Genomic DNA, 576,716 nt, shown 5'->3' with positions numbered 1-576,716 from the left:
GCAACCAAAGGCATCTAAGCACCAGACACAGGTCTTGTTCTCACTGCTAGGAGTCTCAGAAAGAGACCAAGCTACACAACTGTCACCCGTATACAGAGGTCCTAAGTTGGTCCTATGCGGGCTTCCACACATTTTTAATAATAAAAAAATTTAAATATATTAAAACCTTCATGGGTAAATTTTAAGTATAATTGCATATGTGCATATTACTTATATTCATGATTATAAATGCAAACATTCAGTAAGTAATCAAATATTTTAATATTCTTATTATAATTGTAGGAGATTATATGTTAGTGTGGTGAATTGTCTGCTATTACTTGTTTGAAAGAAATAGCACTCTCAGCATACAAATATATAATATACAAATATAATTTGATGATTTCTTTTGGTAGCATCATATGTGAAAACATAAGAAAATAAAACATTTCCCATGTTTGTAACCATATCCAAATAATTTCACACAAAATCACTGCTAAATTTTGCAAAATAAGTCATTTCTTATAATTTGTTTTTTTAATTTATTTATATTTAAAAAATATTTTCTCATGTTACATACCTTTCCCAGTTCTCATTCCCTCCCCTCCTCTCAACCCCTCCTTCCACATCCATTCCTCAGAGAGGGTAAGGCTTCCTATGTGGCCCATTCTCTTAGGAGGGATACCTTACTTGATCACTTGATTTTTAAAATTTAATTTTTTGAGATTATAATATAATTATACTGTTTCTCCCTTCCTTTTTCTTCCTCCAAACTGTCCAATATAGCCTTCCTTGATGTCTTCAAATTCTTAGTCTCTTTGTCCTTACCTACATATATAATCATATATATATATATATATATGATTACGTATATATATAGATACACACATGTATATTCTTTGTACATGTATTTATATGAATTCCTAAATATAATTACAGCCTGCTCTGTCTACACCTAGTTATGTCAAAAGCTACCCTCACCAAGTGTCAGCATCATTACTGCCTAATCATCAAATGATTTTTGAAGTGGCAGAGTGACCTAGCAAATCACATATAATGACAAAAGAGTAAAAGTAATTAAAATTCATCCTAGGGCAAAAGCTAATAACTGACAAATGAAGAGAAAGCATTAAAGTTATGTTAAACGGTGAAGTAATAATCTAGAATGCAATAATAACACTCTAATGACTGAATTTATCTGACGGTGCTGCAAATTCTGAAGTCAATCATTTTTAAATCAAGTGTCCAACAATCTCAGGACTGATTAGGAAATGCTAACTTCCATTTAGTCACGGTCATTTCAAATCCTTCCATTTGTAGACATTCCACGTTCATTATTTTTCTCATGTTGATTGCAGATTCAGATCTACTTGCCTTTTATTTCACATTTTCACATTTCCTGGCTCTGCTTCCTTATTTAGCAAGACTGTAGAGTATAAAGCTGTTATGCTCAGGAGACTTCTGAATTTAGCAGCATTTTATGCGATACAGGATCGGAACTACGGGTGCATTTTTGTCTTATACTTCGTAGATGAACATTGACCTCCTAAACGTCTGCTTTCTCCACCACACACAGACTTTATGTTGTCCCATCTCTGGATTAAATATTAGAAATCCATGTGTCAAAATAAATGATAGTTCAGTTGCGAACCTTAAGGTACTCTTTTTTTTTATTTTTTTTTAATTTATTTTTTTTTATATTTAAAAATTTCCATCTCCTTTCCTCCTCCTCCCCCCTCCCTCCCCTCCTTCTCCCCCTTCTCTCCCCTCCTTCTCCCCCTTCCCTCCCCTCCCCTCCACCCATACCTCCCCTCCCTCCCTCTCAAGGCCAAGGAGCCATCAGGGTTCCCCACTCTATGCTAAGACCAAGGTCCTCCCACCTCCCCCCAGGTCCAGGAAGGTGATCGACCAAGCTGAGAAGGCTCCCACAGAGCCCGTCCATGAAGAACAATCAGAGCCCAGAGCCATTGTCCTTTGCTTCTCAGTCAGCCCCCGCTGTTGGCCACACTCAGAGAGACGGGTTTGGTCGCATGATCCATCAGTCCCATTCCAACTGGAGTTGGTGATCTCCCATTAGTTCTGTCCCACCGTTTCCATGAGTGAACGCACCCCTCTCGTTCCTGACTTTCTCCCTCATGTTCTCGCTCCTTCTGCTCCTCATCGGGACCTTGGGAGCTCAGTCCAGTGCTCCAATGTGGGGCTCAGTCATCTTCCCCATCTGTCGCCAGCTGGAGGTTCCCTCACGGTCCTGACTTTCTTTCTCATGTTCTCTCTCCTTCTGCTCCTCATCAGGACCTTGGGAGCTCAGTCCGGTGCTCCAAGGTGGGGCTCTGTCATTTTCTTCATCTATCGTCAGGTGGAGATTCTATGGTGATATGCAAGAAATTTATCAGTATGGCTATAGGAACTGGCCTTTTCAGGCTCCCTCTCCTCAGCTGCCCAAGGAACTAACTGGGGGCGTCTCCCTGGAAACCTGGGAACCCCTCTAGGGTCAAGTCTCTTGACAACCCTCAGGTAGCTCCTTAAATTAAGATATATGCTTCCCTGCTCTCATATCCACCCTTCCTATATCCCAAGCTACTCAGCGGTAAAAAACAATGACATCTTGAATTTTGCAGGCAAATGGATGGAAATAGAAAACACTATTCTGAGTGAGGTAACCCAGACCCATAAAGATGAACATGGGATGTACTCACTCATATTCGGTTTCTAGCCATGATTAAAGGACATCGAGCCTATAAGTTTGGGATCCTTGAGAAGATAATAAGAAGGTGAACTCCCAAAAAAGATATAGTAATCCTCCTGGATATTGGAAGTAGACACGATCGCCAGGCAAAATTGGGAACTTGAGGGTTGGGCAAGACTGGGCCAAGGGAAGATGGGGAGAGAAAAGTGTGAAGGGGAGAGCGGGGGGAGCTCGGAGGAATGGGGTGCTTAAGGTACTCTTTTAATGATAATCGACAAGGGGATGTGATATGAAGCCTGTAGACTGGAATGTGAGAAATGTAAGATGACTTAGTAAGTAAAGTTTACATTTTTCTTTCCATGGAAGCACATGTATGGGAAGGTGCATAAAACAATGAGGCTTAAGGATCTGGTGGGGGGGGGGGGCGATTTCTTACACTATGTCAATTTTTTTTAAGAAAGAGAATTCTCTGCATATGCTAACATCGATATGAGGAAAGGGGATCGTTTATCCGTGGGGTACAAACTGTTGCCGTTACTATGAAAATTTGAGCACTGGACTGAGCTCCCAAGGTCCTGATGAGGAGCAGAAGGAGCGAGAACTTGAGGGAGAAAGTCAGGAACGTGAGGGGTGCGTTCACTCATGGAGACGGTGGGACAGAACTAAAGGGAGATCACCAACTCCAGTTGGAATGGGTCTGATGGATCATGCGACCAAACCCGTCTCTCTGAATGTGACCAACAGAGGGGGCTGACTGAGAAGCAAAGGACAATGGCGCTGGGCTCTGATTCTTCTGCATGGACGGGCTCTGTGGGAGCCTTCTCAGCTTGGTCGATCACCTTCCTGGACCTGGCGGGAGTTGGGAGGACCTTGGACTTAGCATAGAGTGGGGAACCCTGATGGCTCCTTGGCCTTGAGAGGGAGGGAGGGGAGGTATGGGTGGAGGGAAGGGGAGGGAAGGGGGAGAAGGAGGGGAGGGAAGAGGGAGGAGGAGCGGAGGGAGGGGGGAGGAGGAGGGAAGGAGATGGAAATTTTTAAATATAAAAAAAAATAAACCATGAGAAAAAAAAAAGAAAATTTGTTTGAAGGTTCCTCAAAAAGTACAAAAGACATCTATCACTGGATGCAGCTCCACCACTTTTGGTCTTATGGCCCAAAGACTCCATCTCTTACTATAGAAAGATCTGCTCATCAATATTTGCCGCTGCTCTGCTCACACGATCCTGGAAGTGGAAACAGCCTCGATGACCATCAATGGATGCATAAGATAATGAACATGCAGTACTTTGTGTGTGTAGGGATCATCTGCTAAGGTATTAGTCTACTATTAAGAAAACATGAGCACACCAAAAGTAGTTTGTAGTTATGACAATGTGATACTAGTTAATAATTACAAAATAAATATTAGAGATGGATGGATATTTTCTACTTACATGTTTATAGAATACTTAAATAGAAAATAGATTTTTTTTTCTAAATTTGTTTGCTATTATTATTCTCAGGAATACTATGTGTTTAATATATTTAAATAATAATGATTATGTCTGTTTCTGAGGGTTTTTGTTGTTGTTGTTTGTTTTGTTTTTAAGACAGGGTTTCTCTGTATAACAACCCTAGCTGTACTAGAAGTAGCTCTTGTAGGCCAGGCTGTCAAGGGTTTCTTTTTTTTTTTTTTTAAATACATACCTGGTCAAGGTGTGGAGAATAAGATATTGATGGATCATCAGACATCTACATCACACAACCTTCTTCCAAAAGCTCAGCGTTCATTGCACAGGAGGGGGCAGAAAGATTGCGTGAGCCCGAGGTAGTGAATGAAAGCAAGAAATTTTTGTTGACATGACAACGGTGCTTTCTAGACAGGGTAGGGCAGGTGCACCTGTGAACTCACAGTAGTCATAAGTGCATGCTCCAGATCTCTACAAGCTAAAGGCAGTCCAATTGTGTAGACAGGAGGCTGGCACCAAAGAGACTAGATGAGAAGCTAGCAATAGCAATGAGAGCTGCTGGAAGATGGAGTCTGCTTTTTAGGGATGTGAGCACTGGTTTGTCAACTATATTTCAGAGCGTGGCTCAAGAGTGTATGAACATAACAAATTATGACTTTTTAAAAAGAGGATGGAAAATTTGTTTGATAAAGACATGGACATTTGATATCTTTAATTTTTATCAAACAGACTGCCAACAATAAAGCAATTTAAAATGGAAACAGTAAATAAGTGTTAGTTATGTTGACAGGGTAACCTATATATATTGTTAATGGGAATACAAATTTAATTACTCACTCTAGAAGAAAATATACTAGTTTCTCAAAAAATAATCATACGTCAAGAGTGTTTCTTGTCATGGAGGTGAGAGGATTTGAACCTGTGTCCTCTTAAAGAACTACAGTGCCCTCAACACTTGAGCCATCCCATGAACACCTGTTCTCCTTTTTCTTAAGGACTCCCATACTGACTGGTGTATAAAAGAATGTCCACATAATTTCAACTTACATTTCTTGGTTGGCGAATTGAGTTGAAATATTTTCATATGTTTCATTGGTCATTAGCATATTTTCAGAATTGTACACTACCTAATCACATTTACTGTTTAGATTGTTTGATTTGTTGTTTGTTTTTAAATAAATAAATTTATTTATTTATTCTACATTCCTGGCACAGTTTTTCCTCCTTTATCTCCTCGCAGTCTAGCTCCATTTGTCCCCACCTCACAAGGCACTCAATAAACTCCGTTTCTGCTCAGAAAAGGACAGGCCTCCCATGAGTATCAACAAAATGGTATATTAAGTTGAATTAAGACTAAGCACCTTCCTGTTTATTAAGACTGGGCAAAATGACCCAGCATGAGGAATAGCGTACCAAAAGACAGTTCAAGTGTCAGAGATAGGCCCAGTTTATACTGTTAGGCATCTCACAAGAGGACCAAGCTACACAACTGTAATATATATATATATGCAGAGTGACTAGGTTAGTACCGTGCAAGCTCCTTGGATGTAGATTCAGCCTCTGTGAGCCCTTGTGAGCCCAGGTTGGTTGACTTGTGAGCTTTCTTGTGCTGTCCTTGACCCCACTGACTTCTAAAATGCCCCCTGCCCCTTTTGTGGAGGATTCCCTGAATTCTGTCCATTGTTTCACTGTGGGTCTGCATCTGTTTCCATCAGTGCTGGATGAAACCTCTCTGAAGACAATTGGGCTTGGCACCAATCGGGTCAAAGAAGATTGCCAGTTCAGAATTGTTGATTTTCTTGTGTATTCTAGATATTACCCTCGGGTAGATGGATAACTTGTGAGATGGATAAGGATTTTCGTTTTCCAGTAGATTTATTATCACTCGACTCAGTTAACTATTTTCTTGCTGAATATTTTTGAAATTTCACAAGATCCATTTTGTCAAAAATGGAACTTAATCCCTAAGTGACTAGATACATAGTGGGAAAGTCTGATTAATTATAGATCTTGAAACATTTCACTACATTTTCCTCTGGGGATATCAAAGTGTCAGGTCTTAAACTGACATCTTTAAACTGTTTTGAGTTGATTTTCAGGCAATGAGATATAAATAGGAGAACAGTTCCATACACACACACACACACACACACACACACACACACACTATAATATCAGTACGTACACATGCATATATAGATATTTGGTTTTTACCAGCATTATTATCTAAAAATTTTACTTTTACTCTAAAGAGTATAGTTGGTATATTTTACTAAATTGAAATACAAGCCAACACTAACCTTAACCTAATTGCTTGAAGCTCTGTATGCTTAGTTAATCTATGCTTTTTGAAATTAATTCAATACCTATAAAAATACCATAAAACAAGTAAACAAACACTGTAGCATTATTTAAGGAACAACAGACAAGAATAAACACGACTAAAATGACTTGACTTTTACTACACTTCGATTAAGAACATTCTCACATCCATGGTTACCTGGGACCCCCTCTAGAGTGAAGTCTCTTGCTAACCCTAAAATGGCTCCCTTAATTAAGATATCTTCTTCCCTGCACCCCTATCCACCCTTCCTCCATCCCAACCATCCCATTCCCCCAGGGTCTCCACATCCTCCCCTCCTCACTTTTCTATACACATCTCCCCATCACCCCTTACCGCCACCCCACCCCCACCCCCAAGATCCCAATTTTGCCTGGCAATCTAGTCTAATTCCAATATCCAGGAGGATAACTATATGTTTTCCTTTGGGTTCACCTTCTTATTTAGCTTCTCTAGGATCTGGAAATATAGGCTCACTGACCTTTTTTTATGTCTAGAATCCACAGATGAGAGAGCTAGTTCCTTGGGCAGCTGAGGAGAGGGAGCCTGAAATGGCCCTTTCCTATAACCATACTGATGAATATCTTGCATATCACTATAGAAGCTTTATCTGGCGATGGAGGGAGATAGAGACAGAGACCCACACTGGAGTGCAGACTGAGCTCCCAAGACCCAAATGAGGAGCTGAAGGAGGGAGAACATGAGCAAGGAAGTCAGGACCACGAGGAGTGCGCCCACCCACTGAGACTGCGGGGCTGGTCTAATGGGAGCTCACCAAGGCCAGCACAACCTGGACTGAAAAAAACATGGGATCAAACCGGATTCTCTGAACGTGGTGGACAATGAAGGCTGACTGAGAAGCCAAGAACAGTGGCACTGGGTTTTGATCCTACCGCATGTACTGGCTTTTGGGGAGCCTAGTCTGATTAGATGCGCACCTTCCTGGACCCAGATGGAGTGGGTTGGACCTTGGACTTCCAGCAGGGCAGGGAACCCTGACTGCTCCTTGGGCTGGCAAGGGAGGGGGAGGGGATTTAAGGGAGGAGAAGGGAAATGGGAGATTGGGAGGAGGTGGAAATTTTTAATAATGAAAATAAATACAAAAATTTAAAAAAGAACATTCTCATGAATAAGGCTTTAAAACTAAAGGCTTTGAAAGTTCTTAGGGATACCTTGCTCAGCCTACATATAGGGAGGAGGGCTTGGGTCCTGCATCAGGTGATGGGACAGTTTTTGTTGACTCCCCATGGGAGGCCTCACCCTCTCTGAGGATTAGATGGGAGCTGGGATGGGGAGGAAAGAGGGAAAGTGGGAGGAATGGAGGGAGAGGCCACTGGGATTGGAGTGTAAAATTAAAAAAAAAAATGATTGTCATAAAAATAAGTTTAAAAAAGAAAAAATTTGGTTGCATGAAATACACATGATAATGTCCCAGTAATCATTCACAGATGACTGTGAAATACCCTCAATCCAGGACTACAGTTAGATTCTGAGGTGCTTTTGTATGGAGCACAGTAATATCAAAGGGGAGAATTTGTATTTAAAAGACCTTCCATTTTCCACACGTAAAATGGAAACAGTCATTTCCACTCATACATATTTTACAGTCTCAGCAATAGGAATTTATTTATACTAGATAATAAGAGGAAAATGTATGCACAATGCTCACTATTATACACAAGAGCACATCTATATGAGCAATTGCCATAGACAAAACCAATAATTTAAACAGATTTCAGATTCAAATAAGAGAAAAATCAATTTTTTAAATGTAGTGCTGGTTATATAATGAGAAATTTAAAAGAATATATACATTCAGGTGTTAGTGGCTCAAGCCCTTAATCCCAACACTTTGGAGAAAGAGGCAGAAAGATCCCTATAAGTCTGGTGACAGCCTAGCCTTCAGAGTAAATTCCACAACAGCCAGAACTACACAGATAAACCTAGTCTAAAAAAATATATAAATAAAAAGAAAAAAAAATCAAACACAAAACAGGAAAGGTGTTTATACCTACAAGTTTTTCAATACAATTTCTCTCTCTCTCTCTCTCTCTCTCTCTCTCTCTCTCTCTCTCTCTCTCTCTCTCTCTCTCTCTCTCTCTCTCTCTCTCTCTGTGTGTGTGTGTGTGTGTCTGTGTGTGTGTGTGTGTCTGTGTGTCTGTGTGTCTGTGTGTTATGGAAATGGAAATAATACTGTCTAAGGAGAAAGGGAGACAAATAAGGTGAAGTGTGAGAAAAGGGAGGTAATATATACTCAGCGTATACTACAAAAGTATATGAAAATTGAGATGAAAATTGAATTAAAAATGGTAACTTCAATTTCATGTGTAATTTAGTATCTACTACAGAAAGATAAGTTTTATCTAAGCTATGTCTGAAGTTCATTTCTTAGAAAAGAATAAGTGGAATACCATAAAGTATTTCCATGTTAGTTTAACTATGCTAAGAATGGGAAATACCTAAAGACTTTATTACTAAGTATTATGATTTTGAACATAACTTGATGAAAGATATTATATGGATCTTTGCTTATTCAAATTAGCCTAATGCATAAACTAACACATTTTAACTTTCCATTCTATTTGAAGTGAAGTGTTACATTTTATATTTAATGGTAATGCACACGAACACACATATTACACATATTACACATATTACACATATTACACATTCTGAAACACAAAGGCTGCCAGACCCCATTGCCATGAGCTTCAAAGATTTTTTTTAGTTTTTTATTTGCAAATACATATTAATAATAGTAGACAAAAAAGGGCCTAATAAAATATATATATATAATTCACATGCAATTATACACAAATTAGAAGCTCTTAGCAATTTAATTTACATTAAACTAAATTTAATATTATATGATGTGTTTAAAAGTTACAGAATAAAATGTTTTGTTTACTTCTCTTTTTATCACAAAAAATGTGAGAAGTTAAATGTAGGGGTGTTTCTTCCATGATCAATACCTATGGCTCATGGTTCTTTTTATTATATATTTTCTCATTTGACTTTTATTGAGTTGCTCAGAGTCCCTGTGACCAGCTTTCAATGGTGGCTGTCTTTCTGGAACAATGTCATCGCCTAATCCTTCATTGGCATTTATGTCACCTCCGAAATAGTTTAATTTATACTTGGACACAGAAAACATTGTAGACATGTATTCAAAACACATATTTGATAAAGCCATACACCTGCAACTATAAAGTCTCTAGAATGTGATCAACCCAGGAAACTTAGTGTTAATTATATTTTAAATGTGTCTAAAATTAAAAATCATGCAATATATGTCAGATTTCTTCAAAAACTTAGCTTCACAAGAGCAAAACTGATACAATGTGAGCCAATTTTATTTTATTTTTTCTGTTTTTCCTTTTTACAACAAAAAGCCTGCTTTTTTTTTTTTTATTGTTAGGACTGGTGTTTCAAAAAAAGTATGCTTTTACATTAAGTGCATGAATGTCCATGTTTTCTTAAGAAAAATAAAACAAGATGCCTTCTCAGCTTGGTCGATCACCTTCCTGGACCTGGGGGGAGTTGGGAGGACCTTGGTCTTAGCATAGAGTGGGGAACCCTGATGGCTCCTTGGCCTTGAGAGGGAGGGAGGGGAGGTATGGGTGGAGGGGAGGGGAGGGAAGGGGGAGAAGGAGGGGAGAGAAGGGGGAGAAGGAGGGGAGGGAGGGGGGAGGAGGAGGGAAGGAGATGGAAATTTTTAAATATAAAAAAAAAATAAAAAAAATAAATAAAAAAAAAATATCTCTTTTATATTACCAGAATTAGAAAAGGCTTATGAGAGCAAGAACATAAAATTTGATTTTAAGTTACCTTCCTAGCATTCTAAATCCCGCCTTGAAAACAAAGCTGGAAGAAAGAACACATCTGCCACCAGGACTGGAATCCAAGTGGCATTGCCCTCATTCTCCCAAGAGGCTGCCAGTTCCTAGACAGGTTAAGCCACTGACTCAAGGTCACCTCCCTAGTATGTTTCGGGCAAGAGCAGACTTCAGACTTGCTTTTACATTAAAGCCCTGTGCTCCACAGTTAGCGTCATGTTGACTCATACACCTAACGAGAAAATGAAACAAAAGTGTGTTGAGAATGAGTGAGTTCTATAGTGTAATGAAGAAAGATCAGGGTTTGTTTTGTCAAAATGCTTTTCCACATCTGCAGCATGCTTCTCAAGTTGCATTTGTATTTTTCAACTATGTCAAACTCTATTTCTGTTTATTTCTATAATCTTCAGTTTTCAAACTTCTTACTTTCTGTGCTATTGTTTTATGTTTTAATTCATCCTGCATTCCTCTGTGTTCATATTGCATGAATATCATTTTTCAATTAAATTTATTTAACAAAGATTCAGTTATCTGAATATTAAAGTAAGGTATAATGAACATACTCATGCCTTTACATTAATATAAAAGTGTATTGTACTGCAAACAAACAGTGAATTTGAACACTACAATAACGTTTCTATATTTTACATTCAATGCTTGTTTTTTTATGTTCCACCACCAAGATAATCAAAGTCATCAAATGACAGGTGCATAGGAACAGTATTTTCTTTCCATTTGAATATGAATTCACTGTAAGGAAATTGTTTTGCTCTAAACCTTTACTGAGTCACTGAAGAAACATGATTTTCATGCACTAAGTTTACAAGACAACCATTTTGTGGTTTTGGAATTTTTTAAAAATTACATGGTGAAATAAAATAATTCTTTACACCTCACATCAAATGAATCTAATAGAATTTTTGTGGTACAGTGTTGCTACACTGTATATTTAATTACATGTGCTTATGTACATGTATCAAATAATGTACGTGTATATATCTGTATAGAGAAAGGGAGGACAAAAATCTAAGCCATACTAAGTTTTCACAATACAATAAACAGTGCAAGAGTGCCACCTCATGGATGTAACACACTTAGCAATTTTTCCCCATAATGTCCTTGTCTTTCAAATATATTTAGATTAAGGCTGTTTTGATAGTTATTTTTCAATATTTTTCTACCGATCATCGCATAGTGTTTTAAAATGTACTTTGAAAGTCCACTTTGTATATAGGAGGATTTTCTAGCAATGTAGGCTTCACAGCTTGCTTGAGTTAGCAACTTGTCTATCAGTGAAACTAACAAAATGAAGCCAAGAAAGCCCAGCACAATGAAATGCACTGTTGTTAACAGGGAGCAGTTTAATTCTAACCTTAGTCATTGATAATTTAGAGACACACATGAGTTTCTAGTATCTTGTGCAAAATCATAATACCAGACATATTTATGCTGCTTGATATCAGTATGGATTTAAATATACCCACATTTCCTATTAAAAGGGGAAAATAATAAAACTTCAGATTAAAAGTGTAACAGTAAACAATTATATCTCTACTAATGGGAATATTGCTCATCAAGTGAATGGGAAAAGCTTTCTTCATCTTTTGGGACCAAATCTTTCAATAGGGAGAAAAACAAATATGACCTTCCTTACATAGCATCTCCAACAGCTCAGACAAATTTTGTTCAGATTCTGAAAACTAAGTATTTCAATTGTTTTTATCTGAATGATTAATACAGGATCATTACCTGTGATTATTCATTTGAGTTATGTGTCACACAATAGTAATTGTTGACCTGTGTTCAATGAAAAAGTGATAAAGAAGCGAGAACCAATTAATAGCCTTAGGGTTAAGGCAACCTTCTCCCCATCTCCTTTTTCTGTTCTGTCCCATCATCTCCCTCCCTCTCAGCCTTGCTCTTCCTCCCACTCCCCCATTTTGTTCTGCCTCCCCTTTGCCCTCTTCTTGTCTCTCCTTTTTCTCTCTTTTTTCATTCTGGAAATCGTTTATTCTTTCCCTGTATCTCCGGGAATTAGGATATATATCCTAATTCTGCTAAATAATTTCCTAAGTCTACAAAGATTTTTCATTATTTTAATATTTCTGTACCCCATGAGTAAGACTAATCGCATATAAACAGATCAAGTATGCATTAGATTCTTAAATATTTCCAGAGTAATATGATTTGCACAGTGGGTAATATTTTATATCATAATGTGAATGCTCCCAGTCACTCTAACATTAATGGAAATTTAATATGACCAATATTAAAAGTCTTTTAAGGAAATTCTAATTCTCTTCCTTTGAGGAGGATTGGGAGTCCAAGAATCATAATATGTCCCCATTATCTGTGCAAAATTGAGATAAGAAGTTATTTTAAACGTAGAGTTATATCCTTGTCCAGATTTTTGCCCTTCAAACACTATTCACTCTTAAATCCCCTAAAGATAACTTCTTAAGAATATTGAGCTGATGGAAATTTCAAGAGTACCAAAACAAAATGAAAATGGGAACAATGAAACAATCCATTTTAAGAGAGGATTTTAAATGCTTATGACATGGTGGTCTTGATGCTATTCAAATAATCAGAGTTCTGAGTACGACAATGTTCCTGTCTTATGAATAAAGCAGCAGGGACATATTTTGAGGGTTCTGCACTAGATTTTTCTATTACCTCCAATGATGTCAGCTATGAACCAAATTTAAAACGACTGCTATTTGTGCATCAGGGATTTGCACCTTGTAAAGCTTTGTGCCTTGCTTTCTATATATAAGAGCTTAATAGTTCCTGGCTCTAATCACAAACAACTTCAGAACTGTGTAGTAAGCTTTCTCTAGATGCCCACCTAACAACCATGAAAGTCACTGGGAAGGAAACACACTATTCAAAGAATAGCAAATTTCTTCAAATCTCGTTTTAGGTTATTTACTGGGAGTATCAGTAAAATTAATTTCAATAGAAATTTCTTTGGCAACTTTACATATTACAGAAATAAACACATATTGTCTAAATAATTAGTAAATTTGTCTAAGTAAATAAGATCTCGTATTTTACTAAAACAAAATAATACAGAGGGATTCTGTTTCCACATTTCATCCATTCAATAGTACTTAAAGATAATCAAGGGTTCCAATGACAAAACTGGCTTTTTATTACATGCATATATACATAGATTTGCCCCCCAATTTCATTTGTGAATATATTGTGGACTAATATGCTATATAGACTTTAAGAGGTATCTTAAAGTAATCCCGTGTCAGGGAACTAATAAGTGGGTCATATAAATTTACTGCAATGATCAAAGTCTGAGTTGTACTTTATAATTGAAGGCCAACACAGGCTATACACTAACATATTTAGACAATTCAGCATCCTTCCAAGATACCAAGACATTACTCTAGAACTGCTTCTAATTAAGTTAAAGAGCATCGTCAAAGAAATTTCTAAAGCTACTGAAAGACTGAGCCTGGGTAGTTTCATATGACCTTCCAAAATGATTGAATAAATTCATTGGCCCGGTTAAATATGATGGTTTTTAATGTTGGAATATTTTGCTGCCTATTTCATTATGTAATATACAGAAATGTCTGCAGTAACCAGGATCCAGCCATCCCATGAAATAATGCCTATAACATGTAAAAGGAGGAGAAAAATACTGTCTTATACTCCAAGTGACTGACCACCAGGAAATGTGGGAGATCTTTAGATAATTTAAATTGATTTCACTGCGCTATTTGTGGTAGTATTCACTAAAGAAATGTGGCTTTGTTGCCTTTCTTAAATACCTCGTAGGGGGGAAGAATAAAGCCATGAAACAGTATATGAAGTGAAAAGTCATTCTTTGAAAGAAAACAGCATTCTCTAAAATAGTTCAATCTTGTGAAGTAGGAATATTATTAGAGACCAAGATAACTGGTTAATGATCTCTCTGATCTATGCTTATTGTCTCGAAAGAAAAGATGAAAATTGTTCTAGTGAGACAAACGTAAGAGTTACAAACTCAACCAATACACACTCGTTGGATGTTTACAATTTTAGATATCATAAGTGAGCGAGGTCAAACTTCCAATTTGAAATTCTAATGAAATGCAGCAGCTAACTGCATTTATCACTTGATCAGTAGATGAACAGCATTTGAAAATTTTAGTAAAAACAAATATAAAAACAAAAATATTCTTCAAAATATTTAAATGGTTTTGCCATGAGAAATGCCCAAAATTAATAAAATCAATAATGTTTCATTGCAGATAATTAATGATTTCAGAACAGAAAGACAAGGGAAATAAGTGAAATATTTTGAGAGTTTTGATGATTTATATACTAACTAGCCTAAATATTATAAAGATTCTAAAGATGTACTTAACTGGGCAGGAGTACCTCAAAGATAGTTTTAGTATACAATGTGTTTTGAATTCTCTGGTCTTCAATTTCCCTTTCAAGGTTATGTTTAAATTCATTTGCCAGTCAAAAGAGACTATGAACATCTATTATTATAAGGGGCATATACAGCTGAAGACATCAGAAATAGCAATAAGAATTGCTCAGAGGAAATATATGGTATTCACCTTTTTAAGGCAAATCACCACCCCGTATCTTAGAACCTTTATTACAACTGCAACTTTCCAGGCTAAAAGAACTGGGAGCAAATCTCTTTATCCAGAATCTTCTAACAAATTTCAATGGGAAGATCAAAATGAATGTAATTACATGAATTTTATGTATTTACTGTTGCTATATAGAATTCTGGGACAGATTTATTGAAACTTTATTGTTTGTTTATGTGTGTGTGTATGTATGTGTGTGTGTGTGTGTGTGTGTGTGTGTGTGTGTGTTTAGTGTGTGTTTCTGCAAACTGGAAGCCTTAGAGTGGGCACTGATAGCTGGAGAGAAACAGTTGTACATAACACCATGGGAGAAGAGCAAAAGAGGAGAGAGTTTCTATCAGTGAGGCAGCACCAGTCTTGAACTCAGTCTGTAAGAGTCATTTGTTTAGATAACTAATCCAGGTCTGTGAGGGCTATAACTCACTGGATATACAGAACTAACCACTATGGTACATGCCTTTTAAAACTCATACAATCCTCAACATGAACTGCTGTGAAGAAAGATCACAGCAAATATGACAGAGAACCAATTATATATTGGAGGCTATGGACCTATATGATTCTTGTTTTTTAAGGCAATAATGCATATTAGATTTATTTATAATATGACATTGTATTTAATTACAGCAACACATGATAAATAGAAATATTGACCAATATTTTTTTTTCAAAAATGTTGCTAAGAAATGGGCTTGTTCCCAAAACCATGACATTGGGATTCATGATTAAAAAAAAAAACTAAAAGAACTTTTAATTAAAATTATTGCTATGCGTTGAGTAAACCAGAATAATTCCTAATCATATTCTAAATATTTGTCCTTATTCTACAGATAAAGGTAGCTCTCATGCCTCATCAAAGAAAGTTGTATTTGCATTAAACAGAGACAATTACAGAAAACCATAAATGATCACAATGCACAGAACCAGTGTTCCTGTTCTAACCAGATGGAATAGCTCCATCTGTAACACAGTGCCTACTCTTCAGGCTCGGGGAGCATCTCTCAGAAAAGCTGAAAGTGTTAGAGAAAGAGGAATTATGCTGTGACTGCATTTCCTACAAAAGTCAGGAAAGCTATACTCATGAAGTCTCATCAATATGGCTTCGTAAGCTGACTAAGGAGGATATCAACAAACATGTTACCATGAAAAAGTGGGCCTCAATGTAGAGTTGTGCACAACTAAGGAATGCCCCAAGTAGGATAGTGAGCATTCCCCAAGAAAGTGGTCCCAAACTGAATATCCATCAAGAGAGCAATCTTGAAATCATATAGAGAAAACCAATATAACATGTACTGACCAGGTTCTATTTATATATTTAGTACTGTTTATATATTTAGTATATAAATATATATTTATATATTTAGTATTTATACATATGTGTGTATACATGTGTTTATAAATATAATTATTTAAAAAGTGGTCATGAACTTGAGAGAAAGAGTGATCAGTTACATGGAAGAGTTTGAAAAGAGGGAAGTAAATGAAGAAAATTAAGTAATTATATTATTTTGGTTTCAGTAAATTTAAAATTAAACTAAGCTAAAAAATGTGATATTCATCCAGATTATTTAGTGACTATTAGTTGAAAAAAATGGTTTTTCCAAAACAAAATCACTATGTACAAGTTGTTTGTGAGCAGAGAAAGTTCCAAGCATACACTACAGGAAAGTATATCATCTGTTTGGTTTTTGGTTACCAAAGATGAGTCTTAGAATCATTGATGGCCAAGAAATTCATCATGGGAATGGTGTTTAGGTCCAGTCTATTCTTTCACTAGACTTAGAGAAAGGAAAAACGTTGTCCTAACACCTACAGAACTTTATGGTTCACTATTATATGACTAATATGAGGAGAAAGAAACAAACGAATTATTCTGGGACCACTTGTGGCTTTATCCCTGCTCTTGCTAGGACTTGCATTGATCAGGCTGGGACTGGAAAGTTTATCAGTACATCATATTGATCTCAGCTTCTCTAAGAGTCCCTTTAACATTTTCTCAAAGAAATCAGTGGCTTAGGATATGAAGATACTCATCTTAAAGCTAACATTTTAAATGTTTTTTACATATCATTTTTCACATTAGATCATATCTGGATATATTGTCTAGAGAAGATAATCAGAAGTGCTTTCAAATCAGATTGAAACCTCTCATTAACCCCAAATGGGAAATAAAACTAATCTTATCTGATGTAGTGGATTTTAGTGTAGTAATTGCACTTATTCCTTATCTCTAAAATCAAATTGATAAACATAAATTATATGTTTCAGATAAAAGGTAAATATCCATCAGTAATAATTATCTAACCTAAAAATACTTCTTGAATAATACTCAGGAGTGTATTTATTCTTCAGTTTTCTGCTTTTTAAGTACGGAGATGGAAGAAAAGAATGCTTTGAAGTCCTTATGCATGTAGAACCCTTGTGTATAATATATTCTTACTACATTCCTGAATTTTTTTAAGCTCTTTTTATTATAACTAATTTGACAGAGATTGTTTTTTAATCATTTTCCTTCAGGGAGTATCTCCAGCATGCCTTGTTTGGGAATAAAGTAAAGATAAATCTATTTCCCTGGTACTAATGCATCATCCTTTTGCATTTTATTTAATAGAATGACATAAATAAAGTATATATTGAAGCTCTCATAAACAGTCAGTGGAGCCTTACTGCCTTTTCTTTGTAAGCATATAAGTATTTTAAAAGCCCAATTATCATACTTATTGAAAAGAATATAAAATATGTGATAATATGTCACATCTGTCCTGTAAAATAAATTATGAAAGAGTTCACTATAATATCTTGTCAGCGATTAGTTTATTCCTAAAAAAATAAATTTCAAAATGCATTCCTAGATAAAACTGCTATTACTAAAGGTGGTTTAAAGACTTCTAAATAGGATTTCATATCTTTCATCAAATATTTATTAGTATTATTTTCCACACAGTTATTTTTTATTTAGTCATATGTGTAGCATATTTTTGTCTAAGAAAGATTTGCATTTTCTTTTGATAGACATTCTCTGCAGTAATTAGATTGCTATCTTAATCATTATGACTTATGCTATATTCAGTAAATGAATCACGATTTGAAAAAGTAATCAATATTTAGAAAATGAATCAAATATTTGGAAACAAATGCAAGTATTTCCATTATAATGTCACAAATTTCTTTATAAAATGTTGTTTCCTATATATAATTAAAATACCAAAATACAATTCTCTTGGAGTACCATGGTGGTCAGAAAGAACTAGTACCTTAAGAAAGGTGGTAAAAATTGAGCCAACAAGGAAGTGTTTGAACACTTTTCTAAGAAAAATTGGCATACTGAAAAAAACTGCACCAACGTTGATTATCAGAAAAATTTGGAGAATATTAGTCACAGCCTTCGGAACCAAAATTGCATGGTTTCAAGGATCATGTGTTTTAAGTGAACTTGCTGATCTACAGAATGACAAAGATTCATTTAAAAACTCAAGCTACTTCAGAAGGATGCTCGGGAGGCAAGCATTCTGAATAACATTCCTGGCAAGGGCTTACCCAGGACAAATTGTGCTCCATGGTCAAGAAGTGGCAGACCATGATTGAAGCTCATGTTGATGTCAAGGCAACTGAAAGTTATTTGTTCCTTCTCTTCTGTATTTCTGGAACAGCAGACAGCAAAGAGATATGCAAAACATCCTATGTGCAGCACAAATATGTCTGTAAAATCCAGATCAAGGTTTAAGAAATCATGACCCAAGATGTGAAGACAAGCAACTCAGAGGAATTGGGCCGGACATAAAAAAGGCCTGGTAATCCATGTATCCTCTTCACAATTTCCTCTTTAGAAAATGAAAATGTGCCAGGCAGTGGTAGATCACACCTTTTATCTCAGCCCTTGGGTGGAAGAGGCAGGCAGGTCTCTGTGAGTTCAAGGCCAGCCTGGTCTACGTGAGTTCCAGGACAGCTACTTCTGTTACACTGAAAAACTCTGTCAAAAAACAACTAAATCAACAAAGAAAAAAATACAAAAAAATCCCCCCAAAAAAACAAAAAAGAAAGGAAGGAAGGAAGGAAGGAAGGAAGGAAGGAAGGAAGGAAGGAGGAAGGAAGGAAGGAAGGAAGGAAGGAAGGAAGGAAGGAAGGAAAGAAGGAAAGGAAAGGAAAAATGCTGGATAAATCCAAGTTTGGATTGGAAAAAACTCTTGAAGCTCCATGGTGAAGGTAGTAGTTTTGGAAAAACTAACAGTGATGACAGATGCTAAAGTTCAATAAACTGGTGTATATGACCCACCATCCAAGACTCAGTGTGAATCCCATAGTTTCAATACTGACAATAAAAGTTATATTCAAGGGAAAAAAAAAACAAAAACAAAATGCCAATGGACAACAATTTTTGACAGAGTCTTACTTTACATATTCTTGGCTGACCTGGTGTTCCTTGTATAGATCAGGCTGGCCTTGAACTCACAGAGATCCACCTGCCTCTGCCTCCCCATTAGGTACATACAATCTGGAAATTATCAAGTAACCTCACCATTACTTAGGGAACTTCCTTGAATTCTAAAATAAAACCTGTGAGATTTATCAAAAAGGTCCTGAGAGTTATGAATCCAGAAGATACCTGAATAAAAAAAAAATGGCTAGTATACTAACCCAAGGGTTTTAACATTGAATTATAAATGCATACGAATAATGATTTTTGCATTCTTTCACATATGTATTTATCGATCCATGTGTTATTCATACAAATGTTTACTAAAATATCACTCCATCTGGTCTTCTTCCTGAGTTAGTTCTATAGTAAATTTATTAATTTAATGGTTGAAGTAGTAATATGATAGTATAGAGGATATTTAAGAGACAATCCTACATTTAATATTTTAGAATTTAGTAAGCCCTGACAAAAAGTTAAGGAGTGAAGACTTAAGACTGCAACAATGATTTATACAAGTATACTTATTCAGTCACTTGAATGTATATTGGCTTCTGATAGTAAGGTTTTCAATTCAAACTTTAAACTTACTTGAAGAGTAGATAATTCTTTTTCCACAATGAGTTAAGATCATGTGGAAAAGATACAGGAGAGGTTAGATGAGAGAGAAAACTTTTCTGAAAAGAGTGTAGTTAATTTGTAAAGAAGTTATCACAAAATTGTAAACAATGTGGACTGATTACTTGGGAAAGCAAATATTATTATCCTTACCAATATGTAAATATTTGGAAATCTGAACTTAAATATTTCAGTAATAGATTCATCAAAACTTGCAAACACAGAGATCTAATGACTTGTGTTCTTTAGGAAGAAATTAACTTAGTCAAAGCATCATATTTTATGCTGAAATCAAAGATCAACAAAAGGTTCACAGAACAATATTAAAAAAATTTAGAAGATGTATAATATTTCACTGAAAATGGCATTCTTATGTTATTAACATATCATATGTTTACATTTAATAAATTACAAATAAACATCCAAATTTAAAAAGCAATATATCTCTTGCAGCAAAGGCTAGCATTTATCCATTTATCCAGCTGGATACAAACTTAAAAGTTTGACTTGGAAATTGATACTTCTTTCACTGCTAAAATGAATTATCCTTATTGTAAAACATGTAAAAATAGTCAAACATTATGCTTTATCCATTGTATATGAATCCCTCTTGCTTTGCTAGAAATAAATTCATTATTGATTCTGTCAGGGTCCACATGGAATAAAATTCTTCTCCCTTCACCTTTTCAAAAGTAGTCTGTGATTTCCTTTCCAAAATCAACTAATGTTCTAGCAGAAGAAAGTTTCCCAAAGTGGCAAAATCATATAACCCAAGAGTAGAACTTTTCTTCTTAAGACACAAATGGCATATTTGTGTCTTTTTAAAGATACTTTTAAACTTGATTGGTTTAAAGTTAGCATGCGAATTAATGAATTTTCTCATGGCACTTTCACACACTTATGCAGCCAGGCTTCGTTACTTTTCATCTCTCTTCACTGACTCCCATGATCATATCTTACATATCCTCTTCCTCCTCCAAAATTGATGATTATCTGCATTGATATCACATATGGTCTATTATTTTCTCTTATATACAAAACCTGCCTTTCTTAAGATATCTTCTTTACCCCTCAAAGTCTCTTATCTTCTCTAATGGCCTACAGTCACACACAGACACATACACACAGACATGCACAGGCCCATGCACACATGCATCTACAAATACACACACATATAAATTAAAATCTAGAGTCCACATATAATAAAAACACAAGTTATTTGGTGGGACCAATTGGAGTCCTGGCCTTCAGCTGCTCTTCCCTGCTAGAGCCTTCTGATTGGAGTTACTAAAAGCTGTGACATGGAAATCAGAGAATGGCGTTTTCACCTGTTGCCCACTTGACTGCTGGGTATTTAAGTCTCCATGGTGCTATTAAAGAAGGGCTTCTTACCAGTGATGAGACGTCCGTGTGTCTGTCTGCTCTCTGTGTGTTTTCTCAACATGCAGCCCCTTACCCGAAGCTCGCGAACTGTATTGTAGTGAATAGAGTGCAGACGGGGGCACAGTGCGCTGCAGTTACTTGTTTTTCAGGTTCTCGATTAATGCACTAAGATCAGGTCAGTGTACTAAATAGATAATTTAAAATATTTCACTTCAAAATAAAGACATATATAGACACACACACAAATACAGAGAGAGAGAGAGAGAGAGAGAGAGAGAGAGAAGAGAAAGAAAAGGAATGAAAAGATGACAGAGAATAAATAAGTTGTTATACCCCTAGATGTTAGAAAATATGGTGTGTCTTAAGAAATGAGGTATCAGATAATAAAGATATAAAGAAGTTTAAATAGATTTTACAAAGTGCATTAACCCATCAAAGGCATTATTCAGTATAATTTCAACAAGATGACATTATGCACAAGGCAAAACCATGGAGGCAGTAAAAAAGAAAATCATTAATTGAAAGGGAGGAAGAGGCAGAGATCAGAGGGGTTTTGAAAAGGAAATTTTTTTTCTCTACAGTAATGGTAAATATTTATTACATTTTTTTCAAAATCCATAGGCTATTAAATACTTGGAGTGAATCTTCATGTGATCTATGACTTTGAGTTCATAATTAACTGTCAATGTAGGTTCATCAGTTCTAATAAATGTGCTGCCCTGGTGAAGAATGTTGACAGAATTGAGTCTGTGCTAAGTAGGAACAAGGGATGTGTGAGGAAAAATTCTTCTGTCTTTGCAATTTTACTGTGAAACAAACTGTTCTAAATATAAAGTGTATTTAAACAATTACCTACTAGACATACAAGGGATGCATCCAATTACAAAGGAAGTTGAAGAAGTCAGTGACCCCATTCTGTATTGGAGAGACCTTGTCAAGGCATACTTTTATGAGTGTCTAGCAACAATCAACAACATCAGAGACATATTTTACCCAGCAGCAAAACAAGGATGAAGAGACAGAATGAAGAATTTGCCAGAGTAGAAAAGGAGGTAACAGCTTTCCTTGAATAAAAGACAATGGGTTTATTGCAAAAAAAAAAAAAGAGTTAAATACAACAGTACAGAATGTGGAATTGCACCTCTGTAAGAGTTAACAGAACAAAGGATATTGAGTTAAAGGAGATAAGTTACTTTCTACTTTGAATAATTTTAGAATAGTATAGTTTTTGCAATTGATGTGACATGATTTGATAGAAGAAAGTCACTGTTCCACTGATATTAGCATGAGACATGAATGACAGGGCACAATCATGCTGAGGATCAAAGAGATGAAAAGCAAAAGAACCATCAGCAGTACAGGGTAAAATGTTTCATTTAGTGACACCCAGCTCTGCATTTTATCCATCCTCTTATGTAGAGTGATTTATCCATCTCTGCTCTCTATATTCACACTGCTCCTTTATCTTGTCGTAACTTTCTTACTGCCACATAGACAGCGGCATACAATTCAATAAAATTTCGTGTTTCAGTGCAGACAGAGAGATCCTTTAAAGTTGTGATTTCCTCTATGTCCTTTACCCAAACAGACATGTGCAGCGTTCTGCGTGCACTTAAAATAAAGTACACACATCTTACCTTGACCACAAATTTAATCGTGAAATAGCTTCAATCAGTTATGGAATCGTGGCTCACTCACTCACTGATTATTCTCCATCTATAAAGTCCAGCAATTCATTTTTTTCTGGTCCTTGAAATGACAAGTCCATCTCTGTCTTGCTTCCTTCATTCATATTTGCAGCCATGGCTATCTTGTGCACCTTTCTTTCACATCGTCACAAGGTTGGTGGCATGAATCATTTACTTGTGTCACTTAGATGACCTTTGCTCATTTTAGTAGAAATATTTTGACTTTACATAAATATTTCTACACTTTAGGTAGTACAAGTAGTCAGAAGAAAATAAAACCAAATAAGAAATTGAATTAAGACACAAATAAGTATTCTAGAAAAGCCCGCTGAATCACAGTGGGAACTAAAGAGTGGAAGAAGTGATAAGATTTGCATGAGAGAGAAAAATGAAGACTACATCTAAGTAAACACGTGCTAAAGAACAAGGAAAGGCAGTGCGAATGAGAACTTCAGTGTTCATGCTTCTGTCAAAGTGCTGACAATAAAAACCCAGACATATGTGACTGCATGTTGTACTAGTTACATTTATTACTATTATGTTATTATTATTATTTTCATTTTGACCCAGATTGAGTCATCTGTGAAATCTAGGAGGAGGATATACCTCAAATGAAAAAAAAAAGACTCCATTAGATTGGTCTGTCAGGAAATAATGTGGGAAATTTTCTTGATTAATGTTTGATGTAGAAGATTTTGCCCACTTTGATCACTGACTACCCTGGGAAAGCTGTTTGGGGATGTATAAAAAAGCAGGTTGCGTGAGACACGAAGATAAAGCCATGAGTTAGCGTTCCTCCATTTCCTATGCTCCAGTCCCTGCCACCAGATGCCCGCAGTGCTAGAGCAGCACCTTAGCTTTGTTTAGTGGACGACTGTGATCAGAACTTGGAACCAAAGAAACTCCTTCCTCCCCTTGTTGCTTAGAATATGGTCTTTATTACAGAAGCAGAAAGCAAACCAGGAAATATACTTAAGCCAGAAAAGCCTCAGATTCAAAACCAGAAGAGCAGTACAGCACTTCTCTTTCAGTCTTGATACATATATATACATGAGCTAATATATTTTCTGAGCTAATCATTGACACTAGAAAAAAGTGTTAATTTTTTCACTCTCAAAAGCCACTTTTGTCTTTCTATAGGTCACTTCCTTTGTATGTACTTAAGAGGTGATGCCCATCAATGAAGACATTTACAGTTTTCCCTCTTCTTTTACTTGTGCTGTGACTGTTTCTAAATGCTTTCAAAATAGTGAACATGACAAAGTCAAACAATACAAAATTGTATGACCTAATTTCAGTGTTGTGCTTTGAACTGACTGTCATTTGTCTTAGAAACACTGTAATGTTTGACATCCAACTTCTTATCATCTTAGTCAGGGGGACATCACTCCCTATATTTGAACGGCTTGGCCACAAACATACAGATATCACAAAGAATGTTGACAAAAAGAGCCTAAAAGGTACAATCACACTAACGTAAAAGATATATCAACTTAGAAAGGAAAACATATTCTTAATTTGGGAAATTCAAAGGAGCAACAGTATTGCAACATTTTTTAATGGTTGTTTGAAGTCTGATTTCTTTCTCTTTTTCATCTCTTGCTTTCAATAATTCTTTTATTTTTAATTTTGCAATCTAATTATATCATTCTCAATTCCCTTTACTTATTCCAATCCCTCCCATAGGCCCTTACTCCTCTCTAATTTATAGCCTCTTTATCTGTTGATCATTACATGAAAAATATATAAATGTATATTTATATTCATATATATATATATATATATATATATATATATATATATTTCTAAATAGACTTTTCTCAGTATGACCAATGCTACATATGTTTTCTTCAGGGAAGATGAGCAAGGACAACAAGTAGACATACTAATGTGGACAGGAAGAAAGTCCATAAGGCCTCCGTACTATACAAAGAACTACATTCAATTAATGACCATTGAAAATGGGAGGAATTATCTTTCTTTGGTGAGAGCATATCAGTTTGTTATTCAATAACAAATTGTCTGTACTCTTTCTGTACTTTATAAAAAGTTTGTGGAAATATTTTAGCTATGTAAAAAGAAAATAAATGAACATCTAGTCCGACTTTAATCTTTTGACCTATAGGAAAGAGTTAAAAATGTATAATGCAATAATTATGCTAACAGTAATAATATTTGAAAAGAAGAAATAAATAGTAAAGGTATAAAAAGATAAACACACACCGAACTGATTTAGCAAGGATAATTAGGGCTTTAAAGAATATACTTTATACTTAAGGCAATATAGACTATTACAAAAATGTCTGACTACTTTTAGAGTAATCAAAGAAAGTAGGAATAATGTATAATGACTCTTTTTGTCTGTGGGGAATGGGAGGCACACTGATGTGGGATTTCCCTCTGTATGATGTGATTACCATCAATGAATAAAGAGACTTCTTTGGACCTATAGCAGGGCAGAACAGAGCTAGGCAGGGAAAACTAAACTGAAGGCTGGGAAAAAGGAGGACAGAGTCAGAGAGATAACATGTAGCCCTGCGGGAGACAGACACAGAAACTTTAACCCGTAAGCCACAGTCACATGGTCATACACAGATTAATAGAAATGGGTTAAATTAAATGTAAGAGTTAGCCAATAAGAAACTAGAGCCAGCTGGGCGGTGGTGGCGCACGCCTTTAATCCCAGCACTTGGGAGGCAGAGGCAGACGGATCTCTGACTTCGAGGCCAGCCTGGTCTACAAGAGCTAGTTCCAGGACAAGCTCTAGAAACTACAGGGAAACCCTGTCTCGAAAAACCAAAAAAGAAAAAGAAAAAAAAAAAAAAAGAAACTAGAGCCAATGGGCAAAGCAGTGATTTAATTAATACAGTTTCAGTATGGTTATTTTGGGACTAAGCGGCTGGGTACTTACTAGTAGCCTCTTTACAAGAGCACACTAGTTCAATTTATATCTGTTCTTAAGTACAATTAGAAATATTTCAAGTGAAGCTTTAAAGGATGGCAGGTAAACAGAAGAAATATGTACAGTTGATAAATTAATAAATTATAAAATTGCCTCATGAGAAACAGCATAGATTAAAGAGAAGGACATGTTTGTGTGTATGTGCATGCATGTACACATGTGTGTGTGGCTGTGTGAATGTGCATGTGTGTATTTGTGAGAGAGAGTATTAAACTTAATCTCTTAGATGGTCACTTATTTCCCTTTTATAAGGGAAGATAAAAGTTGTTTATCTTAAATTGAAACTGGTTTCTTGCCTTTTTATTTAAAAACATGATCTTTAATAAGTGCAAACATTTGTGTGCTTATATACACACAAAGGCTGCAGGTCAAACCACTAGGTTTCATTTAAAAATCAAAATAAAACAAAGATGAGAGATCAGGATTGCCTGACCCAACATGAACATGAGGCAAATTGAAATTGCTCTCCACAGAATCAGGCAATTTCTTTACTACTGTGAGGGCAAATGACCTTTCCACTGGGAGGAAGGTCACACCTCCCAAAAAAGGGGTGGGGCTTATAGGAGACAAGAGAGGGGACAGTAAAAAGGATATTTGCGCTTTTTCTCAGTATGGTTGTTTGGATGGATGCCTGGGGCTGTTCTGGAATGGAAAGTTTAGCTTCGGTTGGAGTTATTTATATGAAGGTAAGATTTTTTTTTTTGAAGGTAGGGATATTTCTTAGTTTATGTGGTTTACCCTTCAAAGGAAACTGAAATAGCAAAAAGGCCTAATCCAAATATTTTCCTCTATTAGTACTAAATACCATAAGTTCGGATGGCTGTACAAATATGTATACATCTTTAACAAATATAATAGGGCTGTGTCTGAAGGAAAATAAACATGAAATGCTGTTCTTCACTGGGGCTTCATTAACATGGAAATGACAGTGAGAAGCCTTGGCCCTTGGCCTCTATTACCGTTTCTCACTGCAAGTTTTCTTGACTGTGAATGAGGAACTAACTCCTGAAGTTCAGCTAAAATGTCTTCTCTTCCTGGTTTAAATTGCCACATAATCCTGTTTTCTTCTCATTTTCCCCCAGTTAAAAATACTGCACTGAGAAAATGATCACAATACTATTGAAAGGTAGAGCTACCTCCCAGATAGCATGGAGGCTGAAGGGAAGCGATTGAATGGCAGGCAGGCTTGCTGCACTGTCATAGTTACTGTGTTATCCTTTCTAGCTAGGCCGGGGAGGAAAGTGTAGGCACCTCAGCGTGGTGTTAGCAGAAAATCTAACTCATAACTTTGCAGTGATCCAACAGTGTTCCAATATTTGCTTTTCAATCTGGCAGAGGCTTTGGTTTCTCCGGAGCAAGGATATTTGGGATTGGTGACATTTCTTCTGTTTCTTTTTTTTTTCTGTTTCATTTTTTACCATTACTGAGAGCTATAAATTTCTCTAGGTAGAATTAGAATCTCCTCATATGATTCCTTTCTGGAATACAACACTTCACTATGCAGACTTAAAATTTTTAGAAAGGGCAGGAGGCAGGAAGACGTGACAGCTCTGCTGTTCCACGTGGTATTGCTCTTAAATTATGTGCATAAAAGTACAAGATAAATCAAAATCCAAGAAATTTCAAATATTTATAATTAAAGTATACATTCGTAATCCCATAGATATAAACCTACAAAAACTAATTATTATGGGATGCACCTGAATGTAGAATTAAAAACATTTTATTTTCTTTTTCCTTTTTTTTTCCAAAAAAAAGGTGAACTAGTAATTTGAACACATGAACCATACTGGAGAAAGTTCATTTTCCACTAGAATCTGTAAGGATTTAGTGGCCACCTAATGCTACCCATGATTAGTACCAGGTCTTTCTTATATAGATAATAAGCTACTGCCTGTTTGTGAAAATATGCTTGTTTACTGTGAGGCACTGACCGCTTTGTGCTCTAAGCTACTTAGTTGGTTCTTCTAAGAACCATATAACTGAGGCTATCTCTGGTACCAATGACTTCATGGTTACAATAACATTTGAGGCACTGACATCTAAATTACAGGAATTAGAATGAATTCCCAAGTCAATCATCTAAGTATTTTCAGCCTCCTCCTAGGATGCCCAAGTAAAAAGGCTTCACTCTTTTAGCCAAAGGTCCTGCTCTGCTGCTTTTTGTTGCATATTTTACCATCAGATAAAAAATGTAAATGATAGAGTTCAGTAAAAGAAAACTCGCATTTAACAATCCAAGAGGAATACACATGGATGCTACACCAAGCCTCGGGACTTAAGATACACTGATTTTTCAGGTGTGTGTGTGTGTGTGTGTGTGTGTGTGTGTGTGTGTTATTAACTTTCTGTCTGTCTGTCTATATGTGTATGTGCAGCTTTTCAGAAATCTAGGAGCTAGTGTTAACATTTGTGAGCCATAAACTGTGGGTGCTCAGAGACAAACTAGCACTCATGATAAACAGGAGGCGCTCTTATCTACTGAGCATTCTCTGCAGATCTTGTTACAGTGACTTTTAAGATATGTTTTCTAAATAACACTCATGACTCATAAGCTGCCATTATAATTTCCTTTTAGCTAAACATTCATTTTTTAAAAGATTATTAAATGCAAGATAGTGACATTCTATGCATATACCATATATTAGATAATATCTAGAAAAGTAGATGATAGGTAGAGGGATAGAGAGATGATAGATGAATAGATGCCAAGCACTGCGTTCCTGTGTCTGCGCTCTGTGCGCTATTACCCAGTTACCGAGCTTCCGGCAAGGGGGCTGGAGGTTAAAATACAGAGACACACACAGACAGAGAGACAGCGACACGGGTCATCCTTGAACTCCCCAAGAATGTCCCCTTTATTGTGTTCTGGGGAAGAGTATATAGAGATAGCCACGCCCCAGCCAAACCCACCAGAAACCACTCTGCCATCGGGAACTCCTGAAGGTCTCATGCTCAGAGCAGCTGTAGGCACTCAGCTCAGGGGATTACAAGAAATTCAGGATCTGGGGTCTCACTGCTCCCAACATCTCCCCCCTAAATTTTTTATAAAACAGTGTCTGATCTTAAGTATTCGGGGGGATGAGGGGTCAGTATTTCCAGGTAACATGTACTTTGGGCACTGCTGTGGCATCCGCCAGGCTAGGCACTGACTGAGCTGAGGCAATGTGCCTTCCACCACAGCCACCTAGCAAAGCTCTGCTCTAGCTGCCTTCTAGCCCCAGCTGCATTCATTCTGGGTCCAAACTGGTGCATGGAGTGGAGCCAAACTCAGGGAAGCAGGCTTGCTGCTCTGCAACCACTGAAGGGGCCCCAATTAGGGAATTTGGGCGTTGTCAATCTGTCTGGCTACTTCCTGCTGAGAGGGGATGCTGCATTCTTAGGGGTATTTACAGCAATTTACTGCCATTTTCCAGTAGCGCTCAGATGCGGGTCGCAGTAGCGCTGCACTTCTGCGCCCTGAGGCCCGCCTGGAGTGGGCATAGTGTTCTTGCCTTCTTGGTTCTCGAGGCAGGTCCTGGGGTTTGCAGGAGTCACAACCCCTCAGTGCCCATCGCCTGGAGACGCTTGGCCTTGGAGCCGCTGTAGCTCACACTCCACTGCAACATTTCAGGAGGTCACAGGGATTCAAACCACACGAATATCGAATAAATCCTTAGGTTCTCATCGTCTGTGGAGACAAAAACAGAACCTCCTTTCCAAAACATCAAATTCTTAAGCCCATGTTTTAAAGTCAAGACACCTTTCTTAGCAGTTCCTAGAATCAAATGTCTTTCTCCAGTCCAGAACACAAAAAACAACACAATCAGCATATCATACATTTGTACACATTTATCTTTTTTTTTAAAGCTATATACTTTCTTTCTATCTTTTCCCAATACATAAGTCCCCTCCAGCCGGGGACAACCCTGTTCGTTTACCCCTCTTTCTAGGTTGGACTTCCTGGAACCAAAACTGAGCGAAGGACGTCAGGATTAACACATATACCCCAATCCACCCTCATCTTCTGAGGGCGACCTCTCAGCGTTCCCTAGTTCCCGATATCTTGGCTGGCACCTCCAATTGCCGATATCTCAGTGGAGACCTCCAATTGCTGCACACCACGCCCCCGTGTCTATGTTCTGTGTGCTATTACCCTGTTACAGAGCTTCGGGCAAGGGGGCTGGAGGTTAAAATACAGACACACACAGACAGACAGAGAGAGAGACAACGACACGGGTCATCCTTGAATTCCCCAAGAATGCCCCCTTTATTATGTTCAGGGGCAGATTATATAGAGACAGCCATGCCCCAGCCAAACCCACCAGAACCCACTCTCTTGCCATCAGGAACTCCTGAAGGTCTCGTGCTCAGAGCAGCTGTAGGCACTCAGCTCAGGGGATTACAAGAAATTCAGGATCTGGGGGCTCACTGCTCCCAACAAATAGATAGATTGATCGACCTATAGATAGATAATAGATAGACAGACAGACAGACAGACAGACAGACAGACAGACAGTAGATAGATACACTAATAGTAAGAATTGGCACCCAGCACTGCCTTACCCTCTGCTTTCTATAGGAGGTTTTGCTGAGGTGTGGTGCTCTCATGACAACTGCAAATGAGCAGCTACATCCATGGGCTTTTGCTGGCAGCCTAGAGAAAACATTGTGTTGCCTGCTGACTTTTTGCAGGTAACAGGCTTCCCAAGGAGCTGCTATGATTCATGGAACCTTTTGTGCTTCCTGCTTTTGTTCTCAGAGCTTCAGCTTCTGCTTGATTTTTGTTTTTTATGTGACAGATACTGTGCATTTTTGATTCCACATCGATTTTTCTTATCCTGGAAACAACTTCCCCACTTAACTTTTTTTTATTATTTTTTTAAGTTTCACCAAATTTTTACCCATATGGTCAATAACAATGATTAATATTTTTAATGTTATACTTTGATATATATAGAGAGATCAATTATTAATTCTGAAAAAGATGTACATTATTTTTACAAAAATAGACCAAATATTTCCAATTAATGGTTTGCCAAAATACTTATTTACAATCATTACTTAAGAAGGTATTGCTTATTTCAAAATTTCAATGGTTAGTCATGAATTACTGATCCATAAGGTGAGTATAATACCCACAAGTTGACCAAAGTGACTCTTATATTGGAACATATTCTACTAAGTAATTTTCTCACAGCTCATTGACAACTATATTTATTTGTATATACATATACATATAAAAAGAGTCAGTGAATTTGGAATGGCTGTCCTGTCATTTTAGTCTTAAGAAACTCATTGGAAAGACCCTGAGTATAATTTGTAAGCAGTGCAGTCTGTCTGAATCCTTCAAAGAAACTATATTCTCAGCAAAAGGATGAAGACAATGAGAAAACAAAAGAAAAAGTAAGCTGAGAAAGAATGAAAAGTCATGGAGCATCGTAAGCCTCACATTCAACTTAAGTTAAAATTTAATTAAAGATTGCTTTACATTCATAGGGCACTGACACAGGACAATTGTGGAAAACATACCATCATATAGTATGATCACAGAAAGTTATGAAGCATTTATCTATCTCTAATATACATGAATTCATTTAATGCAAAATTAACAAATGAACTTTTAAAAGTATCTTGCAATAAAATTTAATAAAATAAAGGAATACTTCCAGTCTATCCTGGAAGAATGAAAGGGATATAGTTAACAGTCACTGAATCCTGGGGCAATGAGTTAATGGAGAGACACTCCAGGCTGGAAGACTTTATCTGCAAAGAAACTCATAAAGATTTACATAGGGGAAGAATGAGGTAAATGTGGTGGTATTCACAAAGAGCTAGTCACAGAAAAGTTAGGGACAAGTCATCAAGCCAGGATGAGAGTTAATATGTTAAAGAGATAACAGAATACAAGACCCAAAGTATGACATGGAGGAAACTTCAGTAGAGGATGACAAAAAAAATCACCTAATATTATATGATTAGATAGGCAACTATTTCCTGCACACAGAAAAATCAGAGAGGAAGAAGCACCAGGAAATAATTTTTATTCCCTATAAATCTATATATGTGACAAAACAGTCCTTTTTGGATTTAACACTTAAAAATAAAAGTTATTTGATTACTAATTAAACAAAATTTTTTGAGAGACTTTATTTTAGCTTAAAAATATCAGTGATTAGCCGGGCGGTGGTGGCGCACACCTTTAATCCCAGCACTCGGAAGGCAGAGGCAGGCGGATCTCTGAGTTCGAGGCGAGCCTGGTCTACAAGAGCTAGTTCCAGGACAGGCTCTAAAAACTACAGGGAAACCCTGTCTCGAAAAACCAAAAAAAAAAAAAAAAATATCAGTGATTTCACATAGTGAATTAGCTTTTCCATAATCACTGGATATAAACACTTGAGTATCTATTCTTGTTGTACTTTTAAATTTTCTTCAAAGAAAACACACATTAAACTTTTATCAGCTGGCAGAAATAATTGCATGCAGTTGACTTTGCATTCTTCATAATACCCTTGGAACTAGACTCTATTATAACATTCCTTGTAAATAATGAAGGAATTGAATCGGAGAGATACTTGTCATCATGAACAGGATTGCAGAAGCTTAGAACTTCATGTTCTCAACTGGAAACAGGAGGAAACAAATAGTTTTGCTATATTAGAGTACAAAATATTCAGTCTTGCTCAATAATACTCTTTTTGCATTGTGTCTGGCTATCTAATTATTCGTACAGAAGATCTCTTTATAAGTGAAATTTGGGTGAAAACTAACAGTTTCTTCTGACATTCAATAAAACGTATAATTATTTATCCCTAAGATAAGCTAAAGAAACAGACCACAACCCATTACAGTAGATGTACTGAATTTTATCTCAAGAAATGTTGAGGCTTATTCTTACCTATGCATAATGCTTTCTTCTAAAATTATCTTAATAAGTATTACAATTCGCATCTTTTTCTACTGTTACATGTCTGAAAATGTGTCTTTTTCAAAATTGCTAGATACATGAGAATTTTAAATTGCCTTACTCAGCAGAAACTTGCTCTTTAGAGAAACAAATATTTGCCATAAAACAATCCACCCATAAGAAAGTTGAAGAGCTGGGCAGTGGTGGCACAAGCCTTTAATCCCAGCACTCAGGAGGCAGAGGCAGGCAGATCTCTGAGTTCGAGGCCAGCCTGGTCTACAAGAGCTAGTTCCAGGACGGGCTCTAGAAACTACAGGAAAACCCTGTCTCGAAAAACCAAAAAAAAAAAAAAAAAAAAAAAAAAAAAAAAAAAAAAAAGTTGAAGAACTGTTATTTCATCAAAGATTTCCATCATGTCATTTTTATTATCCATATAGTAAAATAGAAATTTGTATGATATGTTCATGAAAGAACAGAAGCAATTTCTAAGAAATTATATATAATCAATAACAAAAAGGGGGAGAGAGGATAACAATAGATATGCTGATATGGAAGGGAGAAATCTCACAGGACCCATCCCAAACAAAGTACTATAAGCAATTAAAAACCACAGAGAGAAGCAGCATGGGCTTTTATAGGGAATGAGCCCCAGATCTGATATCTAATACCAAGAGGTAAACCTGATGTCACATATGTACAAAAAACACTAAAGGGACTCAGCAGATTATATCATCCTTGTATATATTTACACATGTATACATTATGTGTGTGTATATATATATATATATGAAAATACATAATAGTGCTAAATTTGTGTCTGATTTTGAGATTATTAAATAATATATTTATTCCTTCCTTTTCATCTCTCCAAAATGTCCCATATACCCTTTCCCTGCCATTTTTCAATATCATATGTTCTTCTTTTGCTATGATTGAATGAATTATTATATAATCATATACACAGACACAAATACATACATACATACATATATATATATATATATATATATATTCCTAATACTAATCTGTTCAGTCCATATAATGTTACTGGTATATACATTTAAGGACTTAAAGCTTGGCACTGGACAGTCAATTGTTGTGCTGAATTTCAGTTAACGTAAATGCAGTCTTCGTTAATTCCCTTTTTCTGTCATTTAAAATTTAGTAATTGCTTAGATGAAAATAAGGTCAGAACATCAATATTTAAAGCAAGACTATTAACAGGAACAATATTGTCAAATATACAGCATTTCCACTACCTGGTGCGGGAGACTCTTCTTCAGATCCTTAGGACAGCAATGTCACTTGTTTTACTTCGCACTTGAATGTCTGCCTGATATTTTTCATGATTTGACTTTCTGTATAAGAGTCGAAAACATAGACTTCATTGTCCTTATTTACAAACTGAGAAGGTTTGTTGAAAATGTTTGTTCCACAAAACACACTATAAGAATAAATGAATCAATCCTATTTTTTTTAATTCAGGAAAATGAAGCAGTAGATAATTTTCAATCTATATTTGTTGGCTGTATTATAATATTTGATACTATAGGATATTTTTTATGATATGCACTTCTCTTGAATATATAATATAGAAAATTTTCTTTACATGATTCAGTGGCAAAGAGCTTTGAAAGGAATGTAGATAGAATTCTCCCAGATATCTATGGATTTTTTTCTCAAATAACTACTGCAGGATTTAAATCAACTTACAGATATTCAAATTAGACTTATTTTCCAAAAGAAAACATGCATATAAAAATGAAGAACACAGTTACTATCTATTTTAGGATAAATACTGAGTTTAGGAACAAATGATGAGAGATGCTCAACAAGGATTACTTCACTGATGCATTCTAGAATTTGAACGGTGCTCTTGCTTGGATTTGACTCCCATGGGATTTGGAATCACACAATGACTATAAAACACTAATTTTAACATCAGGTGGGGGGGAGTGATTTAAGTGGAAATTTTACCTGTTAAACATGGCATGGTTTGTGGTTAACAATATGCTAAGGATGTGGTGATTTTTCTTCCATCTTTTATTTATTTCTGTTATAAACTTTTAATAAGGAAGTGTCTATGTGTCTGTGAAGGAACACATGAATTTTCTCAACTTTAATCTACCATAGCCTGAATAAATGCCTAATGATTTACTGTAGTAAGTAAAAACAACCATAAATAATCATCTTGTCACAACTTAATCACTGGAAGCTAGTTAAGCTGATAAACTCTCAGGCTTCTGCTTTAACAAGACCGCCCTTTCTGAGGAGTCACACACATGTTTACTAATTCAGCCAATAGAACTCAAATACAGTCATTCTTACTCTACCTCTCAAAAACATTCAGAAAAAAGTCATTGTTTGGCACTGGCAACCTAAGGAAGAGATTGGCAAAACCAGCATTTAAATCTCCATTTGTCTAACTCAAAGGTGGATCAGGAAGTATCCTACTGATTCTATTTTCTGTTGTTGCCACAGATACTTCCATTGTGAATATAAATAATAATTTCATTACAACTAAATATTATATATATATATATATCTTGCCTTGAAGTATTTTCTTTCTTTTCCTTTTTCTCTTTTTAATATAGTTTTATGAAACTATAATGTTTCATTATAGTTTATAAAGCAATAAAAACACCTAGAAACTGCAATCTACCAAGTTTATAAACTTTGAGTTCTGATAATTCATTTAGAGAATCTTGGTGACATTCAGCTTAGAAATACACTTTTTCCTTCTATTCCTGAGATTTTTTTAGTGGTATATTTTTTAGCAAACATTCAGTACGTCTCTCAAGTGAGATCATCTGAATCTGCCTTTTGTAAATTTTTAAATTGAAAATTTGTATAAGCATAATCAAATAATTGTTTCATACTGTATGGATTGGGGTTATTTGAGCTTTTCAAGGAAATGATCTATTTATCTGAGCTATAAAATTATGTCTTTAGTTGTTGAAATTATTGCAAATTTATGTCTACAGACTTCACAATTATACAATAGTTGTTGCTTTGTTTTTCAGCTTCAATTAACTAATTAATTAATTTTTTAATTTTTCCTTCAATTAACCTTTCTATACTTAGCATGGTTTTCTTTTAGTTATGCCCCCTTTTTTTCTTTAATTGAAAATACATTTTCTTCTCTCAAAATATGCCCTGCTTTCATTTTAACCTCCATCTTTATCTGTTGGCGGAGGCTGCTCGTTTGTTCTCAGCTGTCCAGACATGAAATAATCACACAAGCTGTATTAATTAAAACACTGCCTGGCCACAGCTTAAGCATATTTCTAGTTAGCTCTTACATATTAAATTAACCCATTATTATTATTTTCTGTGTCACCAGGAGGCTCGTGGATAACTGGCAAGGTTTCTGAGCATCTGTCTCCTGTGGTGGCTGCGTGGTGTCTCTGACTCTGCCTACTCTCTTTGTACTTCTCTAGTTGGATTTCCACCTGGCTTTACTCTATTTGGACATTGGCCGAAAGCATCTTCTTTATTAACCAATGGTGTTCACAGCATACAGAGGGGACTCCCACATCACCTCACCTTTTCTGCTTAAATAAAAAGGTTTTACTTACGTAGCAAGATCACATCCAACAAAAGAGTTATCAAGCAATAATTATATATTTATATATACTTTATATTTTATCATAACTAAGGAACACTATATCTATTCTTTAACTCTATCAAAGACTCCAGAATGATATAATATTATCTAAGTTAAAAGGAAGTGCATTGAAAGCAACTTCCAAAACTCTAGCATTAACCTCTAGAGTCTAGGCTCTGTGGGACTGAACTAGGCCCTCCACATGTGGGAGAGAGTGGTGAATCTTGAACTATATGTAACGCACCTGGCAGGTCTACCCCTGGTGTATGAGCTAGCTTGTTGTAGTATATTCCCTAGTTGGGATGCCAGGTTAAGCCTTACTTCAGCGGAAAGGGGCTTGTTCCTGCTCCAACTTAACATGCCAGACTTTGTGGACTCCTCATCAGTGCCCTTACCTGTTTGAAGGAGTGTATGGGAGTTGGGGTGGGAGGGAGGTAAGAGAGGGAGCAGGAGAAGGGGTGGAAGGGAGAACTGTGGTTGAAATGAAAAATGAAATTTTAAAAATAAATTAATGAATTAAATAAAAGAAAAATAGACCGTTGAAAGCACGTAAATTGACTGTGGAAGAGATTTTCTGATCAAGATCATTCAGAGAGCTTTTCACATGGCAAGCTGGCCTAAGACGTTGACTCATACTCATCGAAGGTATAAATCAACCAAGGGGATATTGCAATTGTTAACATCTATGCAGAAAATTCAAGGGCACAAAAGTTTCTAAAAGAAAAAAAAAACTACTGAAATTTAATCAGATTGACCTTCACATGCTGTTAGTCAGAGGCTTCAATACTCTGATCATATCAATAGGTCATTTGGACAAAATCTATACAGTAATGCTGGAGCTAACTGATGTTATAAACAAAATTGACCTAGCATTTATTTACAGAACACTTCACCAAAACATAAAACAATATAACTTCTTATCAGTATCTGATGAATCTTGATCATATATGTAGACACAAAATGAGTATCAACAGATAAAAGGAAATTAAAATAGCACTCTTTGTCTTATCTGACTTCCACAGGAAGCATCAGAAAGAATCTGAAAACAGAACAAAAACAGAAGAAAATAACATACCCAAGAAGAGTGGATGGCAAGCATGAATAAGGCACATGCTGAAATCGATAAAGACAGAAACAAGGAAATCAATATGGAGAAGCAATGAAACCAAGACTTGGTCCTTTGTTAACATCAATAAGATTGACCAACACTTATCTAAATGAACTAAAAGATGTAGAAAGACTATCCAAATGGACAAAACTATAAATGAAAAGGGGAACATAAAAACATGTGGTTCTCCCTATTCCTGGTGGGTCATTGGCCACTGGCCCACAAGGCCAAAGAGAACAGAAGAAGCAAGCAGACTTCATTATAGAAGAACCTCAGGGATGAAAGCTTCAAAGAGAGACATCCATTTCTTGAAGCAATTTCTTGGGGATAGCTTAAATAGTTTAAGTCAGTGCAGGGAAGGGCAGGCAGGGTTTCTGTCTTAAGGAATCCAATTTCATTTGGAAAGACAGGACTCTTATGGGGAAAAAAGAAGACACATAAATAGGTAACACAAAATATTAATAGTTCTGAAATCTATTTCTAAATTATATTTGAAAATAAAGTATTTTTATTTCTTTTTCACTTTTTATTTATTTATTCATTGAATACTGAAAATTGAGATTTTTCTCAAATACAAGGAATCACTTTAATTGGAAAAAAACCAAGAACTGATAGTGAGGCACATGATTAGGGAAGAGTAGATACTATTGAATGGTATCAAAGGAGGATGAACTAAATATGAGTGTATGGTAGACTAAAATTCTGCAAGATGAAGAAAAACAATATAAAATAATAAAAAAATAGTATCTAACATTTATAAAGTTATATTTGATTAAATTTTCTGGACACCCAGACTAAATAATACCTAGGGAAGCCCATGACAATTGCACATGCTAATGAAATCTATGTTGGATACAAAGAAAAATATGTAACTTTCATTAAATTACTTTGTGTGATTATAACTCATTATCAGTTCCTATACCTATTCCTTTGTTAAATTTTACACTTCTTCCTTTGTTTGTAAAGTACTCTCCTCATAATGATTTAAGTCTTTTCAGGAACTCAAAGCCACATCTTTAATCTAGATGCCCTTGTCAAGGCAACATAGCATTGCCAAGCTCCAACTGTGACACACATACTGCTTTCCTTGAACGACTGCTCATTGCATTAGAAAGGCAAAACTTAGGCTAGCTTATTTGCAAAATATTTAATGTGCCAAACCTTTTTTTTTTATAGGAATACAATGTAGTATACAGTTGATCCCTATAACATGAGCAACATAGGCAAAATACTGCTTTATTTGGAAGGACTTTAGTGTTGAAATTATCTGCTCCTCAAACTGAAAGACCTTACTGCTGACAAAACTAAACTTTTGGAAGTAGGCGAGACAAAAACTATTCTATTAATAAAGACACACTTATCATATGCTAAAAGAGGTTTAGAAATACTACACACACACATTTCTTTGATTCTCACCCACTTTTAAAATAAAACAGAAATTAAACAATTAGAAAACAGTAATCTGTTACAGGAATTTATTAAAAGAATCATCGCAGCAACATGTAGAATAAAGAGATAAGAAAATTAAATGAGTAATGATTTGGGCAAAAATATAGCAAGGTCCTGATGAGGAGCAGAAGGAGAGAGAACATGAGAAAGAAAGTCAGGACCGTGAGGGAACCTCCAGCTGGAGACAGATGGGGAAGGTGACTGAGCCCCACATTGGAGCACTGGACTGAGCTCCCAAGGTCCTGATGAGGAGCAGAAGGAGCGAGAACTTGAGGGAGAAAGTCAGGAACGTGAGGGGTGCGTTCACTCATGGAGACGGTGGGACAGAACTAAAGGGAGATCACCAACTCCAGTTGGAATGGGTCTGATGGATCATGCGACCAAACCCGTCTCTCTGAATGTGGCCAACAGCGGGGGCTGACTGAGAAGCAAAGGACAATGGCGCTGGGCTCTGATTCTTCTGCATGGACGGGCTCTGAGGGAGCCTTCTCAGCTTGGTCGATCACCTTCCTGGACCTGGGGGGAGTTGGGAGGACCTTGGACTTAGCATAGAGTGGGGAACCCTGATGGCTCCTTGGCCTTGAGAGGGAGGGAGGGGAGGTATGGGTGGAGGGAAGGGGAGAGAAGGGGGAGAAGGAGGGGAGGGAAGGGGGAGGAGGAGCGGAGGGAGGGGGAGGAGGAGGGAAGGAGATGGAAATTTTTAAATATAAAAAAAAATAAACCATGAGAGAAAAAAAATATAGCAACTATGAATATTAAATCCCTAATTATTCTTTCTACCAGATAAAACTCGATTTTAATTGATAAACATAAATGGCAGTTATGTCTTTTTGCCTTTTGGAGCATAGTTATCATACCAATAAATTTATACTGCAAAAACTATCATGAAAGGAAAAGTAATAACTAATAAAAAAAAAGTACGCTAGATAAAAAAAACTATACTTAATAGTAGATGATATTCAGTTTCAAGGAGCTGAAATGATAGCCCAGGTATTAAGAACATTTGCTGATTTTGTAGAGGACCCTTGTTCCGTTCCTATCATTTATATTGTGAGTTACAACCTATTACAATTGCATAGTGTTCTATGCACATCTTCAACCTGTGTTTATAGAAATTTCTAAACTTAGTTCTGTCTTAGTAGAGAGAGTTTATTAGAGTCTTGATAAAATACAACCCATTTACTGACTATTCACTGAATGATTATTTTTCATACCAAAATTTATTGTAAATTGAAGATGGCAGACTGAGATTGAAGAAATGGAAAACGAGTGAGAGTAAGAACAAGATTGAAAGATAGTCTGCGCAAGTCTGCGCTAGATAGCGTCCTTGAGTTGAAAAGAGAATGGACACATGCCCCCATTTCTAACCCTGAGCCTATTTCCAGTGTTTAGCTATTTGCAACTAAAACAAAATAATATTCTCCATGTGAGTCTCAATGGAGACACCAACTACTCCTAACGCTAGACTGCATATCCTGCACTAGATGGCCAACAGAAAACCAATGAAATGGCAGCATTGTATGATTTGGGTCTCATAATGTCTTTTCAGTGTTCCCTTTCTTCTTTCTCTCTCTCCCTCCCTCCTTCCTTCCTTCTTTTCTTTTTAAATTTTATATTATTTTTATCTTTGCAGCATAGGTCCTATATGTATACATTGTGACTTTCAGCTTAGTAATTTTTGTGTTCATAAGTGTATGAACAAATGGATCTCTGAATCTATTATCTTTTTCATATGGGAATTTTTCCTTTTGTTTGTTTTGTCCTGTTCGGTATGTTAAGCTTTTGTTTTGTTTTTATATGAATTAAATACCATAGTATATTTATTATATTATATTATATTTATTATATTATATTGTTATATTATACTATACTTTTATCCCTTGAAAGCCTATTTGTTTTCTTATGAGAGATTTTAAAAAAGGATGGAGAGAACGCAGGGAGTAACTGGGGGTAGTATAGGGAGGGAAAATTATAACCCGTGTATATTACATGACAAAAACATTTTCATTATTTAGAAAAAATCTTTTTACAGTTTTATTTATTTATATTCATTTTACATACTTACCATGCTTTGCCCTCTCTCCCCTCCTTTTACTCCCCCCACCACTTCCTCTCAACACATTCCCCTCAATCCATTCCTTCAAAAGTGTAAGACATCCCATGGGGAGTCAACAAAATCTGGCACATTGATACAGAACCAAGCCCCTGCCCATTGCATCAAGGCTGAGTGTGGTATCCCACCATAAGGTATGGACTCTACAAAGCTAGTTCATGAGCCAGGCATTGATCCTGATTCCACTATCAGGGACCCAACAAACAGACCAAACTACACAGTTGTTGCTCAAATGCAGAAGGCTTGGTTGGTCCATGCAGGCTCCCCAGATGCCAGAATGAGTTTGTGAGTTTCCACAAGCTTGGTTCAGCTGTCTCTGGATTTCCAGGTCATGATCTTGATGACCCCATCTTGCTCACATAATCCCCCTTCTATCTCTTTGACTGGACACCCAGAGCTCGGGCCAGGTACTTGTCTGTGGATCTCTGCATCTAAGGTTTATTGATAACAATCTGGGTAGTCACAAGCTTGATTGTTCTAAGAAATCCAAATGAGGGAATGAGCTAAAAGAGTTGGGAGAGGGACATTGTGAGAGAGCAATAAAAGAGATATGTTGATAGAGGGAGCCATTATGGGGTTAGGGAGAAACCTAATGCTAGGGAAATTCCCAGTAATCCACAAAGATGACCCCAGCTAAGACTCCTAGAAATAGTGGAAAGGGTGAAAAAAATCTCTATCTATCTATCTATCTATCTATCTATCTATCTATCTATCTATCTCTATCTGTGTATCTATCAATCTACATACATACACACACAAATATATATATACATATATATATATGTATATATATGTACATATATATATATATATATGGAGAGAGAGAGAGAGAGAGAGAGAGAGAGAGAGAAAGGAGGAAGCAAAAAACAAGTGAAGAGAGTGGGGAAGTGAACATCAATCAAGAGGTAGAAGAACCAGAACAAAGAACCAGAAGAAAGAGTGATCTTCCATCAATTCAGACAGTAGAAATTTTGCATAAGGCCACAATGTAAATTCAGCCATGTTCATTCAGGATAGGACGTCACGGATCATCTTTTTGATAAATTCCCAGTAGTCTTTTTTATTCAATGTAGCACAATGAATAAAAACCTAGAGACAGATGTTGGGGTTAAACTGAAGATCAGAAAAGCAAACCAGTCAAACCACTCGAAAAGTTTTACCTCTAACAAGGCTGAGTGACTACGACAGAGAGCTGATCTCTATCTTCTCCCGCTTCTATTCCCCTTTAGTGCTTGGATAAAAGCCACAACTCCCTAGTACTGGGATTAAAGGTGTGAACTACCACAACCTGGATCAGTTTCTGCATTGCTACTCTGTAGCCCAGGTAGCCTTCAAATCTGAGAGGTTGATCTGCCTCTGTCTCCCCAGTTCTGGGACTAAAGGTTATGACACCACTGCCTTGCCTTTAGTGGCTTAGTTTTACATTCTAATCTTTAGGCAAGCTTTATTTATTAAAACATAAATAAAATACACTATAATTCAATATCTAAATTAAGATGAGATTAAGGCGTGTGTCCGTATTTCTTTCCTTAACACTCAGAAGAGCTATGCTCTAAATACAGAGTTCCTGAAAATCATACTATGACGGCACATTCTAAACATGGGTTGCAATACAACATTAAATATAGAGATTGTCATGTATATATAGTCTGACTACTCAACTGTTTCCCTAAGATCAATGGAGATATGAAATCACATTCAAAATGTTAAGAGATATATAGAAAACAATCAATCATATTTTAAAAATATATATGATTTGGGCTAAACGTACTGCTCAGAAGTAAAGAACACTCAATGCTCTTGCAAAGGACACAGGGTTGGTTTCTAGCACCCAATAGTAGCTCCTGACTCTCATTTCAGAGGATCCTACATCTTACTATGGCTTTGAAGAAACCAACCATATTAGAAATGCATATGAGTTTGCATAAGTGCTTAGCAGAAGACCTCTGCATCTGCTTTCAACAGATTAGGTTCTAAGAAGACAATTAAGGTAGTCATCAATCTGATTACAGGGGAAGGGCATTTGACTTTCCCTCTCAAGAGACTCTGGGACCCTCTGCTGGGAAGCCTGAATAAGACTGAACTAGGCTCTCTGAATGTGGGTGGCAGTTGTGTGGTTTGAGCAGTTTGTGGGATCCCTGGCTCTGGAACCAGTATTTATCCCTAGTGCATGAATTGTCTCTTTGGAGCTCATTTCCTATGGAGGAATACCTTGCTTAGCCTAGATACAGGGGTGGGGAGGCAGGGAGGGCCTTGATCCTGCCTCAAGTGATGTGACAGACTTTGTTGACTCCCCATGGGAGGCCTTACCCCCTATGAGAAGTGGATGGCATATGTATCAGGGCAAAGGTGGGAGGAACAGGAGGATGGGAGGGAGAGGGAACTGGCATAGGTATATAAAATAAGATTATTTTTTAAAAAATGGAAATGCATACGACTGCTAGCAAGTAAAAAAACTCATATAAATGAGTTTTAAAATTCTTCTAAAAAGTAAAATAATGATCATTCAACAAATGGAGACAAGCAAATATTTCTATAATTTCTATTCTGTGTTTATTATTATTATTAAGAGACTTCTCTTATAGTAAATATTAAATTCATCTATTGCTAGTGTAACAAACTCAACATTCAGGATAGATTATGTCAACATATATCACGCACAATTTGACATTAGATTATTCGGAGTGCATTTGCTTTTTTTTAGTTTCTCCTGATTGTGAATATATTTTATACACATTTTGCCCCAAAATTGTGATTTTGAAGAATTATTGTGTGAATATTTTGTGAGGATACATTTCTATCTGTGATTTTTCTGATGCTAAAGCTGCCACAGCTTTACATAAAACTGTACTTTTTATGTCCTGCTGTCTATTCTCTAAAGCAATATAAAATGATGTAAGAAACACACCATAATGTGGCTTTTATGATATTTCTGCCCATTATGTGGAGAATGTTTAGCATTTCTCCAAAGAAAGTGCTTACAGTTAGAATCCTAATGAGTTAAATATCCTTCATTATCACAAACACTTCCCTGTCTTCTTTTATGTAAAAGTTCAAGGTAAGCAAACTACTGAAATGATATTTATGAAGAAAAATATAAAGAAGAAAAAATGCAAACATCTTGTGTATAAAGGTGATGAATACTAAGTTTCAAACAGCTGCCGTTTCTCAATTTTTGAAGTTATTTCATGCCAAGGTCACTGCATATGAAATTATTGGCATCTTTACTGAAACCCAGCACTTCTTGCACAGAAAAGCAGTAAATCCATCTAAGAGAGTGATTGGGATGCTAGAGCAGAGATGCAACATCTGTCAAGCAATTTATGCATCTGGACTACAGAAGTGGCTCCTTGATTTAAAAAAAAAAGGCAAATTTTACCAGATTGTATGTGGGAATAAAGATAAGCCTGTGCCTTGAGTATGGTCTAATATATGTACTTGATTAAATATGCCTTTCAGATAGTCTCAGAGTTACAAGACAGATTGAAAATTGGGGAGCAATATAAAAGAGATCTGAATTCTTATAGATCATTAAAAAAAAGGCACAGTACTCGAGTAGATAATACCATGCTATTATAAGGAATTGTAAAGCGATTATACTAAACACAATATTCAGTTTTAAAACTACACCTAATCAGGTCTGAGGAGATGTGTCAGTGGTTAAAGTTCTTGCTTTGAAAGCATCAAGACTTATTTTTGGGTCTCCAGTACATACCTAAAACACTAGATAGACTAAGTCTACAACCACAGTGTCAGGAGATGTACACAGATATGTCCCAGAGCTCCCTACTCATATATTCTAGCTAAATGGTCGCTTCAGGGTTCTTTAAAAGACCTCTAACAAAAATAAAATGAAGACCTACATAGAAATACATGTAAAATCAAATAGTTACTGCCTCCACATATACATACATAGATAAGTTCACTCACAAGCTTATGCATGCTGTATACACATTATTCATCCATACAATATAAATTAAAGGTATTTGCAAGCAAGTTAAAATTTAATGTGGCCAAGTATTTTACAATTAGTTAACTGTTTGGTGCCCATTTCACACTAGCAGTTGTATTAAAAATAAAAGGGAAAATCTGTTCTTTTTTCAGTTGTGATAATGTATTCAGTAGCTATTACTATTTCTTAAGCGAATCAGGTGCCGCTGCTGGATATCAAGCTAAGTGTGAAAATATCTAAAACTATGAAATACAGAAAATCACTGGTTCACATGGCTATTTTACACAGGATAGAGATAGCATGATGATGCATTGTTTCAATCTTCCATATGTGACAGGCTTTAAATCATGCATTCCTAGAGATGACAGAAACCTTCATCCATTTTTCTTATTTGAGAGGTACATATCTAGTCTTTGGCTATGGGTGGTAATTTGCTAGAAGCAGGTGGAAGAATTACAAGAAGAAATGTTTTGGAACAAGTGGGGAGAAATAAAAGAAGTGTGATCATTCATGGTGTTTAATGAAGCTGAGAATTTAAGAAGCTTTTTAGAAAGTTTAAAATTCTTTGAAAAAGAAAACAGGAAAATCTAAGTTACACCAATTGATGTCATATATAGTTCTAAGCAAAGTTAATGAATGTTGAAATTGTCTATTTTTATGCAGATATTAATTAAAAGTTTGCTTAGAATGGTTTAGAAATACTAGAAAAAACAAACCTCCTCCTCATATGATACATAATTTCAAGCCATTGTTCATCATGAATAACGGGGAGCAAGGAAAGCTTATTGAGACAAACCTCTAATACTATGACTCAGAAAGCTGAGGCAGGTGATCACCAGTTTGTCAGTAGTCCAAGATTTTATATATATATGGTAAGTATGTCTCATAAATTCCAATTGAGCAAACAAACCTAATATCTGTGAACACTTTTCATATTTAATGATATATTGGATTTTGACCACTTGTGAGTATCAGCTATATAAAGTGTCTCTGATTTAGGCCAATACATTGACTAGTCTGTGAATACGTTTATAAATTTTTAGTTGACAGTTTAAATTAAGCATATTTAGCAAAGAAGTAGGAGTAAGTTCTTTTCTGATACCTATGACATGCTTGACCTGAGGTTCTTGACCACCAGGTATTAGTTTCAACTTCTAGAACAGGCCATAGGTTCAATGAGTAAGTGCTTGCTTATGACAATGGCATCTGTGTCATCGTTATACATCTGAGTATGTCTTGCCAGGTTTGTCATCTTGAAATTTGAAAGCTTCACAGCTGAATAAGTTGAATTATTTCTGCTACGGGGGTATGAGTAACACTTTCTATCCCTATGAAAGCTAGTCAGTGGGGATGAAATTTCACGATGGTACCAGCTTGATTACCCCATGTTCCATGACTGAAGTATGTGGTATGTTCAGCAGATTTTTCCATTAAGTTATGGAAAGTAACCAAGAAAACGAATTGACCTGTAATGCTCATGGGTCTATGGGAACTCACCAGACAACAACTTCAAAGTGATAAGTCTACCTGGCTTTGAGCATTTTTTTTTTTTGTCTGTGGTGTCTGAGGAAGCTTCTACATTAGCAAGTTCCATGTGACATTTTTTGAAAGTGTTTTAGTGTCCATTAGGTCTCCCTGTTTTTCCTCCTCTACCTCACCACCTGTCCTACACTCCATATAACTCCTTTATTCATCTTTATACTGTTTATACCACTGTATTCTACTGCCACTCCTATGAAATCTCCCCTATCACTCTTTAATAATTTCTGATCGCTTTGAGTAGCATATCAAGTAGAACGTGTGTATCTGAAGTCAAAATTAACAGCCACAAATGGAAAAAGTGCATAAAATTACCAAATATGGAATCAATTTAAATAATACATAAATGCTGATTAATGGCATCCATATATAATGTTTTAAAATAATTATGGTTTTCATAGATTTCTTTCAGTTACTGGCTATTTACACAATTTAAACTGTAAACAATCGTGTCTCTTCTGTATGCCTAAACTGTAATAGCTATAAAACTCATTTTCAGCCCCAATGTTTATGTGGGATATCCTTCTGTAAACGACGAATATGTGTTGTTTTTATTGGTTGATGAATAAATATGTTTTGATCTATTGCAGGAAATCCAAACTGAATACAGGGAGAAAGAAGGTGGGGAGAAGAGAGATTCCAGCAGCTGCTGGGGAAGAAGGATGTGAAGTAAAAAGCCACAAGCCTCATGGTAAAATATAAACTAATAGTAATGGCTTAATTTAGTTATTAGAGCTAGTTAATAATTAGCATGAGCTAATAGGCCAAACAGTTTTTAATTAATATTAAGTCTCATAGTTATTATTTTAAAAGGGCATCTGGACTGGGTGGGACAGAAAAAAAAAACCTCTGTTTATACAATGTCTCTGCACTGTAAAATGTGTCATAATAACTCTGTTTTGTGATCTTTTCAGAGATTAATACTTTTTGCATTCATTTTTATTTTATTTAATGATATTAATTTAGCTGACATTAATTTTATATTGTCTTTTTTATTTTATTTTTTCTTTTTATTAAATTATATAATTTTACAAATTTTCACCTCCTCCCACCTCCCAGTACCCTTCTCCTCCCACCTCTCCCCTCACCCTCCCTCTCCAGTCCAAGGAGCAGTCAGGGTTTCCAGCCCTGTGGGAAGTCCAAGGTCCTCACCCATCCATCCAGATCTAGAAAGGTGAGTATATAAATAGACTAAGTTCCCACAAATCCAGTACATTCAGTAGAATCAAACCCAGTGCCATTGTTCTTGGCTTCTCAGTCAGCCCTCCTTGTCAGCCACGTTCAGAGAGTTCGGTTTGATCATATGCTCCATCAGACCCAGTCCAGTTGGCCTTGGTGAGCTCCCATTAGATCAGTCCCATTGTCTTGGTGAAAGGTCACACACAGTCCTGACTTCCTTGCTCATGTTCTCTCTCCTTCTGCTCCTCATTTGGACCTTGGGAGCTCAGTCCAGTGCTCCAAAGTGGGTCTCTGTCTCTATCTCCATCCAACACCAGATGAAGGTTCTATGGCGATATGCAAGATAATCATCAGTGTGGCTATAGTATAGGGCCAGGTCAGGTACCCTCTCTTCAGCTGCTCAAGGAACAAGCTGGGAACATCTCCTTGGACACCTGAGAACCCCTCTAGAGTCCAATCTCTTGCCTATCTTCAAATGGCTCCCTTAATTAAGATATATACTTCCCTGATTCCATATCCACTCTTTCTTCATCCCAACTTTCCCATTTCCCCAAGCTCTCCCCATCCTCCCCTTCTCACTCTCTCTCCCCCTCTCCCCATAACCCCATCCTGCCCCCACCCCCAAGCTCTCATTTTTTGCCTGGCAATCTTGTCTACTTCCAATATCCAGGAGGATAACTACATGTTTTTCTTTGGGTTCACCTTCCTATCTAGCTTCTCTAGGATCATGAAATATAGGCTCAATTCTATGGCTAGAATCCACTCTTGAGTGAGTACATGCCATATTCATCTTTTTGAATCTGGGTTACCTCACTCAGGATGCTTTTTTCTATTTCCTTCCATTTGCATGCAAAATTCAAGATGTCATTGATTTTACCACTGAGTAGTACTCTAATGCTTATATATTCCACACTTTCCTTATTCATTCTTCCACTGAGGGGCATCTAGGTTGTTTCCAGGATCTGGCTATTTCAAATAATGCTGCTATGAACATAGTTGAACAAATGCTTTTGTAGTATGATAGGGCATCTTTTGGGTATATTCCCAAGAGTGGAATTGCTGGATCCTGGGGTAGGTTGATCCTGAATTTCCTGAGAAACCGCCACACTGATTCCCAAAGTGGTTGCACAAGTTTGCATTCCTACCAGCAATGGATGAGTGTGCCTCTTAATCCACATCCTCTCCAGCAAAGGCTGTCATTGGTGTTTTTGATTTTAGCCCTTCTGACAGGTGTAAGATGGTATCTCAAAGTTGTTTTGATTTGCATTTCCCTGATCACTAAGGAGGATGAGCATGACCTTAAGTGTCTTTTGGCCATTTGAAAATTCTCTGTTCAGATCAGTACCCCATTTTATAATTGCGTTAATTAGCATTTTAACGTCTAGTTTCTTGAGTTCATTATATATTTTGGAGATCAGACCTTTGTCTGTTGCGAGGTTGGTGAAGTCGACCAATGGAATCCAATAGAAGACCTGGATATTAACCCACAAACCTATGAACTTCTGATTTTTGACAAAGGAGCTAAAAGTATATAATGGAAAAAAGAAAGCATCTTCAGAGACTAATTTTTATATTATAAAAAATTAACTTCAAATTTTACTCACTTTGAAGCAGTTTCATTGTCCTCTTAAGCTAAATTGGTTTAAATCGATCAAAGAGTATTAGAATATTAAATGATATTACATGCTCATATATATGGTTACTTCCATATAGACATAATGCATATCTCTGCTATAAACCATGTCTATACTATGTTATTATTTTATTCTTAAAAGAAACATATTTCCTATTAGTTCTCTAAAAGTAATAAATCTATTTGCGATTGAAATATGTCATCCATAACATATACATCAAAAATGTGGGATAGCAACAATAATGAACTTTCATTTGTCACTCATCCCTCTTTTTTGTTTGTTTCTTTGGTTTTTTTGAAACACAGTTTCTCTGTAGCTTTGGAGCTTGTCCTGTAACTAGCTCTTGTAGACAGGGTTGGCTTCTCATTCACCACTCTTTAATAGAAACCAAAGCTGTAGTAACTTAATAGTATGTTGTGATAACAATAAGTCAGTTAGAAACAACTGTAGTTGCAAGGAGGGTCTTATCCCTATTTTTTATCTTGGTAATCCTGCGAAAAGAACTGGATAAATGAGTGAACGTTGATACAAGGACACAATAATAGCAGAGTGAGTTAAGAGTAGGATTGATTCCATATTTCTAAATGATGCTTAGCAGAAATCGTGTACACTTTAGATCTCCAGGCCCTTACATGGGTGTTTATGCATAGTTAATAGTTAGCTGCCAAACCAAAGATGCAACAGGGCCACGTAGCTACACAAATTCACCAAATCAACTGGAATGGATCTGTTTCCATGGTGTTTTCATAACAACAAGCATCTTATATTGCAGATAGGGATAGAAGAAGTTGATGGCACAGAAATTAAGTACATTGATAGTCAAGAACAGGCGGAGCAAAATATCTTTCAGAAGCATATGCACTTAATGAGACTTAAAGCACTTAATGTATCATACTCATCATGGCGGTGACCGTGAACAAATTATTTAGTATTGTAGGCAGATAGTCAATGGACCAGTCTAAGAAAGCTTAAGAAATAAAACACAATCTAGGGCTTACAGCTGGGCCATGAATACATACACGAAAAAGAAAGAATGTGTAGCTTACATTGACCACAAGGGAGGAAGCTTATAACTTCTAATCATCGTGTATTTTTAACAAAAGCACGCAATTAAGTTTACAGGAGTATAAATTTCTTTTTTTTTCTTGACCATAATCTTAAAATAAGTTTAAATTTCTAAACCTGTAATATAACTGTCCAAGAGGAAGGGCATGGGAAACTGATAAACTTCATAATTTGATAACATATCACCATGGGCACTGAAGAATCAGAAATTAGTAACCATGAAAATTATGGCTTCTAAAATTATAAGCAAAGCAAGTATTCATGGTGAACTAAGTATGATACCAATGTATTTAGCAAGCAATGACTGTGAATATGCTACATTCAACATGCTTGAGAGGGAAAATGATAAAACTGAATTTTATTTGAATCTGAAGTCTTAATAAGAAATGAAGAATCTTTACAAGAGGTATTAACAATAGGATCAGAAAAGGTAAACTGAAGAATTTAATCTTTGAAAGGAAAATTACTGAATGGATTTAAGACAAAATGGTACATAGCAAAATGAATTGTTAATAAATGGGCAGACTGATCATTAGCTTCAGAAGAAAGGAGAGATGCAAATATGGAGAATATTAATAGAAATTCAGTGGGACATGGGACAAAATCACACTACTTAACACACTATAAAAGGTGGAATAAGATAAAAATAATAAAGGAAATGTCAGCAATATTACATTTCAAGGTTTTGGAAGTACTTCAGTTTATAGATTCAGGAAATTCATCAAACAATAAGAAAACCACAGAAAGTAATGTGTGGATGTTAAATTTTATTTGGTGAATTGTCTATGAAAACTAATTTCCTTATATGTAATAAGGAGAAAAACATACATAAATTTTTCAAAAGATACGAAAATCAGTCTCTAGACAGAATATTCATTTGTGAGGAATCTGAGCAAAAATATAGGAAATTTTCTTACCAAAGGAAAAAGTAGTTTAAAAAATTCATTCACTATCATACTGGCATTCAAAAACTAACTTTACATTTCAGAATGAAATACTAAAAGTCTTTCTGTACATCTATGTAACTGTTGGAATGAACTTCATTTATAATTCCTGCTCCCTCACAATTTACATGTGAATCTTTTAGAGTCTGAAAACACTATGCTTTCCCATGAACATTTTATCAATACTGTTACATGTATATCCTGGCCAACATAAGTGGTAAAACTTCTAAGAAACATTGTTGTAATATGTGTAAATTAACAGACTAATAGACATCATTTTCAGTCATTACAAGCTTACACTGGTGGCTACAATGTTTAGCATTTTCCACATATTTATTGTGATTAATAAGAGTCTCAATACAATAACTTCTCTGAAGACTAGTATATAGATAATAAAGCCACCTAGAGCTACTATGGTTTATTCCTCCCAACATAATAGATCTATCTGTTATCTACAGTAAGCAAAGTCATCTTTATATTCCTCAATTTTACCATGACTAATGTGTGATTAAATTTAAATATTGTGATCTTTCATCAATTATTTCCCATTGACATTTACAGCAACACTGAGGCACAACATGGATGACACAGGAGATAAAGCAGGTTTGTTTTGAGCTTAAAACTATAATCTGATTCTAAACATATATGCAAGAATCATGCGATTTTCTTTATAGGGCCAGATAATCAAATGTAAACCCATAAATTTCTGAAGAGCAAATATTGACAACTCCAGTTGCAGGCTAGCAAAACGTAACCCTCAAAATCTAATTTGAAGTTGCTGCCCTAACCACAGAAGTGTAAAAATGCTCATGAGTAGTTTGTGTGTCTTTCAGCATCATAAGAAGCTAAGAGCAAAAACATCCTGGAAGCATAATGAATTGAATGAGAGATCCCTGGATCAATCAGCACTAAGAGTTGAAAGCTGGTGGAAGTTAAGAATTACGAAGAATGGTAGCAAAAATCTTACTTTGCCTATAGATGCTGAGTGCTTGTGAGCAAACTTTCCTATGAGGCTATCACAGAGACGTGAAGAAAAGGGGAACCACAGAGGTTGGTCCATTTCTTGACTGCGTCTCGTTTAGTTGATTATAGTTTAAGAGACAGAAGAACAGTTAGTCATACCAGGGATGGATACTGTTTAATTAAAAGTAAAAAAAAAATGTAGTGCAAATCTAATTTAATAGCCTATTTAGTATTTTTAATTAAAAATGTTTCAAACTGTTGAAATTAAAGATAATTCCCAAGATATTTCCTTTAGAATATCTTATAGATCCCTTATAAATCTACCACATGTACTGGCAATTGCACTTACTGTCCATTTTTTTAAACTCTTCAATATTATATATAGCACAAATTCAGTGTGTTCAAGTCATCGAGCTGAATATAAGGAAAGAAAACCTCATGTCTGTAGTGATTTCTTTGCTGTGACTCTCCAGCGGCATCCACTTCTTGTTCAGTAGAGCTGCTGAATATCACTTTGTCCTTCTCTTTTCTGCAGCCTCGGAGGCATTTTAGCAGCAGAAATTCCTCAAGAGTTGTGTTCTGTACTTTGATTTATTCAGTGCCAAAGTGATTTAGTTCAGATTTCATTCATCTCATTTGCTGATTTCAGGTTTTTTTTTTTTTGGACAAAAAAAATGAAAACAGTCCACTGAAATTTCCTTTGATAATTATAAATATGCAGCAAGGGACTTTTTTTCCTGGCAGCTTCTGTACTGAATAAAAGCTTATTTCTTTCCAAAACTACTCCTATTACTGGCCTTCACTAGATGCACTTTGGTGTTCTTTTATAAGTAATCTTTTCATATGTTTTGTTTGAGACTTTTATGCATCCACACACTGTGTTTTAATAATTCTCTCCATATTCCTTATACTCTAATTCCTTCCCTATCCTCTATACCATGTCTCCCTCTCAACTACATTTGTTCTTTTTACATTTGAGATATGTGTTGTCTGTGCATGCATGCGTACAGGATCATCTAGATTCCAGACCTTTTACAAGATTCATCCATTAAAAATAAATAATTTCTCCTACAACATGTATCACTGGCCCCTTTGCTTGCAGTGAGAATTCAAGATCACTTCCTGCATCCATGCTGAGATTATTGCTGACTTTTATTTTACACATTGTTCATGCTGCCACAGGAGCCTTGAGTTCACATGTTCAACTCTACTGCCCTGTCTATCAAATATGAATTGACAGCCGACTACCATTATGTCTAGAACTTAGGATATTTTTACCTACTTTTTCCTGATGATCCCAAGGCCCTGGGGGGGGGGATGTGGATATGACATTTACCCCATTTACCATGGAACACTGTGCACTTTCTCATTCTCTGAATGCTGACATTTTTTCTGTATTAAACACCATACACTTTAATGATTATTTGATAATAGTAGAGATAAATTTTGTGGATAAAGATAAGCACTTAGTGCACAGTGTGCTATTATATAAATTTAACAGAAGACTAGTTTTAGCATCTCCCCCAAAGACCTATGACTTCGTCAGCCATGGGTTTTTGGACCAGTCAACAGTACCAGGAATAAGTTCTATTATGTGGAGTGGGTTTGAATTCATCCACGATCTTATTGCTACTTCCATGATAGTCATGCCACTATTTCACAGTGAACCTCTACTACCAGGCTTGTCATGACTGCTGCTTTCAGAACTCTCAACTGGGAAACAGTGATGATCATTTCCTTCCTCTAGTAGAATGCATAAAGCCTTCCGGTACTGGCGCATCACTGGAGAAGAAGCTTCCTGGTCAGTCACTCTTGTTTTATTCCGTATCCTGTGACTTGAATGTGAGGTGTCTTACTATCAAGTTCTGGAGGGTATCAAAAAGCAATTATAAAGATTTGTAGTGTTTGGGAATCTATGGACCCTTTCTGACCAACAATGAAAAGATTTACCCAATACCTGGCAAAGGGCTTTTGTTAAGTAACCTATAGTATACATGGGGGGACTATGTCCCCATTATAAGATAGCTCCAATTAAAATACTTTTATAGTTGTGTATGTCTGTAATTTAGGAAGCTTCTACAATTACTAGGTTTGTATATAGCATTTTTAACACTCTTCGAGTATGACTTAATCTTCCAGGTACTCTCCTCTACAATATTCTTGCATTTCTCATTGACTTTAACAATTTCTATTTTATCAATCCACTTTCCCTTTTCATAACATCTGATTTCTGAACCTTGCTTTGAAATATGGCACCATGTTTCCTTACTATCTTCTACCTTCTATGGGTACTCAAGGACCTTGGTCTTAGCATAGAGTGGGGAACCCTGATGGCTCCTTGGCCTTGAGAGGGAGGGAGGGGAGGTATGGGTGGAGGGGAGGGGAGGGAAGGGGGAGAAGGAGGGGAGGGAAGGGGGAGGAGGAGGGAAGGAGATGGAAATTTTTAAATATAAAAAAAATAAACCATGAGGAAAAAAAATTAAAAACAAAACAAAACAAAACACAAGTTAGCATACATATATGAGAAAATATGTGACTTTTTTTCCTGTGTCTTGTTTACCTCAAAACGAATGACTATTTTTAGAATGAACTATTTGCCTACAATGTCTATTATGCCATTCTTTTAAGAACTACTTCTTTTTTGAGGTAATATTACATTATTTACCCGTCTCTTTCCTCTCTCCAAACCCTCCCACATATATTTACTTGTTCTGTTTCAAATTTATGGTCTCTTTTTAAATTAGTTTTTGTTATTTAGACACACACTAAGCATAAATATCTGATTAGTGTATATATTACTACTTGCGTGTGTGTATGTGTGTGTGTGTGTGTGTGTGTGTGTGTGTGGCTGATCATTTGATATTAGATAAAAAGTTGTTATGCTCTTCCCTTTCTAACACTGTTTTGCCTTCTCTCACCAGCCCTTAGCTGCCTGAATTGCTTTTGTATGGATGAGGGCTTTTCCTGTCTGCATTATCATGTCGACACTTATGATTATTGTCCTTGTTTAGACATTTATATTCTTGAGACTTTATGGATGTAGCTTCTGCCATTCTCAGGAAACAGTCTCACAGAAAACGCATGGATCTTCTGTCTGTAACCTTCTTTCCAGCCCACTTCCAAAAGGATTCATTAGCCTTAGGTGCAAGTGTTGTGCGGTTAATGTATCAGTTGGAACTAGGTTCCACGACTCTGCATTTTCATTGGTTAAGTTTCTGTAGTGGTCTCTGTCTGTTGCAAAGAAATATTTCCTCCATGAGGGGTGAGGATGACTCTGATCTGTGGGTATGAAAAAAAAAGGTGTTGGGTTATTCACTTAGTGTTTATTCTGGCTCCATCTATTTACCTGAAAATTTCTCTAAAGCCACACTAGCATTTGTCACTGTCTGTTGTTGCTAATATTATATTATATTATTGTATCAATATGAATAGTAATGATTCTATTTAAGAAGGGATCTCAAACTACTTTTAGTTCTCACATTCCTGATACTAAAGATGTTAAACCTTTTGTATACATTGCTAAGCCATTAGTATTTTTTTCTCATGAAAATTATTTAATTCTATGCTCAAATTTGCAATTACATTGTTTATTTGCTGATGTTAAGCATTCCATATATAATACATATATCTGAATGCACATATACACACACACATATATATATGTATATATGTACACATCATATGTATATATTCATCCTTTTGTTAGATGTAAATCTGCTACTGTTTTTGCCCATTTTGTAGCGTGCTGCTTCATATAAATTGTGGTGTCCTTAGGTGTATAGAAACTTCTTAATTTTTGTCATTCTATTTTTCAATTGTTGGTCTTTAATGCCTGTGCTGTTTGGAAAGCTATTTCTTGTGCCTGTAAGCTAAAGCTTGTTTATTACTTTTTCATTCTAAGATTCAGGAGATCAGGTCATATGTTGAGGTTTTTTGATTTATGGAATTTAGTTTTCTTCAAAATGAGAATAAGCAGTTTAATTCTTCCACATACAGCAATCCAGCCTGACCAACATCAGTTGTTGTAGAACCTGACTTCTTTTCAGTATGAACTTCTGGCTTTCATTCAAAATCCATGTAGTTATAGATGCATAACCTGTTTTGTGGTTCTCAATTATATATGATGTCTCAACACACACTCATTATTTTTGTTTAATACCTTAATTTGAGAATATAAATGAAAACTTTTTGAGACAATGCCCAAATATTCGGTACTATGAAAGAAACTTATACCAAAAATGTAGAAAAATATAACAATAACTTTTAAAAATGCTAATAAGAAAAGTATAACAGATTATAAAATGAAAAATGAACTACAACAACACAACAACCATGTTAAAACATTTAAAAATTATACATGTCAAGGGATGTATGACTTTTGATCAATATATTCTCATAGATTAGGATGATCATGATTGAGTATGAAATATTTAAAAAAAATTTAACTCCTGTATTTCATTTCTCCGCTTACTGGCAAAATGAGTTGAAGCTCAATAAAATGATTTGTGACTTAGTTCAGAAATAGTTTCTTAAACTTTTGAAAACTACAAGACTACTTTTGGTTCATTGTCAAATGACACATTAGATGACCTATAATTTGTATATATTATTCTATGCTTCCATCATTATCGTGAATTTGTCAAGTTTGCTGGCACTGGTTTCTTTAGTTTATGAGATATCTAAAGATTTTCAACTATTTTCATTTACATGAATTTAGTAAAATTTTTTTTTAAAAAATTGCATTTTCCTTTGTATTATTAGATTCTAATAATAGAAGGCGGTAACATTCAAGTTGGTAGATGTTGGATAGATATAATTACCAATAGATGTCTTCAATATTGAAGGTGTTTTAAATACTACCAAATTATTTAGGCAAGTGACATTGTTGAGGAAAAACCAAACATGCTTGAAATATTAAAATTTGTCGAAAGCTGAAGGGATGTCAAATGGAAGACATCCCCAGTGTTAAGGAAGTGCTGGCTAACATTTTTCAGGTGAGACTACATAACATGAACCCCAGTTGTAAACTATTGATGCAGCAACAAATAAGATGGTGGTTAGGATTGCTCCGCGAGCCGGGAATAAGCTGGAGGACTCTAATTCAATGTAAACAGCCCCAGCACGGAGAGGAGGGATAGAAATCACAACAGAGCAGGTTAAAGAAATCGATTCCGCTCTACCAATCCAAACGTGTGGGCTTATTGTGAAATCCTGACTGTTACAGAACCCATATTAGTCTCAAAATCTTACGGCTAGGAAATAGCATTTGTTTCAGAGAGAAAAATGAAAAAAGGAGAACATGCAGTCAGTTTCACCAAGAAAATTTCTATCTTTTAGTGCAAACACAATTAAATTCTATTTCAGAGGTGGTTTAGAGGTCAGTGTCGGAGCTATTACTTTGTGTGAATCTTTGAGCATCATTTTAAACACAACAACAAACTTTAAATAATTCATACAAGTTCTTTATGTTTTGTTACAAAAGGAAAAGAGGGAAAAAACTATTAAGGTGAACTATTAAGCTATCTAGGTTCCAAAAATATATGCTAATAAAACCACATAACCATTTTCCTATATTCAAAGGTTTCTTTATTTAAACCATTGTTTAATAGATTATACTTTCTATTTTGTCATTTATTTTTTTCTCATCTTTTTTATTAGAGATTTCCATCTCTTCCCCTCCTCCTCCCCCTTCCCTCCCCTCCCTTCCACCCATACCCCCACTCCACCCCTCTCCAAGACAAAGAGCCATCAGGGTTCCCTTAACTATGTTAAGTCCAAGGTCCTCCCAGCTCCCCCTAAGTCCAGGAAGGTGAGCAACCAAACTGACAAGGCTCACAGTGAGCCCGTCCATGCTGTAGAGTTCATGTTCATTGCCGTTGTCCTTGGTTTCTCAGTCCTCCTCCACCGTCAGCCACATTCAGAGAGTCCGGTTTGGTCCCCTGTTCCATCAGTCCCTTTCCAACTGGACTTGGTGGTCTCCCGTTAGATCTGTCCCACCGTCTCAATGGGTAAATGCACTCCTCACGGTCCTGACTTCCTTGCTCATGATCTCCCTCCTTTTGCTCCTCATCAAGACCTTGGGAGCAGAGTCTGGTGCTCCTATGTGGGGCTCTGTCATTTTCTCCATCCAATGCCAGGTGAAGGTTCTATGGTGATATGCAAGATATTCATGAGTATGACAATAGGATCTGGACCTTTCTGGCATCCTCTCCTCAGCTGCCCAAGGACCTAGCTTGGGGCATCTCCCTGGACACCTGGGAACCCCTCTAGAGTCAAGTCTCTGCCAACCCTAGAATGGCTCCCTTAACTAAGATATATAATTCCTTGTTCCCATATCCACCCTTCCTATATCCCAACCATCCTATTCCCCCAAGCTCTTCCCATCCTCCACTTCACACTTTTCTCTCCCCATTCCCCCATCCCCCATCCCACCCCACCCCCATGTTCCCATTTTTTGTCCGGCAATCTTGTCTACTTCCAGTATCCAGGAGGATAACTATATGTTTTTCTTTGGGTTCACCTTCTTATATAGCTTCTCTAGGATTTTTTACGAATTATAGGCTCGATGTCCTTTATTTATGGCTAGAAACCAATTATGAGTGAGTACATCCCATGTTCATCTTTTTGGGCCTGGGTTACCTCACTCAGGATGGTGTTTTCTATTTCCCTCCATTTGCATGCAAAATTCAAGATGTCATTATTTTTTACCGCTGAGTAGTACTCTAATATGTATATATTCCACACTTTCTTCATCCATTCTTCCACTGAAGGGCATCTAGGTTGTTTCCAGGTTCTGGCTATTACAAATAATGCTGCTATAAACATAGTTGAACAAATGCTTTTGTAATATGATTGGGCATCTCTTGGGTAAATTCCCAAGAGTGGAATTGCTGGGTCCTGGGGTAGGTTGACCCCAAATTTCCTGAGAAACCTCCACATTGCTTTCCAAAGCGGTTGCACAAGTTTGCATTCCCACCAGCAATGGATGAGTGTACCCCTTACTCCACATCCTCTCCAGCAAAGGCTATCATTGGTGTTTTTGATTTTAGCCATTCTGACAGGTGCAATGGAAGAAAGAAAGCACCTTCAACAAATGCTGCTGGCATAACTGGATGTTAACCTGTAGAAGAATGAAAGTAGACCCGTGTCTATCACCATGCACAAAACTCAAGTCCAAATTGATTAAAGACCTCAATATCAATCTGAACACACTGAACCTGTTAGAGGAGAAAGTGGGAAGTACTCTACAACATTTGGGCACAGGAGACTGCTTCCTATGTATAGCCCCAGCAGCACAGACATTAAGGGCAACATTGAATAAATGAGACCTCCTGAAGCTGAGCAGCTTCTGTAAAGCAAAGGACACTGTCACTAAGACAAAAAGGCAGCCTACTGACTGGGAAAAGATCTTCACCAACCCCGCAACAGACAAAGGTCTGATCTCCAAAATATATAAGGAACTCAAAAGACTAGACTTTAAAATGCTAATTAACCCAATTAAAAAATGGGGCACTGAACTGAACAGAGAATTCTCAACAGAAGAAGTTCGAATGGCCAAAAGACACTTAAGGTCATGCTCAACCTCCTTAGCAATCAGGGAAATGCAAATCAAAACAACGTTGAGATACTATTTTGTCATTTATTAAACAATAAAAGTAGTTGTTTAAATAATTAGTCTATAAGTGGTCTTTTTAAAAAAGTTATTAGATTTTTAAAAAATATCAATCCAAGTTTTGCTCTTTCCCCTCCTCCAATTCTCTCCACACACCCTCACAGCCCACCCCATCCAATTCTCAGAGAGGATAAGGCACATTGCTTTTTGGAAGTCCAAGGCCCTCCCTACTATATCTAGGCTGAGCAAGGTATGCATCCAAAGAAAATAGGATCCCCAAAAGGCAGTACATGCAGTAGGGGTAAATCCTGGTGCCACTGCCAGTGGTCCCTCAGTCTGCCCCAGCAATTCCACTGTCAACCACATTCAGAGGAACTAGTTTGGACCTATGCTTGTTCCTTCCCAGTCCAGCTGAGTTGGTGACCTCCTATTAGCTCAGGTAAACTGTTTCAGTGTGTGAACCCATCTTTGCTCATATTCTCATTCCTTCCACTCTTCAACTGCACTTTGGGAGTTCAGTCCATTGCTCCAATGTGGGTCTCTGCCTTTGGTTCCATCAGTTGCTGAATGAAGGTTCTATAGTGATATTTAAGATATTCATCATTCTGACTACAGGGCAAGTCAAGTTTGCATTCCCACCAGCAATGAAGTGTTCCCTTTACTCCACATTCTCTCTAGCATAAGTTATCATTGGTGTTTTTTTTTTTTTTATCTTAGCCATTCTAATAGGTGTAACATGGTATCTCAGAGTTGTTTTGATTTGCATTTCCCCGATGGTTAAAGATGTTGAACATTTCCTTAAGTATCTTTTGGCCATTTGACATTCTTCTGTTGAAAGTTCTCTTTTTAGTTCAGTACCCCATTTTAATTGAGTTATTTAGACTGTTAATGTCTAATTTCATGAGTTCTTTATATATGTTGAAGATCAGTCCTTTGTCTAATGTGGGGTTGATGAAGATCCTTTCCCATTCAGTAGGCTGCCTTTTTTTCTTCTTGACTGTATCCTTTGCTTCACAAAAGTTTCTCAGTTTCAGAAGGTCCCATTTATTTATCGTTGCTCTCAGTGTCTCTTCTACCGAAGTTATAAGTAGGAAGTGGTTTCCCGTGCCCGTGCATTGAAGACACTTTCTTTTCTATCAGGTACAGTGTGGTCGGATTTATATTGAGGTCTTTAGTCCATTTGAAATTAAGTTTTATAAATGGCAATAGATATGGATCTATTTTCATTCTTCTACATGTTGACATCCAGTTATACCAGCACCATTTGTTGAAGATACTCTCATTTTCCATTGTATAATTTTAGCTTCTTTGTCAAAAATCAGGTGTTTATAGGTGTGTGGATTAATAACCGGGTCTTCAATATGATTCCATTGGTCAACCTCTCAGTTTGTATGTCAGTACCAAGCTGTTTTCATTACCATAGCTCTGTAATAGAGCTTGGTGTTAGGGATGCCTCAGGAATTTCCTTAATAAACAATCCTGTACAATAAGAGATCATTTTTTTAAGAAACCCAATGACTTTCAGAATAAATCTGTTTGACCTCATGTTGATGTAAGTAAGGTGCAGAACAAAAATACAAACAAGAAATTGTCTTGCTTTGTCTGAATCTTTTTAGTTGCATTATGGCCTTGATGAAGGAAGTAAGCCTTGTACCATTTTCCGTCTGCTTGCTCTGCATCAAACTTATGGTTGAGGGTGTGAGTTTCCTACTCTGATGAAAATCTCTGCCCCTTTCTGCTTCCTGCAATGATGGAATCTTCTTCCACTGAAACCATCAGCTTTTGGTGATGTTCTTTATCACAGCAACAGAAAGGTAACTAATATATGGACTTCTGCTAATGACTTTAATTTTAGTAAATTGTCTTTGGAGTGAATAAATTTTTTTTTATCAAAATAAATATTTATTAACATTTACTGTTTATGTACACCTATAATAGCAAATGTGCAAATATGGGCTTAAAACCATAACACCAAAACAAACATAAGCAAATATTATCAGTAGTGCCACCATCAGGCAATCATGTTAAATGTCTTTTAGATATTGTATTCTTTTTCAAAAATCTATTCAGAGGCAAAATACCCAGGAAACTTTTGCCTCTTAACTTAAAAGTAGCGGTATATGAATATATTTCCATCTTTTTGTCCAGCTAGCAAGTGAGGGATACAGGATGCTCTGCTTGGCACCACTACTGTGAACAACATTGTGATCTGGAACTTAAAAACTGGCCAACTCCTGAAAAAGGTGCACATTGACGACTCTTACCAAGCTTCAGTCTGTCACAGAGCCTATTCTGAGATGGGGCTCCTATTTGTTGTTCTGAGTCATCCTTGTGCCAAAGAGAGCCAGGCCTTTGGAAGCCCCGTGTTTCAGCTTCTGGTGATTAACCCTAAGACAGCTCAGAGTGTGGGTGTTCTGCTGTGCTGCCTTCCTCAAGGGCAAGCTGGAAGGCTCCTGGAAGGGGATGTGAAGGATCATGTCGCAGCAGCAGTCCTGACTTCTGGGACGATTGCCGTTTGGGACTTGACGCTGGGGCACTGCACTGCTCTCCTCCCACCTGTCTCTAATCAGAATTGGTCTTTGGTTAAGTGGTCAGTTACAGATTCTCACTTGCTAGGAGTGAATAAATTTTTTGCATTTCATTTTTTATTTTTATTAAAAATTTCCGCCTCCTCCCCGCCTCCCATTTACACCCCTCCCCCTCCACTCACCCTCCCTCTCCTGACCAGAAAGCAGTAAGGGTTCCCTGCCCCGTGGGAAGTCCAAGTTCCTCCCGCCTCCATCCAGGTCCAGGAAGGTGAGCATCCAAACAGGCCAGCCCCCCCCCCCCCTCCAAAAAAAGCCTGTATGTGTAGTAGGATCCAAATCCACTGTCATTGTCCTTGGCTTCTCAGCAGCCCTCATTGTCTGCCATGTTCAGGGAGTCCGGTTTTATCTCATGCTTTTTTAGTCCCAGTCCAGCTGGGCTTGGTAAGCTCCACATAGATCAGCCCCACCATCTCAGTGGATGGGAGCACTCCTCGCAGTCCAGACTTCCTTGCTCATGTTTTCCCTCCTTCTGCTCCTCATTTGGACCTTGGGAACTCAGTCCGGTGCACCAATGTGTGGCTCTGTCACTATATCCATCCATCGCCAGATGAAGGTTCCCTCATGGTCCTGACTTTCTTTCTCATGTTCTCCTTCCTCTGCTCCTCGTCAGGACCTTGGGAGCTCATTCCGGCGCTCCAATGTGGGGCTCTGTCTCTATCTCCATCCATCGCCAGGTGAAGGTTCTATGGTAATATGCAAGAAATTCATCAGTATGGCTATAGGACCTGGCCTTTTCTGGCTCCCTCTCCTCAGCTGCCCAAGGAACTAGCTGGGGGCATCTCCCTGGATACCTGGGAACCACTCTAGAGTCAAATCTCTTAATAATCCTAGGATGGCTCCCTTAATTAGGATATATGCTTCCCTGCTCCCATATCCACCCTTCCTATATCCCAAGCATCCCATTCTCCCAAGCTCTCCCCATCCTCCCCTTCACGCTTTTCTCTCCCCATCTCCCCTTGCCCCTACCCCACCCCACCCCCAAGTTCCTAATTTTAGCCCGGCAAACTTTTCTACTTCCAATATCCAGGAGGATAACTATATGTTTTTCTTTGGTTTCACCTTCTCATTGTCTTCTCAAGGATCACGAATTATAGGCTCGATGTCCTTTAATTATGGCTAGAAACCGATTATGAGTGAGTACATCCTTAATTGAGGAATGGTTTCTAAGACCTGGAAGATGCCAAGAATGCTCCTCATGTAATTACATACATTTATATCAATGAAAACGTGAAATAACTTTGCATTTCTAAGCAAATTGGGCTAAGAGCAATTTCTAAACCCGGACAAAATAACTTGGATTATCCATAATTTTGCTTCTCTTTTTCCTGGTAACATGTTACAAAAGCATAAAAAAGTGGTTTAAATTGCCACCAAAAAACTCACAGGGTGAGCAAAACTCATACAGAGACATTAACAGAAACATGGCTTAAGGTAGGCTGAAGGGATGCTATAATAGCCTAAATCATTATGTACTATCTGTGTTCCAAAAACTGCTGCCAAAGGACCTGTCCGGAGACTGTTCTGCTTATGACTTCTCCAGCTCTCACGTCCCACCTGCATGTTGGTGCCACTGCTACTTTGGCCTCCCACACAAGTTCACTTTTCCTCGACCTACCCCTTGCTATATGCAACTCTGGTTACTGAATCAAAGTCTAGGGTGAATTCATCTAACTGATACACAGTAAACTAAGTGTAAAATCTAGTTGGGATTGAAAAAGAATGAAAAAGAAATCTTGAAAATCAGCTTGTAATGAATTGTAAAATACATTCCCGCACTAAGTCAGAATGGCAGACAGCTGCAACCAGAGAAGAATGCATTATTCCACAGAGGTCACACAGCAGTTCCGAAAACCTTTAACTCGTACCCCTTTGCCCAATTATTGCCTGTCAAAAAATTTGTAATGACCTCAGATTGGCTTTACTATTCCCAGAAAATCCTGATGGCTCATGCTCAGCCAAATCCTTAAGTTTCCATAGGTTCTTCTGTAAAGAAACTAACACAACACTTGTCCCTATTCTATGAGACTATCTTAGTATTTTTTAACCAAAGCCCAGACTCTACAAAAGTTGTTCATTTCTTCCTAGTTTTTGAGTTGGATTACACAATAATCTTTATTATCCTTTTCTTGCTGTGAATCAGTAAATCACTCTATGGGACCACAGTGTATCCTGCCTTTTTTGGTCTGACTAGGTTTAAGCCAGAATCAGGCAATGTTTTAACAGAAGTGTGTCAAAGTGGTGTTTTTGTTATTTCCTTTGATTTTTATTATTTTATATTAGGGGTAGGGATTATATTTTTCAGAGGTGCCCATAAAGCACAGAGGATTATAAAGATAATATTCCCCCAGAGTAAAATTTCCCAGAAGAATAAAAGGGACATTTGCTTATTAGTATCCATTTCTAATTTTTTAACTCTAGTATATTTTCTTACATTTTATATTCTTCAAATTAAAAATGTAATTTCCAATTTCAGTCATTTATTATTTTATTCATGATGATGAGCTAACTTCTCAGTTTGTTTGATGTATGCTGCATCTCATTCATTTCTTACTGGCTCAAAAAAAGAGACATTCAAAAAAAGTGATAAAAATGATCTACCGGATGTATCTGGCATATTTTATTGTATATATCTAGTATTTTCATTACATTGATTAAATATTTATAAGGATGCCACATTGCTATAGAAGTGCTTGACACAGCATATTGGAACACATTCTCTTTGGAGAGATACCTTGCTCTGCCTAGATAAAGGGGGGCAGTACTTGATCCTGGCTCAAAGTGACATGTCAGACTTTGTTAACTCCCCACGGGATGTCTTACCCTTTCTGAGGAGTGAATGGGTGGTAGAGAAAGGGAAAGGTGGTGGAACAGGAGGAGGGGAGGGAGTAGGAACATGATAGCTATGTAAAGCTGAAAAAAGATTGAATTAGAAAACTTAAAAAATATTATGGACAATGTTACAATAAAAATATTCTTCTGCATGGACGGGCTCTGTGGGAGCCTTCTCAGCTTGGTCGATCACCTTCCTGGACCTGGGGGGAGTTGGGAGGACCTTGGTCTTAGCATAGAGTAGGGAACCCTGATGGCTCCTTGGCCTTGAGAGGGAGGGAGGGGAGGTATGGGTGGAGGGAAGGGGAGGGAAGGGGGAGAAGGAGGGAAGGGAAGGGGGAGGAGGAGGGGAGGGAGGGGGGAGGAGGAGGGAAGGAGATGGAAATTTTTAAATATAAAAAAATAAACCATGAGAAAAAAAATATATTTTTATAAATGAAGACTTTTATAATATTATGTGTATATTTAACATCTTTCTGAATAAAGACTCAAATGAACTTAATTCTACGATTACACAAATTCTTATGATTCTCTGTTATAACATGGAAACTTTCTTAAAGATGAACTAGTTAATCTAAAACAATGCTCTTAAACATTGGTATTAAATATATAGCAAATCAATAAGGTTAATTAATTGCTAAATTTATTTGGTTTTGTAGTAGAAATGAACTATGACTTTACTCCGTAATAATAATTTGAATTTGTGGAACACACTATTCATCTTTCAACTCTCACGACAAACAACTCAAAGTTTAGCATGATTGTTTCACTTTTCCTGCAAAGCAAATCTGTAGCACAACTCAATTAATCAATTACAAACACATGCATCTCACTTACTTAAAAATGCTGTGACATTAATTGAATAACAGATAAATGTTTTATTTCTAAAAATATGTTTCAGATATTTAGCTGATTGGGAAGACTATAGTGATCTATACTTGAAATGTAGAATTTGAATTTAGATTTTTGGGTTCCATAATATTACTTTATAGTACATTGCAATGGGATATAATATAAAGAGATGAGGGTTTAGTGTGTAGAGGGAGGTGATAAGGTCAGGTGGTACTTATTAGTACATGAGCTAAAGATAATGTGTTTGTTGTTAAATTTATTTTGGGTTTGGAGCTGATAAAGTGCCATGCACAGCGCCCCAGTGTCTGCGCTCTGTGCACTAGAACCCAGTTACCGAGCTTCGGGCAAGGGGGCTGGATGTTAAAATACACAGTCACACACAGACCGAGAGACAGCGACATGGGTCAACCTTGAATTCCCCAAGAATGCCCCCTTTATTGTGTTCAGGGGCAGATTATATAGAGACAGCCACACCCCAGCCAAACCCACCAGAAATCACTCTCCTGCCATCAGGAGCTCCTGAAGGTCTCGTGCTCAGAGCAGCTGTAGGCACTCAGCTCAGAGGATTACAAGAAATTCAGGCTCTGGGGTCTCACTGCTCCCAACATAAAAGTACAAAAGTCATACAGAAGCCCAGGCAGCAAAAATGAAATAGAAGAAGAAAACCTTGTTTCGATTTTTGATGTGGGCAAAAGGCTATAAACAGAAAGTCCTTTGAGGTGACTTCAGATTGTCCTTAGCTGCCATATTCATGGGATGGGGAATCCAGTAGGAGACACAAAAGCTGGTAGTGTGATGGTATTTACTGGAAGGATTACATAAAGGGAAGATTCTTCCTGAGAGTGGTTTGCTCCCTGCAGCAACAGCTAAAGTTCATCCTAGGTTAAATCTGCTGTTCCTGCATTTCTGTTCTTGGCTTCTCCTACCAAGGTATCTGGACTAGAGTTGCTGCTCAGTTTCTTTGATGTACTAAAATGGACTGAAGACCACAGGCTTATTACTATCCCAAATAACAGATTGGAATTGTTGAGATATCCAGTTTCATATTCTAAACAGCTGCCAGGTTTTTAGCTTCTGTCATGCAGACAAACCCCATTGGCCTACAATTTATACTGTGTAAAAGAGTGTAAAAGAATCTAACATATATGCTTTTCATGTATATGTAGTCATTTTGTTCTTTTCCATTAGTCCTGGCTACAGTAACCCAGAGAGACAATTACTGTCTAATAACACGATGGTAAGACAAGGTACTTCCAAATTTTCTCAAAACTTTGATGAATTTCAGACATGTCTGTTTCTGTCTCTAGGCTCTTGCCTTTCCCTTCTTAAGTTTATTTAAACAAACAACTATAGATTCCTTATCTGTCACTCTGATATGTAAGAATGTTCTTCCAAAAAACAAAACAAAAACCAAAAACTTTCTTGTCTGTTTAAAAACCAAGCAAATATCATCCCTGAAGGTAGAAATCATCTTTGAAGTTTAGATATTTCATAATACATTTGTGGGAGGGGCAATGGACAGAAACCAAGAAGCACATATACTTTATTAACTAAAAGACACATTTAAAAGTCAAATAATTTCAAGCTATCCTATTCAGCAACCTTATCACAGTCTCTTCTTTGTTCATTACCTTAACTCAATACTTAGGAACTTCTCCACTTTCATTTTTTCAGCAGAACTGTGTACGTATTTATTTCTGGCCTCTTGATCTCATTTTAATCACCTTACCAAAAATAAGTCTTCTTTGCTTGCTTAATGTTGAGCAGAAGAATTCTGACATGGCATAAGAAAGCTTGGAAAAGAAATGATGCTCTTTGTGGGAAAGGACCAGAGATGGAAAAAAAAGGAAATACTGCTTTTTACAGACTACCAGTGCACTGGACAGAGCATTTGCCTGTGTTAGTATGAACATCCAACTTTATTCTTGAATACTGAGGTTAGAAATGAAAACCCAGAAAAGAATATTTTATTAGAAACTTTATCAAGTCCATGGTTGCTCTTTACCACCTCACAGACCTTCTCCTCCTCTTGGTTTAGGAACATTATGATTGTGGGGAGGGCTACATTTTTACCAAAGTGTTCCCTATATTATAAAGAAATAGCTTATATTTCTTTTCTCCGGATTTCCTCAGTGGTCAAAATGATAGCCAAAAGAAGATTATTTAAATAAATAAATGCTGTAAGATAGCTGCGATACAAAATTAAATCTCCATGTCAACCTTCTCACCAGACATATATGTGTATATTTTGTGAATACATAAAATATTTTACATATTTTTCAGACTTGTTATTGTTAAATGGCATTAGTTTTGAGTCTTGAAAAATGCTTCCCTTCCAAACTTGATTTTCTGTTTCTCTAAAGAAAATAGTAATTTATCCACCTGTTTAAATGCTGATGCAAAAGCCAGGATCACTCACTGTAATAATTGCCTTCAAGTCTATGACAACCCATAACTTCCTCCTCCTCTAGAAATCATGCTTATTTCCCTTCAGGTTTAAACATAGTTCATTCAAATCTGATTACATGAGACTAAAAATATGGTCTAAAAACTCATTATTAGTAGAATAGACTTGAAGAGCCAGATAAAAGTCCACACAGCTACAGGAGCATTCATTTTGACAAAAATGCTGTAAATGCACTGTGTAAAAACAAAAAAAAAAAGACACATTCTTAACCAATTGGTGCTGACGCCTGAAAATCTGAATGTCAACAGGTGAATATGGATTTCTGTCTTTCATCCTGTATATAAATCAATTGCAAATGGATCAAAGATCTAAATATTAGATGTGGCACTTTCTAAATTCTTGAAGATGAAATCGAGAGTATTATTCTTGATACAGCTTAAAAAATGACCGTCCTTGGTAACCCACGAAATAGTACCAACAACAAACACATAGAACTCCATGAAACAAAATCGTGAATTTTTCTCTTTCTTAACAGTCTCCACGGTAAAACAAATACATTGTTTTACAGAAATGTTTCACTCTAGTAAGATTACAATGGTTTTCTTTATATTTTACTTTTCTGTAGTATTCTAAAATTGTGTGGTACATGTTATTAATTTGAAAAATTCTTAACATTTAATGATACTTTATATTTAATGATAATTTTAAAAACTTAACATGATCATACATGTTTATCATTCCCACGAATTGATTTCATAGCATGTGCTAGCTTTAATATATGTGTAGGCAGTAGAGAGCTACACCATTATAGTCAGTAAACATGTGACAGTAATTCCTGATATTAATTTTCATTTTTTGTATTAAAGAAAACATTAAAGCAGATGTCTTAAATGACTATGCATATATATCACAGAATATGAAATCCATGCTAAATAACAATTTCAATTAAGCAAATTCTTCTGTAAATATAAGCATATGAATCATATAAATATAACCAGAAAAATGTTTGAATTTTTAACCAACATAAAATGCTATATTAAATTTATTATTCAACATTACATGATGTATTGAAGAAATGTGATCTTTCTTTGCAAAAAAATATTCATAAATTATCTTAATTTTTGATCCACCAATAGAAGCCACCTGTGTTGAGTGCATTTAATTCAGCAATTCTTGGTTTCATACTGTACTATGAAATATCAGGTACCATTATATTCATCTAACTATGCACACTGGAAGGAATTCAAAATTCAATAGTATGAAGAAAATTAGGGAAGAAAATCACATCTGTGAAGTGAGGGAATGAATATCATTTTAGAGAAAAACATAAAAGAGAATCACTTTAACTATATCGAGCTTTTGTTGCCAATTTCATCTGCAAATCATACTTGATAATCTTACATATGTTCTGCCTTTATGTAGCACAATGCAGTTAGATTGTATATTCATTTCCAAGTTGAATTACTGTATCTTTTTGAATTTACTGAAATGCATAATTAAATGACAATTGTCATTTTTTGTTTCTAATCATGAATTAGCTACTGTGACAAATAGATTATAAATATAGGATGATACAGATGAGACAGATGGATAGATAGACATATATATTAAACAGTGATCAATATATAGAGAAGCAATTATTTTCTAGTACATTTTAGCTATGCTCCTGTAGTAACATTGAATGTCATTAGCTACTCTAATTCTATAGTATGTTAATAAGCACTTTCAATGATGAATAATAATTAGTAATATATAAATAAAATTTTAAATCTTAAAAGATCAATTTTTGAAAAGTTATTAATTTTTATATTAGTGGCAATGAGATTTACTTTCAGCAGTGTTCACACACACACACACATATATATTATGTATATACATTTTATTTTCCTTTTTTTGGTTTTTCTAGAAATGATTTCTCTGTGTTACAGATTTGGCTATCCTGGAATTCCATTTATGAACCAGGCTGGCTATGAACTCACATGGGGCTAAGCTGTGTACCACTTCCATAACCTTGCTTTTGTCTCCATCATAGTGCTCAGAACCACTTGGTGGGCCACAAACATGGTTCCACTTTATGTCTGAGAAAAAGACCCCAGACAGGAAACCGGGATCATTGTTGATAAAAGAGTGTTTGGAAAAAACCAATAAAAGACAAGTGGAAAATAATATCAGTGAAAGAACAAGGAGAACAAAAAACCAGCTTCCTTTATTACAAAGAAGAGTTGTCTTGGATTTTTGTTAATTTTGGTGTGCCTGGAAAGAGGAGGAAAGCCCAAAGGGCTCTGAGTAGACTTTGACAATAGAATAGAGAGATGCAAAATGGAAGAGGTCTCTAGCAGATACAAAGCCTCTAAGGGAACAAGTTACTTATCCAGCTTGTAAGCAGGTCAGAGAAATCAAGGAAGAAACTGATTATTTTCTACTAGGGCATGTGGGTCAAATTAAACTCTGGTACTAAATAAAGTGATGTTGACTTTTGGAATGTTATCTGAATTTAAATTTTGTGATGATGAATTTTTCTTGAATTGTTATTGTATGCTGACTGGAAAAGATATCAAGACAGAGATCTTCCAAAGAAAGAACATGATTTAGCTTTGAAAAATTTATATTTTAATTGACAAAAAAATAATTGTACATATTTTTGGAGTAGAGCAGAATATATGAATGCATAGGTAAATGGATAAAATTTGGGGTCAGTGGCATACCTACAACTGACATTAATTTGGTTGGGGATGCTCACAGTCATCTCTAATATCTAATTTGAGGCAGTCAATTAATTGTCTACTATAGACATCACCTCTTTGCAGGATCACTGTCTTGATTGGGTAAAGTTTCTCAACTTCTCTCATGAAGAAGTTTCTCACTAAAAAAAAGCCATTCCTTATTTTTTTTTACTAGAAACTGTTTTCTTATTCTAACATTCACATTTCTATAAAAACATATTATATTTTATATATTTTTCTAACAAAGTAATTTGAACATAACAATAAAATTGATATCATCTTATAAAAATAGGTTATTTTAAAAGTAATGAAAGATACCATACATTTATTTATTTAAGGTACCATAAGGAAAAAAATTACCACAGTTTTAATCATGACTGGAAAAGTTTTGCACCAGAGTTCACAAGTACCTCTCAGATGAGAACAAAGAGTATTACAGTAAATCCTGCTCCCATTTAAAGGTGTTTATGAGGCAAAGAATCATGTCAGCTCCACGACTTGACTGGCATGGTAATAAGTCTGCAAAGAACTAAGTACTTCCTTCTAGTCATGAGAAATGATGTTTTATATTTCTTTCTTCAAATTTACTTTTTTAAAATTTAAAAACAGTCTTTTTATTTTGCATACCAATCCCAGTTTCCCCTCCTTCCCCTATACCAACTCCCATTCACCCGTGAGAGAGGGTATGGGCAGGAGGATTATAAGTTTGAGGCCAGTCTGTTTATTTCTTTCTATACTGGTATATATTCTCTGGTGTTTCCGGTATCCACTGTGGTTTAATGTCATTTCATCCCCACTCATCCCATCATCCAAAGAGCTCATTTGATTAAATGAATGCTCTTGGCCCTCCAAGTCAGTGACATGGATTGAGCTCCTTCATGCAACCACTGAAAGAGCCCAAGTGACAGATGTACATTGTTTCATTTTCACCTAATTGCCCCCAAGAAAGAAAATAGACATTCAAGTTTCCTTTGCAATCAAAGGTATATTGGCATGAGCAAGGATTGATTATGGGTAGCTGTAGTTGTTTTGCATTGTAATTAAACCTACGTGTGTGTTTGTGTGTATGTGTGTGTGTGTGTGTGTGTGTGTGTGTGTGTGTGTAGTTCAAGAAAGTTTAATTACAATGTGTGTGTGTATATATATATATATATACGTGTGTGTATATATACATATATATCACATATATATGTGTGTATGTATATATTATTTTTCAAGGCATGAATTCTCTGTATCTTTAGAGCCTGTAATGGAACTAATTCTTGTAAAGCAGGCTGGCCTCGAAATCACAGAGATCCTCCTGCCTCTTCTTCCCGATTGCTGGGATTAAAGACCTGTACCACTACCACCCGGCAAGGACCATATATTCTTATCAACACAATATTCTATGTGGAAGCAATTTAGGTAGCTTTTAGTCCTGATAATTAATACCTTAGGAATATTCTGTATTGACTTATATTGTCACTATTTTACTCTAATTCATTTAACATTATGGATTGGTCTTTTTTGATCCTTAAATCTTATCTGATAAACTCTTCATTAATCATTTCTAATGACACAGAGAAAGATCTGTATGATGTCTTCTTTCTCCTAAAGTAGTGTCATTACATACCAAGAGACTAGTACTTTAAGAAAAATAATCATGTAAGATCACTTCAAACCAATGATGACCTAAGCTGGCTCAAGACAACATCCTTCGCTATAAAGCTGGTGAACTTTAAGACCACAGTAGACCTTCATTGCTTAAATTATTTAAGCTCTCACCTGTGACTTTCCTTTTTAAGAAGTCCTGAAGCACCTGTTTGTTTGTTTGCTGGTTTTCAAAATGTGAGGGGTGCGTTCACTCATGGAGACGGTGGGACAGAACTAATGGGAGATCACCAACTCCAGTTGGAATGGGACTGATGGATCATGCGACCAAACCCGTCTCTCTGAATGTGGCCAACAGCGGGGGCTGACTGAGAAGCAAAGGACAATGGCTCTGGGCTCTGATTCTTCTGCATGGACGGGCTCTGTGGGAGCCTTCTCAGCTTAGTCGATCACTTTCCTGGACCTGGGGGGAGTTGGGAGGACCTTGGTCTTAGCATAGAGTGGGGAACCCTGATGGCTCCTTGGCCTTGAGAGGGAGGGAGGGGAGGTATGGGTGGAGGGGAGGGGAGGGAAGGGGGAGAAGGAGGGGAGGGGAGGGAAGGGGGAGGAGGAGGGGAGGGAGGGGGGAGGAGGAGGGAAGGAGATGGAAATTTTTAAATATAAAAAAAATAAACCATGAGAAAAAAAAATGTTAGAAACCCCCTTCTCTATTCTAGGTCCTCAGACAACTTCATGTAGGCATGCATAAATCTTGACTACTTTTCCTACTTACTAACTCAGTGGAAATTTGGGGATGAAACTAATACCTGTCATGTGTATTTCATCACAAGCGTCTGTGAGGCCTGATTGCCTTTTCTACTTTAAATTTATCACAAGTAACAAGGAATATGCCTAAAAAAGTGTTCATATTCCTGATATTTTAGAGCAAGTTAATCAGGTACAGCAAGGTCACAGATAAGTAATTTTAACAAATTATGCTTCAGAACTGAATAAAATGCATATGCACTTGAGTTTGTTTAATTGTATCATTAATAAGGGTTTTCATATAGAATCCATGCATGTGTATGCATATAATAACTTGTATTAATAGGGCTTGGACATGAGCTGAAGATGGAAAATAATTGTCATTTTTCTTATTGGTTGCAATATTTGAGAATTATTTACCGTGAAGAAAATAGGTGTTTATTCATAAAAATAGCTTCACTGCTTATAGGGTAATTGCATGAGATATTAATTCCAAGAGAAAATTATCATAGTCTTTCAGGTTTCATAATACAAAGGGAAAATACTCATTAACTTCTTTTATAAGGCAACAACTATGTAGGTGGTTTACCAAGATTTGCATTGATATGATAAATATTAGTTCAGGTGACAAAAGTACGTTTAAATATTATGCCACTGAGAGAAGAAAGAAGAATACATATTCTCTTTATAGTGAGAATTACTTGAAACATGTCTCAATATAATATCATTTCTTTGGTACATGACAGAAATAAATGAAACAATAAAAAAACTGACCTAGAGTAAGGTATTATTTTGCATTTTTTTAGAAACTCAAACAAATCAAAACAATGAAGTTGATTGAAGACTGAAGTTTGAATACACATAGTGATGAATTTGCAATCACAAAATAGTCCACAATTTTTTATGATTTACAGCTGTGTTTAAATAAATCTATCTAATTATACTGCAGCCTGCCATGTAATCACAGGCTAATCCCATTCACATGCTTGGAAAATGATAACAATGAGCTCCTCTGGGCATTGAAGACTTAGATAAACAAATTGCGAAGTTTCTAGAGTAATCCTAGGTATTTCTTTTTCTGATTTGTATTTGGCTCCCTGCTTCTAACCGATCATGGTTTTGACCTTAAACCAGAAGTAAGAAAGACAGATAAGTCAGTGCTTGACACTTTCCCGCAAAGACTAGACCATCTGGACACTTTATATTTGTAACAGGTGCTTCTGGGATTTAGAGCCTAATTCTGGCCCAGATTCTGTTCTGTATGGGTGACTCTGTTGCTATGTGCAATTGTGCATTGCATTAATTGGAGAGAATAGAAAAGGCCAAGTACTGCAATTAGTCAGTTGGTCATGCAGAAAAGAGTGTAGTGGCTTCGAGCCATGAAGTGCTGGGTGCACAGATGCACAGGGCCATCAGTTTTAGTCTGTGGTGTACCCCTAGCCTGTGACAGGTAAATGCTGCTATGACTTGATGCAAGCTTTCTGTCCCCTTTTAAAAAAAAAGCATCCAACCGATCAAACAAACAAACAAACACGAAGCCCTGCAATTGCATACTCTTACCATTGAGAGAAAATGCTTCTGTTTAATCACCTACAAAACAGCTATTTTGCATAATACAGCTTGGATATTTAAGAATGATATAAAATAAATAGAGTTGGTAGATAACTACATATATATATTTATAATGATTGAATTTGTTCTTTAATTATGAAATGCTTCAATGTGATGTTTACTATTTAAAGTTACTAATGAACTCCTTTCCTATAATTAATAAATTAGGAGAATTGCCAAAAACCTAATAAGAAGAACAACAAGACTGAAAAATAATTAAGTAGTCTATGTGATAGTGATTAAATAAAAATAGAAATAGAATAGTCTCAACTGAACAAGTCTTTAAGCTTTTATTTAAAGAAACTAAATTTAAAAAATTTAAGTCATTTGACATACTTTTCATGTTGTCATTACATGTTAGTGTTTTCAATATTCAGTGTTATATTACGTACAAAAAATTTCTGCAGCTAATTTAATAAACTTAAAAAACACTTAGAACTAGTCTATACTGTGAATTGTAAAATGATCAAAACAGAAAAACCCTTGTTTTCATGGAACTTGGAAGTATGAGCAATACACAGTGTATATTTAATGCTTACTTTTGTATGTTTTCCAATTATAGTAATAAAATTGCATTATAGGTAAAATAATGAGGTCAAAGCAAGCAAGAAATATACAGATGCTACTACGAACTGTTAGGACAGGGAAGAACTCTGTGGTGGTATTACATAGAAACATATGGTGAAATGAAAACATATGTCATCATTTTAGATAAGCTATCACCTGCAAGCTCATGGATTTGCAAACACGGATAGTCAACTGGTAACTCTGTTTGGGGCAATTTTGGAATTTGGAGAAGATGGGGTGTCTACTTGTGTTTGTGCCTTGAGGTATAAATTAAGAGGAACCTTCATTTCCTGTCTTCTCAACTTTGCATTTTTCAAGATATGGGGAGTCCAAATTAAACCATCTACTTTTATGAAAATCACAAGCATTCCATATATAATGATGAAGAGTACGCTCAATCCATGAGCTCAAATAACTCCTACCAAAGTCACTTCTTGTCAGGTGTTCTATCCCAGAAACATGACAAGTAAGAATTCCAACACTAATAATTGGTGCTGAACAGGATACTGCAAGCCAAGGGATAAACAGAGGGAACAGTCGTTTACCCATACCAAGTTGTTTATATGAATATAAGAACAACCTCAGTCTTTCCTCAAAATGTTCTTTTTATCTTTAGGTATTGTATATTTTTTCTCCTATGAGCTTATGATTTACTTAGTTTGGAGTCTGCTTTTGTTTCTCTGGTGCATATGATACACCTCTATGGTCCTGTTCCCTCAGGAACTGCTTCACCCACTTTATTTCCTCATATGCTAAGTTGCTGACTTATTAAATATCAAAATCCGGCATCTGAGTAAAGATACTCAATAGAAGACTGAGAAGCCTGCTAGATTTACTACTTTAAATGACAGGGTATAATTAAAGGAAAGGTGAGGGACTGTAAAATATGCCTTAATAAAGAAACCTTCCAAAGAAGAACATACTAGTATGTAGAATTATATTTTCTTATAAATTTTAAACATTTGTAGCTGATATTTGGTTATATTTCATTCACGATATAAACATGAAATAATTATCATACACACACACACACACACACACACACACACACATATATATATATATATATATATTTTTTTTTTTCCTTGAATTGTGTGGAAGATACCAAACTCAGACTTCAAAGTCTTGGACTCACTTATCTTTTCTACCATATATTGAAGAAATAAAAGAATGAATTATATTTAGAAAATGTATAATTTTTCCTTTTGAAGTATTTAGAAAATAACACTATAAAATAATAATAATAATAATAATAATAATAATAATAATAAATAATAAATAATAATAGTGGTAGCATAATGATGAGTCTATGTATCAGAGGAGATGTCAGGAAGTGTGTACTGCTTTGGAAAGGTATTTATGACCTGCTTGTGGTATTGAAGAAATGTCAAAGAACAGCATCCCCTTATCTTAAAAAAAAATCTGATCTTAGGAATCAGTCTCAGTAGCACTGATTTTCCACATTGTGGCTTTTAGTTGTGACTCCTAATGATGTTCCATGGAGTCCATAAGTTTATATCTCTCCATGGTAGCTAATATGGACCCCCTCAAAATGCTTTACCTTTAAACTTTCAGAAATGTCCACTAAAACTAATCCCATTGGTTAAAGCTGCCACAAAGGATAATGGGAAATTTTTGCTATAACGTTTAGGCTTTTTCTATCCTGCTACATCCTAAAATTATCAAAACACCATAAGAAGCCTGGAGGAATCTGCTGGAATGAAAGTTTATTGTTTCATAGTCTGGAAAGTCTTTTTAAGATGTATATCCAAGTAAGATAGAAAGAAGGTATTTAATCTTTATATCAAGGAGGACAATTTATTCTTGTCCTTTCCTTTCTCTAAAGTTTTTAGACCTTCTGTGTTCTGTTTCCTCACTGGCTTAATTAAGGTGTGGAAAGTATTTCAACATTCAACTATTATCAAAGATCACTTAGGAAAGTCAAGATCTCGAAAACTGATACCCCCATCATAGCTGTTCTTGATAGAAATCAAAGAGAGAAACTGGGTGACATAGACACTTATTACGATTCAAAGGAAAGGGAAACGAATGGGGAAGGAGGACAGACAGAAAGAGAGCAATCACCTCATTCATATTGCTGTTCAAGAATGCTTTAGAGTTACAATATTATATTTCCTAACATTTATATCAAATGTTTATGAACACTTTTCTTCTACTGTTAAGACCGTCTCTCTTTGCTCAAGTTTCTTACGTTTTCACTCATTTTGATTCACATTTACAAATTCTTTACACTTTTTTCATGGAAAATATTAACAAGTAGCCAACATTTTTTCAATTTTCAAATTTGTACTTTGGTTGTTCATAATCATCTCTTCTGTGTAATCTCCCTTTAAGCCTGTGTCTTTCTTGTTCTGTGGTCCTATTGGATAGGTTTTTTTTTTTTATTTACTGTGCTAATCAGCTACGTTCATTTAATCCTTCTCATAGTTCTAAGTGTAGTCTTCCTCTTTTCTGCCCTACTTGCTCTACCTTATCAACATTCTATTTATAATGTGTATATCTTTGCTTATAATCCTACAGCTTTATTCAGATTTGATGTTGGGAATCACTATGGCTATAAGAAGCATTCTTTCTAGATAACTTGTGAGCAGCCAAACACTATACTAAAGCCATGTGACGTTCTTAAATCTCCTATGAAGCCTTTGTGATAACCACCTGTCACAATTCCTGTGTCTGATAAATCCTTACTCTATCTGTTAGACTTTCACATGTGAAACTGCAAAGCTTCCTTTCAATTTGTTTCCTAAAATATCCTCCAGATAACAGTAATGCAGTAAGCCATCAAAAACATGCCCACTAGAATTAGCAAATTACTCTTCTTAAATTAAAATGGTCAGTTTTGTTCTATGCAGTATTAAAAATTATTACCAACCATTAAAATCATGTGGGCATATTTGCCAATTTGGCAGAAAGTTATGTCATTTTCTTCCCTGCCTTTCCCTCATCTCTTTGAAAACTCATTATCATTATACACTGTTTAATATAAGTGTTCACTCGTGGCAATCTTTACATGGATATATTTATGCTTTTAAATCTTCATGCTAGTAGATCTAAATTGTTTCTAGAGTTATTCTAAGCATGATATTTTGATAGAGTTGTTCATTAGGCACAACCACTGAGCCTTGATATACCTTGGGCCATGAGAGTTCAGAATTAAAATTTAATTAAAATTAAAACCTCTGGTACAAAAATAGTCCAACACAGCTAGGGGAAATTTCACGAGGCTCCATTTTAAATAAAGTGCAAGAAACAATCAATGACTGAAGTTTTCTCCATGCTCTGTGGAATAATGCTTTTGTACACTGTAAAGATTTGTCATGCATATTGGCTTAATGAGGTATAGGCAGGGGGACCAGACTATGAGAATCCTTGGAAGAGGAAAAGCAGAGAAGCAGTCACCAGTTCTAAGAGCTAATTAATAATAAGCCTGAGCTAATAGGCCAAACAGTTTATAATTAATATAAGCCTTTGGATGTTTCTTGGACACTCAAAAGCTGCAGGACCAGCCATATATATATATATATATATATATATATATATATATATATATATATAGTATGTGTGTGTTTGTGTGTGTGTGTGCACACATGCACGTGAGCATGCTTAGCAATAAAATCATAAAAATTGAGAGGGATTACTTGCTATAAATCTCATTCATTTTCCTATAATTTATAATGTCATTCTACATATTTAAAAGCATATGTATGGTTACCTTATTATATGTATATATATATATATACATATATACAATATATACATATACATATATACATATATGAGGATACTTCTCTGTTTTTTAGCTATTTAATTTTAGTATGATTCTATATAATGTATTTCTTATGTAATCATATAAGAGGAAAGCAGGCTTAAACAATCATTTCAGTAAAGAGCTTTTCAATGTCAAATAACTCTCTGGACTCTAGTCTCGGAACACAATTCAGTGCTACTAAGTATTACAATTGATTTATCTGAGTAATGAAAAAAATCAAGCTCTTTTTCATAATTTTTTTATCAAACCACAAGGTCACATATACTTTTGTATTTGAACCTTTTTACATAATATTGCTAATTTAGATCAGTTTCCAAGAATTTAATTTCCATATATTGAGATTAAAAACATAAGTATTGTAAATAAAGCTACATTCTCTTAATTTACATAGTTCTCCTGTACAAGCTCAGAAACAGAACAATAACTGGCACAAATAGCAAGATCCTTGTTCTTAGGTTAAGGCATTTGTGGATTTTTTTCTATTTTTCCTAAGTGTTCAACTTAATGCAATCACTCTTTGGGAGGAAGATGTTGGTTTTCTTTGGTTATAATAACAGACTTACAGGTGACTTTCTTCAACACAAGCACAGAAATTTGTGTATCCTTGTTGTCTCTAAAGACACACTAACAGAAATATAGGAAGCATGTATGGTAAGTATATAAGAAATAGGAGAAGCAGAAAATATGAGAATGACTGTTTTTAATAAGACAGGATTACATTGTTAAAATAGCACAACAGTATATTAATTTATGTAAAAGCTAAAAACAGTAGCTAAAATCTACTGTCCTTTCTAGGTAAGGGTGACATACTGTACATAAGTCTTCTAGTCCGGGAGCCAGAACACGTTTCTTTAGAGGTTTTTTTGCCGCCTTTAATTTTCCTCACTGTTTCCTGCATTTATTAATTTTTGTCAAGTTGTATTAATTAAATAAACTTTTTTCTTCAATTCCTACCAGAACTGCTGCTCTTTCCTTGCACGAGCCTACAAGCATTCCGACAGTGCTAGTGTATTCCAGGTGAGTCCCTGCACCTGCTTGCTCAGCTATCCTTACGTGCCATCTGCTCGTTGTCTTCAGAGTCCTTAGTTAATAGTATGCCCTGGGTGTTTTCTGTTTGATACTGAAGTCTCTCAATTAGTTGTTCTAACTGTAAGAACAGAACTCTCTCCTCAAAGGGGCTAACAGCTAAATTATTTGGGAGACAAATATGAGTGACCATGGCCTGAGCACAAAGCTTTAAGTGACTCCAAATTCACATCCCAGTGTGATAACATTTTCAGAAAATTTTCCAGTAACAGAACAAAGAACATCATAATCAAGAAGACAGTCTTCTAGTATGTTGATAGAGATAGCAGGTTGCAGGTAACTCTCTGCTATAGGCTTCAGATGCATCGACAGCCTTGTTAACTGTTTACTTGGTTGACACTAACATTCTGTTAATATATTCCCGAAGGTTTTGCCTGATAGTATCAAGAATGTTAAGACAGAAACAGAGCTGTGCAAAGAATGTTGCTAATAATGTACAGTAGACCAAAAGAAGTGGTAATTTGTCTGGAGAGGCAGCAGTCTAAAACCTCCACAATTACGGCTATTTACATGTGTAGTGTGTGTATGTGGATAAGGGCACGAATGTTTCTGGAACTTCTGTTCACATTCCTACCATAAACCAGACATCACATTTGATTCATGTAGAATGTTCTATGTGCTTTTGTATTTTTCAAATGGCCCCATTTTCCTCACCACCAATCTCTCTACCTGACTGTCTCACAGAGGTTCATTTGTTCCAGATTGTTGCCTTTGTTACTTCTCCACTTTTCTTAAAGAAATGTTTAATGTGTAAGACACTGGAATATCACGAGAATCTCAGAACCATAAACAAGCACTTTGTATCATAAAAATGTAGCTGGATTTCTAAGCTAGAGGGAAGGTCTGATAAATTGTTGAAGGCAAGGACTGAAAGAATTTTGTTTTTCTTATTTAGGTAAAAACAAGGAAAGAAACAATACAAATTGAAAGGTCTTAGCAGAATTTTAGCCATGTGAAAGAAATAAAATATTTTTTATCAACCGAAATAAAGTTTTCCAGGACATTCCAAGAAGTAATCTGTTCTCTCTGTGGGAAAACTGAGATTTTTGAAGGTTCTGTGGCTGCCCACTTATATGACCTAAAGTCATATAAGATGCTCAATGAATGTTCACCAGGTCCCTCCCATGAAGGGAGAATGTTAGATTCTCTTATTTTTAAAATCATCTGGATTTGCCAATGCTATACTGAAGGCACTTTTATTTTTACTATACATTATAAGTTTTTCATTCATTTGTTAATATGTCTCTCCATTTTTCCAACCCTTTTTATGTAAGTTACAAATATACTAGACACAAGTGTTTCTTTCTCTACCACCTATGTTCTAGTGTATTATAAATACTCTAAATCTACCAGTTTTGTTCCTGATATGGTATTGCATGTCAGTAAACTCAGCACTCAGTGTTTAGAGATAGAAAAATTAAAATAACTATTTCCAATCTGGCCTTCTTATTGAGTAAGAGGCAAACCAAGGCTACATGGAAGATTTATCTAAACAAAGAAATGAATTTCACTAAAGAAAATTTGTTAGTTTTATTGTACTCTTTTTTCCCAGTGAATTTTAATTATATTTTAATGAAAATTCATGCAATATATTCTGATAATAGTTAACCATTCCTCTGTCACTTCCCAGATCTTCCTCACCAGCACATCCATCCAACCCTCACATCCATCCATCCATCCATCCATCCATCCATCCATCCATCCATCCAATCATCCATCCATCCATCCATTCATCCATCCATCCATTCATTCAGCCAGCCAGCTAGCCATCCATCCATCCAATCCTCTTTAGAAAACAAAGAGACAAAGAAAAAAGAAAATGAAATGTTGTGGGAGGTCCTTCTGTCTGTTTTTCTTTTATTGGTTAATGAATAAAGAAACTGTCTTGGCCTGTGATAGGGTGAAAGAACATAGATAGGCAAGGAAAATTAAAGTGAATGCTAGGAGAAAGGAGACAGAGTCAGAGAGAAGCTATGTAGCTCTGCTGGAGCTGGACAGAACTTACCTGGTAAACCACAGCCACGTGGAGATAAACAGATTACTAGAAATGGGTTAAATTCAGATGTAAGAGTTAGCCAATAAGAAGCTAGAGCTAATGGACCAAGGAGTGACTTGATTAATACAGTTTCTATGTCGTTATTTTGGGGCTAAGCGGCCAGGAGCCATCAAGCAGCCTCCTCCTTACTCCAATGAAATGGTGAAAAAGCACAAGAGCACACACAGACAGACATGAGAAGGGACAAAAGCACAAGAGCACACACAGACAGACATGAGAAGGGACAAAAGCACAAGAGCACACACAGACATGAGAAGGGACAAAAGCACAAGAGCACACACAGACAGACATGAGAAGGGACAAAAGCACAAGAGCACACACAGACAGACGTGAGAAGGGACAAAAGCACAAGAGCACACACAGACAGACATGAGAAGGGACAAAAGCATAAATTTCAAAAGAAAGGTGCCCATTGTTCTTCCTTTTCCATAAAAGCTCACTAAGGGTGAAAGGCTGAGAATAGTTAGATTTTAATACAATTGATCTTTATTATTTAAATTTCCTTAACCAAGTGATTTAGATTAGCACTCACCACTGGTCTGCACATTCATTAAGACTTAAATAGTAAAATTTGAGTCTTTAATTTTGTAATGAAAGAAGAGAGCTGAATAGTGCTGTGAAGGATTCTTTCTGGCTTGGAATCTATAGCATGGAAATAATTTCAAAAGAATATTTAGAAATGCTCAAACATTTTGTTCACAGTCATTGTTTGATTGAAACTTTTAAAAACTTTGAGAAAGAAATCCATTCAATCATCTTAGAATTTATAGTTCTGTGGGCCAGAAATTCATTGGTCATTGGCCAGTAAAATAATTAAATATATATTAAATATATTAATATTGATAGTTTTACTTAACAGTAATGTTTTAGGATCTCAGTTATTTTTCAAAAGAAAGAGAAATAATGTAAAATTTAATTTATAAAAAGAAAATGAATATGATACTCATTGGTATATCCAATGAAAAAGAAAATGCATTTTCATTCACAGTTATACTGTAAAAATGACCGATGACTGGAATAGGCCCTGAATGATACAGGTAGCAAAACCCATTCACTTAAACAACATGGTGTCAAACCATTGTTCTAATGGAAAATTAAAATAATGCCAAATTGTTGCTTTTTAAAATTTAGTAGTTATGGATGATTTTGTTACTTTTCTGCTCATAATTAGTAGTGTCTTTTCCTCTTTAATATCTTGAAGATTCATGTTTTTAATGAAGCATCAGTGGGAATGTAACTTAGTGGCCACGTGGAAATGGAAGTAGTCCACGTGTTATGTACCTTGAACTAATGCTTCCAGAACATAAAGCCCCCAATGTAACCAATTGGAGGACTCACAGACTATGATAGAGTAATGCTATCATCAAAATTCTAGGCATCTATCTGATCATACTTTAGTAGCCAACTGACAAATAGTTACAAAAACAGTTCTGCTAGTCTACAGATAGAATTTTGATGTAAATTTATAAAGGTAATTTTAACATTAGGCTCACACGGCTTATGAAAACTTTTTTCACAGTACAAAGATGTCATAAGCCTTTAAAATATGTTTCTTTTTGTTAGTCTTCTTATTTTAAGATGAGAGCTGAAAAGACCCTGTCTTAGTTTCCTTTCCTGTTGGTTTAATGAAGCTCTGATCATAGTCAACTTGAGGAAGGAAAGGTCTTTATTTGGCTTACAGGATACAGTACGTTTTTCAAAAAATTAATTCACTTTTTAAATTTTATTTTACATTCCATGCACAGTCCTGTCTGCCTCTCCCCTACTCCCCTCCCCAGCCTACCCCTCACCCGTCCTTCCAATGGGAAAGGCCTCCCATGGAAAGTTTCGAAAGTCTGATACATTAAGTTGCAGCAGGACCAAGCCCCTTCCCCACTGCATTTAAGCTGAGCATGGCTTCTAGCTCATGCATCAGCTACACTCCTTTATCAAAGTGAAGCCCAGGAATTCAAGGCAAATTATTGGTGGAACAGTCCTAACAGGTTAGCTCCAGAGTTACTCGGGGACCTTTTTCCTGCAACGTAGGTCTGCTTTAAGGTGAACTGGGTGCTGCTAAATGGAGGAGGACTTAAGGAAGTGACTCACAGAAAGGGCCCTAGACCAATCTGATCTCAGTGATTGCTCAAAGAATGTTTCCTCTTTCCAAGTTACCATGTGTTCTGTTAGGTTGACAGAGAAAGCTGTGACAGGGTCCTGCATGATACTTGTAACTATTTTCATAATTTTAAAAATATTTCATATATATTGACTCATTGACACCTTCAAATAAATATTTGTGGATACAAACATTTCTTATTGTTTATATTCTGAGATTTTAGATGCTTTTAATTTTCAAGGCAGAGAGTTAAAAAAAAACAGCTCAAGTTCAGGGATAAATGGAAAGACACATATCACCGCTTTTCGTCTTTAGGGAAATGAATTATTGAGGATAATCCTAGACCCACAAAACCCTTGTCAAAGAAATTTGTGTAGTTTTTCACATTCTGCTCCCCAAGTTACAGTATCATGACTTAAAGGGCCTGTGAGTACTGGACCGCAGATTAAGCAGGGACCACATTTGAACACCAACGTTCAAGACAAAGACATCTTTTATTAAGCAAGATGGGGGAGTGACTGAATTTGAATATGACAGAAACAGCAGCAGGTAACACTATAGAAATTGTTTTTTAGGAAAAAAGAGGGGTCCTAGATAGAATGCCGTAGTAAGTCCTGATTAAACTTTACATTTGTTAGTGTAGCCAAAGACAGAATTTGTGGTCAGCCACAAAGATGAGTCAGACATGCGGAAATGGCCAAATAAGGAGGCAAGCAGGGAATCTAATGGTTTACCAAAAGAGGAACAGGGAAGGGCATCCTATTCGCATATTTGGGTCTGTTTGATCCCCTCAACCAATGCAGGCAAAAAAAGGTGGGGCTAAAAATTTACTATCAACATAAACAGACAGTGAGAAGAACACTTGAAAAGGCTAGGTCACCGTAAAATGTCCAAATCACATCATAACCTCACACTGTCACTTCTAAATTATCTTTTCGCAGCAGGGTGGAAATACAGACTCAAGCTGCATAAGCGGGCATCCAGCAGCACCATGGCTATGCTGCAGAGAATGCTTAAGTAACTTAATTCTTCTCACAAAACCTGATGTTGCTGGCAGCTTCTATTCTGGCTGGGTGCCCCGACATGAATTGCAGATTCTCTCTGCTCCTTTGGAGAGGAGGTTGAGGAGGATGAAAGCAGATGCAGGCAGACGCAGATGGAGCCCAGAAGCCAAATAGCACGAGGCTCCACACTACAACAGTGGGTTTGGCAGCTTCATGCTGTTTTAAGGAAGGAAGGTAATTTTCTATAAAATAATTAGATCATCACTTAAGCAAACCATCATTGTGATTGGATTTTGTTTTCATTAACTCTAGGAAATAGTCCTTTGAACATAAGTAAAATTTAAGTGGCTGATTTTAGTAGTTATAGGTTTCTTTTGTGTTACTTGGAAAAACAATCATGGGACCTGGGGGTTGAAAGGGATTATTTCTTTGTAACATGTCTAACATTGTCTTCACAACCTCAGTCAGTGTGAACATTTCCAAACACCCAGCACATGAAAGCCTGCTGTTGATTGGCCTGTGGAAACATTAAAACAATGCCAAATGGTTTTCTTTCTTTCACTAAGGACTTTAGTACTGGCTTAGTGCTCCTAATACTGACTCTTGTAGAACAGGGCACTCTCATTCCTATGTCTGAATTTAATCCCAGTCTTTCCCCTCAAGGACAGAGTTCTAAAGAAAGGGTTCTTATCGATTTTAATTATAATATTCTCTTTTCCTGAGGGAAGTTTAACCATTTTACTTTGGAAAAGTGGAGTGTTGTATCTCAAAAGGTGTATGGTCTACTAGTTTTGTATATTGTAGAATTAATATCCACTAACATTCTGACTACATGTTATGCTGGTACTGTATGTCATTTGGACAACTGCAGTTTTGTCCCATTAAATTCAGAGATGGCTTAAGGTGATGTACTTGCTAGATAATCTCATTCATATGGCAAAAATAATGTGTAGCAACAATTTAGGGAATACCCGAACATAGAAGGTTTGGAACCATGTCTTAGGTTTTAGGTTGTGGTTGTGGTCTATTCCAATGATATTTTTACATGTGAATTTATCTTGAGGCCCAGAAGAGATATTTTACTGTGGGACTGCAGAAAATTAAACAAAGACACTTATGCTGCCAGGAGAAGTTCAGGTCATCCACTTCACACATACCGAGACTTCAGAAATGCTTACAAGGAGCCGTTTGAGACATTGCAGTGCTCCGTGCTCTACAAGACATACTTGTGTGTCTCAGCTGCTGTCAGAACCCAGCTGAGATCTGATAAACAAGAACCAACTGTTCGGGACTTAGCAAGCAAAAGGTGGGAAGACTGCAGACTGCTTTCTGCAAAGGGTAGATTACTTACGACCCAGCAAGCTAACACATGTACCTGAAGCTGGCACAGGTGGCTTTTGCATGCATGCTTTAAGATGCTTACTTTCCAAGCTCAGTGTTTTCCACCTAAATATAGATGAAAAAAGATTTAGCTTTAGGTAAAAAATAAAAAGGGCAAGGACGAACTATGAACAAACAAACATTAGTAAACATTAGTCCCTTATAATCTCTTTAAATACTTTTTGTCTGAACTTTCTGCCAATATGTATTATTGAATAGTATGGATACTTCAAACATAATGTCAGATTCACTTTAAATTGAATCTGCTGTGAGATTGTATATTCTAGAAATGTCAGATTGTCTTGATTATTCACTGATATAGGAGGGTCCAGTACCCTCTGAGTAGCTCCATTCCTTCTAAGATAAACATGAACATAACAAGGCAGTACTGTGGTAAAATGGTCTTGTACCATGTAAACATTTGTCATTTGTATTTAATAAAGCACTGGTTGGCCAGTAGCCTGACAGGAAGTATAGGCAGGATGAGCAGAACAGGAGAATTCTGGGAAGAGGAAAGGTTCAGTCTGCAGTCATCACCCAGATGCAGAAGAAGCAAGAAGAGAATGCCTCAATAATAAATGATAGCAAGCCATGTGGCTAACACAGCCATGAATTATGGATTAATTCAAGATGTAAGAGTTAGCTAGAAATATGCATACTGACCAAACAGTGTTGTAATTAATATAGTTTCTATGTGATTGTTTGCATCTGGGTGGCCAGGAAACAAATAAGAAGCCTCTGCCTACAAGAATGAAACAGCTTTCTTCATGGTTACTTCTTCCTATTCCTGCTTGAGTTCCTGCTCTGATTTGCCTTAGTGATGAGGAGGACATAGAAGCATGAGTCACATGAATCCTTCCCTCATTTATGCTAATTCAGATCAGAGTGTTTTGTAATACAACAGAAAGGAATTTATATAGCCAGACAGACCATCAAGATTGTCAAAAGTTAAAAATTCTGAAATTTATAATTCATATACAGAGGACAGAAATAATAAATTTGTCCAAAATAGAATCAATAATTTTAGAAAAATACTGAAAGCATATTTTATAAAATAAAGTGAAGGAAACGCAATGGCAGAGAAGAGGCCATTGACTTCAGTGACACTGGAGTAAATATGTTCTTGTTTCTAGTAAGCAGCGAAATGAATAAGGTTCCCATGCTCTCACTCTTCCCTTCTTTAACCCCCCGCCCCTTGCTGAATATGAACTTATGAAGAACATACATTAGTAGGTTTTCCACATGCCTTTCAAGCATCTTAGTATTATCTTTCCTCCTCCCACTTACATAGGTATGGCAAGTTAAGGACATAAATCTAAAGTGTCTGCCTTACATCCTCATATGCGCGAGATTATTTGGTATTTCTTTTCTGGGTAACATAACTAAATATAATGTGTTCTTTCAGTGTGTTCTTTTCACCCAATTTATAACTTACTTATACTATAGTTTCATACAAATACGCGTGCGCACGCGCGCGCACACACACACATATAATATAAACAATTTGGAGTTATCCTGTAAAGATCATTATGATTTACTGGTTGACATGATGAATGATGTCAAATAAGCCTATTAAATAATCTTATTACTTAATAACTTAATGATAGAACAGTTGTCTAATTTATTATTTTTGATGATTTATTTTTTCATCTTTAGATTTGATTGTTAATCATCATATTTTGATCTTTAGTGCATTAGTTACTTAGTCTACAGTTTTCATATTCTTGTTAGAGTTGATTTCAGACTATACTTTTGTTACCTGAAGGAAATGATGAATTATGAGGCTGGTTTCTTTACTTTTTAAACTTTATTTCATCATGCCACATTGTGTGTGTGTGTGTGTGTGTGTGTGTGTGTATATGTGTGTGTGTGTGTGTATATGTGTGTGTGTGTGTGTGTGTGTATGTGTGTAAAACCATGAAGAACCTATAAACCGTTGATGTAGTTTGAATTAGTAAATAAAACCAAATTCTGTATTTTGCTTTTTCAATAGATCAAGGACAAGAGTAACTTTATTTTAGTTTTTCTGTTTGTTCTAAAAGTGCAGACATCACAGTATTATAAGCATTTGCTTTGCAGAACTCCTCCTGAACCTGCAGCTTCCAGGAGCACAGAAACAGAACCAATAGCACAAAGAATAAGCTACCACAGATTTCAAGTAAACACATTCTCAATTGAGTTACTGACAATGATACTCTAAAAGGTTCGAACTTTCACCTTCACACGTCTTTGTTTAGTTTTACAGCATATCTTAGTACATATTTTTAAGGTTTTCAGTTGCATTCTGTATTAAATTAGATAGTATGAAAATATCAGAGGTATAAATATTTTTCAATCCTGTTAATCACAAAAAAATTACTATTGATTCTGGTAAAATTAGTTGGCAAACCTTTATTCAAGTGTGGATATAGTGGTTTTGGCTTAATGCATTTTATATAAAGGTTTAAGGTATAAATATAAATACAATGAGAAATTTCTAAAGAATTAAAATATAGTCTCTGTCATATAAAATATTTATACAATGTTTATCACTCTAAGTTTCTGTTCTGAAAATACTACAATTTGTAATAAATACAAATTGAAATATCATTCCATGGTGATACTTGTATTGGATAGGATTCTAGAATTAAAATGTTAACAGGTATACTTATTTAACATATAAATTTACCTCACTCAGATTATTAAGCAATGATCTTAAATTTTAATGTACCCTCAACTATTAAAGTTGTTTATTACTTATGAATAACATAATACAAATACTTGCCAGTAAAAAATAATACTTGTCTAATGATGACAAGTATTAGGTTAAAATAAAATTTAATAACTAATATGCAAGCTAGCACTATATATACATGAATTTAATAACAAATACATTAAATATAAGCTTTTTAGTTTTCCTAAAATACATACCTTAAAAAGCCAAAGTCATATGTAGCCAATGACTTTACTAATGTTAACACTAAGTGACATCACTATAGATGACATAAAATGTTGATTATTTGTTTTCTTTTACTAACAGAAACTGGGCTTACAAGTCACTCAGAGAACACAGCAATGTAAGTAAGGCTGGCTGCCCCAAACTTTAACTTATTTTTTTAAGTTAATTAAATGCTGTAACCATTAGTGCATATTGCCTTAAAGTATCTTCAGTGTCTTCTCCATCCTTTTCTTTTCTTTTTTACTAGAAGTTATTCCAATAGAAACATTCTTTAGGGAATAGTAAGCTCCCATACTAGCAGTCATTGCATTTAAAGACAATTAATTAGTATAGCTAATAGGTAATAATATAAAACACTAATATTGGTTAAAAATCTGCTTAGCTTGAGAACACAGACATTTTAATTCATTACTCTTGTTCAATGTAATGTCTTACATAGAATAAATGATTAATTTCTAATTTATGTGTGTTTAAAATTAACTACAACTTTAGTGAGATCAACCTAATAGTGGGTCTAATTTTACCTCTCCCTTCCTTTTCTCTCCCTCAGCGCACCTGGCTGAGCTTTGAACACATATCTACTCTATTATTCAGTAAGAAGTCAACAGACAGCCAAGACTGCATGAACAGATTTAGGACATTTTCTCTTGGGATTATCAGTAGTGAACAGACAGGCAATGGATGTCTCTGGATCCAACCAAATACATAAAGGGAAAATACTGCGATTGTTTTCTTGTTTCTCTTGTATCCGAGATCAAAGTAAACTCAAGCATAAATCTCATGACGTGGAAAAAAACCTCTGTAGAGAAAATAAGGCATTGAGAGATGAAAACAAGGCTCTCAGAACAGACAACAAATTCCTTTGGGGGGAAAACAAAGCCTTAGGAAGAGAAAATAAAACATTTCGAACGGACAACCAATTCATCAGGGAAAGGAATCGTATCCTAAGGCAACAGAACCAGCTTCTCTGGAAAGTGAAAAGGTTGATTTTAGAGAGCCCAAAACTCTCCGAGGAAGAACTCAGTGCCTTGAACACAGAAAGAAAGTCCTACTGGCAACAGAACCGAGCCATGGAGGCTCAGATCACAGCTCTCAGACAGCAAGAGAAAGCATTCCAGAATGAGGCAAAGGCTCTCCATGAGGAGATCAAATCCCTGCATGAAGAGACCAAGGCTCTCCAGCACCAGGAGAGGGCTCTCAGAATGGAAGAGAAAGTTCTGATGAGGGATGAAATGACTGCTGAGCTGGAGGAGGCTCTGAAAAAGGAGGGAGCTGCGCTGGAGATGGAAGAGCAGGCCTTGTGGAAGGAAGAGCAGGCTCTTAGGGAGGAGAACAAGGCACTGAGAGAAGAACATGGGGCTCTACAGGATGAGGAAGTCGCCCTGCAGGAAGAGGCGAAGATCCTGCAAGAGTGGAATAATATTCTTCAGGGGAAGATCACAAACAACCTCCCAGGGCAAACACACAAAGATGAACCAGAGATGTGGGACCTAAGAATGTAAGAACAATGCCCTGGCCGTCATCGTCATTCCGGAACATGCAACTAGAATTCGAAGGAGATACATCATTGTCAGGAGCCTCAAATATTAAAGTGCTTGATATTTGATCCTGGAAACTAAATAAAGAACTGAGAATTGAACAAAAATATTTGGTTCCTTAGTTTTCGCTGAGTTACAGATAATTTCTGGTAGCATGAATTAAACCTTTAATGTACAGGTCAGATTTGTCCTTTGAGAGAATTTTGACGAAAATCAAAATTCCATTGTAAGAAACTTATAGCAAGTGTTTTCCATAAAACTTGTTTTTTGTTTTGTTTTGTTTTTCGAAACAGGGTTTTTCTGTGTCTTTGGAGCCTGCCCTGGATGAGCCATGCCCATCTGTAATCCCAGCAATTGGGGAAAAAGAAGGATCAGGGTTCATGGTTGTCCTTGCCTACTACATAGTGATTTCAAGGCTGTCCTGGGTTACATCAGACCTTACTCAGAAACAAAGCAGCAATATTTTTCTATGTTAATTTACAAATTAAATGATGGGTAAGTAATAAAAATGTGTATAATTTCCATATTAAAGAATTTTTTTCCATGTTCATACTAAATTCATACATGTTGAGTAAAGAATTTTACTTATCATGCTAAAGTATTTAAGTTTTATATTAGTACAAAAGGTATTAATGTTCAGTTTCCCCACATTTTATTTTTTCTTCTCATTTATTGTACTTTTAATTAGTAAAAGGAATATTTTACTCATAAAAATTCATGAACAATAGGAAAAAAGAGAGAATAACTCTCTCCAAGATACAAGATAAATGTTATGGATTAATATGTGACTATTCACAAGAGTTTATGTTTAATAGAAATTAAATAACCAGACATGGTATAACAAGTCTACAATTCTACCACTATGGACCAGGAGGGAGAAGGCGCTTGGGAGTTTGGGGTCAAACCATCTGCATAGTTAGATCTAACCTATCAGAAGATATAGAGTGAAATCTTGCCTTAAAGAAAAATTAAAGAAATACTTGATGTTTCATATTAGTAATGACAGCTGATCTAACTGTGATTTTTAAAAATCATACTATTTCACAGTTATACAGATTTAGTAATATCTTGTTGCATAACAATAGAAAAGTATAATTAATTTTGAAAACTTAATTCACTGTAACACAGAATACTTTCTATTGAATATATCTGAAGTATCTTGTCTAGTATTGTTTTTTTCAGAAACTGGAAATATAAGAAAATTATAAAAAGGGAACACATTTATGCTTCCATGTCCACAAAAAAATTTCTAAGTAAAAAAAAATACATCTAATTTTTACCTATCTGTATTGTTCACTTTGGAAAAAGTTACTAAGAAAAATAAATTAATACTTCTAATTTAAGATCCCGTAGTCTGTTAATGAACATTTTCTTAAACACATCACTTCATTTCTCATGCAATTTATCTCTCTAAAATCTCACTGGACATTTTTTTCTACTATATTTTGTTTTCAAATACGTGATCTGACTTTGGAGAAAGCCTGATATGAGATGGGATTTAAACGTGTGTTTATTGGAGTTGTAATCAATTTAGAACCAAGAAGAAAAATAATACAATAAAGTTACCATTAGTTTTACCTCAAAAGATGTTGAAAAATACCTGAAAGCCAACTTTAGAAATCTAGACCGAAGTAGATAGGCTTCTCTATCGTTTATGTATTCTGACATGCTGTTCCTCACAGACAAGAGTCATAGTGCTTTAAAACACCTTAGAACTTCTTGATGAAAACAGGAGGCATATTATCTACGTGGAAACTGTTACCAAGGGCTACTCTGTGTCATGAATCTCTCATTGTTGTATCTCAGTTAAAGAGCAATCGTTCACTGGAAGGTGAAGTACTGACAGGGAAGCCCAAACTTTGACCAACTTACACAGGCAAGGATATCTACAAATGGACCAGAATAAAAAAGATTAAGATTATTAGAAGTTTCTGTGATAGGAGTATTTGGGGTGTGTGTGTGTGTGTGTGTGTGTGTGTGTGTAACTCAGTTTGTATTTCTAAAATGTGAACTTTATTTATGACAGCATCTTATCCCATGCCAAATTGTTGCGGATGCTGGTAGAATATATTTCATATTCTCAGTCTCTCATCTTTAGCTGCATGCATCCTTGCACGGCTCCAGGCATGGGCCTGAGTAGAGTGGTAAGGCAATGAAGAAAAGTCAGACAAATGAACAGACAAAGTTAGTATTGAGTGAACTAGTTTCTGATAGAAAGCAATATTACCCTTGAAGCTTAGCATGTTGATTATACACAATTAACCGTGTGCAAAGTGGTTGTACACAACTGAACAAGAAGATGCTGTTATTACACAAAGACAAACAAGGCATCACCATTTCTGGTATTCACCTTGATCATTACATTAGCACTATATTTTTAAGCAACAGTCATAAGGAATGAAACATTCCAAGGATAGAGTTGTGAAGTAGTTTTTTGGACACGCTGTCCGCACTCACAATCAAGCCTTTGAGGAAGAATTTGCACCTCCTTGGAATCGAGGCATTGGTGTTAGTCACTAGGCTGAGACCATGTAAAACAGTACACAACCACTCAGGAACTCATTCAGGGTGTTCTGTTTTCCACACCCTTAGAATTTAAATGTTAAGTTTGAAAATCAAGATTTCTACAACACCTTGATTTTTCTAGTACATTCTCTAAGTTACAAATTATATAATTCACGAATCTTTTAGACAACGTCTGTAAACTTAATTATTTTAATGCCTAATAGTACTATCAGATACTAACCAAAACCTTCAGCTAAAATTTCGTATGTTAGCTATGATCAGTGCAAGCTTGTTCTGTATATTCAGTGGAAACTAAATGATAAATGTTCCTTTTCTTTATCATTTCTAGAAGAATTGGTTACAGATAATCAAGTGTTCCCAGTGGAATTGTTCTGAAACGAGACCAATAAATCATCCTCAGCTTGAAGAGATACTAGTTGCCACCAACATCCTAGAAATGGTAGATTAACTAACTTCTTTAACAACAATGACCATGAGGTGGTGACTCACACCTTTAATCCCAGCACTCAGGAGGCAGAGGCAGGCAGATCTTTCTGAGTTCAAGTTCAGTCTGCTCTACAGAAGGAGTTCCAGGACAGGCTCCAAAGCTACACAGAGGAACCAAAAGACCATAAGGTCTAAACTCAGTTATGAAACTACCTCAACCTATTAGTTATGGTGAAGATTTCCATCCTTCTCCATCTTTTGGTAGTCCATGATGCTTTCCATATAACCATACACTTTCTCTTTCTTTTCTGATTTCCACATCATCTAAGACTTCAACTTTTTAAAATTTCCTTCTGCGAAGTTTCTTCAATCTTTTCACCTTGTGCTATGATTTGCATGCAAAAGTTCCTCCACAGAATCATGGTTTGAATATTTGTTTTCCAACGGCTGTAATTTTTGAAATCAAAGAACCTTTGGGAGTGGGGACATAGCTGGCAGAAGCAGCTCACTTGGTCAGACTTACTCCTGCTTCCTGCTTGCACACTTTGCTTTCCTGCTCTACCGCAGTGAACTTAGCTGTTGCTCCACACTTTCTTAGTCATAACTGACTCAAAACATTTGATTTATTACTAAAATAGATCCTTCCTCCATAAATCTGTCTGGTATTTTCATCCACTGAAAGCAAATGTGATGAGCACAGCTAGCAAATACTTTGATGGTATCACCAGGTGGTTTTCTTCTCTGTTGAAAGCCGAGCAAAGTTGAGCTTGGCTACACCTGTTTCCCTCTCGCAGTATTTCTGATAATTTCGTGTGTTTTCTCTGAGAATGACACAGATTCCGTGAAAGCACATGATATTAGACTTTGCTGTTTTCTATCCTGTATATTAAATCATCTCCAGACGTTCTGTTCAGTCTTTCAGATGATCTAATCTCTGTCATCGGGATGGGAGTGTCTTTCTGCAACTTTTCTCTTTTCTGACTTCTCAGATTTCAGGTCATTTGGGTGATTCCTCCATCAATATGCTATTCACCATCGTTTATTAATTTTATATAAAAGCATTTACTCCCTACCCACTTTAAAATATTTGTGGTTGTCAAGCATATTAATGTAGAAATGTGGATTACTTTGTTCACCCTTCTAATTTATTTCCCTCACTCAGCCAGCTACGGTAAAATCAAGCTTATTTGAACATCAGTCTTGTTGTAATTTCCAACTGGAGGCTATGTGAGAAAGAGGTGCAGTGACAGAGCAGGAGGGTAAATATATATATATATATATATATATATATATATATATATATATATATATATTAGTTAGGGAAAAGGGAATGGGAAAAAGCCAGGAGACAAAGTGAAGTGGGGTGGGAAGGAGACAGGCTTCTGGGTACAGGAGCAGCACAAGAGAAGAGAGAGGCAGAGAGGGGGGTGGAGGGAGGGACGGAAAGAGGCAGGGCTTGAGGGACAGAGGAAAAAAAAGAGGGAGGGAGAGCCATAGAGATAGGTAGAGGAGAGAAAAGAAAAAAAGGCCCACTAGTGAATACTGTATGGTTTAATGGTTGCAGCTGAGGACATATCCTGTCAGGACCCTAATGCAGGCCAATACAGATGCCTGAATACTAACAAGATTCATTTGATAATTATTCTTTCTCCCTTCTCTCATTTCTTATCTGCATTTCTGGTATACTATAATGCCTGAAAATTAAATTTTTATTATATTTTGTTATTTATTTTTGGTTTTTTTCTTCCATGACTCATTCTGTGCCGTATCATTTCAATCCTCATTTCATAACATTAAAATCAATCACACAAAAAATTGGCTTTCCAAAAATAATAAAGTTGGTTTATTTCAAAGAACAGATATTAAATCATAAGGATTTGCTAGCGCATTGTTCTCTTCACTTGTACAATATGCTTCCTCTCAAGAAAATATTGGATTATAATATTATGTAATTTTTTTTGTTTGTTTGTTTGTTTTTCGAGACAGGGTTTCTCTGTAGCTTTGGAGCCTGTCCTGCAACTAGCTCTTGTAGACCAGGCTGGTCTCGAACTCACAGAGATCCGCCTGCCTCTGCCTCCCGAGTGCTGGGATTAAAGGCGTGCGCCACCACCGCCCGGCTTGACTGAAAAGTTTTAAATATATTGTTAGGAATATTTCTTAAAATGAGCCTCTATCAATGTAAATAATTCCAATCAGAACAAATTAGACCGAATAAAAGATGCCCATGTTTAGTGCAATACTTCTGGGTGGCACTGGGAAAGCATGGTGAGGGGAAGAGAGAGAAGGGGAGACCATGCAAAACCCAGAGCTTTTAGGGGGCAGCCTAAATAGCCTGTGGGAGTGGTCCTGACCCACCCTGTGTAGGGTTCACTGCTATGTGGGCTTTCTTGACCCTCTCTGGGAGGTGGAGTTTGGACTGGGGTAACTCGGGGAGGAGGGCTTCCAACGATGGATGATGGGGGCTAGGATGAGACCCCCAACTTAATACATATGTTTTTAAATTTCATCTTTTTTCTTTTATGTTTACTTCATTGTTATTAGTTACCATTTAAAAAAAATTTATTTTATTCAGAAAGTAGATGGGAAGAAAAACCGTACTCAAAAAGACGTTGAAAACAAGTCTTTGATAGCAAATGTATATAAACTATGTTGTCAAAAAAGATTCATCTTCCTCGAAATTCAAATTTACCTATATTAACTTAGAGACCTTAATTAATCTCTGTTGGGGTAGACTTTTTCTACGAGACTATGCATAATATTTTATTTGTGTTTAAATTATATCCAGTTATCAAGTTAAATTACTACTCCTATTTCTTCAAGCATAGAAATGAAACTTTTTAACTGATTTTTTTGAGAAGCAATTAACAATTTTATAGCAAAGAGCATAAAATTAAACTTCAAACAGAGATTTGAGTTAATGAAATACAAACATAACTCTTGACTAATTCATAACAATTTCATATAAATACACATTAATGTATAAAATCCTTGATTTATTTGTTATAATTTATTTTATGTGCAGGGGTGTTTTTTCTACATGTATGTCTATGAGTCACATACAGCACAGTGCCCAACGGAGGTGGGAGAGATTCACAGATCTCCAGGGATCAAGGTTATATATGGCAGTAAGGCACTGGGTGCGTTGCTGAGAACGAAAGCATGGTCCTCAGAAAGAATATCCAACTTCCTTAATCAGTGAGCTCTCTCTCCTGCTACAGTAAAACTGTTCTAAACTTTGTAAGGTTTTGTATTTTCCTGGCTTATTTTCTAACAGTACCTTTGTGTTCAATATATTTAGGTACTATTTTTTATTATATTTCAGTGTATTCATATACATGGCTTGTATATTTTTGGAAAAGTCCAATATACTACACTATACTGTACTATACTATGCTATAGAAAACAAAAACTAACACATTGACATTGGAAGAAACAAAACAAAATAAAATGAAACCATAAAGAAAAGATTTCAAGAGTTTGCTCAAGAAACAGAAATTCACTCACTGCATCAAGAATCTCATAAAAGTACTTAACTGGAAGCCATGATATATATAAAAAGGACCTGCAGGGTAAAAGAGAGAAAAATTATACACACACACACACACACACACACACACACACACTAAATATATAGCAATATACAATTTTATATATTATTTCTAAAAATTATAGTACATTATAACTTACATATTATATTACAAAATAGACAGAAATTTTTTAAAAATGAAAAATGTAAAAGCCCTGACATTGCACTGTGAAACAAGGAAACTGCGAAGATGCTCCTGAGCCACTTTTGATGGCCAGCTAGTGCTAGGCTTGCAGCCTACTTTGAAGAATATCTTCTTCCCCCATGGTACTTCTTTGGAGAAAACTAAAAATTTCATTCCCAAGTGTTTAGTAATTGGATATTGCTGCAGAGTTTGGGTTGAGAACATGTCACCACTTCTCCTCCTGGTGATACAGTCCTGTCTGCTGCAGAACCACGAGGAGCTGTGCATGCTGCCTCGATTCTGTGAGTTTATATGTACATGGACCATGTTGAATGAGAAGGTCATGTTCTTTGTGTCCTCCATCCTCTCTGGTGCTTACACTCTTTCTGTTTAGTCTTCTGAATAATGCCCTAGCCCTGATTGGAAACATTTGATAGAGAACTCCAGTTCAGGGCTGAGGGTTCCAAGGTCTCTCACTCTACCTGAGCACTTTTCAGTGGACTTAATTTATTTCAATTTTGATAACAAATAAGTTGCACTACATTCAACAAACTTAATTTAACTACTTTAAATATCAACTCTTAAATATCCATATATTTCATGACTTTATATTGATCCAGGACTTTGTTTATGATAGGCAAGCACACTACTAACTGTGGTACATCTCAAACCCTCATTTAGCTTTAATTACATTTTAAAATGTTTGTTTTTCATGGACAATAACATTGCAATGCACTGACAATAAGAATTTCCACATGGGAATTTTGTGGAGACACAATTTAGCCAATTACGCTGAAATGATATTAACGAGATGATATGTCAACTGAGATGCATCAATGGAAAAATGTAGAAAATTTATGATCTGTATTTGGAACAACTAATCTATTTATAACTTGAAAAAAAAAAGAAAAAAAGAATACTCTTGAATAAAATTGTTAGTTTTACCAAATAGGGTAAACAAAAGTTCAGGGAGAAAAGATTAATATCCCCCCTCCCACTACTGCCTCCTAAAAGACAATGATCATTTCAGAAATGTCGCAAAGAAGGAGTGTAAGTGGTAAATGATCATATAGAAATGTTTCATTCTACACCAACAATGCTATCTTTGGTATCTCCTGAAAAATGACATGTAGCACAGTTAAGACTTGGTCAAGTTAGATTTTCTCAGAGAATTCATTTGTAGAGAGCATGTATATTGGATATATTTTCCATCTGGTCCAGTGGGATCTTTCTTTAGGTATCTACTACAGGAAAAAATATTTCAAGCCAGCAGTAGGAAATATTATTTCACTTCTGGGAACTGGAAAAACATGTCTGTCAAAATTACTCCTAGTTTCTCAGATGTCTATAGTGTTAGCAACAGTGAATATGCCAAGGTGGCAGCAGGAGATTCAAGCTTCCAGCCTGTTCAAGAATGTCTGCTCATTTCTGGGTTGTAGGTAGTCCTATGAGGAATGATCCTGAGCTCACTAGCAGCTACCACTGTTGCAGTTATTCAGGGAAATTAATTTGTGATTTTGAGATACAGACACAAATACCTGCATAGTCGCACGGTAGAATGATCAAACAGTGCTAATGATGGAAATCCTGCTAGTAGAAAATACTGTGAACTAAGAAGATTGGATATGGGATCCTGGGAAGAATCACAGATATCCTGTCACTTAATGATACTCTGAACTGGGTCTCTCTATCACAACTTTTGGCCCATAAGGTTGCTTTCCAAACTCTTCCATGTCCTAGCTCTACTAGTAGTAAATATGAATATAAGGACCTATGCTAAGACTTTATAATGGTGCTGTGAAAATTTTCACTATACTTAGATATTAACTTTTGTTACAAATATCCAAGATCACATTAAAATTCTTGTATTTTCTTCAAATTTTATATTTTCAAAGCTTATTTTGAACTCTAGATAAGTTTCTTCCTAAGTAATTTATTACTCAATATTGTTTGAAACTTTGGCAAAATTGAACACAGTACAATTACTACATAAATACATGCAAATATTACAAAGCAAGCACATATATCTAATTTTATAGCATATTTTGTATTTATTGTCACAAAAATAAAAATAAAATATGAAGAAACAAGCAAATTTGTTTTAAATGCATTTAAGTATGAAATAAATTGAAGTAAGTATAAAATATATCTTTAGTGTCATTGTAAAGTTGTAGCTGAATCCCTGAGAATACAAGACTCCCAGCGGATTTCCACTAAGAATGGTTTAATTCTGTATCATCAGTCACAGCTCTGACTCAGGCGGAAAAAAAATATTCTTTTCAATACACTTTGCACAAGTTGTTAGTGAACACATTAGTTAATGACCTGAAGGCAAATCTCTGACAATGTGATTTTGTGCTAATTGTGTGGAAAAATATTTCTAGCTTTTAAAAACACAGCAGTCTGGGTGGCTATAGGGAATTTATCTTCCCTGTTTGAGCTCCTCTATTCAACCTTCCTCAAGGGCACTCAATCATACCAAATGAGTCATCCAGCATTCACATCATGTGTGAAATCAAGGAAAACCCTCAAGATTCAATGTCATGGATTAGACGCTGTCAGTCTGTTTGCATTCAGGAGGCATTACAATGACAAATAAGATAAAATTATTTGAAATAAGCACATGCATATTTTTGCATCTCATCTTCACATGTTTTATATTAGAGTCTGTTTCAGGTATAACATTATTTTGTCACTCAAAATCTCCATTTTAAGTTTATCATCCTTAACATATTTTTAATTATTAATGAAATCAATGAATACTCCTTAACATTTATCACTGAAAGACTACTGATTTACAGACTTTATCAAAGCATTTATATAGATATTCTAAGATATGAAACTAAAATACATACAACACACACACATACACACATGGATATTTGCTATTGAAGTTATTATGACTTGAGAAGCTTATTTAAATATTGTTGAATCTTTCAATCCTACTGAGAAATATAATGGACAGGAAATTATACATTAAGCATATGCATCTTAGTTACAATGAACCTAGTTGCTATGGGTAACCTACTTTAAAAAACTAACAAAATGAACAAACAAAAAGAAAACAATAAAAATACTGAGTAATATCCTAATTCCATTATATACTGTATATTATATAATATTAATCAAGATGTGTATATAAATTTGAACACTAAATTGGCATACCTTGGAATTATTTATGTTATTAATGAAATTATAGTTTATCAATTTTAATATTCATTCATATTAAATGTTATTTCCCTCCAACTTAACATACACATATATTATATGGTATATAATCTCATATATATCCTGATGAATTTAAGTAATTCTATACAAGCTTTAGAGAGCTAGCCAATTCAAGTTATCCTGTCATGCAATATATTAATTTATCCCATTTACTGTGTTTTTTAATGAGGTATAAGATCATGTAAAGCTTGCCTTTTTAGTTGAATGCTTATAAGCATAGACTTTCTTCCAAATACATTTAACAATAATTTAAAGATTCTTGACAAATTCAAAAATCAGAGAAAGCATGGGGAGATGGGAATTTACTTGTTTGCCTTGCTTCATCAATAGATAGAAGACACTTTACATTTCATATGTAAAATTCACACTGATTTATGTAGAACAACATAGAGAAAATGAATCCTGTCAATCATAAAACTGTCTATAGTTTTAATCTCCTAGTTTACAAATAAAGCAAACTACAAAATGCTGATATAAGAAAAACAATAAATATCGTATAATTCAAAGAGAAAAAATGTCCTGCATATTGTCTATGAGTTGAGAGTCTCAAATTGTCAGGTTATCCTGACTTGGACATTTTATAAAATCCAAATCAAAGTTCAATGGGCTATTTTATTGACAACCATAAACTATCTCTAAAGAATATCGATGGGAGGAAAAAGACAAAATAAAATACTATATTGAAGCATAAGCAAGAGTTGTAGCATGACATACCTAACTCTAACATGTATGGTATTGGTATTATTATTATTGTTATTATTATTATTATTTTATTATTTTATTATATTGGCTATTTGAGACAGGATTTCTCTGTGTAATAGTCCTAGCTGTCCTGGAATTCACTTTGTAGAACAGACTGGCCTCAAACTTACTGAGATATGCCTGCTTCTGCCTCCTGAGTTCTAGGATTAAAGGCGTGTGCCCCCACTATCCGGCTTGGTATTGGTATTATATTGGTAATATAATTGTATACAATAATTAATAATTATTGTATAATTACTATTGTATAATAAGTAATACATTGGTAAAGAATCCAGGTGGTATAAAATTAGATAGACCCATAAACATAGACAGAAAAACAAGATCAGTACAATGGAGAAAAGATAGTACAGGGACAACTTGGCATCTACATGCAAATAAATGTTTATACAGACAGGACTAACATGCTTTGCAATAATTAAATCAAAATAAATCTGGACCAAAATGTAACATACAAAGTTTTAACTCTCCTATAAAACAGCATGAAAACCAGGAAAATTTGGTACACTGATGACATTTTAGACATTACCAATAAAATAGGATACCTCAAATAAATGACTAATTTCATTAAAAACGAAGTTTTTCTTAACAAAAAAAATGATACAAGGAGAATAAAAACAATAATCTGTAAAATTGGGAAAAAATGCTAGTTATCTGATAAAGTCACTACACAAAATTTACAAAACCACAAATCTCAACATTATGCTAAGGCTAATCTGAATAAAACAAAGAAAATTAAATGATAAAATTGATTTTTTCATGAAAAAAATCCTCATTGGAATAATTGACAATAAATAGGTTTTAAAAGTCTAACATATTTTAAAGTTGGAATAGCATTAGAAAATTTAATTGCAAATTAAAAGCAGGTCTTGTGACCAAAACATACCTCATAGACTGTCCCAAACATAAAGGAATGGCAATATCAAACGATGTTGGTGAAACGGGAAATCTCATTTCTTGGTAGATGGAGGGGTGACAAACAGTGCAGACACCTTAGACACTTTGGTAGATTCCTTCAAAATTAAACAAAGTTTCAATATTTTATCCAACAGCCCCTGTTCTTGGGATTTTTTTTAACCAAAGCTTATTGGATATTATAAAAACACAAAAATAAGAAATATTGCCCAACAGAATTTATGAACAAATCAGTTTTGTTCATAATTCACACAACATGAAAGCAACAAGCTTTCATGAAAGTAAATAAAGAAAGTAAATAAATTATGTAATATCCAGACAATGATATTATTCAGAGATAAAAATAAACATATAAAATAAATGGAAAAAGGGTGAAGATATGAATGGTATCAAAGAAATTCAAATGTATAATACTTTTACAAAGACCCAATATTCAATTCTGCTTTTATATGTTTGCAAATTATGGTCTTTCATAAAAGATAGCATCAGGGAGAAATCAAGTGCTCAGTACAGGGGAGTAAAGATGCGTAGACTGAAAGGATTTATAGATCTGTCCAAACAATCTACATGATTGTGTAATGGGGACTAATATGTGCAATGACGTGAGTTAAACAGAAGCATGGTGTTATAGGAAACAGACCAAGTACTAAAATGCAAACACCCAATAATTAACTGACACGTGAAAATAAAAGCACGGTCTTAAAGACAAAGTATAGTTGGAGACTAGCAAAGTTATCACTTAGCAGAAATGGAGAGCTTTATAAACATGTTAAGGGGAAAAATCATATAAAATAATTGTATAGAATTGTATATTCAGCAATTGTTTATGGCATGGTGACTATAGCTAATAACAATTTACTATATTCTCGAAAACTGTTGAGAGTCAATTTTAATGCCTTATTATAAAAAGGGCAATTTTGTTAGGTATAATGTTAATTAACTTTAGTCATTACAGACTATACATACATACACACACACACACATATATATATACATATATATACATATATATATATAATATATATACATATATATATATAAAATGCCACCATGTAGCATAGGATAAAATACACATTAGCCTTTTTTAACCCATTAACTGAATTAAGAAACTCTTTTAAGTAAGGGAAAAAAGCAGGACATCAGCTTATAGAAGCATTTTCCCCAAATACCTAATTTGCAGTATGATTTTTCTTTCTCTTTTCAAACCTTTTATTTCTGCTAACAATATAGACATGCTTGTTTGATGTGTCACAGAACAAATGGTAATATATTTTATAGTATTTCCTCTTTGAATACATTTTGAACCTGTAAGCAATAAAACCACACATTCATAAAGTTCATCAAAAGAGTATTCTATGTGTGTGTTATTGTGTGTGTGTGTTTTGTGCATATGTGTGTATGTGTGTCTAGAGAAAACAAGATGAGTGCAATTCTTGGTGACCAAAAAGTTCCTTGACATGGCTGTTTGTAAAGCAATGTTGGGCATGTAACCTCATGTAAATCTCTTATGCTGCAAGAGAATAAACTCTCTTCATCTTTCAAGAGGACATTTATGATAACTGGACTGCCCAAATATCCTACTCTACAGAAGCTTCAGCAAAACTAAAGGATGAAAAAAAATCTGATATATAGTAAAATGCTTCCACATTAGATGGTAGATATAGGTACCTCTACAAAGACATTCTATCTCCTGTTTATGAAAGCCAGAGGCTATAAAAATTCTGTGTGCACTTATAAACTTCCAAGGTAAATTATGTAAATGCAGATATGAATAATGGTGAATTGAGAGATGTTTACCTAATAAAAATCACAGGTCCACTTTTTGGAAGAAAGTGTAAGTCGAAATACATGCCAAGTACAGAATAAATATCTTATTATCATACAAATGGGCAAATAAACTCGCTTACAAAGTTGCAGTTGCAGTTTGTGGAATGAAAGAAGTAGTAGCATCATGATGCCAAGAACAAAGTAAAATGAAGGATATAGAAAGGCAGAGCAGTGAGAATGATCTATCTTCTAAAATATTGTAGCTCATCTTCTGACGTCAGGTACTCAGTCACTTTTTCAAGTTGACATAATTGAAAATGTAAGTTGTCTTTTTTTTTAAAAAACACATTTTCCAAAGTGATCAACAGTAAGTTCATACATTAAAAGAGATAGAATGCAGTGCTTTGATTCATGTATTGACTATATACAATTAAATTCACACCTCATTTAACTTCTCCAGCCTCTCACCTACCTTTTGGAATCCTATTTTGTGATACTTTTACTTTTAGACATCAGTGTTAGTAGAGACTTTTCATGACTACATCACAGATTGCTTGTGTTATTGATGTTGTATGTCCTATTAACTCTGTAGGATAGAAAATGGTAGAGGAAAAAGAAAGTGGCTCTCCAGGGAGAGCAGCAGACAGTGAGGAAGATAAAAATAACCCACTTCCAGGGCAATTGTACTCCTTTAGCAGGCATCATTGCCAAACACACTTACCTTCTGTTTCTTTGAGTTTTATCTGCCTGAGGCTTGAAAGTCACTTGTCTGAGGCTCTGCAGCCCCCATTCTAGCAGAATAAAAAGTGGAATTCTATTCTCTCTGGAAGCTGCTTGGCCTCAAAGTGTCATATGCTAAGTCACTTGTCATTCCTGCCAAATCATTCCGAGTACAATGCTGTAACTCAACAAAAATAAGTGCCCTTTTATATTCATCAGGTTAATTTAAGGGTTGTGAATCACCTTGAAATATTTGAAGTCAATGCCAACATTTAAAAATGGAAAATATAATAGAAAACATTACAATAGAATAACAGAAAAAAAACTATCACTTTGTGAGCTTTTTTTTCAATTTCCGCATGTAAATACTTAATAAGAAAAATTTTCAGAGAGCACAAGTTTATTTTGGCACATTATCAGAGATGTACATTCCACTATGTCAGGGAGAGCAACACAGAAGGACTGGCAGAAGCCATAGAACTGTAGTGTGAGACAGTTGACTAACCATGTGACAATGGTAGTCTGAAATCAGAAAGAATGGAGTGGGGTTGGCTATTAACCCCAAGACCTACACTCCTTAACACACCTCTTAAATATTTGAAAACCACCTAAAACAGTATGGTTATCTAACACAACCATGACATCATAGATTGTCATGTTTAAATGTGAATTTCATGTGTTTTGATCATGCTCACCCCTTTATCCACTGCTTTCAGAACCATGAACACTTCTGTATCCAGTCAACTATGTGCTTGTTTTATAGAATAAAGTTGGTTTAGAAAATAATTATTGCCAAACTTTCATTATGTCTTGATTTCATTTCCTTTTTTTTTTTTTTTTTTAGATAAGCTCCGTTTGGCTCAAACTTGTTATGTAGTCAAGAACAACATTAAATTTAAGGCTTGTAGAAGCATACTCAGCTAACATTGCACTTTTACAATATAGGATCTTTTATTATAAACTTTATGAGACCAGAGTATACTTTTAGTATATATGAAAATGTGGTGAACTTTCCTAAATTATAGCATATATAAAGGCAATCTAAATGAAATCTCCAAATAATAGGAGAGACATAGTCCTAATTTGCCACCTCTTGTCACCAAAGCTTCCAGTACTGTATTTGGATTACATCTACTTGAGTTGTTTACCAAAGGGGCCTCTTGGGAATACCCAAGAAACCAAGGTTGTTGCCAAGACTACAGGCTACTCTCCACAAATAGCAAGGCCTCATTGCTGAAGACAGTACCTATACAACTCATTGATTGTACAGGAAGACATTGAGCTGGTGACTCAGATCCTTCATCCTTATAATCTAGTATCTTTGCTATAGGAAGGTACTCTACTTAATGTAAACATTATGTCAGCTACAAGCTCTTTATGTGTAATGACATACTACCTTTGTGGTACTCTGAAGGTATTTGGCCCCATAAACTTATAGTGTCACTTTTAAGAGGTATGACTTTGTTAGAGTATGTATGTATGTATGGCGTTGTTAGAGAAAACGTGTCACAGCGGCAGAGGGCTTTGAGGTTTCATATGCTTGAGATACTGTCCAGAGTGTCAACTTCCTGTTGCCTGCAATATGGAGGACTTTCAGTTCCAGTACCACATCTCCCTGCATGCCTCCATGCTCCCTACCATGAGATAAGGGACTGAACTTGTGAAACTGTAAGGAAGCCATCACAACTGAATGCTTTCTTTTTAAGAGTTGCTGGGGTCCTGGTGTCTTTGCACAGCAATAGAAACCCGAAGACACCCTGAAAGACATGCTAGTGCGAAGTAACCAACCAATGACCCATCTGACTAAAGGCCCAAAGCATGAGATAGAATGCATGCCCAGTATTGCTAGAGTGACCAAAAACCTGAGACTACATAGCACAAGGACCTTAGGTAAAAATCAAACTAATATTCTAAATGAAAGAAAAAATATAAAAACAGGGCTTCTAATGATATTCAGCTATCCTCACAGGTCAGTGCCTTGCTCCTCCAACATCAGAGAAACGTTCTACTACCGAATAGATGGGAACAAATGTAGAGACTCACAGCGAAACATTGCACAGAGACTGAAGGGTAATGAAATACTCAGCACTAATGGGAGTTTCCATCAGCTCTTTCCCTTTTGACCTCAGGGAACACCACAGAAAAGGAGGAAAAAAGAGTATAAGAGCTAGCGGGGATGGAGGACACCAAGAAAAAATGGCCCTGTTTTATTTTATTTTATTTTAAAAAGAAAACAAAGTATTTTTTTTTCATTTTTTTCTTCTTCTTTTTTTTTTTTATTTTTTTTTTTACATCAAGTGTGCTTTATTTCCTCCACAGGTATTCTGTTAAATAAAGCACCATTTATATACTGCCAGGCCACAGCTAAAGAGGATTCTTTACAGAATCAAATTTCTTGTGGTTATACCAATTCCATTTCCCTCCCATCCTCCCATTTCCTCTGCCTACCCCCACTCCCCACCCCCATCCATTCCTCGGAGAGGGTAAGGCACATTGCTTTGACAAAGGTCCAAGGCCCTCGCTACCAATATCTAGGCAGAACAAGCCATGCATCCAAAGAGAATGGGTTCCCCAAAAGCCAGTATAAGCAGTAGGGATAAGCTTTAGTGGCACTGCCAGTGGTCCTGCAGTGTGCCCATGCATACGACTGTCAGAGGATCTAGTTTTGACCTATGCTGGTTTCTTACATGTGTTGCTTGAATGGGTTCCCATTAGCTCAGGAGCTATTCCTATTTCAGGAAGTACTGAAACCCATAATCTCTTTCAATGGGTGTTCCCATCATGGTCTTGACTTCTTTGCTCATATTCTCACTCCTTCCACTTTGTGAGTTCAGCCCAGTGCTCCGCTGCAGGTCTCTGCCTCTGTTTCCATCAGTTACTGGATGAAGGTTCTTTTTTTTTTTTTTTTTTTTAATATTTAAAAATTTCCATCTCCTTCCCTCCTCCTCCCCCCTCCCTCCCCTCCTTCTCCCCCTTCTCTCCCCTCCTTCTCCCCCTTCCCTCCCCTCCCCTCCACCCATACCTCCCCTCCCTCCCTCTCAAGGCCAAGGAGCCATCAGGGTTCCCCACTCTATGCTAAGACCAAGGTCCTCCCAACTCCATTCATCCAAAAGACCTTTAAGTCAGCATGAGCATAGCTCTTATGGGCCCTTATGCACCAGGACCCCTATATATACATTCTGACTTCCAGTTTATTTAAAGTTTTTACAAGCTCCTTTAAGAGTGCAAACAAGAAAGTGGCTCACAGATTCTTGTGCGTTCTCTTTGGCTCTTTTCCTTCTGTTGGTCTTTCTTGTCTAACTCTGGTATGATAGTTTCTATTTTATCTATTATATTTTATTTATTTATTTATTTATTTATTTATTTATTTATTTATTTGGTTTTTCGAGACAAGGTTTCCCTGTAGTTTCTAGAGCCTGTCCTGGAACTAGCTCTTGTAGACCAGGCTGGCCTCGAACTCAGAGATCTGCCTGCCTCTGCCTCCCGGGTGCTGGGATTAAAGGCGTGCGTCACCACCGCCTGGCTATATTTATTTTTTATATTTTAAAATAATAAATGATGAAAGGAGAGTAGGAAGGAAGGAAAGCCTAATGGTTAGGGTATAAATTAACTATTGAACTATCATTTATATCTGCTGGAAGAGGAAAATAAGTTTTCTCCAATGGAGTGTAACTGGGCATATCAGCCACTCCAAGAAGACCTCAGGCTGAGGAGTTGACAAATATCTAGGGGACTCCAAAATTTGTTTGTTTGTACGTGGGAGGTGTGTGTGTGTGTGTGTGTGTGTTCTTTTATTTGGTTATAATTTGGTGTTTTATTGCTGACACTTTCTCTTTGTATGTTTCATTTTGTTTTCTCAGTTTGGAAGGGCTTTGTTGTATAGGTCCTTTTTTTGGAAAAGCTTTTAATTGTATGGATATAGAGGAAGATGATCTGGAAGGATATGGTAGAGGGCAAGAACATTTTAAAAATACCTTTAATTTAAAAAATGTGAAGAACATTATATAATATAATAAAAATATCACAGTATTCAACTTTGTATATTAAATGCTGTTCATCATTTTTCACAAATGTAAAATTTTATCAATGGTAGTTGATGAAATAAAAATTAATCTATGAAACTTCATTCTGCATCAATCTTTTAAATTTAAATTCTCTTTTTAGATATATTTATTCATATGTAAATTAATATTCATTTACATATGTCTGTTTGCCTGAGAGTAAGTATTTGTATCTCATGTGACCAGTGATTGCAGAGGCCAGAGGCATCAGATCCTTTTGAACTACTGTTACAGGTAATTCTGATTCATTTGACATCTGTACAGGGAACTGAACCTGAGTCCTCTAGAAGAGGATGACAAGTTTAAACTGCAGTCCCTAAATTAATTTCTTAAAGCACATCTAGTAAAATATATTATAATCTATAAAAGAACATGTGTATTATCAAAGATTGTTTTACAAATTTCTTTGGAATATTTGAAGATAAGAGAATATTTTGGAATATTTTCAGCTGGGACTATTTAAGAGAATTGATTTTATAATCTATCTTAATGATTTTATCAGAGTAGGTTTATATTGTATAAAAAGTAGATGGGAAAACTAATATAATTATTTTTCTTAAAAATATAAGAGCAGCACATTCGCCATATGTCTTCAGGGTATTCAGGTTTTAATACTGTATGTACAATGTGTACTTGTACAATGTGGCTATTGTTCTCTGCAGTCTTCATGGTGTTGAAGCAAAAACAGCATGCTTTGGAGAAATCAAATATCTACTTGTACATAGGACAAAATTCCTCTATTTTCTTATTTGTGGGTCTATTCTCAACACACAAGAAGGGTGTTCAAAAGAAAAGAGAAAAAATCCATCCCAAATATATACCTGCCTGTGGTGTCAGAAAAAAATAAAATTATGGTATTAAATCAAATTTGATTAGATTAGTATTACTGAAATAATAAAAACTCAGACATCTGAATTCTTGAAAATTTATGTAAGGATTTATACAGTCCTTCATTTTTTTTAACAGTATTCTTCTGGTTTTTATGGTCCTCTATGTATCATATATATACATATATATACATATATATGTGTGTGTATGTATCATATAGATACATATGCAAATATATTTGTAAAATATATAATACACATGGAATAATATTTATATATGTACATATGTATTTGTAAAATCATATAAAGATTTATTTGCCTGTAACTATTTGAAACAATACATAAGCTTTCATATTTTTCTTTGCTCATTCCTGAAATGCAACATAAATATACATATATACACCCACTTCTAGAAAAGCAGCCAAATGATCCAGGCAACAGATGGGAAACTCAGAGCCCATGTGTTCACATTCCAACTATGCCAATAACTTGCTGGGTGATCTTGAGCAAGCTACATATCTTCAGCTAATTGCCTTCCCTCTAAAAGAACAGAGCCATAGAGTTGGATATTAGCTTTCAGAAGCCAAGTAATGAATTTGTCCCACCATCCTTCTTAATATGGAAAACATATTCAAATAATAAAGAGCTGGAATTGATCTTATTATTATTGCATAATCTCATTAGGCCTCTCCTGCTGTTATGAAGGCTATAACCAAATGCTTTATAAAACCCACCTTTTAAATATAGGGCCTTCACTAAACTGAGACAAGGAACAAAAGGAAAACTTAAATACATCTAGTTACCACACAAAAAAATACAAGCAGACAATAAATGCACAGTATAGTCCTCAATATAATTAGTCATTAAAAATGAAAAATAAAATAACACAGTAAGATTTCGTCTCATAACCAGTATAATGACTAAAGCTTGAGAAATTCCACAGAAGACAGAGAGAAAGGGTTGGAGGAGCCTAAGAGTTCAAGGACACCAGGAGAGAGCAGTCCACATAATCAACAAAGCAAGACTCATAGGAACTCCTAGGGACTGAAGCAACAATCACTGAGCCTGCATTGCTCTCTTCTAGGTCCTTTGCATACATGTTATGGTGGTTTACCTTGGGTTTTGTTGGATTCATTACAGTGGGATTGGCAACATCTCTGACACTTTTGCCTACTCATGCAATCTGTTTCCACCTACTGGGGCCTTAACTAGCCTTGATCTGAGGTTTTATGCCTAGTATTATTGCATTTTTTTAAATTTGTGTTCCATTGATACCACTGGGAGACCTGTCCTTTTCTGAAGGAAAAAAGAGAAACAGTGGATGTGTGGGAGACCAGAGGTGCATAGACTGGAACGTGAAGAGAAAGAAGGCAGCCATGGGGATGTATTGCATAAGAGGAGAATAAATTTAACGACAAAAAGACACAAAACAGCAATACTCAAGAATGTGAAAAATTAAACTAGTATTATAATGCTAGTAAGATTATTAAATGCAGGAATTCCTTTGGAAAACATTTGAATTGTTCTTCAACAGTTAAAATTATATTAAGTAGTTTAATATGAGATACAAATGAAGAATATTAAAAACATGTCCCTCTAAAAACTTATAGAGTACTGTTTTAATACATTTGTCAAGAATACCTACACAATAAAAGCATCCAAATTTCCTTTATGTATAGGCAAAGTATTATTATTTATATTACAAAGTATTATTCAGTCAGAAAAGAATGATGATTTAAAAGATATTTCAGCATTAAATAGTGAAACCTGGATTTGAATAACTCCCAAAGTCATATGTGTTGAAGTGTTTTTCATGGAGAGTATATGAGAATGCTATTTTGTTTTGTGTTTTAGGAGGCCGCTTATTTGTTTCTCGCTGCTCCCACTCCCAAAATAACCACTCAAAATGTAGTAATCAAATCACTGCTTGACCTATTAGCTCTAGCTTCTTATTAATTAGCTCTTACATATTAATTCAAGCCAATCTATCAATCTGTGTATTGCCAGGTGGCTGTGGCTTACTAGCCATGCTCTGGATCATCTGTTTTAGGTAGAGGCTACACAGCTTCTCACTGACTCCACCCTCTGTCTTCCAGAATTCCGGTTAGTTTTCCCACTTAACTGCATTCTGTCCTGCTATAGCCCCAAAGCAGTTCTTTTAGTAGTCAATGGTAATCACAACATACAGAGTTGAATCCAAGACCAGTGACGTTTCTGAGAAGTTGCTCAAAATTTAAGATGTGGTACCTGATGAGTATTAAATACGTGGCACTTAGTATGGTGTTTTATATTAGTTTATACATGGATTTATGGAAAATTGGGGGTCCCAATCACTACTCTTGCTTCTGGCAATGATGTGATCATCCATGGTTCATAGTCTGCTTCTACTATTTTCTGCTATTTCTTCACGGATTTAGAGCAAGTGACCCAGTAAAATATGAACTATAATACCCACAGCTGTGAGGCAAATACATTTTTCTGTTTATAAGTCAATAATATGTTATTTGTTATAATGTCAGAAAATATGGCTAAGAACCTTGAGGATATCTGAGTAAGTTCAAAGAAAGCAGTCATAAAATGTCACACCTCATATAATCTTATTTTTCTAATAGGAAATAAGAATAAGAAAGTTTGTAGAGACAAAGAGTAAAAGATATTTTTTTAGAACTGGCTTAGTGTTGCTCAATTTCACCCCAGTCTTCACATTTTAATAAAGACTTTGAAAAGTTGTCTGGTGACCTTAGGCTGCTTCTTAAAGAACATAGAGCCCAAGAAAAGGATTTTCCTCAAATTGCTAATTTGATAAACAACTGAAGGTACTATTATTACTAGACTGCACTATTGGTGAGCTAATGCTTTGGATAAGCATCATCCTCATATATGAGATATATGTATATGTACATATATATTGGATATGAAATATACTCTAAGAGCATGAATGCTGAACAATTGATGCCCAGCTGATAGAACTATTGAAAATATCAAATGATCAATGTTCTCATCTTATCTTGGAGTTTCACTAAAGATTTTCTAGGTGAGTGGGCTACTCCTTTATTTTTTTATTTTTGCTTTTATGGAGTAAGATATATCATCTTCCATACCCTAAAAGGAAATACATGTTTCACAGCTGTCCAGAGACAACCCATTAACACAGAATTATTATTTAGTAATGTAGAATTTAATTAAATTGTTTTTGTCATTTGAAAGACCATTACATAGGACTTTGTGTACTTTATTCTGATAATTTATGAACTCTTTGATAGGTTCAATGATAATTAGTTGCACTGAGATATATGAATTATATTTTAGTGTTTAAAAAGCAATGCTTAGGAAAGGAAGATAGTCAATTATGATCTTTATTCTACATTAGGAACATTGAAAACTGCTAATGATTGCTTTTAGTTGCCATGACTATACCATGACCCAGGATATACTATCTGGATTCATAGGCTTGGACATTTGTTACATATTTTTATACCCAGGCAAAACCTTTATAGAATTATGATGAGCTAAAGATATCTGAACATTTTCAATATTCTTTTATTCTTTTTCTTTCTGAATTCATAGGTCTTAATAGTCAAATATTAGGAGTAAATACATTTAGAGGACTTTTGTCTAGAAATTTCTGCTTTTCTATCATTTCTACTAATTAATATCAGACTTAGATATTGCAGAGCTCTTAGCTAGGGACACTAGACTCATGATTGCAGGACTGATCTGCTCAAGATAAAAGGCACCACAATGTAAAGACACTCATGCCGCTTAGTGTCCCTAGTGCAGTACTTTGCAATTCTGTTAGACCATCTCCAGCTACCTTATCATAGAAATTTGCATGACCAATACTGGATTTGTAGTTGCATTTTATTTGGTGGTGGTGTTAAAAAGTCAAAGATACTGGTCAGGTATTGTAGAGTTTCCAGGGTAAAATCAAGAGGATGACAAGTTTTAAGGCAAACTTGTGTGTATGACAAGATTATCTCAAATACCAAGAAGGACTAGGAAATCAAATCTTCTTTGATTGGAAAGCAACTTATCCCACTGACTGAAGTCCAAATTAATTAAATCCAGAGAAATCATGTAATTGAGATTTGAGATAAAAAAGAGAAGAAAAGGGTAAGAGATGTTTATAAAATCCATAAAGACAATCTTCTGTTTTACTATTCACAGAAACTAACAGCAATTTTATCATTAAAGACAAATACTCTACTTCTCTTACACTTCTGAGATTAAATTGTTTAACAAAGGAAGTATATTTTGGGGTTAGTCTTTGTGAGAAGAGTCTGAGGATTCTGATATGGTGGAAAATAATTGCAAGCAGTATGTCAGTGAGACTCTGAGAAGAGGTCAATACAGACTCAAGTGTGGTATCAATTAGCAGATTCTTTATGTTTTATTTTTGTTACAAATTATTCAAAAGGAGACTTCAAAATATGATCAAAAAACAAAAGATACTACTCCCGTATGACCTTGGAGATACTGAAAATTAAAAGTGTCAATTAAAAAGCACAAAGATTGGCACATTCAAAGCCCTGGGAAGAAATGTGTTTCTTGACTCCATGTTGTTCACAGAGAAGCCCTTATTCATTCTGTAAGTCCATGTTCTCTATGGGCTTTTGACATTCACATGGATCACAATTGTGCTTTTCAGAACCATAGGGTTGTGGTGCAATCAACATCACAGTGGAGTAGATTTCTTCAATGAAGTGATGATAAGAACCAGAGGGCTCACTCCACAAGTTTTTAATCACACTACTAAGGTAAGAAAAAAATATTGTAATTATAAACCCAAGGGCAATGAGATAATTTAAAAACGTTCTTTTCCTCATGATTTGCCAGTTGGACTTCAGAATGCAGAGAGGCACAGTGAACAGTTGAATTAGAAAGTATTTCTCCTTATTTTTTCCGACAAATAGGAAATTGTGCTGAGAATAAAAGAAAAGCAAAATATTGATTTATCTAAAAAAATATTTTTTTTAGAAAATGAAGAATGTCTCGATTAAATCTATAAGATACGGATGACTGTTAAAATATGAAAAAATACTTAAAAAGCCAAAGATGCTGAGGATGAAGGTACTTCCCTTCTTGGTGTTGTTTGAAAGAAATATCCTAAGATGTTACAGTTTTAGTCAAGAAAAATTATAATTTAGAAGTTTTCCATGGAAAAATTTAGGAATAGAGAAAATGTATTTATCATAAAATCCAACAGTATTTTGGATTTTTTTCATTTGTTTAGAAAAGTTTGAAAACGTTCGGGAAAAGTATTAAAAGTATGAGATCTAAGTATATGTAGACCTTCCTGTTTAAAAACAACAGTTTAAGTGGAAAGGCGTGGAACCTTTGTGCTTTCGGAAAAACTTGGACTATTTGTGGGACTTTAGAAAAACTGATGCAAAAGTAAAAAGCATTAAACAGTATATTATATATAACTAGTACAATTTTTATTTGATATTTTATATAAAATTAGACTATTTGCAGAAACAGGGAATATTGGAAAGAACAGAGAGCTCTTAAAATTTTAAATTCAAACACTATACTTTCTCCAAGCAATTACTAAACTAGAATTAAGAATAACACACCATTACAATAAGCATCCATTTGGACCAAAACAAAGTGAAATGGAAGAATAGATAATCTGTCAGCTACAAACATTATTTTTTCCTTAGAGCAACTTTTAAAAAGTTAATTTAGATCTAAAAGCAAATTAACTATAAGAAATTATGTGTCATACTTGAAAGCAGTACAGGACTAATAAAAGGAAAGAATACTCCAAAGCATTTGCTCACGGCTGTATTATCAGCTCCTGGTCACCACAATAATGTCATTAAACTCAGCAGCTTTTAGCAGCAGAAATGTACTGCCTCACAAATCTGCGGGCACAGCTCTGAAACTAAGATGTCAGCAAGGTTGTTTTCTTCTGACATCCACGAGGAGGATGCACTTCATTTCTCTTCTGACTTCTTGTTGGCTTCAGATTTCTTTGAACTGTAGATATTATTTTTCTCGTGTATCCACAAGAGTAAGTCTCAGACCAAAGAATAAGTGTTGTAGGAGGCCACTTGTTCATTCCCGGCTTCCCACCCAAAATAACTGCTCAGAAACAATATAATTTGAATTACTGCCTGGCCAATAGCTTCAGTATATTTTTAGCTAGTTCTTACATCAAATTTAACCTATTTTTTTTTCATCTGTGTTTCACCACGTGATTATGGCTTACTGGCAAGGTTCTGTATGGCGTCTCTCTCTGGCGGGACTACATGTCTGCTCTCTGATTCTGTCCTCTTCCTCTCAGCATTCAGCTTAGTTTTCCCCGCCTAGTACTACTACTATCACAGGCCGAGACAGATTCTTTATTCATTAAACAATAGTATTCACAGCATACAGAGGGGAATTCTGCATCCACTAAGTTCTCAACAGACTAAGGGATTCAGTTTCAAGTTTCCTAGTTTTAGTTAGAAATACTCTTGAGAGTGATTTTCAAATCAACAAACAGGATCAAGACAAATAAATCTTAAGAAGGAATAACAAGCCTGTGGGCTGAAAAAGGTGTCTCTACTTGAAGCATCTGCTGCACAAATGTGAATGCCTCAGATTAAATCCTAGAAACCAAGTAAAGCCTAGCATGTTAGCACCCATCTGTAATAGCTGAACTCTATTATTATTATTATTATTATTATTATTATTATTATTATTACAAATTTTCACCTCCTCCCCTCCACCCATTTCCCTCTCCCTCCCCTCAATCCCCCCTCTCCTTCCTTTCCAGTCCAAAGAGCAGTCAGGGTTCCCTGCCCTGTGGGAAGTCCAAGATCCTCCCACCTCCATCCAGGTCTAGGAAGGTGAGGATCCAAAGAGACTAGGTTCCCACAAAGCCAGTATATGGAGTAGAATCAAAACCCAGTGCCATTGTCTTTGGCTTCTCAGTCAGCCCTCCTTGTCAGCCAGAGAGAGGAGAACCAGCAGCAGAAGTATCCCTTGAGGCATATAAGCCAGATACAATGAAATTCACAGTACAAATATCACAGAACCTCTCTCAAACAAGGTGGAAGACGAGACTGGTCTTTGAGGTTGTCCTAGGACATCCATACATACACTGTGGCCAGTGTACCTGTATCAAAACAATTGAATATATACACATATGCAAGCATGTACATGCACTCCAACAAACACACAAAATAAGAACTGACCTTAACTCATCTTTTAGGATGTTGTCTGTTTAGGTTTGATCACTAAACTCATTGATTTGAAAAATCTAACAAGGAGAATGTCACTGGAGCTTTCTAGAAGAAAAAAAATTGGAAATCTAAGGAGCAGTAACATTTGACATGACTATGTACCTGTGGAGTTTCATGTTTCTAATTGAAGTATAATGAGATTCCGATCCAATGTGTGACCTTGCATAATTGTATTAGCGAAGGTTTCTATTGCTATGAAGAGGCACCATGATGGTGGCAACTCTTCCAATGGAGAACATTTAATTGGGGCTAGCATGCAGTTTCCGAGGTTAAGTTCATTTTTGTCATGGCAGGTGGCATGCAGGCAGACATGATGCTGGAGAAGGAACTGAGAGTTTTACATCTTGATTTGCAGGCAGCAGAACCAATCTTGTCACAAAGAGTGCAAGCTGGAGCAAAGGAGACCTCAGAGCCCATGCTCACAGTGGCACATCTCCTCCAATAAGCCCACACCTACTCCAACAAAGCTACATCCCCCAATCGTGCCACTCCCCATAGGAAGCATTTTTTCAAACCTCCACAATAATCCTCATTTCGGTTTCATCTCTTTTGTCATGGATTGATTTTAGGAATGAATATCTAGTATGGCTATGGCTGATTTGTAAATACATGGTGTCAGGCAAACAGAACAAACACATAAAAAAACAAAAACCTTCAAAGAATGCAGGGAGAGGAGACAGGAAGAGGAATTGTCACTCATACAAAATTACACCGTTTTGCAAAAGTTAGAACCATTTCAATGCCAGGGAAAGGAGAGAAGACTGCTTTCTTGACCAAGATGGGACAGCTGACATCCCTACAAGTGGAGTTTGGACAACTTGTATTAAGCAGCCCTGTAAAAAGTCTCAACCCTCAATAATGCCCCTTCCATACCATGCTTTTCCTCTAACACGTACCTCTTCTCAACGGTGACTCATTACTTTTTCTTAGAAATATTTTTATAGAGGTCACATTGAGGTTACCTACTGAGGTAACTGGACTTCCTGTCTTGAACAGGTGAAGCGTGGAAGAAATAAAAAAATAAAACCTTGAAAATTGACTTGCTTCAACTTTTGAGGTATTTCTAAAAAAGAACTTCTAAAGAGAACACTCAGAATTTTCAAAGAAACCCAAAGGATGCCTTTGTGCTTTGCCAAGAAGTTTCAAATAACGTACTTGCTTTGATTGTTTTACCACAAAATCATAAAGTCTGATGTGTTAGTTTACACTCTGATAGTGCTTCATACCTAAGCATCCAGGGCTGAGTAGCTGATAATCGCCATTGAATTCTGACAATTTGAAAATGTTATTTTCAGTTTCTCCAATTGTTTTATTTCTGTATGTTTCTATATATCACTAATTTGTATTTCACATTGTCTTGCACTGCGGGGTTTGAGTTTTTTACATTATGAAATTCAAGTTCTCTGATTTTCTCCTCAAATAACCCTTGTATTATCCTACATTTTCTTCTCTTTTGTAAAAATTATTTTATTTTATTACTTAAAAAAACAATCCTAATTCCCACTCCCTCCCCTCTCACTCCCTCCTACCCCATTCCCCCTCAATCCTAAAAAAGGGTAATGCATCCCACCCTGTGAAAAGTCCAAGGCCCTCCCTAATACATCTAGGTTGAGCAAGGTATACATCCAAAGAAAATAGGATCCCATGAAGCCGGTATATACAACAGAGACAAAGCCCAGTGTCACTATCATTGGCCCCTTTGTCTTCCCCAACTGTCAACCACACTCAGAGGGACTAGTTTGTTTCAATGCTCTTTCTCCTGTTTCAACTTTTTCTTCCAGTATTTTAGACTCTCTGCCTATAGGAACACTTCCTACTCACCAGACTTTCTGGATGAAATGACGCATTCCTCTTGTCAGTTTTCACCACTGTTCAGTGTTTATCCTCAATTGTCTGTCTTTAGCTTTTTGAGACACAGAACCTGGAAGTCAATGATTCCACCAGGATGACAAGAAAATGAACTTCAGTGATCAGAATAACTCTGTACCTGCATGCCTAGAGATACAGGAGCATGCTGAAACAACATTTTTTAACATGGATTCTGAGGGAACTAGAATAGGAATTCATTTTTTGCATAGCAGATCCTTTACCACTAAGCCATTTCTCTAGCCCCAGTTATTAAAATTTGAACACTGGAGTTAAAGCCTTTCTGTGGAGCTGAAAGCCTTATGTTTGAAAACATGACGTTGCTCAATCTGGTTGTTCCCTTGCGGTGAGAGGAGTGATTCATGGTCACAGGACCAATTCTCTTTAAAAGGGTTAAGCTAGTTGATTATGTCTCCCCGGGGGCATAAAAAAAAAACACTAGCTGTTTGAGAGGTGAGAAATAACAAGCCAAGTAATTTCCTTCCACTAGGCTGAAAATACAGGGGTAGGGTAGGAATAGGTGGAGGAGGATAGCAAAATAAGTTTCCAAAGAGAGTGACCCATGCCTACCCCTGCTTCAGCTTCATTGTTTTCTCTACAGCACCCGTGGCCTTTTATTGAAAACACCTTTTCTTCTCATGAATAAATCTCCGTTATAGTTTCCTTCCTTCTAGACCTTCTGGTTCCACCAGACCTCCCTTCTTATCCAGGTCCGAACCCTTTCTATCTCTCATTAGAAAACAAACAGCACCTCTAAATGAAAAAGGTCACCACGTGCCCCAGTGACTACGTAGAAGTAAAGTGTGAGAAATGAGAAACTGTGTCCCAGAGTTAGGGCTGAAAGACACAGTTTGGAAATGAAGCATCATTTTCTTCTAGCTTTTGAAGTATTAAAATATGATAATTGTGCCTAGATTTCACTGATTAAAAAACATTTCATAAAGTGTTTAATATTTATGACCACATGTCTGTGAAAATTATCAACACTGATTACGATTACAATTATAAGAAACATTAAATATTAACATGTTATTAAATAGTATAATAATTACCCTAGATTGAGGATTCAAGCATTCATACATCAAGAACTTGTTCAAACAGATGAGATGTGATTCTTCCAAATTACTGTAGGTTTTTTAATACCATATTAAGGTAAATATGCCATAACTTGAAAACTAAGTAGAGTAAGCTGTTTGTAACTATAATGAAGAGACCCTTTTAAGAGAAAACTTCAGAAAAGATTTGGAATGTTACTAGTTGCCTATTAAATTCTGGTGAAATCAATTACCATGAAATAATCAGATACCAACAACTTTCCTCAAACACTACTTTTCCTCACGACATTTGGAAAAATGCCAGCCAAATAAACAATAAAAAATTATGTTCAAGTTGATGCTTGAAAGCAAATCTTATGGGAGAAATGTAAACTTTTCCTAATGCTAAACCCTGCAAGACTTTCTTGGATGAGGTTTCATTTAAAAATATTTCAACTTCAAAGGCTACCAAATATTGGAAACTGAGATATTGCTCAGTCAGTAAGATGCCTTCCATAAAAGCAAGAGGACAAAAATTCAAATGTTAAGTGCCTCCATATAAATGCTTCAGGGAATACTGAGAATATCTACAAATTCAACCCTTCAAGGCAGAGACAGGTAGATCCCGGGAGCTATCTGGTCAGGCACATTAGTTATATCTGTGTGTTTCGGGTTCAGTGAGAGACCCTATCTCAATTTCAGTAGATAGGAGACTCAATAAGGTACTTATCTCATACACGCATGCACACACATATACACATGCACTCACATAACCATATTTAAACAAATAACCAAATAAACACATATTCAAAGTTATTATGAAATGCTGAAAAGCAAGTCAAGTTAGTAAAAATAACAATAAAATTCAAGTGTAGTATTAACCCAATCAAAATAATCATATAATGGCTCCTTAGAATTTCATTATATTATTGTTTTGATTGAGCTATCGATCTTTCTCTACTCTCATCCCTTCCTCCCCCCACCCCTTCTATCCTCTCCTAAGATACCTATGCTCCCAATTTACTCAGGAGATCTTGTCTTTTTCTATTTGCCAAGTAGACTAGATTCATTTATATCTCTCTTAGGGTCCTCTTTGTTGTCTATGTTCTCTGGGATTATGAATTGTAGCATGGCTTTTCTATGCTATATGTCTAAAAGCTATAATTGAGCACATAATCTATTTGTCTTTCTGAGTCTGGGTTACTTCACTCTGTATGATGTTTTCTAGATCCATTTGCCTGTAAATTTCAAGATGTCATTATTTTTCCCCACTGTGTAGTGCTCCATTGTGTAAATTTACCAAATTTTCTTTATCAATTCATTGTTAGAGGGGTACTTAGGTTGTTTCCAGGTTCTGGCTATTACAAATAATGCTACTATGAACATAGGTGAGCACATGTCCTTGTGATATGGTTGGGCATCCTTCAGGTATATACTCAAAAGTAGTATGGCTGGATCAATTGCCCATCAATTCCGGAAGGCGTAAGTCACAAACAATCCCACACCAGTTTGGAATTATGATCAATAGAATGGTTATTTATTTTAAGGGGAAAAAATTACAGATCACCGACCCAGACAACAGCTCTCTGCCCTCTGCACAATCAGGAAGGGAGCCTAGTGGCAGGAAGCGGAGCCGCAAGCCAGAGAGTGAGTGGAGAGAAGTGGCCGGTTTTTTTAAAGAGAGAGACCACGCCCCAATGGGCTGGTATCTCAGCGGCTATTGGCTGAAGGAGCGGAAGGAGCTCCTGCAGCAAAATTCTTCACAGACCTTGGAAGAACAATACTCAATTTCATATGGAAAACTAAAAACAAACAAACAAACAAACAAAACAGGATAGCTTTTTAGAGGTATCCCAATTCCTGACTTCAAACTCTACTACAGAGCTACAGCACTGAAAACTGCCTGGTGTTGGCATTAAAAACAGACAGGAGGACCAATGAAATAGAATCAAAGCTCAGCTTATCAATCCACACACCGATGAATACTGATTTTTGGCAAACAAACAAAAAATATAAAATGGAAGAAAAGAAAGTATATTCAACAAATGGTGCTGGCATAACTAGTTATCAACATGTAAAAGAACCAAAAATATATCCATATCTATGGCAATACACAAAACTCAAGTTCAAATGGATCAAAGACCTCAACATAAGACTAACAACACTGAACCTCATAGAAGAGAAAGTAGGAAGTACACTTGAATACATTAGCACAGGAAACCACTTCCTAAAAATATACTATTTAAAATTTCTAATGTTTTAATATATACATATAAAGTATTCTATAAAGCACTATTAATTCACTGAAACAGATGTATAAAATTGAGAAAAATGTACATGAACTTAGAAATTCATGAAGAGTTTGAAATACAGTATAAGATCAAATAAATACCTTAATTGGTTTGCTTCAGTGGCTCTTCTTAAATTTGCACAGAAATCATTTTAAATGAATCTAATTTGTCATCTTAGAATATCTATATTAAGCTAAATATATTATTTACTATTATTCTATTAATATAGTTCACATAATTACCATATTTTACACAAATGTACTTTAAGTTTTCAAAACATTCACTTTTCTAGGGTGGCAAACTGCTGAAATTCCAACAGTAAGAGAAGATTTTATATTGTTTCTTAGTTGAACTATTTTATTTTAGACTAGAATAAGTTAAAGTTCACTTGACTGATTAGAAAACAGAAACATCTTCTTTAAAAACCAAAGACAGGTGATTATAGAAATGGCTCCTTGGGGAAGAGCCCTGGCTACTGGTCCAGAGGACCTTGTTCGGTTTCCAGCACCTACATAGTGGTTCATACAATCTCTAGTCCCAGCAGATCTAGTGCTCTCTTCTGGCTTTTGTCGACATAAGGCATGATGTAGGCAAAGCATTCATACAGACAAAAGTAAATGTAAGAACAAACAAACCAAAACCAAATGTGAAATTTACCATTGTAAAATCTGGCTATGGACTTACATGGCACAACCTCTCTAGTATGTATGTGCCAATTATTACCAGTAGCATGTGAGCTTTGAGAAGATTTGTGCACGTGGGATAACTTAAAAATCAGAATACATTTTATCCTTCTGTTTTGTTGTGCTACCTAGGCTGTGTGTACTCTACCTTTGATAACAGAATGCATTTTCTACATCTGACGTTAGAGTAATGAGGCTTGCCTGTGACACTGAAGAAGAACGCACCTGAGTGGGGAAAAGTGGTTTAATGTTGACAGCTGTTAACTAAAGATGTGTCATAGAATGCCAAGCTTGCTTCACCCTTTATGTCTAGCTCTGTGTTATTCACAAGGATTTTAAATATAAAGTGATAGTATGCACGTGCCTACACTACATTATGTAACACAGAAAGCCAGTTAAATGTAGTTCATACATAGAACCAGTGCCTAAAAAAACAGTTTTAGGGATACACATATTTCAGATGTTAAAGAAACTGTACATTGAAGAGTTAAAGATGGAGCAATTAAAAATAGATAAGAGTTATTGGCTCAGAATCATCACTTTCTTGAGAGCTTATTTGAGAAATGAACTGAAACAATTGGAAATCCTCAAACCATTCAAGGGTAATATCAAGTGTACAAAGTTAACCAGGGATGAATAAATACACAGTGATGGTGGAAACTCTGTCCTCTCAATTTTAACTCTACTGGTTTCTGTTCATCTTTGCTCTACTCATGGTGCTTAATTCTTTATTTAATATTTTCTTTGTTATACTTTTCCCGAAGAAACAAATAGAAACCCTACATATATATCTAGCATCTATCTACTAAACTTTTATTTTATATAGCACATATTTTAATACATCATCATTGAAAAATCTTCAAAATGATATATTTTATTGAATAGGATTTTCAATTAGGACATAATGAAGATAAACATAGTTTGTGCAACTTCAGACTACTGGTTGCACATACCTGCAATGCCTGAAAGTGAAATCTCAGACAGGAAGACGGAGTTTGAGGCCAGCCTGGACTACATAGGAAGACCTTAAACCCACGACAAAGCAAACATACAAAATAATGATGAAACATGAAAGCAAATTGCTCAGATGGATTTGATAAATCGGTCACTTAGTTTATTTATCTGAAAAAAATTCCAGTTTGTAATAATGAAGTTGAAGAACTATTAAAATAATTTAGAGTGTAAACTTTATCATTAGCAAAATTTTATAAATAAACACAAGAGACCATGGCATGTGTGTGAGTTTGTGTGGTGTTTGTTTGTACATGTGTGAGCATGGTTGTACACATGGGATGATGTGTACATGCAGAATGAAAGACAGCTTCCACGATTGTATTCCCCCCCTCCGCCTTGTTGAGAGACAGGGTCTCTCTGATTTGCTCTTTGGCTCCTTGTGCACAATCACATCAAATCTTATACATGGGTTCTGGGGATCCTATCCAGGTCTCAGGCTGACACAGTGCTTTACCTATAGCGCCATCTATTGGATTCCAGGTTTGCTTTTAAAATGGGACCATGCTATATAATCATAGGGAGTCTGGTATTAACTACAGCAATGCTTAATAGCAAGATTTGTCAACTCCTATATTTCAGTATCTAAAATACTTGGATTCTACACATCACCACAGACCTTGAAAAACAGAAGCCAAGGAATTTCAAAAAATTTTATAGGGCATTCATGCACATATGTGCATTTATAAGAAAGGTACCACATCTTACTATATTCTTAAGGACAAGAAAACTGGTACTGTTTTTTGACAATGCCAAACAAGATGTAAAAATCAAAGATTTCATTAATTAGAAGAGCTAATTTTTCAATCAATATTTTAAAATACTTAAGGACATAAAAAAAGAAAAGAGAATTTTTTTATTAAAAATTTCCATCTCCTCCCCTCCTCCTCCCTCTTCCCTCCCCTCCCCTCCACCCATACCCGCACTCCCTCCCTCTCCAGGCCAAAGAGCCATCAGGGTTCCCTACACTATGTTGAGTCCAAGGTCCTCCCAACTCCCTCCAGGTCCAGGAAGGTGAGCAACCAAACTGACAAGGCTCACACAGTGCCCGTCCTTGTCGTAGAGACCAAGCCCATCGCCATTGTCCTTGGCTTCTTGGTCAGCCTCCACCATCAGCCACTTTCAGAGAGTCTGGTTTGGTCAGATGTTCCATCAGTCCCATTCCAACTGGACTTGGTGATCTCCCGTTAGTTCTGTCCCGTCGTCTCAGTGGGTGAATGCATTCCTCCTGATTCTGACTTTCTTTCTCATGTTCTCTCTCCTTCTGCTCCTCATCAGGACCTTGGGAGCTCAGTCCGGTGCTCCAATGTGGGGCTCTGTCTCTATCTCCACCCATCGCCAGGTGAAGGTTCTTTGGTGATATGCAAGATATTCATGAGTATGGTTATAGGATATCTGGCCTTTTCCGGCTCCCTCTCCTCAGCTGCCCAAGGAACTAGCTAGGGGCATCTCCATGGACACCTGGGAACCCCTCTAGAGTCAAGTCTCTTGACAACCCTCAGATGGCTCCCTTAATTAAGATATATGCTTCCCTGCTCTCATGTCCACCCTTCCAAGCATCCCCTTCCCCAAGCTCTCCCCATCCTCCCCTTCACGCTTTTCTCTCCCCATCTCCCCCTGCCCCCATCCCACCCCACCCCCAACTTCCCAATTTATGCCCGGTAAAGATCTTCACCAACCCTGCAACTGACAAAGGTCTGATCTCTAAAATATATAAGGAACTCAAGAGACTAGACTTTAAAATGCTAATTAACCCATTTAAAAAATGGGGCTCTGAACTAAACAGAGAATTCTCAACAGAAGAAGTTCAAATGGCCAAAAGACACTTAAGGTCATGCTCAACCTCCTTAGCTATCAGGGAAATGCAAACCAAAACAACTTTGAGATACCATCTTACACCTGTTAGATTGGCTAAAATCAAAGACACCAATGATAGCCTTTGCTGGAGAGGTTGTGGGGTAAGGAGTATACTCATCCATTGCTGGTGGGAATGCACACTTGTGCAACCACTTTGGAAAGCAGTGTGGCGAATTTCTCAGGAAATTCGGGATCAACCTACCCCAGGACCCAGCAATTCCACTCTTGGGAATTTACCCAAGAGATTCCCATTCATACTACAGAAGCATTTGTTCAACTATGTTTATAGCAGCATTATTTTTAATAGCCAGAACCTGCAAACAACCTACATGCCCTTCAGTGGAAGAATGGATGAAGAAACTGTGGAATATTTACATATTAGAATACTACTCAGTGGTAAAAAACAATGACATCTTGAATTTTGCAGGCAAATGGATGGAAATAGAAAATACTATTCTAAGTGAGGTAACCCAGACTCAAAAAGATGAACATGGGATGTACTCACTCATAATCGGTTTCTAGCCATAATTAAAGGACATCGAGCCTATAATTCGTGATCCATTAGAAGACAATAAGAAGATGAACCCAAATAAAAACATACAGTTATCCTCCTGGATGTTGGAAGTAGATAAGAGAAGAATTTTTTAAGTGCAATACAAACTTCATTCAGCAATGGAATGACAAAATACTCTGGTAATCTTCCAGGCTTTATATTGCTGATTCTTACTTTCAAAAACAAGAGGTGTAAAAGGTGTATAATTCCTCTTCAAAGATTGTTTCCCATGAGATTTCAATGTAGCTATATTTGAGAGGATCTTTAAAATATAAGTGGAAGCTAAAGATGGCTCATAATTTAAGTACACACTGGATGCTCTTGTCACTTTGAGACCCAGGACACACATGGTGGCTTACAGTCTATGGTAATTTCAGTCCACAGGATCTGCTCACTCTTCTGACATCTGGTCTCTGTTGGCACTGTACTTGCCTGCCACAACAGGCGTTTGTTCAAGCAAGAGAACTATACATTTTAAATAAAGTAGAATTTAATTCTGAAGAAATATAATAGAAAATTTCATGGGGATAACAGCAAAAATTAAAGGAAATGTTTAAAAATTATGCACCCCCAATGATATTGAATTACATTTAAGACAAAAACGAGGTAGATAAAGTACTCTAAATGCCTCTATGATCACCTTCCAATTTATATCTCAAATATCAATTGATATTTCTATATTTCAATAAATAGCCAAAAGTAATATTTTATGTTATATCAAGGTCATCTATGACTTTATCTTTTTACTATATTGATATCTCATTCATCTACATCTGCAGATTTTCCCCATAGTAACCTTATACAATTGTTGTCCCTCGGTCTCTATTCCCTAACCGGCCTCTTCTCTCACCAGACAAATGTACAGATTTTGATGAAATACTCCTCAGGTAAGCTTTAAAAAAATCATTTTACTATATTGTTTTTCTTCATTATGATAATTTTCACATAAATAGCTTTTTATTTACTTTAAAATATATGTGTGACATTGAAAATAAAGAACCATTGAATGCATATATTCAATAACGTTTAATAATAGAAAATACATAAATCACATTTATATAAATTGAATTGTTTTAGTTATGTAAAGGTGTTTATTTTAAGTTAAGTCAATGAACAGTGTATTTAACTGCAATAAAGTGAACACATTGTCAACTCCAGGAAGCTGTGTAAGTATTTAGTAATGGACTTCTTTCTGTATTAAGAATTTCTTACACAAGGGAAAGATGATGTGAACTCCAGAGCAGAATGGGTTTTAATCAGCTTTGAATTTACAGATTTTGAAACAATTTTCTTTAGCAAGTACTGAAGGGACTCTCGCACTATCAGCCAAAGACTCCTTCTGCTTTTTCTGTCTTGGATAACTATAAGAACGTATGATCATGGCAATGAGCTTTTCATTCTTTCTGTCTTCATGTATGTTGAATGTGGGTGCACATGTGCCACAGTAGATGTGTGCTAATCAGAAGGCAACATCTGTTTGGTATTATTCCTCGGCTTTCACTTTGTTTGAGACAGGGAATCTTAGTTACTTTTCTGTTGCTGTGAAAAGCTGCTTTAAGAAAACACCTTCAAGGAGAGAGAGAAATTGCTTACGTGTGTTTATAAAGCTCCATGCAGATATATCATATTAGGGAAGACTTAAAGCAGGCAGGGGAAGCACAGTTGCAGGAGGCTCATTGGCAGGTTACATATGCACTTAGGAAGCAGAGATGAAAAGGAAGTTGCATGGTTTATGAAAGCTCAATTCCCATTCCCTGTGACACACTTCCTCTTGGAAGAGCCACAGCTCTTAAAGGTTCCACAGCCTTGCATGAATGCTGCTTCCTGGGGGAACAAGTCTCAGTTTACAAAAGCATAAGGGAGATGATCCCCATTTAAATCCAAATACAGAGCCCTTGCGTTGATTGCTGTTGTGTACTCCAAAACAACTGGCCAATGAGTTCCCAAGGATGGTCTTGTCTCTGCTTCTCTCCCACCCCACCGTAGGTGTTTATGGATTCAACGCACATACTCCCAATTCATTTTGCATGGAGATTTAAACCCAAGGTCTTATATTTCCATGACGAAGTTCTTGATCCACTGAGATATCTTTCTAGCCCCCATGACAGCAAGATTTACTGGACCTCTGAGTATCAATTGAGATTAAAAGGATGTAACCTGCTACTGCTGAAACAGGAAGCTAAAACTGATAGAAGCATTTGATAATTCAGGCAAAGAACTATATGCTTCCCATGCCATGGCCCATGTATGTGGGGCAAAAAGTGATATTATTATTGATAACATCATTATTGGTTATCATCCGATCCTTTTTAAAAGTCAAAAGTACAATTGGAGGAACCTAGAGAAGTATGTAAGAGCTACTGTTGGCATTCAATGTGAAACACATGCCAATTACTTGCTTTTATGGATTGATTAGGAGAAAAATTAATAATAGTCTGTGACAAACTTCTCTTCATATCATGTCACAAATTCATCAAGTGAAACCCTCCAGGTGGTATAATTAGTGTCCCATCTGTGACTCTTTCATGAATTTTATAACTGGAAAGATAGGGCAAAGATGGATGGCTTTATTATACAATATAAATCTATACACATAATACATTTGCATAAACACGCATGCCTTTCTGTGTGTATGTGAAAGAGATTGTATTATATTATTTTGTTTAGTGCAGAATTGATTAACGGGTTTATGACTAATAATGACAGGGCTGTTCTTTCTATGTGTAATTGTGTCACTTTTAGACACCTTTTCAAAGTATCAATTATAGAAATGACTTAAGTTTAGGTCAATTAGTTTAGAAGAATTAATAGTAATTAATTCTTATTTCTTAAATAAGAAAATGTATTTATTAATAATGTTCTCTATTTGACTGTCTGTTTTAATTTTTAGCCATGTTGAAAATTTAATATTACAATTTTAATATGTCAACACACTATCACTTTTTCAATATATATATAATGTGTTTATTTATATTTATATATGTATTTATACATGCACACAACCAGCATGTATATGTGTCTGTGTGTGCATGTGTGCATATGTTTATAAAATGCTATATCTAATTTCCTGAAATGCACTTTACAAAGTAGTCATCTTATTATGGAAAAAGTAACTTCTGAAATGTTAATATTTTCTTTGAGGGAACTTAGCACAAACATAAAAATTCTTGTAAAATTTTGCCTCAAATAGTTTTTACAAGGTTGCCCTCTTCTGGCCACAGAAATTATTTAATTTTTTTTTTGTCTCATAGACTTCAATTGTATTACAAAGTTACTGTAAAGCTCATTTATAATAATTGCATAAGATAGATAAATAGACAGACTCTATTTTTGCAGAAAAAATCAGGAAAGTCTTTTCAATATTTCTAATACACATGGTCTTCTATTAAAGACCACTTATTTATTTTCTTTTAAATTTCTGCTTCACTGATAGCCTGGGAATTCATATGCCAAGCTCGGTAATAAGGTAATAAATGAAGTGAATGCCTGAGGTGCTCCAGATGGACATCAATGCCAATGCTGCCATTCACCAAATGAAAACTCACACAGCTGGAATTAAATCCCAAACGGAAACTTTACTTGTGCACTTCAAACAACACTGAAAGGCTAACTCCAGACAATGCTTTATTTCCAGAACTGAACTTTCTATCTCAAGTTTTCCTAACTAGTTGAAAACAACTATAAGGATGAGAGAACAGTATAACAAAGAGAAATCAATGCTTACATATGAGACTCATGATAATAGTCTGTTTAAAACTTTATTCATTCATATGTGTATTTATGTGAATGAATGCAATATGTATACTGCAGAGGTCTAAAAAGTAGCAGACTTACGATCCCCTGACACTAGTACAGTCATATGCTGCCAGAGGACTTGAGTGTTGGGAACTGACCATTGATTCTCTGGGGAATCAGGAAATTGACTAAAGAACCTTTGTAGCCCGTTAAAAACATGAGTATGTGTATGTGGAACGAGTACATCAATTGATTATTTACTAACAAGGGGTCAGTGTTGAAAACATATATACAAGGAACATTATCCAAACTAAGATTTTATTTAGAAATACACACACATACATGCACACACACACAAATGTGTATGTAACAACAATTAATGAAAGAAAAAAAATGACATGACTTCAAAAGAGAGCAAGCAGGGGTAAGAAAAGGTATACATGAAAGACTGGAGGGAGGAAATGGAGAAAGACATGATCTAATTATATTAGAATCTCAAAAGTAAAGGAAAGAAAAAATAATTTTTCAATTCTTATCACACATATACAATGAAAGTAAGAAAGTTATGGTCAGTTAGGAAAACTAAACAATTATAAATTAAATAACAATTGATGCTTTAAACACTAATGTGAAAAATGATATTAAATGCTCTTCAGTTTACACTGGAAGTTCAAGGAGCATCCTAATGAGGGAGGCTGGTGGTGAGGGCATGGAGTTTTGAAGCTGAAGGAAAGTTGTGTTAGGAACATAAACAGCTTCAAATATCTGTAGAACAGCTGTGCAAGCAATGCTTGTTGATAGAGCTTGACATAGTTATTAAAGACAATTTTATGAGATTATACTAATGGCTACATGTGGTGAATTTAATTTTCTTGCAGTCATTACTTCATTTGTTACAACTAAAAATGCATGTTGGAGATAGCATGCTGTCTATGAATGCATGCTAAAGGACAAGTGTGACTAGGTTTAAATGACAGCGCTAAGAATGCCCTTTGCAGCCGAACTAATGAACTCATTATTCCTAGCCTTTAATAAATATCCAGTGATGTTTGTTTTGTTACTTCTGTTCAGACTTTCACTCCGTGTGCCTTGAGTTCTTACTGTTGTATTTTTATAGATGTGTTACCTAGAGGCATCCGAAATAAATTCTCCACTTCTCTCTATTTTGGTTGATTTTAAAGTCATTAAATTTGTAAGGTGTCTGAGAAATGTGTCATCAGTTTCTTACTGAATCAACTGAACAAATAAATATGTGGAGTTAAGCAATCTCCCAGGTCAAAACTGTTGTTGCTTGTCTTATGAAGCATCTCTTTCTCACTGGGGCACAATACCCAAGCTGAGAGCATTGTGAAAATTTGATACACCTTTCATTTACACTCTTTCTCCTTTAATTAGGATCAAACTCCTGATGTGAGATTCCCCCTGTATGCTATGAATATGTTTTATTACCATTGGTTAATAAAGAAACTGTTTCAGTCTATGACAGGGCATAATAAAGCCACGTGAGAAATCTCAGTAGAGATACATATGGAGAGAGTCTGCAGAGTCAGAGAGACACCATGAAACTGTCAAAAAAGAAGGACATGCTGGAACCTTGGTGGTATGCCACAGCCTTGTGGTGATACACAAAATAATAAAAATGGGTTAATTCAAGTTGTAAGAGCTAGCTAGAAATATGCCTGAGCATAAGTGTATATTATATATTATATGTAAAACAAAGGATAACCAAGCAATAATTATCTTAAAGAAGTCAGGTTGATTTCTTCATTTAAAACATGATTATGAGCAAGGAAGCCAGGACCGCGAGGAGTGCTTTTACCCATTGAGACGGTGGGACAGATCTAACGGGAGACCACCAAGTCCAGTTGGAATGGGACTGATGGAACAGGGGACCAAACCGGACTCTCTGAATGTGGCTGACGGTGAAGGAGGACTGAGAAACCAAGGACAATGGCAATGAACATGAACTCTACAGCATGGATGGGTTCACTGTGAGCCTTGTCAGTTTGGTTGCTCACCTCCTGGACTTAGGGGGAGCTGGGAGGACCTTGGACTAAACATAGTGAAGGGAACCCTGATGGCTCTTTGGCTTTGGAGAGGGGTGGAGTGGGGGTATGGGTGGAAGGGAGGGGAGGGAAGGAGGAGGAGGAGGGGAGGAGATGGAAAAAAGAAAATTAAAAAATGAGAAAAAAAACTTACCAAGAACAACAACAAAAAAAACCATGATTATAATTTAACTTAAAATGTCATCATCCAACTTGTGTTCTAAGCTGTTCAAACATTCATTCTCATGAATGACATGAGAGAAAGAAAGTGTTCGGTCACAGGAAAGTAGTGAGTGAGAAGACATCAACAGAAAACTCCCATAACCATGATTTGTGTGTTAAAATAAGAAAAGTAAATGAAATTTAAAATTTCAAACAAAAGAATTAGAGGTCTAGAGAATTATATAACGGAACATATAGTTTGAAATGAGTTTCACTTTTTTCTATATTTGTGATGTGAGTGGCAGCACTATTACATATTATTTAAAATTTATATCAAAGTCAAATTAAAAATGAAAGATTATGGGAGCTAGTACGAACAAATGCAGTTTATTTTGAGGTATCACCAAGATGTAAATGTAAAAAGTAAAGAAAAGACTTGTAACATTTTTTTAAAAATACATAATATATGGAATAAGTTTGATAGAAACTTCTGGATTCTTATCATAGAACTAATGAACATTGGTATGTATAGACAAAAATCTCATAAACTTCTTTTTATTATGCATGCAGAATTTAATTTCAACTCATAATATGTACACCTAAGTAAGTGGAAAGGTGATCAAAAATGAAGCCTATTTCATTTTGTCGTGTTAATATTATTGTTTAAGCAAAATTTTTATTTTAGAATAACTCAGAGAAGAAAGATCTGAAATTTAACTTCCCAACAGGAAAATACTCCTTTACCTGGATGTTTTAGATGTAGACTACACTGAGTTATACAGCTAATGTAACTTTCTATGTGGAACGCAAAGACATTAGGAACATATATGTTCCATGTATGAAACAGATCACTTTAATGGTTATTTGATTCAGAATTTTCATCTAAATAATCGAATTTCAATCTTTGGACTGTCACCACAGATGGGGTTATGCAACTGAATGTGGTAAATCTGGTGTTGTTAAAGCTTTTAGAACACACAAACAACCAAAGGCTAAATCACCCAAAATCAAATAGAAACTGAATATAAGGCATTTCCAGCAGGATTAACCCATATGTCATCACACAATTCACTACAAACTTCACTCTGAGCTCACAGCACACACACTCTGTGTTGTGTATGCATCATACCACGTGACACCAAAGACAATGCAGCTTTTGTGCTATAGCTAAGAACTTTACAGTGTTTTTACTATGCATACAAAATTTTGGTTTCTGATAAACAGTCGTTTAGAGAGCAAAACCATCTTTAATATCCTTGAGCCATCAATTGTTAGTCCAAGGGTCTTAAACTACTGTATCTTTTGATTATGTTATGTTTTGACATAGGACTTTACAAACTGCTACTTAAGTTGCTGACTTGAGTATCATAAAACATCATTTCATAAATGCATATTTTTTCTTTGAGATTAGAATTTCTAACATTTTTTGAAATGGTCTGAAACATACATCTTCTATCTTATGTTATAAAGTTATAAAAAAGTGTAATTCTGAGCATTGATTGATGATAAAAAATGAAAATCTTGATGAACTTTGAAAAAAGCATAAAATCTTTGTGTGTCCTACAGTTCTAAATATTCAGTCAAGATTTAATTCTTTTAGTAAATATTCATAAGCTCATCTATCAAGCTAGTATGCAAATTTAATTTAATTTATATGTAAATTTCCCTTGTTTTTAATAAATTCTAAAATTATATGTATACCAAAGTGTTTGATCTATAATTTTATTTTAAAATACCAATGTACCCAATGGAAAATATTAATTTTTAGAGAAAAATAATGGTCACATGTGGAAAGAAAATGAGAGGACAAAATACAAAGCTGTGTTCCAAAGTGGAGTAAATAAGGAGAATTAAGGAGTTCATATAGTCTAGAAAATTCTCTATAACTTAATGAATGTAGTAATATACTTAAAAGTCCTATTCATAGGCACATTTAGCTATTATAAATGTTCTGAAAATAAGAAAGTTAAATTTTTTCTGTGAATTATTAGTTTACTAAAAATTACTTTGGAATTGAACCTACCTCATTTTAAAAATTTAAGTAATGACTGATTATTGGATCTATTTTTCTTTAATTGTAAATACTATTTTAAAATGATCTATACTGAAAGTAATATTGATCACTCATATTGTCACAACCAAATCAGCAGGAAATTGTGTTAGGAGAATTTTAGAGTCCGTTAGCTAATTACTGTCTGTGATCTATCAAATTAGTTATATTATATGTAAAATAACTGAAATAGTTTTTTATTATCTGGTTTACATGCAAAATTGATCAGTTTGTTGAAATAGCTGGCCATAAGAAGGGTGACTGAGCAGAGCATAACTGAATTAATTCCCATAATAACCATACAGAATTCTGTTCTAGGGTTAAGTGAGGGAAGACAAAGAAAAGATATATTTCTGAGAGATGTATAATTTCAATGTATTCTAAAATATAGAAATACAGCAAATATGGTAAATTAACAACTGGATTAACTTCCACTTCCCAGTTTCCAATTAAACTCAGAGGTCATATGCAATAATAATAACACATTTCTTAAGCCCTCTATTATATTTTTCAAATTTATTTGGCTTTTAGAAGTTTTTTTACATATTCATTGTCCCTGTTGTCAATTTTTTTATTGATAATTCTAGGTACTTATACTTGAAAGGTAAGCACTTTATCATTGTGTTTTATTCCTATGATTCCAGTCTGGCTTTGTGAGTTATATTACATTGTATGTATTTTCTGCATCCAGTGATATGCATGTGTCTGAGGTATTGGATCCCTGGAGCTGCATTCCTAGTTGATGATGAACCACCTGATAAGGGCATTAGGCCAATATCTGTTCCTCTGTAAAACCAATACAGTCTCTTAATTACTGAGCCTATCTTATTTCTAAGTGCCAAAATTTTATCAATGCTGATGTTATCTATCATATATTTACTTACTCATTGTATGGATAACATAGCTCCCTACTTCAAAGCAAGCTTTCTGCTAACTCAGGCAAGCACATTTCACCTACTGATGTCAGCATTTTCATTCCACCAGAACATCCTTAATAAAAGTGGTACTAGAAAAATGTGAAAGTACTTCAGCTTACTGTACGTCCTCTAAATTCCATAGGTAGGTAGAACCAAATGTCTTTTATGTCAATTGCTATGAGAGTTATGGATTTTTTAGTGGAAACCTATAATATTTTACTAAATTTTTATGAAATTTATAGTCAGGCAAAGTCAAGATAAAGTGTAATTAAATTAAAGCAACTATTCAAAATGTAAATTTTCAACTAGTTCATAAAATAAGCCACTTTGGAATTATTCTTAAGTATGATATATAGTATGTATCTTACCAATTCTAATAAAGTTATAGATTGAAGCTTTTACTCATGAAAGATTTGACTATGGGCCAGGCTTGGTTCACCATACTGATGCTGCAAAGTACCATTCCTTGAGTATTTTAGTTTATTAGAATCAGAAATGAGATACATACAGATGTAGATAAATGTTATCATGACCCTTAATTCATGGTAGTAGATACTGCAGTCAATAGTAAGAAATCAGAGAAGTGTAACCCAAGATGAGTATAAAGCATCATTTATGCTTCATAGTGAATGATATTTATTATTGTTTATTATTGTTTAATGTCTAAACAATAGTTATAGTTTTGCAGTAAAATACTGGATGGCTTTTAGATACGGGCAAGTAAAATTTATAATATGTAAACATACTAAGTAATTTTGTCATTCATAATTGAAATGTACAGGTTGACCACTCTCCTGTAAAATGATTATACTTTGTGTCTGTATGATGAAAGATATTAGAATATCTCCAAAATTTGTGTGGCCCCTAAAGTACTGAGTTTTTGTTTTTAATATTTTTCATTCCAATATACATTATAAAGCATCTATGAACAGAACAAGTAAATAATGGAAAAGGATAATACAGTTATAGAAAATCATGTTTCTTTTTAAAATTATGAGTTGAGAAGCAGATTGAGTGCAAAGTACATAAAGTGAGGGGACTGGCTGATTGCAAACATCAGCCGTAAACATGTAAACATGGAAGATATAGGAAAATTATGATTGATGATTGGAAAGAACACAGAAAAGAATTAAACATCATGGAAGACTGAGTCTTAAAGTTGGGTGAATAGGTTAAGAAAATTACTATTAGAAGTAGAATAATAAAACACAGAAATAGGTCTTGGGAGATGAATATTTGTTCAAGTTTGACATTTTGATGTTCCACTGTATTTCCTGTGTTTGAACAGCTTTTAAGCAGTGTGGTTAATTAATCCTGGAGTGCAGAGAGATTTCTAGGAGGACAAGTAAGTTTGGATGAAAGTACATAACCAGCAGTAGAAACAAGGTAAAGCAAATTCTCTCCACTGCAGTACAAAAGAAAGTAACTGTTAGGATGTGCATCAATAGATACAAAGGAGATGGAGAGTCAGAGGGAGAGGAGGAAAAAGAGAGGGAGGCGGACTATCTCACAAGTGTAAGAAAGTATGGAAGAATTATCTCTGTTAGGAGAGCTGACTGGAAAATTCAAAGGCAAGATTGCTGAAAAACGACATTATTAGCTTCTTGAGGGCAATTACTGTTAAATTTCAACTTCAAGATTTTATCAAAAAAATACAAATGTTAAGTGCTGAATTGATGAAAGGAAAAGAAAGATAATCACCTGAATTAAAAGAAAAAAAATGGGTTCACAGAGACTGATCCAGTAAGCATGTGCCTTGTTGGGTCTCCACCAGATTCTCTGAATATTTTACGCCTTGTTATCTTGGCTGTTTTGTGGGACTCCTAACAGGGTCATCAGGCTTATCTCTTACTCTTTTGCCTGCACTTGGGACCGTTTTCCTCCTATTGGATTGCTCTAAAGTAAGAAAAAATAAAAACAAAACACACATTTAAGAACTTCCATTTAAATCAATAAAATAAAAAAGGTATCCTGCTTAAAAAAGCAGAGATATAAGAGATATATCACCTAAAAACTGATTTCCTAAGATCAGCCATACAACACAGGTGTTTGGAGCCACCCACTTCCATAGATCAAGGGGATCCATCTATTTCTTGTGCTGGCAATAAACCTCAGCACTGTCCATATGGTTTTGATTTTACAGACATGAAATTAAAGAATTCAGTGTCGTGGGATCCTGAACATCTGCTCCAGGGAAAAGCCTGTGAAACACAACGAGACAATGCATGGCAAGTCAGATTGGCTACAAGAGGGTCTGAAGTGGGGTAAAGAGAATGCATAAAGCTTTGAAGTTGTAGATTAAGCTGCTACAGAGATACTTGAGGATGCTGGAGATGGCAGGACAATGGGGCATCTCTACGGTAAGCTGCAAGTACAACCAAATCCAACACAGGTGAGATACTTCATGTGCCCTTCAGTTAGCAGGGCCTAATAGCAATGATGCTAAAGCTATGGGTGGCCAGCCTTTGCTAAATTATGTTGCATGGCTTGGAATTGTGTCTGTAAATTTTATTCTGGGTTTTCTGGGTTTTCATTCTTGACTTGGTCTAGTCCTTCTTTCCCATGCCCCTGCTCTTTGTTAGGAATGGGGCTGTTTATTCTGGTTCATGCTGTACTATAAGTATATCACTTTATTTTTGTACTTTATTGATAGAGCATTTGAAATTAGACATTGGAAAAGAGTTAACATGGTCAAGATATTGACAATGGTTAGAGTCAGACTAATTTTGTGGTTGATGGTCGCATTCTTTTTGGAGTAAAGATTTTTAATTTGAACATAAAGAATTTGAGTTTGAAATGCCATGGCAACATCATCATTTATGTACTTGGTCCTTAGCATGTAGCACTTTGATAACCTGTGGATAATTAATATAGAAATTATGGCAAGGTGGCTAAGTGGGAAACTAGGTAAATGCCTTTGAACATCATACCAGCCTTCTTCCAACTGGGCTTCTTTGCTTCTTGGTCCACTAGAGTGGGAGGGGCTACATTGACTCACTTATTTCCACATGGACAAATTCACACTTTTCTGCTGTTATCACCAAGCTGGACTAAAATCCCTCCAATACTATGAGTGAAAATAAATTTTCCTCCATTAAGTTGTTTGTTTCTGCCAAGTATTTGATCACAATGATGCAGAAGTGAAAACTAATGGCTCCAAAGCTACAGAGAAACCCTGTCTCTAGAAAATCTTTAAATAACAAAACAACAACAAATCCTGATGACTGCATTCAACTATTTATCTCAAGAAAGTGCTGTTCCAGGGGCAAAGGCAAACTAATATGTTAAAGGCCCTAGGTTAGGGCTTTTTTTCTGCTGTGTAGTACTGCATTTTGTAAATGCACCACATTTTCCTTATCCAATCTTTTCTCAAGGGGCATTTTGGTTGTTTCCAGGTTCTGGCTATGACAAACAATCCTGATATGAACATAGCTGAGCAAATGTCCTTGTGGTATCATTGAGCATACTTTGGGTATATACCCAATAGTGGTGTTGCTGGGTCTTGAGGAAGGTTGTTTCCTAATTTTCTGAGAAATTGCCATAGTGATATGCTAAAAGGATGTAGTTTTAAATAAATCCGAATCAGTGCTGAATGACTTAGAGTTCTACAGGTAGATTGGTACATTTCTCAACTGCCATCAGAGAAGTTTGTATTTGCAGTAGAGAGTGATGATGGAGAGATTCAAACTCGCCAGTATGTAGAGAATTGGAGAATAAGAAAGGTTCAGCCCCCAATGAAGTCTCTATATCACACCCCGTTCCTCTCAAGTTCGGGATCTTTGTGAGAAAAGGGTCAGAAAGAACGTAAGAGCTAAGGACAGGAGACAATTGCAAGGAGACCGTGTCTTCTGATCACAGCAGGACAGTTCACGTATCAACTCTCACAGTGGTGTAAAAACACACACAAAGCCTGTACAGACTAAGCCAGATCAAATACCAGTATGGATGGTGAGTTGGGCCTGAAGTCTGAACTTTAGCACAGAAACTATTAATATCAGCTTGGGAAGGAAGATTCACTGTTGTATAGTAAGCTGGCCAAGCTCCAGTAGAGGGCTATACCCAGTAAGTTTTATTTGTTGCAAATTTGACTTGATGATTTGTTTTTAGGGAGAAAGAAATGTGTTTGATAGTAGTTGGAGGGGTATGAACCGGAACAAATGGGATGTGGAAAATTCTCCAGGAACTAGTAAAAATATACAACTAAAAAAACCAAATAAACAAGGTGGGTGAAAATAATCTCTGATACATATAAAATGGTTATAGATATGTGAAAGTGAGCTGAAGATAAATGTAAAACTAAGGAAACATATTGGATGCAGGGTTAAGTGTTAAGCCTAACTCTGCATAATGGTGACTTAGCTGGATGATTTACTTCTTTACTTCTAATTCTTTGCTCATGTGTAAAATAAGTGATCAGTAGTATATAGCATGATCACTTTGATTTTTAAAGCACAGCATTTAAATTATACTAGTTTAAACTAATTTATATTTAAATTATACCAGTGTGCCACATGTCTCAGACCCTTTGCCAAACTTTGAGACGGCTACATAGTATGGCATATTAGAAAAGGAAAATATTTAAAATAAAAACTCTGATATGGGTGAAAAAAGGTAAAACAAAACAAGCAGTGCAAAAGCAAGACAAAAATTACCTTGAATATTCAAAAACAAATTTCAGTGAAAGTACAAAAATATTCCGTGGATATACCTGAACAATAAAAAATGTTGTTTACAACTTTCTTTATTGGGACCAATTGGAGTCCTGGCCTTCAGCTGCTCTTCCCTGTTTAGAGCCTTCTAATTGGAGTTACTAAAAGCTGTGCCTTCCCTAGAAAATCAGAGGATGGGATTTTCACCTGTTGGCCATTGACTGCTGGGTATTTAAGCCTGCGTGGTGCTTTTAAAGAAGGACTTTTGTACCAGTGATTGGAGATCCGTGTGTCTTTCTGTCTCTGTGTGTGTATTTCAACCTCCAGCCCCTTGCCTGAAGCTTGCGAACTGTATTGTAGCACAGAGAGCAGACGGGGACGCGGTGCGCCGCATTTCTTCAATTTAGGTTTTTATAGAAATAAAAAAAAATGTATTTTATACGTTAATGTATTTAAAGAAAAATTCCTCCACTTTTTGGGTGACTTTTCCAGAACCAGTAATATACAGAATGGACACCAGATGGCAGTATAGGAGTGCAAATGGTTTGTCCTGTAACCTAGCAAAGCGTTTATAGCGAGCATGTTAAAGTAACGCAAAGTAAAATAGTTTTGGTGAAATTAATAAATTGTATAAATGAATGATAACTTTTGTGAAATAGTTTTCATATTTTCTCTAAAATATTTATTCGTGGAAAAATAAAAAAAATACCTGTTTGGGGACAGTGAATATGGAATACATGTATTTTTAAATAACAATTTAAATCAAACTAATTAAGAAAGCTAAACATTTTAAATTGAAGCCTGGGTGAAAAAACATTTTAGTTTTTCATTTTATGTTGTTATTTTATAAACAATAAACATTCACTTTAAAACACGTAATGAGTGAACCAGTACGACAACATATTCATGTAAACTATGAAATGTTCCTTTTAAGTGAGATGCTCTGTTGTCGTATACATTTCAATGCAAAATGTAAACATGACGACATAATAAGTGCCTATCTCAGGAGAGTTTAATAAATATCAGAGTAATATATACACTGCATTTCAAAGAATGTGAGCAATATTTATAAATTAGTAATATCTAAATAAAAAGATGACCTTCAGTCCCCACATATATTCAGTCTGAACTGTCCATTTAGACTGGTAAGATAACCAAATGCTAATCTGCAGGGAAAAAAAGCTGGTGGTCATTTGTTACAGTAGCAGTAGGGAAGAGAAGAGGATCTTAACATCGTCTGAAGGGATTCATCTTGCTGCTACTTTCTTCTGTGGCCTGATACTACAGTTGTAAAGGAAGTGCTGGATGTGGACATGCAGCACACTATTTCTTTACAGAGTGCTTAGTTCATTTGCAATAGGCGTTGAACTTACATGACACTAAATTTTTTTTTGGTTTTTGTTTTTTTCTCCCCTGAATTCAACAACATTTTAATTATGAACACCCAAATGACACTTTTCCATCTTGCTAACTGGAAATTGCACCTTAATCAGAAAAAAAAATTATTTTTCTCCATTTTCTGTTAATGATATAATGGGTTTCACACCCTTAAATAAATTAGAAAACAATTTAAAAATTATGACTCCTATCACTTATGTAACTATTCATTACATTACGTAATGATTTATTAAAATTAACTTTTAACTAGGTGTCTGCCAGGACATGCATGGGTCAACTAAGTTGTATGCAAATACAATGCAATGTTTTCTCAGTCAGAAAAGGCAAACCTTGTCCTTGATAGCAATATGGGTAGCAGTGGATAGCATTGTGTTAAGATAATAACACTACTTTATCTAAACAAAAATGGAAGTAAAAATTAACAGAAAAGTGGTTGGGCTTAATATGTAAGTGAAGTCCCATATTTTGAGAAAGAAAAAAAATGTCATTCTGTTCACACATAATCTAGGTAATAATATATGTATACACGTACAAATTCTGTGATGAAAACAGAACAAGAAAATCCAAATATAAAACAATGAAAGAACTGAATGAATTCAGTGGTCACAAGATACAAAAGCAGATATAACGCTTATTGTTTTCATATGCCTTTTTTATTTAGTTGTAGACAAGAGCATTAAATAGATTCGATGCTAGAAGTGTAAATTTTACTGGAAAACTCCATGGCCTCGTTTTCAAATGCCAATTTTAACTATATAATGATCAGGTAGTTTAATCATTTAATTTTGGTGTGGAATATTTTTAATTGAAATATATTTTTCATATACTGTATTCTGAGACCATTCTTTCCGTCCCAAACTTCTCCCTCATCCTTCCTTCCCACCTTCCTCACCACCAAAATATAAGCCCTTTCTATCTTTCATTAAAAACTAAACAGACAAAAAGAAAACAAACCAGAACAAGACAAAACAAATAAACAAAACAAAAAGGTTTCAAAGAAAAAGGGCAAAAAGAAGCAGACATACAATTTCATTCATGCCTTATTGCCACAGAAACACAAAAGTATCCCCAGTGCCGCTTGTGGGTACCCTAAGTCCTTCTGATTGAAGCCCAGAAAAAAAAACAAACACAAAAGTAGAAACGACAGTATATTTGCAAAGAAATCTGTGAGAAAAAAAAAATCAGACAAAGCATTTTGAGACAAAAACACTTACCAAAACAGGGACAAAAAAAAAAAAAAAAAAAAAAAAAAAAAAAAAAAAAAAAAAAAAAAAAAAAAAACTATTGAAACTTCCACTGAGTTCATTTTGTAATGGTTTCTATTGCTAGGTTTGGGGCCTTCCCTTATGTGTCCAGAGATGTCTGTGGGAAAGTGATAAACAATGATCCCTCATGGAAACCAGGAGAGCAAAGAGTCCCATTTATATACAAAGTGAGACTCTTTGGAGAAAATGAATTTTTCTTTATATTTATTAAGGATATTTAGTAGAGCAAAGGGAGAAAAGTGTCTATTATGGTTGCCCAAAAATTATTCGAAGCTGAGAAATTAATGCTAGAGTTTCACAATGTTATAGAACAGCTATAGTCCACAAAAATTTACTATATAATTCAAAACACTAGGGGTGGTGGAGCTAATTCTCATCAATGCTTTTAAATGACAAAAGACTGCCATCAAATGATAGTTACTGTGATTTGGTCATTACATATAGGATTTTTTCAACTGCAATATGTAAATGTATACAGATATTGTGTATACTTTAAAAATAAACTGTTGTCTCTCTCTGTAACAGATTGCCACTGAAACATACCTATAATAGATTCATATTTCCAAGGGAGAATTCAGAGGGCCTCAGTGCCTATGATGAGAAAAGTCAGATTCACCAGAGAAGGCCAGAGATGTCCGTGGGAAAGTGATAAACAATGATCCCTCATGGAAACCAGGAGAGCAAAGAGTCCCATTCAAAAAGTCAGAAGCATCCAATTTAAAGAGAATGGCTGCTAGGATTAGTGGGAAGTTACTGAAAATTGTTAAGCAGAGTAGTGGTGCTAGAAATCTGCATCTTAGAAGAGATTATTGTAATTTCAGTTTGGAAAAAGGTAATAATGAATCGGAGTGATTACTCAATGAATTACTACTGTAAGCCAACATGAACAATCACAAATCTACTCAATCTGCTATCAAATATTGGGTAATTACTTTCAGAACTCTCTCTGTCTCTCTGTGTCTCTGTGTCTCTCTGTCTCTCTGTCTCTGTCTCTGTCTCTGTCTCTCTCTCTTTTTCTCTCTCTCCCTCCTCCCCTTCTCTTCCCCAACCCCGTGTGTGTGTGTGTGTGTGTGTGTGTGTGTGTGTGTGTGTGTGTGTGTTTATCATAATTTCTTTCCTGATTTTGAGGAGCAGGTCATGAAATATTTTTGGAGATTTGGTCTCATTATCACAGGATTTCGTGTGAATTGCTGTATACCTCAGGATGACATTGAAGTCCTTATTTTCTTACCTTAGGACAACAAGTGTTGGAATAACAGGGAAACATAGGTATGCCTAGCATTGGTTAGTTCCTTTAAAGCTAATTTTTCCTATTTTTTTACTTCTTACTGCTAATGTTTTTTAAATTTTCAATCCTCATTTTAAATTATAACTTGTACCCATAGATATTCTGTGTGATGCAAATGGAAACTTCCTCATTTAGCCTCATAAACATTACAAAAACTGCTGCTGAGAAGGCAACACTAAAGAGCCAATTGCACAGGCTACGTAAAAGGGACCCTCGTTTTTATCTCTTCTTATGCTTGTATCATTTTAAAAGCTAGGTTTTATAGTAATATATACAGATTTATTTCCTCACATCTATGCATGAAGCATAAATTTCTTGGTGTTTTGCAGCATAGGTGTAAATACACAATTAAGGCATGAAAAATAAGTTTAATTATTTATTTTGTTCTTCTGAATGTTGTATGTCAACTCATACATCTGTCTGTAGCTGCTAACAACGTCTCATTACAGTTTCAACTTTCACCTCGCTGCTGAGAACAGAGAATGGCAATACGGAGTCATTTCCTATACACAGGAGACAGATGTAATGCACACAATTTAAGTTGCTTTAAAATTAAAACACGGGGGCTCTATTTAAGCATTTTTTAAATTGTGAGATTCATACTTCATCATAAAAGTTCCTCAGTGCATGCTCATACAGTTCTATCTCCTCACTCACTCAAAAAAAAAAAAAAAAACTTTTAGGGGTGGGTGGTTTCCTTTGCTGTTGATAGCTTATATTTTCACTGTGAAGAAATAGTTTTGAAATGATATATTTTTCCTTCTTATATTAAGGACATGTGAATAATCAATTACACTTCCCAGTTTTCATACCTTAAAGCCCTCCTGCCTTCCCAAAAATATAGTATTCAGGATAATTGAAATTTGATCATTTCTCTGATCTTTTCACCGGAAAATAAATTCACCTGAAATTATATTTTTATGATCATCTTCAACTCAACATTTCAAAGAGAAACTAATCTTAATTTCCTCATATATAATATTTCTATGCATTTGTTTTGGAATAATCACATGTAAATATTAATTGCATTTTCATGTATATGTATTTGTGTGTACATATATACATATATATGATGCTTTCTCTTGAAAACACCATAGAGCTCATCCCTTACTCTTTGATATCCTAAATTGTGGAAAAACTAAAATAATAAGACAATATTTCAATCCTGCATTGTCTAGTATATTAAAAGGAATTTACATTGGCACTAATATAGGTAGTGCAAATATATATACAAAATATTGTAAAGACATTTTTGAAATTAGAATAAATTAAATACCATTTTGTCTAGTTCAAAATCACCCATGTTTTATATTTTGTATCAACTGTCAAAAAATGTTCCACAAAATGCACATTGAATATTCAAATGACCCTCCAATTTGGGAATGATTTTGCCATCATTACTACTGGAGAGTGATACGTCTATGAAAGTATGCATATATGTGCATATGCATGCTTACGTGTCTATGAATATTTCCTAATAAGGATAGCAATGTGAGTAGCTGTTCAGAGAAAAAGATGTGAGTTTTTAACTAAATTTCAGCATTTCTACTGACAGCATTGCAAATATCTTTGGTTTTACATCTAAAGAAGAGTGCAACTTTCTGTAAAACTGGCTGGGAAATTTCTCATGTTCAGTGGATCTAACTATTGACATTGATGCTGAAGTATGTACTGCAACTGTATTTAGGTCTCAGGGACAATTTGTATGCTTCAACACTAATACAAAAGAAAAGTGGGAAATGCTTTGTGCCATTTCTGGACTGATTTTCCTAAGTTCCTCCTTGTTCAGAAACTTGAATTTTATCGTATGTGCAAAATTATTACCTCTCACACATGGGGTCTGGGCAATGAAATTGAGCAGTTGGCAAAATGAATGACATATGGTCACCAAATTGCCCATGGAAAGAACTTGCTTCTCGATGCAACTTCCAGAGCAGGTGTAATCTGCAGGTAAATGTTGATGGCAGGTGCACATTTGAGCAAGGCAGGCTGCGTGGACTTAGTGAACAGATTTGCAGATTTTATGTCCAACCCACATGATTACAGGCCATAGTCGGGCCTGAAGATTTGGAAAATGTACACAACAGTCTTTACCTCCAAAGAGTCTTTACTGCCAGACTGCTTTCACCTTAAGTGACAGTTGTAAAAAATAGAAATTCCAGGGCTTGTTGGTGGAAAAGATTTTAAGTATTTAATTTTTTTGTTGAGTCAGAACTGTAGTCTTTGGTTAATATCACAAAGTTGCCATGGCATTTGCTGTAATATTGGTAATAATTTGGTTTAAAATGTTTAGTGCTAAACATCAATAACTACTAATGAACTACATACTTTGAATTCTTTATTTAGATGCTATATATAATGTGGAATAATTTGTTATACATAGACTGTACTAAAAAATAAAAATTATTTCTGAAAATTTATGATATAGTAAAAACTACAAACATGAACCTTTAATTTAATAAGAAGATATTGCCTATTTAAATATACATATATATTGTTTTTTCCTTGAATTTCACATATACTTTTTTTACTTTCAATATTCCACTGTGTGAGTATTTATGTATGCATGTGTGTATATATAATTTATCATCAGGTACAGTAACACTCTTTTAGCTATCAATTTGCTATTTGGTTTTAGAATTTTTTTTTCTCATTTTTTTATTCAAGATTTCCATCTCCTCCCCCTTCCCTCCCCTCCCTTCAGTGGAAGAATGGATGAGGAAAGTGTGGAATATATACATATTAGAGTACTACTCAGCGGTAAAAAACAATGACATCTTGAATTTTGCATGCAAATGGATGGAAATAGAAAACACCATCCTGAGTGAGGTAACCCAGGCCCAAAAAGAGGAACATGGGATGTACTCACTCATAATTGGTTTTAGAATTTTTAAAATTGAATTACAGCTTTGCACATTATTAAATACATTGTGATACTTTAATGTATGTATGAGATATATAATAATCCAAAAAGAGTGCTCAGCTTTTGAAATAATAAAATGTTGCTTATTTACATTTTTTATGATGAGCATATTCCAAGAGTTCTCTTCTTCATATTTCGAAGCATAGAATGAATGACTCTTGAGTATAAAATCTGTGTAATAGTTCATTAGGACTTAATTCCCCTATGGATCTGTGATTCTTTTCTCCACAATTCTTTTTTTTTTTTTTCATGGTTTATTTTTTTATATTTAAAAATTTCCATCTCCTCCCCTCCTCCTCCTCCCCCTTCCCTCCCCTCCTCCTCCCCCTTCCCTTCCCTTCCCTCCACCCATACCTCCCCTCCCTCCCTCTCAAGGCCAAGGAACCATCAGGGTTCCCTACTCTATGCTAAGACCAAGGTCCTCCCAACTCCCCCCAGGTCCAGGAAGGTGATCGACCAAGCTGAGAAGGCTCCCACAGAGCCCGTCTATGCAGAAGAATCAGAGCCCAGCGCCATTGTCCTTTGCTTCTCAGTCAGCCTCCACTGTTGGCCACATTCAGAGAGACGGGTTTGGTCGCATGATCCATCAGTCCCGTTCCAACTGGAGTTGGTGATCTCCCATTAGTTCTGTCCCACCGTCTCAATGGGTAAACGCACTCCTCACGGTCCTGACTTCCTTGCTCATGATCTCCCTCCTTTTGCTCCTCATCGGGACCTTGGGAGCTCAGTCCGGTGCTCCTATGTGGGGCTCTGTCATTTTCTCCATCCAATGCCAGGTGAAGGTTCTATGGTGATATGCAAGATATTCATGAGTATGGCAATAGGATCTGGACATTTCTGGCACCCTCTCCTCAGCTGCCCAAGGACCTAGCTGGGGTTGTCTTCCTGGACACCTGGGAACCCCTCTAGAGTCAAGCCTGTGCCAACCCTAGAATGGCTCCCTTAAGTAAGATATATAATTCCTTGTTCCCATATCCACACTTCCTATATCCCAACCATCCTATTCCCCCAAGCTCTTCCCATCCTCCACTTCACACTTTTCTTGCCCCATTCCCCCTCCCCCCATCCCACCCCAGCCCTATGTTCCCATTTTTTGTCCGGCAATCTTGTCTACTTCCAGTATCCAGGAGGATAACTATATGTTTTTCTTTGGGTTCACCTTCTTATAGAGCTTCTCTAGGATTTTTACGAATTATAGGCTCGATGTCCTTTATTTATGGCTAGAACCCAATTATGAGTGAGTACATCCCATGTTCATCTTTTTGGGCCTGGGTTACCTCACTCAGGATGGTGTTTTCTATTTCCCTCCATTTGCATGCAAAATTCAAGATGTCATTGTTTTTTACCGCTGAGTAGTATTCTAGCATGTATATATTCCACACTTTCTTCAACCATTCTTCCACTGAAGGGCATCTAGGTTGTTTCCAGGTTCTGGCTATTACAAATAATGCTGCTATAAACATAGTTGAACAGATGCTTTTGTAATATGATTGGGCATCTCTTGGGTAAATTCCCTAGAGTGGGATTGCTGTGTCCTGGGGTAGGTGGATCCCAAATTTCCTGAGAAACCTCCACACTGCTTTCCAAAGCGGTTGCACAAGTTTGCATTCCCACCAGCAATGGATGAGTGTACCCCTTACTCCACATCCTCTCCAGCAAAGGCTATCATTGGTGTTTTTGATTTTAGCCATTCTGACAGGTGTAAGACACTTCCATCCCAGCCTCTGGTGATTCCATTCCATTCTCTGGCTTTATGACATCAGCTTTTGTGAGCTGCCTATAAATAAAATTATTTGTAAAATAAATTCATGATATCCCAACAATCCTGTTCACTGTCACCATGTGTTATGTTTACTTCTATAAATATACTCCAAATTACATTGCATTATTCTGTTAGTGTTTATTAATTTTATATTTTTCCTACATGAATAACTTTAGCTATTACAATGGATGGATATTTATTTAACTTCAGTTATTACAGATTCTATATATGTTTTATTGAGCGGACAACATTAGCCTCATTGAGAATGTACAATTAAATCTATATGATAATTGCAAATTATTTTTCAAAGTGTAAAAAATAAGTGAACCAACATATAACATTTTTGTTCAATTTTCTCACTAATTAATACCATCATAGGTCTTAGCATTGTTTGTTCTTATTTGAAATGAACTGAACTCACATGTCGCATTAATTTGCATTTTAATGAAAACTAGAATGGTATCCTATATGTAGCAGCTATTGGTGATTTTAACCAATAATTGTACTTCTGGCTCACCAGCAAAATGAAATACATGAAAAAAAAATGTTCATCCAGGTTTGAGGGTTTTATTTTAAAATATTTATGGCTGGCAGTATTTACATGTGAATGGATTCTTATAATGCTTTTGCTTACTTTATTGACTAAAATGTGTTTAACTTTAGTTATGCATTTCACTGAAGTTTATTAATGAAGTGTGGAACTATTATAATTTGTTTTTGTTTTCTAAATTTTTTCCAAACAAAATGTTTTCATTTCACTGCAGTCGAATTTTCAGACATTCCCAAGTTAAAGTTCTGATTTCCTTCCAGCCCTTTGAGTCCTCTGTTCTCTACTCAGGTTCACGCCTATCCTATGTCTGAGATGAATTACATTTAATGTGAAGTAAATACTCAGAGGTTATTTCTTCTATCAGGACAATCATCCTCTTAATCATTTTATTGATCCAAATTTTCAGTCTGAGATTTGGAACATAACCTGTAAAGTTTTTCTAATTAGGCTTTAATTCAGCTTGCTTCAGATTATTTTATAAGATCTACTAAAATTCACAGTCCTCTATTTTGTACCTTTGTTTTCTTTTTACAAATGCAAATATTCACCAAAGCATGTTCCTTAATGTGATTTAGTCATTTTAAAAGTTCTGAAATTCTTTTGGAACATTACATTTTCTGTGTAGTATTTACTTATCAACTTCCTTGTGAAATTACTTGGAAATTTTGTTTGAAAAAAACAATTAATATGCAGACAATTTTGCTGAGTTAACCAGTGAATACATTTGTATAAAGTATAAATTATACCTAATGTACACTATTTTGGTTACTTCAATTGTACAATTGGGGATAATAGTAGGTAATATTATAAAATGAATAATTGTGTTCTTCAAAATTTCATGTGCGGTAACTCTGTAAGACTTCACTATACTGAAATAATAAAAGTAAGGAAGACATTTTCATTAAATTAAATAGACATAAATGGGGTGGACCTGATTGAGAGGATGAATACCTACACTAGGAAAGAAAGGGCAAAGGTTATACTCCCAGGATCATTTGATATTTCAGGGTAAGTCACGTGATCACATAGCAAAAATGTAACCAACCATCTTCAAGCAAGGAAGTATACTTGTCAGCACCCTCCCAGTTAAGCCTTTCCTTGACTTTTGGAGACTACTAGAAAATTGTAAGTAAACACATTTTTGCTGTTATCAATCAAGCTATTTTACTTTGTTATGGCAACCCTAGAGGACATAGATAAAAATTTCTTCCTTCCTAATACTTATTGAACCATCAATTGCATTTTCTTGTGTCTAAATCAAAACGATAATCTGAAAATCTCTCTGAGAAGCAGGAAGAATTTTGTCATATTTGAGTCAGGATCTGGAATGGATCTCTATGAAACATAAAACAAAAAACATAAGGGAAAGTTGTTACCTGTTTCCCCCATTTTTAAAAATTTTTCTTTCTTTTTCTTTTCTTTTTGTTGTTGTTTTTCAAGACAGAGTTCCTACATACAGCTTAGGTTCCATGTTCCATGTTCCATGTTCCTCCATGACTGTCCTAGAACCCACTGTGTAGACCAGACTGGTCTCAACATCAGAGAGATCCACCTGCCTCTACCTACCTCCCAAGTGTTGGGATTAAAGGCGTGTGGAACCACTGCCTGGCTTGTCTCCCATTTCTATATGGTGCAGGGAACCAAATTTTAATGTCTTGCTGTAAATTATACAGCTACCGCCTACTACAAAGATACAGTAACATAGCTGATTTCTTGGAGAAAAGAACACAGATGGTCACTTAGCTACCAGGATGCATTGAAGTATAAACTATGACAAATGTTGCTATCTAGTCCTTTTATTTCATAATTGGTACAGAACTGCTTAACAAATTAGATAAAATTGATTTGCATCTAACTAACTATAGGACAGTGAGGGATTTCATTTCACAAATCATCCTTGAATGTATATGGTTTACACAGCAATCTGGAATTATGCTTATTCAAAAACGAAATCTATTTATATCACCTTGTGGGGAGGATTGATGGAGTGGGAAATTTTTGTTTTAATTTTATTTCTCCAACAGATTAGTTGTGCTATCACACAGCACTATATTTTATGTACTTACTCATTCAAAACAGAAATATGTTCTATATTTACCCCAGTTTCTTTTATATTATTGGTTTGATGTTGCTTCTTTTCATATATATATTTATCTTTAACTGTATTCCTGCTAGAATCTCTTTGCAACTGGAATTTTAATCTGAACTGAATGTTTTTTATTTCAAGTGGTAAACTTATCAGTTTGCACTTTCCTTTTGTTAGTTATGAGTTTTATTTAGTTCTGTTGTAGCTTATCTTTTTGCATGTTTTATCTCATTTCTTAGATTTTTTTAGATTTTTTTTTGCTATACATTTTGTAATATTTTTGGCCACACTCTTCTACATCTTTGAATTATACATTATTTGTATTTATGTATTTTTTAAAAAATATTTTTAATTAAAATAGAGTTGTATCACTTGCAATTCTCCTTTTTGGACCTCTAACCCCTCCCAGTTACATTCCACCTGACCCCTTCCATGACTCCCAAATCTCAAATCAATGGTTTCTTTTTCTTTTACTATTGATAGTTGCTAACACATATATCCATTCATATATATGAATATATATATATACATACATACATACATACAAATATATAAATAAAACCTGCTAAAACTATTTTGTTGCTTGTGAGGATATTGCTTTACAGATTACCATGCTGTACTGGAAAAGCAATAAGCATCTCATCCTGGAAAGGCTAATTTGTTTTCTTCTTGTAGTCATTAACTACATTTTTTAAAAATGTTTTTTTTTCTAGGTTGTATTTTAGTTTTATTTTTCTATAATATTTACCATTCTTCTTAAACTAAATTTTGTTATTGATAAAAGATGTTTGCTGCAGATGTTTTACTCAGAGCCGAATACTCTATAGATTCATCTTGGCATGTTGCCCGGTTGTGATTTTATATTAACTACCATTTCCTTCTCTGATGGATGTTGAGAGATGCAGTAATTTATGGTCTTAGGGGCAGTTTAATCTTTTCTAACTAGGAGAATAACTGTGATGGCTTCTCCTCTAGACCCACTGGGCTAGGCAGCCAGGGATTTTCAGTCCAGTTACGACCAAGCACAAAACCACAACTGGCAGCTTATTTTGGAGAGGATGTGGAGTAAAGGGAACACTCCTCCATTGCTACTGGGAGTGCAAACTTGTACAGCAACTTTGGAAATTGAGATGGTGGTTTCTCTGAAAACTGGGAATCAATCTACCTTGAGACTCACTATGCCACTCTTGGGTATATACTTGGATGTAACTAGAAAAAAAAAATCAACTGGAGTAAGGTAACCCTGACCCAGAAAGACAAACATGGTATGTACTCACTCATCAGTGGGTTTTCACTCTAAAGTAAAGATAACCTTGCTAGAATTCACAGCCCCAGAGAGGCTGGGTAACAAGTTGGTAACAAAGCAGGACTCCTGTATTTCCTGAAGAAGAGGAAATGGAAGAGATCTCCTGAGTAAACTGGTGGAGGGGTGGGAACAATGAGAGGACAGGTTGGGTGAGTTGGGGCAGGACAGAGAGGGAAAGTAATGAAAAAGGTGTCTTGATGAGAGGAAAATTTTGGGTCGGGGAGAAACCTGGTGTCAGGGAAACTCCCAGGAAATCACAATGATGACCCCAGCTAAAACTACCAGCAATAGTAGAGAGGGTGCCTGAATTGACCATCTCCTGTAATCAGATTAGTACCTACCCTAATTGTTATCAGAGATTCTTCATTCAGTGACTGATGAAAGCAGATACAGAGACCCATAGCCAAGCACAGGTGGAGCTCAGGAAGGGAGTTCTGTGGAAGAGACGTTAGAAGGTCATCATAAGGGTTCCCACAGAAACAACTAACCTGGGCTCATAAGAGCTCATAGACTCTGGACCGACAACCATGGAGTCTGCATGGGACCTACTTACGCCCTCTATATATATGCCTAACAGCTGTGTATCATGGTCTATTTGTGGGACTCCTAGCAATGGGATCAGAGCCTTCCCCAGTGCTTGGGCTGACTTTTGGGAACCTATTCCTCACACTGGGTTGCCTTGCCCAGTCTTAATACAAAGGGAGGAGCTTAGTCCTACAGAACTTGATATGTCATGCTTTGTTGACACCTACCAGAGGCCTGTCCCATTCTGAACAGAAACCAATTATGGGTGGGTGGGAGTGAGGCAGAGGAGGTACTGGGGGAGGGGACAGAGGAGAGGAGGGAGGGAGGTGAAATTGCAGTCGGGTTGTAAAATAAATGAAAAATTTTAATAAAATGAAAAAAGCACTAGAGGTGAATTCTGTATGGGGAGAATACCTTAAATCCAACTGAATGAAGTTGGTTATTCCCTAAATATTCATGCCAGAATTTTACCAATAGGCATTTTGTTGTTGTTGTTGTTTTCTCTGGGCAGACATTATTGCAGCTCACAGGTACCACAGGTGGGCAAAATGTTAAGTATGTTAATTAAAGGCTAGCTAGATGGAACAGTGGTTAAACATACTTGTTGCTCTTTCAGAGAACCAGAGTTCAATTCCTTGCATGTACATTTTAGCTCAGAGCCACAATTAACTCCAGATTATGCAACTCCAGCACTCTCCCCATGTCTGCATATGCTAAGTAGTGCACACACATTGATGCAACCAACTTGTTCATGCACATAAAACTAATTAAACAAGGATAAAATAAAAATAATAATAATGAGGATCTTTTCTCATCCACTAGTGTTTGCATGAGCTTACAGACCTTTTAACGTGCTAGGAAAAATAAATAGGTTGTCTGTTGTTTTGAATTTAAGTACATTTAAGAAGTTGAAGTATTTCAGCATAAAGAGATCTAACAAAAACAAGTTATGTATAGTATCAAATATTTTAGAATCAGTTATGATATCTGATGTAGTGTGTGAATTTAATTTTCTCCCAAGGTATATATTGTTCGAGGATTTTTTTTCAGGGTGACAATAGAGGATCTAATGATCCTTGGGTCATAGAGCTCTGCCCTTGTAAAATGGGCTAATTATTTTTGTTTGTTTGTTTGATTTTTTATTTTATTTTTATTGAAAATAGTTTTTTTCTGTAAAAACATATCCTGCACAACCCTCGCTCATCTCCTCTTATGTCCTCCCCACTGGCTCACCTAGCTATGGACCTCACACATTTTTCCCTTTTTCTTTAGAAAACAGGTTAATAAAAGAAAAGTAGGCAGACAAAAACAAACAAACAAACAAACAAACAGAGAAATAAATAGATTTCTCCAATCTGATTCTCATTCCAATGCAGACTGCCTGCAAGATATCTGTCTTACTCAGCTCCCTAGGGACTCTTAACTCCTTGCAGAGGGCCTAGTTTTTTATTTTCCTGAAGACCTCTCTAGAAAGGTTCCTCTATTCTACCCCTTTCTGTACTGAAAGAACACTCCTTTGTGTAAATTTGTTAATGTTTTGTTTTGCTGTTTTGTATTACAAGAGTCATTAAAAGGGTTGGGCCTACGCACTCCCTTTTGTTTCCCATACAACAGCCTTTCCTTGCACAGATTCCATCAGGGCATTCTGGCATATATAATAAGCTAACATCACCAGTAAGATAACATAAACAACAGGTAACCTGTGCCAGATGTGAGCCAATTCAGTACCAACCTGTTTGAATTGAACCCTCTAAATCTGTGAGTTCAATAAACCTGACATTTTAAAACTAGCAGTTATAAGCACATTCTTTTGATAACAAATTAACGAATAAAGTATTAACCTGAAACTGTGGGATAAAAACTTGCTTCTAGGAAGCTTGGTACAAATGTGCACTTTTTTATTGTAAGGTCAAAGTTAATTTCCCTAACACACGATACAGAATTAAAATGATTTCAGAATATTGTTATAAAAAAACTATGCTGGATCATAAATAAATTTATGTTGAATTTAACCTATAGAATTAAGGCATGAAGTTTTCATATTTGATGATTCATCCCATGATTATGGGCTTCTTAAAAAATATGGTAACAAACCTGAACATACAATCTCCAGTTTCTATATGTGATAGAATTACCACTCATCTTTCCTTCACATCACACTCATTTTCTTGATGTAAAATCACTTTTAATTCAGTTTAAGGTGGGGAGAATTATGTTCTTTATAATGGTGGGTACGTGTGCCCAGGTAAAAGGGATATATTGAATTCTAAAATTGCCTAAAGGAGTTTTTGGATGATATTAACATTTAAGTTGGTGTGATGGCTTTTTAAAAGGTCAGGTGCAAGACCAAATAGGCAGCAATACTTTCCAGCTCTGGGGAATGTTTCTAAGTCAGTAAATAGTGCATCAGTCATGCTGGGGTTCCTGTTACCAGAATATAAGATCCAGAGATTCAGAGACGCAGCAGTATGCTCACTAGCTCTAGCGAAGCATTAGCAAAACGTTTGCCTGCCACCTCCATATCCCTGTGTCTTACTTATGTAGGCAGATTAGTTTGACAAAGAAGAATGCTGATAGCAGCTGCCACAATGATTCATTCCATTTAGCTGGAAGATAATATCTATCAATACCTTTGGACTGTTCATGTCTCTTAAATTAGCAGTCAAAACAGAAGTAACTCCATCAGCTGGTATGATTACTAAAGATTCCCCTAGAGCTACGTACTTCCACATAAGTTATGTAAGGAAGATCATGTCTGTAATACAAACACCCACTAGGAAATTCCTAGAGAGAACACATCATCTTGTCCTTGACTACAATGAATAGAAAAGTACAATAATCTAATCCAGAAAGACCTACTACTTGTCTAAAATCTAGGAATGAGGGCTTAACTCATCCCAACTAGAAAAGAAATGTAAGAAAATAACATCTTTGATATAGACAAGAGGAATTCAAAATATAAATATAAATAAAGTGAAATAAAGTATCTTTAATACCAAATATATCAGGGAGCACTCTAATTTATTTATGCATGTGCATAGAGTATCCTGTTTTATGGCATTTCTTAGTCTTATATATCATTAAATATATTGACTTAATATCAACATCTAAACTCTACTAAATTTGCATTAATTTTATTTGAGTAATAAGATATCAGAGAAAGCAAACCTTATTTATCAGTGTCTTCTGGAGGGATGATAGTGTGTTTCCTGTTATAAACATATTGACATATGATGTTATGTCGAAATAAAAGACATTCCATTATCTTTATTTCCATGTATGCTTGTATAAACTTGAGAAGAAGACTTAAAAAGAATTGTTTCATGTGTTAACTTGACTGGGCCATAGCAACTGGATGTATAACCAAATGTTATTCATAGAGATTGAGTTTTGTTGAAGCTACGTTTAAAATGATTAACATAAAAATAATGAACTTTTAATAAAAAGTGATGAACTTTTAATAAAATAATTGTGTTTGTATATTATTATAGAGTTTTGTTTTATTTATTGAGTAGCATGGTTTCCATATGTAATAGCATGGAAAGTCAGTAACGGAATAACTAAGACAAGCTGATTTTGTAAAGAAAATGGGTTGATTTAGCACCTAACGTTGGAGGCTGAATGTGTGTGATATTATGCTCCTAGTAGTGGGAAATGAAAACTGTACTCCTCAATAATTTGAAACTGGATTATCAACCAAAGTCCCTGTGTCCACATGCTCAGGAGCAGGTGACCAACACAAATTGGACTCCGTGGTTTTGTGTGTGTGTCTGTGTGTGTGTGTGTGTGTGTGTGTGTGTGTGTGTGTCTGTCTGTCTGTCTGTCTGTCTGTCTGTCTGTAAGTGGTATATGTATCCTTCTGTTTTGTTTGTACATAAGAGACAAAGACTAAGGCATTCAGTGGATAGGGAGTCAGGGAATCAGGAATTATTTGGAGGAAGTGAAAAACATATAAAAATTATTGTTTGAAATTCCTAACAAATAACTAAAATGTTTTAAAAGTTATTGTTGTTTTGTTTTGTTTTTGTTAGTTAATTTGCTTGTCTTGATGTTTTGGTTTTTGAGACAGGATTTCTCTGTGCAACCATGGCTCTCCTGGAACTAGCTCTGGAGAACAGACAGGCCTTGAAATCAGAAATCTGCCTGTCTCTAACTTTTTTTTCTTTAAAGAAAGGAAAAGTTCACTGTCTCAGGGTTCTTCACTCATTGTTGAAATCGGTGAGCTTTTGTGTATTTTTGTATTTTTTTTTACCTGTCTTCCCTCATTATAGACATTTACAATGTTCAAAAAAAAAAAAAAGAGAGTAAGTTACAGTAACTTCTTGATGTTTTTCTCTGTTATTGGTACATAAGACCAGAAACTCATCTCTAGTCTACTGCCATGCTTTTCAGCTTCAGCTGGGAGCTGAATTCCCAGGGCCTGTGGATCTTTTCCTGGGTTAATTACAGGCTTCACCTGGAGTCTGGAGATTCAGTTGGTTTCAAATATCTCTACGCCTTATCCTTGTCCTGATCCTGGTCCTGATTCCAATCTTGAGCCCAAAGATTCTCTTAAGGATAGATGAAAGATTATAGCTAAATGAGGGTTGAAAGGTATGGTACTGGACATGAAAAGGCTTAAGCAGTAGAGGACATTGGGTTTGGAGTAATGAAAAGGACGGAGTATGGAAAGTCACATGAAAGCCTATTATTTTGTCCAACCCTATTAAAAATAGGATAGGAAAAATAGTAGAATATAGGTGATATGAAAGAGAAGGAAATGTAGAATGGATTGTAAATGGTTAAGAGAGAATGAGAAGGATAATAAGGGAAGAATAAGGAAGAGTAGGTGGGTTAAATCAAACTAGTAATAAATGAGAGTCTTATGGAAACTCAATAATTATTAAGATTATTTCAAAATATAATTTTAAAATATTCTAATAAAATTACCATGCACTTTTAGATTTTATTAAGTCACCATAATTCCTAGATACATTATAAAATGTAGCCTTTACCTACAGATAAACATAGTTCTCACCCTTCATTAAAGAAGCTTCTCTTTACCGTAAGCAAAGACCATTACAGAAAACTTTAACAGACCAATGGAGAAAAGAATTCATCATGGCAAATCAAGTACCAGTGAATACACCTACAAAGCAAAACCCTCCTGAAAATGTCAAGAAAACGAGGGGTAAGAGAGGTTTGAAATATTGCTTTTTTTGCTTCCCTCTGGCTTAACTTCCTCTTTTCCTTTCATTTTCTTATTAAGAATTTTTAACATATTTTCTCATTTTTTCATAGCTATCCCTGTTCCCACTCCCTTCCCTACTCCAGCTTCCTCCACTTTCCCCTCACCTCTCCTCCCATCCACTCCTCAGAAAGGATAAGGATTCCCATAGGAAGTCAACAAAGTCTGACACTTAATTCTAGGCAAGACCAAGGCCCTCCCCTGCCATATCTAGGCTGAGCAAGCTATCTCCCAAAAGAATGTGCTCCTAGATCCAGTTCAAGCAGTAGGGATAAATTCTGGTCCCACTGCCAGTTACCCCACAGACTCTCCAAGCCTCACAACTGTCCCCTATGCATATACGAAATTTGGAATGATACAGAGAAGAGCATAATCCGTGCACAAGAATGAAGGACTGTTAAAAGCCAGAATACAGAGAGTCAGTTAAAAGACTGTCTCCTAGAAATGGTTGACTTAACAAGACTTGCATAGTGGCAATATCAGTATCTAGACATGCTAAGGGAAAAACACCTGGAGTTCCCTGGAGACAAAAATTACTGGCAGTTAATGACTGTTGAGAGGGATATAATTGAGTGGATTATCATCCTAATTGTTTATCAAATACAAAAATAGGTTATCAAATATAAATACACATAATAAAATGCACCCAGCAAGCAATCCATAATATATATGCATTTATGATATATACATATCTATCATCTATCTTTACCAATAATAATCAAAGTAAAAGAGACCAACAGTTACATAGGGAGACTGGGTAAAAGGAGTTTTTTGAGTAATAGAACATTGAAAGAATTAAATAAAACAAGGTGAAGCCTCAGTTATATAATTTTATTTTAATGAAAAATAGTTTTAAAAATCTAAAGCAAATGAAGAACGTATACTGTTTCCTGATAATAGCTAGAAAGTAGAAGGTTTTTCCATTCTAAGATGTTTTATTTGTTAAACAACTGAATAATGAGTAAAATTCACATTCACTGAATCGACAGTCTTGTTGTGGAAAAGTTTCAAAACAAAGCCCCTTGTGTAAGACCTCTGTTGAACTATGGAAATATCTTTCTGGGGTCACATGACTCAAAACGGTTCTCAATATTTAATATTCTATGAAGGCATCCAATCATCAGATGTATTTTTTAATAGAGAATTTAGATTCTATGGAACTGTTTGTTTCTTTTAGTTCATTTGATCTGTAGGAGTGTACTCAAGATCTTTCCAGTTCTATGTATTTTCAAGTTGCTTAAAGCGCCTGATAACCTTAATCATATATGTAAAATGGAACTTCAAATTACTCTGCTTATGCTCATCAAATCTGGAGTCAGAGAGGGAGAGAGAGAGAGAGAGAGAGAGAGAGAGAGAGAGAGAGAGAGAGAGAGAGAGAGAGAGAGAATAAGAGGTTATATTTTGACTTCTACTTGCTCATTTATTTGTAATTTAACAATTTTCTTACCATATATTTACTATAAAGATATTGTCATTATGTTTACCAGCAATACATGACTTAAAAATTGATGATATTATCTAAAGGTTTGAAGGTAGGCATCCCTCTTTAAGGATTAGGACCCATCCACATCTGATTATCTGGCAACTAACCTGATTAATTGTAAATGTGATTCAGTCTCCTCTTGCCTAACTAGATCAAGTTGCTAGTTTGCCTTTCCTCAGAACAAACAAAAACATTTTAACATATAATTTATTACACACCAGTCTGACAGTAGGAATAGTGAAATGAGAATTCTGAAATAACAAAGATAACGGTGTCCCCCACTGGCAGTTTACATTCTGGAGGGAGAATAAAAACAAAATATTGCTGGTTTCAGTGTGATATAGTGTATTTGAAATGACAGTGGCCCACACAGTGCTGCAGAGTGCAGAAGAGGATCATTTAAATCGCTAGGGTATTCTGAGAGCATACCAAGCACAGTCGTGAGGTAAGACTTGAAGAAAGAACTATAAAGGTTAAAGAAAAATGTGAGGCAGGCACTTTTGTCAAAGGAAACTGTATGAATAAAAGAACAGAACTGTGAAATAATATATTGTATGAAGCACTTTGTAAGAAATGTGTGCTGTAAAATAGCAGGAAATGAATTGGTATCTATAAAGGGGGCTCAATTCACCTGAAGAACTGATGAATCATGCTTATGAATTCAGACTTAATCATTTAGGTAATAAGAAGCAATTGGACACTTGAAGGTGTGGAATAAGTGACCCGGACAAATTCTGACTTCAGAGAAGTCTCCTTAGAAAAGAGACTTGATTCAGTGTGTGGGCTTAGTAAATCATTGGCTGAAAAAAATATTAAGAACTTTGCTACCCACCAACTTTATTTCTTTTAAAGATTTATTTATTTATTATGTATACAACAGTCTGCCTCTATGTATGCCCGCACACTAGAAGAGGGCGCCAGATCTCAGTACAGATGGTTGTGAGCCACCATGTGGTTGCTGGGAATTGAACTCAGGACCTCTGGAAGAAGAGACAGTGCTCTTAACCACTGAGCCATCTCTCCAGCCACCCCCCCCCCCCCGCCACCAACTTTAGATTTCTTTTTTCGAAAGATTCCAAAAAGTAAAATGGCAGGTTTGAAATTTCCAAATGTGCAGATGTGCTCTTGTGAGTAACCTGTCAGACCACCATGCAGATATTTTAGAATTAAATTTCACCATCTGCTTATGAAGTCACTTTGTAGGCAGGCTAAGGGATAGCTTAGAATACTTATGGATGAGTGGGTTAAGTCTACCATGCTTAAGATCAAATGAAGGAACTGAAAATTGGGACAGAAAAAAAAATCCTGGCAAAAGGCTCATGAACAAATATCTTGCTTTTTTTCCTTTCATGTGTATGAGTGTTTTGCCTGCATGTGTGTATGTGTATCATATGTAAGTCTTGTGCCCTTGGAGGTCAGAAAGGTGAATCAGATCCCTTGTAACTGGAATTTAGAATGCTTATTAACCACAGTGTGAGATCTGAAAATAAAAATCAGTTCTCCTACATCAGCAGTGAGTACCCTTAACTGCTGAGACACAATACCAGCATCAGATATTTTCTCCTATCAAGCAAAATTGTATACACTCCATACTGGAATGGGATAAATGAGAAGTTCAAAGGACACAGGGAGATAGGGGTACAGCATCTGGCCTCGTAATAGGGCCACTTTCATTTCTTTGGAAAAATATCAGATATGAAAAGGACTATTCAGGGGCAAAGAAGAAAATAAAATGCCCAACCAAAAAGCCCCACCACCCAATTCAGAAATTCTCTCTTATAGGAAAGAACTCTTCCCATTTCCCTTCTATCAAACTGTTACTTTGACTTTTTTCCACATTTTTGGCTTGTGTCTTTCTTGTCATTTCCTGCCTTACATATTTCTTCGATTTCCAATTATTTTTCTTTTCTCAGGAACCAACTAAGTTGTCACCAACATCCCATAACACGAGGGCTCTAGGAAATTAACAATTAACTCTGAATTTGAAGGTGGTCCTAGGAAGTGCTGAAGATGAGGACAGGACCTGAGAAGAGACTGTCCTCTAGCACTTTTCTCCACATTGAAATGGTACTGAAGTTGAGTACCATTTCTGGGGAAATCAAATCTTGACAGATTCTGGATGTTTCCTCCCAAGAATTATACAAGGAGTAGTTAGCTGCCAGGGAGGAGCCTGAATCAGCCACACAGTCTTGCTTAGATTCTTCAGACCTTTTACCATCCTGCAGGCTGTGCAGACAGCTGTAGGATTACGATTCTGTGTACTCAGAGGTGTTTTGGTGGGCTTTGGGATTTGCAGCTGTTTTCAGTCATTTGTGAGTCTGTAAGTAACTCCCCTCATCCATGCTACTCTTAGTAATCCCAAAGAAAACACATGGCTTTTCAAAGATAGGCTTTAGTGCCATCATTACTTTGGTCTGTCATGAGTTCCCTCTCTTGGGTATGTATACGGGTGTTGTACCTCCCTGGGTAAAGTTGCTCTCACAAATGATAGGAAAAAGAATTTCCTTCCCTTAATCATCTTATGTGCATTTAAAACACTTAATACTGGTTTTACCATGGCACACAAAGCAAATACCATTTTTTTCAGAACTACAATAATATATTGAAGGAACTTGTTAAGATGAGCATTTATGTGAAAAGACTCATTTCTCTTTAGTGCCATATTCCTACCCAAGTCCTCTGAGGTGCAAACCTAAGGAATAATAAGAACAAGAACAAATGGCCTTCCTTTATCCATGCTGGTTATTTATTTGAGTTTCTTTGCACACATTGCTGCACAAATCAACAGTCAGGGAAAGGGCTTTTGTTGTTGTTGTTATTTGTTTTTGAGATTTTCTTTGTAGATGTTAGGGAGAAAGGAGGCAGAGGGAAGATTACAGGCTGAACATGGCTGGCAGATTAAACCTGACCATGAGAGGAGAAAGAGGGAGGGACAATGAGAGAAGACCTGCTAATCAAGGGTAGAGGTAAGGACTGTGTTTGCTTGTTTGTTTGACTTTGATTTTAGTTTTGTGAGACCCTATTCTTCGTGGTGATTATTGCTAAAGTCACGTATATTGGTATAAATTAATTTTCATAAGGACAAATTTAGTATCATTACTCACATAAGAGTAGAATAATGTTATATGACTAAAACACCAAAGAAAGATAACTATGATGCCTTCGGAAAAGTTACACAGTACTTAAACATCACAGGGTGATGCCCACATTTATGAGGAAACCTTTTCATTATTGAGTATTTGTTCTAGTTTTGCTATTATATCCTAAGTCGAAAAGTTTTACTTACTAGAATTGATTATGTCTTGGGAGTAGAATCATATGATGTGTTTTATAATCTGTCAGGATTGTAAATTTAACCAGGATTGTAGCACACTCAACAAATACATGCTAGTTGGTTTTTTTTTTTTGCTTGCTTAATTTCTTAATTTTATTTTTTTCATGGTTTATTTTTTTATTTAAAAATTTCCATCTCCTTCCCTCCTCCTCCCCCTTCCTTCCCCTCCCCTCCACCCATACCCCCTCCTCCCTCTCCAGGCCAAGGAGCCATCAGGGTTCCCTACTCTATGTTATGTCCAAGGTCCTCCCAACTCCCCCCAGGTCCAGGAAGATGATCAACCAAGCTGACAAGGCCCATCGCCATTGTCCTTGGCTTCTCAGTCAGCCTCCACTGTTGGCCACATTCAAAGAGTCCGGTTTGGTCGCATGTTCCATCAGTCCCATTCCAACTGGAGTTGGTGATCTCCCATTAGTTCTGTCCCACTGTCTCCATGGGTGAATGCACCCCTCACAGTCCTGGCTTTCTTTCTCATGTTCTCCCTCCTTCTGCTCCTTATTTTTTTAATTAATTAATTAATTATTAAAAATATCCACCTCCTCTCCTCCTCCCATTTCCCTCCCCCTTCCCCCCCCTTCCCTCTCTAGTCCTAAGAGAAGTCAGGGTGCCCTGTCCTGTGGGAAATCCAAGGCCCTCCCTTCTCCATTCAGGTCTATGAAGCTGGCATCCAAACAGACTAGGCTCCCAAAAAGCCAGTACATGCAGTAGGATCAAAAGCCAGTGTCATCATCATTGGCTTCTCAGTCAGCCGTCCTTGTTGTCAGCCACATTCAGAGAGTCTTGTCTGATCACATGCTACTGTTTTTGTTTGTTTGTTTGTTTGTTTCATTAATGTAAATAGCTTTTATGTTTTTGGAGATGGTAGGATCGGAGACTATCCTGGCACACTTGCTTTTCTTCAATGGATACCAAGCCTGACAATGTCAGTTTAATCTCTGGACCCATATGTTATAAGGAGAGAACCTACTCCACTAGGTTGTGATTTGATCCCCCACACCACTAAATAAATAAGCAACCAAACAAATAAAAAATACAGCAATGTTGAAAATTGTTAGAAAGGCCTTTTGAATCCATGTCTATATCATGCATAATAAATAATAATGTAAGCAAATTTAAATAAGATAGAACTTTTACAGCAACATGCTCACTTTAAACAACATGTAGAATAAGGATTTGAAATATGCTAAATATTGTCCAGAAAGCTATAATTTGACATTTTGAAATTCAGATTTAAAATATAGATTTTACTTATATAATTTCCCATGGAAAATCTGACAAAATATACCTGACTGTGTAATGAGAGTTTTAATCCCCTCTGCAGAAGGTATCATGTTGTCATTGCGAGAGTCACCTCCAAATAAGGTGTGGATGTTTTAGTAAATAAAGAATGTGCCTCTATTTTGTTTATAAAACTTGAAATAAATATTGGTTACTTTCAATGAGTACAACATAAATTGAGGAAAAATGTAAGGCTTTGAATTACTGTATGGGGAAAATAATTCATTGGAAACACTAAATATTCATGGTTAAACAGTTCTTTACATGTTTCACAAAAATAATGTGAACTTTATCCTGATAGCAGAATAAGTCCTGCAAAAATAAATCTGTGTGTGGTGTGCGCGTGTGTAATTTTATATTTAGTGTTCATGTATATGTATATTTATATAATACATATGTTTGTAGGTATACATATCCATATCTATAATATAGGTATGTTTACATGCACACACACATATAATATAAAGATATTTTGGTTCATTATTCTGACCCCATCATTCTTGTCTCTTGTGTCTTGCTCCTGAAAGACATCTCTTATTTAGTGTTGTCCCTAAACTAAGCTGAGAAGGGAATTTGAAAGCAAGCACATTTGGGGTACTGAATCAAAAGCATACCACTTTCTATTATTTTGTGGTTGTCCTCATTTGTATACGGGAAAGGAAGGTGAGAAGGTTATTGTAACTGCTAATGGAAAGTACCCTAACATTCCCTTAACCACAGATTCTGGAGAAGTAATCCTCTTAAAGGCTGTTGCTGTGTTGAACTCTGTTTCACACTCCTGTACTTGGACATGGAGCATCTGTTTCCTAGCAACAGCCCTCGGTGTTATGTCACTTGACTAGTTCTCAATTTAATGACCTCCACTGAGGCTTCTGCTTCAGACAGTTTGAGACAAGGTTTTGGAATGGGAAGGCACAGTTAATCTTCTTTTGTCATTTGTGGATGCACTTACACAATAAAAATCACCATCTCCTGGGTAAGTCCGGTTAGATTCCCGAAAGGCCTAGGGGAATCTTGCTCTTTTTACATCTCACTCCTCTTACCAGTTTTGCTTCCGATTTCTCAGCTTTGCTTACACTAACAAGCATTCTGTTAATAATACAGGTCTGTCATCCATACCTTACTCTTTCTCAGCTATTACATTCTCAGCCATCCTTGAATCTGGGCCAGAGACACAAATTTAACTTATTGCTATGAGAGTCTACTCCTCCTAAATTTATCTTTATTATATCATATAGATGTTTCTATCAAAAGGGAAAAGTGCTGACAACCTACTTCCTAAGCATGATTTTCCAGCTCAGGTGCTGGAATGCACAGTGCTCTTACAGCTGCGATTCATGCTGTACTGATAACAAGTTGCATTTTTTTTTGGTAACAAGGATGGCTGCTTCTTCACTTTATTATTATATTTTTGTCTCTCAAACTACTTATGCTTATGCAGGTCTGTACCTAGAATCTGCCCCTTGGTCATGACACTTTTCAATAATATACCTTATTAGGATATATATCAATGGAAAACAATTAGCCTTAATTATCAAAACAATATTGTTCATTAACACTGGGTTTTATATTTCAACTGCTATAATAAACTATCACAAATGTATTATAGCTTATAAATAACAAATACATATGTCTTGCTTTCTGGGGACCTGGATCTAAAGCATGCTCAGTGCCCAGTGAAAGCTGAGTCCTGGAAAATCAGTCAGTGACTTCCCACTTCGCCTTGTTCTCCTTCTTTATAACTTCAGTAATCTCACTGACAAATCTTACACTCTAATATTTTTCTACACAAAATTTCCCAAGGTAATCATCCAACAAAGCTGTTCTAAAGTTACAACTCATGGGTTATGAAAAGACATAAAGATTGAAACCATAAAAAATTCACCATTCTACATCTTTATTACATATATTTGAGTTTTAATGTGTGTGTGTGTGTGTGTGTGTGTGTGTGTGTGTGTCTTTACAATTACTGCATATTTCAGGATGCTCAGTTTTTCTTTATTTTTATTTTTTCAGGTATATGTTAAGTATTTATAAGATGAAATAAAATATAATAAAGGAATGACAGAGAACATTTCCAAAGGATAACACCAGAAAACACAATCAATACTAATCCAAAACTTGTTCTGTAGCAAGGCCACAGCAAACAAACATAGTGTGTGTTTGCTTACAGATGGACATTATCTATCAAGTCCTTGGTAAGAAGGCTACAATCCATGTAACCAAAGAGGTTAGTAATAAAGTAAGATACAAGGAACACTGGAAGAACCTCCCTAGGAAGGGGAATTAGAATAGAAAGTTAAGGATGCCCAGGGTGGGGGTACTGGAACAGGAGGATCAAACAGTGAAGGGAGTTGAAGTGCGGGAAAGGAAATGGGTGCAGAGAAGGGCAGCTTAAACTACATGCCACCTGAATGGCCATATGGAAACCTAATACAAAAGAAGATTCCTAAAATATAAACTTTTGGGGAATATTATTTTAAGGTGTGTGCCTTTTGTTTATCCTGCATTTGTTTAATTCTGTGAAGCTGAGTTACTGTGTCTGTGCAAAACACCTGATGGTCCTAATAAAGAGCTGAAAAGCCAATAGCAAGGCAGAAGCAAGGATAGGCGTGGCTGGCAGGCAAAGAGTATATATAGGAGATATCAGAAGAGGAGGAGCAACATGAGAACAAGAAAAGGAAGACATCATAGATCAGTCACCCAGCCACACAGTCATCCAAGGAGAAGGAAACAATGAAGGTATACAGAAATAGAGAAAGATAAAACCCCAGAGGCAAAAAGTAGTCTGGATAATTTAGTTTAAGAAAAGCTGACAAGAAACAAGCCAAGCTAAGACTGGGCATTCAAAACAAAGAATAAGCCTCTGTGTGTAAATTATTTGGGAACTGGGTGATGCCCCCTCAAAAAGCCAAAAGAGTAAAACATCATAAAGCAATAAACATATATGAAGGGGATGTAAATGGAATCAATAAACAGCAGTGCAGACAAAACCTCATCTGAAACTCTCGTATCACCAAATGTGGCCTACTGATCCAGGAATTGAATAGCTTGCATACAATTGAGTTGTTGTCCAGCTCTAAAAGTTGACACATGGCCCAGTAGCTACACAACCCATTGAACACATAGAAGTCAAGTTGGTGCCTACATAGAGGCTTCATGCCTATGAACTAGAGTTCGTGGTTCTGAAGGTACTCGACATGTTACCAGAAAAAAAAAAAGGTAAACCCAACCCAGCTAAAAAACTCTTCCATCTATAATGGTTACCTGCCTGTAAGGTGCACTAGTATAAATGTGATATAACGTTCTGAGTAAGCAACAAATATCTGATTGTGTTTAAGGCTTGGTCCATGAGATGGAACCCATTCCTAACACTGCTTAGATAGCCACGATCCTGAGACTTGATGGGTCAAGAACTTAGGAGCAAAAAACAATACCCTGCCCTGTTATAGGAATAAAAAGGACTCAAAATGACATTCAGCTGTTTTTATATATTGGTGTCTTGCTTGGCTATAATCAAAGATGTTTTCTCCTACAGTAGAAGGGAACAAATATAGAAACTCATAACTGGAAAATGAATGAAGAGAGAGAGACTTTGGAATACTCCTAAATAGGATGTCACAATCAAATCCTACCATTGGTGCTCAGGGAATTATGCAGAAGAGGAGTCATAATGATTATATATATATAATGATTATATATATAATTATGCAGAAGAGGAGTCATAAGAACCAGAGAGGTTGGAATAGACTAAAGAAACAGCTCCTTTAAAACCACAGCAAGACTGACACGTGTGAAGTCAGAGAAACTGTGGTAACATGCATAGAGCCAGCACCAGTCTGGACCAGATGGGTTCACAGCACCAAGGGACATGGATGTGACCCTCATCCCTAACCCCAAACCTATCTCCTGTTGAAAACCTCTCTCAAGTCAAAGTCCATTTTCTCCAACAGAGCCTCACTTGAGATACAAACTGCTCTTAGGGTAGGACCCATGCCCAGCAGGATGCTCAGTTTTTCAATTTCAAAATCAATCCTGCCTTCAATACAGTTTTAAGAGAAGCTGTTTTTATTTCTATTGCAAATATGATGTTAACATGCAGCAGTCTTTTCTGCAACTCATCATTTTCCCTCAAAGTAGAAAATATATGGAAAATAAATTGGTAAAATGAGGGAAAGTGGCAGGGACAGGGCAGGGAAAAAGAAAGCACTCAGGCTGTAAGAAATACACGGGACTTGAGCCTGGAACATACCGTCCTGAGAAAGAAAGAAGTCACTGGGGAGGCAGCATGGTGAGGATGATGAGGGAATAGCAGTATGTGAGAAAATATTTTAAGAAATAATTTTGGGCCTGGGAAGATGTCTCAGTTGATAAGTTTACTTGCTGTGAAATCAAGAAAGAGGGAGATGGAGGAGAGAGAGATGCACATTGAGGTTGACCTTGTTCTGTATTTCCCCTTCAATGATAACCAAGAGAAATTCAGAAATTAAATACAGCACAACTTCAAGGATAAGGTGTCATATTCAAGCGTGAAAATAAACATCTCAAATGCAGTCCCTCTATTTTTTTTTAAATTACCAATTATAGGCAAGAGCTTGAAACAATAATAGTCATTCCATACCTAGACCCTACTGAGTTACTTTTATCTACAAATTTGGTGTCCAAATACTGCAGGGACAATACTCTTAGCACCTTTGGTTTTGATTCAGCTGATGTGTTTAAAGACACCTCCCTGAAGCGCTCTATACCATGTCTGAAGGGTGTGAATTACTGAGATATTGTCTACTGTTCCACCTTTCATAAATCAACTGCTGATTCACTCGACAAAGATGATGCTGTATTTGCTAGAAAAAAAAAAATACCTGCTTGTAGGAGTGACATTTTTAAAAATTAAAGTCTATTCAGTTTAGAGAAAATGCATACAAGACACTTTTAAAATAATACCTAAAATAACTCCCCAAAGCAATCTCTCCAAATATTGTGGCTGACATTCATTTAATTAGCTTTCACAGTTGACCGAAACTCCATTTTCCTTTAACTTTAACATTTCCTTTTCACTTGACTTCAACATGAGCATAATATTACTAGTATGGATATATGCAAGGATGAGTGCATAATTCAATTGTATATATTCCTGTGTTTGTTTTAGCACAATTCTTGTTTTTAAAATGCCCCAACTTCTGTGTGTGTCTGTGAGTGAATATGGGAATGTGCCCATCAAAATTCTGTGTGCTGAGCTCCAAGGATGACCTTAGATGTGGGGTCTCAACTTTCACCTTGTTAAAAACAGAACCTTTTTGTGAGTTGCTGTGCTTGTCATATTTTCTGGCCTTCTGGAGCTTTCAAGGATTTTCCTGTCTCTGTCTATCATCCAACAATAGAATAACAGAGGTCACCACTCTGCTTGACTTTACTGATTTCTGGGGATATGAATGCATCTTCACATTTATGCAGCATGCATTTTACCACTAATACCCAAGATATAGCTTGTGCCACTACCAAAAGCTGTAGCAGTTAGCTAAACTGAGTCAATTATTTCAGAAGTTTCTGTCACCTAAAACTGCAGAAGTAACTGTTAAATGTTTACAAGAATAATCATTATCTTATTATTCCAATTTAACTTTTCTTGCATGATTTGTTAACAAAAACCTGGCATGTTATCTGAAAAATGAGAAGCCAAATTAGATGGATATAGCAAATAGTCTTAGAATTCACAGCAATACTAATTGCAAACATATTAAGAAAAATTCTTTTATTACGATAAATTTTCAAATCTTCCTCAATTGATTAGAAATAATTCTATTACAATGAGAGCCACTATTGGGGTGGAAATTTATAACACACCTAGAAAGGGGCACAGACAGTACAGACACATGCAGCCGTCCACTATTCCCCATAAGTCCTACCCTCTCACTCTGGGGGGAGTCCTTCCTTTCTGCTTTTACTTCATCACCCAAGGAAATGACTACTTGCTTACTCTATCTGTGCCTCCATGTGAATTCTTGTCTTTGGGGAGTATGATAAACAATTTTTAAAATACAAAATTATGTAGATCAAACATAAAAGGGAAGTTTACTTTATTACAGCTATGTATGTGTAATAAATACTAGTTGGAAAATTTGTAACAAGAAGTAGTTTAAAACAGAGATAGAGAGAAGAGAGGGAAGAAGGAGGGAGACAGAGACTGGGGAGGAGTAGTGGAGAAGAGAGGGGGAGTGAGGAGCACAAGCATAGAATAGAGTTTGCCAAATACTGTTTGAAATATATTAGACATTAGCATTCTCGTCATGTTTGATGGTTAACTTTGATTGTCAAATTTATAGTGTTTAGTATTGAAACAAAGTTTTGGGTATGTCTGTGAAGACTTTTAAAGATTAAGTAAATTAAAGATAGAAGACCACATCCTTAACACGGGCAGCACCATCCTGTGGGCTGGGAAGGCTAAATTAAAAGAAGAATGTATTCTGAGCATTCATAATTGACTTTTCTGACTGTAAATGCAATGCTAAAAGCTGCCCTGTGTCCCCTCTACCATGTTCTCTGGCCATCACAGGTGTATTCCCTAAAACTGTAAATTAAAGTGAACCATTCCTCTTTATAATATTTTGTCAGTAATAAAAGAAATTACTGCACCATTTTAAATGAAAACATCTCTATGAATTCTACAACACAGATCCATTGGAGATGCAAAAAAGGACAGAATTTATTAAAGTTACTATTTTCCCTGCAAGTTCAAGGTTTGGGGAAATAAATACTACAAAGCTCATACTTACTACATTAAACAAAATTTCTGACTCAAACAGCTAGATGTAGCATTATAAAGTATAATTGTACATTTATTGTCATTCTGGAAAATATTCTCCTGTCCATCTCTTATAACTCAAAATTCAAATGATTATTCTATAATGTTCCTGGACCATATCCTTCTTCCATGCATGAACATTTGATTTATGAACTGTCTGCTTTTTCTTCCTTCTGTCCCCCAAAAAGATTAACACAAAAAACAATGAGATTTGGCAACATCAATAACTGCATTTAAAGCATGCACAGTACATATTTTGAACTTGGTAAGTAAAATCCCAGCCTTTGTCTGACATCATATACTTATGTGACTTATATATGAAGTTAGTAGTCAGTCTGTGTTTCAGATATTAATTCTATCTTTCAAGTAACCATGGAAACTTTCTAACCACATGACCATATACTGTGCTACCTAGTATATATACCTGATAATTAAACTGGTTGCTGAGACTCCGTCTTGTTTTAAAGTGTGAAAATCATGTTCAACATTACGTTTCTGAGAATTCCTTTAAAACTGATTTCAAAGGAAAAATGTTTCAAAAGTGAAGTACATAAAACCAATTTGTAGCAAGGGTTAAGACACCTGCTTCAGTCAGGAAAGGTGCTTATTGATTCAGAGTGGGAGAGCAGGCCCTAGACCTCCCCTGAGCATGAGAGCAGAATTAACCCTGTTGGCAGGGGCATGGGTGAGATGACCCTGAACACATGAAAGCTGGAGAACTGACCCCACTACTTGTCTGGTATACAGCAGCAGAGATGAGGGAGAAATGCACTATCCCCACCCCTTGACCCTCACTAACTGAAGCAGGTGGGAGAGCTGATCCCTGGGTCATGAGAACCTCTGGAGTGCCCTGAAAACCCCTCACCAGATGCAGCACTTAAAGAAGTGGCATTGGTGGTGTAGGTACCTCTAGAGAGTTCCCCCCTGGTGCCAAAAAGCAAAAACTGGGCAGCTGACCAACCCAGCTACCAGCCAGGCCCCAAACCAGCGCTATGAGTTGACCCACCTGAACATTCACTTCAACTATGAACTTCTAGAGCACATGAAGGGGTCCTAACTTGTTCAAAATATCGATCCTTAATCAGCATCAATATTTATAGTAAGCTTTGAAAAGTCTGAGCAGATTCCTCGATCATTTGTAGGATTTCACTTCTACTTAGAGTTACAAATATCTACAATTGTGTGCATGACATTCATAAGGAACAGAATCCCTACCAAAAAGAAAGACACTTTGTGAAATTACTTTCATTTCAGAACTGGTTGGCCTTCTTGTAATATTAATTTATATTGAAAACAGGAATGGGATATGTTTAGACACAGCTGGGAAACATCACTTCTCCTTGTAAAAATTTTATCTGTGAGTAGAAGTCTAAGTAAATATAAATATCATGAAGAGAAGGTAGCTTTTGACATGCATGGCTGTCTAAGACATGGTCCTGGCACTTGAGATAAAGAAGCAGGCAGCTCTGGAGATCAGTGTTATCCTTTACCTCATTGCAAACAGGGATGCAGCAGGGATAAAGGAGATTCTGACTCAAAATCTCATTAAACCATGATGTGGCATTCCCCTCTGTATGCTGTGTATAACATTGGCTAATAAAGAAATTGTGTTGGGCCTACAAAGAACAGAACAGGTGGGAGAAGCTAAACTGAATTCTGGGAGAAAGAAGGTGGAGTCAGGGAGATACCATGTAGCTGCCGCTGGGAACAAGTATGCTAGAACTTTGATGGTAAGCCACAGCCACGTGGCGATACACAGATGAATAGAAATGGGTTAAATTAAAATGTAAGAGTTAGCGATAAGAAGCTAGAGCTAATGGGCTAAGCAAAGCAGTGATTTAATTACTACAGTTTCTTTGTGGGTATTTCGAGTCTGGGCAGCTGGGAATGAACAAGTGGGCTCACACAAAACCAAACCAGATAAAAAGTGTCTTATTTTTAGAATAAACAAAAAAAATGCTAACAAACACTAAATTTATATTATATTAGAGGTAATTTCAGGCATACTGATGATTATAAATTTTAATTCGTTTCAGAAAAATTAGTTTACCACTCAAACCTTAATATATATTTAGATCCTTTTAAGATATCAAGGTTATTTTAATAAAGTATAATATTAAGTCATGACTATATTTATACTTACATTCTTTAAAACATAATTAATATATTTAAAACATACACATGTATGTATCTATATATATTTAATATATAATATGATGAGAAAATGCACCTATTTTTCATCTCTTGAACTTAAAATAATATAAACATATTGGCGACAAAGTTTTTTTTAATTATCTTTTTCACTTACTATATTCAAGATACCTAAGAGAACAATTTAATGGAGAAGATTTTTGTTATTTGTTTCGTTTATTTATTTGTCTTTTAATATTGTACTATAGCTTTAAGCATTAGTCTATAGGCATTGCTTCCATGAACTATGGTGCCTGGTGAAGGGTTTGAAATTTACAGCCATTGAGGAAGTTTACAGCAATATGATGGTTAGTCAACTTGTCTTTGCCATAGCAGCATAAAGATTTTTTAAAATTATTTTCTAATTCTTATTTTTATTTCAAATGAATTAGATTTTTCTTTAAAATTTCTTTCTTTTATATTTCCTTGCATGAAAACATAAGTTTTGAGGTAGTTAGGAAAGAACATTTAAGCTTTTAATATGCTATATTTCTAAGAGTCTAAAATTTAGGTAAATATTAAATATTTACCAAGACTGAACTATATTAGTTACTTTTCACAGTGATAGTACCAATTACCTCATATAAAAGAAGCTAGGAAAAAAGGTTTATTATGTCTCACGATTTGTGGAGATGCAGTCATAATGTTGGCGAAAGCACAGAAATTGGAGCTTGTGCTTCAGAAAGTAAACCTGATTACTGATGCTATCCAAGCTTTCTCCTTCTCCCTCTCTTGTTTATTCTTAGTCCCTGGGAACTGGAGAAAGTTTGGATAGCTTTCTCTCTCTCTTGGATTCTCTCTCTTCTGTTTATTCTCAGTCCATGAGAGGATGTGACACACGTGTAGGCTATGAATTCACTCCTCAATGAAACCTCCCTGGAAACACATTCACACAGACATTCCTAAGTGTCTCTTAGGTCCCAGCTTCTTAATCTGTAGGCTGTAATCCCCACATTACTGAATAGTAGGGACTGTTCAAAGTTTGACAAGAATAAAATGTTACAGAAGATATAATGACCAAAACTTAATTCAAAATCTAGTGTGTAATTATCTAAGGTATTTCTGGGAGCATGCACCCATGTTGGGTCATTAGTTCACGGAACTCTTGCTTGAGAACACAAAATATATGCATTTTGCAGTATACAAGTTGCCATGTCACTACCTGCTTCCTGAGACACCTTGAGTGCTCTTTGGACTGGAGAGGGAGGAGGAGGGGAATGGGGGGAGGGGGAGGGAGAAAAAAAAGAAAAGAAAACATATTATTGAGTTAGGTAAGCCAGACCCAGAAAGGCAAATGCCATATGTACTCACTCATAAATGTCTTTTAGACATAAAGCAAAGAAACCAGCCTATAATTCACAATCCCAGAGAACCTATACAATAAAGAGAACCCTAAGAGAGACATACATGGATCTAATCTTCCTGGTAAATAGAAAAAGACAAGATCTCCTGAGTAAATTGAGAGCGTGGGGACCATAGGGAAGGGTTGAAATGGAGGGGAGAGGAAGGAAAGGGAGCAGAGAATTATATATAGCTCAATAAAAACAATAAAATAAATAAAAATAAAAAATAAATGCCATCTGTTTTAAGGAGGAACAAAGCTATTGACTTTATGATCTACTTGGTACATTTTAATCTATCATGATTTAGATTATTGGCATGAAAAATAATGTAGCATTTTAATTGCATTTAATGTATTTTAGCAACATATTCCTGTTTATGTTTTAAAACCTTGTTCTTACCTATCATTTCATAAGATAATTTTCTCACTTCACAGTCTCCTTCGTTTGTTTGTTTCTTTATAGAACTTAGGATTTTCCTAATATATTTCATTAATTTTTTACTTATGTGTCACAGACTTGGCTTTTGTACTTCTCATTGCCTGGAACTTGTAATAAGGTTCTATTTTGGCCTTCCTGGGCTTTCAATACTGTTTTATAAAAGTTCACTGTAGTCTGTAATTCAGATAGTATTGTAAGATTAATGACAAATAATATTTTAAAAATTAATAAAATTCCCATGACATTTTCTCCTGTCACTTCTACTTTTTAAAATCCAAAAAAAAAAAACCCTCACATTTGTGACTCAAAAAAAGTTTCATGGTTTAAAACCTAGTATCCAATTAGTACACAATATGAAAGGTAGGATGCATTCCAGGAACATGCTCAGTGGAGCTCGGTTCTGATTCCCCAGAGCTTTCAGCTGTATTTACCTGGCATTATTGATTCTCTAGTTGTTGGGGAATGTATTTTTTAGAGTCCTAAAATTCACTGAAGTGTTTCACACTTTCTAGTCTTTGTGTATTTTTTCCAACAATGTCCTGGGCCTGAGATATCCATTCCTATATGTGGAAGAAATATAAAATTGCACACTGAGGTTCTGATGTTTTTCTATCTTCAGGAGACAACAAGTCCTTGTAGGAAGATATACAAAGGTTCTTCTCTAATATTTGCTGTCATAAATACAGATCATTTGCTTCATTACTGAACCATTGAAATCACAACACTAATAGTATTAAGAGGGATGTAGTTATCTAAATTTACCATTAACTGGGCATCATTCTTCTCTCTCTTTAATTTATATCTAATTGAAACACTATATAGTTGGGTTTTTAAATGTCTCTGTGTAGCATGTGAGCAAATTTAGATACAAGAAATTTCATGTCAGTTGTATAGTAACATATATTAGCCATCAAAATTCAGGTTTAAACATGACCTCAGAGTCTATCTTCCTATCATAAATATTTAGAATAAGGAACTATAATTGTTTAATTATAGTCATTATTTCTATTTATTTAGCATTAGACTTTGGTTAAATACAAAGTTAGCATAAATTATTATGACATATCATGCTTTTGTCTTTGTAACTTTTTTAAATGATCTTCCACAATTGGAAAATTAATTTAACTGTACTGTATATCATTGAAGCAATTTAAGTTTTTAAAATATATGAAAAATTCATTTTTGAGCATTAAAATAGATAAAATAATATTATATATAAACTGGAACAGACTACCAGTAGAGTTCCTAAAGACAGAAATTCAGGGGTACACTTTCTACTTAAAATGTTTCCATCCTTTAGAATATTAAATTCAGTGCTAAATGTGGACCACCACCAAACAAAGCACTCAACAGTGTTTTTCAGGTAGGATAAGAGTAAAAATCATTGCAAAAGAGCATATTAAATTTTGGTTCCTCTAACAAACATATGTGTCAGAGGAAACAAATAAGACATGCTAAATTAACTAACCTTATGAATAAAAAATTAGAGTTATGAAAACATTATTCACATAGAAAAACAAGAGCTTGAGTATGCCCAAAACTCCTAGGGTGTCAAAAAGAATGATAGTCCTGGAAAAGGAAAGAAAACGCTTAAAGACTATTTCTTAAAATTTAGCATAAAGAAACCAACATGTTTTCAAGAAGTATAGTATTTATTTTTAATGTGTTAGTCACATTAAAAGTTAGATAAAATGTTAACATTAAAATGTTAGTCACGGCCGGGCAATGGTGGCACATGCCTTTAATCCCAGCACTAGGGAGGCAGAGGCAGGCGGATCTCCGTGAGTTCGAGATCAGCCTGGTCTACAGAACTAGTTCTAGGACAGGCTCCAAAGCCACAGAGAAACCCTGTCTCGAATAACCAAAAAATAAATAAATAATAAATAAATAAATAAAATAAAATGTTAGTCACATCTTGTTAGAAACAAACCATTTTCTCTCTCTCTCCATATATATATATATATATATATATATATATATATATATATATATCCATATATATATATTCATTTTATATGTGAGAAACAACGACAGAATTTATGGGGATCTTGTGTATTCAGTATCCATGGAGGCTGACAGAGGGTATGATACCCTCCCATTGGTTAATAAAGAAGCTGCTTTGGCCTATGCCAGGGCAGAATATAGCAAGGCAGGAAATGTGAATATATATATATATATATATATATATATGTATATATGTATATATATGTATATGGAGAGAGAGAGAGAGAGAGAGAGAGAGAGAGCATATCACCATGGTCTTGTGGTGATACACATATTAAGAGAAATCGGGTAATTTAAGATGTAAGAGTTAGCTAGAAATATGCCTAAGCTACAGGCCAAACAGTATTGTAATTAGTATAGTTTCTGTGTGATTATTTGGGTCTGGGCAGCCGGGAACAAAATCACAGTTTAATTTATCCTCCTTCTTCATCACCCTATACTCCCCCTTTCTTCTTGTTTCTTCCCCCAAGTAGTAACTCCTCTATTTCACATGGTCAAACTTTAAACAAAGCAGCAAAATAAATGTTTATAGCATGAGGTAGTCTTTATTGTCCATCCATTCCTTACTGCTTTCAAAAACTGTGATTCATTCCTCAGTTTAAATTTAACTGAAGAGATATTTGCAATACCTGTTTGTTTATAAGTTGCTAAAATAGTGAAAACATTCAATAACATATTGCCCACCATGTTTGTATATCTAAGGACACAGATGCACAAAATTTCAATGAGAGAGAATTAGAGCAGTTGTTCTCAATCCGTGTTTTGTGATCTCTTTAACAAACATCTTACACTACAATTCATTACAGTACAAAAGCACAGCTAAGCCGTATCAATAAATGTTTTGATGGGTGGAGGCCACCACAATATGAGGAACATATCAAAGGTCATAGCAATGCAAGGTTGAAAACAATTGGCTGAGAGAATGTATATAACAAAGAAGTCAAAAGTAGCAACTGGTATTTGCCATCCTCAGGGAAGGTTGGGAACAGAAAGCTTAGTAAGGAAAGTTTCAGATATGGTCTTATTAGAGGTTTAGCAGAGAACACTAAAGACCATTTAATCATAAATTACACCATCCATTATAAAGCCTAATGAGCATCTTGGGGTTCTTGTGTTGTTACTGAGTAGAAAAGAGGGCAAAAACTGGGAACTATCAGGCATTGAGCAAACTCTGACTGGGCTGATTACTGCACAAATACTCATGTGTCTCTGCAGACTGCCCAATTCAGAATTTGTAATTCATAGTTCATTGTCATTTAGTGAGAATCATACATTTGTAAATTTAGTCCCTGGCCAAACTAAACAGATGTTTAAAAATAAGATTGAATGAAAATGATTATGATAGTAATATCTGTAATTTTATTAAAATTTTTCAAGGAATAGTTGTTCAGCACAAAACAAACTTGTTAACTTTTTGTTCATTTGTTTTGTCCCTTTCTTATTTTCTTTCTTAATTTTTTTCTTTTTGTGTGTATGTGCACTCACATACACGACTGTTTGTGTGTTTTGTTTTGTCTTTCTTTCTTTCTTTCTTTCTTTCTTTCTTTCTTTCTTTCTTATTTCTTTCTTTCTTCCTTTGGAGTTTCTGAATCTAGCTATGTATCCATGGTTGACCTTGAACTTACTGCATAGGCCGTACTAGCTTCAAACTCCTTGTGTACAGCAGTGTTTTGCTTTTTTGGACCTTATGTTTTTGTTTGTGATTTTTTTGACAAACACAAATATAATGTATATATATATATATGTATATACATGTATATATATATATATATTAGAATAATAAAAACATAAAGTTGGAAGAAATGGGAATTGGGGAAAGATTTTGGGGAAGTTAGTGAATGTCAGTGGACAACTTGTAGAGCTGGTTCCCTCCTCCTACTGTAAAATCTGGGAGTTCACAGACATCTAGTCAATGTATACTCCATCTTGATATAATAAATCAGCAGCTTACTGGACAAATGTTAAAAAACTATCATGCATCACTTGACCTCTTTTAACCAGTGGAGAAGTCATGAGACTGGTGTCTTTAATAGCATGCCTGAATCTAGGCTCTGTATGTTTGCTTATACTTTCCAAACAAATGCTACTTCCTCTTTTATATCTACCTTTGTAAGAATGGCAGGAAACTTGTTTTAACACTCAGGTAAAATTGTGCAAATGTATCATATCACTTAATGCATCCCAGTAATAAAAAATACATTTTTAACACCAACCTTGTGTGGTTTTGGTCAGGGCTATGCTGTTTGACTGACGTTTTTGCTGTTGTTTTCTTTGGTGGTCTTGCTTTTTTTTTTTTTGGAAGTTGTTTAAAACCAATTTATTTTTCATCATAAAGGTTACTAATTACAATAATTTCTACCTTGAAAATTTAGCTGTATACTATTAAAAATAAAATATGAAGCAAACCGTAAAAGGAAAGTTCATCAATTACTTTTTTAAGCCAATACTGATTGTCAATTAGTTTTTTACTAATGCTTTCATAAGCTTACACTAATTTAGTGTTAACAATGGTTACACCTAACAGCTCCAGACCCCAGACATCTGAAATGAGTACGCCAGCAAAAATCAGTGGTTCTTTCTTGGGGATGTGAACAGACAACTATTTTGGTACCTAAGTTCCTAGTGTCTTTTCAAAAGAGATGTTTACATGGCTAGGCATCTTAACTTGTAGAAATAGTAGTTGAACTTTGTAGTACTCCCCTGGACTCTCTGTTTATCGTCACGTTACTCTTCTCTTTCAACTTTAACATAAGGTCTCCCCCCGTGATCTTATATTAATTTCCTTAATTTGGCTGCATATGCTAATTCCTTTTATCCAATTAAATACTCATAGGATCTATGATATAAAATATATACAGTTTGGAGAGGAGGCAATGATTTAGTATATAAGATTGTAGGCATTGCTTTGTGACACTTGAAATAAGCTTATGTGATCGTTATTTCCATTGCTATCAGGGTATGACGAAGGAGTAAGCTCTAAGTTGGTCGCACATTCAAACATATTTTGGTTTTCTGATGTCTAGTATGGGCAACAAGAATGCAGAAACGTCGGAGGACACAAAATCCATTCAGTCTTTTCTTAGCACCAACTTGGCATTCATAGATAGAAGCATCTCCTGTACAGAAACTTAGAATTTAAGGGCAGGCCTCAATCAAATGAGATTGGCGGGAGATGTAATTGAACTCAAGGAAAATCAAAAATTATTGAATTATTGTTTTATGAGGAAGAAGTGTCTGAAGAAGGAATTAGAAGTAGGAACTGAATGTCATATAAACAATGACACTTGATAAGGCAAGTTGAGGGAAAATATTTCCTTGAATTGATTTTTGACTAGGGAGTAATTTACATTTTGAAACATGAGAGAGAGAACTTAATTAGCTGTATGTTGTTAATCTCTCAATAGCTGCTGCTTAAAATAGTTTTGACCTATCAATTACCATCGTGGACAGGAAAACTAAAATGGAGTGTATTGTATAATGAGGTGAGGTTTTAATGTTTTATGCCATGTGTAACTCTGGCAGTCAGTTCTTGTGGGGAACGGCAGTAAAACTTGATTTTGCACAGTTAAATTACATTTTAAAAGTAGCCTTCACTTAACAAATTTAATCAAGATTTATTTTTATTGAAGACAAGAAGTTAGGAAGAACAATGATGTTCATTGAGTTTATTGCTCTGCTCTAAAGAAATAAAACATGTTAATTAAACCATTACTTCTTGTGTGTCTAGGCAGGAATACAGGACTTGACTTGGTGCTACAGATATTACTTCAGGGGTAAGTCTTGATTTTTGGTTCAAACAAATGAAGGTAATTTATTTCGCTTATATTTCAATGAAGACAATGTAAGTATTTATTATTTGACAAAATTGATTTTGAATTGAAAATGAAAAATAAATAGCCACTTAACTAGTACAAATTATATCAAAATAACCAAGGTATTTCTAGCACTATATTTTAAGGCATACTATTTTTTTATTATTAAAGTTTTACTAAAATGAGCCAAAGCATAAGAAACACAGAAGTTTTGAATATATCCTCTTAGTACCTGAACTTTTTTCATATAAATAACAATAATATTATTTTTTCAAAGGCAATAAAGCTGTAGATAGTTTGTCTTCTTTTATCAATAGTAATTTTCTTAATAAAATCACATTAAAATTCAGAGACTGTGTCTTAAGAGAGCACAATTTGCTGAAACGACACTCAGTGATATCTTCATCAAGGCAATAAAGGGCATCAGTAGGTCATATTTTCTAAAGGAATTTCTAGTAAAATTATATCTCATGCTAAATCCATATTTGAAAAATACTCCATATATTATGATATGTGTGTGTGTGTGTGTGTGTGTGTCTGTGTGTTGTTAATGTACTTTGTGCATGGTATTAAGTAGAAATCTAAGAATTCCTGAAATAAAATCTACTCAGTATAAAATTTCCAAAATGCCTTCATCCTAGAATCCTTCCCCATAATGTCCTATAACATTTCACAAAATTCTTTGCAAGGATCTTACTTGAGAATTGTGCTGTAACCTTCCCTCCATCTGGCACTTTTTCTGAATTGCCTGACCTTCTGAGAAGTTAATTACATCCCCCAGATGCTGGATTTCAGTGCCAGAGTCTGGATTTGGAGAAGAGTCTAGGCTTCATTCTTTCTTGCTGTGTTTAGCTTGTGTCCTTCATGGCTGCTTTCCTGTGTGTGATCTCATCAACTAAGAATCCTATTCCAGGTGATTAGAGAAAGAATTGGTTACAATGGTCATGCTATTCTCCCTGATTTAGACATAGCATTTTGTTAAGCACTTTATAAGCTGAAGAGTGAAAATGTGTATCTAATAAAAGTCATCTTCCATTATGCTTTCTCTGAAATTTTGATGAAAAATTTTTTGAAATTTTTTAAAAAGCCAGATTGTACATTTAAAGGAAGAGCCACTAATGTCATGTGTGCTGTTTACTATCAGACATAGCTCGTAATCTGAAAGTATATAATTCTAATATAGACAACAGCAGTGTAATAAAATGTAATTGTTATAAAAACTACAGAAGATCAATAATTCTATAAAAGTTCTGGCTTCCATAGACAAGCAGAAAACAAATCCACATGGACTGTAAAAGGTATACACAAAGAAAATTAAGGTTAAAAAATTATCAGACTGCATAGCATTTCAATGTGAATTTCAGCTTTGTGAATGATTGGTTTTTGGACACTTTACACAGCTCAGGAGCCCATATCAAATTAGGTAGTGTTTTTTCCATTTTCAAAAAGCTGTCAATTTCTATTTGATGTCTAACTTAAATTTATGATCTTTTCTCCACTTCTCCTAGCAGTAGTTAGCAGTTTCAGCTGATACGCCCTACTTTTTCTCTTACATGATGATAAAATTATTCTTGAGCAAGATAGACAGAGAGAGAGAGAGAGAGAGAGAGAGAGAGAGAGAGAGAGAGAGAGAGAGAGAGAGAGAGAGAGAGAGAGAGAGAGAAAACCACAACAGAAAACTGCAGAAATGGGGTTCAGGAGGTAGGTTAGTAAATGAGAACACTTGCTGTCAAAGACAAGGGCCAGGACCAGTGTTTTACTTCACAGCTCCCACATAATAAGGTAGACCTGCCCTGCATTCCCTTTACCATAGAGTTGTGAAGGAGCATGCAGGAGATCCCAGGATTTCACTACACTAGTAACCTAGCCTAGCCAAGGCAGTTGTAGGGCCTAATAAGAGACCATGTCATAACAGAATGAGAGAGAAACAAAAAACACTGATATACTCCTGTATCCTCTGCATGCCTTTGCACAGAAAAATGCCACCACAAAGCCACAGGTATGCAACATACACACATACATAAAACACATGGATACACATACACACACCATCCATATACACGCAAAAGAAAAAAACGCATACCACTCATTAAACCAAAGTAAATTAGTATTGACTAAAGATCTTTATTTCATATTTCTGGATGAATAGTTTGGGGAACTCAAATATTTATCTTCATGTGTTCAAATGGTAATGGGAAAGACTTGCTATCTTTGGAAGCTCTTTTGTATTGTATATAATGTACCCTATACCAACTGATTATTACAATGTATAATTTACCTACCTGGGAGAATCAGGTAAATAAAAACATAGTAGTGAACATTAATTCTAAAACTTTAAAATATATTAAAAACATATGTCATAAAATAAGTTCTAAAGGCATTATCTTAGCTTTTCTATAGATCTCCAATTAAGAAATCTCAAAATGGATAAGTAATTTGTAAATTTACAATGTTACAAAAGCATTGCAACTATCTATTTTCTAACTTTCCACAGCACATGCCTTCTTCAAGTGAGAATCAAGTTTAAAATCGACAAGCTATTCCAACTCTACAATACACATGGAACTCACAGATGTACATGCATATGTAGATGCTTATATTTCTAGTTATTCAACACTTTTACAGTTCTTGGTGTCTTCTTGATTATTATGCACCCGATTTCCTGATTTCTACTGAGGAATATTTTGTAATATATTGACCATCACCCCTAATCTACCCCTGCTGAAGCCAGGATGTTGAAGTCTTTATGTTTGAGGAGTCTGAATTTGGTCTTATTTGGACATCAGACATTTGTGCATGTGATGTACATTAGCGGCAGAAGAGATTCTGAGGGAGAAATCATGTGAAGGCAGGGGACAAAGACTGGAGTGCTATGGAAGCAAGACAGTGAACACTAATGAATATATCATATGACCTACAAAAGAGGCTGAAAGTAGATCTGATCTGAGGTCACAGGAAGAACTTTCCTGACTTCTTTTCTTTCCTATTCTTTTAAAACCCGACTCTACACATCCCCATCTTTAAAGGTATCATGTTTGGGGAATTTTGTGTAAGAGTTCCTGAATACTTTGCTCTATGAAAATCAGGGCACAAGCAAAATCCAGAGACTTTGTGTCTTTGAAGCTAAATATTAGGCAAGTCAAAGAATTGGGTTTATTAAGCATTTAGATTTCAGTTAAAATTCTTATCACAATATCAAAACCATTGATTTGTAACTAACAGAAAAATAATAATTTGAAATACTTTCTTCACTTCCTTGTTTATAGGAAAATAAAGAAGGAAACATTCAGAATTAATAGTGGGCATTAATTATACCGATTATTTATAATTTATAATTAATTATACCGATTAATTATAGGACCGATTATACGTTGAAGATACTAAAATACGAATGCAAAAACTATCTTCTTGGGGCTGGAGAGATGGCTCAGAGGTTAAGAGCATTGCCTGCTCTTCCAAAGGTCCTGAGTTCAATTCCCAGCAACCACATGGTGGCTCACAACCATCTGTAATGAGGTCTGGTGCCCTCTTCTGGCTAACTATATACATAATAAATAAATAAATATTTAAAAAAACTATCTTCTTTCTATTCAGTCAAATTAACTATTATTCTATAAATTTTGATTGATGACAGTCTATGTTTATTTGTTATTATATCTCACTAGGACAAGAAATGATACTTAATTTGGACTAGATAGTCTTATACAACAAAAGGCCTTTTCATAGGAGCTAACATTTGAGTATATTGACTTTCATAATTTATTATGTAGCTTCATAAAATATTGCTACTTCTAAAGGAATACTAAGTCTCTAGGAAAAAGTTATTTTTTGTGGTGTTATGCTTTTACATCAGCTTCACGGTCTCAAACTGAAACTAAGGTGAAAAGTCAGTGCAGAAACTCAATTCTACCACTTTTATTTGTAGTGATATTATTAACCTATCCCACAGAAATCATTTGATTTTGAATGCTTTCTGCCTATAACGTTAAAATGATTGGAAGTTTCCAGAATTATAAGTCTGACAAGCACATCTCAGTAAATTGTATTACCTTAGGGTATCAAGGAACCATATTGGGGGGAAACAAAGAAGAATCAAGATTGTTTTTGCTTTGAAAACACTTTGCCCTTGGAATTCAGCAGTGACTCAACAGTGAGCATTTGATTTGCCTGAGGCAAACATGAAATCAGCTTGCTTGTTTGGAATTTGTATTGCCTTTTTCTCTTATTAGATAACTCTTGAAAATAACCATAGACTCTCTTCTCTAAGGGGCCTTCTGCACCAATTGATGTCCTCACCACATTTATGTGATTTCATCAAAGTGATAGAAAGTTCATTTACACAGTTTTCTATTGGTGAAGAATCCAGCAACACCAGTCAATGTATACTATAGAGGAAGAAAAGAGAAAGAAATCCATAGAGAAGGATTTATCGTAGTGCACTGATACCCTCCTCTACTGCTAATCTTGTAGCAGGAACAGTGACATATCTCTACAAGGCTAGTGCTCTCCCAGGGAAGTTTCTTGTTTGTTGAGGGAAAAAATGATTCAATAACAATATTTAACTTTGCAAGTCAGAAAACTGCTCGTGAAGGATGTCCTTGCCTACAGAATCTGAATACTCTTGATCACACCTATGATCAAAACCAGACTTTAAGACTCTCTAGGGTCAAAAGAAAGCAACAAGACAGTGAAAAATACAGATTAATGCTGATTGAAAAGAAGAATCTTATAGGGAGATTCCAACTAAAAGAAGTGATTTATATGCTTCATGACACACTATTCTGCCTTAGAAAATAGTACATTGAAGACAGCATTAACTCATTTCATTCTCTATTTTTAGCTTTTCCTAGATATTTAAGAATTAGGAAAACCATTTACCTGATAAAGTAAAGAATATAATGTGACTTAAGGAATATGTAGGAAATGAAAATAAATCAGATAAATAGACTTTACAACCATAACTTACAAAATTATTCCATCACCTGTTACTTAGGGAAAATTTATAGTCATGAATCAAATCAACTTGGAGGGATTCTGATATACTTAATACACTGAGGACAAATAGGATTATAGATTAACTCTCTGTTTTAAAGACCACAGAGAACAGGTCTTTATCTTAAAGTTAATATTAATAGTTTCTTTCACTCCTATATAATAATATAATTTTATGTCTCCTGCTCTTTCAGATATCACAGTCCTGTATTTATAACTAATGTAATAGGAGGGATATGATATACCAGTAGATTGTCTTGTGGTAAGGACACTTCCATGTTGTATGGAAGCCCCTAGACTCATGGGGAACTTCACATGGCCTGAGACTCTTGTCTAGTCTCTGGAAATTTACCTAGTTAGCCACCAGCATAAGTTCTCAATCTTGATGTTGACAGAGCCTGTTTTGGAAAAGTATAATTTAATCTAGTTTAATTGCTGAGAATTAAGAAAGATATGATAACACTACTGTCAACCTTGCTTAAACTATGGTTTTCTGTGTCAGTCTATTAGAAAAGAAGTTTCCTTTTCTTTCTTCTATTGAAAAAATAATTATTAATCTGTTTTATGGAAATGAGTGCCCTATCTACATGTAGGACTTTGTCAGAAGAAGGCATCAGATCTCACTATAGGTAACTGTGCACTACCATGTGTCTGCTGGGAATTTAGCTCAAAACTTCTGAAAGACCAACCAGTGCTCTTAATTGCTAAGCCATTTCTCCTGCACCAAAATAATTTTCCTTAATGAGAGATAAAGTCTACTATACATATCTATGGATACAAGAATAAATATTGCATAACATTTTTAAGAATTATGCTTGTTTAGTAGGTAAAGAACTATAGTAAGTTAAAAACTATAGATTCTACTGCAATAACCATGATTTCACTTGCCATGAGCTAGGTTTTCATTATGAGGCATGGTTTCCCTCTTGTTGAGTGGATCTAAAGTCCATTTGGAGAGCTGTTGGTTATTGAAAATATATTTGTTCTACTACTACATCATTAGGCATTTCATTCTATGCTGGCTGTGTGGTTCATTAGCATCATTGCTGAGTAGGAATGTTGGTAGCTTCACTCATTTTGAAGTTTGCATGATACTTCTGGTTTAAAGAAAGCTAGTCTTTGGGGATGGGATATTCAGGTCAGGACTAGCTCGTATGTTCCTGGCACTATTTATAAAGGGTACACAGTCATTAGTTTTAGGGATTTGTGCTCCACCACTGGAGGTTATCCAAGGGCATCAGTAATAAGATATATGTTTTGGGAATTTTTTGGATTATACTGACTTTGGCCCTCTTTCAAAAGAGAAGAACTGAACACTGTGGTGTTTGGGTTACCCAAATGGTGATATATTAAAAGAGTTCTCAGAATGATTAAAAATTGTCTAATAAGAAGGTGTGAGAGGTAACAGAAACTTTTCTTTGTAGAAGGAGCATTTCACCACATTTTTTAACTGACTGGAAGACTGATAAAATGACTTATTCCCAGTTGACATAGAAAGACATTAGCATGGCCAATAGGTAATAAAGCATAAACCAAGGGAACCCCTTATTTATCATACTGGTGAGTTCCTGAGCAGATAACATTGCTGAAACATGATTAGAATGAAATGTTTCTAGGCAGACCTCTTTTTATTGGACTTGGTTTGAGATACATGGAAGAAAAAAGAAGACCTAAGAGATTTTTGGAAATTCTTAGAATAACTTCACTTAGGGTGAATCTGGTCAGGGTGGAAGAATAGGGACCATCTCAGCATGTCAAAGACACAACGGTCATGATGGTTTTTTTTTTTTTTGTTACCCATCTTACCTTTCATTGTTATTTTTGTGTGGCATGCTAAACACTCCTTCCTGTTGAATCATGCTTTCTTGTCCAATTACCTTACTAAACATTAAGATCGCATTTGTAAATATAATTCACAGAGAAAATTTAAGATTGCCTAATAGTGCTTTCTCTTCTTAACATTGGATTCTGCAGGTGTGAGATCAGTTGGAATGTGTTCCCAATGACCTTCAAGGTCATTTGAAAATTACTGTGGCCAGTTGGTAAAGGCTTCCAGACAGATGGCCCCTGCTCTCACTACATTTTTTACAGTTCTGTCTGAAAGTAATGATTGTATTGGGGGCCCTAGAGAGATGCTGTGCTCACGGTACACTAAAGTGCAGTCGTTAAGGGCTTCCATGTGTGGTCTCTGGCTCCTAAAGTGAGTATCCCACTTTCAGGTGCATCGTATGTGGGGCTATTAAGGCAAAAGCTTTTTCTCTTTTTATCTCTGGTAAGTGATGGTGCGAAGAGCACCTTGCAATACTGGCACCTGATTCCAAAGCCAGTGGCTGTGGCTTGAAGTTGAGAGTATATGAACAGTTCAGCTTCTGCTGTTGTCTAAAGCATTTCCACAATTGTGTGCAAATTTTCTCGAACATGGCCAACTTTATATGGAGGTAAATGTCCGAACATCCTTTTACTGGTGGGGATTCAGTTGTGGGAGAAGACTGGTCTTCTATAAAAATAAAATAAAAACAAGCCAAAATAACAACTCTAACAAATCTCATTAGGAAAATGAATCTCATTTCTATAAAGTGAGGAAAATAGGAATAACATTTGGTGAAATTGTAGTATTTAGAAAGGAGAATTGGGAATTGGTTGCAGAAGAAGTTTCTGACGCAGGAACGTTCCAGGCAGTTCATTTGTTTTTGATTTATCATGGAAACAGAAAGATAGTCTCCTCCCACTAAATCAATAATGTGTTCCGGAGTCACCAAGAATATTGAGTCCTGGTGTATAGAAAGCCAGTTTTCATAGCGTTTAAAACCTCATTCTGTGGCAAGTGTCTGAAAGCTGCCGTATCAAAAATGAAAAGCACAGTGCACGCAAAGGAGGTGGTGCCCAGAGATAGGATTAGCCTCTGTGCCACCTGCTGTACTAGGTAGTTTCTCTGTAAATGCTTGGGGTCATACAAACTTATCTGGTTTTTCTCAATAGATTTGTGTATCATTGAGCTACATGCAGTCTATACAATAGAAAAAACATATGTGTACATTTAATTAGCACATAACAAAATACATAGCATGGAGAAAATCTGATATTAAGAGCATCCTGCACTTTAGTCTAATCCATAGGATTAGGTGAAATATTTGAGCAATTCTTTGTCTGGGTTGCTCTTCTTTAGTTTGTGTGTCTCCTGTACTTTGGGTTTAGAGTGGCTTGCTGAGCTGTGCATGTCAGGATGATGCTTGCCATCCTGCTCTAGACAGGATTTACTGGCCACTTGCTTGAATCAAAGATACCGTTCACCCAAAGAACATTCTATGCCTTGCAACAGTTTGATGAATAGTTTCTTTAATACAGACTGTTCATTATGTTCTTATGTTAATCAGGTGTTCTTTTCACAACTTTCAGGTCTACAGACCATGTGATACGCTATCATTCTCTGGAGAATATTACCTGGAGGATAAACATGAAAAAAATTAATTCATAAGCACTTACTGAATGACATGAGCATTTTGCAAGCACCTACCACTTAATTTTTTAAAACAAATCTTCAACACAGTGGGACTTTATTTTGGAGAACAGGCAAATGAGACTTCTGCAATGTGAACTAACTTGTTAAGGCCATGGTCAAGTGACCTTGTGTCTCTTACATATGTCAGACTGGCTGCAGCCATGAAGTCACAGCAGTATGGCTACCTATAAATTCCTGAACAATGAAGACACCAGTGGACATGATAACATGGGAGGGGAAACCTCACAGGCCCCCATCCTCTGCACAGCATATGGGCAACTGGAAAATGTTGAGAGTGGAAGAAATTCTCTTCTCCAGGTTAAGAGTCCACAGGTTGGTTACTCAACATCAAGTAGTCAGCCTCAGATCATACACATAAAGGTAATATATGGACTGAGTAGGCTCTATTTAAGTGTGTGTGTGTGTGTGTGTGTGTGTGTGTGTTGGTAACAATGATTAAAGAAAAGAGACCATCAATTTGAGGGGTATTGCATGCATTGGAGGGTTTGGAGAGATAAAAGGAAAATGGAAAAGACTTGAAATGATGTATATTATTATTTCAAAAATAAAAATATAATTACTTTAAAAAAACTGTGCTAAAATGTTCAAATACAATAAAACATTCTTAGTAGAAGTCAGTAAGTCTTGGGCGGACTGTTACAGTCAGCAATGGATAGCCAGAAGACACAAACATATATGTTGGTTTGTTCAGTTCCCGAACTATAATTCTGATCACCTTCTTTCATTTTTAATAAAAAATGAAAAACAAAAGAAAGAAACAAATGAAGAAAAGTACTAAGGAAAATATAGGACAGAGAATACTCATTTATAAACAACTGATACTTATTCTATGGGTATCGGTAAAAGGTGAAAGAAAATGTGAGAAATCACGTTTATAAATTTTGTAGCACTTCCAAAAAATACTAATACATTTCATAATCTACATTCTAGTTGCAAATTTCCTAAGGTGGGAGAATGCCTACTTGTCATATTCTGTAAAAGTTGTGTGACAAGAATAAACCACCTATATTTTTCATATCTAATAATTTTGTTATCATATACAGATATAGAAATTTCTACGAACACCTTTGAATGCCTCTGGAAGCAGAGGCTTCCTAGAGGATCTTAAAACCACAGGGGTTAGAAAGTGACCTAAGGAAAAGAAGAAGGAGACCAGTGCTTCCCCAAATTCCCATAGGTCTCAGAACTGGCAGAAAACAAAACAAAAACAATGGAAACTTCTAACATCTGGTGTAAGGGAGAATAGCTGAAGCCTAGCTAGCTTCTATCCTCTTAGGGGTAGCTATGAATGACAGAGGAAGTCTTCTCAAATCTATTTTGATGTCCCTTTTCAATTTTTAAGATAGCAGTTCAGTAAGATTAACTCTCAAATGAATTCATTGCATCTGCATTATTTACAGGTGATAATCTGGACAACAAGGCAAAGCTATAACCAGTCAGTTTTAACAAGCGTCTTTTCATGAGTATTCCCCCCCTTTGCAGCCCAAAACATCAGAAGACCTAGACTCCAACAACAAAAGAAAGACAATAATACTATCAAAATAAAACAACAAACGACATCGCGCTGATGCCTATTTCCAAGGCCAAGGCATGTAAAATGAAGAAGAAAAAAGCATACACTGTCACACTCCTACTTCAAATTCCCGAGAATAAACCTGCTGCTCAGGTGCTGCTTAAAGAAAGACGAGGACAGGAGATGTGAATTTCACCTAGAATTTGAAAGAGGAAGGTCACTGAAATCAATAACATAAACTATGTATGATGCATTTTAAAAATTACATAATAAATGTTTTTTTTTATTCATTTTGGAATAAATACTAGACATATTGAAATGGTGGTAAATTAAATCTAAGGACAAAATTTAAAGAACAAGTGTGAGAAAAACTCCTCATATTTAGACTAATTCAGTTCATTTTCTGTCCTGTTTGATAACTAAGAGAACATCAAAGGAAAAAGTACCGTGCAACAGCTAATACAGAATGCTGTACTCAATATTTTACAAGAAAAGTACTGAGAAGAAAGAAATTTCTATGTAATTATAATACATGCATTTTGAATTGACTTTTTGTTTGTTTTGATTCTCACAAGATACGAATGCAAATTCAAGAAAATATTTGAGAGACAATCACATGATGTGCCTGAAGAAAAGATGGAGAATTGTCACCTAATGTGGAGGAAACAAATCAAATGAGATTTGTGTGTGTGTGTGTGCGTGTGTGTGTGTGTGTGTGTGTGTGTGTGTGTGGACCATCAGGAGTTAACTCAAATTTGAGAATCTGGGGACCTAGGAGTTGAATTGTCTATGCAATTATTCTCCCTATATCTGTTATCAGCAATCCAGTGGCAGATTCCAGATAAATGTCTGAGTCAATTTACCAGCATTTCTAATTAAAACGAGATATAAACAAAACTAAAATAAACCTCTTGGTTATGACAATAAATTGGGACAACTTGTTTTAGAATATTCAATGTGGGAACTTGAATGGAGTTAATGACTGGTATGGAGTTAATGACCATTTATATCACTAAAATATACTTTCATGCCAATTAATTCTACTCTATCCACTAACATTTTTTCAAGATTGTGGCTTATAAACTGTCATGATCAGCTTCTTTTGTCAACTAGACACAATCTAGAGTCACCTGGGATGAATAAACTTCAGTTAAGGGATTTTTTTACTTCAGAATAGCCTGTGGCATATCTGTGGGGCATTTTTTTCGTTATTGATCAATAGAGGAGGGCCTAGCCCACTGTGGTCAGTGCCAGCACTGTTCCAGTAATCCTGGATTGTATAAAACACATATATAAAAATGATGCTAGACGAAGCAGCATTTCTCTGTGGTTCCAGCTTCAATTTCTGCCTCCAGGTTGCTGCCCGGGTAACCTGTAGGGCAAAATAAATTCATTTCTCTCCAAAATATATTTTTGGTTATAATGTTTATAACATCATCAGGTAGTAAATTAGGACACATACTTTCCTTAAAATCCAACAAACAGATGTGAACTGACAAACAAAATATTCAAATATAGGAAAATGGCAGGGATGTACTCACTTCCCTCTTCTGAACCAATATCAAGCCTCCATGATGCATTTCTCAAATTCTGCTCTAATATTAACACAAGTTTTGGCATTGATATAATGTGCAATTTCTTTACTGTTAAATCATCTTTCTAAAGAACAGGGACATTTTATTCAATCTATATGTCTTGTGTCCAATGGATAACTGTGATCTGGAAACTGGGTGAAGGATTTTCATTTTCTCTTTGATTGTTTATACACATATGACCTCCTACTATTTTAACTCATTAAGTATAAAAGTAGGTTTCTCTCACTGACTGTCTATCAGCATTGCTCTAAGGACATTACATTTTATTAGTTATCCATAGATCACTGAGGTCGAGGAGTATTGTGTTGACATTGTTAATACCAAAATTATGTCTACCTCTTGTTCAGTGGTCATGTTGAGAAATGACTTGTACTTTGGAAACCTATCCAACAGAATAAAAGGACGCAGTCTAAACAACACAACATGTGGCTTTTCAGCAACATGAAGCTTGTCTCACTATTACATTTCTTAGAGGCCTCTTGGAAATCAGAAACTGCATCTGGGTAATTACACTTGACTAATAAATATACTCCAGCTTATTACTCATTCAGTTCTTGTGTCCCAAGGCAATCCTAGCATTCTCATTTAAATTCTTGTTGCAATTTAGATTTTGTCATGGTTTTTGGTTTTATTTCATTTTATATGTTTAAGAAACTCTCAGCATCATCACATGCTTACCACTAGATGACACTGAGAAGATAATCATTGAAAAGTTATAAAATGAAAAATTTTACTTTTATCATAGCCTAATCAGGCCCTGTCCATCCAGAACCATTACAGTCTGTTGTCATTTCCAATATTCTAACAATGGAGGATCTGTAATAGCCTTTTTTCCTTCCATTTAACCCCTTTCCTCACACAGTGGAATCTGTGCTTCCTATGGCCTTAATGCAGAATGATCACACTCATGAACTGTACTAGGAGTTACGGGGGAAGCAGAAAGCTTCATCTGATGTGTTGCCTGCAGCTTTAAAAAAAACTCATTAGACAGGGATGGGTTCTCCAAAACACAGACATAATTTAAGTCATGGCTTTGAGAGATTATACGTTCAACTAACAAGTGTAGCTAAAAGCACACTGTAATTTGTTGAAGAGGGTCTTGACCAAATTTATGTACATCTGGATATAAATCTCTTTGGAAATAAACTCTTCGTAAATGAAATTGAGATGAGATGAAGGCATGTTACCTTGGGTGATAAAGCCATATGCTTTGTGCTATTTAAGTGAAAGGAGGAAAGATTGGTGCAGACACATAATGAAATGGTTACTGTTGAAAACCAGCAGATGACAGAAGCAGAGGTTTAAGCAGCACTGATGTCTAAAACTCTAAGGCAAAGAATGCTAAGAATTGGTAGAATTGGGATCAACCAACAGGCAAGACGTATTCTTCCCTGCTTGCATGTCATTTTTGTATCTGTACATACACAGGAGTGTAAGAGTAGAAATCGATAACTTTCTGCTCCTTTCAGGGAGCGATAGCAACCCTAGGGAAGAACGGCAGGGGCATGAAGAAGCATTGAGATGGAGACAAGTCGGGACAAATGGAACTTGATCAGTTTTAGGAATTTTGTGTCCTAGTAGAGAGAGCATGGAATATTTGGTTATCTTGACACACGGAGGTATTAGAGTATATAATTTTCCAGGGCACCCCTTTAGTTGACTGCTCTCTTTTTCTTCATGAGTTTCTTTTATTCCATTTTCTTCCTTGCTGGTCTTTGAACATGGAGTCTCTCTTAAACAGAGGCAGCTGTCTTGTGAGACAATGATAGTTAGTACTTAGCCCTATAGGGATATACATAGTTAAGAGTCAATAAGAAATATGTGGCTTCTGACAGTTTCTGATGTATATAATCAAATAAGTTCATATTTTTTGTTAGGTAAAATTTTAAGGAGCATTCACATTCAGATCGTCTAACACTGTAAACACTTAGGCCAATTTAGTTTATGCTGGGTGTTTTTGTAGCAGGCTAGATGCCTACTAATGATCTGTTGCCAAGGATATAAAAAATTAGTCCTTCATGGTTCAGAAGAATCTTCCTCACTATGTGTGGTTGTATTTGATACTCAAATTCCCTATAAACATCAGTGGTCTTTCAACAAAGATAATTTTTTATCTTGTGGTTTGCTTTGAGGCAGCTTTCTCCAAACAGATGGTGGCTGTTTAGTGGCTGTTTCCATGATCAATCACATTGCCAATGTGAACATTTTGGCAAGCTGGTTATTAGAGTAGTGTCTCCCAGAGCAAAGAGATATGCCAGAGCCATATTCTCTTTGTTCCTAGAACTGATCTTGATTGTTCATTCAAGGGCTCCCATGTCCCTGATTGTTCTTTACAATGTGTCATGCTGATGTTTCTTTACTGGAGAGAATTTTGTTCACCAGAGATATACTCTTAGCTTTAAGTTTAAAGAAGAAAATTTTCTACTTCAATTTTCCCCATAAGATCTTTTCTTTTTACAAACTTATCAACCCCTTAAAGTGATCCTCTCATATTCCATGCCAAATGGTATTAGAGGAAATTATATTAATGATATAAATTTTATTGTTATATAAACTTCAAATAACTACAAATATATTCACTCATAATAATGTACTAATGAATTCTATTAAAAGAGGAAGCAAGCATGAAGATAATAGTAGATTGATTTCAGATTCAGCAAAGCTATTAAAAAAGTCAGTTTAGCTAATTAATCACATTAGGAAAATGATTTAAATTTTAAAATATTTAGTTTTCTTACCCCTTTTTACATTGTTCTAGGTGGTGGTTGTAAAATAAAATACATTCTCTACTGATACATAGTTTTCAATTCAAAATGAAAAGACTTTAAAAGTTATCAGATAATACAATAAAGGACAAAAAATAGAAAGTTAAAAGAGTTAATAGATTCCAGATTATTTTCTGAGAGACTAGGAACTAAATAAATAAACTAAGATTATTTTTGATAGATAGAATGATCTTAACTGTAAAGAAAGAATATCAGGCAAAAGGACAGTGCTACACAAAACAATATTCTTTGGAAGCTGAAATTTTATGGCAGCTGGAGATCGCAATTAGAACCGAAGTATTGGGCTTAGAGGTGGGGTTGTTGTTCTCTGAAGATCTGTAAGGTAGGAAGTCTTAAAGGTAAGAATTGTTATCCAAATAAAACAGTTGGATAGTGATTTCATTTATGCATTTTTTTAGTGTCTTTCTGCTTTTTGTACAAATCATTGAGTCATACGAGAAAGCAGCAGAGAGGTGAAATCCCATGACTGTTTCTAAGTGAAGACCAAACAAGCATTGTTAATGAATGCAATCTGTAATTACTAGGGTTGTTAATTACTAAGGTTGACAACTGTGCTGCTTTTAAGTTCCACTTGATTCTTCGGTAATTATATTATACACTTGATTGGACTGTAACTGTGTTAGTAAGGGCACTGCAACGATTGTAAACCATACGCTTCTTCATATCATTTAAGGAGGCATGAGTTTCCTCATTCTAAGTTCCAAACCAGAACATAATTCTACCATCACAGAAGTCCCGATACAATGCTTGTTAAAAGTGCAGTTAGAACTACTGGATAAGAGCTGTATACCTATAGACTATATTCTGCTGCAGGAGGGCCGCTTGCTCATCCGGGCCACCTGTCTAATTTAGTCCCGAAAAAACCACACAGAAACTCTTATCAATTAAATTACTGCTTGGCCCATTACCTCTTGTTTCCTATTGGTTAATTCTTACATCTTAATTTAACCCATTTCTATCCATCTGTGTATCCCCACGTGGCAGTGGTTTACCTGGTAAAATTCCCAGCATCTGTCATCTGTCTCTGGTGGATCCATGGCATCTGACTCTGACTCTGCTTTCTTCTTCCCAGACTTCAGTTCTGTCTTCTCCACCTATCTAAGTTTTGTCCTTTCAAGCCAAAGCAGTTTCTTTATTCATTAACCAATACAAGCAACAAACATAGGTAACTCCCACATCAATATTCATTATTAAAAAAACTTGGCACAACATCTGTAAGATGCAAGAGGCATGTTTAGCTCATGACAAATTAATTAATTTTAATTAGGCTCATATTAACATGAATACATGAAAGTAAATGCTGAAAGTTGACAACCCCAGAGTTGCATTTTCAAAGCTATAAGCTTACTCAATGCATAACTATATGTGGACTTTCTTTTAATTCCAAAGAAAATATACAATGAATCTCTCAGCTACTACTTAAGAAAGTTTACAAACAGTTGATTCATTTAATTGTTCTTTCAATCTAGTTTTGGCTTAAGACACCTTATTGATGACTATTTACTTTCCACTATTGAAGCTGCAGAATAATTTTATGTAGCATCATGATAATATCATCTTTTTGCAGTAATTTTCTACAAGTAACAATACAGTACAAATGCAGTTTAATTGATAGTGCCACCATCTATGCACGAAGTAAATAATACAAGCTTACCTGACATTCTTCTTATATTTTGTAAAATAATAAAGTTATGTATTATAAACACAATAGGCCATTATTCTCAGAAAGGAGCTAAGAATAATGGTATAAAAACATATTTCCATATATTTATGTATGGATATGGATCTAGATATATACACATACTTGTGTTGGTGTTTCTAACAGAAGAGATATTTTTATGGAACACATCTTCAGATAACATCAGGTAAAGCTGCTTGTCAAAATCAGGGACTAGAAATACAGAATTGATTTATTGGGGAATGTTTAAGTCAATAGCAGAGCAAGAACAGAACACATGATATAGAAATAAATCAATCTGGCAGTTCTAAAAATATCGTTTGAAAGTGTTAAGGATTCCATGAATGTTTTCTGTAGCAGCCTAAAATAAACTAGCAGATAAAAGCACATACATATTTTAATTATTATTATTATTATTTTGATTTTTTGAGACAGGGTTTCTCTGTAGCTTTGGATCCTGTCCTGGAACTATCTCTTATAGACAAGCTGGCCTTGAACTCACAGATATCTGCTGATCTCTGCTTCCCGAGTGCTGGAATTAAAGGGGTGTGCCACCACCACCCAGCTGCACATAAATATTTTCGTACTAAATGTTTGACATTTTATTATTAATTTTGTTATGTCATTTGTGTCCTTTGTTTCACCAAAACAACTTCTGTAGTTGACTTTGAGGAATAACAGACTCTAAAGTTTGGCTTCACAACTTGGCAGCTTAAGCTCTGTGTACAGTGATACATCATTAAAAAATATGATATTTAATAATAATTTTGCATTACAAATTAGATAGTGAGAAAACACTTTCATCCAGATTGGAAAGAAAGAACTTGAAATTTGAGGACATGTATTCATACCTGAGAAAAACCTGTGTAGAAATGGAAAAGACAAAATAATTTTAACCTTGTGTAAATCTGCAGGATGACCTTTAATTTTGCCTTTCTTGTATGTTTCCCATCTATATACTAATAGATACTTTTACAACTGGAAGTTCAGTAAAACTATAATTCATTTTACTGCATGCAGTATTTATAATAAAGACAGAAAAATACATTGAAATGCACACTATGTACATCAAAGGGCATAATAGATTGGGATAAGGCAAACAGGGTAGAAGTTTTTTTCAAGGTAGAATGCATGCTTTTCCCCGTTACATGCTTTTTTGAAATTATAATGATTTTACTGTATATAAATGTAGTCTCCCTACATATCTGTACAGTTGGAGTTGCTCCAATTTCATAAAAAATTAATAAATTTCCTTCTAGTCTTTATCTATCTTAGACTATAATATCAGACATGTTTGAATAAATGCCATGGTCAGTAAGTATAATAAATTTAAGGATATTAACAAACACTTGCCAAAAATTTCCAAAAACTATTTATTAATTTATCACCCTACTTTTTTTTAAATAAAAACCTGACATAAGCACTGGCTATTAGGCTTTTGTTTTTTAGTTTAGCTAATTTTTTAGGAAGGTTGTATTTTCTTAATGCCATTGACTAGTTTTGCCAGAAGTGATTTTTTTGTTGCACATTGGATAAATAGTCTATACTATGCATTCCATTAATATGGATATTTTAAAACTGTTTATTCTGTTATGGTTATATATGTTATGGAATATATCATTAAGTAGAGTTATAGCTCTATTAATTTGTATCTTCTCTTATTTTATGTGGATATATCCTCTTATCAAAATAAAAATAATGTTTTCATTAGTATCAGTAGATGTCTTATTTATGACATAGATAAATATGCCTTTGTTATTGCTACTGTTATGGTTTCTTACCTTAACTAGTCAAATTTCACTCTATAGGTGAATTACTGAATGAATCTAAATGTAGTGCATCTACAATATATTCTCCACCAACTTTTATTTGTTTGCGACTGTCACACCTACTCCACTAAAGGAAATGAATTTCACCTAAGCCATACTAACAAGTTTGAGAAAATTATCACACACCAGACTCTGCTTTTAGCAATAACACATTGTAATGTCATTCAATTTCATGACTGAGTTTTTGATTATTTTCCCAACTCTCTTGTCATATTTTATACTAAATAGAAACCAAATAAACCAATCTATAATTATTTATGTTTTTAAGTTAAAATGTGCCTGATATGTACCTTTAATAAACCAAAGAATTAAAAACACAAAAATGAGGTGTAGGATGTGGATTCATAGTAGATTGCTTGCTGAGCATATATGAGGCCCTTGTTTTGATGACTCAGAACTGAGAAAAAGGAAAAGAATTTGAAGTAGAATGCAAAGATTAGTACCATAAGTTTTCATGGATAGAAACTTAATGTCATTTTCAGGTCAAACACATAATGAACTTGTTTATAAATAAAGTGAATAATTTTCTGGTAAGTAATGGATATTAATGGAACCATAGGCATTAAGGAAAGAGAAAAAACACAAAAATGCCATCCTCTCTCTTAACCTCATACCTATCATTAAATTTTAAACAATTGCAGATGACTCTTCTATATACTTACATATGTCAGTCAAAAGTATATTTTATTATAAGAAAACTGCTTCTCATAAGAGTTCTTTCCCCAGTAGGCTTGGTTCTCAGGTATATTGCTTGAGAACCTATACTGATAAAACCCTACTATTGGTATTTTAGAAATCTCACATAGCCTGCAGTGACCCTGTAGGTGGTTACAAATAGCAATGATTTTCTTTAAATCTCTAACCTCTCAAAATCCACTCATACAGCCTACAAAGAAAAATAGCTGAAAGTCCCAAATAATACAACTTTAAACAAAGCATAAACAAAATCAGTATTAGCCATCTATTTTCCAGCATTTTATTCTACAACCAGCAGTATTTCTAGTAAGTATTTACTTATTTATGTGAATTCATTGTTACTTTATGGAACATATAAAAGTAGAACAGCTGTAGGATATCCATTATATAAATTATTAATATTATGGTATACATAATGTGAAGGACTCTTCTCTGTTGAGAGAATGTATTAACAGATTAAAGAAAACAAATTAATACCACAGGAAAAAAAACAAAGTAAAGAGAGAAAATAGCCTGAAAAAATACTGATATTAAATAAGAACTAAAGTTTTAACAGAAAATTAGAAATTTTGAAATTATAATTTTAAAATTTCTTAAGCAGACATGATTAGGTGTCTTCAAAAAAAGACATCATTGAATTAGCAGTAAAGTGGATGGAACAAGAAAAATATCATCATCAGTAAGGAATCCCAGGCACACAAAAAATGTATGGTATGTATTTGGTTGTAAGTGAAAAATTAATGATTAAGTCAATGACAATCAAGCTACAATCTGTAGATCCAGAGAGGTTAGGCATAGAGCAAGGCCATACAGATAGGTATCGTAAGAAAGAAATGGAGTGGATAGTAGTGGGTGAAATGAGGGATTCAAATGGGGATGGGATTGGGAAAATAGAATGAGAGCAAGGCCAGAGGGGAATGAGGGAGGGAAACAAGGAGAGACACCTGAAATTAAGGGCCAGTTGAGGAATAATATGAATACCTAATACAGTAAACATTTTCTAAAATAAATCCATATTTGAAGTCAATCTAAGTGAAATAATAGGGGGAGACTGTGACCTAACTGCCCATCCCTCATCACTAAATGAAGTAACCAGTACTGGGATTGTAATGAATTGTTTTATGTAAAGTTATTGGCTGAAAGGGTCCCATGGGAGACTCCAAACAAACCAGGCTGTTATCACGACTGTTTGTTGTCCAGGCTCTGCTGTTGAAGATGACAACTACACAACTCATTGAACATGGACAAGTTAAATTGGGGCCAACATAGAGACTTCACTCCTATGTGTCTCTGATTCAGGTAAGTTCTCTACCTACTGTCAAAAGAAACATGTAAATACCAACCCAGCCTAAAACCCTTTGAACTACAGTGGTATTGTGGCTGCAACAGGTGCTAGGGAAATGGTGGCACAAAGTATGTTAGAGTAACCAAGTAATATCTGAACTAACATAGGGTACACTTTGTGAGATGGAACCCATACCCAGTACAGCTTCAGTGATCAAGAACAGGGACGAGATAGTCTGGGGACCTAGAGTCAAAACAAATGCTAACGTTCTACTCAAAGGTAGCAAGAGAAAAGAGAATGACTCCAAATGATATTTTGCTATACCTCTAGATCAGTGCCTTATTCAGTCATATTCAGAAAAGCTCCCTCTTGCAACCAACGGGGAAAAATACGGACCCTATCATAGATGCTATGTAGATAGTTAAATACTTTGGAACATTTAATCCAAAACAGATTTTATATTTCAAATAACTCCCCCAGTCTCAATGAACCCCAAGGAAGTGGAGGCACTTAAAGTGTGTGAGCACCCTAGGGAATGGAGGACACCCACACAGAAGGTCATCTAAATCAACCTGATCAAATCTCAGATGAACTCATAGTATGCACCGGGCCTGCAATGGTCTGTATCAGGTGCTCAGCATATATATTGTGGCTTCCAATTTAGTGGGTTTTTTGTTTGTTTTTTTGTTGGTTTGTTTGTTTGTTTGTTTGTTTGAGACAGGGTTTCTCTGTAGCTTAGAGCCTGTCCTGGAACTAGCTCTTATAGACCAGGCTGTCCTCAAAATCAAGAGATCCACCTGTCTCTGCCTCCCAATTCTGTGATTAAAGGCCTGTGCCACTGCTGCCCAGCCTGTTTAGTGTTTTTATAGGATTCCTGAGTTTTTGAATGGGTGTATCTCTGATTCTTGTACCTTCTCTTACGTTTTTCCTTCAGTTGGTTTGTCTTGTACAACTCTGTTATTATAGTTTCTTTTATTTCTTATTATATATATGTATTTCTGTTATTCTTATTATAGTTTATTCTGTTGTTTTTTTATTATCCCTTAGAAAACTGTTTCGAAGTAAGGACAGAAAGGAAGTGAGCATGGATGTGAGGAAATGTGGGAAGGAACTGAAAGTGGAGGGAAAATAAACCAAAATATATTGAGAAAAAAACTTATTGTAAATAAGAGGAAAAAGATAAATGTAAAATTAAAATTATTAAACAGCTTCGCATTTGTCAAAAATAGACCACTAGTTAGTAGGGTCTCCTAAATACAGTAACATTACCAGATAGACCCCTAGTTAGTAGGGTCTCCTAAATAGACCACGAGTTAGTAGGGACTCCTAAACACACTAACATTAAGAGATATTGCTAATACTCTTGCTTATATTTTAGAACTTTATGGTTAACTGTATTGCTGAAGAGAAAACACTAGGATTTGGAGAAATCAAGTGGACACTTACATGGAAGCTTAATCCTTGCTGGCTATCTTTCATAGTGCTAGAAGTGGAAGAGAGGGGAGGGAAGGGGGAGGAGGAGGGGAGGAGATGGAAATCTTTAATAAAAAATGAGAAAAAAAATAAAAAAAAGAAAAAAGAGATTAAAAGGAATAAAATCCATCTGCATCTGTCTTCCAAATGCTGGGAAGCATATCAGAAAGGGTTGAGGAGCAAATCATAAAGCCTTTTGCACTGAATTTCTGTGGCGTTAAAAGTAGTAAAACTAGGTACTCTAAAAGAGATACACAGTACTTTCCCTTGGACAATCTCATCCAAGGATAGAACCAGGAGCAACAGATAATAAATCCAAGGAGCTACTCTTAGAAAGATTAAAGTCTACAAAAGCTAGAATCACCTGAAATGTTTAGAGGTATCTCCACAGGTGTGCATAACAGGGCTCAAGGAAGTTTTCTAAGTAGTAGGAATAGCATTCTAAATAAGACAGGACCCAAAGCTAGGTACTTTATCAGTAGTAACAAGCTAATGGAAGAAGAGGGAAGCGCTGTGGGTGGGGTTGCTTGTAAAGTAATTGTTGAGTTTGGGACATTACATATGTATGCTGACAGCCTCAGCTATGCTGGATACACATTACAAAATAAAAAGTAAAATATGAATATGTATTCTTTTCCAATATATACCTGCAAACAATCACCTAACTCACAAATAAAATAGGAATCCACAAACAAACTCTGCACACATACAAACATTCAGGCATCATACAACCTGTGGAACATATACTCTCTCTCTCTCTCTCTCTCTCTCTCTCTCTCTCTCTCTCTCTCTCTCTCTCTCACACACACACACACACACACACACACACACACACATCATTACAGGTGCTTACATACAGAAGTTTTGAAATAGTAGTGTTCTTTTTTAATTTTTTTTATTAACTAAACAATTAATTTTTCCCAGATGGATCACAGTTTCCCCTCTGTCCCTCCACTCCTCCAAGACCCTCTCCACAACTGTAACACCCAATTCTGTGTTACCCCCCTCGGTACAGTTCACGCGCCACTGTACCTTCAGGGCTTGGAGATTGAAAGAACACACAAAGAGACCTGGGTCATTCAGAAGGAGATCAGCCGAATGCCCTTTATTTAGCCTTGGGGAAAATCTTATATACCCTACTCCTGCCCAAGGAATTCCACCCAGGCAGGTGGGAAATTACCATATCTAACTGCTGCACAAGGACTTCCACCTAGGCAGGTGGGAAATTACCATACCAACAATAGAGTCAACAATGCCCTACAACAAATCACCAGGCGGGGCAGAGGGAGCACAGGAACAAACAGAATGCTTAGTCATCTGACCAGAAACTGTCCTCAAGATGAAGCCCAGGAACAAGGGCAGACCCGGGCCCTACACACAACCTCTCCCATTCATTCCATCTCCCTTACCTTTAGAAAAGTAAAAACCTTCCATGTTTAGTAGTTGGCCATGGCATATCAAGTTGTAGCAAGACAAGGTAGCTTGCCTCCTATTAATGCTGGACAAGGCAACCCAGCAGGAGAAAAGGGTCTGAAAAGCAGGCATCAGAGTCAGGGACAGCCCATGATTCGTCTACAGGAGTCCCACAAGAAGACCAAGGCAGAACAGCTAGACCCGAACAGTCTGTGGACGTCCCAAATATCTCGAGATTTGGTGTTGATCAAGATCACTGGCTTGGAACTTTTGTTTTCTGAGTCTTGAGACATGTTGCATCCTCCAAGAGCGGGGAAGGACAATATAAACCCTGCAAAGACTGCTGAGGAGCTTCAGGAGGGTCAGCTTTAAGAGGATGTTTTCTTGGTTTTCCTAATTTATTGTAACTCACTTGTGAGTGAAAAACCAGCAGCCCTCGCACAAACAAGGTAAACCAGGGGTTCGGTTAACCCTCTAAGTGTTTTTCTTCACCTTGTAAAACGACCTGAGGAGGAAACACACACAAGGCAGTCTGTTACACTCTCCAGCATGACGTTCTGAGCGTTAGCTAAATGAATGCCGCCTGTCATCCATCTGACACCTCCCAGATAAATTAATGAAGCTGAAATGTATGCTTGCACATATTACAGTGTTCGTGTACTATGCAGTATGTTGTAGATTTAGCTGGAATAAGCCTCTTGCCTATTGTGGTTGTGACCAGTTTCCACAAACCTTTGTTTTAGACGGCATTACTGGGTTGGGGCAACACTAATCTGTCTTGTGATTTTGTAGGCCACAATCCTGTATGGGTCTCCTAAAGGTAAAATCCAAATCCCGGAGAAGCTGCATTTCTTCCCAGAGAATGGAAGAATTCATGATTGCTTGACTTGATCAGGATGGTGTATTCTTTGGGCCTGACAAAACTGGCTAAAAAAAGCTTGGTTTTTAAGAACTCACCAGAATAATTTCATTTTCAGGTCTGCATCCTTAACCACGTCAGAAAAGGCACTTATGAACTGTGAAAACAAAAACAGACAAACAAACTAGAAACAGGTTTCTGGATTTAGAGACCCAAATTTCGTTTTTGGGAGATCATTATCCTGCATACTGTAGGACCTTTTCTGGATACACTATGTCTGTTCTGCCAAGAGATCTCCACTGCTGCAGACACTAAAAGGTAGTATCACCTGGTCAAAATAAGAAATGTTTGTTGATATAAATATGGAATGCAGCCACTTAAAATTTCCATGCTGCGTAGGTTAATATTTTCATTATACCATGTTGGTTTTGATCCATTGATCCTAACTTTAGACACCTATATAATATACAACCATTAAAAACATAACTTACTATAAATCACAACCTTTGATTCTAACATACATTCTGATATTGCACATCTTTAAAAGAAATTGATTCTTGAGATTGATAAAGTCTATCCGTTTTACTTAAACTCTTCTCACATTCCATTATCTCTGAAATCAAAATGGATTTATCAAGTCACTTGTAGTTACAGGTCAGCTGTGAATCTACATATTAACAGACCTCTGGAAAATCAAGACAATGTACAACTAATGATAACAATGGCTGGCTAGTTAGAGGGTGGGGAAAAACTAACTTCTCTTGTAACAACAACAAAAATATCAAGCTTGATTTATTTAATTTTCTATTTATCAGGCCCTTTGAATGTGGATGACAGACAAGTGGCTTGGTCAATCTTTGTGGCCACTGGCAGTGGGACCAGGATTTTTCCCTAGTGCTTGATTGGTTTTTTGGAGCCCATTATTTTGGAGGGACACCTTGCTCAGCCAAAATATAGGCTTTGTTCCTGACTCAAAGTGATGTATCAGACTTTGACTCCCCATGGGTCTCTTTCCCCTCTCTGAGGAGTGGATGAGGGGTGAGGTGGGGGGAATGTGGGGAAAGCGGGAGAGAGTTCGGAATGGAATAGGTATGTAAAATGAGAAAAGATAGTTTTAACAAATAAATATTTTTTTTAAAAACGGCCAGACCACACAACTGCAAACCATGTGCAGAGGGGCAGGTTAGTCCCATGCAAGTTCTCTGGTTTTCAGTTCATTCTATGTGAGTGTCTATGAGCCCAGGTTAGTTGATTCTGGGTTTTTTTTTTTTTTTTTTTGTGGTGTCCTTTGACTCTGGCTTCCACAGTCCTTACTCCCCATCTTTCACAATATTTCCCGAGATCCACCTATTGTTCCACTGTGGGTCTCTGTATTTGTTTTCATCAGTGGCTGGGTGAAACCTCTCTGGTGACAACTGAACTAGGCAACACTCTTGGATCCTAAAGAATATATTGATATAATTTTATATTTTTCACAGTAATAATGGGAAAGTGAATGATTGGGTTATTTTCTTTCTCTTTCACTATAAAGGAATTTCTAATTTATAGGCAGTTTTTACTAACTCTCTTTTGTATATCAATGTCTAAGACATGGTTGATCACACAAGTGTTTATATAATAGAATGCTTCATGGAAAAATATTTAATGAATACATGCCTTCAATTAGAAAAAAAAGTGAATAAAAGAAGAATCAGTAAAAGCAAAATATGGTGGGACTAGTGTTACATAGAAATGTACAGGTTATAGGCAAAAGTAAATTGGACAAAGATTATTGAGGACATTACTAAACAACACTGAGCATAAAGAAAAATGAAATAGAAGGATTCACACTATATTAACATGGGAATTGTATATGTATAATTATAATTAAATGTATGGAAACATGCATTTATATTGATTATATAATATACATTTAAAATTTTGTGTGCAAATCTATGTTCTAACTTTGTTCAACTGAAAATTGTTGATTCTTATTTTTCTAAAAATACCGTTGAACTTATAAATTAGTTTTCTTTGCAGCAAAGATTTATATATTTCCTCCACTAATTGTCCTTTGTATTTAACCAAATAGAAATATTTCGATAAAATGCCACAATATGGTTTTAAAGAATATAGTTATGTTTTACATTCACTGCCACGTGATATACATTTTAAATAATATATCAAACATTCAAACGTGCATTAAGTTTTATTTTATTCATTTTCATAATAACAAGGGTTTTTACTATTATTACTTGAAAAATGAAATACACACTAACAACAAATAATTATTTATAAATATCTAAGATGAAACATAAGCATAGTTGTTTAATGCTCAATATAAAGTAATACAGCAAAATAGGCCTTGAAGATTCCTGAAATTTGTTTACGTTTTTACATATGTTAAAGCACACACACACACACACACACATATACACATATATTTGGTCATATAAGGATGAGATATTAGTGGACTTAGGAATACAGTTTTGTGGTCTTATTTTTTTATTTGTGAGATAAATTGGGTTTTCTAATGTTCCCTGTATGTATTATAGTTGCCATCTCTTGCATAATATCAGAAAGTTTTAGTCCCATTCCTTCTTCTTTACACAGTTTCCTAAATCAGCACATTTTCTTTATGCAGCAGTGACTTGTAAATCATATAAAGTTTTATGAATATGATACTTGAATATTTTTTATTATATTCAGATTTCACTTAGTAAAATGGATGCTTTATGATCTGAATAGGTTAGTAGTACTTGGTCAATAACTCTTTAGTTATAGAGTTCTATTATTCTACTATTGGGGCATCAAGGAAATAATTAACCACATTGATTTTCATCCCACTGCCTCCATATTTCTATAAGGTAATTTCCAGTGATTCCTTTGTCATTCTTTCTATTCTAAAGTTTTAATTATGTCCATAATTTACTGAGAGTACAAAATCTGTGAAATGTTCTCTCATCTTTATTTTGTTACTTTTCTTCCACTCACCCACACAAACACAAATGCACAGCCTCGCACAGTGTGGTTCTATCACTCAGAAAAAGATAGTAGTGGCTGGTTCAGCTCATAAAAAAGATAAAATCTTAGCCTTCAGGGCTTGGAATAGCTATGTATCCTATTAAGATTCTTCTCATAGTGTTTTTATTGTTCTGCTCTGATGGAAAGAATGAGAATTACTGCTAAAGAGTGAGACTCACTGAGTCTTTATTATCCTCACTGTGTTGCCTGATGTTTTAATATCTATAAAATTGCAAAATCTATCTACAAAGAGCTAAAAGTAAGGGGAGCATTTTGCATAGGTAAAACCAAGTTGTTTGCTTTTAAATAAACAGTATATTAAGAGTTCCATTATGAGACATCTTATATTTAAAGATCTTAGATTTTACTGAGGAGAAAATCATTTTATTATTTTTTCAGCACAAAAACTCTTTTCACTGTGCTTTTGATAATAAAATGAGAACTCAGTCGAGAAAAGATTTAATTTTTTTTTCTTTTTTATTGAAGAAAGATTCTTTACTCATACAATATATCCCAACCAGAGTTTCCCCTTCCTCCACTCATCCTACCTACTCACCCCAAACCCTCCTCTATATGTGCTCCTCCTCTGGTTCCTTTTCAAAAAGCAGCAGCCCCCCCAAAAAGACAACAAAAAGGATAAACAAGATTTAAAAAGACAAGAGAGAAGCTCTCAAATCTAGACTGGACAAGGAAACCCAAAAGGAGAAAAAGTGTCCCTGGAACAGTCAAAATCCTCAGAGTTACACTGCTCCCATTGTGAGGAGTCCCACAAAAACACCAAGCTAACTCCCATAACATATTAACGGAGGGCCTAGTGCAAGCACCACGCCCGCCATTTAAGTCTCTGTGAACCCATGAGAGATCTGCTTAGCCGATTTTGTGGGTCATGCTGTGTCCTGATGTCCTTCATTTCAGTTGACTTATAAAAGATTCCACCTCCCCCACCTTCTATAGGGTTTCCCAATCTCCTATGGGGGTAACAAGATGAAGAACTACAATTTACTCTCTTGGCATAATGCCTTGCTCGGGGACTCTGTACCAACTTCCATCTGCTCCTAGAGGAACCCTCTCTAATGAAGACTGGGCAAGGCTTTGACCTACAAACATATCAGACTATCATTATAAATCATGTCATTGACTTTTTTAAGATCGGTTGTGTTTTGACAAGGGTTCTGTAGTGGTTATTATCTCCGCATTGCACGCTAAAGGTCCTGGATTCAAAACCCAGTGGAACAATGGCTATGAAGATATAATACTTTATCATCATAAAATTTTATTGTGAATTATAAATGAAGAATATTATCGCTATAGTATCTTTTAGTATTTTATTTTATTTTTATTTTACTAATGTTTTAGGCAAATATTTTAGTCTAACCTGAAACTTGTAAATTATGCTGACATAGAAATGAATTTTAAAATGTATTTCATTATTAATAAGTATATAATATCTCTATGCTACAGAAGAAGAAAAAAGTGGCCAGCAAGAAAAAACTATGCTATTTTTAAAATGAGCTATGTGAGTATTACCAAAATATTTGAGATGTTTTACTATATCTATGTGCTTAAATTTATTATATTATTGCAAAAACGATTAGTCTACTCCAGAATGTAAAATATGACAATAGTAAATATTTCATATGTAATTGAAATTTCATACAGAATGACATATAGTACTGATTTGGGGGATGATGATATATGTTAAGAATATAACAAGTCAATAAAAGCCTCCATTATTTTAAAATGATAATAGTTTGTTATCCTCAGCTTTCTTTTCTTTAGCACACAATAAAAATCTAGAAATTAAAAAGAAGTTTTAAACTATCTCACATTCTCTCCCAGAGCAAACCCTGGGGAACATCAAAGCAACAATTATGTTCACTCAGAGTTTCTGCCAGCTGAGTCTTGACAGCATAATCTCCTTGAAGTGATTCTCTCTGCTAACGTTTTATACATTTCACTGTCAAGTAGTTATTAGCATTGGCATCTGGAAGAATTTCAGAGACTATCATGTTGTCTAACACCTGCCAAGGTTTGTGCAGAAGGCTCAGAAGTTCATTAGAAACTGCTCAAATTAATAACTGTTTCATTAGTGGTTCTTAGTTGTCTTATATGCTGATATTCTTTTTCAACAGAAACAGCTTTTTTTATATATATATATTTTGAACTGAACCCAATGAGGCCATCTAAATGCATGTACTCTACCCCTGAGTTATATATCTGGCCCTAAAGGTCACATATCATAAAACTTAATGGATTTTTCTTCAAATAAATTTTTAAAAACATCATATTCAGTCATGTTGAGTGGTCACTTATTTAAAGTAGCCTCATTGGAGCAACTAATTCAACCAGTTTACTGATGCCCCTAAAAACCAATGTAAGAGGCTAAGGACAAGGTTGCATTGGTAAAATATTCGGTGCCAAAACATACAGACCTGAGGTTAAACCTTTAGAACTCACATTTTAAAGATACACAGAGTGGCAACCCTCTATAAGCTCATCACTAGGGAGAGAAAAATGAATTGTTCTCAAGAGCTCATTGGACAGACAGCCTCACAGAATAAGTGAGCTTCAGCTTCAGTGAATGGACTCTCTCCCAAAGATAAAGATGGTGAAAACAGAAGACACTGAACGTGGGATTTTTCTCTCCTCAGTCCCATGTGCAGACGTTGATGAACTCATAAACTCACATAAACCTCTTTGACACACACATGCATGTGTATACAACAACACACAAAAATATATAAAATAAAATAAATAACAATCTGTGGGCTAGAGACTACTCAGTCAAATTATTTGTTTTGTAAGTAAAATGGGACAAACAGGTCCTTGAGCCCAAGAAGATTTTCTTACCTGTGGTGGACAATACTCTGTGAGGATGTAAAAAAATATTGGACACCAAAGACACTCTGGGTCTTTTGTCATGAGAAATTGAAGAATGCATTTTATGTACATTAGAATAATATATTTTTAGAAAGGACTTCACTACAGTTCATATGCAAGAACTTAGTGAACAAGAATTAAACAGAGCTTCTATCAGGCAAGAATGTGTGCATTGTAAAAAGGTTGCAGTTAGGATTCTTATGTAGGGTTCAAAAGGTTGTGTAAGGTATAGGTACGGCAGATGTCTGGTCAGGCCAGTTGTTTCACATGTGAGGTGGTTGCCTTTGCATTACAGGCAACTAGACCAAAATTTCTGCTACTGTCTCACATATTGTTACATGAAAGATGTGTAAATGGAGAAAAAAGCTAACAGGAAATCAGACTAGGAAACAGATGCCAAAAAATTTCCACAGATTTTTTATCTCTAAGACAGAACCATGTCATTTCTGGTTTCTGGTGAAGGACGAGAATAAAGGTTTCTGGAGTTATTTTTTTCTGACCATTTTGCTTTCTCTTGTTTTTTTCAGGAATGCAAGGACTTGAGAATGATTCCACATGGCAGAAGATGGAAATAATGGTCACATAGCATGTCCCAGCGTGCACAACTCAGAAACGTGAATCCCTGAAGCTCATGACCAGCCAGGTTAGCCTATCTGGAAAGACGTTGCCTAAGCATAAAGATAAACAATGCAAGAAGAATGGCACCTGGGGTTAGTTTGTAGCCATTCACACAGATGTGCACAAATGAATCTGCACACAAACAAACAAATAAACACAAATACAAATAATAATCCACAGTGAGACAAAGTAATTAGGAAATAAATCAAATATTACAAAATTTAGTCCATATATGCTGTTATAAATCTTTTTTTTATTTTCAGGTATTTTTTACTATTTTTAAAAATTAAATGTGTAGCAAAATAAAAGTATATACTGTTTGTTATAAATCACTATTGTTTAACATTTTAAGCTATACCCTACCCATTATTTTGGTGTTTATTACTTTTGATTATTCATTAAATTTGGAGCTACCAAGCTATGCCATTTATTCATTCATCAATCAAATTGAACACTTTCAGATAGGTTTCAGACTTATTAAAATATCAACACAATTGATTACTATAAAATATTAGTCACTTTGTGGTTTTATCCAATCTATCATAATCAGTATCCTTATATATTATTTCTACAATGGTGTTTAGTTCCTTACCAATAGTGATTATTTTCACTTAGCTAATCTTAGTTTTTTAGGTTATTTTTTAAATAATATATTTTTGTTTAAAAATTTATACATAAATATAGTGTTTTCGTAAAGTCCATTCTTCAATTCAGCCTATCCAATTCTTCCACTTACAACTGCTACTCTATTATCTTGCAATCACATTCCCTCTCAAACTCATTGTTTCTTTTGTTTATTTTTTGTTTATTTGTTTGTTTTTAAAGGTACTCACTTTGAGATACCTGAACTGGTCTGTAGGTGTAGCAGTAGTCATTAAAAAGAGTTTTCATATTAGGCTCACTGAATGGAATTATTGTACTAAGTTTTCTCCTAAAGATAATGATGCATATGGCCCCAATTTTTGACCAAAAGACACTATGTCAAGTATGGAATCAATTTCATGGAGTATGCCTTAGATTCAATTAAAAAATAAAATTTATTATTCCCATAACATTCAGGGCACTATTACACCAATGCACATATTTGTCTGTTCCTGTGGTCATTGTACATTGGCGATCCACAGTGTGGATAGGGATTATTGTAAGCTAATTTTAAAGAAACCGTATTTTAATTGACAGAACAAGCTAGTTGCATACATGAACTTGTTGATTATAACAACACCTGCAAGGACCTGTGTAAACTCCAGACAGACTTTATTGTAGTATAGAGGACAAGAGTTGGACAAAAATATACATAGATATATAGACAGATATATAGACAATATAGAAAAGAAAATTTGAAGTAGATTGGGTAGAGAGGTGAGGGTGGGTATATATGGTGTTGAGAGAGGGGTAAATAATAACAAAATTCTGTCTATGAATATCTCAAACATTTATAAAAATATTTTAAAAATTAATTTCAAATCTCTAGAGGCAGCCTAGTTATAATGCAATTATAACTTAGCTGACAAATTAGCTTTTATTTTTGAGCAGGGAAAGTCAGTATTGTTAAAAATACATTTCTTTCAGAAGTATTTCTTCTTTTCACTATTAATGCTATCTAAAAATGTGATAGTCACATTTTTCATATTTCTACAAATTTACAAATTTTTGTTTAAATTAATTTAAAAATTTTAGACTTTTGTAAATGAGCATAATGAATTTTGAGTATATATATCTCTAACTGCACTCTGTGACTTCTTCCATTTCAGCCATATGATCTTCTGATATTCATATGCTTTCCTTTATATTTGAACACATACACATGCACACACACACATATGTATTGCATATGGTATTGTTTCAATCAATACATGATTGATGTTGACCACCATGGCATGGGAAACAAACTAGAAAGCAAAACCACTGTGTCTGAACAAAACTGAATCTTCCTTTCTCAGTAGCCATCAACTGCTATAGTTCCATTTTGAGAATGGGGCATTGTAAGCCCGTGACAATCCATCCTATATTATTCAATGCTGAGTTCTTTCACATGCCTGTGAAAACAACTATAGCTGTGTGTAGTCCTTGCCAAGTTCAAAAGATTCTCCTATTTTGTAGAGGAATCTTCTAAAGTTCTCTGTCTCTTGAAAACTTACAATGCTTTACCCTCCTATTCTGTGATATTCTGCAAACCTTGAATTCTGAGAAGCACAAACAAGATCATGTGATGTTGTCTAATTGTTAGAGATTACAACGAATACTTTGAATGCTAGATCAGAAAATATAAGAAGGTAGGCTGTCTACCTAGCTCAGCACTGCTTCCGATTACCAGAAAATGTTGACAGAAAGGAATAAAGTTCTGCTCAATGACACATATGTGAAGGTTATAATTCCAGTTCTTTGATATCTTAAAATAAAACATATATACCAAAAGAATTTTTTTTTCCTCATGGTTTATTTTTTTTATATTTAAAAATTTCCATCTCCTTCCCTCCTCCTCCCCCCTCCCTCCCCTCCTCCTCCCCCTTCCCTCCCCTCCTTCTCCCCCTTCCCTCCCCTCTCCTCCACCCATACCTCCCCTCCCTCCCTCTCAAGGCCAAGGATATATCTTAATTTAAGGAGCTACCTGAGGGTTGTCAAGAGACTTGACCCTAGAGGGGTTCCCAGGTTTCCAAAAGAATTTTTAACTCTAACTCAGCAATTGCATTAGTTTGGTTTTATGTTTTTTTGCTAATATACTGATCAAAGCATACTTGGGTGAAAAATGAGTTTACTTGACTTACATGTCTATCAAAAGAAGCCCAGGCTAGAACTCAAGGCAGAAAGCAAGATCCTTTAGAACTGAAAGAGAGATCACAAAGAATAGCTGCTCACTGCCTTGCTCTCCATGGCCTGTTCAACTTGATTTCTTACATAACCCAGGAACACCTCCCCATGGGTGACCACACCCACAGTGGGGTTTCACTATCACATTAATTAAATTAATTAATATTAATTAATTAAGTTAATATATTAATTAAATATATGCTATAGAAACCTGGCCAATGATAATCTTATTCAGAGAAATCCTCCTATGACATTCCACATTCCCAGGATATTATAATTTGTATCAAGCTGACAAAAAGTAGCCAGCACAAACTCCTTCCATGCAAGAGTTAGGAGATTGTGAGCATGACAGTGTCAGTTCCAGAGGATCTGGGAATTGCTCAGCCATGACAGTGTCAATTCAAGAGGATCTGAAGGATCTCTCAGTCATGACAGTGACATTGAGAACCTAAAGCTCACTGAATGTGGAGTCAGGGATCAGAGATGCCTCATGACAGAAGGAACAGGAGCTATATAAAAGTGGTAGCAGCAGCAGAAAACATCAGTAACCACAACAATAATGATGGCTGCCATGGCAACAAGAAGCAGACAAAATTTCCAGGAGAAAAGCCAGGAGAGAATTCAGAGAATCAACTGCAATTAAAAGATGATGGGGTGAGCTCAGGACAGTTAACAAAGATTGGATGCTGTTTGCTGACAGAAACAACAACCTGCAGCCTCAGGTTATAGAAAAATCCAGGGAGATGTCTGGCCAAAAGTACAAAGGGTCTCAGGGCATCTTAACCTCAGTCGTGGGGTCTGTGATACTACCTGTTGTGAAGAGGGGGGCAATTCCTATTTTTTAGTAATCCATAAGCGTTGCAACACATCTTTGAAGTAATTAATGTCTCCATATTTAAGGCCAGCTATCATGCTCTAAAAGTTGAATGTTTCAGTGTTGCTTGTGGCTGATCAAGGGCTACAGATGCCAACAGAAAATGTTAGAAGACCTTGTCCCTGCTTCCCATGATTTCTACCTGTGTAAAACAAAAGGACAGAAGCAACTGAATAATAGGTAGCAGACTGACTGCAATCTGTACAGGTTGTTCATTTTCCTTGTTTATTTTGTATTTTCTATTTTATGTGAGTGGCCATTTTAAGTGTCATTTCTATTCATATTTAACTAGCTTTAAATATCAGGCTTATGTAGCTTCATCTTGAAAATTAGCTGCTTTGAAACCTAATAAGCTACTGAATAAATTACTGTATGCCAACAGTATTAGTCTCAGTAAGGTGTTGACTTTTTGTTCTGTTCAGAGTAATATATTTTCTTTCTCTTTCCTCATTTTCCCTCAACCTTCAGATATATTTTCGGGTTATGCTCTGGGAAACTCTTTTTGAAAGCCAAGTTTGAATGAACACAAACAGGTAAATTTCCTATAATACTTACTGAAATAAGCACGGCAGAATGAAATCAGTTGAAATAAAACAAAGCTGTGGGAAGTGTTTAAGCGCTTTGGAAAAGCGTAGAGACAGCCAGGACAAGGACATTCTTGTAGCTCAAAGCTCATTCGTAGAATTTATTCAGTATATCGGGCTTTTTATTCTTTCCTTGTTTGGCAATTTTGTTTTCTGTGAGGTATTCTTTTATCTTGATGCCCGCAATGCAAAATCTCTTTGCTTTGCAAATCTAAGGACAATAAACATTTATTTTGGTTATAGAGAGGTATCAAAGGTATTCATAATGGCAGGTTTTTGACTGAAGTGCTCCAAAATGGGCATACAAGGACTTCAATTAGTAATACTTTTCTGTAAATTGTACTTACCATAAGAAGAACATTAAGGTAGTCTTGGTCATTTATCAAAGACAGAAAGCCATTTGATTTTGCCTTTATTTATTCCTGTTCCTTCTTATTATCTGTAAGTACAGTCTCCTCTGTGAGGATGTGCTCTTACTCTGGGATTAAGAGAATGGTAAACTGAATATACATAAGGTTTTATGAGGCCTTTGTATAGAAGAATTTCACATGAGTGCTGAATTCTAGAGGCATTTTTAGCATAAATGTACATCAAGTAATTATACATCACTCTTGGCGAATGTAATCCTAATCATCAATATTTATTCATTGAATTGGAATGGCGAAATGGATTTCAGAATATATCCCCTGACCTTCACCAATACTTCAGAGTTTGTATTTTAAATTCCAACATTTGCTAAATAAATTCCATGCTATTCAATGTTTCACATATCCCTTGTTTTACACCAACTTGACAGAAGCTAAGTCAACTGGGGAAGGGAACTTCATTTATGGTAGTGTCCCCACCATATCAGCCTTTGGACATGCCTTTGGTATAATACTTCGATTAATGATTGATGTGGGAGTTTAGCTCATTTCGGGTGAGTCCATCTGGAAGGTGGCGATGGTGATATTTTGTTTGTGATCTAACAAATAAATCTGGCCTGAAGATGAGAGTGAGGAGTTAAGTCACTAAATAGCTGAAGAAGCCAGGCAGTGGTGGCACACATCTTTAATCCTAGCACTCAGGAGGCAGAGGCAAACCTATCTCTGTGAGTTCAAGGCTACCCTGGGCTACACAAGATTTATCCATTCTCAAAGAGAAACAGAGACAGGCAGTTATGGCTCACAATTTTAATACCAGTACTTGAGTGTCACAGGCCTTTAATCCCACACTAGAAAAATAGAGACAGGAAAGGATATGACTGGGTGGAGACAGGAGCTCAAGGCATTCAGCCTGAGGTTGCATAGAGACTGTATTCAGTCTGATGGCTTATAGAGACAGGATACCCTTTTCTGTCTGAGCATTTAGTAGAGACAGGAAGTAGTTATTGGCTGCTCTGCTTCTCTAATCTCTTAGCTTTCACCGCCAAATATCTGACTCCTAGTTTTTATTAATAAGACTAATTAGGATTGTGTGATAGGTGATCCTGTTGCATCATAAAAAAAAAAAACCAGTCAGAACAAACATTGAGGAGTAAGCCAGTACTTCTCCATGGCTTCTGCATCAGTATCTGCTTCCAGGTTCCTGCCTCAATTTCCCTGGATCATGGATACAAGCTGCAAAATGAAAGAAACCCTTTCCTCCCAGTGTTACTTTCGGTCATGGTATTTTTCACAGCAATATGAGACACCAAGACAACCCTTTCCAGCCTTCTTCCAAGCTGCAGTCATGGTTTGTTAACCTCATATAAAGCAATAAGGTAGTTATCATGCAATTTGCACACAAGTACTCTTTATAAGAATAATTATTTTTGATACTGTTTATCATTCAGAAATTTACAGAGTTTCTTACACATACTCAGCATTTGCAGGTGTGGGACCACACTAGAAAACCTGGGGTTTTGTGAACGTTATGATCTTTTTCTTTACATTACTCTAAACAGGGTAACAAACAAACACAATTTTAAAATGTGTACTGAAGAAAATTTTCTTGATAAACAATTTGATTATTAATTAAATTGTAAATAATAGATACAAAAGAAGAAAGTTATACCTGGAATTTGTCTTCTAAGAAAGCCTTGAAATTACTTAAATATTCTAGCCCTATGGTTCCAAATAGTTTAAACCAATTCAGCACTTTGAGTTTAAAATTAATGACCACTGAAGGTCAGGCCAAGGGAAATTTTCTTATTTTTTTCTTGCAGGTATTTTATCAAGACCTTTATAAACAAGATAAATAATGCCAAATGTGGTTAAGAAATGCAGCCCACCATAAATATTAAACAACAGTGTTATAATGATGATGACTTCTTTGTTGAGCACAGCATTTAAAATTTTGATTTAAGCAAACTATTAGCTTCAGACTTTAATAGAGTATTGATTCCTTATAGGGATTCTAAATAACAATAAAGTGATCTTCACAAATGAAAAACAGCACAAAACAAAGATCCCAATTAACACAGATATTTATTACCATCAGAAATAAGTGCTGTTGCTGTAACTTTTGGGAGCTATACCTGAATAACTAATACTGAATGGGATCATTAGGCATTGACTGATAGAAATGGGCTTGTTAATGTATTTCAAACATGCCATGCCAACTAACACATATCTTACATGTCAAAATTGTCCTGTGTTAAACAATGCACTTTAAAAAAACACATAAATATAACACCAAGTATTGGCATGACAATGCCAATACTTGGAAGACAGAGGCAGGCAAATCAGAAATTCTGGGTCAGCCTCAACTACATAGCAAATTTAAGATAAGCTTGGGTTACATGAGACCCTTGGGAAACCTTCAAATTATTCATTATGCCAGTTCTGAAGAGCCTCAAGACAATGTAGACTTTTACTATGACCCTTAATTTTCTCCTGGAACTTCATGGTAAGATGCTATTGCAAAGTCAATACATGCTAAGGTTAGACTTGGAGGAATTCAGCTTCAGCTGTCCTGGAAGCTTCTGTCCTGAGGTCTAGCTCTCATAGTGTCAGTAGGTACTGGGCAAGAACTAAAGAAGAAATGCAATCAATAGTCCTCCTCAGCGGTAAAGTCGATGAGCCACAATAACTGGCCTAGCAAGTCACCTAATGTGGTTTAACAGTTTCACTTTTCTCTTGGGAGGCAACCAACAACCATCATAGACAGAGGGTATACCCAGTAGGAAAGAATTCAGGTCTGGTAGTTTAATCATACTCAATTCCCCACGACTGAAGAGGTCATAGACACAAGAGGAGATTAACAATGGTTGTTTTTCTAAACCAAGTATAATTTATCATTGTCTTCTAAATGCTTGTCCTAGCACCCACAGCTAAGTTTTAACCCCTCATCATCCTTTCCTTAGCAGATAGTGATTATCATAGATATCACAACTGGTCAAAATGCACAGAACTGACCTTAGCGAAACATCTATAACAACCATGCATTTAGCTCTTGAGGAAGTGTGGGAAATAATGTAAGAGCCATGGGAACACAATTTCTGCTGTGATATTATGGAAATAATAATCCTTCCCAGTGAGAAGTAACTGCACATTTAGATATTAATAAAGGAAAATGTTTTAATAATATAGTGTTTTTCTAGCTCTGACTAATACTCAAATAAGAGCCAACCTCAAATGTAATATTTGGCTAATGTATATACACCATAGGCATATGCATTCCACATATGTGTTTCTTTAAATCTCTTTAGGTGGAGGTCCCAGGTTATACTTCAGACAATTTAAACATAGAGAGGACTCCCAGACTTGTCACTTGTATATATGGGAGATTTACATGGCAAGGGTATTGCTAGAATCTTTTTTTTCTTAAGCACAACAGTACAGTTCTTTTGAAAAAGTTGTTACCCAGGTTCATCTTACCCACGTAGAAGAACTATGCATTTGTAGTAATAGCATTTGAAACTTACTCAATGGTAGACTAGGAATTCGCAGTAGTCATGGCCCTGCACTGCTTCTTGATCTGACCTCTAGAGGTCTGATCTTTGTTTGATAGAGGGATAGGCCTAGTTGGTGGTGGTAAGTCTGGACTTTTCTTTTTTTTTATTATGGGAATGGAGACTAATAAGAAGTAAATATTGATAAATAAATATTAGGAGAACCATCCTCAGCAAACCTACACTTCAATTACAGTAGAATTTTTTTTTTTTCTCACAAGACTGGTTAGTGTGTTTGATGGCTAGTTTTATGCTAACTTGACACAAACTGGAGTTATATGAAAGGAGGGAACCTTAATTGAGAAAATGCCTCAGTAGGATACAATTATAAGGCATTTTCTTTATTAGAGATCCATGGGGAAAAGCCAAGTCTATGTTTGTAGTACCGTCCCTAGGATGGTGGTTCTGGGTTTAACAAGAAATGAGCAAGTCATGGGAAGCAAGCTAGTAAGCAGTACTTCTCCATGGTCTCTACATCAGCTCCTGAACCTATGGTTTCATCCCCGAGTTCCTGTTTGGACTCTCATCAATAACACACTACAATCCAGAAGTAAGAGCTAAATAAACTCTTTCTCCCCATCTTCTACTTTAGACATGGTTTTTCTCATAGCAATAGAAAATCTAGGACAAGTGGGTACCATAAGTGGAGTACTACAAAAGCAGACCTAACAAGATTGTTTGGGGGAAGGGTTAGATAGGACTTTAGAATTTTGGTCTAGAAAAGCCATTGAGTGTTGGGAGCTCAGTCAGCTGTTCTGTAGGAGCTTGGATGATAAGAATGTGTAAAGTAGTACATGAAATGAAGTCTGGGATTGCGATATTTAGAGGGAAGCAAAGACTGTGCCAGGCCTTTTATATGAAAAATCTGTGGTGTTGGGTTGACTGATACTGAAAAATCAACTTTAATTAACAAGAGTCCAGCACCACTGAAAGGAAACCTTTGTTTTCCTGGAACAATTGATGCTGGCTAGTTGGATCTGAGAAATTAGCAGTGATAAAAAAGACACTAGAATCACTGAGCTGAAATATTCTGGAAAGTGTTTAGCAGGAGACACCACACATAAGCTGTGTCTCGGAGGTAACCAAACCAATGTTGTGCCTTGTGCTGGCAATCTAACTTGGGTGTATAAGAATCACCCAGGTGGTATTGGTTTTTGACTACATTAAGGGGTCATAGAGAGCAGCTGAGTCTTAGCACTGTGAGAGGAAATGGGAGATCATTGGTGAAGGTTCAGCCTCAGTGGCAGCTAAAGGTGCAGCATTGAAGGGCTTGTGCCCAGTAGATATGCCTTGGCACCATGAAAAGAGCATAGGAGAAGCTATTGATGAAAGTGTAGTCCAATTGCAGAGAAAATCCAGCATTTTAGAGATGCTAGTACAAAGAGCAGCAGCAGCCTTGGAGTGGAGCCCATCTGAGATTAGACACAAGCTGTGTGTTCTGAGAGTGTAGAGCTGAAGAAGTGATCCTAGCCCTTTGGGAGAGCACAGAAGATTGTGAGCAAATGCCAGCCATTGAATAGTTATACTGTTGGAAATTGGTCTTAGTTCATTCAGATTATGACTATACCCTGGATCTCACCTCTTGAAGTAAGGAAGTATTTAACTTATTTTTGATTTTACAAGATTTTAAAGATTTCACAGCTGAGAGATTGAAAATTTAAAGAGATTTTATGTTATAAAAGATACTGGATTTTTCAAGGAAATTGAGTTTTAGAGTTTTTTAATTCGTAATGCCTGGGAACTTCTAAAATTTGTTATACTTACTTTTAAAACAACCTTACTTTACATACCAATCCCAGTTTCCTCACCCTTCCATCCTCTCTCTCCCCACCAGCTTCTCCCTACCCCAGCCACTCCTCAGAGAGGGTGAGGCCTCCCATGGAGAGTCAACAGTGTTTGTAATTTTTTTAAACATCAATTTTATCTTTAAGTTGTTCCTATATAAAAGAGATAGTATGCAATCTAAATAGCTTCTAAATAGCTGCTACCTTCATCTACAGAGTGGTGGTGAGCTTGAGGTGCCCTCCCTGCTTGTCCTTGCCACTTGCTGCAGGCAAGAGAGCTGAATTTCTTCTTTACTGTCTCCAGCACTGGGCTAAGAGGACCCTGCAACTTGTCTGGGCATCACAGCAGATTCAGGACAGAGAATCCAGTACTGAGAATAAGATCATGGGATATCTGACCCCATTCCTCATCACATATGGTGGCAGTGGCTAGTTGGAAATGTGCCCTACACTTCTCACTGCCTCTGGGAGGTGGGAGAGCTAGCCCTAAACTCATAAGAGCTGAAAAGTTGTCTCAGTCTGTAGAACAAGTCCTTTGAGTCACCTGTGCAGCACAGTAGAGCCAACCCTGTTGGCAGGGTGCAGGTGAGTGCGTCCCAGAAATGTGAACAAGGGAGAGCTGGCCTGCTTGTCTGTCATGCAATAGCATGAATGAGGGAGAAATGCCCCTTCCTTGCCACCTCTGGCAGAAGAGGGATCTGACTCTTGCACTTAACAACAGCAGCACTCAGGAAACAGAGTTAGGTTCTCACCTGGGAGGAACATTAGAGCTGATCCTGTTAGTGGTGTCCAGGATAGCTAGCTCTCAGTGCATGAGAGTGGGCTAGCTGGCCATACTCCCTCAGTTGTCAAGTGGTTTGGAAGGATGCCCTTCCTCCATGGCCCCTGCAACCCACAACAGGCAAGGGAGCAGAACCTCCCCTTCACAAGCTACAACACTGCACCTCATCTGACCAGCACAGTAGAGCTGACCCTGATGTTGCAGATCTGAGTGAGCTGATCTTGAGGGCTTGAAAGCAGGAGGACCAGCCCTGCCTTTTGCTCAATGCTGGTTAGGGTGTTTGTGCTGGGGCAGTGCTGGCGATCTCACCCTGGTGGTGAGGAGAGGTCAGCTGACGAACCCTACAACAACCCAGAACCTACATTATAAGCTGCTCTACCCTAATATAGCCCTAGCTATGATCCATGGAAGCATGTGAAGGGGCACATCCTGCAATCCAAAGCATCAGGGTCTCCATGACAAGGACAAAAACAGGATGTCCAAGTGAAGTCCCAGTGAGAACATAATGGTGGTGTAGCAGAAACTAGACACCACGAACCAGACCAATGACTGCAATGAACACTTACAAGTAAAGATAATTGGACAAAATGATATGCTGTGTTATTCACTGTGTCACACTACAGCTTTTGTGATGCTTTTCTTTTCTTTTAATTTTCTCTTAATTTTAATTCAATTTATTTTTGGGGATTGTTGCAAGGGCAAGGGCAGAAGGAAGACACAAAGGGAAAGGGAGATGAATAGCATAGAGATGTATTATACGAAAGACACAAAGGGTGAATAATAAGAAAGTTTTAAAATTACTTAGAACCCCCAAGAAGCAGTCTATGGTAATGTGCACGAGGAGTCCTATGCTGAGATAGGAGGCAGAAACAACTGGTTGACCAGTTGGCCTGGAGAATGCCATTTGTATAACAAAGAGACTCTGTCTCAGACAAGGTCATATCTGAGGATTGCAATGTAGGTTGTCTTCTGACCTCCACATGTGCAGCATCACACACACACACACACACACACACACACACACACACACACACACACACATTTATACACAGGAACTGGAAACACACCAGTGAAAACAGTGCTTCTGCTGACCTCTCTTACAGAACTGTACAGAAAAAGGTATGTGTGTTGGGGGGGGGGCATCTCAGGATATAGACTGAATGGGAGAAAATTCTTATTCATAATTCAAGTTGACCTTCTAATAATGTACTCTCTGATTTTAGCAGAAGCTGGTGAAAAAAAAAGTGTGGAAAGGGGGGTTCAAACAATGTTCATTTTTAGCCACCTTAAATAAAAACTTTATAATTATGTGAAGAATCAGTCTTCAATACACACTGTTTAGCATGGTGACCATTTTGTGTCTTGAAAATTTTTTTTCCTCCCCTCCTTCTCCCCCTTCCCTCCCCTCCCCTCCACCCCTACCTCCCCTCCCTCCCTCTCAAGGCCAAGGAGCCATCAGGGTTCCCCACTCTATGCTAAGACCAAGGTCCTCCCAACTCCCCCCAGGTCCAGCAGAGAGAAAGTCAGGAACGTGAGGGGTGCGTTCACTCTTGAAAATTTAGAAGTGCCTTCTGTGATATCTTTTTCTTGACAGCAAACAAAAACACTGTTATTCCTTTTGACACAGTTGAAAGACAAGCCTGAGCTGAAAGGAAAAGAAAGCTTCCAAGGAGAACTTAGAGGATTCTGAAACTTGGTTCTGAATAGGTCAACTTTTATTTTCTGATTTCTTTCTTCTTATAAATAATACACCTACAGTAAGTCTAATACAAAAAATAAGAAATAGTCATTGGTTTAAAAGGAAGATGAAAGTACAAGAAGGAAAAAATTGGAGGGAGTTAGAGGAAGGGATGGAAATGATGTCATTGACTCACGTTTGACATTATCAAAAAGATATATATATATATATATATATATATATATATATATATATATATATATATGAAAAAAGGTCAGGCTGGTTTGTGAACATTTGATGTGTGAATTAATTATTCATTTGTCTAAATATCTATCTCTCTATTTACTTATTTATTTATCTATCTATTTGTTATTGTTACCTACTTTGGTTTGACACAAAATCTCATTGTACAGCCCAGGCTGTCCTACCTCTTTCTTCAGCTGATATTATAATATACATCTGACCCATCATGCCAACAATTCAGTTTCAGTGTGCTTATTTCTCTGGCAGTCTAATGTCAATGATAACTTATATTTGTGGTTTTGATTTATTTACTGTTATTGTGCATGTATTGTGGTATATGGGGGTTGACATGAATTCCATGACACATGTGGAGATCAGAGAACAACTTAATTCTCTCCTTTCAACTTTGTGTGTATGTGCTGAAGCTAGAGCTTGCTTGACCAGGCTTGTGTGGCAAGTACCTTTACCCACTGAGGCATTTGTTTTCCTTGATTCTGAGTTGTTTTAAAGTAAAATAATATAAGAACACTGCTCTACCACAAGCTTCAGTGAGCAGAACCTTGGCAAATTTAAATAGCAATTAGATAAAAATCGCAATCATTGATAAACAACCAGAAAGGTATTACTAAAAGTTGTCAGTTAATCAAAGGTGAACATAGCAATTTTAATGATTCTTATTTCAGTTCAAAGTTTGAGCCACGAACAAATATCATTAGAATTTCATATGTCCCCCATATATGTGTTCAGAACTCCTTCTGAAACTGATTTCATGCGTCCTGGACATTTACCCTTTGTAAACCTTGGTGTGTTACCTCTTTTCTACGAATCAGTTCCATCTGAAGGACACCATTGTTTTGTCTAGTGAACACCACTGCAGTCACTAGGTTCTCCTACTATTGTGAACTATATGATGGGACAATTGTTCTTCTTTTGACATATGACATTTTCAGCTATTCTTTTCAATTACTTGTTTGCTGAGGGTCATATAGATGAAAATTGAAGAGAACATCACTCTACTGTTAGATACGCTTTTGTTAGAGGAAAAACTCAATTCCTGTTCCTGGTGCCTTAAAAATGTAGTATTTCTGCTTTTTGGTAATTTTATTTTATCACTGCGATTTTCCATAGAAAGTTGATTTATGTTTTTTGCATAAGCTGTAACACAGCTGACTTCATATGTGATTGTCATGATCATTTTTATTTTATCTTCTATTTTTAATTGTAAACCATAAACTATATTATCTCTTGACCTTTAGCAAATTAAGTTATATGGGAAAATAATTGTTATTTCATATTTGATATTAGGAGTTGGAGTACATTTTAATTTAATATATGTTTAACTTTATGTGTGATTCTTTGCAAATATTTTAGAAATTTTCCTAAACTTTCAAGACATAATATTGAAATCAAAGACTAAATACTAGAATAACAGCGAGGGCTATAGGAACTAAAGAAACCCTTAGTGAGTGCCTTGGGTGACTGTGTATTGTTGACATGGTCACAGGCATATCAAGAATGACTCCAATTCCTAGCACTGTAGTTTCCTTCTTCCATACGATTACACCTATATACTGCTTGCCTACAAAGATACTCTTCCTGGACTAGTTTGCCCCTCCCACTGTGATCTACATAATAAACACTCCAAGGGGCTGGGTTGCAGCGCTTAGAAAACTCCCACTTGATCTCATATTTTGCTGTATATGCGTCTGTATGACTGTCATTTCTTCATTCCCTTTCCACCACTAGACAGGATTCCACAACAAAGTATGCTCTTATTATGGCGAGTGGACTCAGAATTGGATACCTATGATACCAGAAACCCACACTGAAACTTGTGTCTGAGCAGATGGAAGGTCCCAAGAGAAACATACATATATATGTATGTATATATAACAAAGAAATAAGACAAAGATAATGGAAAAAAGAAAGGTGCTTACTTTTATTTATCAGATGTAAAACTTATGACAAGTACATGTAAAAGAGAAATAGTTGTATTTTAATAACTTGGAAGATATTTGGGGGAGATGTAAAATCTCAATGTAGGTACTTTAGTGTTAGAGCTTTGAAAGGGATTTTGAAAAACTACAGAAGTAAGGTTAAAGGAGATTTTGAGAGTTCTGAAAACAAGTTAAAAACGATGGCAGCCAGGAGACATGTCCTTATTCTTGTGGTAGCAAGCAAATGACGGGCAGGCAGTAATGCAGCCTGTCTAGATAGCTGAACTGTATAGGCTGGAGAAGATTTCAGTTGAGTTGCCCTTTTACAGTGATGTACACTGGGGATCCACACCCCAAAAGTTGAATGTGGTAGACAGTCACATTCCATGGCAGCAGCTGTGGCTGACAAGGTAGATGGGAACGCAGGAAGGCTGATTCACGTGGCCTGCCTCTTAAAAGCAGCCCACAAAGAGGAGCTTAGCCAGAGGGAAAATTTTTGAGAGCTTTAGAAGTTACAAGGCTTTGAAAAACCTGTCTTAAATAATCCAGCAGCTTTTCTAGAAAAAAAAAAAAAAGATTTGTTAACTGAAATTTGTAAGGACCTTAAAAGCATTGTACCTGGACTTCCAAACTTTGTTTGGGAGCTCCTATAATATTTTGGGGAATCTTCCAAATGAACCCAGGGCATGAAATGTGATCACCAAACATGGCTTTTAAAAATGCTAACAAGACTGAGGGGAAAAAAACAACAAAACAAACAACCAAATTTGCAAATGCTTAAATTTACAAAATAATCCACCTTCATGGTATGACTCTCAGGTAAGTCATTGGGAAAACTGCCCATTCTGCAGAAAAATATTAACAATTGTACATGTTCAAAAATATTTTAAAAAATAGAAAGCTGCGTTTGCCATTATTATCCCTCACAGTGCCTCAATATTGACAAGCATTGTCCTTATAAAAGTACTCCACCTAAAATCTGTTATGCTCAGTATAAAATCACTCACAACTCAGGCATTCCTTACAGTCTATATTGGCAGGCTAATGTGGAGAGACCCCATAGATGTCTCAAACCACAATTACAAAAATGGGAAGAATCCCCCCCCCCCCCACACACACACAAACAAGACCTATTTGAAAGGAAGGAAGGAAGGAAGGAAGGAAGGAAGGAAGGAAGGAGGGAGGGAGGGAGGGAGGAAGGGAGGGAGGGAGGGAAGGAGGGAAGAAAGGAGGGAGGGAGGGAAGGAAGGAAGGAAGGAAGGAAGGAAGGAAGGAAGGAAGGAAGGGAAAGTAAGTCTGACTGCTGATGGAGGATAAACTTTCTGCTGCAGAACAGAATAACACTCGTCACCAACGGACAAAAGAATGCATCCCAAGGTGCTAATGAACAGATATAATGATCAGAAAATGGCTCAGCCCATCCCCCGTGCTAATGCATCTTCCATAAATCTATAGAACAGCCACTTTGCATCCAGTGGAAAAGCCTGATATAGGTGTGAAGAAGCCAGGGATTGGAAAATAACCCAGTGACTATAGTTCTGGCATGTCTAGCAATCCTATCCATTCAGGTAAACACAGTCAGCAAAGTTATTATTCTAATCATTTGAAATCCCAGTGAGTGCCATTAAACTATCTGAGATAGTCATGACTGCAATTTAGACAGAGCTTTCAGTTTCATGTAGATTACCAACACATGCCTGACAGCTGCTCCTGAAAATGAAAACAAATATAATTAATTGGAAGGTGATTCTACCCAACACCTGCGTGTTGGGAACCACAATGATAGCAAAGATGTGGCCCCGTTCCTTAGACACAAGATATAAGAGGCTTATGCTTCTCTAACATCGCAAACAATTATTCTCATTGAGGTTTGAGGCGTCAGTCCCTTTAACCTGTTAAATAAAACATTCCTTTTTTAAGGGGCTTGGGGAAGCACAGCAACCGTTCGTTTGTTGCTTCCTTTGCCCTTTGCATTATGGGATATTGTAGTGAACTGCCCAAGGACTCAATGTGTGTGAGTCATCTCATCTAAAAAATAAGAAAGCAGAGATAAGAAAGGAGAGGAAGAAGTCCCGAGTGAGTGAAGTTCTACAAAACATGTATTATTACTTTTATCAGACATTCCAAAGAACTCAAGTTCTTGGTCTCACAGGACACTGGAAAAGCCAGTTCCACACATGGGCAAGGCAGAAGATGCGTGGAAAATCTCTCCTCTGGAGTTCCAGCATGAGTGTTTATCACTATTGATATGTATGTGCAAAGACTAGCAACTGCTGCTTCCTTTGTACTGACATTTACAGCCTGACACTGCTTACTGCAGAAACCTCCTGCCCAGCCTGTAGCCCTCCCCCTGTGCCATATGTACTAAACATATGGAGAATATGGTCTTCAGAGGGAAGAAAACTCCAACCTGGTCCAAGCTTTTACAGTAAGCGTGTCTATCTGTTAGTCCTTTCTTTATTCCCTTCCTGCCAGAGTTCCAGGACCCAGGTTGGACAGGTCACAACAGAGCTTGTGACGTGAATAGACTGCACACGACAATTTCTGCAATATCAAACCAACTAACATCTCATATATTGTCAAAGATATATTCTTTCTAACACTTGCATTTATTTACATATTTACTTTTTGATTTTCTCCATTCCTTATTCTCAGATGTCGCCATCATGTGTCTACTTTATGACATAAATATCTCTATGCTAGACAAATGACATTTTAATTTATATCACCTATTTTCACATGGGGCAAAAATTACTATGAGATGCCCAGAAGACAAAAAATGTTATTTTTTCTTTATATATCTATGATTTAGTACTTTCCAGTATAAGGAAATAAATGTGTATTTAATGGAAAATGAAAGGAAATAGGATCAGCAAATGATTATATAATTTAAAATACTGTAAACACATTCATATGATATATGAAGTAAACACTTGTCTATTATATAAGTGAATATCTTATATGAATTTTGCATATGAACACATAAAAATGCTTGTTTTATGAAATCTTTTATATAAGATGCTTAGATTAATTGCTCAGTGCATTATTGCAGACAAATTTCTGTGTTTAAAAATCCCTGCACATTTTAGTGACTTCATAATTTCTCATAATATAAATTTAAGTATTGAGTTGTCAAAAGCATTATTTTCTATTTTTGTCCAGCAGTAACGTTAAAGACATATGAAAGAATGGAGAAAAGAAAGGAGGAAGGAGAAAATGCCAGCAGAAACACTAGTTGCAAATCCACCATGGGACTTCAAATGTCAACAAAAATAAAATATTTCTCTAAAGAAGTTAACTTGATGCATGTTTGTATTAGTACTCAATATAGCCACGCAGAAAGGATTAAACCTTCTCATCTTGGTATTGGTGTACCACTGTAATTCAAATTGTCAAGAGACAGAGGTGGGCAGGAGAATCATTGCTAATTCCAGGAAGGACTGATCTGCCTAATGAGATACAGGCATGCCAGGATGAAGAGAGACACTCTTTAGAATAACAAAAACAACAGAAAAGTAAAAATAAAACAGATAAAGCAAAAACATGGAAATCTTCTTTTCTCAGACTTCCCAGTACAATAGGAAAAATTAATACAACATATGAAAAAATTAATATAACCAATAAAAATAAATTGGAATTGCTCCAATGGCTGTATCTAGTATATCCAAAATATTTAAATAATTGAAATATAGTAAAGTACTAAAATTATTATACTTTGTGTATACAATTGTTTCTGCTTTCTAATTTCCATTATAATATAAATGTATCTAATCACATTGCATTAGCACCCCAAAACCCCAGAATTCTAGAGGGATTAGATGAGTAGTGTCTTATTGACCACTTCCCCATCAAATTTTCCTTATCATGCAAGCTAATCTTAACTGCTTCTTTATGATTTAAACCTTCTTATCAGAAAACTGAAATTTCCAGGCATATTTTAGGCGGTGGAAAACGTTAGCTGAGTGAAGTAGAAGTAGTCCAGACCCGAAAAGGCAAATGTTGCATGTTCCCACTCATATGTGGATCTCAGAGTTGAGTATTTACATCTGTCTGTGTTTAATTTTAGATACCTATTGAAGAATCCAGAAAAAATAGAAAGGTATCATCAATACAGTAAGAAAAGAAAGAACTTAAGGGAGGCAGCATAGTAGAGAACAGGTGATATTGAGGGAAATATGGAATAACAGTGGGGGAGGTTTAATCATGGAGATCACTGGAGTATGGGGCAGAAGTAGAGTAGGGAACAGAACAGCTAATACTAAATAGAATGTTTGGAAAAGACACACAGAGAACATGACGGAATGGAATGTTCAAGAAGAGAGAAGGACAGTGATGGAGTGAAAGGAAGGAGATTATCTTGATTGAGGGAGGCATTAAAGGGCTATCAAGAAACAAAGCACTAGAAAAATCCCAGGATATGGGAACAAGGTATTATATATCTTAGTTAAGGGAGCCATTCTAGGGTTGGCAGAGACTTGACTCTAGAGGGGTTCCCAGGTGTCCAGGAAGACGCCCCCAGCTAGTTCCTTGGGCAGCTGAGGAGAGGGTGCTAGAAATGTCCAGATCCTATTGTCATACTCATGAATATCTTGCATATCACCATAGAACCTTCACCTGGCATTGGATGGAGAAAATGACAGAGCCCCACATAGGAGCACCAGACTGAGCTCTCAAGGTCCTCATGAGGAGCAAAAGGAGGGAGATTATGAGCAAGGAAGCCAGGACCGCGAGGAGTGCGTTTACCCATTGAGACGGTGGGACAGATCTAACGGGAGACCACCAAGTCCAGTTGGAATGGGACTGATGGAACAGGGGACCAAGCCAGACTCTCTGAATGTGGCTGATGGTGGAGGAGGACTGAGAAACCAAGGACAATGGCAATGAACATGAACTCTACAGCATGGACGGGCTCACTGTGAGCCTTGTCAGTTTGGTTGCTCACCTTCCTGGACTTAGGGGGAGCTGGGAGGACCTTGGACTTAACATAGTGAAGGGAACCCTGATGGCTCTTTGTCTTTGGAGAGGGGTGGAGTGGGGGTATGGGTGGAAGGAAGGGGGAGGAGGAGGGGAGGAGATGGAAATCTTGAATAAAAAAAATGAGAAAAAAAATTAAAAAAAAAAGAAAAAAAATCCCAGGAATCCTCAAGGATGACCCCAACTAAGACTCTAAGCAACAGCAGAGAGAACACTTCAACTGACCTTCCCCTGTAACCAGACTTAAGACTACCTTAATTATCATCATAGAACCTTCAATCAGCAACTGATGGAAGCAGATACAGAGATCTACAGTGAAGCACTGGGCCAAGCTAAATGAGACCAAACCAAGAGAAAGAGGAGCTATAATAATAAGTAAAGGGGTCAAGACCATGATGGTGATATCCACAGAAACAGCTGATCTGAAATAGTAAGAGCTCACTGACTCTGAACTGATAGTGGTTTAACCTGCGTAGGACCAAATTAGGCCCACTGAATGTGGGGGATGGTTGTGAGGCTTGGACAGTCTATAAGGCCACTGGCAGTGGCACCAAAATTTATTCGTACTGCTTGTTCTGGCATTTTGGAACCCATTCACTTTGTAGGGATAACTTGTTCAGCCTAGATATAATGGGGAGGGAATTAATGGTTCCTCAAAGCAATGTGCTAGACTTTGTTGACTCCCCATGGGAAGCCTTATCCTCTCTGAGAAGTGGATGAGGGGGGTGAGATGAAGGGAAATGGAGGGAACAGGAGGATAGGAAGAAGTGGGAACTGAGATTGGTATGTAAAATGAGAAAATATAGCTTTTAAAAAATAAATAAATAAAAGAAAAAGAAAAAAATTCTTATCTAGAATTGCTTGACTTTCCTCTTGCCAAAACTTTCTGATTCTTTTTCTACAAATGATTCATTAATGCTCCTCTTACTAGTTTGATTCTTCTTTTTCTTTTGTAAAATAAAACTTTCTGACCAAAATCAAGTTGGGGAAGAGAGTGTTTCTTTGGCTGACATAGTCATGTCACAGTCAATAACTTAGCAAAGCCATGGCAAGAACTCATATGGGAACCAAAGCAGACAGATGGAGAAATGCTGGCTAAAAGCTGGCATCCTGTGACCCTTTTAATTGATGTATTTGGTCTAGCCCAGAATCCTCTTGCCCAAGGGTAGCAGTGCTCACAGTGGATTGGGCGTCATGCACTACAGAAATACCCCTTGCCCAAGATGTGCCTGCAGGTCAGTATGACGGAGTCACTTTTTCAGTGCACATTCCCTCCCCCAGGTGATTTTAGTTTGTGTAAAGTTGAGAACAACTAACCAACACTCTCATTTAACATCTAATTTGCAGAGGTGTCTCCTCCACTCCTTAGTTAACCTTAGAACAACTACAGCAGGTCTTACCAATTGTTCTCTGAAACATTTAAAGATTGTGCTTGGCTCCCGGTTCTCATGCTTGTTTTGGCTCTGATTCCTGAGGACGTCCCTTGATATGTTATGCACAAATTGACATTGATGACTTACTTTGGGCTTATAATGGACTGCAAAAGAGAGGCACAATTCCTAATACAACTGTTTCCACAAATAAAAAGAGGGATTCATTGATCCTGCTGAGAAAACATCAAGCACTCAGAAAATCCAATTCACTTAAAAGAATTAAGTCTGTGCAGTTATTCAGCCAATCCTTTTTATTTTGAGAGAGGACAATATTCTGAAAGTACTTTGAAAACACTTTAATTAAAACATTTACATTGACTAATGATTTTTCTATTTTATTTCTATGCTTGCCTTTCTCTTGATTTCCCAATGAAAAGCCTAGTGAAATGTGCGTACCCTGGAAGCAAGTGATTTTCTTGATCAATTCAAATAAACGTTTCAAAGAAATTTATTAAAATAAAACAATTCCCCTTAATAACTGGTCAATTTATTTTGCCATATGTTAACAGTTAAAAGACTGATTACGTAAGATATTGTTTTGGTTTCTATTCCATGTAGGGATCTAACACAAGATTTTGGGGTTGAACTAAAAATACTATTTTTACATATAGAGAAACAGAGACTTTTAAAATGAGGGCTTCAGCAAATTCCATGATTATAAAGGAAACTTCTTTATATATAGCTGTCTTCAATCTATGTTTTCAAATGGCAGTATATTGAGGCATTTCTCTGTGCTTTAGTCAAAAAGGCATGGATCAATTTTTGAAAGTACCTATGACTCAATCATCAACCCAAACAACAATTCACAATAATACCATCAAAGTCTAGAATTTTTACATATTAACAAGAGAGAAAATATTTAATATAAAATATATTCTTTATATATATATATATGGGCTTTATTATATATAGAAAGGATATAAGACCTGATTCTTGCAGTAAGATTTGATTTATTCACTACTGTCTTTATTAACTTGACCATTTTTTCAGCTTCATTTTTCTTTGCACAAAGCAAAAATGAATGATAAATATGTAAAATATTTACATAACAAATAGATTATGCTAATTTAACATTTGTGGATATTTTTATATCATTAATGCATTTTGACAATATGAATTTATGTCAAATATTTTGTAATAAAATGGGTTGGTAAATCATAAGCTTTTGGATGCAAAATTAATATAATTCACAAACCAGTTTCTTGTCTTTTTAAATAAATGATATCCACTTTCTCTGTTTTTGTTCTTATAAAATGTATTAAAAACAGAAGTACAGAAGTTACTGTTCTATTTTCTATCCTAAAATATAGTTCATACAACCAAAATAATAATTTCACATCATTTTTGACAGCAAGTGTATGATGATACTACCTTAAAATGTACACTCTATGCTGGATTTTGTAATGAAGATCTCCTATGGGTTATCAAACACTTTCACTGGGCATTTTTACAGCCTACTAATACTTTCATGAAACAGAGATATTAGAAGCAAAATGTTGCATTACTGGCCTTTCATGATAGTTTTTCATTAGAATATTGGAGATATTAATATAAAGATAGGTCCACACCTTGGCATTATAAATTCCCTATTTTTATAGTTGTTTATTTGTATTTCAAGGTATTTTCACATTAATGTGACAATACTGATAATGCTAGGTGCAATTATTATGTTATGAATAAAATTATGTATCAACATTCTGCAATATGTTCAAATATTTTGTATAGAAACCCAGCTGTGCCAGGCTGCAGCTATCTGGAGTATTAATGACTCAGAATGTTCCCGAATATCCTTGGTTATTTTGTCCATAAAATTTCCCAACGTATTATAGATAAAAAAAACTCACTGTAGTGGTGGATCATTATTTTGACCTCTTGCTGTTTGCTTAAGGTAATCATTGATATTCTAGTTTGCATAGAAGTTTCTGTAGTATTAAATCCTTTTCAAATTGTTTCCACCTGAACATAATCCTCTGGTTTCCAGGGACCTACTGCTAGTCCTTACCACTGATCTCTTATAGGTCACCAGTAAAGACTATGTACATGCAATTTCAGTTCTGTCTACTAGTTTCTTTGGTATCAGAACACTACAAAGCTATAGTAAGTTTTCAGACATCAGGACAGTTTTATTGTTCTGTCTACTTTTTAAAATATTGATAGATAATGACAACTTGTAAAAATTTTATTTCTTAAAGAGCTTAAATTTTAGACAATCTTGCTACAAATTTACTTTTACTATATTGTTATATTATTCTTTTATCTAAAGGCAGTTATAAAATTGATGTTGCAACTTCTTTAAAAATTGGTAAGTTTTATATATTCTCTCTCTCTCTCTCTCTCTCTCTCTCTCTCTCTCTCTCTCTCTCTCTCTCTCTCTCTCTCTCTCTCTCTCTCTCTCTCTTTCTCTCTCCCCTCTGTTTCAGTAGGAGAGATCCTAGGAGGTGTACATGATCCAAGCTCCATACCATGTGTGTGAACACCACAGGAAAACTTGAATTTGGGGGCTTCGGTTTTCTCTTCCTACTGTGAGTAGACTATGATCTGTGTAGGAAGACTCTACCAATGAGCGAAGATATTTCAGAATTCATTACTCATAAATTCAATCATCAATATTTTTCTTCAAAAATTAGGAAGACTGTAATACATGGCAGATATGCATTCTGAAATGATCAGCACCTACCTTTGGTCATGTGCATAGTATAAACTTCATACCTGCCAATTATAAATAACTTTATTAAACAAAATGTTGATGGTATCACCATGAAAAAAAGAGCCGGAATCTCTTGGGAAATTCCAAGAATTTGGAGACTATCTCTAAAATGCAAGAAGAGATTGGCTTTTATTGTTGCTGTTCCTATAAAGTATAGCAGTATATTTGTTGTAAGTTAATAACTTATATGTACCTTAAAATGTTTTGATACTAAGAAATGAAATTATTTCCAATTTAGAAAATGAGGGAAACGCTATGGCATATTTTTTTTACAAATTATATTATTATGTTTAAAAAACAGTGAAGGGTGTGGAATCAAGGTTTTATAGGCACTATTTAATAAGTAGGTTGTTAAAATAAGATCTTTTTAAAAGATAATATAAGCTCCAATTAATAATAATTATAATAATAATAAGTCCTTTGTCACTGCTTTGGATCAGAAGCAACTTTGATCCTAGCTAAAGCACAAGATGGGATCTGGAAGAGAAGGGAGGCAGGAGGAATTGGGAGGAGGGGAGGAAAGGAAAGCTGTGGTTGTGATGTATTGTAGGAGAGAAGAATCTATTTTAAAAAATATCATATTCTTCTCTGATTCAAAGTTTCAGTATTACCATTTGAGCCATTCAAGCAGAAACAGTGTAACTATAATCAGGTAAAATGGCAAGTTACATAAAATCTAAGGCACTTTACCGATGTCAAGGATATGCTATTTCACCATATCTGCATGTTATACACGTTATATAAAATTGCTCAACACTGATTCCAAAAGTATGAACTTTTCCAATTTTTCTTACCTTAATGAATGACAAACCCACTTGATTTTATGGACGAAACCCCATAAGTCATCCCTTAGCCTTTTCTACATATCCAACCCATCATCAGTCTTATAAAACTGTACTCCAAAGATAAGCCTGCTGTGTTTCTCAGTTTGTGATAGTCTCAAACATGATCTAATAACCCAATCACTAGAAAACTGCATGACTTCTTTGGAAACCCCAAATGAAATTCAAGTTTTAAGAGTATAAGAGAAATGTATACATAAAGCAAAATGTGTCAATTTTGGAAGAAAGAAGTTTCATCAAAAATAATTTTTTGCATATATGAAAATTTATATATCTCTTTTCTTGGTAATTTTAAACTTCATATATTCCCAAACACATATGGATATTACATCCTATATATTGTCTCATTGAGATTGTTATATAGCACTGATAGGAACTATAGTCATTGCAATTTTTTGATATTATTAAGGAAAAATTTCTCTGCCTTGTGTTGAAGAATTAGCCTTTCAGATTAATTCCTTAAAGGGTATATGTTATAAGAATTCAAATTGAAATGGCAAAAGTGATCATGAAATTTGCCATGGCACTTTTTAACTCATCTCAGAAGTCAGATACTTTGGTAAAAGTTAGAAGATATGAGGATATTCTCCCTTTGTCTCTGCACTCAATGACACTGTTAGGGAAATGATCGAACAGTGATTCCAAAGTCACTGAGGCAAGGACTGGAGCTTTATCATCTCAGCTACCTGATAGCCAGTGAACTATAGTGAAATTAAATCTACATCTTATTGCTTGGCGTGCACAAGATATGAGCTGAAGCCGAGTTCTCATAATCAACTCAACTTTGGGCCAAAAAGGTTACTTCTCTAATACTTAAAAAGTTTTGAAGGACAAGTAAATGTTAGGTAGATTTTTAAAATATATCTTCTGACTATTCAATGATGCAAATGTTATGAATGCCAACTTTTGGATCTCTTATTTTAAGTAATAACCTTCATATGATAGTGGTTATAATTCACACGTTTGTGGTTAAGAGTGGCAACGTAACTAATTTTTACTTTTAATACTAAAAACAGACTTGTCATGTGTCAGGCACTTGGAATTCCTTTTCAAGGGCACTGACACAGTGCTGTGGAATCTGTCTTCCTTCTCTCGGAAGCCCTGCTTTATTATGTAAGTGTGATGGGAAGCCCTGAAGTCTCAAAGGGAAAGGCGATCTAGGCTGTGTCACCAAGGAAGCAAAAGTCCTGTAAATGGAAGATTTCCACACAAACCCTGGCATGCAAGCTTTTGTCTTTAATTAATTAATTAATTTAAAATTTCCACCTCCTCCCATTCTCCAATTTTCCTTCCCCTTTCTCCACTCTCCCTCCCCCTCACTCTCCAGTCCTGAGAGAAGTCAGGGTGCCCTACCTTGTGGGAAGTCCAAGGCCCCCCTCCATCCTAGGAAGGTATGCATCCAAACAGACTAGGCTTCCAAAAAGCCAGTAGGTGCAGTAGAATCAAAATCCAGTGTCAAGCCGGGCGGTGGTGGCGCACGCCTTTAATCCCAGCACTCGGGAGGCGGAGGCAGATGGATCTCTGTGAGTTCAAGGCTAGCCTGGTCTACAAGAGCTAGATCCAGGACAGGCTCCAAAGCCACAGAGAAACTCTGTGTCGAAAAACAAAACAAACAAACAAAAAAATCCAGTGTCATTATCATTGGCTTTTCAATCAGCCCTCATTGTCAGCCACATTCAGAGAGTCCAGTTTAATTACATGCTCCATCAGTCCCAGTCCAACTGGCCTTGGTGAGCTCCCATTAGATCAACCCTACCAGCTCAGTAGGTGGACGCACCCCTTGCGGTCCTGACTTCTTTGCTCATGATCTCCTTCCTTCTGCTCTTCATCTGGGCTTTCGGAGCTCAGTCCAGTGCTCCAATGTGGGTCTCTGTTTCTATCTCCATTTCTCGCCAGATGAAGGTTCTCTGGTGATATTCATCAGTGTGTCTATGGGAGAAGGCCAGTTCAGGTACCGTCTCCTCTGCTGCCCACAGATCTAGTTGGGGAAATCCCTTTGGACACCTGGGAACCAAGTCTCTTGTCAACCCTAAAATGACTCCCTAAGTTACGATATCTTCTTCCCTGCTCCCATATCCACCCTTCCTCCATCGCAACCATCATATTACCCCAAGCTCTCCCCAATCCTCCCCTTCTCCCTTCTCTCTCCCCATCTCCCCATCCCCCCAACCCACACCCACCCCCTGCTCCCAACTTTTGCCTGGCAATCTTGTCTACTTCCAATATCCAGGAGGGTAACTATATGTATTTCTTTGGGTTCACCTTCTTATTTAGCTTCTCTAGGATCATGAACTATAGGCTCAATGTCCTTTGTTTATGGCTAGAATCCACTTCTTGAGAAACAGAAGTGTACATTTGTCTCTCTTATTCATGACAGTTTTATTTTGATACTTCTTAGACCTAACTACAAATGAAATAGAACATACTGTGATGAAAATGACATTTAGATGATGCTACTCTGTGTGTGAAATAAGTAACGTTTGTTGAGAAGTGAAATATAGAAATAAAAATATTTTTGATACATTGACTGGGTACATCATTTGTTATATTCTGTAAAAGTACTGATTATCAATGATTTTAATTTTTGAAGAAGGATTACAATTACCAGTAATCTGAGACTGCTTACTTGACATATATTCCCTATTTTGTCCCCTGTCTCCCTCTGATATGCAAATACCTTTAATTATTATTGTGGTTATTATTTTAATATAAACATAAGTATATGATTATTCAATGTAATCTGTAGACCCTTTTTGGTTAGGGCAATTATACTTCTTGCACCAAATATATTCTAAGCTCCAGATACGAAAAAAAGCCACACATTTCTGTGTTAGTGATAATGTTAGAGTAGAGAAGGTGTGAGACACCCTTTTCCTGGAATTATGTTTGAAGATCTTCAGTGTTAATCATAAGAGTATACAAAGACAACCATAACTACTAAATACCTACATTCTAGCTCTTTACTCCATCATTAGAAAGAAAGGACACAGAGAGGAAGGACAGAAAGAAAGGGAGAAGAAGAAATTAACGTCATTGCTTTTTGTAACCAGTACATGTGTGGTGGCGGTGGATGTTGCATAGGAAAGATTTTTAAAACCTAAATGTTCAAGCTATTAAAAGATTATATCATACTTTAGCCAGAAGGGAAAAAATGAAGACAATGATCACCATCTTTTCATTAGCAGAGAAAAATGTAGAGCTCAATAAAAATCAAAAAAGAAAAAATATTTTCCCTAGTAGTTTTCAAAAGCAGAACATAGACACATAGATGCACAAACAGAACTTTATTTCTTCATGAATTGTGCAATTCATCTGAATTTTGTTGTCTTATTTATTGTTCAATTTTGTGTCCTTCCTATTTGCTACTGAAGGTTGCTTTATAAAGTCTATCAAATACACAATGTAATGAGTACTTCAGCTTCTTCTTTATTGCCCACCAGGAACAATGTTCAGGAGAATTCAGGGAAACAGCCTTTTATTACCTACTGTCATTTAAAGATAAACTGGGGTTTTGTTATTAGGCAGAATTGAATGTCTTTTTCAATCAGATATGGAGAAAATATAATTCTTGAGAGTAAATAACATTTAACTAAGAAAAGAATGTAGATACACTTAAATTACAATTCTCAAAGCAAAACAGTGACATCTTATATACACATAGAATAGAGATGTTGAAATTAAAGTCACAGTTAACTGGTATTTTAAAAAATAGTAAAGTAATATTTATTATACACTATACTCTAACTATTCAGGGCTATGTCTAATAAATGAATTATTTATGTTTATTCAGCATTCATTTTGTTTGTGCTGTTAATGGAATTGAGTACATTTCCCAGAGAGGCAATTGAACTTTTTTTTTTGGCTTTGGCGATCAAATTAACTAATTTTAGAGTGTTTTTAAAAGGAGAAATAAAAAATTTAAAAACAACAAAAAGAAACAAACAGAAAAATAATTTAAAGGAGTTTAATGAACAATTTATAAAAGTTACGTTTCTCTAATATTATTTAGATATGGAAGATTATGAGAGATGACATTGAATTCATTCAGATATTATGTTGTTAACAAATAGATTATCAGTAACTTTTTTATACTTTTTCTAACTTTTGTTCATTTTACATATTTACCAAAGCTCTCCCTCCTGTCCCTTTCCCCTTCTTCCCACTTCCAGTCCTCTCCTAAGAGAGGGTAATGCCTCCCATGAGGAGTCAACAAAACCTGGTATATCAATTTGAGGTAGGACCAAGCCTCTCCCACTGTATCACAGCTGAGCATGGCATTCCACCATAGGGAATGGGTTCAAAAAGGTAGTTCTTGCACCAGAGACAAATCCTGGTACCACTTCTAGGGTTCTAATAAAAATACCAAGCCACACAATTGTCACCCAAATCCAGAGGTCCTAGTTTAGTTTCAAGCAGGGCTCTCCAGCTGTCCCTCAGAGTCCTGGAGCTCCCATGAGCTTGGTTCAGCAATCTCTGTGAGTTCATCCATCACGATCTTGACCCCTTTGCTCATATTATTGCTTCTCTCTTTCTTCGACTGGACTACAGCAGCTAGGCCCAGTGCTTAGCTGTGGATTTCTGTATCTGATTTCATCAGTTACTGGATGAAGACAATTAGATTAGTCATCAGTCTGATTACAGGAGAAAGCCGGTTTAGACACCCTCTCCACTATATTGTCGTAACAATAATAAACTGCCAAAATTGGAAGAAAGAGGATGAATTATCAAAGCTATCCTGTTGGGTGGTTGTGGAGCACTCCTTTAATCCCAGCACTCAGGGAGGCAGTGACAAGCAGGTGTCTTGAGTTCAAGGCCAGCATGGTCTACAGAGTAAGTTCCAGGACAGTTAAAGCTACACAGAGAAATTCTGACTTGGAACAAAAAAGCTACCCTATTAAGAAAAATGTGTAAAATATATACACACACATATATACATATATCGTCATAACTGATAATTTGGCACTGGACGACCAAACTGCTCCTGCTTTCTTTAGTTGCCTATAGTTCATTACACATTACATAAGGTTGAGGCCCAATCATCTTTGCCATTTCCATTGGTAATGTTTTGCTCTGCTTTTATTTGGATAGTCATATCGGTGAGATTTTATGACTGTAACTTCTGACATTATAAGACACAATCTCACATAATACCCTTTTTTTCTGGCTCTTGCAGTATGTTTTCTCCCTTTTCTACAGTATTCCCTGAGCCCCAGATGCCGGAGTCTTTTGGAGAGGTATTTGCTGCTACTAGGATCCACAACTCTGCTTTTTGATTGGTTGTTTCGTTTTCCTAGTGTTCTCCATCAGTTGCAATGAGGAGTATCCTTGATACGTGCTACAGACTACAATTATCTGTATGTATACCAACAAATGCTTATAGAGTGTTGTCAGGGATCTTACTGGTTGTGTAAAGAGGTGATTGTTAATTCTCCAATAACCATGACTTCACTAGCCCTAAGTGGTTAGCTAAATTTCAAAGGTTTAGTACCAGGTGGTTTTAAGTCCAATTAGAGAGCTATTGGTTACTTGCAAGTTGTGGGGTGTGGAGGCTGAAAAATGTCAGCCCATTTGTACCTTTCCTGATAGAGAGTTTGGAGATAGGAAAGCATAGTTACATGTCCCAACACAAGGTGTAATTGCTTGGTTCTTTTGAAATTAAAATAGCTCATTTTAATTTAATTCCGTGCCATCCTGCCAGGTGGTCAGGATATACAAATAGACTTTTTTTTTAATTTAACCTTTTTTTTTTCAAATTCCTACTACCTCCCCTCCTCCCACTCCCTTCCCTCTCCCTCCACAGACCCTCCCACCCCACCCCCTCCAATCCTAAGAAAGGGCCATGCACCCCACCCTGTGTAAAGTCCCAGGCCCTTCCTACTACATCTAGGTTGAGCAAGGCTTACATCCATAGGGAATAGGATCCCAAGAAGCCGGTACATACAGTAGAGACAAATCCCAGTGTCACTATCAGTGACCCCACATTCTGCCCTAAATGTCAACCAACCTTCTTCAAAGGGGTTTGGTTGTTCCCATGCTCGTTCACTCCCAGTTCAATTGGAGTTGGTGAGATACCATTAGCTCAAACAAACTGTCTCAGTGGATGAACCCCTCACGGTCTTGAATTCCTTGCTCCTTTTTATAACTATGAGGTCACCTGAGAAAGGGTGGTCGTCAGCATATGTGATCAAGAGCACCTTTGCTACCTAGACAATAGAATGCTAATAATTGGATGTCTCAGAGTAATAAAGTGATTGACTAAGCGAGTTATCATTTCTATCATGTTAATAAAGTCTTTTGTTACCCCCCCCCCCCCCCGTTTATGTTGGGTATAAAAGTTGTAGGAAAATAAACATGAGTCAATTTCATGATTTCGGTCACTGAAATGCTCTCCAAATACTTTCTATGTTTTCTGTCTTATTAGTTTTGTGTATCTTCTCATTCTTTACTTATATTTCTAAAATTCCACTACCCTGGTAAGAAGCACTTTGTCAATGCCAGTCCTCGACAGTGGGACTCTACCATACCAGTATGTGTTTCATGCCATGCTGGTTGCTGATGGGTATTTTGATACTTGAAAATATTTATTTTTTGTGTGTTTGGATGCTTTACTACATGTGTATTATGTATGTCACATACTTGCAGTGGGACAACGGAGCCACATGAACTGGATTTACAGACTGCTATGAGGACTAAACCTAGGAATTCTGTAAAAAACAGCAAGTGTTATCCACAAGTAGATATCTGCGCATGTGTGCCATGAGGCCGAAAACCCTATGAAAATGCATTTTAATCACCTTAATTTCTTTAGAACATAGGGAAGTTTATTAAATCTGATGCCATATCAATTTAGCATTTGCTGAATGTAGGCAATCTCTGTTTAAATGTCTTTCATGTACTTGCTGCTTGTAACTGCTCTTGAATTTTGCACTTAATATGCAGATTTTTCTTTTGTGTGTATTTCTTGCAATTTTATTTTTGACTTTATTAACTATACCATAAAGACCCATGCAAATATTTATAAGCTCAAAACTTCATATTCTATTACTATCAATATTATTTGCATTATGAGACATTTCCCATTTTATAAGAAATCTAGCTGTTTTGACAAAGGCAGCTCATCATAGGGAGTGAGTCTACAGTTTTCACAGCATAGGATCATGAGAAATAGAGATTTATAGATCCTCAAGGAATTGAGATGTAATTTATACCTGTCCTCTAAGAAAAAGTCCTGAGCTCAAGAACAAAACAGACAAAACAGATGAAAAAAACTTTCTTATATTTTTTAAAATATTGTTAGCTATCAACATACTATAGTATTTCTTTATGAAATCCTTTTGCTTCTGTTTCATGGTCTACATCTATATTTTGTTTTAGTGTGTCTGTTTAAGGATTGTTCAAAAGTAATAAACATGTCTCCATGTAACATTCTTGTGAAATCAAAAGGATTTTTACAATAAAAATGTATCTAATAAACTTTATCAGTATGTTTTACTCTTTTTAAAGTTGAAGAAAACAAGTGGAAATGAGAAAGTCAGGATGGTCATATGAATAATGTAATGTTTCAAAATGTGTAAAATAAATACATGACATTCTCAATATTTAGTTACAGCATTAGTGAGGATAACTTTGAAAACACAGGGCAGTCTTGTGTCAAACTGTGGAAGTTAGCAGCCACACATCAAGATCCGATGGCTTGGGGTTTCAGGTGAGACCTCTATTCCTGGTCTCTAGGTGTCCATGTTTCCCTCACCATGCCCTTCCCCTATGCGCATTCACAATGACACTGGAAACAGAAATAAGCACTCTGGTTTCTTAGATAAGGATACTAATCTTGTTGATATTCTTTCTTCCATTATGATTTCATTTGATAGTAAGTCTCTCCTTAAATGCATCATCTCCACAGATAGTTATAATGGCTTTTAGGGGTTTGCTAATAATATTTGAAGGGATGCAGATTATTAGTATATAATCATTTACAGCACTGAACTCCAAAGAAAAAAGATTCTAGTAGCCAACATGTAGATCGTATGATTAAATCAATGACTTACATAGGCATTGAAATTACAGAAATTATTTATTAAAATTTGTTCTTCAATAAGATGAACCCAAAGGACAATTTCTTTGGACCACTTTATGAAGCAATGCTCGTATTATGGTTATCTTGGAATACTTTATTTATTATTTGTTTGTTTATATTTATTTGTGTGCGTGTAAAACAATTTCTATTTTGCTTAAACTCTTAGTTTTAGCCACTATATCTGTCTATATAAATACTTTGTTTAATGTAGTATAATCTTGTGTAGAAAAAGGAAATATTGTAGCAAATAAATTTGTCCTGTACAATATATGCTTCATGCCTTGCTTGGGTTTCTACTGCTGTGATAAAACACCATGACCAAAGGTAACTTGGGGATGACAGGGTTTATTTGGCTTATACTTTAACATTACAGATCGTCATCCAAGTATATCAGGGCAGGAAATCAAGAAGGGCAAGAACCTGCAGGCAGCAGTTGATGATGAAGCTACAGAGGAGTGCTGCTTACTGGCTTGTTTCACACCTGCTTTCTTATAGAAAGGAGTCCTATCAAACCAGGGGTGACACCACCCACAGTAGTCTGGACCCACCCACATCGATCACTAAATAGAAAAATGACCTATAATGCCTTCCTACAGCATGAGAAGATGGAGGCATTTTCTCAGTTTAGACCCTACTCTCAGATGAGCCTAGCGTGTATTGAGTCAGCATAAAACTAACCAGGATATGCTATATAAATTATACAGTGTATTAACTTTAAGATAATAGTTATCAATTTTCTTTGTATATAGAAGAATTTAACAATTATAAAACTATAAATTATAATACAAAAGTGTATTATCTGCACCAAGTAACAATTTAATTCTTTGAAATTTTATGGTGAATGGAGAAGTTTGTGAATTATTCTGATTGGCTAATTTAACAGCAATCATTTGGTAAACATCATGTGTATAAGTGCAGTTCATTACAAACAAAAAATATTTATGCAAAGTTATTGTTTCAGTATATCCCCTTACAAAAATTATCTATGCACACTGAGATGAGTAATTTGTCACTGGAAGATAATCATAACACAAAGAGCTCCCTTACTCCTCATATTAGAATTAACAGAAATGAGTTTTAATACTCTGCATCTAAGGGCTATTTAATAGAAAATTAATGTTCTTTATTTTAAGGCAACCATGAAAAATATTCAATCTGTGTACAAGGCATCCTCCATAGAAGCATTTTCCACAATGAAAAAATATTACAAAATATTCTCAGGGTGACAATAATACCTAGAAATCATTTTGTTTTGTTTTGAAATTAGTTTAGTTCTTTTACAGGAGACTAATCTTATTTGTCATATGCAGTAATGGGAAGTTACCTCTATAATTAACTGCAGGGAGAATAGAGGTTCTCCAAGAAACAAAGGGGCATATTAAAAACAACAGATACAGAGAATGGAGTAATAAAGGTGATATTGTCAATTTTATTGTCTCAATTCTTTGAAATCCCTATAACTTAACCAAAGGTTACAGCATACCAGTTCAAAAAATTACTAATGGCTCTATTAAGAGTATTGATAATTCAAAGTTAAATTTCAGTCTAGATTTTATCTCATCCTAATACTTTCATAATCTGTGAGTGTATATTCCAAGCTATCCTCTATTGTTCTCTTGTAGAAAATCAGATCTGGATGGCTGTTCTGTATGATACAAGCCAATATGACCAATATTGGCAGATGTTTGGAGGCAATGAAAAAGTTAGTTAAAAATGGCATCCCATACAAAGGCACTCATTTATAAATTGGGTGATAATTGTAGATTCAACTCCTTCCCATCTCCACAGAATGCACGTACAGATAGAAGCTCATGTGTTTAACATTCAGTGCTATTATATTTTTCAGGCAGTAAAAATTGCGTGAGGTGAAGACTGTGTAAGGGATGGTGGTTACAGGAAAGTACATTTGCTTTTTCCACTAAATTACTCTCTCTTGCCAGGAATCCAGGATCAAAAAAAAAAAGGGATCATTGACTGAATTCCCTGAAACAATGAGCTATAAAAATATTTTCCTCATTTACGTAGGTCTCTCTGTTATTTTGATCATTGTAATACAAAATTAACCAGTATCCAGTAATATGTGAATTCTAGCAAAGAAAAATCATCAATGTTAATTATAATAAAAAGCAGTTAAATATAGTTTAAAAGCAATAATATTGGACTTAGGAAAACATTTCAGCTATGACCTGTAAAGTTTGGGGATTGCTCTGATGGGTAATTGAGAAGTGGAAGATATGTGCATAGAAAAGCTGGGATTGGCTAGACCCTATGTTATAGAAGAAAAGACAACTTATAAACTCAGCCCTTGTTTTCAGTAGTTGCTGGATGAAGGTTCTATGGTGATATTTAAGATATTCGTCAGTCTGACTACAGGGCAGTCAATATTGGGCCACCACTTCTCTATTGCTTAGGGTCCTAGCTGGGGTCATCCTTGTGGATTCCTGGAAATTTCTCTAGAGCTAGGTTCTTGCTAACCCTATAATGGTTCCCTCAATCAAGATATCTCGTTCCTTCCTCAACTCTGTCCTTCCTCATTCTTGATTATTCCATTCCCTCAAGTCTCCTCACTCCTCTCCTTCTCCCCTTTTCTTCACCTTCTATGCTACCTTCTTGCCCAACCCCCATGCTCCCAGTTTTGTCAGGCATTCTTGTCTGTTTCCAATTTCCAGGTGGATCTATATATGCTTTCTTAGACCACATGAAAGCCTTAGACTGAGCTTAAGAGGGTCCATTTGAAGAGTTGGAGGAATAAGAATGTGAACAAAGAGGTCAAGACCATGACGAGTTTACCCACTGAAACTATTAGGAGCTCACCAACTCCAGCCTGACTGGGACGGACCAAGCATGGGACAAAACTGGTCTCTCTGAGTGTGGTTGACAGTTGCATAGCTGGAGCAGGTTGAGGGGCCACTCACAGTGACACCAGAATTTACCCATACTGCATGTACTGGCTTTTGAGAACCTATTCTCTTTGAATGGATGCCTTGCTTGGCATTGATATAGTGGGGGAGGTCCTTGGACCTTCCGCAAGGCAGTGTGCCTTGTCCTCTCTGAGGATTGGATGGGGTGATGTGGGACATTATATGGAAGGAATGTGGGGAGGAGGAGAGGGAATGGAAATTTGGATTGGTATGTATAGTAAAAAAGGATAATTCGATGTGTGTGTGTGTGTGTGTCCTTTTTTTGAGCGCACTGGATGAGAAGAAGGTGGGGATAATATAGAAGGTTGACTGACCAAATGGATATGTCCTGCCCTGATGAAAGAAGAACTGAGCTAGCTAATATCAATAGAGGAATTTCTAGAGAGGAACAATCTCAGGATGCAGCTAATCTTCAGGAGGAAGCTGTGGTTGGTAAATTCTGAAAACATTCCCAGCATCATTACATAGACAAGAAAAGTGTTTGCCGTTCTCCTGGACTTGACCTAAGTCTTAGGTGTTGGTGTCCTTGACATGGCTCTGCTTATGTCATGATGCTCAGTCATACAGGGTATACTCCATCTCCACACGGTCATAAAAATGGGTCTTAAACAAATTGTAATACATAATAGAACGAGTCACACACTCTGTATGACTATAGATATCTAAAAAAACCAAGAGAACTTTGGGGTGTTTTTAAACACATTCAGTTCATTTAATGTTTCTATAGATTTAAAAAAAACCCTATTTTGATCATAAAATTTTATCTTCAGAACATGAAAGATTAACAAGATCATTCCTTGTTTTTAAATTTTGTTTTTTTAGTATTTTGTTAGCAAAATATACAAAAATAAACTTTTTTGCTACTTGTATAAAATATATTCCATTTTTGTACATTATATATTAATTGCTTTCTAAAAGTCACTCTATGAAACATTAGATAAAATTATAATGGTGTGAAATTTTGGATGTGTCTATGGGTTTGATATCTTGGGGTTAGAGGTATATGTGAGTCATGGCATATAGAGGCCAGAGGACAAACTCAGCTCTCTTTCCTTGTATTATACCATGCTTGAGATAAGTCTCTTCCTGGTCATCAGTGCACAAGGCCAAATTAGTTGGTCTTGGGTCTTCTGGGGCTTCTTCCTTCTCTGTCTCATACTTGTATGTAGGAGTATGTGGATGACAGAGGCAAGATACAAGATCTACTTTTTAATGGGGCATGGGGATTTGACCTAAGACATCATACGAGTGTGGCAAGTACTCAACACACTGTGCCATCTGGCATGTTTCTACTACTAGGAAATAAATAATACATGGTGCCCACTCAAAAGTCATGACCTTGTATCAGATGAAGTAACAGAGAAAACGTAACTCACAAAAGGAGAGAAGATATTAATAAATTTTATGCAGGCAAACACACACATGGACAAACACCCACACCTATAATCCAATAACATTGTCAGTTTGTTTTACCTTTCCTAAAATACAAATGAAGAAAGACACACTGATAAAAGCAAATGCTCTATCTTTTATTAACTATTCTTATAATTTACATGATATATATTAATGATGTTACATAAAAGTTCTACACTTGGTTTTACAAACATTTGGTTTAAAATAATGTGCATATCAGTATAAGATGCTTGAACTGGGTAATGAGGGATCTGTTTTCAGTCATCCTTCTAGCAGTTATCATAATTATCCCAATTTAATGATTTGGAAACTTTTGTCTCAAAACTCTAAGTTTTGTTTTCAAGAACAAAGTTCTAAGAAACTTGAGCATGCAGGGGCTATATTAACATCCAGAAGAACTAGCATCCATGCTTATACTGAACTCTGCACAAGGCAAATGCCCAGAGCGGTATTGACTCTGTGGCTCGGAGTGTTGCCAATGCAAAGCGATGTGGAAAGCTTAGTGCGGTCTTTTGGGGTTGTCAGTTTCAGACTGAAGACACAGTTGCAATATAAGCCAGTCATTATCTTGGATACAATATGCAGCCTAGATTAGCAGGGCAGTTTGTTTTCTGAATGCAAGAGACAAACAGACATCTGTCTCTCTAATTGTTTTCGAAGCTGAGGAAAATAAGAAAGAAGCACATTTGTTCCAACAAAACATTCTGCTTTCTAGTATCATCACATCTGATTAGAAAACCATCAAACCAATCAGATGTTCCTAGATGAAGCATTATGACTTCTACTCTCGGCAGCTGGTTGGATGTCCTCACAGAGTATAAAAACAGGTGAGTGATCTGTCATTAAGGAACTCTCTATATTACAAATATGGGTCTCTTCTGATAAACCAAGCTTTGGTAACTCTAGTTATCATATGCTACAATACAGAACATTACCAGGTACCATTTCTGAACTAACTAACCCTTGGCCCCTTGTTGTGTCTGTGTTTTCTTCTTTTCTATAATTCTGTTTGATCTTCTGCTGCTTTTGGCTCCAGCAGGTAAATCTATAAATATCCTGTTCCTGAGGGGTTTTCATTTCAGGAAGTTCTTTCTCATTCTTACCATATGATATAAAATAGCCACAGTAGCAAAGCAAATTCTTCCAAACATTATACACATTAGTCAAGGTTGCTTGATGACAACCACACAGGCACCTGCTCTGCCGATATTCAAGGAAGCCATCTGTTAATAAAGGTGAAACAAAAGACACAGCTTACTGTCATAGGACTCTACGTAAGTTATGATATATTTTAAAATCATATCTATCTATCTATCTATCTATCTAATCTATCTATAAATCATAAGTAAATGTAGTTAGTTACATTACCCCATTACATCTAAAGAGAGTACAAGACAATGAAAGGACTGAAAATTCTACTGTTAAAGATGTAATTACTTTTATATTAAGTTGATAAAACATGCAATTACTCATACAAATTTTTAGCAAAAATACTAAAGTAAGATTTGAATGAAATAAATTTAAAATAGAAAAGTACATCAAAGATTACATTTGTTATGTTTCATGATAATAGTGGTAGTGCTGCAATCGCTTTAAAGTTATTTCCATAGATAACATATGGAAATAAATATAAATTCATCCTAGGCAGATACCTCATAAAAGTATATTAAATATTTTTCATGAATAGTACATAATTACTTAATTGATAAACCCTTTGCTAAATCTGTTTTGCAATATGATGCTCATTAAAATAAACATGTAGAGTTTTTAAAATAGTCCTGATTATAAAGTCTGTTAGGTATATATTAAAATAAAAGTTTCATAAACTGTCTGATAAAATGTCTCCTTTGGAGTTTTCATTTTATCTTGCATAACAATGGTTTATCTTTCTCCCAATAATTTTATGCTTTAAAAATCCAACAATTAAAATATAATTCTTATTTTTTAAAGCTATTCATGCTTGTTTTGTTTGTTTTATTATTTGAAGTTGTGTATTCTCCTTTTAAGGTCTGTGAAGTATTGTGTTGGAATTTTAATGGGGATTGGGTTGAATCTTTTGATTGCTTTTCATAGAAAGCCATTTTTACTATGTTAATCCTACTGATCCATTAGCATGGGCGATATATGTTCATCTCCCCATCGTGTCTGTAATTCCGATGGTCATCAGAAAGGCATGATCCAGCAACTGATGGGAGATGCAAAGACCCATAGACAAACACAAGCAGGAGCCAGGGAATCCCACAGAAGAGGGAGAGGAAGGAATATAGGAGCCAGAGGGGTCAAGGACAACAGGTCCACAGAATCAAATTAACAGGGTTCACAGGGCCTCACAGAGACTGATGCAACAATCACAGCTAAGGGGTCTGAGCTAAGACTTTTGCATAGATGTTGAGTAGGTTAGTTTTCCTGTGAGACTCCTAATAGTTGGAGGGGTAGGTTGATGGGTGTCTGAGAGTTTTACTTGCTTTTGAAACCCTTTTCCAACTGCTGAGGTTCCCTTGTCTAGCTTTGATAGGATTGTTTGTGCCTAGTTTTATTGTAATTTGTTATTACTTGTTTGTTTGGTGTCCCTGTATTGTTAGAGGACTGCTAGTTAGTTCCTGACCGCTTAGCCACAAAATAATCACACCGAAACTGTATTATTTAAATCACTGTTTGGCCCATTCGCTCTAGCTCTTATCAGCTAACTCTTACATCTTAATTTAACCCATATGCATTAATCCGTGCATCACCACAAGGTCGTAGCCTACCAGCAAAATTTCAGCACATCTGTCTCCAGCTGTTCAATAGCTGCTCCCTAAATCCTCCCTTTTTTCTCTCAGTATTCAGTTTAGTTTTCCCCACTTTGTTCTGTTCTAGCCTATCAGGCCAAGCCAGTTTCTTTATTAATTAACCAATAAAAGCAACACAGACAGAAGAACCTCCCACACCATCCCTGAAGGTATGCTGTTTTTGCTTCTTTTGGCGGGGGAAGACAAGCTTATCATGAGGGATGGGGATCTTGGATGACTGTGGAGGGAGAGAAAACTGTCATCAGGATGTAATGTATGAGAGAACAATAAAAACGAAAGTTAAAAATCCTTCATTATATATTCTCTTAAAGAGAAGGATCTCTTGCAGGCTTTCTGGTCATATATAATGTACTACCTGTTTATCTCCCAAACAATGTTTTTACAATTTATTTTTTGCTCAATGAAACTTGGCATGAGTTATAACTCCAGCTCTTACATATGCTGATTTTTAAAAAAGCTAAATAATTCCTGAATATTTATCTGCTTAACTTATTTTCTCTTTTTAGACCACATTCAACATTACATTTAGAGCCTAAAGTTTTTTATGTAGTCCATGTAGGCTATATCACAGTGATGAGTATTTCCTATGCCAAATATATTATGATTATGCTTTAAACACTTCATATTTTTGAGATCAAGTGATGTGGAATGTTCTTTTGCATGCTGTGATTATGTTTTATTACCACTGGTTAATAAAGAAGCTGATTTGGCTTATGTCAGAGGAGAATAGAGTTAGGTAGGAAATCCAAACAAAGATAGAGATATAAAGAAGGTGGAATCAGAGAGACGCCAGCAGATTCAGGATAAGCAAGATGTTAAGTCACAAGACAAATTATGGTAAAATACAGAATAATATAAATGGGTTAATTTGTAGGAACTAGTAAATAATAAGCCTGAGCTACTAAGCCAAACAGTTTATAATTAATATTTAACCCTCAAAGAGGATATTTGTGAACTGATGGGCAGAAAAGAAACCTCCACTTAAAATCTTTAAAACAGTGAAACAAGATTATATTTTGTTATTTGAACTAACTTAATTCATATATCGTAAAAACTCCTCTTGCTATTTTCTCAATCATTATAAATTTGGTTTTGGTGACCAGAAAAGACTGGTCACAGATTTTATTAGTACAGTCGAGCAAGGGTTTATTTGCCGTACCAGGATTCTTAGTTACTCTTCAACAATTCATCTTTATAAATTAGGTCCATATAAATTTCACTCTAGCGTGAGAGAATAGTGATAATACTCAACTGATGTATGTAACAAACATCTACACATGCCATACGGCATAAACATTCCACACAGTAGTGGCAGTAAGAAGACAATGTGCTTTTACCTAGGTCAGAGATAAATGGTAAATTTACTTTGTTGCTTGAAACACATATTTTCTATCCTAGTGCACAGGTTGAGCTCAATATTAAATGGCCCAGTAAAATTCACTAACCTACATATGTGCCAATATGAGTATACCTTACTCATAAAACAAATGATGACTCGGTTATGACAATTTTATAATTTTAACGTAACACAGTTTTTAAAAATGTATGTATTCTTGGATATTTACAAAGATCATAGATTTTGCTTATTTATTCTAAGGACTTTCCCTTTGTGGGGGGCAAGTCAACAGATTTCACGCACTTTAATGTGTAAATGGAGCAAAAGTGGCCAGCCTCATTGCACAAACGTAGACTGGAATAGTGAAAGTTTCCAGAAGGTGTTTTATTTCATATATGAAAATTTATTTGTATGTGTCTGGAGGTTTCTCCTGATAGGAACTAAAAAGTCTTAAAAGTCTAAGAGATGAAAAGATATAACAGCAAAATGTTTAATTTGGTATTTTTCTTTTGTATTTATGAATTGTACCAGATATAAAAGTAAAATATTTAATTTAATAGTTTTAAAATTTAAATTTACTATAGTAAAACAAAAATGTAATGAAACTAAACTTCTGCTTGTAAACTACTATGTGATCCAAAGATTTAAAAAAATGATGGAGTCTTCAGGAGACTTTTACCTGTTTTTAGCACCGACATTGTTTTGATTTCCATTTTAATAGAATGATGAGCACAATGATACTTTATGATAAATATTTAATGAGATATTACTTTATATTTTTATGCAACTGTATATTCCATGTACCTAATGTTCCTTTTTTATTGGCATTGTGTCTAAACTTCATACCACGCAAGTGGGACTTTTTCCTAACAAATAAAGTGTACTGCATTCACACTATAACTGCTGTGGAAACACTAGGGACTTAGTAAAGTGAAGCATCCAAATATAATATCCTGGAGCATTTTAGTGAAATAATATATAAAAAATTCATTCCTGCTTTCTTTTATAGGCAATGCTGTTTGGGAAAATAATCCTTTTGAAACTGGAGTAAAAAGTGGAATGTCAAAGAATTCAGTTCTAACACTTCTCCCTCCCTCACCCTCCAGCAATATCTTTCCTTTGCTCCTCTAAGTCAGGCAAATATATGGTTTTGTTTCTGGAGAAGGAATTATTCACAATGAAGGTGTCTTACCCAACAATTGAACTTAGATGCTAATCTAACTGAATGAGGCTGCTGAGATGAAAACATTACTAAGGATGGATTATTAATGAAGATATATGCAAATACCATCAGTGTATAATTATTAAAATTTTCAGATAAAGTTTATTTGTAGGAAACAAAGCAGAACTGTCAATTATTAAATCATATAAGATTAAAGCATATAAATTGTGTGTACCATTAGTTTCAACACAATAAAGGTTTTGAATTTCACTGTGCTCATCAATGGCAACTTTATTATTAAGATAATATCTTGCTGTTATATTTTTAACTAAAGAAAGAGGTAGGAAAATAAAAGAAAGTATACAATAACTGAATTTAAAGGAACACATCTGAGGATGTTTCCTTCTGTCTCTTGTAAGCAAGACCACCACAGCTATATAGTTCGGGATGCTTTCTACTTTAAAGAGGTTGCTCTGTAGTTTTCTTGTTTCCTGCTCTATTCCCATAGGTGGAGCTTTTCAAAGAGAACGGGACTTGTTTCATTCTATTCTGATCCTGACTATGTAGCTCCAGTGAATATTCAAAAATAATCATTCACTCAAGAGGAGTCAATCATTTCTCTTCAACTTGCCAGGCAATGGAGATTTCTATCTGATGAACACCAGGAAATTTGGATCCTTTTCTTTTTATTTTGTAAAATTAACTGGAGACATATATTTACTCTGTTTTCTGCTTTTGACATTGAGATTATTGCTTATTAATTCTTACATCTTTACCAAGTGGATAATCTCAACACAGAGCGATAATGCACATAGGAAAACAATACTGTCAGGAAAGACAAATTCTGCAACCTCTGTGTTCTTGCTGCAGACATTTTTAAAATCAAGTATCCTATAATAGCTTCATTTACAAATATATTATTCTTTCAATTTTTAGTTTTGGTCACTAAATCCCTTGTGCTCCTTATATTGATTTATTAAAGAGCACCTTGAAAGAAGAATATATTTTAGGAACCACACATATTATAGTATTACATGAATGAAAAAAATAATATACAGAATTATTCATTTCTTGCATCTTTCACAATGTATGACTAAATTAGTCACTTTGAGGTGAGGTGGTTCTACAAGATAGATTACAATTAGGATAGTCATTCTCCATAAGGTGTAATTTAAATAAATTCTGTTCCACTTCCAGTAACTATGGCCATAATAATGTTACCTGTGTCCACTCATTAGTTTGTGGATCATAGGATTCCATGGTGTTGAGGTATGTTTGCCCATCATAGCCACCAACAGCATATAGTCTGTCTCCAAGGAGACAGACACCAACAGCATCTCTAGGCATGCTCAGGGGAGCCACCATAGTCCATGTGTCTGTTTTTGGATCATACCTAAAATTCAAGGACAGTAAAATAAAAATTGTAATCATACTCAAATTTTATTCTAGGAATGATAACTTTTAAAAGTATAAACTGAAAAATAAAATTGAGAAATTTTGGTCCCAAGGTCAAAATTTTGACGGATTAATGTTCTGAAACTTTTAGTCATAATAATGGTCATTTTAATTTTTTAGGTACTTACAAACCATAACTGCACCTTTAAATTGATTAAAAATTCATTTGGTAAAATAAATAACATTGTTTTCAAGATGAATATTTGTATGCATATATCAATATTTTCCATCGTAATTGAACTTTTGTGCAAAATTTAAATGGGGTAATATTTAATGAAGCCAAAGGAATGGCTTAAGACTGGGGAGACCTCAATTTCATCAATCAGCAGATATACTTATTTGAAATGGGAAATTTACTTCAAGTTTTCTATAAAAGAAATAGGCATTTATGTTCCAAAATTCTATAGGTAATCTTGTTGTGGCACATACATGTTATCCCAGCATTTGAGAAGAGGTAAGAGGATCAGGAGTTAGATGGATAATTTCATCCATGTACAAAGATTGAGAACAGCCTGAAAAAATACATGAAATATGGTTCTAAAAAAGAAAATAAAAACAACTTTAAAAATAGATAATTTAAAAAAATGTAGCTGACTTTATGAAGCTGAATATTATGTTTGACAAAGGGGAAAGTGAGCTGTAGGCCAGAGTGGATGATACATATGCAAACATGTAAAAATAACATTAATATAAATTTATTAAGAACCTAGCTCAATAAGTAGACAGACACAACCCAAAAGATCAGAACAAAGGAATTTGATAGAGCAGTGAGCAATATGTCTAAAAAATCTGTATTTTAAAACTAAGGAAATAGTTCCAAGTGAATGAGAACAAAAGGTACTGAGAAAGGGTGGTGGAAAAGGATCAATGTGCCATGAAAGGAGGGAAAGGCTCCTAGAAGATGAGGACACATTACAGGACAGGAAGAATGGAAGTAGGGAGAGAGAAACAAAAAAAGATTTTAAAATGACTTGTCTCATTTTTAATGTAATAAACTAAAATTTAAAAAATGTTACACACTTAAGAATGGAGGCTTTCTTACTTGGATATCAATTCAGACAGACCAAAAATTATGAGAAATTTGGACCTTTGGTACTTTGTTTGATAATTATTTAGCTCTGCACAGTGATTTTTTTCCTAATACTATCTGCAGCAGAGAGGTTGGTCATAACTTATAAAAACAGAAAAAACAAGGAAATCAAAAAAATAGCTTAATGTCTGCAGCTACATGCACAAATAATTCTATATTTCAAAAATTTCTTAAGAGTAATTTTAACATTTTGTTGTCTTCTCGAAAACCTTTTTTTTTTTTTTTTTTGGTTTGGGGTTGTTTGGAAAAGAAAATATCATTTCAAATATATATTAATACTCTATTTTTTCAATGTCAAAACAAATGTTGTTAATATTTAACTGAATGCACTACAAGAGGTAAAAAGAAAGAGACTGTGGCAAAGCTTTGGTTTTGCATTTGCTCTGTCTACTTCTCCTGAATGTTACCTTGGCTTCCTAGTCAGAGTGCCAGCTCTCTAGCTGAGTCTCTATTAAACTTTACAGCCTTCGGTCAAGTGACGTGCCAGTACATAGTGGATAATATTGGCTGTAAAATGAAAACTCGCTAGAAGCATGTAATAGTCACAGAATATGAGTTCATTTCACTTTGAAAATTTACATTGCGCTTTTGAGGCAGCATTAAATTGTCAAGCTTCATTGCCAGTCCCACAAATAAATGACACAGTTTAGGTTAAAACTATCTATGGAAAATTTGTTTAAAATATCAAACTACTAACAAATATAAATGAGATGATCTATTGACTCAAATTTTAAGGGAAATTCTAGACAGAGAAATTTAAACCTTGAAACATTTGCAGCCTAATATATATATACCAGAAAAAGAAGAAAATGAGAAAGAAAACGGAGAGCAGGAAACAAACCAAAGATCAGCAGAACCACATTCTCTCCCTAGAAACCCACTAGCGACGCCAGCAAGGGAATCAAGTAGAGAGTCTTCATTCCTTTTCCCATCCTTAATTTCAGTTGGTCAGGCTCTTCCATGCCCTTTAGCAGATGACATGAGGGGCCTATCTTCCTTTCCCTTCCTCCATTCCATGGGGATGACAGCCCCAGGTTAATCCCATCTGTGGATTGCTCAGCCCACTACTCTCTAACAGATTCCCATTCCAAAATGTCAGCTCTCAATATCTAGGCACAGATTCTAAGTGGGATTCACAGTATTGTTCATAGAAACCACAACATGGAAAACAACGCCTCAAAAAAAAAAAAGATGAGAAATCAACACCTAGAATTATAATCACCCTGGACCCAGATGCCTACATCTAGATGCCAGTAAAAAAACACAATCAAAAACAAATAAAAGATGCCTCCAGTAGAGCCTAGCAACAATATTGCTTTTGGTTTTGAGAAATGCAACAGAGATAAAGCACAAGAAAGATCTTTAAAATAGTAATTATAAAAATGTTCAAAGGCCTTAAACAGGAAATGAATAAATCCATGAATGAAATCAATGAAACCATAAACAGAGGAGTGGAATGAAAAAAAAAGTTCAATATATTAAAGTGGGAATGAAATCACTGTAACCCTTTGAACTGAAGTATAACTTGAAAAGTAAGAACTGGAACAGGAACGTCAGAGACAAGCCTCACCAACAGAGTACAAGTTATGGAGATGGGATGGGGTAGGGGGACTAAGTCAGGACCGTGAGGGGTGCGTGTACCCATTGAGACGGTGGGACAGATCTAACGGGAGACCACCAAGTCCAGTTGGAATGGGACTGATGGAACAGGGGACCAAACCGGACTCTCTGAATGTGGCTGACGGTGGAGGAGGACTGAGAAACCAAGGACAACGGCAATGAACATGAACTCTACAGCATGGACAGGCTCTGTGTGAGCCTTGTCATTATGGTTGCTCACCTTCCTGGACCTGGGGGAGTGGGGAGGACCTTGGACTTAACACAGTGAAGGGAACCCTGATGGCTCTCTGGCCTGGAGAGGGAGGGAGTGGGAGTATGGGTGGAAGGGAGGGGAGGGAAGGGGGAGGAGGAGGTGAGGAGATGGAACTTTTTAATAAAAAAAGAAAAAAAAAAACCAAAAAACAAAACAAAACAAAAAAACTCACTTAAAATTTAAAAAAAAGAAACGAAATGCATACATCAGCCAGAGAAAATGTTAAATATTAAAAATTCTAGGCAAAACATTCAAGAAAATGGGACACATGGAAAATAGTATCTATGGATAAAATGCATGAAGTAAGGAAAAGAATCTTAAGTCAAAGTCACAGAAATTATTGTCAAAAAAAAGTCATAGAAAAACCCCTAACCTAAAGAATGTATAAGAAACATACAGAACACGAAATAGATAAAATCAGAAAACAAATTTCTAATGACACATAACAATCAAAGCACTAAACTTAAGGAACAAAGAACATATTACTGCATCTAAGAGACACATCTTAACACCAAGGATAGATATTACCTATGGGTAAAAGGATGGAAAAAGATATTCCAAACATTGAAACTAAAACACAAGTTGATGTAGCCATTATACTTTGAATATACTTTGAACTAAGCCTAATCAGAAGAGATAGAGAAGGACACCACATCCTCATCAAGGGAAAAATCCACCAAGAGATCATTGCAATTCACAAACTCTATGTACGTAGCAACCAGGCAACCATGAACATAAAAGAGACAGCATTACAGCTTAAATCATATATTGGCCCTCAAAAATGGATAGTGAGAAACTTCAATATCCTATTCTTACCAATAGACATGTCATCCAGACAAAAACTAAACAGAGAAATGCCCATTCTACTAAAAGCAATCTACAGATTCAGTACAATCCCCTTATAAATTCCAACTCAAAATTTCAGATATTAAAGTAACTATGTTATTCTTTTATACCATAGAAAAAACATGGAAACAGAAAAAATACAAGATAACTAACACAATAATACAATCTTGAATAATTAAAGAACTGTTGGAGGTATCACCATCTCAGACCTCAAATTGTTCTACATATTAGTAAAAACAGTATGGGAATGGTACAAAACCAAACATTTTGATCAGTGGAATCAAATTAAAGACCTATAAGCAAGTCCATATATGTATTTTTTATAAAGAACTCAGAAATATACACTGGGAAAAAGACAACTTTCAACAAATGTTGATGGTATAACTGTGTGGTTGTATTTAGAAGTATCCAAATAGACCCCTACTCATCACCCAACACAAAAGTCTAGTCCAGACGGGTCAAAAACCTCAACATAAACCAGATAGCCTAAGCCTGGTAGAAGAGAATAGAAGAGAAAATGAGAATATTTTTAAACTCATTGAAGATTTAGATATTGTGTGTGTGTGTGTGTGTGTGTGTATAATTTAGACAGAATATTTATCTAAATCATCAAATAATGGGAATAGAAAATTCTAACAAGATATCTCTTAATGTCCAAATGGAATATATGTGTAAAAAAAGAGTTCAAGTTAGAAGTAAATACAATATATTTGAATATTTTTTCATAAATTTAATGACTAAGATAAACAATTAGGCTGTTTTAAAAGAAACAGTTTTAGTTATTTTCTATTATATATGAATGTCTGCTAGATAAGCATATATAAGGATGCTCATGTTAAAGAGAGTGCATGAGTTGAAATATATGAAATATATTGCTAATTGATATTATATAGCCTATATCAATATCTTTTTCCCACCATCAGTGTAATAAAACTGTGATTTACTATACATCCTGTTCATCAGCATGCAATGTATTTTTAGACAAGATGATTTTAGCCCTCCTTGTGATGAGTGGAAGTAGCAGTGATGTTTATGTTATTTTTAAACTTTATCTACTATGTCCCATTATTTTCTAATCTCAGTTCTCTGCTTTACTTAGAAATTTACTTTGAAATTTCTACTCTGAATTTCAGGCTACCTGGGAACTCAAAAACTTGTGTAGATCTCAAGTTGGCTCCATAATGATAGCAAATATTATACTTTATTTTCCCAAGTGTTACTATTTCAAGCATGAATGTCTGTGCATGCCTAATGAATTCATTGATAATATTTTTCTTGCATTTGTAAAAGTCACAAATGCTTGAAAGTCGACGATAAAGAAAATAGGTTTCAACTTCAATTCATAACTTGTATTATTGCTTTTTATATTAAATACTACACGGCTAAATTTGATGACCACATTTGAATAATTTTATCTTGGCATAGGTTCTAGTTTATTGCAGTCTCTCTGAAAGATTCAGAAAAAGCACCAACCAGAGAGAAACCAGCAAATCTAAAAGCTCTTTCACACTTTTCAAAGGAGTTCTGTGGCAGAATTTAAAATCTACTAGAACTATTTTCAGCCAAAGAAACCCAGAGAGTGTCCAGGATATTTTTGAGATTGGTGAACCATATTCTCAAAAGGATGCTCCTAGATTTTTGCTTCAGTGTATCTAGCAAATAATTCCAAGAAATGTCCTTTTCTTTCTAAGCTACTCTTGAAAATCCACTAAGACATAGCTATATAACTTTCACTTAATGTTTGAACAATTATTTAAACTTTGTTACTATCTATCTCAGGAAAAACTTTGTATATTGAATTAATATCTTTATTATATGACCATCATTAATATTAAGGCAAAGGTAATGAAAATAGACAATCACATACAAATATAAAATTTATTAAATAGTATAAATCTATCAATAGATATATCTTAACAATAATAATCTATTCTCATTGTATCCTTCCATTATTTACTTATCAACATAACTAACATTTATATAGATGTATGTTTCTTTATATTATTTATTAATTTATTTATTTTATAGCTATTTATAAATTACACTAAGATACACATCCTTGAAAGGAACATTGGGCTCATTTTCCTTAGAGTTAAATAGATTAAAAAAAAGTTAGCTGAATATTTAGTTTGTGCTTGGAATTGTATCAAGGGTACATATATTAAGATAAAGTTTTAATTTTGGACATTGCCAACAAACATAACCATGTTTAGTGGAATGGCTGATGAAAAAATAATTGCAAATATAGTAACAATGACTCTTATAAAGCAAACTAACCACCATTTTTTTCAGAACAAATCTACTTTATGGAAACATTCTTCTTACTACCATAAGGAAAGCATTTTGAAGCAAAAAGATGAATTTTATATTGGACAGTTTAGGAAGTCTCCATTAATCTTTCTGTCCATTTTGTGTTTCTAGCAGAGATGTTTACTAGAATGTAGAGAGAGAAGAAATATGGTCCTTATCTATGATTAACCAGAGATGCTAATGATGCTTTTGAGACCATTTTCTGTTTCACTTTTGTTTGATGTTAGAGCTTCAGTTACTTAGCTGCCTGTTTCTTACTAATATATGGTAAATTATGAATAACACAGTTGAAAATATAAGCAGTGAGGAGAGGGTAATGATTAATGGAATTCGGGGAGAGACAGCTAATAGTAAAGGCCATTTGAGGGGTAGTGTGAAAACCTAATAGAGTAGAGGCTTTATAAATTGCAAGTATACATAAAGGCTATCTAAATTAAATCACCAAATATTGGGGAGAGACAGTCTCCCACTGGCTATCTCTTGTTAGCAAATGAAGATTGTAGTACCTGGTATGGTTTATGTCTAGTTAAGTTCTTGGCCAAATGGATACTATTGGATTCCACAAGCAAGACAGACTCTTGCAAAGGTACAGGTTGCACTACACAAATTGAAAAAAAAAAACGCTCTATTTCTGAAGCCAACAACTACAACAACTCATAGTACATGAATGAATAGCTTTGATTCCTATCATCTAGTCTCTTTGGTTAAGGAAGGTACTCTGCAGGCCACCTAAAGTTAAATATGAATATCAAGCCAGCCACAAACCCCTTCTCCACAATGGTATACTACCTGCTATATATGCCAGGGAAAAGATATCACAAAGCTTGTGGGAGTAATCAACCAATAACTAATTATTTTTAAGCTCCATCATTCCACCAGAGGGTACCTATACCCAACACTGATGGTGTGAGCAAGAATCTGAGATTAGATAGCTCAGTGACCTAGGACAAAAATCAAATAAAAATGGTCTTTGAAAAAGAGAAAAAAATAGTCAAGTGACTCTTTAGGACATTCTTCTATTACCATTCAACAGTGCCTTGTTCAATCACCATCAAAGAATCTTATTTTTGCAAGAGATGGGAACAAGTGCAGTTATCCACAGCCAGATAGTGTGCAGAGAGTGTAAGACTTTGGAACAATCAAGCCTAAATAGGGTGTCTCCACCAAATCTCTCCTCTCAGAGCTTAGGGAACCCAGAGAAGAAGAGGCAGCAAGAGCATGAGAGCCTGAGAAAATGGAGGACTCTGGGGAAACAAGGTCCTCTAAAGCAACATGAGCAATGCTCACATGAACTCAAAGAGATTGAGGGAGCATGCACAGGGCTCATAGTGGTCTCTGCCAGGTCCTCTGCATAAATATTAGGGCTTGCAGTTTAGTGTTTTTATGTGATGGATGAGTCTTCCATTCAGTGGGTCTCTATTTTTTGTGTCTTTCCTTGGGCCTTTTCTTCCCATTTGTTTTGTCTAATTTGAACGTGCTAGTTTTTGTTTTATCTTATACCTTATTTTATTATTATTGCTTAGAATTTTTTTAATTTTCTAATGAGAGATGGAAAGGGAGAGGGGATAGATGGTAGGTAATTTGGTAAGGAATTTGGAGCAGTAGATGGAGAGGGAAATTGTAATCAGGATTATTTATAAGGAAAAAAAACTGTTGGGGGTAGTGGTTCACAGCAATGCAGAAGCAGGCGGATCACTATGAGCTGGAGGCCAGTCAAGTAAAAAAAAAGGAAAAAAATCTATTTTTAATAAAAGGGAAAAAATAAAAATGTTCAGTGTCCATTTGTTAAGGGTAGTGGATGAGCTCTAACACTCAATGAGCTATAAGACGTAGATAGAATAGATGGATTTAACAGTAGCTGTTTTATTTGATTTTAAAAGCACACAAAAGGATAATACTATTATCTTTAGGTTAACGATATTATGGTGAAGTTCATTTTCAAGTCTTATTAATGTTGTAATCTTGTTACAATTGTATGAATTTTTTTAAAAAATGATTCCATTCTCCATGCTTATTATATTTATTACCATACCACCTATCTGTATATAGTAAAAATACAAACAATCCAAAATTAAACATACACAAAGTACTATTTATATATAAACAAGTATAGGAAAAACTTAATCTTCTTAAAAATAGTATCTTATATTCTTAAACTCTCTGAAAATTTTGTAGTGAATTTTGTCAGTGATGATCACTTATTAGAGTGAAGTTTTCTTATAAAACAAACATTTATGTTTGCCACACTGTACTTAACTCACCTTTTCTCATTCCCTGCCTTTCTGGCTTTTCTGAGGTGCAGGTCTTCTTTATGTTTAATATGAACAATTATAATAAGTTTTAAATAACTTAATACCATCATTGCATAATAATTTTGTGTCTCTGTAAGTTAACATATTGGTAAATATGATATGTGTGTGTGTATGTGTGTATATATATATATATATATATATATATATATATCACAGCATTAGACACCAAAATATTAGAAACATCTAAAAATCTTTGATTATAGTAATATACTAATACACTATTCACATTACATGTAGAAAATAGTTTTCAGAGACATCTTTATATATCTTGATTTAAAATCATCAGTATGAAATTATGCTTTCCAATATGCAAAAGTGCTTTGATTCTGACAGCTGGTGAGAAGTTGTCTAAGAAACATGATAATGTTGTGTGCCTCTCCATTACATAAGCTGTGCATAGCCACTGAATGACTATAACTGAAAAGAGCTTTGAGTATTTTAATCCAATTTTACATGGTAAAATTATTCCAAGACTAAATAATTTATAATTGTGAGAACAAATATCACTTCAATATATTATAGAGTAAATGAGATGGAATTCTTGCAGGAAATATCATTCCTTTAGCATCATTTACCTAAAGACTGCAAGATAAAAGAAGCAGCCTCATCATATGCAATAATTCCTTCATTTCCCAAATATTCACTGGTAGAAGATAATGTCTGTGAGTTCTTTAATAATTTTAAAACAAATTGTAGTCTGAATGTTTACAAAATAATTTCATTTATTGGATTACTGAGCACTTCATTGTAACACAAGTAGATTTTTCATTTCAGTAGATTAGAGAATGCATAATAGAGGATGGGACTTAGTAGTCCTTTTTCTATCATATGTGTGTGTGTGTGTGTGTGTGTGTGTGTGTATGCACTATATGGCTCCCTCCCTCTCTATTTACATATATTAATACATATATATTTTCATACATATCAATATTTCTTCATTTATGTATATATTACAGACAATTATAAAGGTACAGTCTGTTTCACAGAACAACCATAATTTTCAAAATTTACTCTCTATAGTATCTAATAAATCTCATAAATTTGAATTCACTTTGTTATCTACAAACTATCTCTTGCCAGTAAGCTTGGCTTCAGAAAAAAAATCATGTATATTTAGGCAAAATAGCTTAAATGAGAGAACTCCTTTATTTCTCACCTATAGTCCTATTTACAAATATAATATTTAAGGATATTTATATCAAATGGAACTTTGTCATATCTTCATTGTCATGCATAGAGCCTGTGTTGTCCCTAAGATACTGGGTTACTAAGTCACTAAGGCCCTTTAGCCAATATTTTACTAAAATATGATTTGAAGAGGGTAATTTCCCCTACAGTGAGATCTTTAAGATGAGTGAGCAATCTCTTCCATGCTCTTCCCTACTAACATAGAGTAAAATGTTTTAGCTTACTCGTGTGAGTCCCAGTACTAGAGTGCCAGCATTGTGGACATAAACTATGAGTAAGGAATAACAACGTGGTATTATGCCATTGATTTCAGATTTAAAAGAGAATTACTTACCTCAACTTATAAACCAATTGTCTTGAAATTCTCTATGTTCATTTCTATGCTGATTAATGTCCGTGAATGTACAATTAGAAAACTCACTAGCTTTGTTTAGGACTAAGTGGTGTATCTCCATACAGTCCAATAGGTTGAAGTGACCTATAAGTAAGTCAGCATGTGCCAGTCTTATCAGACAAATTCTGAAATCAGGGAACTGTCTCGCTTTGTTGCTGATGTACGTGGTCCAAATTTACCCAGAATTATAAGGACATTTATATTTCCTACATATTTATGGTTATAGGAAATATACAAGCAATAATTCTATGTTGTTTCAAAATGGTGTTTTAAAACAAAGAAGCCCATAACCCATTTTAGTGAGCTTGAGGTAGTATAACACATAGACATTGAATAAAATGATCAAAGAACAATTTCTAAAATGAATGCTAATCTTTGCTGTCTAGTAAAGGGCAAGCCTCTGTCCTAGTCATTATTTTTAAAATGACCTCATTGGAAATAAGCAGCAAACTTAAGTACCATGTAGAAATGTTGAGACTTTAAGCTGATGGAAAGAAAGAATCAAGAAATTATAAAGTTTTCGCATGCCAGAAAAGGAGATGGGGATGGAGAGGAAAGAAGAAAGAATGGGGGAAATAAGGGATGGAGGGAGAAGGATAGAGGGGAGATGAAAAGAAGTAATGAAGTTAGTTCTGGGAGACATATTTGCTCTTCTCTAGTGCCCTTGCGGCTCACCGTTCCACATAGTCCAGGAGCCGGGAACAGTGGTTTGAAGCAGGAGCATCATGACCACCCACTGCATAGAGGAAACCATCGCAGGTAGCCACGCCAACACCGCCTCTCCTCTTACACATCGGTGCACACATGCTCCACTTGTTTGTATGAGGATCATAATACTCCATTGAACTCAAACAAGAACTTCCATCTCGACCCCCAACAGAATACAACCTGAAAACACAAATTAGAAAAAAAGTTAACCTTATAGTTAGGATGGCAATATGTAAAACATATAGTTAAAAACAAATTGCACAGTGTGAAATACATATCTTAATATTGTATTAATTGATGAATTAGTACTGGGGAAAGTCCTATAAATTATATATATATATATATATATATGGAATTCTTGTTACTGTAACATTCAGTATTCTAAGATGAAAAAATAATTTTCTAATCTTATATTCTATAAACTATTCTTACTTTGCATATAATAGAAATGATTTAACAGAAATTATATATTAATTTGAATTAACACTTGATAATATTTATTAGATTTTAAAAATTATAAAAAGTTATAAGAAAGATGACACCAGTTAGAGCACTGTTCCAATCTTATTTACAATCAGTAACCTTGCATGCCACATGCACAGATAACAAATTGCACTGTCACAGTTTAGAATACTAACCATGGAATACATTAATGCATGTTGTTATAACAACTGTCTTTTGTATTGTGTACTATGTAAATCAAACATCACAGGAAACTCTTGATACTTGCTTGAATAGATAATTCTGAAATTTACACTCATTTTGCTATATTTGATAGGAACCTTCACGTAACATGAGGGCCTGCTTTTGGGGCTACTTGTTGGGGTTTCTGTCCTGCCCAGTTTCCACAGCCATTTGTCCCAAGGAAACCACACAGAGAGTCTACATTAGTTATAAACTAATTGGCCCATTAGCTCAGGCTTCATATTAGCTCTTATAACTTATATCAACACATTATTTTTATCTATGTTAGCCACATGGCTTGGTACCTTTTTCTGCGGGGTGGGTCACATCTTCTTTCTTCAGTGTCTGGCAGAACTGCAGAAAGAGCTTCCTTCTTCCCAGAATACCACTGTTCTCATTGCCCCACCTCTACTTCCTGTCTGGCTGTCTTGCCTATACTTCCTGCCTGGCTACTGGCCAATCAGCATTTATTTAAAACATAATTGACAGAATACAGAATTGTCCCACACTAACTTCAAAAATAAGTTACACATCAAGACTGAGATTAAATGATTTAAAAATACAGACTCTAACCCTTAAAAAAACACTTCTATACCTTATGGTAATTCATAGAGATTTCATTCTATGGGAGAACACTTAATCCTTTAATATTAATCCTTTAATATTTTTGCATGAGACACACACTATCATATCTATCATCTATCTATCTATCTATCTATCTATCTACCTATCTATCTATCTATCGCATATATTTGTATATTGATAAATTTCTTTTAAAAATCTTGTAATTCTATTTGCTATTAATAATTAAAGCAGACATATAGATATGTTTATGGAGGTCTCTAAGTACCACAATTCAGAATCTATGTCAAGAAATCTTGGTGGGTATATTGATTATGTTTGCAATTTTACCTAAGCAATTATGGTATATCTCAATGATAAAATAACATTTTCATAAAAAGAAAGATAACAATGATAATTAAATAGAGGCTAGTGATCTCTGGAAGATGGAAGATTTTGAAACTGACTAAATAGTGATCAGAGTTAGTGGAGAGAGTAAAAATTGATGCTGTTGTGACCTCTGGAGTTAATTAGGGTGACCAATAGCTGCAGGCCATGTAGTCATTAATTCTGAAGGAAGTCTCATGGACAATTCCCATAGTAAAGACACCAAGAAAAGAAAGTACAATTTACTTAACTTTTAATAGTATATTATCAAATTGATCCTTAGTCATAACTATTATTCTTAACCTGCCTGTAAATTTGTACACTTAATTATCCATTTTTCAGTTTCAAAAGAGATGCATGCAAAAAATCAGTGTACCACATGGCATATTATAGTTTGGAGACTTCAGGCTTTCTGTTCTAAGCTCTAGTATTCTTTAACAATTCTGCATTTCAAACCATAGTTACATTTTTTACTACGCCATTGCAGCTTCTCATGCTACATGACATAATAAAATATGGTGGGTGGCTTGCGTGTTATCTGTGTTACTGCCACGCGGCCCTGCAGGATCACCCAGAAGCTGTCTGCTCACTCTCTATCTTAATATATGTATAAAGTTAAATATTGATTCTACTCACATACTTTTCAATAATAGTAATAATAATGGATTTTAGGAAAACTGATAGTTGAAAATATACTATACATCACAAAAGAACTTTGAAAATTGGTGGGTTATGATTCATTTAAAGAGATAGCAAAGTATTTGTTTCCAGCTACATGAATAGAGTAGGAAAACTGATGGGTGTATTTCTACAGTGGAAAAAGAAATCTAAATGTGTACTTTATGAGGATAACTAGTCAACTAAACTAGTCACAATCTGCTTATTTCTACACAAACAAAGAACTAAAATGTAAAAGTTTAGTCAACTAAACCTATTCACAGTGTACTTATTTGTACACAAACAAAGAACTAAAATGTAAAAGTAAATAAAAACAATAATATTGTATTTATTACTAAAAGTACAATAACAAAAGATAGAATAACCGACGTGAGCTGCTAGAATAATGTTGCCCTGTGCACGCAGATTTTCATGAACAAATAGTCATGTGTATCCTCTCTTCATCTATTTAATCATGGTTTAGTCTCACAGCTTGTTTTCACCAAGAGGACACATTAGATGCGGGGACTCTGAAGAGCAAAGAAGATTCCAACACTGAGGTAAATGATCTGAAGTGGCAGCTGACAGCATCACAGCAAGGAAAAAAAAAAACATGACATTTCAAGTCAGCACTGAAAGCTGAGTAAAATCTGCAGAATGAAGAAACGCAAGGGCAGCATTACCCGTACGAAAAGCATATGTGGAGACGTGGGTGATGGAAGGCAACAGCAGGTGAAGTATAAAAAGTGACAGGTGCTTGGGAGGATGGGATGGAGTGATGCACCTGGATGAAAAAGATAGACGAAGGAAGAAAGAGGTGTGGGAGCCCGGATGTGAAGCTGTGATTTCATCCTCAGTCTACGAGGAAAAAGAAACTGCCAAAGGAACACCCTTAAGAAATCATCAGGCTTTGTCTTCCGCTTGATATGAATATTGAGCAGCAAATATCTTGCATAATAGTGTTGTCATAGGATACAGACATATACTTGATTTTCATACAGTATCATGCTTTGCTGAGAATAACAAGAATACAACTCTTTCCATTATTTTCTATTTCTTCTATGTTTAATTAGCATAAAGTTCATTTGATATAATGTTTTGAGACAAAATTTCTTTGCCTTCTTATGTAGCTAATATGTGTCCACTAAAAACAGTGCTACTGATTTTATATATACTTTATGAAACATATCTATCTATCTATCTATCTATCCATCTATCTATCATCTATCTACTATCTATCTATCTATCTATCTACATTTCTGGGAATATAAATATATATATTATGTTTATTATATAAACATAATATATGTAGTAATCTGGGAAATAAATCCTGCATTGTCAAGTTATATGTTCAAAGTTTACAGTAGAGATATTATAATGCTGAACACAGGTTACCTTTATTCATTTATTTACTCTGCAGTTTTGAGATGCAGTTTTGGTCTGATAGTATGTGGTTAACTGGTATTTTTTTATTTTTTATTATTTTTTATTAAAAATTTCCATCTCCTCCCCTCCTCCCACTTCTCCCCTCCCTTCCACCCACACTCCCACTCCCTCCCTCTCCAGGCCAAAGAGCAGTCAGGGTTCCCTACACTATGGGAAGTCCAAGGTCCTCCCAACTCCCCCCAGGCACAGGAAGGTGAGCATCCAAACTGACAAAGCTCCCACAGAGCCCATCCATGCAGTAGAATCAAAGCCCAGCACCATTGTTCTTGGCTTCTCAGTCAGCCTCCACCATCAGCCACATTCAGAGAGTACGGTTTGATCACATGCAAACTGGTATTGAACTCACAGCAGTTCCTCTATTTCAGCTCCCTAGTTTCCTGTGTGCTGGTGTTACCATAATGCAACAGAAAGCCCAGTTCTGGTTTCCACTCTCAGCTATACCACCTCTGTGTCAAAAGAGTGAGATTTAGCGTTCCTTTTAATCTGCCACTTTTCAGAAGCTGGCAGAAAACCAATACCCCAGGTTTTTTCAGACAAATAATACAAACCCAGCTACATTGTATGTTTCTTATTAACATCCATTCATTTCCCAATGATGTAGAAAGATTGAGGAGAAAACTCATAATCTTTGAATTTGCTTCACACCATGAGCTAGCTGTCTTTTAAAAAGGGAGCTTCGTGTGACCTGTTTAAACTTGGTATTAAAGGAAAAATATATTCATTTTAGGAACAAATCTGCTTTCTACCCTAAAGAACCTTTCTTACAGGCTTCTTGTTTTTACCAGGAATATATAGGGTACTTATAAAAATAATTTCTTGTTCAAAAACATACCTATTCATTCTTAATGCCAAGAGAGTATTGCCTAGCTATCCTCTGATCCAAAAGGTTCCAAGTTAGAGAGCGGGGTTGAAGAAGCAGAAGAAAGAAGGGAAGATGAGTGGAACACCAACTGTCTTTATAATTCCACTGTGATATCCTGCTCACTACTGCTGTACATTTACCCAAGTAAAGGCACATGAACATTCTTAACTGCTGAGATTTTAGAAGATACTCATTATTTCAGATGTTCATATCCACGGCTAAAAATCTTGCCTTTGTTGTCACATAAAAATGAATAATTGGTTCCCCCATTCATGGTGACACATGATACTTTACAAAAGGAAGCACTGATACAAAAAGTAACACAGGACACAAAAAAGCATAAATTGTTATCAGGAAGTGTTTTGAATTTCATACTACTAATGTAAGCCAATTTTCTATTTCTCTGCATCTAGGAAAGCCATGCTTCTCTGTTTTGTATCCTTTTTACCTCATGGAAATAGCTACTTCTACTATGCCTTAACAATAAAATCAAGTGTTTTTTTTTTAACACCAAGAAGTCTTCCCAAATTGCACATTTTCTTGGGCTTAAAGTGTAACTTCCCTAATAATTTGCATCCTGGGTACAGTTCCTTATCATTTCTCATAGTTAAATAAAAACTGTGTGATTCTAATATAATTTTCAAGATATTTCAAGGTTTGGCCAAATAGATTGAAATTAAAACACAAATGTATTAAGTTATTTAAAAGCATTCAGGTTCCCAGCTTTGTAGGTACCTTTTAGTGATAAGTTGTAGGATAAGGACCCTCTAACAAATCTCTAGATCTAGTTTGGTCCCTTGATTTTTAATACATGCAAAATCCTTTAACCTGATCCAAAGACAATCTGTAGACACCAGGGAAGAATGTTCTTGCTTGATCTTCTCAGTGGCCTCCCTCATGTGAACTGCTTATTTCAGGAATACTCACTAAACTCCCAGACAGGTGGATGGCTGATTTTATTCCTGCTTACTAAGAAATCTTGATGCAGGTTGCAAAGTCAGCCTTAGATTTGCTGTATCTCTCACACAGGACTGAAGAACATGCTGCCTGCTAAAGGCTCACGGAGCTCGTGTAACTTTACTTCTTAGGGTGTGTTCACTTTATAATCTGATTTTTTTTTTTTTTTCCGAGACAGGGTTTCCCTGTAGTTTCTAGAGCCTGTCCTGGAACTAGCTCTTGTAGACCAGGCTGGCCTCGAACTCAGAGATCCACCTACCTCTGCCTCCCGAGTGCTGGGATTAAAGGTGTGTGCCACCACTGCCCGGCCTAATCTGATTATTTTTAATATACAAAACAGCTAAAGTTTATTTATCACAATATGTTATTATAAGATGATGTCATGGATTCAGTATTATATTGCATTAGTCTGAGCACATTAGTTTTAAACACTAAGGAATTTTTTTTTATTTTAGCACAAAAATAGTAGAATAAAAAAATCTAAATTTAAGATGGCTGGTTATTGATATTAATGATTCCTAATTAGGATAAGTGTAACATAAAGGATGTAACAACTAATTTATGATAATACCTAAGTGGTATGTGAAAGCAAGAGAAAACCTCCCATTTGTAGATGGGAGTAAATGTTCCAAAGTTGTCAGAGGTGAGAGAATTCCTTGCTAGGATTCTGATGTGAAAGGTTCTATTGTAATGGTGATATTTCTAAGACATGAAAATCACCTAGACATTAAGAGAGGCATCAAACCACAGAACATTTTAGGCTGTTAAAACACTTTTTAAGTGTAAGACAAGATTCTCAAATCAAAGCTACATTGTTTTGATTTAAAAGAGAAAGATGATTGAAAGTATAATATAAAACCATTGCAAATAGCTTCATATAAAAGTGCAATTGAATGAATATACAGAAAAATGTAAACAATTCCATTTAAAATAAGTTGCTGGAACCTTGCTCCAGAAGGATTTGAGGACCCTAATGGATCTGTGGAATAGGGGCCAAGGGGCTGTGACAACCTGTTGTTCAATCAAGTGTCCCCAGATACCTTGAGTCATCTTTTATTACATAGTCCCAAAGGTGTGCATGAATAAATTTACAGTCAATTTTTATATGCCAAGTTTCGAAAAATTGTCACAATAGTTACTATTTTTTCCCTGGCTCTTTCTTTACCTTTCCATCTCTCAACATTCCCACCAGTAGCCATTAGCTTTCTGTTCTACATCTCATTTATCAGAAGCATACAAAGATTTGCAAGCGACAAAGGAACTTTTCTAACTAGGCACACATACAGGTAGAACAATGTCCCCAGCTGGCAGTACATGCATCTACAGCATGATGTGAAGTAAGAGACAGTTTTGTCTCTTGTGGTTAAGATTTATAGCTGGTAGGGTCTTGGTTTTCACAGTCATCTCACCAGCCAAAGCTGAACCAATACAGTCTACATTTTGTACTACCCTATGCCCTTTGGAGGCATACTAAGTTTTTCCATTTATCCTATAACCAATATAACTTGAAAACTTACATTTAATACTTAGAATTGATTGTCCCCTGTCTTATGTCTATCTACCTCATGCTAAAGTTTAGAAATATTCTCATAACATAAACTTAATATTCCTTGAATATGCAATTAATATTGAGAAAATTTTAAATTATTTTGTATGGTAAATATACATGGTTTTATTTCAAAATAATTCTTAAATACTAACACTCTGTTACTCTTTAGCCTATTAAAAATTACAGAAAAATTTACTCACTTGCCATTCAGTGCTGCTACTCCAACAGTGCTCCGAGCAATTGACATACTGGCTACATAGGTCCACTGCTGACTCTGCGGATCCCATCTCTCCACCGTGTTTAGATAGCTCCAGCCATCATGACCTCCCACCGCATAAATTGGACCTTCAAGCACAGTTACTCCTAAAACATTAGAGAGGAAAATGAACAATGTGTTTGTAGCTTCTAGTATCACATTGTGCAGTGAAAGGTATTGTGAAATAATGGGGTTTTTTGGGGGGAACTTTGTAGTTGTGTTGATCACAGAATGTGAAATTTGATTTTAATTGTGTGTCCTTATCCAGTTTGATATCAGGATAAAGCTGTCTTTATGAATGAGTTGTGTGGCTATTCTACCTTTGATTTGTGAAAGAGTTTTAATTTTGAGGTTTTCATGAAATGTAGTACCTTTGCTATCTTGTTTCTTTTGATTGATGAAATTTTGTACATGAGCAAATGATGAAAATTTCAGTATCTGTGGCATACAGTGTCAAATAGATATTGCTAGCCATATTGTTCCCCCTGTTACAGGATGTCGATCCTTTTTGAGACTCATGAAAATGTCAAATCTCAGTATCAGCCTCTGAGCCTCTATTATTTAAGGGATTCAGCAGAACATAGTTGCCAGATTGGATTCTTGACCTAGTGTATGAATGCATGGAAGAAATAGAAGGAAATGCTTCTTTTCCTTCCTTTTAATGTGACCTAGTGCATGCATGCATGGAAGAAGTAGAAGGAAATGCTTCTTTCCCTTCTCTTCCATTTGAAATAATTCAACTCATACCAGGACTATCATTTCCCTTCTGATCAGCTCAAGAATCTGATTTATTTGTTTTATTCTGCTTTAAGAGCTAAATACTGTAGAAGCCTTACACAGATTCAAGTGCTGTATTGAGGCCACAGTTAAATTATATGACTTGGTTAGCTCTATTATTCAACATATATATTTATCATATTAATATGTGCATGTATATATATATATGTATATCAACCATTAGAATTTTGATCATTGCTTATTGTGTCTCAGATTTTTTTGAATATATCTACTACCAGCATAGGAACATTTTTCATTTTCACTATGCTGTAACTTTCCTCCATTAAGTCTTAATATAATAATGATCTCTTGAAATACTGTTGATGTTCACCCATATGTATGAATATATATATATATATCACTATATGTTATATATCACTCAAAATAGAATCTATATATTATAGCCATTCCATAAAATTAAGCTATTAAAATTATCCTTATACTGAAGTCACAAATATGATACAAAATAATTCATAAGAATTATGGAAATTGATGTTTTCTGCTAATAAATTCACTTTCACCTTTAAAAAAGATTATGGAAATATATATTTGAACTTTCTACAATTTTACAATATAACTGTATACAGGGAGGACAAGTCTGCTCCAAGCTATTGTTGAAGGAAAAGATTTGCTGTAGATATGAAAGACAGTACAGCCTGAGGCATCTGGAAGAGTCCAGAGCAGAAAGGAATAACAGTAGACTCAACATAGTTAGCAGTCTGGATTTGACCTTACGAGTCGAGTTGTGGGAAATGTGATAGAGAACGACAAAGAGAGCACAGGCAAAGGAGACCGGGGGGGGGGGGGGGCAACCAAGGGAAACAAAAGAGAACACATGAGTGAAATGGAAAAGTTACATGTAAATGAGAAAGAAGCTGGGGACGGGAATTCCAAGACCTTAACCCTGCAATTTAGATGTCTCTTCTGTATTCCCTTCCTCAGCACCCTGTTTACTCCCCTCTCCATTTTATTCTCCGTTAAACTTAGTCTCCATCAAATTACTCCAATGAAGGCTCAGGGAACTCTGCAGAAGAGAAAGCAGAAGTTTTGTTCTTTGCGTATATACTCTGACTTCCAGTTTATATTTTATGGCATTTCTGATTGTGTGAATGAGCAGGAGTAGATCTCTGCATTCAGATCTGCTTAGTGTGTGTATGTGTGTGTGTCTTCTCTTGCACCGTTTCCTTCTTTAAAAATTAATTTTATTTGTTTTATCATATCAGAATTTGTTATTTTTGTTTTATCTTATTATATTATATTTTGTATTATCTCTTTGAAGCCTGTTTGTTTCCCAAAGTGACAGAAAGGAGGTGCTTCTGGATGGCAGGGAAAATGGGGAGGACCTAGGAGGAGTAGAGTTAGGGGAATCCATAATCAGGATCTATTATGTGAGAAAAAAATCTATTTTCAATAAATAAAAGTTAATAAAATTCAAAAGTATTAAAGTTTTATTTACAAGCACTCACACATAAATACTAATAGTAATTCAAAATACAGATATCTTGAAATTGAGAGAATATGGGGACACAGGATTAGTTATCATTTAGGAGGATAAATGATATAAATACAGTACTCATTTATGAAACTTCATAAAATAAAAATGCAATCTAAAAATATTAATAAGTTATGTTTTCAGGAGACATAATATAACCAAAACTGAAAAGGAGAATATGGACAATAATAGGAAGATTTTGAAACATTGTATATGTTATTATTGTTATTATCATTTAACAAACTTAGGCACTGGTGGCTGTAATGATGGTGCTTAGAATAGGGAAAAATGAAGCAAATGACTCTAATAAAGAACTCCTTGTATTGCTATTATATGAGCTTCAAACTCAATTAATAACATAGGGATAATACTAGAATTCACAATAGGTGTTAATCCTGGCATTTTAAATCTATATAAATCAAGCACTAGGATGTAGGTTAAATAAAAAATGAATATAACTACATGGCAGAAAATAAAATGCCAAATATTCATAAATCAAATGGTCCATGCAGTACATTCTAAGAATGGACAATATTAAGGATTTCAAAAGCTTTTCAAAGTAAATGTCATATATACCTTCACCCTTAAAACATCTTATTTCAAGTGAATCTACGTATAATTAAACCATTGTACTAGTAATATAGTCCTAATGTTGACATTTCTTTTAATATTGATGTTTGCAATATCAATGTTAAGTAGAAAATATTTGTACTTTATGTATGCCTATTTTAAAAAGTTATATTCTTTTAGCTGATTCTACATCTCAAATCTCAAACTCTGGTTGTCTTATGATGTGTTCTTACACATCATACAACAGTTCTTACAACTGTTCTGATTCCTATGCAAAATGATCTAAGTTAGTTGAGGGAATAAAAGGAATAAAATAATTTCAAAAATCAATAAAATTCATTCAATGTCTTCCTTGTGTTTTTCAGAAACATCTTTATAAATATAACAAGTTAGAAGGTTAAAAGACGTTTTATTGTCAGTATTAGCTTTATATTAAAAATACTAAACATCTAATTGAACTAAAATCCTTATAAAATTATTGGTTTTAGTTTGATCATAATAAAACATGCTGCATGTATTTATTACTAAAGCAATGGTATCATGCCGGTTTTTAAAACATTTTTTGCTGCTTAATCAATCAAAGAACAAAGTGTAATAATTATTATACTGTATTCTATTCTATTCTTCCTTCATTTGAGAATAGCATGTTTATCTGGTTTGTACACTAAAGTCACCCAACTTGTTAGTGTCCGTCTGTATTGTAGAGATTCAATTTGTTTGACCTGGGCAAAGAGGTTGTTTAAAGTGTCCACAGATGATTGTGAAACACAGTGAAGAGGAAGAACAACTACTATAATGGAAAATAATAGTGATAGAAAGTTTCCAAACCATAATCTGTTTGCTTTGCAGTGCTATCCCGCAGAGCTCTACTATCCTTAACTGTGGCATGTACTTGTATGCCATTTATCTATGTGTTCATGTGGGTCTTATATGTTGATTTGTGGGCTGCATATTGTGATAGAATTTCAAATCACAGCAAACATTAGCTTATATTTCTGTACAGCTTCCAGTTCTCAGATTAATTGCCATCCATTCACTTTCCAACGGGATTGCATAACTTTATGTTCATGTTCTCATACAGGATAAGAACACAGGGAGAGAAATGGGATACTGAGGCACACACTTTCTGTCCCAACGATGAAGAAAAGTTTTCTGTCCAAGATAATGAGTTGATACTTGAGTTAAGGTTGAGGAATGATAGAGGTTCATTTGGAGATCAATAAGTTTTGGGGAAAAGGTCATTAATATAAAATAATACACCAGGAATAAACAGAAGTTTTTGATTATTCTGACAAACATTAAAAGGGCCAAATTAAGAGGTTCACTGGAGAATTAGATGACAATCAGAGTGAGGCACAATGATGCCACATAACGTCTAGATGTATTATTTTCAATTTTTACAATTTAAAGGTGACCAGGTAAATACATTTTTGTGTATACAACTATATTTTTATAAGTGAGTAAATTCACAGATACGGTGATATGTAAAATATTTATATTATTCTCCATCTTCCAGTTACCCGTTTACCTATTTAAATTATAAATTTTTTAACAATCAATTGTATATAATTTAGCAACTTAAGTATTTAATGTAGTATTGTTGGTGAGTATGGTCAAAGACTCCTTATTCGAATGCAGTTTTCATCAAACCATTAGATAAATGACAGCAAGAGAAATGTAGTTAGGTAATGTTAGACTCATATTCATATCAACATTAATCTGTTGTTTCAAAATGCTTTCCCCTAGCTTTCCTCATCCCATCTTTCAATATCATCACCACTAAAGTTACACGGTTTATCGTTTGATGTATTACCCTTGCAAATGATCCCCACTAGCTTGTCTGATGAAATTTTACCTTCTACTCATATCTGAATTAGCTGCAGAACTTCTCCCCATTAGTTAAGTAACCATTCTATTTTGTCTTTACCCTTGACATTGTAATACTTTGCTTACTGAAATTTTTGTTAAAATGAATAACAGACATACTAAGAATAGCTATACAATATTCAGATTATTTATGTACTAGTATAATACATGTCTCTTTTATATTCATTATATACTAATAATATATTACTGCTGTGATGGATGTAAACCAATAGATACATATTTCTGTTTAATGTAATTTTAGAACTTTATTGCATTTGTGTTCATTTTAAAAGCAATTTAAATGTAGGGCTGCAGAAGAGGATAATTACATTATGCACTTATTAAAATTAATTCAACAATTTGTCTTGTATGACTAATAAGTAGAGTCTTGATTACGTGTTTATTTTTTAAAAATTACTAAATTAAATAAAATTGAGGAAATTACTATTTGTTTGAACCAAATGTAAATAAAACGAGTTAGTAGAAGAAAGATATTAATTTTGAAGGCTGATCACATACATTTTGTTCACCCATTTACTATCTTAAAGATTTTTTGAAAGTATTTTACTCCTTGTTGTTAGTCTATTAGTGTTTATTTGGAAGATCCTTTCTTTGCATTGTTTTCAAAAATAATATTTATTAGGTTTTTAATTCTAATAAATCTAACAAATATTTCAGAAGTGATCTTGTCTGCTTTAAACTATTTTTTGTTTTTTTTCTTTAAACTATTTAAAAATAATTTTATGTATTCTTTGAGAAATTAATTTATGTGTTCAATAAGTTTTCAAATATGAAGGTGTACTTCTAAATTTTGATGGCAAGGTATAACAAGCTTTGAGGAATGTTATGTAAAATATGAAAAATTAAAAATGATACTATAAACACACTTATATTTGATGCTTATTTTGAAGTTTTTTTTCCGCAAAATCCAATACCATAAAGGTTGAATTTTTTCAAAATGTATCCTAAATGCAATCCCCCTTTTACTTTGTGTCTAAATTCGAATTCTCTGCTTTTGTGAGATAAACAGAGTTAGAAATGTCAAAGACCTGCAATAAAGGTACTTTATACTTTTGGGATTGATGAAGAACTTTGCTGTTGCATTTATTCTGGTGGTCATGAGAAATTTCTGGCAGAAATATTAGAGTCTAGAGTTAAAACAGAATGTTAAAACTTATTGAAAACAAACACACAGGTCACCAAGGGGAACTTTGTATTTACTTCAAGTGACTATATTTATTTGGCTGTTTCCTCAAAATCAGAAAGCAAAACAAAACAAACAAATAAACAGAAACTTGTTTTCACATTTTCTGTCTCCTCAGGTTTAAAATCCAGACGAGAGATATACAAACGGAGGACTTGGCAGTGTACTTCTGCAGAGACCTTAACCATGCGGGACATTTCCACAACAATTTCACAAAGGACACACTGAGCATTGTAATTATTTTCCATCTTTTAGAATTCCAACAATAAGAATAGCCCTTTCAACACAAATGAAGCATAGATTATATACGCACGCAATCACATCCTATTGTTATGGCTTATTTGAGTTCAAACCTCAAAAATTATGATAAATTTCACTGAATAGGAACTCAGTGTACACAATTTAAAAGCTCCTAAATTATTTGAACCTGAAAACGATATTAGGAACTGTTGCTAATGGTATTATACCTGGTAATCTGACAGCAAAACAGGCGAGAGAATCATTTAGGTTAACTGCAAATCTCTTCTGTTTTTCTAAATCAATCCTCCAGTCTCATCCTCCAGTTTTGTTAGAAACTGCTTGCTGGAGGTCCCACGCCCTCTTGGCCTTCAACTCTAGATCAAACAGATTTTCTCTTCCAAATGTCTTTCCTTCCAAGTCATTCTTTTATACCAGCACCCATCTCTGGAAGAAGTTTCCTGGGAGTTCACTATCCAAGAAAAGAAAGTAGTCCAGCAAAGTATCAAGCTTCGAATGCTGACTCTCTCTCTTCTTTCCTCAAAATCCCCCGCCCCCGTTACAACTCCAGCTCTATAGCAGACTATCTGCTTTGCCCTATTCTTACTCCCATCCCCCCCCCCCATCTCCAAGGGATAAACAAAACCTGATAGGGCACCCTTCCTTCCTCTCTCCTGTGGACCTGTGAAGCCTATTCCTATTCTTGACTATTAGTTCTCAATTCTTAAATAGTCGATGTACCCAGAAACTCAAGTGACCAAAATTAGCAGAACCCCAGAAGCATTTCCTACCGACATCCACCCAAAATATTCACCTAAGCACTGGAGAGGATAAAGGAAAATCAAGGAAGGAACACCTACGCAAAAGAAGAAAAGACCAGATATCATCACCTAGGATTAAAATATTCCAAATCCCAGATGCCTAAACACCAGTGTAAAACAAAATCAGTGACAGCCAGTACCATATGTTCCCACTAGAGAACCTAACTACAGTAGGCCCTGAGAATGCTAGAAAACTAGACCAACACCTTAAAGTAACCCATATGAATATGACAGTGGCCCTTAATAAGGAACTTTAAAAAAATCTTTTTTTTTTAATTATAAATGCTCAGCCAATAGCTCAGGCTTCTCTTCAACCAGCTCATACAGCTTACATTAACTCATTTCCATTAATCTATGTCCTTCCCCAAGGTTCATTTACCTTACCTATGTACTTTTTATGTTGCTTCTTTTTTTTCCAGTTTATTTATTTTTTATTAAAAATTGCCATCTCTTCCCCTCCTCTTCCCCCTTCCTTCCCCTCCCCTCCACCCATACCCCCACTCCCTCCCTCTCCAGGCCAAAGAGCCCTCAGGGTTCTCTACACCTCCCAGCTTGCACCTTTAAAAAATCTTTTTAAAAAACTATAAAAATAGAGTGAAAAAAAACAAATAAAATAATTCAAGACATAAAAGTATAAATAAAGTCAGCAAAGAAATACTAAATGGAAGGAAATCTGGGAAGGGAAAATTTAGGAAACTGAACCTGAAACTCTGAGGCAAGTCTCACCGAGAGAATAAAGGTGATGAAGAGAGAATCTTAGATGTTGAAGATATGATAGAAGAAATGGATACACTGGTCAAAGAACATGTCAAATATAAAAAAATCCTGACACAAAATATCCAGAAAAGCTGGGACAATATGATAAGATAAAAATCTAAGAACAGTAGGAATAGAGGAAGGAGAAGAGAAACCCAAGTGAAATGCCCATAAAACATTTTCAATAAGATCATAGAAGAAAATTTTATAACCTGAATGAAATGTCTACAAAGGTCCAAAAATCATAAAGAATACCAAATATATTAGACTAGAAAAGGAAGTATCCTGGAACATAATAAATAGAAGACTAACTTTTTAGAACATGGAAAGAATATTAAAAATTGCCAGAGGAAAAGATCAAATATTTGCCAAAAAGTATGTCTCTGCATCTATATCTCCTTCATGTGTCTTTTCTTAGGCTCTTTTTCTTCTATTTGTTTAATTTTCATTAGTTTGCTTTGTTCTTTATCTTATTATATTTTATTAGTATCCTTTAGATATCTGTTAGTTTTCTAAAGAAAGAACTAAAGAAATTTTCATAGAAGATGTGGGAGATTCTAGGAGAAGGAGAGGGAGGAGAAATTGCAATCAGCATACATTTTATGACAAAAACTACTTAAATTAGAAGGACTGCAAAAATAGTAGAATAATGAATAAACATTCTTACATAAGGAGACTTTTTAGGAAAATGTCAAGTTCATTAAAAGAAAAAGAAGTACAAGTGAGAATCTTTTGGACAAGAAAGAAAAAAATATCTACAGAAAAAAAGGAAAAGTAAATTCACAGACAAAAATGTGAACATTTATATATTTTCAGTTAAATAAGACTTTTATTTAAATTAGTATGCACTTTCTGTTATATATTTCTGAAAATACAATTGCAATAATGTGTGATATATTGTCTAAGTGAAGTCGTGAAAATTGTTGAGAAACTTTTTATCAGGTCACACAGAGATAAATACTAGGTATCAGAAGGAAGCTGGCCTGATGATCTAGGTAATCAATTTATGAAAAATATCTGTAATAATGAAGTAGGAAATACATATGTGCCATAGATATATGCTTTAAAATATACGTATGAACAGTAGAAAATCTATGGAGTTCAAAAGTTCATACTACACCATTATGTTCACCTTCAGTTCTTAGTAGGTTAAGAAAAAAGAAATCAAATAATCAGATAGAAAAGTAAATGAACAAAAAAAAAAAAAAGAAAAGTAAATGAACAATTAGATTCAAACTAGGAAACAATGAAAGAAAATTTTTACAAAGTATGCATGCCTCTGAAATGCATAAACATTTTAATGAAAGTTCAGATATTCAACACAGTGATTATAGATTGTTTTAATTTTTTTTTTTTTTGAGACAGAGTTTCTGTGTGGTTTTGAAGACTGTCCTGGAACTAGCTCTTGTAAACCAGGCTGGCCTCAAACTCACAGAGGACACCTGCCTCTGCCTCCCAGGTGCTGGAATTAAAGGCATGCACAACCTCTGCTCGACCTATAGAATGTTGTTGTTGTTGTTGTTGTTTTTGTTTTTGAGAGTACTGATATGAATAAAATAATACCTAATATAGAACAGAACAAATAAAAATCTTCAGGTTGTTCCCACATTTTTAACTGCATGAACTCTCCAATTAACAAGAATAAAAAGTTAAATAAAAATATTAGGTTCATCTACAAATGAAAGAATGATGGTCCAAATTAAGACAGTTAAAATAATAAAAAAATAAAGCAGTAGTAGAATAAAATATATTAGTCTAACTATGCAATATAAAAATTCTCTTATCACAGTAAAACAGAATTTTCAGATTGGGTCCATAACCAAAAATAGTCACATCACATTTTAAGCAAAAATCTGTAAAATGATGACTCGTACTAAGTGTGGTAAATAATAATGTTAACATAAATTAAAATTAAATGCAAGAATATGGGATTGGAAAGAAAATTCAGTCACATAAATATATGACATGCATAAAGGAATTCTTTCCATTCCAAGAACCTGGACATAGAAAAGCTCCTAATGCGATAGCTGGTGAGGGAGAGACAGAAAAATTTCTAAAGCTTGTTGGTTAACTGGTCTAACATACTTCATGGGGTAAGCTGGTAAGGGAACTTGAGGATGACACTCAAGATTGACCTCACTTCCACATGCACATACAAAAAAAAATACTTGATATTACACAAACAATCATATATAAAAAGTAAGCAATACAAATTAAAAATATATGATTTCTAAAAGTTGTTAGGCAAATATAGAAACTGGCAGTTAATATTTCTAAGTTAATAAACATTTTAAGTAGAATAAACAATGAAGTTACTTCAATAATCTGCTTGTACAAACACATAACATTTTATAGAAAATATTCTATAAATGAATATAAAGAACATGAAATTTAAACATGTTTAATGATTTGCAAAAGATATAGGAATATGGTGATATTTGAATAATTGAAATCAATTAAAATATTTGACTGATTGGTTATATAAAACCTCACACGATTTAAACAAAAAAATGTTCAACTTTGAGATACAGAAACTAACTGCTTAACAAGTAATCAAAGAGAATCAAAATATTTAGATGAATTGGGGAGAGCTCATTAGTTTTTAAGGTTAAAAATTAATGTAACTCAAAATAAGATGATGTGTTTATTATAATTACATTACAATGCTTGATCAGATAACTGAAGTGTCATGATATGTTTGGCAGACTTAGAATGTTAAGATAAAAACTAATCAAAATTAATAGAAAGGAATTTGGCATTATAAACTCAAGAATTCACTAAGAATAGGGGAAAATATATTCATAGAAATACAAAGTAAAAGGCCTGAATTTGTGAATGCATATGTTGAAGACATAATTTCTGCAATATCACTTTAACACCATTGACAGGTAACTAAGGTTACACGAGTTCTGTGCAGAAATCTCGGTGAAGACCTCCAATTGCGGCGCACCGCTCCACCCCCCCTCCACCACCCCATGTCTGTGCTCTGTGCACTTTTACCGAGTTCGCGAGCTTTGGGCAAGGGGCAGGAGGTTAAAATACACAGACACACACAGACAGAGAGACAGAGATATGGCTCATCCTTGAACTCCCCAAGAAGGCCCCCTTTATTGTGTTCAGGGGCAGATTATATAGAGATAGCCACACCCCAGCCAAACCCACCAGAAACCACTCTCCTGCCATCAGGAACTCCCGAAGGTCTCGTGCTCAGAACAGCTGTAGGCACTCAGATCAGGGGATTACAAGAAATTCAGGATCTGGGGTCTCACTGCTCCCAACAGTTCTGAAGTATCAGATTCTCATAGTATCATCATGAGAGGAAATAAAGCAGTTCATTATCAATCCAAAGGGAGTATATTCTAGAAGGTCTCTGACACTAAATCATAAAGAGGGGCATCCTGAAGAGCATAATCATTTGGAATATTTTTCCCAACTTTGTGGTCTGTGAAAATAAGTAGCTGCATTTTAATTCAAAGTAGTTATTGCATCTTATTATAGCAGCCTGAAATGACCACTGCAAAGGAAAATGTTCTTTATAAAAACCGAATGACAACAACTCACTTAAAAAAAAAGATTTCACTACAAAATTGATGTCAATTATAAAATTTCAGGAAATCAAATAGTATAGAATAATTGAGAACAGAGGCAAATATCTAATGTTAGAACGTAATTGTGAGCACAATAGCTCACAGCTTTCTAACAACGTACTTTACAGAACACATGATCTCAATGTCAATTACAAGGCATTTAAGAAAAGCAGGATCATGTGAGTGTGAGGAAATTATACACTGAATCACAGTGATCTGATACTGAATTGACATGGTGTGAAAGAGATTCAATAAATAAAATCATTAAAAAGAAGATACAATATGCTATATTTGGTAATGTGTTTTGTATATTCATATGTGTATAAAGAGATAGTGGTTGTTTTATTTATAAAGATGAAATATTATTCTTCAAAATTATATATATATGTACATACATATATATATATATATATAATTCTATATAGTCATCCATATATGAACACTCAGGTTGGGTTTATTAACAGAGAAAATTTCGTTGTAAAGTTTCTGGAAAATTTACTTTCATGTTAAAGATTCCCTTAAACTGATTAATTAGAACTTCTGGTTGTGGAAAGCAGAAATGCTGTAAACCAATAATGAGGTTGTCTTAGGCTAGCTTGAGTCTATATAAATTTAGACTTCTAGCTTTCACCATCCCAAAAGTTATATCAGATAACATTTATAACTTATTGCAGAGACCTCTTTGCCTTGCTATATAACCTGATGGAAAATTTTCTTACAAACCAAAAATTTTGACAACTTACTATCATTCCATTTCTATTAAACTAAATAGATCTCTTCTTCCTATCAAGAATATTTACTGTCCATAAATTAGTCTAAAATACCAATTTCTTTTCCAGAAATTAAGACTTAATAACAAGAAGTCAGATAACCAGAGACTAGTTTTACGCTTTCAGAAGACTGAGAACAAAATAATTCCCAATCCCGGCCACCCTATATTCGTTAGCAAAACCTATCAAGAGAAAATATTAAAAATAAAATGATAAGAAAAAAGGAGAGTGCAAAAATATGGAAAGATTCTGGCTATTTGCCCTGCTAAACTGGCAACAGCCATTAAGTCATTAAAGGAATGAAAGTGCATTAGAGACAGAGTGCAGTGACTGAATGTGTTTTTCTGCTTGATTGCTGGGTCCCACATTCTAGAAATTCCGTGTGTGTGTGTGTGTGTGTGTGTGTGTGTGTTCCTGGTGAGTCTTTCTAAATACTCACTAAAGTCAGAAATTTCTGAAGTATGAAATCACTGTCCATGGATGAAGTTGGAAGTGTTACTGCCATTCCTACTACGATCCTGTATCTGTGATCCTCACCTGATGTGACTCCTGGACTGGCTCTAGAAATGTGTCTTTGAACATATAAAACTTTGAGTCTAAGTTTTATTCTCTTTCAACAGGTATTCTTCTTGGAAGAGTCATCTCTTATTGTGTTCCAATTGATTATTTTCCTGTCTCTAAGGAAGCCAAGCTACCAAGCAGGCAGGGCTCTATGTTAGCATGCTCTGAAAGTGTGTTTGTTTTCTTTCAATTTCCATTTTGTCCATCATTTCATCCTCTCTTCCCTCTCTTTCTCCCTCTCCTCTCCCTTTCCTTTCTTTCTTTTTTATAGCGGGGGGTGACGGGGATAGTTTTGCTAGCTTTGATTTTTCGAAACTGGTTTCCTCTGTGTAAGGTCCGTAACTGTTTTTGTACACCAGTTTTGTAGACCAGGTTGACCGTGAATGAAATGACAGATTCCCCTCCCCCCCCCCCCCAACACCTCTGTCTTCAGAATGCTGGAATTTAAAGCCTGTACTACCCCGCCCAACCCCCTTTTGTTTTTCAAAATGACCTTAGTGGTTGTTGCTGAAAGGTCACAGGTTTCCCAAGAATCTCAGTGAAAAGCCTGGCTCTTGTTTTCTGCACTTTGTAAGCTCATTACTGGGAGAGGATAGCCCACCCACTTTCCTATGTCACTATTAAAAGTGAGCCTCTGGATGGTCTCCTGTTTACGTTGAAAAGCTCTGACTTTGCTATCGATACGAGAGATTTTCAGCATTCATGACTTCTTAGGATATTGTCACACAACTTTCCCAAGTTTATTCCCTTGAAATTCTTGGAGCTGCTGCCTAGGTTTTATATGACATTTTTTTTTTTCTCCCAGGCATGGGTTTTTAAAAGTTATTTATCCTATTACCCAATACGCATGCAGGACTGCGTTGTCTTAACATAATTAAAGCATAATCACAGTTGAGAAAGTAGAAAGCCACATCCAGCACGCTTCCCCTAACGTGACCTGTCTGTGCTTTCATCGTTTTATAAGAACCTTTGATCAGATGAAATAAAAAGTGACTAAAGTACTAATTATTTGCTACATCAAGAAATAATAGATAAGATCTTAAATCATGTAATTTATTTTAATTCACTCTAGCCAAGGTTTTGCATGTACTATACAAATGAATGAATAAATCTAATAAAAACAAAGGGTAATCTTTCCTGTGATCAATGGGGAGACAGGTCTGGTGCTCTTGTCATGCTGATGGGCTCTGCTTCCTAGTTTACACCCATTGTGTTTCAGAAGTCTTATCTCCCATTCCCTTAAGCTCACCTGGACCCCTAATCTTTTCCCCTCCTCTTCCCCTTCGACCTTCCTTCAGCCCCAATTCTATGTTCCCAGTTTTGTCAGATGAACTTGTCTATTTCAACTTTCCAGGTGGTTCTATATATGTTTTTCTTAGGGTTTACCTTGTTACTTAATTTCTCTAGGATCATGAAATATAGGCCCAATATCTTTTGTTTATAGCTAGTATCCACTTATGAGTGAGTGCATACTATATTCATCTTTTTTTGGTCTGTGTTACTTCATTCAAAGTGGCTATGTCTGGTTCCAAAGGTGTCATTGTTGTTTACAGCTGATGAATATCTTAAATATCACTAGGGAACCTTCATCCTTCATCCAGAAAATGATGGAAACAGAGGCAGAGACCCACATGGGAACATGTACTGAACTCCCAAAGTTCAATTGAAGAGTGGGGGGAATGAGAATATGAGCAAAGAGGTCAAGACCATGATGTTGACACCTACTGAAACAGTCTATGTAGGCTAAGGGGAGATCACCAGCTCTAGCCAGAAAAGCATAGGATAAAACTAGTCCCTCTAAATGTGGTTGACAGTTGCATGACTGGGGAAGACTGAGGGGCCACTGGCAGTGGCACCAGGATTTATCCCTCCTGCTTGTACTGGCTTTTTGGGAACATATTCTCTTTGGATGGATACCTTGCTCAGCCTAGATATAATAGGGAGGGCCTTGGACCTTTTCTAAAGCAATGTGTCTTACTCTGAGAAGTGAATGGTGGGTGAAATGGGGTGGGGGTAAGTGGAGGGAATGAATGAGAGGGGGTGGGGGTAAGTGGAGGGAATGAATGAGAGGGGGGGAAGGAGTGGGAACTTGGACTGCGTATGTATAATGAAAACAGATAGGTTAATTTCTTTTTTAAAAAAAAATTTTAAAAAAAGGAAAAAAAATATCCCAAAATAATAATAAATAAATAAATTTCAAAAACAAGAAGTCTTATCTCCACCTGGGTCTAATGCCTTACTATGCATAGCAGTTTCTTACTCTATGCTGCAGGTGTGAAATGCTGGGCTGTTCTCTCTGCATAAGCCAGCATAGAACACCATCCAACCTTTAGGACTTCTTTATTCAATAGAAACGAAGGAAGACAGAATCCTTGTTGACTGTCCATCTTCGTTTTCTACCGTTAGTAATTTTGTATTGTCTTCAGACTTCACTTCAAGTGATAAGAACCAACTGGCACAATTTATTTTTAATGAGCTACTCCGTTTTATCTCTGCATCTTAAACATTTTAGAAGCGTGCTGACAGGCCATTATTCCGTTTATTAATGCCTAGATGTGAAGGCCGAGATTATACTTCTCAACAGGGGAATCTTGTCTGTCATCCCAAGCTTTGCAATGTCAAGGCATCAACTGATCCTCATTAGCACACCTTCACTTAGGTTGGCACTAGTCAAGACTATCTCAGATAGTTGAGAAAGAAAAGCAGATTTTTTTAAAAAAGAAAAAGCAAACAGTGGAGAGAGATGAGTACTTATAAATTTTCTTAAATGAGTTTGCATGAATTCTTTTTAATGATGACGCTGTTGCAACATGTGACCTTTAGTCCTTTCCAGGATGACAAAATTAGGGTTATTTGTGAATTAAAATATAAAACACAATTACATGACAACAAATAAACTTTCCAAATTTTGTGATCTATAACACTTTAATAGTGAAATATTTACAAATAAATCACTAAATAATAAAGATGCATTACTTTAAGATCATCAGACTTTCACATTTTAAGATATTCAAAATCACTTACTAGGATAATTCACAGTAGACATTAAGTTGCCATAATTTTAAAAAAAAAGGAAGTAAAGAAAAATTTAAAGAATTTGCTACTTTTATTACTACCATACCAGGGCATTTGTGTTTAGATGAAACAAATAATCAACACAGTTTATCTCTTTCTTTTCTATTTTTTTTTATTTGTTTTTCTAAACATGGACTCTCTATGTAGCCCTAGCAGTTATGGAACTCACTCTGTAGACCGGCTGGTCTTGCCTCTCTTGAACTCCCTGGGAACAGGGAATAGTATAGATTTCCTGTGTGAACTTGGAATGTTTGGGAATGGAAACAGGAGGGTTTGGGTGTCGGGAGGATGGACAGGAAGACTACTGGAAAAGATGATTTAAAAAGGGTCACTTTGGAGTGAAGTATAAAGCTAGTTTAATGGGAACTCCCAGGAATTGAAAAGGGTGACCCTTGCTAAGACTCATAGCCATAGGTGATATTATCTAGAGCCAGTCATCCCCTGTAACCAGCTAAATTTCTAGGCAAGAGATTTGGATACCAACCCCGACATATAAACTTCGACCTACAATTTGTCCTGCCACAAGACATACTGGAATTTCTTGCAGAAATTGTGTTAGTTGTCAAGCAATGACTGGTCCAGTCTGAGACCCATGCCTCGAGAGTGAGTCACCCATGGAAATGCTTGGAGCAACATGACCGAATAGCCCTGAGACCTAGAACAAAACTGATTTAAAAAAATCAGTGTAATGATGCCTAATGATATTCTGCTATACTCATAGAATAGTGCCTCGACCAACTGTCATCAGAGAGGTTTCACCTAGCACCAGATTGAAACATACAGAGACCGACAGTCAAAATTAGGCAAAGCATGGGGAAGCCTGCAGAAGAAGGGTGGAGGGGTTATAGGAACCAGAGCGGTCAAGGACCTCCCAGAAGCCACTAAACTTGGCTCAAAGGGACTCACAGAATCTTAATGGGCAGCAAGGGAGTCTGTCTACATTGAACTTCCCTAGGCCCTCTGCATATATTTGAGAGATGTCTTTGACTCTTTATCCTGGTTTTATTCCTCATACTGGGTTGCCTTTTCCAGCCTTAATATAAGAGGAGGTGCCTAGTCTTACTGCAATTTGCTATGCCATATTTGACTGATGTCCCTGAGAGACCTATATCCTTTTCTGAATAGAAACTGAGGATGAAAGGGGACATAGTGGGTAAACGCACTCCTCACGGTCCTGACTTCCTTGCTCATGATCTCCCTCCTTTTGCTCCTCTTTAGGACCTTGGGAGCTCAGTCCGGTGCTCCTATGTGGGGCTCTGTCATTTTCTCCATCCAATGCCAGGTGAAGGTTCTATGGTGATATGCAAGATATTCATGAGTATGGCAATAGGATCTGGACATTTCTGGCACCCTCTATATAAGAAGATGAACCCAAAGAAAAACATATAGTTATCCTCCTGGATACTGGAAGTAGACAAGATTGCGGGACAAAAAATGGGAACATGGGGGTGGGGTGGAATGGAGGGAGGGGGGATGGGGAGAGAAAAGTGTGAAGTGGAGGATGGGAAGAGCTTGGGGGAATAGGATGGTTGGGATATAGGAAGGGTGGATATGGGAACAAGGAATTATTATTATTATTATTATTATTTGGTTTTTCGAGACAGGGTTTCCCTGTAGTTTCTAGAGCCTGTCCTGGAACTAGCTCTTGTAGACCAGGCTGGCCTCGAACTCAGAGATCCGCCTGCCTCTGCCTCCCGAGTGCTGGGATTAAAGGCGTGCGCCACCACCGCCCGGCCCGGGAACAAGGAATTATATATCTTAGTTAAGGGAGCCATTCTAGGGTTGGCAGAGACTTGACTCTAGAGGGGTTCCCAGGTGTCCAGGAAGACGCCCCCAGCAGACCACCAAGTCCAGTTGGAATGGGACTGATGGAACAGGGGACCAAACCGGACTCTCTGAATGTGGCTGACAGTGGAGGAGGACTGAGAAACCAAGGACAACGGCAATGAACATGAACTCTACAGCATGGACGGGCTCACTGTGAGCCTTGTCAGTTTGGTTGCTCACCTTCCTGGACTTAGGGGGAGTTGGGAGGACCTTGGACTTAACATAGTGAAGGGAACCCTGATGGCTCTTTGTCTTGGAGAGGGGTGGAGTGGGGGTATGGGTGGAAGGGAGGGGAGGGAAGGGGGAGGAGGAGGGGAGGAGATGGAAATCTTTAATAAAAAAAAATGAGAAAAAAAAGAAAGGGGACATAGTGGTAGGCTGGGGGGAGCTGAGAGAACGGAAACTGTGGCCAGCACATAAATAATAATATTAACAATAATTAAAAATTATTCAAAAGTAAACATAAATGGCAGCTATGGAAGTATGTCAGGGGCAGAATGATTAGTACAGGAGGTGGCTTGTTAATTATTAGTGATAAAAGTGAAAAAATAAACATAAAAAATTAGAGAAATTGAAGCAAATTCTTTTTCATCTTGGATACGTGCTTTCTTGCAGATTGCCCACAATTTCTCAGTGTGACTGGGTGCAAGTCACTTGAATTAAAAATATCCCTTAAGTTTGTTCTCAATGTCTGAAAGTAAATGACATAAATGGTATTTCTTGAACCAGAACCCGAGAAGTTGTTTCAGCTTTTCAAGAAGATATCACAACCAGAGGAGCAGATAAATTTTGCAAATATTTCTGAGCATCCTTGTAAGCATGGATAAATTCTTCCTTCTCTGAGCTTCAGTTTCTTGTTTTTAAAGCTGTGGTAATAATAATACCTCAATGTGGCTGTTGTGAAGATTAAAAGAGAAATGGTGTTTAATGTGATAGCGCCAGTTGTTGACATTCAATTGTTAGTGTTAATGTAAGTCTTAATGTAATGTGATTTCAGATAATGACACCCAAATAATATCAAGTTCAAAAATGTCCTTGGGCCGGGCGGTGGTGGCGCACGCCTTTAATCCCAGCACTCGGGAGGCAGAGGCAGGCGGATCTCTGTGAGTTCGAGGCCAGCCTGGTCTACAAGAGCTAGTTCCAGGACAGGCTCTAAAAAAGCTGCAGAGAAACCCTGTCTCGAAAAACCAAAAAAAGAAGAAAAAAATGTCCTTGGAAGAACAAATAATGGTTTGCATTTGTATCAGTCCATTTTCTTCTTTCTCTGTTTATCCTACTGTTAAGTTCCCTATTCTTATTCTTCTTAATTTCTGTCTATAATGTTGATGCTGTATATTTATTCTAAAATATGATATATACTTGCTGCTTGAGGTTGCTCAACAATCAACATATTTCCTTTATTGGAATTAGATTTTTTTTCAACCATTAGTTTCTGATTAGAGTTTCTCCTCCGTAATATTCTCCCCCACCATCCTCCATCCCCATTCGCCCCTTTTCTGTCTCTCTTTAGAAAACACATATCTAAAGAATCTAAAGAATAATAATGAAACAAACTAATATAAAAACAAATTAGAACAGAAAAATAAAAACAAGAGGAAAAGAATGAGGCAAATAAAAAAAAAAAAACAAGAAACGTCTATAGACAGAAAAACATATGCTCATACCCACAGGAATTCTTTAAAAGTACAAAACTGAATGGTTTTAGAGGATAAATTGGTCACTTCATGAATCAATAATGTAAATTTTCAAATATAGAAATTAATGACAATTAAAAAGCACAGGACAGAATAAAAACAGAAGTTTGAAGAATGTTCATACTGCTAATTGCCTCTATCAAAAATTCAGTGGTCTAAAATAACAAAAATAAACATCTTTAAGACTCAACAAAAACAAGAATAAGCCAAACCCCAAAGTAGCAGATTAAAAAAAAATAGCAGCAATTAAGATTAGGGAAAAAATTAATGAAGTCAAACATGAAGAACAAAGTAGCACAAAGAATTAATGGATCCAATAATATGTTTTTAAAGAAATAGAAAAAAACTGACAAACTTTTAGAAAAATTAATCAAATGAAAGAAAACATTCAAGCTAATAAAGTTAAAAACAGTAAACAGACATAAATTATATAGCAATGAAGTTCACACAACAGTAAGAATGCACCTTACATACATGTTCCATTATTCTGCATAATCAAAACCACATTGAAGGACTTTGAGATGCATATAACCTACCAAAAACAATCAAAATATCATTCGAGAGACAGAGGCAGGTGAACCTCTGAGTTCAATGCCAACGTGGTCTACAGTCTAAGGTGTTCCAGAAAAGACATGGCTACACAGAAAAATGCTGCCTTAAAAAGAAGCAAAACAGAAAATAAACCACAAACCAACAATTTCAAAATCCCTCAACCAAAATGAAAATAAAACACACAACTCTAATGGACTTGTAGTAAAAAGATTTTGAAAGGGGACTGAAGCAGTAAAAAATTCTTTCTACTCAAACTCCTGGCACCAGACGAGTGCACGGTAGAAACATACCAAATCTACAAAGAATAATGCAAACAACATTATCTTACACAATGTAAAATGGAAGAGAGCTTTCAAAACTCTTGTTTTATGTATCTAGTTTTATCTTGGTATAAATTCCTGAGGAGACACAGGAAGGAATTATAGACTGACTTCCCTGATGAACATAAATGCAGAGATTCTCAAGAAAATACTCGCAGGCTTAATTACAAAAAGCCTCCATTACCACATTAGTTTCCTTCCAGGGATTCACAGGTAATACAAGAAACGTACACCAATAAATTAATTCTTCATAAAAGGATGGATTCAGATTATCACATCAACAAAGGCAGAAATAGTATTTCACACAATATTTCCTCCCTTCCTTATAATAGTTACAATGAGGTGTGAATGGAGAAAGAAGGATTCAACATAACACAAAATTACAGACAGCAGCATACTACAGTAGAGAAGAACTTTGCCGTGCACCGCAGCCCATGTCTGTGCTCTATGCCCTAGAATCCAGCTTGCGAGCCATGGACAAGGGGCTGGAGATTGAGAATACACACGCAGAGACAGACCAACACACAGACCTCCAAACACAGACCTCCAAAGCCCTTCTTTAATAGCACCATGGAGGCTTAAATACCCTGCAGTCAATGGCCAACAGGTGAAAATCCTATCCTTTGATCCTCTAGGTAAAGCACAGCTTTTAGTAACTTTAATTAGAAGGCTCTAGACAAGGAAGAGTAGCTGAAGGCCAGGACTCATTAGTCCCAACAGAACTCAATGTATCACCATATGCATCAAGATAAGGATGTTCTTTGTTTTCCTGCTATCCAATACAATCTTTGACTTTGCTAAAACATTAAGACAATCAAAGGGAATACAGAACTATTGTGGTTCTCCTGCCATTGGTCCATGAGGTGGGGAGGAGGCAGAAGTGAGTGAGCAGGGTCCGATGGCTTATGGGTCATTGGAGACAGCTCTCTGGGGAAACAATTTAAGTGTTAAAGTTCTACTTTATTCCAGAAAGAGTGGGGAATATAAATGAAGGGACAGTGGCTGGAGCATTAATTTTCATTAAACAACACCTTCCTATCATAAAGCTCCTAGTACAAGTTCTGCGTTCCCTTTTATTGTAGCAGAGGAGAAGTCTAGCAGGGTCAAGGGTCACAGTGAAGAAAAATCTGGCATCTAGGCTTAAGGACAGCTTTTAGATAAAGCTACTCCTCCAGGCCTAGAGAACTCCTCTAAAAAGTGAAGATAGAGCGCACAAAGTCTTTCTGGCAACTGAGTCCCACATGTTTTTGCACTTGGAAAGAGCTTCCAGAATATGGTAGACTACAACATCTGAACAGTGAAACTTCTCAACAGACTCTCAGCTGTAATGTCATAGTATCCTTGTTTTTCAGTTCATATGGCCCTGGTCTGAAATACTCTAAGCAGTGGTATTCAGTCTTCCTAATGCTCTGAAATTTAATTCAGTTCTTTATGTTGTAGTGACACTCAACCAAAAAATACTTCATATCTAATTTTGCTACTGTGATGAATCGTAATTTATACATTTGTGTTCTCTGATGCTCTTGATTGACTCCTGTGACAGGACTGTTTAATCCAAACTACCTGAGACACATGGATTGAGAATCCTTCCCTAAAGATTCCACTACAACCTGTTACAACAGATAAACGTTGTTTAATAAAAGAGACAGGACTGAGCTCCCAAGGTCCAAATGAGGAGCAGAAGGACAGAGAACTTGAGCAAGGAAGTCAGGACCACAAGGGGTGCTACCACCCACTGAGACAATAGGACTGATCTAATGGGAGCTCACCAAGACCAGCTGGACTGGGACTGATGGAGCATGTGATCAAACCGGACTCTCTGAATGTGGCTGACAATGAGGGCTGAGTGAGAAGTCAAGGACAATGGCAATGAGTTTTGATGCTTCTGCATGGACTGGCCTTGTGGGAGACTAGTCTGTTTGGATGCTCACCTTCCTAGACCTGGATGGAGCGGGGAGGACCTTGGACTTCCCACAGGGCAGGAAACCCTGACTGCTCTTAGGACTGGAGAGGGAGGGGGAGATGGAGTGGAGAGAGTGGGAAGGAAATGGGAGGAGGGGAGGAGGTGGAAACTTTAAATAAATAAATAAATAAATAAATAAATAAATAAATAAATAAATAAATGTGAAAAAATCAGATGAGTTTAAAAATAAGAAAAGAGACAGGATATTAAAGCAACACAAAAAGGAGTAGCCATTCTATACACCCATGAAAACAATACTGAAACATAAATCAGTGAAATAGTCCTTTTCACAATTGATCTCTTTCTGTCTCTGTCTCTGTCTCTCTCTCTCTGTCTCTCTCTCATACACACACACAACCTTGAAATATACATAATAAATGGAATAGACTTCATTATTAAATACTGAAGATGGAAATTAGGTAAGTCACCAGAAGATGCAAAAATTAATCATATTTATGGATGGATTGGAAGCATGAATTATGTAAAAATGATCAACTCCAAAAGCTATCTACAGGTTCAATCCAATCACTATTAAGACACCTAGAGATTCTTTATCAACATAGACAAAGACAACCTTAATTTTCAAAAGGAATATTAAAAGACAAAGCAATGTCAAAAATGGTGACAAACAACAAAAAAATCTGTTGAAGTATTGGAATGCTTGATATCAAGTTATATTGTAGAGCTTTAACAATACAATTGCATGTAACTGTCACAAAAGGCAGACATTATGGGTCAATGCTATAGAAAAGAGCATCTGGATCTCACCCCACAACACTACTACTACCTGATATATGAGAAAGAAGCAAAAAAAAATGTGGTAGAGAAAAACAGCATCTTCAACAATGGGTGCAAGGAATCCTAGATGATAACAAAAAAGAAAAGGGAAAGCTAATCTCTGTATCCTATTCTATAGAACTGATTGTTTTAAATGGCTCACACATCTTAACACAAGAATTGATACCCTGAATTACTGGACAAAAAATGGGGAATACACTTCATAGTTAGACATAGGCAAGGATGTTGACGCATATACCAGTGCAAAACAAATAAGATTAAAAAATAGATAAATGTGATAGCAATAAGCTAGGCGAGGAAAACTAAATGGAATGCTGGGAGGAAGAAGGCAGATTCCGGGGACACTATGGATCCAAGACCGGAGATAGGTGTGCTGGAACTTTGCTGGCAGGCCATGACCTTGTGGTAATATACAGATTAATAGAATGGGTTAAATTAAAATGTAAGAGTTAGACAAAAAGAAGCTATAGCTAGTGAGCCAAGCAGTGATTTAATTAATACAGTTTCTGTCTACAAGAGCTAGTTCCAGGACAGGCTCCCAAAGCTACAGAGAAACCCTGTCTCAAAAAAAAAAAAAAAAAAAAAAAAAAAAAAAAGACTAGTTTCTTTAGGCTGTTAATAATAAGAAACAATAGACACTCATACTAAGTATTCTGTTCTTAAACACTGGCTCTAAAGTTAGGCCAGCTCACAAGGAAGACAGTCAATCTCAAGAGATTTTTTTTTTTTTTTTTTTTTTTTTTGTAAAAAGGAAGTAAACGAAGATTTGCCTCTGATGTCTGTATTTGAAGATGATACCATGAATGTAAATGTCAAGATCAGAGCTTCCTATACTGGAGTCAGGCTTTCAGTCATGTAAATTACTAAACAAAGGTGCAAAGAAATCCAAGGGATTTGATTGTTATTTATGCATTTGAGTGTCTGACATTCACATCACTCATATGAACATTCTGAAACACAGCCATGTATTTAGTTGGCCACAACTGATAAAAAGAATTGGAAGATTAAGAAGATAAACGACATTGAGGGAAAGAGGAAGAGTGGAAGAACAACAGGGAGAAGAAAGAATAGAAAAATAAGAGGAAGAGTAACAGAAGAGTGAAGAAAGGAACAGAAGATGGAAGGAAGAAAGAATAGAGAGTGCAGGAGAGAAAAGTGATCATTTACCAAAAATGAAAAAAATGAGGAGATACAAATTTTAAAGACAGATAGTGACTTCACACAATTGAGAATATTAGCACATTTAAGAAGAAAGCAACCTAAAGAATTGCAGCAATAGTGTGACTTTATAAAACAAAATTAGTTGAGTTTAAGGTACTAATATATGCAGTAAATATTGTACTGTATGTAAACTGAGAACATTTCAAAAGACTGGATATTAATCATTCAAAAAGAAGTGAGAGAAAAATAAAATAAGACTTAAAACATATGAGTGACTAAATAAGCAATATCAATACTGAAACCACATAACTACACAGAGAACAGTTTTGCGATTCTGGATGCTCACTGCACTTGGGTATAAAATACCCAAGTATTTGCCACATCAGAAAAAAAGAAACTGTATGTGCTTTGTTTCTTCTGACTGGACCTTGGGTAAATGTGAAAATCAAAGGTAATTTCTATATATAGGGCTCTCCTGACTATTGACAAGGAGATTTCAAATAAGACTGTGCTCAGAAATGTGATTTATGTTTTGTGATTTTCTTAATATAGGCAGTTCTGGGGTTTGGGGAGTGTATTTTTTTTAGTGTTTCCTCAAACAAACAGAAACAAAATGATAGGAAGAAGTAGACAATGGGAAGTAGGCAATGGAAAAAGTGATAGTCAAAATCATGAGAGAAAGAGATTACATATCAGTTTGGTAACGGAAGTGATACAAAATACACAAAGCAGAGGACATGAAAATGCTGGACTGTTTGACTTGCTGTTGGTTTTCCAAACCCATGAGAAACATGTTATTTCACGTGCCTCAAATAATTTGCTGCATAGTCTCATAAACCCAAATGGGTCTATTGAAGGGTAGTAACTTTGTCATTCTGTTTAATAATAATGCTCATATTTTAGATTGTTGATAGCAGAATATGTGTGTGTATATGTGTATGTGTGAGAATAGATATATTGGTGCAGAAATATTATTTATGTTCATTTTAAGAATAAGATTGCTTTCCTGTAAATTTCTAAATATATGGATTTAAAATTAAACTATGATGTATCTTTAATATATAAATCCTAAATACATACAACATGTGCAGTCACTTACCTGTGGTATAATTCTTTGAAAGAATCGCAATTTCTCTTACAATCCTTATCACATAAACTATAGATTCAAAAAGTCCCCTTATTCAGTCCCTCATATGAAAATGTATAGAAATGAATAATGAAGAGTATTGTTTCATAATCGATAGCACTGCAAACATAATATCGAGTTAAAATCTTTCTTCTAAAGTGCTCAAATATACAGTGCAAATACAAGATGCCCACTTAGATATTCTGATTCCAAATCTGTTTCCTCATCAAACAAGATGCTCCTTGGCGGAGCAGTGGGAACCTCTCACACTGGCTCCCAGCACCATTCCACAAGCATCTCTCATCTCTTGTTTCCTTGGTGGAGTAAATGAACCCTGAACAGTCAAGTTGGCCTTTCCAACACTGGGGTAGGAGCTATGTTTAGTGTTTGTAGTTCCCAGTAAGCACTGCCTTTGCTAAATTTTAATACTATGTCTGTCTAGTACTTTGGTCATCTTTAGTACTTTATATTTCATCTTTTTCACACCAAATGTATGAGGATGAGTTCTTGAAAATGGTATGGACAGCTTAACTATCCTCTGTTTTCTCAGCCTCTTTTTTCCACATAGGAATGCATATTTACCAACCTAGGAAAAGTTGAAAAGTCTAAAATATTGTCTTTTGATAAACATTTTATATAAAGTAAGAACTAATAGCATTTACATTTTATTGACTTTAGTATATTTGCATTTTCAAAAACAGTTCCAAAACTTATATCAATAATTATAGGCCTTACCTAGACCATGCCTATGTGTTGCCATCGGTGGTAAGACAGTCCAGGTCTTGGTTTTGGGGTTATAACATTCAACAGTGTTAAGTGTCTTTAAACCATCTCGACCTCCAATTACAAAGAGCTTGTCATCAATAACAGCCACACCAAACTGAAGCCTCCTGCCATTCATCATTCCTGCCTGGATCCAGAGATTCGTTCTGAGGTCATACTTCTCTATAGTGGTAGCTCCTGATAGAAAATAAAATCAAATAGTCATCAATTCCAATAAATAAAAAAATGCTTGTACAATGCAGTGCAAATTAGAATATGAAAACACACTAGTTATATACATCTTTTTTAAAAAAAGCACCATAAGAACAGAGAATAATAAATCAATAACTATTTTTTCTCTTATTTATGGACATTAATGATCGAAATAGATACATATATCCAGTGCTGGATATGTTTAATGGGAACAATGTTTTGGATGACATAGTTTTGTCAGACCTTAAATATATCTGTTTTGTTATTTGTCCTTTGGTGTGTTTGAGAATCTCACTTAAAGAAACAGTGAATGAATGTCCCTCTAAGTGACAAAAGTATGTGTGTTATCAGTACTATTTCTGGAAGTAATGATATGTTAACTGAATCAACAAGACTGGGCATAAGTGTGTTATCAGTACCATTTCTGGAAGTAATGATATGTTAACTGAATCAACAAGACTGGGCAAGAAATAGCTCTTCATATCTTTTTATATATGTCTTATGTCTTAGAAAGCATTTAGAATAAATAAAAGCCTATCAAACAAAACTAAAATTATTAGTGCCTGTGAGAGTATCAAGATGCTTGTCATCTAGTCTGATGACCTGGATATCAAGTGATATCCAGAGCTCGTACAGTGGAAGGAAACAAATGAATCCCATAAATTGTCCTTTGACTTTTACATGATAGATATCGACCCACAAACATACACCCACACACAAAACAAATAAATATAGTTTTAAATACCAATTGTAGTATGTTGAATAAGTATTCATCATGATACTTAAACTTGATAAAATTATCCGAGAAATACAATTAGAAAACATTTAGAGATATAAAAGGTTATTATGGGTTTAGTACTTATTATAGCTAAATAAAATGGATTTTTTTGTCTGATATATATATATATATTTATATATATACATATACATATACAAATTTGAGAAATACAGTAACTCTGGTAAAAGAAAATTTGAAAGGTCTAAGTTGATGTGATTCCTGACTGGTAGTAGTTCATTTTGTTGCTTGATTTACATAAAATATAACTGCTCATAACACATTCACAAATGATTTATGTGACAGAAAACAGCTAACAGCTTATAGTGTTGCTTCAGTGTATGGCCCCATTGTTTAGCCTCACATTCACAAATATTTTACCTTCATAGATCTGCCATGAATTTTATGTATTTTCATTTGTATACTCTATTACATTTGCAATTTAATAAAGTGATTTTGCTTAGGGAACATATTTCTCTGGGGGATTCATGAACTTCTTAGATTATAACTAGCAATAAATAAACAAATATGAGCATATTGGCAGAAGAAATTTTGCCAGTTACGTTGTTATGATATAATTTACTCAGAATTTCTTCAGAAGTAAGATAATAATGTGTAAAGTTAAATGATGTATAATCTAACAAAAGTAAAATATAAGTATTATAAAACTATTAATTTTATAAGAAATAAAAACTGTTTATGAAATTACTTGATAGTAATTTACCTCTGTGTGCTTTTAAAAATGAAGATTGTAGATTTAGTTGTATTTTGCTCTATTTCACTCCACTATGAATAAATACATTTTCTGAAGTGAATTTCATCATTGAATAATTTTAAAAATGTCTGACTATTGTCAAGGCTATAGTGCTTGCTTCCTAAAATGGCATTTAGGTTCTATTGCTGAATTCAGCACAACTCATGAAACATAGAGAAATTGATCTGGAATCTACCTAGAGCCTTAACCTACTCATGAGGAGTCTTAGTTGGTTGATATTGCTGTGAAGAAACACTGTGACCATGTCAGCTCTTATAAATGAAAGCATTTAACTGGGGCTTGCTTAGAATTCAGAGGATTAGTCCATTATCATGATGTCAGGGAGCATTGTAGCATACAGGTAGACATAATGCTTGAGAGATAGCGGAGAGTCATACATTTGGATCTACGGGCACCAAGAAGAGACTGAAGCACTATGTCTGACTTGATTTTCTGACACCTCAAAGCCCATTCCCTAGTGAAATACCTCCTCAAACAAAACAATATCTAGTCCAACAAGGCCACACTTCCTACTAGTCCCATTCACTATGGGCCTATGGGTCCAATTTTATCCAAACCATCACACTAATAATCATGGAACTAGGAAATTCCCCTCAAACTACTAGAGGAGAAAGTAAACATTAACCAGACACCAACCCCCATTCCCAAACTAGATGCTATCTCCAACTGATAACTTCTTACATAGGAAAATTTAGTTTAATCCAAAGTATTCTTACAGAGTATACAAACCACACCTAAGGGCGTGGTCTATGCTCAGCAGGAGATGGCCAACAAAATCTTTACAAAACTTTGGAGGTCTTTTACTTCTCATAAAGCTTTTCCTAGAGAAGGTCTTTAGCTTATATGCATTGTTTTCTGAATTTGTGTCTTTATGGGTTTTATGTATTTTGGTGAATTTGTCTGTCTTTATGTCTGTCTCTCTGTATATGTTTCTTATGCCTTTGTCTCTTTTTTCTTTTCAATTGTTTTGTGCTATTCAATTTGTTTGCTTTTATTTTATCTTCTTATTAATATATTTCTCTTTTTCAGTTGCCTGTTTATTTTCTAATCATGGAGAGCAAGAAAGGGTATGGATTTCTTTGGCTATGGAAGTAGGGAGTATTTGGAAGGAGTTGTGGGGAAACTGTAATCATTATCTATCATTTGATAAAAATCTGTTTTTAATTTAAAAATATTGCCTGAGCTCTAGCATTGGTATTATAAGAAAAGATATATTCAAATATTTGTCTTTTGTAATTATCTATTGACAGATTATAGCAGTAAACCATATCTTAATTTGAATAACCCAATCCTGCCAGACTAATACTGTAGGAATAGGTAGGCAAGGAAAGCTTTCAGTGACTATGCTGCATTTATTCCCCCAAAACATTGCTTCAAAGCTTAGCAAGAAAAGATGAAAAAGTTGTTGTGCTCATCAAGGAAATTAGTTGTGCATTGAGGAAGTTAATCTGACCTGAGCAACAAGATTCATTATTATTCATAAGGAAATGTGGGGATGTGATGTACATGTCAAAGCACCCTCAAAACTAGTTATAATAGTCTTATATCTTAACATATGATATGTGTTTTCATCAGTTTTTGCTAGCTTCACTCATCTTAAATTGCTATAATAGAAATAGCAGCTCATATCTGTTTTGTTATTCAAATTCTATCATGTACCAGTATCCTATAACGACTGTAAAAATAAAAAAGAACTATCTGAGACTTAAGGGCTAAATAGCATAGATATAGTCTCTTAATTCTGAAAGTCAAAACTGTTTGACAAACTAAAATCATGTTAACAGAGCTGCATTCCTTCCAAGGGTCCTAAGAGGGAAAAATATTTTCTTGCCTTTTGTTATTTTTTTTTTTGCCTTTTTCTTTGTTCTATAGAATACTCCTGTTCCTTACAGACCTTTATACAAACCTGGATCCAATATCATAGCATCTCTGATATTGTATACTATGATAACATTGGGCTTGCCTCTAGAATTCTGTCTTGCTAAAATAAATTTGTGTAACCTGTATGATTTCCTATTAATAGGTTAGCAATTCAACTCTTGATTTGATATTTATTTTATTTTTGATCCCATATATGTATGTGTGTCTTTGCACATGTTTGACTGCTGATGCCTGTAGATGCTAGAGGATTGTGATATGAAAACCAAAGCTGAGTGAACCATGAGAACAGTACACATTATTATCATTATTATTATTATTATTATTATTATATTTCAAAATAAAATATGTGATTTAGAGCTTGCTCTCAGTTTTAAGGGTTATTCCAATACCATAATGGCAAGAGGCACATTGGCAGAGTATTGAAGCAATAGTTGAGAGCATTACATCCTGATCTGTAAGGGAGGAGACACTTACAGATATTAGGCCTGACTTGTGGTTTGGAAACCTCAAAGCCCACTCCAGTGATGAATCTCCTCTAACAAGACTATACATATTCCAACAAGGCCACCCCTCTCCACCATGCCAAACATCTTCACTATATGAATGGGAAAATATAAAGTGACATTTTAAGTTAACAACAATTAATTTCTAATACCAGATGAGTTGTTTATCACTTTTATTTTAGCCAGGATCAACTGTTAAGGCAAGGAATCAAGTTCATATAAGAGCAAACAGGTCATCCAGACAAAAACTAGGCAGAGAAATAATAGATTTAACAAATGCTATAAACCAAATGGGCCTAAAAATATCTACAGAACACTTCATCAACAGTCAGAAACAATATAAAATATCGAGAGGTAACCATATTCAAGCAAGTGAAAGAAGTTCTTGAAAGCATTTATATGCCAAAAAATTCAAGTTCTTGAAGAAAGAAATTGAAGAAAATCATCAGAAGATGGAAAGATCTACTATGCTCATGGACTGAGGAAAAAAGGATGATCCAAACAAAAGCAATGTTCAGAGGCAAAGCTTCACCATAAGAATTCCAACAATTCTTTTTTATTTTTTTATTAAACTATATAATTTTCACAAATCCTCACCTCCTCACCTACCCACACCTCTCCCTCCCTCGACCCACCTCCCCTCCCCCATAATCCCTAGTCCAAGGAACAGCCAGGGCTCCCCACCCCGTGGGAAGTCCAAGGTCCTCCCCTTCCCATCCAGGCCCAGGAAGGCGAGGATCCAAACAGACCAGGCCCCCACAAAGCCAGCACACACAGCAGAATCAAAACCCAGTGCCATACAGAATTCCACAATTCTTTACAGAATTTGAATGGGCAATACTCATTTTCATTAAGAAAACAGTAAAAATTCCAAATAACAAAAACTGAACAATAAAAGAACTTCCAGAGGTAGCACCATCACTGATTTCAAGTTGGACTAGAGAGTTATAGTATTTTTTTAAAAATATGATATTAGCATGAAAACTGTTATATTTGTCAGTGTAATCAAATTGAGGACTCAAGCATAAGTCTACAAACCTATGGCTGCTTGAATTTTGATAAAGAAGCCAAAAATATACAATGGAGAAAAATGAATTTTCAAGAAATGGTGCTACCGTGTTAATCATTTCTCTAAACAAATATTGAACAAACAGTCACTAAGATTGACAAAAAATAGGAACTAATTAGAATGAATTCTTCTGTAAGGATAATGATACTGTCAACAGGATAAATGGCAGGCTGCCGAATGGGAAAAGATTTTTCACAAACTCCACAGCTGACTGAGGGTTGATGTCCCAAATAAATAAAGAACTTAAGAAAGTGGACATCAACAAACCAAAAACCTAGATAAAAATCTGATACAGATGTAATCAAAAAATTCTCAATAGAATAATCTCAAATGTCGGAGAAAAACTTAAATAAATGTTCAACATCCTTAGTGATCAGGGAAATGTAAATTGTAACTATTTTAAGATTCCATTTTATACCTGTCAGAATGGTTAAGATCTATAACAGAAATGACAGCTCTTGCTGGTAAGGATATGGAGCAAGGGGATCACTTCTCCATTTCTACTTGGACTGCTAACTCTCTATCCACTATGGATATCAAAATGCAATTCCTCAGAATATTGGGAATCAATCTGCCTCAAGAATACCATTCTTAGGCATATACACCAAAGACATTCCGTCCTATGTAAAGGACACTTACACAGTTATATTTTTAGTGGTTTTATTCATAATAGCCAGAAACTAGAAACAACCTACCCATTTCTCAACCAAAAAGTGAATAAAAATATGGGACATTTATACAGTGTAATATTACTCAACTGTAAAAAACAATTATATCTTGAAATTTGCAGACAAATCAAAAGAAACAAACAAAAATCATCCTAAAGGATTCAACTCAGACCTAGAATCACAATCATTAGATGTATTAACTTAAAACTGGGTAAGTCAATGACATGATTCTTAATGATATTCTGCTATACTCACAGATCAGTTCCCTGTCATCAGAGAGGCTTCATCTATTAAGTTATATTAAGTTATGAAATCTTATGCAGAGACCCACAATCAAACATTAGTAGAGCTTGGGGAACCCTTTAAAGAGGTGGATATAGGGACTGTAGGAGCAAGAGGGGACATGGATACAAGGAGAATATGGCACATGAAATCATATAAGCAGAGCTCATAGGGGCTCACAGAGACTGAAGCAGTAATCACAGAGTCTGCATGGGTATGACCTGCATAATTTTGTGGTTATTTTACTTGGATTTTGTTTGTTTGTTTGCTTTGTTTCATTTTTTTGCTTGTTTGATTATTTTGTTTTGTTTCTTGGTTTCTTATGATAGGGTATCTCTTTGTAGCCATGACTGTCTTGGGACACACTCTGTAGATTAGTATTGCCTGAAATTTATAGATTCACCTGCCTCTACCTCCCATATGCTGGGATTAAAGGAATGCATCTTCATCCTTCTTAGGTTGTGTGTTTTGTGGGACTGCTAATGGTTTGAGTAGGAGTATCTCTAGTGTATTTGCCTGTTCTTGGAACCCTTTTCCTCGTACTGGGAAGGAGGGAATTCAACTTCATATTATGGGAGGTGCCTAATTTTATTGCATTCTGTTATTCTGTGTTAAGTTGATATCCTTGGGAGACCTCTTGTTCTTTTCTGAAAGGAAAGGGAAGAGCAGTAGATATGGAGGAAAAGAGAGGTGAGGGGTTCTTGGCAAAGTAGAGGGAGAAGATGCTATGGTTTGGATGTATTGTATGAGGAGGAATAAATAAAAAACTACAAGAAGAATAAATGCCTTGTATTTTTTTTAACAAACATTTTTGGTAAAATTTGAAAGTAGTAATAATGCTTAATAAATATCCCTACCAATCTTATTTTTATTTTTGGTTATATTTTATTATTGTTATTATCGTTATTACTCTTACATTTTTCAATTTGGAAGTACTTGTGTTCTTCCTTTTGTTTGTACAAGTTATGCATTCCCTTTGGTGTGTATTTTCCCAGAGAGAGAACAAATTCAGCTGAGTTAACATCATTTTTTGTTTTCTATAGAAAGACAGTATTTGTCATTACACACATTCATACATCAGTTTGAAAAGGACTACACCGCTATTGCAGTAACTCAACATTATGTAAAAGATTCAAAAGGAAACATTTCTGTGAAGACAGATAATTTGAGTCTATTTTGTTAATAAAAGCATTATATATTTTCTCTAATGTCTATGAAGTTATGTTGCATCTTTGAAGTATGTGTTATGAAACAGGTCCAAGAACATGTTGACAATTTTCTTAATCTGCAGATTGTCTCCTTTATCGAAATGTACCAGATGCTTTTCTGATATTGTCACTAAATCAGAATTTCTAACACACTTACTAGTGATAGAAATACAGATCTATTTAATATCTGAAATCTTCTAAAAATAAATTATGCAACTAATCTGAAATAGAGTTTAGCAACATACAAACATGGTGTAGGAGGTCCTTCTTCTATGTGTTGCTTTTATTGGTTAACGAACAAAGAAACTAGCTTGGCCTGATAGGATAGAACAGAGCTAGGCATGGAAGACTAAACTGAATGCTGGGAGAAAGGAGGGAGAGTGAGAGAAAAGCTATGTAGCCCAGACAAAAAGAGATGGATGCTGAAACTTTAGCTGGTAAGCTACAGTCACATGTTGATACACAGAATAATAGAAATGGGTTCAATTACTACGTAAGAGTTAGCTAACAAGAAGCTGGAGTTAATGGGCCAAGCAGTGATTTAAATAATATGTGTTCTGTGTTATTGTTTCAGTTCAGGGTAGCTGGGATGAAAAAGCAGCCCCCTCTAAAACAAACAAGGAAATAACTAGATCTAATGTAAAAGTTAACATTTGGACGTAGTATATATACATTGTTTTATGTTGTAAGTTCTATATTGTTTTGATATGTTATATCATATTGAAGATTGTGCTATTTCTTTTACTCATTTTTTAAATAAAAATTTCCATCTCCTCCCCTTCTCCCACCTCCCTCCCCTCCCCTCCACCCATACCCCCACTCCCTCCCTCTCCAGGCCAAAGAGCCTTCAGGGTTTCCTACACTGTGGTAAGTCCAAGGTCCTCCCAACTCCCCCCAGGTCCAGGAAGGTGAGCATCCAAACTGATAAGGCTCACACAGAGCCCGTCCATGCAGAAGAATCAAAGCCCATCGCCATTGTCCTTGGCTTCTCAGCCAGCCTCCACCGTCAGCCACAATGAAAGAGTCCGATTTGATCGCATGTTCCATCAGTCCCATTCCAACTGGTCTTGGTGATCTCCCGTTAGTTCTGTCCCACCGTCTCAGTGGGTGAACGCACCCCTCAGGGTCCTGAACTGGCCTTGTGACACCCCTACCCAGTTATTCTTGATTCTTCACAGTTCATAATAGAGAATTTATACCAACCATCCCAGACTTTTATACTAATTAAATATGAGCTAATACATAACAGTAATATAAACATATGTGGCAATTTCTTGGAGGAGCAAAGCACTGTTTTTTTGATTTTAATTTTTATGATATACAGAACATTCAACCTCAAAGTTGAGTAGCATAACTGGAAGGTAGATTATAAAATAGAAATACAAAATTATTTTTCTAATGAGACAGGAATCAGCCTCTTTTCTCAAAACATAATAGTTGAGAAAATGGTCAAGATGTTACTGAAACACAATGTGCATTCTCTGTAGATGTGTTCACTGATACAAGCAAATGTGATGACAGCAATTAGTGCATGTGGAGTCTGCTTTGTCATTACAGTTGGCAGGCTTTGTTTCAATATGTATAATGTAAATGTTTAGTAACCTTATTTATCTTGGTCAGAGCACAAAATTATGACACATATTTTTGAACTGACAAAATAGATGTCACAAAAGACACCTATGCTGAAGACATATTTTTTCTTTTCAGTTTACTAGAGAAGCCCTGAGGTTTTTTCACAATGCCTCTTGACTATTATTTTAATGTAACAGTAATAAACTCAGTTATCGAACTTCTAAGGCTTTTTACAATCCCAATAATTAGAAAGAACTAGGACAGTTTATAGCGAACACTGGGAGAGTCACCAGTGAATGCATGCATTGATTTACCACTGAGCAATCATTTATTGCTATTAAGTGAAAAAAATCAATTTATAAAATACTTAGAAAGACTCTTAGTCCAATACCGAGGATGACCTTGATGCTATCAAATCATTTTGAGATGATTACAACATCACATTTATTCTCCTTAGGAAAGCAGCTAATACTGAAAGTCATTTCAAGAAAAAAAACTAAAAAATAGAAAATTTTTGTAATACACAAACCTTAGGGAGACCAACCTTAGAAGTGATGATGACAATAATGATTCTTTACTTATTTCTTGAATTTTTTATTGAATAATCTGTTCATCAGCAGTCACTCATTCACATATTAATAAAAAAGAGAGCTATAGAAGACATACTTTATATGAATGCACATGACCTCATGGCTGGTAAAAAATTGTTTCAACACAGAAGGAAACAATTATTTTCTAACTATTTTATTATATAATAAAGATCTTATAATTACCACAGCAATCAAAGTAATTTTGCATTTGCAGGTAACCAATCATGAATTTCATATTATTGGTGGCTGACAAAGGCTCTAGGAAACCAAATAAGAAACCTCTCTAAGTTCTCTGGACTGCAAAACCAGCTGCCTAAAACCAAGAGAAGTTTCTTTATAAAAGTAAAAACACACTATGATTGTGAAAAGTAGAGACTATTTAAAATAAAACATCATTAATAACAATTATATAGGAATAAATTCATCAAGGAAAGAGCAGATGCTATATAAAGAAAAATTAGAACTTTGTTGAGAGATGTCAGCTGAGTTGTAAAACTGTAAAGAATTTTGAATGATGATACATTGTGGATTTTAGTGTATTATATAATAATAATTACATCATAGTAATATTTTATCACCACTAATTTAAGAAATTCATTGTAATTTGCTAGAAAATAAAAATTTAAAAGACAGGAAGTCTCTAATTGGGAGCAATATTGAGAAAAAAACATACTAAATATATGTATATTTATTTACCAATAGATATCTCTCATTTAAGGAAGGAAATAATAATATTAATTAAATTTAATTAATAGTAAAAGTTATTATAGTACATTATTTCCCATAGATGACTAATAATATTAATGGCACATTGCCATAAAATAGCACAAAACAATGGACTATTTCTATGTAAAATCTTTCAAACTGAGTGAGAGTAAATCACTCATTCTCTTAAATTGCTTTCAGCAACTTTGTCTCAATGATAATGGGGATTCCTAACACTGAAAATTAATAGCAGACATATGAAGTCACTGCTGTGACTAACTCTGTTAACATGATTCTTGAGATTTTGGGAAAGGATGGCAGAAGGAAGTTTAAAATATTGGGAGAAAAGCAGCCTATGCACGAAGCTTGGTGGGTGACTCTAAGCGCTTCAAAGAAGGAAGCACTGATGGGAGTTGAAAGAGTATAAACTGTTTTATTTTTTTTGAAGCTTCAGATGCAAACTTAGTTGCAAAATGAAAAAAAAAAGGCCATTCACTCTATAGTTTGACAATAAAATTGTATTAATTTTCTCAATTCTCTACGACTATATTGTAGTCTAATTGCAAAAGGGAAAAACTAAGAAGAGTATGTTTCAAGGCTTCATAACGCTTAGATTTTCAGGCTCAGAGCCTTGGGTTTGGTTGCTGTTTTTAGACATAGTTACAGTGAGACCTATGTGCAAAAAGAGAGCAGAAATAAGAGGGGAAGTTGCAAATTAACAAGAAAAGTAGCAAATTTAATGTTGGCAGGTGAGATTGCTAGAGAGATGTTCACCATTAAAAGTGAGGCAAGAACTTTATATGAAGATAATTGGAAAGATGTATTGTGATTATTTTAGACATTGATTTGTTAAGACACGTGATAATAGGAACTCACCTGAAGGTTTTGAAAGAAAGTTCTAGAAAATGATGATACCCTGCTCACACGAGAATAATTAGAAAGTTTTCTCTCTTTTAAGTCATCCAGTTGCACAAAGGCTGATACAGTCATGATCCAAGGATACAGGATATGCTACAACTCCTGTTAACAGCCAATCTTTGTTTATCCATATGGGATAGATTTTGAAAGAATGCATATAGGGTCATGAACTTGTATCCTTAGATTTCTAGTGGAATTCTGTGGCACAATAACTATTGGGATCAGAATTCATACAGGTATCTACTAACAGGTTCATGCATGAAACTATATGCATGAGAAATAAGACACGGTGTCAAATTAGAAAATCACAAATGGCAGATATGAACTGTTTGGTAGGGAAAACTGAGATAATGAATAGAACCTGCATGCAAGAGAGGCCACATGGGATGTAACTAGCAAGGAAATGGGGATGGGTTGCCTAGACCATTATAAGTGTATCATATATTTCAGATGCCAGATTTAGAGCCCCAGGATCTGTATCTTGTAATCTTTGGGAAGGTGTAGCTTTGGTCCTTCCCCACTTTTTTGTATGCCCATTCCTCCCTTATGAAATGAGAATATGACATTTAGATTTTCAAAAACACGTTGAGCTAAAAGTTTGCCTCTTGTCTCATAGGAGACTTTCAATAGAATTTTTGACCAATATTGAACCGGTTGGATTTATTTTGACTTTGGAGGATGGAATAAATTTATTCTACAATATAACTTGGTAACAAATCAATAGATGGTCAAGGCAAATTTTATGACTTGAATATTAAGTGTCCACCATAGGGTTTATATATGGTGAAGCCTTGGGTCATATTTGGTTTAATTGTTTTGGAAAATAGAAACTTTAGTAGGTGACACAGCCTAACTAGAGGATCTAGAACACTGGGGTTCAGTTTGTATTCTATTTTCTGTCTTCACCTTGCTTCCAGAGTTGCAGGATGTGAGGTAGTTTTCTGTCTCACCGTCTTACTCTGAGATTTCAGGTCAACCATGGACTGAAAGGAAGGAAGCTGAGGCTCCGGACTCCTATGCTCTTCTACTCTTTTTCTTTTTGCCTTAGCCATAAAAACTATGAATAAAGCAGCAGCCAGGTTGATTTTTGAGCTCAGGCATTAAAAATGTGAACTAAAAAGCGCTCCCCCCTTTTATTTGTTAATAATGTCATCAAACAGTAGGAAGTTGGTAAGAATAACATACAAACATCAAAAAAATTGACTTAGGTTTCTAATAATTAAATATACTAGTTAGGTTCCCAGCAGACTTAAGATATATTTTATCATTATTATTGTTATTATTTTTCTGACCTGAGAATATTATTCAGATATATAGTGGATTTTAAGGAAATTCACCCCAGTTCCTTTCCACACAACTCAACTCTGATCAACTCCGCCACTTTTCTTTTCCAAGTGCATGTGCTGGTCTTGAAAAAAAAAACTAACAGAAAAACCAATAAACAAAGATTACTTAGTATTGCCTCCATGTACATGAGCATCCACTAAAGCATAGGTAGCCTCTCAGGGACCACAGCTCTAGAGAAAACATTATTTTTTACTCTCCCAAGAGTCATAAATTACCTCCTCAGACTGTGTGGTGGTGGCACATGACTTTAATCCCAGCACTCGAAAGCAGAGACAGATGGATATCAATGAGTTCAAGGGAAGCTCGGTCTACAGTACAAATTCCAGGACAGGCTCCAAAGTTTTAAAGAAACCCTGTCTCAAAAACCAAAACCAAACAGTCATTCTTAATGGTCCTTCTGACATCCATGTTGAGATTTTGGCTAAGCTGATAGTGGTAATTAAAGAGATGGTTGATTTTAAATCAACACATATCATTGCTCTGCATATGTGTGTTTGGGGCTGGATTTTAAAATATGTTGTGTAATGAGGAAAGATGGAATGCTTACATTTTTACAAGTCATTGTGCATAATATTTTAATATAAATATTATATTATCCTATAGTTAAAATTCTAATGTGTCAATCACGAGGTACTGATATCAAAGAAAAGAGAGCTTTAAGATCATAAGAAAAATTTAAATTTATTGCATCTATGAGTGTTAACTAAGTACATTTTCACATCATAGAACTCCTAATCAAAACATCTTTGTGAAAAATGACCAAGTGAGTTAAAGCATTATTCGGAAATACATTTCCAGTTTTCATCCTCTCAATAAATATTCACTAGGTGCAATAAATTCATATGACTTTACATTTTTACTTAAGTAGTGTGAGATATGCAAATTAAGTTCTTTTCTTAAGTTCATTTACTGAGTCAAGTCTTACTCTTTCTGTTATCATTATGATGCTTATGTCTCAAGGATCACCTTCCACATATTATTGATTTTAATTTTTCCAGCCTTTGTTGAAAGCAAAATAGCAAGTAAATAGAAGGAAAAATTGAATGTCCTTACAGTAGGTTACTAGCAAATTTGAAAGTGCAGCAAATATACACATTACATTAGAAGTGCGGGGAGGATCAAAATTCCCATTAATCTCTATCTTCGTATACTAACATTTGAAAAGTACATTTCTTCTTTTCATAAATTTTTATTTGCTCTAACAAATATGATACTTAAGAGTCTTTGTGAACTATTAAAGTTTATTGATTTCACAGTGATTCATATTCTCACATCTGATGGTAGCTTGGTGACTTCTACGTAAATCTATATTATATTTTGTCACTATTTTCTTCATGGTAATTTAGTCCTGGTGAGTCTCTTTCTCTACCAGAGAATAACCACACAGTGGAATCCTAAAGCATTTGTGAAACATACACAAAACTCATCAGAGATAGAGTCCCTGTGTAGTTCTATAAAAGACAAGCTAGTATCTTAGCTTGCAAAGAATATTCATTTACAGTTACTATAATTTGCAGTGAGACTGATCAAAATGGAAATAGAGTGCTTATTGATTTATAATTACAATGGATGTTTTATTATAAGGCAACCATCATTCATTCTTCATTTCTTGGGGAAAAAAGAACTAGAGCTTATATAATAATGTGCTCCAAATTCTCTACCACGAGGCAAATTACATTATCATTAGATGAAATTCCAATTAATTTGATCTGGGATGTCAACTGTCATTGGAACTACCAGGTAGATCTACAGGTTCAATAGCCATGAAGATTTATCACTTTCCAGAGAAGATGAAGCTGTGAGAGGAAGTGGCATGGGCATGTAATTCACTTTCTAGCTGACAGAGCTTCCTTCTGCTCCTCCTTAAATAACATGGCTTGAGGGCTTCAGTCCCTTGACTACAGACTCTCCGGGAAGGACATATACACAAATTTCACTTAACAGATGAGCGTCTTCTTCTGCTGTCACTGGAAACAGAATCCCTGGAAAATACCACTTAACAAGCTGACTGGTAGACAGTGATTCCAGAAGACAGCTCTTGTGTGAAAAGCAAAGCCGGCTTAGGCTGACAAGCTGTTATTCATGGTTTTGAGATGTTTCTATAGCTTTGGGAAAACTGGTGACCTTGAACTAGTAATCTGATAGTGTGCTTCAAGTTCAAAGAAAAGGAGCTCAAGTGGAACTGAAGTGATTGAACGGGGTTATTGAGGCAGCACCTGGTAGGCCAGTACTCAAAAGGGCAAAACTAAAAAAAAGAAAGGGGGGTTTGCTTTTATTATATGTTGTTTGTTCACAAATAAAAAAAAAAATCCAGGTTGCATCTTAGATTTATTGCAATTCCATAATTGCATAGGTTTCGGTTTCTTGACATGGAATTATAAGTGAATCATTTTCTCATAACCAAGTGAGTTTATGTTGAGTTACATGCTTCAAATTATCCAACTGTAAAATTTCAGAAGGAAGAGCTTTGCTTTAAAAGTTTCTGACCATATAGCCTAACTACTTCAAGCCAGGGAAGTAAAATAATCATATAAAACAGCAAATATCAGCTGATATGTCACTTTCTATATTTTGTCTCTCCACAATGCTGATAATAATAGACCAATTCAGGATAAAATGTTATCGTCAAGTCCTGTAATTAGAAAGAAAAAAATACTGTTTACCCCTAAAGTAGATTAATTACTTGTGTAAACATGTGCAACTATGAGGCATAAAATGAATATGAATACACAATGGAGTTTAACTCACTATGAGATGATCAAAGGAGAGTAGAAGAGATTTTTAGTTATTAGATAGTAATTATAGTCCTCCATGCTCTTATAATTTTCAACACCTTCCTTCCTCTTTTTATCTTAGTAATATTAAGAGCATTTCTTTACCATTCACATTAAATCTTTAGGGCTAGCTATAAAAAGGTTTTTTTTTGTTTTTTTTTTTTTTTGTTTTTTTTTGTTTTTTTTGTTTTTTTTGGCTCACCAGCTCCCAAATAATGACACAGAGACTTCTTACAAATTGTGAAAGTTCAGCATATAGTTTAGGCTTGTTCCTCTCTAGATCTTATAGCAAAGTAATCCATAATTTTATTAATGTGGGTTAACACATGTTCTACCACATGATTTTTCCTCTATTCCATTATTTGTTTTTGACTCATTCCATATCCAGCTGGCTTCTCTTCTTACCAGAGTCCTCTTCTGGAAGCGCCTTCAATATCTACTACCCAGCTCTTTATTAAAACACTCAGAAAGCACCTGGGCAAAGACATACTTTCAGAGTATACAGCAATATTATACCACAATATTTCCCCCTTTTATCTAAATTGCTGCGCACTGCGCCCCAGTGTCTGCGCTCTGTGCACTAGAACCCAGTTCGCGAGCTTTGGGCAAGGGGCTGGAGGTTAGAAAACACACACACACACACACACACACACACACACAGAGAGAGAGACAGCGACACGGGTCATCCTAGAATTCCCCAAGAATTCCCCCTTTATTGTGTTCAGGGGCAGATTATATAGAGATAGCCACGGCCCAGCCAAACACACCAGAAACCACTCTCCTGCCATCAGGAACTCCTGAAGGTCTCGTGCTCAGAGCAGCTGTAGGCACTCAGATCAGGGGATTACAAGAAATTCAGGATCTGGGTTCTCACTGCTCCCAACACTAAATATAAAGGAAAGGGTTTAGCTCCAAAAAGCAAGACTATATACAATTACATTGGACAAATCAAAACAACGATACTTTTTCAGAAACTTGAGGGTACCTACAAGCCCTACCATAACATACCAGTATTTAGACTCATGTCTAACATAAACAGCCCTCACTTCGAGGATTCTGAAAGAATGATTTTCAAGGACTGCTATAAAAACACATAATACAAGGCTCTAAGCAGCAAGACTCACAATTGATAAAGCATAACTTTATCACTGTTGATAATTGCTTTAAGTATAAACTTTACTACTTGTTCCCCAGTCCTTTATAAATTTTACAAATCTCTCCTTTATAAATTCTCATCACACTTGATCTCATGGCCTTTCTTCCAATGTCTAAAGGTGATTGTTCTTGAGTCTTTGGTTTCTATTTTGCTCCCTGTGGTAAAGCTACAGGGAATTTAATTCTTTTTTCTCTCCATAGAAAGTGTGCATCTCTCTCTCTCTCTCTTTCGCTCTCTCTCTCTCTCTCTGTGTGTGTGTTTGTGTGTGTGCTTGTGTGTGTGAAAGAGTGAGAGACAGAGAGAGAGAGAGAGAGAGAGAGAGAGAGAGAGAGAGAGAGAGAGAGAGAGAGAGAGAGAGAGTGGAAGAGTAATAAAACTGAAAAGGGGAAACATTAGTAATGGTTTAAAAAGGTAGAAATGGATAGAGAACCAGAAAGGGTTTCTACACCAGTTGTTTAAGAATAACATGCAAGCATTTAACTTGGTTTAATTTAGCTCTTCAGCTTCCTATTTAAGAAATAATAACTGAAGGCTTCATATTCTATCAAAATCTCAAGAATGTTCTTCGAGAGAAAAGCATGTTTCCTAGAAGATGCCTTTAGTCCAACATTATAAAATTGCTTAGAAACTGCATATTTAGTTGCTGGTACATTATTTTGGGGTCACATTAATGTGACACTTGGTATCACAGTTTTCTAAGAACTGCAAAATAAAAGATTACTTTGTCAACATTTGTATACTTAATTAATTTATTATCTTTCTTTTATTTCCCCCTGCTTCTCTCTCTTTTAAAGAACCAAGAAACAAAAACAAATGGCTTTATAGGTCACCTTGTGAGTTTCTGTTTTGCAACCACATGACCAACACAGAGTAAAAGGAGCCCTATAAAAAGTAAACAAATGAACAACACCCAGTAAAATTTTATGGAGTCTGAAATGCACTTTTGAATAACACAAATAAAATTCAATCATGAATTTGTATCATTTGAAATGTTTTTCATGCATTATAATCTATAAAACACTGTCCATAAACCATGCAAAAATGACTAGCTACATTTGGCCTTCAGGCCATAGAGTTTAACAACTTTTACCTTAAAATTACTCATCAAATTAGGGAAAAGGAAGACTGTAGCAAAGCCTGGCTAATGAAATAAAACAGACATGTTATGTGTAGAAAGAGGAAGATTCAGATAGCATATTCAACATCACTGACCAACCTACACACATACAGCAGCCACAGTGCTCATTCACCTGACTTCTCTAATAGCTTTCCTGTCTGTTTCCCTATGAATAATATTTCCATGTGCTATTGTATATTTTGTTTGTGGTTGATAATTTCTGTCTAGTTTAAGCCACAACACAAGAGAATGTTTTTACGGTTGCTGCCAGAATCAGTAAGAGAGATTCTGATTGGTGCTCTGCATCCCGTAGTAAGATTGATTCTGCATGGCGGTGGTGGTCCACGCCTTTAATCCCAGCACTAGGGAGGCAGAGGCAGGCAGATCTCAGCGAGTCTGAGGTCATCTAGTCTATAAGAGCTAGTTCTAGAACAGGCTTCACAGGTACAGAGAAAGCCTGTCTTGAAAAGAAAAAAAAAGTGACGCTGATTGGTCCTCAGCAACTATTTCAGCAAAATTTGTTGCTCAGAACATGTTCTGAGAACTATACAAATGTGGGAAGAATGTGAACAATCAGAAGTGGGATAAATGGCATTGTAAGCAGAGTCAGGCGGATCTCTGTGAGTCCTAACTGATCTAGAGTGAGTTCCAAGACAGCTAGGACTGTTTCACAGAGAAACCCTGTCTCAAAATCCCAAACACCCAACCAAACAAAATTTGGTATTTCCTATTTATTTGTTTATTTATTTGTTTGATTGTTTGCTGTGTGTGTGTATATATATATATGCACACGCCACTGTAAAAGAACAGGTCAGTGGGGAAGCTTGAGGGAATCAGGTTTCTTTCCAACATGTAAGCTTTGATATTGAACAGAAACTGCCAGCCTTGGAAGTAATCACCTTTGCCTGCTAAGCCATCTAGTGGACTCAAGACTGTGTTCCTTAATTTGAAAGAAAAATTTTGGAAACATTATCAGAAATTCATATTTATTATTTGACACAAAACACCTATAATATAATTTTAATCAGAGAGAGAAAATTTAATTGGAAGTATTGAAGTCATGAGTGTGTTAAAATATTTTAATATATTACCATTAGCACAACACTTAATCAGCATTTGTTTTTCCGGTGTCCTTAAGTTGACATTTCCTAAAGTATCTTAAAAAGATCGATGATAATATAATTCAAATTATATTTATGAGAAACACCAGTATCTAGAAAATTATTTTGCTATAATGTTTTCAAGGATGAAATCCCTCTAACGTTTCCGGAATGTGTAAAATGTTAGGCATTCAGAGTATTAGAATTTGCTGATGAGAAGATGGATCTTAAAGTCAGTACATAGCTAGCAGTTAATAAAATGCTAAAATGCTCAATTAGTGAAAAACCTTTATGCTTATAATAAGCATATTTGCATGCACTAGATAAATATCAACATATAAATCTATGTATTTATTTTTCAAGTCCTCCATTTTGATGTTTGTGTTTGTGTATATTGGGAGGGTATGCGTGCACCATGGCATGCTGAGAGTATCAGCAGCTATCCTGTGGGAATCAGTTCTCACCTTCCTCCGGGTACATTTTAGGGACTCAGGTCATCGCCTTGGCCATAAGTGCCCTAATCTGCTAAAGAATCTTGCTAGGCCTGTACCTACATTTAAATAGTTGTGCAGTGTAGTCTGTTTTTATGCATCATTTGTTGATGACGCAAAATAAACTACATCTTAATAGTGCCCATCCTTTAGAGAAGGGAGGTGCTAATGATTAGTCATGAACCGTGAGCTTGTTAGGCAAGGTTCTGTCGCTGATTTGGATCTTCATATTTATGCTCTGATTTAAATAACACATATAAAGCCAAAGGATAGTGTAGTGAAAGGTGCAGTTCAATCTTCACCGCGTAGGTAATCGTGCTTTTTAGAACTTGAACATTTTCAATTCGTGTCTCATATGCTTACAATGGGGAACTTGAGTATGTTCCAACTCTCATCACTTAACCTACTGTGTGTGTGTGTGTGTGTGTGCGCGTGTGTGCATACAGGTACAATTGCTGTTTGGTGTAATTGAGTCAATAAAATATCTATTTGCTTGAATGTTTATGCATGAATTTTTCTCTTCAAATCAACTATATCTATTAATGTGTGTACATCCTTACAAAGAGCATGTCTTTATATTTCTTAAAAATATCAAATGTTGCATGTTCCTAAAAGCATTCTTACAAGTCAAGGGCCAAGATAATTTGAATGAAAAATAGTATGTAAATATTTTTATGATCTTTGACAGCAATTTAAACTTTCTTATAATATTGGTTTATCAAAAATATTTAAGTCTTAAAATTGAAAAGGATGTCCAAATACTTAATCAATATTTGACAATACTAAGAAAATACTTAATAGGTTTAGTTATATTTAGGAGTAATGACAACAGCACTATTTATGATTTAATTGGTCATTTGTATAGTTTTTAAATTGTAGGAAATTTTTTATATGTTTATACTTTAGTAATTTTGTAACCTCTGTCTTATATAGTGGTGTGATATAGGGATATAAGTGCACGTATGTGGAGGGAATGCTTGTGTGTGGCCAGAGATCAAAGACTAGAATCCTAAGCAACTTCCATTCACATAATAATATTCATACATGTTCACATTCATACATTCATAATTATGTATAAATAATACAATGTATAAGATTCAGAATATTTCTCTGAGTCTACGGTTCATCATTACAGCTGGAGGAGCTGGAAAGTCTCCAGATTATCCAATCTCCTCCCAGTCTGATGATGGGGTTGCAGCGATGTACTGCAAAACCCAGGTTTTTATGTGTGCGTCCTTAGAACTTATGCTTTCACAGCAAGAAATTTACCTACTAATCAATTGCCCAGCACAGCTGTGCTAGTCTTTGGATGGATAGAGAGGAACACTGACGGTAGAGTGACCCAAGGAACTTTGAGAGTAATGATCATTGCTTTGGTTTCTTAGCTGTGTGCATATATCAAAATTCACATACATAAATATGATTGGCTCATTTCACCAAAGATAAATATATCCAAACTCTGTACATGGTTATCATAATCTAGGTAATAATACACATGCTGACGTAGTGGTAGGAAAGTGCACTAAGGGTTACAAAACTGAAATGGATGGGTGAGTAAAAATGATAAACTAATATAACATTATAACCAAATAGTTTATTCAAATACATGGGTGCTCAGTGTTAAATTCTGAAATTTCATATGATCACTCTCCATAAAAAAATTTTGAATAGCTTACAGTATCTGAGTCCAGTGTAACTAAATTTGTAAGGCTACTGAAAAACATAGAGACTAGTGGTTTTAATTGAGAATTAGCTGAACAAAGAAAAAGATAAGGTTTATGTAAATGCATATTAATATTGATATAATGGGTATGAATATAAATTTGAGGTAGTGTTGAAATTTGAATAAATGTCAAAAGTCAGTTTTGTGTTGTCCAATTGAAAATAGATGTGGAATAGAATTTATCTGTTCTGATCACAGGGAAAAAGATAAACACGCCAGGTGCTGAGTATGACTGAGTATGCTCCAAGAGGCTTGATTCAGACACTATACCACACATGTGCATTCTAACACATTATGTTACAGGCTAGAAGCTAGACAATTGTATTTGTGAATTTAAAATAAGCTATCACATTACATGATTTTGTACTTTGAAAAGAAAATAATCATAACAATTGAATTAAAAAACATTTTGTTTTAATATTTCTATCTCGATAAGGGCTAGAACACAATATGTTCTGCCATGAACATACAATTAAAAGACATTATTACACAATTTTCTTTAATGTTTAAGAATACTAACTTCATGGTTATTTGTGTTTAGAATTAGAATATAGTTTAAAAACAGGTTAAGCCTTCGTAAAAATCTTTGTTACACTATACCTTTAAGATGTGGTTTTAAAACACAAAGCACTAGAAAGTTGATCAAATATGGGTTTTGAAGGTAAGAGTTAATAGTAAGGAATAAATAAGTATTAGTGAATTTGTACTCATAGTTCTGAATATTTGTTAATAATTACTTGGATTACATACGATGGATTTAAATGTAGGTTCTGCACTATAAATATAATCGCACTTCAAAGAATAAATAAAATTTTATCAAATATAATTATTAACTGAGCACCTCCACTGTCATTACAGGTGTTCTAATTAATACATAATATAATTTTAAAGTGAGATAGAATTAGTGTTATCTTTATTCAGAAATCTAAAACTCTTTTTTGTGCCCTAGAAATTTATTTGCAAAATTGAGGTACAATAATAATTGATTATCACTATTGAAATGGGAAATGAACAAATGGGAAACATAAAAATAGTAATTAATATCCATGTAATAGCACAAAGAAAAATACTAAACAGTTTAATATATAAACTCAGAGAGAATTGGAACACACTGTGTTGTAATAAAACTAGTAAAGAGTAATCCTTGAGCCATATAAATTCAATTCTTTTTTTTCTTAAAAAGCTCTATGGTTTTCTTTTGTAATCTTTGTTACTGACACAGTGTGAAATAATTTGTAAATGAAGTATTCATGTTTGATTTTTCTCTTTTTTTCCAAATTCATAAACTTTATAGATTTTTCTTTTTTTTACATTCTGTATCTTTTTATTAAATTATATAATTTTACAAATTTTCACCTCCTTCCCTCCACCCACTTCCCTTCCCTTCCCCCCCCAACAGTGATTTAAATTATGTAGGAGGAAGTGTGATGACGATAGTCAATACTATGACAATATATTGAAAGCACTGAGGTGTCCTGCAATTTACTTTTGCAGAGGTCATTAACGAATCACTTACAAATACAGAGGAATAGCTACCATTAAATAGTAATAAATATCATGAATGAAATAAGAAAACAAAGTAACATCCTGAAAATTTATCATATATCAAAAAAAAATTAAAGAGTTCCAGGTCGAAAGGAACTGTTGCCACGGAACCCTTTCCTCTAAGTATGCCTCAAACTATAGCGTCAGCTATAGCAAGAGTGACTACAAAGCTTTGGGATAAATAATTGGTTAGGTTAATTGTTTTGTGATTTATTTTCTTTTTGTTTCTTTTCCTGTTTTGTTTTCCGAATGCACACTTCATACTGAAAAGGCCAAGGTTTCTATAAAACGAACCATAGAAAAATAAACCCATGACTGTTTTCTGCTTTCCTTGGAGAAAAGGTCTGTGCACAGAGGCCAAGCAATGAGGCCTCCCAGAACTTTGCCAGAGGCCTCTCAGCTGACTTCTGACCTGGGTGACCCAAGGGCTGTGCAGAGCTTACAGAGAAGTCAGGACCTAAGATTCAGATCCCCCAGGAAAGGCAAGAAGGGTGAGGCTGCTTGTGGACTCTACATATTTCTTATTTCTAAGTAATATGTTGAGACAGAAATCAAGGCAGAATCTGGGTGCAATAATGCTAAATTTAGCTTTAGCTATATTTCTAAGGCAGGGTTCACTCTTAGAAGCAGACAGATCCAGTTCCAGAGAAGAATTTAAAAAGCATTCAAATAATAATTGAATGCAAAATTGAAGGACAGCTCTCATATGTAATAAATGTTTCTCTCAAAGTACCTTATTCTTGTTTAGAAGGTGATATTCAATTTAACAGTCTGCCAAAAGAAAATGAATTCTAGATACAGGAACTTAATGTTTTCCCAAGCCTCAGCATATTTTCTTATACAATATTCATCTTTCTTTCAGAATTTGTCAGGCTTGCTACGAAACGAACTAGATTCTAACAACAAATCTCTAAGGCATTAAAAATTGTTTTTTTTTTCAAATAAAGAAAATTGCAACATTGTCCTATACATTGTTTCTGTTTATTTTGGTATTATATGCTATAACCAGGGAAACAAAATACAGACAAATTAGAAAAGGAGGAACTCATATATTGTGCACACGATTAAATACATTAAATCTTTAAAACAGTCTGGACCTGATGTTGTATCCCTTTCTTTAGGCAGAGGCATGTGCATCACTGAGAGTTTCAGGCCAGTCTGTCTACATAGTGAGACTATACCTCAAAAAGAAATTAAAAACAAACTGTGTCCAATTACATCCTTCAAAGAGAAAATATATGAATAAGGGGCCATGGGGGCTAGAGATACTGGCTCATTGGGTAATAGCATTTATTGCTTCTTAGGAAAACCTAGGTTCAATTCACAGCAATCATATGAAATATCACACTGTCTGTAACTTCAGTGCTAGGAGAGCCATTGCATCTTCTATAGCTACCTCAGGCCGTGTAAGTACAAAGACACATTAAGGAAAACATTCAGACACAAGAAATAAAAATAATTACATAAGAATTAAAAATCCAAGAACTTAGAAGCTTTATTATGCAATTATTTCTTATGTATTAGATCATTTTCAGAACAAAATACTATTTAATTTATTGATATAAGTCTGCATATAGTTTCCAGAAGGAAATTAATGCATATGCTATACAAGCCATGTTTTCCCACACATTGAGTTTCCAAGTAGAATCTCCCAACAGAAAGGAATACAATTTAGGTTAAAAAAAAACCTAGTGATTACATTATTTATAAAAACATGAATACTGGTAAACTGCTTAAATATAAAGTTTAGTACAGAAAATTAAAAGTATTGTATAAAAGTGGCATAAGTAACTTAAATCACACATATATAGATATCTATTTAATAGCAGACTGAAGATTATGAAAATATAAGTGGATCCCTATAAAAATATAGGCACACAGTTCTCACTCAGTGTATGACTACAGGTACACATGTGTAAAGTGTGGAACAGTAAAAATGATGTTTTTAATGCCTTAAAAATCATACTAGATTTTGTCTTTTTTTTTTTTTTTTTTTTTTTGCTGGGTGCCATGGAATCCTTGTTTTTTTTTTTTTTTTTTTTTTTTTTTTTTTTTTTTTTTTTTTTTTTTTTTCTCATGGTTTATTTTTTTTTATATTTAAAAATTTCCATCTCCTTCCCTCCTCCTCCCCCCTCCCTCCCCTCCTTCTCCCCTTTCTCTCCCCTCCTTCTCCCCCTTCCCTCCCTTCCCCTCCACCCATACCTCCCCTCCCTCCCTCTCAAGGCCAAGGAGCCATCAGGGTTCCCCGCTCTATGCTAAGACCAAGGTCCTCCCAACTCCCCCCAGGTCCAGGAAGGTGATCGACCAAGCTGAGAAGGCTCCCACAGAGCCCGTCTATGCAGAAGAATCAGAGCCCAGCGCCATTGTCCTTTGCTTCTCAGTCAGCCTCCACTGTTGGCCACATTCAGAGAGACGGGTTTGGTCGCATGATCCATCAGTCCCGTTCCAACTGGAGTTGGTGATCTCCCATTAGTTCTGTCCCACCGTCTCCATGAGTGAACGCACCCCTCTCGTTCCTGACTTTCTCCCTCATGTTCTCGCTCCTTCTGCTCCTCATCGGGACCTTAAAATATATGCTTGAATAGTTGCTTTTTATGAGTTTTTCATAATTAGAATGAAATTATTGTTATTCTTTAAACATTGATTAAAAACAGTACTATTTCTATTATTTCTATGATGTTAGCAATAATCTAAATATCAGTATGTACATGAAAATACACCTAATAAAGCCTTTTTGAAAAAATATTTCTATCAAATCTTCTTTATCATCTTGTATATTTACACACATATTTAAGACAGTGATGGTGTTATACTTCACTTGAAGCACTTATTATTTTCCCTTTAAGTCAAACATTCAAAACTATTTTCACAATTTCTATATGATTTCTAATTGATGTCTTTCAAGACCATGATTGAGATACCCACTGAACCAGCTACATGAACTAATGGGAGCCCACCAACTCTGGCCTGCCAGTGGGGAACAAGCATAGGACCAAACTAGGCCCTCTGAGTATGGGTGACTAACTGTTTTGAATGATTGGTGCCAACCACGGGACCACTGACAGTGAAACCAGGATTTATCCCCTCTGCTTGTTCTGGCTTTTGTAACCCATTTTCTTTGCAAGGATACCTTGCTGAGCCTAGGTATATTGGAGAGGGCCTTGGTCCTTCCTCAAAATAATGTGCTAGACTTTGGTGACTTCCCATGGAAAACCTTATCCTCTCAGTGGAGTGAATGGGGGTTTGGAGGGGGGGAGGTGGAGGGAGTATAAGGAGGGGAGGGAGTAGGAACTGGTATGTAAAATGAGAAAAGATAATTTTTTAAAAAATAAATTAATCAATGAATTTAAAAAGAAAATATAAGAAGTTAACTTACAATTTACTGATAGATTTTAAAATTGTATTTTTTTTGGTTGATGGTAAGACTATTGAAATTTTTCTGTACAATTATTTCCCTTTTAAAAACTGTTTAATGTTATTGTCATCTTATACTTTTCATAATGGAGATATGTGAATAAATATATTTATATTTAAGTAATTTAAAGCATGATAAAATTATTTGATTCTTAATGATATAACTTTCAAAATTTTCGGTGACAACAATATAGTTACAAATCTTTCTCCTTGCCATCTTTAAAGTTAAATATATGTCAGTTAAACAAATCAAAAATCAAAGATTGTTTTATTATTTCGTCATTTCAGACCAGTCTTGCTTGACTCTGCTACATAAAAAATAAGAATAAAACAAACTTAGTTGTCTCATAGAATCTGGAAGACGGAGTGGAAAAGGTCAGCACACCCAATGCATTCATCAAATGTTTCCCTCAGTAACTTAACCGTCTTACTTTATCTACATTACTAAACATTCTATCTGTTAATGAAAGCATCTTCTGGGAATCCATATTGAAACAAAAGATCTTCTGTGGAAACATCATATTCCAACCATAACACTTTACGGGGATGTATTTCAGGGGTAAGCCTTGCTCAGCATGAATAAATACCTCCATTTAGTCTTTAGCACAAGCAACAAAACACTTGTATGGCACACTATAGATTTTATGCATTATTTTATTACTTTATTTTGGATTTTTATTCTTGAATGATATTTTAATTTGCTTTATAAGCTCTCAGGCATCTTCATGTGCATATGAAAAATCATTTTCATGAACAACTTATTGCATTTAACACTTCCTGTATAAACTTCACTATTACTTCACAGAATCTTTATAAACCAATGAGCTTATAAAGAGTCCAGAGTTACTGGTCAATCTGGCTTAATCATCTAATACTAGAAAGGCCATCGTGGTTACCGTTGAGTTACCTTCCTCACTAGTAAATACACATATGCACATTTTGGAATGCTTTGCATTGTTACTTTAGTGTTTTTACGTAATCCATTTCCTTTCACCATTCTCCATTTACAGAATTAGAATAACCTGTTGAGATATTAGGGCTTCTGTATTTTAAGTGACAACAAGGATTTGAACCGGCATCTCTCTCTGATTTTAAGGATGGTTTCTCTAGAAGTATATCACCTCCTTACAAACACACACACACACACACACACACACACAAACATATATAAAGTTGTACCATTAGAAAAGTATATTAAATGTAGTATATATACATATATATATTCACACACATATACATACATACATATATCAAATATTCTTTTTCTATTCCAAAAAAAGTAAGTCATTACCTGACATCTTTATATTACAGCTGAAAAGAATAACTCAGAATCTAAATATTTACATTTCATTTTTTATAATTGACGAGGCTTGGTTATTAAGTATTACATTCACTATATTTACATTTCTCATGTTGTAATATTAATTTAAACATTTTCTTTAAATATTTTATCATAGATAAAGTTGTAAGCTCTTTGAGGCAGTAATTATAGTCACTATATACACAAGATGAAACCAATTCCTTCCTCAAAGCCTGGCATGCACAAAAAAATGTACACACGATGTGCACCATTTTTAAATGGAGTTGTACAAGATAACTAACCGAGAAAGTAGGAAATTACAACATTTGACTTTTAACAATATCTGTATAACACCTATCAGGGTTGTGACAGAAGTTTTATAAACTCCATTAGCTATAATCTGAGTCCTGTCAGTTAAGGAAGTAAGAAAAAAGCCAGTAAAACAGCCATACTTAGATGGAACAAATTCAATGTAGCATACAAAACAACCTAGGTAAAATCTTTAAATGAGCCATGAAAATCAAATTCTGAGTTTTTATATATTTAAGAACTTGATCTCTTATTTTATTGCTTTATCTGTTTTTCTTTCATTTATTACTTTTGCCAAGTTAACATTAAAGAAAAGGAGACACAAATACAAAAAAATTTCTTTTTTTATTCTCTCATATTTTACATCTGAACAGCAGCATCTCCTAACTTTGCTTTACAACCTCCGCTTTCCTCAGATCCACTTCTTCATTATTTTAAAAAAGCAATAGCAGGCCTACCAGGGATATCAACCAAACATGAAACAACAAGTCGCACTAAGACTAGGTATAAACCCTCATGCTAAGGTGGGATAAAGGTACCCAACAGGAGAAAAAGTGTACCAATAACAGTAAAAGAGTAAGAGTCACCCTGCTACTCCCACAACATCTCCAAACTACACAAGCTGTATAACAGCTGTGCAGGGACCTATTTCAGATCCGTACCAGGACTGTGATTTTCAATTCAGTCTCTATGATCCACTATACACTTCGCTTACTTCATCCTGTAGGTTGTGTTCTTGTGGTGGCCTTGACCCCTCTGTTTCCAACAATTCTTCCTTATCCTTTTTGGAGGGGTTCCACTAACTCTGCCTAGTGTTTGATTCTGGGTATCTACCTCAGCTCCTGTCAGTTGCTGGATGAAGAATTTCTGATGACAATTGCAAAGGTAGTTTAATGGAATCCAACTGAAGGCCCAGATCTAAATCCATAGTTATGCCCACTTTATTTTTATGAAGAAGCCAGAAATACACAATGGGGAAAAAGATCTTTTCAACAAATGAAGCTCACCTAACTAGATGTCATCATGTAGAAGAAAGCAAATAGATCCATGTCTCTCACCTTGCACAAAACCCAAGTCCAAGTGGATCAGAGACCTCAACATAAAACATGACGTACTGAATCTAATAGAAGAGAAATTGGTGAATAGCCTGGAATGCATTGACACAGAATACTTACTAAACAAAACACAGATACTACAAACATTAAAAACAATAAATAAATGGAACCTCATGAAACTGAAAGGCTTATGTAAGGCAAAAGACACTGTCAATAGGACAAAAGAGCATTCCTGGAATAGGTAAAGTTTTTAACTAACTCCACAAACGACAGAGGAATAATATTCAAGATATATAATAAACTCAAGAAACTAGACATCAGTAAACCAAACAATACAATTTAAAAAGGGGCTGCCAGTATAATCAGAGAATTCCCAACAGAGAAGTACCAAATGGCTGAGAAAAACTTTAAAAAATGTTCAACATCCTTAGCCACCAGGAAAATGATTTCAAAACTATTTTGAGATTCCACCTTACCCATGACAGAATGGCTAACATCCAATGAGTGAAAGCTCATGATGTTAAGGATGTGGAGCAAAGGGAACACTCCTCCATTGCCCATAGGAGTGCAAACTCAAATCGCCACTATGGAAATCAATATAGCATTTCCTTAGATAATTGAAAATTGAACTACTTCAAGTACTAGGTATACTACTCTAAGTTATATATTCAAATGACTTGTGGAAAAGTATCTGCTGCAAGGACACTTGCTCAATTATGTTAATAACAGCCTTATTAATAATAGCCAGAACTTGGAAATAACCTAGATATCTTTCAACAGAAATATAATTAGAGAAATGTGGTACATTTATGTAATGGAGTACTAGTCAACTGTTAAAAACAATAACATCATATATTTTAATTTAAGGAGCTACCTGAGGGTTGTCAAGAGACTTGACCCTAGAGGGGTTCCCAGGTTTCCAGGGAGACGCCCCCAGTTAGTTCCTTGGGCAGCTGAGGAGAGGGAGCCTGAAAAGGCCAGTTCCTATAACCATACTGATGAATTTCTTGCATATCACCATAGAACCTCCACCTGACGATAGATGAAGAAAATGACAGAGCCCCACATTGGAGCACCGGACTGAGCTCCCAAGGTCCTGATGAGGAGCAGAAGGAGGGAGAACATGAGAAAGAAAGTCAGGACCGTGAGGGAACCTCCAGCTGGCGACAGATGGGGAAGGTGACTGAGTCCCACATTGGAGCACTGGACTGAGCTCCCAAGGTCCTGATGAGGAGCAGAAGGAGCGAGAACATGAGGGAGAAAGTCAGGAACGTGAGGGGTGCGTTCACTCATGGAGAAGGCGGGACAGAACTAAAGGGAGATCACCAACTCCAGTTGGAATGGGACTGATGGATCATACGACCAAACCCGTCTCTCTGAATGTGGCCAACAGCGGGGGCTGACTGAGAAGCAAAGGACATTGGCGCTGGGCTCTGATTCTTCTGCATGGACGGGCTCTGTGGGAGCCTTCTCAGCTTGGTCGATCACCTTCCTGGACCTGGGGGGAGTTGGGAGGACCTTGGACATAGCATAGAGTGGGGAACCCTGATGGCTCCTTGGCCTTGAGAGGCAGGGAGGGGAGGTATGGGTGGAGGGAAGGGGAGGGAAGGGGGAGAAGGAGGGGCGGGAAGGGGGAGAAGGAGCGGAGGGAGGGGGAGGAGAAGGGAAGGAGATGGAAATTTTTAAATATAAAAAAAAAATAAACCATGAGAAAGAAAAAAAATAAAAAAAAAACAAAAAACAATAACATCATGAAGTTTGCAGACAAATAGATAGAACTAGAAAAATCATCCTGAATGAAGTAACCCAAAACCATAAAGACAAGCATTATATGTACTTACTTATAAGTGGATAGGTGGATAGTATCTGTTAAGTAGAGAATAATTATGTTGCAATCGACTGACCCAAGGAAGCTAAGTAACAAGGAGAGCTCAAGTGGTGTATGCATGGATCTCACAAAGGAAATAGAATACATTCTGCAGGTAAACGGGGAGGCAGGTGGAGATGGGAAGAGAAGAGATCAGGCAGAGAAAGAGGTAGACGGACAGAGTACTGAGAGAGATGGCAGAAATTTGGGGGCATTTGTCAGATAACGTAGAAACCTAGTGCAATGGAAACTCCATGGAAGCTATGAGAGTGGCCCTAGCAAATACCCCTAGTAATAGGAGATACAGAGACTGAACTCCCCACTTCCACTTTCTATTATCAAGAAAGTCATCCAGCTGTGGACAGGGACATTAACTCAACCACAAAACACTTGATCTACTCCTGCCTTCAAGATGTGATTGGGTAATGGTGGCACAACCAATGACTGGTCCATGGAGAGGGAGCCGTGTCTTACACTGCCTGGATGTTCAGGAACCTGAGATGGGATAGCCCAGTGGTCCATGATAGAACCAAACATTCTCTCACTCTCCTCTCTCTCTCTCTCTCTCTCTCTCTCTCTCTCTCTCTCTCTCTCTCTCTCTCTCTCTCTTTGTCTCATGCATGAACGTGTGCATGTGTGCGCACACACTGCACACACACACACACACACACACCAGTCAATGGAATTTTTCGTAATGATATGCTGCATTACTAATAGATCGGTGCAGAAGCAGATTATAAATCATAGAAATTTCTCTAGGAATGTCTTGCTTGGTCTTTAAATTTCTTTAACACGGTTTCCAGGAATTTTCTCTTATATAAAACAGAAATTCTTTGATTTTTTTTTTCTGTATTCACAACCTGTAATTCCTCTATGACTAAAGTATAATAAGAATCCTTAAACATTTTATCAAATAACTTTTCTATATAATGTTTTGCTGATTTAGACAGGATATCTTGTGACACTCCTGTATTTTCACTGTCTGTCTGTCTCTTACACACATATTGCTTTTCAGTGAAAAGAGATTTTTCCTTACAAAATATATCCTCATTGTATTTTCTCCATGCTCTGATCTTCAAGGTTCCTCCCCACATTTCTTTATGTCCAGATCCACTGTGCCAGCCCTATGCATGCTACCCTCAGTATTTGTGAACCCATATGAGCTTTAACCATGTTTTCCAGAGACCTTGTTTTCATGGTATGTATCTCCATCCTCTCTGCCTGTTACATGCTTCTGTCTCCTTTCATAATGGCAGAGCAAGGCAATGATCTATGAGTATAGCAGAAAGTTACGACATATTGTTGAATCATTTTTTGCTACCCTTTGATATTTTTAGAACAGTACATTTGGTACTACCCTAGGTCCTTGGGTCATCTGGTGTCAGGTTCTCAATCACCAAAACTGTGTCAGGTATAGGTTACAACTATAGGGATGATCTTTAAGTCAAATTAGTTATTACTGAGTTGGTCCCACAGCTTTGTGCCACCAATGCTTTAACATGTCATTCAGGAAAGACAACAGTGTCAGTCAAAGGGTTGGTTGTAGTAGGCTTATTGTTTGTTCCTCTTTTGGGAGTCTATAGGGTACCTGTGATAAAGATGCTACCATGGCCAAATAAGAGTAATCATTCTGAATGTTTGTTATTAATTATAAAAGAAGAGAAAATAAAGATCTCCAGGAAATTTTAATATCTAGTGAATTTCTTCAGTTAGAAAGACTGCCTGATGGATAGAAAAATTCATATTCTTACAAACAGTCTAGCTCACCATACTCGTTATTCTTATATATTTTATTCTCTAGCAACTACATTACATCACAGTATCTGACAATTACAGTGCTAATGGCTGCATAGAAATCAGAAAATTAAAATAGAATACTATAACTTATATTAAAGTAAATATTTGCTTGCATTTCATGATTATATCAGTGTTGAACTGAATATCATAAAAATTCCAAGGAGAACATTGTACTGTCTTTAAGTATTCTGCAGAAATTTATCAAATAGTACCATATATAAAACATGTAAATATTCAAACTAGCATCTACTTGTCCTTTTGAAAATATCATGATATTTTGGTAATATTGATTTATTATTTATGTTTAGGACATTTGTTTTAGGAAAAATATTTTAGGAAAAATTTTTAGGAAAAAATGCAGATTTACAGCTGCGACTCATCATACATTGGTATTATACATGTGGAATAAAGCATTTTTAAAGAAGTGGAATTCATTCAGCAGAGCATACATGACACCTTGTATCCGTCTGTAATGTGTGTGTGTCTATGTGTGTGTGTGAATATTTCTGTGTAAGAGCATGAGTGGACACAAGTGTGTGTGTGCATATGTGCTTTGTGTGTAAGCTAAAGCAGTAAAGAGATCAGATAATCATATTTATCCATTTTTTCAAAACCTATAAACAAAATTCTTTACATGCACCTATTGTTTTTTTTTTAAATCAAGAAATATGGAGACGCAGAATTAAATTCATAATTTATGGCTTGCACTGTCAATATACTAATTTGGTATTATATGTCATTTTCTGTCTTCAGTGTGAGACTCTCAGCTCCTCAAAGGCAGAGCTGCTTCATTACTGTACTCCCAGAACATCTATTCTCTCACGCTGTATTTCTTTGTAATAAAATTGAAGTATCATTCCAATATGTTCAGCACATAACTCCTGTTTTCCAAGCAGATGTTTGAAATCCAGCTTTTATGTCATAAATGATAAACCAAAATTAATATAATATATAAAGTCTTATAAGCAGCAACTGCAGACTGCAAAAGAGTTTAATGCTTCCCTTAACTTTTGTATCATTTTTAACAAAGCTGTGTGTGTATATTGTTAGTTTATGCAAATTACATTATTCAAATTCAGTCATGGTACAAAGAGCAGTTGCGGGTAGATCTAGAATCACATACCTTTGTTATTGTCCATTCCCCCCACTGCATATAGAGTTCCAACTGTAGATTTTCTGGGCTTAGTTCTCGGGCTTTGCATTAAAGTTCTTCTTTCTGGCAATAGATGGTATTTCATTGCTTCCAGAATCAGCTTTTGGCATTCCAAGTCATTCTTAAACAGTGCATGGTTTTCAAGGTCAGCAAGTATCTGTAAGTAATGCACAGACACTGTTAATACTGCTTTCTAAAGTGGTGAGTATGTGTTCTATGTATTGACATCGAAGGGTGATTCCTATCATTTCTCTTACCTTTGGATCACAGTAAATTAATGATTTACCAGGTATAAAAATTATAAACAAACAAAAAAACCCACAAATATATATATATTTCCTTTCATGTTTTCATTGGAATTTAGACACTTGATCCAAATAGTTAAATGTGGGCTTGCCTTATGTTAATGATTTGAATCATTATATAAATTCAGCAATCTTCCAGTTTTGATATATGTGGAAAAGGTCATTTATGCTGAAATGGTTGGATCTAATGCTATTGTTATTAAAGTGACTTTTAACTAATTTTGATGGATTCATTTAAGTTTAAATTAATTCTGTGTTCTTATTTTTATTTAAATGAAAAACTCCAGATGAAAATAGAGGAATAATTAATAAAAACTTATTAGTAACTTCATTTTTAGCTTTAAAAATATTATCAAAAAAAACAAAAAAATATTATCCAAGTTGGTCATTGATATTTTTCTAATTTCCTTAGTTTTGCTTCCTTAAAATACATTAAAATGAACAGTGTATATGACATAGCTTAATATTCCCTATTACAGTTTGTTAAGTGTAAATATATATTAATGTATGAATTGGACAAAGTTTTTGATAATATATTTGTTTGATTTTTTGTTTTAGCATTGTTGACAATACTTACAATGATTATTTTTATTGCGTCACATATACAGATACCACTTTAGAATATTAAACAATTTTATATATTATAATAATTTAACAAGGTAAAATAGATTTTTTTGTTTCTTATAATATCACAGTTTTATAAAGTATATGTGATCTAATTAATAATAAAAGTAGAAAAATACAACACAAGAATTTGCATTATACAAAATTACGTGTATTCTTCTTTAAATATCATAAATTGGCATTAATATGAAAATCCAAATATTATAACACACTCCTAAACATAAGAAAATATTTATTTCCAACCTCTTACTAAAAGAGGATTACTATTGTAATGATATATGTCCCCATAGCCCTAGATTATCTAGGATTTTTAACTTGAAGCAGAGTTGTATTTTGTGAGAACTTTTTTTCTGCACTCAATGAGTAGACCATGTTATTTACGTCTTAAAAATTTGTTTATTTTGTGATCTCACATGTATATCTATCTTTGTAGTACCATTTCAGCATCTCTGCAATGAAGCAGACTTGATCTTGGTGAAGATCTTTTTGATATATTCTTTAATTAAACCTGCAAGAGTTTTACTGAGGACTTATTCATTCACATTTCATCACTGACATTAGCCTGCAATTTTCTTTTTCTCATGGGTCTTTTTCTGGTTTTAATATAAGGGTAATATTGGTTTCAAAAATGAAAATATTCATTCCTTTTCATTTTACTAAATAATGAGAAAATTTGTTAATTTCTCTTTAAAGATTTGGTAGAATTCTGTGTCTTACTCAGCTGTGTATTGGCACTTTTTATTTGGGGACATTTTAATTAGAGCTCACATCTTACTAAATGATATGGGTTTATTTAAGCTATGAAATGCACAGAAAAATCGTTGAAGCGGCAAGCAGTCATCTTGAGTGAGAGAACCTAGTTCCAGAGAGACAACCCTTATATCTTGTCTTTCTTTTGGACATTTTATTTCCACAAATTAATGTATGTAATCACTCATCTGAGAAAGATCTATTTGCAATAGATGCTGATTAACACAGAAACAACATTAATACAGGGACAGGTACAGAGAATAAGATTCATTAAGGGACATCTCTATCACACCTTCCTTTCCAAGGCTCAAGGATAATTGACTAATGATAATCTGGAAAGAATATTGGAGACACAGACAGTGGAAGATTACAAGGAAATAGTGTTTTCTGAACACAGCAAGGAAACTGTTCTTATGACCTCAAACGCACCCATATCAAACACTCACAACCACCACCACTACCAACAAAAACAAAATAGGAATCAACATGGATTGGTCATTTGTATCTCTGAACATCAGTGGTCTCAATTCCCCAATAGAATAACAGAATGAGTGCATAACCAGGATCCATCTTCTGCTGCATCCAAGAAACATATGTCAACATAAAATCAGACATCATCTCCCTATAAAACCTTGGGAAGAGATATTCCAAGAAAATGGTCCTAAGAAGTAAGCTGGTTTAGCAATTTTAATATCTAGAAAAATAGTCCTCAAGCCAAAACAAATCAAAAGATACTCATCAAAGAAAAATTCACCAAGTCCTAATATTTATGCTGCAAACAAAACACAAGGTTACCCAAGTTGTCAAAGAACCACTACTACACTTTAACCACATGTTGATACTCCCACACTTGTATTGGGAGACTTTATTACCCCACTCTCACCAACGGACAGATCATAGCCAGATGGCTTGGGCCCAGAATACTACTAAATTTTCAAAGAAGAGTTATTGCAACTATTTGTCAAATTATTCCACAAAATCAAAACAGAAAGAGCATAGAGCGTAATTACTTTCATGACAGCATTATCCTAATTCCTCAAGTATATAAAGTCCCAACAGTGAAGGAGAATTGCAAGCTAATTTCCCTTAATCTCATGGGTGTAAAAACAGTAAAATATTTGAATACCAAATCCAAGAGCAAAACAAAACAATCATAGTCCTGAGTCGTGTAGGCTTCTTCATAAAGGTGCAGTGGTGATTCATTATACATTAACCAATAAACATAACTGACCATATAAACATAATAAAAGACAAAAATCACGTGATCACCTCATTAGATTCTGAGAAGGCCTTTGGAAAAAAATCCAACAAGCCTTCATAATAAAGGTTCTGTAGAGCTTAGGAATACATGGATCATATCTCAAGGTAGTAAAGCCAGTTTACCACAAACCCATAGCCAACATCAATTTAAAATAGAGAAACTCAAGTTAATTCCACTATAATCTGGAACAAGACAAATTGTCCTCTCTTTCTTATCTATTTAATATAGTAATTTAACTCTTAGATAAAACAATAAGACAACTGAAATAATCAAGGGATAAATATTGAAAAGGAAGAGAATAACTTTATTTTAATATGATGTGAAGACATATTTAAGGGATCTGAATAATTCCACCAGGAACCACATACAAACACTTTCAGCAAAGTAGATGGATACCTCAAAGGGGCTGTACCAGCTTGCATTCCCATCAGTAATGTAGAAGTGTTCCCTTTACCCAACAACCTCTCCAGAATAAGTTGTCATCAGTGTTTTTGATCTTGACCATGTTTACAGGTGAAAGATGGAATCACAGGTGTTTTGAATTGCATTTCTCTGATGACTAAAGATGTTGAACATTTCCTTAAGTGTTTTTCAGTCATTTTAGATTCCTCTGTTGAGAGTTCTCTGTTTAGATCTGTACTCCACTTTTCATTGTATTATTTATTCTTCTGATGTCCAATTTCTTGAGTTCTTTGTATATTTTGGAGATCAGACCTCTGTCTGATATGGTGTTAGTGAAGATCCTTTACCATTCTGTAGGCTGTCATTTTGTTTTGTTGAAGGTATCCTTTGCTTTACAGAAGCTTTAGTTTCAGGAGGTCCCATTTATTGATTGTATCTCTCAGTGTCTGTGCTAGTGACGTTATATTTAGGAAGTGTCTTCTGTGTCTATCTTTCCAAGTGTACTTTCCACTTTCTCTTCTCTAAGGTTCAGTGTGGTTGGCTTTATGTTGAGGTCTTTGATCCATTTGGACTTGAGTTTTGTGTATGGTGATAGATATGGATCAATTTTCATTCTTCTATATATTGATATCCAGTTATTTCATAACCATTTGTTTAATATGCTTTCTTTTTTTAATTTGATATTTTTTGCTTCTTTGTAAAAAATCAGGTGTTCAAATGTGATGGAATACAGTTTGTGTGTTGTTATTTCGGGTGTAAACTAGCTGGTGGCCGGGAGCCAGGCAGCAGGAAGTGGCCCGCAGATCCATCTACACAAATGTATGTGGGTTAATATCTAGGTCTTTAATTTGGTTCCATTGGTCCTCCTGTCTGTTTTTATGCCAATACCCAGCTGTTTTCAGTATTGTAGCTCTGGAGAAGAATTTAAAGTCAGAAATTGTGATGCATCCAGAAGTTCTTTTATTGTACAGGATTGTATTGGCTGTCCTGGGTTTTTGCTTTTCTATATTAAGCTGAGTATTGTACTTTTGAGTCTGTGAAGAATTTTGCTCGCATTTTGATGGTCATTGCATCAAATCTATAGATTGCTTTTGGTAGGATTGCCATTTTTACCATGTTAATTCTACCTACCAAGAGCATGGGAAATCTTTCCACTTTCTGTTGTCTTCTTCAATTTCTTACTTCAAAGATTTAAAGTTCTTGTAATATAAGTCTTCCAGTTGTTTGGTTAGAGTTATTCCGAGATATTTTATGCTGTTTGTTGCTATTGTGAAGAGTGATGTTTTTCTGACTTCTTTCTCAGCCTATTTATCATCTGTGTATAGGAGGGCTACTGATAATTTTAGTTAATGTTGTATCCTGCAACATTACTGAAAGTTTTTATGAGCTGTAGAAGACTGAACTATCATTATATTAGCTTCCTTCGGAAGCTGATGGTAACAAATACAAAAGCTGACAACTAGGTATTACCCCCCGCCCCCCCCCCCCACACACGGAGAGAAGGAGAGAGGGAGAGAAGGAGGGATAGAGGGAGACAGAACACAGATAGAAAACAGAGGGAGAAAAAAATCAGAGAAAAATAGAGAGAGAAAACAGAAAAAGAGAGAGGAAGAGAGAGAGAGGCAGACAGACAAAAAGACAGACAGTCCAACAGAGACATATAGAGATCTTAGAACACTCAGTCATAAATGGGATACCCTCAGAGCTCAGGTAACCCCTTGGCAGAGGAGGCAGAAAGAGCATAAGACAGATAGTCAATAAACTTGGCCTTGAGAGGGAGGGAGGGGAGGTATGGGTGGAGGGGAAGGGAGGGAAGGGGAAGAAAGACAGGAGGGAAGGGGGAGGAGGAGGGGAGGGAAGGAGGAGGAGGAGGGAAGGAGATGGAAATTTTTAAATATAAAAAAATAAACTATGAAAAAAATAAAAAAAATAAACTATGTACTATGTCAGCTGAGCAAATTTCATATGAACTCACAGAAACTCAAACTGCAATCACAGGGCCTGCATGGGTCTGCACATGTTGGTGTCTTTCAATTTAGTGTTTCTGTGGTACTCTTGCATATGCAAATGAGTTGGTCTTTGAGTACTTTGTCTACTCTTGGGTCATTTCCTTCTGTTGGTTGGCTTTGTCAAACTTTAATGTGATAGTTTCTGTTTTATCTTATAACACTTTATTTTTTGTTTTGTTTTGTTGTTTAGGATAGGTAAATTGAATCTGAACACTTTAAGTCTTTTCATTTTGACAGTACTTTGTTTAGTAATGCTAGGGATTAAACCTAGAATTTCATGTAGGCAAGGAAAACATGACACTAAATGAGCCAAATTACCTCTTTAATAGATTTTTTTTGTTGTACAAACAATAAAATCTTAATTTTCTGGAATGCAAAAAATAAACAGACAAAATCATTTTTAAGTCTTATTTTGCTAAGTGTTCTCTTCATAAAAATTTCTACTTCTGAATTTAGAATTTATAAAATAAATTTCATTAATATTAGTGTAGCATTCATTTGAGAAGTGGAAATCATATGGAGTTTCTCAGGTTTTCTGTTTGAAAAAAATGCATAGAATGTTTGAGAAAATGTTGTCATAGCCCATAAACTGCAGTGAATGATTTCTGTTTTATTATACTAGAATAGGTAAGATGCAGAGAAAGTATTTTAAAACTTTTATAGTGTGCAGTTTCCCAAACATTCCCTAGAAAATTTGTGATATCATTTATTTTAAATATATCTTGGACCTGTTATTGTAAGATGATGGTTAGAGGATTCAGTCGGTGTTCATAAAACTACTGGCAACACAGTAAGCATCATGTAAGTATGACTGCCCCTTTTCACAAGGGTAAAAAAGCTCTTCCTTGTGTCTAGAATAATTTTCTCTGTCTGTCCACCTTTCAGCTCGATCTATGCTCCCAGACAGACAAAGTGAAAAACAGACAGAAATACTGGAAGCTTCCAGTATTCCTTTGTTTACCAGTGCTACCTTTTTTCATCAGGTACTTTCCCAGGGTCTGCTGGACTGGCACAGTCTAGACTCCTTTAGAAGAAACTAGCTTACCCATAGGAAAACTCTCTATTTGCAGCCTGCTTGATACTCAGTCCCTCTAAGCAAGTAGATTCTCACATTACATTCTGAGTTCTATTAGCCTCCATGGAAAACAATCTAATGAAGCAAACAGTATCTTGTCTAACTAACTTGGGGATCTTCTATATATGTTAAAATAAATGAAAAAAGCAAAAGCAAAAGAGGTTTCATTTTCTCTCAATTCAAACTGACTTGTAAAGTTTATTACAGAGACATCTGAAAGAGTTTACCTCACGTATTTCAAGAAACAAGGAGACACTTTTTATGAAAAAGAAACGGGTTCATTAATTTTATTTCAAATATAGAAATATCTGGCTCCCTTTAGATAATACATAATTGGAAAACTTGCAATCCCAATAAGAATGTAATGACATAATCAAAGCAAGTAGAGTTCAGAAAATTAACCCAAATGAGAATTTTTATTACTCACAATTGAATTGGATTTTATGATGCTATAATTTATGATTAACATTTATTTATTGACGCTGAATTTATTGTTTCACTGTGAGAAAGCTCAGAATTTCTAAAGCTGAAATAAATCAACCTGTGTTCTGTACGAACTTTACTCCACCTTGAACTCATTTATCCCAATAAATTATAGAACACTTAGGCATTCATTCTGTAAATTTTTGTCAGCGGCTGTGTTGTCCTAGTGCCAACAAAGGTCCACAATTTCTGCATATTAATTTTACACCACCATGTTCAAGTGGACCATCCTTTCCCACTTGAATGTCTTTCTTAAACTGATCCATGTTTAGGCTACAATGGAAACATCACTATTTATTGATAGATACTATTCAGTATCTTCAGGTTATCATGCCAATCAATGTCAAATGGTATTTTCCTCTGCTTATTCATCTACAGGTCCCCAATATTTAAATGCACATAAATCTGTGTGTACAATTTACATCTTCTAATCAGTTTCTATTAGAATAAATTGTGGTGTCTTCAGTCAAAGCCTTTGCAACACTCTTGCCTCCACAACTCTTTCCTTTCTTTCTAACATGTACTTGTCCCTCGTAGGCTTTAATAAACATTACAAAATTTTTTTGAAAACAGTTTCCCTGTCTATTGTTTAATTAAATATTGATCTAATGATGCAAAAGATTAAAAAATGTTGACATCAATAATCACAGGATTTATTTGTTTATTACGCACACCATCACTGGACAGTTTCAAGAACATTCTTTCATAAATATAGAGATATTAATTTAAAAAATTAAAGTGTTTTGCTCATCATGTATTAATTCAAAATAAAAGAAAAAGTAAAGTGAACGATAATTTATAAATTATTTACTCATTGGTTTTGGATAATTTTTTCACAAGTGAACTCTGATTGGTTGTAGATACTTTATTCACAACTGAACTCTGAAAATCTACTTTATCCAAAGTATTCAAAAATCACTTTTCAAATTTGATACTAAATTATTATCAAAAATATTCTAGACATAAAGAAAAATGTTTGTGACTGATCAATAAAATGTATAGTTCTAAGTAGTTCATTTAGAGTTATTTAATAGCAGGTTTACTTCTAGTCATTGTAAGCTGCCAAAATTAGTCTTAGATTTGACTCGTCACTAGGAAATCTTTTACAGAATATTTTCCTGGCCTTTCCCCATGCATACTTAAATCTGAACTCAATTTTTCCCACCACTATTTTTTCATTCTGTACTAGACCTACTTTATCTTTATTTGTCATTTAAAATAAATTTTACGTTGACTTCTGTTATAAATTGTACCTTAAAATTTTTGTGAATAAATAAATATGCTCCAAACTATTTCTTCCTGTGAAACCATATTCAATGACAATATAACTTATTGAAGTTCTGTAGCTCTATAGTTAATCTCCCAGCATAAAAGTTAACAAATGGAAATATTTTAGTATTAAAGCTATCATTTCCCACTATCGTATATCCATTCAAAATTTAGGTGCACTGGTCTCTTATTAAACTATCCACTGCTTTGAGAAAGACTAGTTATTTGAATTCTCCACTGTGAAATCATAAGAAACAATGTAAGAATATTACTAAAATCTATCAATAAATGTTTTATTTCAGTTTGCTATATTTGTTAATGTAATTTCAAATACTAATCTTGAAACATTTCTCTGTGTACTCTACATCAGAATCGCCTGCCTCTACCACCTTGGTGCTAGGATTCAAGGCATGCACCACCACACCCAGTAGGTTTGGTGGTTTTAACCTGTTTGATAAACTAGACATACAAATTAGTTAACAGGAGAGTAGGAAGAGAATCTTGAAGGTAGAATACACAGGGAGAAGGATAAAGAGAACTCTAGATAGGTAGAAGGTCTCTGTTGGTCTGGTGAGCACTGATTTTCACTTTCATGAAATGGGATAATAAACCCATGGAAAGCCCAAGGCAGAGCGATCCAGGATCCCACACTGTGCTGAATGTATTCTGTTACCAGTAGGTAGAGAATGACCCTCACTTCTTATGCCTTGGGAATGACATAAAATCAGCTCCAATTAAAGACTGTGCTGCATACTCCCTCTCAGAGCAAAAACAATTTGGGTATTGGTCACAGACTTTTAACACTGTGTGCAAAAAAGTTTCTATATTAACCAACTATTCAATTTATTATTCTGTACATGATAATTTTATTGTATTTTTAATAGGACATTTTCTTATCTTTTGACATCTGTGACTGTCTTTTTATTATATTTGTGTGTGTTAAATAAAACTAAATAAGATTAAAAAAGAATAAACCTCAAAGTTCTTTATATATGCATATATATAAAAAGGACCCAAGCTCAATTCCCAACACAAACATCAAGTTTCTCACAATTGCTTGTGTTCAAATTTTAGGGGATTTAATGTCCTTCGATTTATGTAGGCACCTGCATGTTCATGATATACATAACTCATATGGCACAAAAGCAGATAGATAGATAGATAGATAGATAGATAGATAGATAGATAGATAGATAGATAGACAGACAGACAGAGATAGATAGATAGATAGATAGATAGATAGATAGATAGATAGATGATAGATAGATAGATAAGTAGGTAGGTAGGTAGGCAGGCAGAAAAGCACACTTTAAAAATATTTTATAGTAGATTTGTCTTATTATTAGCTGTGTGTGATGACTTATAATTTTGTATTGTTTACAGTGAATACTAACCTGTAGAAATAAATGTTTGTGTGTGCTTCTTATATTTATATGTATCTTTCTCATTTATCCACTATTTGCATTAAAAGGAAAATTGAAGAGAACTTTTAATATTATCTACTTTATGTATAAACTCTTCTTCAAGCAGATAATTGGAAAAGAACTTATTGCAGGTGTGCAAATTCATCACGATTAACCAATGTGCTTATGCCTCCTTTGCTCTTGAATAAAAAGGTTTCTGATTGAAAACACTGAACTTTTACTTCATTTTTATCACCTCCATATGGAAAAAACCCACAAAATCAGAAAAATTGTACATTTGTGCTCTGTGAATACACTAAGAAAGAGACATTTGTATGCAATAACACAAAACTAATTAAGGATTCTTGTTTTGCATGATGTAGCAAATGTTAGCATGTTAAATGTAGTGAGATATTTAAGTCTCATTATTTCTTCAAAAATAGCCTACCTGATAGCACTATTATAATACCACTGCTAAATATTTTGACACTTACTAAAACTAATCTTTTACAAGCATAAATTAGCAAATCTTTGTATCAGTGTTGATGATTTTTGCTTTCGATAGGACTACTTTCTGTTTTGTGAAGATCTGCACACACTACAATGTATCTACCCACTATTGCTGTGAATCTAACTCTAATCCCAATCCTCATCATCAATTTGATCATCCCCTAATTGAGTACTAACCCTCCTCTGGCATGGAGATGAACAAATCTGTGAATGACCAATGTATTATATTTACAAGTAACTATGAGAGTCCTGTCAAGTGCAAATGTTGCTAGAAAAAAAAAAAGAGCAAAGGATTTCCTTCCCTTCAGTCACATTTTATTTCAAGAAGTTCAACTGAATGATGGAAGGAACCATGATTTGCTGATATTAATATGAAGGGCAGCATTTAAAGATACTGCATTCTTGTTCACATTTGGAACACTTGATTCATTTCATTAACAATGCATTCTTTCTACTAAACATTATTTTTCTTCAGTCTTATTATTTTAAACATACCCTTTTATTTTGCCTCACACTAATTATAAGGTAGCCGTGTATTGTGCTTTTCTCATTTCACTAAGGGGAGATGGGTAAAGAATTTCAATCACTTCGTATTTGCAGATTTCAGCTTTCTCTAGATTTATTCTGATCAAAGCCTTACATTTCTCTTTTGATCATCAACAGCGAAATCAGCTTCTGTGAAAACATTGGTGGATGCATCTTGCAAGTCAATAAGAGATTGAAATTATCCTCCCTCACAATGTTAACTTCACTAGGCATGAACTTTTTTGAAGTTTTAAAAGGTTGGCTATAAAATCAGCTCCTCAAACATTTTCTACTAGAAAGAAAAATTCAAGGGTATATTAGAATACAAGCTTATTCATCTTCATACTAGAGATCCTAATTAATTTGGAGTGTGTTAAATCCTATGTAAAGTGAGAACTTTATAACATAATTGAACGTGTGGTTATTATTTTATAATTCTTACATTTAAGTCAAAGTTTATCAGATTGTTTTACTGAATGTCAGTTTAATTCTTACTCTGATAGCACAGTTTTTGTTTTCTGTTCTCACAATAAAATATAAATCAAACTACAAACACTTCCACTTTTTATGCATTCCCCTCAATTCTTGCACGTACAAGTGACTAAAAGTCTGAATGCAACTATCTCAGTTTAACATGTATGACTTCCATAAAGATGATTGTTTACAGTGGAATTCACCACAGTACTGGAGAGCAGATGTTTTTTCAAAGAAGAAAGGTTTATTTTGATTCTCAGATTTGGAGGCCTCAAGCCACCATCACACATCTTGTTCTGAGCCCGAGGCAAGGCAGAGTGTCAGGGTGAGGAATATGTCCAGCAAAACTGTTCATTATGGCTCACAAGGAAAGGAACAAGGCGATGAGGAAGGGTTCCGGAGCAAGCCATAGGCATGAAGGTTGGCCACCGGGGACATATTTCCTCTAACTGTGCCTGCCTCTGGAAATTTCCAAAATCTTTTATGAATGCCATCAGTTGCGAATCATCAAAGGATTACCTCACAGGTGAAGCCTGCGTGGAGAGCGGATTTGGTAAGCTCTTAACAATGGAAAGAGTTCTCTCCCAGCATCTATTTATTTTCAGTAGTTTCTTGGGCAGTGATGGAACTTTGCATTCCCCTCTTCTACCTGTGTAGGATTTTGTCTGTTTTGAGCTTGGGCAATTTTATTCACGTTTTCATCGCTGTGTAGTCAACTAGCAACTTCGCAGTAGATGTTGTTTAAGACAGAGACTCTCAGCTATGCAGAGAATAAGAGCAGGCTGAATGAAGGGCCTTATGTTGGACAGCTATATCACACTTTCTCTCTCAAGATGTAGGAGTCATTGTGGAGGAAATGGAGGAAAAAAAGAGCGTGCATCCAGAGTGAGTGGATGAATACAAGTAAGTATACAGTAGCTTCTGGACAAAGCAGGGCAGTAGCATGCATGTACTCACAATGGTTATGACAGTTAGGACCTACACATGCACCAATGAGACCAATCAAATTGCAGCATGAAGAGGGGAAATAAGCACATGTCCCACCCATAGAGGAGGAGTTTTGAAAAATTGATAGCTGTTGGGATATGGGAAATTAGCTCTCTTTATGTGTGTAGCCTCTGCCTGTTTGACCATATTTCATAAAAGTAAAGCCCTCTTACAAGGATTAAATATATACTCAAAAGGAAACTGATAGGGGAAGTAAGGAAAACTGAAGGGGGTGGGTGGGTATTGGGGATGTGAGGGATAGGGGAATATGATGAAAATACACTGAATGTAATTCTCAAAAAAAGATTTAAAAAGATGCACATGAAAAGAGACAAACTCTGTACTCACAGAAAAAAAAAGAGATATTGAGATTTTCTTTAAAGAGAAAACACATCTTTGGATTTTTCTTCAGAACGGAAGGTCATGAAATCATTTGGCTCTCCAGAAAACCTTACGGGGCTATGAAATTTCTTTGTCATTTATTCTACACATAGACTATTTGTCTACCAGTATTTACCTATGTATTAGCATATATTTAAAATTTCAAAGAATAATATGAGTGCATATTAACATGAGATAAATCTAAAGGACAGGGTTAGCTTGCATCTTTTATTTTTTTTAATGGAAAGTGTTACAAGCGACTGTTCACTCAAAGCTGACTTGACTGCTCAGATTTGTTATTTTCCAACCCCTTAATTCTCACCTCTCACTCATCTCTCTGACTTCTCAACTGACTTGGGAAAGAGAATGGTACTTATGCTGAATGTAGTAAATTGGAAAGTAGTTTAATGGTTCAGAATCCTCTCACAGATGACTGGATTGCGAATAACACATTCATTATTATTTATGACTCTATTTCCAGGTCTGTATAAGTCAGTTTATTGAATTCACCGAATGAGCTATTTTTTTTTCATGTTAACGAAGCAAAATGGACATGTGAACTTGTGGAGGTAGACTCCTATAAATGAAAGAGAGCCAATGCTTTTAAATAAAAGATTGTATAAAACACATTTCATTTAGGATAATTTGCTCTAATTGAAAATGTGTGTTTTCTATATCTGTAATTTAAAGAATTCTACAACATTAAAACCGTCCTCAGAATAGGTTTATATTTCTCTTGGTGTGTGTGTGTGTGTGTGTGTGTGTGTGTGTGTGTGTGTGTGTGTGTGTGTATTTTGTTTCCTATTTGACCTGTAGTTTGACCACTTAAACTGTGTACCCATCATTTCTACTCTGAATATCAAGATACCTTCAGCACAGGTCAAATGTCTTGATATAAATTCAAGGGATCGATGGTTTTTGAAATTATTTTAAACTTCACTTGTAGACTTTGAGATGTTGTTTAAGAATTAATATCTCCACAGACCCAGAGAGGGTAACAAGGAGGGCTCAAAAGGGTATGAGAATCTACCCAGGACGGAAAAATAGAACAGATTGTGCAGGTAGACTAGGGGATGGTGGGAATTGGAGCAGGAGGGATCATGAAGGGAGTGGAGGAGGGATGTGGGGAGAGAGTACTGGTAGAGATGACTAGAATTTGGGGGCACGGGTGGGGCAATGTCGAAACCTAGTTCAGTTGGAATACCCTGGGATGTGTGATAATTACCCTAGTTAAGTTTCCTAGAAATGAGACATACAGGCCATAAACCTGCCATCATCAATAACCAGGCAAGGCTTCCAATTTTGGGACTGGGACACCAACCAAGCCACAAAAGATTCAACCTACAATCTGTCTGTCCTTCCTACAATGTGTGATGGGGTATTGGAGGCACAGAACTTGTGCGAATGGCCAACCAATAAGGCCCATGCCAAATGGAAGTCTATGATTCCTCTGTCAGGATGACCAGGAACCGGAGTCTGTGTGGCATAGAGACCCACGATATAACCAAATGCAACTGGAAAAAAATCCAATGAAGTGATATCTAATGACATTCTGCTATACTTGTAGAAATATGCTTAACCAAATTTACTTCAGAAAGGCATCTTCCAGAACTGATAGGAGCAGATACAGAGCCACAGTGAGAAACATTAGCGGGAGCCAGTGGAACCCCAGAGAAGAGGGGGAGGAAGGATTGTAGGAACCAGAGGATTCAAACACACCAAAGGAACATGGCCCTCAGAATCAACTAAGCAGGCCTTTTAGGGGCTCAGAGAGACTGAAGTGACAATCATAGAACCTCTATGAGTCTGCTCTATGTCCTCTGCATATATGGTATGGTTGTGTAGCTTGATATTTTTGTGAGGTTCCTAAGCGAGGGAAAGAGGAAATGTTTCTGTGTCAGTTTGAATGCAATTGGTCCCATAATCTCATAGGGAGTGGCACTATTAGGAGATGTGGCTTTGTGAAGTGGGTATGGCCTTACTGGAGAAAGTGTTTTACTGTGGGCATGGGCTTAGGGTTTTCCTATGCTCAGGATACTCTCCAGTGTGTCAGTCAAGTTCCTGTAGCCTGCATGTCAAGATGTCTCCAGCACTACTTCTGCCTGTACATGCAGCATGCACCTCACCATGATGATAATGGACTGAACCTCTGAAACTGTAGTGAGACTCCCCAGTCAAATGCTTTCCTTGTTAGAGTTGTCGGACATGGTGTCTCTTCACAGCAATAAAATCCCAACTAAGTCTGTCACTGACTCATGTGCCTTCTCTTCAGACCCATTTCCTCCTACTGCATTATCTGGTCCAGTTTTGATATGAGCATTTGTGCCTAGTATTATTGTAACCTTTTATGATGTATGCAATTGATACCCCATTGAGGCCTGCTCTTCACTGAAGGGAAATGGAGGAGGAGTGGATCTGGAAAACAGTGGAGATGAAAAGGCAGAGGAAGGATAAAGAAGGAAAAATTGAAATGGGAATGTAATGTATGAGAGAAGAATTTTTAAGGAGAGAGAAAAAGAATCAATATCTCAAAATCTGGTTTAAGTATTTGGGAGTTATTATGTTATTATAAATTTGAGTCCACTTGCACTCTAGAGATGTAAACTGCAATCTGATAATAGCAAATCTTGAGTTATTGCCACTATTTTCAAATTTATTACATGAATATATTCCCCATTATTTTAGAATCATAATAAAAATTGATGTTTATATAGAAAACACTTAATTAGCAGATATTAAAAAATGAAATCACTTATTATTTAGGTGTTTCCTTTCTCTAGATCCCTGTCATGAATGTGGGTTTCTGTTACCTGTTCTTTCCACTCTTTGGCTAGTGGCCCATACATAGCATCAGCTGTTCTGGTTTCCAGATAGTCTCGATACGAACCCTGGGGTTGTGATGAGAGAAACATTTTGCCATGATGGTATAGTGCTACTGTGTTCTTTAGAGTTAACTTGCTATTCCTCAAACCTTCCTCATTTAAATTTGTTACAGATAATTTTCTTTTATTGTAAACATTCCCTGATGAAATTTAACTCTGCATGCATGCTTGTGCTTGAGTTTTATTTCTTACTGAAGATATAATGCTAAATTTGCCCCATGCAGAGACATTTTCTGGTCATTTATTTTTGTTAATTTTGGAGGCTGCAGAAATGCTTCCGTAAGAAAGTGTCTGCAGCACAACTTGAAGACCGCATTTTAATCTTCAAAACCCAATAAAAATGGTATGATCCTGTTCATTTGGAACATTACGGTGTGAGAGGCACAGAAATCAGGTCCCCAGAACTCACTGGTCATAAAGAGGCATGGGAGACCTCCAAATTCATTGAGAGATCCTGTCCCAAAAAAGTAATGTAGAGAGAATTGGAGGTAAATATGCCTGTACATCACACCTTTGCTCTGATAAATTCACATATATTACATCTCACACACACACACACACACACACACATACACACACAAAATTGTTGTAAGAAACCATTCATCTTTTTAGAATCCTTACAGAACATTCTAAAGATTTTAATGGTTTTTCTTTCATAAAAATTCTTCACTATTCCTCTTAGATTTCTAAAATTATATTGCATCCTATTTTAATTTAATCATACCATGCACAATATATACTATTAAATATTAAATTCCCTTTAAAGTTTAATTGAGAAAAGTAATTGGTCTTGCACTATGTGGCCTCTTGGTAAGTGCTATCTATAAGTTTTTAATATACGCAGAAATGCTTATTATACAATTTAACTTTCAAGTTAATTTGCATTTCCTGAAATGAATTTTGTTTTGCTGATTTACTATACTAGAAAAAATGAATTTTTTAAAACAAATCTTTTAAAATTTATTGGTAGTGGTACTAGAGATAAACTCTGGGTTTTTCACAAAATGATGAGTAAATATTTTGTTCCAGATACTTCCTGAGATATTAGAAATACATTTATAAATCTGTATGCTTCGTAAGTCCCATTAGTTAGGATCATATTACCTCAAGAAATTCCTCAAAGTGAGATGCTCTACTGCCACTACTTGCTTTCTTTCAAACTCATGGCATCTATTTCTTCATTAGTTTTCATTATAAGAATATGCAGATATGAGCATAGTCTTTTACATCTTGCCTTTATATTGACAGTTTACACAAGTGATAAAAGCAGATGCAGAGATCCACAAACAAGCACTGGGCTGAGTTCCCAGAGTCCTGTTGACTGGCGGGAGGAAGGATTGTACAATCATGGGGGTGTCAGGATAATTTAAGCTGCTGGGACCCGTGCTTGTCAAACAGGAGCTAGGGGAGGCTCGGGCCACGGTGGGAAAGAGGCTAGACTATATCACAGCGGAAATTAAGCGCTATGAATCGCAGCTTCGGGACCTTGAGTGGCAGTCAGAGCAACAGAGGGAAACCCTTGCTCAGCTGCAGCAGGAGTTCCAGCGAGCCCAGGCAGCAAAGGCTCCTGGGAAGGCCTGACCCCCATGGAAGGGGGAGGGGAAGGAGGTGTGAGGCAGCTCCAGGGTCCCCACTAGAATAGCCAATAAAATGTAAACAAAAGCAAAAAAAAAAAAAAAAAAAAAAAAAAAAAAAAAAAAAAACCAGAAGAGACAATTGACCTGAGCTTACAGACTCTAGACTGACAGCTGGGGATCCCGCATGGGACCAACCTAGAACATTCACATAGCTCGGTCTGTTTGTGAGACCCCTAGAAAAATGACCATCATCATTCCCTGACACATAAGATGGATTTTTGGAACCTATTTTCAATGGTGGAATGCCTTTCTTAGACTTGATGCAGAGTGGGGAGAGGGGTTTGATCCTGCCTCAATTAGATATGCCAATGCTTTGTTGACTCTCATGAGAGGTCTTATCCTTTAATGGATATGGAGGAAGAGTGGATGGAGGGGTATAGAAGGGAGATAGGTTGAGAGAACAGGGGAAGTGGAGGGAGGGAAAACTGTGGTTAATAGGTAAAAATAAATTTAAAAATGTAATAAAAATTAGTTAATATAAGACTAGGCCCAAACCCTCATGTCAAGGCTGTACAAGGCAAACCAGTAGGAGGAAAACAATCCCAAGTGCAGGCAAAAGAGTCAGGGACACCTCATTTCTATTGTTAGGTTTACCACAAAAACAACCAAGCTGCACAACTTTAACATATATCAAGAGGACTAAGCTAAGACCCATACAGGGTTTGTGATTGTTGCTTCAATATTTGTGAATCCCTATGAGCACTGCATAGAATGTTAAGGCACTTGATAAAACTAAGCACTGAAGGCTGAGTAAAATAGCTTTCACTGAGCATGTTTTTTCTACATATTTATTTGAATTCATAGTAAATAGCTATCTAAATACTCTCATATTTTTTACTATTACCTTGATGTTTTCCCTTATACCAGAACTACAAACAATTTATTAGTCTTTCAAATGCCATTCTGCCATTGACCCATACTACTTTTATATATAATAACTATGTCCCAGTAACACCAAATTCTTCCCTATCTTCTCTTTATAAAATAGCCACTTAACCAAAGTACTTAAAAGTAATTCCTATTTAATTAGATAATACATGCTTTTTTATTTAATATTATCTTTGTATTATTTTTATTGTTTTTATTGAGGTATACATTTTATCTGCTCCCTTTCCTTCCTCCCCTCTCTTTTTCTATCCCATTCTGTGACCCGCACACTTTCAATTTACTCAGGAAATATTGTATTTTTACCTTCCTATGTAGCTCTATGTAAACTTCTTTTAGGTTCCTTTTTATTGTCTAGGTTCTCTGGGGTTGTGGAATGCAGCCTACAGATTGGGAAAAAAAAGATCTTCACCAGTCCCACAATGAGTAGAGGACTAATCTTCAAAATATACAAAAACACAAGAAAGTTGACATTAAAAGAACAATAATCCAATAAAAAATGGGGTATGGACATAGACAGAGAACTCTCAACAGACAAATCTCAAATGGTTGAAAGACACAAAGAAAATGTTCAACATCTTTAGCTATCAGATAAATGCAAATCAAAACAATTTTGAGATTCAATTTTTTTGACAAATATAATATGTTTTTATTCATAAGTGACTATTAGATATAAATCAAAGAAAAATCAGCCTACAATTCACAATCTCAGAGAATATAATTTTTGGGTTTTAATAAATTCCAGATGTAGTCAATTTTTTTTCTGTATCAAGTCCTTATTTTATTCTTATTCCACAATTGAACTGTAATATTATTGTTCACTGCTGACATTCTACAAAAGTCCTCTAACAAAACTGAAGGAAAAGACAGTTGTCTTCAGTCTGTAGCATTCTTTTTTTTTTTAATTAAAAATTTCTGCCTCTTCCCCACCTCCCATTTACTCCCTCCCACCTCCAGTCCCCCTCCCTCTCCTATCCAAAGATCAGTAAGGGTTCCCTGCCCTGTGGGAAGACCAAGCTCCCCCCCTCCATCCAGGTACAGGAAGGTGAGCATCCAAACAGGCCAGCCCCAGCCCCCCCCCCCCCCCAAGGCAAGTATGTGTAGTAGGATCCAAATCCAGTGTCATTGTCCTTGGCTTCTCAGCAGCCCTCATTGTCCTCCATGTTCAGGGAGTCCGGCTTTATCCCATGCTTATTCAGAGTTTCAGAGATTCAATCTTATAACCATCAGAATGCCAATATCAAAAACACTGATGATAGCTTTCACTGGAGAGGATGTGGGGTAAGAGCCATGTTCATCCATAGCTAGTGTCACTCACGAGCATTCATTGAAGAAGTGTCAAAGATTTAGGATTAATATGTTCAAAACCTAACCTACAGTTCAATTTTGATGTTATTTTGAGAATATTTTTGAGACTGTTGACAATCAATGTGACATATAAATTAATACATAAGTTATCATGTTTTTATTTCATGGTGTCACTTGACCAGCTCATCACATCCTACCATTTGTAATGTTCTAGTTTAAAACCTTACTAAGTCTGAGCCCATTTGCTTATGATCACTTTTAGGTAGCAAACTTTGAATATAAAATGATGAATGTTTTGTTTAAAATATACATTTTTCTTTCTGTAATAGTTATCCAGAAGTACATGTAAGACTATTACAAAATGTTCTAGTTTAAAACCTTACTTCAACTTATCATTGGTCAATCTTCATTTTTATTTTCATTGCCACTAATGGGGATATAGTCCTTGGGAATTCCTAGTGTCCATACTAAAAGTGGATGGTTTGGAATATGTAGTACAGAGAAATATAATGCACTCATTGCTTACCTACATACAGGTTTCTTTTTTTAAAAAAAATGCTTCGTGCCAATGTAAGCTTATAATTTATTGAGAAGAACCATCCATAAATCAATTGACCCTGATTAATTCTTAATTACTCTCAACAGCCAAATAAAAGACAACTACTAGTTCTTAAAGCTTCAGCTGATTTCCAGTTTTACCATACGAATATTTTTAATTTTCCAATCTCAAAATCTAACATAAATTTCCACTCACTCTTGTGAGTTCATAGTTCCCTATTTTCTCCTTATGCAGTAACTTGTTATGTTGCACAGTTCCTGATACAAAGGTTTGAGTCTAAATCAGTGTGATGAATGAATGTCAAAGCCTCCAGCATCCTTTGATAAAATATTTACACAATACTTTCATATACTTCAATGATCTAGTCTATTTTGAATTTGCTCTTTGGCAAGAACAGAAATTATACACCATATGTTTATTAGGCTGTCTATAGATCAGTCTTACACTGTTACAAAACTGTCAAGATGGTTCACAGGGAGATTAGGTAGAACGGGTGATTTTTTTCCCCCAAAAAACCTAATTCAAAGTTTTGAGATATTGTCTGCTCCATGGCTTGGAGGTTTTAAATTACTGAGTTCCAAAGGTGATGTTCTAGTAAGAGAAAAGGTCAGTGAATATTTCTGTTATTTCTGAGGAATTTTTAGCCCCCAAAATACTGTATTTGAACTTATCTCAAGGTTATATCAACTTATAGAACTTATCATTTTCTATCCTCTGCCCTCAGTCTTTAACAATAGAATGGTGGTTTTATTTTTCTGATCCCTTACCTGTAGTGAATAAAACTTCCACAATTGTAATTGATAAGTAGTTTTATAAGTTTCTACAATTAAAGAACTTATTGACTCCTACCACTAATTTTTAAATATCATTAAATTGTTTTTTTAAAAAAATGCCAAGAATATGTCATATTTCCCTAAAAAATCAGAAAATTGTATAAAACATCAAATTTAAAGAGAGTATAAGAACAAATCCATAAAATGCAGTTAGGGCTTATGCTGGTTTAGTATAGTGGTGGCTGTAGGTTCTCCTCCAAGACCATGACCACACTAGAGTAGGTAGTTAGCTAGGTTTCCAGTATCAATCATGGTCCCTCTTATTCGGGTCATAAGTTTTATAGAGACTACATACAAGTAGATAATAAACAGAAACCAGATAATAGACTCTGTGTGATACGTGTATATTTCCTGTCTCACTGATTTCACAAACCTTGTGTATATACTACATTCATACTTTATATTGTGAAAACTGTATCAAAATAAATGATAAAGGCATGCATAAATCTATATGCAGTGAAGAAGAGATTTAGATCCATGATTCTTCACTCATAATTGTAGGCTCTCTTGTTTAATTTGATTATAGCTCCTCATTGCATTCCTAGAATGCTTAAAAATAATTAAAACTGTGTTGTGGTGTTTGCTTACAGTACAAGAATTTTTAGTATACTGCACATATTGAAATAGCAAGACACAAAATTACCTGTGGTGGAAGCAGTGGTAGTCTTATGAAGGCAAGGAGCATACTTAGGTCGCTGCATCTCCGCTGAGTGTCATACTTGACCCACATCATTAATGCATGGAAGATGGTCTCTTCATCAGGAACATTTACATCATCACTAGCCAGGAGTTTATGAAGCTCTTCAGCTGGAAGGAGCAAAAACTCTTGATTTCTGATTACTTCCATTATGTTTTCCTGTGGGGAAAAAGATCTTGGCATGAATTCCATTTCACTCCTTTGTGGCTGGCAGAGCATCTCAGAGAAAAATGTGAAAAGCAGTAAATAACCTTTGTTCTCATTATACCATAATCCTTGAGACTCATCCTTCAGAAACAAGAAGCTGTTAAGAAGAAAGCATTGTAATTGTAATTGAAGTGTAAATGTATCTGAGACGGCAGAGAACTTGTAATAACTGGAGAATTATAATGCACCTCTTTGTTATGCAGGAAGAATGTATGCAGTGATTAGATAGATGTTCAAGTTTCAAGTGTACTGTTATGTAAGAATTAGCAAATATGAAAAGAATAACATTTCACACCTTCAAAGACTCGAGTACACATTCACAAATCAGAAAATGGCAATAAAATTACAGAGATGAATACAAAATAAGTCAGCTTTGTTGTTTACTTGAAAAAGACAGTTGAGAAACCATCGAAGTTACAAAATCATATGAGCTCTCCCTACCTCATCCTAACACAACTGCCTCCACTCATGACAATTTCTTTGGCTTAATTGATTCTCACAATTGTTTAGCTTTTGTAAATTGTTATTTATAATAAAATTTGTTCTTGATTTTATTCAAGTCAGAAATATATTGAACATCATAGACAGATAACAAGACTTGACCTTGGACTTAATATAGTAAAGGGCAGTCCCTAAACACTGGAACAAAACTGGGAAATGCATAAATGATATTTTGGGGTTCTACTTCCATCTCCTCATTGAGAAGTCTACAATAGGGTCTTGGATGCTTTGTATTAAACAACAACTTGGCAGCTATATTGAAATCTATGAAATTAAAAAAATGCCTTGTACAGACTAAAGAAAACTTTTTAAAGTTAACACTATGAATTATCTGTTGTTGTTAGAGAAATTGTAAATGATCATAATTTTTTATTAGATACACCTCTTTCTGCCCTGCTTTCCAGTAGGCATCAAATCTGACTTAGTTTTTATATAATTTTAATACCTATTTATTTTCATTTAGTTTGTTTGTTCTTCCAATTATCTCCCCATGTCTACTTCAACTTCTGAGTTAAATGTCTTATCATCAAGCCACAATGTTTCTATATGTGTGTGGCATCTTCAAGATTTTTATTTAAAGACACACTAAGCTTTTAGTTTTATGGAGAGATGCCTTCTGTTCATAATTAATTTCTTCCCTTGCATGCATTGCAGTTGATAAATTATCCCCCTTCCTTCTGTCATATTATTTAACAAGTCATCCTTCTAGTATTCAAAATGACATCCATTAGTTTTTTTTTTTCTTTTGTTCCTGTCATGAATCAAGGTTTTGAATTCAAGAAGTCAGGAGTTATTTTGCACATCTGCAATTCTAAAATTTAGTTAGTGAAACCTGAAAGATGCAGTCAGTACCCACCCTAGCTACATACTAAGTGTGAGGCCTGCTTTCATGAGACATTATTACAATGAATAAGTAAGTAAGAAAGTAAAAGAAAGAAAGTACGTAAGTAAATAAATAAATAAGTTGTCAAGCTACCTGATGCATTTAATTCCTCAGGCCAACTATTCAATCAGCTGTATATAGTTAACACCACCTAGAATCTCCCTAAGCAGTTGCCAAACTGCAGTCTGAACTTTGGTTTGCTTGTGCAACAGAAGATTAACACGGGGGATAGAGATCAGGAAACAGAGTCTGAGAACACAGTCAAAACACATTTCTTATTTATACAACCTGTCAAGCTATTATAGAAACCCAAGTTAAGTCTTCAATGTAAAAGCTCAATATTACAAATAACAAAATAACTTACAAATATCCACTAGGAGACTTTGATCAATATCAAAAGCGAAGTGAGATATAAGGAGATCAAGGAAACTGAAACTGTTGTGTCTCAGCCAGTCAGAATGTAGCTTTTTGATTAGCTGTCCTAGAGTTTATAGACAAGTTGTCCCCTCTACATCAAAAGCAAAGGCATTTGGGCATTTGTCCACACATAAGAACGAAGGCAATGCCTTCATTTATCCCCTTGTTAAGTTTTCTATATCAAAGGAAGAATTAACCTAAAAAAAAGAGGTTTGATCCATCATGATCTCTAATGAAGAAAGTGTTATCGAACAAAATAACTGCATAATCCACTCCATCCTAACTAGAATCACTGTACCATCCTGTCCACTTCTCTTTTATAAAGCTCTAAATATTCACTTTGGTTCAATTAATGTTCATTTTGCAAGGAGAGCCCTGGCTGCTGAAGTAATTATATATCAGATGGAAGTGTCTCCAGTCTCAACAATAAGTTTTTAACTGCTTCTTTCAGGCCCCATACAACTCACTTAAAGAATTACACTAAAATACAAATTACCAATAAATTAATATATCTGTAATAGCCATCACACATAGTCAATTCAGTTTTATTCTCTTGTTAAATATTTGAATCCTGCATTTCTTTTTGGAGTATATAGTATTCTATAGATATCTGTAATAATTTATTGAATTAATTAGATATTTTCATTCTATTGCTACCAGACTTCTCTTAAGAGATTAGGGAAGAAAATTACAATTTTTGAGGAATTTGAAAAGACATTTTGTTCAATTTTATTTCTTTTACTCAAACATGCCTGCCATTATTAAACTATAGTCAAAATTGTATAGTTACACTGTAGCTAAAAAGAATGCAATAAAAATCACTCTGTGAAACACTTAGTGATATCTGTCATAAAGATTTTGTTCAAGATATATTTCATTATATTTTATAGTGTTCTCTTTATGATGACCCTTGGGGAAATTTCTTATAGGTTTTAGTAGAAAGAATAATTGCACTTCTTTTGAGTAAATTGGTTTTCCTTTATCATGGATGTTGTAAATTATGAAATTGATCAGATTTCTTTTTTTTATTTAGCCTCCAGAAAACTTAGAGTCAGATTGAAATCCATCTGGCAAGAAGGCTATAGCCTTTTATAGTTTGATTTCTTTTCAGACAGCTCTGGTAATAGTTTCATTTAGTATCACTATAGAAACTGTTTTATCCTTCTTTCCCTCATAGACCTGCTCCTAATTCAGCTGAAATTCTTATAATTTTGTATCTTTTAAAATAATACCAGGTTCTTTGAAAACTCTTGGTACTGATGTTAAAAATGTCATGAATCATGTAGGCCTTTTATTAGTTATTACATAATGTTCCATATACCTATTATCTAAGAATTACATATTGATGGAGTCTAACATTCTTTTTTTTTTCCACTCACATCTCTACCTAGTCTCCTTTAAAGGCAGTTTTTTCCTAAATGTTCCTGTGATAATTGCAATATAGTTTCTGGAATTTTTAAAACATATATACTTGCTTTGTCATGATATTTTATGAAGTTAAAACTAGTTCCCTCATATTGTAAAAGTTAACAGCATATTAATTTTGAAAATCATAAGAGGTTTTTAATATTTGGTCCATTTACAATTTGTAGAAAACATTTTTAAGAGTCTTAAAACTTCTGGATAACTATTACAGAAAGAAACGTATATTTTTAGCAAAACATTCATCATTTTATATTCAAAGTTTGCTACCTAAAAGTGATCATAAGCAAATGGGCTCAGACTTAGTAAGGTTTTAAACTAGAACATTACAAATGGTATGATGTGATGAGCTGGTCAAGTGACACCATGAAATAAAAACATGATAACTTATGTATTAATTTATATGTCACATTGATTGTCAACAGTCTCAAAAATATTCTCAAAATAACATCAAAACTGAACTGTAGGTTAGGTGTTTGAACATATTAATCCTAAATCTTTGACACTTCCTCAGTGTCAGACACTAGCAAACAAACAACACAAAACACAGAAACAGATGCATTTTAAATAAAAGTTTAAAATACTTAACACAGAGAAATATTTTGACATAAAATGTAAGATGTCACAGACAAAGGTGCAAAAATTGGAAATATGAATCAGGGTAGAGCTCTGGCTGAGAATATGTAAGATCCATCCCAGTGATTCAAGCAAAAATGAATAATCACATCTTTTGAAGCATCCAGAAGTCTCCAAACAGAATTTTTTGATTGCAGAGAGACATTTGATTTTCAGGGGCTATTAAGTTAAGACAACATAAAGATAACTTGACTTCAAAATTTGGACCTAAGAATTGCTTTGGAAAAGAGGTTCTGCTTTTGTTTCCACAGAAGATGAGACCCTGTGGATTCCTTCCAGGCTGGTGTGGTTTGATGGAACAAGATACCCCAAAAGTTCTCTATGAACTCCTAAAAATACTTCTCCCAACAACAACAAAGAAACAGGGAGCCGTTTGAAGAAAACTATGGACAAATTTTCAAAATAATTGCTTATAAATATTTATTTTTATTTAAAGGGGGTTGATTATAAGTGATTAATGGTCACAGTCAATTTCTAAAAAAACGTAATAATAAAGAGGGATATGATATGGAGATGAATAGATGGCATTGATATGGTTCTTTGCCTACTGATACAAATTTAATGTTGATTTTGTTATACTATATATATGTACTTCTGCTCTTTAGGTATTGTGTTTATGCAGCTCATTGAAAAATGTAATATTTAGTTAAGAAATATGGATTGAGTCATTTGTAATAGTGAAAATTATAGTCATATTAGTTCAGTTTCCTAGATATATAAATATATATTTTAGTGAGATTAGATAATCTTCAGCACTTAAAATAACTAGAGAATATGGTATTTAAAATGTTTTAAGAACTTAGACATTTCTCAGTTGTAATACATATCTGCTTCTTTCGGTACAATTACTTCAAGTGGATGAAGTACATCGAAGGGACTCCTTATGGACTTTGTTAGCCACTTGGACAAGAAACAGCTCTTTTCTAGACAGCTTGATGGTATGCTGTATGAACTAGACTTGCAGGACCCACAGAAAAAGTAGGTGAGACAGACTTTTAGGGCACATGCTTCATGTATGAGTCTGTCAGACATTCTGTAGCACACAGAAGAAAGCTACTGATGTACTTGTCATTAAAAGTCAGAACAAATCTTCAAATTTCATGCTTCATGGATAATTTTGCCAAATACTATGGGACTGTAGGCTGAAGATGGATGCCCCAACATTACAGAAGAACTTTGGGTGTCTGTCCAGGCAGCGAGATGTCTCTGTCAATTCTAGAGTTTTGGAAGTTCCTTATAATTCACTTCTTGTTTACTTAGGTAATATTATAACTTTCCCTGGACTTTCATGGAGTTGAAGACTGATAGTTATAATTTTTCTTAGCTATGATAAAAATAAATTAGCTATAAATATTATCACTATGATTCTTGCTTGATAAATGTTTTTTTATATATAATTTTACTATGTTAAAATTAACACCTTTCTTTTTATTTAGACAGTAATAGGGAGATGATGTGGGATTCCCCTCCATATGCTGTGAGTAGCATTGGTTAATAAAGAAACTGTTTTGGCCAATAGTTTAGCAGAATGAAACCAGGTAGGATATCCAAACAAAGATATATAAAGAGAGTAGGCAGAGACAAGGGGACATCCTGCAGCTGCCAAAGGAGAAAGACACTAGCCAGAACCTTACCCGGTAAGCCACCACCTCATGGCAATACACAGATTAACAGAAATCAGTTAATACAAGGTGTGAGAGCTAGCTAGAAATAAGCCTAAGTCAGTGTTGTAATTAATATAGTTTCTGTGTGATTATTCAGGTCTGAGCAGCTGGGAAATGAATGAGCAGTCTCTGCCTACACAATAATTTTGTGACCTTATGTTCTATATAGTTTCTGAATAGGGAAGAACAAATTTAACAGCACTTTTTGCTTAAGAAAGTGTTTCAACTAATTATGTACTGGGTTGGATTAATTTGCTACATGCTAATAACCAGAATTTAAACTTTTAGAATAAGCTATATTGTTATATTTGACCTATTTTTTAAGAAATCACAACAGAAATAGCAATACTTATTAACAGATTTTGTTCATACTAAATCATGCAATAATGTTATAAAATAATGTTTATGAACTTTCTGACAACCTTGGAAAGTAAATTTTGGTCATACACTCATACCGTCTCCTCAGTCTACCCTGTTCTTTCACAGCTACCTAACTTTGTTTCAATTTATAAGTCTAATTACTTGAATGAGTGACACTCGACTGCGCTACTGTTTACCTTTCTGTTGGGAGCAGTGAGACCCCCAGATCCTGAATTTCTTGTAATCCCCTGATCTGAGTGCTTATAGCTACTCTGAGAACTAGACCTTCAGTAGTTCCTGATGACAGGAGAGTGGTTTCTGGTGGGTTTGGCTGGGGCGTGGCTATCTCTTTATAATCTGCCCCTGAACACAATAAAGGGGGGCATTCTTGGGGAATTCAAGGATGACTCGTGTTGCTGTCTCTCTGTCTGTGTGTGTCTGTATTTTAACCTCGAGTCCTTTGCCCGAATCTCACGAACTGGGTTCAAGTGCACCTTAAGCAGACACCGGGGCGCAGTGGGCGGCACTTTCCATGACAAAAACCTTAAACAAACCTGAATACCCCTCTCCCAAGTACTATCAGTTGTCAAAAGCTCCTCAGACAGAGCTGATACTCTATGCTCACTTCTTTCCACACCGGGCTTTTTACCTTATATGAGTTTTTATATATCGTGTTCATATAGTTACAAACCCTTGAGTTCCTTTGTGTGACTTTTCTGCTTTATATAAGAAATGTTTCTTTGTACTCACCCAATAGATGGCAATTAACACAGGTACCCACAGCTTGTCATTGTATCGAGAAAAATATAACGTAGAAACGTTCAGATCTAAATGGGAAAGCTGTCTCACCCTGATTCAAGATTCATGGATTATTGTACTTGGAGTGACAAGATTTTAAGAGCCAAAAATCATAAAAAGATTTTAAAATCCATAAAATAGAAACCGAGGGAACATTATGCTTTTAGAAAGAAATAATTGAAATAAGAAAAACAAACTTCATAAAACTTAAATGATTCTATAATGAATATTTCTCAACTTTGTCAAAAACTAATTTGCCACATGTCATTAGTTTAGCCATCAGAAACATGAAGAAAACTATCACTACTGTAATATGTATAAAACATTGAAATAATATACAATATAAAGTTTTTTTAAAAGGAAGTTGATGTGAAAAATGAATCCTCGATATATTTGGCAGATACTGTAGAGAGATATGAGGGCTACTTTGAGAAAATAGAAGCTTACGTCTTATATTTTCATTGCACAGAGTTTCAATACAAAACTGACTGCTCCCCATTTCTCGAACTATTACAAATATCCATTAATTAATTTAATAATTTAATTAAATAGCTTTTATGTTTATACTTAAAGTTAAGGAAAACCTGGGTTTTATTAATTTTATATTTTCTTATAGCGTGGTACTGGAAGATTTGTAGCCAAGGAAAATCATCTTGTATTAGCTGATTGTTTCATGCATCAAAAGTCCAACAAAATCCAAAAAAAAAGTCCAAAAAAAAGTGAGAGAAATTCCCAAATGGAATTCTCCAGAAAAATATCTGTAGTCTTGGCTCAGATAGCCATGTAGAAGAGGAAGCAGAAAGTGTGTGAGACATTTCTCACTGCTCACAGCATCCTTGGGATAGTAGAAACCAGAAGCTGGGACCAGCCAATGACTGTTTGCAGTGAACACTTTCAAGTAAAGATAATGGGCAAAGGGGTTCAAATTGTGACTCACTGTGTCATACTGCAGCTTCCATGATGAGATTTTTAAGTTTATCCCTTTTCTTTTTCCAGTTTCCTTTAAAATTTCTATTTATATGGTGGGAAGGTGTTCAGGGTCATAGTGTAGATGTGAAGGGATGGGGACATGAATGAGATCAAGATATGAGAGGTAAAAAAAAACATAAAATTTAAGAAAAAGAATGTAAGAGGAAGAGGCTATGAAGAACACAAAAGGATAAGACTTTCTAAACACAACATGACTTAGGTACATACAGACTCACAGAATCTGAGTTAGCATGCAAAGAAGATGGCCAACACAAAATAGAAGAGGATCAATGGAACTTTGGAGCCCCTTTTTCTTATAATTCTGTTTCAACGCATTTAAAAATTAAATTAAGCTGGGCGGTGGTGGCGCACGCCTTGAATCCCAGCACTCGGGAGGCAGAGGCAGGTGGATCTCTGTGAGTTTGAGACCAGCCTGGTCTACAAGAGCTAGTTCCAGGACAGGCTCCAAAAACTAGAGAGAAACCCTGTCTCAAAAATATATAAAAAAATTAAATTAAAAATTACCTACAATCCTTTGTGAATATATTATTGATTCTAGTATCATGTTTTTATGCAAGTCATGTTTGTCCAAACATGTGATCCATTGTGACTCGATGTGTTAGATGCATTTCTCGTGCTTTATGTTGCACTCTTTTATTTCGGGTTGTTTAGTCCTATTGTGATCTGTTTATTTTGTTTTATATTCTCTTATCATTGTTTTTTATGTACCTGCTTATTTCCTTAGAAGAGACAGAAAGTGTGTAGATCTGTAGATAAGGAGAGGAGAGGAGAAACAGGGAGAAGTTAGGTAAGGGTAGAACATAATCAGAATACATTTTATGGGAAAATATATTTTCAATAAAAGAAAATATCCTGCTGGATTTTATTTCCGATTTTATTTCCGAGTGGATGTCAACACTGACTCATACTGCCTTGTGGTCATTGCTGAGGTTTGAGATGCTTTTTCCTGTTGCACGATTTGTCTCCGTTTCTCCATGTTTACATAGGGTGATGTCATATTGACAATTTCTCATACATTGATTATCCATTGCATTTCTTCCTGCCCAAGCCATCTTCTCTTCTTCTTTATTTCTGATAGGTTATTCTGGCTTCCTCTTTTGGCTTCAGAGGCTCAGATTCAGTTTTAATAATCCTGCAAAATTGCTCCTTTAAAGTTGGTCAGATAATTGATCCATCACCTTAGCTCCATCTGTGAAGTACTTGAACAGTAATTCCAAGATTGATTCTTTGCTTGAATGTCTTTGGAATAATGGGTGAAAAAATTTTAAAACTGTTTGCTATAATTTGCCTGTCTTTTGAGATCTTTTGTTTTTCATATTTGTTATTCAATAATTTTCTTATATGTAGCTGGGTGAAACAGTTATCACCAAGTTGCTGTCATTCAAATGGGATGTTTCCTTCCTATGCACATGTTAAATTCTGTATTGGAGAACATGAATTAAAGATGACAGGAGAGGACATGGCTCTATACTCAACTGAAAAAATGTATCGCATAAATTGAAGAAAAAAGAAAATTCTATTTTGATTTACAAAATCCTATGTTTTATTTCTGACTATATGGAGAATAGCTCTTTTCAGTGCACAATTATGCCTCAAATTTATACTTCTACCTCGGTCAAAGTACTGAGGTTGCAGGCATGCTACTGTATCACCAGGTGTAGTGTACTAAAACCATCTGCTCATTTAAATCCCTTGAAAGTGTGTTCCCTTGATAACTTATTTAGAGTGAAAAAACATAACATTTTTAACAAAATATTTATAAAGCTTTTTCTCAATTCCTAGGGGTTCTTGAGTAGGATCATAATAGAGAGTCATAATTATACATTATCAAATTTTCAACTGATTCACTGGAATGTCTGAGCAACTAAATCAAATACAAAAAAATGGGTTACTGAAAATGGGAAGAAGAAAGTACATATTGTTCATAGTTCTGTAGCAATGAGAATCAATGTTTTAGGTAATCACAAGCATTAAGTGTGTCAAATAATATTCTAACTTAGGTCAAGCAAGTTCCGGACCACATCAAGTCTCCTACAATGTAATAAAAAACTTAGACTATTGATTAAGTAAAATAAATAAACAAGAACATTGCCCATTGTGATTGCTTGGCTGGTACCCTAAATAGTCCTTAAATCTTGAATAAGTTTGTTTCCAAATAAATGAGGCAATAGTTAATGAGAGTTAGCAGTACTTTGTTTTGCATGGCACTGCATAACCATATTTCTAGAATGTCTTGATCTTTTAAAGAACAGAAATAATGTCTATCATCTTTAGAGATACCCTTATAGAGACTACAAAAATTATGAAAACTGATCTGGATAATGCCTGGGACACCAGTGAAAGAGTAACATCAGTAAATGACTTTATTGAGCATATTTGTATTTCTAGGTTTCATCAACCTATAAAGCATCGGTTACCGAATCCAGTTAAAATTCCTGATTCAGTAAGGCAATCAAATTCTGATGTAAATCTACATGAAAATGCACATTCTGTGGGAAAATGGACTTATTACTGAATCAGCAAAGAATGACAGAGGGCCAATTAAATAATTGTAATAAGAACTCTATCCTAGATGAACAAGCAGGGCAAAGACTTCAGCAAAGTAGTTTGTACACAAACTGTAAGGTCTCCAAAGGAAAGATAAGTGTGATTCTCACCAAACCTCAGTGTCCTGTGTCTTACTAGACTTTGTTTCTCTCCTTGTGTTTGGTATAGATACTAGCTTCTTCTTTCCACCTAGAAAGTCTCAACATCAATTAAACAGACTCGGTGGAATTTATCTAGATTTTAGGGCTGAGTTTCAAAAGCAAACAAAACTAGAGATCAAGTATATTTTAATAAGGATTGATAGAAGCAGAGATCCTAAGTCTGGGTTTGATGTGGATTTAGAAATAGTTGAATTTCTTGGGTCTCAGTGAGACAGGATAGTAATGTGCTTTTGATACATTCAATATCTGGCATCAGTAAATGGAAAAACAGGTGATCTCTCTTCCTTGAGGTGTGGAAGCATCACAAAAAATGATTACTACTTGGGCTCCAGTTATGAGTGAGTCATTTAGGATCCCTGGAGCCCTGAAATTAATGCCTTTCATCACTGAATGCACCATTGTTATCGCCTATGGTATTGATATTGATCTTAGCCTGCTTTGTTTCACTTTTTCACGATGGCCCGAGGTAATATCTGTCAAAAATATTTAAGTGGGATATTTAGAAAACCTTAAGGACATACATCTTTTATTAGATGATTATATTGCTTCTTTCAAACAATAACAGATATTTTCAGAAAGAGGAAGGAAATACTTCATTGTCCAAATTATCTTTAATAAGGTCAGCTTTTATTTAATATACTTATAAAGCTTATGTATATACCTGCCTTTCAGATTCACCATCTGTTATTGAGCCTCAATATGTTGTATGCTGTCCTTGATTCTAGAAGTATTTGATATGTTGCCAGGTAGAGAGATTATTACTAAAGATGATGTAACTTGATGAGTAGAAATTAGCATCTTTTCATACCCCTTCTTGGGTTAAAGCAAGATGTGAGTAAGAGGCTGAAAATAATGGGCCAGGCAGTATTTAAAAGAATACAATTTGTGTGTTGTTATTTCACGTGTAAAGCTAGCCATGTGGATCCGGGCAGGATGAAAAGCAGGCCTGCCCGCAGCTCCTCACTACAGAATGGCGCCCACGTGGATAACCGAATCCGCAGAAAGCTTGAGAAAGCTTGGGAAAGAATAGAGTAAAGCTCTATTTTTCAGGTCTGGCAAGCAAGCACTCTCATCTAAGAGAGGCTTCCTGACTCAGCTTCAGCTGCAAAACATTGCAGCTCTTTTAAGAGGTTCGGCTACAAAACACTTAAATGTTGTTGATGAAAATTAACTGCATGCTTTGCGGTTTTCAGCCGTAGCAGGAAAAAAGCTGTGTCATTTTAAAATGCCAGCTTTCTGGGCCGTCCTGCCAGGGCAAACTCTGACTCTTTCAAGCAGGCGGTCCTGACTATGGAGCTTTTGAGTGTTGTTTAACACTGTTGCAGCTTGCTTGCTGGCAGGGACCTTGAACCGCCACAGAGTTGTGGTGATAAACAAGGCTATAGCCGGTACCTCTGCCATGAGGCTGGAAAGCTAAGGAATGGGCTGGATCTTGCTGTCAAAGCCACGGCTTTAATCCTACCTATATTGCTTGGTAAATTAAAGACTCGTGTGGTCAGAAAAAGAGAGATATACAGTAAAGAGAGATTCAAAGACAAAGAAAACCTCTAAATGGTTTGCAGTGAGTTAAAAATACATGCAGGCTAAAGGTTAAAGTTCTTAAAAGTAAAAAAAAAAAAAAAGAAAAAGAAAAATAAAAAGAAAAAAAAGGAAGTAGTTTGTTGTAGTGGTACACACCTTTAATCCCAACACTTGGGAAGCAGAGGTAGATTGACCTCTGTGACTTCAAGGTGTGGTAGCACACGCCTTTAATCCCAATGTCTGGGAGGCAGAGGCAGGCAGAGATCTCTGTGAGTTCAAGGTGTTGTAGCATACACCTTTAATCCCAGCACTGGGGAGGCTGAGGCAAGTAGACCTCTGAGTTCAAGGACAGCTTGTTTTACAGAGTTATTCCAGGACAAAGATATACAGAGAACCTGTCTCAAAAAGTAAAAGTAAAAATAAAAGAAGTAGAGGTTAAAATAAAGCCGCACAAAGATGGAAAATATACAGAGAATCTTGATATTGTATGCTATTATACTCTCTTTGAATTGTTTGAATGCTGAGGAAGGAGCAACAGCTGCTAAAAGATGTTTGTTTACAAATGCTGCTGAACTAATCCAAGATAGATATTTTAAAAATACCTTGACTTCAGAATTTGTATCTAAGGATATGATACTTTGGAAAAGAGATTCTTCTTTTGTTTTTACAGAAAATGAAACCCTGTGGATTGCTTCTATCCCAATATGGTATGCTAGACCACGCCCTCCTGAAAGGTTGCTGTGAACATCTTCAAAAAATTACTTCGCTCAACTGATAACTGAGATGAACCTGGCACACACAGGTTATATCATGAAAAACCTAAATAACAGCACCCCCATTCAGCAGGAAGCAGTTTGGAGAGAAATAACTGCGCCCATATTCCCAAATATTGCTTATGAATGTTCTTTTACATTTAAAGGGGGATATAATATAGATATGAATAATTTGTATTGGTATAGAATTTAAGGTCAATTTTGTTATATGTATATGTATTTTTGATACTGATTAAGGTATTGTGATTGTGTAGTTCATTTTAAAAATGTAATGTATAATTAAGAAATATAGGTTGTTAATGGATAATCATCAATAGTAAAGCTTATAGTCATGTTAGTTAGATTTTCTAGATATATAGAGATATATTTCAGTTAGATAGACATTCTTCATATCTTTCAAAGACTACAGAATATTCCACTTAAATGTCTTAATAACTTAGGACTTTTCATGACAATGAGACACATCTGCTCCTGGCAGCACAAGCTACTTCAAGAGGAAGAGGGGCATCTAAGAGGCTACTTATGGAGTTTGATAGCCATTGGGCAAGAAACTGCTCTTGCTTGGACTCTTGCATAAACTGGACACAGAGAGGAATGCTGAACTTGCCTAAATGTGAGATGATTCTTTGGGGTTCCTGACTCAGGAAAGAGTCTGCGAGACATTCTGCAGGACACAGCAGATACTGACTGAACTGCCTTTGAAATTTCCTGCTTCATGGAAATGTCTCTGGATACTATGGGCCTGAAGGCTGAAGATGGATGCCCCAACAGTACAAAAGAACTTTGGGTGACTGTCCAGGCAGTGAGATGTCTCTATCATTTCTAGAGTTTGGAAATTGCATATTTCTTATTTACTTAGGTAATATTGTGTCCTTCTGGAGTCTTTGATGGAGCTGAAGAAGAATAGATAGATTAGTTATAGTTGTTTTCCTTTGTTATGATAAAAGATAAAGTAGATATAAATATTGTAACTGTAATTTTTGCATGATAACTGTTTTGTTATATGTAATTTTACTATGTTAAAGTTAAAGCCTGTCTTTTTTGTTTAAACAGAAAAAGGGGAAATGATGGAGGATTCCCATTGGCTAATAAAGAAACTGCCTGGCCCATTTGATTGGCCAGCCCTTAGGTGGGCGGAGTAGACAGAACAGGAAAAAGGAAGTGAGGTAGATGGCTCAGACAATTGCTATGCCTCTCCTAAGTTAGACAGACCGCCGTGCCTCTCCTCGGAGAGAAGCCAGATGCAATGAAGCTCCAGCCTAAGATGGACGTATGCTAGGAACTTCCCGGTAAGGCACCACTTTGTGGTGCTACACAGATTATTAGATATGGGTTAATCAAGATGTGAGCAAGAGGCTGAAAATAATAGGCCAGGCAGTGTTTAAAAGAATACAATTTGTGTGATGTTATTTCGAGGTATAAGCTAGACGGTGGCTGGGAGCTGGGCAGGATGAAAAGCAGGCCTGCCCGCAACTCCACACTACACCTTCTCACGTATGCTATCAAAACCAACTTTGTTTTCTTTGGAAGATGTTGTCAAAAAATGCTTCACCAACATTGTGTGTGTCTGTGTGTGTGTGTGTGTGTGTGTGTGTTTGTGTGTGTGTGTGTAGGCAAGGCATGGCATTGATTTATTTATCTCTGAGAGGGAGGATATCTAGCCTTCTACTATTGACATATAAGGGATATGATATTCTAGCTAACTCATGGTCCTCATGTAATATGCCCTTAAACTTTAACTAACTAATATACTAGTAAATGAATGACATCAGGTCTTCTCATGTTTACTAAGTATCCTAGAACATAAGAAAGATATCATTAATAATAGTAGTAATAATACATATACACATATAGACAGACTAGGTCAGTCCCATGCAGGTTCCCTAATTGCTGGTCCAGCATCCAGGAGATCTCACAAACTCAGGTCAGTTGTCTTTCTAGATTTCCCTATCCTGACCCCTACCTCCTACAAACCCTCCTCCCTTTCTTCCACAGACTCCTGAAGATCAGCACTCTTCTAGTGTTCTTAGACCTTCTCATAATAGATACACAGATCGGATTTCTTCTTACATTCAGTAAAACATGAAAGGTGAACCCTCTGTGGATGTTATCTGTCATGACCTTGCTTGATTCAGTAAGAAATGGTAAGAATTCCATATTAACTAGCAACATGAATGTATGATAGAAGGTGAAGGATAAATCCCATGATACTTTCAACTATAGGTGTTGCTTATGTTTTTTTTTTAACTTTCCAATAGAAATAGTATCCTTGCCCCCCATCTATTCCTTTCTCTGGCCCCTTCTATATTTCCCAATTCTGAAGAGAATAGCCTTTTATTCTTTGAGTATTATTGTTAAATGTATGTTATGTGTGTTTTGTGCATATTTCTGTGTTTCTGTATGTACCAAAATACAGACATGCAATATTTTGAGTTAATTTTTGTTACCTCTGTATCTTCGGGTTATTGATAAGATGGCTATTTGAAAGGAGTATATTATAATCACTTTGCTAGTACAACATAATTCCTTATTGTATTATAAATCTTGTAGTTACACACAGAGATAAGTGTAGAACAACCACACCTTATCAAAGAAGTCTCTCTTTATAGCAGATGAATATTGTCATAGAAAATCAGAACTACTCACAGTGCAAAGAACTACAGATTTTAAGGATCCCACACACAAATTATACATGTACGACACTTTAATTAAAGGCTCCTGCCTTTAATGCTCAGGGAACTTCAAGGATGATAGATTGTAATGGTATAATAGGAGGATGTAATGTTATAATGAGGTTATAATAACAGAAAGTCTACTATTTAAACAAGAGCAGTATTAGTAGACATATTAATGTGATAGGAAAAGAATTTGAAGAGCCTTACCAATAAGATAAAGAACTACATGAAACTAATAACTTCTGCATGAAGGAGAATTTGCATTTTCCAGGTATGAGCCCTCTAAGTGGCTGTCTGATGTGAGGTTGTGTGGTCTGAATCTCTATTTATAAATATTTATGCATATGTATGGGTTTGTATGCATGTCTATGTTACTGTGTGTCTATGTAGATATCTCAATATTCTTATACTTTCAATTTTCGCAAGCTTCTCTAGAGAAAGGGGAGATTAAACAGCAAAAATCAGACACAAGGCAGGAAAAACAAATAATCATAGACTGGTAGGAATTTTATCAATAGCAAGGTTACTCTGTTGTCAACAGATCTTCTGGGGGTCTCCAAAGAAAGCATTATTTTTGAAATATCAGCAAGTTGCATTCATTACAGAGGAACAAGATGTAGGTAAAAAAAAAAAAAACTTCAATAATGGCATCTTTCGCCCTTTCTGCTTTGTAATTTATTGAAAGACTAAAAGAAAACCATTATAACAAGGATGTTCTGAGTGTTTAACTGAAAATACAAATTTAACTTTAACTCTGCTAATATCTAGTATGTTTTGCTGCTTTAGGGTAGACAAACCATACATTTCACTGAGAAGCTTGTAAGTATGTCAGCGTCTGTGTCAGAAATACAGATATCCATCTTTAATTGAATAGAGATGTATACTCTGGAAATTATTTTCACTTTTTTATCCAATAATATTATAAAATGGGCTAGAAACATCCTTTGCAATTAATATGTTACCTAACCAAATATTCCTTAAAACGTCTTCTTAGAGAAAAATAGTACAAAATGAGCTCCTTTGTGTGATCCTTCATCTTACCTTGTATCTTAGCTCTTAAAAAGATCTGGGCCAAGCAGATTGTAATGCACTGGAAGCTTATATAAATTTCCAACATAAAACAAAGGAAAGTTCCTGCTTAGAAGACATCATTCTCATTTTTAAATGAAGTAGTTAACTAGCAATGAAAATATTAATAATTGCTACAAACAGGAATCTCCTGAAATACTGATATCCAAAAGAACTAACCTGTGCAAATAGGTAGAATTGAATGGAAATAAAATTTCCTCATATTCAGAAATACCACTAGCCATTCATGTTGTGATGTTTTCATCATATATGTAATATCTAACTATGAATGCCAAATGTTTTTTATTACAAAAAATATCAGTGTAACTTCAATTTAACTAAATTTAAATCATTGACAAACACTTTTAAAAACATGGATTTGTTTTTAATTTTTTTGTGTGAGTGTTTCTTTGTATGAATGTTTGTGTAATACATGCATTCCTGGTGTCCATTGAAGTCAGAAGAGATTAGACTCCTAAAAGTTGGGGTTATGACTTTGGAAGCTGCCTTGTGGGTTCTGAGAAACAGATGATAAAATACTAAGTATAAGTAGACTTAAAAAAAAAAACACTGAACCACATTGTGTCTCATCAATCACTGCATTATTTCTTTACTATTTCTAGTTAATCGAGTGAAATGTTCAACATACAACATACACAGTTATTCAAAGACACATTGAGGAAATCCATTAATATCATCTTCAAAATATTTTAATAGAGAAAATTTAAACAATATCAATAAAGGAGATTTTACCCTTTCAGACATTTTGATTTTTCTGTGAAACTAGAGAAAGCCTCAGAACAGGTTATGAAATACTTTATATTATTTCATTCAAAAAGTACATGGAATTTGGAGGTTTGAACTTAACTGATATCAGGATATATAGTAGTAGAACAATTCCTGACAGCAAAAAATTCAAATGATCTTAATGTTGAATTTTAATCATAAATAGGTCAAATATTTCCAGGTTCCAAAAGACTGATAATGTGACACTCTTCGTTATCTTTCACATCTTGTTTTATTATCTTTCACCATAAATGGTGTTTGAAACCACAGGTGATTGAGTAGATACTGTCACTAATGATGTATTATTTGTAGATACCAAAATTTAGTTTGGTAATTTACACCTTTCATGTGGGATTTATGTTAAACTGGGAATGACAATAAGGAAAAGAGACAAACATCTATTAGTCCCATCAATTAAAATGTCTTAAATTTCTCCTAACTCAAAATATGTGAGTGGTTACAACTATCATAAACTTGTCATTTCATATCTTTATTATAAATTTTCGTATAGTATTCAATATCATACCTATATGAAGCTATTAATATGGCTATTCTTTTGATAATGAACTTAAATAAAGTCTTACATGTCAAATAACTTTTCCAAATATTTTTTTTTTTTTTGGTTTTTCGAGACAGGGTTTCCCTGTAGTTCCCCAAATATTTTTATAATAAAAAAATCTGTAAAATCTCTTCAAACTGCATGCTCATAATCACATACCACACTGTCTTCTTGAATACCGTAATTTCTGATAAATGGAGAGGAGTAAAACTCCTGAATAAATAAGTAAAAGTTTGATAAATTTCTTCCTAGAGACTCTTTGTACGCTATTACAGAAACCCAGGAGATCATTTAGCATGATGGCTGCACTAATCAATTGATGTTCTACATTAACCCAGTTTGCCAAAATCTCCCAGGGAAATAAAATAACTGGCATAAAAATGTTGATTAACCAAGTGGACTCACACTGAGAATTTTTAAGCAGGTAAATCCACAATGCACTTTTTTAATGGGATGTCTTCTCGATATCCCCTGGGAACTGTGCACTTATTAAGCAATCAGTGAAGTTCTACCAGATTCATTTAATAATGTCAGTTATGGCCGCACATTTTAATTACAGAAGTGAGGCATTTCTGTGACTCTGGAATCTTAGGAGCATATTCATTAGATATAAGTACTCAAAAATGTCAAAGTGTCTATGACTTCACTCATTGAAGAACAAAATTAAAAGTGGAGGGTCATTAAAACACCATCATAAGGACAGTGGTGAGAATAATCTCTTTTTGTAAAACTAGATTTATAACATGTTTAATTAAGATTTGGACGACAGTCAAAGGCAGAAAGAATATAGAACAAAATTAATGGATATTTTAAAGCATTATTTTCACATACTGATTCATTTCCGCTTGACTGATTTCGGATTCACTAGATATTGTAAATGAGTATTTTTAAACTATAAAAACACATTATAATCTTATTAAGTTTATATATGAGAGACTTGTAATTTAAATATTCATTTTATTAGGAATAAAAAGCAGACAAATGATAAAAGTCTATTGTAACTTTCCTTCTTAAAGTATGATGTAATTTTATGTGCAGAAACTACTGTGCATAATTTAACATATATGTCTTATTGAGTATACAACAAAAGTAATTATACAATGGAAGAAAGAAAGCATCTTTAACAAATGGTGCTGGTAGAACTGGACGTGAACCTGTAGAAGAATGTAAATAGAACCATATCTATCACCATGCACAAAACTCAAGTCCAAATGGATTAAAGACCTCAATATAAATCTAACCACACTGAACCTGATAGAAGAGAAAGTGGGAAGTAGACTGCAACACATGGGCACAGGAGTCCACTTCCTATGTATAACCCCAGTAGCACAGACAACAAGAGCAACAGTGAATAAATGGGACCTCCTGAAACTGAGAAGCTTCTGTAAAGCAAAGGACACTGTTATTAAGACAAAAAGGCATTCTATTGAATGGGAGATCTTCACCAACCCCGCATCAGACAAAGGTCTGAGCTCCAAAATATATAAAGAACTCAAGAAACCGGACATGAAAATTCTAATTAACCCAATTAAAGCTGGAGTACTGAACAGAAAAGAGAATTCTCATCAGACGAAGTTCAAATGGCCAAAAGACACTTAATGTCATGCTCATCCTCCTTAGCAATCAGGGAATTGCAAATCCAAACAACTTTGAGATACCATCTTACACCTGTCAGAATGGCTAAAATCAAAAACACCAATGATAGCCTATGCTGGAGAGGATGTGGAGTAACGGGAACACTCATCCATTGCTGGTGGGAATGCAAACTTGTGCAACCACTTTGGAAATCAGTGTGGCGGTTTCTCAGGAAACTGGGAATCAATCTACCTCAGGATCCAGCAATACCACTCTTGGGAATATACCCAAGAGATGCCCAATCATACTACAAAAGCATTTGTTCAACTATGTTCTTAGCAGCATTATTTGTAATAGTCAGAACCTGAAAAAACCTAGATGCCCCTCAATGGAAGAATGGGTAAAGAAAGGGTCGAATATATGTACATTAGAGTTCTACACAGCGGTAAAAATTAATAACATTTTGAATTTTGCATGCAAATGGATGGAAATAGGAAACACTATCCTGAGTGAGATAACCCAGACCCAAAAGAATGAATATGGTATATATTCACTCATTAGTGGACTCTAGCCATAAACAAAAGACTTATAGTTCAAGAAGAATGAGTGTCCAGGGTAGCAGAGCATGGCAAAAGATAGAAGACATAGAGAAGGAGGAAGAAACTGAGAACTTATATACTCTACTGCAAGGATGAAGCAGAGAGAGAGAGAGAGAGAGAGAGAGAGAGAGAGAGAGAGAGAGAGGGTGTCACACCTTCAACACCTCACTAAGCAGTACTAGCGCAGTACTAGCAAATTGGGACCAAGTGTCAAAGCATATGTGTCTGTGGAAGACATTCTCATTCAAACTAGCTCAAACTAGGTGTGTGATCAAGGGATATGGGATATGAGAAGAGGCGTAAATATAATCAAAATGTGCTGTGATTGAGAAAACCACAGGGACAGCTGACGGTAGCTAGTGGGAGCTCATGGTCACTGGACTGACAGCTGAGAAACCTGCACAGGGCTGAACTAGACACTTTTAATGTGGGTGACAGTTCAGCGGCTTGATCTTTTGTGGGGGCTGTTGGCAGTGGGACCAGGACTTATCCTGGTTGCATGAACTGGCTTTTTGGAGCCCATTCCTATAATGGGATATCTTGCTCAACCTTAATAGAGGGGAGAGAGGCTTGGTTCTGCTTCAACTTGATTTGCCAGGCTTTGTTGACTTCCCAAGGAAGGTCTTAAGATCCCTCAAGCATGGATAGGGAGTGGGATGCATGCATGTGGGGGAAGAATGTGAGAAGGGGAGGGAGAGGGCATTGCAGTTGGTATGTAAAATAAAAAAAAAGCAAACAATACAAAACAAAAACAAAATAGGAAGGGTGGATGTGGGAACAGGGAAATATATATCTTAATTAAGGGAGCCATTCTAGGGTTGGCAGAGACTTCACTCTAGAGGGGTTCCCAGGTGTCCAGGAAGTTGCCCCCAGCTAGTTCCTTGGGCAGCTGAGGAGAGGGTGCCAGAAATGGCCAGATCCTATTGCCATACTCATGAATATCTTGCATATCACCATACAACCTTCACCTGGTGATGGATGGAGATAGAGACAGAGCCCCACATTGGAGCACCGGACTGAGCTCCCAAGGTCCTGGTGAGGAGCAAAAGGAGGGAGATTATGAGCAAAGAAGTCAGGACCGTGAGGGGTACGTTCACCCATGGAGACGGTGGGACAGAACTAACGGGAGATCACCAAGTCCAGTTGGAATGGGACTGATGGAACATGTGACCAAACCGGACTCTCTGAATGTGGCTGACAGTGGAAGAGGACTGAGAAACCAAGGACAATGGCGATGGGCTTGGACTCTACGGCATGGACGGGCTCTGTGTGAGCCTTGTCAGTTTGGTTGCTCACCTTCCTGGACCTGGGGGGAGTTGGGAGGACCTTGGACTTAACATAGTGAAGGGAACCCTGATGGCTCTCTGGCCTGGAGAGGGAGGGAGTGGAGGTATGGTTGGAAGGGAGGGAAGGGAAGGGAGAGGAGGCGGGAAGGAGATGGAAATTTTTAATAAAAAATGAGGAAACGAAACAAAAACAAAATTCTCAAAGAACCAATGAAAAATAAAAATGAGAAACAAAACAGAATATCTATTTTATTCCTTTATGCCTTCAATAAATACTGTAGTTTCTATTATACTTGAAGAGTCTTCTTATTTTGTATCTGACCTTGAGCTTGTCCATAGAATTTAAAGAGAAAGCAGATATTACAATGATGTTGCTAATCCATTTGCTTTGTTATTCTTTACTTCTAAAGAGCTTGACTGGGAGGAAAATAAGACAACTAATGGGAAATTACATTCTGGAAACATTAATGCTACTAATTTTCCCTAATAGGTGGGGAAGACACTAATGGCACATCCCACTGTTCCTAATGGCCTAAGACCAAACAAAGGTGTATCCTGAGTTTTAAATTTGTCCCATCTCATGGGAAACAGAAAATTCAGATTCCATTTCACAAAATAATCTTCTGAGACATTAGCTTTCACTTCATTTAGCCTTAACTCACATTCAGTTTTGTTATTAATTTCAAGGCAAAAATACATTTTGATTGACAGTATAGATTTTTCTCCCATCTCTACCGTAATGTTATTTATGCTTATTATTATTTTATTTCACCTTTTGATGAAGTTTTATATATATATATATATATATATATGTACTATATTTACATTATTTCCTTCTAACCCTCTTCCCACTCTAACTCCTCCTGTACTCCTAACTTCTCATCAAATTATGATCTGTTCATCTTTAAATATTCTGTGTAGTATGCTACACAAGCACACACACGTAGAAAAGGAGATACATTCAGACAGAGACAGAAAAAGAGATAGAGAGTGAGAGACAGTGAGAGTGAGAGAAACTTAGAAAGAAAGACAGACAAAGAGACACACAGTAAGAGTGCTTGCTCGGTGGTAATAGCACACATCTTTAATTCCAGCATTTGGGAGGCAGAGACAGATGACAGGTCTACCTCTGTGAATTCGAAGCCAACCTGCACTACAAAGTAAGTTCCAGGCCAGTCAAACCTACACAGAGAAAGCCTGTCTTGTAAAACAAAAACAAACAAACAAACAAGCCAATAAAACAAACAAAAGCAAAACAACATAAAGAGTGATCTAGTGAATGCCATTTAAGGCAGTAGTTCTCAACTAGTGGATGAAACCCCTTTGAGGTCACATATCAGATAATCTGCATATCAGATATTTCCATTACAATTCAAAGCACTAGCAAAATTACAATTATGAAGTTGCAATGAAAAAATTTTATGGTTGGGAGTCATCACAACATGAGAAATCATATTAAAGGGTCAAAGAATGAAGAAGGTTGAAAACCTCTTAGTGTTTCTGAGATGGATATGTGGTTAGAGCTGATTATCCAAGTTCTCCTAGCCTATCTGGGACTCCTGCTGAAGAAGAATGACTGTCCTTTGATAGTAGTCATTATTTACCTGCAATTCCTCATCAAGGGATGGGTTCTCATGAGATTTCTCCTACTTATGGTGACGTTCCGACTGGTTTTGTAATTATTCAGTTCTTGTTAGGTGATGGTATGGTTTATATGACACGGGTGTTGCTGGCCTGTCATATGTATAAGACACAGCACTGGAGATGAAGTTCGGTCCTCTGTTATTGTCATTCTCTCCCTCTCCCTTCTCCAGCAATGTTCTCTGAGCCTGAAGTGTAGACACAGATGTAGTTGTTTCGGTGGCCACTGGCAACACCGTGATCTATCGTTCCCTCATTTGAGCAGTGGCTTCTGTCCGCTGCAAAAAGAAGATGCTTTGGCAAGGAGTGACAATTACTCGTATCTGTGAGTATAATTCTATTCAACTGTCAGCAAAATGTAAATCATAAAATTTTCAAGTAAATGATTAGAACTAGAAAATATGATACTGAGTAAGATAACAAAACACAGAAATATAAACACTGCATATTCTTTATTACTTATGGATTTCAACTCTGAAATTCTAAATATGGGTGCAAACCCTGGATTCATTAAAAAAAAAAGGTAGGGAACTAGAAGGAAAAAAATGTTGGCGAGAAGTTCTAGAGAGTAAAATCGTAGGGCATAGGTGGTAAGGAGGTCCTTCTGTTTATGTGTTGCTTTCATTGGTTAATCGATAAAGAAACTGCTTGACCTGACTGGGAAGAATATAGGAAGATGGAGAAGACAGAACTGAATGCTGGAAAGAAGGGCAGAGTGAGAGACGCTGTGGATCTCCTTTCTGAGACTGACGCTGGTTAGAATCTTGCTGATAAGCCACAGTCACGTAGCAATACACAGATTAATAGAAATGGGTTAAATTAAGATGTAAGAATTAGCCAATACGAAGATAGAGCTAATGGTCAAGCAATGTTTTAATTAATACAGTTTCTGGGTGGTTATTTCAGGTGTAACCTAGCTGGGCGGCCATGACAAACAAGGGGCCCCTGCTCTCCATGCAATGCATAGGTACTGTACAGCAAAACTGAGAAATGCAGGGGCTCCATTAACTGAGGAGGGGAGAGGGAACACAAGTTCAAAGAGTGGAGGAGTCGTTATAAAGAATACTGAAGATGGTTGAAAAGCTATAATAAAATATTTTTAGGTTACTTAACATGCATTTATAAATGTCAATTCTTATATGTGAAAACATTATACAGAAAATAAATAAAACTTCATGAGCTGGAGTGAAACACTACCCTCAAGAGCTATGAACCGTCAAATTAAAGCTCCAATACCTGGTATGGGAAATGTCCTTTCAATTATTTTTTGTCAGGGGGAGTCCAAGAGACTCCCATAATAATATAGGTTATTTGCATTGTTCTTTATTGTTTCTTGGAAACCGAAGGGAAACAACCTTTTGCTGAAGTTGCCTCCCACTGTGGAGAATAGAGCTCAAATTGACCTGGAAGTCTCCTCTATGGCAAAGTACTTGAAGGTGCTGTGACAACTGCCTATGAAGAGAAACCATCAGTAGCGTTACCTAGCTGTAGAGTCTATGAACCATTATCGCCAGCACAACATAGTATACTTAAGACAGCAATAGGGATGTGTTATCTTTGGAGAAACGAAAGGAAGGGAACTCAACTTAAGGCCCAATCAATAGGAAGGAAATCATTCCTGATACCATAAAACCTAAACAATTTCCCATAGCTGGTAAGGACCTGAATCTAAAGATCTACTCCCATCACTTTTCTAATCCAGTGTAACACTTCATTATAATAACTCGTGTGAAGTCACATAGAGTGTATGCCTTCTGATTATGTCTGCCCAGGAGCATTTCCATGTCAGAAGCTGATTCTTTATGTCATCCAGAGTTTCTACTCATGACACAAAATAGGCTTTTGGGGTATTTTAGTATTTTTATCTTCAGAATTTATAGTTTTGAAGTAACAGAATTGTTTAATACAAGCATATATGAAGAAGTCTCTTTTTCTATGATTCAAAGAATTACATGGGGCACATATGAAAACAATTTATTATTCCACAATTATGAAGGTGTGTTTTAATTTTTAAAATATCAGGGCAAATAGCTAAATATGAATGAAAATGGTCTGCTGGTCAGAGAGAAGCCATGCAGCCACCCAAAGAAGACAGTAACACTGAAACCTTGCCAGTAAGCCACAGCCATGTGGAAATAAACAGATTAGTAGAAATGGATTAATTTAAGATATAAGAGTAGTAAGAAATACGCTTAAGCTATTTGCCAAGCAGTATTGCAATTAATACAGATTTCTGTGTGATTATTTCGGGTCAGGGCAGTGGGAAAAGAATTAGTGGCCTCTGCCAACAGTCTGGTTCATTGGAATTTTTTTTTCAAATGTTAAGAAAAAAGAAAAAGGTCAGCAAAAATATTTTCACATATTAAACCTGCCACAAAATATCTCTTAAGCATTAATTCCCCTTGGTGTGCAGTAATAAAGACTGTACATGAAATACACAGGAACATTAAATATACAAATGCATAGGCGGTCATAAATGCTAAACACTGCCTGGTTTTAGCATATCTATAAAGCCTATTTCTGCATAACAATTAACTAAGTCATGCTGTTTCAGCACCAAATGGCCAGATAAAGTGTAGATGCTTCAGTATGTTAAATGTAAATCTTACTGACCAAGTAACAAGGGACATATATTTATTTTTATAAATAAATCTTGCTAATAAAGAAAGAAATACAAAACTAGCTTAAAATTACAATAATATTTCTTTTGAAATAAATTGAAACTATCTTTGTTTAGTAAAAGGAAGCATCTTTTTATACCTTAAGAGAAATCAATAGGAAGAGGTTACACAGCAAAGAAAATCACTCTAGTTGTCTGCACCATGATTTATAATGCAGGCTTTGTGTAGGAAATCTATCAATGCAGACATAATCCTGTCCTCTGTTGGGAATACAATAATTGGGTTCTCCCCAGCTGCCCTGTTGTCCTCTGTAATGATTCAGGTATTTCAAATTTGCATTTACTGCATAAATTGTGTAACATATAGACTGAAAATTGTCTTAACTTCATTAATCTGGGGTTGTCATTGGCTCTCAAATACTTAATAATGTTCGGGCTAAATGCAACGAATCGCTCCTAAACTGCTGTGCACTGTTTGATAAAACATTTCATGCCTAACTCAATATGAAGACAATCCCCAAACTCCCTTGTTCTCTTCCACTGTGAACAATTTTGTTGCTATTTTCAGCATACATGCAATGGTTCCTTCATTTGTTCAGTCCTTGAACAAAGCAGCGTTTTATGGTGATATGCAAGATATTCATGAGTATGGCAATAGGATCTGGACATTTCTAGCACCCTCTCCTCAGCTGCCCAAGGAACTAGCTGGGGGCGTCTTCCTGGACACCTGGGAATCCCTCTAGAGTCAAGTCTCTGCCAACCTTAGAATGGCTCCCTTAACTAAGATATATAATTCCTTGTTCCCACATCCACCCTTCCTATATCCCAACCATCCTATTCCCCCAAGCTCTTCCCATCCTCCACTTCACACTTTTCTCTCCCCATCCCCCCATCCCCCCATCCCACCCCACCCCAATGTTCCCATTTTTGTCCGGCAATCTTGTCTACTTCCAATATCCAGGAGGATAACTATATGTTTTTCTTTGGGTTCACCTTCTTATATAGCTTCTCTAGGATTTTTTACGAATTATAGGCTCGATGTCCTTTATTTATGGCTAGAAAGAACCTTCACCTGGCATTGGATGGAGAAAATGACAGAGCCCCACATAGGAGCACCGGACTGAGCTCTCAAGGTCCTGATGAGGAGCAAAAGGAGGGAGATCATGAGCAAGGAAGCCAGGACCGCGAGGAGTGCTTTTACCCATTGAGACGGTGGGACAGATCTAACGGGAGACCACCAAGTCCAGTTGGAATGGGACTGATGGGACAGGGGACCAAACCGGACTCTCTGAATGTGGCTGACGGTGGAGGAGGACTGAGAAACCAAGGACAATGGCAATGAGCATGAACAGCATGGACGGGCTCACTGTGAACCTTGTCATTATGGTTGCTCACCTTCCTGGACTTAGGGGGAGCTGGGAGGACCTTGAACTTAACATAGTGAAGGGAACCCTGATGGCTCTTTGTCTTTGGAGAGAGGTGGGTGGAAGGGAGGGGAGGGAAGGGGGAGGAGGGGGGGAGGAGATGGAAATCTTGAATAAAAAAATGAGAAAAAAAAAGAGAAAAAAAAGCAGCGTTTTATTATTTTAAATGACACGGATGAGGAGCTTCCACCTTTTACTGAAGTTCTGTAAAAGAGACGTGACTAATAGAAACACACAGGAGAAAACACAAGAACAGAAGCCACCTCAGCAACAGATGTGTGGACAAAACTCATCCGTTTTAAAGAATTCATTATTTAAGATATCATATTTTAGGGATAAGCCTTTAGAGAGATCACAAGCTGAAAAGTTTTAAGAGTAGCACTACTACTATTGTTAAATCAAATTGATAAAATATTATTTCTGAATAATCGAATAACTGTCTACTCAACCCAAATAAGGAACCTACAACAGGTATAAACCAAGCAGTAAGTTTTATTGCTGTTACCAACTGGAGTGTAGCTGAGGAGTATATAGCAGAAATGAATCAAAGTTCATTAGCAAAGAACATGCCAGTATAAAGGATGACAGTGAAAATAAAAAATCTGGATAACTCTGTTCAACTAACAGACAATTCACTGGGTTATAGAGTGTCTTTCTCAGGTAGCTGATGTTTGGAACCTCTTTTAGACAGCTCAGCTGGTTTATTTTCCAGGCAGGCCGATTGGTCGTCGCTTCTTCTAGGTATCTCAGATGGGGTGATATAGTCTTTTTTTTTTTTTTTATTTTCAAGACAGGGTTTCTCTGTAGTTTTTGGTGCCTGTCCTGGAAAAAGCTCTTATAGACCAGGCTGGCCTAGAACTCATGGAGATCTGCCTGCCTCTGCCTCCCTAGTGCTGGGATTAAAAGTGTGTGCCACCACTGCCCAGCCATGTGATATAGTCTTAACAGCACTCCTTAATACATATACAAGCTTGGAGAGAGTTTCAGGAACTTTGTGAGATTTGAGTTGTTTGTTTCCTGAGAATTAAAGATGTTTCCCTTCAAATGGAATTTTCTCCCATGCATAGAACACACTGAATCTTACTGAGCATCCAACAAAGTTGGAATGTTTTTCCCAGAGAAAATTTTTATATAATTATCAAACTCCCCTCAGAGAATTTAAACAAATTCCCATAGATCTGAGGAACTTACAGACATCATTAGAGAAGTATCCTTGTACAGAGAGCAGTAATTAACAGGGAATCTCACATGAAATGGAAGTTCAGAAAATAGGTGTTGGAATACTCAGAAACAAATGCGGACCCCTGCACTATATGTAACATTACCAATGAAATTTTCTGTTCAAAATGAAGTGGTATTTTGTTTGTGTTTTAACAAATGATGATTGCCTGAAGATCAAGAGAGGCAGAAGGATCTCTGTTAGTTCAAGTACATCCTGTGCTATACTACATTGAATCTATCTAAAAGAGAAACAGCTCACAGAAAGCATTTGGGATTACATGCCTTTAATCCCAACATTAGGGAGGTAGAGACAGAAATGATATGACTGGGAAGAGAGAGGAATAGAAGACAGGAGAAGACGGGAGCTCAGTGAAGTCTGAGCAGCAGTCTGAAGTGTACGCTAAAGCAGTCAGTATGAGGATGCAGTCTGAGGAGCAGTGTGAGGATTGTTAGAGACAGGATCGCCCTTTCAGTCTGAGGATTTGGTAGAGGTAAAAGGTCTCTCTAGTGACTGGCTACACTGCTTCTCTGATCTCTCAGTTTTCATCCCCTAATATTCGACTCCAAGTTTCTTATAAGAACAAATAGAATTTGTGTTTCATCACATCAAATGAATTACATACGAGACATGGTTGATGGGAGCTTATGGATCACTGTATAATTGAGAAATAATGAGAAGTCAAACAGTAAATAACAAGTCTTTGCAAACTAAAGTTGCTGCCAAATTCAAGGTCAAAGGAGTGCTCCAATAAAAAATTCCATTAATGTTGAAAACATAGAATAGTGTAAAAGTGCCACTGGATTCTTAAAATGTGTGTTCCCTGGTATATTTTTCCCTGACTTTCTGTGACCTGGCCAGAAATATTTCCATAAGCCAGTGGGTGCTTAATAATATCTACCTTAGAATTGGCTAGAAGTAATGTCTAACTTGGAGTGTGCCATCCAGGATGTTTCATTGTAGGATAACTATATTTTAAAATCTCTTTTAAGGTTTATAAGAAAATAATGAATTCAGAATCTATTTATTTTAAATACTATTTATTATTTATATGTATGTTGTAGAATTCACATGCAATCAGAATAGTTTCTGTTTCAAACATGTAGGGTTTTATTTTCCACAGGAAGAATAATTTTTGTATTTATCAATCTTTTGTAAATTAATATTTAATTTTAATAATAAAACACTCTGATCAGTAGATACAGTATATGTATGTATATATTTAGGTATGTACCTATATATGGTGAATTTTTTTCCATCATCAAATATAAGTGAACTACTGTCATTGTTTAAATTGAATGAGTCTTCGTATATCATGAAGTATGAAATAAGACATTTAAATGCCCATATATTTCTGCATGATTTTATTTTTATGAAAATTTACCTTTAGTAAAATCTTTTACATATAGAGAAAATAAATTATCCATTTCCTTTCATGTTGCCAAGCATGATAATAAAAAGGTTTCTTTCTGAAGTGAAAGAAATTTTTTAAATTTTCAAGCAATGAGAAAATACTAAACATTTGATATTTTATCTTTTAAGTGGTGAATGTAATGGTTTTGGCTTGTGTTTCCCTAATTCCTCATTGCTTTATGTATTTGTAAAAAATGCTAGAAAACAAGGAAAATATTTATAAACATTAGTTGATCAACTATCATGAGATATTCTACTCAGGGCAATATATTTTTATCACTTATTATTAACATAAGAGCCATTAGTTTGATCATGACATGCATTTGTACTTTATGGAATTAACAGAAGATTTTAAAAATTGAAGGAGGAAAAACCATGAGAGTACCCAAGTTTATTATCTGGCCCAGACTCAGTTTGTTCTCCAGGAACGAGTAGACTCTCAAGAGAATTGATTAAAGACTCGTAGCTATAAATAATTAAATGCCTTTTTAGTTTGAAATGCATTGCTGTCTTTGAATTTACTTTTTTTAATGTTGAAAAATGGTGCCCAAATTTCCACACTTGATCTTCTTAGAAAGATATTAAAATTTGTAAAACAAAACAATGCTAAATATATTAAGGTCATTTAACATTATTTCATGCAACTATCTAGGGTTGACTGATGGAAGGAAAGATCTATGTAGCAGATAATCTCTAAGGAAAACTGGTCCCCTTTCTATTAGTAGTCATTAACCAAGATATTTATCTAGGGGTGAAACTGTGTGGTAATTTTTCTACCCACATTGGTGTATTAACTGGTAACACACAAATCAGTCTACTTCCTGACCTCATGTGATATTAAAATCTAGATGTATACTTCGCTGGAATACAGTTAAGTATTAAGTAACATTGACTTCATGCAATGTTAAAATCTAACTGTATGCTTAGCTGGAACACAATTAGCAAAGACTGGATTTTAAGGCAGATCGGATATTAACCGTCTCTGTTTCCTTACTGTTGTGTGATATATACTAAGTTTCTAAAAGGTTTCTTCAAAAAGCAGAGGTGTTGTTTCAACCCTGACCTCTGCTTAAGCAGTGGAATGATTTCCCCTTGGGCAAAAATTGATTTCTCCTGTTTCTTTTGTACTATAATCAATCCTTCTCCTTCTCTCCACATTAAAAATTACTATTAAAGATATTTAGAACAAGTATATTCCCTAACAGAGAAACAGAATTTTAATTAAAAAATAATTGTGAAATGTCCAATTTACCAGAAAATCAAATAATTCCTAAACAGCTTTTTATGAGAAGTTTTACAAAATGAGTTTTTAAATTATATGAATAAAATTGGATTGCTTTTCTCATTCAGAAAGAAAACAAATTATTGTTCCCCGTTTCCTGAAGTACCCTGGTGAAATCAAAGGAGCCTGAAGGCAAAAGATTCTAGCCTTTCTTCTTTCTGACATATGTGATGAGAAAAGGATCCTTTTAGAGTGTTCCAAAGTTAAAAGAATATTATTTAGTTTAGATGTGAATCCTCCCAATGAAATGATTTGATATGATAGAAAGGCTATTATAGAGTTTTACAAAGTGAATTTTAATGTTTGGAGGACATTTCTAAAGTGTTCTTGAAATTCCATTGACTCTGTTCCTGAGTAGCAATCTGAGGCATACAACATCTCTACAAACCTCCAAATCTTTAGATAATAAAGAAAATGATTTTTTAATAGTGAGCTGTATGTATGTTGAATGATGTGTTGTTAAATTTGGTGACAATTGATACTGGGGTGAGGGGGAATCATTTTTCTTTAGAATTTATGCACCAAAAGAGCTCTCTGGCTTACCAGATGACATGTGAACACAAGGGTGGCACATATGGGTTTTAGTATGTTAAGAACATAATTAAATAAATTCCTATTTTAATATAAAATGAGCCATTACAATTTAAGAATAAACTGCCCTTCCTGGAAGCACTAATTTAAATTGAAGTATTCAGCAATATTTGGGAGTGAGCTATAGTGGGAGTGATCATGACTAAAATTTGTTGTGTACGTGTAAGGAATTTGAAAAAAAATTAATATATTTTAAATGGAGTAAGTATTAAATAAAATTAAAATGAAAAACATAAATTTTGAAGAAGACAAGATGATGGGTCATGGAGGGTTTTGGAATGGAGAGTTGAAAGGGTATGGTCAAGATGCAATCGGAGGATAGGAAGTTCCATAGGGTCCCACACCTTGATTAATAGCTGTTATGGAATGATAATCTGTGTTCTTAAGGGATGAGTCCTCTGAAGAGTTGTCCAATCACAAGTGATTGTCACTACACATATAAACGTAACAACACTAAATTCATTCAGCAGACTGTATTCATATTTATGTGTGTAGATGGGTGTGTAGCGGTAATAATACAAGAAAATAAGGTTATGGATTTGAGCTGAAATGGAATATGTGAGATTGTTGGGAGGGAGTAAACACTTAGGGTGAAAATTGTAACTGTTGTTTTGTATTCTTTGGTGACCCATAAACCAGCTCACAAATAAATACACCAAGACATATTCTCACTTATGAATGCTCTGCCTTAGCGTGACTCATTTCTAGCCAGCTTTTCTAACTGAAATTATCCAGTTTCTTGTTAAATATTGCTTCTGGACTTTTTTGTTTTTCTATGCATCTTTCTGTCCTTCTTATTCTATTGCTGGCTGGCTGACCCCTGGCATCCTCTCTCCTTCTCCTTTTCTCTCTCTTTACTCCTTCCCTGGATTTCTCCTCCTAATTATATTTTCTGCATGCCAGCCGCACCTAGCCTTTCTCTTGCTTATTTATTGGCCTTTATTTGACCAACCAAGAGTTTTATGCAGGCAAAGTAACACAGCTATTCACAATTAAATATATGAAACATAAAAAAATGCAACACATCTTTGCATCATTAGAAAATATTCCACAGCATAAACAAAATTAACACATCTCAAGCACATTCTACAATAGAAAATCATATGCTTGTGTACTCATGTAGAAAATTTTCAAATATAATAAAAGCAATATATAGTATGGATGTATGATAGTTTAAAAATGAATAAAATTTTGAAATTTAAATTTGAAAAAGCTAAGTAAAAGTAACAAAACTTTAAATGTGAATATAAAAAGGTAAATAGAAAAGAATTTTAATGAAATTAATATTATTATAATCATCATTATTTTTTCCAGCTACTAAAACATCTGGAGATTTTTTTTATCATGATTCTGTGCTGATCAACTCCAGGACCTTGTTAAACTGAAACTCTATTTCTGAGCAGCCATCTATAGTTCTGGGTTTTTGGCTTTGTTCTTAACACATTTCTAAGGATTGCGCTGAACTCACAGGATATCTTAGCCAGAGATTACAATCATAACACACCTGCCTCATCTTCCATATAGTTAGGATTGTAGCTTTGTATAAAAACTATAAGCAGAGACATATTTTAAATGTCATGTCCTCACTACAACCATGTTAAAAATTTTCAATATGAGATGGTTATGAAATATTATTTAAGATTTCTAACATTTGTGTATAGTCCAGAATATGACTTTAACTGTTTAAATTTGTGTTGCTTTTGTTATTCTGAATTTGTTTAGAAATGTAAGAATTTGTGATTATTATGTAAAGATATTTTGTATCTATCTCACCTTGCCTGTCTAAGGCACCTGTTTGGTCTAATAAAAAGTTGAATGTCCATTAGCTAGGCATAAGAAAGAATAGGCAGGGCTGCCAGGGAGACAGAATAAATAGGAGGAAAAATCTAGAAGATAGAAGAATGAGAGATGAAGGAGAAGAGAAAAATACACACGCCTAGGACAAGGAGACAGCTAGATACCAGACAGACAGACATAGAGAAGCAAGGAAAGTAAGAAAGAAGAAAGGTAAAAAAAAAAAAAAAAAAAAAAAAAGAAAAGCAGGTTAATTTAAGTAAAAGACCTAAATAGAAATGTGCATAAGCTAGGCTGATCATTTGCAACTAATAATAAGTCTCCCCATCATAATTTGCAAGCTGGTTGGTGGCCTAAAAGAAAATATCTGGTACATGAGTCATGTCTGAATAAGAACTTGAGAAAAAAATGGACAATGTCTTATAGTAATTTTGGGAGTAATAGATTTATTTTCACCTTTGCTACAACATATTAACTAGGGCTGTTTTATAGAATTTTAGGAATTTCAGTCAACTAGAAAGTTTGTAATTGTATTAATGAATAATATTTATTTGTAATATTATTTGAATACAGCACAGTAAACAATAAAAGACAGTTTTTAAAATCACTGAAGTGTAGTTCTCCCTTCAGTAAATAGAGTGTTGTGGTTTGAACTGGAAAAAGCCCTATGGGATTTTGTTTTGAATGTCTGGTCTCCTGTACCGAGTCCTCTTTTCAGGAGATGGACCTAGGTTTTAAGAAGTGGGTCACTGAGAATGAGCCTTTGATATTTCATATCTGGTCTTTCCCAGGTGCTGGTCATACTCTCTGCTTTTTGGATTCTGAAAAATTTAGAAGTCTACACCAAAAGTTCCCACTTTACCATTTCTTCCCCATGGCAGGTTAACACCATTTGAAGCCATGCACTATAGCAAACCTTCTCTCAGTCACACAAAAGCAACTAATTAACTTCTGGTCAAAAAGATTCAACAAACTCTGGAGATCTAAGAAATACCATGAATGTTAATGGACATTGCATTATTAAATTGTTATTTCAATTTTAGTTAAAAATGTATGAATATCACCAAGGAAAATCATAGGAGAGAAAGGAAGGCCATTTCTGCACAGGCTGCCCATACTTCATAGATGTCAATAGTAGACTTCAGCAGCAGGAATCCTCCAAATTGCTCACACATTGATCTTGATACTTTGATTGCTGAATAACTTACAAATAGAAAATGATACTCTATTTTGTTTAGGGTTTTTAATTTTAAGGTCTTACTTAAATTTGTACATATATGTATATGAAATAATAAAATTTAATAACACTGAATAATAAAAAAGGGAGAATTTTAAACAATTTGGTACTAAAGTAGCACATTGTATATAGTCCTATTAAAAATATGAGTGAAGCAAATTTTACTTTGGTAAATTGGAAAAGGAACAAATTCAAAGTTCAACTCTGCTACTTCCTCCAAAGTAAAGTCTACTTTATGACATATTCTCAGTGTTATGGTTAAAGGTAAATGTGTGTTTTTATTACAGTACCTGGGGAAAATTCCAGGTATTTGATACCATAAGCAGAAACCACATTTATAAAGTTAGTCTTCAGCCCAGACACACCTTCAATTGTTATTAGGACCAAGTGAGCAATGAGAAGTGTCCTTCCTGTTCCTAGTTTGAAGAGAAGAAATTTTACACTGATTCGAATGGCTTCATGCTCCAGTCACAACCTTTCTGCCTTTCAAAGCCCCAGATGAAGAAAGTAGTCTCTTATTAGACATGTTTCTTGTCTTTCTGCTTCCAGCACAATTCTTGTAAGTTTTGAAGACTAGACTAGTCATGCTGAGTAGAAAATGAGCACAAAATAGAGAAAAGACAGCCTACAGTTTAGAAGAAAACATAGCAAACTTAATTGACAAACAAATTTTGCTTCAGTTAAGTTCTCTTGTACACTGCATATATTTGTCCCTAGTATTGGTCTAGTAATATGCTGATTGGCCAGTGTCCAAGCAGGAAGTATAGGCCAGGCAACCAGACTAGGAAAATTATGGGAAGAAGAAAAGCAGGGAGTCGGTCACAAGCCAGATGCAGAAGAAGCAAGATGAGAATGCCTTAGGGAGAAAAGGTACCAAGACCAGAGACCAAACATAGATAAGAATTATGGATTAATTTAAGTTATAAGAGCTAGTTAATAAGCCTGAGCTAATAGGCCAAACATAGCTACACAACCAGGCAGGCTATAAAAATTCTGTCTAAAAATGGTGCTCAGATGTTTGGCAAGAATTTCCAAATAAACTTTGAAAAAATTTTTTTTTAAAAAAAGGATTCTACACAGACAAAAACAGAGAAAAATGCAGTTTTACTCTGATAGGCTTTGTTTGCTCATGGTGAATAGAGGCATGGCTCCTTTAACAGAGGCTTCCTGACTCAGCATTAGCAGCAAAAAACACATGACAGCTCTTTTAAGAGTCCCTGCCACCAAACACTTAAATAGTGTTCATGAACAGCTATGCTTCTTGGTGGTGTCATGGACTAGAAATTCTGCAGCATTGTGTCAATAAATGTGGCTCACATCAATACTTCTTCCATAAAGTTAGACACTCAGGAAGCCAAGGAATGAGTAGAGCCAGCCACCAAAGCTGCAGTTTTAATCTTAGCCATGTTGCTTAGCAGATTAAAGTCTCGTGTGGTCAGAAAAAGGTAGAGATATACATTAAAGTCACATTCAGATTAATCTGTCAATAAATAAACCACCTCTAAATGGTTTACATACAGCTTAAAATATTTTTAAAATATGTTTTAAAAGTAGTCTTTGGAGAGAAAAGAAAAGGGATTATAGAAAGTCTTTAAAAAAGAAGTAGCATGATAAAAAAGTCACATAAAGATGGAAAATACACAGTCAAGACACTGTATTTTATTTTGTTGTCTTTGAATTGTTTGACAGCTGAAAAAGATTCAATAGCTGCTAAAATACATTTGATTATAAACGATGTTGGCTCAAATCAACATATATATTTTAAACGTGTCTTGACTTCAAAATTTAAGTCATAAGTTACACTACTTTGGGAAAGAGTTTCTACTTTTTTTTCACGGGAAGTGAGAGACTTTGGATTCTTTCCGGGTTAAGGAAAAAAAAAAAAAACAGGTTTGATCAAGGAAGACCTACTGAACAATCTCCAATAGGAGTAGATAGCCCAGGTTATCAAATGCCTCAGAGTGCCTCTGTTTCAGCTTCCTTTCAGTTCTACATCAAGAATCACTTCGAGGTGTCTGACTGAGGTGATCAAGCCTTATAGAAAACACCAAAGATTTGACCATAATCCTAAATTTTCTTGTGATGCCACAAAGAGTATCGAATATTACCATAGAATCTTCGTCTGGCGACAGATGGAGATAGAGACAGAGACCCTCGTCAGAGCAACGGACTGAGCTCCCAAGGTCCAGTTGAAGGGCAGAAGGAGAGAGAAGACGAGCAAGGAAGTCAGGACCGCAAGGGGATGGTCCACCCACTGAGGCAGTGTGCCTGTTCTAATGAGAGCTCATCAAATCCAGCTGGACCGGGTCTGAACGAGCATGTGATCAAACCGGTCTCTCTGATTGTGGCTGACAATGGGGGCTGACTGAGAGGCCATGATAAAGGCACTGGGACTTGTTTTTTTACAGCATGTTCTGGCTTCTTGGGACTCTAGTCTCTATGGATGCATAGCTTCCTAGGCCCGAATGTAGCGGGGAGGGTCTTGGACTTCCCACAGGAAAGGGTTCCCTGCCCTCTCTCAAGCAGGGAGCAGGAGGGAGGAGGGTGAGTGGAGGAGTAGGAAGTAAATGGGAGGAGGGGAGGAAGTGTAAATTTTTGAATGGAAAAATAAATAAATAAATAAATAAATACATACATACATACATACATACATACATACATACATACATACATAAAAGAAAATTGTTCTTATGGAAGGAACATCCACCAAACAAAAAAAGCAAAAAATCATAAAAATGTAATTATATTTATTGCTTCGATAAGAATTAACTGAAAACTGAGGACTAAGTTAGAATTGAATCATATGGTTCTTCCAATATAAATGTCTGTGGAATATATTGCTATGTGGAACAAAAGCAAGTGTTAGATGACTAGATATTATTTCTTTACTTTTGAGGGTACAGCTCTTTCAGAGTTAGATGCAGAATATCATATCTATAAAATATATGAGCTTTGAGTTGACAACTTGAAGAGTATGATACATACATTACTAGAGTAGGAAAGCAAACGACTCACACTGTACAGTTGAAAGAGTTGAAGATGGGTAGATAAGAGGAGTCTTGAATAGGCACTGAGAAGTCTAGAGAAACTCAGTGAAATTTCTAACTAATGATTTCAAACTTAAGTGCAGTTTAAGTTGTTCTTCAAAACACTTGCAAAGACAATGTCTTATGTAAGAACCTTCTTTCAGGTGCAACTGGTAGTTTATAACATTATAATAGTGAGAGACACAGCTTCTAGGATCTCAATTTGGAAGTTATTTAATGTTTCTATTTTTCTACAAATACACGTTCCATTGCCTATGTGATTAAGGACTCTATTTAAAATATATTTTATCTTTCTGTCTTCCTACAAATGCATTTTCAACTAACCTATGCAGCATAGCTGCTCTTGTTTTCCCTTTTTTTCACATATGACTTTTACTGACAAAGGCTAACTGAACCATTTGGAGAAAGGATTCTTACATTCTGACATTCTTAGCATATTCAAAAAGTGGAAACTGATCTTGAAGTCAAGTGCAACATTACATCCATCTTTAGCCTCCGAAACTCAATTCTAAATTTGTGCATATGTAAATATTTAGTGATGTCTTTTGTATTAGTAAGTGTGAATATTTGAGTGTGAATTTGTGTACAAGAGCTTATAGAGGACAGAGAGGGAATAAATCCATCTTCAACCAAAGAAATAGGCAGGTGTGAACCACCACATGTGGGAACTGTGTATCAAATTCTGATTGATAGCTAGAGAAGTAAGTGCTATTAGCTGCTGAACTGACTCGAAAGAACCTAAATTGTATTTCATATATTATTTAATATGAAAGATTAACTTGCTAATAAATTCAAATAAAGAATGAAAAACACAAATCATCTTGCTTTTGGTATAAGTCCTTTGCATCAAGTTTACAAAAAGAGCAACTTTCATTTCCTATTTTTATAAAACAAGAGAAATCATGTTATTTGTTGATATTATATTTTGGCTTTAAAAGTACTTTCAGATCACATTAATATATTTCCATTCCTGTGATCCAAATTATTTTGTTATGTTTCATTTTTCCAATTTAAAATATGGCATTTATAATTACCCAATATTTAATAATGAAAACCAACAGAGTATACAGTGAGACTTTCTTTCAATGATTTTGTTGCTGTCTATGCATTCAAAAGTCAATTATTAATTATTATTGGAGAATCTGTTTCACACTGCTGGCTAGTATTGGGCTGTCAGTCAAAATTTTCTACTGCTTTATACATGAAACAATTGTCCAGCTGTGGCACTTTGCATAGAAAAAAAGCAACATCATTTACACATGATCAGTAACTATCCAGAAATGAATGAGGAAAAGGAGGAAGACAGATGCAAAAGTAAAAGTAAAAAGGTTAATGTCAGGATTACAAAGATCATCTCTAAAAATTTTTGAAATAAATAAAAACTACACTATACAGGTCTTAAGAAAATCAGTAAAAAATGAGAGTGTACATTAATACCATTATAGATATAGCATGAAAACTGGCAGTGTGAGTTAATAAATATATTTATAAAATAGAAAAATAGAAAATTAACAGACTTTCTAACAAAGTATTGACTGTATAGTTTGGACAAGAATATACTCCCGATTAGACAGGGATTAATGGCATTTTTATGAGTATTATAATACCACATACAAACTACTAATTTTCAAGTGTTAGATCCAAAGAAATTAAGACTGAGAAAGAAAAATGGGTGGCAATTTTTTCTTCCCTTAAATATTAACAAAGAAAAATAGTAGAATACTTAGTATCATGTTTCTAATTATTTTGAAATAAACTGTTTCAAAAGATGTGCCACAACACATAATCCATTCACAGTCTAAAAAGATATACTTGCTTAGAATCATCAGAGCATACAGCATCATACCCTAAGTTTTGCAAGCACTTTTGTAAATAATATACATTTGTAAACTATGAAATATTGTTCCTTTTCAAATCCAGGGCAGCTGCAAAGGAAACAATATTTATTGCTGAATTAATAACTTCAAACCAGACCAGAAGGGACCATTACCCCTCTTGTTATGGTAGCATATTGTTCTCTGGCTAAGCTAAGCCAGCACTCTAAATTGTAATCAAATGTACCCAGTTAGCAGCAGTAGGACGTTGGTATTTTGGTTGATAAAGTACTTGTTTACACTGATTTTGAATGGCTTATATCATTACAAATATAAGACTGTGACCTTTCATGGAATATTTCCAAAGAATTAAAAAACAGAAGAGCTATCAGGCTTCTTCTTTTATCTCTGAGTTTTCATCTAATGTTAAAACTGCTTAAATTTTTAAATTATAAATGTTAGACAATGCTGAAATTCTAAGATTAATAACGATATTAATTACAGGTGTTGATTTTCAAGAGTGACATGAAAATTATTTAGTTTTTGATGCTTCAAAGAAGTATCAATAAATCTTGTTCTGCATACTATAGACAATTTCCCTTGAGTTGCTAATGAGATATTCTACATTTTACTTATTTGTATCAGCACATTAAAGTTTCCAAAATAAAATGTATTGCTAACTAATATTGTTATAGAGATTTCTCTTCATAGTATGTATGACATAATAATTATATCTAGTAAGTAAACTACCGTGAGTATTGAGTTTTGTAAGGACTTATACTATCTGAATTAGAAGTAATATGAAAAATAGTTCATCAAAATAAAAGCTTCACATTTAAAGTACACAACTCATGGCTGTAGAGGTGGCCCAGTTGTTATGAGAATCCCTAGTCTTAAAGGTGACCCAGACTCACTTTCCAGCCATCCTGCAGAAGCTCACAGACATCTGCAGTCACCGTTCTTGGCTCTGTAATGCCCTTTGACCTTTGTAAACACTAGGAAAGCAAATGCTACACATACACACATGCAGACCAAGAGTCATATACATAAAATTAATAGCTGGTTAAGAAGTGAAAATTAGATAAAAATAAGATACACAACAAGAAATACTTTTGAATCCTCATAATTCTGACAAAAGGATCATTATACTGTTAGAATTGTGACAAAACCAAAATACATAAACTCGAACTATTTCAAGAATATTTGTTGATTGCTCTGCATGCCACGTAAACTTCTTAGTTATAACAATATTTCAGAAAATTAACTTTATGAAGTGCACACTAAATGTTGTCTACTTAAAAATATTTTGTTTTGAAACAAAAAGTATCAATGACCTAATATTCATGACACAAATAAACATTTTGTATTCCCCATTATATCTACAAAATTATTAGCCACAAATAATAGAGAGCTGCCATATATATATGTAAAAGATTGTATGATAAACTTATTATAAAAAATGAAAAAAATGAGAAAAAATTGTAGTTGAAGAAATGAATAGAAAAAGATTGGGAAGATAGGAATAATTTTTACTTAGTAAATCGACATTTATTGATATAAATATTGACTATAAAGTGTAATAATGTCTTAAAATTAAAATAAGGACAAGATTATTAATTACCTTGCATTTATAAAATATTACATATCATAATGGTTAATATTGAGCATGTACCAATCACAGAAAAAACCTTAATTATTAATTGTGGAAAGCCATCATAATTATATCATTTGATATTTGGTATAATACTCCACTATTTAAATATTAAATCTCCTTACCATGGTGTAGCTGTGGGCCACTTTCATTAATTCAATGCATCCTTGAGCATCTGCAAATGCTCGGATTCCCAGACAGTTTGATGGATGCAGAAGTTTCATGAGGAAGTGACAACATACTTCTACTACTTGAGGAAGCTGAAGAAGGCATGCAGCTGCAAGCAGGTTTTCAATAGTATCTTCTTTTAGTTCCAAGCAACCTTAAGTACAAATGAAGAAAACAATCAAATTCTGTTGTGAACATTTCTTACATGGCTAATGTAGTAATTTATTTTGAAATTTTTATCCTGATAAAGTATAGCTTTTATCTGACAACATAGTAACTGGGAGTTGATATGTGCAACTTGACATAAAGAACCAAGGACAGACTACATTTCACTTAATATATGGAGGGCATTTGAAATTCTTGTTGTTGGAAATCAGCAGAAGAGAAGATACAGTACATTTATCCTGGTCTTTATCCCTGATATCTTTTCAAAGCTGTTACCAGTAAGGTATCAATCCAACTATCTGCAAAATATAAAACACATGACAGACTTGTGTCTTGAATTAAAATCTGGAAAGTGGGGTAAAACTGAAATAACTAACTTAATAAGTGTTATTTAAAAAGGAGTAAATTAAAAAGAAGCATTGATATGCATATATGATGATTCATAAACTATATATCTGTATTTATAAAAATAATTTTAAAATTGAGAAAACAGTAGAGATACCTTGAAATTGATAATTTACTAATAATTAAGTATAAGTCAAATATTTTAGTTATATTCATGTTTTTAAAATACTGTCATGATATAATATATTTTCTAAATTATTTAATAAAGTTATCAAGAAATTGGAAACATTTTCTAAACAAAGATATGAAAATCAAATAAATGGGGATCTTATTTTTATAGCATAACCCAGATTCTCTGATTTGAAGCAGCAGGGAGATGAATAGCTTCAATTTTATGTTCTTTCAGTAGAATTTGCACACAAACTATTAGTATAGTAAGCTTGGCTGCTATCTGTCAGAAGAACCACTTTCCAGGATTCTTCTTGGCTCAGGAGAATTCTTGCCACTGATAGGAACTGCTGAACTTTTCACACTTTGTCTGAATAACCATTTCCTTCTGAGCGGCTCCAATATTCATACATTCTCCTTAGAGGTTGCCTAGGTGATCAGCCTTGAGTATAAACTTCCAGCTACTGGGTCAGTAATGAGCCTTCTTGCCTAGCAAGTGTTTACACATTTCATCACAAATGACTGTATGAAGTGTCATGGACTGACATAAGATGAGGGCCTAAGGGAGAGTTTACCTCATTTTCTCTGAATTCATCTGATGGGTCTTTGTCTCTTCCTCTGTGTGCTTTATATTTCTTTCATAGTAAAGTATAGACATTGGTACAACCAAAAATAATGTCTGGCAAGTTATCTCATGAGCCATTGTACTCAGATATAAGCTTTGGGAATTTCCACTTATAATATTACCCATAAGAGTTGGAGTTTTGAGCCTAAAAAATACTTTAATGTTTCATTCATCCCAAATTTATACAAACATCCATTTCATTATATTCAATATTACACAAACATGTTAATAGAAATGTGAAAAGTGAACCTATTATTATTAGGAATATTCAGTAGACTTAGACAGTCCAACACATTAAGAAAAACTTTTGGACTTAGTAAAAATCTAAAGCAGTTAAACTTGAGTAAGAGTGTTACTAATAAACATAGATACATAACAAAGTGAACAAAATGTCTACGAATAAGAAAAATCAATATATATATATATCCGCATATATATATCCGTATATATGTATGATATACCTACATATATGCAAAAGAAAAAGCAAAGTAAGCTGAAAAGAAGATAATCATTGAACAAGTAAAATAATGGTGAGCAAATCATGTAATGCAATTTAAAAACCTTATAATACATAAAACTTACTCAAGCAAGATTATAAGCATAAAAGTTAAAGCCTGATTACAAATCCTGTATAAAAATAAAAAAAAAATCCTTGTGACCTTAAGGCAATGGACTATTTTAGATAAATATCAAAGTATAGACCTACAATAACAGAAGAAATTGGACTACAAAAAAAAATCATTTCAAGAGACACTATCTGAGGAATAGAGTTGAGCCTTAAACTATAAAGGTGCTTACAAATTATATTCCTGATAAGTGATTGCCCAGCATGTATTTGGAATTTAAAAATCCAAAAACAAGATTAAAAAAAACAAGAAATATGTTAGCAGAATCATTTGTTATTTTTTTCAGGAGAGGTGTATGTGTGATGTGTTATGGCAATCACCGATGTTTCTGGAAATACTCAAGACTTACACAATGAAATATCATGAAGCCTGGTTAGCAACGGAGCTGGGAAATTGTTGTATACTTTCACCTCTTCTAACTAACACTCACCTATTCTACTAAGCTGCTGCTTAGGCTAAATGGAAGAATCTACTATCCGAAAGTTTCCCATGTGTACTGAAAACTCACTGGAACTATCTATTCAAAAAACTATGCCACCATAATAAGGAAGAAGTCATTGCAATATGTGGAAACATGAGTCTACTAACCAAACAATGATGTATGCAAAGAAATATCCTTGAAAACTAGTACAAATTTTAAAATTTACTAAAACTCTTTTTTTTAAAAAAATCTGAAAACATGTACTTGCAATTACATTATATAAACTAAGCAAATTATATTTATACATTCAGAAATATATGTAATATACATAAATTTATTTGGGAATATAAATATATATCCAGTTTATACAATTTCTTTATTAAGAACTATTAAAATCTTCATATAAATGTAGATGCTATAATTCTACAATTTATATGATTCCTAGTAAAATCCTTATAGATAAATACAATGTATGCTATTGCAAATAGGTTAAAATATCTACCTCCTTAAACAATGAATTAAATAATTTTTAACATTTTGAGTGACTGTTTTATTATATTTTTTCTATAGTCCTTTATTGAATACTTTAATGTAAATTATTATGAATTTTATTGATTGAATTAAAGTATTACCATTATTTGTCTCAAAGAGTTAAAATGGTTTTTACTTTTCAACTTAAAATCCAATGCTGGAGAATATTTTTAAAAGCCAGAAGGCACAAATGGAATAATAGCAAGTGTTAAGCTTGAATACACACAAATTGAGCTTGCTAATGCATGGTATATTTCTTTATACATGTATAACTTGACCATTTACTTAACATACTTAGATGCAAAAAAGGCAAAAATTGGCAAAGTATTTGAGTTCAAAGTTGTCTAAAAATAAAGTGAATACTATTAACAGGAAGGAAATTGCTCTTATACTTTTATTTAAAGTATAATTTGAAGGTATACTATATCTGAGTATTTATTGTATGAGGAAAGTCTATGAGTTGGCACTTGGGTTCTGTTATAGATTGAATTGTGAATGTTTCCCACCAAGTCAGGTTTAGATCCTTCTGTCCTAGTTGTGGTATTACTCGGAAAGCCATAAAATCTTGTGGTATTACATGGAAAGCCATAAAATCTTTAGAACGTGAGACTGCCTTGCAGAAGTCAGTCACCCTAGTGATCCATTGATTGTTTCCTCAGCTTCCTGCTATAGCCTAATGAAAGACAGTTAGAAACATGTTTCCAGCAACATGAACTCTGCATTTTTCTCCTATGATGGACTGTAACTCTTAGAACATATTGGGCAAACAAGAACTCATCTCCCTTCAGTTGTCTCAGAAATTTGATCACAATAATAAGAAATGTAAATAAACAAATCGCTGATGTAAATTTTGTTTTAGGTAAAGCTTAGAAACAAAAGAAATATACTTTAGTAACACTTAGAATTACTTTTTAAATAATACTATCAATAGTAATAATAAAGTATTTAGAATTTCTCACAGCACAGTGAGCATCAAAGTTTACTCTCTGAAGAGGTCAAGCACATTAAGAGATCTCCATATTCCCCAAAACTTCAGTTTTCATCAATGTCAACATCATTTTACCTTCCTAGCCTTGGCAGTAAGATATGTATGAAAAGAAGAGTTATATGGACTTTTTTATTTTCGAAGATATATTTTTGGGAGGTGGAGAGATGGTTCAGTTGTGGTTGCTCTTTTGAAGGACAGAGACTTTATTTCAAGAACGTACAAGGCAGCATATCACCATGAGTATATGTTTTATTTATGTGTATTTGCATGCTGTTTGTATGTATGTACACATATCATGCATGTGGATATTCATGAAGAATAGAAAACCCACTACCTTTGAAGTGACAGTCCCTCTTTATCCTCCCTGTTTCCGGGAACTAAAGTCATTCTCTGAAAGTCCAGCAAGTCCTCTGAACCACTGAGCCACCTCCCCAGTTACTGTATATTCCTCTCATATCAGTGAAATAAATCTTTATCAATTTCTTCTCAGAATCTCTTTGACCCTGTCTCCCCACCAAAAATTGTGGTGATGTGTCAGTTGTTAACACCATTGTTAATCAAGAAAGATGACTGCTTTCTTCTTTGTTTATATTTTAGGTAAATCCTTAAGGCCGAGTAAGTATTTTTCAAATTTAAATAATCAGATATATGGATATTAATTGTGATTTTCTGTAAGTAAACATTTTAAAATTACCTTGTATCAGAATGAAAAATATTTAAACTAGTAAGGAAATGAATAAAAACATATGCAACAATATGAATGCATGTTGTATATGTCCATTACTGAAAACGGCTAGTGTACACACACACACACACACACACACACACACAAGTACACAATTAAATATTATCCATCTTTCTGCCATCCTCCATCTCTTCCTACTGCCTCTTCCCTTCATACCCACCCTGATCTCTCCATGTATATCTGAATCTTTCTGCATATGAAGGGAAATAATATCTTTTTTCCTCAAAAAGTTGAAATGCCCTACAAAAATGAAGTTTTCAGTGACATGTATGAATTTTGTCAGTAGATCTTAGGATATAATTAATAAATATTTATAGAAAATAAGAAAAAAACTATCAAATTTCTCTTATACATTCACCTCTTTCATTCATGATGAATTCTCCAATCAGTACTGAATACACATTGTCATAAGGATCAAACAGTGTTATGATTATTTACTAAATCCTTTTTCATTTGACAAATACCCTTGTTTGTCCTGGGATCTTATCCAAGTCCCGAATTGCTCGAGTTCTCAGAATTCATTAGACAACCATTGTCTTTGAGACCATCCCTGATTTTCACTTTTCCTAGCTGATAAAGGAATATGGATTTGGTTTGTTTTGTAGAATGCCCTTAACTATTAAATGTTTTAGATTAGAGAGTTCATGTTTTACTAATAACACTCCCTTTCCTAAGCAGAAAGCATAATGTCCACTTTATGCAATTTATAATATGTGAATTAAAGAAGACCTGTAATTGCATTGTGATTATGTGGAAATAGTCTCATTATGGCTATTACCTTAAATAACTTAAGATAATTTTATGAATGAGACATAGAATATACACATTACCAACAAAGTCCTTTCTCTTAATTCAGTATCGATAAAGACATCAGAGGTCAAAATAGTTTAGTGTCTATGCCATGTGTGTGTAATTATAAGCTGTTTCCTTGCTGGAGAGAAATTAGGATCCTTCATCTGAGTATGATCAGGTGTGTGAGATTAAAGTTTTTTTTTTACTAATAACACTTCATTTCTCAAGAAGAATGCACAACATCCACTTTATGAAATTTATAGATAAAGATCTCACATCTTTCTTTTTATCCCCAATCAACTGCCCCCCCAAATACCTATCTCTCTCCTCTTTTTTGTGTTTAACAGTGATTTCCTAAACAGCTCCTAATAGCCTCCTGCTGCCTCAACTTTCCCTTCCCCATGGTAACATTACCAAGCTCTTCTCAGCATCCCTGGCTCCATAAATCTTCCATATTTTGATAAACATATTTTCTTAACTTTAAAAAACATTTTAGTATTTTCCACATGTTGTCTACAACTTTCATTGGTTCTTAAATTTTTATGAAAGGCATTAAGAAACACTTAAAATTAAAATTACAGATATCTAAAAATATGTATCAACAAAATTAAGCTTAATTTTACTATTTTACTCACTATTTAAAATAATCTCACACAATTAAAGTCTCTATCTCTGAAAGAGGAAAAATCTTAAAATACTATATATCATTATAGGCTAATGAGGATTCATAAATGTAAAATGGGATCAAATGCATTAAAATATATAATTGGAAGCAATGAAATTGAACCATATATATTCAGTAGGAATACACATAAACATATTACATGTTAAATGAAACAATCAGATAGCTACTCTGGACACTTTATAGGCTATCATCAGATTCTGTCTAGGTTGTCTAACATGTGACGGGCAAAAGATAAAACACAAATTTAAAACAATAAAATGATTCGGTCAAAATTCTTTCAGGGAGTAACTCGGCAAGAAGAAATAGGCTATGTTAACCAGTGGAAAATTCAGTATGTCATTATGTGTTGTATTGTGGTAACCTTTAAAGCCTGCAAATATGAAGCATCATATACCATGTAGTCAACCTATTAAATGCAATAAATTGTTCAATAAATTGGAACGCCATAGTGTCTTCAAAATACTATGCGAAATTTGTAAGATTCAGTTTTACTGGGAAGATTACTCACTGACTGAGAGCACTGACTACTTCTAGAGAACCCAGGTTCAATTCCCAGCACCCACATGGCAGCTCTCAACTGTCTGTAACACCAATTATGGCGAATCTGGCACCCTCGTATAGACATACATGCAGGATAAACACCCAGTACACATGCAACAAAACAAAACAAGGAAACCAAAAAAGGTTCAGTTTTACATTTATTGCTGGCCTGGTAAACATACACACACAAATGCCAACATAAGTAAGGCTATTTTCTAACTGATTTTATTGATTATTTTATTTTTATACTAAATATAAAAATTATTCAAACTTTCTAGGACAATTAAATAGTTCAGTGTTTTTAAAAATGAACAATGATATGGCATAAAACCAGTCTTTGAAAACTCAATATCTTATATTGAATATATAGTTTACTGCCTAGTAAAATCTCTAAGTCTAAAATTAATATTCTGTTATTGAGTTTGTATAATTCATGCCATTTGAATTAAACCATTCATTAAAATGAAGCACTGATTTACCTGTAATTTTAATACTGAAGTCGGGACGGACTTTAGTGAGTAAATTCTAGATAGAATGTGTCGATATATACCTTTTAATATTAAAAAGAACATTAAATAGCTCAGTGTCTTTGTATGGATATTTATTTCACTAAAATATTGGCAGTAATCATAAGTTTCCTTAACATTCCCTTTGCATATACAAAGACTTTAGCTTTAGAGGCACCTGAGCATCTTTTACAAACATGTTTACTCTTCAGTATGATTAAAGTTTGCTGTTAGGCAGTTTAATTTCCTACCCTTCTTTTTTTCTAAATACCACTATTAGTTGGACAGCTTCCTGTATTTGAACTTTGTCCTTATCAGTCGTCCCCAGGGCCTGACTCTGTATAAGTAACCTTGCATTTCCACCTCTCATATTTGTTAGAACTCTATTTCCTTAATTGTCAATGAACACAGTTTATTTTCAAGACGACAAGGATTTTGTAAGAGATGAACCAATAGGAAACTTCTAGAAGTGTACATAAAGGCAACCGTTCAGTACAGTGAACTCAAGATCATCCTTTCCTAATATATTATTTTATCTAAAATGTCATCTGGGATTAAAATCTGAAAACTGAAATATAGGTTTGTATATACATGCAAACCCAATATCGTAGCCTCACTCTTCCAAAAGAACTACTTTTATATATCAAAAAATACGTTTATACCCAAAGATGATTATTTTTTGGTGGTAAACTTCAAATTTGATTAAACATAAGTTCCTTGTGCAACTCAGCATATTGCTATTCTGGGCCTAGTAAATGAAGCAAGATAGTAAGCATATAATAAATTAAGGTCATTGTAAGCGTATTTTCCGGAAATGGAGCATCACAGTTTAACCTGCTCAACTATCACTGCTGAGTATAAGCCAATGTAGTTTGTCACTTATAGTCATGGGGATGATGAACAGCATCTAGGACAAGTTACTAAATAGCAATCAGGGTGTCAATTTTAGTGACCCACATTATTTTGAGAGCATAAAGTCATAAATCACTCTAATGGACTCCTGTTATAACTTGGTCTGCAAACGTGCAGTGTGACAGAGAACAAAATATTCATTTTGTGCTCTGCCATTCATATTCCAGTAACAGGTTTATTGGCTTACTATTGATCTCGGCCAGATTGCACATCCCTACCTGGCTGGGCTGCACTCGAAAAACATTAGAGGCATTCCGTATATGCCATAAAAAATGTTGCAACATAATAATTAAGGAGACAATTCAGATATTTCACAAGATGAGCTTGTAAACACACTTTGAAATAACAAATTATTATTCCTAAAATATTTTCACAATTTGAGCTTTACACAATTTTCGGATGGCAAGTATTCATTTGTAAAATGTCTAATGCTCAGATTATGATATCCGAACTTCTCATCACTCATCACCAACTAGGTTAGAAGTGATTTGAAAGTGAAGTCATGCTATCTTTGTAGTCAAATTATTATCCCCCCCCCCGCCTTGACTCCATTTTCTGTAGCTGTTTCATGGAATATTTCCAGAACAGCTTTGCCACTATTATACATAATCCAAGACTTCATTGCACATAAAACAAATTCTATCCAAGTTCATGCAAATGTGTGGATAAAGCTAAAAAATAGATGGTGTTGTGTGGGGGACATGGACGTGAGGTTGTTCCACCGTGACTAAAGGTCAGAGAATTTGAGCTTCTTTGTGCTCATTCAAAGTTGTTGACAACAGGTGGTTACCAACAAGAGATCCCGACTTAGGGTGTCATTAATTAGTATCTGGATATAGAGGTCTATCCACTCCACCTGGAAAAAGGTGAGAAAGTTCAAGCCCATTCTTTATATCATCTTACTCAAGTCTGTTACCTCCTTTCTTCCCTTTCAAAGTAAAGTATATAAGTGTGTAGAAAATAAATGCTGGTGGTTCAGTATTCAGTGCCTTTCCCTTCCAATGTGGTTTGTGTTTCTATCTTTTGTTACTTCAATATCTCTGTTTCTTTTGCTTAATACTTCTAATCCTAATGCCCCTCCACTGGAATGTGTGAAGGATCCCGACAGATGTACCGATATGTGGCTTATGACATTCCTGTACAGTGAAAGGTTTACCAAAGTTTTAATCCATTCGACCCTATGCTACTAAAATGTCAGTAGTTATATAGTAATTCAGATAATTCCTGTCCGATTATTGCCAAAAAGGGGCCAAATGGAAATGAATAAGTGATCCAGAATATTGCCAAAACTGTTAGTGTCTCTTCATAAACTGAGGGCAAGACCCTATTATTGAATACAAATACTACATAATATATTCAATATTGAGAAGGTGAACCAGTGGCTACCTGAAATCATTACACCTCTTGACTAGTCATCATTGTACAGTAAGCCATGTTTTATGCCATCAAAAGAGAAGGTAAACATTAACACAACTACAAAATCTTTGGTAAATTATATATAGTGTCCCGACTGCAAGATAACACCGTTGCATTAGTATCACAAAGGTTGTAGAAGTAACCATCCACTGTTTGATCAGACTTAAGGTCTACTCTGTGAGATGTCTCCCACCCCTTACACAGACTGACTGGTCATAACCTGAGACTAGAAAGGGGGAAAGCAAATAATACTGTTCTCCCAAATAAATGAAACAATAGATCAGTGCTTTGCTGAGCCATCATCGGAGAAGCTCCCTTCTGCAATAGATGAGAACTGATACAGTGGGCAATGTACAGAGTGTAAGACTTTAGAACATTCAGTTCTAAATGAAATGTCGTCATCAAATAATTCCTAATTCCTATCAGAATTCAGGAAGCACTACTGCAGAGTCAGAAAGACTGGGAGAGAAGAATGGATGCATGACACCGAAGAAGCAAGGTCTTTTAGACATAACAGGACTGACACACATATGAATACACAAAGACTGTATCAAACATAAGTCTAAGCCTGCACACGTCTAAGCCAGACAGGGTCTTCATCTGTACTGAATATGTTACTTCTACAAGTAACTGTGAAAACTTAATCTACACAATACTCTTGTCTCTCCATACACTTGACAACTTGAAGCATTAAGAAAATAATCTCAGCTGTGGGGGTTGCAGAGTAAACTGGAGAAAACGATTTTATAGCCCAGCCCTTTCAAAGTATGAGTGGGGAATTAGGGCATATAAGGAGAAGGGTCATGAATAGGTAACAAAGATGGTCAAGTTCCAAAATGGCTGGCTTATTTTTCATAATTTGGAGAAGAGACAAAAGCCTGAAAGCTGAAAACATAATTTTATGGTTTCTTTTTGGTTTGTTTGTTTTCAGTAAGGCCTTTGCTGATAGACTCACCAAGTTCAAGACATGATTAGGACACGTTTATCTAACAGCGGTGAGGCAGGCTTTGTCTTCGGGAGTCCCTTTTCTGTTTTGCGGAGGATCTCGAGCTCTGTCTTGTGCTGAATGTGTTTCCTCTCACTGAATAAAAGTGTTTCTTCGACAGCTGATTCTGTTTGTTCCTGTTAACTGTTTTACCACTGCTACCTGTCATGCCTACATTTTGTCTACTTTTTAATTCTGTAACAGGCAAAGAAATTGAACAAGTTCATGGCCCCTTTGTTAACAGGACTTGGGAGAGGAAAAAGTTGAAGAAAAGATTCTCAGATGAATGATGTCTGCTTTCCTAGTTGCTCATTACTTTGGGGAAATGCATTTAATTTTAGATATTTTCCAAATAGTATTTCAGATCATGGGGATGGCTTGCTAATTAGACAGATTTGGGAATCTCGTATTTTCCTATTTGTAAAGACAAACACTTTACTTCTTCTGTTGTTATACATTTTAGATTGTATGTGACAAAGCCAAGTACGTATTTGAGAAAATTCCTACAACTTCTTTTGTATTACTACATAAACTCATATCTCATTTAGAAAATTGATGTAAACATATAATTGAAATTTGAAGTGTGTCCATCTCATGAAACAAATATGCTCAGGAGCAAAGCCCATAGTACAATGTGTTCCAAACCAGCCACAGTGTTAGTTAGCTGCAAGGTGGCTTTATATCCTGACTTTTTTTTCGAAAAACAGAGACGTATATTGGTCATTACTCTCAGCAGGAAGCTACAATACTTCATTTAACTTTATGGAACAGGAAAGTGAGTGTCCTTTGACCTAGTTTTGCTCTAGGCAAAGATAAGTTTGCCAGGGAATAAAAATTGGATATGAGCATCGTGCTTTTCTGTTCCTGAAAGGGACCCTACATGGCCCCTCCCTCGTTCTAGTAAATAAGAATATGAATTTAAAATATAACATTTATTTTTTTCTTTGTTATAAATTTTCATACATTTATATAATGTATTCTGTTTACCTCACATCCACCTTCTCCTATTTTCTTTCCTTCAATATTAACCCTCCCTCCTCTTTTGAAGTCCCCTTCTCATATCCTTTCCTCTTTGTGACCCAGTGATTGTAATACGGACCATCATTGTGACCAGAGTTCTCTGAAGTATCCGCGAGAGCCTGGTGGGCTCCTCTGTCGTTACAAAAGTGAAGAGAATTCTCCCAGAGTGCACTAGCAGCCAGAAGTTCATGGGGGTTAGGTACGGTCTAGTCAGTCACTCCCTTCTATGCTTATCTGATATAATCAGGATCTATGATGGCCAGTAGAATGGTATAAACCAATTGTTATTAAATTGGGAAGCTCTAAATAGCCCCTCCATTTGGGAAAAAAAACTAGAAAGACTTTATTATGGCCATACACCTTGGTCTCCCTAAGAATATTTACTTCAGAAAATTTAGGAATGCGCATGTTATTCCTCACTTGCTTGGAGCTGGATTTTCAAAGCTTTTATGCCAATGCTGTATTCAACTAGCATTTTTCTCAGTGACTTGACACACAAGCTTCAGGGTAGTTGGAATGTGTTAAGACTACCCTCTTTACACAAAGATATACAAAGCTGACTTTCCTTCCAAAAAAAACCAAGTAGACAGCAAAAGGTATCAAGATGTCAGTGCTCTCTTCTTCATCTTGGGGCTTAAAATGCCTACTTAAATACCAGTCAGTTTAACACAAATTGAATTAAAGTTTTCTCCAGTACCCCAGACCCAGAAAGATAATTATGTGCTCATTCATAAGTGGTTTTTAAACATAAAGCAAAAAAAAAAAAAAAAAACAGCCTACAAATCACAATCCCAGAGAACCTAGACAACAATGAGGACACTAAGAGAGATATACATGGATCTAATCTACATGGGAAGTAGAAAAAGATAAGATCTTCTGAGTTAATTGCGAGCATGGGGACCATAAGAGAGAATAGAAGGGGAGGGTAGAGGCAGGAAGAGGAGCAGAGAAACATGTAGTGCTCAATAAAATCATTAAAAAATATATGTCACATAAGGTATTAGAAAAATATTACATGAAAATGCAGGGTTCAAATTCATGACAATAGACTCAAAAGAAAAAAAAGAGCCTTCAAAATGTCTTAGATTTTTATAGTGAAATTTTTGCTTTGTTTAATCATATTTTAAGATTATTGAGACCACAAATGTCTTATTTCACATTATATCAATGAATCTGATTTCAAATTCTATTTTCAAGGTTCATAGAATTTTTTAGCATTTATTTTTATATATCCTTTGAGATATATCACTTTTTTTCTTTTAACTCATCTGTTTACTTAAATTGTAATTTTCTGGGATGGAAAAAGCTGCCTTATTTATTAAAGTTTTCTCCTTAATTACAGCTGAGAATTACATATTAAACAATATTCACCAAAAATGGAATTTATGACAGTGTCTAATTTGAAATAACATAACGTCCAGCATAATACATATAATAAATTAGGCTATTCTACAAACTATAGATATCGTAATTTTCCCTTTCAGTTAAGCTGCTATGGCAATATGAAAAGTCAATAAAAAATAGCATTTAATTAGCACAAGAAAAATGTGAATTATTTTAACACATATTGCTGGAAAGAAAAAAAAGTCTTTATGATTTTAATGTTGAGACCAACTATGGAGATAAGCAAATTTCTGTTTAATGATTAATTCTCTGATTATTTATTTCTAAACTTCTTTCAAAAATTTTATTTTTGATCATGTATTAATCCTGTGTAAATATGATGTTGAAATATCAAAAAATGAATACTTTTATACATTTGTGATTTCACTACGTAGAAAGACTGATAATCATTTATATTGTCTGTAACTGAAAGTTTAATGATAAAATGCCAGCTGATTGTTAGTTTTGAAAGACTTAAAGTCAATGTGAAAATAAGTATGTTATCCATATGATGTATGGTTGTTTTACTGTACCTGTATATGCAAATTGCACAAGATCCCAGAGTGCATTTGGGTCTATGCCTTCCATCTTGATCTCCTCTTGCTTGGCTTCACAAACATCACTTGTAAACATGGCAGCAAAATAGTCAGAGACAGAACTCAGAACAAGCCTGAAAGAGTCATAGGGTCTATTTTAGGCAATGGACATACAGCACAGAACAATGAATTCACCAGACATAACACGGAGCAAAGAATCAACACATCTGCTTTGTCAATCATGGTTGCATCTCCTAGTTACTGTAGACATATATGCAAGAGTAATTGTTGTACAGTATATTGGCAGAATCCTTTGGCTATATATAAAATAATTTTATATATGACTCATAAATTAGTTTTTTAAATTATGTGATACCTAATTCCTGATTTCTTCAGTATATCCACAAAATTTCATTTCCACTGGCATGGAAGCTCTCCTTACATGTTCTTAATGATTGTTTCTGTGTCTAATTTACAGCTTTGTTGGCACTGCATTTTTTCTTTATTTTTATTATAATTCATTAATAAAAATTAACAGTATCCTTTTTTACCTGAAATACTTAAAAACATACGGTTCTTTTGACTCTGATACTCATTTCTTTAGTTAAATAATCACACAAAGCACAAAATAGAATTTCTTTCAAGTGTTAAGAAAAATGAAATCATAATCCACAGGAAAGTAAATGAAACTACAAAATGTTGTACTAGGCCAGGTAACCTCGGCACAGAAAGGCGAATGCCATATGCTGTACCTTATGTGTGTATTTTAGTTTCCAAGTACTATATCTATTCAAGTTGAAGTGAAATATGTCAGGAAGCAAGAAGATAGTCAAGAGAGGCGAAAGACTTAGAGACAGGGTGGGGGAGAAGCATATGTGGTGAATATAGTGGCAATGCATTGCATATATTAATGAAATTATAGAACAGAATTTCATTTAAAAAAGAACTAAATAGGGGCTAGAGAGATTGCTCAGTGGTTAATACAGCTGCCACTTCTCTTCTAGAGGGCCTAGTTTCAAGTCCGAGCAACCATGACAGCTAACAACTGTCTGTAATTTGATAAATACAAGGAAAGTATCCCTTCTCCTGCCTGCTTTAAACACTAGGCAAACATGTGGTACACACACAAAATGCCAGGAAAACAATCATATGGATAAAATAAAATGAATTACTGAAAAAAGGAAACTAAATAATAAAACTCAAACTTCCAAAATACAGTGTGAACTGTACCTAATGACCCATGCAAAATTAAGCTATGCATTACTTTTAGCCAGCATAAGAGGTTATGATTTGCTTTGTCCCCAGACACATTTGTACTACCTAATGAACATTGTATGAAATTATAACAAAATAACTTTGCTTGCTCCTCTCTGTTTCATTAAGAATTTAAAACTGTGATGTATATTTGATAGTAAAATGTTTTAATTTCATCTTTTTTTCCTAATATATGTCATTTGTTTTTGAAGCAGGCTCAATCCTGTCAGTCGAAGAAAATGTTCTCTTTAGACCTTTTATAGTGTAGCTCTGAGGACAATCCATTATACTAGCTTTCATTAATCAGAATTCTTTTTCTAGTTTCATCTGCAATAACTTATAACATTCTTTTACCTAGTGAAGGAGTCTAGATTTATTTCATTCATTTGGGAAGAAAATGTATAATTTTGTTTTCATCTAGACTATTTGTCTTTTAAAAATTAGGTTTAAAATTTATTGTTTTTCTGATGCAACATGTCATATATTTATATTTATTCTATTTTTCTTAGATTTTAATAGTTTTTTACAGTGATAAACATACATATTTTAACTCAACATACTTTTACTCTAATTTTCTTAACATAGGTAATAGTTGGTTTGACCACTTGCAACCAAATATTAAAATTTGTTTTTATATATTTTTTCGCCTTTCATACAGTTCACTTTTCACTGTGTCTAACAAAATTTGTAATTGTTTTAGAAATTTAAAATATCTCATAATTTAAGTTGTCATTTGTTTGATATTCAGCATTTATTTTTTACTATAATTTACTTTACATGATTTCAAGTTATTGAAAATAAATAATTTGCTATTTTTATATACCAATATAACAAAAATTACTTATTTTCTATTGTTACGTTTATATCATTTTTCATTATTTAAATCCAAATCTTCACTATGTGGTAAGTTCATATTGTATATGACACATCACATCATTCTTCTTCTCAAGTAGAAGCTATGGGGAGAAATGTTATAACATTTTATTATTGTTTTTTGTATAAAGTTTCTATATTTCCCCTTCTTAGTTTAGTTTGTCAATATTTTTTTCTCTTTGAAAGGAAGGGAAGGGAGACTTTTAGTGAGAGGGCTTCTCTATGTTACAGATCTGGCTTTCCTGGAACTTGCTTTGTAGGCCAGATTTGCCTTACTCACACTCACAGAGATCCACTTGACACTTCCTCTCAAGTGTTGGGTTTAAAGGTGTGTAACAACACCCCATGGCTGGTTATATTTATTTTTTAATTTAAAACTTAGGGTATGTTCAGTTTTGTGTAAGTATAGTAAATTTTAATAATATTTTACATTGTTTCTTTAATTATGATATACTTATGCAATTTTATTTATCTCTCCATCCCCTCTATGGGTACAGTTTTTTTTCTCAAATTTATTTTGAATAGTTTGGCATTTGCAATTACAATCACAGTTTTATGAAGACTTTTAGACAAAACTGTAAATATTTTATTCTGATTGTTTGTTGTATATTTATTAACCTTAAGAGCGTTCATTTACTTTAAACATCCCTTTTGAAAGCATAACTTTTAAAAATATATTTAGAAATAAATGTGACAGTATATTCTTAGTTAAAATATGAAAATAATAATGATAAAAGGAAAATAATATGAATAGTAGTTAAAAGGAAGTTTTCACAGCACAGGAGCAGCTCAAAGTTTGTGATAATGTACTAGAAATCTATGCATTCTGAGGGTTAACAAGAAAAGTTTACCCACTGACTCAACATGGAATTACAGTTTTAGCTAGCTAATTTTATTTTTTATTTTTTTATAATGGCTTTTATTGTTCTTATTTAGTTATATATTTTTCTTTGTTCTCCTCCCATTCTCTTCCCTCCCATTCTACACTCTCCTATGATCACCAAGCTTACAATTTACACAGGAGATCTTGTCAATCTTGTCATTTTCTACTTTCCATTTTGATTAGCTCTGTGTATGTCTCTCTTAGGATCTTCTTTTGTGTATAGGTTCTCCGGGGGTTGTGAATCTGTAGGCTGGTTGCTTTTTTTTTTTTTTTTTTTTGCCTTATGTCTAAAAGCCATCAGTGTTTTTGATCTTGGCCATTTTGACAGGTGTAAGATGGAATCCCAAGGTTGTTTTGATTTGCATTTCTCTGATGGCTAAGGATGTTGAGCATTTCCTCAAGTGTCTTTCAGCTTTTTGAGATTTGTGTACTGAGAGTTCTCTATTTAGGGATCTCCATGCCATTGGGTAGGTAAAATTAACATAGCAAAATGGCAATCTTACCAAGAACAAGCTACAAATTCAATGCAATGCCCACCAAATATATAAGCAAAATTCTTCACAGAGCTCGAAAGAACAATAATCAGCTTCATAAGGAAAGGCAAAAAAAAAAAAAAAAAAAAAAAAAAAAAAAAAAAAAAAAAAAAAAAAAAAAAAAAAAAAAAACACCCAGTATAGCCAAAACAATCCTGTGCAATAAAGGAACTTCTGGAGGCATCGCAATCCCAGACTTTAAACTTTACTACAGAGATAAAGTACTGAAAACATACTGGTATTGGCATAAAAACAGACAGGAGGACCATGTAACCAAATTGAAGACCCAGATATTAATCAAGATACCCACAAACACCTGATATTTGAGAAAGAATCAATAAATAAAAAATGAAAAAAAAGCATACTTAACAAATGGTGGTGGAATAAGTGGATATCAACATGTAGAAGATTGAAAATAGGTCCATATCTATCACCATGTTCAAAACTCAAGTCCCAATGGATAACAGACCCAACATAAACCCAAACACACTGAACCTCATAGAGAAAAAGGAGGAAGGACACTTGAATACATTGGCATACAGAACACTTCCTAAATATCACCTCAGCAGCAAAAACACTGAGAGAAATAATTAATAAATATGACATCCAGAAACTGAGAAGATTCTGTAAAGCACAGGACACAGTCAACAAGACAAAATGTCAGCCTACAGAATGGGAAAGGATCTTCACCAACCCCACCTCAGACAGAGGGCTGATCTCCAAAATATGCAAAGACCTCACAAAACTGGTGATCAAAAGAACAAGTAATACAACAGAAAGATGGGGTATCAGGCCTGGCTAGTTACAGCTGGCTAGTTTTATGTCAACTTGACATAGTTGTAGTCATCTGGTAGGAGAGAACCTCAATTGAGAAAACTCCTCCAAGAGATCAGGTGGCAACCAGACAAACCTGTAGGGCTTTTTAATTGAGTAGTTGTCAGTGGGCGAGTGCTCAGCTCATTATAGATGGGAATACACCTGGGCCGGTGGTCCTTGGTTTTATGGGAAAGCAAACTGAGCCGTGAACAGCAAGACAGTAGTCAATACTCCTCCATAGTCTCTGCGTCAGCACCTGCCTCCATGTCCCTGCCTCGTTTGATTTTCTCTCCTGACTTCCTTTGATGATTATGGTGGTGGTGGTGGTAGTTGTGGAGGTGGCAACAAATAGTGTTATGAAAGGGTAAGCTGAGTAAACCTTTTATTCCCCAAGTTGCCTTGGGCATGGTGTTTAATCACAGCAATAGGAACGCTAAGAAAAAAAATAGGAAAAAAGGGACATAAAAAGCCATAACACTAGATAGGAATAAAATGTACTTATACAGGTTCTTAGTTCTTCACATAAAAATGTCTATATGCTTCATGTTTGTGTTTGTGTGTGTTGATTAAGGAACCCTTGTGAAAAGAAAAGAAAAAGAGGAGTAGAACATAACAAATAAAAGATAAGACCTCACGCTTATGAATGAAAGGAAAGAATGAAGGGAAACATAAAACCAATGGGCTTGTCAATGGAATGTATTTTGGTGCTCACATGAATAGGTGAATTTTGGCATTTTTTTTTTACCTCTAAGAAAACTATGAGGAAAATGAATTACTCTAATGAAATTTTTTTTTCTGATACATTTATCATGTAGTGTCACCCGATATGTTTTTTATATTCTATATAATGTGACTCATGGTCTGTTGTTAAACAACATGAACAGAAAGATACATTATGTGTTTAACAAAATAAATATCTTAATTATGTGATTATGTACTTAAGAAGCATCTTCTAGAATTTATAAATTTGGAAGTTTCATTAGTTTCACATTAATGCTTAGGATACTAGCATATTAGAAATAGTTAAATTTATCACATTTTGTGCATTTGGCAGGGCATTAGAAACTGTTGCAAATATTGATATTTTCAAATATTGACAAAATGGTTAGATACAAAAAAACTAAATTCATACCAAGTGGTCATGCCTACTTTCTCACATTTTCAGATTTTAAGGCAGGAGAATCACCAGATTGATCTGGTTATGTAACATTAACAATTAATAAATAGAGATAGGGCAGAGGGTTGGCTCACTCAACAGTTAAGAGCCTGACTACTCTTTCATAGAAAATGGGTTTGATTCCTAGTATCCACATGGCAGCTCACAGTCACCTACAGATCCAATTTTAGGGAATCTGATGTCCTCTTCTAACTTTTGAAGATAGTAGGCACATATGTAATATAAAGACATACACACAGGCAAAACATTCTTCTGTTGTGGAGTATCGCTTAAACTATGTAAAGATGCATTGCATTTGTTTAACTATATTTGTTTAATGATGTAAAGATGTGTTGTTTTGCCGTTCTAAGACACAAGATTGGTCTAATAAAAAAAGAATGGGCAATAGCGAGGCAGTAGAGGAAAAGGTGGCACTGGTGGGCAGAGAGAATAAGTAGGAGAGGTAATCTAGGCTCGAGAGAGAAGAGAGGATGAGGGAGAAGAGAGAGATACTCTGGGAGCCAGCCAGCCAGGCAGTCATGGAAGAAGCAGGAAAAATAGGACATACAGAATCTGGAAAGGTAAATGGCCCAAGGCAAAATGTAGATGAAGAGAAACAGTTTGAATTAAGTAACAAGAGCTAGTGGGACAAATATAAGATGAGGCTGAGCATTCATAACTAATAAAAAATCTCCATGTAATGATTTGAGGCTGGCAGTATGAGGAAACCTGATACATACTTCCATATTAAAATAATGTCAATAATATAATAACAATTATCTTTATTTAAAAAGCATACAAATAAACAAATATTTAAATCTAGCCAATTAAATACATGTGTGATAAGTGATCAGTTTTATCAAAGTGATATTGATATCTCCAAAAACATCTGAATACATCTCTATCAGCATGAGTATTTCAACATAAACCCAATCAACTTGTATTTACACACAGGAAGGTCACCATTTGAAGAGCAAAATATTTTGTGACATACAGTGTGCAAGTTTAAATCATCAAATGAAATCTTCTCTGTCAGCTCAAGAAAAATGTTTCCAGTTCCATATTAGACACATATAAAGATGAATCCTGCACTTAGACTTACTGACACAAAAGATCTGAATTAGAGTCTAGGATTTAATGTTTGGCAACAACCCAACATGTGCTTATTCAGCTGCAGTTATACCAAGAGAATCTGGGGCAAAAATTGCATCAGTGAGAGAATGTAGCCACTGAGGAAAATCTCTTATTGGGTCACTAAATTCTTTACAAACCTATTAAAGATTCCTATGCGCCACTTCAATTTTCTATGGTGTTTGACACTGTCAAGCTCCCTCTTTTTACAACCATCTTTTAGTTAAGAGCAGTGCTGAATTTCTTATCTCAGCTTTAGTCGGTGACTTCTCTTTCTTTTACTCCTGACCCTTTCTTTGTAGAATGCAGTGGACTTCTGTGCTTTTCCTTAATATTAGCTTTTGCTAAACCACTCTTTAGCACTGCTTTAATAATCTGTGCTATGATTCTAAATTTAACTGTTCTGCTGCAGTGCCATTAAAAAAATATGGCCAAATGTCACACAAGCATTTGACTGTCTTTAGAATAAATTCACAGTGTTCTGCCTAGCAATTTTCTTAGATTCATCTCTTCTTATGTCCAATTGTTATGGCATTGGGGATCTTGGGTGGTATGAAGTTTTTAATCATGTTTCCCTGAACTCCTTTCCTTATTTTAAATATCTTCATTCTGTTTGTCTAGGTTTTCTGTATCTTCTTTCTAAGGCAGAAACATTCTGGGTCAGTGTCTGCATTACCCAGTTCCCTACTTTAAATACAACACAAACTCATCTTTCTCTTTGTCTAGGTTTCCTATGTCCTATTTGTAAGGCAGAGACATTCTGGGTTAGTCTCAACTTTACACAAAGGAAGCAAGCAAGACACTTCTTCCAAAAGGCTGCATTGTCCCACCAAGAGTGATCTGAATTTTTTTGCAATTGAAAGCCTCCTGCTCTGAGTGATCTGAATTTTTTTGCAATTGAAAGCCTCCTGCTCTGAGCATTTCATCCTCCAGCCTCCACACACTCCTCATGTCTAGGCAAGGAATGGATCCAATGACAAGTAAAATACACCAGTACCTGAAATTCACTCTGTGAAGCACACTGTGTCTATCTGCATGAAGAAAATCCTCCATCTCTATGGAAGACTGAAGGAGGAACAAGGTACTTGAAGTAGATAAAGGAATTTACTATCATTCACTACTGGGTTAAAACTGAGTATTATTGGTCAAACATATTGTGTTGTAAACATATCCATTATATTATGTGGATATGACAATTCTACTTCTTGTCTTTTTTCTTTTTCTGAGACAGGGATTTTCATTAGTTATGGAGCCAGTTCTGGAACTTGCTCTGTAGATCAGGCAGGACTCGAATTCACAGAGATCCGCCTGCCTCTGCCTCCTGACAGCTGGGATTAAAGGCGTGCGCCAACCGCACCTGGGCATGACAATTATTTTTAATGGAAGAATATTGAATAAACTCTTACCACATGACTGATAAAACCTACTGAATTTGGCTTTATTGTTTTCTCAAGTGTTTAAAATTTTTGCATAATGATAAGATTATGTGAAATATTAATGAGTTATATTTTTCATATAATGAAATTATTAAGTTATGTTCTAATTTAGACTTTAGAATGTAGTATCTAAATACCAATAATACTAATTGTAAGAACTATGGCTCCTGTCAATTTTTTTCTGTTTTATTTTTCTCAACCACTTTTTTTTCTCTTCAACTCCCTCCTGCATTTCTCTCCTTTCTTCTTTACTTCACTTTCTTACCCTCATCTTAGATGTTTGAGAATATGTTCTTTGAAGAAAAAGTATTTTTGTTAATTCATATGCTAATAATTACAATATGTATTCTTTTGGATTGAGATTATCTTGATCTAAATTCTGACAGATTCCGTACTCTGAAAACAGTTCAATTATTTAATATAAGCCAAGTTTTCTTTCATTATAAGATAGAACGAATCATAATTATTTATACTGCTTACTTATGAAAGCATATATAGGTAGTAAATATATTTTTGACATTCAATAATTTGAATATTAGTTTTATCCAAAGATTGAAAACACAGCATGATTCATATAGAAACTCAGAATTTCAAATCAGAGAATTAGATTTTCTTGTCGCAGTCAAATATTAACATCTTATTTATCATTTAAATTTTCATTTCATCAATCTATAACTAGTTATATCAAGCAATGACAGATCAAGTATATAGTTTTTTCCAATAGATACATGACAACCTACCCTTCTTTTTCTTCTTTACAGCCTATTTATTATGAATAAGGTTGGAAACTTATGGTATATAATCAATCATCCATCCTCCTAATAATAATAATCAAACTTATTAACTACTTCTCTTGGTATAACAGATCACCCTAAACTACTGATGACAATATATGATTATCTTAGTATCAAACCATGAATAATGTCAGTATTTTTAAAATAATATTTTTAAATTAAAATAAAATTGCATCATTTCCTCTTTTGCATTTATCCCTCCCAATGCTCCCATATACACATTCCTTGCTATCTTGTAAATTCATAGCCTTTTTTAAATTGTTGTTATGTATATTTGTGTGTTTAAATATGGATATATGTTATAAATGCAGACTTCTCAGTATATTTATTTATCACTAAGGTATTAATAACCCTTTAGCACTTTCCATTTAAAGAAACTTAGACTTGTAATAAATTACATATGTGCAAAAACATGACACTTTAGAAGTCTAGGTAACTGTGGCCATATAGTTAGAAACTACCATAAGCTCTAAAGATCATTATCCTTACTTACTTCACAGATTTTAAAGTTAAGTTTTTGTTGCCATAGACACCACACACTTCAGACACACATCTTAGAACAATACATCACAAACTTCCCTGGAAATCTGCTCTCTCAGATCTGCCTCTCAATTTGTTTTACACATTAACATACTATTTGAGATGTCTTGTGTTTTTAAACCTATATACATAAAATTTTATATAAATTAATTATTAGAATGAAGCAAATTTATTCAGATTAAATAAGGATAGAAATAAACCTGACAAATATAGCTAGAATTTTAAGTATATTCTATATAAGTATAGATTAAGAATAATTTGCATTTTTCATACATATTGCATCTTACATTTCTATCAATAATGGCATTTCTTAATTAGTTTCTAGTAAATGACATTTCAGTTTCATAGTAATATTTAAAAAAATAATTGGACATAGTAAATTAATGTAATTCTCATCATGGGTATAAGTTTGGGCTGCATATTATTTGTGTGTGTGTGTATTTGTGTATGTATGTATATGAATGTGTCTGCATGTGATATGCATACCTGCCCTTCATAAATATCATACACACAATACTGATTAATTTTTAAGTGTATAGGAATACTATTGAAAAGGTTTCAGCGTTTAGAAAATTTATTCTTTTTATTAACTTTATATTATATGAAATTGTCATGAAAACCTAAAATTAAAACTCCTTTTTCTCTTCTGACTTAACTTTCTGGAGAAAAAAAAGAAAAACACCTTTTTCTCTTGCTAGCTACATGGAAATGGATTCAGTTTCCCCATTGATGCATAAATGTAATATTATGAAAATAATTACTAAATTCTAAGAGACTGGAAATTTTGCTGGACCTCACATCGATGGTTCATAATACACAGTGGAGTCATGTTAGGTGTAAGGGAGCTATCCTCCTGTCAGCTCCAGCTGTTTCTTTTATGTGCCTTTAAGAAAGCAAAGGAACATCCAGTATTATTACTTGCCTAGAATTCCCATGTTGTCAGTTTCTACACTATAGTTACAGTCTTAATTATGTACTCTTTCATGCCCTGACCCAATCAATTCATGTGTGTCATTCGTTGACATAAGTAAATACAGAAGATAAAGACAATTTTCTAAAATCTATTAAAAATGATACAACATTTATGAATACTGGTTGATAAAAATGATATTTGTTTTCTGGATCTGTGGGGATCAGTTGGAGACAGTGACTCAATCTCTTACAAAACTCTTTGAAAATATCTATATAGTATCTTCTTCCTTGCCTATGGGATTCTTTCTATGATCTTCAATACAGTTAGGGGACAGCACAAAGTCATACGATGGACACATACAAAGACAGACAGAGACAAGGGAGAGACAGATTCACAAGACAACCTTCTTCAGGCAGACACAAACTCAAACTAGCGCGACAGATAGAGAATAGAAGACATGAGAGCATGAATAGAGAATTTAGATCTAGATTGGCTCTTCATTAAATCACCTTGAGTAAAAGTGCTTTTGTTTATTTTCTTAATGCAACAGCAATGAATTATTAGTAACTCAGTTAATCACTAAGACATATAGTATACACAGGTATTCATATTATTATAGGAATATTTATTATTAAGTCTTTATATTTATTTTGTTTATGAATAGTTAAATAATTAAACTATATTGTTAGTTCCCCTCAACATGAATTAACAGTACAACAACAACCCAACTTCGCTGAAAAAATATGGTTCCTTCTTACTATAATGCTCCAAATTCTGAAGTCTGGACAACAGTCTACCACTCTTATCAATATGCACAATTCCAACCCTGACATGCCCGTACCTATGAGCAGGTATTTTTCGATTCCCAACAATTAGGATGACATCACAGAGCTGTTGTTGCTTTAAATAATTCTCCATCTTTCTAAATGATTGCTCAGCGTGATGAACAGCTTGATAGAATTCTTCAGAGCTACTGGAATCCAAATCACTTTGAGGTGTCAGTGAATGATTGGTCGCTGTCAACCTATAAATCACACACAGAGATAGAAAGATGATGTTTATAAAGTGCCGGTAATGGTCCAGTTTTACAATTTAGGAAACTTTATTTAAAGATATCTTCATGGAAATCACATGAAAAAATTATAGAACCTTTTTAATAAAATTATTTGTTTTAGGAAGCAGTAAATGAATTGAAAACAATGTATTTTCATGGCTTAAAATGTGACTTAAGTAATAAATTTTCTATATATAAATATCAAGTAAGTGAATCTGAAAAGTGTCCAAAAATAGTATATTGATTAAATATTTATTCAAAAATTTATTATTGTTGGACATTAAAATGTGTTTAAAAGTGTTGTGATATACCAACGAGAATACTAAGCAGCAATAAACTCTTTCTATCTTACTGGGCAACATTAGTAAACCGGAAAGACATGTCAATAAGAGAAGTATGCAAGCTCACAAAGACAGCTGTTGTAAATTCTTACTCATATGAAGATTCTAATAAAGAAAAGCCTCATGCAATGTGAAAGTAAAATGATTGTGATTAGAGGCTAGAGACATGAAGGGGTAAAAAGGGGTGGTAAACATTTAACAGTAAATACAAAATTACAGTAGTGGAGAAAGCTGAAGTTGTGTGACTCTGGTACACATGTAAAGGCTAAAGTCGACGAATCAAGCCATCAGGGGAAAATTTTGGATACTCTGAACCAAAATGATGAATGATTGACACAATGAATATCCTTATTAGCTTTGTTCTATCAATTCTTAAGTTATGCCTATTAAAAGTTCATAGTATTCTTCATAAACTTGTATGATAATGCTTCATTTCAATTTTCTTAACATTATTATTTTACTTTAACTTCTATAATCAATGCAAATAAAACTATGTTAAAAACTATGTTTTGTAATAAATTCAATGCAAATTACCAGTAAATTAACTTTTAGAAGTTGCTAAAAATAAACAAAGAACAACAACAACAGAAAGTTTGTGATGCCCGGTTTTAGAACATGACCAAAATTAATAAGGATGTTTCAAGGAATTAATTGTAAACTATCTTCAACCCACTAGCAAAACTCTTGAGCAAAATATTGACAATTGAAATGAAAAGTATTCATTAAGAGGGAGGGGATTGGCCCAACCTCAACTTGGTACACCATACTTTGTTGATTTCCCAAAGGAGGGTTTACCTGCTCTGAGGAGTGAATGGTAAGTTGGATGGAGGTAGACAGAGGGAGGGAGGGGGAACTGGGAGTAGGATGTAAAATTTTACAACTTTTACATATTTACTTATTTAAAAAATAAAAATAAAAATTTCATGTATCAGAACTAATACTGAGTTAATTGATTAACTCATTTTAATTATAGAAAGGCAGCTGGCACATCATAATCAAATTTCCTATCAATTTAAACTTCTTTTCCATTGAGACCGAGAATGAGATTGATAGGTTCCTTGTTCAAACAGCTTTGGAGGTCCTACAGAGCACAACATGAAACAAGGTAAAGCTATTATTGCTAGAGAAAGTGAATAGATGTTATCAACCAGAAAAGATGCTTCTGTGGGTCTAGAAGACTCAAAAGAATTCACAGAATATCTAATACATATGAATTCATTAAAATGGTGGGTTATTTGTTATGGCATAATTCATCTTTTCAATATGATTATTTTCAGAGATTTTTCAAGTCTCCCTTTAAATATTTGAAACTAGAACAAGTTTTGCTATGCCACATGTTTCTTTTTTCAAATATTTACAAACCATAAGTGCCAGAGAAGCAGCATGATTCAGGACATGTTTTAAAAAGCTGGTAAATGTAGGCAGCATTACAGCACACTGCCACACAAAAGCATGTCGTTTGGAGATTCACAAAACTCCTAGAAAGGAGCATTTTAAAACTAACAGTACCATAATTATAAAGCCACAGGAACCAAAGAAAACTAAAACAGGAATACAAGTTGGTAAATGTATGGCACATTTCTCCAAATTAAAAAATATAACACTGAAGAATCACCCCAGTTTTGTTTGAAGCTAAATGGGTAAAATGGTTCCATCCAGATCCCTTTATCATGTGACCTACACGTTTAATAAAATGATTTAGTGTGAAAGATTTATGAGTATTGAAGATATTATAATTTACTAAAAGTTATCAAGGAAGACATAATAAGCTTCATCAAGTCCCCTAAGTTGGGGTGAATGTACTATTAAATAAATTGGATAATACAAGTTTAATTCTTAATGAGATTCTAGAGGTATTTAAAATAAAGGCTAAAATAGGGAGTCAGGGGCTACATATTTTAAACTATCTTGTACAAAATCAAGCTGGCTAATTCTTGACATAGATGGGTTAGATGATATTTAGGTCCCATCCCATATGGATGAGCTATTTGCAGTTGACAGTTGGCGGTGAAAGGAAAATCTTGCTTTTTTTTTCATATGGACAGTGGTGGGTGCTATGATGAATGGCCATACATCAAGACACACAAGGACAGTTGAAAGTGGACTTCGTGGGTTAATTAAATAAAATACAGGAGGATATCAAAGGCTCTGCTGTGTGGTATGGGAAAATTTGGAGGAAAAACATAGGGTATATATGATCATATTTAATTGTATATATGCATGAAATTCATCAAATTAATAAAAAAACTAAACAAAAAGAATGAAAATAAGAACAGATAAAAAAAAATTGGATGTCAGGTTATTTTCCTGAATTCATTTTCTCCTCCACTTTTATGTTTTTAAAAAACTTTCATGGTTTGATTTCATCTATATCATGAGCAGAAATAATTCAGTTTCTTCAAGGTCTTTTGATCTGTCAGATAAATGGTTATGTTGGTTCAACATGATTTTCTCTTGCACAATTCTCATAAATCATTTCTTAATCTCAAACTTTGGTAGGATTAATGCACCTCAACCTTCAATCTTAGATGAGATTTATAAATGAGTTTTCCACACCAGAACACCTGTTATTTATAAGATACATTTGTTCAATTGATAAATACTTCAGGATTTTAGAAAACACATATTATATATTTAGTAGTCTTTCCTCTGAATATTAAATAAAAAATTTGTTTTTACCATTATTTTATATTATACTCTAGTATTTCCTGTTTGAATATTTAAAACTTTTATGTTCAAATAACAAATTAAAGTGTCTTTAATAGAATTATTATATAGTATAATTTTGATATTTTTTAGAAATAAGTAACAAAGTTTGAAAATATAATAAATACAATTTTTTAAAGTTCAATTATATACTCATATCAAAATTAGCACATGATGTAATCATCAGCCTGATGATTTAAGATTTTAATGATTCTTGACCTCATGTACTACTCAAGCCATAAATATAACCTTCTACATTTGTCCTGAAGGAGTTGCTTCATTCATTAACATTAATGTCTGTTTTTGACCCATTCAGCAACCCTAAAACCACTGAAAGTTGAGTTTTCTGAATTTTATACCTGAGTGCTATATTTATATTATTTCTGAATCTCCTTTTCCCTGTTTTAATTCCTCTTGTGGTCACCTAAACTTTGTCTCAAATCTATGCCTTCTTCTCCAGTAATTAATATTGTTACAACATAAATGTACATATTTGTGTATGTTTTATATATGCATATATATATACATATTTTATATATGTATGTTTCATATATGTGTATGTATAGCTCTGGTCACATGTAAAGGTGTTGGGGGCTGACCACATGGGTCAAGATAATCTCTCAGAGGAGACTTATCCCTGAAGAAAAGTGAATGTCAGTAATCAGCAACTGTGGACCATCTTTAGTTCTTAGTGAAAGTGTGTATGGAATCTATGAAATTCCCCTCACCCATTTTGACATGTAAACTGGCGTAATCATTATGTGAGTCTTCCTTAGTTGACATCATTGCAAAGATCCATGTATGCTGTTTCTGAAGAGATACACTCAATTACATATCAACAGATCAAAAATATTCTTTTTGCTACTCATGGCTAATGGAGTTACCTCTTTCTTGGCATGTTGAAGGTATGTTTTAGCAACATCTCTGGTAAAGAGAATGCATGAGGAGTTCAGCAACTCTGTACTGGATGATGAATATATGACAAATATTTTATGACAGCTTAAAATTTTAAAGTATTTCTTTCCTTTTTGAGATTACAATATAATAAAAATCATTTCTCACTTCCATTTACTCCCTCCAAATTCTCACACTTCCCTTTGTTCTCTTTCAAATTCATGGCATTATTTTATTAATCATTGTTCTATACATATATCATAATTTTAAATCATTCCTGCTATATATATATTCATATGTATATACACATATATTCCTGAATACATAAATAAAACCTAATCTGTTGTATGGTGTTCCTTATGTGTAAGTTTACAATACTGACCATTTGGTATTTTAAAGAAAAATTGGTATAATTTTGATAGGTTATTTGCCATGTTTTGCTTGATCGATTACCTTTATTTGTTTTATGAATTTCAGCAAACAACAATTAACTATTGAAAAATGTAATAGTATTATTAAATTTAAATCTTAATATCTAATCCACTGTCTAGTGTATAGAGAGTACCTTATAAATAAATGTATTATGAATTCCTGTTGTTTTGCACCAAATGCAGGTTTTTAATTAATAGAGAATATAATAAGGTAATTGTTACAAAATGTATTTTTTGCATATTTATATTTACATATAACATAGTAATTATATTGTGTATATTTTAAAAATGACAAATTATCTCCCTCTTATATTCCATCATCACAAGAGTATAAATAATCTAAAATGACTAGAAAAATGGACATAGCATATGTGTAGATCATAAAGTCCTGCACTATTAAACAGTAAAAGTAGAATTCTGTTATAATGAATGAAATATAAGGAATTATTTAAAATATATGTTTATTCATTTTAAGCACACTGACATTTCAACTGTCTATCAATTTCATAGAAATGTTCAAATGCTGAAAAAATATAATGGATGAAGTTCATAGGAAGATAGATAGATATGATAGACAGTTAGGTGATATATTGGTAATACTTAGGTAGATGATAGATGACAGAGAGCTAAAAATAGAGAGATTGGAACATCTTCTAAAGAGAACATTAACACACAATATTATAAATATCTAGGGTGCCTTAGATTTGTAAGTTATTTTAGGTGTATTTATATGCACAAGGTTGTGTGCACATCAGTGCAGATGCCCATAAAAACTAGATCTTTTGGATCCGCATAACTTGAATTATGGAAGCTATGTAGCAACTAGCAGCCAAATTTGAGTTGTCTTAAAGCAGAGCAAAGCCACCTAACTGCTCAGTCATTTCTCCAGTTAGGAACATTATATTCCTATTACAAACAAGGGCAGTAACAAAAGTAGAATACATTAATGAGATAATAATGATAACCTTAACATTGATGACTAAGTTTTTTATTAAGATTGCTAAATTGACTTTCAAGGAGTTATTTTATTTTAGTTTCTCTTCAGGTGTCAGGTTCAATACTGAAGAAAAATACATTAAAGAATTGTTTATAATATCAAATAATTGGGAAATGAATATTAAAACAATTCTTGGTCAGAATCTGAATATAGTAAAAAAAATGGAATTATTTGGTGAAAAATTCGATTCCATTAAGCCCAAACAAATTCAGTATATATTTCAGGAATGCATATCTCTACAGATATTTTTATTTATACTGCTGAAATATTTTATAATAAATATGCATACTTTTAATTAAAACCATTCATCTGTAATCACCTAAATATTAAAATTCATGAATAAAAGGCTAACAAAAAATTGATTTTAAGTGACTAAGTAGACAAACTTACCTAGCACTGTGATATTAAGTAGTGAAAACATAATTATTGCATCAGTACTGAAATGTGAGAAAATGTTAAAAATAAATACTTAGCCATGATAAGTACACTGATTTCCAAAGATCTTATTAAATTCCAAGAGAGAAATTAGAATCTCAGAACTATTATAATGAATAAAGTTTAAGCTTCAGGTGTTGATACTTAGATGAGAGTAAATGACTACAGTCATTAACTGTGTTTCTGGGTACAATTTAATTTTATAAGATAATTGTGATGTGAATAAGGCTTTTTATCAGAGGAGCTAAGATATAAACAAATACACAGGTAGGACAGAAATATTTTAAAAGAGATATTTTGTGTTGTTAAAAATATTAATATAATTGGGCTGGTTTAGTAAGTTCTGCAGTCTAATTTGTATGTCTGTAAAATAAACATGCAGTTTTTAATTCTTTCTGTAATCCTCATGGAAACAACTTGAGCACATTTGGAATTAAAACTCAAGCAGCTAGGTAAACCTGTGAGGGATCTTTAAAATGAAATCATTTAATGTGGGAAAGACACACCTTTAATCCTTATGTTTTGTGGTGGGAAGATTCCACCTTTAATCTGGAACCCACCTTCTGGGCACTGACATCTGGTGTCAGAGTATATAAAGGAGGTTCAAGAAGAATGCTTGATCTCCCTTTACCTGGGTGCTCTCATTCTGACGGGCAAGTTTATTCCTTCTCTGAGATTAGAGACTACTTCTTACAAATTCTAACATATACTGAAGACCAGGTGAGACATCCAGACATCATTTGCACTAAATAATCACTGTATCCTTAATCCTTCCCTCAGTAGACAGCGTGGTTAGAGTAGTTGGAGTACACCTTCCAATCCATTATATAAAATTTTATAGGCAGCTAAAGTATATATAGATGACAGATGGATAGCTTGATCACTAGACAGATAGATCCTTGCTAGCACAATGCATTTTGTTCACTACTGAGAAAAGCTGTTGAAAAAGCAGTTTTGTAAACAGGTATCTGTCACCTTGAGGAGTAATCCTAGCACATGAGATTAATAAGAGGTTAAGATTATAAAAGTTAAGTTCTTAAGAAAGAAAGAAAGCTGTTTCTTCATAGCTGCCTAAAGACAATATAGAAAATTTCTAATCAAACTATTTTTCTTTGTACATGAAATTTTTGAAGTGATTTTCTCTGCATACTGTGGCTACTAGTTCAACTCTTATTGGACTGGATTTAAAGGCCAATCCTGAGAAAGAAACATATGATTGGTACTATGAATCTGACCAAGAATACGTGGTTATTTAGCTCCATTCTTTTTATTTTGCTGGCTGGATTTGGCACAGAGATGCCCTGTAAATTCATGTCTACATATTAGATTGGAGCTGTTGTCAGACCTCACTGAGAAGTTGATTTTGTGCAGCAATTTATCTCCATTAAAGGCCATTGTATAAATTTGTATATGTATAAATGTGGATATAATATGTAATATGGTTAAACTTAACAGATATTGATTTTGATGATGATAAGAATAGATAATACATGCTGAATATTCAGGAGAATTAAAATTAAAGGAAAAATGCAAACAAAAACCAAAACATTATCTGGGTAATAAGACAATAGAAAATGTAATAAGATTTTAATTTTTTTAACAAAAAACTTCAGTTGAATAAGGCCTATAAGAGAAAAAGCACTTGATTAGTTTGTAACACCTGGGGTTTTCATTTTGTGTCTTATCTATCAAAATTTTTCTTCTGTTTACCTAATATTCCGAAAACGAAGTGAATCCCTTTTAAGATAAATACTAAAACAAATACTTATTATCACACTAGAAAGCAGTAAAATGTAGTGAGTTTTTTTTTTGCTGTATATGATAACATTACAGCTAAATAACCTCAGTTTACCTGTAAGGAGATGCAGACTGCAGTAAAAATACTAGTACTTACTATCATCCCCAAGAAACATACTTGGATGGAAATGAACCCACAGCCTACGAGTCACTCCATGGAAAATAACCTACCCGGTAAATGGAAGCAGACAATTGCCTGGCATGGCTATGCTAGGATCCTAAAAAGCAACACAGCAAATCAAAGTAAGAAGTGGTTGCTGCATAAAGCCATCGCTATCTTCAGAGAGCCAACTCACCAATACAATTTCACAGTTATAAATACACCTGCAAATACTGGGGTCACATTGCATAATTCTAATTCTCTCCTTTTACATATTTTCCACCTAACTTTAACTTTACTCTTGAATTTTGGGAGCAGTGAGACCCTAGATCCTGAATTTCTTGTAATCTCCTGATCTGAGTGCCTACAGCTGCTCTGAGCACGAGACCTTCAGGAGTTCCTGATGGCAGGAGAGTGGTTTCTGGTGCGTTTGGCCAGGGCATGGCTATCTCTATATAATCTGCCCCTGAAAACAATAAAGGGGGGCATTCTTGGGGAATTCAAGGATGACCCATGTCGTTGTCTTTCTGTCTGTCTATGTGAGTTTGTGTATTTTAACCTCCTGCCTCTTGCCGGAATCTCCTGAACTGGGTGCCAGCGCACCGCAGGCAGACACGGGGGGCGCGGTGGACGCGGTGGGCAGAACATAATGGTTCATTTCTAGTTCTCTCATTCTTGATGCTTTTCTTCTAACCCATTTACATATATAGAATCAAAATCTTTAATGAACTTCACTGTATTCACACAAAGAAATAACGTGTGCATCATATTAGGCACTAAAAGAAGGAAAATTTACGTAAAAGTAAACATTTAATTTTTTATTCAATCAACTGAAAGTTATATAATTTGCATATATTTATTATAAAATACAATCATATGGAATAATAATCAAACTAAAACATCAAGTTTTGACCTATGAATTAATTATACATAAGTGCTGTTCTATATAACCTGAACAAATTAGATGATGCCATAGTTAAATAATAATTATAAAGTTATCTTGTAACTCAGGAAAATTTTTGTTAATCAATAAAGGTAGTAATTAAATTTCAAGCAAACAAAAGACGTGAAGAAAAAAGAATTCTATGTCCACAAGAGATAAGCATTAAGGAATCCAAGAGGCCTAGAAAAGTATAATGATCTTGTGGTGTGTATATATAGTGTGTGTGTGTGTGAGAAAGCATGCTTTGTGTGGTGTGTATATATATAGTGTGTGTGTGTGTGAGAGAAAGCATGCTTTGTGTGGTGTGTATATATATAGTGTGTGTGTGTGTGAGAGAAAGCATGCTTTGTGTGGTGTGTATATATAGTGTGTGTGTGTGAGAAAGCATGCTTTGTGTGGTGTGTATATATAGTGTGTGTGTGTGTGTGAGAAAGCATGCTTTGTGTGGTGTGTATATATAGGTCTGAGAAAAAGCCTAGGTCCTCATCAGCCATTTTATTTTTCCAAGGTCTCTTGCTTATCACCTTTGGGAAGGCCATACAAGATGGCCTGCGCATTACCATTGATTATCTTGCCCTATCTTCCCATCTGGTTTTAGAAGGGCAGTGATTACAAGGCATCTGAAGAACTGACGTCACCCTCTCCTCTAGGGATCTGAACTCCTCCTCACATTGACAACATTTTATTCATGTAACCTGATTCTTCTACCTGAGTCATATATATATTTTTTTTTTTTTTTTGGTTTTTCGAGACAGGGTTTCTCTGTGGCTTTGGAGCCTGTCCTGGAACTAGCTCTTGTAGACCAGGCTGGTCTCGAACTCACAGAGATCCGCCTGCCTCTGCCTCCCGAGTGCTGGGATTAAAGGCGTGCGCCACCACCGCCCGGCTAAGTCATATATTTTTTAACATTTATTCTGTCACTGTATTGTATAATTAAACCATGAGATTTCACTTGTAATGTGGATAATTGTTTTAAACATGTTTCTTAATTTATTATCTGTTACTTTAAAAGAGCATATTTTTTTTTGTAGCTTTGGAGCCTGTCCTGGAACTAGCTCTTGTAGACCAGGCTGGCCTCGAACTCACAGAGATCCGCCTGCTTCTGCCTCCCGAGTGCTGGGATTAAAGGCGTGCGCCACCACCGCCCGGTAAAAGAGCGTAATTTTATTTCATTTTTAGTTTATGTGGGTGTGTGTGGTTAGCATTTGCCTATGAAAATCAGAAGGTGTCAGATATCCTTGATCTGAATTTACAGTTATAAGTCAAGAGCTCCACCTAGTTTAGTGTTTGTAATTTAATTCTGAACTGCTGGAAGAAAAGGAAGTGTTCTTAATGACTGAGGCATCTTTACAGCCCCAATTATGAACTAGCATTTTTGTTGAGAATTTTTTCATTGCTATTAAATAATGTGGCAATATATTCTTTGTTTCTCTTACGTTTTTTGCTACTCTGAGTATCAGGAAAATTCTTCCCTTATAAAATTAATTTGAAACTGTTCCTCTTTTGAAGAATTTGAGAAGTATTAGTTTCAGTTCTGTAGTTTCCCTCAACTAAGTTCACCTTACGTGTTTATGAACACAGCAGCAAGTGGGGTGAGTTTCAGGTTTGAGTTGTTTTGATTTTGTTCATGATTTAAGATATTCCTGTTTTATTTCTTGGTTTATTTTTGAAACAGTGTACCCCTGTATATCTCAGGCTATTGATAACTCCTATCTAAGCTTCATAAATACTAAGATTACTCTTACATGTCAACAGGCTATACCAGTTAAGTTTTAAAGTGTTATAATTTTTTATAATTAAAATATTTTTCTTTTTCCATCCATTTGCATGCAAAATTCAAGATGTCATTGTTTTTTACCGCCGAGTAGTACTCTAATATGTATATATTCCACACTTTCTTCATCCATTCTTCCACTGAAGGGCACTCTACAGCATGGACGGGCTCAGTGTGAGCCTTGTCAGTTTGGTTGCTCACCTTCCTGGACTTAGGGGGAGGTGGGAGGACCTTGGACTTAACATAGTGAAGGGAACCCTGATGGCTCTTTGTCTTGGAGAGGAGTGGAGTGGGGGTATGGGTGGAAAGTAGGGGAGGGAAGGGGGAGGAGGAGGGGAGGAGATGGAAATTTTTAATAAAAAAATGAGAAAAAAAATACTTTTCTTACAATATATATATTTGATCACCATTTCGTTTTGTGTTGGCAATGTATTATTCCATTTGAATATTTCTGTGCTTCATTCAAAACATTTTGTAGTAAATACACCATCATAACATCATAATATTTATCTTTCTTACTTGTCTTTGATCAACTATTTAAAATTTTAAATTGTAAGTCTAATAACTATGCAATATACAACATATAACAGTCACTTAATATTTTTGAACTAATGACTATCATGGCAAAATTAAAGATGAATAACAGTATATATTTATAAAAAATTCTGGTTCATTGGATCATGATGCTTTAAGGATCTGTTTTATGTATTTAATTCCTCATCACATTCAATTAACAAAATAGAATTTTACATTTTGATATCTTGCATGCTTTGTTGTTATTGGTTATTATATCTTGTTTTTAGGCAGAAAATGTGTAGCCCACAATGGCATCTAAGTCACTGACTCCTGCCTCCACCTCCCAAGGACTGGGAATATAGGTGTGATTTGACACAGATAGTTTATAACACTGAATGCTTCCACAAATTTAATGATATTATTTATGTGTCAGTCCAGCTTGGTTGCAGGTGCTAATAAGGGAATTTAAGACAATGTGAGAAAATTAGCAAAGTCATTTAAAACTGATAGGGAAAAAATTAGTATTCTTTAGGAAACACCCCCTCATAGGTTTTCTAATCCCACATCACTCTATGTAGTTAAAGAAGAGAATTTGAGAGGAGGTAGAGGGAACACAAGAGAAATTAAAAAGTAAATTCGGAGGGTATAAATGATGAAAACAGTATGGAATTCTCAGAGAATTAAAAATAGAGCTAAAAAGAAAATGAAAAAAACAAAAATACATAGCTAGTTTATAATTCAGTGCTGCAGTGTTCACTTAGAAACTGTAAAAATGATTTCAGTCTCAATACTGTGAGGAGGTGAGGGGTACAGATGCAAAGAAAGAGTGAGTATTTAATATAAATTACGGTGTTGTTATATTTTCGAAGATCCTGGAATTATATTCCACAAACTAGCAAATTTCACATACACACACACACACACACACACACACACACACACACACACACATACACACAGATAGAGAGAGAGAAAGAGAGAGAGAGAGAGACAGAGACAGAGAGACAGAGAGAGAGAGGGAGAAAAAGAGAGAGAATATTAAGAGCTTTATGAAGGATAAATATTTAATTTTATTGCTTTATTTGTGCTTAAGTTATTTTTGTTCTGAAAGGGACTTGTTTATCATAAAAAAGCTGCCAAGTATAGTGTATTCTTAGGCTTTAATTACATGTTTTCTTTTCTTTTCTAAAAAATATTTATTTATTTATTATGTATACAATATTCTGCTTGTGTGTGGGACTGCAGGCTAGAAGAGGGCACCAGACCACATTACAGATGGTTGTGAGCCACCATGTGGTTGCTGGGAATTGAACTCAGGACCTTTGGAAGAGCAGGCAATGCTCTTAACCTCTGAGCCATCTCTCCAGCCCTACATGTTTTCTTTAAGGGTGATCACAGAATAGAAACTTTAGGATACCATTTATGCTTATTATGAAGTCAGTTTAAACATTTTTTATAGAAAAGGTTCATAAGCCTATGTGATATCTTACATAACTTTGCTTCTTATTAACTGTAGAAATAAAGAAACTAAGATGAAAAATAATCTTTAGTCATTTTTCTGAAGAACTTGTCAATATAAAAACATTTAATATAGTCATGAGATATAAAGTATCAATTAAAACTTAATTGCCTATTTTTACTATATTTTTTAAAATAAATTGATAAAAGTTATCCACATTAACAAGACGTAAGTTCAGAGTTTCTGTAATTTTTATTTTATTTCAGTTATATTACCACTATATTTAATTAAACTTAATGATAGTTAAAGATGTGAGTTATAATCATGAAATGATTAGTCTTAAAAAAGTATGTGCTAAGAAACAAATTTGACTCAAATAACAACATATAACAATCACTTAATATTTTTGAACTAATGAATATCTTGGCAAAATTAAAGTTTAATAACAGTCTATAAATATTAATTTGCTACTATATATCCACCATTTCAGGGAAATTACAGTCAGTATCAGGTGGTTGAAATTGCTCATGTTACATACAAATCAAGAGCGATGTCTTTGTTCAGGCCCACTAGTGCTTAGCCTACTTCCTCTGCCCTTACACAGTTCTGGATCCCTTTCTAGAGAATGATGCCACCCAGAGTGGGTTAGTTTCCCCCCTTGCAATCAATACAGTTCACTACAGAGAGACTCACAGACCAAACTATGCTAAAGAATTTCTCATTGAGAACCTTTCTACATTGGATTCTATACTGTGACAAACTGACAATTACAACTAACCATCCCATTCTGTTTATTAAAAATATATTATCAGAAACTAATTTTTTATATATGATAATATCTACCTCTCATGTTTCCAATCATATTTTCATGTATATTATCTAATAAACTGAAGCCTCCTAGAAAAAGAAAGCTTTTATATTTAACTAGAATTTTGCTTCACTTTACATGATTTTGGATGGTGTAAAAAAAGTGGTAAAGATTAGTAAAACATTAAGCACTTATCTGAACAACAAGCTATGCTTACTATTTACTTATATACTCAAAGTATAAAACTAGCATAATGTGGAATGTTTGTTTCAGTATCTTCCTATACTTTACCGTTAAAGCTTTAAGCTTAAATTATCTAATATTGTTATTTTATTATGGCCTTTAATAAACTATATTGTTTATTATTATTATTATTAATTATCATTATCATTATTATTATTATTATTATTATTATTATTTAGACAGGGCTACTCTGTAGCTTTGGAGCCTGTTCTGAAATTCACTCTCTAGACCGGGCTGGTCTTCAATTTACAGAGATTCGCCTGCCTCTGTCTTCTGAGTGCTGGGATTAAAGTCTTGCACCACCACCGCCTGGCCATATTATATATTATTATCAACTATATTTTATTAGGCAATATTTTCAAGCATGACAGTTTAAACTAGTGAAGGGGTTGTGATCCCTTAGTAAGTCTAGGAGTATCTAGTTTTTGTTTGTCTGTTTTTCTGAGACTGGATTTTTCTGTAGTTTTGGAGCCTGTCCTGGAACTAGCTCTTGTAGACTAGGCTGTCCTCAAGCTCACAGAGATCTGCCTGCCTCTGCCTCCTGAGTGCTGTGATTAAAGGCATATTCCACTGCCTCCCAGCTAGAAGTATCTATTTTTATTTCTATACTTAAGTCCCCAAGCCCTGGTATATTAAACATTTATCTAAGTGATTAACTGTTGGGGCTGGAGAGATTGCTCAGCATTTAAGAGCACTGCCTGTTCTTCCAAACATCCTGAGTTCAAATCCCAGCAATGAATGGTGGCATACAACCATCCGTAAGGAGATATGGTGCCCTCTTGAGGAAGAAACTTGGTCAGTCATCCTCAGTATCTTAGACCATGAAACCCAATATGGACAAGTTCAACAGAATCAGCTTATAAAAGCTGCCTATGCATGCTTCATCATTGCCAGGGCATAAATTTCAATTTTTAAAAAAATCATACTCAAATGTGCATGGAATTAACCAACTAACATATACAAAAAGTATTCATTTACTCTAGTAATTTTCCAACTTATGGCTTTCCCATTTATGACTGTATAACTCTCATTTAAGACTCAGAATTATTCTAGTCTAGTCACACTATTTCATTATTTTCCTTCACTTAGATTTTGATAGTCACAATTGATTATTTATTCTTTATACTGACTTGAAAACAACCTCTTTCAAGTTTGTGAGTTACACTGAAAACATGTAACAAAAGAGAGAGATTTAATTATTCACCAGCACACATCTGCCATTTTGATGTGATCAAAATAATTAATTTTCATTGATTCAGAAAATTGTTTACCTGAAATAGAAGGCAACTCAAAAGTGGATCAAGATTATTCTGATCCTCCTCACAACACAATGCTTTCAATGCATTGTTTCAACTGCATCTTACATCTGTCATCGAAGTTCATGGGTATGTGATATCTCAAAAAGTAATTGACATGACATTCTGTAAATTCACTTTTCTATGAAGTTTTTGAAAGTCTTATTTATTTGTAAAATGTATTAGAATTATTAGTTTTTAAAGTTAAACAAATAGAAAACACTTAAAAGTCACAGCATGTAATATTAGAGAATCTTATGGGAAGACATGCAAAATCCAGAGAGCACAAAGTTGCAGTGCTCTTAATAAAGAATACAAAGGGCATGAGATCTCACTGGTGGAATTTAATTAAATTCAAATGTTGGAGGTGATGAGTGATGATACAAATGAAATTGAGATACATAGCTTGCATTTTAAGAAATCACTGAGAATTTCTTAGGTAAAGGACATAAAAGGCTAGCAAGAAATTATTCATACATACATATAAAGCTTATACTCCTCATGAAAGTCATACGTTATCAAATAAAAAGCTCAGCACATGCATACAATATCTGATATAGGAAGTCCATCTGTATATGTGCTGCTTCTATTGGTTAATGAATAAAGAATCTGCATCGGTCTATGATAGGGTAGATCAAGGCAGGGAAAATTAAACTGAATTCTGGGAGAAATAAAGTGTAGTGAAGAGATGCCATGTAGCCACTGCTGGGAACAGATCAGCCAGAACCTTGTCGGTAAGCCACAGCCACATGGAGATACACAGATTATTGGAGATAGGTTAATTTAAAATATAAGAGTTAGCCAGAAATACACTTAAGCTATTGTTCAAACTATTGCAAATAATATAGTTTCTGTGTGGTTATTTTAGGGCTGAGAAGCCAAGAACAAACAATGGGCCTCCTACAGCACATTTCTCCCCCGGTGTAGTTACAGAGGTCCTAAAAACTCTAAAAGAAAATGGGCTATTGTCACTTCTCTGACGATAAAACCTTATTATGAAGGCACTATGTACATTGTTCACATGACATGGTAAAATCAAGTTGTTACTAATCAGGGAAGTTACTTGCTGTTGACTAGATTTCATAGTTCTTGGAGATGCTCCGTACATTTCTTGAAGATGAGATTTCATTTCACTAATAGTCTGACCTAGAGTGAGTCCTGTGAACTGTAATACTGACGGATATGAAAAGATATGCCCACGGGGGAAACAGTGGAGCAGATATTACAGGGGTATCCAGCCAGATACTTCAGATTGTATTTAAGGCCCATTATATACAACAGAAGCATAAATATGGCAAAGAACCCAAGGAATGACATATTGATATTATTCGAAATTGACATAATTGTGTCTCTATTCCCAGAGAGTACTGCAGCTTTTATATTTTATCACATAAATCTTTGTTCAGTTTGCAGAGGTTAATACACATTTATGACTAATCAAAACATACAACCTAAGTATCATTTTTTCACTTACAAATGGAAAATTTAAACTGTCTTCCAAGAATCAGCAGCCAACAAAAAAGAAAGAGAGGGGAAAGAATTTAAAAGACAGAAAAAGGTAGTTTCAGAGTATAGCAAGTCTTATGAATATGATGGGGACACTGTATACATGAGCTCACAAAATATGTGGTGGCCTACATAAGTCCTGAATTATTTTAAGTCAATCAACCTTGGCAATGTATGGGGAAGGATTTGTGAGCTACTACCTTTAACTGATCAACTACTGATAACAAATAACTTTTCAGGATGGAAACAAGAGTTTTCTTTAACAGTGTGTTCCCTCGCCTGTCAATCAAGCTACAGTAAACTGAAAACTATGGGTTACTGATAAAATGTAGATGACAAAACAGGACGTTAGGAGGTTTGTATGTGAATATGGAAGAAATAAGGGGAACGACTGGAAATGTAAATAACATCAAAAAGCATTGTATGAAATTATCATAGTATTAATAAGAATACATATGAAAGCAATGTGTTTGAATGCCCAAAAATTATGTCAAAGAGTCAATGAAGCCAATATTTTCTGATGTGGGTTTAAAATATGATTTTTGGAAGTGACAGAAAGAAAAGAAATGGACTCTGAACAATGGGATTAGAACTTGAAATATACAATTTTCAATATTTCAGCTGTGGGCTGTGTCAAGTTGGTTAGTCCATACTGAGGTAGAATAAATATAAATATGATATTGTCTACTTACCAAATACTTGAAGGTGGTAAAGGAAAACTAATTATTTTACCTTAAATTTTCTTGTCCGCAGTAAGAAATATGTGTATTTCATTGATACAGAGTAATTTATTCCCTAAATGCATATTTAATTTTGTTTCAAATCAATTGTTTTAATCTGAGAACACAGCCATAGATTCAAGATGTGATTCTCATATAACTTACATCTAGGTATGAAAAGAAAGAGAGAAGAAAATCTAAAGTATAAAAATTGCAAAAAAAAAATATTAAATAAGCACAAATAAAACAAATAAATGGCTACTGTGGGAAAAATAGTTTAGGAGCTACATAATGAAATGAATAAGGAAGAGATGTGTTTATTTGATGAAAGTTCTCTATCAGAAGAAAAATATCTTCAGATGGACTAATACTTGATAGTTTAAAATTATCCAGAAGGCCACTATAGCAGAATCACATAGGTAAGAGAATGTGGGGGAAATAATGACAAGATAATTACAGAATCTTGACTCTATAAGGCCTTGTAATCCTTGATAAAGCTGTGTGTTTTGTTTTGTGTAAAAAGGAAAGCTATTAACAGATTATCATTTAAGAAGATTAATAACAGGTAGTTGTTCAGAAGTGTGCAATGGACAAAACCCATGTAAGCCTTACTATGATAGACCCCTGTTGGTAATGATGATTAATTCACATGATAAGAAGGCCATTCAGGAAAATAAAAACATTTTTATGGAGGTGTTTTCCAATAGTACCATTGAAAACAGCACATGATTGTTTTGGATATGGAATGTAAGAAAATAGAGGAGAAGGAGGTCAGTTTGTTTTTTATTATTTTGTAACTTAGAGATGGGGTTTAGATATGGAAACACTATAAGAAGACTGGATATATAGGATAGTTACAGGATACATACTGTTGGAGATAGATATTGGATATGCATTCTTCAATTTGTGGACAAGTATAGAGGCTGCATATTATATTTTATACTATTTTTTATTTGCAATGTTTTTAAAGTTTAAGTGTGATAGTTAATGCTACGATCTGCTCGGTATGATGTAAAATCATCTAGTAGAAATACCTATGATCACGTCTGAAAAGGAGTTTTAAGTCTAGGTTAAGTAAAGTGGAAAGTCCTACTCTAAATGACTTGGGTATGCCTACACAGGCTGGATTCTCTTACCTTAGTCTCTTGCGTTCATGACTTTTGTTCTATGATGGATGGTACCCATTCACTGTGGCCAAAATGAATCCCTTTGTAGGAATTTAGATTTGTCACCGTAGTGAGGAAAATAGCAACATGGAAAATGGGTAACAGAGACAGAGTCAATTCTGTGATAAAATAAAGTTGATGTTCCTAGACTTTCAAAGCTGATTTTTTTTCTTTCATTTTTTTTCTTTTTTGTTTTGATTTTTCAAGACAGGGTTTCTCTGTATAGTCCTGGCTGTCCTGGAACTTGTTTGGCTGTATACCAGGCTGGTCTCAAACTCAAAGAGATCTATCTGCTTCTGCCTTTCAAATGCTAGGATTATAAACGTGCACCAAAACTGCCTGGGTTCAAAACTGGTTTAAGAAACAAATTTGGGAAGATTTGGGAGAGTGATATAAAAATCCTAGAACGTCGTAAGTAGAGCTGAATGAGCCACTTTGGAAATGAGTTTCAGAGACCGGAATGCCAGGAGAATGATAATGCATAAGGAAACTGGCTCAGAAGATTTCTCAAAGGAACACATATTCCATCAGAAACAGATTTTAAAATCTGAAGAATAATTTGACTTCATTATTTCTATACTCTAAGAATTTCAGAAATATTGAAGAAAAACCTAAGTAACTATCTAGCTTGGCAGTGGACATTTCCAGATAGGACAGCATTCATTTTACTACTGTGAATCTTTCTCTCTTTCAGATCTACACAGAGTGAGACACAGAAAAAGAAGAGAAAAAAATGAAAAACATTTGCATTTTTGTGAAGGAAAAAAAGACTGTACACTTAAAGTCACAGTTTAAGTATGAAAATTATTACTAAGATTAGAGCCACTAGTGAGAATCCTTGCACTCTACACTGAAACATCAGGGAATGGACCTTGAGGGAAAGACTACCTCAAAACCCATCTTATGAAGATGCAAACATGTCTGCAAAAACTGAACCTTAACTTAGAATGCTACTAAAGTGTACTCTGCTGGAAAACAAGAAGCTAGGAAAATATTTTCTTTGGTAAAACTGGAATCATACAAACCATATAAAAGTTTTAGGTGGCCAGAAAGTTCAAGTAGCCAGGCTCCATCATGACTGCCGGTAAAACTAAGCAGCACTGTCCTCACGATAATGGTTTGGGAAGCATGGGATACACAAGATGGATACACCATGAAGTCTTGTTTTTGAAAAGCACTTAGTTGTATTATATCACAAATACCCAATTTAAGTGTTGAGCCTCATAGAGCAGCTTTTAATTATTGGATAAGTTAAAACTAACTGTAATGGTGTGTGATTTATTATTTTATGTTTGCGATCCCAGGAGATAGAGTGCAGTTTTCATAGTGTAAACTCAAACGGATATCTCTTCATAAATGACAATTGCTTTTGAGGTTAATAGGATGATTATAATAAGGCTTTGACATTTTGTTTAGTTTAGTATTTACTGTTTTTTTTTCCCTGAAAGCTCCATTATTTCTTTGTCAAGAGTAAAGAGTTTTATGTTTTTGTCATTTCTCTTTTAATTAATATATACTTTTATTATTTTCAAGTTGTATGACTTCATGATTATTTCAACTAAATCATTTTTATTATGTAATATAATGAACATTTGTATTGAAATTTTAAAGTTTTATTTTCCTTCTGCTTTCCATTAAATTTTTAATTTTTATAAAAAAAATGCCTTCAAAACAATTTCCCTGAGAAATCTTTTTCTTCCAATGAATTACAGAAATAACATTAAAGGGGTTAACTGTTAATATTTTGAAAGGACTAGGAGAGGATTTATATCTCATTACAAATGTTCGGACTTGGTGTAAAACATGCTTGTGCCGTATATTAGTCAAGGCTCCATCAAAATACAGAATAAAGAGAATGTCTATGTATATACCAGTGAGTAAGTTAACAGAATAGCTTACATGGTTAAAAATGAGGAAGTTTCATAGTCTCTTAATATAAGTGGGTGTAGCTGCAATTCAAAAGAAGCTGGGAGCCTCAGAGCAAGACGAATAAATGAGGTTGGTGAAGTCAAGGAAAAAGATGTATGCTCACTACCAATGACTATTGAGTATATAATTAAAGACTAAAGAATCTGCAGTCACCTATCCCTGGATCTGAGCAGAGTCAAAATCATTGCCACATGAGATGAATGTTCTTGAAAAAATGCACCCACTTTTTTCTGCCTTCTTTAGTTTCACATTCCCAGTCCTCTAGACAAGACTTCTCACTTTCAAGGTGTTTTTTACCCACAGATTTAATCTGATGCCCAACGTCAATCATCTCTAGAAACATTCTTAGTGCCACATCCTGCAGGATATCTTATGAATTTTCTAGGCATCTGTGAATATAGTCAACTTGACAACTAAGATTGAAGAAATCAAAACTAGATACTCACAGAACTTTAAAAATAGATGCTATAAAATAAGCTCTGCTAGATCATTTAAATTGACTCATTTTTCTTCTCACTTTTATTTTCAAGAGAGTCATTTCAAATCACTTATATTTATCTTACACGCAAAACTGTAGATTTGAAAACTACATTAAAAAGTACTTAAAAATAAAAGATAAATACAGCAAAATTAGGAAGTACCTTAATTTAAATGGAAATAAACAGTAATTTGAAATATAGAAATTGCATGAAATGAATATGTATCTATACTGTACAAATATAAGTATATATATAAACTAGTATAAATGAAAAGTATACTGCAAATCAAAACACTAAATATAATTCTAGACTTTAAAATTATGCATGAAAAATATTGCTGACAAAAATCAGAGAGAGAAATTGAGCCTTCCAATAAGTGACATTAGTAATCAAATTTCACATTGTCAACTTTGGAATGTAGGAAAAGTTTTTTATCAACTTTTTTAATTAAAGAGCTTCCATCTCTTCACACTGTTTGATCCATTTATAATTTACTGAAAGGGCAATATGGTATATAAGAGCAGCAAAGTATTTCTTTCCTAATATTGTTGGAGTGTAAAATATCTAATAAAGTTGAAGCAATATAGCCTGAGAAATGTTTTGAAAAGTGATCCTTTGGGGGTACCTAATATTATGGTATTGCTTTTCAGTTTGTGAACAAAATGAAACCAGTTATTTGACTTTCTTAAGAAATGTTCAGTATCAAGTCTCTTTTCATATACTTGAAAATAATTGAAATTACTAACAGAAGATTTCTAAGTTGAAATATTTTAGTTAAAATAGTGTATAAATTTGGATTGTGTTTGGATATGATCCAGTCCTAACATGATTAAAGACCAAATTTCATGCCTGTATAAAAGAAATATACTTGGCAGTATGGAGATATAAAAATAAATCCAGCTTTTTATTACTTGATACATTCACTGAAAAAGTGTCTTCAGTTGTTTTTATTGTATATGCCTTAACATTTATGATTGAAAAGATATCTACCCAGAATTCTCTGCAGAATATATTACATTTGTTTGTTGGATAATGTAAGCAGTGTTAAGAAATAAATGTGAAAAAGAGAGAAAAAAATATTCAGTCTTATTCAGTCTCTTAGGATGCATATGGCAAAATGCAATAGAAATAACATTTTCAGTATATGACATACAGTAATAAAATAGACCTTTAGTTCTAGACATTATTTAGATTTATAAACTAAATCAAAACAATGTAAAACTATTATTGAATAAGTGAAATGAAATTAATTGAAATTATATTGTATTCTTGTTGAGAGCATTAGTTGTCTAATTAAATGATAGCATAGAGCCCAATCTCATAAGAAACCAGATTTTAATAAACAGAGGGAAAAGGAACAGATTGAAAGTGCATTGAATGCACAGTTTATCTTAAAGAATTACTCTATGTGCCAATAACATTCATTGTTGTTTGCCTAAACAATATCAGAATAAATTTGATGGATTTTGCAGCAAGAATTCAAGTAATATTTATTAGTCAATCGAAGTCAGAAAGGAAAGAAGATAGAAGTATGATATTTTGAGTGAGACAGCAAAGAAAATCATCACAGAGTCTTTCAAATTGAAAGCTGGAGATGTAGGAAAGTACAAAAAAAGACCCAAAGGTTTCTTGTTCTTCTCCTATCATTTTCTATGTATAAATAATGTGAACGCTGATACTCAAAGGAAAATCCTATAGATCTGAGACTCCTATACACTGTCAATATATTTAACACAGTTTTAATTCTTATATATCTCAGTGTAAAAAACTGATTATGTTAGTTATTTTGAATTTCCAGTTATCTACAGCAAAAATATAGGTGGGTTAAAGAAAGGTAAACAGACTTCCAAATTATAGTAGTTGTGTAAAGCACCTATGGTTGTGCAAATTGTGCTTGCTCACTTAATTCCTTCAATCACAGCAGATTTTTAGAAACATGTATTGGCTTTGTGTAATAATTTTTAGAATACATTTTGAATGTATAGATAAATCATATCACATTACAAGCAGGTATACAAAGTATACTTAAGTAAAAAATAAAATATACTTAAAAATACATGCAACATTATAACACACACTCCATTGCTTATCATAGTACTTGAGTACAATAGCCCAAAGTGAAACAAAAATACAAAAAGCATTAATTTGTATTGTAATGATGAGAACTAGATTACATATATATTCATTATTAATTATTAAATAAAGAATAAGAACATGGTATAAAGTACATTATTAATATATCTAATTATAATTTATCTCATTGCAATTGGTTTCAATAAATGTCATATTTTTATGTCATTTTTGTATGGTAGAAATCTTAAGTTTCAGTCTCTTTTGAAATTACTTAAAAAGATACAGAAATGTTATATGTCTTTAGCAAATTTTAATGACAATGCTGGCTTCAGTACTCAAATAATTTTGGCAAAACCCATGCTGATAACTACACAGAAAAGAACACCGAAGATATAAGTAGTTTCTGCTGATCCATCTAATGTGTTAAAAGTATTATGCTATATAAATTGAGAAAAATCTTAAAGAAATGTTTTCTATCAACCTACCTTTTGTGTTTAAAAAAATACCTTCATTTGCATGCAGACTTTTCTACAATGATTACTATAAAATGCTAATTTTTAAAAAGATAATAAAAATAGTTATGTACAGAAGTATTCAAGCAGTGTTGTGGCTGTGTATAAGAATCTTTGTTAGAGTCCCAATATCAGGCAAGAGAAAGCATCCCAGAAGTAGCTTGTCTTGGTACATGGTTGGTTTTTGCTAATGCTTTTATTTGCCTCACATATGAAGTAAGTATGTTGCACTTTGGGAAAAATACCTGGAGAAATTGAACTTAAATTGCTTGAAATTCTCCTCCTTGAGTACTAGTGTTCAAAACATTAGAAGACATTCTGCAAGTCAATGAAAAAGAAAAATCTATATGAAGTTGAGTTTTGTTATTTTTAGGTATGTGAAGAGTTTTGCTGGGATTTTGATGGGCATAAGCATTGAATCTGTAGGTTGCTTTTGGTAAGACTGCCATTTTTACTATGTTAATTCTACCTACCCAAGAGCATGGGAGATCTTTTCATTTTCTAGTGACATCTTCAATTTCTCTTTTCAAAGGTTTAAAGTTCTTGTCGTACAAGTCTTTTACTTGTTTGGTTAGAGTTACTCCGAAATATTTTATGCTGTTTGTTGCTATTGTGAAGGGTGATGTTTCTCTGATTTATTCCTCAATCCATTGATATGGTGGATTACATTGCCAGATTTTCATATGTTGAACCATGCCTGTATCTCTGGGATGAAACAGAATTGATAGTGGTGAATGACTTTTCTGATGTGTTCATATGATAAAGTAAAAAAACCCAAGATACCCCAAATCATCCTGTACAATAAAGGAGCTCCTGGAAGCATCACAATTCCTGACTTGAAACTCTACTGCAGAGCTACAGTTTAGAAAACAGCCTGATTTGGCATAAAAACACAGTGGAGGAACAAGAAAACTCAGATATCAATCCACACACCTATGAACACCAGATTTTTGGCAAAGAAGCAAAAAGTATAAAATGGAAAAAAGAAATGGTGCTGGTGTAGAAAATGTAGAAAATGAATATAGATCCATATATCATCATTCACAAAACTCAAGTCCAAATGTATTAAAGACCTCAACATAAAGCCAACCACACTGAAACTCATCAAAGAGAAAGTAGGAAGTACACTTGAACTAACTGGCACAGAAGACCACTTCCTAAATATAACCCCAGTAGCACAGACACTGAGAGAAAAAAATAATAAATGGGTCCTCCTTAAGCTGAGAAACTTCTGTTAAGCAAAAACATGGCCAGCAAGACAAGATAGCAGCCTACAGAAGGGGAAAAGATCTTTACCATCCCTACATCACACAAAAGGCTGATCTCCAAAATAGGCAAAGAACTCAAGAAATTGCTCATCAAAAGAACAAACAATCCAATAGAAAAATAAGGTATGGATCTAAACAAAGAACTCTCAACACAGGAATCTAAAATGGCTGAAAGACACTGAAGGAAATGCTCAACATCCTCAGCCATCAAAGAAATGCAAATCAAAACAACTCTGATATTACATCTTACACCTGTAAGAATGGCCAAGATCAAAAACACTGATGACAATTTATACATTTCTCCATTGTTGGTGGGAGTGCAAGCTGGTAGAGCCCCTTTGGATATGAGTATTACAATTTCTCAGAAAATTAGGGAACAACCTGCTGTGTGGCAATGATCTTGTACCCTGCAACAATTTATCAGTCTGTATTTTCATAAAATGCTGATTGGCCAGTATCCAGGCAGGAAGTACAGGTAGGGCGAACAGCAGGAAATAGAGGCAGAGCAATGAGAACAGGAGAATTCTGGGAAGAGGAAAGCTCAGTCTGTAGTTGTCACCCAGAAACAAAGAAAGCAAGATGAGGATGCCTGGATGATAAAGGTACCAAGCCATGTGGCTAGCACAGATGAGAATTATAGTTCAATATGTTAGATAGAAGAGTTAATAAGAAGCCTGAACTAATAGGCCAACCATCTTATAATTAATGTAGAACTCTGTGTGTTTTATTGGGAATGAACTGCTGTGGACAGAACGGGCAGGACAGAAACCTCTGGCAACCACTACCTACCTCAAGACCCAGCAATACTACTTTTGGGTATATATCCAAAGGGTGCTCCTCAATCATACCACAAGGACATGTGCTCAATTATGTTTATAACATCATTATTTGTTATAGCCAGAACCTGGAAATAACCTAAAAGCCACTCGACTGAAGATTGGATAAAGAAAATCTGGTACATTTGCACAATGGAGTACTACACAGCCAAGAAAAATAATGACATCTTGAAATTTGCAGGCAAATGGATAAATCTAGAAAATATTATATTGAGTGAGTTAACCCTGACTCAGAAAGACAAACATCAAATATATGTACTCACTCATAAGTTGCTTTAGACATAAAGCAAAGAAAAACCAGCCTAAATTTACAATCCCAGAGGACCTAGACTATGAGGACCCTAAGAGAGACATACACGGATCTAAACTACATAGGAAGTAGGAAAAAAACAAGATCTCCTGAGTAAATTGGGAGCATGGGGACTATGAGAGAGGGTAGAAGGGGAGGAAAGAGGAGGGAGGAGAGAGGAGAAAATTATATAGCTCAATAAAAACAATTTAAAAACTTGATGAATTATGGTCTACCAGTTGGAAAGAAGATGATTCCCTGATGCTCTAAACCCAGCCAACATACCATACATGGAGAGTCCATTATGTCTAGAGGAGAATCTATACTACAATTTCTATAAAATGATATAACAACTAATTATATTCTTAATATAACGTCCCTGTACACACAGAAAATCTTATCCAAGAAGCCTCTTTGTGCAGCAGATGGAGACTTCAGTGAAATTCGCTACTTGTCAAAATGCAGAAAATCGGTTTCCTTGTGGCGCCATCCAGACAGGACTGAGAATGATTTTATACTTTCATAACACACGGGCATTCTTTGATACTTGTATTATTACCCTCACTTCATAGAGTATGAAGTTGATTAAGAGATAAAATCAATTAGATGTAGTTTGTGCAATCCAATAAGAGAGTATGTATAGAGGGCTTAACCATGGGTATGACAATGTAGGGAGTATAGAAAATTTGAGAAGCATCAGGTGCTAGTTGTCTTGTCTGCTGCCATAAGGATTGAAGTAGATTTCTGGAGACTATTGACAGTCATAGTGAAAGAAATATACAAAACTATACAAAGAACAAGACTTATGCCTTTCCTCCGCTCAGAGGCTTCTCACTCCATGCCTGCTTTTGCCATGATGACATCCATGTTAGTTCCTCACCAGGGTCTGAACTAACAGGCACGATACCCTGCTTTTTTAGAATCCAACACTAGCAACTGAATAAACCTTTTTGTTTTACATAACTACCCAATTCCTGGTATTTTGTTTTAATAATGAATAGTAGAATGATACATTATTCAACTCACATATAACTGTACAAGTGTAGAATCAGCAACTGAGTTCAGGCCCAAGAAATGTGTGCTTTTCTTCTTAACTCTCATGCTTTCTTAAGTCTCAGGGATGATTTAGTAGCTGTTCCAGGGATGTAAACCGTGACTAATAAGGACTCTATCTAGTCAGGTGGATAGATTAAATTTATGTGAATTAGTGCCTGATTTAAGGAGACAGATTTCCATTGACTTTAACAAAGGACGTTGTCATTTTGTGAACCTAGGAGCTAAGGTTAAATGACTATGTTGGAAAAATGTACACTAAGTTTACTTCATAGAGTACAGTTGGAAATACATTGGCATAATCCCATCATATATATGCAAGAACACTTTCCTTGGGCAGCAGAGGAGGTTCACCAGATGGGGGCACTTGTTCCTTGTTACAACCAGGTTCAGTTACCACCACCCACATTATAGCTCTCCATCCTGTTTCTTTGTGCATGTACATATTTGTTTCTAGATTTTCTCCATTGTTATATCCTTCTGCATAGTTTCTCCTTATTCCCACAAGGATTAATGATACTCCTCCAGACATTGCAATGACATGAAAAAGAAATGTTGAGAATGAAACACATAAATATAAAGTGCTATTTTCTTATAAATAAGCACTTCAGTTAAGAAATTAAGACAGCTTTTATTGTTAAAATATTTGTAAATATCCATGTTCTTTAAAACAAAGAAGTAAAATGAATGGGACAATCACCTTATAATTTATCCTAAAGTGGCTATCCACATGATTTTAATCTAGCTATAGATTATAAGCAAACATCCTTACTTTTTATATATCCAAAATAGCAAGATGCTGTTTTAAATCAGATGCATTTAGCAATACACCAAGCTGGTTATTTTATAGGCTGTCTGCTGTTGTTCACAGATGGGAAGCAATTCTCTAAGCGTATGCTAAAGCTTGAGTTCTGTTGTGCCTTAATCTCATACCTGCTTTGATGCATATTTTATCAGTTAAGCAATCTGCCAAATTTACTATACTAAGTGTTCAGAAAGAAGTCAGTCTAAAACTGAAAAAAATTACAACCCACAGCCGCAACCATTTTTCTTCCACATGAATAATGAACCTACAAATTTGTAAAACACTCATATAATTCAAATTTTCCTTCATGGTTTTAGGTTTAATATCTTTGGTTATTATGCCTATAAGGCTTGTTTTGTTAGTTTGATTGCTTGTTTGTTTTTTCCATTTTCATGAGAAGCTATGTATAACATTTTCTCCAGTTTCTCATTTTGTAAATTTTGAAAGCTATCAGCCTTATCAAGCCCATTAAAATTTAAGTAAATTGCTATATTTAGCTATCTTTACCAGATTCACTGTTAAAAATGTTTTTGTTTGTGAGGTATGCGTGCACATGAGGAGGCCGTTGCAAGGGTTCACATGTCTTCCTCTCTAGCCCTTGATCTAATTTCCTCGAAACAAAATCTTTCATGTTAGCTAGTGTGGCTGGCCAGGATACATCCAGGAACCTGATGTCCCTTTGAACTAATTCTAAGGCATGGGGACATGCATAAACACATGCTTTATATACACTACTTTAGATTCACACTGAGGTCTTCATGGGTGCAGTGAAAGCACTCCTACCCACTGAGCCATCTTCTTAGCTTTCACTGTTAACATTTAAATTCTTTATGCCTTCATAATGTTCCATATATTTTGGGCACATGTATGTCCTCTACTTATTAGGTTCTTATTTCCTGGAAAATTATGTACTACATTTAAACCAACATTTAATCCTATTATAAAATATTTAGTATACATTTCTAAGTAAAAACTTCCTTAAGCTACATAAGGTCAATACTGTTTTGTTTTTAGGAAATCTCAGGGTTATATTCATAAATTAACATATATTAGATGGATATAACATTTAATTAGACCTTCATTAATCTTAATTTGGCTTTCCTTTATTTTTTGGTACTCCATTACATATTGCTAAATCAAAATTCTCAACATTTTAGTCCCTTTATTTTGTCTTATAAATCAAGTTGCACAATATGATATATTATCCACTATAAGCAATAGTTGTTTTATTTTGAGTCTTGATTCATACATTCCAGGATGTCCTCTAACTTGCTTTGTAACAAATAATAAACTTGAAATCCTAAAATCCCCATTTTCACTCAAAATTAAAAGAGTTACCGAGATGTATCAATACAGCCTGCTAGTATGGTGTGAGGGATCAATTCTGAGGGCCTCATGAATTCTAAAGAAGCATTTACCAACTGAGACATACTCTCAGAGCATCAACTACTCATACTTCAATAACTTACTTAAGGGATGGTTACCAAATGCTTCCAATATGAATCATAAAAATTTTTTGCACTTAGTTCCCTAATATATGATACATTGATGTGCATTTCAGAAAGCATATTGAAATTTAAATGATAAAAAAATGACCCTCTTCAATTCAAAAATAAAAAGTAGCTAGTAATTTATAAAGGAGACTCTCCAATTAGCCAAGCTGCTAGGAGGTCAAGCAAGATGCACCCTTTGCTAAGATGTGGTTTTCCATGATGATGCTGCCTTTGAGTCACCCAGGCTCTTAAAAAAAACTGCTTCCACCATATTCAATATACAATAAGCTCCTGCCTTCCATAGGTTTGATTTGAGCAAAATTGATTCTTTATTCTATTGTCATTACCCTATATGGTATGAAGAGATTAATTTTACATCTCCTCAGAAAAAGTCACAATATATATGTATATTTCCAGAAAGCTGAAATTTATACTCACATAGATTTCAAGTCTCTCTGAAAAAAAAATCTAGCAAGCTCAATTATCTCTATTTGAAACTATCACATATAAGGCTAAGACATGATACATTGGATTGACTTCCCTGAATAAGAAAGGGAATTTAAGCACTTAAAAATGTTTATCACAGATACTAAGTTATATTGAATACACTGTTTTGAGTACGTATAAGGCCTCCATTTAGCTCTTTAATTATTGAATGTATTTTTTCTGTAGTTACATGCAGATGGCTATTGGACAGAAGTGTTTTAAGTTTTAACTGATAGTTCATTATGTGTTTATACTTAACTGCTCCAGAGTTATTTGTCTGATTGTCTTTAATTTCCTTTTGAATTTTTGTACACATTTTCTACTAAACAGAATATGTGGACAAGGGAATTCATGATTTACTTAAGCACTGAATTGTACTGTGAATTTGTTTCTTGATAAGGGCTTGCCACTCAGGCATTTTGGTACTGAGCTCTTTATTATGTATATGTTCATACAGAGAAGGCAAACTAGAAGATGCTGTTTTACTTCAGAAAAATAATAAATGTAAACACGTTACTTTCACAAACCATTTTATGTAAAATATTATATTATATTATAAACAATCAACACATTTTCTTTTATTCAATTTAAAATCAAATTTGAGTGTATGTAAATCTCTTCTGAAAATGTTATTTTTTCAGCGCTGCTTGATTGCACTTTGGCTGAAAAAACAATGGCAACACGTTGCTCAAACAGGAAAGCAGCAAACCCCACAGAATTGACTTAGGTGAACTGTGTGGATGGCTCAGGAAAAGTTAGAGCTCAGACTGCAGCATTGATTTTTCCCCCGAGGAAAATCCAAATGGCCTGCTCATAGCAGGAGTATCCTAAAGTTCTCTTGACTGCTGTACCTTTTATTCCAGAAGAGATCTTTTGTTGAAACACAAAAAATAATAATATACTAGTAATCTAAACAAACAAATGTTTAGTAATACCAAAGGAGATTCATAAAATATAAAAATTACAAATTTCCATTGTTTTAATGTTATAAAGAGATAATACAAAGCTGAAACTAAATGACTAAAAAATAGAGTCATCATGACATTAAAACAGATTAAAATTGTGTCCATTAAATTTAAATAACTATATTTCAATACTCAAAATTTATTTTCTCTAAATTTGGAAGGGTAACAGGATGCATCAAGACTTTCTAATTCCTTATTTGGTTGTACTGTATTTACTTATTACATATAAAACAACACTATAAAAGAAGGTAAAATATTTTAAATTTTATCCTAAAATTAATACTACCATATATGGCATTTGAAAAACTGCATAACCAATTTGTTCCACTTTTCTCCACAAATATAGTAAATGAATATATGTTGATAGTGCATTCAGCCATTTTCAATATTTATATAGTTACAAGAAAATCTAAGTTGATTAAGAAACTGGGTGGGATGTTTGAAAGAGGTAGTTCAGGAATTAAAAATTCTTGCTGCTCCTTCAGAGGACATGAATTAGGTTTCTGTCACCCATACAGTGGCTCAGAACCATCTATACTTGCAACTCCAATGTGTCCAATGCCCTCCTCTGATATATGGGGTCAACAGGAAGTTAAATAGTGTACATATATACACAAAGGCAAAGCACTCAAAGGAATAAAATAAAAATATGTAACAAAAAAAATCTCAACAAAATAAAAATTAGGGTGCATGCAATTGCATGTATCTATTTGGCTGATGTGTGTAAATTCCTGTGTATGTTCATATTTGTCTGTGATAAACAAAGCAAGATATGGAGCTAAATGAAGAGACTCAAGTTTAATTGGACATTATCAAAAATACTAAAGATGGATCAGTGCAGTCTAAAATAAAGTTAAGAGAAGAGTAATGACACTCATTTAATTAAACCTTGATTAAGATTATCTTGTTTTAACAATATTCTTGAATATGACAAACTTCTTATTTTGTAAATTCTGGAATAGCAAGCACTGATGACCTACTGATATGGAAATGCATATTTCTGGTGCCTTACTATGCAAATAAGAAGGTGGTTGATTTAAATATGTGGAAGATAAATTTCACAAATTACAAAAGCAAAAGCACAAAAGTAGAAAAAAAGGAAAATAATGATATTGCTGTTAGGGTGTATTTTCTTGGATTGAACTAGTGTTGTTTACTCCTTTCAAAAGTATAGCACACTTAAAGTTGGGTAGAATTACATAAATTGTATTCCTGAATACTGATCAAGAAAGGCAGACCCAATGTGTGAAGGGCGGGAGAGAGTGACTGCCTTGGTACAGGGAAAACCTAAGGAGAGCCCTAAGAACCCAAAACCCTTTTATAATCAGTACAAAGAAAACTTTTTCCATGGCTTCCAACAAAGCCCAGCTTTCTTTAAGAATAGAAATGTGTAGTTGCAGAATCAGGACAAGATAAGAATACAAATATAATTTGTGTATTAGTGCAGACTCAAGTGATTGACTTTTATTGCGTCTATGGGTTGGGATATGAGAATTACAAAAAATTTTAATAGTTCTTTATGCTCACTGTTGAGAGACTATCACACAAACATGCATATACACACAAATGCTGACACATTTTATTCACTGAACAAATCTTTGTTGTATTTTCAGATTTGAGCATAGCATCTTCATGCCACTTTTACCTTGTCAGAAATATTTATAGGTTTAATCCCCTGAGATTTGATGCTTCTTGAAGTTTTATCACTGAAATAGCTTACTAAGTATAGTCTAAAATATTTATGATTGACTCTGTAGCTAGGTGCCACATAGAGAGGAAAGTTTAGAGGATGGTTAAAAGAGAAAATATTATATAGGAGTAAAGCATTTTGAAAACTAAATATAAGAAAATCTGAAAAGCAAAGGAGTTATTTGTGTTTTATTAACTGTTTATTAATTGCAGAACTGTTTATTAATTGTTACTAATTGGAGAAACTAGTAAAATATGAATATATAGGTAAAGTGTGAAACAAAAGTGTCCTGTTAAAAGAAGTAAAATGAGATTCCATCTTTTACTTGTAAGAATGGCCAAGCTCAAAAACATTGATGACAACTTATGCTGGAGAGGTTGTGGGGTAAAGGGAACACTTCTGCATTGCTGGTGGGAAGGCAAGCTGGTACAACTCCTTTGGATGTCAGTGTGGCAATTTCTCAGAAAATTAGCAAACAACCTTCCTCAAGACCCAGTAATACCACTTTTGGGTATATATCCAAATGATACTCAATTGTGCCACAAGGACATGTGCTCAACTATGTTCGTATCAGCTTTGTTTGTCATAGCCAGAACCTGGAAACAACCTAAATGCCCCTCAACCCAAAAATGGATAAGAAATATGTGGTACATTTACACAATGGAGCACTACACAGCAGAAAAAAATAACGACAGCTTCAATTTTGAAGGAAAATGGATGGAGCTAGAAAACATTATTTTGAGTGAGGTAACCCAGACACAGAAAGACAATTATCACATGTACTCACTCATAGGTGGCTTTTAAACATAAAGCAAAGAATCATAAAACACAAACAGTACTCCATTGTATATTTGTACCAGGTTTTCTTTATCCACTCTTTGAGGGAGGGACATTTGGGCTGTGGCCAGGTTCTGGCTATTATTATTGGGAGGAGTGAGACCTGAATTTCTTGCAATCCCCTGATTTGAGTGCTTACAGCTGTTCTGAGCACGAGACCTCAGGAGTTCCTGATGGCAGGAGAGTGGTTTCTGGTTGGTTTGACTGGGGCGTGGCTATCTCTATATAATCTGCCCCTGAACACAATAAAGAGGGCATTCTTGGGGAATTCAAGGATGACCTGTGTCGCTGTCTCTCTGTCTGTGTGTGTCTGTGTATTTTAATCCTCAGCCCCTTTGCCCGAAGCTCAGTAACTGGGTAATTGCACACAGAGCTCAGACACGGGGGCGCGGTGCGCAGCGATTGAAGGTCTCCACCGAGATTTTGGCATATTATGAATAATACTGCTATGAATATGGTTGAGGAAGTGTCATTGTAGTATCATTGTGCATCCTTTGGGTATATGCTCAAGAGTTACTTTCTGGGTCTTGATGTATATTGATTCCCAGTTTTCTGAGAGACAGCCACGCTAATTTCCACATTGGCTGCACAGGTTTGCACTCCCACTTCTTACTCTACATCCTCTCCAACAAAAGCTGTCATCAGTATTTTTGATCTTAGTTATTCTGATAGGTGTAAGATGGTATCTCAGAATTAATTACTCAGCAGTTAAAAACATTGACATCTTAAAATTTGAAGGCAAATGGATGGAACTAGAAAAAGCCATCCCAAGAGAGGTAACCCAAACCCAGAAAAACAAATATGGAATGTATTCACATACAAGTCGATATTAGATTAAAAAAAAGACAGGAATAACCAAACTACAATCCACAACCGCTGAAAAGGCAGGAAACAAGGAGGAGGACCCTAAGAGAATCCTGCATGGATGCCCCTGGGAAGAAGAAATGGATAAGATCTCCTGAGTAAATTGGGAGCATGGTGTGAGGAAAGAAGGACTGAGTGGGAGGAGGATGGATAATAAAAGGGAATAGGATGATGGAATTGGGGAAGGGACAGAGAGGGAGAGCAAGGAAAGAGATATTTTGGTAAAGGAAACCATTACGGGTTTAGGGAGTAATCAGGTACTAGGGAAACTGTGGACGTGGATCTGTTCCACCTTGACCAAAGGTCAGAAAATTGAAGCCTATTCTTGCTACTTCAAGATATGACAAGAACTTTGACACAGTTTTTGGATACCTACAGGATGCGTGGCCTAAGGTGTGGTTGCTGCAGTGCCACATGTTCTGTCTAAACAACGGAATTCCTAATTCAGAGTAGAGCTACTTGATATTCGGGTATTGAAGAGGTAACTACTCTGTTCTTTGTATCAGTTAAAGAAGTCTCGCCTTCTAACCCCTTTTTAGATAGGGTTATATAAAGCATATGGAAAATAAACGTTGACAAATTCAGTATTTACCGGGCTGCCCTCCTGATACTATCCTTTGTTTCTGTCTTTTTCTTTTGTATCTCTGTTTCTTCTACCTAACATTTCTAATCCACACATCCCTACCCTGGAATATATGAAACTGTTGAGACTAGACCCTGAAAAGAAACTTCCTGGAATCTGCATGGATGACCCTAAGATCAGATGACTCCTAGTAATAATGGAGAGAATGCTTGAACTGGCCTCCACATATAAACAGATTGATGGACCACCATCATTGACATCATAGAACCTTCATCCAGTAACTTCTGGAAGCAGATTCAAAGATCTACAGAAAAGTACTGGGACTGGGCCGAGCTCCCATTGGCAGTGGGTTCAGCATTTATTTCCAGTACATGACCTGGCCTTTTGGAGCCCATTCCCTATTTAAGGATACCTTGCTCAGCCTCGCTATTGGGGGCGGTCCTTGGTGTTGCCTCAACTTGATATGCTAGACTTTGTGACTCCGTATGGGATGCCTTAACCTTTCTAAGGAGTAGATGGGGATGGGGGGTGGGGGAGCAAGCTGGTGGAGAGGAGGGAGGGGGAACTGTGGTTGGTATGTTATACGGAAAAAAAACCCTTTTAAATAAAAAAATAAAAAAAGACTATTACTGTGAGGCCTTAACAAAATTCACTACTCACTGTAACGAACTTTTGCATTATAAAACTAACATAATTTGGTATTTTCTTAATCATTAATTGCTATGAATACTCAATCTTTCTTCCTCTTTTCAAAATATGTAGAAAGAGAAAAATTTTAAAGTTAAATGTTTTAAAAATTGAAAGTTTTCATTAAAGGATGTGAGATTTGAGAGTTGTTAGTAACTCATTGTTTTCTGCCAAAATAAATCCACATATTATGAAGTAGGCATGTCGAATAAGAGTTCACTTATACTTTATTGGAAAAAGAAAATATTGTCAATACATGGGTACTAAGAAAACTAGATGTCTACATGTAAAAAAATTGAAACTGAAGACTGCCACTCAGCCTACACAAAAATCAATATGGAATGGATGTGGACAAAACCTAAAGGTACAATATTAATGACTGGAAAATTATTAGAAAAATGCTATTAGAAACATACGAACAGGAAACTACAAGATTCAAGTTTAGGCAGAAACTCTGAAAATACTCAGAAAAAGAATGAAAGTACACGAAGTTGAATAATTCTGGACATTTAAGGAAACAATCTAGTTAAGGTACAGTCTACCAAGTGTTAAAGATTCTTTCCAGATAAATACATGACAAAGGATTCACATCCAGAACAAATGAATAAATAAATAGCAAAACTATGTACTTAACCACCCAAGAAAAACAACAAAAAATTGACAGTACAAACAGTCCAATCAATAAATGGATTTATGACATGAACAGAATCAGAACCACCATCATGGGTCCTGCATGGGATCAGTCTAGGCCCTCTATGCAGATATGACAATTATGTAGCTTGGTATATTTTGGTATACTTGTGTAACTCCTAACAGTGGGAGTTGGGACCATCCCTAACACTGTGACTGTATTTTGGGAATGTATTTCTCATACTAGTTTTCTTGCCCAGCCTTAATACAAGGGAAAGTACTCAGTCTTACCACAGCTTGATATGACATGCTTTGTTCATACCCAATTGTGGCCTGCTCCTTTCTGGACAGAAACAGAGGAGGTGTGGGTGAGTGGTGGAAGGAAGGTAGGAGAAAGGAATAAGAGAGAAGAGGAAGGGAAAACTTGCTGTTACAATGGTTTTACCCTGTAAAGATTTGTTTCTTTTACTTGTTTAATAAAATGCTTTTTGGCCAGTAGCCAGGCAAGAAGTATAGGTGGGGAAATCGCAACCAGGCAGGAAGTAGAGGTGTGGCAATGAGAATTATGGGAAGAGGAAAGCTTCAGTCTACTTTTAGGACACAGGCACAGAGGAAGCAAGATAGCAAGATGTGACTGCTTCACCGAAAAAGGTACCAAGCCACGTGGTTATTACAGACAATAATTATGGGCTAATATAAATTATAAGAGTTAATAATAATAAGAAGCCTGAGCTAATAAGCCAGTTTTTAATTAATGTAGACTTCTGTGTCTTTTCTTTGGTACTGAAAACTGCACCCCTCCACCCATACCTCCACTCCCTCCCTATCCAGGCCAAAGAGCCATCGGGGTTCCCTACACTATGTTGAGTTCAAGGTCCTCCCAACACCCTCCAGGTCCAGGAAGATGAGCTCAACTGACAAGGCTCACACAGAGCCCGTCCTTGTCGTAGAGACCAAGCCCATCACCATTGTCCTTGGCTTCTTGGTCAGCCTCCACCATCAGCCACTTTCAGAGTTGGTATTTCTCCATCAAATTTCTCCTCATATCTCATGGAATGCAGAGGAAGAGAAGACAGAAAAAAAAAAAGTGTGAGAGCCAGAGTGAATGGAGAACATGAGGCGGATAACACCCTCTGAATAAACCAGGCAAGCACTTGTGACCACAGAGACTGGCTGAAGCAGCAAGCATGGGTTACCTATGCCTGTATCAGGACCTATGAATAAAGCTTTTAGCTTAGTACTTTTATGGGACTCTTGAGTGGGAAAATGAGTGGGGCTCTTATTATTGTGCCTGCTCTTGGTGCTCTTTTCAGTCTAGTTGTTGTATGACATTGATATAGTTGTTTTTTTCTTTATTTTGCTATATTTCATTTTGTCATGGTTTGTTATCTAAGAAACCTGTTCTTTCCTAATGAGAGACAGAAAGAGAGTACATCTGGAGAGGAGGGGACCCGTGGTAAACTTGGAAGAGTAGGCAGAGGTGAAATTATAATCAGGATATATTGTTTGAGAAAAGAATACATTTTTAATAAAAGTAAAAAAAGAAAAACTCAAAATTGAGACTGAAAATAGAAAAAAAAGCCAAAGTAATTGAAATGTTTTTGAAAGTCAACAGATGTGTAAATCAGCATATAAATCACTGTATAGCAATATTTAGGGTTCTGAGTTCTAATCCCAAATTCATATACAAATAATAATGAGGATGATCTAGACACAGAATTGTTTATTATGCAAGCAATATTCTCTATTTTAAATATGTTTCTTATGTGAAAAGAATCAGAAAAAGAAAGGAGGATTTGAACCCAGTGAGGAGAATGTGACTGCTCATTGACCTAGGTGGCATAGTCATGTTTGATAAGAACAGCAGAAGTCATGAAGATAGCACAGCTGCTTAACAAAGCTCCAGCAAAGCTGAACCACTTGGTGGTCACTGTGCCGCCTTTGGTTTTCATCTCCACCTGTTGCATATTTGGTTAACTTTTATTATTTTCATAATTCAGAGATATCTGAGTGATGGAAAATTTCTAATGACTCATTTATGCCTTCTCCCAGGAGGATGTTTCTAAGCTATCCCCCAAAAAAATCCTGAACATACTACCCCTTCCACTTTCAGTGTGATATCCTTATCTAACTAGAGGGTCTTCTTTAAGCCTTTGAGGTTGAAATGCATATAAAGAAGCCTGAGGTCACTTTATGAGGTTATGAGACATTCTTGTCTCTGTACTTCCATTTGACCTTGTACTTACACAGGAACAAGAAATTTAATACAAAGTCAACTCCAAAAGGCCAACAAGCTTTGGTGGACTAGACAAGCTGACCACGGCTCAGATTGCAAGCCTCTTCCCCACTACATACTCATGCATGTATGAGTTACATGATTAGTTGAAGTTACCCCCATCCTACACAGAGAATTATATTGCTAAGCAAAGCATGGAATAGAAAGATGACAAAAGAATGAAATGTAGGACCTCCATTTCTTAGAACATTAGTACATGCAGAGATACAGTGGTGCATATGACAAGGAACAACAGCATGTCTGGATTTGACATATAGATAAATTCTATAAAAATATAAAATATAGACATTGTCTTATACCAGAATTTAAATAATAACTAAAGAAGCTTTTGCCTGAGGACTTTTTGGACACTGACCATTAAGGGTTAATAATAAACTGCTTGGGACATGGCACTATGACCCAGCTGGCTTGAAGATTTTATTTTGGTCTAGTGTCTTTGTATAGCCAAAAATCTACCAGACTGAGAAAGGGCTGTCATATGACCTAAATTTTTAAAAGTTTTGTTTTATGAGGTTAGTGAATAATAATGATAACTGTTTATCAATACTGTCAGAACTTAAGGGACAATGATTGGAAATGGCAACTCTGTTCTGTCATAGTTTATTGTTGACTAAAGGATGAGCAAGAGGAAGTGAAACACATGTCCCAAACCAAAAAGAATATAATCTTATGATCTATGTTCTCGAACACCTTGAATATATCCCTGCTTACTAAATTCTGTACAAATAAAGAAGCACTCTGACTCTTAATAAATCAGGCTGCAAGATTCTCCCTACCACCATGGCCTGGGTCATTCTGTTTCTCGCCTACTCCTTGTATCCTTTCAGGACCAGTCAAGTGACAGTTCTAGCTCCTGGCTTTCAGACCTGTGAGAGATAGAGGTTGTCAGAACAGGAGAAGTCATGCTGCTATGTGCTTCCTCTCTGCACCTCTATCCTAAAACAAAACTCATAATTGTCCCATGTCTGGTTCCTCTTTTGCCAATCTTGCATCCAATCATCCTTAGACCCTGCCCTAGCACCAAGGGATTCAACAGTTATTGTAACTAAGGACTTGCCTCAAGTTTGTGAAAGAGTTGCCATGGCAACTGCATTTCAGTGCATCCTTGTTTACATCAGATCAGGAACAGTACTGAGAAAAAGGTCTCTCTTCAGAAACAGCAAGTCCAGAAAAGTGAAATATTTCCCATCTTTTTATAAAGAAAATGTTAAAATTGTGTGTGTGTGTGATTATAGCGTGAAACGTGGGAAGGCAGCATTAATGTTTTTCTTGAGACATATATTTGTATTTCACTAAACAGTTATATAAACTTTAGATTGAGAAAAACTACTTTATGTCCTATTTGCATCATTGAAATCAAAGCAAGTTAATGGGTAGACAGTGAACCGAGTGTTTCATTAATATTTCCATGACTGCTTGAAAACAAACATTATAGTTTAATCATAGAGTTATAATTAAGAGACTCCTTTATAAAACATTAAATTATCTATATTCAGAGTTAGAGATGGTCCTCAAGTGGCATAACATCTACATAAATCATAATTGCAAGTAACATAACTGTATGGAAAAATATACAGTACATATCATTGTATCCAATTCAGTGTGAATAAAGTACTCTCAACCCTAATCAGAGTAGCTTCTTACAGTAATTTACAAATGTATATTTATATAAAACCAATTATATAACATATTTTATAAAATATTATATATATATATATATTATTACAAACTAGTTAAGTTGCAGAGAATAAAAAAATGGGTTGCTCAGGCATGATGGGAAATCTACATCACATCTCTTCCTTCCACATCTCAGGGGACAGAAGGCTTGTAAAACCCAGATATGGTAGATGACTTCAATGAAAAAAATGAATTCAGACCAAAACAGGGCAATTGTCCATATGAACCCACAGCATTTGTGATAGCATACAAAACACTTGATCAAGATAAAGTCAGAATAACATTAGATTGGAAAGAAGAGGTGGTCACAAATCACATAAATAAATAGTTTTTGATGATTCTAGAACTCGAATCTGTTTGCTTAAAGGATCCATCATGTTACATCCATGATACAGAGACAGATGTAAACACATACACATAGTGACTCACAAAACACAAAACAAAACACAAACACATAAAGTTAGGAGGAAATAGTGGTGAGGGAGGAATTAGGACTGAAGAAAGGTTTTTTTTTTTTTTGCTAAAAATTCTTTGAATGCATATAAAAATTTCAACCCATAAAAATTTCAAAGTTTCATTTAATCTTCCTAATTTATAAGTACATTGTAAAATTATGATAATACAGAACAAATGTTCTTTTATTCTTATGGAAGAATGTTTCTGCCTCTTGGACCTCAGGGCATTACAGCCAATCTGTCAGTTTTTAAGTACTCAGCTTACCCAGAGTCACAGTGCTGAACTGGACTCTTGGGCTCTATTTTTAACTTTGATTACGGCTCACTGAGTAACCTTGGGAAAGTTATTTAACCTTCTGTGAACAAGTTACCTCCTTATGAAAGGGAAAGAAACATTTGACACTCTTGGGTGTTATGTCCAATAATTCATATTTGAACTCATTCTGAAAGACTTTTAGAAACACTTGCAGCACAATTCCTATTTGAACTATTGCACCAAAAGTCAACACAGCTCAGAATCTATGGATTTGATTCATATTCCATCATATCAAAGGTTCTTTCTGTATAGAGGTTTTTCCAACGAGAACTCTAACTCTTTCTAAAAGTCTGTCAGCCAAATTTAGCAATCAGTAATAAAATATAAAAGGCCCAGAACATGAAACATACAAATGACCTTTTGATGTTCTACCTTTATTTACAAAATTCTAACATCTGTGACATAATCCCTTAAGGACCAGCATCCCCATAATCACTGTACAAATTCGCTAAGTATTTTTTCTCTTGAAGCCACTTCTCTACCATTACATGTATGTAAAAATCAGCATTTATCAGATAGATTACTAGGAAAAGGAAATGTGCATAAGTGTTAATCATACTCTACCAAGCAGCAAATGATGATAAATGTTAAGAAACAATTCTCATAATTTGGATTCTATTAAAATAACTTTTATTATGTCTTTGTGAAACATCTATCAAAATTTCACATATAGAAGACATTATCACTATAGGAAATATTGTGTAAAATATTGTGCAAAAATGTGTTTGCCAGTGTTTTCAATGGAGTAAACTATTGTTGAATTCATAGCTAAATGAAGCTTTAGAAGGCAGGGTTTATTTGTGTTGTGTTTTTTATGTATGTTTATCTTTAGAAGAAATAGGTGTCATTGATAGTTCATTTCTTTCCTCTCCCCCTCCACTTCCTTTAGCACATCCCCATTCTTTCTCTTCTCTCTTCTCCTCTCCTTTTTTCTCCCCTTCCCTCCTTCCCCCTCCCTCCACCATCCCTCCACTCCCCTCTCTTCCCCTCCCCTCTCCTCCCCTCTTTTCTCTTCTCTTCTCTTCTCTTCTCTTCTCTTCTCTTCTCTTCTCTTCTCTTCTCTTCTTTTCTCTTCTCTTCTCTTCTCTTCTCTTCTCTTCTCTTCTCTTCTCTTCCCTTCCCTTCCCTTCCCTTCCCTTCCCTTCCCTTCCCTCCCCTCCCCTACTCTCCCCTCCCCTCCCTTCCCCTCTTCTCCCTTCCCTTCCCTTCTCTTCTCCTCTTCTCAAATCTCCTCTTCCCTCTCTTTCCTCCTTCTCCCTCTCCCCATGTCCTCTCTTACATCTTCCTGTTCCTCTCTTCCTTATCCTCTTACTGTCTTTTTCTCTCTTTGGTGACACAGGATTAATAGTTAAGAGGTGAGAAGTCTGTCTCATGCTGTACCATACTGATCATATTCATTGCAAACCAACCACAATGCAAGCAACCCATCATGGACCAACACTTTTGAAACTGAGTCAAAAGGAACTTGGTTTCATTTTCAAATTTAAAAATATAATGCCACTGGAAAAAGACATTTAGTAAAACATATCTGAATTTGACTTTTTTTAGTTGTATTTTTCCTTACATCTAATTGTAGTTCAATTTCATGGACAATTTAAATAACAGGACTATTTGGCACAAATATACTTCAGCAATAAATATAGCTTTATTTTCTTCCCCAGAGTTACCTGCCTACCCTGCTTTTAAAAAATCACTATCCTAATATGTCTATCACCAGGAAAAAAAATCAATGCAGAAAGTGTGGTTCTTTATAATTGAATTATATTCATCAAAAAAAGAAAAAAATCATATTTGGAAGAAGATGGATAGAATGGAAAACATTGTTAAATATTATAATCCAGACTCAGAAAAATCAAATGAGACGTTTAAATTTGTATATACATGTAAGTGTGTGTATTGTTGTTCAAAGAGTAGATGTATGAAGACTTTCCCTGCCATATTCCTCCTGAGTATATTTTTCATCTCACTGTGTAATATTTTCCAGTTCATGTTTGGCATTTTCCTGGATGAACCCTAAGTCTATAATGTGTGATTGCCATTTATTTGGAAATGTCCATCTTTATGATCATTCTGTTCCCTAATAGGATTCAACATGATATTTTCTTTGTACTTTGGTAAGAGTAGGGTAAAAAAGAAATTAAAAATTATTTTATTTTATTTTTTTAGCTTTCAAAGTAATGGATTTCATGAAGGCATGGTTGTATTCCATATATTCTCTTCATCTATTTATTCTTCACCAACAATATACAAAAATATGTCCGTCCCTTTTGTGGATAAAAATGGTAACATCATTAAAAAAGAAATTCTTCTAATATCCAACCAGTGTTCCAATTATCACATTGTAGTGATTTTCATTTAGCAAAATATAATATAAATAGAATTCTTTATAGTATTACTAATAATATTATAAATTTAGAAAATCATATCGATACAAAATTAAATCCTGACTTACACACATAACCAGTCCTCTGCCATAGATAGTCACAATTCTATAAACTCCTTATACTTCACTCTTTTTTTCAGGTTCCATACTTGGAAACAGTATTGAAAAGTAGAATAGAAAGAAGGCTTTAAATACAGCAGAGAGCTTGATTTCCTATTGCCAACTATGAACCGTGAATAAACTAGCCATGTGTCTGATTGACAGCACCACAAATCCCAGTGGAGGTTTTCAAATGGGTGTTAAGATCTCTTCAAAATTAGAGACAATAACCCATTCTTTTCTTGAAGGAGAAGTTACTTCTTTACCACTGGCATGATTTTACTCTAAATTTAGTGTGCCATGGTACCAACTGTCATATAAAATAAGTGAGAGTAACGTACATATAACAGCTTGCAAGCAGCCATTCTAGGGGTCTATTGAGTTTGATGGGCATGACAAACTGAACATTGAAAACATTCAAAAGAAACTGGCTGACTGTCCATCTCAGAAACATGCTGATGTTATAGAAAAAGCTAGCTACATATACTGTGAGAATAAATCAAAATAAAATTAAATTTCATAACATTTATAGCTTGAATGGTGAAAACCACATATATGTTTTTATTTTAAACATAGAAAGAGATTTATTAGGGATTAGCTAATAGAACAATGGCCATCTTCATTCTAGAGAAGCAGAGACCTGATGCAGCAACAGGACCAGTCCAGCACTGAAGTTCTGGATATTGCCTGGAGAGCTGCTGGCAGAATGGCCAAAGGAACTAGAGTCTGTGTCCATGGAGGATGGAAGCAACCACAGCACGGACTTCCATTCCCAGGAATTGGTAAAGTAGGCAGGAGGCCTGGCTTCCTCCTTGGACACCTTTCCTAAATCTAGGCTGTTAGAAAGATGTCTCCCAACTCAGAGGATGGGTCTTCTTTTTGGTTAACCCTCTCTGGAAATACCTCCACAGAACCCAGAGGTGCATCTCCTAGTTTGATCCTAAATTTCATCAAGCTGACAATTAAATGCTTAAGAGCACTTGGCTGCTCTGGCAGAGGACTGGGTCCCCAACATCAACAAGCTGGCTCACAACCACCTGTAACTCCAGTTTTAGGGGATCTGATGCCCTCTTCTGGCCTCTGCAGGTACTTCATACAAATGGTACACAGGTATACAGGCAGACACACACAAATACACAATAAAACTGAATGAATCTTCAAAAAAAAATCAACTTTAGTAAAATTACATTTTAATCTTATAGAATTTGGTCTAGTATAAGTGCAACTAGTTTTTGCCTAACAGAAAAGAAGAGTCCAAAGGTTATAATTTATTGCTCTATAAAGGAGGTTAACAAGTTTCAAGTCTAACCTAGCAACTGAACACGTACATGATGCACAGACATACACATGCAGAGAAAGCACTAATATTATAAACACAGAAAATAAAAATATTTAACCTAGAAACTACCTCTTAATGTTTCTTTTTGACATTATTTATTAATGATAGCATTTCACTCTTTAAACCAGTCTCAACAGTTTCCTGTTTTAGAGCTAAATTAATCAATGAATGTAATAATATCATGGTTCATGTTCATTCTTTGTTACTGTGAGTCATGATTTTGCCCTATTTTGAAACTGTCCCTTAGCAACCTGAAGTTTTGCCATCAGCATGGTTACTAGAGTGGTCAATAACAACTCAGCTCTAGCGAGACATCTTTAAACTAATACCATTAATTTAAACTGTTTTGAATTTCCAGCTCTATATGCTTAAAGGAACATACCATAAAGACCGATAGGTTTACTCGATTAATTTTATTAGAAATCTAGTTAGGTACATATCAACATGGAACTCTGTATAAACGTCTGTGGTTACTGGATTAAAGTGTCAACTCTATGCTTTTATTTTTTAAACAATGTGTTTGCCAGTCTTTTCAATGGAGTATCCTACTGTACTCCACTGTGTTTGCCACAAGCAGAGTTACATCAACAGTTCTGTGACTTACAAACAAAACTCTTACTCTGTCATTTGTTTTCTTTAACACTCAGCTTAAGGGATGAAGTTAATACTTGTATAAATTGATTTTATTTTTGTTTTCAGCTCTTGTTATATTAACTTAACTTAAAATATTTAGGCAATAATTTATCATACATCGAGATTATATTGTACACAGACTTTTGTCAGGTTACTAATAAAAACATCATTTTTCTATACATCAAGACAAGATACACACACACAAACACACACACACACACACACACACACACACACTTGCTATTTTCTGATATGTTTTCCATGACTTGAAAGGCTATAATTACTGTTACCATAAACTTAAGCATTTATGAGTTTTTATGTGCTAGCATATACCATTATCTGTAAACCTAAAATTTATACAGATAACAATGATTTTTACATATTGTTTTGCATTTTCAGCTACTTATTTTATATATGCTAAAGGGAGTCTCATTGCACTTGAGTTTGTTGTCAGAGTCCAGTTCTTTCCTTTCGCCATATGAATTGTGGGGAATAAATTCATGTAATCAAGTTTGGTGCTAAGCATCTACCTGCTACAGATCCTGGGGAGCCAGGCTGGTGAAAGCTGATACCCTTCTTTCACAGCAGGTCTACACCAGATATTGTTCCATAATGTGCTTTCATGTAAAATATATTGTCTTATTAGTAAATCATAGTAAGAAAATATAAGTAAGCTATGTGTCCTTCTGTTATTAGAAGCAATGCTACAATTTTGACATTTGTATTTACTTAATTTGCCCTTATACAACCACAAAAATATTAATTTACAGACCTCTAGCAGAAAACTAACATTGATATTAATCGGTGTCTCCTCAGATACATCTAGAGAAACAAAACATTAAAGCAGGAGAGAAAATTAAGAATATAAAATGTAGACCTCAACTAGAAAAAAGAATAAAGACAACCGTAAAAAAAGAATATAATGTAACCGACACAATTTATTTGGAGTGAGTATTCATAAATAGTATCAAAATGGTATAATATTAAAACAAGTAAGTTATTGCTTTAATATTTTACTTATAAAATGCTGTTACAATCTAGTCATTATTTTAATTGATGAAACATGTACGTCTCCTCAGCTTGCTGTTCTTATTTTCATGTAGTCAGCCCAAAGTTTGAAAGTCATGTTTTATCCTTTTTATGTTATCCAACGCTTTGATTGAAACTGTCTTGTGTTACCTGAAATATCCCCACATGATTTGATTCCTTCTTCTTTTTAATAAACCAGTTTTTAAGACTCTCCCAGAATCAGCAATGCCTCTGTATTAAACTTTTATCTGAAAAGTTAAAGATTTATAAGTTTTAAGATTATAAAATATTAACATGAAGGTTGAAGTTCTGAATGTTTGTTGGAAAAAGAAAGTTGGGGCTTCCCTTTCTTTTAAATTCCTACTTTGCTTCATAGGGAATATAAGAATTGAAAAACAGTACCAGTCAGAAACCCCTAAAGAAACATATGGTTGACTGAGTCTCTTATATGTATCAGAACTGGCATCCAGGATTTGTTTAAGATAAATGTAATGTGGGAACATAATAGTCCTTTAGAGGACTAAGCTGTGGTTGGGATGTATTGTATGAAAGGAATAAGAAAAAAAATTAATATTTTGCCTTAATTATGATAATTCTAACTTTTGCTTTTCCAGTCCATGCATCATTATATAAATATTTTAATCATGGCTAAATAATAAAAAATAACTTAATTTTCAAATGTGTGCATGAAAAATATAGCCTGTTTGATTAGAGTATTTTCACAATATTTATCATAAAATTGTTAGAATATGGATGGTAAATATCTTTTTAAGTTTTTTTTAAGTGTTCTTGTGTAAATAATGCCTAGGAAACCAAATCTCTAATTTCCACACTCAATCGTATCAAATAAATAACTCTTTCTGCAGCATCAGAATTAAAATAGTTAAAAAGAACACAAATTAGTTATAATTAATATAAAGTAGTCATCTGATTTCATTATCAAGCTTGATTAGAGTAAACAATATGTTTAAGGAAAAAAGTTGGAATTAACTAATTCACAAATTTTTATAAAATTATGTCAGCTGGGTATTAATGTGTACCATAACAACTTTGTTGTTTCCTCATATAAAATATTGCAGATGGTTGTTATTGCTGTATAACAGTATGAGAGAGAAATTTTGTTGTTTGTGTTTAGCTCAACTTTAGGCAGGCTTATCATGAGTGTCGCATCTGACATTACATTACTGACATTACATCACACAATATCTCCGCAGATCCTCTATAATTTACCATTGTTCTGGCTCCTCTTCCCCAATTGTTGCCTAAGCCCTAGGTGTTTGGGTGTTTTGTAGATGCATTTCTCATGACTAGGATCCACAAATTAGTTTAATTTTAATTGTTTGTGATTTTATATACTGGTTTCAGTTGATGCAAAGAGAAGTTGTCTTCAGAAAGGATGAAGATTGTTTTAATCTGTGGTCATAGGACAAATGTTTAGAATATGGCCATGATTTATACCGGTTTAGTAAAGAGTCAGGTATAGGTTTTCCCCAAAGATCCAACACTAGCCCAAGCAAGTGGGATAGATTTCCATTTTCTGGCATGAGATCCCTCTCATTGAGCAGGTCTTAACTCCAATTAGAATATTGTTGGTTATTTTCATATGTGAGGAATGTTTGATCTTGTCATATTCACAAAGCAAAAATCTCTTCCGGGATCACAAGTAAAATTTGTTAAATATTCTTGATTTTATTTTAGGAATTTAGACGTGACTATTTGGTCTTTTCCAAATTTTATGGCATAATTTTACTCCAATAAAATCTTCTCATGTGATGGCTCTCACTTATAAACTATCTCAAGAAGCTCAAGAAACAGGATGATTATCCTTTTATGTTTTAATTATTTTATGATCGCTAGACCTTCCCTCTAATGAATTAAATTATTGAGTTTTTCATATTTAGATGTCATTGCATACATTGGGGAACAAAAAAAACAAAAAATAATAACCCAAAAGAATATTATATGCAATATTCCCTACAATTCTAAGACTACGTGGGAAGGAGTGAGACCCTGTCTCAAAAGGACAATGACTTTTATAAATAAGGGTTTTTTTCCTAAGACAAAAAAGTTCAAAGATTGTTGCAAAGAATTTTGCCACTGATAAATTTTAGCGGAAAAAAAAAACAGTTCAAATTGGGGATATTAATTACATTCTTCTTGAGGGCTATTTAATACTACTTGCTTAGGTTTCATGCACCCTTTCTATGATAAGTCATCCATCCCATTATTGCTGGGTTTTTGTGAGCATGAGAAAGTAATACTCCAGATCATACAGCCACAGATACTAACTTGCTTCTGTCTTTTTTTAAGTATCAGTGGGGAGTTACTACTCTCTCCTTCTGCTCCCTGCTTCTGTCTTGGTATGGTTGCTCTTAGTTTATCTGCTGTGCTATGACATTCATTTATTTGTGGGAAGACTTTGAATATTAAAAATAAATAAAATTTCTTTAATGTCATTGCCCTCTTAGTCTCCTCATTCAGTCACTTTTGCAGATTCAGATAATAAGAAAATTTAGGTGTGTGCTCTAAAATGATGGGTACCAAAGTCAGTCAACAGGTATTGGAGAGGTTCAGGTGGGAGAGTTGGAGAAAATGCTGTTTGTATTAGGTCCCTCACTATGAGGCTGATAGTGCACACATTATAGCACTGACATTCAGTGAAAGCAACATATGAAAGCAATGAGATCAACGTTATCTCAACTGTATATGCTAAAAATATTACAGAACACATAACTTATCACAACAGATAACAGATATAAACTGAATGTTTATAAATTTTGTACAACAGTGATTTGAAAGTTAATTTGTTATAATTGCATTGTAAGTTTTTTTCTGCAAATTTTCCTCTAAAAAGAATATCTGCAATACTAATGAATTACACAAAGATCTCTAGGCAACTGCAGGAAGTTGAATGCATTAGAGATAGTTTTCCCCATCAAAGGGCACAAGATTTGACTGCCCAGTGATAAAAATTTATCCAGGAAAGCATACATGCAAGTAACATTATACAAACTGAGCAGGTTATATTGATAAGCATGCAGTAATAATGTGGTCAAATAAGATGCAATGAATTTTAAGGGGTGGGGATTATTATATGGGAGAGTTTAGAAAGAAGGAAGGGGCTAAATAAAATCTCATATCCAACACTGCCTGACAGCCAGTAATCAAGAGTTTAGGCAGTCCAAAGACCTATGTTAGATCTAAACATGACTGACCAGAGAAAAGAAAAGAAAATGAAATAATCCCTAACTATATGCTGCTATATTTATTCATAGGAAAAAATTTTTTAAAGTTATCATTGATATTACCTGCATTTAAGTGCATACATACATAAATAGTAAATGAATAAATCAAAAATTAAAGGAGGAGAGGATGAGTTTACCTGGCCTCACAGTATAACAGTGTAAAAGCACAGGGGCACATGGCCCACATGGCACTGTCAGCTGTAATCACTCATCTGGGAAACCCTAGCGCGCACACACACACACACACACACACACACACACAGAGAGAGAGAGAGGGGGGGGAGAGAGGGAGGGAGAGAGAGAGAGAGAGAGAGAGAGAGAGAGAGAGAGAGAGAGAGAGAGAGAGAGAGAGAGAAAGAGAGAGAGATGAGCAGAAAAGAAAGCAGTTATGAATTTCAATGCCACCTCCAATGGGTTCAACCACCTCCCCAATGGCGTCATTGGTTGATCCTCACATTCAAAGATTAGAAGTTGAGATTATTCACTTAAATTACTACTATAAATCATTATAATGAATTATATGTAAAGGTAAAGTAAAGGTTTTATAAGCATATTGATCTTTCACAAAACCTATTAAATATTTATGGTGCATAAATAGCTATAGTGGGAAATCAATAAGCATCATCAATACATGATATACAACTTTTTCTAACAGTTTAACATAGATATTAATATTTAATTAGTATAAATACAATAGGTTGAGTATAAAACATTGATAAAATAATTACTATGGTTTCTATCTGTACTTTGTTTATAGAAAATTTATTATTTAGTTTATTAGTATAGCCCTTTGTTGATTATAATTTGCCTCAGTGAGCAAGCATAATAGTTTTAATAGTTTCATAAGTTATATTATGACTTTTGCTCATTTAACCTAATCAAATACTAAACACATTAATGTTCAATATTTGTTAGAGAAAAAGCAGAACTATAAAACACTGAATGCATCAAACATTTCAACTATATATTTTTTTCCTGTTTTAAAAATGTGTTACTTTGCCTCGCTTGTACAAGCCCCTTTTTGTTTGGTTGGTTTTAAGAGTTTTTCCTTTTATTAAGATTGATCATTTACTCTTAATGTTCCTGCCTCAGTTTTCGGGCTTCGGCAGACACAGTAGTGCATTAACATGTTTAATTTATTCTCTACATTTTTTTGATAAAAGTTTCATTCTAAAAATCTTTCGATTTAATTTACTAATCCTATTACAGTTACTTGTATTTACCTGTTGATTTTAGCCATTCAAAGTTCTGAAATTCTCTTCCCTTAATTGTAGCCACTTTAATTCAAGAGCAGTTTTGCACTTTTGTCTACAAACTTAAATTTCAAAATGCATTTCTAATTTTTAGACAGAATATTAAATGCTCTCCAGAGTTCCTCCATTTCTACCACAATCACCTTCTCCAATTGGAGCCTTCCCTTCAGGTAGCCAGTGCCCTGTGTTAATGGCAGTGTGTACTTTTTGTTAGTTGACTGATCATGTTCTTTAAAAATTGCTACTATAGCTCTTAAATATTTTATTATTGAAAACCATAGATGTACCATCAAATACCGCTGATTTGATCCTTATCACTACATATTTATACTGCAGTGATTCCATCGTCACTTTCCTAATCTCATTTTGTCACACCTCTTTATTATTGCAAACCACAGGCTGATGAATGCGAAATAATTCTCAAATTCTACATCCACTAAGAGTGGTGTGGACTCCCGTTAGATCTGTCCCACCGTCTCAATGGGTAAACGCACTCCTCACGGTCCTGACTTCCTTGTTCATGATCTCCCTCCTTTTGCTCCTCATCGGGACCTTGGGAGCTCAGTCCGGTGCTCCTATGAAACGGTGGGACAGATCTAACGGGAGACCACCAAGTCCAGTTGGAATGGGACTGATGGAACAGGGGACCAAACCGGACTCTCTGAATGTGGCTGACGGTGGAGGAGGACTGAGAAACCAAGGACAACGGCAATGAACATGAACTCTACAGCATGGACGGGCTCACTGTGAGCCTTGTCAGTTGGGTTGCTCACCTTCCTGGACTTAGGGGGAGCTGGGAGGACCTTGGACTTAACATAGTGAAGGGAACCCTGATGGCTCTTTGTCTTGGAGAGGGGTGGAGAGGGGGTATGGGTGGAAGGGAGGGGAGGGAAGGGGGAGGAGGAGGGAAGGAGATGGAAATCTTTAATAAAAAAAATGAGGAAAAAAAAGAGTGTTGTGGAAAGTTGAATACATAAAAATGAAATTTTTGGTTGCCCAATCTATGAATATATAAATTATTTCACATTATATTTTACTACAGAGAAGTTCTAAAAAGGGGAAATTCATCAGTGTATACTGAAATCCTTCTAATTTTAAAAGAAAGAATATGTTTAGTCCCTCACTGAGCAATAGTGCATTCTTGAGAGCTACTTCACACTGTGAAGCCTGCTTCACTCTATTTAATGCATGTTACCTTGGAGAATAGCTTGTGAAAATAACAAGCAAATTTCCACTCAAGTGATATTTAATGGAGGGGTTATAATACTAAATGGTGACTTTCCTTCCTGTGGTCTTAGGCATTCTTAAACCCAGCAGGACTTATTCAAAACAATGTTAAACATTAAAACTATGAATGCTGTGTTATTATGAAAATATACTTTAAATATTAGGCTAATATCACATGTTATAAATAGTATTCTGAGACTATGCATTCATCTGTTAGGTAAAAGACTGGTTAGTGAATCTGGAGATAAGATGGAGAAAGCAACATCAATTTATATAAACACAGTAAACAAAGCTGCATGTATGTATTTTAACAAATCCCAACAAACAGTTTACTGTATTTATTAGATAAATTGATGGAAAAATCAGCATTTTTATCCTGCTAGAGACTGAACACATGGATCTCTGCATGCCAGGCATACACCTACTATACCACATAGTGACTTTCTCAGACAATACTCTGTGCTCTGTTCTAAGAATATGAGTAACCAGGGAAGTAAATACAAGTGTGTATTTACAAATCTAGTTGTATATTGGCAACCCACGGGTAATGGAAGAGTAGAATATTTAATAGCTCTAAAGTTTATAGTATGTTACTATTTTCTTCAATAACTAAACAAAAATATATTTTACTATTTAAGGTATCATTTTTTTTTGTTTTGTTATATATGCTTGTGTTTGCCTGGGCCATGTATGTGAGGTCAGAACAAACTGCAAAAAGTTGGTTGTCTCCTTTCTCCACTTGATTTCCCATGAGTAGACCTGAAGATCTCGCCCTTTTTGAAAAGTACCTATATTCACTGAGTTGTCATAAAGGATTTAGATTATAAATTGTTAAAATCAATAGATTTCATTGCTTATTGAAAAGCTTGTTTCAGATGTAGGGTGTTACATAGGGAAAGATTTCCGAAATATTGGATAAGGGAATGTTGCTCTTCATAAAATAATAGCAAGGTTGACTAGGTGGTGGTAGCACACGCCTTTAATCCCAGCGCTCGGGAGGCAGAGACTGGCAGATCTCTGTGAGTTCAAGGCCAGCCTGGGCTAAAAGAACTAGTTGAAGGACAGTCTCCAAAGATATGAAGAAATCTTGTCTCAACAAGCAAAAGCAAACAAAAAGGTTAATAATAATAATAATAATAATACACTATTGTTGAAGCCATAATTTTGTGTCAGCAAACATAAAGAAATAGAGCTGTTGCCCAGCTGGAAGTTTTACCCTGATAGATTAATGTTCAAGGTGTTTTGTGGTATTCCACATGCCACAAGACAAGAAAAGTAAGAATCAATACCACCTAAGTCTAAACTCTGACACTTACAACAGCAACATGCCTGCAAGATAGACCTGGCTCAATAGTGGTAGAAATATTAGAAGAACAAACAGCTACTTTTAAAATTTGATTTAATGTCTTCTCCGTGAGATGGAATTTATACATAGTACTGCTAAAGTAACCAAGAAAAAGAGGTTATGGGCCGAGAGGAAAACCTACTACTATTATTCTGCTAAAGGAACATTAAAATAAATCCCAATTCCATATTGCTATATCTATAGATCAAAGCATGACCAAGCTATCATCAGAGAAGCTCTTACAGTACATGGCAACTGACCCAGGGACCTACGAATGAGCTGTATTCAGACAATGAAAGCTTTTGGAGCACTGAATTTGAAGTGAGATGTGTTTATTAACAGTACGCCTGCATTTAAGTATAGAGGAGATGGATTGCAAGAGCCAAAGAAGGTGGATCACTTCAAGGAAAAAGAGTTTTCCAGATATAACAGGAAAAAAATATACATTTGAAATCACAGAGATTGAAAGTGTTGGGACCAATAAGTCTTGGTCTTCAGCTGCTCTTCCCTGTCTAGATCCTTCTAATTGAAGTTACTAAAAGCTGAGCTTTACCTCGAAAATCAGATAGGATTTTCACCTGTTGGCCATTAACTGCAGGGTATTTAAGCCTCCATTGTGCTATTAAAGAAGGGCTTTTGGTACTAGTGTTGGAAGGTCTGTGTGTTGGTCTGTCTCTGCGTGTGTATTCTCAACCTCCAGCCCCTTGCCCGAAGCTCGCGAACTGGGTTCTAGCACATAAGCACAGACGGGGAGCGCGGTGCACGGGAGAAAGGATTCATGAGTCATGCACAGCTTCAGATCATGGCACACTATCTTATTCTTAATAAAGAAACTGCTTGTATTTAATAACTGCTGAGAAAGGAAAAAACAGACTTCTTTTATTTTTCGAAATTAGATTTTTTTTCGTATGTTATATTTTTTTGTTCCCAAGTTGAGATCCCCAGAGAGACAACCACCAGAATCTGTCAAGTCCAGAATGTAAAAGCAACATTTATTTCTGAGTGCAAAATTCAAACCAGTTAGCTGGGAGCTCAAAGGCTCCACTCACAACACAGTGCAGTAAGGAGAGCTCCCGTTCCTCTTTTGGGGTTGACATATATAGGCAAAAACCACAAGCCAGATTTACTCAGTGTCAAGGGGGTTGGTTTTGATAGATACAGGGGGTGGACTACTTCTACACACACTCTTTTCCCTGTAAGCAGCTACTTTTGGTTTTGTGCATGTCCCCTGCCTTCCCCCAAGCAGTTATGTCTGCTTTTGTCTAGACCACAAAGCTGGGTGTCCACAGGTGGCTAGCTGCTAGGAGAATTTGGTGGTTTATACTTTTGCTGAGGTTCCTGTTTCCGACTAGCTCTTGATGTTGCACAGTTTAACCCAATGCCTTAACCAGCTCCTGATCAAAGTTTCTTAAAATTTGCCATGTCCTTATAATATTCTGATAACAAATTATTCCACCAAATTCTCTCAGATCCTTCCCATCCACTCAAATGTATACTCATTTTTTCTTTCTCATTAAAAATAAACATGCATCTATTTTAAAAAATAGTAAGATAAAATAAAAACAAATAAACCATAATGAAATAAAGCAAGCAAACATCAAAAAGAAATGTACAAAAAAGCTCAAGAAAATCTTAATGAAACACAGTCACAAACATTCATACACTCAGAAACATCTTACAGAAACACAAAATGAGAAACAATGACATATAAAGGAAAGATTTGTAAAGTAAAACAAACAAAGCATTATGAGGAAAAATATTCACCAATAATATTGAGTTTATATTGTAATTATCCATCTACCGCTGCTGGGCATGGGGGCTGCCCTTAAATGTGGCTTGTAGACCGAAACATTGGAGAAAACCACTTTTTCTTTGATAGACAGTTATCAAGTAGCAATGTTTCTGGGCTAAGGGACCTCTTAGACCTCTGCAGGTCTTCTGCATGTTACTACATTCTCTGTGAGTGTATGTCAGCCCTGTTGTGTCTAAAAGAACTTGATTCTTTGGTGTCTACCATTCCCTTTGTCTCTAATACTCTTCCACCTCTTTTTCCAGAATTTCCTGAACCTTGATAGGAAGGAGAGAAATATCCCATTTATGACTGAGTGGGAAAAGGTCTCTCACTCTCAGGATATGGCCCAAATATGGGTCTCTGGATTTTTTACACCTACTACAAGAGGAAGCTTTTCTGATGATGTCTGAGCAAGACAATGATCTATGAATATAGCAGATTGTCATTAGAAGACATTTTCTTGTTATGTTCCTTTATCAGAACAGTAGTATTTGGTTTTCCCCTAAATCCAGGTCCTATTTTGTCTGAGGCTCCATAGGTTCCAACTCATGGCGGAGCCCTTAAATCCAACCAGATTTGGTTGGTTCTTCTTACATTTGTGCCACCTTTGTAGTAGTGCATTTTGTAGGCAGGTTGAAGACCATGTTGCTGCATTGGCATTTGTCTTGCTCTTCTGGTAGAGATCAGAGTACCTTTCATTACTGTGAACACTAATCAGTAGGGAAAAATTCTTCAAGTAGGCAACAGTTTAACTTCCATCTATTTGGTAAGTTATATAGGTCTTGTCTTCAGCAATACAATGTTACCACCGGTTTGTGGAGAGAAACTAATAGCCTAGGCAGTAGACTGGGATGTTTGGGAGTTTCTATGATCCTCTTCAGGAAAATAAGAAATGCTTAATTAGATGTAACCCATGTTCAGCACTGGAGGTTTCATTTGGTGACAAGAATGTCTAGTTGGGTCTTTGTCATTATTTGTAAATTCCAATCTAGAATCCATTCATATATGCATATATTTTAAGAAACTTCCACTGTAGGATATTTCTAGATAACTACTTCAAGACTGTCAGTTTGAGTAGTCACTCCCCATATTCCCTCCCTTGCATGCTTTTTTATCACCCTCCCTGTTTGACCTTACCTTTAAAGCCATCACCCCATCTATCAATACAATTCAATTGTATTTCTTATTTCTTATTTGTTTATTAGCCTTTACACCACCAGAAAGTTTCTCCTTCTTCCCTTCTTCTCAATTCCTTCCCCTCACCTTTCCATCCTACCTACTCCTCCACTGTTTCTCTTCAGATACATGTAGGCATTCCATGGACATCAGCTAACCAAGATTTATTAAGTTGGATTGAGACCAGGCTCATCCTCCCTCTTCTATTAAGGATGGCAGGAGGAATGAGTCCCAAAAAAGGCAACAGAGTCAGAGACTCCGCTCCCACTGCTAAGGGTCTCACAAAAAGTCCACATTACACAACTGTAACATATATGCAGAGGGTCTAGATCAATTCCCTGAAGGCTCCCTGGTTGTTGATCTGAGCCCCTATGAGCTCAAGGTAGTTGGTTCTGTGGGTTTATAAATTGAGAGTCTGTCTCTAGGTATATCTACCAGACTCTAAAACAGGTCCTCTGCCTAAGCATTGTTGACAAACTCACTCCACTGTTTTTTTTTTTTTTATCTTTTTTGGGGTAATTTATGGATGTGCAGGTGTAAGTGCCTATTGAATTTTGTCTTATTGATTTTCTTTTTAAAAATTTTTTCTGATTATTTATTTATTTGTTTGTTTGTTTGTTTATTTATTTATTTATTTATTTAGGAGAGGTCAAAGAGCTTGAAGGGGGAAGGGGGAAGAGGATAGGTTCTGGGCAGAACAGGGAAAGGGAAAGAATATAATTAAAATATAGTTAATAAAAAATGAAATACTAAATAAATAATCAAGAGAAGCTTGTGGAAATTTTGAAGACATCCTAAAAATAAGCAAGGGAAAAGTGTTTATTGTCTAAGAACTCAGCCCTGAGAAACAATGAACTTCACAAACAAACTCATCACTATTTCCTTCTTCCACAATTCCATTTTATTTATAAGAAATATTATTTTATTGATAATTGTACATAATGTTAAAACCTAAATTCAAAGTCAGCAGAGACACCGAAACCTTGGAATACAGACTTGTCCTGTCCTTGTTCGTCTGCAGTCATGAATATTGCGCACAGATGAGCTCAAGGTCAGCTTCTGTTCCATTTTCTTAGTCAGACCTTTCTAGAACATAGCATGTGATCAGGGCCACCCTAATATAGAGCTCTATTAGGGGAAGTGGAAAGAGATGGGGAACATCTGAATAAGAAGTGCTTGCCTATTCTTTTCAACAGCTGCTGGCAAGAAAGCAGCTATTCCTTTATTAAATGTATCTGTCATTGGCAATATGAAGTAATACACCCCAACGAGAATGGTTATTTTTTTAAAGATAACATTTCAATGCCAGTAGAAAATACAGGGAAGAAACTATTGATCTTTGAGGTATACTTTTTAAATTATCTGAATAGGAACAATGTATAAGCAAGCCTGGTAAAAGCAGGTCTTTCACAACGTTACTTTAATATGAAAAGTGGAATCTTTGTTCAATGATACCTGAATATCAGAGGATGCAAGGGCTTAGCAGGTGGATAAACAGATGGTAGACAGAATTCCCAGGCTTAGCACTAACACTGATTGCTTCCTCAAAACAAAGATAAAGCAAAAAATATTTAAAAGAGAAGGCTAAGCATATATCAACTCCTATTATGGAGACTAGTGAGCTAAATCTTTCATTCCAAAGTGATTATCAGGGGGAAATTAAAGCATTAACTAAAGACATTGATAAATATTTCTATCAATTTGCTCAGACAAAAATGTTTTTTTTTAAAGTACAAGCTATAGCATAATTATTCAAAATAAACAGTAATTAACTGAACTAAATCAAGCAGCATGAGAGTTTGCGAATTTACCCTGTGGTTTAACAGCTGCGCTTTTTAACTGTCTGCACTGTGAATTTATACTCATGCTTTGCGTTCTCAAGAGGTGGTGGAAAATTGAAGTGTGTTTGAGTAGCATATTAAATATGGATAAAATCCCTAATTTAGTCACTCTAAATCATCTGGAAAGGAGAGATTTATTTTTCAGAATCATGAAACAAATTTAGCAAACCCTTACTGGGCACCTACTTAGGCTCAGAACTATATGCAGCTTGGGCATGTGGATTTAAATAAGGCATTGAGGAAGGAAACAATAAAATATGGATATATGATAAACTGCTGATGGATTATTGAGATCCTTGCATTTGTCATACAATACTGGGCCATAGAGCAGAATTTGTCTGCAGCGCTCCATTGAGCACAAGTTGGACATGCAAAATCTCTATGTGCAGTGTCTGCTTTGAACATGAACTGTTATCTTTCTCTTGATCCCAAGACAGGTTTGGATCAGGTTCTGACATTTTTGATATTTCCTTTTGCTCAGTTCTTTGTTACCTGGATTTCTAGACTCATCCCCAAAACTGTGTGGCAGAGTCAGTCTCCTCTGATAATAGTGACCAAAATGCCTCCTAACATAATGAAAACAGTGATTTTCTAAAAAGCTCTCAAGGATCAATTAGTTTACTACCAATCGATAGACATATTTTATCATTTTATAATGTTCCAAATCACACCACTGATAATTGAAAAATAGAATTATCTTTACGAAGCACATACTACATAGAAAAAAAAATTCCACTAAAATAATGGAGGCATAAAAGTAACAAAGACCTCCTCACCTCACTTGATATAGTCTAGTATTACTAAGTTTCCAGATATAAGCTCCTTCAGGGAATCCTGGAGTGGGTCTGGTCTAGCCTCCTTAAGAGGTAAGCATCATAGTATTTTTGAGATTTCATCCTACGGTTCCTGGGAGACTTGGTCTGTCATTCACTTCCTGAAAACCTGAGGCACCCCCTCAGGCAGCGAAGCACAAAGGCTAGCTGTGTGACTTTGTTTTTCATAGAATTCAGCAAATCATGTAGAACTAGGCTGAACATTTACCGCTAGACATTAATCTTGGAAACCTTGTCTAATTTGCAAACTGCCATTATATCATGTTATAAAAACTGTATAAAATGTCTAACTTCCTGAAATTAATTTGTCTTAATTTTCCTGAGAATCCTCTAACCTGGCTTGGTTCATTTCCATCAGCCAAATCAGGAGACCTCGATTTGGTAAGTAAGAACTGGTACTTATGTATGTCATGCAGAGGATCACTGAATTATTACTCAGACTTAATACCTATGTTTATAAGTCATCTTCAGGCCAGGAAATATATCTCATGGTAGGAAGCTACCCTAGGATGTTTAAAGCACCAGGTTCTATCCAATCCCAGGAGGAAAAAAAATCCAATAAAAACTCATAGAATCTAGAGAAACATCTCAAATATTTTCACATTGTAGTCTAGAAAGAACAAGGTAATATTAAAAAGTATGCTTCAGTATTATTTCATTAAGCAATATATTGGCTAAACGGAATTATCTCCTTAAATTTTCACAGCACTGAAACATGCACCATTACTCTTCTTTCTTCATTTGTAAAATGGTTTATTATTATGTAACTTATATAGAGAAGCTTAAGGCTTCTTTCCCGTGAGAAAGTGGGAAGCTTGAAATGTCTGATGATACTGTTTACAAAGAGATTTGGCTTTGTCAGTGCAAATGTATGTGGAATGAAGATGCAGCGTAGAGTGTAGATTATCATATGCCCAAAACATGTTCCAATTTCAGTCAGATCATCCAAGTGGCATCCCTTTATAAATAAACCAAAAATGAGCAGAACTAGGGCAAAGGCTAAGTATGGTAGATTGCTTCACACAAAGAAAAAAAAATCAGAATTCTGAGTTTATAGCATTAAGACTTCTTAAGATGTGTCGAACCTATAATTGAGAAGATAGACAAAGAAGGAAATCACTGTTTTCTAAAATTATCTTCAGCATAACTATCATTGTCTTCTAAAAACCTGACCAATACATGCAGCAATTTGATTCAAAACTATTAGGACAGACAGAAGCAGACGGATGCATGAGCTGAAGTAGAAAGAAGTCTCAAAAGAAAGGCAATGCAGGAATCACAGGCAAAAACAGAATAAATCAGTCCAAATAAACTCTTTTGATTGTGTAGACTACCTCATACGCAGAAATTGTCATCATCATGGGGATGTAGAAGATAGTCTTCATCATTCTGGTACTCCAAAGTTCATATTTAATGTAAATAAAAATAATTAGGTTTTGTTTTCTTAAATATCTGGGTATTGCATGTGAAGATACCCCATCAGTATATAAAAGCAAACCTAATTTTAAATCAATATTAAATGAATTGAAATTTTAACTGCTGTCATTTACAATTTCTTGTACTTTGTTATAAGAAAAAGAGTTGTAAGTATTTATTAAATGGTATTATCTTAGTTAATATTAGAATGTTATAAAAGTAGCAAAAAATTTTACGAGTTCTTCTAAAAGCTAATTAAGCCACATATACTCATCTTTTGGTATTCATGAAGTATTGAGTCTGGGATTTCTTACAGAAGTCAAATTCATTGATGTCAAATATCTTCCATGAAAATAGTAATGTGCTTTCACATGAACTGTACAAACTTGTCATGGATATAAAATCATCTCTAGGTTACATATTGTAATAATGAAATATAAGTACTTAATTATGTCATTTGTGTATAATACAAAAAGTTGGTATGCAATACGTATATATTCATTTCCTGGATCATATTAACTATGAATGATTGAGTTTTGACATGGAACAAGCTAGCTATTATTTAGACCCATAAACTCTAACATCCAGGTATTCTATTCTTGGCATGAGCATTTTTTCAGTGATATATTCCTTCCAGAGAGGATTTATTCATCAACACAAGGCATCTCCACTAAAACTCATATTTACAAAAGTCATATAATTTTAATAAACATACACATTATCTGATTACTACCAGGCTCTTTTCATGAATCCTCACTCTTGGTTCAACTGCAGTCTACTGCTTCCTCATTCATACCTGTTTGTGACTACTTTAAATTACTTTCTCGGCCTCCTTTGCTTATTTCATGAGATTCCATTTTTCGTGCTTATTTGCATTAGCATACAAAGTAACAAACTTCTCATGGTATCCTCATATACCCGAGTCATTGAATTTTCTGATTTGCTTTCTCTATGTTTCCTAGATCATTCTTTCATTCCTTTGCTGCTTCACTGTGTGTCCCCGGCACCACTCTTTCCTAGTTCCTGCTACGTTTACTCCACTAGTGTTTCTGTCTGTTTCCCACTTCTTGTAAAGACATTTTAATTATATTTTCTGGTACTATCAGTGTTTTTCTTACCTTTAACATTAAATTATATTATTAAAGAATACATAGTTTAAAGTATCAGAATGTTCAAAATGCTCTAGGGATCTAGATCTGTTGGATGACTACACAATTTTGTTTTATGTCCAAAAGCCACACCAGATCTTTATTTATATATTTGATATATACCCTTTCCCCTGTTTCCAATAGGGAGAAAAATGATTAAAAAAAGAAAAGGAAATATGTAACTATATTATGATGTCTGGAAAGTTCTCTATTACCTTATTAGGGCTTAACTACAATGGGAACTATGAGACTATAGAATCGAACTTATTGGCAAACTATTGAAACCTAGGTAAAAGTAAAAGAAAAAAGAAGCCAATACCAAGTCACAGTTTACTGAAAAGCTGATAATGTTTAATCACTATAGGGCAGTAGAACACTTTCAAAATCTCCTACACATACACCCTGCCAGAGTTTGTTCATAGAAGCTTTATTTATTTTTGCAAAATCAGAAACAAACTGATGCCCTTCAATAGATTATTAGCTAAACACTAGTATATTAATAGAGTAAAGTATTTTTCAATTGTATTATTAGAATAAATTTAAATTCATGGGAATAAATAAAGAAGTTAGTATAATAAAATGCATTGGGTTAAATATTGTACACACACATGTTTCTCATATATATGTATGTATATATACATACATATATATGTAGACATCAATATGTTCAGAAAACCAAGCATAGAACTATAATACGATCTAATTTTACAAATACTAAATATATGCTGATAGCAATCTAATTCAGTTTATCAAGAAGCAACTTGTTTCATGATAAACAATATAAACAATCTTATAAACAATCTTTCAAACAATGAAGATCCTTTTGTAGAGTTTCTCTGTTCATAATAGCCAAGATATGAAACTAACCTATATTCTTTTTAATACGTGTGTGGATAAATGAAAAATGTGCAGCAATGGAACTATGTTCAACTTCAAAGGAGCTAAATCGCATCACTTTGAAGGAAACAGATAACATTTGTGCTCTCCACGTAAAGAACAATAACCAGAATGAGAAATGAAATATCACAAATTGTTCATCAAATGCAAAATATTCATTTACTTGTGTTGTATGTGTGTGTGCATACATGTTTGTGGTTATGAAGTTAAAACAAAAGGGGGAGGTAAGGGGCAATAAAAATGTGGAATTGGAGGAAACTGGAATGAGAAAGGCAAAGTATAATGTTTTAATGACGTAGTACAGATATTTAATGTGTGTATATGTTTGCATGTGTGGGGTGCATGCCTGATTTTATATGGATATATGAAAAAGAAGAAATATGAAGAGAAGAGGAGAACCAAAAAAAGGGATGGCAATACAGTGGGTAAGTTAGAATGTGAATATAAATATGCATGGTGTTTATGTGACAATAAACAAAATACTTGTAGCATACTAACTGAATAATGAAATTACCACATACCCTTATATGTACTAGGCATGCACTATACCACACTATGAGGAAGTAAAACTGGAGAGACTTTATAAATCAGTATGGGGAGATTTTCAAGAAGAATGGTGTTGTAGATCCTAGGATTTGAGAGCAGTGAATACTCTACAGTGTGTGATGAATTTTTGGTAATATTTTTTATTGTTTGTAATCAATTACCACATATATACAAAATATTAGTGAGCTGCAAAATTGAGAATGGGAATATGGGATCTCGATGATTTTTTATTTAAATGTTCCATTAATTGTAAAACTGCTTTAATTGTGCATTAAATTGAATTTCGATAGAAAGCTAAGAATATTAGAGACTGAATTATAAACACAAGGAGTTGAAAACATATTTTAGAGGATAAAATAAAAGTCACATGAAACCTCTGGGTGTGTTCTATGACCTTTCTGTGATATTTACCTTGTTGGATTTTGTATTTTTTCATAAGACTTTCTTCTCATTAAGTAAAAGGTCAAATAGAATTCAATCCATATTTATTATTATTTTTAAAATTCTGTTGTGGAAGAAAATCCTATTAACCTGATTTGTGCAGGTGCCCTTCCAGATGGTCTTTTTCTGTTTTACTGGAAAGAATTTCTATGTTTATTCTGTTATTGAGGTTGAGAAACATGGGGTTTAGAGAGTCAGCAAAGATCAGCTCCCTATATCTGTATAGCATTCTTTAATGAAGAAAATTAAGTCAATCAGGAAAAAGAGGGAGAGGAAATCCCAGTTGACTTATAGACTATTTAAACAAACACCAAAACTCTTTTCATAATATTCACAGTATGGGAGTAGATGCATTCCCTTCTGCTTACATTGAATAGGTCATACTAAGTAGGATCTTCATTTACAAAGCAAAAATATTACACATTAGCATATTAATTATATTCAAGGATCTGCTTAAATACTCCAGTAAGTTTTACTAATAAATTTAAATATAGAAAAATGTACATTTTTATAACTTCCAATTTTGTTCTCTAAATATTAATAAAAGCCCAACAGTGAAAAAAATGCAAACTGTGTTATTCGGAGACCACAGAGCTTAGTGAAGGGTACTGACTTGGCAGCCGACAAACAGTTTCTTAGAATCTGAAAAGGCACTAATGAGATCTGAGGCATTGTAAAGGTCAATTAAGATTTGAGAGTCTTAGCTCTTTTATATACAATAGACAACTGTGGATGCAGATGCTGTCTAAGACCACTGCCAGCTCTGCTGCGGTTTTTAGTGTCGTTGCTCTTGATGGAAAAGATTGGGGGCATTTTAATTTCAAAGATATTTCAACTAGATTTGTTTCACAAAAGTAAGATATGCTGTTATTCAAAATAAGTGAAAATATTCACGATTAAATACTTAATATACCTTGAAATATGAATATATGTTTCTAATCAATATGTATAATCAATCATCTTAAATTATCTATCTCAGTAATGGCCACTGACTATCAAAATAGCATAAAACTAGCAGCTTACTGATTTGACCAGCTAGACAACTTGATGTTTACAAAGTGGTAGAATAAACAATTTTAAGATTTTTATTTATTATTCATTTTGCGTATATGAGTGTTTTGTTTTATGTATGCCTATATGCCATATGTGGGCAGTGTCCATATAGGATAGAAGTAAATAGCTATTGAATTTTCTACTGGAGTTAAAGTCATGTTGTTAGTCACCATGTGCCTGAGAATGAAACCCATTTTCTCTGGAATAAAAGCCCATTCTTTTAACTCCTTAGCCATTATTCCAAATTTAAAGGCTTGAAGAAATTTATGGCATTCAATCTGTCAAAAGAAAACATGATACAATGTATTATTTAATTAAAATGCAAACTACAAAAGTATTTAAAACATGTATATGTGAATAATATTTAGCATAACTTCAAGAAATGTGTGTCAGCAGTATTTAAAACTGGATGAACCTGAAAATCATTAAGGAACTATCATATTAATTCTGTTCTAAGAATCCTCACAAATTAACTTGTTCTGGGAAAAAAAATGAAGTTATTGATCAAAGGTTTCCCAGTCACGATGTGGGTTGCAGTAGATCATATCTCTTCTTCCAGGTGACTCACTTTAACAGGCATAGAATAATGTGATTCTTCTTTATTTTTGATTTTTATAACTTAAAATAAGCCATAATATGAAAATGTTAAATTGAATATGGTTAAGATAAATGATTCCTAATTTTTAAATGTTATAGTACTTGCATCAGAGTGACAAAATCTGTTGTTGCATAATTCCCACTGAGCCTAAGATAACAATATCCCTTTGACCAAAATGCCCATGATTTTTGTTTATTCCTAATAGACAAATAATAGACATTGGAGTTTTCAAATCAGTGGTCTTGAGTAACTCATGTATATAGTAACACACACTTATTTTATTTACTGGGATGTCCAATTGTGTTGATAATAATGGTCTGAGAGTGATGATTGTTTTCCCTGGTGATTCATGCATACTAGGCAAGCAATCTGTGCCTAAAATTTACCTATAACCTCATGCTAGCAATTTGAAAGGCAGACAGTTCTGTAAGTGAAAAGGAAAGATTTCTCAAATTAATAAGAATGGAAATTATATGCTGAAATTGCTAAGATATTTTCTAAGAAGTCTTCATAAATTGGAGAAAGATAAGAGAAAATTGTAGTAGTTTTGCTATTATACCTCAGGTTGTAAAAATTAGAAGCACTGTTAATGACATATAAAATGAAAGGCTATTAAATATTTAACATATGTAACATAGAACAAAAATACATGAAAAGTTTCATACTTCTCATCATTTTAAGAATAAATTGGTAGCCCTACAAAATATTCTCATCTTTTTGCACCTTCCAATGCAAGATTTTTAAAAGGAAAATGATAAGAGGAGTGAAATATAATTTGATGATACTACTATCATGCACATATAATGATAGATTTGTAAATATGTAAATATGAATTAATTTTCATATAATAGCAACATTGAAGTGATTAATGCCCTAATTTGTGCATGAGGTGATAGAGTTTAGGATATTAATGCAGACTGTATTGACATAGGTGTTCTGAGCTCTTTATTTATGTGCTGACTGGTTATTTTAATTTAGTTTACAATTTTTTAATGTTTCCAAATTAGTCACAGTGAAAATTTTAAAGGCAAATTCACATTAGAAATGATGCTCAACTTCATTGCTACTGATTCACACTCTAGCTTTGGGATTTGTGGACAATCCCCCATCCACTGGTTTTTGTTTTTGTTTTTGGCTGTTACTTAAAAGTGTATAGCATGCTGTTCATTAGTCAGCCTGCAGCCTGGTGTAAAAAACTGGCAGAGTGTGAAAGAATAAATGTTGGCACGGGTCTAAGAGTCTAGTGCAAAGTAGGCTGCATGCCATCTGATTGGACAAGGAGGTGAATACATAAAGTCTGTCAATTTGCTTAGATCCTTTTTAGGCAAACTGCCAACATTTGGCAAAGGCTCGGGTAATGATATTGTTTAGAGGCCACAGTAACGTTCGTACTTACCTAAATAAAATCATATTACAGAAAAAAATGGTAGTTTCAGGCTGATCTTTACATTCAAATCATTTGGAACTTTAAACATATTTGTTGTTCTGAATCTATTTGAAAAATCCAGAGGCTAATATTAATATTTTTTTTGTTTACTATGATACATTTTCTCCTCACAAAGTTCACTTTAATTTGGTATTCACAGAGGCAGAATAATATATTACCCATTTAGAACCATGCTGCAGTTTGATCACTCAGTGTTTAAGCATTTAAAAAGATCATTAAGTCTGAATAATATTATTCCATATACTGTAAAATTCTATTCCTTTACCATTCTATTTAGTGATAGTCATTCCAGAGAAAAGCATGTATCATGGGAATGAATCATTATATGAAATTCTATAAAAGTTTTTTTATCTGCTTAGTGTTCTTTAAAGTAAATAAACCAAGAAACAAATAAAAGAATTTTAAAACAGTTTAATCAAGTGTACTAGGACTTTACAATATTTATACCTGGAAGTTCCATGTCTTCACTTCAGTTCCTTGTAAAATTAATAAATTATTAATTATTGGTGTATATGTTGTTGCAAATTTAACAACCTGAGTTCATCAACTTGCATCTGATTCCCTGGTTTTCTTAGGGACAACTTAGTAATATGTATCAACTTCTACTAGCAACAAATACACCTAAGTCAGGATTCTGCCTAGTTATTTTGTCTATTTGCTGGATTAGAGAAGAATTATTAACTTCAAAAATGAACAAAATAAATATTCTTTCTAGGATATGGGAGAAGGTCTTGTTTCTTTTCAGGGTAGTCAGAAAATGGTTGTATTTTGTAAATGTAGTGGTAAGGGGCGTGCTGTGTGTATCTCAAAAGAAGTCACCCCATATTTGGCAAGTTCACTTCTTATACTCTAACAATAACAATCTTCTTCTTTCAAAAAAAAAATTCCTTCAGTTGACAACAGGATATTGGATATTAGTACCTGGTTAACGGTTCTTTTTTTTTTTTTTAACTACTCAGACCTTGAAACTGGAAGTTACCTCATACAGTCCAAAGAATTGTGTAATAAAATGAAAAAATTCCAGTACATGAGAAATGAAAACTAAAATAAACAAAAGTAATATCATTTAACACAAGAATATACCACAGTCAAATGGAGAAATATTGTGTCTGTTACTGAAAAAAGGAGAGATTATTATTTTTCTTAATTTAATACTTTAGATAGATATTGTATGAATCCTAAAATTCTAAGGACAGTTATTAAAAGGTCAATAATTATGTAAATATTTTGTAAATAAAGAGGAAATGGTTAAAAAATTATTAATTACAGAGACTAAGAAGTATTTGAAAATTATAAATACTTTAAAATATGGTATGATTTGACAGATATATATTAATAACCACAATTATTGGTTGGTTACATCACTAACCAATGTATAAACATTAGATGCATATGATAAGTATCTATATAAGCATATGGATTTATATATACATATATTTATATATATATTTATTAAAGAATATTATGTATCTCATTGAAAACTGAACCATACTGTATTAAAAGCACACTAAAGGCAAACAAACAAAATTGTTGTAGGGAGAGATTATGAAACAGCTTAGAGAAATTTTTAATAAAAGAAATTGCTATGGCACAGTGTTAATATAAAAGTTATTACAAATGATTTGAAAACATTATTGTAACAAATCTCTTCATTATCCATTTCAATTTTAATCTAAATTAGTTAGAATGTAATACTAATTTCAGCAAATGTAAGTAAAATGACTGACACACACATATACACAAATACACAACAATGATGATGCTAATAATAATAATAATAATAAAGACTTGATAAACCTTTCCAAAGAAATACCTCTACAAAAATAACTTTAAGACACTGAAGAAAGTGTTTGAGGCATATATTAGAAGATGCAAATACATTCCATTTAATAGAATGGAAGAATTAATATTGTACCAATGACCAATATATTAAAATTTATCTATAGATTAAAATATGATCACACTAAAATCTCCAACATCGTTCTTAACAGACATAGAAAAACTGATCCCAATTAAATTAAAGAATAAACTATGTCAACCCCTTACAATATGAATATGTTACAATTAATTTTAAAATCCAAAGTATTGTATTCATATATGACCACAGGTCTCTTAATCATTAAATATGGTATGCACAAAACCACAACTATGATTTGTGCATGTTTGCACATGTGTACCGTGTAAACATACATACATTTGAAAAAAACTTGAGTATCTCAGCGTCAAAGCAAATAAATTCAGAGTGAAAGAAGAATGAGAAAAGGAGAAAGAAGGGAGAGAACAAACATAACATAAACAAAAGACTCAAGAACAGTGTTAACCCTGGAATTATTAATTATGAACATAATCAGTGTTCATTGAATTTTGAAAAGAAATTTAATCAGCGAAAGAAGAGGTGGGGTCTTTGAGGCTCTAGATGTTCCTAAAATCAGCCTATTAAAACATACACCAGAGATTTAATATGTTATAGAAAAGAAACATATAATGGAAATGAGAAGCACAAAGATTACATAGGCCAGTACTTAGTCTAAACTTAAATTTTTATTAGTCCTTTGATAAGAGAATAGAACAAGTGTTGGTGAGCAACATACTGGACAAAACAACTAACTCACAAGGAGAAAACGTCCAAATAGTTCATAGTCTCCTTCCACATTGCTCCTATGAATGGGACTTGGTCCTGACATGTATTTACGCTGCAGTAGTAGGATGGAGCACAGGTATTTCCTGTGGATGGTCAGTCTCACAAGACCCAATATCTGAGTAGAAAAATGGCTCAGATGCTGATACATCCTTCGCACCTGGGTTCCTGGAGCACTGTAACACTCACACATCAATAAATCTGAGGTCAGGCAGTATCAGCTACCTTTGAACCCAAAACCTCAGCATTTTTATCAAGCCCGTCAGATGGCAAATGGTTCGCTAGGCTCCTTAGGAGGTTTCTGTATGTGAGCAGTTTCAGGCTATAAACAATCCTGAGGAGAAAGCTGCACACAGTGATCAATCCCTCATAAATATGACTATCTGGACTCCCATTGGAAAGCTGTGGCATTTCCCTTGAGCCTAAACCATCTGGACAAAAGCTTTGCCCATTTCCCATGGGTCTAAGGCCTTGAAGTCTTGGCATGGCTGTGCCCATGTCAAAGTATAAATTTACTCAGAACTTAATTCACTCAGAGCTTCTGCTTGCTCCTACAGGTAACAAATCAGTAACATTCTAGCGTGGAGTGGAGTCATACTCAAGAGACTCCACCCCTAACTGAGGATTATTGACTTCTGATGGTTCCTTGGGAAAGGAAAGTCAGTTTTGTTTAAGGATGTGGCCCTTCCTTCATTGACCAACTTCCAATGGATGGGTAATGTTGATTGGATTTTCCGGGTCAATAAAAAAAAAGAGAGGACAAGAAATTTTGTGGAGTTTGGTAGTGGGGTTTATATTTGGAAGCTGTTAGGGAGAGGAGTGTGGGAAGACAGATATGGCCAAAATACAGTGTATGCATACATAAACGTTTGAAATAACTATTAATATATTTCAAAAAGCATACTCTGATTAGAGCGGGAATCTATAGTGTGAAGTGGTTTTTGAATAACTGAGAAAAATTGGAATGATAATCTTTGAGAATAATATGCATATTTGATTATGGAATAATACACTTCACTAGAACATACTTAGGATTATGTTTGATGTCACCAATTATGAGAACCTATTCTAGTTTAAATTGCTGGAAATTCTTTTTTTAAAATGAGATCGTTGGAGTCTAGAAAGAGGAACATTAAGCAGAAATGAATGTTATCATCAGATGTATAGATGTAGTCACAGAGTGTGCACAAAAGTGTCTAAAATGACTTAAAAACAAGTTAAGGGGGCTGGAGAGCTGGCTGAATAGCTGATATGTCTGCTCTTTCAGTGGTCCTGACTTCCATTCCCAGCAAACACATGGTGGTTCTCAGCCATCTATATAGGATCTGATATCCTCTTCTGGCATGCAGAAATACATGCAGATAGTCATGCATGAAATATTAATTAAAAAATCTAATGCACTCTTAAAATCTCTTGTATAAGAATTTTTGGAAACAATTAAAGCTGACGTGTATGAATTTATTTATGGACTTTTGTTCAAACTTGTGGGACATTTATAAAATAATCTTGGCTCTTATATGCAGAAACAGGAAATTACTTTTTCAAGTCAGTAAAATTTTGGAAAAGCTATCAGTAAAATTCTCGAAAAGCTATGATTAGGAGGACAGGTAATTAAGTTACATTATAGTACACTGCAGTTCTCTAAAAAATGTAAGAGGGGCATTTGACTGTGTATATACTTTGATGTATGAGGAGAAATTTACAGAGCTGGAAGTTTTACAAGGCTGTTGGATGCAGACTTCTAAGCTGTTGGAAAGAGGCTGGTAAGCCACTTTTGATTTCCCCACCACACTTCTCTGGCTATTCTGAATCACAAACATCACTGCGAGTCATTTCCTTACACATCTAATTGTTTCTCTTTTCATATCTCTTCAAATTGAAAAAGCACCTCCCCTTTCAACTTTGAAAAAAAACTAACTGGTCAAGGGGACTAGAGACAACAAAGTGGGGAAGAAGCCAAAGGAGTAAACCTTGGTGGCCATCCATCTCTGATACACAGTCCATCCCGTTACTAAAAAGACTTTGTCCTTATGTTTCCATCAGGACATCCCTCCACAGCCACTGCTGAAACTCACTGACTGTGCTAATTAATGCAGCCCTAAGAGTGATTAAAACTTTAATGACTGCACCAAACACAGAATAACACTTCAGACAATGTCCTTCTTGACATAATCAATAATGTCAGCTACAGGTGAAATTTGGCAAAGTGATAGGACCTTGGGACACTTTATGGCACAACTTATCACAGCAACTTAGGAGTAGAAGTTTGACACTGTTTGCAGTGAGTTATTCAGAGGAAAGTTGATGATATGGAAAAATCTATGAGAAAGCAGGAATTGCTTCTCTCAAACTCAGGACTATCAAGAACCCAGAATATAACTGTGTAGTCCAAGGCAAAACATAAGTGTAAGGAATCTTTCCTGAAAATAGTAAGGGTTTGGGGATGTAAAAGATGATGTAAGAAATAAATCAAGTTTAAGCCTTACTCACCTTGGAACAATGCAACTGGGCAAATTGCCGACTATTGGAACTATCACTATTATGAAAATATTAAAATTTGATATCATTTTTATATATAAACTAAGTCATATCTCTTTCAAAATATCAATACTGCCATTAACTCTCTCATTTTTGCTTTCAAAATTAATATCTCTTAAAAAATTGTATTGCAATTTTCTCACATCAGTCTTAAAGGAGACAATATTCACATTAGTTTGTCGTTTCTTTTTAAATATGGAGAAAACTTTCTCAGCAGATTACATTAGTAACATGAAAGGAAGGAATTAAGAAGCTGTGTGATGCTCACTCCACAATTATAACTGACTGTGATATAGTTTTGAAGCGGTGGTAACTCCACTCCTTATGTTGTGCAAACTGAGGTGCCCCATATCTAGCACCCCACATTTTCCTGTGTGAAATGCAATCACTGAGTTTAAATCCTATAGATATTTGTAACAGAAAAGTTTAGATCAAGAGTACCTATCAAATAATAATCTAAATTTTAATTTGTGTATTTGTGGTAGGGATATTTTTGTCTGTGTGAGAGAGGGGCGGACAAGCAGAAAGAAAGACAGACAAAGACAGCTTCTGTGAATTTAGGGGTACAGCTTTCCTGTCATTTCTGAAAGAAACTACTCCTAAGTTGTCCTCGACACCCTTCAGTTCTTACAAACTTATTACTCCTCTTAAAGGATGTTCTCTGAGTCTTTTATTTTTCGCCTCATTGAAAATAGTTTTCTTAATATAATGTGTCCAATTACTGTTCTGACTCTATTTCTTCCAGGCCTTTCCCTCCTCCTCTTCGGTCTGGATCCACTCATTTTTAATCTTTCATTAGAAAACAAGCATTTAGTGGGTAATAATAAAATAAAATATAAGACAACACAAAAACTAACACATCGGGATTGATAAAATAAAGAAATAGATGAAAAAAAGCCCATGTCTTGTGGTAACATTTGAGCATCCTTTGGAGTGGTATTGTGGGGTCTTAGAAAAGGTTGTTTCCTAATTTCCTGAGAAATCACCATATTGATATCCAAAGGAGTGTACCATTTTGCACTCCCAACAATGCAGGAATGTTCCTTTTTACTCCACATCCTCTTTAGCACACGTTCTCATCAGTGGTTTTGATCTTGGCCATTTTTACCGATATAAGATGGAATCTCAGACTTGTTTTGATTAGCTTTTCCTTAAGTGTCTTTTAGCCATTTTATAGTCTTCTATTGAGAGTTCTCTGTTTAGGTCTATACCCAATTTTTTTTTTACTGAAATACTTTTTTTTTGATGACCGAATAATTGTTCATAGAAATAGAGTTTGTCATAGCCAGAACCTGGAAACAGCCTAAATGCCCCTCAGCTGAAGAATGGATAAGGAAAATGTGGTACATTTACACAATGAAGTACTACACAGCAGAAAACAATAATGACATTTTGAAATTTGCAGGCAAACAGACGGACCTAGGAAACATCATATTGAGTGAGGTATCCCAGACACAGAAAGACAATTATCATATGTACTCACTCATAAGTGGCTTTTAGATATAAAGCAAAGAAAACCAGCCTACAATTCACAATCCCAGGAAATCTATACAATGATGAGGACCCTAAGAGAGACATACATAGATCTAATCTACATGGGAAGTCGAAAAAAACAATTATCTCCTGAGTAAATTGGGAGCATGGGGATCATGAGAAAGGGTACAAGGGGAGGGGATAGGAAAGGAGGGGAACAAAGAAAAATGTATAGCTCAATAAAATTAATAAAAAGTTTTAAAAATTAATTAGGGAGACCACAAATATCTACACACAAAAAAAGAAGGAAAAAAGCTCAAGAGAAGGCAAAACAATCAGAGACCTACTCATTCTCAGACTTAAGAATCCTATAAAATTACTAAACTGGACATCTTACTGTTGGGACTAATGAGTCGTGGCTTTCAGCTGCTCTTCCCGCCTAGAACCTTCTAATTAAAGTTACTAGAAGCTGTGCCTAACTTAGAGGATCAGAGGATGGGATTTTCACCTGTTGGCCATTAGTCCAGGGTATTTAAGTCTCCATGGTGCTATTAAAGAGGGGCTTTTGGTACCGGTGTTTGAAGGTCTGTGTGTCGGTCTGTCTCTGCGTGTGTATTCTCAACCTCCAGCCCCTTGCCCGAAGCTCCTGAACTGGGGTCTAGCGCATAGAACTCAGGCTGGGGGCCGCAGTGTGCGGCACCTTAATCTATACTTAGTGGTTCTCGTGCATGACACCTTTATGAGTTAGATAAATATTGATCATGCTGATACAAAGGACTTCATTTTCTTGTTGTCCTCTATCCCCTCTGGCTTTTACACGCTTTCTACATCCTCTTCTACAGGTTCCCTAGACCATGTGGCAGGGATTTGAGAGAGGCATTCCATTTATGACTGAGTGTTCCAAGATCTCATACTCTCTATAAAATGTTTCATTGTTAGTCCCTGTATTTGTTCACATCTATAACAGGAGAAGACTCTGTGATGATGGCTGAGCAAGACCCTAATTTATGATTATAGCAGACAGTCATTAATAGTCATTTTATTGTTGCATAATTTTTAAGAACAGGTTATTTTTTCCCTAGGCACCTTGAAAATTTAGTATCAGTTCTTGGTCATCCAAGCAGTGTTGGGTATGAGTTCCCTCCTGTGAAGTGAGCCTTAAGTCAAATCAGATATTGATTGCTTACTCCTGCAAGCTTTGTGCCACCTTTGCCATTGAATATCTAGAAGCAGGACACCATTGTAGATGGAAGGATTTGTGGCTGGATTGCTGTTTATGTTTTGCCATTTGTAGACTCAAGCATTTTCCTGCAAAGACACTAACACTTGGAGTAAAAGCTCTCTGTAGGCATCAGCTGGACTTCTCCATGTTCAGTGCATTGCATAGGTGCTTTCTTCAGTCATGCAGCCTTGATGTAAGTTGATGGAGGTCAACCTATAGTATTGGCAGCAGCCTAGGTTGTTGTGGGGATTCCCACAGGGTCTCTTTGGCCAGAAACTCAATTAGATGTAAACTAACCCCATTTCTGGACATTTCATTTGGTTTTAAGAGATGACTAGTTTGGGTTCTATCTCTCTGATAATTCAGAGATTTTACTTAAATAACTTTTAGATATGTATGTATTTTAGGAATTTGTTCTCGAGTATGTCTCCATACTACCCTAAAAATGGTGTGTCCTCCCCTATTCCCTCCCTCATCTCCTCTCCCTCATCCTCATCACTTGATCCTCCCATTCCAGATCAACCCCTTCCATCCACAACTATCTATTTTATTTTCCTTTCTGAACAATTCTACACTCCCAACACTTTTTCAGGCATTACTCTTTCCAGAGCCTCTGTGATTCTAAGGACTGTAGTGATGTTAATCATTGACAACAGCTAATATCCATACATAAGTGATTGCATATCACAGTTGCCTTTATGGGTCTGGGATACCTTATTCAGGATGATTATTTCCTAATTCTGTCACTTTTACCTGTGAATTTCATGACTCCATTCTTTTTAATGGCTGAGAAATGCTATACTGTGTAAATATATTGCAGAAGACTATATCCATTGTTTCATTGTGGGACAGCCTCGGTTGCTTTCTACTTCTGGTTATTATGAATAAAAAAATGATGAGCATGACTGTACAAGTGTTTCTGTTGTAGGATGAATCATCCTTCGGTTTCATGTCCAAGATGTTAGAACTTGAGGTAAATCAATTGTCAGCTTCATTAGTAACTGCAACACTAATTTCTACAGTGACTGTACAAGCTTTCATTCCTAACAGGAATGGATGAGTGATCCCCTAACTACATAGCCTTGCCAGAATGAGCAGTCATCAGCTTTATTGATCTTAGCTATTTGATGGGAATTAGATGAAATCGCAAAGCAATTTTGGTATGCATTTCCTTGATGACTAAAAGTATTAATCATTTCTTTATTTTTTCTTAACCATTTGAGTTTCTTTCTTTGAATATCCTCTGTTAAGATCTACACTTGATTATTAGTTGGGCAATTTGTTGTCTTGATATCTAACTTTTTGAGTTCTTTATATATTTGCATATTAGCCAACTCTTGGTTGTGTAGTTGATAAAATATTTTTCCATTCTGTAGCCTGCTACTTTGTCCAAATGAAAGTGTCCTTTGACTAACAGAAGCTTTTACGTTTAATGAGGTCTCATTTATTAATCATTGACTTTAGTATCTATGTTAATGATGTTCTGTTCAGAAAGTCTTCACCTGTGCCAAGGAGTTCAAGGCTACTTCTACTTTCTCTTCTATCAAGTTAGGTGTATATGATACTATTTTGAGGTATTTGGTACATTTGGAGGTTAGTTTTGTGCATGGTGTTAAGTATGGATCTATGTGGATTATTCTACATGTAGTTATTTTATTTGACCAATATCATTTGATGAAAATGTTATCCCTTTTATAGTGTGTATTTCTAACTTCCTTATTAAAAGTCAGGTGCCCATAATGTATGTAGATTTATGTTGGGGTCTTCATTTCAATTCCATTGATCAATATTTCTGTTTTTGTGCCAATACCATGTTATTTAATATTATTATAGCTATATAATACAATTTGAAATTGGGGATAATAATATGTCTTGTAGATTTTTCATTATTAAGGGTTATTTTACCATTCTGTCTTTTTGGGTTTCTTTCTCTGTGTGTTTGTTGTTTTTTGTGGGGTGGAGAGAACTATTCCCATATTCGCAAATATTGTTTATAAATTTTGTTTGCATCTAATGGGGGTTATACTATCGAGATTTGCATTGGTATGGATCTTGGTTTATTGATACAAATTTTAAGTCAATTTTTGTTATATATGTATATATATATATAACAATATATATGGTATTGTGTTTGTGAAGCTCATTTAAAAATAATGGAAATAGGTTAATTCTAGATGTAAGAACTTGCTAGCAATATGCTTAAGTGATTACCCAAGTAGTGATTTAATTACTATGGATTCTTTTTTGATTATTTCGGGAGTCTGGGCAGCTGGGAAATGAACAAGCAGTCTTCAACAATAGAAGTGAACCAGAAGAAGGGCTTCAGGGACCCACCAGTATCATTTTATGAGGCCTAAGTCCAGATGTTAGAATTTTGACAAAAACATCTGCAAGGCAACATGCTTTAGTATATAGATCACCTCCTCATAAGATGAAGAGGATTGTACACAGGCACACAAGGCATTTTAGAGGCTCTTCGAACCATAGATTACATCGTCATGGCTGTGCATTCTCCAGGTCATATACTTTGGCTACAAAGTAGAAGAAGGAAAACAAACATTTCCCAAAATGATATTTCAGCTATACTACAAATTTCACTCTAGTATCAAAGAAAAGGAAGTATAAGAATTCCTGGCCATAGCTGAATACTGATGGCTATACCTTTTATGATTTGTTGAGATAGCCAAGCCTCACTGTGTGTTTGAAGCTTCGGAATAGACAGATACTGAGTAGAGAAATTCCGAAGGCTTAAAAAGACCCTAATGTCTGCCTCAAGCCTGTTCTTCCCATATATTACTATAGCATTCCACTTGTATGTGGATAAAGCCACAGTTATTGCCTTAGCAGCCTCACACAAGCCCAGGAACCCTCAAAAGAACTGATGGCATATCTGTACAAGAGACTTGACTTGGTTGCATCTGGCATAGTCAGGACAAATAAGGCCATGGCTGCCACTACCAGGCTAATAAAGAGAGCTGATAAATTAATTTTAATTCATGAACTGTTGCTGAAATCCTCACACTCTGTTGAAGTTGACACCTGAGACATGGATATCTAATGCCCTTATGATTCAAGACCAGCTCTGCTTATGAATCAATACTGCATCTAGTTCTATAAGACATAAGCTCTCAATCCTGCCAGTCTCCTGTCACATAAAAATCCTTTGAATATCCTGCATGACTCTTATGGGTTTAATGTCCTGTTACAGTCTATTAGGTTTGATCTGACTGACTTCCCACCAGGGACAGAGACAAGAGATTGTTCATATATGGGGGCAATTTCTTCCAAAATGGGATCAGGTATGTAGGGATATCAGAGGGGACCAAAGTTAAAAGCTATCTGAGCACTACCTTTAAGCAGGGGAAGCTTAGCTCCATATGCCGAGCTTTTAGCTTTGACCTAAGCACTGTGCTGGGGACAAAACAAGGCTATTACCTATACATTGATGGTGATAGGCTTTTTACCATGGTCCATATCCCTGAGGTACTATACAAGGAAAAAGAATTACTAACCCCAAGAGGAAAATAAATTTAAAAAATAGAGAAGAAATTTTATCCCTGTTAGATATCTAGTTACCCAATAAGGCTTTCATCATCCATTGCAAAGTCTACAAAAAAAAAAAAAAAAAATAGGATTCACCAGAAGCCAGAGTCAACAAAGTGGTTAATTTGGCTGCTTAAGAAATGCCCAAGAATAAATAGAGCCCCTCAAAGTCTTGGGAGCCTAGCTTACAGGACAGCTCAGAATATGCCCAAGATTCAATATGAATTTATGAGAAGCTAAGTTATAGTTACTCTAAAACACAAAACAAAGGATCTTATTTGTTGGGAAAAGGAGGACATCTTTGAGAGAGGCAGAGGTGTTTTATTCAAACTATCTCATCAATGAAAAAAAAAAACTAAATGTGGGAAAGACTGGCTGAGGATACACAACCACCAGCTAAGAGGAAATAAGTTTATGAGGCCACAGGCCACTGTATCTATAACTTACACAGAAGGACACTAAATATGATAGAGTTCAAGGACAAAGGTCAGGAGTGCTTTCCAGACAGCAGATGGATGGAAATCACTCATGTCTGCATATCTATGGTAGATACTTATCTGAATCAGAATTAATAGAAGAGGCTATACAAAGCTATAGTTTCTGCAAAGGCCGAAGACAGATGAAACTGCAATAATGTGAATATCTCTAACTGTTGCAGGTCCAAAACCTAATTACACTTTATCCAGGGATATGCAGAGCCCTCTAAATAGCCATTCTTTCCTGACTCTCCATCAAACATCTTGTGACCAATAGATGAAAGACTTGGAATTTATTAACTTAACTAACCCCTGGTTTCCAAACTAAAGGCTAAGAGTCATCGGATAATATCTGATGCATATAACAGATTTTTTTTTCCGCTTCGCTGTTGGTATCGATTTAATGTTTTCACCATTGAATTTTAAAAATACCTTGATTCATTACTTTCTCTTTAAGTTACTGTAAAAATTTCAAGACACTGCTTCCAGGTTGAAACATGATTTGTTTTTCCCCAGAACACAATCACTCATATTTGGCTCTACAATAAGCTGTCTCTTTTCCTCTTTGAAGAAAGAATTGAGTTGTTTTCCTTTTTCATAAATACTTTAATCAGAGAGCAATTTATGATGTATGTCATGATCAATAATTCTTTGAATTAGTAATCCTGGTAGAGTAGAATTCTTAGAGATAAAATAATAGATCAAGGAATATTTAAATATTATCATCTTTTAATTTTTCCATTTTCAATGATTTCAATGTTATACATGAGTGGACCATATGATGGATACCAAAGATTGAGAGGGAAGCAACACAGAAAACCATTGATTTGGAAGAAGATATTAAGTGAGAAGATGAAGAACTTTGGAGTTAGAGAAATAATTAACAAAAATTGAAAAAGTTCTTAGGAAAAATGCTGGTGTTTGAGAAATAATTTACATAATAAAAATGCTGATGGGGATAAATATGATCCTTGGTTATTTACTTGCACACACTAATGCATGGAGAACTGTTCTCCAGAGATAGAAAAAAAACTGAATCAGACAGAAGGGAACTTAACTAAATTATTTAAATACTGAATTTAAATTGACTTGCTTCATTCACCAAAATTCAGAAGAAAATTGAATGAGAAGAGACTGGAGGTCATTGAAGATTTAAGCTTAGAGATGGAAATGCAGATTCCTTGTCTATGGATGATCACTGAAAACATAGGGTCAGAAGCCAGCATTCGAAATATCTTGAATCAGTAAGACCAAACCAGAAAAACATGGGTTAGATTTATTCTACTAGGATAAATATAAGCTTTGATATATAAATATTTATGTGAACCATAATTTTTCATACATCATATAAGTGATATAAATTTATATTTGAGAATATATTAGCTTTTATCTTTTTAAAAATGTATGAAATTTTGGAAACATATATAATGCATTTTGTATCGTAACTAAGTTTGGACATTGATATATGTAAATTAGTTAGTAAGAATATAGATTATCAACTTATTGTATGAAAGTATTCTAAGGGATATAATCAAGAAATAGAGAATTGGGGTTTATATATAGTGGTGTAAGGTAGCAGGTACTAAACAGAGGAAGGACTATGGGGTTAGATGGCAGAAGTTTGACAGTAAATTAGTTTATGTCTTTTTGTTCATGGCATTTCTCTGTTTCAAGTTCATGAGAATTTGAGCCTTCCAGTATTTGAAAGTTATGAGTAGCTTTTCTCTAAGTATTAAAAACAGATTTAATCAAATGAGAATTCACACTCGTGTAAAACAATGCTCCTATCTGGTGCCAGACCAAATAAGGAGAAAGGAAAAACAGAATGTCCAAAGAAATAATAGAGAAGAAGCTCTCCTTTGTTTGTGGTTGAGATCAATTTTACCCTAGAGAGTTGATGAAAAGTGTGGCAAATATTAAGTTCATATCAAAGTTTGTATATCTTAGTGATAAAACAATAAAAATCAACATGTGGTGCTTAGTTTGTATAGTCATTCACATTATGAGTTCTATACAGCTTTTCTTGATGTTAAATCTACATTACAGATTAGTTAGAATAAAGTTCTAAGTTACAATAAAGTTTTCCTTAAGTATTATACTTTGAAAGTCCAATATTTCCTGGGCAATGAACCCTCCTCTTATCAGATATTAAAGTATCATGTATTAAGAGTGAGTAATTGCTACAATTATTGTGCTATTCTCAATCAATCATGAACATTGAGCCAATGTCCTGTAAAATCATAGAGATAAAAGCATCCTCTCAGTAGTGACTAAAAATAATGTAATATTTACCTACACTCCTTAATAATTTGGCAAGAAATTTGAATAGTAATTCGAGTTTATTTTCAACAGATTCAACTTGCAAAATTTCATGATACTCGGATTCCAACAGTAAAGGGGACATAGGGTGGTTCTCTCATGTTTTATTTTCAGAGTTCTTACCACTTACAACTTATGGTGATTGTAAAATGTGGAATATGTTTTAAAGTAAGCCTGGCAGATTTTTCTCTCTGGGCTCTTGGTTACTAGTTTTATATTTTAAAATCAGCTATAATCTATTATCTCAGTTCTCCTTTAGTATTTGCCAATCTCAACTTTAATAAGCTCTTCATAAAATGTTGATATCCACCCAACTTCATTCATTAAAATATAATTAGGCAAAGGATTTTTTAAATATAAAAGATTGCTATTCTGAAAATATTAGCTATTTCTAGTTGACTTGAAAATTATATCTGTGTATGTGTATGTATGTATTTTGGGTACTATTTTCTGAGCTATTTGGTTACCAAGTACATTTTAAAAAGAATAATACATGAAGTTGGATTTATGCAGGTGTCTGGGAAGAGTTTTAGTAGAGGGTGTGAGATATGTGTGTGTGTTCTAAATATTTTTATTTATGTGTGAAATTACTAAAGAATAAATAAAAATGAAAAGAAATTTTACAATAAACACTTTCCTTTAAGAGATGACAGATAATATTTATCAAAAGTTTCCATGCCTTAAAGTTTTGAGTTTACTCAAAGATCCTGGAAAATCTGATCATTTATGCATTCTGAGTATGTACTGAATAGATGAACTCTCACAGTTCATGATTTATGACATCTAATTATTGTGATTGCAGTGAACTATTTTACTTTATCGGATAACAGAAAACTTAGATTTAGGCTTCATATGTAGAAAACTTCTGACAAATGTTTGAGCATTGAAGAAACAATTTTCTTTAACAACCAATGATCTTGTATAATATGAATCATTTTAGTATATCATTAGAATATGTTTATCACGACTCTTAAAATTCAAATTCAGGACTATATTACTCAAACCTTTTTTAAAGAGAAGGGTATCTTATAACATCCTGTTTGTCAAGGCAATGAATAATTATAGTTAGCATTTTATTTTGTATATTTTCCCACCTTAATATGTTTCATGAAAAACTGATTCAATTAAATTAGATCTTAAAGCTATTTCTGTTTCTAATTTGTTCTTAAGAGATTATTCAACATTTTTAGCTTATCCATTATCATTTTCTGGAACTTCTACTGTATTTCTTCTTCTGTAATGTATTCTGATATCATCTGAATCTAAATGCAAATCCTTTCATATCCTCATCATATGCTCAAATGAAAATGATCTATTTAGAGTAATAATGACTCAGTACCCTAAAACATGTAAAACTCAAGAGTTGCTCGTGTTCCAAGGGTTTTCTGTATCTGTAGTGCAACAGAACTCCACGCAAAGTGTCATGCTTGAAATAAACAGGGAATAAATGCTACCTGAGTATTGTGAATGCACAGTTCTAATACTGAGCAGAAAGAAATCACCCCCAAATGTCATCTGCCTACAAATGTCATCGGCGAACTTTAATTCTAAGACTTGCATGGAGAAAGGCAAAGGTGAGCAGAAAGTAGTAAGAGAGCAAGGATTGTAGTCAGGATGGGGGTCACTGCAGGGGAGAGGAGGGGCAGAGCTATGTCAGGGATGATCTTCTTTTACCCACTTAGTTATTCCTCAAACACAGAGTCAAGGCACAAGGATTTGAAACTATCATGCTAAATCCGTCATGGGCCGAATACATGAAATGCGTATTGATGGTGTTCAAAGCTGACTTCACCCGGAAGAGATCAGGAAAAGACATACTTTAATGACAAAGGGTGACAGAAGGACACTATAGTCTATGAAATATGAGACCCATTCAACTTGAAGGTTCACCCAAATGTCCAGATATTCACTTGATAGTTGTAACTCTGAAAACTTGTTAAAAGGGCCCATGTGTGTATGAGCCGACAGAAATTAATAAGCAAAGTTTTAATGAGATTGCAACTTGGGTAATGAAAACCAAACAGGCATCTAGCTCAAATTTTCATCCTGTAGCTTTCTAATCTTAGTTAACTAGGAGAGAACGGGGGAGGGGGGGCGGGCGGATGACCCGAAACCTGGAACTATTCTGACACCTGCCCGGTGGGAACTTACTGTACCTGTGTCCACATCCTTCACCTGTTGCCTGGATGGAGCTGGCAGGCTCCGCTTGAAGCTCTTTCAGGGCCAATCCTTTGTCCTGTGGTCCAGCAAAGTCCATGCCCGTCACCACCTCCTCCTCTAGGGACTCCACGTAGAAAAGAGTCCTGGCGGGCTGCTGGGTGCCCTGCCCCGGAGCTCCTTGCTGCAGCCTCGTGGCAACTGGTAGCAAGGTGCCATTCAGCGGATTAAAGGGAGAGGATGAAGAGGACGATGAGGATGATGAGGAAGAGGACGAAGAAGGTTTCTTCCAGAAAGCGCTCAAACTGCCTTTTTCCTGGCTTTTTAGCAGCCGACTCTGGCTAGGTCCCCAGTGCTCAAAGCTGCCTCCACTGTCCGGCGGCAGGCAGCTGCCCCCCGCTGGGTTACCACCGGAGGCTGGCGAGGGATGGCTGAAGAGTTTCCAGCGGAGTCGCAGGATGTGCTTCACATCGAAGTCTTTTCGCCCGGAGCCGGACATGCTTTATGTACCGAGAGCCAAGGGACTGCAGCTCACACAACAGTAGCCTGGCGAGCTTTCTTGGGAGGTCAGTGGCGTTTGGAGAAGAGCAGGAGGAAAAATGCTCCCCGTGTACACGGAGTGCCAAAGGTTGCCAAGCGGGCTGCGCGCCTTGCCAGGCGAACACACCAGCACCGTGAGCGCGCTGCAGAGCCTCGAGGCTCAGTCCAGGTCGCTTTCTCAGGACCTGAGCTTTTGGGAAACCTCCGGTCTAGCACACAGGAAGTCCTGGGACACCAGGGGTAATCCAGAAGCTTGCGGGGACCCCCGTGGTGACCACCCGGAGGGAAGAGAGGTTGATAATGCAAGAGGGAAAGAGGGAGGGAGGGAAGTCTGAGCTCTCCCCAGCTCCAGAGGTGGTGGCAGCTGGATCCACCTCACTGATACACACTCCGTGCAGAGCTGTACCTTGGAAGCTATTCACATCTCCTTTCTTCGCTGCTCAGAGTTCGGTGGTTGATGAGTTCATAGGGAAAAAGAGCCTCAAATGGAGAAGTAGTGCAGCCCCCCCCCCCCAAAAAAAAGAGCCAGTTCTGTGCACCTGCTCCCCTGTCCCTGTCCTCTGGGAGAAAGTCCTGATAGCTTGCCAGGTGTCCAAAGGAAAGTCAAATGCTTTCTGAGATGGAAAAAAAAAAAAGGGATGGTTTTTATATAGTCAGTTTGTAAAACAGAAAAATAAATATCCCAGGAACAACACAGAGCAGCAAAAGAAAAGCCCGCCCGGGGAATCTGTCAAGGTCCTCACAGTATGATTTTCTCTCTGCCTCAGCGCCTCCTCCTCCTCCCCTGTAAGTGACGCAGATGTGCGCTGGGGCCTATACTGAGAGATGGAGGGAGGGAGGGAAGGCTTCAATCTTCTTTATGCAAGTGAGTCTGCTGCTCTTATTGTCCCCTTGCGTCAGTCCTGTCACCTTTTTCACCCTCCTTCCTCTCTACATTACTGTATAGCAATAAAAGTAAAGCAAACAGGCGAAATGCTTTAGCATCAGTAAACACCAAACATGAATCATGGCAGTGTAAACTTAATAGGCCACTGCGGTGTGCAGGTTGCAGGTTAATGGCTTGAATTATTTAATAAGCCACATCCTTTAACCTTTAGCCTCTTTTCCTCTGTAGTGAGACACAGGAAAAAACAGGGATGCTGTCATCAAAGTATGATGATGCTATCCTCCTGGCACTCACGTTGTGATTCTGATTCTGATTCACACAGACAGTGCTTCACCCCCGGGGACAAGAGACTCCGGGTGAAATTTGAAGAACGGCTGAATATTAGCCACAGACAGGCTTGGCAAAATGAGTACATGGTGGGAAACTCAGTAGATAGACTGTTGTACAAGACAATAAAGGAAATGAAATGATAACGGAACATTTAAAAGAATAACTTCTCTTACACAATCATGGTATTAAATGCACAGTAGAGCGTGAACAATAAATAGCACAACCAAAGGCTTCTATCCCTCAAATAGATGCCTGGAGAGGGAAACTGTGATTTTCCTTCAGAATGGTGAGGTCTGGGATTCCTTTCCATAAAAAATATTTTGAAGTGTCTTATCTTTTTTCTTAATGAGCCTTTAAAATAGGACCCAGTATCTTGGATCAAGACTACAGGACAAGAAAAGCCATGTGTTCCTCACTAATTCAACCAAGAATAAAGTAGTGTCCCTTCTTGTAATTCATGGGTTCAGCAACTTTCAACAAAGCATAGGAATCAAACACTAACTACAGTGCAGTGAGATTACTGTTCTGGTATCCCGTGTTGAACAACAAACTTATGAAAATATTGAATTAATACTGGAAATCTTTCTTAGAATGAAATAAGAAAAGGTCATGCTTTCAAAAAAATAAAAACCTCTATTGTGCATTTAAATATTAATTTATGCAGGGACAACTGTACTGAAATCCCTTTGCTTGGATTTTTCTCTCACTATTCTGTGTTTTAAAAAAAATGCAAAGACCTTTGGAAACAAACAATGGTGGCAGATCATTTGTAGCCAAGAAAGGAATCAAGTATTTACCTTAGAGAAAAACAAATAAACAAAAAACAAACAACAACAGAAAAAACAGGCATCCAAGCATATGAAACTACATTTTACAAACAGCAGAGAAACTTAACCATACATCAGAGAAAATGCAAAAATCTGAATTTCCTCCAATAATTAGTATAGCTATAAAGTGCTATTCCATGGATTTTCTTTTGGCTTTTTCGAGACAGGGTTTCCCTGTAGTTTCTAGAGCCTGTCCTGGAACTAGCTCTTGTAGACCAGGCTGGCCTCGAACTCAGAGATCCGCCTGCCTCTGCCTCCCGAGTGCTGGGATTAAAGGCGTACGCCACCACCGCCCGGCTTCCATGGATTTTCTAACTTGATTTTTTTAAATAAGTCACGTAGACAAGACTGTCTTTGCTTCATTAGATAGTACTTCATGCCAAAATAAACTGGAATATAAAATTCAGTTACTATTAATAAGAAACTCTCTTTACTTTGTAATTCTGATACTGCCCTTCATAGTTTAAAATTTATCTTTTTATAAATAAGTATTTTATGTGACTTGTATGATTGCAAGGTTGAATTTTCAATCTATGAAGATGAATTTAGAATGTTAAGCTGTACAAAGCAGATGACTATTATAGGCTGATTTTGGTCCAGTCACACTATTGTGATAGACATTTAGAAATGTTCACTATTTATGAAACACCATCACTATCTTTTGTTTATATAACTACCTTTTCTGTGTATCATTCTAATCTGAATACATTATATATGTTTGAAATAAATACTCTTCCAAGGAATATATATATATATATATATATATATATATATATATATATATCACCATTAATGTAATTAACAAATCCAAACATTAGAAATTATAAAATAAATTTTTCATAGAATCAAGTCAAACTGAAATGATTGACAAATGTTGACATGGCCTACACAGCCATGGACATCACAGGAACATGGGAAAGAAGGTCATAGTAGACAGAAATGTAAGATTATGGCTTACAGAATAAACAGTTTTTATATAGCATTAATCTAACTTACCAAATCAAAAGATTATGGTTTACAAAATGAAGGGCTTTCTTATTTTAATTAAATAATATTAAAATAAAATGATTGGAAAATATGACAGTTTTATTTTTCTTTAAGGAGTTTATGAGAAATAAAAAAGGAAGAAAGGAAGGAAAGAAGGAAGGAAGGAAGGAAGGAAGGAAAGAAAGAAAGAAAGAAAGAAAGAGAAAGAGGAAGGGAGGAAGGAATGGAAAGAGGGAAGAACAGAAGTGAGGAGGGAGGAGAAACATGCCGAAAGGAAAGAAGGAGGAAAACTTAATTTGTTTAGATATCGCGATTAATAAAAAATGTTACAAAAACTATCAAAAATATATTTTTAAATATTTTACCTTTTATTATCCACGATTCAAAATTTAATTGCCACATACCAGATCTATTCATAGTAGTAATAATGATGAAAGAATTGGTCTCCTTGCAGCCTGTTGGGAATGCTCACACTGGAAAATTGTTTAGTTTATTCTAATTTATATTTGACGTATGAGTCAATTGAATTAAGATGTACGATAAGCAATCTTGCAGAGAATGCTAATATAATGCAATCATGTTTCAGATTGCTAATAATAGCACTACAGATTTTTTTAAAGACAAAAGTTATTCATATATTCTAACACTGTTGTTGAACTTCCATTCAGTCAACCAAGGTGTTTTAATGAGTATCCATATGGCTACCATAGGCATCACCCAATTCAAAACAAAAGACAGAGAAAACATCAATATTTACCACAGCTTTCAGACAAACTACTCACACAATTAAATCAAGCTCTGTTGTTAAAGGTAAGAACTGAAAAAACTCTCTTTGTCAAATATTTGTTTATTAAGAAAATTTAGATTTAAATTCAGGAAATTTCTGTCTGAAACTTCTTTCTTTTCCTAATTATTTTCTTAACTAAATCAATAAAATATCACTCACTAAAGAATAGTGACTCTGTTTCTCTTAGAAATTTTGAGAACATCTGTGAAATTGTTCTTAAGTGATACTATACAGGACAACATTGCAACAAATGGTAAAACTAGAAAGCTGTTTTTTTTCATGATGGTACATTTTCTTTTTGAATTAATGTTGTTGATCCATGTGTATTGATAGACACAAATTATTTTAGTTAGTACATACCATGTAAAGTAAGCATTTAAAATTCAAGATTTTTATATTAAACCAAGATAATTTTGTAATGTACCGTCTCAAAAATACTTGAAATAATAGTAGTAGTATTCCTAAATAAGCAGAGTAGCCCTTAATTATTCTATGTGTAATGTCAAGAACTTCTGTCTATTCAGACCAATAAACACAATATCGGAGCATAATCCAAGCCTATTAAACTCAATCATAGTAGCAGTGTCATAGAGTTAAGTAGCAATTTAGTGCCATTTTAAGAAACACTTCTTGGTGTCAATGGCTCTTCGGGGGCCATTTTTATTCACTCTTTCTCTGGTTACTTAACCTTTTGATTTATAGCTAATAATAAATGTGCATAGCTGAAGACTTGTCATGTAAATTAACAAATGAATCGCCTAAATGTATGAAAACAAAATAACATTTAAAGATATTTCCTACAAAAATCCTGTGGTTTGTCTCTGCCTAGTTACCCTGACACTGTGCCGAAGGTTCGAACAATTTATAGAAATTCATTATTTTCAGTTTTTCATTGGCTTTTATCTTGTTGATCACATTCTCAGGGAATGTGATTCATGCAGATATTATATCATATGGATCTTGTTCTACAAGAACAAACACAGACAGGTATATTTAACATAGATATGCAGATATTTAATAAAATGTTCCAATCTTATTTCATTTCTAAGAAAATTTTGCACTGTATAGAAGAGTTTGCTTATACAAACTTTTTATTACACACTACAGTCAAGTAATTTACAAAGCGTCAACTTTTAAAATTTATAAATGTTTCATATTTGTCTAGTATCAGAAAATGATTTCCTCATTTTGTGTGATATACTTAAATTTATCTGTAGCTCTGATGTAAATCAACATCATAATAATCAAATATTATGGGGAATTCACAGCATACAAAAGTGTAATTTAAATGAATTTTAGATTTCTGTGTGTGTGAGAGTGTGTGCAGTAGCAGCCTGTCTCTGGCCTGATATATTTGAGAAACATAAAGTCACATAACAAGAAGTTTTTCTTTTGGGCTAATCTGCCTGGCTCAGAAACCCATAGGACTTGCTTGTCTGTCTCCTCCCCTCATATTTGTAGGTGGTTCTACCTCTGGACTGGTGATCTTAGGTATTATAAGAAAGCAGGCTTACAAATCCATGGGAGACAAGTCAGTAAGCATCACACTTCCATGATCTCTCTATGAGCCCCTGTCTCCAGGTTCCTCCAGGCTCTGAGTTCCTGTCTTGCTCCCATCATTATTAGACCGTGTTTCACAATATGGAAATCCAACTATTTTTTCCTCAAGTTTCTTTTAGTTCTGGTGCTTCATCACAGCAACAGCAACACTTAGACAGTAAAGCCTTCTTCAGTTGGTATGATAATCTAGACAGTGTGTGCAGAAACTGACTTCCGTATATTTTTTCTCCCTAGATGTTTACATCCCAAAACTTTTACCCCTGAGATACTTTTCTTACTGACATTAGTAAAATTTACTTTTTTCATAATAATAACCCTCCATTTTGTCAATCTCTACATAATAACTCTGTATACAATAATCCTGCCTTCCCGCTCAACTTTATATATTGTACAGACTGAGTTTCCTGGGTCCTATGGATTCTCTATCAAAGAGCCTAATTTATCTGATCCCTGCCTTTCTGTGCCCACCTGTCTGTCTTTTCTTCATTCCCTCATGCCCCCTCATCTCAGTTTAGAGGCCTCATCTGTGCAAGATAAAGACAGGTGCTAAAATTCTAGTTTACTTAAGTTTTAATATATATACTAAATTTAATATCTATATCAAAATTGTAAATGAAGATGGTAAAAACAAAAGGATGAAATTCTTGACTGTATTACTTATGTTCTGACTTCACATAAAATAATTTCACATAACAAACATAGATGATTTTCTTCAGCAGTTAGATATAGAAAATTTTATAAATTATCATTTTTCCTGAACACTCAGAAAATTATCATCTTTTGACTTTCTCCTCAGGCTAAATCATTCATTCCTAATTTTAAAAAAATACTTTTGCAAAATATTGTTAGGTAAGCATTATAATGGTTGTTAATCCCCAAGCACACAACTGGTCAAAGTTTCGAGAACAAGTGACTGTGGAGGGAAGCAGTCAGCACAAATGAGAAATCTATGTCATCCCCCCTCCAGCTTTTCAGGGACCGTTGAGAAAGAGGTTTTGGGATGTACTAGGAGGAGACCACTTGTTGGTTTCTGGCCACTTAGCCCCAAAATAATCACACTGAAACTGTTAATTAAATTATTGCTTGGCTCATTAGCTCTAGCTTCTTATTGGCTAACTCTTACATATTAATTTTACCTATTTCTATTATTCAGTGTATTGCCATATGGTTGTGGTATACAGGCAAATTTCAGTCTGGCTTTTGCCTCCAGCAGGGCTACATGGCTTCTCTCTAATTCAGCTTCCTTTCTCCCAGCATTCCATTTAGTTTGCCCTACCTAGAATTGTTCTTCTATAGCTGTGCTATAGCCCCAAAGCAGTTCCTTTATTAACCAATGATATTCACAGCATACAGAGGGGAATCCCACATCAATGGGATTATTGGAAAAACTGAAGATTTGGGATGACCAGAGCAAAAAAATCTGTCTTCTGAGTGTGCCAGGACTTCTGCACTCATGAATGCATAGCAGCTGTGGATACATGCACAATATCTGTGCAAGATCATACCGGTCAACATTCTATCATGGAGAGGAATGGGATTCACCAGCCTCTGCTCCTAACTCAGGACCAATAAACAGTCAGTGGCTGCAGACTGAGGGGTAATCAGTTTTAGATATAGGCATAACTTCAGGAAGATCAGTCAAACTCCTGTTGATGTCATCATATTTAGAAGTATATAAAGTGAAAAAATCACATTCAGTGGGTTATTAAATTAGAAAATAAGGTACAAAAGTGATAGCGTAGGGATGTGTTGGAGAAAGTAGGAAAAGAGACTGAGAAGAGCTTAGGAAAATGTATTCAAGATGAAATTCCCCAAATTAAGAAAAATATTAATCAAAGACTTAAAAATTTAATTCTTACAGTTTTTATTTTAAAAAAAACTCTTTCCAATATTTACCAGATAGTTTTGTTTATCTCCTATTTTCAGTCCTTGTTCACAAGTTTAGAAATAGAAATTCATTGTGAATACAGATTACTAACATCTTGTGAAAGCTTGCTCTGATAAAACAGAAGATAGGTTTCTGGCATTTAGAAAGATAAACTTCCTTTTTTTAAAGTGTTACATATTTTATGTGTGCTACTGTAACAAACTACTACAGAGTGAAGTATATACATGTATCAGAAATGTGGGTTCTAGCAGCTCTGGATACTAGCAAATCCTGAGTAGAGAGTTGGGAAAATTTTTCCTGATGAGGATATCTTCCTAAACTCACCTCCCTCAAAAACACAGACATCTAATGTCTTGCTTATTTCTAAATTCATAGTTGCCTATCAAACCATGATACCATGATATATAAATGCAAATACTTAAGTTTTGAATTTGTTGTAAAAGTCAATGTTAAATAAATAATGTCTTATGGTGTATATCAGAGAGCAAAATGTTCTCAATTCATAAATATATTTAGAAAACTTTGATCTGTGGTTATTTTATGAGGAAAAAATAGAGCTACTATGGCTGGTGGTCTTTGAATATTTCTAAACTGCCATTTATAGTTCTTTAAGAATCAAAATAGTCACAAAAATTTAGCATACATTAAACATTCAGAATTTAAGAAAAAGTGCAACACAATATGCAATGTATTTTGCAAGATGTTTTACTGAAGTTGTTACACATTTATTTTAAAAATCTTTACTCTCAAATTCTTAATCTTTGGTTGCAGGAAAGATTGTCTGCATTCCTGTCCAACATCCTTCATTTATTCAAGTACATTTATGTGCATTAGTTTATCAGAACTAATATCAGAATGTGGTCAGAGTTGGGAAGACAAGATTCTTCTTTCTTCTTTATAGACCAAACTATGTGTCCTTACTAACTGACATTATCATGTGAACTAAAACCTGATAAGCAAAACCCACCAAGTAGGTAGAGAAACCTAACAAGGCTAGTAAACAATAGAAGAAATATAACGTTTTAGAGTAAAGGAAGTTGAACTTAAGGTTGTGTTAGGATGGAATTTTACTAGGAATTATTGTCAGGAGTGTCCAAGCAAACTGAAAACACGTGCTGTTTAGGTGTCAGAGATCATGTCCTTTGCACAGGGACTAGATAGCAAAAACAGTGAGGCATGTAACATAACCTGACATAGTTAAGAGGCCAAATATCCAAACCATGAAAAGATCTAGGTGTTAGGAAAGCAAGAGACATTAGCTCATAACAGGCCTTTCAGTCAGGTGTGGAGACATCAGGCTTTGATTGAAAGTTGTGGAGCACAGGTATGTTGTGCATGTGTTTCTAGTATCCTTTAAATAATCTCATTAACAATCACTACAAAGAAAATGGTGGATGAAAGCAGTCATAATATTATGAAATAATTTAAAAGAATAATGTGAAATTTCACCAAAAGTTCAGTAAAGTCTACATTTGTTAATTATTGATATTTTTCCTCAATAATAATAATCTTAGGATATTTGTCTTAATTATGTCTTAGACATGCTCGTCCTTACTTGCAAAATCAAAGTTAGAGTATTCCTCCTGATTTTCTTTACTCTTCCTCACTTTTTCCCCCGCTTCATTTACTGGAACAGTTGAATACTAGTGTGCAAAATGAATACTATTCGATGATAATTTATTATATGTAGGAGATTTGTAACAGAGAAAGTTTCTTGTGTTCTTAATATGACACACAAATGCAGTTTCCAAAAAGTGTCTGTTATATTATTAGTTCTTTAATTTTTTGACTCTAGCAATATATAAATATTATTCATTTCTATGCCTTAAATGTTTGAAATAAACAATGTATATGTGGCATTTTTCACATTTTTAAGAGAGTCAATTAAAACTGCCCATTTCATTTTATGGACTGTTGAAAATATTAGAGCTAGTGTAAGCTGTCTGATGTGAACTCTGCATGTAGGTTTGAATAAAAAATACTGGTTTTAATTAGTTCTATCATAAATTTATATGTAATTCTGTATTACATTTTGTTTACATTGCCGTGAGTTGCATCTCAGGCATTGTACCTCTTAGAGCACAAGGTCTAGTGTTCAGCTAACACTCAAATCCTATAATCATCTATTTTGAAAAGTTTGCATTAAATTACATATAATTTAAATAGCTATTTTGCCTTTAATACACATTTAATTTAGAAAATAACACGTGACTTTTGTTTGAAGTATGCTACTGAAAAGATCAAATATATTGATACCCAGCTGCTGCTGCTGCTATTGGAGGTTCAGGATAGTTTGGTAGGAAAAATGTTTTAACTGAACTGAATCACAGGGTATGAGTCATTTGGGGAAATATCTTGTACTAGTTAAATAACTATTAACAGGTTGAATAATTTTTTTCTTTTTTTTTTGGTTTTTCGGAAATTATGTCTGCTTTCCTTAGAAAAATTTAATATTTCACATGCTGTCAAGTCTTTTCAGTCTCACACAGTCCAACAAGACTTTTCTTCTAACTTTTATCCTACAGATCCTATTGAGAATAAATATGTTCGTCAACTAAAGTAAATATTATAATAGAACATTTCCTACAGGAGATATTTGTGGGGTGTGCCTAATACACAGTCATCTATGTATATTGAATATTAATAAGATATATGCAAGACTAATTTTCATTTTTTTCCATTCACCTTTAACCCCCCCCCCCCATTAATAACAAGCTAGGAGAGACAGAAACCTCTCCTTCATCAAGTATGTAAGTTCCAAGTATTTTTATTTTTCCCCACTTTTGAAACTGAAGATTCCTGACCGGAAAACTAAGATTAACTCTAATATACATTGAAACAAACAAGTTTTGATTTGTCAGTACAATTCTATATTTGTCAGTATATGATTATTTCAAGCACTATGCTTTCTAAAATTTTTAAAAACTTCCTAATAAATGATAGATATACTGAGCATTGAGTGTCAGCTATGGATTCACCTCTGAGAATTGAATAAATTCTAAAAATATTTTTATAGAAGAAAAATCACACAAGGTAAAGATCTTTAACTTATGGTTAAAGACACAGAAGAAAATATCTTTGAACCACCTCTGTTTCTTATAGTGTACATATGGATTTTGCAAAAGTTTTTACAATTTTTTTAAACCATTTCTTCCTAAACTCATGAAAACAAATATTGTGACCCACATAGTAATCACACATAGAGTTTGATGATTTCATACAAGTCTGCAGACTGTGCTTAAAGTTGATTTTAAAGAATAATGCTGTTTGGAAGAAACTGGTGACAATTTCAGATAGCAGTGATTGAGTAACAGTGAAGCAAGAAAGGATTTATATTATCAAAACATTGGTTCCTCTTTTGAAGTCATCAGCAGGAACCTGGAAAGTGATTTTGGAGAACAGTCACTATCCCACTGATTTTTTATTTTTTTATCCTTCTTATTGATTATTATTTTCTTATATGTATTAATAATTAAAAAATATTGTATGTTTTTTGAAACAGGTCTTCTATGTATGCCATGATGATGGTCCTGGAATTTTCTCTGTTGTCCAGGCTGGCCTTGAACTCAGAGGTGTTCCTGACACTGTTTCCTGAGTGCTGGGATTAAGGATGTGCCCTACCACCAACTGGCAATTCTTATATTCTGATAAATAGCTTTGAATCAGATCACATGACCTGTGTAAAAAAGTTACTCTATAGGGACTGGAGGGATGTCCCAATGTCTACGAGCCCTTAGAACTCATGGAAGATTCAGGTTTGTTTCATTCCTAGAGCTCATATCAAATGGCCTATAAACTCCTGTTATTCCTGTTCTAGGAAATCTGACACTTCTTTTTCATCTCCATGGGCACTCGCACATATGTGGTATACATACAGACACACACAGACACACAAACACACATATACACACATACACACACACAACTTGTTTGTAAAATTTGTATTGAGAAGGCCCTGGAACTTTAGTGGAAAGTTGTGCACAAAAATGAACTTTAGGAAAAATTTGAGTATATGAATAACCAATGACATTCTGGATGTCTGACAACAGGATACAATGATAACCACTTAGGAAATAAAAATTATACCAAATACATTATTTTAAGTTACTAAAAATTAATCATTAACTAATGAGTAATATACATAAAAAGAGAAGCCCAGGGAGAAAGAAATAATTTGCACAAAGAATATCCTAACTCATAATAAATATTTAACTCAGTGCCTGTAGTTGTCACCACAAAACCCACTTCACTGAATTATAGTATTTATTTAAGATCAAAATATTAAAAATGCATAATTTTTGTGTTGTTTGAAATTTGTAATTTAACCCCAGAGATACCATTTTAGAACATATTAAATATCAGGCATGAGGTTTTTACAAATAAGATTTTTTTGATGAAATATAGTCATTATTGAATTGACTTTGTTAATGTAGTTAAACAATGAATTCACATGAGTAATGTTAAATCCAAAGAAAATTATTTGCTACTGAATTGCATTTGTCATATTTCTTCATAGTTGTCACTTAGCATTCAAACAATATACAATATCATTTTTCCTGTAATTTTTTTTCTGTTTGGGGCATTAGTAAATAAATACCACTCTTTACAGGAAGTGTTGATAAGGAGTTTCAGCCCCTGTCTTACACAGGGCAGTGGAAAAAACACAAACAAACAATAATAAGTAAGTAATGTTATATGGATATAATTGCTGTGTAGAAATATGAAGTAGAAAAAGTAAAAGAATTCTGTGGAGGCTTCAACAATATTTTAAACAATATGGTGAGAGAAACGTCTGCCTGCTAAAATAACATTTGAGAAGAAGCCTTAATAAGGTGAAGGCATGTACAGGAAGGTCTTTGGTTTCCAGGGCAATAGTCACCTCAGCAGAAAGGGAGCCAGTAGAAAGGCTCCAAGGCATGTCTTTAGTGTGTGAGGGTTTCCAGGACTGGGAGGAAAAACAATTTGAATGCAGAGCTCATTAAATTGCAGTACCCAATTGGGGAAATCTTATGAGTACTCAGGGTGTCTATTTTTTAGCTTGCTTGTTTGTTTTCCTCCCTATCTTTTGATTTTACCATGAAATCTGTCATAACTCAAGACTTCTTTTTTTTCCCATTGCTTCATTTGCCTCTTTAAGGAGTCCACGCCCTCTGGTCTGACCCACCGACTACCCACTGCTAAGGCTAAAGCATAATGAAGAATACCGGGAGCTGATGGTATGGGCCAGAGACAGAGCCCGCCTAGCATGCAGGCGGCTTTGGGTTCCATCGCCAGCTGAGCCACCCAAGGCTCCATCAGTGCCTGCACAGGCAGGTGAGGCAAGGGGCGTGAGAGTTGCCTGCCGCCCCAACAGTGGGCCTTTAGAAGGGGGAGGCTGGCGAGTGGAGAGGGTTAAGGAGCCAAGCCCGCAGCCCACACGAACACCGTCCATGCTGCATTCCCGGCTGTTTCTATTCTGTGAATTTAAATGCATTCTGTCACACTGAGTTATGTCACCTGGAGGAAATGCCCAACCCGGCAACGTTTTTAAAGATTATTTTTTAGATCACCTATCACTATCCATTTGAGGAACGATTGTTCAATCTGAAAAAATAAATTCAAAACTGTCCCCATCTAAGCAAGATGGAAGAATAACTTTCCCTATTCTTCCCTTCCCTTTCTTTTCTTTCTTTCTTTCTTTTTTTAAGAAAGCTTATTTCTGAAGGACAGATTTGAAAATTTATTTTCACCTTGACATTCTGGCTGGATCTCAGTATCTAAGCTGAATATCGGCCCTTATCATTTGGACAGACAAGTGAATGGAAAGGCAGCTGTGTGACCTCGGGCAATTCATTTAACCTCTCTGAATCTTAATATCAATTGTTAACCTCCGATAACAATACTGACCACGGTCATCAAATGAGATGATGTCCAGGACAGTCCTTGAACATGAGACAGGGGCAAGGTGTCTGTTCCATTCAGCTTTCAATTCCTGAAGGGCAAGGAGCAGTTCTGGTCAGTTTTGTACATGAGGGGGGTGGGCGGCATGCCAGTCTTTGAAAGCTGTTTTTGTTGCTGGTGTTGTTTGTTTTTGTTTTTAGTGCAGCGACGTTGGCTCCTGGATCACCTCCATATCCTGTATTACCAGTGCACATGTGTTTAACTCCACTCTTGTGAGGAAGAAAAACAAAAACAAGTCATCCAGTTGGTTGACTGTTTCTCCGGGGCTCCAATCCCTGTCACTAAGGTTCCAGGCAATTCTTCAAGAGCCACCTTCAGAGTTCTTAGTCAACGCAGAAAATAGCCAGCAGCCACCCAGATACTCCCCGGACCGGAGGGTGAAGAATGCCCTCCAGCTATGCTCCAGCTGTGCCCGACCCGCTCCAGCTGTGTTCCAGCTGTGCTTTTTCCAGCTGTGTTCCAGATGTGTTTCCCAGCTGTACTCCAGATGTGCTTTTTTCCAGCTGTGTTCCAGATGTGCTTTTCCAGCTGTATTCCAGATGTGCCCGTCCAGCTGTATTCCAGATGTGCTTTTTTCCAGCTGTGTTCCAGATGTGCTTTTTTCCAGCTGTATTCCAGATGTGCCCGTCCAGCTGTATTCCAGATGTGCTTTTTTCCAGCTGTGTTCCAGATGTGCTTTTTCCAGCTGTGTTCCAGATGTGTTTTTTCCAGCTGTGTTCCAGATGTGCCCGTCCAGCTGTATTCCAGATGTGCTTTTTCCAGCCGTGTTCCAGATGTGCTTTTCCAGATGTATTCCAGATGTGCCTGTCCAGCTGTATTCCAGATGTGCTTTTTTCCAGATGTGCTTTTCCAGCTGTATTCCAGATGTGTTTCCCAGCTGTACTCCAGATGTGCTTTTTTTCCAGCTGTGTTCCAGATGTGCTTTTCCAGCTGTATTCCAGATGTGCGTCTCCAGATGTGCTTTTTTTTCCAGCTGTGTTCCACAAATTGCTACAAAAATCAAATAGTTTGGTCCTTGAACAAAGAAAACTAGAATTTGAAGTTTGCATTAAAACTACTGTTTGGCTGAAGGTTAAGTGCTGTCCTCTGGCTTCCTAATTAGTGCTCTGGCTTCAAAATATTCAAAATACATCTTTAGATAATTATTAGGATATGTTGAGTATCCAGGAGATTTGATGATAAAACATGTATACGTCTCATTATATGTGTAATTATCAGCATACAGAATATTATGTACGACTTTATGTTATTTTTCTTATCATTGTGCTGAAATAACTAGAAGAGGGACCTTAAAAGTGAAAAGATCTATTGTGGCTTTCAGCTTGAGAAAGGGATGTTATTTTCCTTTCATCAAATAGAATAAATTTGCAGAGAGAGTTGTCAGATCACTAAGAACGTAGCCATAAGCAATACTGTGTAATAATGAAGTGCACTAGATCCTAAGTGGTGGTTTCATTTAAAATTAACCACACAGAGGCCAAATTATCATTTAAGTAGCTATTAGTAGAGCTAGATGGATGAAATCATGGCTGAAATCAAACCTTCTTGGTTTAAGACATGTGGATTTTTATGAAGTTACACTTTTAAAAATGTTTATTTGTTTATTTTACATCCCTACTCCAGTTACCCATCCCTAATTCCTTCCTCATTCCCCCTCTGTTCCTAACCCCCAATCCTCTCAATTTCCAGTTTTACTTATGAAAGGGAAGGCCTCCCATGGATATCAACAAAATGTAGCATATCAAGTTGCAGCAAGACTAAGCACATCCCCTTTTTAAGACTGAGCAAGGCAACTCAGTATGAGGAACAGGTTTTGAAGAGCCAGCAAAGGAGTTAAATACAGCCCCTGCTCCCACTATTAGAAGTCCTTTAAGACAAAGCTACACAACTGTCATATATATGTAGAGGGCTTATGCCAGTCCCATGCAGGCTCTCTGGTTGATGGTTTAGTCTCTGTGAATTCTGAGTCCAGGTTAGGTGATATGATGTTATTTTTTCGATGTCCTTGACCTCTCTGACTCATACAGTCCTTCTGCCCACTCATCAGCAAGATTCCCAGAGCTTGGCACAATATTTGGGTGTGGATTTGTGAATCTGTTTTCATCAATTACTGGATGAAGACTATCTTATGACAAGCATCAATGTATGAGTATAGCACAGCTGATAAACACAGGAGACAACTTTCTTAAATGAACACCAATAGCACAGATACTAAGGTAGACAATTAATAAATGGGACCTCATGAAACTGAAAAGCTTTAAGGCAAAGGATACTGTCATTAGGACAAAAAGTAAGAATACAGAATGGGAAAATACCTTCACCAGTCACACATCTGACAAAGGGCTTATTTCCAAAGTAAATAAAGAACTCAAGAAACTAAACATCAAAACAACAATTAATACATTTTTTTTAAAAAAAGGGTACAAATCTGAACAAAGAATTCCAAAGAGAAGAATCTCAATTGATGAAGTAACACTTAAAGAAATGTTTGCCATATTTAGCCATCATACAAATGGAAGTTCTCTTAAAGGGCCAAGGCAGTTTCTTTATTAATTTACTAATGAAAGTCCTCCATCATTAAATGTTTTCCTTTATAAGAGTTTTCTGTTTTCTTGGTATCACTTCACAGCAAGAAAGCCCTAAGATAGAATGTTTAGGCTTCAGAGGAGCTAGCTACTTCACAAACTGCTACTTAAAACTTGGTTTACCTGACAACTTTCCTTTCTTTAGTTTGATGCACTAATTGTTTTTCAGATAGCTCTAATTGTCCTTAGTGGAAGTGGGAATCAGGGAAAACCCATTTGTAATCCACTTTACCAAGGTAATCTTCAGCAGTTGGGGGATGTGCACGATGTTTACACACACTGTTGTCTCCATAGCTGTCTTTTATTCCACTCCTTATGTTTTTCTTCACTTAACTCCATTGACACATGGAAAGACCTAATCTTTATACATGGGAGGAAAGTGCATGAGGTCAGAAAAGAAAGAGAAATTCATTGCTATAAAAGTAAAAAGTAGGCTGGCTGGTGGTGGCGCATACCTTTCATCCCAGCAGTTGGGAAGTATAGACAGGCAGATCTCTTAATTTGAGGGCACTCTGGACTATAGAGTGCATTCCAGGATATTTATAGGGACTTGAAAAAACAAAACCAAAATAATAATAATAATAATAATAATAATAATAATAATAAGAAGAAGAAGAACAAAAAGTAAAAGGTAGAGACCCTGTCCCCTTACTCAATGTTGAGGTTGAGTTAAAATGAAAGACTCCAAAACCTGAAAAATTTCAATAGTAAATTTAAAAGATCAGAGTTTTTATAGAGATATGAATGATTCAAAAGGATTATAACATGCATACCATAACACATGCATATATATTACAGATAATTTTCATAATATAAAATTAATTCTTGAGTATATTGTTTGTTCAGTAAAACATTGGGTTTAGCTCAACAATGACTTAATATCCATTATGTCACTATATTTCTTTAAAATTTCTATATTATCCAATCATGGGAAATCAATGTAGAATGTTTTACTTACAGGTTTTTAAAACCTGGATAATTTTTCTCAACACAGTGCAATTTTGAAATTATTACTATATTATTTTTCATGTTTATGATAAGTCATGACGTGTGCAGAGGCATTGGGAGGCTAGAATTGGAAACTGGATATCAACAGAGAAAGCCCAGTTGTTCTCTGACTTAGTCCCTTAAGGCAGTCTCTTATAAAATAAAAATTTAAAAAAAAGTTTTTGGTTTTTTTTTTTTTTCATCTACAACTGCTGACCAGCAAGCTTCTGGGATTTGCTTATCTTCTTCAGTCAATGATGATGTTAGGGCAATACACAATCCAAGAAATTTTCTATTATGGCATATTTGCCTTCGAATACTTTAGACTTTTCTTTCTAATACTTTTTTGTCCATATTTATATAATCAAGCAAGGTCCTCCTTGGATTTCAGGCAGAATTTAATTTATTTAACTGAACTGAACCCCTGCCGTGGCCCGTGGCGCGCAGGAAATCCTGACTCCTCCTAACATTTGTTTCAGTGCTTTTGTACATTTTCCTACAAATTGTTTACACTCTTGTTTTTAATTATTGTTTTTGTGCCTGGCTCATAGAGACTATATGTCTTTCTTCTTCATAAAATCCTTCCCACCACTCCTAGTTGGCTCAGTTCATTCTTCTTTAGTATTCGGATCTCAGCACAGAGAGTATCAAGTCTTGAAATCATTTTCTAAGCAATTCGACCCCTTTCATAAATGTTTGCCTTCTTTTGAATATATTCTATGATACCTTTGCATTGCTTAAATGTAAACCTGTATCTTTAACTTTTAATCTCATCTTTCCCTCATGTTCTGTAAACTAAGTTCAAGTTAGAACCTGCATATATAGTCTATATAATTAATCTATCTGAAAGCAAATTTTAAACACTTTAATATCAGGAAATGTTAAGCCATTGTGTCAGTATGTTAATTAATATGTAAATTTAAGTACACTCATATAATTATGCCTGCATAGGAAATATCGATATATGACCTAAGCAGATAATATGAACCATTCTTTATTGTGCTTCAGAAAATATCTGATATAGATTTGTTTTTCTAGACATTTACATAACATTGATAAGAAATTCATGCAAAATATTTTAGCTTTACACTAGTCTGAAAATACTTATGAACCTAATAAATACAGATTGAGTTTTTATCTTTTAGAGTCCTGCTTATTCAGAAAAAATGTGAAATAAGTTGGAAATGGAATAATTATGCTCCTAATCAGGTTAAGATATGCTTATAATAATGAGTTTTAAATCCTAATACAAGAGGAGAAGCTTAGTCTTACCTCAACTTGAAATACTCTGCTTTGTTAATACCCATGAGAGGCCTGACCCTTTCTGAACAGAAGCAGAGGAAGACAGGATAGGAGGGATGTTGGAGGAGTGAGGGACTAGGCAGAGAGGACAGAAAAAAACTTTGGCTAGGCTGTAAAATAAATAAATATTTTCAGGTTATGAGACTGGCATGCTTCCCACTGCATTACAAGAGTTTCAGAATAAATAAATGAACGGATGAATAAATAAAATACCAAAAAAGAGAAAAAGAAAAAAGACTGTTAAAAAACGAATGATTTATAATGAATTAAGAATAGTCCTTATAATAAGAGAGAGAGAGAGCATAATGAGAAGAAACCTGTGTTAAAATATAGCAATACAGAGGAAAAATTGTCATCTGAAGATGGAAATGACACTGGAGATAAACCAGATTTGCAAGCAAGAATGATGGGGCTCCTAGTCGGTGGGCAGGAAAATGCTCCCCAAGTAGTCAAGAAAGAAACATGGCTCTGCCATACATTGGACTTCGGGCACGTGGCCTCTGTCACTGTGAAGTGATGATTGACACTGTTTGAACTCACTCTGTAATGCTTTATCACGGCAGCTTCAGGAAAACTCAGATATTTGTTGTTAAATAGAAGAGAACAAAGTAGTATGTTAATCATATCATCCTACAGGTAAAACAATATGTGTTATGAAGTGAAATCCCATTTTACCACTTTACTGTTCTCAATATTTACACACTAAATAACAGTTTTATCAGTGCTCTGACAAAAAGAAAAAGGAATGAGCTAAAATAAAATTATTGCTCTTTAGGGAATGCAATTTTAACAAAAATTTATATATTTCAGTGAAGTGTTAGGTAAATAATATGTGCCCACAGGCCATCCCTGCCATCAAAATAAATAAAGCAAGTTGCAAGATGCTAGTGGAATACTTAGAGGGATCAAAAAAGAAATTGTAGACTCATAGTCTCCTGCAAAATAAGAATTCTTCTATGGCTGCTTTCTCTATTCTGCAATGTCAAAGAACTTTGCAGCTTACTTAGCATGGTTAGAAACTTTTTCTTTTCTTTTGGTAAATTGTAATCTCCCAGTCTAGAATTTGCTTGCCTTAAATATACTCAAAATTTAATTAAATTTTCAAATTAAGAAAATATTATTTACATGTTTATTTTACATCCCAACTACAGTTTCCCCTAACACCTCTCCTCCCATTTCTTCCCCTCACCTCCCCTCTGTCCCACCCTCACTCCTTCCTGTCCCCCACTTCTTTGTTTCTATTCAGAAGGCGCAGTCCTCCCATGGGTATCAACAAAGCATGGTATAAATTGCAGTAACATAAGTTGCACCTCCCCCTGTATTAAGGCTGAGCAAGGCAATCCACTATGAGGAATAGGTTTCCAAGTCCCTTAATCAATTCTACTATGGTTATGTCTGTGAGGTACTGTCTTTATTGCTGACCAAGGAGGAGGGCCCATCCCACTCTGTTCCACACTCTCCCTGAATAGTTGTAATGACTGTTGTATAAAAATGATGTCTGAGCATGAACTAGGGAAAGCAAGGCAGTAAGTAGTGTTACTCCAGACTCTCGGCTTCATTTCTCACTTCCAGGTTCCTAAGACAAAACTTACGCAATCTAACCCTTCAAATATGAAAGAATCTCCATTACTTTTCTTTTATTTTATTGCTTTTTTCATTTAATGCTTCTGATTTTCTGAAAATCTTTCAACCTGTTTCCTTTCTTTCTCCTTTTCTTCTGCTCTCAAACACCTCCTGCTGGAAACCTTCACTCAGAACAAGCTACCATTTGGCCTTCATATGCTCCTCTCAAATTCAAAATGTAAATAACAAATGGGAGAAGACTTTGATTTATTTAGGAAAAAGGATACTAAAATAACTAAATAACTAAATGTATTCTACTTAGTTTACACTGTAACTTTATTTATCTCAACTTTGTTATTCCTTTATGTATATAAGTAAAATGATGGTTAACATTGTATTTAACTAAGAATGTTAAGCTTTCTGTTTATTGGAAAACAATGCTAAATTTACAACTGTAAATTATCTCTCCTTTCTTATAATTACATTAAGAAACAAAGAATTTGAGTGAGTGTGTTATGTCTCTATTCTTTCCCAGGTCTGCTCTACACAAATGTAGCCAACTGTTTTTCCCTGAATATGTTGCCTCTAATTTTTCTAATATAAATATGCTTGAGACACTGATAATTGCTGTTCAGTAATGATTTGTAGTGTTTGATATTTCTAAAAAAGGATTTCTATATTGGAGGACCTTCAATTCAATTCAGGAGTGCTGAGATACATTGCATAAAATGTGTTTACATGAATAGTACTGCATTAAAAGAGTAAAAAAAATAGTTCCAACATGATTTGTCCTTTTTATATATACCCTTTAAACATATATGAAAGAGGACCAAGAGGGAAGTGATCAGCTAGTCAGCTGGACACTCCATTCTCTAGGCCTTAGGTACCTGAGGCAAAACCCCAGCTTTCTCCCCACCTGCCTCAGCTTCTCTAGCCAACCAGCAGGCAAGCTTCATGCAGGTAGGCAGCTCTAACATCTTCTCATGGATTGGACCTTGTAAGCTACAAGGCCCACACTGCCCCTAACCCACCCATCCCCTGCGATCTGAGAGGAACTGTGAACCACAGGCTCCAACTGCACACGGTGGACCAATAGCCTGCAGCTGCACACAGATGACCTGAGACACAGACAGTAACTGCCCAGAGTAGACTAAAGGCAGCTATGTAAGACACAGAAAGCAACTACAAAGATTGGAACAAGAGGCAAAGACTCTGCTGTCACCAATTGGAGGAAGAGAGTAGGTGCCAATGCAAAAATTCATTAAACAACCTAAAAAGCAACATGCTAACACCAGAACCCAGTGGTCATACAACAGTGATCATCGTAACCCAGTACAAACAGAGGAAAACAATCTTAAATATAATTTTATGAAGATGATAGAGACCTTTAAAGAGGAAATGAAAAATTCCTTTAACGAAATGGAGGTAAAGACAAACAAAAAAAGTTGGAAGAAATCAACAAATCTGAAAAAAAAACCCTCAAGAAAACCAATAAAAAGCAAACAAACAGGTGAAGAAAACAGTTCAAGACTTGAAAACAGAAACAGAGGCAATAAAGAAAACATAAACCAAGGAAATTTTGGAAATGAAAAATCTGGGTAAATGAACAGGAACTACTAATGCAAGCATAACCAACAGAATATATGAGAAGGAAGAGAGAATATCAAATATTTAAGATACTATAAAGGAAATAGATTTATTGGACAAAGAAAATGTTAAAGCCAACAAATTCTTAACACAAAACATCCAGGAAATCTGGGACAAAATAACAAGCTCAAACCTAAGGATAATAGAAACAGAAGAAGAAGAACTCCAGCTCAATGACACAGAAAATATATTCAACAAAATTATATGAGGAAACTTTCCCAAACTAAAGGAGGATATGCCTATCAAGAAGGTAAAGAAGCTTACACAAGACCAAATAGATTGGGCCAAAAAAAAGTCCCCTCACCGTATAATAATCAAAATGCAAAACATAAAGATAGAATAATGAAAGAAATTTAAGAGCTACAAAAAAAGGCCAACTAACACATAAAGGCAGACATATCAAAATTACACCTGACTTCTCAATGGAAACAGTGAAAGCCAGAAGATCTTGGACAGATGTGCTGCAGACACTAAAAGACCATGCCTGCAAGACCATACATGGCTGCAAGACCCTAAATACAAGAGCACACAAAAATGTAAAAAAAAAAAATATTTCTGAAACTTAAATTGCACATTAAACCCCAAACACTAATAGTAGGACACTTCAGCATCCCACTCTCCACAGTTGGCAAATCAATTAGACAGAAAATTAACAGAGAAATAAGAGAACTAACAAATGTCATGGCTCAAGTGGACTTAACAGTCATCTATAGAACACTCCACCCAAACACAAAAGAATATACCTTCTTCTCAGCACCTCATGGAAACGTCTCTAAAATTGACCACATCTTGGTAACAAAGCAAGCCTCAAGAGACACAAAGATTGGAATAACCTTGAGAATGTTATCAAATCACCATGGTGAAAAGTTAGAATTCAACAAAAACACAAATGTTAGAAAACCTACAAACTCAGAGAAATTGAAAGCTGCTAAATTAAATCATCTCTCAGTCAAGGAAGTACTAAAGAAAGAAAATAAAGACTTCCTGAATTCAATGAAAATGAAGGTACAATGTATCCAAACCTATGGGACACTATGAAAGCAGTGCAAAGGGGAAATTTCATAGCACAAAGTGCCTTTGGAACCACTTTGGAAATCAGTGTGGCTGTTTCTCAGAAAATTGAGAGTCAACCTACCTCAGGATCCAGGAATTCTACTCTTGGGAATATATACCCAAGAGATGCCCAATCATACTACAAAAGCATTTGTTCAACTATGTTCATAGCAGCATTATTGGTAATAGTCAGAACCTGGAAACAACCTAGATGCCCCTCAATGGAAGAATAAAGAAAGTGTGGCACATCTATACATTAGAGTACTACTCAGTAGTAAAAAACAATGACATCATGCAAATAGATGGAAATAGAAAACACTATCCTGAGTGGGATAACCCAGACCCAAAAAGATGAATATGGTATGTACTCAATCATTAGTGGATTCTAGCCATAAACAAAAGACATTGAGCCTATAGTTTGTGATCCTAGAGAAGCTAAATAATGTGAACCCAAAGAAAAATATATATTTATCCTCCTGGATATAGGAAGTATACAAGATCACCAGACAAAAGTTGGGAGCACAGGGGTGGTGGTGGGATGGGGGAAGGGGAGATGGGGAGAGAGAAATAAGAAGGGGAGGATTGGGGAGAACTTGGGAGAATGGGATGGTTGAGATGGAGAAAGGGTGGATATGGGAGCAGGGAAGAAGATATCTTAATTAAGGGAACCATTTTAGAGTTGGCAAGAGACTTGGCTATAATGGGGTTCTCAGGTGTCCAGGGGGTTGTCCCCAGCTAGGTCGTTGCACAGCAGAGGAGAGGGTGCCTGAACTGGCCTTCTCCCATAGCCACACTGATGAATATCTTGCATATCACAATAGAACCTTCATCCGGCGACGGTTGGAGATAGAGACAGAGCCCCACGTTGGAGCACTGGACTGAGCTCCCAAGATCCAGTTGAAGAGCAGAAGCAGGGAGAAGATGAGCAAGGAAGTCAGTATCAACAGGGGTTGGTCCACCCACTGAGACGGCGTGACTGATCTAATGGGAGCTCACCAAGGCCAGCTAGACTGTGACTGAATGAGCATGTGATCAGAACGGACTCTCTGAATGTGACTGACTATGAGGGCTGACTGAGAAGCTAATGATAATGGCACTGGGTTTTGATTCTACTGCATGTACTGGCTTTTTGGGAGCCTAGTCTGTTTGGATCCTCACCTTCCTAGACCTGGATGGAGGGGGGAGGATCTTGGACTTCCCGCAGGGCAGGGCACCCCGACTTCTCTTAGGACTGGAGAGGGAGAGGGGAGGGAGAGAGGGAAGGGAAAAGAAAATGGGAGGAGGTGGAAATTTTTAATAAATTAAAAAATGGCAATCTTACCAACAGCAATCTACAGATTCAATGTAATGCCCATCAAAACCCCAGATAATAGAGTTACAGTACTGAAAACAGCCTGCTATTGCCATAAAACAGACAAGAGGACCAATGGAACTGAATAGAAGACCTGGATATTAATCCACATACCTATGAACACCTGATTTTTGACAAAGAAGCAAAAAATATCAAATGGGAAAAAGAAAGCCTATTTAACAAGTGGTGCTGGCATAACTGGATATCAACCTGCAGAAGAATGAAAAGTGATCCATATCTATCACTATGCACAAAGCTCAAGTGCAAGTGGATCTAAAACCTCAGCATAAAGCTAGCCACACTGAACCTTATAGAAGAAAATGTGGGAAGTACAATTGAGTGCATTGGCACAGGACACCACTTCCTAAATATAACTCCAGTAGCACAGACACTGAGAGAATAAATTAATAAATGGGACCTCCTGAAACTGAAAAGCTTTTGTAAAGCAAAGAAAATGGTCAAAAAGTCAAGACAGCAGCCTACAGAAGGGAAAAATATCTTCATCAACCCCACATTAGACAGAGCTCTCATCTCCAAAATATACATGTAACTCAAGAAATTGGTCATCAAAAGAACAAATAATCCAATAAAATAATGGTATACAGACCTAAACAGAGAACTCTCAATAGAGTTCTAAAATGGCTGGAAGATACTTAAGGAAATTCTCAACATCCTTAGCCATCAGAGAAATGAAAACCAGAACAAATTTGAGATTCCATCTTACACTTGTAAGAATGGCAAAGATCAAAAACACTGATAACAACTTACGCAGGAGAGGATGCGGGGTAAAAGGAACACTCATAAATTTCTGCTGAGAGTGCAAGCTGGTATAGCACCTTTAGCTATTAGTATGGCGATTTCTCAGAAATTTAGGAAACAACATTCCTCAAGACCCAGAAATACCACTTTTGGGTATATACCCAAAGTATGCTCAATCATACACAAGGACATATTCTCAACTATGTTCATAGCAGCATTGTTTGTCATAAAATGCCCCTTGACTGAAGAATGGATAAGGAAAATGTGGTATGTTCACACAATGGAGTACTACACAATAGAAAAAAATAATGAAATTATTAAATTTACAGGTAAATGGATGGAGCTAGAAAACATCATATAGAATGAGAAAACCCAAACCCAGAAAGACAATTATCATATGTACTTGCTCATCAGTGGTTTTTAGACATAAAGCAAAGAAAATCAGCCTACAAATCACAATCCTAGAAAGCCTAGACAGCAATGAGAACGCTAAGAGAGATATACATGGATCTAATCTACATGGGAAGTAGAAAAAGACAAGACCTCCTGAGTAATTTTGAAGCATGGGGACCATGGGAGATGGGTGGAGGAGAGGAGAGAGGAATGGAGGGGAGCAGAGAAAGACATATAGCTCAATAAAATCAATTAAAAAAGAAAAAAAAATATTACCAAGAGTAAAAGAATTTTCCATTTCATATTCAGACTTGTTCTTCATTTCAAATGTTTTTCTTGGCTTATGAAAAGCCTTTGTGTTATCTGTAAGGCTAGTTAGATTTGTTTGTGTGCCAAATTTCACTTTTTGAGTGTAAAGTGTTCTGCCATCTAGAAAAAAAAAACATAGAAATAATGTGTCTAATGATAGTGAACTAAGTTGATCTTGAAATACAATATTTTCAGAGCTCTTCTGCTTAGTTCTATGTTGGATAATAAATCAAATTGAAACAATGAACACACACTGATATGTCAGATTTAAACAGTGATTGCACCAATACCTGATATCCAAAGGATTTCTGTACACTAAGAACATATTGTTCAGTATTTCACCTGTCCTAAACATAGTAATTGAACTACAAATGACAGAACATCCTTTCAAAAACACTAGGCTTAAAGAAAACAACTCCATGTTGAAATGATTGTGACTACTTGGCATTATCAGTCTTTTTGCTATATCTATACTTGGATAAACTGCGAAAGATCTTAAATCTGTTGAAACTTAAATTTGCCCCATTTCTGGTGTTTGGGGTTTATCATAAGATAAATAGAACATATGCTCATTTCTTCTCTTTCCTCACTACTAACTCTGCCTCAGAACCTATGGTTGAGCAAAATTGAGTCCAATTAATTCTTAACTACAAGGGAAGAGTAACATATATGATATCCAATTGTTTTTTAATAAAATATAATTATCTACCCTTTTGTTCTTTCTTTTGTTTAAAAATGAAATATTATATTGATCCTGATTTTAAATATTAGAATTCATTTTCAGTGCTACAGTGTTTCAGTGATATAAATTTTGTAGTTTCTCTTTTTATATTAAAATATGATAATAGCCTTAATCAGGTAAATTTTGCATGCCAAATTTAATATTAATGAAAATATTGTAGACAATTTATATTATTTATTTATAGTTGTTTTATTATTTATGAAATATCTTAGAATATATTATTTTGTAAAGCTTCAACATACTATTTCATATAAGTAATAAAGAAGGCCATTAGACAGTTTCTACGATGCCTATAAAAATAAGAAAATATTTTAAGTAAATAATGTATATTATTCTCAAGTAAATAATGCCTTACATATAAATATATTTATACATATTATTGTATATATACATGATTGTACATAATTGCATATAAAATTAATCACTTAAGTTTGAGTTCTTTATTACTGTATGCCTATTTAGAAGGCAGTTAAAACCATTTTCATCTTTCAAATTTTGTACATACTGGACTTTAAAGTTGTTTTAAAACTTACAGTTTATAATTTACAATGAAAGCAACCTTAACAGTAAGTATAATTGAATTTGTTGATTTCTTGTAGAATATACTCCTACAATTTCTGTTCAGGGATTATTGAAAACTAGAATGCTTTCTTGAGATTATATTTTTAACATTCATTTAAAGTGATTCAGTTGAATTAAAACTGAACATCTTGTCAGACGTGAGTAGCAGAGAAAAACTGCTCACTCAACCCAGCCAGGCAATACTAAAATAGAATGTTTTTACATTAATCTTTTTTACATTTTTTTCATTTAAATTAATATGTCATCTAGGCTTCAGCCTACAGGACACTGCTGCCAACCTTGGTACTTCCATCCATAATACATCTCCTCTAGTAATTAAGTCACAAACATAACCAGAGGTTTGTTTAATAATGTTTGATATGTGTCTCAATCTAATCCAGCTGACAATTAAGATTAACCAAAAGAGATGGCAGAGTGGGAGAAATGACACCTTGTGGCTGCCAGGAAGCATGTATCTTTGAAGACATGCTTTCTCCTTTATTCTTCCTTCCATGAGAAGCTCTGGACTCTGGAATCGTGAGACCCACACTCAGAGCTAACTTTTCCCCTTAGTTGTCACCTGGATCTGATTGGACAACACATAACTGAGAGTGAAGTGTCCTGTGTTGTCCAATCAGATCCAGGTGACAGTAAAGATGATTAATCTCATTGTGAATCCTCTGTGAAGTTATCTCTCACTACCGCTAAAAGTATTTATTACTTGCCCATTAATTACAAATAACATGTGTCTTTACTTTGAGAGATATTAAATTATAATACTATGAAAGCATTCTGTCTTGAGTGATGTCATTTCTTCCATATTTCCTTTAAAATTATAAGTTTTCCAAATTAAAACTTTTCACATGTATCTAAGGTACAAGAAAGAAGAAGTGAAGAAATATATTGTTGAACACAGCAGAGATTTTATTACAAACAGACCTTAAGATATTATTTCTAAAATACTACTGTAGCAGTTGGGGGGTGTCTTAGTAGTTCAGAGGCTATTCTAGAAAACACCCTGGGTTTGGTTCCCAGGAGCAATATGATAGTTTACAATTATCTGTAACTTGAGAAAATCAATTAATATACATGTAAACAGGCAGAAATTATATATATATATATATATATATATATATACACACATATATATATATAAAACAAATGTATCTTTGATGTGACATAATTAACATGTAACGTCCACACATTTAATGTACAGTATACTGTGAAATAAACATTTTGTACACAATTAAATATGTATTGCTCTCATTGGTTTAATAACTAATTAACTGGCCAATAGCAAGGCAGTAAAATGTTAGGTAGGAGAGGCAGACTGAGAGAACACTGGGAGTAAGAAAGGTGGATGACCAGTCAGACACAGAGAAATTAGGAGATGAACACGCCCTGATGAAAAGAAAAAGGTGCCTCCATGTAGAAAAGAATAGTTAAGAATCACATGTTAATTTAAGTTGAAAGAGCTAGTTAATAGCAAATGTAAGCTATTGGCTGAGCATTTATAATTAATAATAAGTGTCTGTATGGTTGAGACCTGTATGGCAGGAATAAAAAAAACCTCCCAGAGTAACATGTGATGGCCTCGGTCTTATGCATTGTATTAGTAACCTTACTATCATCATCAATGTTAGGATTGTAGCTGCTTTCTTCAGAACGTTCTGCATGTTTTTCTTATTCTTTTTGATTTTTGTTGTTTTAAAAACAGTAACACAAATACCATCTTAACAAAACTTTAAGTGTTCATTATAGTATATTTAACTATAGGTATGAAATGATTCAGTGATCTACAAAATATATTCTTTTGGTGCTCTGAAACTCCCAAAAAAATAATCGAAGACAATCACCTGTATTCCATTATTCCATCACTCTAGTTTAAACTGCCAGGGGTCAAACAGATTTCTAAAGCTGATTTATTGAAATTGTATATTACTTGTCTTCCTGTGACTTGTTCCTTATATTTTTGGTTGTGAGCCTAGCCTGTAATGGTTGAGCCATCTCTCCAGCTTCTGTAACTTGTGTCTATCATTTAGAAAGTCCATTCATTTTCATATCAAATGTGCTTATGCATCTACCATCAGCAGAATTAAAGCATAAAGATGTGGTAGAAATACAGGAAATGATACGAGCAAAGAAAAGAAACAAGACAGCTAGAATTATAGATAGGGAACTATGAAGAATTCAAGTTGCTCTATAAATTTAAGAATATAAAACAGAATTTGAAAGTAGACAGTTTCATATATCAATCTAAAGGAAAGAACAGCTTCTATTTTAACGGATAAGACAGACACTAAGTAGGAATCTATCAATGTACTTCGGAGGAGTTTAAATTTGATAGGTGTTTTGAAAGTCTGGTGTAAGGAAGAGTTCATGTAAGGAATGACAATGGCTTAAATTAATGGATTTATTAGAACTGTGGATAACGGATACAGTAACATAGAACACAGAATCACTTGGAGACATAGGGGTAAGATGAAGAGGTAACGTGACATTGATTGATCATTTGCTCACTAATTTGTAATCCTTCTATGGTTGTCACAATTTCACTTAACATAAATTTTAATATCTTAATTTTGACCTAAAATAGTCTGACCTTTCTATATTTTAAAATACCTCCTATTATGTAATGCCATTTCTGGCCTCTTGTACACTTGCTCCTTCTAAACAATTTCCCCATAGTTTTTAATCTTTTGTTTTCTTTTCCATCAGTGCTTTTATCCAGACAATAAATTCACTCAAAATGTCCTTGCTTCTTATTCAACAACAATTTTCTCCATATCGGTGACGTTTCCAGTGAAATAACCCTTAGCCCTTCTTCAGAAGGATGTCCCGATTTTCCCATTCTCTAACTTATCGTTGATTTTTAGCATTAGTTACTTTGTTTATATATCAAGTAACAAGTCAAAATTGTTGCTTTGCATGTGTGTAATGCATATGGGTGATTATGTTGAGGATCTCCTTTTCTCTATAGAACCTTCCCAGAAAATTAATCTATATAAAACATCACGCATCAATCCTCTCTAAATGGTGGAACCCTTGTCATTGAGAAGATATTAAAGACGTTTCTTTTAATAAATTAGTGGCAAAATAACCAGACGTGTCTTCACATTTAGAAATAGTAATTTTTTCTTGGGGTTAAAGACATGTTGTGGTGGATAAATGCTTTTCCTACTCTTATATAGGATGTGTGTTCTAATCCCAAAACCCAAGATGGGTGGCTCACAAAAAAATCTTTAACTAGTGCTTCATGGAATCTAACACTCTTTTCTGCCTTTCATGGTTACCTACACGGTTGGGACACACACGCATACACCCAAACACACACACACACACACACACACAATATATATATATATATATATATATATATATATATATATATTAAAATAAATATTTAAAAACAAAGAAATTCATGAGCTTGTAGGATCTTCAGCAGGTAAGTGTTCTTGATGTCAAAGCTGATGGCCAAAAATCACACATGGTGGAAAAAAAGAAGCAACTTCTGATGATTGTACTGTGATTGTATCCCCACTCCATAAACACTATCATGCACATGTAAACTAACAATATGTACAAACAGAAATTGACTTGCTTCATGCTCAAATTTTGTTTTCAAAGAAAGAAAGAGACTGCTTGTTGCTTGGTTATCTTTTTCTACAAGCACAGTGGCCCACTTTATACATAGCTGAAATAAAGGAATTATTAGATAACTAAGAGAGCCTGTAAAGGATTTTAAAAATAAAGAAACCAATGCCACATATATAAAATATTATCAAGGAGCTTAACCAGATTCCATAAAGTAGAAAAAGAGGGAATGACTCAGGGGAAAAATGGATGGTTAGAATTTACTATGAAGGACAGTAAGTGTTTATGGGGGATTACATCACACCTCTAAGTCTTCAAGACTTAACTGAACACTTACATATTCCCTAAAACCTTTAAGCATGTGATGCGATTTTTGGTTTAATTTGGGTAAAACAGAGATGTGATTTGAACTCATACCAAAGACTGTGTTCCTGAATTTGGTAGTAGCATCGTAATTTATTTGCCATTCATCTCCCTTCTGCACACCCTCAGAAATTTGCTAATGGCTCGGGGCCCTCATTTGACACGTAATGTACTGAATTTTTGACTATGTTTAACAAGACCCACTAAGTTAAGGTGGAGCACACAGCAGTTTTATTTTTGCATGAAACAATTCAGTTTTAGATTTTATTTTTCCTCCTGGCTCTTCAGTAAAATGTATGCAGGTTTCAGCTTTTCCAGTGACTGTCAATCACAAGTAGAATTCATTTCAATAATTCAATAAATCTTTTTTTTACTAATATGAAAACATTATATTTAATTTAGTTTAAAATTTCTTCCCAATTCTCACTCTAACTTCAAATCTAAAGAGACTGCAGATGGGGAAAAAATCTGTTCCTTTTTTTTCCTCTTTCCCTTCTCTTCATATCCAAATATCTCTTCATATCTCTTCATAACTAGATCTACTGTTTTGAGGTCCTCTTGACGAGCGTTGATGGGTTGGGAGGTGGAGGAGACGATGTGATGGATGTTTTTTATCCAGCTCGAGGACTTTCTGATGCTGCCACTCTTTCAACGGGAAATGCGAAGTAGATAGCCCTTCCTTGCCTCCTAATTTTGATCCAGTTGGAATATCCTTGGCATCAAATTTCTTATATGGTTGACAGGGCTTGTTTCTTTGTATGTTTTTTTGCTCTCTCTCTCTCTCTCTCTCTCTCTCTCTCTCTCTCTCTCTCTGTGTGTGTGTGTGTGTGTGTGCGTGTGCGTGTTCGTGTGTGTGCGTGTGTGTGTGCGTGTGTGTGTGCGTGCGTGTGTGTGTGTGTATTCAAGTATTAGGCATCCAGAAACATATCCTACAGATTTTAATCCTTTAGGTAACCCTTTAAAATAAAATATTCTTTAGGATGAGCATGAATAAATAACTTTATTTTTTTTCTATTTGACCATTATTATACTTTTAATAAGAATGACCCTGTCTCCAAGAATGTAGATATTAGAACACTAGATCAATAGGTAGTGGCACTGTTTGGGGAAGATTAGAAGGTATTGCCCTGTTAGAGGAAGCATGTCGCCAGATTTTAGCTGTGAGAGTAAATGTCTCTATTGTGGGAATATTTAACTAGACAAAGATGTGTTACATTTGTTTATACTGCATTTGTTTAACTGTGTAAAGACACATTTGTATTAATTAAATAAAGTTAACCTAGGCTCTTAGAGGCGGGGTTAGCAACCAGTAGACAGGAAGTAGTAGGGACTAGCATAGCTTGGGTATTTTAGTTGGGTCAGTGTGAAAAGAGTGAGTTATCTGGGAATGTTAGCCAGTTGCTTTTCTAACTCTGTGAGCTCACAGGGTTTCACCCTAGCCTTTACATCTCCAGTTTTATTAGAACTATAAATATTTACTTAAAGGTACCCTTAGCCACAGCAACAGAGCCATCCTCTGGGCGAACAGAATTTGCCCCCATCCTCACCCGCATGGAGGCTATATCCTAAGCAGTCACTGTGACAAAGGTAAAACAGCAGGTGGCATCAAACCTAATTCTTAGTTTGCTCTCTGCACTGGGCTTATGGCTAAAGGTGTGAGCTCTTGGCTTGCAGCTCAGGCTGCTATATCAGCTGCTGTTGTCATACTTCCCAGGCATGGTGGACTCGTATTCGTCTGGAATCCATCAACCCAAGCAACCCCTCCTTCTGTAAGTTGCCGTCATCTTTATGTTTTAGCACAGCAACGGGAAAGTACCTAGCAGCCCCTTAACTTTCTGCTACGAAAAGCTTAAAACACCATGCCCAAGCCACAATGTCATGTGATACCCTCTCCACCTACAATTTAAAGAATAGGGCTTTTCATGGTAGGAGCTGAATTGTAGCTCAGCATCCGTTCAAGTTAAGGGGACTTAGAAGAAGCTTTCAGTGGTGTTTTAACACTCCCCCATTTATGTAAAGGAAGAGAGAGTTACCCTTCTCCATTTGTATAAAGTATTTGGAAGTCAAAACGTTGAGCAGTCATCTCTACTTGGACTTCACAGCTTTCAGTTCTTACATAGAAGAAAGAGATCGGAACCAACTTCACAGACATGGAATACCTTACCGAGGGGTTCCTTCCTTCAGTTTAGTATCTAAGCAAGATTTTTCTTTCTTTGAGATCAACTAAGACTGAAAATTTTCCATTTTATTTACATTTCATATAGTGTGCCACTGTGGAATAATTTAATCAATTTCACCATTGTGATAGTCCTTATTAGTCTTTTATATATATACAAATTATTTTAGTATTGATTGTATTTAATATATCTGTATTCTGTTAACCCAAGCTACATGTTAAATATCACCAGAATTTATTGCTATATCAGAATATAAAATACTTAATTAACTTTTCTTTTTTTAGCAAATAAAAACTAATTAATAATTACTCCATAGATATATATTATATATACATATAAACTAAAATAATATAACTACATATATCACATATATATAGTTTAAACAATGTTATATAAAAATTAAATACTTTTCTTAATGACAAAAATTGGTATTTATTCTATAATTTTTCTTTCACATCTTCTTCAAGAATTAACTCATGTTAAGAGTAGTGGACATTTGTGTCTGTCTTATGTACATTTTAATTTCAGAAATTTTCTGTTCAGTGTTCCAAAGTCTAGTAAGTCTCAGTAGTTACTGGATAGTTATCTACAAAAATTTATTAGAATTGACTACAAAACTATTTCATATATTCAGTCATTGATTTTTATTCCATACAATATAGGATTAACATTTTTCTAGAGATTAAAATGTAAAGAGAATCCTGTTTCATGGCAAGGCGAGCTGTATCCTATTTTGTTGAATTGTTTTCTTAAGTGGTGGATTTGCAGTTTGCACAGCAGCATTGACTACGAGGACTCCTTCCCAGCCTTTGCTGGTCCAGTTTGGGGAAGACTGATAGGCAGTATGCTGAATACCTGACACATGGAGGAGGTATCGCTTGTTTCCTTAGAGAAGCATGCGCTTCCATAAACTCTCCTGATAAGTAAGTCATTACTGAAGATAAGTCAGACCACACTATGGAATTAGGTCAAAATTTTTATTTCTGTAGTCTTTGGCATCTTTTCATTTGGTTCAGTAATAACCTAGCTCCGTGGTTTTCCTTTCAGCTATATGCTAAAAGTACAAATGAATTCCTTCAGGACTCACACAAGTTAAGAAATCGTGTTGCCAAGAGCAGATAATTACAGCATGATTTCTGCACTACATTCTAATTGCCAATCAATGTGGCACAGCACTGAAGTCTACTTTCACATGAGGAAGTAAGTTATACTGAAGAGAAGCCATTTACAAACTTCCAGTTTACAAACCAACAGAAAACCTAAATACAATTCCTTGGTTGTTCCACTTCTCTCAATGATTTAGTGTTGAGTTTCTGGTTCGAGTGTTAAACCAACATTTGAAATAAAAAATATTTTATGTGTTTCGTATTTGGTAGTGGCAACAATAGTAGAAAAACATATAAACTATATCTACAAAAATAAATCAGTATTCTGCCCCTATAGTTTTGAGAAATTGATAGGAGTTCCTTTGTCATCATGAGAAAACATGTTTTCTTTCATACTCAGGGAAATTTGACAATATTCAGAAAATATAAATTTAAAAATCTATTTTATTTAGCAATAATTACAATGTTTACATGAATCAAAATCCAAACTAAGAACACATTATCTGGAGTGATAGAAAAGACTCAAATGGAATAGAAGGCTAAATATCCAACATTGGCTCATTCCTGGCTCATTCCCTGCCAGAACCTAAACAACACATTGCATCGCTCACTGTTTCTTGACTTTCAGTCCTTGCCTTTGAGGGGAGAGTCTCTCCTGTGGGGAATCTTTGTTCCTCAGGCTATTGTTTCAGACCTTAAGATTCTACAAAGGAAAGAAAATATTTCTTTCGGCCCACATAATTCTGTGTTTCCAACTGGTGTAATCATCGATCATCTGTATGGGGTGGAAGAGGTATAGATTCCTCAGAAAAGCCTGCAGAGAAGTCTAGAGGTACAGTAGATAAATTACCTGTTTTGCCCATGTTTTAAACTTGCCAACCAGATTGAAATTTGCAAATGTTATTAGAACCATTAGAATCCCAATCAGCAAACGCAGAACATGTGTTAACGACAATGCTTTCTTTCACTAAAGTGTTAGTCTGTGTTTGCTGCCACTTTCTCTACATAAAAGACAACACTTTCCTTCACTAGGGGAGGACTCACTATCAATGACTCTCATACTATTTTAACATAGAAAAGCAGGCATTTGGGAGATAACCCTAAAAGACTGTCTCCACTACTTTTAGAACACTTTTTTTGAAGGCAATAGTGTCTTGTACACAGCACACTTAAACTCAGATAAATTCTGTAAAGAGAAGGGAAATGGCCCTAGAACCTTTTGATAATAAACCACAAACTGTCTCAAATACTCTGCTGAAATACTAGATAAGCACTATAGATAATATAATTGAGAGATTAAAAAAATAAAACAAACTTGCTTTTAAATTCTGCCATATTCATAGTATGCTGCCAAACCCAACAAATCATATTCCATATTAAGTGAACAAACTTTTAAATACACTACAATTGGAAAATGATAGTTAGGAAGCTCAGTTTGTTAGTGTCAATAAGGTAACATGTAGTAATGCAAATTACAAATAAAACTAGCTCTGTGACTAAATAGAACTAAAACTTTTTCGCGTCAGTGACCTACTATACTGAAAAGATTCCTGTGTACAACCCAAAATGTGTAAGAGAAACAAACAAGGAAATAAGTAACCACAAACAAACAAACAAAAAAAATTAGGTCAAGTTTGGAAAAATGGCACAATGAACCAGAAGAACTTAGCTTGATTTTCAGAATGCACCCCCTGCAACTCCTAATGTGTGACTCTGGGCTCTGCAGCCATCTTGAAATATGTCATGGAGGCATGCAAAGAACACTTGTTTCTTGAGTTTAGTTATTTGAGACTCTTTAACACTCGATAGCACAGTTTTACTCCTATGAAAACTTATAAACAAAAGGGATTTTGCAATCAAACGTTTCTAAATATATACTATCAATTTAGAAGGTATTTCTTGATCTATGTTAATTAATTTTAAGTATCTTCAAATTGGGGTTTCTAAATTAGTCATTAAATTAAATATTTCCATATGTTCCACTTTTTCAACTGTGAGTCTGCTGTCATGAATACCATGGCAAAAGGAGCTTCCTTGGCAGAGGGAGCAGCGACCATGGATATCTACATGGTTTCTGGCAACGGCCTGAACCTCAAACATCCACATGGTCTCTGGAGTCAGCACATGCACATGGACCTCAATATGGTCTCCTATGGACATCAACACGGCCATTTGCTTCTGCAGTCACCATGGACCCCATCATAGTCCAAAGTGGCGCCACAAGGCAAGGACATCAAGATTTTCTCAGGTGGCAATTCAGGCCACTCATACCAACATGGCCTTCAGTGACAGTACAGCTCACAAGCATCGATGCCTTTCCACCAGTCAAAACAACTAACACCCTAGATAGAAAATCATCAAAGAGAACTCTCACGATTATGATAATGGTGCTGAAGAGTAGCTCTACATGGCTGATGACTTCCGGCAGTGGTGTGGGTGAAGAAGGACTCAGTTTTCCTTAAGTGTCTGTCCACTGGGAGTTTGAGCATGCTCCAGTAAATATATGAGCATCACAAATGGACATTTTTTCCCCTTCTTTTTTATTGAGGAGGGTCTCAAGGGTCAGGGAGCAGAGCTGAGAAATGAATGTGTTTAGTGTTCATGATATGCAGTTCCCAAATAACCAATCAAAATATTTTGAAAAAAACTTACCTAAAAAGTCCAAATTAAACTGTAAAAGTAATTACGGTTATATAAGGACTTTACTGAAGGAAACATCAACTATTTTAATATCCTGCTATTTAAATTTGTCAGTACATTGAATTTTCAGTTAATCTTATTCATATCTAATTGCTCTAGTGCTGTGAGGAAACAGCATAACCACAGCAACTCTTTTAAAAGAAGGCATTTAATTGGGGTTTGCTTACAGTTTCAGCGACTTAGTGCATTGTCATAATGAGGTGGTGGGCAGAAAATGGTAGCATTCAGACAGACATGGTAAAGGAGCAATCACTGAGAGTCCTCTATCTAGAGCCTCAGGCAGTATGAAGAAAACTCCTGAACCTGGCTGCCACTCCCTGATGACTAAGCATGTAAATCCATGAACCTCTGGGGAGGGGGGGGGGCATCATTTAACCCACCACTGTGTCCCATATACAAAACAGATTTAGATGCTAGGAACGGTTTTCTTGTTCACTCTCTGCTAAGGTGTTCTCTCTGGCAGGATAGCGGCTTCTTGAACAGCTTCACATTTTCCACTCTGTTCTTACAAGTCACAGAATCCAACTCCCCGGCTCCAATTATTTTCTGAACAAGCACTCATGAGCTGTTGCAATTCCCTTGTTACTCTGCTTCATTCTTCTCTTAAAATATAAACAATTGCCCAACATGTAATGTGTTATGTGGTTTAATTTATGTCATCGTCTCTGTCTTAAGCTCTATTAGACCACCCTTTCTTGATTTACTACCTTTTTGCCAGCATTTAAAATACTACCTAGCCTCTTCTAATTTCTACACAATATTTTTGTATGAAAAAAATATAAGAAATATGAGAAAAAACACCCCATGGAATGAATATGACAGAATGCGTACACTGTAGTGTACAGCAATATTAATACATAATATTGACAAATAAGTCACAATAAATATATCATACAATTAATTAGGATAAGTTGATGATATAAATGAGTGATGCATAAGGGAATTTCTGTATTTTTTTCATCTAATTTTTCTTTAAGCTTAATGTTGTTGTGAAATAATCATTACATAAAGAAAATAAAAGTCAGGGGCACAGAGGAACACAATAGGGGATGATGAGAGGCACTGAACACACTGAGTTACGTTGCTGTGTATGTCTGAGGATAACATGCTAAAACTTTGAATCTCAACTTGGCATTTGAATGTCCCAGGACCTAGGAAATGGTGCACTAAAATAGCAGGTGAGGAGAGTAAAGGATTAATATACATTGTGCAAACAAACTGGGCTCGGAATACATTATTATAGCTGGTAATAGTGGCCTTGGTCACCATGACTAGAACTGGAGTATCTTCAGAGAAAAAGGTGAACAAACACAGAGGTCACAGAGCCCATGAGAAAAGCACTAGAAAATATGGAAGCTAATACCCAAGAGAGGCCCTGTAGTGGTTTGAATGAAAATTGCCTCAATAGGCCTGTGGGGAGTGGCTTTATTTGCATAGTCATATTTGCATATTTGCATAGGAAATGTGTCACTAGGGGTGGACTCTGAAATGTCAAGTTTTAATGCCAAGCATAGTGGCTCTTTCTCTTGCTTCTGCTTATCAATTTGTACTTATTGCTCCATGTCTGTCTGTGTGCTCTCATGTTTCCCACCATGAGGATAATTCACTAAACCTTTAAACTGTAAGCCAGCCCCAATCCAATGGTTTCCTGAATAAGAGCTGAATTGTCCTGGTGTCTCTGCACAGCAATAGAAGAAAGCAATATGCAAAAGTCTGATTAGGACTGTGCTGTTCAACTGGTCTAGATTCAAAATATTTGCTCACATTTCTAAGACAGAGCTTTGCGATGAATAGATTGAATGTAACCATAATCGTATAGGGAGTGGCACTATTAAGATTTAGCTAACTTTTTATGTCTGGAACTCTACATGCTTATGTAACTAGTCTTCATCATTCTATTTATCACTTCAGTACCTGGTATGCCTGCTTCCCTTCATGATGATGATGTTTGCTGAACCTTGTAAACTCTAAATGAGCCTCATAAAATAATTGTTTTCTTTATATGTGTTACTGTGGTCACTGTGTTCCTTCACAGCTATAAAAAACCTAACTAAGACACTGATATCACAACTTCACAATCTTCTGTTTTTCCCATCTCTTTATCATTTCCCTTCCTTTGGTGCAACTTATTTGCTTTTGTTACTATGAAAATATCAATGAAAGTTAGGTGGTGATGGTGCATACCTTTAATCCCAGCACGTGGGAAGCATAGCAGAGGCAGGCAGATAACTGAGTTTTGAGTTCAGCCAAGTCTACAAAGCAAAGTCCAGGACATCTAGGTCTACACAAAATGATAAATCAAATATATTGATTTTAATACAGATATTTTTTTAAAAAAAATTTCTGGCCAGAGAGACTCACATGCAGGCCTGGGGTGGTGTACCTCAGGCTCTGAAGAGAAAACACATCCTACCCAGTGCTTTGCTGCACCGGGCAGATGGGCTAAATTATGGTAAGCAAATGTATGGCTATGCGAGAGAGGGAGAAAGAGAGAGAACGGGAGGGAAAGAGAGAGAGTGAGAGAGAGAGAGACAGAGACAGAGACACAGAGAGAGACAGAGAGACAAAGAAAGAAAGAGAGAGACAGAGAGAGACACAGAGACACAGAGAGAGACAGAGAGACAGAGAGACAGAGAGGCAGAATTATTCGTGTATTGTGGACAGAGACATATCTGAAGAGGTAAAAGCATTGAGGAGTGGGCTGAGGTGGATAGATGATACCAACTCAGGCCCATGGTGATATCAATCCGGGCTGAGGCTGGGGCTCATGTCTGGGTGCATGACCCTGATTTATCCAAGGTCTGTGTTGATGTCCAAGGCTGTACCAGCAAAGACCAAGAGGATAGGACTATACAGAGTTGGCCCTGCCGCTTCACTGGCAGCAAGACTAGAGAGAACTCTTCTTGCCCCTCTTTCACTGAAGCACTCTGGAGAGAGGGCCCTTCACCTCACCTGGGCAGCACAACAGAATTGACTCTGTTCACAGAGAAAGCAGAATCCTGACCAGGAGAACTTGCCCTATGAGGGTAGGAATAGGAGCATAATTTTGAGGACATTTCATCTGCCATGTGGTAGCGTGGGTAAGGAAGATGCCCTCCTATCCTCACCCCTCAACACCTGTAGCAGGTGGAGTACCTGACTCAACCCTCACCAGCTGCAGCACCTGGGAGAAAGGGTTCCATGCTTCACCTGGGCAGCCTAGCATTGTTGTAGACAGGGGAGTGACTGAGCCAGCCCTGAGGGTATGGGTGTGAGGGGGTAAAGCTGGTACCACCTCCTTCTTTGTGCTGTGAGGTGGAGGTGAGGAAAAGATGACCCCTCCCTGGCCCCTACAGCCTCCAGCTTGCGAGGGAGCTGACCCTCCCCTTTACCAACAGCAACGCTCCAGAAAGTGGATCCTTCCGCTGTCAAGGAAGCACAGCAGAGCTGACCCTGTTAACGGAGGGACAGGTGAACGAGTCCCAGAACTTGAGCATGAGATATCTGTCTCTGCCCCTCTTCTACATGGTGGCACGGACTGGGGAGAGATGCCCCTGCCCAGTTTCCGTCTACTCCTGAGGCAGTTGGGAGAGCTGGCCCTAAGGTCAAAAAAGCAGGAGAGCTGTTCCTGCTCTCACCAGGTGCAGTACTCCGGAGAGTAAGCCCTGCATCTTTTCTGGGCCGCACAATAGAGCCAACACTGTAGGTGAAGTGCTTGAGCCGACCCCTAGGTTATGAGTATGGAAAAGTTGCCCCCACTACTTGCCTGTCAATGTGGAAGGGAGGCAGGGGTGAGATCCACCCCTTTACCTCTTACCCTTCACTATCTGTGACAGACATGGAAGCTGACCCTCCCTTACCAGCTGCAGCACTCAGGAATGTAGGCCCTCTCCTCACCCAGACAGCACAGCAGAGCTGACCCTGTTGGCAGAGGCATGTGACTAACCTCAGGGTATGAGGGAGGAATAGCTAGCCACAAACTGCCCATCTGCCAAGTGGGCCATGAGGAGGGCATCTTTCCCTCACTCTCTCCCTCACCACCACCACCATCTGTGTATCACTACGAGGCTGTGGCCTACCAATTAGGTTCTGGAGTCTTTCTCCTTCGACAGAACAAGGCAATCCCTTTAACTCTGCCTGCACTCTTTATAGATCTTTGTTCGGATTTTCTGCCTGGAGTTTATTCTGCCCTGCCATAGGTGAGAGTGGTTTCTTAATTAACCAATGATAATCAAACATATTCACAGCATACAGAAGGAAATCCTTCAGCAACAATTATTAATTATGGAATTGATGGACAAATGCCAATAATTATCCTAAGTTGAAATATTTTAGAAACATTGTAGAAAATCATATTAACAAATGCAGCAAAAGCTTTTGATATTTTATATATTTATTTTTGTGTTTGTAATTGAATGAATGTGTATGTATGTGGTATGGATCAGTCCACTTAAATATTAAATATAAACTTAAGAAAAATCTGGGAAATGGTTAGCTTCAGAAATTTTATTGTCATGAATACAGTGATGAGTTCTCTCTGGGCACTTCCCAAGGATGTGAATCTCATTTCTTGGCTCTAAAACAGAATGTACCATCAGATGTGTATCTCACTAGACCTACCTTTGTCCACCGGGAAAAGTACCTTGTGGTAAAATTGTTTCCCTAAACTGATGTAAACCTGTAAACACCTACATTTGCAGTAAATATGGGGAACCATTCCAGGAACTTAATGCTTATTAAAATTGGCCACATCTCTGCTCACAATGAGCGACTTCTATGAGATTCTGTGTAATTGTTGCTTTGCTCTGAGGTATGCTTGAGACGGGCAATCGTTTGTACTCTGGCATTGAAGCAGGGTTGTGAACAGTCAGAAAAAAGAACAGCTTCACTCAAGGGGCTTTTTGAAGGTATTCTGTCATGACTACCCCATCACAGTGCTGTAATCACAGTTGTCAGTACCTGCATGCTTGCTCAGGTCAGTGGGCTGTTTTCCTCTTCAGCATCTGTCCTTTCAATAGCAACAACCCAGTATAGTGATACAGTAATCCAGGTTTCACCATGAAAAACTTACATGATGACAAAAAGTTTAGCTTTCTTGCTGCAGGATTTCTAATATTTTAAAGTCCAAATAAAATGATTTCCACATGAGTTTAAAGTGACTAAGGAAATGTTGACATGGGAAACATTTTTAATGCAGAATAAAGAAATTTGCTGCTGGGCAAAGAAGAGATGGCAGTACAGTTTGCTGTGGGAGTAAGAAATCACGAAAGACAATGTGCAAATTACATTCTGTATAACTGAAGAATAATCAAAGTTTTACATTGACTTTTAGACTTAGAAAGCCTTGCCATTTCCAGTGCTGACATTAATGCACATTTGCTTTCAAATCCAGAAAAATATACATGTTTTTGTGTATGTGAAGAAACAAATGATATACTCTAGGTATGGGGAAAAAGTCTAAAACTCATCTTTTAAAATTCATTTATAGCCGGGCGGTGGTGGCGCACGCCTTTAATCCCAGCACTCGGGAGGCAGAGGCAGGCGGATCTCTGTGAGTTCGAGACCAGCCTGGTCTACAAGAGCTAGTTCCAGGACAGGCTCCAAAGCTACAGAGAAACCCTGTCTCGAAAAACCAAAAAAAAAAAAAAATTCATTTATGATTAAAATTAATGATATGTGTGGTGGGTTGAAGGAAAATTGCTCAAAGGGAGTGGCATGATTAGAAGGTGTGGTCTTGTCGGAGTATGTGTGGTCTCCTCAGAGGAAGTATGTCACCTTGTAGGGTTGCTTTGAGGTCACATATACGCCCAATATACCTCCCCGCTTCACAGTCAACAAACTGATGCCTACAAGTTATCGCTCTCCAGCACCATGCCAACCAGTATGTCACATGTTTAACTATGAGGATAATGGTCTGAACCTCTGAAACAGTAAGCCGCAGCATCAGTTAAAAATTTTCTTTATAAGAGTGGCTGTGATCATGATATTTCTTCACATGAATAAAAACTCTAATTAAGACAGAGGTTGGTACCAGTGACTGGGCTATTGCTGTGGTAGGCAGGACTTTGGAAGAATTTAGACTTTGGTACTTTGGGCTAGGAAAACAGTGGAATGCTTTAATCACTACTTGATGGGCCATACAAGTAGTAGCATGGAAACAACGGTGTTGATAATGATTTGAACTGTCTAGGGCTGCACAAGAGGTTTCCAAAGGAGAAGAATTTTAGAATATTGCCTAGAGATTGTTGTTGTGGTATTTTGGTGAAGATTGTGGCAGCTCTTTGCCCTTGTCTGGAGAGCCTGCCTGAGTCTAAATTGAAGAGTTTGGATTAATTCCGGTGACGGAGGAAATCTTAAAACAGCCTAGTACAGACTGTTGAATGGTTCTTAGCGGTAACTCTAATGAATATTTACAATGAAAAGTAGCAAGTGGAGCAAATAAAAATACAAAATGTCCAGACTGAGAAAAGAGACTACAGGAAGTGGAAGAGAACTAAATCCTTTGTTCAACAAGATGAACAGATTAAAAACTGCAATAAAGGGAGTGGTGACCTCAGGGCAAGATCCCAAAGAGCTAAATTCCCAATCCTTGAAAAAACAACTAAGGAGAAGCAAATAGCCTGGTAGCAGGAGTGTCCTTAAATGGAGGCCTAAAGAGGACGTTTCATAAAGCTAGAACCCGTGAAGTTAAACCTGGATTGCCTTGGGGACCCTAAAGTGTTGGAGATGCCAGAGCTGTGTGCCGAGGAAAGCTTCTAACAGGGACTGGAAACATTCCAAGAGAGAGAAGTGTGTTTCAGTCAACACAGCTGCAAAGAATTTTATAGCTGAAGAGCACTTTGGTATCAGACATGGAGACGCAGAGTTTGGAGTTTGTCAGCTAGTTTTCTGTCTTGCTTTGGCCCAGTATGTCCTCACTATTCTGCCTTCCCTATGTTTTGGAATAGTATGTATATCCTGTGACATTATATGTTGGAAGATTGTGATCCATTTTTTGATTTTGATTTTACAGGTGATCACAGTGAAGAGATTACATGAATCTCTGAAGACACTTTGAATTATGCTTTTAAATAGCCTTGGGACTATGATAGGCTATGGGGACTTTCTAATGTGGACTGAAAGCATTTATGCATTTTGATGTGGCTACAAGCCTTTGGGGACCAGGGAGTAGAATGAAATGGTTTGAAAGAAAATTACCCCCAAAGAGTATAGCTCTCTTATGATGTGTAGTCTTGGTGGAGAAAGTGGGTCACTGTAGAGGCAGCTTTTGAGAGCTCACATATGCTCAAGATATTGCCCAAAGTCTTATCCACTTCCTGTTGCCTGACAGTCAAAATGTAAAGACTCTCAATTCCTTCCTCAGCACTATATCTTCCTGCATACCACCACGTCACATCATGATGACTGTGGACTAAACCTCTGAAGATTTAAATCACTACAATTAAATGTTTTTCCTTCATAATTGTTGCCATGGTCATGGTGTCTCTTCACAGCAATAGGAACTTTATGACAATATGTTAAAATGATATCTATAAATTTTCATTTAGTTTTCCTAAATATAAAATATGCAAGTTTTCTAGAGTTTATCACTAATCAATAGATAAGAAGCAAATGAAGGAAATAAACACTTAAGAATATGTAGTCATAAGAAAATTTAAAATATTGTAAAGTCAGTAATTAAAAACAATAAATATTTATTAAAGGACCAATTTCCTGAGGATCAATGATCTATTTTTTTTTCTTTTGCCACATGGTTATTTGGTAATATACCATGGACTGAATTGAATAGAATTACCACTCCACAGATATGTGCTGTTATACTAAAAATTTATACTTATATTTAATATGAAATTGCTAATTTAAGACACAAAATTTCAATGCAATATAATATCTATGTACAAATTATACGATGTGTTTCATACATTTTATGAAAATATTCAATTACAATGCATTTGGCATTTTAAAAAATCAAACATTATTATTTATTATTATGCATATATTGTATGCAAATATATGGGCTAGTCCTTTACACTGTTTTTTTTTTTTTTTTTGGTTGGTTTAATAAAGAAGCTGACTGGCCTATAGCTAGGCAGAATAATATTAGGCAGGAGACCCAGACTAAGAGGACATTGGGAAGAAGAAAAGCACAGTGGAGGATTGCCAGGAGATGCAAAGGAAGCAGGAGATGAACTTGTCATTCTGAGAAAAGTTACCTAGTGATGGAACAGAGCACAGATAAGATGTATGGGTTAATTTAACTCTTAAGAGCTGGAGAGATGGCTCAGCAGTTAAGAGCATTGCCTGCTCTTCCAAAGGTCCTGAGTTCAATTCCCAGCAACCACATAGTGGCTCACAACCATCTGTAATGAGGCCTGCAGGAAGAATACTGTATACATAATAAACAAATAAATAAATATTTTTTAAAAAGAGCTAGCCATTGACAAGTTTAAGCTATGGCTAAGCAGTGGTACAGACATAAAAACACCATCTACACACACACACACACACACACACACACACACATATATGTATACAGAGAGAGAGACATACTGTATAAATACACACACACACCCACACACACACACCAACAGGTTTCGAAACACTGCCTTAGCCCCTTCCTGCATTGCTTTGCGTTTGTTCCTATTGAAGGTGGTAACTTATTACAAGTGTTAAAATGGATGCTAGTCTGAGAAATATTGCATGATTGAAAGCACCAGATCCCCCAGCAAAATGTTCTCTCATTCTTTCTCATAAAAATGCAGAAATTTAAAAAAAGATCGGGCTTTATAATCAACCTTAAATCCTTCATGTCAAATTTACATCCCGTAATTAGGCATTTTTAAAAATTCTCTTCTGTCTTGTGAAGGCAGATTTTCATAATGAATGTATTCTGTGCACGAGAAGTAGAAACTTAGAAATAAACTTTAACACTTTTGACTCACTGGATGTGGTGGTTTGTTAAAAAAGATAAAAGAAAACAAAGAAAAGAAAATATTGCTAAAGAGAGTGGCACATCTAGCAGGTACTATTGAAGTGCAGTCTTGTTGGAAGTACGTTACTATAAAGGTGGATTTTGAGGTCTCATATATGCTCAAGCCATGCCAAGTGAGATAGACCACTTCCTGTTGTGAACTAACCACACAAATTAAATGTTTTTCCTGTGTAAGCTTGCCGTAGTCATGGAGTCTCCTTACAGCAATAGAGAACCTAACTAAGATTCTAGGATTTTGTAAAGACATACATAAAAGCCTTTATGTGTGTGAATATATATACATATATATATATATATATATATCCAGTTTCCAAAAAAATCTTTTGTATTCTTCATAATCAAAATTCAGTTATGTGCAGTCTTATCATCAGTATATCAGTACATTGGCATCCTACAACTGCCCTCTTCCAATATGCAAGTTCTAGAAAACCCTAACAAACATCTTTTCTCAGGAAACTATCAGAGCAGTAAACTTTACCCATAAATATCATTTAATTTCTATAAGTCATTTATTTCCCTTTTCCAAATTATATTTTAATTAGTTTTTAAGTTTTATTAATATTATAGCTAAAATAATTGATAGTCCTGTAAAGTTTTCTGTTATATATTTGGATCACATTAAATTGGGCTATAGAAATTTGCAGGCTGTCTTGCATGATAATTAAAACAAGTTTGTGAACTTTATAATGTACCTGAAAATTAATATGACAATTAAGATAAAATTGTAAATGTTTCTGCATATCAATTTATATGTTTCTGTATTTTTCAGAAGTCAGAAATGTGGTATTAGCAGTTTTCTATAATATGCATTAGATATAAAATACATATCTTTCTATTTACATTTACCACTTATGTAAGCAATAATGAAACAGAAAACAAAAGGTTGTAGAACTGGATAAATGTGGTTGATGATATTTTTACATACTAATACAGCCCTTAAGAGAAATGATAGAAATATTAGAAAAGCAAGTTATTGGTCAATACACATAAAAAAAAAAACTTAGGACTTCAAAGGCAGTTAAGCAGTCTCACAAACCAGTAAAGATTATATTTCTGTAAAGAACCAAATAAAAGGACAGAATATGTGATTACTCAATGTTTTAAGTAAAAATGTTTTAATAGTTGACTGTGACTTAGTGATTATTAATGTGCATAAAGTACAAAAGATATTAGGTTCCAAAATCACATATTCTACAATACCTTTGGTTTAGTTTACTTTTAAAATAAAGTCATGTGCTAAGAGTTTGCACCTAGTATATTTAGATGCAGTATTCATATTGTGTACAATGTACAAACAATGTTTAGATATTTGCTAGAATTTGATAATTAGTTGTTTGACCTGAAGACAATTTGTTGATTCTATAAAAAGTGAAGTCTCGGGATATGGTTAAAGTTAGTCTCTTTGTTTTGCACCTGGGAATATCTGTCAGGCAGACAAGAGGAAAGTAGCATAGAACAAAGAGAATGCTTAAATAATTTGATACACACAGTGACTGAAAAGTAGCTTGGTGTTATTACAGAATACAGTGTACTGGGAAGAATGTATTTCAGAATATATGTAGATAATCATAGAAATAATGAGAAATTATTGAAGGATAAAGAAGTGAGGATAATAATCACAATATGAGTTTAAGACAAAAGAGAAATTATGCTATTAACTGCAGTCTAGGGTAAAATAAATATAAAAAGAAACCAGTTAAGAAATTGAAATACACAATCATGGCAAAACCATGCCATGAAATACAAGGCATAATATACTGTCTCTAGTTATTGGTTAGGAGACCACCAAAGGACTCCAGAACACTATTCAATTTGATATGGTTATTGCCCTTGGTTATCAACAATAACTACATAAGATCCCATTGCTAAAGACACTAGAAACTTTGGCTGTTAAACAAAGAAGCATCAATCTTGAATCAAGCAAGTCAAGCTCTAACTACTGGCTATGGAAGACATGATTTTTAAGGGGTAACTAACTGCTTGATGGTTGAATTTAAGACCTCCTCCACAAAGGTGTTTCATAAATGGTACTTGGTACTTTAATCTTGTGTTTATAAAGGACAGAGGCCCTAACTAGAAGAATGTGTTATTTTGTTTGTTTTTTTAAATGTGTGTGCTAGCAAAGTCCCTTCTTTATATTTTGTTTATACAAATAGAGATAGGCTGCTTGTTCAGGGTAATTTCTTTTTGCAGTAGACATACCTCATCAGAATTCTAAGTACTTATAATAGATGGGACATCTGTATTATCCTGTTCAACATCATGAAGGCTCAGGAAGAATCACAGAAGATAAGCCAGGTAAAATATGAAAGCTAGAGTACATGGCAACAATCTGTGAAATTCAGTCTTGTAGATATAACATGGTTATTGTACATACAACTTCAAAGTACCTGTAATTATTTGCAGTAAATATACCTAAGATCAAACTACTGAATTCCTCTCTTGATTGGGTAGATGATTTGCAGGACCCACCTCATCTGATAAGCTATTGTCAGTGGCAGTACTGAAGGAAAGAGAATCATTCTTTATTGAGAATATGGCAATGGATACTTCCCTATGCTCCAATGAAAGGCCTATGATAAATTCACATATAGATTGTCAACACAAAATGTATTAAATCACATTTACTAGAAATTTTATGTAGCCTTACTTTGCTTGGGCTCTTTTTTTCTTACTGGCTTTTTTTCCTTGTATATTATTAATTTCTTATTTGTGCTCTTATGAGGTTGTGTGTGTGTGTGTGTGATTGTATGTGTGCGCTTTTTCTTTTTTATTATTTTTATGGTTATTGTTTATTGTTTGCTTTCAACAAAGAGAAAGACAGAGTGTGGAGTTTGATGGTTTGAGGGGGTGAACATAGAACAATGTAGGAGCAACTAAGGAGGGAAAATTTGATCAGAATATATTGTATGAATTTTTCAATTAAAAATGGAAATTGTTCAAAATGACAAAGAAAAATGCATATTACATATAGATGTACTTATGAAACATAAGTACCCTCTTTGACAAAGATTTAAATTTATGAAGCCCAAGTTATATGACTTTTTTTACCTTGAAGTTCCACAGTTAAAAAAATAACAACTGTTGGTTTACCTCCTAAATACCCTTCATGGTATGTTTCTTTTATTATTTTAAAAATCTTGAATATTTTTGCTTTGTAATTAATTTCATTGTTTTGACCACATAATTAATGTGTGGATATACATAATTAATTTTAAAGAACAATGAACAATGAGGGAAAAGACTTTATAAAGAATTTATGATTATGAACTCTGGTATCATTGGAGAAAAGCATCTGAAGATTTAACATCATGTGTCTTCATTTTCATTCTGTATTCATGCCATTGCACGTGCATAGCATCTAACAATGAATTTTAATGAATAATTGGAAATATGGATTCACATTCATTAAAAATTCATGGCTATGTGTGAATGGTATTAAAATCATCAAGCACCCAGCTTAGCAGCACATTGTTTATCAGATTTTCATCCATCGATCTCCTTAAAAATGCCTTATTAACATAACTGGAAAAATTGTTAAGCCTATGATTAAGTTTCTTTTAGATGGATTTAAACATTACTACACTAAATGCAAAGCTTTCACAAAAAAATTAACATGACCAAGATCTACTTCCTAAGAAACTTTTAATTAAAATAGGAAAACATAAATACTTGTATAATCACCATCATTTATAAAACAGAATAAAATTCTGCAATACTGATAGAAGTCTGTGGGAACCTTGAGGAGTTTAAGTGTAGTCTGTTAATCCCAAAGAAGGGAGGAGAGAGACCACCCACTGACCCGAGTAATCATTGGCAAATTAAAGCAAGTTTTTTTTTTCCTGTGTATGAGCTCTCTCCTCCTAAGGTGGGGGTTTAAGAGGTCACATTGGATGTGAGGAAGTCAAGGCTTTTATAGCACAGGAGTAGGGGGCTTCCAAAAAGGGGATTTGGTTGGCAAAATATGCAGGATCACAGGAGCAGAACATAAGTATAGCAAGTTAAGCATAATGACCCCCTGAAACAGACAGACATGGTTGCCAAGCGAGCGTAACAATACGGTTGCAAGGTGGTCATAACAAGTAGCCATAACAACCCTTAGAAACAAAGGTAAGGTTTCAAGATGCTCATATAAAACTTTTGAAGCAAATAAATTATAACCATTCCTGAAACAGGCAGCACAGGAACAGTTGTAGTTATGGTTACAGGTAGGAAATAGCCCAATCTTTAAAAAAAACAGAGTTTTATTCATAAACAATGAACCCGGTATGACTTTACTATAAGGTGGTGGTTCTTAAGCCTAAAGTGGAACCTCTAACCTGGTTGATCACACATATATACATGACAGCTATATCATATATGTGCATATATATGAAATTGCACAAGTGTGAATGAGTGAAATGACAATCACTTCTTGAGCTTAGAGAGCAAAAGTAGTGAAGTATTACGCACTACATTAAGCCATTTGCATTTGGTTTTCTGTTTAAACCATTCTTGGTCAACACATAAACTTCATGATAAATTCAGAAAATTAACTAAAATTGAAAGATGGATGCCACTTATAGAAACATGAAAATGTTTTGAAGGTCAAAAGTCTATGATATGAAGGCAAACTTTGGTTCAACTAATATCCAAAATTCCAGAAAACCTAGGTATAATTTTCTAGAATGATATGGTCATTAGAGTCTGTAGAATACTTATATATAATAAAAGTTGAATTGTTAAAAGAATTTGAAAATATGTTCAAAGAAGGCCATGTTAGAAAGCATCCATTTGAATAAGATATGTCTGAGAGGTTATTCCAGAGTTAAGATGAAGTCATATTCATCTATTTTAATCTATCAGTCTCACACAGTTATAGAAGATTTGATGAGTTTTCAACATTCCTAATATATTCATCCCTAGGCACACATGAGCATCTGTTTCTTATTTGGGATTTGATTCTTATATTTTAAGTTAGTTAAGCTGCTGAACATGCACTTCTTTAGAGTCTCATTAATTTTAACTACCATTTGTTGATTTAAGGAAGATTGTCATAGTTCAAAGGTTACAAGTAGAAACAATCATCAAATCAAATGCAGTGATGTGAGCCTCATGTGGCTAGGGTTTTGCTGCGCTTGTTACTCCCTAGTTGGAATCAATTACCTGTCTGTCTTAAGAAACCTGTTTAGAAAGACTTCTGTGTTCCACTTCAATAAATACCTTTATAATAAATAGAGCAAAAAATAAGTCTGCCATATGTGTTTTAAATTCATCTCCTACATTACCCTCTCAGGAAACTAGGGCTTATACAAAGATGCATAGAATTATGTTGATGTTACTAATCTTCTTAATGTGTTTATTTAATATTAAGTTATTGTTTTCACAGTAAAATCAGCTATGGAATGACCACATCAAAATCTTCTGTGACTTTATCCATGGATTAGCCTGTGCTATCATGTAGAGAGTCAGGAGACAATTTAATTATAATTTATCTTTCTCCACTAGTTGCACCTTTATAGATTTCTTAATATTTCACATTAATTCAAATACATTTTTCCAAGGATGGTAATGTTTTGATCTGGAGATTATCATGTCATTTCATAATTAAAATAATTTTTATCAACCTCGAATAAGCTTTTCTTGGAACCTTTACAGACCTCTTAGTAGTGTCCATAATTAAGTCCATGGATATATATAGATTTTATGCTGATAGACATAATTTGAAGATATAAAACTAGTTTAAAAATAAACTTCCAAACATTCTAACTCCGGAGTGCTTTTCTAGAAATGTTTCAAGGCACACATCATTCTTAAAATTTCTAAATTATGATATAAGTCTGGAATGTAATTTATTTTCATTCTGTAGTTATCTGCTCTAACCAATGCGAGCTATTACTCAACATTTTTAAATACTGTTTTGCATATTTTAAAGTGTTTATTTTTAGCAACTTTTACTACCACAGGATCAATTTTATATTAAATTCTTGATAGATTATATAGTTAAAAACTAATATGGAGGTGTTGTCTATATTTAGCTTCAAGTCCAAAAAATTAGAAGTATGCACATTTTAAATTTCATTTACATTGGCTTTGGTAAAAAGTAAAATCACTTTTGCCTGCCTAAATGATAGGTATAAATTCCAAAAAAAATGTTATGCTTATGTCTTTTAAGAAAAATTTTTCCATAATGATGGAGACATGAGTATTGGTTAAGAGTCCAAGGAGATGTTAAATTTTTTGTAAAAAGTGAGTGAGTTTCTTGGACAGTTGGTGGCTTTCTGCATATCATTTGCTCCTTTTAGCTCTCTATGATTTTGTGATTACTCAAAGGCTAAAATATTTAGTTTTATCTTTTCTTTCTTCTTTCCTCTGTCTAAAATTTTCTTTTCTTTCTAAATTACTATAAGTAATCAGGGTTGCACGTGGATCACTTCTTTGTCCATTTCATTAAATAATATTCGTTATAGAATTTATTGTTTGTTTGATGTGTGTGTGTGTGTGTGTGTGTGTGTGTGTGTGTGTGTGTGTGTGTGTGTTATAAAGTAACCATAAAGGAGGGAAACAGAGAGAGAGACAGAGACTAGGAACCTAATTCATATTGCAAGGGTTCTAAAATCACCAAAGTAGCAGTTCAGGCCAATTTTTAGGCCGTGGAAGGGAAGCTTTTGTAAGCATTATTTCCTGCTTGGAAAGCTCATCTTTAATCATCAAGCCCTTGGTTAATTCCCATCCATATTGTAGAGTGTGATATTCATAAAACAATTTCTAAAAATTGTTAATGTTTAAAAATAAAATACCCCAGAAACATTCAAAATAACATTTGATCAGATACTTGGGCACTGTGAGTTAGTCAGGTGGAATCATATAATTAATCATCTCCACTGAGTTTAAGTATTTAAGTGAAATTTGCTGATATTTAAATAATCATGGTGTTAAACATTCATAGAGAGAATGAGCTAAGGACTTAATTGTTGATTTTTAATTAACTGAGTTATAATTATTATTAGATTTCTTAAAGCTATTATTGTGCTTATAAGAATCTTTATTGCCCCACATTAAAATTTTTATCTTGAGTAATGATAACCAATATATTATAATAATGACTGAAAATGTATTGAAAGTAGGAAGCAAATATTTTGTTGTAAGGTGTAATCATTGTTGACTGACCACATGTATAGTAGGAAGGCTATTAGTTCATTCCTGCCTGCTCAGTCTCAGGAAAATCACTCAGAAAATATATTATTTGCAATACTGTTGGGCCAATAGCTTAAATGTATTTCTGGCTTACTCTCATATCCTAAACTAACTCATCTCCATTAATTTGTGTATTGCTATGAGACTGTTGTTACCAGGTAAAATTCCATCCAGCATCTCTCTCCAGTAGGGCTACATGGCTTCTCTCTAACTATGCCTTCTTTCTTTCAGCATTCATTTTAATTTTCCCTGCCTAACTCTATTCTGCCCTATCACAAGCCAAAGCAGTTTGTTTATTCATTAACCAATAAAAGCAATGCATATTCAGAAGAACTTGACACATCATCTTCTCTTTTCTGTCTAATAAAAAGGAAGGCTTTAACTTTAACATGGTAAAATTACATAAAATAGCTATCAAACAATAATTATAGTTACAATATTTATATGTACTTTATCTTTTATCATAACTAATGAAAACTATAATTATATATCTATTCTTCAACTCCATCAAAGACACCAGAAGAATATAATATGTATGTATGTATATGCTTGTAGTTTTTAAATTTTCCTCATATTAAGTATAAATAAAATCAGTAAATCAAGACACCTTTTTACCTTTTTCTCTTCTCTATTCTTCCTTCATCTCGATTATCCCATTCCCTAAAGTTCTCCACAACCCTCTCTATTTTCCCTCCTCTTTCCGCTTATAGTCCCTTCTCTTATAGTCTGCTTATAGTAACCTCTATGTTACTTATTTTGCTAGATGATCTTGTCTATTTTGACTTTCCAGGTTGATCGATGCATGTTTTTCTTAGGGTTCACCTTATTACTTAGCTTCCTTAGGATCATGAATTATAGTATAGGCTCAGTATCCTTTTCCACTTATGAGTGAGTACATACCATGTTCATCTTTTTGGGTGTGGGTTACCTCAGTCAGGATGGTATTTTCTTGTTTTATCCATTTACATGAAAAATTCAAGATGTCATTGTTTTTTACTGCTGAGTAGTATTCTAACATGTAAAATGTATAAATGTGCTACATTTTCTTTATCTATTCTTCAGCTGATGGACATCTAGGTTGTTTTCAGGTTCTGGCTATTACAAATAATGCTGCTATGAACACAGTTGAATATATTCAAGAAATGAGAACAAGGAAAGAAAAATCTTGATTGAGTGAGCCATTATGGTGTTAGCAAGAAACCTGGCTCTAGAGAAATTCCTAGGAATCTACAAAAATGACCCCAGCTAAGACCCTAAGCAATATAGGAAAGGGTGTCTGAACTGGTGTTGAAGGAGGCTGGCTACTCGATGATTCCTGGCCCCTCGGTAGCTCAGACCTGAGATAATCACACAGAAACCATATTATTTAAATCACTGCTTGGCCCATTAGCTCTAGCTTCTTATACTAGCTTCTTAGACTAGCTAACTCTTACATCTAATTTAACCCATCTCCATTAATCTGTGCATTGCCATGAGGTCATGGTCTACCAGCAAAGTTTCAGCATGTCTGTCTCCAGCAGTGGCTCCATGGCTTGCCCCCGACTCTGCCTCCTTTATCCCAGCATTCAGTTTATTTTTTCCCAGCTAGCTCTGTTCCCCTATAGCTCTGCTATAGGCCCAAAGAAGTTCCTTTTAATGGTATTAACAGCATACAGAGGGGAATCCCACATCACTGGATCAATACTGTACAGAGGGATAGCATCAATTTGACAAAATTATCTGAAAGAATTGGTGCTGTTGAATCTAACTGTTAGAATCTGTTGAAAGTTATATGTCCAAGGATGAGACATTATCTTTGCTCAACAAGTTGGAATCTTCAGTGAGGATATTATAACAGAACATTGGACAGAAGATTTAGACTTAAAAAAAAGGCAATAGTAAAAAAAAAGATTTCAAAAGATTGAGGAATTCATTGAAATTGATGAGCAGGGTTAGAAGGTACAAGTGTAAAATTTAGCCTCATCAGTATGTGCTAGACCCTGGGATGACTTACACAGAGTTTCAACTACATATCCAGTAATTTCCTCAGAAAGACCATCTAGCACAATGTACCCCAAGGTAGTCAAAAAATATGCAAGGAAATCAATAGGTATGAGTGATCTAAAAGAAATAAAACATGAAATAGTTTCTTATGGGCTACATTCACCATTTGTCAGGGAAATGGTAAAAATGTGGTCTTCAAGCACTAAGGATACCCCACATGATTGGCTTCAATTAATCTCAGCAGTCCTAGAAAATAGACCTCAGCTACTTTGGAAATGTTATTGGAGAGAAGAGGCAAAAATTTTAGAGCAACAGGGGAAAGCAAAAGAATTTGAGACTTCCAAAGATCAAATTCTTGGTGAGGGTCTTTATTCTGATCCTCAGGAACAAGCTTGCTAAGATGATCAGACCTTGTCCCTATGTAGCACAGCAGCTTTAAATGCTTGAGACAGGATTCAGGAACCAGAAAATAGGACTGAGTCATATATTAGGGTTAAACAGGGCCAGAGAGAACCCTTTACTGTCTTCTTACAATGTTTAACTAAGGCTGTAAAATTAGGAGTGAGAGACCCTGAAGCTAGACATGTACTAATTGAATCCATGGATTTTGAAAATGCCAGCTTAGAATGTAAGAAGCTCCTTGGACATTTACAGGTTAGATCAGCATCCGTAGATGAATGAATATTACATACAAAAACTGTTGAAACATTTGACTATAATATTAAAGCTTGGGTAGGAGAAGCAATTTCCAATGGTATGAGAAGACACCAAAATGCCAAATGTTTGAATTGTGGAGGAATAGGACATCTAAGAAGGGACTGTAGACAAGAAATCCTTATGAATAATGTCTCCTCTAGGAATGGTAAGGACAGGAGTGCTCAGCCTCTGTTATATGTAGGTGTGGCAAATGCCAACACTGGAATAATGAAAGTAGATCAACAACAGACAGACATGGCAATCCAATACCACTGGGAACTCCTTCGGGGGGGTGTCTCTCACAGGCCTCAGTGTCAAACAAGGCCCGGTCATGTCTCACCAGGAACCATTATAGGGTTAGCAGAAACCTGGCTCTAGAGAAATTCCCAGGAATCCACAACGATGACCCCAGCTAAGATTCCAATCAATAGAGGAGAGGGGGTATAATCTTGATTGCCCTGTAGTCAGATCTGTTAATATCTTAATATCACCATAGAACTTCAGCCAGCAACTGATGGAGAAGAGGCGAAGACCCACATCAGAGCACTGGGCTGAGCTCTCAAAGTCCAGTTGAAGAATGGGAAGAATGAGGATATGAGCAAAGAAGTCAAGACCATGATGGGTGCACCCACTGAAACTTCTGTCTAACCTAATGAGAGCTCACCAACACCAGCCACACTGGGAAAGAACAAAGTAGTTCCTGTGAATGTGGTTGACAGTTGCATGGCTGAGTCAGACTGAGGGGCTACTGGCAATAGCACTGGGATTTATCCCTAGTGCTTGTACTGGCTTTTGAGGAACCTATTTTCTTTGGATGGATACCTTGCTCAGCCTAGATATAGTAGGGATGCCTTGGACCTTCCACAAAACAATGTGCTTTACCCTCTCTGAGGAGTGGATGGGTTGGGATTAGGGGTATGTGGAAGGAATCTGAGGAGTGAGGGAGTGGGAATGTGGATTGGTATATATAATGAAAAAAAGTTTGTTTTCTTTTAAAAAAATAAATAAATAACCAGTCAAAACAAGCTTTTTAAGGAATAAAACATTTTAATCAGTATTATAAAGACTTTGACTGCCCCTTTCCATTAGCTCCAGAGATCTGCAAGTTTGTTCAGCCTTTCACTAAAATGTATTTCCTCAGAAGAACTTCTTTAGACTCTAAGATGTCTAAGCAAAACCATGCACTATGATTTGGAAGTTACCCAAGTACAGATGGTGAGAAGCCATTTAAGCCTAAGAAGCAACATGCTCAAAGGCTCTGAGGTGTGAGACAGCATGACCTGACCAAAGCAATACCATTATTCATCCTGTCACTATTTAAAAGGAAAGAAATGGGCTTTATCTTTGCATAAGCGTTAATGACTGTGCAGCTTACATCCAAAAATACAATTGGAATGCAGTATCATGTAAGATGAAAGTACTAGTCAAGCTGCTATTATTCTTATTATTAGAGAAACATATAGGTTAAAAGCAAGTTAGAATTCATATACACTTCATTTTTTCCCCTGGAAAAGTAATCAAACTACAGGGATATGCACATGTCTTTTTACTTGTTTGTTTTTGCTAGTATGTGTTCATATATGTATGAGGGTATGTGTTCATATGTGTCAGTATATGTGTGAGTAGGGATGACATGTGTGTATGTGTACAAAGGTATATACACACACACACATATATATGTGTGCATTTCTGTATGCTTTTGTTTGTATTGTGTATGTGTTTGCAAGAGTGAGAGTGTGGCTGAATGTGTATGTGTGTGTATGTGTATGTGTGTGTATGTACGTGTCTTTATATCTCTGTGTGTGTGTATGTTTGTATGTGTATATATGTATGTGTTTCTGAGATGATATTTCAAGGCATCCATGAAATAATGTTTTTTTAAGTTTTGTTTTGGTGAAACTGATGTTTGATATGATGGTCACATGAGTAATTGAGAATCATTGTCCTTTAGACTAAACAAATGTTTATCTTTGAGGATCAGTTTAAGGAATTATTTACTAGTAGTTATGCTGTTATTCAATAAAATGGCAAAGTTTTAAACCATTGAAATGTTTTCTTTTAGGGACTTAAATTGTAATGCAATGCCATTTTTCTATTATTCTTAAAAATAATTATACTTCAGAGGTATAGTAGCAAGGACATACTGCTACGAATACAAATAGAGGTAGAACAATATGAAAACAATAAAAAAATAGAGCAATAAATTAACAAAAATATGGCTACCTAAGTTTTGACCAAGAGGGCAAGAAGTTATACTGGAAGGGAAACAATCTACTTTACAGGTTGTACTGGCAAAAGTACTTCCACCTGCAGGACGCTAAAATTAGATCCGTAACTTTCACTGTGTATAAAACCAATTAGATGTGAATCAAGGACTTTAAAACCTGAACCAGTAAAACTGATTTTATTCTCAGTACTTGACACCATTCTTCTAGCAAAGAACTTCATCAGAAGTACATTTGCTTGCATTTTCTATCTCTGGGTGGCCTGAATAACCAAATCAGTCCAATTTTAAACAAAGACAGAGGAATACATTGGTCTTATGTTGTATCTCCTTCCTTTTTACTAAAATCATAAAACTGAGACATTATCAAACGTTTGTCTTCTTTATGGGGATATAAAAGATGTTTTATTAATTAATACTGTTGCTACAAATATTTTCTTTTTAATTCCCAGTGTTCCTCAACTGATAGTAATCTATACTCTTAATTGTTTTTAAAATGAGTTTGACTTTAAATGATACAAAGCTTAAAGATTAGGGAGTAAAGGTATAAACAAAATGAGGTGTGTGTGATTGTGTGTGTGTGTGTGTGTGTGTGTGTGTGTTTTAGTGGTACTTTCTCTTTGGATGCTGAGGCCTTGTAGACCTTGATAATTTTTTTCTATTCTTTGGCTGTGAAAATGCTAAAATTCACATCTGTGGTTAATTCTGCCTGAAAAATGGCATCTAGGAAAGAAAGTTTATACAACTGATAGCAGTAATTCTCATGAATAGTTTAAATACAATGTGATAATTTTTTGGTAATTCTAATGTTTACTGCAGGAAAGGAAAACAGATGCAATAACATGAGCTCACCTTCTCCAAACACAACTAAGTGCTAAACAGTGTACAGTTCTAATTACTCAACATTTTTAAATCTTTCTTTAATGGTAACTCAGAAAGAAGAAACCCTCTGTCCATTTATCCACTGAAGGCCCATAAATATATAAAAGTACATTCAATGTGTTTAGTAAATAATGGTATAGAACCAGACACTGTAAGAATACATTTTTTTTGCCAGTAAATATAGGGCCTATAAGGCAATAGTGATTAGCATTTACTGTTTCATGTAAACAAACACAGACGGAGTGACAAAGTGGCCATGACAGCTTCCATTTTTCTGGATTTCTCAGGTAGACTATGGTCCTCTAACAAGGACCTAGGTTCTCTTCAGGATTCAGACTGGATGATACAGGAATCAAAAGGAACTTTATTCATATGCTATCCAAGGGCAAATGAGCTTTTTCCTACACCGTGCTTTCTGAACATGTCTCTTCATTCTTCTGCCTCTGTTCTATTCTAATTCTCCAGTCCTACGTCAAATTCCTCCTAGCTTCTTCTCTAGTCTAAAAACCCTCCTTTTTACATGGGGTTTGAAAATGAATGAAAAAAAAAATACAAGAGTTATCATTGGTCAAAAGCATAGTCCTAGTTAAGTGATAAAGATCTGCGCCGCTTAACATGGCAACAGAGGAGTTTTAAGGTTTCAGGAGTAATAATGTGACCATCCTGGGGGGAGGGCACAGTACCCAATGACAAACTTTAAGTCATAGGTGTATTGTTAGCACACTTGGCAACAAAGGAATTGGCATGCTTTTTTTTAGGTGTTGTGTGCATCAACTTTGATTGGACATCTGTGACTCTAACCTTGTGCATAACTTCAAAGTCTTAAGCTTATGATCTATTTACAAAAAGTCCTTAGTCCAATTTGAACTTGCTCTGAGGTAAAAGTCAGCTAATTATGCACGGTTAGTATGAGCAAAAAGAACAAAGCAGGTTTTAAGTGTCTGCCGTCCACTTGGCACAATAAATCTAGTTATGAAGCAAGTCCTAGTCTAGTTTCTATATATCAAAATTATACAGATAATTGAAAAGTCATCTTTCTGACCTTTCACAGATATATGTGTGCTCAGTAGATGGAATATTTTCACAAGATAAACACACAAACAAGAGAAAACACCCAATCCTATTCTTAGGGAAGAAACTAGAGATACAGGCAACCGGTTTCCAGAATACTGTAAGCCTTGCCAGACAGGAATATCTCCATCAGAATCTGGTGGGGTAATACCCAAATTACTAAATATCATATGCTGTATACTTCCATGTCCTTCTACAATCTTCAGTTCTGTGGCTCATCTCTCTTTGATACAATGTATTTATTTTTTTAAAATATTTATTTATTTATTTATTATGTACACAATATTCCATTTTGCGTGTATGCCTGCAGGCCAGAAGAGGGCACCAGACCTTATTACAGATGGTTGTGAGCCACCATGTGGTTGCTGGGAATTGAACTCAGGACCTTTGGAAGAGCACGCAATACTCTTAACCTCTGAGCCATCTCTCCAGCTCCGATACAATGTATTTATAAAGAGCAGATTTTCAGTGTATTGTAAACAGTCAAAATATGAACTACACCTGAGGAAATAAAACTATCAATACATATCTATGGATAAAAGGAGTGACCTCTCTGTCTTTTCTAATGCCAGTACAACCCCAGTTCAGGCTTACCCTTTCTAATTCAAAGAAAACTAAGAATAAAGCCCTCCTCTGGACAATACCTAATCACTTCTAAGCCCCATAACCTTGCACAGACTCTGAAATGAACACCATAAACACTAGACCTGTAATATTTCATTTCTACAACACATTTACTGAGAAACCCCATAATGGATGTTCTTGCTGGGCATCAGGTTAAGTTGTCAAATCACATAGGAAGACCTGCTTGTCCTTCTCTGGAGCAACTGCTATTCAGGGGGAGGTTATCTGTTCACAGTGGTGTTGGGTACTGAAGGGGATTTGGTTGATTACTCAAAACATAAAGAAGGGGAAAGTTTATAAAAACAAGAGATGGAGAAAAGAAGAATGGTGGAAAGAAAAGAAAGAAAGGGGTCAAGGAGAGAGAGACTGGGTAGTCACAGACTTTGAACTACAGATAAATCACTTTTCAGATGATTTCAGACATTACCATCCATTGATTCTTCGATATTCATTATTACACACCATAGACTGTAGCTTGTAGGTATAATGTAGTTCTATAGACAAACTTCAAAACATTTCTTCCTCATTTAGAGCAAAGAATGTTCAGCAAACCAGCTAAAAGAGGCATATTTTATTTTCAGAGATCTTTTCTAACACCAATGAAATGTTATAATGAGACAAGTAATTCTAAGAATTTTATGAATTTGTGAAACACACATTGATCAGAAACAATAAAATGCAAAATAAACATATCCAAATATATGCTATACATTTTTATGGATTATGTAAGAAATTATCATTTAGGAAATTGTCTTATATGACAAAATATTAGGACCCTCACCTTAAATTTATATATATATATATATATATATATACACACACATATGTGTGTGTGTGGGGGGGGTGTGTGTTACTATTTCTCAGTAAATCATTTTAGAAATATAGGTTGGTAAATAATGATAATGCATGCATAAACCACCCTACTATTATTTTTGCCTTGGAGACACAGTGAAGATAGAAAGTCTTGTGTGGAATGTTCAGAGTTTCTAATTAAATCCTAAGAAATCTGAGTCAGTGTGTAAATTTTAGTGAAGATGAAGGACTTTGAGATCCTTCTGTCACCTTGCTTTGTCCAGTGATGAGATCATGAGGTCAGATCCCTGCCACCTCAGATAAAAGTTGATGTAAATCCCTAATGAAATTATATCACCTGTGATTTTCATCAAGGATAGTCAAATGAATCAGCCCTTATCATATTTATATTAAAAGGTGAAATGTACAATGTGTTTCTCTTTGTAAGAGCAGCATATATTTAGAGAGAGAGTACCTCGTCTCCCTGTTAACTCATACATAACTTGTTGAAGCTAGCAAAGTTAAAAGACAGGAATGCCAGTTGGATTTCTCTGTTCTTCTTGTAAAAGGTGAAGATTGTGTGGGTGCATTTGTGAATTTCATGATTTTTCATATGCATCTTATTCTTAAGATAACTACAAAGACCCGAATGGTGGTGGTGTATGCCTTTAATCCCAACACTCGGGAGGCAGAGGCATACTCAGGCCTATTTCTGTGAGTATGGGGTCAGGCTGGTCTACCAGAGCTAGTTCCAGGACAGGTTCCAAAGCTACAAAGAGAAACCCTGTCTTGAAAAACAAACACACATACCAGCCCAAAAGAAACAAACACAAAAAGACAAACATAAAGGGCTGCAGAGCTAGCAAGTCACTTGCTGTTCTTGCAGAAAACCTTTGTTCGGATCTAGATACCTACATACTGCATCACAAACTTCCTGGAACTTTAGTTGCCATGAGTATGGCTGGCATCTTCTCTGGCCATCACAGACTTCTTAAGGTGTGTGGTACACAAAACTTCATGAGAGCATGCATAGAATCATATAAATTATACTGTATATTATTTTTAAGTTTAAGGATATAATATAGTTTGTTCACAAAATATTCTTTTTTAAAGAAGAAAACAACAGCAGAAATATGTTTCTAATAACATCTATGTGTTCCTACTAATCTGCTATCAGTTTTTTCATAGGTAATGTATTTCATTATAAAGGAGTTGAATTTATACAGAATTTAAATATGAGAGCATAAGACTTAAGCTTATGCCTTGTAATCAATCAAGAACATGAGGGTAAGTGTGAATTACTAAAAGAGAAAACACATAGCTAAACATTAAGTATAATAATATTTATTAGTTAACTTTGGGCTGTCTTGACATCTTCTAGATTTCACCATTTTTGTATTATTTTCCAATTTTCATTTCTTTTTACTACTTATGAATAATGGTTCACATGTTTTTGCTATGTATTAAAAGATCTTAAGCCAATTGTGATGATGCATGCCCTTAATCCCAGCACAACAGGGGCATAAGGAGGCAGATATCTATGAGTATTTTGCCAGTCTGGTCTACATGGTGAGTTCCAGTGTTGGGAGCAGTGAGACCCCAGATCCTGAATTTCTTGTAATCCCCTGATCTGAGTGCCTACAGCTGCTCTGAGCACGAGACCTTCAGGCGTTCCTGATGGCAGGAGAGTGGTTTCTGGTGGGTTTGGCTGGAGGGTGGCTATATCTATATAATCTGCCCCTGAACACAATAAAGGGAGCATTCTTGGGGAATTCAAGGATGACCCATGTCTCTGTCAAAAAACAAACAAACAAACAAACAAAAATACCCAGCAGTACCAGAAGTATCAGCAAACGCAATAACAAGTGCTAGAACTGAGACAAGCTGGAGCACAGACCCCACTGGGCTGCCAAGAATGCAGCAGCGGGACAAGGAGAAGGCAGTGAAGTTGCTCTTTTGTGTTCCCTAAAAGCCAGTATTCTCCTGAGGAGAAGCTGTCACTCTCTCCTGAGTACCGGTTCAATCAAAGTGACCTAAAGGCTGTGTGGTCAGGAGGGTCTTCTGCTTTATAAAAAATTTAGGGGGGAAACCACATACTCCCAGAATGCCCCCTCTATTTATATAGAGATAGCGACGCCCCAGCCAAACCCACCAGAAACCACTCTCCTGCCATAAGGAACTCCTGAAGGTCTCGTGCTCAGAGCAGCTGTAGACACTCAGATCAAGGGATTACAAGAAATTCAGGATCTGGGGCCTCACTGCTCCAACATTCCAGGACAGCCAGGGTCACAGAAAGAGACTGTCTAAAAATACCAGAAAGAAAAATTATATCTTTAGTAAAGCACCTTAATCATTAATCAAAAAAACCGTACAGCTAACTGTTGTTTATCTCTGTGCACTTTGGGAAGTGAAATGTGATAATCTGGTAGATCTAGTTTGTCTATTAATGAATTGCTTGGATACTATATAACACTATTAAACAAATAAAAACTTCACATCTATCATCAGCTATGTTTTGGGGAACATAAAAATGCATATTGATGTTTGAGACTATGTTTTTCTTGAACATTTAAAACACATTAGGGGTATGAGAGGGTTGCAAAGGTGATGTAGATTTAGTGGTCAGTGACTAGGCTCATTTTTATGTCAACTTGCCTTGAATTGGGCTCACCTGAGAGAAGGGAATTTTAATTGAGAAAATGTTTCTATAAGGCTATGGGCAGACAAGCCTATAACACATTTTTTTTTAATGAATGATTATTGGAGGAAGGCCCAGATTATTTTGGGCACATACACATCGAAGCTTTTAGTCCTGGCTACTATAAGAAAACAAGCTGAGCAAATGATGAGGAGTAAGCTAGTAAGAAGAGCTGCTAATGGCTTCTGTATCATCTCCTGCTCCCAGTTTGCTGCTCTGTTTGAGTTCCTGCCCTCATTGTCTTTGATGGTGAGCTTTGATATGGAAATGTGAATTCAATAAACTCTTTCCTCCCCATGTTGATTTTGACTAGGTGTTTCTTCTCAACAAAGAAAACCCTGACTTAGATGTCATATATGGCATTCACTAAGTCACATAACACAATTAAGAAAAAGAGAGTAACACAACAACAGATAATATAATAAGTGACTACAGTTGCTGAATTTTTTACTTATGTATAGAAATATTATAATTATTCCCTTTATTTTTAATTTAGACCTAGTTAGAAAATGATATCTTATTTTGAAAACAATTCTATAATTTAATAATTTAATTCCATTAAATTAATAAAGATAAATTCCAAAAATTTAAGTAAATATATTCTTTATTTCTTATATATCTAATCTATTTAACTTCAGAATTCTAATTTATATAGAAGACTAATAAAATTGGATTATATAAGCTATGAATGCTTGAATTCTTTATCACATACTATGCAAATACAGAATTTAGTAGTCTAACCATGTATAGAAATGCAATTGATATTTAATGTGTGTTGTTGTTATAAGTGTATGTCATGTGTATGCAGGTGCCATTTAAGACAGAAGAGGATATCAGATCCTCTAGTGTTATAAGTGTTTGTAGCTGTCAGATGTGGGTACAGGCAATTGAATTCATATTTTCTGGAAAGGGTAAGTATTTTTTCCATACTAAGCCATTACTCCAGTTCTGACAATAATTTCTTTAATTGCAGTGCTTTTTCAAAATGTATTGCCACATAATTTTCTTTTTTAATACATTCTAGAAATGTAAAAGTATATGCATGGTACATATCATTACTTTATATGATGATCTTTAATGACAATATATTATTATATTATATATTTAAGTTCTAGAACAATACTTAGTGTGAATAGACATTTTAGTTCGATAATGTTTATAAATGTCTAATAAAAATTATATATACATGAATTGTTTAAAAGGCTAAAAATCATTTCTTTTGAAAAAGTTTACGTTGTAAAGTTACCTTCATTTTATGAAGACTAGAGGAAGACGTGTACATACAAAAATATGGGAAAGGGTAAACGCACTCCTCACCCATTGAGACCACCAAGTCCAGTTGGAATGGGACTGATGGAACAGGGGACCAAACCGGACTCTCTGAATGTGGCTGACGGTGGAGGAGGACTGAGAAACCAAGGACAACAGCAATGAACATGAACTCTACAGCATGGACGGGCTCACTGTGAGCCTTGTCAGTTTGGTTGCACACAATCCTGGACTTAGGGGGAGCTGGGAGGACCTTGGACTTAACATAGTGAAGGGAACCCTGATGGCTCTTTGTCTTGGAGAGGGGTGGAGTGGGGGTATGGGTGGAAGGGAGGGGAGGGAAGGGGGAGGAGATGGAAATCTTTAATAAAAAAATATGGGAAAGGTTAGATTAAATTCTTTTTAGGAGGAATTTTCTACACAGTTATGTACTTTTTTATTACAAGTTTGATCCTCTAGGCACATTTTCCAAGATTTGTATTATTTCCAATTAAAACTCAGGCAAAACAAGTAATAATTTCAAGTCCATATGGAATGCTAAACAATCTATAAATTATTAAGTCTGAATCAAGAGTGTATTATACTGCATAAACTAAACATAATAAGGTAGATAATTTAGAAAAAAATATTTTAATATTTTTTATAAACACATGAAACAAAAGTTTCATAATAATAATAATAGCAAAAACTACCTAGTGAAGACATAAAACACTAATTACTGTTGCAGAACATAGAAATGAAACAATATTTGTTAGAATTTTTATTAAGAACCTACTGTCAACAATTCAGTTCTTTTTCCTCTTTATCTATGGCAGAGATCTTCCCAGGGGTTTTCCTATCTGTGCATTGTGAGCTGATGACAAGAGGACGAATATGTGCTAATTAGAAGATTTTTCACGCTATGACTGTCCTTCAAGTGTCTTTCAATATTTATAACCAGTCCCAATTTTCTCCCAACAGTTATATGCATGTATCTGTCCATGGTTCCATTATGTCTTAATGTATATCACTATGCATGAAAGGAACTCAAGTACACATGTTTATAGCTTATTTTTAACACAGATTAATGACAAGTTTGAAAAAAGTTGTAAAAATATTCTCCAGTAAATCATAAATTAATTCTATGTTTTCTGCTTTGCAATTTCATACAAATTGTGCTCATCAATTAGAACTAAATTCATTGCTTAGATGTTTATTGACCATTCTGGGCAGAGATATGCAGCAGGCTTTGTCTTTTGGGTCACCAATCAGCTCCCAAATTATAACACAGAGACCTCTTAAAAGTTTTGAATGCTTGGCCTTAGCTTAGCTCTTTTCTGACTAGCTCTTTTAACTTGAATTAGCCTGCTTCTCTTTATCTACCATTTGCCTTGGGGATTTTTAATTTATTTTCTTATGGATATCTTACTTATGTTCACTGTTTCTCCTGGCAGGCTGCCTCGTGTTGTCTGGTTTCCAGTCCCAGGTGTTCCCCTTGATCTTGTCTTCCTCTCCATCTTTTGTTCCGCTTCTTAAATGTCTCTTTCTATTTATACTCTCTGCCTGCCAGCCTTGCCTATCTCTCTTCTGCCTATTTGTTGACCATCTATCTTTTTAATAAGACTAATCAGGTATCTTAGACAGATATGTCAAATGACTTTTTATTAAACAAATTCAATTCAAACAAATGCAACTCCTCTTTATACAACTAAGCTAATATTCCACAATATAAACAAATGCAACACATTTTTATATAATTAAACTATCATTCCACAACATAGATAGCATTCTTCTTTTAAATTCTGAATGTGGACCAGAAACAGTGCTATATAATCTACTCTGTCAGACATATACTAAATACCTTTTACGAAGCAAGTATCTTGTATGTCATTTTATTATTCAAGGATTCTGGATGCTATTACATGATATTATAAGTACATAGATACATAAATTTACTTATATTATCTTATAGTAGGATCCAAAATACATAAATGGCAAAAGAACATATAAGATACATACATACACACAAACACACACACACATTATATAAGTAACAAATAATGGAACTGGAACTTAAACTTAAGGTCTTCATATTTTAATCTTTATTAAATACCAAATCTTGGGTTTGTTCAAGCTTAGGTAAAAATGAATGTTCTCAATTATATACTATTTGTACATAAATATGGACTGAGTTGTATTTTTTAATATAATTTTGTCTTAGAGTTTGGGGATGTTGGTAATTTAATTCTTACATACACAAAATTATTCTCTATTACTTGATATGAGAACTATTTAGTTAGTATATATGATGGATGTTATAATTTGGGGGCGTTGTTTATCAAGTCAGGGTTTCTCTGTGTAATAGCCCTGGCTTCCCTGGAACTAGCTCTTGTAGACCAGGCTGACCTTAAACTCATAGAGATCTGCCAGCCTCTGCCTCCCAAGTGCTGGGATCAAAGGCTTGTGCCACCACTGCCTGGTGAATGCTATGATTTTTAAAGAAGGTATTAATATGATGGGTAGTCTAAGTATCAAAGAACAATAGCAAGGAAGATACTGTCCTCGGGCTGTGATTATGAATGTTAATTTCATTCAATGTTTCTAAGTCAGGAAATCTTTAAATCATAGAAACTATGATTTTTTTTTACTTTTTTTATGATGCTGAAAGGAGTCTAACATCATGCATAGGTTATTAGTAATGCAAAAATATTCTATTATACAGAAACCAGAAATAGCTTGGCTTCCACAGATTACTATGTTAAGAAAAAAGGTCAAGTACATGTTTAAGGTAATACAAGATTAAACTCTGGATTCCACACTAAATTAGGAGAAGACTTTTAATAGATTGGTTGGCCCACTGACCATGTCCGAGTATTTGAAATATGTGATGGCTGATATTTTTGTTTGTCTGTTTCATATAATATATGATCAGTGAGACTTAGATTATATCTACATTGCTTTATTGATGTTCAGTACCACATAACCAAGAATTATGAGTCATTGTGGACAGGAGTCAGAATTAACATCTGATATTGGGATTAGAAAAGGGAAAGATACCTTGAATTAAAAAAAATCAACAAAGAGTCCGATTTGGTCGCATGTTCCATCAGTCCCATTCCAAGTGGACTTGGTGGTCTCCCATTAGTTCTGTCCTGCCGTCTCAGTGGGTGAACGCATCCCTCATGGTTCTGACTTTCTTTCTCATGATCTCTCTCCTTCTGCTCCTCATCAGAACTTTGGGAGCTCAGTCTGGCGGACTCTCTGAAAGTGGCTGATGGTGGAGGCTGACCTAGGAGCCAAGGACAATGGCGATGGGCTTGGTCTCTACGACATGGATGGGCTCTGTGTGAGCCTTGTCAGTTTGGTTGCTCACCTTCCTGGACCTGGAGGGAGTTGGGAGGACCTTGGACTCAACATAGTGTAGAGAACACTGATGGCTCTTTGGCCTGGAGAGGGAGGGAGTGGGGGTATGGGTGGAGGGGAGGGGAGGGAAGGGGGAGGAGGAGGGGAGCAGATGGCAATTTTTAATAAAAAATAAATAAACTGGAAAAAAATAATACTCATCTAAACCATCCAGGTGTATCAAACTGAATAAATGTATATATTGACTAGAAAAAAAATCAACAAAAAAATACAAAAATACAGATATGTGATAAAACTTGAAAGCATTATATAATACTTACATAGCTGCATATGTACTTACATGTACATAGATAAGCAACCTTAATTTGCTTCCTTCCATAATGTAGGCAATATAGGAGTTACATGTATCTGGGGACTGGGCATAAGTATATGATCAAGTCTACATTATAGGCTAATTTTGCACAATAAGTTAAAAGTAGACTACTATTATGCAATACATTAAAGAAAATTCCGAATCTGAAACAAATATGATGCATACAGGATGTAAAAACACTGCTGGGCAATGATGGCACATGCCTTTAATACCAACACTTGGGAGGCAGAGTCAGGTGGATCTCTGTGGGTTTGACACCAGCCTGATCTACATGAGCTAGATCCAGGACAGGCTCCATAGCTACAGAGAAACCCAGTCTCAAAAAGCAGAAACAAACAAACAAACAAAGGAAATAAAAACACCACTGCTCCTGCAGTCAGAGACCATCACTGCAACAAGTTATAAGTGGGGTTCATGATAAACAGAACTAGTCACGTCCATTGCAAAGAATGAAATGTGATAAATGCAGATGCTTAGTTCCTTAAAAAATGTTCCCTAAACTCTTAAATAAAAGGGCTCTCCTTATTTATAAAGATCAGACTAGCTAGTCTGGCAAAGATTAATGGACTGGAGAGAAATGTTTCAAATGATTAAAAAAAAACCACAAAACTAAAGAAAACCTAAAAGGCATAAGGTTTGAAAAAGTAAGTAATAAAATGAAAGATACATTTATTTCATAATAGGTTTACCAGGAGGGAAAAATATGGTCACCACCCTACAACTTAGCAGAAACCATACATACTAGACTAGTAAAAAAACATTCACCAGGGCTGAAGAAAGACCGGAGTCAGCAGATTCAATATGCTTGTCTAATTCAAGAATGGTCTGTGAACTATGACAGAAATCTTGATACGTCTTGGAAAAATTGGAATCATTTTTAAATGAACATATTGCCTACTCTTAAAGCTAGATGAAAGTAAGCTCATCACTGTAGTCTTTGTCATTTCTGGAAAACAATAACGTCAACATCATTTATTGAGATAAATATGAGTATATATTTATATAAATCTGTTTCTAAATGGAGAAGTTAGAGAAAATTTTAGATTCAAATTTGTTGGTTTTTAAGAAATTCTACGGTAGGTGATAAAAACAGATGGTATGTGTGATATCTTTATTTCAGCAAAATGAGTAACAAACAAAAACAGATGTCTAGCACGTGAGACTGAAGATTACTTAGAACGTCATTCACACAGATATGTTTAACATCATAAATATGAGTTACATTTAGGCTAAAATAAGGAATGTTGTGAATGCTTGCCTAGCTTTGACGTTAGTCTTTTTAAACTTGTTTTTATGTATTCAAGTATTGAAACAATCTATCTACATATCAAAAATTCCTACATGAGATAATCAGACTTACCCTACACAGTTTTGTGTTTTCTATTTTGATTTTGGGTTTTTATTGCAAATTTTCAGCCTAAATACCATCAATTCCAAATTTAGAAAAAAAGAATTTTTATTTAATTGGATAAAAATAAACTGTTCATAATAATATTCTTTTCCAGCTACTTCTACCAAGAAACCTGATATATGAGTATTGCATGAGCCCAGGAATTCAAGGAAAACATACTGAGTACTGAAGTACAATATAAATATATGTAATTTGACAAAAAATATAGTATAATTATAGTATATCTATTTATTATATTTTGTATAGAATATAGACTATAAAAGTTTGAGAGACACTGTAGCATAAGACCATGTTCAGTCATTTTGTCTGCTATATAAGGTTTTAAATATTTGCAGAGGCAAGAGATTGATGGATATTGTCCACTTTATTTTTTGAGTCTGGATGTCTTACTGTGCATAGAATTTATCCATTCTGCTAGACTAGCTAAACAGCAAGTTCCAGGGGTCCTTATATATCTTTCTTAATTGTGAGGGAATTGCAGGTTGGTTGTACCTGACATTTTACCTGGTTGCTTGGGAAACAAACTGAGGTTGTGATGTTTGCAAACATTTAATCATTTTACCAACTGAGCCATCCTATTCACTTCAGTTATTCAAGTTTTATTATTAACTTGTATAGGATCAATTCCCATATCTATATCAATTCCTGTATCTATTCTAAACCATATTTATAATAATTGTGAAATTATGCAGCAGCTTCATACCCTGATTTCATTGTGTATGGAATAAAAATAGCAATATATAAAAATTATTATCATAATCAATAGCAAGTATGTTTCCCAAAATAAGATTCATGAAACTCTCACATAGTCTAATATATATTAGGTAGTAAGTAAAGCTTAGTCGTTGTCTTAGTTAGTATTCTATACTGTGTAGAGACACCATGACCATGGCAACTCTTATAAAGGAAAGCATTTAACTAGGCTCCATGACCATGGCAACTCTTATAAAGGAAAGCATTTAACTAGGCTTACAGTTTCAGAGGCTTAGTTCATTGTTATCATGGCAGGGGACTTAGCTGCAGGCAGGCAGTCATGGTTCTGGAGGAGTGTCTCAGGATTCTACCTCTGGATCCACACCAGTAGGAAGAGACAGACTCTAGTACTGGTACTGGTTTGGGCTTTTGAAAGCTCAAAGCTCATTGCCGATGATGCACTTTTTCCACCAAGGCAACTCTCTTTTTTATTCTCATTTTTTTATTAAAAATTTCCATCTCCTCCCCTCCTCCTCCCCCTTCCCTCCCCTCCCTTCCGTCCATACCCCCACTCCACCCCTCTCCAAGCCAAAGAGCCATCAGGGTTCCCTTCACTATGTTAAGTCCAAGGTCCTCCCAGCTCCCCCTAAGTCCAGGAAGGTGAGCAACCAAACTGATAAGGCTCACAGTGAGTCCGTCCATGCTGTAGAGTTCATGCTCATCGCCCTTGTCCTTGGTTTCTCAGTCCTCCTCCACCATCAGCCACATTCAGAGAGTCCGGTTTGGTCCCCTGTTCCATCAGTCCCATTCCAACTGGACTTGGTGGTCTCCATCGAGCCTATAATTCGTAAAAAAAATACTAGAGAAGATATATAAGAAGGTGAATCCAAAGAAAAACATATAGTTATCCTCCTGGATATTGGAAGTAGACAAGATTGCCGGACAAAAAATGGGAACTTGGGGGTGGGGTGGGATGGAGGGATGGGGGGATGGGGAGAGAAAAGGGTGAAGTGGAGGATGGGAAGAGCTTGGGGGAATAGGATGGTTGGGATATAGGAAGGGTGGATATGGGAACAAGCAATTATATATCTTAATTAAGGGAGCCATTCTAGGGTTGGCAGAGACTTGACTCTAGAGGAGTTCCCAGGTGTCCAGGAAGACACCCCCAGCTACTTCCTTGGGCAGCTGAGGAGAGGGTGCCAGAAATGTCCAGATCCTATTGCCATACTCATGAATATCTTGCATATCACCATAGAACCTTCACCTGGCATTGGATGGAGAAAATGACAGAGCCCCACATAGGAGCCCCGGATTGAGCTACCAAGGTCCTGATGAGGAGCAAAAGGAGGGAGATCATGAGCAAGGAAGTCAGGACCGTGAGGAGTGCGTTTACCCATTGAGACGGTGGGACAGATCTAAAGGCCACTCTTCTTAATCCTTACAAGTGCTACCACATCCTAAGCAGTCAAATATATGACATTATGGCAGCCATTCTTACCCAAACTACAACAGTTATTGTAATTACGAAGGAAATATCTACACCTAGAATAAGCTAACTCAGTGCATATTTTATGTGTGCTACAAAGCTTAGAATATTCATGAATATTGCATGCTAAAATAACAATTGGTTTTATTTCTTTTCTGTGTCCTAAATTTAGTGTACAGATGATAAAATAATATTTTTAAAAATTGCTTCAACTTCAGCCTCTATGGGAGAAATAAACTTTTTACATCCTAGTTATAATTGCTATTTATTCTAATTTTCGATTTAGTCAAAAACATATCTGAGTATTCTATAAGTGCTTAATAAATATTTTAATAAAATGGGGTTAACATAAAGACAGAGATTCTATTATGCCCCACTTTCAGAAATAGTAGGGCACAAAACAGATTTATTTTTAGACTTACAATTAAGTACTATGGACTTTGGGGATATGTTACAATTTTCTATTAGTTTCCCAGATAGTAGCAAGTATTTTATTTAGAGAATAATTCTTTGCCACTTTATTCCCCTCTTTTCCCTACTATAATCACCCTGGCATAATTAAATAATAAAAAGTTCAAGAGGAACAGGTAGTGATGCCATTGAACCTATTGCTATCAAATTGTATAAAACAGTATGTTTTATAGATACTTATTCCAAATACTATTTTTATGCCCACAGAGAAGTGTAACTTTAACCTATCCTCAAATAAACTGCTTCCTGCAGCAAATGGAGACCCTTACTGATAATTACCACTGGTAAATGCCAAAAACAATGGCCTGTGTTATATCTATAACTAATTAATAAATTTACAGCATAACCCTTTTTATAATGCCCAGGATGATGGGAGATGAAAAAGAAATGTGATAAAAGATTCCACCTGACGATAGATGAAGAAAATGACAGAGCCCCACATTGGAGCACCGGACTGAGCTCCCAAGGTCCTGATGAGGAGCAGAAGGAGAGAGAACATGAGAAAGAAAGTCAGGACCGTGAGGGAACCTCCAGCTGGCGACAGATGGGGAAGGTGACTGAGCCCCACATTGGAGCACTGGACTGAGCTCCCAAGGTCCTGATGAGGAGCAGAAGGAGAGAGAACATGAGGGAGAAAGTCAGGAACGAGAGGGGTGCGTTCACTCATGGAGACGGTGGGACAGAACTAATGGGAGATCACCAACTCCAGTTGGAATGGGACTGATGGATCATGCGACCAAACCCGTCTCTCTGAATGTGGCCAACAGCGGGGGCTGACTGAGAAGCAA

At 35.2% G+C, this 576,716-nt stretch overlaps 2 protein-coding genes across 3 annotated transcripts; one reads left to right on the top strand and one right to left on the bottom strand.

Annotated features, from left to right (window-relative positions):
• Positions 1 to 90,950: 90,950 nt before the first annotated feature.
• On the top strand, positions 90,951 to 91,775 carry LOC119800327 (coiled-coil domain-containing protein 70-like). Its single transcript, XM_038310463.1, has one exon. It carries the CDS (start codon positions 90,951 to 90,953, stop codon positions 91,773 to 91,775), a length of 825 nt encoding a protein of 274 aa, XP_038166391.1.
• Positions 91,776 to 250,121: 158,346 nt separating this feature from the next.
• On the bottom strand, positions 250,122 to 503,328 carry Klhl1 (kelch like family member 1). 2 transcript variants are annotated; one of them, XM_038310344.1, is made up of 11 exons: positions 502,829 to 503,328; positions 420,157 to 420,339; positions 408,984 to 409,120; positions 395,555 to 395,751; positions 354,215 to 354,427; positions 332,980 to 333,166; positions 299,676 to 299,900; positions 273,728 to 273,890; positions 266,392 to 266,604; positions 255,470 to 255,641; positions 250,122 to 250,181 (listed from the first exon to the last, which is right to left on the bottom strand). In XM_038310344.1, exons 1-11 carry the CDS (start codon positions 503,326 to 503,328, stop codon positions 250,122 to 250,124), a joined length of 2,250 nt encoding a protein of 749 aa, XP_038166272.1. The 2 variants fall into 2 exon arrangements, with proteins under 2 accessions (XP_038166272.1, XP_038166273.1); XM_038310345.1 differs by lacking the exon at positions 420,157 to 420,339.
• Between the last annotated feature and the right edge of the window lie 73,388 nt (positions 503,329 to 576,716).

Source organism: Arvicola amphibius, chromosome 13, assembly GCF_903992535.2.
Source record: "Arvicola amphibius chromosome 13, mArvAmp1.2, whole genome shotgun sequence".
Classification (NCBI taxonomy): Eukaryota; Metazoa; Chordata; class Mammalia; order Rodentia; family Cricetidae; genus Arvicola; species Arvicola amphibius.
Note: the sequence above shows the minus strand (reverse complement) of the source record. Positions and strands in the feature narration are given on the sequence as shown.

What these genes read in the sequence shown, in the direction of transcription:
- LOC119800327 (XM_038310463.1), top strand. Translation starts at nt 90,951, where the DNA reads ATGGATGTCTCTGGATCCAACCAAATACATAAAGGGAAAATACTGCGA.
- Klhl1 (XM_038310344.1), bottom strand. Translation starts at nt 503,328, where the DNA reads ATGTCCGGCTCCGGGCGAAAAGACTTCGATGTGAAGCACATCCTGCGA. An exon ending in TGGCCCACAGCTACACCATG is followed by an intron (nt 354,428 to 395,554) that starts GTAAGGAGATTT and finishes TTTTCCCCACAG; the next exon opens with GAAAACATAATGGAAGTAAT. An exon ending in AAACTAATGAGTGGACACAG is followed by an intron (nt 250,182 to 255,469) that starts GTAACATTATTA and finishes CTTTATTAACAG; the next exon opens with ATGGCTTCCTTGAATATCGG.